The sequence below is a fragment of the Camelus dromedarius genome, chromosome 10 (assembly GCF_036321535.1).
Source record: "Camelus dromedarius isolate mCamDro1 chromosome 10, mCamDro1.pat, whole genome shotgun sequence".
Classification (NCBI taxonomy): domain Eukaryota; kingdom Metazoa; phylum Chordata; class Mammalia; order Artiodactyla; family Camelidae; genus Camelus; species Camelus dromedarius.
Genome location: NC_087445.1, coordinates 8,681,202 through 9,257,917, shown reverse-complemented (window position 1 = coordinate 9,257,917; position 576,716 = coordinate 8,681,202). Strand labels below are relative to the sequence as shown.

Genomic DNA, 576,716 nt, shown 5'->3' with positions numbered 1-576,716 from the left:
TCTTCAGGAGCAAGAACATGAGATTTTACAATATGCTTTATCTTCTTTTGAATAGAATTCTCAATTATAGTATGTCATTGTATTGATTCATTTTTGAACCTGTTTTTAATAACCCACTGCAGATGACATTATGGCCCATCATAGCCACCAGCTCTGTAGGCACTGTGAGCCTAGAAACTGGAAGGTAACTGCCTAACTCCTCATAATAAGAGAATCATTTTAAACAGTGAATTGGGTTTTATGACAAAAGAGAATTTTCAGCTTAAAGTCTCTTATATGAAATCTTCTGTTAATTAAATTTCTTAATGTAACTCTCTGCTCAAGAGTGATGGCTAGATAAGATATTCATGAAAAATAATCTATACCCTTGAGTAAAGTAATATGTTCAACTCAAAAATGATTAGAGAAAATTATTCACAACTATTACAAGATTAAAAATTTTCACATTTCATTTTAAATATATTTGTATATATTACATATACATGTATAGTTACATACATTCTATATATGTACATGCACACATATACATATGTACAATCTAAATCTGTCTCTGTATATGTAGTCATTTTTTTTTTACTATTATTTGATTAAAAAATTGAAAGGATCAATTATAAGCTGTTCCTATGTGTTGTTTGCAGATTTATACTACTACCTATTTTAAAGGTTAAATATGAATCCTCTCAAAAAAATCCATTGAATCCTTTAAATCCCTGGAATATTTTCAATGACCTTTTTTGAAGAGCTGTTTAAGATACTTCTACCAGAATTAAACATGAATTATAAGAAACAAAACCATCAGGTCAAAACTAAGTAAGACACTTCAACTACTGCTGGAGGTCTTCAATTCCCAAGCCAAAAAATATCCTGAATTTTCACATTTCAGATGTATCTACAGTTTTTTTTTAAATGTCAGTGGGCTTATTTGAGATTCTCGTTAAAATTAAAATAATGGCCACCAGCTACAGTGGAACAGTAAATGCTACAGTAAATTCAACAGCAGAATGAATGTGCTTGTTGCTGAACGATGTATTTCAATGGATAAGTAAAAATAAAAGTCAGCCTAATGCTGAAGGCTAACACTTCAAGAGCACTGACTTCCCGAGCTCACAGTTACTTGTCATGTTTATTTAGAGATGAATAAATATACCAACACATACTCAATATTGTTAACACTTGACTGACATACTTGTATTTTATTGAAATGGGAAAACAGGATCATAATCAATAATGCTAACAGCTATCTTTGTACTGGGAGACAAAGGAGCCAAATAGAAATTTCTTACCTTTCATAAACATGCAGTTTACTGAGTAAAAGGGGAAAAAACATTACACAGTGGATAATTACAAAATGTATTTGGAGAAGGAAGGTTTCTAAAAAAGGACACTAAGTTAATGAGATGATATCCCTTAATCTTTAAACTCATCATGGGAAGGAATTTTGAGTCTCTCCCACAGAAAATCCTTTCATATTATGGTCAAAATACATAAAATTGTACTGGATAATTTTATAAATTATCTAGAAAGTACCGAAGGTCAAAATGCATAAAATTGTTTTAACTTTGCTTAGTATAATGGAGACTTGGTTCCTTTGGATATAAACATAAGGAATCACATTATGAGCTCTGGTCAAGTTAATATAATAAAATCAAATAATAAACAATGTTCATAAGGTAAAAAGTTTATGAAAATCACCATATCAAAAATTTCACTCCAGGAACATGCACACAGACAGACACAACCCCACCTTGCATGGCTAGGGGTTCATAGTTTCCATAATCTATGAGTGAGGTCACTGTGGTTTAAGAGAAGCAAAAGGAAGATAAGAAGCAATCCCATCATTTCCAGTGATCTTTTGGACAAAGTCAAAGCTGACTGACTGAACTTTTGTCTTTTTCAATCTGTGCTGCTCTGCAGGGTCAGGACTTTATACATCTTGAGACAAATATTTCTCTTTGTCATCCTGTCATCTTGGTTTGTTTGGTTTTGCTGAAGTGAGGCAAAGACTCCTTTTATCATGAAGGTCTGTTTGATCTGAGGGGAGTGCACTTAGCAGGAGGTTAATTCTTCAGAGAGGACTTCCTTCTCGTCAAGCAACGAAAATGTAAGCTTCAGAAATCCTCTGTAACCCTTTCAACTCTATGTTTTGCTGTGTTTCCTGATAAAGAATACCATAAATTCAATTAACTAATCATTCCTCAGTTCTCTCTTATTTGTTACTGAATTTTTACTGATATAATGACTTTGATGAGTCTTAATACCCTAGGGTATAAAATATATACTAGACTTATTTTGTCCAGCCACTATCTCCAACTGTGTTCTGACAAACCTCCTTTCCCATCTCTTAACAACAGCTTGAGTAGGTCTTGTAACTGGTTGGTCAAGTCTAATGATTAAAATTTAGCCAACTTTTAACCATCAACCTCAAGACAAATTCAAATGTATCTTTCCCCTCAGTGCAGGCTTAATGTATGAGCTGAGGATTTGGTAGTAGGTGCTGGGGTATGTCCTTATCTTTACATACATTCCCTAACATCTTCTAGGCTCTAGAGTGATTCCACTACTGAGCGGAGAGGAAGAGGAGGAAAGGGTTAATGTCTCTCAACAAACTGAGTGAAGAAGTAATACATTTGTTTCCTGTTTGTTTTGTGTTTTGGTCAGTATTTCTCCAACACACTGTTCCTCGCCATGGGGGCCACAGTCAGGGAAGACATAGTGCAGGTGTTCAAGTACTGTCTTTGGTGATATATATATATAATTATATGTATATATATGGCTTCTTCAGGGTGCCATGAAAGACCTTTTCATTGCACAATTCTCTGCTATGAGAAGGATGTCTTAAAATCAACCTCTTACACCTCCCTTCATCAGTCATGATGGACAGTCCATTGTGCCACATTTACGGTTGAAATCCTCTACAAAGTGACTACAGCCTAGTTAATTTTCATGGTGATCACTCAAGCTACAGGAATTTCACAAATTCTTGACAAGGCAAATCATGAAACTTCAGGCTGTTGCTCCTTCTCTCAGCCCACTTCTTTCCAATTTGCCTGTACTTGTTCAGGTAACAAACAAAAACTATAAGTGTTATATATTGTCTTATTTGATGCTCGATCCAGTTAAGAAATGCCAACACTCTCCTTTTCCAGACACTCCATCCAGCTTTGTGAGTACTCCTCCTCCCTTGGCTTGCAGGATAGGAAACCATCCTTTGTTTCCCTAGAGAACACTCCACTACAAAGATGATCACTTAATTATCTCTCAATCCACCTTTGTCTGCAATGAACACAGAAAGGAGATTTGCAGGGTAGTTCAGTTGAAGCAGACATGGCATAGCAAATGTCACTTGTGAAATCCTGGGAGCTGATTGTTTTTTTGTTTTTTAACTATGGGGATCATTTCCCCTCTTTGGGGCTTAGCCACAATTCCAGGACATTAGGAAAAAAATTCACTCAACCTATAATGCAATGATCTTTATTTTTCAAATCCTCTTCAAATAATCATTGAATTTCATATGGATAGATATTCCTCAAGCATATTATTCCTCAAAACCATTGATTTAAAATGTATTTCTACCACTGATATTAGAATCCCCATCTAGTAGATTCCCCAACAGTCACAATGACTAGACTGCTTCTTGGCGTATGAGTTTAAGTTGAATCATTGTCAGCGTAAGGGTCAATATTCAACCTAAAATAATATTTTCCTCCTCATAAAAAACCATTTGATATGATTCAAACTATTACTTAGGAGAAATAAAAGGGCCCAAATAAGGACAAACAGAAAAGTGATAAAGTAGGTGAACTATATGAGCAGGTGAAATTATGTGTGGCTGCCGTACAGTGCCTTTTATTTTTCGTATGAAGCCCTTTGCTTACTTTTTCCCTGATTTTAAGAAAAATACTCTTTATTTCTATTACAAGCAAAACCACAAACAAAGCCACACTTGACTACTGTGTCAATGCCTTTGGTACATGAAGAGGAGAATGTGAAAATATTAAGAAGGAATATCAGAGAGGCAGTAAATGAAGGGCTCAAGATGTGGGAGGGAAATCTGTTATTTCCTTTTGCTTTCATGGGGCTCACCTCTTGTCCATATGTATGTCCCATCTATGCTCCTACAATCTTTTCTTACATCCCTACCCAGCTAAGCAGATGCCTACAGCCAGATATGCAGAACCGTCATTCCCACAATACCTTTGACTACCCAAGAATTTTGAACGCTTCTATTTTTACATCTCAGAACATGTAAGACCTATTTTATCTGACCCAGAATAACTCTGACCTTTGGATTAACTCTAAATTAAATCTTAACTGTTCTCAGATTTATGCTTTTATTAGATTATCTCTTTTGTTTTTCTCAAAACCCCTTCTATTTCTAATAAAGGGAGCTTTCATTTCCAAATTCCTTTTTGAAGACGTGAAAGATGTCTTTTCCCAAGAGTTATCTGTGTCCCAGCAGAGCACTGCCAAATGCTTTCAGGTGGCATACAGGTGGATAAATAATGAATTTATTCACTGTCTTTATCTTTGCTACTTAGTACTGCCTACGTATCATTCAAGGCTCTTAGGTGGATGTGAAAAAAAAATGTACTGTGGTTGATTGATGTAAGAAAATATTTTACCAAAAATAACTGGGAAAATTAATGGATTATTAGAATTTTGGGGAAAACACATGAGAAAAAAAAAAAAAAAGAAGTATGAGGCATACAGGTAAGCGAGCCAGCCAGAATCACCAACAGAGCCACATCAGAGAACAAGTACCACGAGGATTCTGTTTCAGCTGCTGTAGCTGTTGAACCAGCTCCCCCAGAGGACACCACTGCCACCTGGACTCAAACCCCAGCTCCTCATGTGTGCGGCCTCCCATGCTGCTCCTAGAGACCGGCGGCCGCTCTCGCCACTGCCTCGCACACGGTGAGGTCTCCTGGAGGGAATCAGCGCCAGATTAGAAGCCCAGTTCCGGTGCTTCAACCAGCAAGACGCTTGAGGGCTGGGAAAGCGCTTCCGATTCCTGTGGCACAAGGTGTATCCTGTCTACCACCAAGACCCACAGTGAGAGGAAATCCCTCAAAACAAGAAGGGGTTATACATGGCAGACAGACAAAAGCTATAAAATGCAAAAAAAAAAAAAAAAAGACTTATTTTTCACTAGGGCATCAAGATAAACTGTCCTTTATCGATCAGTTTATTTAGATTAAAATGACTTAATTTACAAAATATAAATAACAATTATGCTGGCACACCCGTGTGGCAGTATTTGTGAGGTGGTACTGAAATGCTTGGATCTTGAGTGAAAATGATGGATTACTCTGGCACCCCATGCTTTCAAGTCTACCGCTTGGTTTATCAGGAGCACAGGGGTTTCGGTCCTGTGCTTGTAGCGACTGCATCCTGGTTAACTCTCTTTTTTCCCCTCTGTAGGTTTATCTAACCTGGGTTAAGATGCTAATTTGAAGAATTCTGAGTTCTACATCCTTAAACCTCAAAGCATCACACGGACAGTATAATGATGATTTTAAAAGCCAGGTAGGTCCTTGCAGAAACATATGAAAGTAATGACTGAGATAAAAGGTATGCCGTGACTTTAAAATATACGTAATGTTGAACATTCAAACTGCTGTACTACACTCAGTTCTAGTTCATAAATACTCGGTGAGTCAAAGTGATCTTAGGCGTGTCAAACACATAACAACTGAACAGAAAAGCTACGCAGTCTGCCTTATGTTTCATTGAGGAATGTGGGAGACCATTCGTATCGAGGGTGACTTAAGAATAGTGGATAGTAAAAATAGAAGTATACATGTATCTATAACCACAAATAGCGTTTTTTCACGTTTCCAGTTACAGAGGATTTGGGAAACACACAAAAGAATCAAACAGATGGAGGCTGATTATCAGCTTTCTTCCTGAAAATGTGTTTGACTGCGTGACCACAGCTAGATTTCAGTTTATTATATCCTGCCTCCTCACATCCCAGGTGCCAGTTGGGGCTAGAGTCTTCCAGCTGACCCTAACCCAGTCAGTGGCCAGAATCGCTCCATTACCCTGTACTTTCCCTAGTAGTGAATCAGCTATAGTTTGGTACCTTAAGCTGCGTATGGAAACCCATCCCACGCGAACTGTGTGTATTGTGGAAGCCCGAGGAAGACGGAGGAGAGTGTCTGTATCCTGCAGGTAGCCTATCCTACAAACAGAAGTAAAGAATTTCTATTTTATATTCATAGGCCTTGTTGCCAATATTATTGATCAGATCAGTGTGAATGCATCTAATGATGTGAGATAAAGAAAAGGATCGGAAATATAACTCTAATATTTTCCCTACAAAGCAGATAACTCTTCCCAGAATTAGGAAGACAAGAGAACGGCATTCTTAACACTGCTCAGCTTTGGTCTTCTCAACCCATCAGGCTTAGCAGTTCAGGCTGCTGTGGACCTTGAAGTTACTCCCTTGGAAGAAGAGAGCAGAAATATTTAATGCAAGTGTGCTCTCGTTTTCATGAGACTACTCCCAAAGCCAACCACAGTTCCTTCACGCATCTTCCAGAAACCACTGTTGAGCAGGACAGTTCTTGCCCTAGAAAGGTCTGATCTATTGTATCAATTAAATAAACTTTAAGGCCAAGCTTCCCTGTGGCCTGGAGCTTCAATTCCTCTTCTATTACTCATTTCAGATGATGTCCAGCCAAATTGTCCAATACAGCTCCCCAGCCATTACATAATGGCAAAAATCAGCGATGTAAGCCTGATAGAATGTAGTCAATAGAATCCCCCTTTTTAAAATCAAATATCTAGGGAGACACTGAAGTCCAATAATAATTAGCCTTTTCTTGTAAAATAAAACTACAACAAATAAATGTGTTTCGTTTCAACCCATTTTCCTAATTCTAATCAATCTTGGCCATTAGCTCTCAGTCAGATACTTGAATGGAATCAAGGTTAATCACCAGCTTTGTTGATCATTTTTGGTTTGAGATTTTGAGAGTTAACTCAGAATCTTTAACATGTTCATAGTTTCAAGAGGCCAAAAAGGTGATCATGCATATAGGATTATTAGAGCTCACAAAATTATAAGTTTGCAAGAAAACCCCCAGGACCTACATACAACACTTACCCTAGGAAAAAGCAGTGCTTCCATTTCATAGTACATAGTGTAATCCAGAATCACATTGCTTACTCTTGTTGAAAAATGAAAGAAAAAGTAAGAGGGTCAGAAGTTTCTAAGGGATAAAGAGAAGCAAAGAAACCTTGGGAGAGAAAAAAAATATTTCCTTGCAATTAGCCTCACCAGGATTTTAGTCTAGTGCATTCATCAAAATCCAATGAACCTAACACAATTGTGAGATGTCCTCCCCTGTCAAGTGGTTGGTTATGGTGCCAAGATTAACATATCTGAGAGAAAATCTGTCTGTGCTTTCTGCCTTCTTTCATAGAAAGTAACATCCAACACATTTCTCTCTTCTCAGAAAATTCTAGAAAATTGCAATTTCAACTGCTTATAGGTAGAATCTTCCTCATGCCACCTATTTAAAATCTCTTCCTTCATCTTCCTCGTTTGAACCCTTTTGTGGACATTCCAATTCTGCATGAAAAGAGGGCTTTCCCTGACGCCGTCTCCTCTCTCTAATGAGCAGAATATGGGGAGGTGTGCTTTTGACTTTGAGTTTTGCTATCATCTGCCACTTGTCTTGAAATATTTTAAAACTCAGAAAGGCTTTGGTGTGGTTTTCTTATTGTGCTGGCATTTCCTTCTGGTAGAGAATTACCCATCATAGAATCCTCAACTGAAGCTTCTTTATTAAACATTTTGAAGATGGCTTCCCTGGGGTTCCAGTGAGGACAGACACCTCTGCTATGTGCCTCACCCCCCCACTCCAGAAAAAAGCAAGTTTCCTTAAAATCTTCAGTTATTCCAGAATTGGGTACTCTGGCTAACTTCAATGACAGCAGAAACATTTTTACTGCCCAAAATGCACTGTCCCCCCATTTTCCATTTTTCTACTGTTTTACCCACACCTCTGTCTAGAAAACTCAGTTGTGTTTCTAAATTTTATAAACTCCTTAATTCAGTCTCTTTTCTTTTCTACTAAGTGTAGGGCTGCTTCTGTTGACTGGAGCTAAGTACTCATTTGTTTCCCCTTTCCTTGTCCTTTTATTCATCATCCAGATATTTTTTCCCTAGCATACTTTTCTAGAAGTCAGAGGATGTAGAGTTTACCATTATCCATTTTTCAAATGCACTCAACTCCCCTGATTTGTGTAGCTCCACCGAGGAAACACAGCAGACCCGAGGTCACACACAGGCCTGGACTTAATGTGTCAGTAGCGTCTCTGGGGCTCCTGCAGTGCACCTCACTTTGGCAGTGACTCCTCCCCTCAGTGCTCCAGCTCCTTTCTGCTCCTGGCCATGGTCTCTCTGTGCCAGCATCACCTCCAGTAGTAACTGTGTTACCTGGAAACTCAGACAATAACCCTCTCATACACTCCCTCAGTTCTCTCTAAATTTTGTCTCTGCACTTCACATAGCTTTCAAAACTTTAGCGAGAGCACTTCCCAACTGCTCATGGTAGTGATTCCCTATCTGTAGCTTAAAAAAAAAAAAAATTGGCCATTATGTTGTTTCTCTTTCTGAGTTTTCTGTGGATCCTTTCAATTCAAAACCATGCTCAGAACTTCTGTATGAAAAACCCATCAAATGCTAGCTGGATATGAGTGGATGATCAATGATTTTAAGACAAACAACTTTCTCCCTTTCTCCCTTAAAATAAGATATCCATATTCTCTTGATCTCAGATAGAGTTTGAAATAATATAAGAGGAAGAAAATTAGAAGCTGTTAGCCTAATACCATCCGCAAATGCTACCACTAGAAATTTACAGCTATATTATCACACACTGTTCATCTGTATCTCACATACAAGTTGCTGGCCTACATTCCAAGAGGAAAAGCACAACTCAGCACAAAAATTAGGGATTAACAGACAGCTTTTGTAGACTGTTTAACCCTGTGCTACTTGTAGGTAGGCGAATGCCAACAACCAAGGCGGCTGTTAGGTACCAAGGCCCCGGAATATCGTACCAACCAAATAAATAACCACATGATGATGGGGAACAGCCACAGACAAAGTGGTTTTATCTTGTCAAGTAAAAGCTTGAGCTCACAGATGTTTCCTTCATTAATGGCTACATTTTGATCTATATACATATCACTCCATTTGCTCTGCTTGCTAAATATACGTCCCACTCAATTTCTCATCGCTTTCCAGACAAAGCATCATTTGTGGTGAATAACTGATCTTGTTTTCAACCACTGATAGGGCTTGTGCTAATGGAGGAACATGCACACATGTATCGACACAGAATCGTAAAAGATCAATAAACATATTAGCTTTAGTATTTTACAAACTGAATTAAAAAAATTAAATCTATGATTACAGTTGCATTTCTTAATATTGCCTCCATTCTTCATGGCAGAGTGTTTCAATACATCACCTGAAAGAGGTAATTACCCAGCCATCTAAAGTGCTGAGCGCTTAACGGAAAAGGCTTATGGTTTATGCCAGCCATGCTCCAGTAATCAAGAACACAGACCTCAGTCCCAACGAGAAGTAGCATGGAGACTCAGGGGAGGGGAGGACGATGTCTTCCCTCTTGTGTGTGTTCAGCCTGCACGGATGGAAAATGGAGCTTAGGGCAGGAAGACAGAAACCATTTGTACCATCGCCATAGACAAAGCTTTTCTTTGGAAAAAAGAAAGAGGAATGGGTGAGGGTGTGGGTCAGAAGTGTTCATTCATGGACGACGTGGGAACAGCTGTGTGTTTGTATGTTTATTTTCTCCTAGGACAAGACAGGAAACACAGCCCTTCAACCCCCTCTGCTACTCTGTGTTGGCTGCTTAAAAGAAAACTCAGGAGTGTGGCATCACCAAAAATGGTGCAGTATGGCACCCCAAGGCCAGTCCCTCTGTGAAAGGAACTGGTGGCAAAAACCAAGAGTTAGCTTTTACTCTGCAATTGGCCAAAAACGGAAGCTCACCAGGGAAAGACTAGGTGAAAACAGAAGCTGCTGCTTTGTGACGCTGCCGTCCCCAGCCCTCCTCTTGGCCACAGCCACCAGCATGGCAGCCCACACTACTCCTGGTGCCTCTGGTGCCCGTGGCTGGTGCCGCAGCTAGCAACCCAGACTCTACTCCCAAGGACATGTGCTTGTTCATGTTGACCTGTCTAGTGGCCACGCAAGGGACAGGAGCCAGGGCTGGCCTCTGTTCAGCCCATCTCACAGTGTTCTCAGAGCTGTGTGGCTTTCTGGAGGTTATTTCCCAAAATCACTGGAGGTGCAAGAACTGGCCACAGCAGACAAGGACAAAAGCAAGATGAGCGTTAGACAGAATATAAAGAGAATTCTGAAGCAAGTTCAGTAAAGGGATAAAACTGGGCAAAAAAAGAGCCTTAGTGGACGTACTTTGTGATCAGAATCTATAGATTAGTGTACCCTACTTAGTTGTAATTTCAAATGGGACAGCCGCCCAGTAAGGCATTATCTGAATGACTAATGCACGGTTCCATGCTAGGCTGGCTGGGTAGATGGGTGGAATAAAAATGGTCAATATTCATTATTGCTTATAATTAGATTTTTATTTATCTTTTGTCCATATTTCTGTTTTTAATACATAGCTCCATAACAGAACCATAAGACCGTCTTCTACTACCTTTAGGATAGCCAAGCAGTCAATATGTTGTGTTTTATACATATCACTATGTAATACTTGTATAGAGATAGAAAACTTATTTAAATTATGATTTTGTACTGGTTTTTCTTTTTCTAAGTAATAGTTTTAAGTCATGAAAATATACAGTGGAATACTTACCATTATAAGATATGGGCTAGTAATCATAAATATGTCTTTATCAAATCTTCACAATGATCTATGATGTATGTATTCCTGGCTACAGATGAGGAAGCTAAAGTTCAGAACGTACAAGAAGAAATCAAAAACAAAACAACCAGGATCATAAAGTAACTCTACCTCAATTTAAAAGTAGCTTTATCAGAATTTAAAACCAGGTCTTTCTTTTTTTTTTTTTTTTCGGTCAGGATATTTTTATACACTATCTCCATACAGAAAATAATAATTAAAAGCTGATGAGCAAATATAGTACCAGCATTAATTGGCTTTGCTTGAAGTTTATATCAAATGCTTTTTTTATTGTATTATGTTTTCATGCCAGTTTCACTCATGTCCACAATTCATAAATTAAATAAAATTAGAGAAACACTTGGGACAAAAATACTACTACATCTAGGAAGTTTAAATCTCTCTGTAACAAAGTAAAATGCTTGAAAGTGAAAAATAAAGATGAAACTCAATGCTATAGATATCAAACGCATAAAAGATAAATGATCAAAGTCCAGAAAATATAAACTGAGAGGCCAAGATGACACTCAAATTCAGAACCAACACTTCCAAGCCAGAGTTTTGTCTTTTAATGATAGATCCTAAGTCTGCTCCAAGTGCCAAGTAAGGTGATTTTTTTTTTACCATGTATTAATGGCAATAATTTAAAGTGAATTCAGTGTTGCTCTTAAATATAAAGAAAAATTAACCAAAAGAGGAAGAGTGTTAAAAGATGATGTCCTATAATTTATAATAGAGTAAATTATATTTTCCAGTGGAAAGCAGGGCATTTCTTTTCACTTGGATTGTATCACTATCTGCTTGAGAGTGCAGATTTGGTTTTGCAAGTACGCCAGCTTATTTCACATGTCATTGTTTACTCCCAAACAGCGAGCATGTGCTTGCACCCGAAGTATGGGATACAACCAAGGGGGGAAGGGCAGGCTAATGACATCCACCATGAACGAGTTGGGTCCTACGCATGTTGTCTGATTTTATCCTCATTCTAACACTATGAGGTAGATATTTTAAATTATATTTAACTGAGAAATATTTATAACTGAGAAATAGAGAAGTTATATATCTGGTGGTTTACATCATATTTTTAGTAGATGATGCACTACACACACACACACACACACACACACACACACACACACACACACACACACACATGAAATGTACTGTAAAGCATCACAAGTTCTCTTTCCATCACCAGTCTCTGCCTAACCTATAGTCCCTAACGCCGTCAGGGCCAGAAGGATTTGGGGGCTATGTTGCCTGATGGAGCTGTTGACATTGCATGTCAAGAGTTAGCAAGATGAAGGTAAGAATGTGAATTACACCGATCCCCATGCCCTGGGAAGAAACCATAGTAAACACTTCCACTGGTTTCTGTATTCATTTTGACAAGCAATCTTTGCAATAACAAAAACAAAATGACCATAACTCAATTAAAAAATGTTCAAAAATAAACAATTTTAATAAATAATATTTGTTAAAAATAACCATTTCAAAATAATCTGTACGATAATATTGCAAAATACATGTTGTCAGGGGCTCATCTGTAAAATTTTTGTGAATGATTTTAAGGAAAGTTTGAAGGCATCCTTATCTCTGTCCCTGAATAATTTCACGAGGAAGATAAAATCTCTCAAGTCGCTGCTACCTGGATTACTACTTGTCCTCATTATGTTACTCCAAGGCTCTACAGAGATTTGAGCAGAAAAATCTATTATATGGTAAAATGTTTTATCTTATGAATCATAAATCATCACATTGAACTCAATCTGCATGTTTCCATGTCTGACACTGACACCACTTTCTAGATTTTATGTTCCTTATAAGCAGGAGACCTTTCTTTTTCTTTGTTTCACAGCGTGTAACCCCATTCTTGTTACGCAGAACTTACTCAAGTAAGAGTTTATTGACCTAAACTACACAGAGCTCCTTAGCGAGAAAATAACTTTGTCATAGAAATAATGAACCAATTTTCTTTTAAACCACTTTGGTGCTTTAATATTCCCTCAGGAGGCTGATTTACAGATGAGGAATAATTCTGAATACACAGAGGACTAACACTGACACACACCCTGTGATGGAGGTCAACCCATTGACTTTCCCCAAATAGAACTCAATTTCTTTCTTGCCAAGGGGAGCTAGTCCACTTATCATTAGAACCATGGGAAATCCAGGAGGTGGTAATAATTTTACAAATTGGCAAGTTTAAATTTAAGCATACATGGAAAGTAGAAGGGTCTTACTTGAGATGCTTATTTTGAATCACTAAGACAATTTTACTGTGACCAGTAGATTCAGAGACACAAACAGAGCCTCTGCTTTCAGAGATTAGAAGTATTTTCTTTCAGCAAGGGCATTACCACATAGACATGTTGCCTTGTTAGAATGAATGTATTAGTATTTTAAAATAAGTTAATCAAATTAGGCAAGTAGGTAAGGTTTAGCAAGTTAATAAATGATTTATTAGATATAAGTATCCACAGCCAATCTAAATTCTAACATATTTTAAAAGGTGAATGATTTAAGTAGTATCACAAATTATAATTGATAGTTTCCTATAAAGTAGGAAAAGAATGTCCATTTTGATGGAGAAAGGCATTCTGGGAAAGACCAACTCTATACTCAAATACTGTAATTCCATACTTGAAGAAATAATTATTAGAGACTGATGTTTATCAGTAATGCTTCTTTGCATTTGGTGACTTGCTGTAGATTTTTAAAAAATGTGTACCTGGTTTCGAGAATGAAAAGAATTAATAAACTCTGCTCTACATACAGAAACATAGAAAACCAAGAAAAGTTGGGAGTTTTCACTTGCTGTTTTCAAAGGCTTCCTTCTCAACACTTACTCAACTCACCTTGGATCAGATAATTGGGTGAATTTTGGATAAGGATTTATTTAGGCATCAAATGTTTATCAAGCACTTTTTATGTATGTAGCTCTGTCCCAGAATCTGGGAAAAGAGACGTGAAAAAAATCAGGACCTACTATTATGGAATTTAAACTGCAAGTGGTGGGAGGAGGAAAGATAATTTAGAAATTAGATCAATGAATTGTTAATATAATTTCCTCTGGTGATACATTCTATGAGAAAATGAAGGCTAGTGGGACAGCGCAGAGTAACAAGTTTACACAAGGTGACTAGGAAACACCTATGTATGGAGGTGACATTTGAGGACACCAATGGCTACAGACCTGTGGGAACACTTGTGACAACAGAACCCACAACAGCAAAGACATTAAGACAAGAACTAGCTGGCAGGCTTCAGAATAGCAAGAAGGCCAATGTGGCTACAGCAGAATGAGCACAAAGGACGAGATTAGGGCATGACATCCGCACATAGCTAGGCATGGCTGTTCCCCCAGGTTGTGGTAAGGGTCTTCCAGCTTCAGCAAGGAAACAGGATCATCAGACTCACTTTGACATTCTCTGTCTAGATGGATGGGGGTAAAAGGCAGAATGAAGGTAGAAGTGGAGGCTGGGAAATCAACCAGGAAGACATTGCAGTATTACAGGAAACTGATGATGATGATGACGTGAAGTAGGCTTATAGCCACTGTCTTTGAGAAATTTCCTGTAGGTAATGAAAGCATGACCTACTGATGAGGTAGATGTGAGTTGGGGAAAAAAGAAAAAGACCAAGGATGATTCTATGAGATGTACAAGTACAGGCGCTTAAAAGGCACTCACATGGATTTGGAGCTCATTTGAGAAGAAAGCACCCCAGGTCTAAATTTTGCGATTTTTCAAAATCCCATCCTTGATGAAATCATCTAATGAATGATGTAGATAGAGAAGAGGGCAGAGGAATGTTCCCACCAATATCCCAAATGTTTTGGAGAAGAAAGTCCAGAAAAAGAGATTAAGAAGGAGTGGCCTTGAGGTAAGATAAAAATATAAAGAGTGTGGGAACCCGAAATCCAAAGGAAAAGAGTTAAGAGGGAGATTCTGCTAAAAAAAAAAATAAGATTTAAAAAAAAAATGAGATTGACTTTTGAAGTTGTCAAGTGGGAGGTTTTTGATAACTTTGGTCATATTAGTTTCAGTGACAAAAATGATAGCTTATTAGATTGAGCCAGAGAGACTGAAATGTGGGAAGCAGACACATTTAGTGTAGACACTATTTGGGGGGAACTGTCATGTGAAGTTGGCAGAGAATTAAGCAGTAGCTAGAGGAGAACATGAAGGCAAGACAATCCTTAGCTTTATTGTGGGAGACAATGCATTTTTATTGTGATGGTAATTAACCACGAGAGAGTAAATATTTCTGATACAGGTCAAAAAGAAGGTAATTGCAGAGGCAAAGTACATATAGTAAAAAGAGAGAGGCTCTGCACAGATGGGAGACTTGGGCTGGGAACTGTTACTTCACTGGAGAAAGATTTTCTACATCTGTTTACAACACCCTGAAGGAGGAGATAATGGTCAGGAAGTGAGATGTTTAAAAATCAAGGCTTCATATGTGGAATTGGTGTTTGTGAGAAGTGGTTTAAAGCTATAAAAGCAGCGGATTAAATGGGAGGGAGGGTTCTTGGCTGTGAGGTGGTCAAGGTCAATATACGAGGCATGCATAGTATATGGTGTTATGAGAGCCACCAGCAGGGGTATCAGGAAGAGGAAGAGAGTACTTAAAGAGTTAAAGTATTCAAACGAGAGGGCATGTAACTGTGAGGTCAGTAACTATTGCAACAAAGATGGGCAGCAAATACAGAAATCTAATGTATCCATTAAAAATAGGGTTTCTGAAAGAGAAACCATGAACTACGACTTAGAAGCCAACACAAGGAGCAAAGCAGACATCTTCAAGCTCCATTGCATGAAGGCCATGAGGGCAGAAACTCACACGCTTTGAGAAGACTGCAAGGAAATTCTCATTGGGAAAAAAAACTTTTCAAATTCTGTTTTCTGAAAAAGAAAAAGCTAAATAAATTTCATATAAGAATGACTTCATCTTGAACTCTTATATTCACAAGTGTCATAATGATATGCATGTAAAAACGTTTGCTAAATGAATGAGTCAATTTCCTGGCCCTCAGCCATGTGACAATGGCTGATCTGCTTCTTTTGAGCATATTTGAAAGATGATGAATGGGTGACACCAATCTACAAAACGCTGCAAGCTTTATTTCTCATTTTCGTAAGGTTTCCTTCTAGCCCCTCATCAGTAGTATATGTAGGAAATACACTAGCTATGCTATTAATATCATGTTGACTTGTTGGAAGAATGGAAAGGCATTCTAAATTTCTAAGCAGAGATGAATGTTTCAATATAATGAATGTGGAACTCAAGATGACAAACTTGATCTGCTCTCTGAAAATGCAAAAGCTGATAAGAAAAGGAAAATCCATATAAGTTAAATCAATAACCAGTCTCAAATCTGTGGGCCTTAAGACAACTATAAATGCAGCCCCCAAAGGCCCTGATCTAACCATAAATCAAAAACAAGAAATATATATACATAATATATATTATTATATTATATATATGTATTGTGTGTGTGTTTCTTTTAGTCTCTCCACCAATCTTTTGATTTTGGTCAAGCATCCTGGCTGCCACTCCTTAGACTGAGAGTAAGGCTTGATCTTCTGAAGTATTAGATGTGTAGCTCAAGAAAAAATATGAATTACACCCTGGAGCTTGAAGATCAGCTTATATACAGCCAAGGAAGTTGAAAGAATTCAACATTAGTTCTAATTAGGCCCCCACAGGCTGTTGAATTCTGATTTCTGAACAACACCCAAAAAATTGTTGAGTATGTTCTAGCTCCTAGAATTAAGATAAAATAAAAAATGGCAATATGAGACTTATTTTACTCAAAATTCTCTCTGCTGAGTAGGGAATACAATAAATAGATAAATACAAATGGGTTTCAGGGAGTAAATTCTGCTTGACTCACTATTTCACTTTCTATTTTCTGTACAAAGTATTGATAAAAAGAACTACTAAATGGTTCACGATTCTGTTATTTTTCTTACGTTAAAATTTTAACATTAGATTGCAAATGAAGCAATGGGGAAAGGAGAGCTCCAAGTACCGGGGGTCAAGTTGGTCCCTCCAGAGCTGTTTAATTTCATATGAGGAGATACATGACTTCGCAACTGGGTTTCCTATTAAATATTTGACTTTATTCAGAGTAATACAATGCAAGGAGGTTTGTTCCATGAATGTCAATGTTCAGCTGGAATCTATGGTGTTTTACAAACCCATGTAATATAAAAAACTGAAGTAATCTGAATTGAAGTCAAAGAACATGTGATGACTCAAAACATGAAAGAAAAGTTACGTCAGTCCACTATTAGAGTTCAGATTTGGCCAGATTCATCACAAGAGAGTTGAATACTTTTTCAGCCTAAAATATGTCAAAGGAAGCACTCCAGTAGGCAACATTTTCAACAACAAAGGAATTACTTTAATTTTGATTACCGTAATTTCTTTATCTGATATTTGAAGAACTTACAAAATGCTTTCCTCTCCCAAACCTAAAATAATATTCTCCTTAGACAAAATATTTAGAATTTGGTAGGTCTTATCTAATGTACGTATTCATGCTTCTTATGGGAATTAGTGTTTGCTTCCAAAGTCTTAGTTTCTAGTGGTCTTGAATATTATAAACTGCTGCTTTTTATTGACATGGTTAACAAAAATTTAAAAAAAACACAGGCCAAGGTGTAAAGTCAAATAACTCACTCCCACCTCTAGCCCCATCTAACCTATTCCCATCTCCTGTCCATGGGGAACTATTGTACGCATTTTGGAAGATTCCACAATTTATATATGCAAACACATATAGAAACAAATATAATTTCCATGGTACAAACCCTCCCCCCATGGCTCAGATCAAGCTACCAGCCTAGCATCATAAATGGAATTGAGAAGAGACAAGCAGTTGTAGACCATAATACAGAGTATTTCCAATTCACAGAAACAAGAGAATCAACATAAATAATTTAAGAGCATAGATTATAGTAAGATGTAGGGGAGGTATTGGGAAATTGTGAATTTTGACTGCTTGCTTTTGTTTTAAATATAATTTAAGTCTAAGATTATGTTATTTATTTTTTTAAAAATGAGTTGGTTTATCAGCTGCCTCACAAAATTCCTGCAAATGCAAGACTTTGGCTTTTGTGAGCTGGTATTCCTGACTCCACTGGTCATAGCCTTACTCCTTAGGGTGAGGTAAAGAGGTTATTGTCATAACCTACGACCATTTCAGTTTGATAGATATTGACAAACTGTCTCAAAAAGTTTATTCAGGTAAAATTTCCCTCAGTGGAATCTGTTTATCACTGCCATCTATAAATTTAATAAACGGTAAGTACTCAAATTTCTTGGTCTTACATGAATGATAACTCATTGTTGTAATTTTCTGTTGTGTTATTAATTGATACTAATTGTGAATGTTCGTTAGTCATTGAAGCTTCTTTGAGATATCAGGTTAGAATCTTTTAAATGTTTTTCTTAGGAACTGCTTTATTTTTACATGAAATGCATAAGTCATAAATATGTTCTGTTTTTTTAATTAATCTGTGGTGAAGCATTTGGTAATATGATAAAGTTAACATTTATCTTTAAGGCTTCTTGGTTTCATGCCAAGTAGAGAGATAGCCTTACCTGTCCACTAGATTCTAGTCATTCTCTGTTGTATAATTTCATATTATCTTATTTTCAGTAATCTACCATATTGACATCAATATGTGTATACTATGAAAATGGATATAATTTTATTTCCTTCTAAAGTGATTGTTTTAGTATTTTTGTTCTTATTTTCTACTTCTTGACTATAACTCAATATTACTTTCTGTTAAGAAAGTGGGTACTTTCTAGAGTAATTTTGAACGTATTTATTTTGACCACAGTTAATGGTGTTCATCTCATACTGTAGAAAACACTAGATTATTCAATACATTGTGTTAAGGCTTTGACAGTTTACCCTAGAAAGTACAAAAAATGTAGGGATATTTACACTGACTTTTTTTTCTGAGGGTGAGGAAATTAGTGATGAATAAAAGCTAAGACTTGCTTGGTCACGACAAGGGACAATTAAATACTAGAATCACCCACCAGGTGTTTGTGCATTTCATGGGGGTAACTAGGGGGGGTGCCTGATACACAGGTAAGTGGGTAAATATAACAAAAGATAGTTTAAACAAACGTGATTGTGGAAACTTTCACCCAATTCAAACTGATAATACAAAACTTATTTTGCACTGAAGGGTTTATTGTACTGATCATAATATTTTGATTTTCTAATGAAACATCTTCTTGATGATAAGATGATGAAAAGTTCTTCTAGAGAACTGAGGTACCCCTACTGTGGACAGAGGGTTTGAGATGACCCCACTCACATGCACAGGTCTGGATGGTGGCTGTTAGCTAGTGTCTCTCTCTGCAGGTAGTGTCTCCCTTTTGCAGTCACACCACGGGTCTTTACACGGTTACAGGAACAGTTCAGGTGGAGAAATCCCAAAGCTCAGGAGCTTATTAAATTTTTCTTGTGTCATCTTTTCTGATGGCTCATTGGCCAAAGCAAAGATGCAGAGCGAAGAGCAGAGCTGTGTAATGGGAACCTCCCTAGGAGCCTGGATACTGGATCCTGTGAGTCACTGGGGCCATTAAAGGAACCATCGACGGCACTGGTCTTCATAGGTCATGTCATGACAACAGTGAATACAGAGGAAGTAAAAATGATTTAGCTATTCTTCTGAGTGATTTTTTTTTCCATTTTTGAAACTAATTTCATTACTAGTTATTAGTAAATGTTGTCGATTCATTGTATAAACACAGTCTTTTATGGAAGAGATAGTTTAAGTGTATCTTTTGCCTGATTTGAGGTAACTTCTGTTATCTAAGGCTATAAGGAAGGCTGGGACTAAGCTCAAATATTTTACACCAAGTGGGTTTCCATGGATATTTATTACATTACCCATTTGAAGATCTCAGTGGTTATTAAGGCTCAAACCATTCTAACAGCATACAGTAGGTCAAAAAATCATTACCTGCAAAATTAATTCAAGTCTTTCAATCTAAAAGTGAATAGGTAACAAATTTCACAGATTTTGTGATTTAAAAAAAATAGCTCAAATACTTCTGCAGTGTTGCAGAGATACTGCTAGGAATAATTGATAAAGACAAAAAGAACTAAAACAAGCATGCAGTTTTTCATCTGTGCAGCCACATTTGGAATCATGAGAATGAACCTCACCCCTGCTGACTATGTAGTTAAGACACCCGCTCTACTACTCAACAGAAGTTAATGATATGTGATGTGTAATGGTCCAGAGAGAGTCACAGGGCTAAGATCAAGGTGGGCAGAACTGGTGCCTTCTGGAGGTTCCAGGGTAAAAACTGTTTCTTTCTTCTTCCAGCTTCTAGTGACTGCCAGCTTCCTTTGGCTTGATCCACATCACTCCTGTCTCTGGTCCACACCGTCTTCTCTTCTAAAATCCAATCTTCCTCTGCCTCCCTCTTATGAGGACACTTGTGATTACAATCAGGAGCCACCCAGAGAGCCAGTATAATCCCCCTGCCTCAAGATGAACTTCATTACATTTGACAAGTTTCTTTTGTCACATGCACAGGGTGTGGACATTAGAATCTGGAGATATTTGGGAACCTTATTTAGACTACTGTCACTCCAGAGTCATATCAAAACACAGTCAAAATAATACAAACACTGTCCAGATCACAGATCCAACCAAACATCCCCCTAAGCTGAGTAATATGACTGCTGCTTCTCACCAATGGTATCTTTAGCCTCACTCATATTTTTCTACCCTCCTTCTAGATAAGGTTTATGGAGTTACCCAGTCACAGAGTTAACTGTACTTCCCAACCAAATCCATCCAAAGAAACACTCACTTCCTTAAACTCTCTCCAAATCACCTAACAAAAGCCCAAATCCTGGAGTAAAACTTTTCTATCACTCTCCTTCCAACATATCCCTGGTTCCTATGCTAGGGACTGTCCTTCACTTCAGCGAGCAATGATTATAAGCAAATGTTATTTAACTATTGTTGTCTTCCTGGTGGTCCCTCGCTGCAGGGTTTTGACAAATCAAAAGCCACAACATATCAGAATATATTTGAAATCATATAATTGGAAAATAGTAGAATTAGAATACTGGATATATTTTTTTTAGTGCTACAATAGTAAGAAAATGAAAAACAACCTAATATCAACATTGACAAAGAACCTACACTTCCCACAAGAAAAAAAAAAAAGCTGTAATGGTGAAAATAATATAAAGAGATATTTGACTTCATTAGCAACTAAGAAAATATAAATTAAGACCATCAAAACAAGTTGTAGATTACCCCCCACTAGACTAGTGAAATTAATGAAATATGACAGCATCAAAATTTGAAATTTATATAAATTAAAAGAAACTCATATATTGTTAGGGGGAATGTAAATTGGTTAATCATATCACATCACAATAGAAACAGATGAAAATTATCTTGTAAAACTGAACAGCAATGTTCATGATAAAATGTTTTAAAAAGAATAAAACCTTGAATGCCTTTAGAGTAGAAAAAATTGTTTTTTTAATTTTCAGTCTTTCCATCTCATGCCATACTACTGTAGTGAAAATGAATTTACAATAGCCAAAATGTGGATGAGTATGAATAAAGGAAATGCAATGATCAGAAAACTAGGTCGAATAATCCCGTTTTTATAAAGCTCAAAGCAGCATAATTAACAATACAGTGTTTTGAATGCCTAATAAGTGGGTTAAATATAGACAAAAGGTTTGGAAAACTACAGAGTATATGATTACTTTTTTCTAAACTCCCAACAGCAAAATTGGCATGTGTTATTTTAAATTATTCTTACATGTGATAAAGTACACATACAAAAAAAAGAAAAAAAGGAAATGATAAGAAAAAGAAAGGAAATGATAAATAAAATTCACAGTGAGGAGGAACACATGAATATTTTCAGTGGGTTTCATTATATTCTGTTCTACAGTGGGAGTGGGGTTTGCTTACCTAATTATGTTTCACTGTATACATACACATATATATGTACGTATATGCATATATGACAAATGCTCAATCGTATGGGTTATTATACAATCTTAAAAAATTACTCTAATTTGGAGCCAGACTCCTCCTTGGCTAATATTCTCAGTCATGTCAGTGTTGAGAAGCCTTTCTGTAACTCCCAATTCTATCCTCTTCAAAATTTCAAACCACTGACATCAGTTCAGTAATGCATTGTCCTGATCCTGGCGTTTCTACTGGCAGACGTCTCCCCGAATTTCCCCTTCAGGCTGATTCCCTGGTGCGAGTGCCACATCATTTGTCTAGCTGCTCTTATATTTGCTTTAAACCTCCTCTCCTCCTTGACCTACTTGACTGAGGAATTATGACCTCAAACACAAGCGATGTGATTAAGATAATTTGCCAGATATTCTAACCCACGGGCTTGTGAATTATTTTACTCTCATGGGAGCTGTCCTAGTTCCTGGCTCACATTTTCCTTTAGATTTTCTTTCTGTTCTTTCTTTCCCACATTACCAAGGGTCTGTGTTTTAGAATGAGTACTTTGACACTTAAAAAAAAAAAGCCTCCTGGCCTTACATAGTTTAATTTTGATGCTCTCATTCTGAATTACAGTCTTTTGTACTGACTGGTATCTTCTACTTGGACACCATCTCTTTGCTAACACGTGTACCCTTAAGGCATGGCCCTTGGGTTATCAATAAACAATTAACGTTGACGCATCTTATCAGCATGGAATAACAATACGGTTTATTCAGCCAAAATCATTTTAGTTTTGACATTAACATCTGTCTAAGTTAAGAAAATGACTGACCTGATTTTAAAGCTACTAAGATTTAAATGAAGTCACTATATAAGACCAGGATAATTCTGAACATAAATGAAGATGTTAAATATTTCTGAAATATATTGAATTCTGAAATATATTTCCACACAAGTTCTATTAGGCAGTTAGATAAGTGGGGACACCAGGTGGGCAGGTGGAGGAGAGGGAGGGTGTTCGGGAAGGTGGTGTTATGCCCACCTCCAGCATAAAGGGGCTTTGCTTCTTCTAAATGAGTGCCAGAAAAAAAGAAAAAAGAAAAAAAAAAACCTGGTTAAAACCTGACATCCACGACTGCATGGTAGCAGAAGGGACTTAACCAGACTTGGCCACTGCTCACTGTATTATAATTAACATTGCGGTTTAGCTCCCTGCCTCCCCATGGGTTTTTCTGTGGACGCCAAGGGTAAGGACATGCGCAGAAGGGGCCAAATACGACTAAGCGTTCCAGGGACAAGAGTTGTGAATCAATCAAAACACCACCTTTAAGCGATCAGCCCACCTCCCATTCCTGGCGGTGTACTTTTCCTTTCCTTTTGAGCAAATCTTTTTAAATCTTTCATTACACAACACCGTCTCCTGACTGCAAACTTGTCTTTTGGGTATGATAAGAACTGGGGTCTTTACCTTTTGGAGGAACACCTTTATTTGAAAATATGAAACATACATTGTCCAAGGGTAAGAGTAAATAAAAAAAAAAAACCCAAATAGCAGACTTCATTTACATTACCCTTCCAGCTCATAACAGCTGATGTATGTGTATTAGAATAATGACTTTCAAACTTTCATAATAAAAAGACCTAGTAACAATATCGTTATTTGTTTGACAATTGAATCATTTTAGTGAGAAGAAAATGAACAGACTTAATAAGTTTAATGGGATGCTATATTAATCCTCAGTAATTATAACACCCAATTCAGAAGCTTCAGTTTCCAAAGGTCTAGGTAGACGCACAAAGGGAAAAATGAGCATAGAAAAACCTAAGAGCAAAGAAACTGAGGAGGAAATGGCCAAAAATACACACATAATTCAATTTTTGCAGTTTTACCTTTCCCCAAACTGCTTTAGAGATGACCGTATTTTGTTCTGACACGGCGCTATTTCAAAATGAAGAGATAAGCAAAAAAAAAAAAAAAAAAAAAAAGATAAAAATGCACCAAGTGTTTAAAAAAAATTTATACAGAAAACTCACCTACGATTCTAGGAATTTTCAGTTTAAGCAACAGAAATCAGGACCCCAAACACAGGAATCCAGTCAGAAAACAAGAAGCCGTGTGCCCCGATGTTCCTTCAGCGCCCACCAAAACCACCCTATGTCATCAGCCGCAGGTGCTCTCCCTTCCGGACGACTTGAGCTGTTTCATGGTTCTACTTTGTATTTTAATTTATCGACTATCTATTCTTTCTTAGATAATTAAATGATATTTCTGAGAAATGGTATTCCCTTTTTCTCCTATAATTGGTTATGAATAAAACATGTGACTGAAATAAGGACAAAACTTGAAATAACTCTGCAATTTAAAAGTAAATAACACCAAATGAAATTGTGCTCAGTTGGCATTTTGGGACACCCTTCTTCCCTCTGAACATTCTCCCTGGGTAGTTTTATTCATTCCACGTGGGCAATTATATCTGCATATGGATGAACCTCAAATCTTTATCATCTCTCTCAGACCCATGTATGAGTGGCTACTTGAATTTTTCACGTGGGCTCCTAATGAGGATCATACTTTCAAATCTGTCCAAAATCAAGTTAGTCATTTTTCTCCACATACCTGATAATTTTTGATGATGCTCTCGGCGTTCGGAAAGGCCAGTCAGTATGGTGCTGAATCCGTTAACCAGGGCACAACTCTAACACCTCCCTGTCCGCACCTCCCAGCCTTTGCAGGAGACTCTTCCATTCTGGATATTGAAACGCACCGTCCAGTTTACTCTCTAGGACTGAAGGATATAGCATCTAATAGAGCAGCCAGCTGACAGTCACTGGCTGGCAATGCTGTTCAGGGATCGCTCCAGGCTGAAGCGCTCTCCAAAACTCACCCCTTCCCGGAGCAGCCGGCGTCCAGCGGCTACTCCACGCAGAGATACAAAGTCCAGGCTCTCTCACTCCAGCTCAGGACAACTTTGAATGCCCAAATCGGTTACAGCTAAATCATTTCTTGATGCTGCCCTGCAGTCTAACTTCACCCTGTGCTCAATCTGGAGTCTTTCTCTTACCCCACAGGTGTTGTTTATTCTCAGAGCACTCCCTAATCACGTTCCTGAATGTTCCTTGCCATCTCCGAGTCAGCCTCCCGAAAGAGCCAATCCGCAACACCTTCCAATTCAAGGTCTCAACCAAGTTTCAGGTGTGAGCAAGTAACTCCAAAACCGCCTTCATCACCCAAGTACATCGCAGTCATCTCTCAACTTGGTCTCTTCCTTGCCATCACATCCCACCTGCCTCCAATCAGTGCTCCTTTCTTCAGACAAAAAAGACCTTCAAAATGCTGGCTCTATTAAATATGCTTTTAGCTTCTCATTGCATTTTTTTATTCTTGCACATTTTATTTATTTGATTTTTTAAATTGAAGTATAGTTGGTTTACAATGTGTTAATTTCAGCATAAAGATTGAGTTTTATATATATATATATATATATATATATATTCCTTTTCATATTCTTTTTCATTATAGGCTATTACAAGGTATTGAATATAGTTCCCTGTGCTATACAGTGGAAATTTGCTATTTATCTGTTTTTTATATAATAGTATGTATTTGGAAATCCCAAACTCCCAATTTATCCCACCACACCCACCTTTCTCCACTGGTAACCACAAGTTTGTTTTCTATGTCTACAAGTCTGTTTCTGTTTTGTAAATAAGTTCATTTGCCTCATTATTTTATATTCCACATATAAGTAATATCATATGGTATTTTTCTTTCTCTTTCTGGCTTACTTCACTAAAAATGATTTTCTCCTGGTCCACCCATATTGCTGAAAATGACATTATTTTACTCTTTTTTTATGGCTGAGTAAATTCCTATTGTGTGGGATAAATTCTTTATCCAACCATCTGTCAATAGACATTTAGGTTGTTTCCATGTCCTGGCTATTGTAAATAGTGCTGCTATGAACATTGGGGTGCAGGTGTCTTTTCAAGTTAGAATCTTCTCTGGATATACGCCCAGGAGTGGAATTGCTGGATCTATCGCAGATAACATAAATACTACATATAGAAAAGCCTAAAGACTCGACTCCACACAAAAACTACTACAGCTGATCAACGAATTGCCATCATTAAAAAGTTACAAAGAATAAATGCTAGAGAGGGTGTGGAGAAAAGGGAGCTCTCCTGCACTGCTGGTGGGAGTGCAGTTTGGTGCAGCCACTGTGGAAAACAGTATGGAGATTCCACTGCATTGAACATAATGTCCAGTCTCTCTCAGGTGGCTTTTCATGATCTAGTCCCCATTACCTTTCAAGGCTATTCTGAGTCTTCTCCTTGTCCCATACACCCTCATCCCCTCCTTGCATCTCCTTCTTTGTTACAGACATTATAAACATTTTTTTTCTCTTTTACAAAGCAATATAAGATAGAAACATAATACACTGTAGTGCAATGTTTAAGAACCTTGACTCACGAGGCTGTCAGATCTGGGGTTCACACCTAACTTAAGCTGCGTGACTTCCAGCAAGTTATTGACCTCCCTATATTGCACTATCTGCATTTCTAAAATGACTGAATGATAAAAATTACTTCAAAGAATTGTTGATGATTAGATCTAACTAGAAAGATTAATCAGAAAGCACAAAGATTAGACCCAATGCCTTTTAAGTGCTCGGCAAATGGCTCTGTATAAATTCCATAAAAATCTGTGTCGCCATCTCCCGACAGTGACTTGCCAACTCAGAGAGACTCACACCCTTTGAGTGCTCAGGCCCATGTGCTGATCTCTCAGAACACTTTCATGGCCCACTTAGGTTAATTGTAGGTAATAAGTCATCACATTTCACATTATTGTTTCCTTATGTTAATACTTAAAGTTGCTCATTAAATAATCTCAATTAGATAATAATCCATGTTTGTTTTTGCTTTGTATGTAAGGTCTAGCATAATACCAGCTAGATAGTTGACACTGGACAAATATTTCTTTTAGTGACTCCCTGAGACAATGTGTTATTCCAGACACATTTTCTTTTCAAAGGCCTTTCTGAATTAGATTCCAATAACATCTTGAATATTTTGCAATGAATATCATCTAATGATGTAATTCCCTAGCACAAAATAATAGAAAAACAATAATATTCAAAATACATAACAAATGGCATTTGTTATAAAATCACAAGGCTAATTTTTAAACTGAAAATAAAATGCAGATTAAAGAATCACAGGAACAAAGAACACCTATCTATTGCACAAGATAAGCAGATAAGTGCTTGTAATCCAGACCACTAAGAGAGTGGTTCTCAGCTCAGGGGAGTGGGGGTTGCCCAGCCAGTGGACACTTACAAAGTCCGGAGGCAACTTTGATTGTCATAACTTGGGGGAGGGGGAAGGTGCTAATGGCATCTAGAGAGTAGAGACCAGGACAGCCCCTTATCTGGCCCAAAACACCAGTAGCACAAAGGCTGAGTAATTGCACTGGGGTAGAGACAACAGCATTCTAAGACAGGGTAAAAATTCAGAATGCCCAGAGTATGTTGTAAAGGGACAGAGCTTTTAATGAGATTTTTTAAGAACAGAGATAGTGACTCTCCTTCAGAGTGGCTGAAGTAAAGACCTTGTACCTTGATTAAGGACATCGCTCATTGACATTGGAAAAGGCCTCCCGACATCAAATTTTAAAATTAAATGTGAAAGTTAATGTGTTTGCATATATTTCAAAGAAAAAAAAAAGAAAGAGATTGAATAAAATGTTTAAGTTATAATAGCTAATAAGGCAAACGAGTAAATGTGGTCATATTACATAGTAACACATTACTGCTTTCACAAGATGCCCCCCTATGAACCATGAATTATCCAGGCTTATACTTGAAGATTAAATCTAATTGTTGCCCCCCTCCATTTCAGAGAAGGTCCTGCAAAGTGATACAATTGCAGGACACTTTTCCAAGTGGAGTGATTACAAAGGAAATTTTAAAATGTAAAGAGGTGAGCTAGTTTTAGCTTTTAGAAAGCTCGTTAATAAAAATGGCTGTAGCCAGACTGAACAAATGCCTGTGGAGGTGGCCAGCTGACATGAAGTCCTGTCTGAGGTAGCAGAAGCCCTGTTTCTGGGGTGAACACTTCCCCACTCATCCCAATGAATAATTCACACAGAGCTCTGTTCTGATCCTCGACAGCTAACATGGCTTACCGACGTCCAAGTGCAATGCAGAGTTAATGAAAAGACTGAGACATGTACAAACTGAGCTAAGCCAGACTTTCACTATTGAAGCTAAATAGTGAAGCTTCACTATTGAAGGAAATCTGAGGCAATTATGAGAAATATTTATATATAGATATACTATATATATATATTCATATATACTGTTTTTTGGTACCAAATTATTACATACATTATTTTCAGTTTCACATTACCTAAGGTCTTTGAATAATTTGTTCTCTCAAGTATGAAATATGGATATTAATATGTTTTATGACCACTGGTATTTTTTTCTTTTAACATGTGCAAAAACTCAGTGCTTCCTAATGCTGTAAATGTCCAATCAAAGTTGAAACTTAGTTATAGGACCTAGTGGAACATTCTCAAACGCATAAAATTAAAGGTTGGCACTTAAGTTAGCCTGTTTTATGTAACCAGGATGCTTTTATGAATTATAAACAATTCTCCCCAGTCAATCAGGAAAAAAATCTAAGTACTTAGTTTAGAGAACAGGAAATGGATCATTTTAAGTGAGACACATGGAGGATTGTTGCCACATCCTTTAGCAGAACTATCCTATCTTGTGCACTTTTTTTTTTACACTCCTGAAACATCTGAGGGCTTTTGTATGTTGTCTCAGTCCATGTGAGATGCTAAAACAACATATAACAGGTGGGGTGGTTTATAAACAAGCAGAAATTTATTTCTCATAGTTCTGGATTCGGGAAGTCCAAGATCAGGGTACCAGCAGGCTCCATATCTGATGAGGTCTAGCTTTCTGGTTCACAGATGGTGTCTTCTCACTGTGGCCTTACAGGAGGAGATGGGGCCAGAGATCTCTTGGGATCTTCTTTTTAAGGGCACTGATCCCATGACTGACGACCCCACCCTCACGGATCACGACAGTTCCACCTCCTTACACCGTCATCTTTGCCGTCAGGATTTCAGCACATGATTTTGGGGGCAGGGGACACAAGCATTCACACCATAGCACATGTGCATAATCTAAATAGAATCCATAATACAAGAATAACAATAACAGGGTCATTGTATTCATTGTACTTTAGAGAGATTTGCCTGAGAAAGGGAACTGACTGTGAGAAAGCAGTCAGAATCAATATATTGCAGAAATGACAACCCAGGAAATTTCGATAGTCTGATGACGCCTAGTCAAGGAGACCAGAGACTCTTCAGTGTGGCTGTTGTACGTTCTCCTCACCCTAATTTCCTGCTTCAGTTGACCTCTGCTTTTCAGGTTGTCACACAGCCCTGCACTCCCTAGGGACCACCACCACTGCTGCTGGAAACCTCTGTGCCTCTCCCTGGATCTGGCAGCCCTTGGAGGATTGCCTGAACTGAGGAGACACAGTAATGTACTTAGCAAACGTATTTGCATCCTTCAAGAACTGCCAGACTCAGTGAAAGACACGGTACTTTTACTGTGTCTGCTCAGTTCAGCTCATCCGTTTGTCTTGCTGTTTATTCTCAGTAATGTCACTTCCTCAAGCAACACCATCCCCCCCAGTTCCCTCCACCAAACATCTTTTCTGCTGCCCTGCTGCTTGTCCTTGGCCTCTGTCTATGACCTCCTGCCAACCCTGCTCTCCTGTGGCTCTTCTGTGTGCGACAGAGAGGTGTTTGAATAGCTTTGTCTCCCCATCCCACTGTTGTAAGTTTGTTTTACTCCCCATGAGGGAGTAACATAACAGAACTTCCCTGTAACCAACATTAGTGAGACTATATTTCCTCAATTAACAAAGAAATCCTTCTAAACCTTGAGTTGCTTCTCAAGGCATAGAGATGGGTTCATTGGAAGGTAAGCAAGAGGCAGATCAGTGTTGGATGTTCAGAAGTGACCCAGTTCACGTAGTAACACGCAGCAGGCATTGGAAGGCAAAGCGTGGCTCTGTTGCCTGCCCATCGGGGACTGTTGGTCAGGCAGGGCCTTTCACTGAATTGTTCTTCCCTATGTCTTCAGAAATGAAATCTATGAACCTTCTCATTTTAGGAAAATACCCCACTTGTCTTTTCAAACTTCGCAGAAGCTGGTACAAGACAGATAATAGAATGTTACCTTGAGTCTGAAATTTTCAACCTTCAAATCCCCAAACCACACTAAACTTACCTTCTGGGCTGGATCATGTGATTGAGTCCTGTTTTCCTATCAGCTCCCAGAAAAAGGAGGAACCATAAAAAAATCCTGCCTAGGTATTTTAATATTCATAATTCTGTCTCTCTACTAATATATTGACAGAGGGAGGAATGAAACAGACATCTAGGCTTTGGAGATTTCACAGCTCACCTTTTAGGGTTCCCAGGAATTAGGCAGGTTCCCAAAGTTAGATATGCTTTATATTTTCAATTGCCCGAGTAAAAGTTCTTAGTTCTCTTTTAGAAGCACAGTTTAATTATTGGATCAGACTTATCAATTAACTCTTCCTTTGGGAAGCATTTTCTGCCAGTTTTCTCAGGGCATTTTTATTTCCAAGTTCGGTGTCAATCTCTGAGATCTACTGAAGCTGGAATCTTTTTTGACATTATGCCCATTAGACTAAAGATGACTCTTTGCTCTAGTTCTGTTTTTGCTTCCCTACCTATATGATAGAAAAGAAATAAAAATGAAAGCCATGAGTGAATTTGATTCAGAGCTTTTCAAATTGACTAGAAGATGGAATTCATAAGGGCGGCTTACCTCCTTAGCAAACCAACTTAGATCACAGAAGACCTGAAATGTCATTTCAACTGGGATATGTGACAGAGAACTATAATTGTGGGGAGATTAGCTATATCTTCAGATAGAAGAACTAAGCTGCAAGATATTATATTACTGTTCTTATTTAAAATTGATAGCAACCTAGGGAAACTTATGCATTTTTAAACTGATCTTAATTGGGTTATTTCAACCCAGGAAGTCAATGTTTGTTAAACTATTTTAAAAAAAGACATCATATAATAATACAGGTCAAGTTCCTTCATAAAATGTCTTTACAATGAAAAGTTCACTGCAATGTGTATAATTTGAAATGAATGAACTATGATGCTTTGTGGTCTTGAAATAATAAAATCAAGAAACTGGTAATTGAGTATAACAAATACTCTTCTTTTTAACAGACTGCTGAAAAATCTCATCATATCTCATTTTCATCCTCTCGGTTATTAACCTTTGTTCAAATGTTAAAGCATGGTGTGGGAAACAGACCTTAAGTGGAACACCCTAACCTTTCTGAAAAATTACACTAATCACATTTTCTTATTGTTCAAGTAAGTAAATCATCTTTTCTGACAGCAGTATAATGACATTATCACCTCTTTAATATCACAGAAACAAATCCCACCACTGAAACACGTCCTTCAAACAAAAGAATATGAGTCTGATCCCCAATATGTCTATTCCAGTGCCTCTCTAATACTCTATAAACACGCTTTCAAAAGATTAAATAGGAATTTGAGATATTAAGTATACTAAAAGTTAAGTCACTTTAAATCAAACTAAGAATTTTTATTTGAAGTCTGTGTGTAACTTTGAAATGGCATATATTTTATGTGCTTGCGTGCATTTGAAATTTTTGATGGAGAGAATTCTTAGCTTTAATCAAATTATCAAAGCAGTCTAGTAACACGAAATGCTTAAGAATAATTTTCTCAGTCATTTCAGGATCGAGGCATGGCAATGCTCACTTTGATCAAACATCAGCCGCGGTGTTGAAACTTATAATAAAAATCATGACGTAAGACGATTCAAGGAGCATCAGGTTTGCTCAACTCAGCATTGATGATACCTGCACAGTGATGATCAGGACTCCTGTGTGCAGTTTCTGGCATCCCAGCCCCTCCGCACTCAGGACAATGGTCATGGGAGATGAGACTGAGTGAGCAAGGACCGCCTCAGCTCAGAAGAGCCCGGAGCTCAGGGGTTCGCAGGAAGACATGACTAGCACCCATTCTCTGCTGCTATGTCACAACCATCCTGGCTACTCTACACTGGATAAATGATCCCCACAATGAGGCAAGGCTGCCTGGCTCAGTACATGGTCCTCAGCCAGATTCTCATTTATCTTGAAGTCCATGTACTGCCGTAAACTTTGTGAGATATAACTGCGAGGAGAATTCACCTAATTACTGACCCACTGGTCAGGAGAGGAGATGGAAACAGATTTTGAAAGGTTTATTTATGTTGCAAAGCCAATATGATATTGCCTAAGAGAGATACTACAGAAAAAAGATATCAGAGAGAATTCAAATAGATACTTGTTTTGAATTTCTTGCCATTCCTTTTAAACAATTAAATTTTATTTTCTACAACAATTTTAGGTTAATAGGAAGATGGTGAAAGTAGTGAAGGGAGCTCCTATATACCCAACATTCAGTTTCCCCCATTATTATCACTTTCTATTACTAGCCTAGCTTTGTTAGAGTAAACCAGCTGATATTGAGACATCATTATACTATTCTTCATATTGTCTTAGTTTTTGCCTGATGTCTTTTTTATCTTCCAGGATTCCAAGTTCCGCATTCTATCTAGTTGTCATGTCTCTTTTAGGCTCCTCCTTACTATTTGTTCCTCTTGCTCTCCTTGTTTTTGATGACCTGGACGGTTTTGAGGAGTACTTGTGGGATATTTTGAAGAATGTCTTCCTTTTGGGATTTTTTCCAGTGTTTTTCCTCACTATTAGAAGAGGATTCTAGGATTTGGGAAGGAAGACCACAGAGGAAAATTACCATTCTCATCACATCATATCAAGATAAATAAAAATATGACTTATCACTGTTGATATTAACCTTGACCACCTGACTGGGGCAGAGTCTGTCAGAGTTCGTCATTGTAAAGTAACGATACCCCCATCCCCTTTTCTACACTGCATTCTTTGGAAGTCACTAGGTACAATCCACACTTAAGGATTGGTGAGGGGGGCGATACTCCACCTCATCACGGGCGGAGTGTCTCCATAAATCATTTAAAGTTTTTCTGCATGGAAATTTTGCCTCTCCTCAGCATTTGCTTATTTATTCATTCATATATTTATATCAGTACAGACTCACTGATATTCATCTTATACTTTTGACTACAGTCTGGCACCGCTTTATTTTGTGGTTCTTGTTGCTCGAATTGTTGCTTCTCAGCCGTTGGGCACGCTTTCAGTTGGCTCCTGGGCCCACTGGTACATCCTCGCCGCTGCGTCTTCGCCTTGTTCTGAGAGCATTCTTGCATCCTAGGCTGTACAGTCATACACACTCACTTGTATATGTCCTGTCTCAGTCTTAGAATCAGCCATTTACCCAAGGAAACCCAATCTGTGTCACTGGAAAATGATATCAGAAACCAAGATCCGGGTGCTAATCTGCTCATAGCGACTGGGGTGTCCTTGTTAGGTCTTTCCAGCTGACGGGACAAAGAAATAGACACATGTGTTCTAACCTGTGTACATCTATAAATATAACCATCAGTATTATCTTAATCTAAACTTGAGTTTATATAAAAAAACCAAAAAGACAGCCTATGGAATAGGAAAACTGGAGAGCTGAGTGTAAATCAATGAAGTTAGAACACTTCCTCATATCATACACAAAAATAAACTCAATATGGTAAAGACATTAAACATAAGAGAAGACATTATAAACCTCTAGAAGAAAACAGAGGCAAAATATTTTCTGACGTAAACCTGTAATATTCTCCTAGGGCAGTCTACGCAGACAATAAAAATAAAAGCAAAAATAAATAAATGGGGCCTAATTAAACTTACAAGTAATCATGAGCAAAACAAAATACAACCTACGGAATGGAAGAAAATACTTGCAAATAATGTGACTGACAAGGGCTTAATTTCCAAGAATACATAAACAGCTCATACAACTTAACAACAACAGCAAAACAACAATCCAATCCAAACATGGGCAGAAGACCTAAACAAGCAACTCTCCAGTGAAGACATACAAATAGCCAATAGGCACATGACAAGATACTCAGTACCGCTAATTATCAGAGAAATGCAAGTCAAAACTACAGTGAGGTATCACCTCACACCAGTTAGAAAGTCCATCATTTGAAAGTCCACAAACAATAAATCCTGGAGAGGATGTGGAGAAAAGGGAACCCTCCTACACTGCTGGTGGGAATGTAGTTTGGTATAGCCATTAACGGAAAACAGTATGGATATTACTTAAAAGAATAAAAATAGACTTACCATATGATCCAGCAATCCCACTCCTGGGCATATATCCAGAGGGAACTTTAATTCAAAAAGATACATGTACCTCAGTATTAATAGCAGCATTATTTATAATATCCAAGACATAGAAACCACCTAAACGCCCATCAACAGACAACTGGATAAAGAAGTTGTGGTATATTTACACAATGGAATACTACTCTGCCTTAAAAAGTAATTAAAATAATGCCATTTGTAGCAACATGGATGGACCTGGAGATTATAATACTGAGTGAAGTAAGCCAGAAGGAAAAAGAAAAATACCATATGATATCACTTATATGTGGAATCTAAAAACATGAGACAAATGAACTTATTTACAAAACAAACAGACTCACAGACACAGAAAACAGAATTCTGGTTAGCAGTCGGGAAAAGGGATATGGAGGGATAAATTGAGAGTTTGTGATTTGCAAATATTAATTTTCACTTCCAAAATTTTAAGGTCAACACCTTTCCCTCCAGTCTGTTTCATATACTTGTAATACTGTTAGATTGTTTTGCCATGGCACGTGCTAAATTCTGTAGTTCCCACGAGCTTTTAAATTATTTTATAAATTTTGCATACGATAAGATTTACTCCTTGTGATGTAAAGTTCAATAGGTTCGAACAAATGACTAGTGCCTTGTACCTAAAATTATGCTATCATACAGAATAGTTTCATCACCCTAAAAATTTCCCATTGGTTTGCCTAGTCAACCCTTGATTTGCCCACCTGAACCCTTGGCAACCACTGATACTTTTACTGCCTCCCTAATATTATCTTTCCAGAATGTCATACATTGGTAAAATGCACTCTTCAGACTGCCCTGTTTCACTTAGCATTATGCATTTATGATTCATCTATGCATTTTCATCATTCAATAACTATTTTATTTTTGACTGATGTTCAATTTTATTGACGTACCAAAATTTGTTTATTCCTTCACCTATTGAAACTTATTTGGTTGCTTCTTGTTTTTGAGTGATTATGAATAAAGCTATTAAAAACATTCATGGGTTTATTTTTGTGTAAATATAGTTTGCAAATGAATTGCACATATATTCAGAAACACGGTTGTCTTATTGTACTGAAAGACCACACTTAACTTTATAAGAAACTGCCATACCGCCTTCCAAAGTGGCTGTACCACTGTGCATTCCCACCAGCTTTGAATGAGAGTTCCTGTTGTTCCACATTCTCACAAAAAAATTTTACATTGTTACACTTTTTAAAATTTTAGCCAATCTAACATTTATAGTGGTATCTCTTTGTTTTAATTTTCTAATCTCTAATGAACAAAAATGCTTAATATATTTTCATACACTTATTTGTCATCTATGCATCTTCTTTGGTGACATGCCTGTTCAGATATTTTGCTATTTTTCTGATAGGGTTGCTTGTTTTCTTAATGCTTAGATTTTAAGATGTCTTTGAATATTTTGGATTTTGCCAAACTTTTTGTACAATCTTAACTCTGAATCCTATGGGAAGCATTTTCTTACAAATTTTAATTTCCAGCAAAGTTAAGTTACTGAGAATTCCATTACACAGAAAGACTCTATGTAGTGTTTTCTCTTACCAGAAATGTCACAAGAAGAAAAATTAATAAACTTCTGAAACAGAATGATTTTAACTTAAAAGCATGTTATATGCACTACAGAAGCTGGTGAAACAAAGGAGCACCTTAATGTAATGACCCACATAGTTCCCACCAAGTGAATGGAAATGTAACTGATATTAGTGAAATTCAGTTCACATCATCTCTTCTTCTCCCTATATTTCCCCCTCAAAATCCCCTTCTCTTTCCACAGAATTAAGAAAAATTTCTGATAACTGCAATTGCAATATTTTAAAAACTCTCCCATATTCCCTCTTGTTGTGTTTTATGCCTGATTTCCTACTGTCTGTTTCATTATTGCAGATTTTTCCACATACATATCAGTGGAAATAACAGAGTCTTAAATTCCAAACAGCTCTTCTGATTACCATAAATCCTCAGAAGCTTCCTTGGTTTGATTTTATCATTAAGTATTCAAGTCAGAAGTACCAATAAAAATCAACTGCTGCTTGGAATAGAGGTCAAGCAAGCAAGACACTGAAAAATGTAAAATATTTGTAATGGGTTTAAATATTATTTTTTGAGACATGTAAAAGGAACTGCATTTATTATATGATTGGATTTCAAAACTAGTAGTTATTTCTACAAAATAGTTTGAACTATCAAAGACCTTTGTGATGGACGTAGAAATGATTGAAAATGTATACTTGGATCTAAGCCCAAATGAAAATAAAATCCACCAGTTATTATGCAAAGTTTTGCTTAGTAAGTTAAAGATCCACATACCAAAAAACTAAGAGTATTAGCTTATTAAGAGGCATTGTATATAGTCCACAAATGTGTCAGTTTATTATCAAGTTAGAAATAAACATAATATTAAATAAGTAGATTTATGATGATACTGAAATAAATCATAATTTAATACTTGTGTTGAGGCTTATGTACAAAGTGAACTATGACTTTAAAAATAAATTTCAAAAATTGCTATAATGCTAAAAATTCAAAAATTGCTAAAACTGACATCACTGAATCAGTAAGTAGTTGCATAAAGCTTATTATTCTCACAATGACAACCAAAGAACAAGTAAACATGTTTTACAAAAACATTTCATTGACTCAGAGATTTACACAGCATTAAAAATTCCTGCCATTGAGTATTGATTTAACTATGTTAAAAATAGAAAGTACTACTTTTAAGGAAGGTAAAATGATTGAATATCTTTTGTTATATTAGGAGTTGAAAATTAATTAAGAATACTTCTAATAGCACGATACTACTGAGTCCTTTTAAAATGTAAAGTAGACTTCTGCTTCTAAGAACACAGAGTAGATACACTTTTTCCTATTTCTCCTAATAAATACAACTAAAAACCCTAGATAGTAAAAAGAAGACATTCATATGTAGACTCAAGCTTGGAGAGAAAAAGGCAGACAGGCTAGGGACCTTGGAACCCAAGAAACAACCCAGCACTGAGTTTTCTAGGTGTTCTTTTTTGCCTCACATATCTCAGACATGGTGCAGAAAAACAGTAACCTGGAAACAACAAATGGCACAGTCAAAAGAACCTTAACAATTTTTTCTCCTTCTAGCAAAAGGACTAGGAAAAAGACTGTGTAGTTTTAGGAGAGAAAAGTTTTAGACAATAACTGCTTGATTCTCACCAAGCTAAAGAAAAAACTGTGGTTCCAACCCACCGTGGTCAGCAAAGACTTAGTGAGACTTCCATGATTGGCAGGTTGTCTCTGGACATCGCAACCTTAACCTTCTCTACCAAGATGGTCAGAGAAGGCCAAGGAGGGAGTCAGACCTGAGGGTTGATCAGTTAGTAACAAGTCCTGTTCCATCTGTGGTGTCAATGGAGACAGCATGGGGAACCCGAACTTCCAGCCCCAGCTGGCAGTAAGGAGGCCACAGATTATGCATATTGATGTAAAATATAAAATGATAAAAATTTTACAAAAAGGGCCATCAGAGAAATTCATTGGGACCTCAGAGTAGGCAAAGGTTTTCTAGACTTGACACCAAAAGCATGATCGATAAAATAAGGAAGTATAAACTGTATTTCATGAAAATTAAAAACTTCTGCTCTGAGAGGTGCTCTGTTGAGGAGAAAAGACAAGCTAAACACTGGGAGAAAAATATTTGTAAACTACATGTCTGAACAAAACTAACAAAAAACAATCCAATTAGAAAAATGGCAAAAGATATTTCACAGAAGTCAGCCAGGTGTCAAATATCCAATAGAGGACATGTCAAAAAGTATTTGTTGTTAAGTATATGTGAATTAAAATTAAAATAAAATATCAGTACACATCTACCAGAATGTCTAAAATTACAAAAACAGGGACAAAACTAAATGCTGGCAATGATACGGAGAAACTAGATCACTCATGCCTTCTGGGTGGAAATGTTAAATGGTGCAGTCACTCTGAATAAGAGCACAGAACCAAGGAAGTGAAAGACTTATATGTGGAGAACTACAAAACACTGACTAAGGAAATTAAAGATGATTTAAAGAAATGGAAAGATATCCCATGCTCTTGGATTAGAAGAATTAATATTATTAAAATAGCCATACTACCCAAAGCAATCTACAGGTTTAATGCAATCCCTATCAAATTATCCAGGACATTTTTCACAGAACTAGAACCAATAATCCTAAGATTTATATGGAATCACAAAAGACCAAGAATTGCCAAAGCAAAAACTGAGAAGAAAGAATGAAGCTGGAGGATTAACCCTCCCAGGCTTCAGACAATACAATAGGGCTACAGTAATGAAAACAGCATTGTATTGGTACAAAAACAGACTTATGGACCAATGGAACAGAAGAGAGAGTCCAGAAATAAACCCACAAACTTTTGGCCAATTAATCTTTGACAAAGGAGGCAAGAACTTATGATGGAATAAAGACAGTCTCCTCAGCAAATGGTGTTGGGAAAACTGGACAGCTGCATGTAAATAAATGAAGTTAGAATACTCCCTCACACTATACACAAAAATAAACTCAAAATGGCTTAAAGACTTAAACATAAAACAAGACACTATAAGCCTCTTAGAAGAAAACATAGGAAAAACATTATCCAACATAAATCTCAGCAATGTTCTCTTAGGGCAATCTACACAAGCAATAAAAATAAAAGCAAAAATAAACAAATGGGACCTAATTAAACTTATAATCTTTTGCACAGCAAAGAAAACCATAAGCAAAACAAAAAGACAACCTACAGAATGGAAAAAAATATTTGCAAAAGATGAGACTGACAAGGGCTTAATTTCCAGAATATATAAACAGCTCATACAACTTAACAACAACAACAGCAAAAAAACCAAACAACCCAATCCAAACATGGGCAGAAGAAATAAACAAGCAATTCTCCAATGAAGACATACAAATGGCCAATAGGTACATGAAAAAATGCTTAATATCACTAATTATCAGGGAAATGTAAATCAAAACTGTAACAAGGTATCACCTCACACCAGTCAGAATGGCCATCATTAAAAAGTCCAGAAACAATAAATTTTGGAGAGGATGTGGAGAAAAGGAAACCCTCCTACACTGTTGATGGGAATGTAGTTTGTTATAGCCGTTACAGAAAACAGTATGGATAGTCCTCAAAAGACTAAAAGTAGAAACTTACCAAATGATCCAGCAATCCCGCTCCTGGGCATATATCCAGAGGTAACTCTAATTTAAAAAGGCACATGCACCCAATGTTCATAGTAGCACAATTTACAATAGCCAAGACATGGAAACAACCTAAATATCCACTGACAGATGATTGGATAAAGAAGTTGTGGTATATATACACGATGGAATACTATTCAGCCATGAAAATAATAAAATAATGCCAATGACCACTGTAGATCCCCAGGGAATAATGATTAATGGAAAAAGTGAATCTCAAAAGAATACATACAGTAGGATTCAATTTAAATAGCTATTTTGAGAAGATAAAATTACAGAGTGAAGAATAAATTGGTGATTGACAGGGTTTAAGAATTTAGAAGGGGAGTTCCAGTTCCAGATAGCAACCTAGGAGGATCCCAAACTCACCTCCTCCTGCAGTCACACTGAATCTGCAGCTACATATGGAACACCTTCCTCTGAAAACCTGACTGAGTGCCTCCAATGTATCAGGTGAAGGAGAGAAGCCCACATCAAAGCAGGTAGGAGAGCTGGGACACAATCTGGTCATTAACTGCACTCCTTGTGTAGAGCCCCACAATCGGGAGGAAACTCAAAACCCAGAGGTCTCCCCCAAGAGTGAAGGGTTTGATTCCCACATTGGGCACCCCAACTTTTAAGATCTGAATCATGAGCCCTGGAGATGGACCCTGAAAACATTTAGGTTTGAAAACCAACATGGCTGACACCCATGAGACCCATAAGATTATATGCAACTAAGAAACAGCTCTTAAAGGGCTCAAGCAGGGACTCGCCATCCCAGGGCTCAGCACAGAGGCAGCAGATAGAGAGGTGACCATTCTTTATTTGAAGGGAGTTCATTTGCTGGTCTCAAAGTTTTGGACCCAGGGGCAGGCATCAGGTTTGGCTTGCATTTAGAAGCCACTGTCTCCATGCTTTCCCTCTGCCTTGTTCCAGCCTGTGGGTACCATCTTTAAATTTTTTTTTAACTCTAGGCATTTGGGGTTTTGTTTTGTTTTTCTCTTTCTTCTGGTAGGCACCATCTCTGTATCTTCCCTCTGGCTCACTCACAAGAGAACCAGCATCCTTGGAGGGGCGCTGTTACACACACCTGTTGCCCCTGTTTTTTATGTCTGATGCCCTGTGTTTGAGGTTGCCGTCCAGAAGTCACTCCTTGACTACCTGGCTCTGGAGGCTTGAATGTTGTCCTGTAATTTTTAACTATTTAGCAATAGGTTAAATTAATTAAACTTGATTGTGTAGCTGGGAACAGATTATGCAGAGTTATTTACTTTTAAGCATCTATTTCTATGAATAGCATTTCTCAACTATAAAATGCTAGGCAGACATGAACACATGGTTTTAATTCCATTTTCATCCTTTAATCAGCTGATGAAAAGCCTTCATGTGGAACAGAAAAGAAATAGACATGACACAAAAGTTAATTTCAAAAATGGTTGCATTTTTATTATACCTATGGCTTCATTTAGAAATATGGAACTCACACATGAGACTTTATGAATACATTATCGACTTAATTTCTTAATTTTTTTCTTTTAATAAACACAGAGCTGTTCATGAAAAGAAAATACATTCATTATTTTATAGAAGCCAGAAAGAAGTGACTATTACAAAGGAGTAGAGAAAGCTATCTTTCATCAGCCCCATAAAAGAGGGGCCCTTCATCTTCATCTCTTGTGATAGGTTTCCCAGAATGATGAATCAATAGGAAAGTGTTCATTATTCTCCCAATTCATTTGAACCCAGCCTGTGAGTTGACTATGAAGTCAAGAAACAATTGAGTGAAATCAAATGGTCCTGTGAGCAGTAGATTCCAGTACTATTCAAAGCAGAACCTGTGGACCTATCGATCCTAAATTGAACAAACAAAAACAAGCCCCATGATAATCTCAGAAATGCACATATTAAAATTATGGTCCTTTTTAATTGTGATGTAAAATATCACAGATGGAATGGATTCAAAATTCTAATGGAGAGCCCATGTAAATACATCAAAAATTAATCTGTTAATTCTTTTGCCTATTATAAATTTCACGGGAATTTATAAAACTTGGAAGAGTGACAATGAGGAGCGGAATTTAAAAACATCATTTGTAAGCATGTTGATAGATTGAAACATCATTTAAAGTGAGGAATTATATTTTTTTCTAAAAAAAATTTTACATCTGTGTATAATTTTTCTACTGTAGAAAAAATATCCTTCAAACAGGATGTTCTTTATTCTCTCCTTCACCTCCAATTGGCCTATTAATTACAACAGTCTACACTTTTGTATTTGGTTTCCCTAGAAATCCATGTATGAAGTCAATAGTTTCTAAGTCTGTCTGCCCATCAGTGTCCCAAACACCCAACTGTAATTTCTGAGTCAAAATCATAGAAATGGAACTTGGAAATCTGAATTCAAAATATATATATTATATATATATATATATGTATCCATCCATCCCCAGGTTACAAAGCAAATGTGGAACTACAGAGCAAAGAGTAAATTTTCAAAAGGAGGCATTTCTGTTCATTGCTAGCCTCCCTGTGGAAAGAAGAAATGGGAGGGGAAGATGAGTATCACCAGGGCTCAACTTCCCAGTCTCCATGGAAACTCATTTTTATATCCCTTTATGTGGATTTATTAAGTGTGTGGTAATGGAGGTTTTCTTTTTCCTGAGAACTACTCTCTTTCACTGTCTTTTCCTCAAGAATTTCTTATAGGAAATAAAAAAGGATCATAGAAAAAAAGAGCCTGCGTACATGCCGTGAGAGCTCTGGGCACTTTGAGATGGGAGCGCTCATGAACATTCAATCCCAGCATATGGATTAGAATTTGCTAAATAGTGAATTTGTTTATTTTCCCTTACTTAAGTTGGCTGGGTATTTAGTCCTAACTGTCACTTAGTTTCATGTCCACTCCAAAGGCACCAGTACATATTAACAAGTTTTTATAGACATGCATACAGCTCTCCTTCTCTAAGGACCTGTCTCCTCCTGGGCACAGAGTTTGAGCAGTTTCAGATATTAACCATCAGTAGAAATGTCAGCTTTTGGTCTACCTTGTGTATCTCCAAAGAACCCATCCAATACCCACTTACCTCCTGACAGAGAGGCACTCGTGCACACCTCTGTAATCCTCAAACACAGAAAATCCATGCTCTCCTGCATGTCAGGCAACCTAGTCCACTCCATTTGATGGACCTCAAACCTAAAATGTCCAAATATTTTCTCAGGCTGGTGTCCTTTGCCAACCTCTCCCACCCCCAACTCAGAAAATTCTCCTCAATCTTTTTGAAACCCACGTTCACACACCCAGACACACAGTACTTATTATATCTTGTGAGGCTGATGAGTGTGGAGAATAAAAACAATTAGGTGGAAAAGGATATGTGCTCAGTTTTCCCTTGTAAATCCACAGCAGAGGGATCACACGTAGACATGGATATGTGTACAGAGCAATAGTTTCTCAATAGCGTATTCCTGTATTCCATTAAACAAATACATGCTAGTTGAATATCTTGGTACCGATCAAGGACAAGAAACCTAAGACCTAATTATCATAACCCACAGAAATGAGAGGATAACATGACAGAGCTGTAGCAAGCTATGAACCGGGCGGTTTACTGTTCTGTCAGCATCAACTCCTACCCTCACGCTCTCTCAAAGACAAGTGGCACGTTTGTGTCCCCTCCCCCCTCCACCTTGGTGCCCGTTTCTGCTGCTTCTCTGTCGGCTATTAGCTTACTTCCTGCTGGGAGGAGAGGGACCACCGTTACTGTTGCAGAACACACACGTTTTGAATGGCCACACTTGAAGAACGTGTGCAGTATGGAAGGAAAACAAACCAGACAACTTTTTAGGCAATGCACTCGCCCCAGCCTCTCCTTACAGCAGTTTCCTCTTTGAGTGTGAGTGTGCTGTCCTGTGTATCTGCTCCATAACTAGCTTCATATCCCAACACAACATGTCCACCTTTCTTGCGCTCATGAAATTGTAGACACCCATCAAACTTTGCCATGATGTGGTACGCGCACAGGCCACTGTTAAAGCAACAGCTATCAGGTGTCCAATGAGCACAAATACTGGTACTGACATTGATGGTGATCGAACAGATGAGACATGTCAGTTACATCAAGATTTACAAGTGATGGAAGACTCAACCCAAAATGACCTACATCAAATTGAACTTATTTATTCAAATGACTGAGATTTATTTGGGTATCTACCTTCAAGTTTAGTTTATTCCAATTTATGTAGTTAGGAATTAGTTTTGCTCCATTTTTCACTCCTCAACACTGGCTTTATTCGAGGATTCAGTGGATCATTTTCTACAATGATAGGCATTGACCTTGGCCAAAAAGACAAGAAGCCTCTCTTTTAAAAGACCCAGCCAAGTGAGTCAGACAGAGAAAGACAAATATCACATGATATCACTTATATGTGGAATCTAAAGAAAAGTGATAAAAATTCTACTTACAAACCAAAAACAGACTCATGGGCATAGAAAACAAACTATGGTTACAAAGGGGAAAGGCAGGGAGAATGGGGATTAATATAAGCACACTACTGCATATAAAGTAGATAAACAAGAACCTACTGTATAGCACAGGGAACTCAATCCAATTTTTTATAATAACATACCATGGAAAAGAATCTGAAAAGAAAATATAATATGTATGTATATGTACAACTGAATAACTTTGCTGTATGCCTGAAACTAACATTATTAATCAACTATACTTCAATAAAAAATAAAAATAAAAATAAAAGACCTAGCCAAAATCTAAGTAGGTCTTACTGGCATCAGGTAAGGTCAAATGTTCATTCCTGAATCCAATTTTAAGGCCAGAGGAAATCACTTTTTGTTTGTCTTATCAACTCCATGATCCTTGTCTATTTCTGGAGTTTGGAAGTAGAGTCAGCTCTACTTAAAACTCAAGAATTAAATTTGAAGGATGAATTGGTAGCCACAAAATAATCTGCATACTGTTTACCAGGGCAAGAGTGTTTGAGTGTTGAACAGCCATGTGAAGAGATCTATTACATCTGCAGTGGCAAAAACTGGCATCCAGGCTACTACTAGCCCACATCCATCCATGGCAGACATTTTTATTAATCTTGGACCCATCTCCTGCACTCACAATCTATTTCAACTTACTCTCCAGGAAATAGCTTGCAGTTCATCAGAGAAAATTTATATTATACCCTTTGTTATGCCATACATGATAATATTCTTAATGACTGTGGATAAAGCCTGGAGGATGTGTTGATAACTCATTTTTAATCTTTCACCTTCAAATGTACCTAAAACCTTCTTGAGTCTACTTATATTTTTGACTTTTCCACCTCTCAGGATAATTAATTATCTTCATACCTCTATTTCTAGAGGCATAGCAAGCAGTCTGGTCTACTCTCTATTACACCTGCCTTAACATCTTCAATTTAAGATTGAATTTTCAGTTAAAGAATAGAAGCATTCAGATGTTAAAGACCCAAGTGTCAGAAAGACTCAGGCAAAAATTGGAAACAATTTTTTATCTCCAATGATATGTGACTAAACAAAGAAACAGAGCTGCACATATAAAGGAAGAAAAAATTATCTCATGTGATAGAAAATTATTTATGGATAATATTTGAATTGCTGCACAACTTGTAAAACTGCATAAAGACTTGTATTACCATGCACATCCATACAGTTTAACTTTCTGATTTTAACATGTTAAAATGTCATTCACTGCTAGTGAATGTAACGAAAAAGAAGCAGACTCAAGGAAAGACAGAGCAAACTAGTGGTTACCAGAGGGCAGGTGGAAAAGCAATGTAGGAGTGGAGGAGTAGGAGGCGAAACTCCTGTGTGTGAGATAAGCTACAAGGATGTATTGTACAATCTGGGGAATACAGCCCATACCTTGTAATACCTGTACATGGAAAATAACCCTTAAAAATTGCATGAAAATAAAAGTATTTAGAATTTTTCAAAAGTTCACTAAAGACATTTTTAATAAGAAAGAATTAGACTTAGAAGAATATATTTGAAAATTGAAATGCTTCAGCTTCATTGCAACTTCAACACCTAAGAAGATAACAATGAAGAAGGAATGACGTTTCTCTCCTACCATTTAAAGTATCATTATTTCACTAAACATATTTGCCCTAAATCAACAAAACTTGAGTTGTTAGAATACATTCCAAATAAAATGCAAATCAAAGAAATTCTGATATGAATAACAAAAAAAAAATCATAGAATGACTCCCTTTACAAACTTCAGATTTTTTTTTCAAATACAGACACACAGATATAAGAAATCCAGGTATTAAGATTCTCTCTTGGGTGCTCTGTGTGTGTGTATTTATATACACCCTCTGCATATATATGCACACATAAGATAGATAGATAGATTGATCGATCGATCAATAGATAGATGCACTGGATATACACACATACAGAGCATGCAAGAGAGAAACCTAAGAGTTGGATTTTTTATTTCGTTCTGTAAACGACACATGAAGATGGTAACAGTGTTGTAAAGGTGACAAGAATTGTCTCATGGCAACGTTTGGCATTACAGTGCTACTAGGAACAGCTATAAATATAGTGTGAATCTCTAATAAAATGTTATGACAGTTAGTTTCTTTTCCATGTATCCTTAAACAGAAGCTTGTTAATATTATCTAATTAGTTGACTATGCTTAAGTACTTATAGGATCACGTACCTCCATAATATCACTTGTTTTTTAAAAGTACATCATTTCCAAGGTCATGACCCACTGCTATGACAGTTAGAATAGCTCGACATTCTGTGTTAGTAAATAAAGAAGACACTATTCTATTTCCGTGAGGCAACTGGCAATTATTCTTTTTAATCAATTTGGCAAAAGTGGTAAATATCCAAATGACTAATATATGAAGGATCTGAATTCTATGTACAGAGGCCAGTTCTTTTCTGATGCCCTCAGACAGAATCAATAACTCTAACATCTGCATTCCTTTAACAGTTTATACAGGGATTAAATATGACACTAACTAGGTTGTTTAGCAAATATACACATTAGCATATGTTTTCACCCAATATTGGGAGTATTTTAGGGTTTAGAGACACTTTTTTCCTTTTCTGTATTCTCAGCACATTCAGCACATACTTGGTGTTCAGATGACATTTTTTAGATTTAATATGAAACAAAAAAGAAGGGTAGGTGTTTTGCATACATTTGATAATAAATAGGGTGATAAAAAATATTGCAAATTAAACTGACCATTTAAAGGCAGAGTTTATCCTCTAAAGTCTAAATTTTAGTACATGACATCATGATGTTAGTTCTCCAGGCACAAAATCTTAGCGTTAGTTTTCCTATGTCATCCTCTTCATCCATTCCCAACATGTCACTAAATTCCTTTGTACTTTGTTTTATGATATTTGTCCAATTTGGCTTTTCCAAGCTCCTGATTTTAGTTTTAGGCTCCCTGATTAAATATCAATGCTACCACATTAGCCAGGCTTCACCTAAATGTCACGTACAAATTTATGAACCCACAGCACTATTACTAAATGCTTAATTGATCAACCATTTTGTATACATATATTTATTTATAAAATACAAGTGTGTGCTAATTAAGTAATAGTTAACACATTCCAAATAAAGGTAATTACTAACAGTACGAGAATAAAATGTAGATAAAGTAAATTCTGAACCTAATGAATTGAAATATGCACCTGTGGGAATGTAATGTAGTGTAAAAGACAACAGATCTAAATGATTGATTTCTTATTTTTAACTTCCCCTGGTCTCCTACACATCCAGCACTAGGTACCTTCTGAAAATACTACTTCCTGCAGGCTAGTGTCCTGAACAGAAATCTACAATGTTTAAGCTTAGAGTCCTCAAGTGGCCATTTAAGTATTTCTACACGGAGGTCCTTTTTTGCTAATCCAAGCTTATTCCTTGCTCCATACTCCTCAGCAACACACACACGTGAACACCAATTCTTCTGTGTTATTCAAATAATGCCTGTTTTTGCTATTATATTTCTCGTGTAGTGTGCTCATTCTCTTCTCTCTCCTGTCACCTGCACCACTCCTCTTGCCTGCATCTTGATGCTCACAGCAGCCCTACCCCGAGCCTGCACCACGTACCCTTCTGATCCAATGTACCCATGCCCAAAGCCTAGTTTTAGAAGACCTGCTCAGTGAAGTTCGCCTCAAGTATGATGACACAATTCAATCATGCCTTTAAAACAACGGTAGCTTAGGGATCTATTTCATCACAGAGAGATTCTTTTTTTTAATTTTTTACTTAAGTATAGTTGATTTACAATGTTGTGTTAGTTTCAGCTGTACAGCAAAATGATTCAGTTATACAGACACACAAACACACACACACACACACATATATATTCCTTTTCAGATTATTTTCCATTATAGGTTATTAAAATATATTGAATATAGTTCCTCATGCCATACAGTAGGTCCTTATTGTTTACTTTATATATAGTAGTTTGTACCTGCAAATCCCAAACTCCTAATTAATCCCTCTCCTCCACCCTTTCCCCCTTCAATAACCACAATTTGTTTTCTATGTTTGTGCATCTATTTCTGGTTTTTAAATAAGTTTATTGTATCTTTTTTTGAGATTCCACATATAAATATCATATAATTGTCTTTCTCTGACAGAGCGATATAATCTTGATTCTTTTTCATGAATATATCTACCAGAGTCAAACACCTTTCTAGTATTACACACACACACACACACACACACACACACAATTATCTTATAAGCATCAGAGAGTAGTGGTGTCAGAGCAGGTGTATATTTGTTATAATTAGATCCTAAACCAATAAAACTACACACAGTGGATTTTCCATAAATGCTATTATTACTGATAATAATTAACTTCATTATAACTCTAGTAGGATCTTAAACAAGCACTCACAAACTAATATAGGTATTCTCAGTAATATTTAAGGCCAGTGAAATTTCCCACTGTAGAACAAAGAAAAATAAACTGTGTATATGACCATTTGTATGCAGCCAAACTTTGGGAACATTTCAGTGCTTTATAGGGACCCCAGCCTTTCTGAAATACTCCTCAATACATTTTTATCTGAAGGAATCCCACTATTTATTTTTGTGGTGTTTTGTGGACACATAGACTTAACCAGAATCATCTTCTGAATACCAGTGACAATTATCAAAGGCCAAATCTCTCTGGTATTAAAACACAGTAATCCTATTCTGGAATTGAATGAATAATTTTATATCAAGTTGGAACAGATGGGTAAAAACAGCAAACAGATGCCTCTGGCTAACAAGTACATGTAAAAAGGTAAACTTTTCTCCATTTCTTCGATTTTTCTTTTTACTGAGACAATCATGCCCTTTGGCATGACATAATGGATTTTATTTTTAATAGGAGAGTTGTTGACAAATGTAATTATTAGGATGTCTGTTTTCAAAGATGTAAGAAGAAATAACTCTTTAGAAATTCCTAAAACATTTTTAAATAATTCTTTTGGAAAATCTCACCAATCTACCCAATTATGTGCCAACACATGAGAGCTTTTTCCTCCATTTGGCACTTTTGGAAGATTTTCCAGAATCATTGCCTCTTATCAATGCTCCTGCGCACACCTGGTCAAAATCGACATCATTCTGCTCGCTGCTATGACGTCCGACACCTTGAGTCACACCCCGATTTGGCCTCTTTGACTGAAACGAGCACTGGCTTCCAGCTGGAATCACAGATTTGGCCTTGTCACTGGATGTGTCATTTCTGGATTTCTTGTGTAAATCAAGCTGCTTGCAAAGAAGATGCATGAGTCCTGGAGGATGAAGGGGACTATTATTTATTTAAAATTATGGGGGAAAAAAAACCCTGTCATTTTGTGTATATTGATTCTTATGTGAATAATGCACTAAACATTCTGTGAAAATTTGCCTGGGTCATTTATTTTTCAAAAAAAAATTCAGCAAGTAAGAATAGACAATATTACTGTAAATTTTTTAAGTAAAAATGCATATATATACGACATTGCTACCATTAAATATGATTAATGTGGAAGGGAAAATGAAAGCAGTCACGGGAGTTGTGTAGAAAAACCAAGTAGATTCTGAAGCCTTGGCTAACATTGAACTTGGAACTATTTTAAAAGAAAGGCAATTCTGGAAGGATTTTCATCAAACCTAGAACTTAATGCTTTGGACTGAATATATACTTTGGAATTAGATGGTTTGAGGTGAAACTCTCAGCTCAGTTATGTTTAAAGATGGACAAAAAATCCATTACTTACTAGGGTTTTTTTTCTTCTTTCCTTCCTTACTTCTTTTTTTCAACCCTCCTCTCTCTTTTATGCTACCCTGAGGTTGCAGCATTGAACTAATCATAATCTTTTCTGCATCAAATACGTGGCTCATGCAAAGACCTGTTTTCTTTTTCTTCTTGCCTGCCTACCTTCCTTCCTTCTTCCCTCCCCCTGTATTTCCTCTAATTATGTAATGTTACACTCCTTAACCCTTCTTACCTTCATCTTCTTGATTGGTTAAAATCAAAATACTAGCATCTGCCTTACTGAACTGCTATGAACAGGGCACTGGCTGAGTGAAAGTTTGCCCCCTGCCTTGTTGTGAGCTGGCTGGTGTGACAGGAACAAGGGTCAGAGCTGGGGGGTTGGGTGCTGTGAAAGAGACCCCCATCCCCCTCAGCCAGCTTTGCTGTGGGTCACTGGGCACTCACCGAGCAAGCCTTAATAGCCTATTTAATTCTTGCCAACTCAGTTGCAAAACACTTACTTTGAAAAAGAGGAGACCTAAACAAAATCTGGACAAGGAATTTGTATTTTTTTGGCCAGCTAGACATCTGTTTCCTGTTAGGCAGTGACATCCATGATATAAAGCAGTTCCTTGATACAATTCTCTACACTATTATGAAATTCAACCTATCATGGCATGTGTTCCTCTTATTACAACTGTATACACTATCTATGTGTATAAAGGGGAAATCATCATAAAGCTACAAAGAATATTGCACACTTTGCAATGGGGATTTATCATAGACAGAAGAACCTTTTGATTACTTCTTTGTTCTTGAAAAATAACTAAATACAGATTTTCTTCAGCTTATTTAATGTTTTGAGAAGACAAATATATTAACCTCAGTGTTTATGAGCGTGTAGGTCACAATTGAATGTGACTAGTCATTTCCATCCCATGCCCTGGCCGCGGCTCTGCCTGCTGGTGTATGAGCATCATTACCAGGCTCTCAGAGTGCCAACAGTATGTCTCTTTCCTACTCACTGTGCCAGCAGCCGGATATGCAATCAGTGGAGCTGAGAACACAGACCCTCACCCTTAAACCCCATGGAGATCTGCACAGGATAGGATACCCTTGCTGAGCAGAGATGCCTTTATGCCTCCTCCTATTTAACTGGTTATTTTTCACTTACTTGTATATGATTAACAATGAAATTGGAAATGTAAAACACATAGACAAGGTTTACTTGTTTATATATTCATTTAGTAATTCTTTATCAACATCTATTAATTAAGAGCTCATTTAAAAGACTTCTTGTTTAAATCTATTTGGAGTTAAATGACAAAGTGATGATACCACCTATTGCAATTTTATTTCTTTTTTGCCACCATCCTTAAAGTATCCCTTGTGTTTTCCTAATTTAATTTTAAAAATGGACTCTAAGTCTGTCTGAACAACTTTTGTCAGGAATTAATTCTGTCACTCCTTTTCTAAGCATAAACCTTACTTTCTGTACTTTTGAAAAAAAATCCCAGACAGTAGATATGATATAAATGCCCTGTATTTCCTTATTGCTATTCATTTATATTTTGAATTCCCATTTCTAATTTCTAAAAAAGACCATGTGTTTTGGAGTGTCTGTCTATTCAGCATTGTAAATGAAAGTTCTATCCAGTAAAGAAATAAATGAACAAATAAAAAACTAAATGAGAAATTACAGGCATACCATTTGCAAAGGAAGATATAAGTCTATCTTTAAACACTTAAGACATGATCCTGTATTTAGAAAATCTGAAGAAGTTCACACACGTGAACACAGATGCACATGCACACACACGACTGCTAGAACAAACAAGTGAGAGTCTCAAGGTTGCAGGAAGAAATTCATGTACAAAAAATAAACTTTCATCCTAAATACAAGGAGCGAACATTTGAAAATTCAAAATCACATTTAAAATAATCAATCACTTAAGAATAAATTTAACAAAAGGAGTACAAGCCTTCTATATTGAAAACTACAAAATATGCTGAGAGAAACTGAAGATGATTTAGTTCATAGAAGCACTATATACAATAGCCAAGACATGGAAACAACCTAAATGTCCATTGACAGATGACTGGATAAAGAAGCTGTGATATATGTACACTATGGAATACTACTCAGCCATAAAAAGTGATAAAATAATGTCATCTGCAGCAACATGGATGGACCTGGAGATCATCATTCTAAGTGAAGTAAGCCAGAAAGAGAAAGAAAAATATCATATGATATCACTTATACATGGAATATGAGACTGGACAAAACAGAAACAGACTCAGACATAGTGAACAAATCTATAGTTACCGGGGGTAAAGGGGGTGGGAAGGGATAAATCAGGAGTTCGAGAATTGATAATATTAACTACTATACATAAAATAGATTAAAAAATTTTTTTTCTGTATAGCACAGAGAACTATACTCAATATCTTGTAGTAACCTATAATGAAAAAGAATATGAAAACAAATGTATGTATATATATGTATGACTAAAACATGCTGTACACCAGAAATTGACTCATTATAACTGACTATACTTCAATTAAAAATAAAAAGAAATTGAATTTAAATTAATGGAGGGATTTCTTTTTTCATGCTCTCAGACTTTATTAGCTGGAGTTTTGGCAAAAGAGAAAACCCCTGAAACAGTCACCCACCAGGTTCAGGATGACCAGAATAGAGGAGCCTTTGCTTGGAGATGTGCTCTCCTTGAGATGAAAGCATATCTGTGATTTTTGAAAAGGGGGAGCTGACTGGCTGAATATCTCTGAGCACAAATTCAGAGTATTTTAAAAATTGTCTGCCAGAAGAAAGGGTGGAAGACTCAGTGTTATTATGTCAACAACTCTCCTCCGTTGGTCACTACGTTCAGCACAGTGTATCTCAAAACCACAGCAGGGCTTTTGTTGTCGTTGCTGTTACTGAGGTTGACAAGCTGGACCAAAGTTTACATGGTTTAAAACACCAACGTGATATTACTACTCGGCAGCTAATAATGACCAACATCTACAACATTAACAGTATCAAGTGCCGGTGAGGACACGGAGCAACAGGAACTCTCATTCATCGCTGGCGGAAATGCAAAATGATGACAGCTACTTTGGTAGGCAGTTTGGTGACTTCTTGCAAGACAAACCATACCCTCACCATACACTGGCACAGTCATGCTTCTTGGTGTTTACTCAAAGGAGTTGAAAATGTATGTCTACACAAATCCCTGTACACAGATGATTATAGTAGCTTTATTAATTACTGCCAAAATTTGGAAGCAACCAAGACGTTCTTTAGTTAGTTAATGCATAAACTGTGAGTACATCCAGACAACAGAACATTATTCAGCACTAAAAAGAAATGAGCTATCAGACCATGAAAAGACATGGTGGAACCTTAAACGTATATTACCAAGTGGAAGAAGCTAGTCTGAAAAGACTACATAGCACATGATTCCAAATTGATGAGATTCTGGGAAAGGCAAAACTATGAAGACGATAAAAAGGTCAGAGGTTGCCAGGGGTTAACAGCACAGGGAGAGGTGAGTAGGCAGAGCACACAGGATTTCCATGGCAAGGAAACTACTCTGTATGATACAGTAACACAGATACATGTCATTATCCATTTTTCCAACCCCCCAGGATACATAACACCAAAAGTGAACCTCACTGTATACTCTGGACTCCAGGTCAGAATGATGTGTCAGTGTAAGTTCATCAGTTATAACATATGTTCCTCTCTGGCGGGGGACATTGATAATGGACAGGACTATAAATGTATTGGGGCAGGACTTACATGGGAAACCTCTGTACTTTCTGGTCAGATTTATTGTGAACCTAAAACTGCTCTTAAAAAAAATCTAATAAAAACTTATATGGGAAGGCAAAGGACCTGGAATAACCAAAATACTTTTGGACCAAACAAACAAATACCACATGATTTCCAACTTACTGGCATAAAAATAATCATATAAATCAATGGAACAAAATTGAGAGTTCAGAAATAAGTCTTTATATTTAAAGTCAGCTGATTTTTAACAAAGGTGGCAATGCAAATCAGTGAGAAAGGAAGGTCTTTTCAATAAATGGAACTGGGACAATTAAACATCTATATACAAAAAATGAACTCAGAGCATACGCAAAATATTAACTCATACTGGATCACACCACTTAATTGTAAGGGCTAAAACTATGATTTTTTAAGAAGAAAACATAAGAGGAAATCTTTTGATGCTGGATAAGGCAGAGTCTTTAGCATGATTCAAAAACATAAACCAAAAAGAAAAATAAATGACAGATCCATAAAAATTTGGACCTCGTTTTGAAAACACTTTAAATTCCCTTCAAAAGAAACACTGATAAAAATGAAAAGATAAATCAAATACCAGCAGAATATTCTCAACGAACATATTGGATAAAGTACTATATATAGATTATATAAAGAACAGTTATTACTCAATAATAAACTGACAATTCAATATAAAATAGGCAAGTACATGAAAAGATATTTCATTGATATATTAATTGACAATAAAAACATGGACATATTCCCAACATCACTAATCATTAGAAAAAATAATAATTAAGCAACAATGAGATAACATGCCAAACCGAGTAGAATGGCTATAATCAAATGACAGGTGACACCAAGGGTCTACAAAAATGTGGTGAAACAGCAATCCTCTCACACTGCTTGGTAATGTAAATAGTACTTTCATTTGGGAAATAACTTGGGCAGTTTCTTTAAAAGCTAAACAGAAACTTACCCTAGGACATAGCAATTCCACTTAAGGAATCTACCTAAGAAAAACAGAAACCTATGTCCACACAAAGAAATTTTCATAGCAGCATTTTTTCAGTATAACTACAAGCTGAAAACAATCGAGTTGTTACTGGAGATGGGGGAAAATGTTTGTATACGTAAAATGAAATGCTATTCAGTGCTATAAATGAATGAAATATTGTTACATGCTACTGAATGGGTATAAGTGAAGGATTCTACATCCAATGTACATGAAATGTCCAGTAATGGCAAATCTGTGAGAGAGATCAGATCTGTAATTGCCTGTGACTGGGGGTGGAGAAAGAAACTGTCTGTAAATGGGTACAAGGGAACTTTGGGGGGCAAAGGAAGTGTTCTAAAACTTGCTGTGGTGATGACTGCATAGCTCAGTACATTTACTAAAAATAACTAAATCATGCACTTCCAATGGGTGAATTTAGAGGCTTATAAATTATATCTCAAAAAATTGGCTAAAAATGACTGAAGGACTCAAACAAAAACAAATACAAATGAATAAAACAAATGGTGCCATAAACATGAATTTTAAAAAATAGCATCATAGGAAAATATTTAAAACATGTGAGAAAACAATGGTATCCCTAAAATGTAAAGTCAACAAAACTTGTGATAGCCAAAATATAAATCATGTGCAGAGGTAATAGCAAAACAGGGTCATCCTTGAACTCCAAGGGGGTAGCAACCTTTCACACTGTTTTCTGCTTTCACCTTCCCCACCTCTCCGTTTCTCTGCCAGGAAACCCAATGGGACCTGAAGTTACCCAGCTACGTTTGTGAAATTCTCTTATGCATCAGACCTCATTCTAGATACTTAAGAGCAGAATATAAAGAGGCCATACCCTGAAATGTTTATATTCATGTTTCATTTATTGTGAACAGAGACAATAAATAGATGAATAAAGAAAACAATGTGAAGCATTAACTAATGCTGTGGACATGAAGTAGAACGATATTATGCAGAATCACTGGATGGGCGGTCATGAGAGACCTCGGTGGGGGTGCTGTTAGAAGTGAGGGACGGCTTTAAAAGAGGAGGGACAAGACTTCCAAACACAAGAAAAGTGAATGCACAGTTCCTTCAGAAAGGGCCGAGTTTGGTGTGTATCAAGTGTCTCAGGTTAGCGAGTAGGGGAGAGAATGAAAGGGAATGATTAGGGGCTGGCAAATCAAGGGCAGCACGTGCTTTGTAGATAATGAGACCGTGAAACAGCTTTTATTCTGTTCTCTCTTAGGAAGCTAAAGAAAATTATCAAAACATTGATGGACTTTTTCACTCCATAATTGCTTTCTTCCTTTCTTTATTAATGGAGATGCCATTATTTAAAGTAATATCAGGAAAAAATTTTTAAAGTTCTGTCTAGCTCCTTGTCATCAGTAAGTATTGAGTGGGAGAAATTTAGGGTTTTGGATGTTGGTTTTGTTGTGCAAGATATATAAATATAAATAAAATATAAATATGTAGGAAAATATATATTATATATGTATTTAATATATATATTCATGATTTATATGCAAGATTAATACACACATGCACAAGATAGATAGATAACCTCACACATACAGAGGGTAGTCCTTTCTATAGAAGGAAATACAGCTTCTGGATCAGATCATATAAGACCCTTGACAAACCAATCTTCATTTACTTTTTAGCTCACAGTTCCCCTATCTGCTCCTGGCACTTCATATGAAAGTAATAATGGATTTAAATTGATTTCTATTATGCACACACTCCTCTATTAGGGACCTGTGTGGGCCTTTATCTTCCTATTCTGTGCTAAGCAGACTGGACCTCCCACCTCTGCTGCTCCCAGCACACTTAGCCATCCTCTACAATTCAACTCAGACATTGCCTCCTACAAGGTGCTTCCCTCCACATCCTCACCAAGGCGAACACTCCTCTTGGAGCTCCTGAGATGCCGTGCAGAGTTCTCCATCACTATACTTTCCACATCAAACGCTTCTGGTTATCATTGGTTATCATTCCGTCTTAAAAAGGGCAACTGGCTTGCATTTCCAGTCCCAGCCCTGATTCCTGGCACAAAGGAGCTGCCTCCTTAACGTTCGAAAGAAGAGCAAGTGAATGAATGAGAAAGTGAATAAATGATTCCAGAGTATGGTTAGATCAACAGGCAGTGAGAAATCACATTTCTGTAGGGTGGGAGGAAAGTGATTTGCAGTCTCAAGTAGAAACCAGAATGTATACTCTTAGTTGAGCTCAGTTCCCAAGACAGACATTTACATTTCCTGCTGTGAAGGTAAGAAATTTAGCAAACGGACCCTGATGGAGAATTTTGTGCTGTGACAATGCACCCTAACTTATTTACAGTTTTTTTTTCTTTCTCACATATTTGCTAGATTTATTTCCTATGAGTGTACCGACAATAAACACAAATATCTTTGGAGACTCAAGCATTTGCAGGTTTTTTCTCTCCTGTTAAGTCCAGCAAAACTAAATAATTCAAGTATCAGTCAAGAGGAAAAATGTATCTGTGATTACCAACTATTTTATTTAATATAGCCTCTTATACCCAAGACCACTAACACTCAATGATTAAGAGAAAAAAGAAACAAAATGAAATAATAAAAGAAAAAACAAACCCTGATATAATATTTCCTAATTGGAATCTCAAGCTATTAAATCAGATTTTCTGGGAATTCTTCAATAATACAATTAAAAATATCAGTAAAATTGTAAATAATAGAAAGAATAGTAATATAATGATCTACTTACTTTATTGTACAACTATTATAATTTTCACCTCAGCTATAGGGAAATCATTATTATACTGTTTTCTGAGGGGTATAAAGGCAACACCCCCTTTTTATTTAATCAATAAATGTTTCCATTATGTTTAATATTTGAAGCAGTTATTTATAGACTATTAACCATGGAATGCAATCATTAAACATGTTTCTTAAAACTGAACATTTTCATCTTTTAGGCTTAATGCTGCATTCTGCATTAAATGCTAAAATTACAATCCCACTATTACTTAAAAAATAGATTATAAGTTTATGCATACATGTAACTACATTATTTTTATACAGTTTGTGATTTTTCTCTTTATCTCATCAAGCCCTTCAATTTTTTTTCCATACTCAAGACTTAATATGCCACGTCAAATTCTTAATACGTTAAATGGAAATTAAAATGTTAATGGAAACTAAATGAATTTAGAGAACCTGCACTTCTCACACAAAGCATCTATTTCAAAACTCTTTTCTGGTTATGGGCTAAGTCCTTTTCTTAGCCTGCAATGCCAGACAAAAACAGTCCTGAAATATTTGAGATTCAAAACAGATCAAAACCAATTTTTTTGTATTCGGAACTAGTTACATTTCCTATTTTGATAAGACTTATGGCTTCTTATTTTTTGAATGTAAAAGGCTGAAAGAAATGTGATTTAAGTAAGAAATAGAAACATATCTGTTTCATATCCCTAAAATCCACATTATTCTTAAATCAATGTCATTGATTAAATAATCAATATTGGTGGTTTTAGAGGGACATATTGCAAAACTCCAGAAAAAAATATGACTTGATAAAAGAAAGCAACTATTTGAACAGATCTTTGGGATTCAGTCTTGACTAATTTATTATTTTTTTCCCTCCACCTACCAGAAACACAAGGAGATTTTTCTGTAATATTCACTGTGAGAACTAAGTCCAGCTCTTAGAGGTAAAAACTCACAAAAATGAGAAGAACCACCCCCAAGACTAGGTTCCCTGGGGTTTTTAACTCTCAGAGACATCCATCATGAACCTCTGGCAATTTCTCAGTTACAGTCCAGACTTCCTCATCCCGGCACTGTTTCCCGCAGAGGGTTCTCCACATAGGTCACCACCCCTGGAAGTTGGGGTGCTAAGTAGTTATTTGCCTGTAGTTCTCCCAAAGTTAGAGGCAGCCATTAGCCCTGTGACCTCACTTCTCTTATGAATCTAAGAAGATGTCGATTGTTCAGTTCAGTTTGTCCCACTTTCTACTTTAATTAGGACAGTGGAACTTCCAAGGTTCTTTCAGGCCACACCAGAAAATGGAATTCCCTTTGTCCAGCTCTAAGTTTTAAAAATTTAATAAAAATGTTTCAGCCGGTTGCCCATTGTCACCTGTTTGCAAGAGTTTCTTCTGAGATGTTTTCATTCTGCTCTTTTGTGTATTTAACATTCTCCTATTGCCCTGTTTTATTTCTCTCTCTTTGTTTCTCTCTCTAAATATCTGAGAAAACTATGTATGTATTGCATAACTTTCAGTCAAGTAGTCAAGTGGAATGAAGATATGTTCCATTATGTTCGCAAAGAAGGGACTTAGCACGTAACTTGTTTGAGATGCTATTGGAGATCATGGGCCATCAAAACGACAAAGTAAATCAGTAAAGAAGAGAAAGATTCCAGAAACAATAACACAACACATAATCCAGTCTGATTAAATGGCCATATCACCAAATGTCCAGCAACTATAGAGAGTCTGCAGTGCCAGGTGTAGCAGAAGGAAGCAGAAAACAAGGAATCAGCAGATTATCTAAGATATGTCTCCATGTGGAAAATTACACAGAGAAACATTTAACGAAGCTGTTAGAGAGTAGAAAACTGTAGGACTGAAAAAAAAAATTATGGAGAAAAATGGGAACTAATGGCATCCATAAAAATGATCATCAAAACCAAGCATACTCGAAACATTTTTCTTTCAGTAGTGATAAAAATTTGTCAAATTATTATATCTACTTCCTCAATAGGCACAATATCACATCGGGAGGATAAAGGCAGAAAGAGAGAAGGGGGAAGCAATGTAAGAAAAATAGGTTTAAGGGATTTAAAATTCTTAACAATTATAAATTAAAAATATAACGTCTAAAACTGACACCAAAAATTTCAGTGTATGCACATTAAACTATGGAGAAAACTATGAAAAATAATAGTTATCATTGTTACGAGGGTTGCCTCTGGGGAGCAGGGTGGAGCTGGCTGCTAGGAGCTTGCTGATCTCATTGAGCCTTGCAGCAGTAGTGGCATATAATTTTTTTTTAGGTATATAAGTATACACTGATTAAAGTCATCATTAAGAATACCTCACAGATAGCCAGGTGAGGAATCTCACTGTAGCCTAAGTAAAACTTCGTCCTAGCAGAGACACTGGCATACTCTCCTGCCAATTCTTGAGCCTCATAACTTCTCCATTCCATCACCACTTTTCCCATTAACTAGATTTTTTTTCTATTTTTAGAACATTTCTATTTTTTTATTTGTCTTTTTTATTGAGTTACAGTCATTTTACAATGTTGTGTCAATTTCTGGTATACAGGACAATTTTTCAGTCATACATCAATATACATATAATCATTTTCACATTTTTTCACCGTAAGCTACTACAAGATCTTGAATATATTTCCCTGTGCTATACAGTATAAACTTGTTTATGTATTCTATATATATACACCTGTCAGTATCTACCATCTCAAACTCCCAGTCTGCCCCTTCCACCCCTCTCCCCCTGGCAACCCCAAGTTTGTATTCTATGTCTGTGAGTCTGTTTGTTTTATATTTAAGTTAATTTGGCTTTTTTCTTTTTAAACTAGATTTCTGAAACTAGATTTGCCTTAGACTTTTACATCTGCTTCCTTGATTCTGGACTCTGTGTGTGTGTGTGTGTGTGTGCGTGCACACGCATGCAAATAAAAAGGAAACATATTTTTATGTATTTTGCCAAGTGATTTCATTCACATAATTGAACAGTGTGTAGATCGCTACAAATAAGTACAGATTCAATCTTTTTCTTTATAAAGACTAACTAACATTGGATTGTCAATCTATCCTAATTCACTGTATATTGTTTCACCAAAAGATGTTTTTTCCCCATAAAACCTTGTTAGAGAGCTGAAGTTAACAACTTCATTCACCTTTTTTGGTATGTATCACAAATACACATAAATATTAAAATTTCTAGAAGTGAAATTCTTGGTCAAAGGACATAGGAATTTTAAAATCAGAAATATGTTTTATAAATGCCTTTTATAAATAATGGTAAAAATCCATTCCCAATCAACAGTATAATAACATTACCTACCTATTTCTTCATACCCTCACTATTACTACAAAACACGCCTATATGAGAGTTGGAAATATCTTCTGATTTATTCTGTATTTACTTAGTGGTGAGTGAAGTTGAGATCCTTTTCATATGTTGATCGGCTATTTTTATTCCTATGAACTACTGACTCACTTCATTCACTAGGTTGTATGAGTTCCATTGATTTCAATGCCAGCCTCACTAGATATCAAAGTATCTTGTGTAATGTGGTTTCTTTCTTGGAGTTCTGTATGATTCTTTTTTGTCCATTTGATCTCTATGCTTCTTTTTGCTCCACTTCCACACAGATTTAATCTGCCTTTTTTATTATATCCTAACGTCAAGGGGGGCAAATTTCCTTTCATTTTTCTTCTTTGCTGTCATTGCATGGAAGTCTTTCAGGAAATCATTAATATTGTGATTAACCTTATTATTTAAACTCAAGTTATATGGCATCTTTGTATAAACAGTGGTTTTCCTCTATACATTTTTCACTCATCCACATTAGTCCCATTGTTATCTGGCTGTCTCAGGAAGAGCAAAAAGAAGCTGGGGAAAATCTAACAGTATCTGAATAACTGAACAAATAGAAATATCTCATTATCAGTCAGCAAACTAGCAGTTAGCACCCTGTTGTCTCATTTGAAGGAGACAAACCTGGGTTTGAATTCCAGTTGTACCATTCAGTAACTTAGCAACAAAGGGGAACTGATACCATTTCTTAGGATTCAAGTTTCCTTACTTGTAAAGGCTTTGGAGATAAAATATTTTGCTTGAAAAACAGGATATGTGTTTAATGACAATGTCAAAAACAGATTAAGAGCTGGAATCTTGGAGACAGATATCTTTTGGTCAAATTCTGGTTCCAGCTCTTATTACTCTGAGCTTGTACAAGTCACTAGATGAACATCTTGTCTCTGATGACTTCTAACTCTGTGATCACCATACAGATATGTTCTCTAGTACCTAATTTCCTCATTTGTCAATTGGGGATAATAGTCACTGAATGAGTTAATAACTAAAAAGTACTTAAAGCAGGGCATGACACTAAGTACTCGAATAAATGTTAATTCTCTTCTTGCTTGGCACTTTTCCAACATTTATGTGTGTTATTCTTTTTTTCTTTGTGTGTGTAATGAGTAAGAAAGGGGGAGAGAGAGAAAGAAAGAAAGAAAAAGAAAGAAAGAAAGAGGAAGAAAGAAAGAAAGAAAGGAAGGAAGAAAGAAAGAAAGGAAGAAATGAAGGAAGGAAGAAAGAAAGAAGAAAGAAAGAAAGAAAGAAAGAAAGAAAGAAAGAAAGAAAGAAAGAAAGAAAGAAAGAAAGAAAGAAAGAAAGAAAGAAAGAAAAACAAAAGAGAAGAAAGAAAGAAAAACAAAAGAGAAGAAAGAAAAGAAAGAAAGAAAATATCAATCACTGACATCTGGCCAGATCTTCAGAGTTGGTATGCATAAACGGATAGAAAACAGTGAAAATTTGGATTTGTTTCAAATTTGTTTTCATGCTGGCTTACTCGGGAAGGTGAATAATAAGAAGGGCAGTTACAAATAGCATGTAGGTAGCTGGGCCTGCCTACTGTTTCCTCCCTCATGTCTCATCAGGTTGTGTAAACGTGGTGCTGTCCACAGCTCAGCTGTAGCAGTCTCAGTCCATGAAGTCAGAAAATCTGTGGACCCACACCAGCTGATAGAAATTACTTACACAATAATTGGAAATAAAGCTTTTACCAGGTCATGGACACCAGACTTAATATTAGGGTTATAGGCCCTGAGTTTCTTGCCTTGCCTGCACAGGGTCACTCCTCAACTACATTCAGGCCGCAGTGACTACAAGTTTCTCTTTTAAGTCTGCCTGTCAGTTTTCTGTGGCCTGGCCTGACCACAGCTCACCACAGCCTCACGCTCAACTTTTCTACCCCGGTACACAGGGAGTCAGTGCGCTGCTTCACGGCAAGGATCCAGAGCAAATAATGAACAAAGCCTGTTCTGTAGGAGACTCCCATCCCTGCTTCTGGACATTAACAGAACAAAGAGAAAAACATGGCTAAATGTGCCTCCTATGGTTTTTGATGGTACCGACCTCCAAATCTGACCCATCAGAAACAAAACATCAGCTCCCTTTGGTCTGAATGTTTCAGGACGCTCTGTGACAGGACAGGAGCTTGGTGGGCATTGATTCTGCCACAGGGCACACACCTGGCCACGGCCTGCTTGTTCTGAACTCACTTGAAGCTTGAATCATTCAGGAAATGGTTAACAGTCAGGGTAACTGAATAGTTGAGCCAAGAACACGGTTAAGGCAAAACTATTCTTTTCTTACATTTGCTAATGATCTCTCTGTCAACAAAATTTTCACATTAAATCTGATAGTCATTTTATTTGAGATTTCAGAAGTTTCAAGGTTGAAAATCTGTTACACAGGAATATTACCGACAGTATCATACCAAAGTCCAAAAGAGAAACTCTCATCAGATGGACCCACCCTGAGTTTGGAAGAAATGACCCTAAGTGTCATTACTTGATTAGCTTCTGATCAGCTGAGTAGATGTACAGGACAACATTAAGGGCTATTTAAAAAGTAACAACCTATTATTTGAAGGAAAGCATTCCATAACGTGAATACAAAGTTTGAAATCTTAGCAAAGACAGTCTAAAAGTAGAATAGGAAAAATCAGAAATTTTTATAAGGGTATCCAAATGTCTTGCGGAAATCAAGGGCAAGGATGCAGACAGGTGGGCATGCAAACTGACTCCAAGTTGAGTCAGAACTTGCTTTCTATCACCTGCCTCCTTCCCTCTCTCTGTGTCAAATTATATTCTTCTCGCCTTCTTTATTTTTCGAGACCACATGTCAAGAGAGATGGTCACTGACCATTTTAAATTACAAAAACAGAAACCAAAAGAAAAAAAAATAATTGGTTAAATTTGAATCAGGAATATGCCCCCTACAAATTCGATCAACTGTGTAAATGGACTGGAGAGTGTGGTGTACCATTAAAAAAAAAGATAAAGAAGAGAAGTCAGGACAGGTGATGATTCCTGAGACAGAAAAAAACAGATACACCTCATTTTATTCTTATTGATTTCCTGGTAGTCATGACCTCTTCCCTGACTTGTCTTCATTCCAGCTATCCCGCAGGCTATCCATGGCCCCCAACCCAGAACTGACTTGCGTATTTTAAAAAAAAAAAATTACGACTGATTCTGTTCAATTTGTTTCTTCTTCAGAAGTACCCCTTTATCCAGGCAGAGTCCTGGAAGATATTATTAAAACATCAACATGGTTTTTTAAACAAATCATGGCAGACACTCTCTAGAATTCATGGCTTGAGTCCACACTTACCATGATCATCATTCAAACATACTGGAAAGGGAGTCAAAACAGAGGTTTCGCCCTGTGCAAAGCCTTACGTACAGTCGCACAGTGACTTCTGGTGGCTATGAACACTGCTGTAAATAATTTTCATCATTGAAGATCCAGAATTGTCCTTTCTTTGGCAAAACCCTCTCACATATGTATGTATTTTCAAAACAGCAAGGTGATTGCTTTCCCGGTTTGCAAACCTAAGTTATTCAGTATGACTGGGTTGTAAAAGCAACGTTTAAGTGGAGGAACCAGAGAGGCATCAGGAGAGTTGGAAGGGAGTCTCTAAAGGACTGACGGATGGAGAATCAGAAGGCAATGCAATTGGATATGTTGGTGTTTAGCAAGACCATATCTATGCTCCATTAATCATGTTTACACAAGTAAAAGTATGTATCTGAGAGCTCCCATTAAGAATCCATGAAGAATTAATAGAATGCCCCACCCCTAAACATTTCAGGGCTATTAAATCAGATACACATGCCAAAAAGCCTCTTTGAAGTGATCCATGCTTTCCATCTCTGTGAATTCAGTAAGACTACTTATCAGGTTTGTGCTGGCCCATCACGTCCCCAGTACTTAGCCTGTACTCAGGGGAACAGGAGATATCTAATAAAATCTGTTGAATAAATAAATAAGCAAACAGAAGAAATGAGAGAGATGGTTAAAATAAATGTGGTGAGGGAAAGCAGTGACTTTGAAGAATCCACTCATTCTCTCTGGAGCTTTATTTATAATTATGGCTCCTGGACCAAGCCTGTTGACAGGAAGCTTCCTGAGTGTGAAAGCAGAAGCAAGTATGATTTATTTGACAAAGCAAACGTATTTTTTTCTGTGAATTTCTGAGACACACAGGAATAACACACAGAACATTCTGGACTGGGATCTCAGCATCTATCTTACTGCTCCCCCTAGGGTATGAGCTGGAGATGTAAAACTGACAGCGGTTTTGAGTTCTGGAAAAAAAAAAAAGTATGCTGATGTGCAAAATCAAAGGTATGAATGTAATAGCATAGTTGAGTCATACATGGGTTATTAATAAAAGCCGGGGCCGCTATGATGATCAACGGTATACAGGGATCTTCTAAAGGCAATACCACATATAATAGCCTGAAATTCTCCACAAAGGAAGAGTTTTAAATGTGACTCAGCTGGGAATATTACTTGCTGTCTTCTGACACCACAGTCGTGGATGAGGGTGTAGATTCAGAGACAATAGAAGCGGCTTTGTAAGAATCATAAAAAACAAAGGTGCGGTAAGAGAGGTAGCGAATCAATTAAATGCCACTCATTCTTTTTATTTCTAACAAAAATTAGTATTTAACAAAAGTAAGTAACTGAGTTACTTCTAGTTTTTGAGGACCTACTTATGTGTTAGGTTGTTTGCTAAGTTAATTCATTTATGTTTTATCGGTTGATCTTCACAACAATTCTTCCGGCCAACTACTGATACTATGGCAGCGTAATACAATGCTGTAACCCACCTATGTCTTTGCATTATCAAATAATGGTTGAGGGTTTTGAACCCAGATTTCTTATCTCAGAGCCAGGGCTTTCTTACAAATGTGCTGTTGGGATCTATAATTGTAGCCCTGACAGCTCAGTGACCTCTGTAAGGAGAACCATCTTTTCACAACGAGCTCCCTAATGGGTCTTTGGGCACGTTCTAAGCTCATTTAGTCAAAGATTTTGTATTTTGCCTTGTTTATGTTACAAATGCACTTAATTTACAGTTCAAAGATCTTATACACAAGGAGACAAGGAAAGTAAACTAATTGCCAATTTAATTTGCATGGCCTCTAGGTAATCTGGCTGTTTTTATTTTTTTAATTTAGATATGGTAGCCATGTAATATTTACAAATTGTTCTTATTAGGGTTACTTATTGTCACTTTAGCTTCCAGAGGGAGTTCATTTTAATTATAACTGATATGAAATACCATCTGGACTCTAAGGCAGAGAGTTTAATACAATATACAAACCCCAAAATAAGATTCAGAATGATTTACAGAGATAGTATACATCTGCTGGTTGAATTCTAAGCTGCCAAGTCCCCTCCTTTCTTGTCAAACTGTAGCTAACTGTCTTTGGGACTTCTTTTGAAAACTGACTCTATTCAATCTCCAAATTCTAGCCCATGGGAATTGGTTAAATTTGTTAGCAAAATTCATTAAATTTGTTAGCAAATTCCTGGCCAAAGTGATTTCTTTTGGGCTGTTAATGTGACTTCCACCAGGGCAGTAAGAGTGAACTTGAGGGCTTTGTGTAGGAGTTAGAAAATCTACCTGAGCCATGAGTTATGTGAGCCATCCGTTGCTTGTGATCAAAAGCATCTGAACTGATTTTGAATTTGGTACAGGGAAATAAGGGCTGATAGGAACAAATACTGAGAGTTGAACTAACTGAACTAACGAAACAGGGCAAAGGATGGTAAGGATTCCTCCTCTCCTCCCTCAACAATGGAAGTTGGTGATCGTTGTGAGTAAAAGCACTGTAAGTCTGTGATCACTGCCCACTGGGACTCAGAGTTTGTGTCTACTGACCCTGCAAAATTAAGAACTGAGGCAGGAAAACACTGTCATGTCTGAGTGTACTGGCTAATTCTGCAGCTTTAACTAAGGTCCCAAAAGATATAAAGCCTTTTCTGAAGTCAGTTCATCTGAAAGCAGAGTTAAAAAAAAATAATAATAGAGCTTTGCTAAAAGTAGCTCCTTTTGCCTGTGGGCTGAAATAAAAAAATGACCGAAATTCTGAACATCTGCAGCTTCGCTGAGCTGGAAAAGGCAAATCCTACACATCAAGCAAAAGTTAGGGCAAAGTGGTGTTAGGAAGCATTTGTTAGGTTGAAGATTTGGCAGACAAGTAAGATGAGAGCCTAGGGGAACCTAAGGAAAGCCTGACGCTACATCCTACCTACAAACCCACAGCCTTATGTAGAAGCTTTGACCTGATTATAAACAAAAAAAAAAAAAAAAAGAGAGAGAGAGAGGAAAAGGAAGTAAGGAAGGAAGAAATAAGAAAAGAAAGGGAATTGTTTGAGGGGTGCGTATAGAAGTTGGGGACAATCTCAGCCGTGTCTCCTCACCTTAGCAGTGACACTGAGGGAAGAGAGACTGCAAGTGGCAGGGCCCCCATGCAGGCATGAGCAGGGCTTGGAGACTAAGGCAGCTCTTTTGCTTAACAAACTTCACAGGCCTGAATCTAGGCTCCAGTGTTCCAGCTGAATGACCTCTTTCTGGCCCTGGCTTCTAGCACATCTGATTGTCTCAGGTCAAATAGCTGTGAAGCTTGTTCAGGTTTTAAGGGACTAATTTGGAAAAGGGGACTCCAACTCTGGCCAGTAAGTACCTGAGATTATTCACCTCTCTGAAGGATGCTCACACTAGCATTCGCACTGGGAGGGTGAGAGTGGTCGGGGTGGGCTAGTCCCTGGAAGGTGTGTTCTCTATTCAGTGCACCTCCCAGATACAATCAGGGGGGTTGCTGTACATGGAGCCTTGCCTAGAACAAACTGAACCTGTGCAGCCAGGGAACTCCCTCCACCACAGGCGAGAGAGATTCTGTTATTCCCAGTCAACAAGACTCGAGGGGGTTCAAGGATGAGAAACTGTAGTGTCATTTCCATTCCCCCTTTCACATGGCAGTTTTCATCACTGTTACCATTTTGCTGTCATTGGCTACCAAATGTGACCTAACTGTTCTATAAATGTACCTAAATATAGAGTTCTAAAGGCTACATAACTTAAAATCAGTTTTCTGTTCTTACATCATGGCATCTTTTATTCTCTCTGTGTGAAAGCCATTATCAAAGTAATATATAAGATTTTCTTTATCTGTGCTTTATAAAATGTAAAAAGGTGAAAATCTACACTTCTTTATTTGTCATATATTTCTTCAGGGAAGTATTACCCAAGGTATATTCTGAGGAACACTAGATATATAATCCATTACTTAAAGATGGGAGTCCCTTCAAAGAAATTTGAGTAATTTTGCATAACTTCATTTTTTTTATGGAGGAACACCATACTAAATAACTTACAGAACATTATTAGAAGTCTGAATTTTTTCAAAAATGTCACATTTCAAGAAGCTATAAAATCTTTACATTTTTATAATTTCTTCTTTGACCTTTGAATTAGTTAGAAATATATATTTTTAAATTTCCAGATTATGGACTATAGTTTCAGAGGTGTAGATGTAGCTATGAGGTGAAAACAGACATCATAATTCCATGAACTCATGAAAGACTATCATTCTTAAAAAAATATAGGCATTATAAGAATACATATATAATGTGCAGTGTCTAATTCAAAATAAAAGGTAATAATAAAACATTTTAAAAATTACAGTATTTCACAAAGCAGAATTATGGAAACTGTAAATTAAATATATAAACCAATGTTATTTAATATAAATTCATCAGTTACAACTAATTGCTAATGTCAAGCAATGTGAGTTTCACTTAGACTTCTGAAATATACTTACATAAAATACTTTCTTTAGAGTAAAAGACTTCTTTTATCTCCAAATGTAAATACTGAGACATTTTTCACTGCTTAATATTTTATAGTAACTTATACATAAAAAGAAAGTTAATATATAAAATAATTAGGATCTTGGGGGAAGGCCCCTAGACAATGCTTGGCAATAAACTTATTCCTTTTCAATCTAAGCTACTGCAGCACAAAGAAAGGCATTTTCATATAAGAATGTTGTAGCAGGTGTTTACTTTTGGAAAGTCTTACCTTTTATAATCCACAAATTCATGTGTTGGCATTAGTAAGTAGTAACAGAAAGATCTTTAACCATAGGAACCTAGATGGTTATCACTATAAATTCTGATCTGTAAACATACTTGGCTTCAATATCTGAGAGTGACCTTTTTAGAAACTCACATTTTGTTTGGCAAAATGATAAATGAACAAATTGATTATTGATTAATATAGAACCACAGTGGCCATGGGGGAAAATCTTCCATATCATGAACTTAAATGAGGTTTCAGTGCTAACCCAAGGCTCTCGTAATTTATACCTGACTTTATATAAATATCAATCGATCAATATATATGTATAATATATAAAATGAGCATGAGCTAAGATCTTCTTACAAATTGTCATCTGAGCACCTCTCATTGCTTTTCTATTTATATCTAATATTTGTATATGAGATTAAACAGTATTAAGATAAAATGTGAGCATAAATTATGTAACTTAGATTTAGCATATATAACACTAAATGAGCATACAGACAGCTAGAAAAATAACAATGAATGTTCTGTACTGAAGAAATAAGAGATTTGTGGGTCTATGTGAACTAAATGTGTATTATGTAGACAGAGATCCAATGCAAAGAATATGAAACTTGTCAGACACACATGGAGACAAACAGGAAAATTCCAAGCTAGACAATCTCAGGATATATGTGAGAAAACTACTGACTCACTGATGAGTGCGAGAAGCAGCGCCAGCTTTGCACACGCCCAGGGGCTGATGGAATTCTGATTTGGAGAAACCAACTACAGTAGACATAACATTCTCCTCTGAAGCCAGCTTGCTGAGACCAATGTGGTTGACCCTATGTGCTCTCATGAGTGCTGTGAATCAATCGGATTCAGACCTGCTTCCATATTTCCATTCCTTCCCCTTGTAAAACCTTACTGCCTCAGAATTATTTTTTAAGTGCTAAGATTAATTTAAGAGATGCTCATTTTATTCCATTGGCTGTTCCTGGATCAAATGTTCCCCAATCCTAATAGTTCCTGGCAGTTAGAAGGGTCTTGCCTCTCTCTGTAAGGATGAGAAATACGGAAAGTGAAATGGAAGAGTCATGATCTCTCTTTGTCACGATTTCACTCCAACTAATCGACCTTTGCATTAGTTGTCCAGACTATTCCTCATCTTAACTTACTTGTATTAAATTCTCAAACATCACCGAACCAAAATGTCAGCACAAGAGTTAAGATTTGTCACTCAGAACAAGCCCTGAGCCATTGACACAAATGCTTGTTATATTGTAAAACATTTCTTATTACTTTAAATAAACAAGGCACATATATTGTGTGTTAGTCACTGCCAGTTAATCATAATACAGCCTTGGGTTAAAATAATACCTTCCAGTTTTACTGAGAAGAGGAGTCTAATTGAGCCCACCTCACAGACAATTTGAGTTAGAACACTGCACACCTCCTGTGCCCTACCTCTCATTTCTCACAGCCCAAGTTCGACTGTGGCCGTCCCTGCAGCAACCAACTTCGTACAGCTGTAACACACCTGCGATTGTTTCAGCTGCTCCGTGTAGCCCTGGCTTTCTGCTTCTGTGTTTTTTCTGATCCAGCACAGAAGCAGAAAGCCAGGGGCTTTTTGGGGGGGGTGTTTGGGGAGTTTTTTGTATTTTTTTAATTCCTTAGGGGATTTATTGATTTTCACACTTGGTTATGCTGAACTGCTCCAATCTCACAAACTCATCAAAAAGAGCATTCAGTGTATTAAAATGTCCACAACTCCCAGGTGAAAATGGGAGTGCACCCTGAACTCGCTCAGGCACAATGGAGTGTTACAAAGGAGAGGGCATCTCCTTGCATCAGCAATGGGAGGCAGGAGTTGCTGATGCGATGCTCCCCATTCCAGTCCTCACACAGATCACTGGAAGCAGCCTCTCTGGAGGTCCTTAGAAGATCCAGGCCAGAAGGGGTACAGTTGCCCACAAAGGCAACCTTTGAAAATTCATTCTTCTACTGGCTTTTCCTCTTTTCTTTTTAATGATTCCCAGTCCTTCTCTTTCATTCCTTGAGATAACTTTCCAAAATAAGCTTACTTGCCTGTAAGTTTGTCTCATCCTCAACTTTCAAATGAGAAGCTGAGCTAAGACAGATAATATCCTGAGAGACGGGGTGGGGAAAATGGGTCAGCAGCTCCACCTACAAAGTGTTGGCTGGACAGGCTTCTTTTACTCTGAGCGTCCACCTGTTTCATACATAATGCAGGACGCTCCCACCAACGTGCCAGAATTAAAAAGTCCAGTTGTTGCTTCTGGCTTTTAGTCACCCTAAACCCCCTGCTTAAGGGAAATGGGGGTGGGGGATGGGAGAGGTGGCTGCTCAGATAACTTACTGAGTCTTTGGATTCCTCACAGTCTTGTTAATGTATCCTTGATAGGACTTTGACTTGCTCTTTGTATAACATTTTATGGAAAGACAAAAATAAAAGCACAAACAGTTATAAAGACATCTGTGGGGAGAGGGTGCTCCGTCTGTTCTGACTGAAAAAAAAAAATCAACAGACGTGTTGCTTCATAACTTCTTGCCTGAGGAAAACCATGTTTGCAGGAAAACAAGCCCATTTGTGTTCCCACTGACCTAAAATTTCATGTGAAAAATATTTGCTAGACAGAACATTTGACTGCAAGATATGGACATCAACCTGCTCTCCAGCTTGAAGATCAGAAATGGATATATACTAGCTTCACAATGAACAGTAATCATCTGGTGGTAATTCTGTATTGTTCATTGGTGCAGCTAGACTTCTGTAGCTGCTCCCACTGGAGGGTAACTCATGGTCTAGAAATAACTTACCTAGTCAAGAATTAGAAACCCAAAAAGGTTCATCAAAAATAAAACACGAGACTTACAGAAGTTGTCTATGATATGACAAGACTTATGGCCCTCACGGTACCATGACATCACCGGCCTCCTCTGGGACAAGGTTTCTTGGTCTTGGCCTCTGAGTGCTGCTGGGTCCCGCCATCCACTGCAGTGTCACTCACCCTTCTGGTCTTTGGGCATGACGCCCTGACTCCCACTGTCCATTGCTCTCTGTTCTAAACGTTCCAAACACTCAACCCTACCACAGACTTCATATGGTTTGTTGGGACGGGGTGAGAATCTGAATTTCCACAACATTTGGCTATTTTTCCCACAGCACTCTGAGTGTGTCATTTCTCCACCCACATTAACACCACACCTTTCTGTTAATAATCTACCTCCTATTTGCCCCCCTTTTTGAGGGAACACCAGCAAATTTCTAATATTCTGTCCAGGAAAATACACACAAGCATCCTTCATTTTGCATTCAAAGCATCCTTGTTTTTATCAGTAAAAAAAATTGTCTTGGCTTTCAAAAAACTGCTTCTACTATGCACTAAAAGTCATAACCAATTTTTCCTCTAGACCAAGACAAACTTTCCTGTGAGGCAATACCAGTCACAGCAAAGGTCTAATGTTGGCTATTTTTAGGGGAAAACAATGACAAAGTACAACCAATCCTGTAGACTCTTCTGATACAAGCACTAGGAATTATATTCCTTATGGGAACATGGCAGTCCGCAAGACAAGCACATCTTCTCAAAGATCCGTATTCTCAGAGGGAAGGAAGCCCCTTGCGTTGTACGTGGAAAATTCACAGACGCCACCCATGTTGTCTAAGTGGTGAGATACTGACCATAAGACATATGAAGGAAGGTGAATTTGTGCTTAAGAGGAGAATACCATTAAAGGTATATTTTGTTTCCATACATTTTTATACTTGACAGAAAAGCACTTGATTTCAAAATATGTTCAAGCATGTATTTATGTATATACATATGTATTCCATAATTATATAGTAGTAGAAAGAATCAATGTGTTTGTTTTTTGACCCTGGTACCTGCCCTGTTGATGTCTAGAGACCATTTATTTCAAAGACAATAGGATAATGAGTGATATAAAAAGCCATGACCTCAAATAGTGGGGTTTTTTTCCCCTAAAAATATCAGCCAGTAGTGATGACCCTTATTTGGTGATGTGATTCCAAGAAGTATGTTCAATTTTCTTTCTACTGTTACTAAAAGCCTGGGCCACTTTCAGTGTTGAGAGATTGATCTCAATAAGTGTGTAGTCCCCAAATTCTCAGTGCATTATTACATAATCAAAGAAAATTGGACAGGTCATAAATTGGGCACATAAGTTATAGTACAATAGTCAATGGGATATTATGCAGCTGTTATAAGAATAAATCTGAATTATACCTTTAAGTCATTCAGGGCAAGATATTCAACAGCAAATGAAGAGAGAATTAGTAAGGTGACAGGTGACATGTGACATACTGTAAATCTGATCGCTACAAATCCGCACGAAAAGTCTCATAAATCTAAACCCTTTTTTGAAATGTGAAAAATGCCAAAATATCAATAGAACACAGAAGCTGGTATCTTTAAGTTGTCCCCTTTTAGACCACGGTCTACAGCCTTAGGTGTATAAATTATCATAATAACTATTATTTTTCTTACATTCAATTCTTCCCTTTGTTGCCTTCTTGAAAGACCCTGGAATAACATACACCACCATTTTGTTTTGCTTATCAATTTTTAAAATGAATTTGTGGAAAAATAAAAATCACTTCCAGAAGCAGGGTTCTTGGGAGCACTCAGCTCAAGCCACAGTCCCAACTGTCCAGGGTAATTTCCCATGTGACCCCCTGAGCGTCCTTATCTAAGGACAACTGTGGCCAACACAGCCCACTTGCTGTTTTATTGAAACTTATCTGTTGCAAAGCCACTTTTTTTTTTTTCTGATGAACAAAGTCTATCTAATTCTGGTCCTTTTGATTCGGGTAACTTAAAAACTGAGTACGATGTGATATAGAGAAAAACACTGCTGTAAGAAGGAAGTTGAGGTCTATGACCAAAAACCATTAAATTAAAGCCCCCCCCAGGCTCACTGAGGATAAAGGCTACTTGGATGAAGAACTTATATGGCTACAGAGTCACTTACAGCAAAATGACGCTACTGGTTTTTCTCAAGGGACTGAGCGAGGAAAGCGAACATCAATGTGCACACACATACAATTGTATTTCTTTTTTCCCTGGTAAACCATGAGTTATACCCTTCTTGGGGCTTTTCTCAAGGGTATGAGTGATAACTGCACAGAGAGAACTCTTCTCTGACAATAACTATTCAAGAAGTACCTATAGGAAGGGCGTTATGGAAGTGGTACATGATTTCATTACTGTAAGAGACATCTCCTCTCCTTTTGGGATATGGGCATCCACGGGGGATCAAGTGAAATATTTTTAAAAATGTTTTCTTTAACATTTATATCTGTAAAGATAGATTTTTAAAACATTGTTTAACGGTGACTTTCTTATAAAAAGAGAGTCAAGTAAATATTGCTGGAAACAGGAGGCCTTGAGCTAGATTACCTAAGGTCAAGCTTTTTGAATTTCTTAGTTTGACTGAAAGTCTAAATCAAAAGCATCAGTCTCTTGGTGTGCCTGTGTCACACAATCAGATGTTACTGTTTTTACAAATGGACCTAAACGAACTGTGAGGCTGGTTATCGCATGAGCTCTCTCATCCACACAGGCCTTCAGCAAATCTCAGCAGGTCCCACCGCTTTCTAGCTTGGGCCAGATGCCCTGCAGATTCGTTGGTAAACTACAAGAAATCTATCTTGTGTCCCCAGTAACACTGATAATGAATGAACTCTCTACCAAAATAGCTCCTTTCTTACTTCAGTTTCAGCAAAGGACATGCAGGGTATAGAGTGATAGTCAAAAGTAATATATCCACATATAGAAAATTCTTATGGATCATCTACTGAAGTAAGTTTTAGTTTAAGTGTAAAAAGTTCAAGAGCTGAATGCAAAAACAATCAAAACAATCGCACTTAAAATAATGCTTACCGTGAATTAATATGTTACCATCAACAGGATGTCCTAGATGTGTGTACGCCTGCAGGCTGGTGTTGTCTTTCCTTAGAAGAGTTACACTCAGTCAAATTCCTCATTCTTTTGTTTTCTTTGCAATCTTCTGATATTAAAATTATCTCTTTTTGCAATTACATTTGCAAATCATCTTTAGTTCCTGGAAATGTAATAAAAATACGTAGTAATTTTAGACCTAGGAATAATAAGAAGTAGTTCAGATTAAAGAACTCACAATCAGATATTGCACTGTTTCTTGTTTCTCTCCATTCAGCTTATTCAAATGATTCGCAAACTGATTTCACAGTACCTCGATAAAATGTTACAGCTGTTAATAGAGAATTTAAGTACCTGCAAAATTATTCATTTTCATACAAGAGACTGATATGAGTGCATTTTTGCAAAGTATATGATGAAAATTATCCCATCTTTAACTTGTTGTATTAATCATTAAATAGTGGAATATAGCTTTGTTTTAGGTTTTTATTATTGTGGATTTCACAAACAAAATTAAAAGGGCATATTCTTTTTTATTTACTTTTTTTTAACATTTTTACTGAAGTATAGTCAGTTTACAATGTTGTGTTAATTCCTGGTATTCAGCATAGTGATTCAGGTATATATATATATATATATATATATATATATATATTCCACTTCAGATCCTTTTTCACTATAGGCTATTACAAGGTAATGAATCTAGTTCCCTGTGCTATACAGTAGGACCTTGATGTTCATCTATTTTCTGCATAGCAGTTAGTATCTGGAAAAAGACAAATTCCTGAAGTAAGTAGTAAGTAGCTAGAGCTTTCTAAGCACTGATTTGTGTTAAATGGCCAATTTTAATATGAAGAATGTTTAGGACATAGTATTATTTCCTAAAAGTAAAATAAAACCTGGTAAGAATTCTCAATAAACAACATCAAAATTCAGTTATCATTACTCGAATGTTTTTCACTTGTTGTTCATTTGCGTGTTTTTGCACTTTTACCCCATATTGAATATTATAATAGTTATCTTTATTTTATCTACTGTAATATCATAATGCTGAAATGGTAAATTAGTAAGATTAGTATCTCAGTTAATCAAATAACTTTCCTAATTCACAGGTCATGATCTTAAATCCATCATTTCATAATTACAGCCCATTATTATTTGGCTTTTGTGTTTTTGTCTTCACTGTAACTAAAATCAATAAATTCTAGATGGATGAAAGAATAAACCTGTCTTTGATTTAAAAAATTAAAGAATCTGAGGATAAATAAAATCCATCTGTACTAGTAGTTTGAGACTATGCTCAAATGTATCATTTTGGATTGCTGAAGGACAGGCAAATTTCAATTTTCTTATTTTTATGTATACCACTTTAGGATTAAGTAATTTATCTTGGTTTCTAAAAAGCAAAGCTAATGAATAAAAATTGTCTTGATTGATTGATTGATAGTCTTTAAAGTATTTAAGATTTGGCAATGGTTTGATTGATTGATTGATAGTCTTTTAAGTATTTAAGATTTGGCAATGGTTTTGTCATCAAAAACTAGTACAACCAAACATGGTCTACTTAATCTACATAAGAGGAACTTGCTAAAAATGTTAACTTGGGTTCAGTTACATTAAATATCTTTCCGTTATGTTAATTACCATGAGAGCTTCCCTAATTGGGATTATTATAAACTTGTGGAAGTATTAGATTGTAAATGCAAATAATACATACTGGAGTGAACTGTGTATGAGTTCTTGAAATGTCATAATGAGGTTAAGGATATAAATCCATCAAAAATAGATAATATACTATTTAAATAAACAGTGGTTCTGGCATTAATCTTAAACCTCTTCTCACAAGGAAGATTTCAAAAGTAATGACTAGGAGAAATTTTTTTGTTCTGATGAAATTTTTTTCTTCATCTCATTTACCATTACCTGTTGGCATGAGTCTGATGCATCTGCTGGTCTGTCCTGATGTGATCACTTTTTTGATATACTGGTTGCAAGTCTATGAAAATTGGCCAAATCCCAAATGTCATGTTTTTTCTTTCTTTATCAACTCTACTTTTTCTCATTGTTGTTACTGTTCTTTTTTTTCTATCAAAGTTCACCTAAGTACTGTAGCCTCAAACAGCAGTTTTTCACACACAATCAAGGAATTTATGTTCTTTTAAAACATTAAACATTGCATTTATTTTGATACTTCTCTAAGGAACTATCTTATAAAATTCCTATGCTTCATAGCATGATCTTTAGGTGATGTGCAGTTTAGAAAAATTGTCTTCCAGCCTCCATTTAAATATAAACTATGTGTAAGCAGCTGTATTTGTTAGCTTCTTTGGTTTTCTGGTGTACATAAGGACATCAAAGTGTGACGGGCATGTATGTAGTGGGCACAGAATAAATATTTTTGAATAAATGAATTTAGACTTTATTCTATGTCTGTAAACTGAGTTTTTCTGCCCCACTGCCTAATAATAATAATATAATAATAATAATGTTTTGGCTTATTTACTCAACCATTTGGATGTTAAAGTCCACCATCCTCACAACGTCTGGGTTGCTCACGCTATATAATGTGGATGATCTCTTTCTCAGTCCTTCACACTTGCTGTCTGTTCTTTAAATCATCAAAACTGTACATAATTTTGTAAAGTATATATATATACTCTACTTATATATATATAAGTAGAGCTATCATCTCTAAATTGAGTTTTAACCCAATTGGTTAAGTAAAACTTCAAATGAAGTAATTAAGATCGATGTTTTTGTGAATGAGATGCAGTAGTATTTGACTAAAGAGACAGACCAGTGGCGTGGTATGAATGCGAACATCTTCAGATGTGGAGGAGATGATGGAAAAGAATGATTACTGACAGGGTGGCTGCACACAGGGCCCCAGTAATGCCATCTATGACTTAGTCCTTACACATCTGGTCTCAAATATTAGTAATTGTATGTTGTTCCTATTTGAAAAGATTTTAAACACCAATTATGAAATATATTCTAACTCCGTTCTCTAATCCATTCCTCAGTAATATGACAAATGTGAAAGAACATTTTAGCATGGTTATTTTATTAACACATCCCTTCAAAAAAGAGTGAGATGGATCCCCAGCTTAGTCTGATAAATTAACTTTTCCTTAGTGAATATTGTCATATTAAATGTAACATATTATTAGTCTACATTATGTATCATAGATGTGTTAAAAAATGAAAACTGTATATTAATAAGAGTATTATGACAATCATTACTTAAGTAATGTATGTTTCACTATTTGAAAATGGCATATCTGACTTGGTCATAAGGATGGAGAAATTTCATTTATTTGTGGGGCAACAAAGAAGAAATGCAATAAAATGACAACCTAGACAGAACTGACCAGATGCTGAAAGCAGATGGAAAACTTAGAGTCAAGTATTAAAAGAGCAGGTTTATAATGCTGCAGCTGGGGATTCAAATATCTCAGTACCTAATCAGGCAACAACATCTGGCCTACTGCTATTCAGAGGTTTTCCAACAGTAGGAACCACAATACAATTTAATAATCAAAACTGAATTTATAAAGCTAGCCAGAATGAGCAGAAACTCAGAAGACCTTCCCACAGTATCTCTCAACTTTTCAAAACAAGGACAACAAAATGGTATAACTTGCCTTTTGATAATTAAACTCCACATACTGCAAAATGAAGTTGGATAAAAGTTTAATCAAACTCAGTGAGTGCCATTAAAAAGGCAATAAACAAATGATTGCATAAATAACAACAAACTTCCGCATTCCCTTCAGTTGTTGAAGGACAAAATAAACAAAGTGGCACTTGAGTAACTGGCAAAATACACAGCAGTAAAAAAATTCATATTTAATTGTAAAATGTTATGGGGGCCTCAGTTTCTCCTAACTCCATTTTCATTTGTTATCTCTCTTTTTTTTTTATTAATTTGAGTAAGAAATACAAAGAAATAGGGAGTCATTGACTCAGTAATGTATAACATGAGAGAGATCAACATGCAAAAGCATTTTCATTCTGGATCACAATTAATTATTTTATTTAGTAGTGTTTTATCCTTAATTAAGAGGAAATAATATCCTATAAATTATACTACATCTCTCCATAAATCTTGCTATAGTTCTCAGTGGATTCAAAGCTTAAATGTAAGAATTAAGCATTATGTCAAACCTCTTTCTCTGTCTGGTTCCAGCTTAATTTCTCTGTCTTCATCCAGCTTAATCTAAACTCATCAACCAACAGGTCCTCCCATGAATGGTAAATGTGGTGTGCATTAAATTAGTCATGATTGTACAAGAAAAACATCATCTTCCACTTCTTCATACTACTCATAATGCCTAAGCCTTGTGTTTGTGTGTATTTATATACACACACACAAAAGATACATTACTACATCTGAGATACCCATTATCCGATCACATAAAAAATTAACTTCTAAAAAAATAATAGTAGTGAAAATTTGCAGTCATCTTACTTTTCAAAGTATCTTTCAAAATGTAACACTAAACGCTCAGTTTTTCAGAAAGATTTTTTAGAAGGGTGGTGGGGCTGAATTTCTTGCATACAGTTGAATGAAATGTAGCCAAGAATATGGTAAATTGCTCACTTTGAAAAAGTGATAATCATCACCTTTCCTCCATCAAAAACTCTCCTCTCTGATTTAGTGATTGACTCATTTGATAGTCAGCTCTCTATCCCTATCAGATGAAGAAAAAGAAACACATCACTGACTTCCAAACATGACACTGGGATAAAAGTTCTTGCAATGTCTCTGACACTAGCAGTGATTTTCAAGTTTGTTTTTTTGTTTTTTCCCACAAATCTTTAGTCCCTAGGTCTACATTAATCTAAGTAATGTTGGAGTATTCCAGAGTACTGCTAGAGAGTTGTCACTTTGTCACAATCCAAGTATGTGTTATTTGGACTTCTGTGTCTTAGAAAATAACAAAAGAAAAATAAGGTTTACAGGTATGGATGGTGGAAATTAAAAGTGACAATGCCAAGTTGTAAGGTGTACAAAGAAAAACTATAAAGAAAAAACATCAGAAAGACTGTAATATTGATGGTAAACTTCTCTGAGTGTTGAAATGGTTTGGGTCCAAGAGACTTTAAACTGGAGTCCCTAAGACATTATTGTACTTCAGAGAGATGTCTGCTTTATAAAAGTCATGCTTAATTTTGACCAAATGATACAAAATTGAATAATCAACACATGATCCATTAGATATCTTATTTTCCTGGAAAACTGGAAAAATTAAAATTTCACCATATACCAATGGGAATAATATTGCCGTATTCTTCCTAAATGACTACTGGTGTGACACTATTAAGATTTTCGTAGCAGCTATAGGACTGTTTGAACAGCAACCTTTTTTCCTAATGGCGATCTCTCTACCTATCCACCCCTACTTCCCCAGACAGTGATGCCCCACAAGGTCTTCCCAGCTACAGTTAAAGAAGTTCAGTGTGGAAAAGTAAATCAGGAGGGGCCAAATGTGTCTCCACAGAATGCATCAAAACATTTCCTTATTACATATAACAGATATAGAGATAAATTACAGGGTTCTCTGTGGCCAAATTGTCCACAGTGAGAAGACAACATGGCCCCCAATGAGAGAGAATGAGAAGCAGAAATTGGAAAAAGCGGAGATAACTGTTTACAGCTGAAGGGTTCCTGATGTCCAGGAGAACGTATGTCCTGACCTGAAGCTGTGTTCAATTCCTTTTTGGATTTCACGAACCAATTCAATCTCCTCATAAGCTAAACGTGTTAGAGTGAAATTTCACAAGCAAGGTAATTGATTCCTATTACTGATACCTGTTCTCTGCCAAGAAGGAGAAATAGAAAACAGATTCACTTTCCCATTTGGAATGCCTAGGAAAAGAAAAAAAAAGTATCAAATAAAAATGACAAGACATCGGATATCAGTTTAATCCCAAAGATACAGAGCAAAAATGAGCTTGTAACTATGAACTGTCTAGAGAGAGTTTCCAGGTCAACATAAAAGGAAAGGGAATCAAAGCGAAGCCATGCAGACCCGGTGAAGCGAAGACACAGATCAGAGGCTGAGAACCTCAGGCACTTAGAGTTTACAGGGCAGAATTCTGGAGAAAACTCTGGAAACCTACAGAAGTTTCTCCTTGTTTATTCAGCTGAGTACTGACCGATACATGAATAGTATAAGGAAGCCATAAGAAGCCTGGGAAATGACCCCTGAAAGGGATTAACAAAATCATCAGAGTTCACAGAGGAAAGATGTTAGTGCTTGGTCCCACAATCCAGGAAGGAAAACCTCATCTGTAAGGGTAGTCAGCAGTGGGGAAAAATAACGTCTAGTCTAAACACAATGATAATCCCACATAACAACAGTTTAAAAGTCAACACCCCAAAGAGCAAACTGTTTTCAAGTAACTTAACCTCATCACAGAATAAACCTCAAGCACATTAAACACGATATGGAAACATCCAGCACTTATTAAGGAAATTTACAGAATGGCCGGTATTTGAAACAAATAAAATATGACATAAATGGCAACTCAAAGAAGCACGAAAAGACAAATCAACTGAAAAGGATACAAAAGGGAAAAGAGAGAAGGCACAAATTACAAGTAACAAAAATAAAAGAGGAGCCATCACTCCTGATCCTGTGAACGCGGAAAGGATAATAAAGGAATATGATGAACTCCGTGCCCACAGGTTTAATAGCACAGATGAAATGGACCAATTTCTTTAAAGACACAGCTACCAAAACTTACACAGGCAGAATAAACTGCAGAGGCTCATGCTGACTAAATAAGTGGAATTAATACTAAATATGCTTTTAAAATAGCAAAGTATCAGGCGCAGATGTGCTCACTGGTGAATTCTAGCAAACATTTAAAGAAGAAATTGTTCTAATTCGGTACAATCTCTTCTAGAACACAGAGGCAGAGGGAATACTTCCTAACTCACTTCAGGAGCCAGTATTACCCTAATACCAAAACTGGACAGAGATATCACAAAAAAGGAAAAGTGCAGATGAGTATCATTCATCAAAATAGATGTAAAAATCCTTAACAAATTAAGAGCAAATAGAATCCAATGATGTATAATCAGTATAAATCACAAGCAGGTGGGATTTATTCTAGGTGTGCAAGATTGGTCTAACATTCAGAAATTACTCTCCCTTATCCATCATCAACAGCCCAAAGAAGAAAAATCACATGACCATATCCATAAATGCAAAAAATAGCACTTGAGAAAGCCCAACACCAAACATAATAAAAACTCTTAGCAAATCGGGAATAGAGGAAAGTCCCTCAGCTTCAGAAAGGACAGCTATAAAACACATGACAGCTGGCAGTTGCATTTAATATGAGAAACTAGATGGTTCCCCTATAAGATCAGGAAAAAGGCAAGGATACGTGCTTTCACACATAATGTTTGACATTGTACTAAACGTTTTAGATAATGCATCAGACATTAAAATAAAATAACAGACAGACTGGGAAAGAAGAAATAAAATGGCCTTTGTTCACAGATGACAATACTGTCTATGTAGAAAATTTTAAAGATTCACCACCAACAAAAAACATTCCTGGGAACTAATAAGCAATTAGAACAAGGTTGCAGGATATGAGTTTAATACACAAAAGTTAATTGCTTTTTTATATACCAGCAATAAAAAATCATCATTTAAAGTTAAAGGCAAAATATCGTTTACATTAGTACCAAAATATGAAATACTTTGGCATAAAACTAACAAAATATGTATGAGATCAATATGAGGAAAATCATAAAACTCTGATGTAAGAAATCAAAGAAGGTCTAAACGAAAGGAGAGATGCTCTAAGTTCTATGCACAGAAAGACACATTATTGCCAAGATTTCAGTTTTCCCCAACCTGATACATAGATGTAACACAAAGCAATCAAAACCCCAAGGAAGTCACCTTGTGGATGTCAATAAACTGAATCTGAAGTTTATAAAATACAACGGATCCCACGCAGCCAACACTAGAGCGAAGGAGGAAAACAGTCAGAGGACTGACTCTGACTTTAAGACTTATGATAAAGCTGTAGGAATCAAGGCAGCATGGTATTGGCGAGAAGGTAGATAATACAGATCAGTGGGACAGAACACAGAATACAGGAATGGATCCAGAGATGGGTATTTTCTGCTGATTAGCCACAAATGTGTAAAGGCAATTCAGGGGAGAAAGTAGAGAACGGCTTGTCAACAAACGGTTCTGGAAGAATTGGACATCTATGCGACCTCACAATATATGGGGGAAAAAACTAAAAATGACATTTAGCATTATAAGCTAAATGTAAAACTTAAATCATAAAGTTTCTATAAGAAAACATAGAATGAAATATTTACGATCTTGAATTAAGCAAATATTCCTTAGGTAAGGCACCAGAACAATATTAATGGTATTTAATTAATATTAAAAAAAAGTATATTGGACTTCTCAAAATTAGGAATCTGTGCTCTTTGTAAAGACACTCATAGAAAAGTAAAAAGACAAACCTCAGAGTGGCCGAATATTTGCAAATTATGTAACTGATAACACACTAGTATCCAGAATAAAAACTCTCAAAACTCAATTAAAAGAGAATATGAAAATAAATATATGTATGTACATGCATGACTGGGACATTGCTGTACACATTTGACATATTATAATTGATGGTACTTCAATTAAAAAAAAAACCCTCAATTAAAAGAAAGCCAACAGCTCAGTAGTAGTGGTCAAACTATCTAAACAGATACTGCACCAAAGAAGATATGCAAATGTTAAAGAAGCTCATAAAATTATGCCCAAAACAATTAGTCACAGAGAAATACAATGATTTCATTTATGCATTCATCAAATACATGCAATGGCTCACCTATTATGCTCCAGGAATTACATGACATACAGAGGACCAGATGTGAGAGAGGTTAAGGTGATGCCCTCAGGTCTACAGTGCAGTGGGAGCACTGACGCAAATCCAGAGTGTGATGAGTGGTAGAAAAGCAATGTGCAAAAAGCTCATAGTGATGCACGTAGACAAATGAACCGATAAACAAAAAATATTCACGGAGGTCCTAATTTAATCTTGGAGGGTGGGGAAGACATTTCAAGGAAGTGTGTTCGTGCTAAGAACTGAAAGATAGTAAAGCAGGTGAGTCGTGTGATGTGGGATGGATGGGTCTAACATTATGGCAGTCACTTCTCAGAAGGAAGTGCAAGATGTTCAAGCAGCCTCCATTGTTTTCTTTGTGTTTTCTCACTCTATTATTTTTAAAGGCTGTCTGTATAAAGGCTTTTTGATTTGGGAAGATCATAGCATGCAATATATTATTTTGAATAAGCTAAGCAGAAAATCTTTGCTGGACTTTTAACAGTGAATTTTACTTTATTCAAATACTAAAAATAGCTAAAAAGTCTCGATATTTCTTATTCCTTTGCTACCTGGAATTAATTATTGGTACTTACCATCTAAAAATCTTAAAATCTATTCCCTCACATCTAACTGTTTATGTATCTATTCTTATTTTAAAAAATCCTGATTTCTTAATTGATTTAAATTTATATATCTTCTTTAGTCTTTTATAATATGATGTTTATGCTAATTTCCACAAATGACAATGCACTCAGTTTAAAGCACATGCAGGTAATTCCAGGCCAGTCTGAGAATTATCTCAAAGATTATTCCTAGATCTTTCCTCCACACTTCCATTTCCTTTTGTTTCTCATTCATTTGCTAGGTTTTTCTTCAGATTATAGTGTGTTTAAGTAAAATAAATACATTTCAACTTTAACAATGCCACGTTACTCGTTAGAGGAAGTTTGAACAATGTAGACAAGTTTGTAGAAAGTTAATCATATTTATCTACATTTAATGAAAAACGCTGTTGTATTTTAGTGTTTTCCATGCAATATTCAAATGTGAGTTTTATTAGTTTTGGAATTTACTCTGCCCTGTTTTAATCATTTTCTATTTTATGTTTTATCATTCATTTTTTTAAAATTAAATTGAAATAATGTAATAGAGGAGACAAATCTGACTCTATGTTGGATCTGTTCCTTTAGTTTTAACCACTGCGCCCTGTTTTCTAGGCTTAGTCTTGCCAGCTCTGCACCTTTTGTAAAACAATGTCGCCTTGAGCCTGAAACATACAGGAGAGCCTGTCCTCGGGGCTCTGACCTTTAAGGATGCTAGCACTTCTGCACTTATGTAGAGATGGCAAGTTGCAAAATAGAGAACAACCTTTGTTTTGTTGGAAGCTTATAGGGACACCATGACCTGGCCCACCAGGAGGGCTGCAAGAACAAAGAATGCCTGCAGCAAGGAGTTTGCAACAACCAACCAGACCCCCTCCCTTGTTTTCTGTATTCTGACTAGAGCAGGATGATTCTCTAAGACATTGGTCTACCATCCTCCTGGTCGGCGGCTTTCTGAATAAAGTCACTATTCCTTGTCCCAACACCTTGTCTCCCTGTTTACTGGCCTGTCGTGTGGCTCGGAAACAGTAAAATCTAAAAGAACTAATATTTTTGATCACTTAATATGATCCTTATAAATAGCCAAAATGTATGTTTAATTTTTGAATAACTATGAAATAGGTATTATTGGCTTCATATTAGAAAAGATGAAACAGAACATAGTATATTTTGTTGCAGTTTGGAAACCATGATTGTGATCCTAACAACTCTAAATTACAATTCTACATTCTACATTTTTTATATTATTTTATAATTTTAGTGTTTTAAAATTTTTTTGAATGTGAATATTTAAAAACTGTAAATGTAAATAATATAAACAATATAAATATGTTTGAGGATAAAACTAGTAGTTCTGACTCATGCAATGGAATCTGAGAATGAAAACTATAAACAAACTGGTAAAATCTCATCTATTCTTACACATTTTTTCATATATAGCAAGTCATAATTTATAAGTGTATATATACATATATATGTTGGCAGCCAAATAATACTTTGTAAATAAATATGCACTGAATAAAGTAAATAAATTTCAAGTTTAAAACAAAATAGCACTACAAAATAGGCTTACACATACAAAATAAATATCCCTTTGACCAAAATTTTCCACATGTTTTTTTTGGTCATTATCTCATAAGCAAATCATGTGTTTGACAATTTTCATTATTTGAGTCTCCATATTGAATTGGTTAATTCTGCCAAGAATTGTTGCCATTTGTCATTCTTTAGTTTTTCAGTTAAATTTGGATAAATGATGGAGAGTATAAAAATAATTTAATAAAGAACACAACATGCACTCACATTTTGATATTATATTGAATTCTGCTATGGTATATGCTACTTTAAATATTGTATCACCATTTTAAATTTTTCAACAGTGATTTTTCACTTATTTTAATATTTTAAAAGGAGTGATTACAATTTTATATATTAGAATATAACAATATTTTATATATTCTGTGAAGTTTATATATTTTCATAAATTCTAAATAATTGAGTTAGACTTAAAAATGCAAATAATGTCAACAAAAATGGTTGGTCCTTCCAAACTTTTGTTTGTATTAAAATAGCTAGTAACTGATGGCAAATAATAAACTGTGATCTCATTGGTAGAAAATTTATTAAAGTTTTGAGAACAGTTATCTCTTAGCCATAAATAAGTCTAATTAGAGTATGTATATTTTAATTGAATCTTGATGAGATTTTAGACAAGGGTGTCTTGTTTTGCATTGTTCTCGGTGCTTGAAATATAATTTTCAATCAGTTTTAGCCTACCTTTAAAAATAATAGGATAGTCCTTATACTATATACTACAGTTTATATATGGATCTGTGTGTGTATATATGTGTACGTATATACATTTACACATATATTAAAGTTTTATTGTAGTTTAAAATTGCATATATAATTCTTGCAATGTTTACTCCATAATTTGGCTAAAATTTGCTTCTTAATGTTGTTGTGATAGAGTCATGCCTTAACTCTATCAATAAATTTTTTTTAAAATCAAAGTATAGTCAGTTTACAATGTTGTGTCAATTTCTGGTGTACAGCATAATAGTTCAGTCACACATATACATACACATATTTGTTTTCCTATTCTTTTTCATTATAGGTTACTACAAGGTATTGAATACATTTCCCTGTGCTATATAGTATAAACTTGTTGTTTACCTATTTTATATATAGTAGTTAGTATCTGCAAATCTCATACTCCCAGTTTACCCCTTCCAAACTCCTTCCCCTCACCCCCCACCAGTAATTGTAAGTTTAGAAAAAAGCTCGATACGTTCATATCAGATGGACTCCAATACATTGTATAGGATTTACCAACTTAGTTCTGCAACAGAAAGAAAAATATATAAATAGTGGAAGGTAGGACAGGGAAATTCCTCTAATATGAATCTTAGAATAGTCACATATCAATGTTAACATAGTTCATATTTTTTAAATGATTCCTGTTCGAGGTCTTACATTTTAGAAAAGTGATTTAACTGAAGAAAGACACCAGAGGAATTTTGTTTTACTACATACTTTTTTTGGAGCTAAGTGGCAACGGGTGAATGACGGTACATCTTCTAGCGTCATTTCAGTTTTGCTTATTGCATGCTATTTTCAAACGGTTCCCTAGTCAGGGAATACTTCTGGAGTCACTGCTTATTTGAGATCATTAGAAAAGATTTATTGATTTTCATTTCTACACCAACCATGTAGATGTAAGCTAGTCTGCATGTAAAATAATTCATCCCTGTTGAAGTTAAGCCCAGGAGGTGAATGTACTACAGTAGCTATAAAATACATCATTAGATCTTTCATTTATACTTGTATATAATTATGTCAAATGTCTTATTACTGGCTAATGGCTTTCTCTTTTCCCTAAAGTGGCTTATGTTATAGCTTTCATGAGAATGTGTATACCGTGTGTCATAAATTCTGATTTATAATAAAGTTCTAAATCTTTCTAATCAGAAATACATGGTAATAAATAAAAGGACATTCAAATGACTTCAACATTATTTCCTGTGTTTCTATTCTTCTAAATCTGTTGTTACTTCTCAACACTCCTGGCTGGGTGTCTATTTCAAACTCTACCACGTGGACATAGATGGACATCCCTTTCAAATTAAAGTTCTGGAACATCAAGTTGGGGGTATTTTGTAGGTACCATGGACAAAGCTGACCATTGTCGAATTTTCCATGATAGTTAATTCTAACAACTTTCACATACGGTGTGAAAATTAATGTTACAATTATTGCCTTCTTATGTAACTTTTAGAATAATATTTAATAATTTATAAAAATATTGTGGGTTTATGAATCCAATTTTGTCAAAATCTTTTCATGACTTTCAGGTAAATTGACATTTTTCCTATATTATGTCTTTAATACATGAATGTTATATCTCTCCTTTTGTTTCAATCTTCCTTGATTTCTTTTTTTATGATTTGACATCATAATATGTAATGTTTCAGGTAACAGTATTTATTACTACTGCTGTTAGGTAAGTAAGAGTCTTAGTGTGAACCGGATGCTTTAGGAGGGTTCTGTGGCTTTTGAAATGCTCATGTAACATAATGGAATGGGATTCAGAAGAAAATGCAAACACTATCTCGGTCTTTGTAACATTGAGAATGGACCCAGAGACGGCAATTCATTCAACTGGTCTCCAGATTTACTAAGATGAGTTCTAGAATCCCAGCATCCTAACTCCCATGGGATTTTCTTCCTACTGGGTCACCAAAGGGACCAACCAAGCAGAGAGTTGCTCTGCCATCTCGTGGCTGTCAGTGCCTCCACTCTGCCTGTCAGGGTGCAGCGTGAAATATACTGATACACAGCAGCCCACTGCTACCCCCTGACAGTGTTGAGTAGTAGACTATAAAACTTAGTCAACAATTCCATCTGGAGGAACATCTAAACTATTACATGTGCAAGTCTTCACTTTGTGATTTTATCTAACATATGCAGTGAGTTAAAAAAAATCAGACAGCAAATAAACTCCATCCCTTCATGTACATGTACATGTACTAGAGGTTATAGCAGTGATATTTTGGCTTTGGGCCACATGTTCATTCCTTGAATTCTTTGATCTGTGTTTTGTAGTTTTCAGCATTCAAGATTTGCACATTCTTTGTTAGATTTATACCTAGTAATTTCATTTTTTGAGTGACTGTAAATGGTAATATATTTTAGAATTCAGTGTCCATGTGTCCCTCATTATTATATAAAAATAAAATGATTTTACATGTTAACCTTGTACCCTAAAAACTTTGTCAACTCATTACTTTTAAGAATATTTAAAAAATATTTTGATTTCTTGAGATTTTGTATACACATATTTATATCATCTGCAAATAGTGACAATTTTATTATTTTAAATTTGTATGCCATTTATTTCCTTTTCTTGAGTTTTTGCACTGGCTAGAACTCCCAGCAGGTTGGTGAGTAAGAGAACAGTCATCCTTGGCCTGTTCCCAGTTACAGGAGGCAACATTCAGTCTTTCCCTGTTAAGTATAACACTAGCTGGAGGCCTTTTCTTTATTTTTCTTGGGAACTGCACTGACTAGAATTTCCAGTACAATGTTAAATAGAAAAGGTGAGAACTGACATTCTTGCCCTGTTCCTGATCTTAGGGGGAAAGTATCCAGTATTTTATCATCAAGTATAATGTTAGCTCTGGGTTATTCATAGGTTCTCTCTATTAAATTGAGGAATTTTCCATCTAGTTTTTGAAAGCTTTTATCATGAATGAGTGCTGGATTTTGTCAAATGCTCTTTCTGCATCTACTGTACGATCATGTAATTTTTGTTTATTCTATTGACATGACACAGTACATTAATTGATTTCTGGATATTCAACCAACCTCCCATCTTTGGAATAAATTTTACTTGTATCTAATTTTTTTAGCATGCTGCTGGATTTAGTTTTTAAATATTTTGTTGAGGATATTTGAACCATATTCATAAAATATATTTGTCTGTAGTTTTTCATTCCCCCTCTTGGGATGTCTTTAATAGTTTTGGTATCAGAGTAAAATTCACTTTATACAACAATTTGGAAAACATTCTCTCATGTTTTGAAAAAGTTTGTGAAATTGGTATTCATGTTTATTTATAAGTTTGATAGAATTTAGCAAGTCTGGGCCTAGGCTTTGCTTTGTGGGTAATATTTAAATTTTTGTTTTACTATTACTAATAGTAAATAAATATATGAATAAATACAATTTTATTACTATTTTAATCTCTTCACATGTTACAGATCCATTCCCTTTGTCTATTTCTTTAAGTGTTTTTGGTAGTTTGTATCTTTCAAGGAATAGGTCCATTTTACCTGAGAAATTTACTGGCATACAATTTTTCATATATTCTTGTATAATCCTTGTTATTTCTGTAAGGACCATAATAATGTTTCCTCTTTTATGTCTGACCTAGTTTTAGACACTTCTTTCATTTTTCTTGGGAAATCTACATAAAATTGTATCAAGCTTACTGATTTTTTTCAAAGAAACAATTTTCAGTTTCACTTATTTTTTATATTGTTGTTATTTTTTTTAAATTTTTATTATTTAGTACTGATGTATACTATTTCATTTCACCTTCTTGCTTTAGGTTGAGTTTGCTTTTCATTTTTCCAGTCTCTTAAGGTGGAAGGTTAAGCTTTTATTAGAAATCTATTTTCCTTTTTAATATAGGCATTCACAGCATAAATTTTACTCTGTGTGCTGCATTAGCTTTACCTCATATGCTTTATGTTGTGCTTTGATTTTCAAAGTTTCAAAATTTATTTCAAATTATTTTATGATTTCCCCCTTTATATCATCTTTGATTCATTTGTTAATTAGGAGCATATTCAATTTCCACATATTTGTCAGTTCCCACTTTTTCCCTTGTTATTGCTTTCCAACTTCACACCGCTGCGGTCAGAGAATATACTGCATATTATTTCCATCATTTAAATTTTCTTGAAGTTTGTTTTGTGGCTTCTTATGTCCTCTGGAGAATGTTCTAGGCTCACTTTAGTAGACTATATATACCCTGTCATTACTGGATGGTATGTGCTATAAATGTCTGCTGGTTATAGCTGGTTTATAGTATTGTGCAAGTCTCCTATCTCCATGTTGAATCCTCTGTTTAGCATATATACATTGTTGAATGTGGGTTATTAACATCTCATATAATTATTGTTGAATTTTGTATTTCTCCATTCATTTCTTTCATGTATGTTGGTATTATTGTTAGGAGCATATATGTATATAATTGTTATAGCTTTCTAATGGTTTACCATTTTATCTTTATAAAATAAGTCTCTTTATCTTTTTTTTGTCTTAAAGCTTTTTGTCTGATATCAGTAGAGCCACTCCAGCTTTATTGTGATTGCTGCTTGCATAAAAAAAGTTTTCACCCTATTAATTTTAAACTATTTGTATCTTTGAATATAAAGCATGACTCCTCTAGACAGTATATTCTTGGATCTTGTTTTCCTCCATTTTAAACATTTCAGCCTTTTGTTGGACTGTTTAATCCATTCACATATAATGATACAATTAACATAGTTGAATTTATATATGCCATTTAAAATTTTGTTTTTTATGTGTCTAGCATATTTTTTACCCTCTACTCTCTCCAGCTCTCTTCAGTAAACTAACCAACTTAACAATGTAACATGTATTTAACGTGTACAGTTTAGCAGTTCACTGAACCTACAAATGTCCCAATTGCTATCCATTACCACAGTCTTCACTGTTTTTGAGAGCACCCTCAGACATTAGTTTCTTCATGCTCTTTTGTTAATGAACTCAATTCCTTTGCAAAGAGATTAGGAGCTACATAGTATTTTATTGCTTGCTTCTCTCAGTGCAAATTTGCAGGCCAAGGTTCTGGGGGTGGGCACAATGGGATGCTTCTCTTGGAGTAACACCCTTGATCTAGGAACTGAACACTTGATGGAGAGAAGCAGAAGCCATAATTCTTGCTGGACAGATTGCTTTGCTTAGTGTAGGAACACTAGTTTACAAGTCAGAGCAAAAGTGGAGTCTCAGTGATTTCATGTCAAAGACAGAGCCTCTGTTCAACAAAGGGTCCTACATAGAAGTAGCCCCTGACTCTCAATTTTACTCACTCAGTATAGAGCCTAGGCAGCAGGTAGCTGGGTTGAGGATGATAAATTCTGAACCAGAAGTTTCTTTCTGGGAAGATAACCCTCTGACAGGGAGCTAGGGAGAGAGGGAGAGACCTGTGTTCTTAGCTATCCCAGTCTGGAGTGGAATTTCTGCTTTGCGAAGCTTAGTACAAACACTATAGTCTCTTGCTTTTCTTACTGAATTTTTTTACATATTTTCTTGAGTAAATATTCATTCACTTGATGTAAGCTATTTGGAGCATTTTCAGAGGTTATAAATAGTTGTTATGTATATACATATAACATTTACATATTTATATATATAAACTTGTTATTTATATAATTGTTACATATAATTTGTATATGTAAATATAAATTCTATAAATATAAACATTGTTATTTATATTTATCTACTACATATTATATAAGCAATTAAAATACTATTATATATAAATACATATTATCATATATAAAGCTATAAATATATAAAGTATACATTTTGTATATGTACACATTTTTATATTGATTGAATATTTATTTTTCTTACATAATTATTTATACATATAAAATATTTATATGTAAGTAATTTTCACCAGTCACATTAGGGCGTGGTCTGGAGAGCCCTTCATGCTCTCATGCTGGGAGCGAATCTCTGTCCACGTTTTTGTGCATTTTGCTTTGTTTTTAACTTAGTGGGAGGAATAGGGGAAAGTATATCTATTTCCCAGAATCAAAGTTCTCAGATTTGTTTTTATATTTATGGAGTCAAACATACCAATCTGTCTGTTTAGAGCTTCTGGTGTTCTTAGAAACTGCTTAGTCATCTCAATATTAATAAGTATTTATTCCAATTTAATTTATGTACTTCAGTACTTTAATACAAATAATTGATTTTTTTGAAAATATTTTTATATCAGTATTGATCCAACCTAGTTGGTTTTCTTCTGAATTTCTCTCAAGAAAATTTATTATATAATCCATATTTCCTTCTCTAAATTGAAATGCTAGATCAATTACGTGTTAAAATTCAGTATGTTTGTCCAACTAGGCATTCTATTCTCTTTCATTAACTGTCCTCTTTCACCATGCGTGTATACCAATATATATTTTTTCTTAATTATATTATACATATAACAGGCTGCTCTCCTCTCTCATCTATGATTATTTTTCTCTAATTAGTCCTCTTTTTTCAGAACCATTCTGGACTTTATAATTAGGTTATCCACCAAATGGAACCACAATAAGTGTAAATTTACTTCTTAGGGTAGTGAAATATTTTAATACTGAATCTGCCCACATAAAATTTAGGTATGACAGTCCATATTTCCATGATTCACAAGTAGGAGAATTGAAAGATTTCATAGTATGGATATTTAACAAATTTCTACTGTAAATACAACCTTTCTATTTTTATATAAGAAATTTAACAAATTTACAATTATACTGACAATTTTTCACATCACTTCTCATAATGTTTTGATAGTTCACATGACTGCTATAATCATTCTATCACTGACAAATATTGATTTATTTTTATTAATTTCAAATTTTGTATCATTCATTTCCCTGATATAACTGTGTTGGTTACAGCACCCAGACCAACTTTACACAATATCAGTGATAATTGTTTTGACTGCTGCTCAAGGGAAGTGCGAGACATTGGCATGTGTATCAAGCACCATTAGTTTCAAGTAATCAAATGATAAGCATATAAGATGTAGCAGCAAGATAAATATTGCATAAATCACCACATATATTTTTATTTAAATAACATTTTTATCGAAAGAAATATTTAATTGTATTAAATCTATGTTTGGCATCTGTTGAAATGATTTTTTTTAATTTAACTTTTGACCAAATAATAAACTGAAAAATAGATACAGATTCTAAACACTTAACAATTATTGAATCACAGGTGTAAATTCTACTTGGCCATGGTATACTATTATTTTCATGCTGCTACAATGCTTTTGCTAATATTTCCTATGGGAAACATATTTGATAAACAAAAATAACCAACCAAAAAAATAGACATTATCTCCGGATTTATGAACGAAAAATATTTTGTTTATAATATTGTCTAACATGTGTTGAAAGCTCTGTGTCAAGATGTAAGTACACAAGTTAATAAGTTTTTATCTTACAATTACTTGTTTAAGATATTATATCATCATTTTTGTTAATTTAAATAACACCTGGTAGTAAACGTGACATTTTCATTAAAGTTTTCTGGCCAGTGACAATGGCATTCACAGTTGCCATGTATCCAATATATCATACCAGGCCCTTTTCTAAGCAGTTTTTGTGTTTTTTATCATTTAATCCTTACAACAAATCTGCAAGGGAAGCATTTTACAAGTAGTTTATTAAAAATCAGTTTGATTCAGTTTATAAAATTTCAAAATTATAAGGCTATGGTACTGAGATTTTATCCTGTGTCCATGTGACTCTAACATTCATGTTTTAAACCATTAATCTCACTGCTCTTTGTTCCCTTTTTATAAAAAATAAAATATTTTTCTCTATTTAGTATAAATGAAATACGGTCCTTAGTGATGAATAATATATTGTTAATTTTGTGCTTTCCTCCGCATTGATGATATGAAAATTTTGCTATTAACCATGCTGTTGTTGTTGTTGTTGTTGTTGTTGTTGTTGTTGTTATTATTATTATTATTATTATTATTATTATTATTATAACATTCAATAGATTATGGAAAGCCTAATGAAGATTAATAAGTAGAACTAATTTGTTACTGATGCACCATTATCCCAACTGTCAAGGCTGCAAGTTTGACTTCTCTTGCAAAAGCAAATGCTTTCAGAATATGGAATGATAAGTATCAAAAGATTATTGTCACTATTCAAAGCTTAAACTGCAGCCCGTAAAGTATTACCTGGGTTTTTATGATCGCTCCTTTGTTATCCTTCCTGTCTTCTTCATAGCCTTTCATTAGATCAGCACCAGAGGTGATCCACACGATTAAAATCTATGACACTTCATTTTCATAATAGAGACTCATTTCAATTCTTCAACCAAAAGACTTGGAATGAAAAGAAAAAAATCTCAATAAAAAGCCTGTCATCAAAGAAGAATGCTTTACACATCTGAGCTGACAGTCAAACCACAAACAAAAAATTTCTAAGAGGCTCATATTCTGACCACAGATTTATATGTTTTGAAATTCAATTATCTATTATGTAGAAATACTGTTTTCAGCTTTCTTCATGTCCTGAAGACATTGGCTTCTACACTCTTTCATTTACAAATGAGATGAAATTATCTCTCATTGCCTCTTAAACGACTGGGACAAACATGAGAATGATTAATAATTTGTGCAAATCGGTTTTACTCAGCTACAGATCCTAAAGTCTTGAAGCCAGACTCAGATTCAGGTCTGCCTCTTTGCTGGCCGATGAAAACCAAGTTTCTGTGAGTATTATAAAGAGCATCCTCCTTAATTAAATTATGGACGATCTTGAACTGTCTAGATTTTATAACCAGTGCACAGAGTCATCCTTTGTGACTGCAAGCAAGGGAGAGATAGCCTGGCTCTCTCTGACCTCTCACATCCCACCGTCTGCAGCAATCCATGTACACAGACAGGCTTAACAGTTTTCTTGCCTGAGAAGGCAAACTTGGTGATGTTACCTTTGAGATGCTGAATAGTATCATGGTTACTCATCAGTTCACGTGCCAGATTGCCTGGGGTAACAATGTTGATGTTACTGTGTGACTTTGGAAATTAATGTATATTCTCAAAGGATTAGTTCCCCACTGGAAAAATTAAAGTAGTTTTAACATCTAGTTATAGGATTTTTTCTGCAGAGTAAATAAGTTACTATAAAGTGCCTAGAAATATGCCTGGCTCATAGTAGGTGCATAATACAGGAGTGGTGGTTTAAAAATATGTACTCAAATTATTTGATAATCCCATGACCATTGGGTGGAACCTAATTCCTCAACCCTTGAGTGTGGCCAGACTCAGTGACCAGCTTCTAGTGAGTAAGGCTGTAGGAATAACAATTTCTATTTTCTTAGGCTAGGTCATGAGGCACTATAATTTTCATCTCATTCTTTTTTGGGTCACTTGCTATGGGAGAAGCCAGCTGCTGTGTTAAGAGGACAATCAGGCAACCCTGTAGCAGGACCAAATGGCTATGATGTAAAGCCTCCTGTCAGCATTCAATAAGGAACTGAAGCATCCTCCGAATATTCTGATTGGAGAAAGCCATGCATACTCCCAGCTAACATGTTTTTTAATACCTGCTTGATAGAAAATGTGAGACAATGAAAGTTTATTGTTTTAAGGAACTAAGTTTAGGGCATAATAGGTTATGTAGCAATAGAGAATTATAATCAATGTCTCAGATATTGTTGGTATTATTTTCCTGCTAACATTTCTCAACTAGGCGCAGAGAACTATTTTTCAGCACGTGGTTCATGCTGATCTACACAAAGAAAACCCAGATGGTTTAATTGGTGAATTCTATCAAATTTTAAAATAATTTAAAAATTCTTCACGAACTATTCAAAAAAAGAAAAAAAGTGGAAATACTTCCTAACTCTGTGTGAGGCCATTATTACTCTGATACCAATACAAGATATCACAAGAGTAAAACAAAACAAAACAAAACTGCATACCAATATTCCTTATGAAAAGGCTAGAAATTAACAAACAAAAAGAAACTAGAAAACTAAACCCAGTAAAATATAAAAAGGATTATACAACCTTACCAAGTAGGATTTATCTCAGGTATAAAAGATTGGTTTAACATTTCAAAATCATCAATGTAACATAACAAATTATATTAGAATTATAATAGAATATTCTGTTATAATCACATAAAGCACATAAAAACACATGATTGTCTCAAGGGATGAAAGAGAACTCTAGAGTAAAGTAACATATTTTCAAGATAAACATGCTGAAAAAATTAGGAACTTCCTCAAACTGATCATGAGCACCTACAAAAGCAAACAAACAAAACAGCCCACAGCTAATATGATGCTTAATGGTGAAATGCTTTTCCCATAAGACCAGGGAGACTAGGATGAAGGTTTTTTTGCCATCTCTATTCAATATTGTATTTTTGAGATGTGTCAGATAATGTTTTGCCTAAATTTTCTTCTAGGAGGTTTACTGTATCTTGTCTTATGTTTAAGTTTTTTACATCTTAAAAATATCCTCCTAGAAGAGTCTACTCAAGCAACAGAAATAAAAGCAAGAATAAACAAATGGGACCTAATGAAACTTACAAGCTTCTGCACAGCAAAGGAAACCAGAAGTAAAACAAGAAGACAACCTACGGAATGGGAAAAAATTTTTGCAGATGAAACCGACAAAGGCTTGATCTCAAGAATATATAAGCAGCTCATACGACTTAATAAACAACCAAACAACCCAATTCAAAAATGGGCAAAAGACCTAAAGAAGCAATTCTCCAAGAAGACATACAAATGATCAATAAGCACATGAAAAAAATGCTCCATATCACTAATTATCAGAGTAATGCAAATCAAAACTACAATGAGGTATCACCTCACACCAGTCAGAATGGCCATCATTCAAAAGTCCACAAATGACAAATCCTGGAGAGGCTGTGGAGAAAAGGGGACCCTCCTACACTGCTGGTGGGAATGCAGTTTGGTGCAGCCACTGTGGAAAACAGTATGGAGATTCCTCAAAAGACTAGGAATAGACTTACCCTTTGACCCAGGAATCCCGCTCCTGGGCATATATCCAGAAGGAACCCTACTTCAGGATGACACCTGCACCCCAGTGTTCATAGCAGCACTATTTACAATAGCCAAGACATGGAAACAGCCTAAATGTCCATCAACAGATGACTGGGATAAATAAGAAGTGGTATATTTATACAATGGAATACTACTCAGCCATAAAAACCGACAACATAACGCCATTTGCAGCAACATGGATGCACCTGGAGAATGTCATTCTAAATGAAGTAAGCCAGAAAGAGAAAGAAAGATACCATATGAGATCACTCATATGTGGAATCTAAAGAAAAACAAAAAACAAAAACAACAACAACAACAAAAATAAATACAAAAGAGAAATAGACTCATAGACATAGACTACAAACTTGTGGTTACCAAGGGGGTGGAGGGTGGGAAGGGTTAGACGGGATTTCAAAATTGTAGAGTAGATAAACAAGATTATACTGTATAGCACAGGGAAATATACACAAGATCTAATGGTAGCTCACAGAGAAAAAAATGTCTCAATGAATATATATATATTCATGCATGACTGAAAAATTATGCCCTACACTGGAATTTGACACAACATTGTAAAATGATTATAAATCAATAAAAAATTTTAAAAAATATTGTATTGAAGGTTGTAAGGAAGGAATTAGACAAAAACAATAAATAAAAAGCATCCAGATAAGATTATAACTATCTCTTTCCATTAAGGATATCATCATGTATAGAGGTGACAAAAATAAAGGGGTCCACTAAAAACAAAGCCTACTAACTCTAATAAACACGTTCTACAAGGCTACAACATACAAGATCATTATTCAGAAATCAACGGTATTTATAATGGTATTTATAAACATTACATGTTTATAACATGAAAATCAAGGTAGAACAATGCAATTTAAAACAGCATCTAAAATAAAATAATCATAAATAAATTTAACAAAATGGTCAAAGTTTTTACTCTGAAAGCCACAGGACACTGTAGTAAAATATCAATGGACACTCAAATGAATTGTGAAACTTTCCACATTTATGGATGAGAGGATTTCATTTGTTAAGGTGGCGATCCTCTCAAAATTGATCTACAGAACCCATGTGATCTTGATCAAAAACCCAATTCATTTTGCAGTAACTGACAAGCTGATCCTGAAACTGATCTAGAAATGTAGGTGAGCCAGAATAGCCAATAAATAAAAAGTAAATAAATAAGAAAAAATTTGGATGACTCACATATTACTATTTCAAAATTTACTTAGATATAAAACTTAGTTACAATTTATAGTGATCAAGACCATGGGAACTCAGCAGAGAGACAGACATGTACAATTTAGAGTCCTAGCTGAACCACCATATGTTTAACAACTTATTTTCCATAAAGAGGGCAAGACAATTCCATGATGGAATGAATAGTCTTTTCAAAAACAGTACTTGAGGGGAATGGAAAAATGTGGTCAAATGGTACAAACTTTCAGTTATAAAGTAAGTACTAGAGATGTAATGTACAATGTGATTAATGTAATTAACACTGTTGTCTGTTATATATGAAAACTGTTCAGAGGGTACATCCTAAGCATTCTCATCCCAGGGAATTTTTTTTCTTTCATTTTGCAACTATATGAAATAATGGATGTTCACTAAACTTACTGTGGTCATCACTGCATGATTTACGTAAGCCAAACCATTATGCTGTATACCTTAAACTTGTACAGTGCTGTATGTCAATTACATCTCAATAAAACTCAGAAAAAATGGTGTTTGATAACTGGATATATGCATGAACAAGAATCAATTGGTCCCTGACCTCATAGCATACACAAAATTAAAATTACTCACTAATATGTATTAAAGGCCTTAACGTAAGTGTTAAAACTGTAAAACTCTTAGAGGAAAACATGAGTTAATATTTGTGATCTTTCAGTGGGAAATGTCTTAGATAGGACACCAAAAGCGCAAATGATAAAAGAAAATAAATAGATAAAATTTTACTTCATAAACATTGAGAACTTTTACACCTGAAAAGATATTATTAAGAAAGTGCAAATTCAACACAGGAGTAAGGTAAAATATTTACAAATATAATATCTGGGAAGAAATCTGTGTCTAGGATTTTAAAGAATATTTAGAACTCAACAGTACAAAAAATAACCTAATTTTTTAACTCTCAGACATAGTTCTTAAGACTGTAAAATGGTATAACCACTTTGGAAAATAGTTTGGCACTTCCTCTAAATGTTAAATGTAGAGTTTCTATATAACTCAGCAATAACACTCCTGGGTATCTACCCAAGAGAAATGAAAGAAAAAACACCTACACAAAACTTGTACACAAATGTTCATAGAATGCTATTCATACAGATAAAACTGGAAACAACAGAAATGCCCACCAACTGATGGATGTATAAACAAAATGTGCATGTTCCTATAAAGAAATATTATTTGGCAACAAAAAGGAATGACATACTGATACAAACCACAGCATGGCTAAACCTTGAAGACTTAATGCCACATGAAAGTCGGTCACAAATGGCTACATATTATATAATTTGATTTGCATTAAATATCCAGAATGGGTAAATACATAGAAACAGAAAGTAGGTGAGTCATTATCTGGGGCTGGAGGAAAGGACAATTCGGGGTGACTGCTCATGGGCATGAGGTTTCTTTTTGGAGTGATGATGTGGTTCTGTAATTAAATAGCAGTGATAATTTTATAAATTTGTAAATATACTAAAAACTACTGAAAATGTTCCAATTTTATGGTAAGTGAATTACATCTTAATAAAGCTGTTACTTTAAGAAAAAAATGAAGGAACCCATTGTGTTATGCCCTCAAAGCTGTATACATGTATATATATATGTCTCACAGTTCCTGTGCTAAAATTGCCACTTAATTGTCTAATTGAAAGACAAACAGGTTGTATAAGTATTCATTCAGTTGCACAGTGTGGATAAGGTGCATAGGGCACAACCAATGCCAGAGTGGGAGAGAGGCTGAAGAGGTGGTTTGTGGACTGGGTATTGAAGGATGGCTTGTCACTAGCAAAATGGCAAAAGGGAACAGTGATAACATGCAGCATAGAATGGGAGAGAGAAATGAACCAACTGGGAGAGAGGTAGAGAAAATTATAAAGGACACAGAATTTCATCTTGAGAATAAGAAAATGCAATGAAGAATTCGCATGGGACAGGGTAACCCAAACAGATGTTCATTAAGAAAAAAATCGCTTGAAATATGGTAACTGGTAAAAACAAAAGCAAAAAAGCAAACACCAACATAACTATAAGAACTAACATTAGGGATAGAAGAAGAGCTAAAACTGAGACCTACTGCTTTGAAATTCTGCCTTTACATGAATGCCTTCTTCCAAAGACTTATAGTTAGTGTTGACTTTTCTTAATGATGCTTTGTTGATTCTTCTCCTGCTTCCCTCAACTCCAAACAAAAATGCAGAATGAGTAATTCAAATGAAAGACATAAAATATATTTAGAAAATAATATTACTATCTAGTGCCTACTGAAAATATCTGAGAAAACCCTGGTTGTACACTTTACATTATGCCCCCTTTTTGGGCAAAAGATTTCTGTGTAAGTGAGTGTAACAATTCAACTCCATTAAACAATAATTGCTTCTCCGATTAAAATGACATTTTGTTAAACCTCCCTTTCTTTACCATAAATTTCTGTAGCACTATCTGATATCATTTCCACAGTTACAGAGGAAAGTTTAACCAGAGAATATAAATACAGTCAGTAGAGATGAAAATAAAGCATTACAACATCTGAATACGTCTGAAAGGATATTTATGTCTGCTCCTTAATAGTTACTTACTTCAAATTTTGTTCACTCATAATTTTCAGATAATGTGTTTCAGTTATTTTTATGGTGACATGTTATAATTTACAAGATTATTAAATTATATATTTAGAGAGGAAATGAATGAGGCTCTTTCAAGTTTCTTTAGGCTAATTGTAGAGTGTATTTCCTAAATGATTGCAATTGCCTGTTTATTCTACCGCTTGCTTATGATACCATCCTAATTGCCCCAAAGGGAATTCTTTTCGACAAAGATTGCTAACAAATATTTTTACAAATTTATTTTAAGAAATGTTTCATTACTTTAATGTATGTTTTATGTATTGAGCAAGCAAGCCTTTCCCTTGGTCTTTCAGTTTTATCTCTCTTCAGATTACTGCCAATGCAATTTTAATTAAATTTAGAAGTTAAACTACATATATAAAAGTAAATGTATTTAAAATATACAGGAATAAAATTTTCAAAAAGCAAATAATTTCTTAAGTACTATATATACACCAATATAACACATTTAAAATACTAAAATTCAGGGAATTCCAAATTGGGAATTTGAAATTTGCACCTCTTGGGGAGTGATGGAAATGTTAGCTATCTTGACAGTGGTGTCAGTTTCACTGGTGTATACACCTATCAAAATTCATCAGATTGTATGTCTGAAATACGTGTAGTTTACTGTATAGGAATCACACCTTAATAAAGGTGTTAAAAAAAATTAAGGAAAATAACTTGGCATCCAGTGAAAATAGTTTCATCAAACATGAAGCTGAACAAAGGTCTTCTCAAGAAAACAAAGCTAAGAGAACTTGTGAGCAAATTAAACTACAAGAAATACTGAAATTCATTAGGTTGCGGAAAATTAATTCTGGGTTGGAGTCTAGAGTGCAAGAAGAAAGGAACACCTCAAGAAAGGGCAACGAAGTGAATAAATATAAAAGACGATTGAATGCATGAAGCAATCATCACAGTAATATCTGAGACTTTTCTACCACATTCAGAAATAAAATACATAACAAGAGTTGGGAGAAAAGAACTAAATGTAAATGGATTTAAATTGTTGCACGTTTCTTGTATTATTTGGGATGAGATAAAAGTAGCAGTTTGAGATAAGTCAACAATAATTTAACAAATCTTGAAATAATGAGAGAAACTATTAAAGAGTAATAGAAAAATATGTTACCAAAAGGGTAAGAGAGATAACTCAAATAGAAACCAAAAACTACTTGACTAGTACAAAAGACCACAGGATGGAATCAAGGAATGAAGAGCAGATGTGACAAATAGAAAACAAATAGCAAGATGGTAGTCTTAAACCCAACAACATCAATAATAACATTAAATATGAATGGATTAAATGTTCCAATTAAAAGACAAACATAGGACATGGAGAAAGGGAGAGAGAAAAAATCTAATAATACCCTTTTTGTAAGAAACAACTTCAAAAAGATGGGTTGAAAGTAAAATAAGGTGAAAAAAAAAATACCGTGCAAAAACTAACCCAAGGGAAGGTGGTGTGATAATGTTAACAGTGAATTAAGGAAATTTTAAGACAGGGCAAAAATATGACCAGGCCTTCAAAACACATTTTAAATTCAAATCCAAAAATGACAAAGGAAAGTACAATAATGATAAAATATAAACCAAAAAGGAAGTAGAGTGTCTCAAAGTCAGGTAAGGTAAGACAAGATGTGTTATGAATGATAAAGTGGAATATTTTACAATAATAAAATAGTCAATAGACTAATGTGACGATCCTAAATTTGGGAGCACATAACATATAACTTTAAATTACATAAAGTAAAATTAACTAAAATAAAGAGAGAAAGACACAAAATAAAAATCATCATTAGAGATTTTCAATATGCTTCTTTTGATAGTAAAAAAAGTAAGAAAATAAAAGGTTTTAACAACATTGTTAAGCAAATTGTCTTATTTGATACATGCCACACACATAACTGTAAAATATACATTCTTTTCAAAAGGTCACATCACATTTAACAAAATAAAGTATATTCTGGGCCATAAAACAAATTTAAATAAATTTTTGTTAGGAAAAATAAAGTATATATTCTCTAACCATTACAGAAATAAATTAACACTCAATAATGATTTATTAACAAATGATAAGTATTTGTTAATAAAATAACAAACTACTAAATAATCTATAGGACAAAGTAAAGTTACAATGAATATTAGAAAACATGTTAAGATGAAAATAATGAAATTATGGTGTAACAAAATTTGTGGGATATAGATAAAGTAATTCTGGGGGATAAATTTAATACTTTAAAATGCACATATCAGACAAAAAGAGTTTAAATACCATGACTCAAGCTCCCAACACAAGAACCAAGAAAAATTGTTCATATGACCTACAATGGCAAGGTAACTACAACCACCACAGGAGTGATGCTACCCATCCATGATGTAGGTCAATGGAACAGATTTTAAAGTCTGGAGTAGCTCCATGTGTTTATAGACACTTGATTTATGATAAAGTTGCCACCAAAATTTATTATGAAAAAGTTTTCATCTTTTTCTATGAATCATGTTGGAGCAATTAGATATCCATATGGGAAAAAGAATGAACCCTAATCCTACTTTATACCATACAGGTAAGTTAACTTGAGGTTGATTATAGATTTTATCAGGTTAACCAGATTCATATTAAAACAAAATCAACATTCTAGGGTTAAAAAATAAAACTTTGAGGGGAAAGTCTTCATGACCTTGGAGTAGCAATTTTTAAAATATTAATAATCATGAATACTAATCATAAAGGAATGTAATTCATATAGCAACTTTATTAACATAAAGAACTTCTGCTCACCAAAAGAAATTAAAATAAGTGATTTGCAGAAAGGTAGAAGATATTCTGTGTACATGCATCTGAAAATGATTTGTATCCAGAATATATGAAGGATGATGTGAATCAATAAAAAAAGCCAAAGAATAAAAATTTTTAAATGGGGCACAGTTTTATAGAAGCATTTTACTAATGAGTTTACTAATAAGTGTATTTAAATGATCGATAAGCATATGAAAAATATTCAACTTCAATAATCATCAGGGAAGGGAAGATTAAAACTACAATGAGATTACAGAACACACCCATCAGAAAGGCGAAGATTCAGAAAAGACTGACAATATGACGTACTGATCAGAAAGTAGTACTAGATCCCTCATACACTGTTGAAGAGATTATTAATTAGACCAATTTTGAAAAAAATGCTTAGCAATATCTAGTAAAACTAAATGTACATATTTCCTAAGCCCATACCACTCCCATGAACAATTCATTCAAATTCCAACAAAAGATATTTGCACAAATATTTATAGCAAATATAGTCATATAGGAAAAAAAAAACCTAGAAAGAACACAGATGTACCAAGAAAAGGACAGACAATTTATAATATTATTTATAATGACATTCTACTATAAAACCAAAAAATAAAAGGTCAGTCTCTCAATACATGTTATACTATAGATGAATTCACAACGTATCATGTTGCACAAGAGGAAAACAGAAAAGATTACATAGACTATTCACAATTTTATTTGAATTTCAACTACAGCAAAACCAATATATGATGATAAAAGGTTGGTAATTATAGTCGTTACTTCTGCAGTTTACTGATAGTATAAAGGAAACTCCTGGGGTGGTAAAATTATCATATTTTATTTTTAATCAAAAATAAAAAATAATGTATAACAAAACATATTACTTAAGTATGGATCAACACTGAAAATTCTATTAACATTAAAATATAAAAGCGATCAAACATACAATTTTATAAATTAGTGGAAACATTTTCTTATACTAGGAAAAATAAAGGACATGTTTCCAATGTCAACAATAACTCTAAGTTAACTGGAAAATTTTTTTTAATACATCTATAGATTTTCTGGGAAAAAAGGATAAAACATTATTAAAAAACAAAACAAAATATAAAGAATGCTAATAAATAAGTAAATGTTACATATCTGTTGGTGGTCAATACAACTTCAGTTCAAATCTAGGCAGGGTTTTCTGTGAAACCTAAAAGGGATGGGGGGATTCTTAACCAGATATCAAGATTTATAATAAAATTTTAGAAATGAACACTGTGCAATATTTTACTTAGACTAATAGACAAATGAGCTCAAAAGAAACACACATAGATGCTATATTATGTAATAATTTGATATACGATAAAATCTGTGTCAGTAAACAGGTAGTAAATGATCCACTATTAAATACCAAAATGGGAAAAGCAAACATTACATTTGAGACATTACAAGGAAATAATCTAACGATGTTAAATTTATTAACTTCTTAAAAGATAATAGAGACACAAATATAAACAAAAAATAATGCCACAATGCAAATGAATAAGAAGGATTGAGTATCCAAAACATACACTGAGCAATCAGCCCAAAACATGAATACTTATTACAAAAAAGAAAGCCAAGTAGTCAATAAATATAAGAAAATCTTCTCTTTTTTCATAGTCCTATGTGGGAACAACTTGAAAGAACAGTGAAATAATATTCCACACATAAGATCAACAAATGATACGCTTGGAATATACAATGTTGATAAAGATGTGAAAAAAAAGAAATGTTTTATTCACTTAGATAATGATTTTGATAATTAGTAAAGTTGGAAATGATCTGTTTCAAGTAGAAGAAACCCTGGGAACTTAACCCTTGGAAGTGCCATTTGTGTTGGTCCTGGATATTAGACATTGAAGAGTCAGGGGAATAACAGGAGAGAGTTTTACAAAGAGATTTAAAAAAAAAAAAAAAGCCACAGAAACACTGTAGGAATGATTGCTCCTCTACCAGATATGCTGAGCATTGACCTCATCTACTATGTGGAACCTTTCAAGTGGACACAAGAATATATATCAAAATTATTTTTATAGCCCTGGTTATATGACTTCCACTCAATACAAAACAGAGGTACAACAGTGGTATCTAAGGTCACTTCTAGCGACAGCAGGTGGTATCCAAATCTCATGACCATCCAATACTGCTTTGAATAGAGATGTCTGGCTTTTATTTCTTAATATATTAGATTCCAACAAGCTATTTTATTTTAATATAGGACTATAATGCAAACAAACAACTTTGATAACCACCTATTCATATTTATATAATGCCAAAAAGAAGACACTAGGCTCAAGGTCTCCAAGTCAGGTAACTGAATGGCTGGAATTAGAGATATGATCTCCAGATTTTCAGCCCTGTGTTCACTACAGAAAAAGATCCACAGAAAAATCAGTGAGCACTACTGAGTGAAATGAGCCAATGCATCCTATTTTGTGCATCTCTGTGCTGTATATATTTGATCAGAAATTGTAGGTATAGGTAGAAGGTGTTGCAGAAAAAGCATCATGGGCACACAGACCTGGTAAAGGCTTGCAGACTGATCCTGTCTATTAGGTGGGACTAACAATTTCAGTTAATATAGAAAGTTTGCAAAACATTAAGCTGAAATGAAGCTGAACAAAATATTTTCTAGTATTTTTACTTCATAGATTTCAACTTGCAACTTTCACACTGCTACCGGGTTACAGCGAATTTTCTCTCCTCATTCTCCCCACCATACTCTGGCCAGAGTGCTGTACTGTAGTTTTCAAACATGTCCTTCTGTTTGAGGCTTCCTTTCTTCCACAAGCTATATGCTGCCTGTGATTTTTTCATTCGTTTGACTTCCCTATAAAGCTACCTCCTATCCATTCTTCAAGATAAAACTTAAGTCACTTATTCAACATAGTTTGCATGTCCTAATCAGAGGCATTACGTGAGAAAAACAAACAAAAAGTCATCCAAATTGTAAAGGAAGAAATAAAACTGTCACTATCTATGGACGACTTGATTTTATATAGAAGAAATTCAAAAGACTGCACAAAAACTGTTAGTATCAATAAATAAATTCAGTAAAGTTGCAGGGTACAAAATCAATATACAAAATATACTGCATTTTTATACACTAACAACAAACTATCAAAAAATAAATTAAGAAAAAATTCCATTTAAAAATGCATCAAAAATAATAAAATACTTAGGGATTAATTTAACTGAAAAGAATGAAAACTCTAAGACAGTGATGAAAAAATTGAAGACACAAATAAATGTAAAGATATCCCATGCTCATGGAGTGAAAGAATTAGTATTGTTAAAAGTTATTTTACCCAAACCAATATACAGATTCAGGTCAATCACTATCAAAATTCCAACGATATTTTTCACAGAAACCGAACAAACGATCCTAAAATTTTTATGGGATCACAAAGGACCCCCAATAGCCAAAGCAATTTTGAGACAGAAGAACAATGCTGGAGGCATCGTGTTCCTTGATTTCAAACTGTATTACCAAGCTATAGTAATCAAAATAGTATGATATTTGTGTAAAAACAGATGCATGAAACAATGAAACAGAATAGAGAGCCCTAAAATAAACCCACTCATATATGACCAATTGAATCACAACAAGGAGGCAAGAATATACAATGAGGAAAATACAGAGTCTCCAATATATTTTGTTGAGAAACCTGGACAGCTACATGCAAAGACAATGAAATTAGACTACTACCTTACACGATGCACAAAAATTAACTCAAAATGGATTAAATGTTTGAATGTAAGACCTGAAACCATAAAACTCCTAGAAGAACATATACACAGTAAGATCCTGGATAAAGGTCTTTGTGATTTTTTGGATCTGACGCCAAAGGCAAGGGCAACAAAGGAGAAAACAAAAAAGTAGGACATCAAACTGAAAAGCTTCTGCACAGGGAAGAAAAGCATCAACAAAATGAAAAGGCTACCTACAGGATGGATAAGATATTTGCAAATCATGTATCCATTAGGAGATTAACATCCAAATATATGAAGAACTTATACAACATAATAATTTTTTTTTATTTTAAAAATGGGCAGAAGATTGAATAGACATTTTTCCAAAGAAGATGTATAGATGGCCAAGCGGCACATAAAAAATGACCCACGTCACTCATGATCAGAAAAATGCAAATCAAACCACCATGAGATACAATCTGACATCTGCTAGAAAGGCTATTATCAAAACAAAATTAAATAACAGGTGTTGACAAGGATATGGAGAAAAATAAACACTTGTGCATTGTTTGTCAGTACGTAAATTGTTGCAGCCACTACGGAAAGCAGTGTGGAGGTTCCTCAAAAAATTAAAAAGAGAACTACCATTTGACCAAGCATTTTCACTTTTGGATATTCAACCCAAAATACTAAAACACTAACCCCAAAAGATACATGTACCCCATGTTCATTGCAGCATTACTTACAGTAGCCAAGATATGAAAATAATCTAAGTGCCCACTGACAGATGAATGGATAAAGAGGATTTGATACACACACAGACACACAGAAATACTATTCAGCCATATATAAGAATGAAATCTTGCCATTTGCAATAATATGGATGGATTCTGAGGGTATTATATGCTAAATGAAATAAACCAGACAGAAAATACAAATAATGTAAGACCTCAGTTATACATGGAATCTAAGAAAACAAAACAAATGAACAAGCAAAACAAACAAATAAAACAACTAATGGATGCAGAAAACAAGTGGGTGGTTGACAGAAGAGAGTGGGCTGAGGAGGGGGTGAAGTGATGAAGGCGGTCAAGAGATACAAACTTCCATTTATAAAATAAGTAAGGATGTAATGGAAAAAAGAAAAAAAAAAAAGAAATGAAAGATACAGCTAACGTTTTCTTCCTAGAAAAGTTCACCTTATCTTAGTTAGACATTCAACTATTTTGCTAACACTATGTGTGTTACCTTTTCATGATATTTCATGTCACCCAGGATGTACCACATCAGACTATTAATATCACACAAGTAAATTATATACATATATATTTGAAATTAATATATGTGAGTTATATCTATAAATTGAGTGTGTGTGTGTGTGTGTGTATATATACATATAATGAAGACATAGTAAATCAAAATACAGGGAGATGAGCCCGGAAATTCATCTCCCCCAGCTCAAATCAATCACTGACCACATTGTACTTATCTCTGGACGATATATGATTAACAACAGAATATTCAGTACAGATTAAGAAAAGAATTACAGATGTTTTTATTATAAAAATGCTAAGACGTGGTGGGGTCTATAATAGTGTCATGGACACTCTCTACCTTTAGTGTTTCTTCACTCCAGACCCTTGGTGACGTTAACTACTGGATTAAACACATTTGGCAGAGAGCAGTCATAGAACCACTTCAACCCAAAAAGGTAACTTTTCTTCTTTCCCTTGGAATCAGCGTATTTCTCTTTGACCATCATTTCCAAAGATGACTTACTTAAAAACATTACAGTCTAAACACATCTTGTCTTGAGCCTTTCTGTAGGCTGGGTAAATTCAATTCTCTTCCTAAATTCAATTATTCATATTTCTCTCCCAAACACTTTGAGAAAAGACCTCGTGTGTATTTTTATTCATCTTTCTAAACTCCACTGTAGTTAAGGTTGGCTCTTAAGCTATGTTTGATAGGACGGTCAGGTCACCGCATATTCAGGTATATATAATTATCTTTTATGGGTGACTGGTCACAAATTCAATAAAATTTAAATGAGTGCTTTGCTTAGTTCCCCACAGAGAATGATCACTCCCTACCAGTTGAACAGAAGAAGTACATCCAGCTGGTCATGCACTGCTGCACAGACTCTTTTTTTTTTCATGGAAATCAATAATTCACTCTGTGGGACCTTGAATTTGAGTTTGCATTTATTTTGACAATAATTGTTTGGGTAGTAGAATTATGCAAAGAGGTAAATAGTTTGATTCAATCAACACCTAGATTGCAGGTCTCGTTGTTTATGGATTTTCAAGTCCTTTTTTCCACTTGTCAAAAGAAAAATATAAAAAGATGATAATTATTGTGATCATGCTCCCAGGACAGATTCACTCTAGTGTCAATGATTTACAAAAATCAAATACATTTGAGAAATGTAACTGCCTTTTCCTCCTTTTATAATTTTTCATGTTTCATATGTGGCAACCTAAGTGGATTATAACATTTCAAAATGACACGCAATTTGATACCCTTTTATAAAACACACATGATTAAGACAGTATCTTCTAAAAGATAAATAAAAATCATTATGCCTTGCATTCTTGGAGCATCAGATAACTGGGAAAGTGACTTGGAAACCATATGTGACATCTAAAAGTACAGATTTAACTGGGTGTATAGGATTTGAGTGCAGAGAAATGTGAGGAATGTTAAATGTTTAATTTCTCAAGGTTACATAGGAACTTTCTGTAAGTCATAGTCTCCTCTAACCCACGTAACAAAGTTAGCTTGGTCAACCCTGAGCATATTTCAAGGGAATTCCAGGAAGGAGAGCAGAGATCGAAGTCTAGGAAACATTTTTTTTTCCCCAAAATGAACATTTTTCTAATGGTCAAAGATTTCTTTTTTTAAGATGGGTAAAGTATTCATTGTTTTGCTGCACGATGTCTAAGACAATTTCATGTGCTAATGTGTATTGGAAGTAATCTAATATGAAGAAAGGTATAAAACGGCAGAATTTTCTCAACTTATTTGACTTTGGCATCCCATTTTCAAGAAACACTTCATTTGACCAGCGTTCTATGAAACACATTTTGGGGTAAATGTATTTAATGGCATTCGTAGATCTATGACCAAGCATACCTAAAGATGTGCAAGGAGTTAAAGCAGCAATTTCATAATCTACAATGAAAAGCACACCCAGTGCCATAGTGGGCATGGTTAGAAAGTCAAAAACAAGACTGGATAGGATAGCGAGAAAAGGCAAAAGAGTTAAAGACGCAAGCTTGATGAAAAATAAAGTGGAACAAAAGAATGATGTAATCCAAAACCTACATTAAAGGCAGGATGAACAGCGCCATGAAAGCAGACAGACTTAGATTCAAATCTAGACTATAAATAGTTTACCTTGACAAGTAAAATAAACTCTGACGTCTATTTTCTTGTTGCTCAATGAGACTACTATGTCACAGAGATTTTAAAAAGGAGCATCTAAGCCACAGTTTAGGACGTGGCCATTGGCCAATAGAAAGCTGTTGGAAGTATTGTTTAATGTGCAAGAGTAAGAGGCAATGATCGTAAAATGATTATAAATCAATAAAAAATGTTAAAAAAATAAAATAAAAACAAAAAAGAGGCAACAATCGTTTTCTGACTTCTTAAGAACATGCATTCTCAAAATTGTAACTGCATACCCAGCATTGTTTCATACTTTTGCAAGCATGTGTTCATAACAGAAAGAGTACTGTTGGAGAAACCGCGAGTGGTCTGTAGAATCCACCCCTATCACTGGCAAGGAGTCTGGCAGTGGAGCAGAACATCACGAGAAGAGGAGATTGAGAGCAAACGGTGGAAGACAGGTGAGAAACTCACCAAGTTCTGTGTGAACACGGCATTCCTTTCTAGCCATTCACATCGGTATCTATGTAACAGGAGGGGAAGACGGCGGCAAGGCACAGGGAGAGTTAAATGTGAGAGGTTTGTTAAAGCTAAGAGATTTCAATTTTGTCTGCTATCACAACTGCCCCTAATAACAAAATTGTCACTTCGTTAGCGATGGTCTTAAAGTAGAACTGGATAAACAAACTTTCTATGATTGCAATATATGGCATGGAAACTTCAAAGAAAGAAAATAATCTAAGTGATGGTATCATTTGAACACAAATTAAAACTCTCAAGAATGTTAATTTTATCTGGGTGATTAATGTCTCAGGACAGTCACTCCTGTAGATCTGCTATGTCCTCTCAACGGCTGTAAGGTTGTTTCCTGAGATGATTTGCCATCTTTAACTCTACCTTTCTTTTACTGTTCCTTATAGAGGTTTGAATTTAATAGGCAGAGTTGGGCATATGCAGAAGTCAAAACTCTTTTTTAATTAGAGGTAATTAACATACATCCAAGAGATTATTCATTTTGCTTAAAGCTTCATTTTCCTTTGTGAAGTTCCTGAGCTTCAAGGGAGACTGTTATCCCATTAGTCTCCATTCTTTAAATGCATAAAGATGTCACTAAAACATGGTCAAAAGTCAATGCACTGCTTAAAACCCTTCATGACCTCCTATAAGATAAAAGGTAAAATCCTCCTCATGGTCGACAAGTGTGTGCCAAGCCAGCCCCCAACACATTTTCTTCCCCTCTTCCCTTCTTGATGGCACTGAAGCGACACTACCCTTTTTTGTTGAGGTCCATTTTCTTAAAACTAATTTCCCTGAAGCCTGTAACACAACAGCTCCCACTAAATTATTCTTAATACCCTGTATTTAGCTTTCATAACATGTATCAAAGGGCATAATTGTTGTTGAGATTCTTAGAATGCTTGCTGCATATTGATAAAATCTAAGCCTGATCATGGTCGACAGTAACACGAATTAGTCAATAACATAGTTTAAAATGAATAAATATGCCCTAATAAAGTTATATTACCTGTCAAACCTATTATGCCTTTAAAAACTATAGAAATTTTGCATTGAAAATAGGTAATAAAAATAAAGACAAAGATATTTAACTTGTCATTTTACATAAACCGTTATTTGAGCCTAACTCTTCAGTTTCATATTTCTTGGTCTTTTTGCCTCCTTCTGCTTGAGGTTCTGATTCCATTAAAACTGAGAGAAAATTCAAGACTTATCCAATTTCATTTTGACATCAAGAAATGAAAAGAGAACATCACAGAGGGCTTCTTAAAAGTACCAAGGACCTGACCTTTGTGTTATAAACAAGCATTTCACTTTCATCTCAAGGTCTCCCAGGCTTGGCAGAAATTTTCTCTACCTGTCACTTATCTTTCTCTCTCCTAAATAAATTAAGTTATTGACATGACTGCTGAGGACTGCCATCCTCTTCTTTATAAGCATATATCAGATCAAGGTTTTTAAAAACTTGTTCAGTTTGACCTTCCAGGCAGATGACACATCTGAAGTTTTCCTTATGGAGAGGGGCACAGGGCTTTCCTCACTCATGGGTTCATACTAAATACTGACACTGGTTCTCTTGCTCTATGTAAAAGTGTATTTCATTCATCAAATTTTCAATTTTATGAAATATTTTAAAGAGTGTGAAGATAGGTAAACTTACATATTATCATATCAAAATATTATTACTGTCTGTTATTTGATCATTTATAATGAATTTTGAAGCTTTCATTCAACACCATAGAAATATTTCTGAACATCAAACAAGCTCGTAGGAAAGTGAAATCTAAGAAAATCTTTTTGCATTTATGTCTTTCTTCAACTGCACGCACACATGAACACACATGCAAACACACGAACCAAGTGAGTTGTACAGATACACATAATCTCATATATATTCTACGTTAATGTGTATGTAAGAAATAACAAAATATGTAATGCATATATAACTATACATACTTCTCAGTAATCGAATTCATATGTATATATGTACCTATGTTCAATATATAGTCATATATATGCACACTATCAACTTTCTGTCCAAGGTATTCAGTAGTATACCAAAGAAATAATGTCAATTGCTTGTCTGAGAGTAGATATGATGGAAATATTAGGAAAAAGGAGGGTGGGAGGTCAGCACACATCTGAGAAGCAAAGGGATCACCGGTGACAGAGAAGGTAATTAAAAGCATACTCTGGAACACAAAAGATGTGTTTCCTGCCTTCATAATTCTGCTTCAGGCTATGTGATTCTGTAGATGCCATGAGGACCTGCTAACTACATCAAAATGAATCCACTGATCTCCAAATTTGGGTCTAAACATTAGAAGCTCCAATGCATTTTCAACTGGTGATTTTATTATTTTATTTATCACTGATTCATCTTTTTTGTTCCTTTCCTATTGCTAAACTATCTCTAAAGCATAAGATGGCCCCCTCTTTGTGATTAATAAAAAAAGGGAAAAAAATCACAAGGAATCCAAGAGTTGAAGGAGACAATATCCTTTCAACATAACCACTCATCTAGAGTTTCTAGCTCAACATTTTATCTGCAGAGTCTGACCTTCATCCTTCAGGGATGAAATCTTCAAAGAAGAAACTGTTCAGGGTTTCACAAAACTGTCTTTACACTATTGGTCACCAAGAAATCCCCTAATTGCTAAAGCAACCTTTTCTCTGGATGATTCAGTCACTCAGTCAATGAACATCTGCTTAACAGTGTGCAAAACATTACTGTAGACAGTCTTGGGAATAAAAAGGTGAATGAGCTTCAAGCCCTTTCCTTATGCATCAAAACAGAATTTTTGTTGCAAAGCGTGTTAATGTTATTTCCAGTCCCCAAATACTTAGGTACGTGACTTAACATTTCTTGATTTGTCAAGAGGTATCAAATACCTTAAAAATATGTACTTTTTAAAACTATAGTCTTACCTCTATGAATTTTTCTTGAGGGAAAAAATCAGGAGGACTATGTGCAGATTTAACTATAAAAATATTCATGGAAGCATCATAAACATCCCAGCTGACCAGCAATATATAATTGGTTAATAACCTCTAACACTTTTTTCCCTTTGCCAGAAAATGCACATTGTTTTAGTCTGTGTAATAATGCTTATCATTCCCTCTTCAGAGGTACATAACATTCTAGGGACCTTTCCCAGGATCACATAGCTGACAGATACAAGGGAAGGATTATGCCCCAGAATCTGTGGTTAGTCAGTAAGCTATCAGTCTGGTTCCACATAAGGCTTTCCTTCTGAACCAGAGCTCAGCCTCAGCTTAAAGGCCACCTCCGCAGTAAGGGAGCCTTTCCTGAGAGCTGTGTCTGACTCTCCTCTTGACCTTTGCCCTTGTTCTTTATCACAATAATTAACTTATTTCTTTCATTGCATTTACCTGAGTATTTTTTCTTTCTTAAATGAGTTTCAACAGCTTTATTGACATATACCAGAAACTTCACCCATTGTAAGGGTACAATTCAGTGTTTTTTTAAGTCAAGTTGTAGAGTTGGACAGCCATAACCATCAATTAATTTGAAAACATGTTATTAACCCCATAAATTTCCATTGAGCCCATTTGCAAGCAATCCCAGCTCACATCCCCGGCCCCAGGAAAGCAACTTTCTACTTCTGTAACTTTTTTTTTCCTGAAGAGTTTATGTAAACGTCTCAGTTTTTCTTTTTGGTTTGGTTTTGGGTTTTTCTGTTTTGTTTTGTTTTGCTTTGTTTTTGTTTGTTTTTTCTTGCATTTAGCTTCTAAACATGTTATAGCTTCTAGCAGTGGTCTGTTTCTTTTTATTGCTGAATAGTCTTTCAAAATATGGCTACACCACATTGTATCTATTCAGTATTTGGGGGCTGTAATGAATAATATTATGAACACTGGCATACAAGTCTTTGTATAGATATGTTTTTTCAGTTCTCCTGTGCAGCTTTCTAGGAGTGGGATGGTTAGTTTGTATGATAAGCTTATGTTCGACTAAGAAAATGCCAAGATGTTTTGCAAAGTGTCTGGGCCATTTTAAAGTTGCACCAGCATGGAGGTTTCCTTTTCTCTACAGTTTTGCCCACTCTTGGTAGTTCAGATTATAGCCACTTGATTGGGTATGCACCGCTATCTCATTTTGGTTTTATTTTCATTAATTTGATAGCAAATAAATAATATTTTAAATTTATTGTACAGTCAGTCTTCCACAATAGAATATAAGCTTTTTTGAAAGCAGGGTCCATGCCTGTGTTATTCTACAGGGTGGTTGTAAGAGAAGGAACTAAATAGTCATTAAGGGATGAAATGCATCCATATAATATGAAGGAATTAAAATGATTCACATAATGTTAATTTCCCTTAATACTGTCCCTTACACTCAGTGAATTAGAAGTAGATCATAAAAATATGCACAGGCTGATTATATAATTTGCAAAATATATGTCTAAATTAAAATGTTAATGATCTCTGGATGGTGTACCTAGTTGTCAGTGTGTCCTGACATTACATTTGTTATATGTCATCTATAAAGTAAAAGGCTTAGAAATCAATTTCTAACACTTACTCAGTTCAGGGATATCCATGAACCTCTATTGACAGGGATTTCATCATCTAATACTTACCCACATCACAAATTCCTCACAGGGTACTAAAGTTTGACTCCTTGCCAATTCTTCTGTCTCTATCTACCCTCCAGAAATACAGGATTCTGTGTTTACACAAAGAGGCTTTCTGACTTTAGTGTCCATTTTCCAAGTCCATCATTACCAGATTCTTCAGTTAGGTTTCACCTGACACAACTCCCAGAGAGCTCACCATCCCCTTTTGCTACTCAAATTTCATATTATAAAAGAAAACTGTGACATATAATCACCATTTTCAGAAAACAATTCTCAGAAAAGTGCATTAGGGTTGATAATAAAGCAGTAACTCCCATTTTGGAAATGCACTATATGCAGTTCATGGCACCACGGGTTTCAGGTACATATGGATACATTTTGTAACAGTTGCTTGTATCTATCATCATTCCCAAGTTACAAATGAAAACACTGAGGTTGGGAGAAGCAAGACAATCACACAAGATCTAATAATTAGTAAACAAAAACATTTGAATTTGAATTCTTATTTAAGTGTGTTTGATTCCAAAGCTTTTGTTTCCTCTTGACCTGGATGCTGGGCCATGGCTCTGCCCTTCTGAACCTTTATGATTTCAAGATAGACCTCAGTTGGGCTGAGGTAAGAGAGCAGCTTATAGGTTAGATATTTTGTTGGATGATAAGATTCCCATTCTCATCCCTGTCTCCAAAATCTGCAAAGATAAAACATGTTACTAAGAAAACACATTTTAGAGGAAGTTGGTTAACTCTAACAAAATTGGCATAACTCTAACAAATTTTATCCTTTCTCAATCTATAACTGGTTACTCTGGCATCACTAACATTTAAAATAATTGGGTCACAGCAATCCTACTCCTGGGCATATATCAGGAGGAAACTCTAATTTGAAAAGACACATGCATCCCAATGTTCATAGAAGCACTGTTTACAATAGCCAAGATATGGAGACAATCTCAATGTCCATCAACAGATGACTGGATATAGAAAGTGTGGTATATTTATACACTGGAATACTACTTAGCCATCAAAAAGAATAAAATAATGCCATTTATAGCAACATGGAAGGACCTAGACATTACCATACTAAGTGAAGTAAGAAAGAGAAAGAAAAATACCATATATCATTTATACGTGGAATTTTAAAAAAATGACACAAATGAATTTATTTACAAAACAGAAACAGACCCACAGAAAGAAAACAAATTTATTATTACCAGAGGGGAAAGAGGGGCAGTGTGCAGAGACAAACTGGGAGTTGAGTATTTGCAGATACCAACTACTATATATAAAATAAATAACAGGGTCCTACTATATAGCACAGGGAACTATAGTCACTATCTTGTAATGGACTGTAATGAAAAAGAATATAAAAAGGAATATATATGTATAGCTGAATCACTACACTGTACACCAGAAATTAACACAATGTAAACTGACTGTACTTCAATAAAAAAAATAAAAAATAGAACAAAATAATTGGTTCCTGCAGAAGCCAATAACAGAAAATTTTTGTTGTTAGAGTTGGATGAGTTTTCCCTTATTCCAACTGCACATTTGCTTATCTCAGAGATGTCCTGTTCACAAGCTCCAATTCTGGACCTCACCAGGCTCAGGGATACCCTGTGGCCTCCTGACCCTGAGAGAGCTTGGCCTCACTCCTCCCATTTGGAGAGATTATGGCTTCCTTCTCAAGGAAGGCAATATGTCTTTCTTCCTGGTTCCAGGCAACCATAGACACAGCTTGGAAATATCAAATCCAAGCCCTGTCTGCTTCTTGTTCTGCCAAGGGCTTTCTCCTGAGGACTACTGCAGTGGGGCTCCACGACTCAGGATCCTTCAAGCCCTTGCAAGCCTGAGGGCTCAGGCATCTGTGACTCAAGGCTGCCTTTCCCACCCTTTTGGGTTCCAGCTACATTCTGGTCTCTAGACCTCCATCACTCTGAGGATCTAGATATGGACACAGGGCAAAAAGTGGCAAACCTCCAAGTGATCAATCTCCAGGAATCCTCAAAGACTCCCTGCAACTGGCCAAAGATAAGTGAGAGGGGTTTTTTGGTTTTTGTTTTGTTTTGTTTTGTTTTGTTTTGTTTTGTTTTGTTTTGTTTCCTTTCAAGAGGGTTTCAAGATTGCCTGGGATGGCCATTCTCATTAGCGGCAGGAGCTGTGGTCTGGGCTGAAATCACATTTCTAGGGGGCTTAGATTTCCCACTTAGGACTCACAAATTGTCCGGCAAATATGGACATCTCCTCCGCTGCTGGCTTAGCTCTCAGCTTCTCTCAGCTTGTCTACAACTTTCTCTTCCAGGCTTAGTGTTCATTCACTACCATTTAATTTCCTGTGCATGTATCATCTGAAGACAGAGAGAGAACACGTCTTTTACTTTCATTTTCTCATTCCCAGGAATGTCACTGGACAGAAGTAGTCTTTCTTTTCTTCCACCAACATCTGCTCAGAGGGCAGTCCCCCAGGTCCGTTCTGCACACTAGACCCAGTACTTCCATCAGGAGGTTGTGACCCTTTGCCCTCTACCCCCGTCTGTGTTATGGCTCTGCTCCGCCCTGAGACAAAAGCCTGTTTCTCCTCCAGAGGTGTCTGTGCCCCTTCTCTCTCCTAGAACTGCCGCCTCCCATCCTTTCCCTTCCCTCAGCTTGGTCCTCTCAATGGTCTTTCTGCTCTGATCACGAGCCATCTTAGTGGCCTCTAGTATTCCCACCGCTCCTTTAGAAAGACAGTGATTCTTGGGCATTTGCATATAAACATCACTATTTTAGTTCCCTGTTAAACTGATGCCTCTTCCCTTATTATTTCTTTATGCACCTGGTGCTCCTGGAGTAATGAGGGTAGGAACCACTATCTCAAGCCAGGACCCAGAGAACAAATGGGGGAAAACCTCAGCTGACACACACCTAAAAGAAGTGCTTTGGTTCAGTTTCAGAGGAATGATCCTCAGCTCCGAGTACTGTGACTGCAAAAGCGGGTAAGAGCACGGATCACACCCCTTAAGTAGAAGTTTTCCTGTTTCACTTTACCTTTTAAGTTTGACGTTCTGCTACCTGCTCTTTCTTGGGAAAAAAAATTATTCAGCATTTAACCTAACCAGCAACTCGAGTGACTTGCCCCAAACCTCATAGCCATTCTATGGATCAGGAGTGGTTCTGCAGAAAAACTGTTTTGATGGCAAGGTGATGGGGGCGTGGAAAAGCTGACTTAACTCCTGAGTGACATTTTCACCCTGTGTTTCTCCCAGCATCTCTTATGACACCAGATTTCTCTGAAGAATTTACCTACCCAATGTCTCACTTGTAAATCACAGCCACACCACCCGGCCATCATATAAGCCATGGATTTCTTTATTCCCTTTGTCCAATATTCCAGAGTCCTCCTCTCCATAGCTCATTTTTAAAATATATTCTGCTTATTGGCACCTTTATACATATGGGACTCATGCCTAAAAAAGGAAGTAATAGAATTCAGCTTCAAGAAGACCGTGGTAAGTTTTGGAAATGTTTCTTGTATAAGTAAGACAATATTAACCTTAGTAATTCACACAAAAACTCCAATATCCCTGGAAACCAGAGAAAAGCAAGCTGAGACCTTTACTTGGCCCCTCAAGCCGTGGTAGCGTCCTTGTTGGAGTTTTCAAGTTGGCCGAGCCCAGTTCAAAATTATCCCGTTAAACCTCAAGTCCTTACCTTGTTTCAGAAAGGGAGTCATGCTTTTCCCCTTCTGTACTCTCTTCTGTGCATCTGAGGCAGGGCTAGGGAAAGCAGTGCCAGCCATCTGAAGCAAGTCTTCCTGCTCTCAAACTTGGGAGCCAAGAGCAGCCGGCGATGTGCTGTAGTGCTGTAGAGAGAGGGACTTCCCACACCTATGCTCTTTGCTCGATGTCATCCTTTTCCACACGGGTCTCCCTCGGAGGGCTGAAGGTGTGCAGGCACATGGAAGGCAGGGGGCTGGGCACTGCCCCTCAGGACACCGGGATCTCTCTTCTTGTGTATTAGATCCCACCCCTAATTCCTCTATGCACTCTTCACCATTTGGACCTGCATATAATACATCTGGAGGCAGTCACTCCCTTTAATGGTCGGGCAGGGGAAAGGCATAGGTGTCACAGAAGATAAAAAGAAGAATCATTTCTGCAATTACAGTGTTTTTGACCAGGCTACCTCCAGCAGAGGACAGCATGGGAGTCCTGTAGTCAGGTTAGGTGAGAAGGAAAAAATGGGGGACAAATTAAAGTTTACATTTACTTACACACACACACAAACACACACACACACACACACACACAGATAGTGAATATTTACAAACTATTAGACACCACGCTAAAGACTCCCACATGCAGACTCCAGCTTTGTTGCAAGCCTGCTATTGGCAGGGAAGAAAAATGTTTCCTTGTTTTGTTCTAACCTTCTTTACTCCCAGACATCACTGCTAGGACACTCACCAGAAGCACAGAGCCTTGCTGGCCAGACACTGCTTCAGACTAATTTGGAAATAGCAGGGTTCCCTCATAAGAGCAGCCATTGCCCCTGGAACTCTTATTCGGGCTCCATTCTACCCCCTCCCAACACTTTCAACTCCCACCTGGCAGTTATTTTTGCCTCTTGACAGTTAACCTCTCAGTCTTTCCTGCTTCCAGCAAGCACCCCTGGCTCCTACAGCTTCACTCACTCCTCAGGCCACTGTCTGTCTTCTCCTGTTCTTCTTACTCTAGTACAACCCATACCCCAGTAGAGTGACCCCCTCACTCAAGACATATTTTTCCCTTTGAAAAAAACAGCCTCACAATCTTGATATGATCTAAAAGCAGAAAAAAATCAAATATACCTACCTACTTATCTATAATTTATTTCCCATGATGCATAATTTTGGCTTTCATCCTAACAGCTCCCACTAAGGAGAATTTCTATTGGTACATGTGTTTGCGTCAGTCCAGTCTTTTATAAGTTGAAGGGAAATTCGAGTCTCACTTCAGGTAGTAGCTTGCTGGGCTGCATTTCCCCCTTCCTAAGCATTAGATGACATCTCATTCTATCCTCCACTTTACAGATCATCCCTGGTGAGAAAGGAACTAACATAAAAGGCAGTAGCCATCGCTCAGGTAGACGGCCAATGCATGGCACAGCTACTGCATGAAAATTGTGGTGGACTTGAGGCTCTGACAGAGCAGCCATTTGATTATTTGTGGGTTCTGTTTCCTTAGGCATAGTCGATCCCCCCGGAAGGAAAATGATAACCTCAGCCTTTCTCCAATAAGTGACTTGGGTCTTCTGTACACTCTTCCTTCTCATAGAAAGCTTGTCTCATTCAGCCTAATCTCTGTCCAAGAGACGATATGCAAAAGCTCACCTCCACACCAGCAGGCAGCTTCTCTAATAACCTCAGCTTGCAGATGCTTCTCCTTTCAAACGTGTTTCACTGAAGCTGGCTTTTGAAGGCAGGGATCCTCTAGATTATTTGTTCATGGTGCTCAAGCATTTGGCCAAACACAGTCCTCTTGTAAATCTCTAAGACACCATGGATGTACAACCTCTAATAATTCTTTACTCTGGATGACTGTTGGTGTTGGAAGATTGCCCAGGGTTCTGGAGCTTTCTTTACCTCATCAGTTACTCCTTAGGATTCTGCAATCCCAGGTTAAGTTTACATAAACCAACTGCCACTCAGCAATAATTTAGTTTTCTCAAAGGAAACGCTCTCACTCACCTACTTTATACCACATGCTTAACTCCATCTCTATTCAGACACGCATGAATATTTGACTAACGGAAAAAATTATCCTCCTCAGAAACACCCTACACCATTGTGTCCTCCTGATGGGCCCTTCAGGGAACACCTTTTCAATCACTAAGACAGCTTCCTCAGTTACCAGATTTAGATGAGTGGTGTAATTTTCACATGTAACTACAGTAATGTAAGAACTTCTTTTAAATTATGCAAATATTATACAGAAAAATTAAAAGACTGTCATCTTCACAATTCTATTATGTATATATTTCTTCCTGTCTTTATCTTTAAAAGGAGATATTTATGCAGTTTTTAAGTAGCATATGTGAAATTTTTAAGCCTTCATTTCTTTATTGTTATGTTTTCATGTATCATAATGTTCTAAATTTCAACTAATTTGAATAAAAATATTTTCATATGAAAAACATAACATTCATGTTACATGCTTTTTTCTCTCTCACTATATTCTTTAGCTCAATTCTTAGAAGTTGGATCATGCAATGAGAGTTTGAACATTTTACTAACCCTTAAAGATACATTATTTTTTTTCTACAACCAGAATATAGGTACGACAATGTCCTTTGTGTAGTACAGTGAAGAGAAAAGTTAATGAGGATCCCAAAGCAAGACTGATAAAAATTATTCCTTATATTCCCAGTCTAAGGTTCAAAAACCCTCTGAAGCATGGCAGGTGGCTATTTAACCAAATTCTTCCTTGAACTGTCTTCAGGCCAATTCCCTTTCTTCCTTTATTTTCCAAAGTCAACATTTCTCAGACTTGCATCTAAATGATGGCTTAGAAATAAATCATTTTCTCTCCTCTTTTCCTACCTTTGATCTAAAGAAGAAAGCAAAACTTGAAAAAAATTTTACAAAAATAAAGCTACCTTGTCTTATGGAAACCACTGGGCAACTTTACAACTTTGTTGTATAAAATACTTGAAAATAATCAAACATACTTTTAAAGTAAGTATATAGTATTTTTCAGTATATACATATACATATATATGTATACTCATATATAGATTTATTGTTTACCACGTATGAACATTCAGACATAAGTAGGCAGCGTCTGACGTGATGTCACAGCAAGCCAACTTTCTTGATATTTTAGAATGAGGGACTCTGATCTCCAGAGGGAATTAGTCAAATCAAGCTCCGCTCAATAGCAAAGTCTCTGCCACAAGATAAAGTTAATTTTAATAAAGCCATCTTTCTCACATTTATCTCTTCCTCCAACTTCTCCTCAACCTCTTAGCCTCCTAAACCTATCAGACAATCCCGTTTGCATTTTAGGAACGACAGTCTTCAAGAAAACCCTGAACAAAGCTTTCACAAGGGCTGTTTCACTTAAGCTTTATGAGTCACAAGTACATCGGAAGCAATACTTTGGTTTCTTAGAAACTAACAAACTGAAGATTTAGAAGGAGAAATAGGAAAAAAGATAGAGAAGGAGAAAAATAGACTTTCTTGTTTCCCAAGTAAAAACTGAGCGATGTAAAATAGTGGCACAGGGAGGGGGGAAGGTTTTGGATGGGGTTCGGCATTTTGAACTTGTCACTGATGCCACGGGAGGGAACACTCCAGGAACTGGGAGAGGTGGGCCTTGAAAGCTGTCTGGAGTCACACATCCAAACTGGAATCAGACTCTTTATTACAAGTAATAAGAAAAACACGAAGGAGAATTCTGGAACGGAATAAACTACAGGAACTTCTGAACAAAGAAAATACATTAGCTTTGAGTTCAACAGTTACATATGATTGATTACACTTTGCCTCTTTAAAATGCTTCTTAATTGTCTTTTTTTTATATATTTAAGATATGGATGTAAAGGCAATTAAATGGCTCTGAAGTCTCTATTAACTGTCAGGGATCATGAACTCATCTGGCTGGTGGGATACTCATCCTTTCACTATCACTGTATGATCACTGAGGATATAGTATGCAGAGGAAAGGAGTTTGGCTGAAATAAAATGAAAATGAATATATATATGTATGGTGTCCAGCACAAGATCCCAGATAGAGATACATTGTCATCGACTGAAATTCAAGTAAAAAAAAAAAAAAAAAAGAAAGTATGATAATGTAGATAAAAATACACTTATGACAATATGAGAGAATCTGTGATCCTGCTATACAACAGGAATGTTTTTCAAATTTTTAAAAGAATTTTTATTGAAAGAAAGTTGATTTGTAATATTATAAAATTTCGGTGTACAGCACAGTGATATGCAATTTCTAAAGGTTATATTCCATTTATAGTTGTTATAAAATATTGGCTATATTCCCTGTGTTGTACAATATAAACTTGTATCTTTTTTTTAATTGAAATATAGCTGATTTACAGTGTTGTGTTAGTTTTTGGTGTACAGCATACTGATTCAGTTATACATACATTATATATATATTCCTTTTCATATTCTTTTTCATTAGAGGTTATTACAAGGTATTGGATATAGTTCCCTGTGCTAAGAGTAGGGCCTTGTTTATCTATTTTGTATACAGTAGTTTATGTCTCCTAATCCCAAACTCCTAATTTACCTACATCCCCCTTTCCCTGTTGGTAACCATAAGCTTCTTTTCTATGTCTGTGAGTCTATCTCTGTTTTGTAAGTTCATTTGTATTATTTTTTTAGATTCCACATATAAGTGATATCATATGATATTTGTCTTCCTATGTCTGATTTACTTCACTTGGTATGATAATCTCTAGGTCCATCCATGTTGGTACAAATGACATTACTGAATTCTTTTTTTATGGCTGAGTAATATTCCACTGTATATGTACAGTAGGGAATTTTGATTATACTATTCCAATAATCCCAACTGCATACAACTATGAATACCATCTCTACAAGTAAGAAAGGGCTATTTTAAAAAGTCTCTTATAAGGGGAAGGGATGAAATATTCAGCTTGTAGCTGGATAAAGAACAGAAAGACTAGCTATCAGGCCTCATTAGTGAGAGGACATAATCAATTTTCCTTAAGCAGGCCTTCCTGCATGCCGGGGCTTAGATTATATGCAAAGATACATATCAGGCTTTCTTTTTTAATGCTTGGACTAGATAGGCTTCTAACTTTTCAGAAGTGCTGACATAGATTTGAATTGTCTCTAACTCTAAATGGTAAGAGTTCAAACTTCTAAGAGTGAACTATCTGGAAGTCCAGGATTTTTAAGGGTATTCTGAACTGTTATCAGAGAGGATAAATTTCCTTTCTGAATGCTCAAGAAGGGACTGTATAAATTTGTAGTGGAAATACATAAGGAATTCATGTATGAAAGATGTGGTTACATGTAGATCAATCAGTGACTCTGTGAGTATTAGTGGCAATTCATGTCCTATTTGGCTTTCTTTAGTTTGAATTCAAACTATCAAACTGAACATTTTTAAAGAGTATCTCAGCTTTAGCACTAAAATATCAGGTGCAACTTAGATCTGAAGAGAATGATACATATATGCCACATTATGAAAAATATATATGTGTTTATGTATGTGTGCATATATACATAGTAGAACAGAGGGGAAATACTATTGGTCATTTTAATTAAAGCTCATTTTATTTTAGATGGCTTTAAGTGTTGAAATCAAAAATCCCTGTTACTACACTATCTGATCCTTTGGCGTACATAATTATTCTTTTTGTCTGATTCCATAATACTTAGCAAAGTGCCAGATAGATAACTAGATATACTATATATAATATATATAAAATCTCTAAATAGACTAATAAATAAAACATACTACCATACGTATTGAAAATTTATCTGCTTAATTTCATATGTTAAGTTATCTTTAGTTATGCATGATTTCTTACTGTTGAAGAATAATTTAAAAACTTTTCCCTGCTTTTGGATAGCTCCACTGTCTTGGTTTTCTCTCAAAAAAAATTGAGAATTAATTGTGTCAATACTTATTAAATAGCCATAATTAGTAATTGATACAGATTATTCTTTTGCTCAATATTATTCAATACTATTTCATTTAACAAGCTGTAAAGTGAGGCTCAGAAAATCCAAGACTAAGACAGAATCCTCTTTTTCCCTTTTCAGAATATTAAAATTAATATGTATGTTAACAATTATACTGAAAACAGCAATGCATGGTATTATTTAACACAGATATGATATAAAAAGTGTTATATGCCTTGAAACAGAAGAGAAATATTTCTTCTTCTTGGAGAACGGACAGTATGTGACTATATACTAGAAAATGAAGAGATTCTTGAAAAGATACTTAAAGAATATGGAATTTACTTGCTAAGTGATGAGCAGGCTATGAAAATTTTAGAAGAGGGTGGGAAGGGATAAACTGGGAGTTCAAGATTTACAAGTATTAACTACTACATGTAAAACAGATAAACAACAAGTTTCTTCTGTATAGCACAGGGAACTACATTCAATATCTTGTAGTAACCTATAATGAAAAATATGAAAATGAATATATGTATGTATATGTATGACTGAAGCATTATGCTGTACACTGAAAATTGATGCATTATAAACTGGCTATACTTCAATAAAAAATAATAATAATAATAATAAAGGACAATTTTAGAGCACAAGAGAAATGTGGAACCTAAAACAGGTTGATGTAAAGGTACTTGACGATTGAGGTAAAAATAAAAAAGCTTGGTGGAAAGGGATCAGATGAAAATCCTCTGCAGCAATAATTCCTGTACAAGTTGATTAGTGCCTGAACTCGGATCATGAGTTAGGGTAGTGAAAGAAAGTGGCATGATGAAGAAATCAGTAAGACTTGGGAGCTATTTGATTTCTTAAGAAAGGAGTGAATATACCATTTGGTCTTAGAGGCAGAAATTTCATTTTAGACCTATTAATTTTCAACCAGATGGAAGTTCTTTTCAGAATTAGGAACTGTATCAGTTCCCTATTGCTGTGTAACAAATTACCACAGACTTATTGTTTTAAAATACCACATTTATTACCTTGTATTTCTGAAAGTGGGAAATCCAAAATCATCCTCACTGAGCGAAGTCAAGGTCTTGGCAATGCTTGGGTCCTTTGGGAGACTCTGAGAAGAGAATCTGTTTCTGTAACTTTTTCAGCTTCTAGAAGTCATCATGAGCATCCCTTGGCTCATGGTCCCTGCTTTGTGTCACTCTACCTATTGCTTCTGTTCCATCTACTACTCCCACTCACTCTGATCCTTCTGCGTCCCTCTTACTAAGAACCCTTGTGATGACAATGGGCCCAACTGAATAACCCAGGATACTCTCCTCATCTCAAGATCCTTAACTTAACCACACCTGCAAAGCCCCTTATGCCCTAACAGTTAACATATCTTAAGGTTCTGATTAGAACATGGACATCCCTGAGGTCGTCCTATCATAGCTCATGAGTGTGGTATTTGGGAGAGGGGGAGGGTTTGAGACAAAGATTCAATAGTCATTAACTTGGTCTGAGAGTTGATACTCTACATGCAAATAAAATCTCTAGAATAAAAGGCTAAAGAAAAAAGAACGGGGGAAAGGGGCTTTGGAATGTTGACATAGTAGGAAGTAAGAAACCACAGGCTGGCCACCCAGTGAACTGGAAAACCGCATCTGAAAGCTTAGAACCATGTCGAAGACTACTTCAAATGGAGAGCAGTACAGTGAGTACCGAGCTAAGAGAGGATGTGTCTCAGTTTCTGCGAGTTATCAAAAACGTTGTCCAGTTAGCTGGTCTCCTGATGGGCTGTGAGGTAGTCAAGGAGTATCGTCTTCCTTAATCTTTGCATATTCTTTCAGCAAAACACCAGTCATGATTTCATGCCAAAACCAATTTTAAAGTCTTATTTATTATTTCTTTCTTTACTTATCAACATGGCAATTCATCAGCAAATGTGTAAATCTGCTCCGATAGTGCTATGAGCCATGAGGGTTATTAGCTTGGGGAAACCAGATGGAGGAAAGCATTTCTCTCCCAGAGCTGCAGGGAACGCTGGAATCAAGAAACCATGTAGGCAGGAGCCAAAATGAAACTAGGTCCATGCTGGAGGAGATCTAAGAAAGGCCATCAATACCAATGAAACACCCCCAAGGAGAGAGAAAGAATTGGATTTGGAAAAGGTGGTCAGAGAGCACAGGAAGTAAGTAGGGAGCACCAAGTCTAGAGCAACGTCTCTTAAACCTGGTCTCACATTAGAATAACCTGGAGAGCTTTCAGAAGCAACAAATGCTTAGGCTCCACCCAGAAATAATTAAATTAGAATATCTGCAGGTGAGGCACAGAGGGCACATTTTAAAAACCTCCCCAGGTGATTTTAAGTTGCAGCTAGGGTGGTGAATCACTGAGCTAGAACAAGCACAGAATTTTCACCGGCAATTATCTGGAAAAGGGGGGGGGCACCATTTTGTGCCTGATGACTTCTTGGCTGATGTGCCAGCAGTAAAAATCTGAGACCACTGGACACGTTTCAAAGTATCAGGCAAGGTGCTAGCTTCAACTTTAATGTTCATGTTAACAAAGCTACAGATATTTTTTGCTCTCAAAGTTAATCAACCTTTATTATTTATGAGAAGAAAATTGCTCTACTTAATGAATCAAAAAGAACATAATTTTACATATAACCCTGAATATAATTGATCCTAATTCTTACCATTAAGTCTTCTGTCCTCTTATATCACTATTTTTCAATTATAAAATATCTAATATAAGAGCCATAAAAGAAATGCAATGAAATCCTCTATAGCCACAATAATTTTAAGAATTAAAAACATTTCTAACACAGGTGAAGATTCCTGTGTACCATGCCTCAATCTCTTTCTTGAAATACTAAAATTGTATTCACTAGCCTGTATTTAGTGTTTATCACTCCCATATGTTTTATTTTTTTTTACCCACTCAACATGTTTATTTTAAAATCCATTGCTTTTAGTATACACAACTCAAGCTTATTCACTGTTTAAACAGTCCACTGTGTAGTTATATCATGATCATTATTAATTCTCCCACTGATGTGTTTAGGTTGTTTCCAGTTGTATTTTTTTAAAACAGGCTTAATAAAATATAATACACATATTATAACATCTATCTTTCAAAAGTTTACAACTCAGAGCTTTTTAGTTTATTCATAGAGTTACAAAAACCACACAACTATATAATTTTAGAGCATTTCATCACCCAAACCACATTCACTACAAGTCACTTCAGTTGCTTTCACGCCTAGCTGCCCGGCAACCACTAATCTAGATCCTGTTTCTTTGAACTTGCCCGTTCTGGACATTTCATATAAATGAAACCCTACAAATGTGGTCTTTATTGACCGGCTTCTTTCAATTAGCATAATGTTTTCAAGATTCACCCATGTTTTAGCATGTGCCAGGAAATTTATTCTTTTTATTGCCAAATAATATTCCACTGTGCAGCTTTGCCACATTCAGTTTATAGACATTTGACTTGTTTCCACCTTTTGACCATTATGAATAATGTTGCTATGAACATTCATGAATTTTTGTTGGGCATATGCTTTCAGTTCTCTTAGGTTTATACCTAGAAGTGGAACTGCTGAATCATTTGGTAGCTCTATGCTTAATATTGTGAGGAGCAGTAAAATTGTTTTCCAGAGGATTTCACTTATAAACATCACCAGCAATATATGTGTGGTTACTCAATTTTCTCAGCATCCTCAACATTGGTCAAGATCTTTTTCTTAGCCGTCCAAGAGGGTTTAAAGTGGTACCTCATGTTTGCTTTGATGTCCATTTCCCTAATGATTACTGATCTTGAGTAATCTTTCATGTGCCGAGTGGCCATTTGTGAGCCATCTTTAGAGAGATGTCTATTCAAATATTGTGCCTACTTTTTAATGGCTTATTTGTCATTTTATATAAAAGAAGCCACACAGTGGAACCACAATATACAAGTAACCCTTCAATAACATGAGTGTGAACTGTATAAGTCCGCTTATACACAGATTTTTTTCAGTCAAAATACTACTACAGTACTACACGATCAGCTGTTGGTTGAGTCTGTGGATGCAGAAACCCAGATTCAGGGAGCTGAATATGAAGTCATACTCAGATTTCATTGTTCAAGGGTCAACTGTATACCTGCAAAGGACTCATATTCATAATGTGTAAAAACTTCTTCCCAACCAATAAAAATGCAAATGCTTCAATAGAGAAATAGAGCTAACTAGAGCTATGTAGCTGATAGCTGAATAGAGAAAAAAATGCCAACTACTACGACAGATACTTCATAAATGTGAAAATCCAAATGGTTAATGAAGCTAAGAAAAAATAATCAAAGGGAAATAAAAATTAATTCACAAAGAGATACCAAAACACGGTGAGCTATCAATTCATATCCACCAGGGTGGCTAACACAAAAAGGTACAAAATACCACCTGTTTTTGATAATGAAATTTGAACTTTCATGTGCTGCTGAAAATTGTCAGACATATTTTCAAAATTGAAAAGTGCCTTTTGATCTAAGCATTCCACTCCAAGTAAATATATGCCCAATAGAAATGAGTGTATATATTTTCTAAGAAAGGATTCATAGACTATTACTGTTACCAAGTCCAAACTTGTTCTGCTTGCCACATGACAGGCCAATAAACCAGGAGATGATGTGTTGGAGCAAGGAATAATGACCTTATTCAGAAAGCTGGCAGACTGAGAAGATGGCAGACTAATGTCCCAGAGAAACATCTTCCCCAAGTCAGAATTCAGGCTCCTTTTATACGAAAAAGGGGAGAGGGTGTGGTTGGTTGTTGCAAACCTCTTGAAGTCAGAATCCTTCGTTCTTACAGCTGTCCACGTGGGTCAGGTCGGGATGTTTCTGTAAACCTCCAACAAGACAAATGTTATTCTCTATTTTGCAACTTTTCATCTTTATATGAGTGGGAAAGTGTTATACCCTTAAAGGTCAGCGCCTTGAGAACAGGCTACCCTGTACTTCAGGCTAGAGGCAACATTGCTTTACAAAAGGCACAGAACCACCGTGACTAAGCACGGGAACCAGCACAGCGTTAGAGCTAAAGGAACAGATCTAATATGGAATCAGATGTGTTCTTCCCTATTACATTACTAATATCTAAAAACTGCAGATAATCCAAAAATGCCCATCACCAATAGAATAGATAAATAAAATGTGGTGTATCTGTCCAGTGAAATACTACTCAGAAACTTTAAAAAATGAACTATAACTTCATCCAGTAATATTAATAAATCTCACTAAGGTTCAGAAGAGCCAGACACAAAACAATACATTCTTCATAAACATATATAGTTTAACACAGTTTCAAAAGTCACACCAGTAATTATCTCAAGATCCAGGTGTTGGAGATGTGGCTGTGTTTATAAAACTCCATTGAGCTTGACTTTTATGATTTGTGTACTGTATGTGTGTGTGCATATGCTCATTACATACACATTTATTTTCCTCTGCAAAATATTTGCCCCTCTCTCTTATTTTTTTTAATCTTCCCTCTTCAAACACCTTCTTCTATCCTATTTTAAAATGTAAATTTTCTAAAGATATGATCCTTTCCATTCTGCTTTTCAGTATTAAAACTGGAGTAACAAATGCCTACTAGGAAATTAATTTGGTAGGGAAGGCATGACCAGATGTGGTCCTAAACAAAGGGCGGTAGCAGGGGATTTTTAAAAGAAAACGATCCTGAGAGAGGAGAAAATCCACTAAAACATGATGAAATCAGTAAGAGATAAAGGAGAAAACTGGATCAAAACAAAGTGTCTTCATTCCAAGATCCCTAATGGGCTCACACAAATTGCACTGAACAAACAATAAATCCGTGCATGGGTGGGTGCCCGTAACTATCCACATTATTCAGCAGTTCTGTCTAGATGGTCAGCATGGAAGGACTTCTCATCATGAGTTCACTCAAGATTCCTGTGCCTGTTTCATAAAATGCACCTGCTGTTAAATGATTACCGACTGGAAAGAATCCTAATGGAGTCGGGGACAGAAAAATCAGCGACCATCAGAAAGTTTCTTTGAGAATATATGTGACTGACTCCAAGCACCAAAATAACATCTGTGTCTGGTAAAGCTCAGTATGCTATATATAAAGCTCTCGCTAAGTAGATGTGATCACAGAGATTATATATTTAGATACCGGCTATCACAAAACAAGGAGAATGCGCCACTCAGGTGGCTCTCAACAATGGTCTGCATTTTGTCATGCACTTATATATCCATTCTAAAGGACAGGAGGGTAGAATTAAGGCTAACAGATAGTGGAAGACTGCACTGGGGACACATCCCAATCATCTTTTATTGCTAAGCTCTGCTCTGTCTCTGATTTGATTTTCAGGAAAGCCTGCTGGGTAGTCTCAGCGATGCACTTACACGTTTGAAGCAGATGACATTAGTCACACTGCTTAAACCCGCGACGGAAGCTCAGAACAGTATTATTTCAAGAGACAACTTCCTTCATATACAAACACAGGCGGGTTCACTGGATGACTTCACCTATCTCCTCATTTTGCTTTCGTTTTGTTAAAGAAGCCATCATCACCAGAATGGCCATGGACGTTTCACATCCTGCAGAGAATGAAGCAATTATGAAATTCATTTAGGGCTTCTGAAAAGAGTAAACAACAATATATTTACAACACACCAGATGGCAAATGGATATCGTGTTTATTTTATATTTTCATGCTTATACCTATGTAATGTGCATTCCGCTCATCGAGGTGGTTTTAGGAAAAAAAAGGATGTGCTGTTTTCAAAGGTTCCTCTGCAATTTCTGAAAAAGTAAGCAGTCCTATTGTTAAGAGTCAGATATATTGAAACAAATGTATGTAAGTTGCCTTATTTGGCAGTAATATACTCAGTAGATATTTTAGCAAAGGCTTCTTTCCTATGCACTTACTGTCCCTTTTAATCTCCGGCTGTGGGTACTGTTTTTTAATAAAAAGGATCGAGAATAAATATGCTTGTAAGGTCATTCTGTGCTCACTCTGTAAAGGGCTCAGTTCGGATCCACTAGAGACATTTTGATATGTCTCTTAGGCTGTCTTCTTAGGCTAAGTGAGCTTTTTAAAAACTGTTAAAGAACAGTCTTTCTGGGATAACAGAAAAGCCACATGCAAGAGAATGAAGTTGGACCGCAGCTTCACCCAATGCAAGAAAATTAACTCCAAGTGGATAACAGAGATAAATATACTAGCTAAAGCTATAAAACTATCAAGAAACTAAAAAGGTAACTCATAGAATGAAAGAAAGAATTTTCAAATAAACTGTCTAACAAGGGAATTGTATGCAGAATATATAATCTTACAATCCAATAATAAGAAGACAAATAACTCACTTTAAAAATGATCAACAGATCTGAATAAACATTTCTCCAAAGAATAAATGCCAATGGCCAACAGGCACATGAACTGATGTTCAGCATCATTAAATGTTAGCTGAATTTAAGTTAAAACCACACTGAGGAACCTCTCCACACTCACTAGGATGGTTATAATCAAAAAGGTAAACGAGTGTTAGTGAGGAGGAAGAAAAACTGAAACCGTATGGCCTGTAAAAGGGTACAGCCACTTTAGAAAAAGTTTAGCAGTTTCTCAAAATGTTAAACATAGAGATACAATATGATCCAGCAATTCTACCCCTAGGTATATACTCAAAACATTGAAAATACACATCACACATAGATGGGCACATCAACGTCACAGCAGCATTGTTCAGAATAACTGAAAACTGAAGACACCATAAATACCCAGCAAGTGATGGATCGATAAAATATGGTACAGGCATCAAATAAAATATTACTTGGAAGTTAAAAGAAGAAGGTACTGATCTGTACTACAATATAGATGAACCTCAAAAATAGTGCGCTGAATTAGAGAAGCCAGTCACAACAGAACATCATTCAATTTCTGTTACATGCTCAAATCCAGCAAATTCAGAGAGACATGAAGTGACTTAGTGGTTGCCAGGGGCTGGAGCAATGGGGCAATAGGGGGAGACTGCTCATGGATATGGGGTTGCTTTTTGGGGGTGATGAAAATATTCTGAGATTAGACAGTGGTGTGGTAATGGTGGCACAACTATGTTAATATACTAAAGGCCACCAAAGTGTACATTATAAAAGAATTTTGTGTAATGTGAAATATATCTCAGTAAGGCTATTATTTTTAAAAAAGCAAGTAATCTCTCTGTATAAATAACATGCAGCTGTCAATCTAAAAGAGATAAAAAGAAATGAATATGTATTTGCTTATTCTTAGTGTAGGAATAAACCAAAATTTTAATTTAAAAATAATGGCGACCTAAAGCAGAGAAAACCAGGCTTAGGAGGGTATAGATAGAAACCGACACTCTCTAAATATACTTTGTTTGGTAGACTTAATTTCAGAATTTTGTAAATGTTTTACACAGTTATACAACAAAATTGAATTTAAAAGATCAGTCCCTAAATATAGAAAGTAAAATTAAACAAATGAACCTGTGCATTAAATTAGTGGCATAAACACATAGAGAGAGACCATTTCACATCAGCTTAAGAGTTTAAGATACAATAACTTGACAATGCCTCCCTAATGGGGGTATGCTCTAAAGATAAAAAATAATTTAAAGAAAAATCTTCAACACTTTTCAGCAGTTTTTTGTTGGTTGTAGTGTTGGTATTTTTATACTGACGCTGCTATGTGTACTGTCGGGTAAAGTAAACGATTAATTATACTGGGATCACTGAGAACTAGAATTTTTTTTTGGTGTGGGAAAAAAAAAAGCCAGATATAAAATTATTGAGATGAAATAAAATCTCTGTAATCCTGAGTGGAAGTACCAATGTGAATAACTCATGGTCTATTTTATCATAAAATAAAATTCTATCACTATTCACCGATTAGGAAATTGTCAAACTTCCGTTGTCAAACTATTTTGAGTCAGTCTCAAACTGTCTGAATTATCTGGGTGAGGAAATAGTTGCCTCGAAACCACATGAGAATTGACACAAACAAAAGGTGATTCATGGTGGCTGCTTCCCCTCTGCAGGTGTCTTCAATTTGAAACATCTTTGAGAATTTTGAGTCCTTAGAATCTACCAGAGAGCTTCTTACTAAGAAATAAGAATGCTTATTCCTATTCACACAGGTTCATAGCCACATGAAACAGATGCACACTATGAGTTTGATATATTTCAATATCATCGGGGAAAAGAGTTTTGAAGGAAACAATACTGAGGCAGCAGAAGAAATGAGCTCTAACTAGAATCTGGATTTTCTAGACATTTGACTCTGGCAAGTCCTATCATCTCGCTGGACTTTCATTTCACCATTAATAAAATGTAAAATCTGAAATAATAGTACCCAAAACATTCTTTGTCTCTGAACTCCATGGTTTTACATAGTTATCCTGATATGTAAAAAGATATCAGCTACTCCTCACCAGAAATCCCTTCTTAACAATGTATAGCAGTGTCAAGTCAATGAGAATGAAATAAAGTTTCACAAATAATGACTAATACATCATCAACATTCCTAATGCGTGGTAGGTCCCATGATAGTGGTGATAATCAAAACATTGGCTGATATTTCTGCACTTAAGAAAAAATAATAAATGCATCTGTAACTGCAGTTTCTTGTCTATCATATTTATTGGTGAAGCAATTTGTTACATGCAAGAGATATACAGGGCTTTCTCTCGTTGCTAGATTTATAAGATTGTTCACACTTGATAAATTGCTTGTTAAATGGTGCTTACAATTTCCCCGAGAGGACAATAAAAATATATTCAGGTTTATTGGTCAATCATCGGCTTCTCTGACTTATCAGTAGAATGTAATGAAATCTTATGTTCTATCTTACTTTTTGTTCTTGGAAATATTTAATGAGATTTGATCCGTAAATAATCAATTCATAATTATTCACAAATCAGCTTGAATTTGCTACTCTTTCATAAAGCAACAAAATTTATAGTTTGCATAAAAATGTTCTTAAAGTGAGTAGACCTTCGGAAGGCTCTCTGTAAGAGATGACATTTCTATAAGAAATGTCAAAGAATTCTACTCTATTGTTATGTTTAGTTTGACCTAGAATGTATTTGTTTTAAATTTAGAGATAATGTAAACTTTGATTTTTAAATAGAACAATCCTAAGGAAGAAAATACTATATAGCTAGCAACATTATGGCAAAAATGGAACTTGACAATGTATATAAAATTATTCTTTATGCAGAAAAAATAAGCATTCAAAAATTGATCAAGGATATAGCTTATTTACTGAAGACTCCTCTTAAAATTAGCAGAATTTATTCATATGCAAGTGTTAACTTAGATTCAGTATTTTTTAAGGCTCGAAGTCTGGTTAATTTCTAGAATATGGTATAAATCATTTTATAGTTACTTAATTAAATTTAAGTATAAAAAATCACATGTAAGTGACAGAAATAGGTTCCTTAACTATAAAACAGTGGGAAATTATGAAAAATCTGTACAGAGTTTCATTAATATTTACTTTATTGGGAAGTAATTAGTTTGAAAATATGTACCTTTTAAATATTAGTAAAGAAAGTACACTAGTGATTTAGTTTAGCACAAGGTTTGAAGAAATTAAATTACTTTGTGTTCCAGTCTCTAAAACGGAGGCTATGAAAATTTCTTGCTTTATTATTATAAAAATGGTTATACTTTTAATATCTAAAGTGTAAGTTTACAGAAAATGAGCCATAATCACTATTTCAGTTTAATCCTATGTAAAGGGGGCCTGGCTTCATGGTATCATACATTGTATCTTATTGTAGATAAAGTAATTATTTGCAATTCTCTATTTTGTCGATGTAATTCCTATCTCTTATAGTTTAATACCATTTAATAAAAATGCTAAATTTTACTTACATTAACATCAAATGTGCTAGCATTTTTTTTTTTCAAGACAGACACACCTTGTCTTGTGATGGGGTGGGGAGTGAAATTTTTCTGGCAATAACATCTCTTTTTCCCTCTGTATCCTTGTATATTCTCAGCCAAAATTATTTTTTATAAGAAGAAAAGAAGCCAAGGAAGGGGAAGGAGAATAAATAAAAAAGCAGCAGAGATGGAAGAGGAGAAAAGACAACTCTAATCTAATTATTAATGGCAAGAGCAGCCTGCTGTTTACATGTGAAAAACTACCTGTGATAAAGATTATGTGTGTTGCCTCCAATTCAAGATGTAATGTCACTTAATCTTAATGGCAATCCTGTAATATGGGTGTTGATATCTCCATTTTATAGAGAGAAAGATACAGATGAGAGGGTTTTAAATATTTCCCTGCGTTGAAGGAGACATTCATCCATTTTCACAGTATTTTATAAATATTTTGAGGCATCCTATTCCACTGTCACCTTCTACTAGACTGATTATCTGGGGTGGGTATGGGAGGGTATTTAGATTCAAAAATTAGTATGTATAAAAATTACACACACCAAAAAGGACAGCAATAATTTAAGAACCTAACACTTTAAATCAGATCATCTTGACAGATACAACCCTTTCTGTCAGATCAACAGCATTCAAATAGGGACGTTGCCTTTTATGACATGTGCTACTTACTATAAAGATGTGATGCTGACAAAAAACTGGTGTGCCAGCTCATTCTAACATGTTTTCATGACTACAACAAACTAAAAGAAATTTGAGAATTTACTTAAATAATCTGAATAAAGTAGGATCACATTTTATTGATGATTAATATGGTGGCCGTTATGTCATGTTGGATTTCCTTACTCTTCATTTGAAAAAGGAAGGTTCAGAATGCAAACCTCTTGGGAATTTAGTGTCCATCAATACACCAAATGATGTATTTGAACGATGAATTTATCGTTAAAGCTGTGTGTGTAATCTTTGGATGCCTCCCATAAATATATAGCATAAATATGTTAGAGCAGGCAGACGGCGAGATATGAGGTGAGAAACTGGGGCACAGGCCAAATGGCAGGAAACCATACATCATGTGAACAATGGGGGTCCTTGAGCAGACAGAGAAAAGCAGAAACCTTGGGACTGATAAGAGATCCCTCATTTTGAGGGTGACAAGTATCCTGGTGGCAGGCAAAGAAAAGTGGGAAAAGGCAGGAATCTCCAGTATCCAAATGTAACCTTTGGCTCATTATGCCCTCATTTCAACAAAATAGCCTTGCAGATTAGAAGTACCCATCATGGGCCAACACCATGACACTTCAGATCCAGACTAAATAAGGACAAAAATCCCTTCTCCCCTCAGGAAGGTGGAGCTGGGATGGAAATCAGAGAATACAACTCCAAACCCCTCCCTCCCCAGTGAACATTCTGCCCATTCATTTTTACACCCTATGGAACCGGCCTGCCAAAGAAACTCAGCCCAACCATTGACCTGAGTCTGCCCTCTCTTCCCTTGAGAGCATCCAATCACTTAATAAATCCTCACTTTCTTTCTTGACCTCCATGTCTCATCTCTGAATTCTTTCTGCAACAAGACCAGAACCTAATCACCGTCAACAATTATTTGCTAAAAATATATAGTTTTGGCTCTTCCGCTAAGGAATTTAGGGTGCTAATCTAATATATACTCTTCCCCAATTAAAATAAATTTATAGGCACTGTCAGGAAATCACCATTTCCCACATTATTTATCTTTAAGCAATACTGCGTATGAATGTTTTAACAAACAGACCTGTGACTCCTTCTATTTTTCCAGCTAAAGCAGGAAACCAGGTCATCAGGGATTTGACAATTAAATAAGCAAATTCACCCTGTGCGCTGTTTCCTTTCTGGAGAGGAATGTTTTCCCCCGACGTTTAAAAAGTGTGAGGGTGACATTTTGTAGCCAATGAATCACAGGTGACGATTTGCCCAAGTTCCCCCACAGGCTGTAGCCTGGGTTCTGTTCACCTATGAACAGCCTTAGTCTAAACCCACAGAAGTGACCAGCAGCGGGGCCCGACGCTGTCAGGGGTCTCCAGGGAGGCTTCTGCTTTACAACTTAAACTCCTTGGCATTCAAGTAGCAGTAACATCCCCGACACCGCACCCTTGATTAAAAAAATATATATATATTCCCTGGGGCTCACGGTCAAGATTTTAGATCCTCCTCCAACTTGCCCTCAGGCTTTGCGATCAACTTGAGAGAACAGTTCCTCTTTTCCGGTGATTTCAAAGAAATCAGGCCAGAGGTGCTGTTTAAAGGAAAACAGTGAAGAAGCATTTCGACACATTCCTATCAGGTCTTTCCGCGTTTCACCAGGTAGAGGTTTTCCTCCAGGTTTCTCTTCCCAGAGTCTTCCCCCCACTTCAGCGCACCCCGTCCCTCAGCACTGTCCTCACCAGTGTCCACATGATTGTAGGAGTGCACTGTAGGTGGCTTCATGCTCCTTCCACAGGATTTATTTTATATTATCCATGTTGGATTTGGGGTTTGATCTCATAGAATGTTATAATCAAGAGAAATATTTTAGAGCTTTAAGGAAAGATACCCATTTTCAGATGAAAAACTGAGGCTAAAGAAAGTTGGGTTTTATCTGCAAGACTCACAGAAAACCTGTCAGCTCCTTCTTCCCAACGAGGCCACAGAGGTCAAAGACTCCACTTCTGCTGCATTTCCTAATTTTGGCAGATGAACTAAGTCTGCTCGGGTCCTCACAATCAGGCTGCAAAGTGTATTTTCTTCTGTGTAAAGTTTCCACGAGCCCGATTTCCCCACCAACCATGAATTGAGAAGCCTAGTCTTAACGTCTCTTAGACCATAGACAGAAAGGTTCTGGAATTTCTTTGAATCTATGAAGGGTGGAAATGGAGCTCATCCAGGCTACCTAGGGCCTGTGCTCCTTAACTCTGGATATGCTCAGGGAATTCAGACAAAGCAGACATCACAGCCATGCTCCGAAGCCAAAGCAGTTTTGGTTCAATGCCAGTTCTGTGCCGGCTCATGGGCTGTGATCTGAGAGGTTCCTCAAGGTCTTGCCTTTCTCACCAACCCTACATCTGTCAAATCATTGGCTTCATAAATGGTTTAGAAGTTGGGACAAAAAAAGGTGCCTAAGGGCTGGTTTGACTATACAGAGGGGGTGGATGGAACCACTATCAATAATAAATATTTAGATATGCTACAATGTGCCACTCACTGTTCCCTATGCTTCTCACATACTATTTACTTTAATAATGAAGATACCTGTGTATTTTGTCCATTATCTTTTCTATTTATCAAGACAACTCAATGAATTTTGCCCATTTTAAGAAGAGAGAAGTTAAATTTTAAGAGCACACAGCAAATATGTAACAAGCTGATTTTCAACCCCTGGTCTATCTGACCCCAGGCCCTTTACTGTCATCATTTGCCTTCATTCATAAAATTCATCGAACATGTGTTTGTCAAGCAGCTGTTCTGCTAGTGAGGGAATGAGGTATCTGGGGCAAGGACTGCAGGCGTTTCTTGATATGCGCAAATTATTCTTCTGAGGGCCCATGGGTTGAGTCAAATATTTCAGTTACCCTGATAAACTCAGGAGAGATCAGCAGGTACTGGGCATGAGGCAAATTGTGGTTCCCCAGAGACATGGCAACCACACAGTGAAATGACTCAGTTACACTGAGAGACACACATACTTAAATATATGTGGAATATTGCAATTTAACTTATTGTATCACAAAATTTAGAGTCAAAAATATTTTATCAATGTATTTTGCTGGACTTTTACTCTGAAGTAGGTTAAAATGAATAGCAAAATCTTAGCATCTAATAAAGAAATGGTGACTTTTCCTGGAAGGAAAAGGGAATTTGCACAAAGTAAAGTGAATTTCCTATGACTAAAAATAATTTAACATAGAAGGAACCATTAGAACACTTCATGGCCTTGGAATGATATGTAATTGTAAAATACAATTGTGTATCAAATATTTAGCATGATTTTCACCCATCAATGCACATGTAGTATTATATTTTCATGCTCAGAATATCAAATGCACTCTCTTCATTGTGATTTTTAATCACCTGTTTGACAAGATAAAATAAAAGCTTTAAGACTGATACAAATAACAAGTGTACTGACTTTAGCATTTTATGTATTTTTAATGTTTACAGTTTGCCCCTGAGAAATGTGTATAAAATCAACTTGACTGAGAAGAGGAAAATTCATATTAAGGTGGGTGTTTCAGCACACAGTCAGGATTCTGGTAACATAATCTAAGTTAAAACCAGAATTATATACTGAGCAAGAATTTTGGGCATTAAATTTATATATTCAGTGATTTAACAAATTTTTACCGAGGACCTTCTGTGATCAGGCATTTTACTAAGGTGAGCAAATAAAGACAGGTCCCTATCCACACAGCATCCAGCCTATACAAATATAAAGTGTTTGCCTACTTTTAAAAATAATATATATGTTTGTCTGTGTGTGTATGTAGGTACTGGTGCATTTAGTTTGCATTCGGTTTATAATGGATATTCCAGCTGAGTCTAAACTGCAGCTTATCTGGTTGAATAGAGAACTATTCTCTCTAAGCCCCCACTGCAGTGTCTGTTTGCATGACTTAATGTGTAGAGGGGTTTTAGTTTTCTAACTAAAGCAGATAGAAGGGCAGTTCCAGATGCCCTGAGCTACAGTGTGAGATATAAGATGAGCATGGACAGACAGAATTGGGGAATATATTTAATAACCATATAATAACAAGTAAACCATGGTGAGGAGTTGGGACTTGATCTGGGAGCAGTAGGGAACCTTCCTGAATTTCTCCATCAGATTTTATTTTTTAGAAAGGCTATATGCAGATTAAGCATATAGTAGGAATAAACAGTCATTGAGACCTGGAAAGATGGGTTTAGAAAATACTTTTGAAGCAATGTGGTAATTGAATAAGCCCCAATACTTATAAAACTGACTAACAGATGTTTTTAGATGCATAATCTGATAGTTATAAAATACTAACTTAATACATAACTACTTTTTAATGGTTTATATCAACATAGTTAATGCATTTATTTTTGTAATTAATAGAAAAAAGATGTATGTTTATATATACACATTATATTTCCATGGTTCTGTAGGTTCTATAATGGCTGGATTCCTTTTACAGTTAGATAGAGGCATTGATTTAGAGAGCTGCATATTTACCATACCATCATTGAGTGGGTACTTTCAAATGATTATTTCAAACTATGATTTTCTTTTGCTTAACTGCAACTTCTTAGGGTAGATTCATATTTGAGGCATTCCTGATTACCACTCAAGTAGGAGTGATACTGAAATCACCTTTTGCAACCAGAGACAGGAAAAAATAGTTCCATTTGGGGATAGTGCTTTCAGAACCTGATACGAAAGCAAAAAGTTAATAATAATAACAGTATCAAATTATAGCAAACTTGTGCTTTAGATTACAGTTCAGACAAAGACATCAAACTATCTAAAGAATCTGCTTCCACCATGGTCCAGGAACTCTCTCACTATTTTGGGTAACCTCTACAGAACTGTTAAAATTAGTTTTAGGAAAATAATGTCTATAGCCTTTCATGATATTCATTATTAGGGCTACCAATAGCTAACATTTATTTGAGTTTCTGCATCTTGTCCACAATTGCCTGCTGCAAACTATCCATCAGCCCCAAGAAGCTATGAAAGTGCCTAGAAAACCCTGCTGTCACCTGCATTTCTCCAGAAGGCAGGATGCCAACATAAAGAACTTCTCTGGCATTTCACCTGCAATAATACATACTTGCTTTCTCTTTCTTAGATCCAATTACCTCCTAGTTGGCAGATAATGAGTGGAAAATTCATTTAAGCTATTGTGATAATGGGGACAGCAGGGAAGCCTTTATTATACCAAGGCCTGGAAAATAGGGTCAAATTATTTTCTTCCTTGTATGTTATATCAGTTACAGCATATAGCTGTATGTACCCACTGAACTCCATAAATAACTTCTAGTTGAGAAAGTTTAGCCTGAAAAAATGTGTTTCAATGTCTCTTTTTCACACCACATTTTATCCCTTGTTCTCACTCCTGCTTGTAGAACTGTCTAAAATACACACAAATACCCAGGTATGTCTGCCAGGTTAGTGGAATCTTTGAGCTTTCTAGTTAGGAGCCTATTCAGATTTTTCTCTCACTTTTCTCTTCTTCCCTTATCTACTCTTTTCTCTCTCTTTCTATTTCTCCATCCAGATAGTTGACATAATCAAAGTGCCAGTATTCTTCCAGTTCCTAAGGTTTTCCTATTTTTTTGCATTTTTTTAAAGCCATAATTGACTTTCATCATTTTAGCAAAGCATCAGGAGACAGTATTATAGGAAGTGCAGTTGGCATTGATACAACCACATTTCTGGATGAAAGAAACAGTGTTTTTAAGGATATATGGCTTACAGCTGGTACACAGAAAAAGACTACAGATACTGACAGAGAAAAATAAACAGCAATAAAAAATAGATACATTAAAACCCAAATACCGCTTTTTATGTTATCCTTGGATTATTTTAATGGGGTATACAATGCACACTAAGTATATATTACACACACACACACACACACACACAGAGTATAAATCTTGCCATGAACAGAACATGGTTATGACAATAGAAACACAGATCATAGATTGAAGATGCTATCCAGAGTTTTTCATTTAAAGAGTACATAAAACTAAGCATACATTAAGGGAAAATTATACCTAAAACAACTTTACACTTAAATAGTTAAAGGTTTTAATTAAAACTTATAGAAATACAGTTTTTAAAATCAAGCAAGAAAAGGTTATTATTCATATTTTACCCCTTAAATGATTTGTTAAACATATTGACTCTGAATCTTTAATGAAGGAATTCTCTTATAACTTTCTAGAGCCATTATTGCCATTACTTCCTTTTCTCCCATATCCAATCAATGATCAATCCCTGAAACTCACTCTTCAAGCTTTAGCCAACCAGCTCCTCCACGGCCAGCCCATAATCCAAATCGCTGGGACCGCTTACCTGTACCACCACGCTGGGCTTCTAAGTGGGCTCCCTTGCCTACCGTCTTCACAGCAGCCAGAGGAATCTGCAAAAACATAAATCTGGTCATCTGCTCCAAAGTGTAACACTTCCCAGTAACTTCTCATTATACCTGAGGTAATAGCCCAATAGTTTAATCCCGTCTATGCAAGTGAACCTGTTCATTTTCTCTGACATCATCTTCTCACATCTGTCTTATGTTGACTTCTCCTTCCCCCCACCACCGTGCTTCAGTTGAATATTCTCAACAGATCTGTCTTCCAGGCAACCCATCTTATTTTCTCATGGGTCTAATATTTGATTTGAGATACTACATGTCATTCAAAAAGTCTTACATACTTTAATAAACTTAATTCACTGGTGAAATTACCTGTCTGTTCATCTCTGCCATTTATTTACTCTATTTTCTTGAATACATTAATAATAATGCCTTTCAAGTCCTGGTTTGGTATTTCAGTATCTAGATTTCTTAATGGTCCATTCCTCTTTACCTTCTTTTTCTCCTGTTTTTAGCAATATATTTCTGTTTTTTGACATGTCTAGAAATTATTTTAATGAATGTTACATCCTATTTTCATTTTTTAAGAATCTGGGTTATGTTACTTTTCTTGAAGAAAGTTTTGCCCTTTTCCCTGCTAGAGAATGACTACTTTACTTCCATCATGTCTGCACTAAACCAGACTCAGGTTAAGTTTTTGTTAAGGCTTCACTGTGCCTCTCTCTCACCTTTGTTCCTAGAGTGTAGCTAACCACATTCCTCTTTCTGTCATTAAACTATTATTTTATTTGCACTGCTTCATTTTCTTTATTAAATAAGTAAGTCACACACATAAAGAAGGGATGTTGGCATGTCCAGTGCACACTATTGGAATCTGTTTTAAAGAGACCTGCCTTCCTGTGTTCTTTTTATTTCCAGATTTACTGAGATACAATTGACATATAAGACTGGTATATTTTTTATAAGTTTAAGGTATACAAAATGATGATTTGATTCACAAAAATACTGTGAAATGATGACCCCGATGAACTTAGTTAACACATCACCTCACATAATTACATTTGTCTGCATGTGGGATGAGAACGTTTAAGATCTACTGTCTTAGCAAATTTCAAGAATGTAATATGGTGTAGGTCACACTGAATAGTAGGTCTTCAGAACTTATTCATTTTATAACTGGAATTTTTTACCCTTTGACCAACATCTACTCATTTCCCCCACCTGCCAGGACCTGTCAACCACCATTTTTCTCTCTGTTTCTTTAGACAAGGAAACAACATAAGTGTCTATCAATGGATGAGTGGATAAAGAAAATTGTACATACACGCATATATGTATGGAATATTATTCAGCCATGAGAAAGTCAGAAATCCTGCCATTTGTGACAACATGGGTGAAATTGAGGGCATTATAATGCTAAGTGAATTAAATCAGAAAAAGACAACTACTGTATGATCTCAATTATATATGGAATTGAAAAGCAAAAACAAAAACAAAAAAAAAGCACATTCTTTAAAAGGGAAGCTTGATATGTTTAACGGGAATTCTTCCTCTTCCTCCAGTGGGTCCTGAACTACAATCTCAGGGTTCTTGGCAGTGCAAGCATGTTAAAAAAAAAAAAATGCTGTTCTTCTTTCCATATATTCTGCTTCCACTTCTTAGTTGCCTTCTGATACAAGTTCATACTTAAACAAATAACTTATAAGAAAATTATCAGCGCATTAGCAGCCCTGCAAATCTTTAGTATATTTACTTTGGTCTGTCTGACCTTTGGGAATCTCCATCCTGCAACCATGACTTCTGCCCAGACAAAGCTGACAACTCCTGATCACTTGCCAGTATTGAGAGGATTGGTAACTTCCTTTAGAAAGAGAAGTTGCCGGTCACCAAAAATCTCTATGTGCTTCTGTTCTCTCCAGAATCTTACCCTACCCTTCATAGGTACATTTAAGGCCAACATTAAATGTTTTTAATCCATACACGTGAAATGCACAATAAATGTGGGCTTTTCTTTTTACTACTACTACTGTTACTACAATACTATCAACATCATTATTACCCTGCTTGTTCAAACCACACTACTTTCTGGAACAGATAAAATAGAACTCCAAGTACTATTGTGAGTAGCTCACTTTTTCATATCAAATATATTATTATAAACAACTGAATCCCCAGACTTTGGAAGGTTCACTCTTTATTAACTGAAATTAAGATAATCGGGTCGCTTACGCTGTAAGTATCATGAGTTATATCTTACAATGAATTAATAATAAGGTTTTCACTTTCCTTGTCTGAGCATCCTAAGAGCTCTCTGGATACTTCTATCTGACTATACAGAAGAACACAATGACCTACATTTAAAGAACTTCCTCTGTTCTAAGGATTGTGGCCTTCAATGATACAATTCAGCAAGTTCTACACGATGTTTTGTGAGACCTGTCACAGCCAATATATCACAGTGCAGATTTTTCATGGTTATTATTGAATCCCCTAAAACCATTGACTTATGCTGTCCTTGATGTAATAAACTTGTTCCTTAAAAATTCGCTACACATGTGCAGTAAACCAGAATTATGCTTGCGACTGACATTTCAATCTTTAACATGGAAAAAAACTTTCCCTTCAAGTTCAGCAAATCTATTATTCAACTCCCTTTTTCGAGAGCTCAAAAAATACGAGTTGGTAGAAACATAATATTTGTCCTCTTCTGTTGCTTTTCTTCACAAATTTTTAGCCATAGTATAAAATGTGTATCATTTTCACAGGAAATAAACTGGAAGGAAATAAACCTTTGGATAACTGAACAAACCTCAGGGTAACTCAATACCTCCAGAACTAAAAATCCTACCTGTCCTAAATATTTAATTACCACCCATGAGAAATACTAATGATTTTTTTTTATGGAGATAGCATGAGATAAAGGTATTTGTTTTGCTACTGGCATTGAAAATATACTGCCCCTACAGATTTTACTAACAGGAAAGAGAGAGCTTATTTTTCAAGTGGTAGCAGTCACATGACCTCAACCTCTGAATTACATTTGAGCACAGATGTTTTATGTTCTTCCATACGTAAAATATTGACCATCTATCAGTTTGTCCAAATGCGTTGTTTTCTCCTTAGTGCTTCTCCGTGCAACCCAGACTTTTAAATACTCCTTTCCATGGATCCTGGCACATATAGAAATGACATAACTATAACCTAGGCTCCAGGTCTACCTCCAAATTCTGGCTCTGACATTATGTAGTCTAGACCTACTTGATCTCTGTGCCTTAGATTTCCCAGATACGTGGGTTTTACTGAATAATATCAGACAGCATCAGGGAAAGAGTGTATCAGGATAATCAATATGGATATAATATAATTACACTACCAACAATTCACCTTCCCATGGATTTCCACCACATTACAATATACAAAATGAATCACTGCTTAATTTTACAACTCTGGAGCACCACTGATTCTTCTCAATGACTTTTTGAAGATATTTAACAAGTTGATCAATGGTATGAATGGATATTACAAGGGAGTGATTTTATGCACTTAAAAATAAAAAGGTTTCAGCCATTGCAAATGCAGACCAATGAAAAATGGAAATAAACCATTCCTGCAATTGTGATCTACCCATGTAAAATTATTATCTGATTTACAAAATAGCTTGACTCATCACAATACAAAGATACCATCAGCACCACCTTTGCCAGCCAATCTATCAGGCATTTTCACAGGCATTACCTCATTTAATCTTAAGAATCATCTGAACTACCAATTATTACTTCTACTTGTAAAATGACACAGAAGCTTAGGAAGTTTCCATAATTTGAAGAACATACAAATTCATGTAATTAACATAAATTGAACTTTGACCACAGTATCTGAAAGCCCATATACTCTCACAGTAAAACTTCACGCTCCTATTCATTAAAAAATAACAGCTAAATCTGAAAACATACACTGTAACAAATTATAAATTACACTAGATTAGAGATATAAACATTTTTGAGTTTATTTGAGGAATGTCAAATAAATATCAGTGTCATCACTATAGCCCAAAACATAGTAGTCTTAAAAAATTAATAGGACATATTCATCTCACATCCTCTTTTGTTTCATGATCCAGATATCAATGTTGTTAGTTTTTAACACTGTTGTGAAATCTTGGTATGCTCCTTGTTTGAAAAAAACAGAGATATATGCATATATGTATGTGCGTATGCATGTGTGTATATATCTGTAAAAATGTGCGTGTGTAGAGGTTTAAAAATCTTAGTTCTGTGTTAAGTTTTAATGACTTTGAACATAAATGCTATTACCTTAACAGAGTGTCACTGGGGTATTTTATTATGTCAATTGATTTTAAACTTATTTAGTTTTGTGAATATTGTACAGTCAATAGTCATTTTATTGTTTTACTCAAAAATTTCCATTTTCAATTAGAAACTATGTGAAATCTTCACCTCTAAAATTTTCACATGAGATAGTTTATTTCTAGCATAACTGGTTCCAAACTAACCCTCCAATGACAAAGTAAGGAAGGCATCCTTGGGTTTTCAGTTATTATTCAAAAGGCTGCTTAAGACAATGAGTCATGGAGAAGGGTAACACACTAGGTGAGTTTCATGTTCATTCTGGCTTCCTGCATGGAGCTATGTTTCGGATCACAGATGAGGACCATAAAGCACCAGCAGGACACAGTGGATGCACCGAGTTGAGGTGGTAGAGGATGGAGTTATATATTGCTGCTGAAGCAACTAACATGTGCAATGCAGGCCATGAGACATAAGGAAAATGGCCCCGCACCAGAAGTCTGTGTGGAGTCACCAATCGGTATTTGACAGAGAGCTTCTCATTCATAAGAAGAGTCTTTACTTATGAGACTGGTGGCCCTCAGAAGCTGTGAAGTAAATGAAGGTGGATACTGCTAAAGGCTGGGAGCACTGATTCTCATCTATCTAGAGAGTAAACATCTTTGTGAACTAATTACTTGTGAATTAAATGTAGATTCCAGAATAGTCTTACCTCATGAGTAAAGACCATAAACTAGAATAATGATTAAGTTTCAGGACTAAGAATAAAATTAGACTAGCCCTAATAAGAAATAAGACCAAGCATAACAAATCCAAAGGATATTGCCAGTAATTGAAAGTAATTAAATGACTGCTGATGACAAAACTCAACGCCTTTTAAAGGAAGACAACATAATTCAGACTCAATCATTAAAAAAGTCTAGGATGCAACTAAAAATCCCCAGTGTATTTCCCAAGTTGGGAAATATCAAAAGAAAAATCAGTCAATGAAAACAGACATCATGATGAAACAGAGAGTAGGATTAGCACACAAGAACCTGTTTTACAGATACTAGAAATCTATTTAAAAACCTAAAGGAAAACATTGACAAAAGGAACAAACAGATGAGAAGTAGCAGAGAAATGGTAACTGTAACAAAGTATGAAAGAGAAATTCTATAACTTAAAATTACAAAATCAGAAATGAAAAATTCACTGAACGAGCTTATAGAAGTTTGGAAGCTACAGAAGTAAGTGAATGTGAAATTTAAGAGATATCAATAAATAGATTCTTTGCAAAAGAGAGAAAGAAAAGGTGAGAACAAGTGAAATAATTACTTACCATCTTGTAGGGCAATATCAAGTGGTCAAAGAGGGACAATATCAGGTGAGCATAGAAAGAAAAAGATTAAAAAGGACAGGAAAAAATTGAGGACGTAACTGCCAAATGTTTATTAATTTAGAACTACAGAAGCTCAGTGAATAGTAAGCAAGATTGATACACAGATATCTATACTCTGTAAAACTTCAAAAAGTAAAAAAGTAATAGAGAGAGACAGGAAGGAAGGAATGAAGGAAATGAAGGAATGAAGGGAAGGGAAGGGAAGGGAGGGAAGGAAAGGAAATAAAATGAAGAAAGAATCCAGAGGAAAAGGCTAACTGCACATAGAGGGACAATGATAGAACTAATTCATGGACTCGTGGACAAGAAAAGATAAAGGCCTGATGACAACAGTGCATCTTTAAAGTACTGAATGAAGAAGAGTTCATTCTAAAGAAGTTTCTGGTTGTGGCTTTTGCCTAAAGGATTGTATTAGGACTGAATAATATAAACCCACGAAGTTTTTAATCAAGTTATATCAGCCTGTACTAAAAGGACAAGGACATTAAAAATAAAGGCAGTAACAGCAAACAGAGGCAGTTCTCAACTAACATAGGCAGGAAATAGGCTGAAACACTACTTAGTTGCAAACATAAATACTTTTTCACGGGAAAGGGAGGTGAAAACAAAAGCTTATAGTGCAAAGACCCACGGAGTGTCCGAGCTGTGATCAGGGAAGCAAGGGACTCGCAACCAGTGCTCAGTTGGATTTCAGAATTGCTAGGACCAGTGATTACCAAGTGCCTCACTTTCCTCCTTTTTTGAAAGAATGGCTATCACAGTTACGTCATGCCTGTCTCTCTACTATAAGTTCACTACAGGGACATATCACTTGCCTTTTTAGTTCACAGATTTTCAGACAGAGAAAGAGTCAACAGCGCTGCAACAGATGTACCACACCCAACAAAGTTCATCCACAGCTGGTCCAGATTTAGATCATATGATGCCGAACCTCTGCCTGAGCATGATAACCTGATGGGATGAGGTTTTGGGGTGCGGGGTCAGGACACAAGGTGATTGTATTGAGCATGTGGGATGGATAAAAAGATATTTAGATGAGAAGGCAGACTGCCTCAGATTATCTTTTTTATCATGTCTACAGTAACATTTCAATCCAGTCTTCTCTTCCAGAACCTTGGTACTCTCTATCTAGGGTGAACAGCTCTGGAGACTCAAATTAATAAAAAGAATACAGCAGGAGTGATGTTGAGTGAAGTCTTAGAACAAGTTAGAAAGACAATTCAGCTTCCACTTGGCTTTCTCTCTTTGGAGATGCATGGTTTTTTGTTTTATGGGGATTTTGGGGGTTTTTTGAGGAGGAGATAATTAAGTTTATGTATTTATGTATTTATTTATTTATAATGGAGGTAGTGGGGATTGAACCCAGGACCTTTGTTCATGCTAAGCAAATGCTCTATCACTGAGCTCTATCCTCCCCAATTGGGGATGTACATCTTTTGGAACCCAGACTTTATGTTCTGAGGAAGCAGAGGCCACATGGAGAGGTCACGTTGAGGACCCCTACTAAGGTCCCACTGACAAACAGCAGCAATTACTATACACGTTAGTAAGAAAACCTGGGGGTGATTTAAACTCTGGCCTTTGTGTACACTAGGTAAGGCCGACTAAAGCAAGAACAAGCTGTTCCTGCTAAGCCCTGCTCAAATAGCAAATTGATGAGGACAAAATTATTATTGTTTTAAATGACTAATTGTACTTTATTTTACTAATAGCATATTTTGTACTAACATTCACTTTACTAATTTACATAATTTACTAATTTACATATTTTACAATTACTAGTACTAATTTACATAATTTCCTCAAATATGATATGAAATAGAAGTAACCTATATTTGGGGAAATTAAGAATACAATTTATGCAAAATATAAAATAGAATGTTATATATTAAAATATGTTTACCCATGTGGATAGGCTTTCAACAGATAATCCTAAATAAAAATGTTAATCTGCTGGAAAAATATACAAAATATACCTATATATTTTTATAAAATTAATAGGTAATATAATGAATTAATTATGAAAAATCAAATTAGTAAAATAAATAAATTCTAACTGGAAGAATTTTTATCAAATTAGATGAAAAATTGCCTTTAAGGAAACTGAGGGAAATGAAATAGGAACTTTAAATTTATTAATATGCTATTTAACTTATATAGAAATTATGAGAAGAAAAATAAAGATATATGATTGGGAGTTATGTTTTCAAGATAGTTTCTGGTTTTTTACAGATAAATATTCATGAAAAAAATTTCAAAACCCGGAAAAGAATGGAACTCACATGGCCAATCAGCTGTGGGACCGCCTCAGACAGCACAGCAAAGACACAAGAAGATAGAGAACTAGGCGTTCCAAAAGGTGACAATAGAGGGGTGACAATGAAGAAATAAAGACATAATATCACAAAATCTTCTGAAGCTAAAGCATCCTAAGGTACAAGCCAATGAAATTTGAGGACTTCAAACAGGAAAGAAATTCAATAAAATTACAGGAATATAAGAACAAAACAACAAGATTTACCTACAAACACATGGAATCAGATTTCCGTCAGCTTCTCATCAATAAGCGAATGCTAGACCACTGGGAAGTCAAATCATAAAAACTTTTGCAAACAAGTGACGTTCTCTGTCCAGACAGTATGTTAACCAAGTCCAAGGGAGCAAAACATTGTCATTTATTTTCAGGCCAGACTCAACAATGGTATTACCCAATAACCATTTCTGAAATAATTTCTTGAAAATATAATAAATAGGCAAGTAGACAGATTTGTGATTCAAAAGGGTGGTAAACAAAAGTAAATGAATAAAACTTGAAGCCTAAATAATGACTGATTAAAACGTTTTAAAAAATCAATCTGTTATGAAAACCCCCCAAAAAAATAGAATCAGTTTTTTTGTTTTTTTTTTTATCAACTGGTTTGGGATAGTAGGAGAGTTTAAAGCAGAAACCAATCTCAGATAAAATGATTCTATTCTTTATTGGCAAATGCACTTATTAATTACTATTAATTATTTGTCAAAAGCATGTATAAATGTAGGTTAAATACTTAAGATTGTTAAAGATAGATATAGGATGTTTAATAAGACACCCTTAAAGATAGGGTATTGAAGGAAACACAGAATAAATAAAATGGGTCAATGTACTCAAATTCAGAAAACACAAATCAGTCAGCAAATAATTACAAAAAGAATGAATAATGATTTAAAAATGAGATTACTCATATACATGCATAAGTATATTACACATATAGCAAACACATAAAGGTTGTGAAGTTAAACACAATTTTGAAAACAAAGACTCACAATTTGGGTTAACATTTTTTTTTAGCTTAGTTATACATGTTAAAAAAACAACCCTCAAAAAAAAAAAAAAAAAAAAGGACGTAAGCACAGCAATAGAAGTAGATCCATCAAGCGTTTACTAAGAAAACAAGAGAAAAATTGTGGCAATAAATATAAAAAAGAATTAAGTATAAAAGGAGTACAATGGGAGACAAGGAGACGGAAAATTAATTCAAGGATAAATATTAGCTTCTGTGCACCTGTGATATGTTTGAGATTTATAAGCAAATGCTGTTATAACTATGAAAATAAATGATGTAAATATATATACTGGGCCATGTAGTTCAAAAAGTAATTTTTCTGGAGTATGTACTATAGTAAATCAGATTGAGATATCTTGAGTTACTTTTCACTCAGAAAGTTATTCTCTGTGTGTATTTCTGGTCACCTCTTCTCTGCTAATACCATTTTCACAACTGAACCATTAGATTCCAAATTCTCCACTCATACTGTCAGAATAGTTTTGATGATGAATTACTGAATTTATAAACGTTTGTTTCACAGTCGTGGACTACTGGTCTTCAATATAGAAAGACGAGACATCAATTATAAATGAAATTATGCAAATATAAATAAATGTTAATTTTAAATATAATATTTATAATCAACATGGTATAAACTACCTGAATGTATTAGAACACACATGTGAAAAATATGAAAATGAATAGAGGGTGACATTAAATAGATTTAGATGTTCCCAAATTTATTGACTGAAATCTGGTAAGAACAGACAGTCAATTTAGATAATCTTCCCTATGTGTATTTAATCCCTTTGTTTTGTTTTTTGGTTTTTTGGTTTTTGGGTTTTTTTTTTTACTTTCTTTGTAAAGATAGTGAGACATTTCTGAACTCCAGGAAGACAAGCGGATAAAGTGAATTAATATGCGTGACGATTTACTATATTTAACTTCAAAAAATAAACATTTCTCAGATGAAATTGATTTTAGTTACATCCTTAGAGTATCATTTCCAACTGCAGCCCTCTTCAATCCTATTTGGAAAAGGAAATCCATTAGAGAAAGCAGGAATTTTATACAGAACAGAAATTACAGAATCCGTTAAACTGTACATAGCCGCATAAACTCAATACTCTTCTGTATAATGCCACAAAAAAAAAGATAATTTGATGATAAAATTTAAATTGAAAAAAAATAAAGACAAAGTCTGCGTTCTACCTGCGGAATTCTGCTGCGTTACATGCACACTGGGTAACGTCTAAGAAGAGTTCTAAGGGGGCGTCATTACACACGCACACCAGCGTTGCTAAAATCGCTTCAGCACCGCTCCTGGTGGCAATCTGGCTGCAACATCAGGTAGTTTATCTTTAATTGCATTCGGTGTCCCAAATTCTCTCAGTGACACAGAATCTGGTGTGAAAACCACCGTAGGCAGAAACTACGCAATGAGAATATTTAAAACCTTCAACTCCTTTTGGCAGTCACTGGATCTTATACATAAAATCATTGCTTTGTTAAGGTGAGTGCAGATGTTTGTAAACTCCTATGTTAAATAAATGACTCTCTTTCTATGTTTTCAATTTAACATTTACTGAGCACAGCTGGTATAAAGATGAAAACAGTGAAAATCAAGGGAAAATTGAACATAAGGATTAGCACAGCAAAGTTCTAAACTCATAGTCCAGTAAAGATAGAAGCTAGATAGTTTTAACTTCATACTAACACAATTATCAAAAAAATACATAATGAAAAGAATCACAAGAAACTTTCTTCTGGCTCCATCCACATCTTATCTGCCTTTAGGCATAAGCAATTTTTACCAAATGATGATTTCCAATGACCGTAGCATTCACTGGAAAATTGCACTTAAATTATCCTAAAATGATTTTGTGGATTTCTTTCGATATAAAAATTGAAAGTGATGGACTTAGGAAAACTCTGGGTTGGAACTACCTTTTAGTATTATTACAAGTCTTAATTTCTCATTGCTGAAAAAGTCTAAACTTTTTTGAGGTTGATAAATTACTTAGCAGCCTCAAGAGAGAGACATTTTATGAGTTGTAATAATAAATCATTAAGTTGTTCTGTCTCTGAAGCCATTTTAAAGGAATGTATACATGTAGTTAGGACAGGTCCTGGATATATATAGCAAAAAATATGGACATATACATAAATAAATTTCTCTTACATAAACCTTCATTTGACTCTCCTTCTTTCTATTATTTTCACCTAATCATTAAAAAAAAAAATTAAATAGACCTCTCTCAGAACTTGCATTTTTTAGAACCTCTATGTGCCTCTTCTTTGAGGTCATCTAAGATACTGAAGTAGAACTCACTTCAGAAAACTTACATCACTTATCATGACAGTATCTCATGCCCCAGACTCTTTTATCTTTCCTCTAAATTGTTTGAAATCTGTCTGCCCTACTTTGGGGCTATATTTTTTATAATAACCACCTTTCACCTGTGTAATTATCTCCAACTACTAAATCTCCAGGTCAAGTACTTCCCTACAAAAATGATCACCTTACATTGATCTTCCTAGCGTTAATGGAGTTTGAATTAACCTCACATCATCCCTTTTGTCAGAATGATTTCTATGAGTTTAAATTTATCCCTTTGTCAAATAACCTTATTTACCTCATTTTATATAATACATACCTATTGTAGAAAATGTAGGAACTCCACAAAAGTTGAATGGATTAAGTAAATTATGCATTGCCTGACTATCCTGAACTATCTCTTGCACAGTTCAGTGTATATAATACCCGTTTTTGCATGTGTGTATGCATGTGTTTAATTTTCTGCTTTGTTGTGTTTTAAGTGACTTCTACATAATACCCAAGATAACAGTTTCGATTTAAACATAGATTTGGTTGTAGTAGTTAAGATACAGTCATTGTAGAAGATGTGAAAAAGATACAAATGTATAAAATTTTTAGTAATCTCCTATTCAGAGTAAAGTACTCTTACACTTTATAATTAGAATTGCATAAAAGGGTGTGATAAATATTCTAATTGTTAAACAGCATGGATGTAAGTTACATACACATATGCATCATACACATACAATATGATATACGTATATATTATATACATACATATACAATTTGATATAGAGAGTGTCATATTGCATCATCTAAGTCACTTTTTGTTTTATTTCCTTTTGCTCTCTTTTACTATTTTTAAAAGACATTAATAAATTACATGTCAGCCATCACTATTGGTCATTAAATCATTCTTTATATATTTTTCCAATTATTACTTATCAAAGTTCCTTTCTGAAATATATTTAAAAAACAGTATGTGTATAGTAAGACCTTAAGTAATGAAATATGAATGAAAGTACATGGAACACCTTAAAATCTGTTATAAAATCAATTGGTTTTCTTTTCAGTTCTCCCTCAAACTTTCTCCCCCTACAAATGCAGGTAGGAACTCAAGCTGGGTTCTTATTTGTAATGGTAAGTGTCATTCTGGTGGCCATGTGGCTACACAGCATGAGGCTACACAGCATGAGGCAGCAATGATGAACCATGACAAAAAAAAAAGACAGTTGCAAAATGAGAAGAGTTCACACAAAACCCCCAGTTTTATGAAGGCTTCAGGTTTACCCATCATCACAGAACCTTGATCTGCTGTGGCTCAAAACAAGGAAGGGAGTCCACATGTTTTGCCTGAAGCAATAATTAAGATCAAACAAAACATGCTTGGCAACCGTAAGACATGACAAGTCATAGAGGAAAAGGCTTTTTCAGCAATGGCACTAGAAGTCATTTTCTCCAAAAAAGAGTCCAGGTTATTATCAAGCAAAGCACAGTGGTTATAACCCAGTGGCAAAACAGATCCAAGGAAAGCAGATATAAGCAGGTGGTAGAACAATATTTGCATTTCCACAGAATAAAAAAATTTACACCTTCAGTTAAAATGAAGGGACAGAGAACCAGCAGGAGGGTTTTGAGAAATGTACTGCAGCCATCTCCTCTTCTCAGTTTCTGTGGTGCTCCCTAAGCTTAAGGAGAAGCATCTTTGCTTAAATCATAGCTGTCAACTGCTGATGAGTTAGCTAGTTTTAATGAGTTGATACTGTTTCAAACATGGTAGATAAATACAGTTGTACAATACCTATAATCACGCTGTGTGATTTGGATGAGACAGTTGCTCATGTACAGGGGGCTTTAGCTGCATCCTTTCGACATGAGATTAGAAAGCTACACAGTGACTGGCATGCACAGTGAATGACTCCCCTCCATCCCTCCCACTGAGTGAAAAATGTGTTTATGATGATCATTCTGTATCTTCTCCTTAACAAATCTTGGGCAGTGGTGGCCAGAGAAGCATGGGTGGCAGTATTTTGTGGCTGTGAGACATAGCAAACTTCCACATAAAAGCATCAATCTCAAAATCCTATGCTTTTCCAGATGCTAAACAACTATGACAATTGGACCTAAGACAGAAGAGGTGCCTGTGCATACAGATAAAAACCATGACAAATAACATCATCATCTGCCCAAGTCTAAGCAGAACCTCAAATGTGATGGCTTCAAACATCAGCAAAGTAAATCTCCAGTACAAAGCAATCATCACACTACTCTTCTTCCCTGGAAAACAGAAATCATAAACTGTCCGCACAAACCAGAGATGCCTATTGTCTACTCCCATTAAGCATAATGGTAAACTGATGCTTCCTAAAGTGTTCATTTGAATTTTAATAATTAATGAAATTTGATAGAATTTGAAAGTATATAAATAAAACATAATATGCCCATCACCCAATACATGCAAGATGACATTCTGAGAACTTGAAGGATGTTTCTTTCCAGGATTTTTATATGAACGTGAGTTACAAAGTGTAAGGTGACTGTTAGAGTTCCCAGCGTATCATGAGGGCTCGGTAAGAATTTAAGTCAAAATGCTAATGAAAATGAAATTTCCTATATTTATCACTACAAGGTACACATTATGTTGTGGTATGGACTTTTTTAATAAGGTATCTCGTTAGGATCATTTCTGTGAAAAAAAATAAAAGGATTACGTATAATGTACATATACAAAAGGGTATAGAATAAAAATTAGCTCCACTCTAAGACTTTCTAACCCATTTGGGAGACATAAACACCGACATACTTTCTTGTACATCCTTCCACGCACATCTCTTAAATACCTTACATATATATTCATATGTATGTATATGTATATATGTACATGAATGTATCATTTAGACAGCAATTTTAATAAAACCTCTGTATTTTATAACCATTGTATTTTTACAAACCATTGTGTCTTGGAGATAAATCATATATACATATATGGAAGCATAAGGCTAAGTAGCAACAAAAACACAAAATTCTTACTCTGAGCAAAGTATCTTTAAAAAAAAAAAACCCTCTAACTTCATACCTATAGGCCAAATACTACATTATCTTTCCCTGAACATCCACTAACACTATTTCTATTCAACTAGAGAAAACACATAGTACAACATAAAAAATTATTAAAATTACAAAGATTGGAACCCAAAGAGTACAGCTGTCATTATTAAAAGATGACATAATTGCAGATGTAGAAAATATGAAATACTCTAAAGAAAAATCACGAGCATTAAAATAATTAGCAAAATTCTGGATGCAAGGTCAATTATGTATAAAAACGAATTGAACCTTCGTGGTTGGCAAACTTCCTTCTAAGGATAAGACAGTGACCATTTGAGCCTTTGTAGGCAACATGGTCTGAAACAAGTACCCAGATCCATCGCTGGAGCATCCCTTTTGTTTGTGTTCCCAAGACTGCTCCACACTGTAAGCCTGCTGTCAGCCTCTCCTGCTTCCCATGTGTGGTACCACTGTGGTACTGTGTTCCAGCCACATGTTCCTCACCAGTCTCCTGTCTCCACCTATTTTTATTATCAGTCAGTTTTGTTTTTTTTCACAGTATAATTCACTCTGCAACATATTCTTAGACCTCCATTAATATTTCTAGCCAATCAACAGTAATATTACCCAACTGCTGGGTAAAAATTTAGTGGGGTTTTTTTCCCTTGGTTTCATATACATTTATTTCAATAGTCACCAGGGATTCTAAGCAGGGGACTGAATTATTTTGAAACCATTAGTCTGGCCCATAAATTACTCATCAAGAAAACACAGTTATGTTTATTTTCTGTACAGAGAAATATGGTAAGATAGCCTCATCTTCAGAGGCTGAAACAGCAAAGAACAAGTCCACTCAGCACCCAAGCTTCTACCTGATTTTAAAAGCATGTTTTTAGAATTTGATCTAATGATCCCAAGAGTGAACAGGAATATCAACCCAGGTTTAAATACTACCTTCTGCTTGTTCTCAATATGTCTAAACACTTGTAGGGAAGTGGTTGCAGGAGGAACAATCAGCTGAGACTTCGTTTGCAATAGTCCATGATTTGGAGACACTAACTCTGTCCCATGTGTGTATCTCAGTGCCACAGTCACCTCAGGGAAGAGACTACATCACACAGAGCAGGTTCTGCCTAATTTCTATCTTTATGTGCTGTTTGGCTTAGTCAGAAAATATCAGCAAAAACTCTACCAAGCACACTAATAAACTCAAAGTCCCATCTTACTTAAAGAATGACATTGAAATAGTAAAAGAAATCTATTCTGTTAGAAGGAAACACGGACAATTCTGGTTACCAGCAAAGGCATGTAAGACATGATCCAATAAACCACTGATACCTGCATTAGCAGTGACAACTCTATCTAGCATCTTGAACACAGAATTTTCTTTTTATCATTTTCTACATCAAACGCAAGGCCACATGCTTACATTTCCAGTCATAGCTAAACTAGGAGGCATTGACCGGGCTTTGCCTGACCCTGCGATAACCCCAGCAGTCTTTTCCACACAGCTGAATCCACTTGGTCTCAAATGTAGAGTCAATGTCTCTAAATTCCAAGGTTAATCTTCACTTGAGACAGAAAGAATGAAAAGGGCTGTGACCTATTATCCTGCAACTTTTCTTTCCCATCCTTTAAAAACTCTTCAGAAAGAATATGTATGCCTAGTTCTTAGGATGTAGTATCTATTAGGTTCTTCCTTCTGGTGAATAATTATTGTTCCTAGCATTAAGGTCCATATTCTAACCACTTTCATGGTCCTCAATCAGCCTGTATCTAGGACCTGGTCTTCCTCTTGACAATCTGATCTCCAAAGAACCCTACTGGGGAACTGAAGTTAGATTTCTCTGAGGCCTTTGCTATATTCTGTATTAGGTCTTCTAGGCTTTGAAATCTGTCCTCTCTTTCCTAATAAAAAAAAATCTAATTTCAGTCCCAGACTTCAAAGTGGGCATTATATAATGGTGTCTTCGCTTACAATAATACATATCTTGGTCTAGTTAAGTAGGTTACATCTTGGAAACATCTTTATGATGATAGTATAAAACATACCATATAAATAATGTGAATAAGATCATTTTTAAAAACAAGCTCTAACTATGCACACTCTAATTATACAACCCCAAAATCACACTCTTTTATATTTACCCAAAGGAGTGGATACCTCCACACAGATGTTTATATAGTAGCTTTATTCATAACTGCCCAAACTTGGAAGCAACCTAGATGTCCTTCAGTAGGTAAATGGATGCATTAATGTGGTAAGTCCATATAATGAAACATTAGCGTTAGAAAGAAAGGAAATATCAAACCATGAAAAGACATGGAGGAAACTTAAATGCATATTACTAAGTGAAAAAAGCCAACCTGAAAAGGCTACCTGCTATATGATTCCAACTATATGACACTCTAGAAAAGGCAAAGCTATGGAGACAGGAAAAATATCAGTATTTGCCAAGGGTTGGTGTTGGGTTGAGGGTGAGGGGGGGTTATGAATAGGCAGCACAGAGAGGATTTTTACAAAGAATGAAAATATTCCAAACAGTGGAGATGTGTCATCATACATTTGTTTAAACCCACAGAATGCACAACACCAACAGTGAACCCTAATGTAAGCTGTGCACTTTGGATGATAATGATGTGTCAATGCAGATTCACCACCTGGAACACAAGTACCACTGTGGTGGAAGATGTTGATAATGGGGGATACTATGAATATGTGGGGGCAGAGTATGGGGGAAATCTCTGTATATTCTGCTCAATTTTGCTGTGATCCTACAACTGCTCTAAAAAATTGTGTGTTAAAAAACTGACTCTCAATATATCATAATCCACCCATTCTCGATATAAGAAACACACATCCTTCACACATTCTTTTTTTCCCCTCCCACCAGAATGTAGTATTACTTACTATGCTAAATATAATCACTTTCATTAATAACTATCAATTGGGAGAAAGCTATTTCATAGGATCAGAAACTGAACTGTTGAATGATAGAAATTTAATTTCAATATTTCAAGGTATGTCTACTAACTCAAATAACAATAACATTACATTTCTAACTGCATATACTGCAAGGAATATATTTTATTGAATGAAAGAGATATTTTCCTTTTTCTTCTATCAGACATTTGAATGTCTAACGATGATCCCAAGATGCTTTAAAGTGTTTATAAAGTAATCATGCCTCTCTTTCAGTCTTGTTCATATTACTAATTAATTCACCTTACATCCTTTTGAACAGATGACAATAAAATTGTTATTTCTTATTTGAAAAATAAAGAATTCTTAAATTTCTAGGCTGTGGGAAAATAAGATTGCTTTGAGTTACCACCTTCCCAGCATAATGGAGTTTTCTAAGTCTGGCACAATGTAATGATTTCACTTTAGAGCAACAGATTTAAAAGTAATTTTAAAAATAAGAGATACAGTAATAATGAAGATTGTCATTGTAATAGTTTAAGTATTGATTTAATTAAGCATAATAATTTATCAACTTAATTACATTGTTTTATTTAATTATATAGTACTTATTTAGCAATGTTAATCATATTATATAATTATGTGATTAATTTAATCAGTATATAATTATCATGATCATCACTGAGCATCAGCAGAAATGGCCACAGATAAACACATTGTTCCAAGAGTAATAGGTCAAAAGTAACTAAATACAACAGACTATGTTTAGAAGAGGATTGAAGCTCTGGAAAGAGCTATCTTGTATTAGGATTAGCCTGTATTTATCCCAAAGTCTCCATAAACTGGATGCCCCAATGACAGTTCAGACTTAACATTACCCACCGAGACTATGGCTGGAAACTGTCAATGTTAAATGATGTTCATACTAAACATCTATCCTTTGAACTAGGAGGATCACCCAATATTCCTGTCTACCTTGATTAGAAAAAATCTGCAACACCTTGCACTTTGAGTTAGGTTATTCATCTTTACAATAGAGCTCCAGATTTTATTTTACAATTGCAATTATCTTCAGCTTTTTAATCCACTGATTCCTGCTTTTATATATTGTAATAATCGTGCTTTTAGGTTATGCCTTTGCTGCTTTGGGGTGCTTGATTAAATGATTTTTAATTCATTTTCAACTGCTCTTTATAACAATCAAAAGAGTTATAGCCATGGGGATTTATCCAAGTAAAGACTTGCTCACATTTCATATATTTTTTTCACTTTTCCTACACTCATTCTAATAGTATTTTTTATTCCATTTATGACCCCAAAATTATTGAGGAAGAAACATTTAAAATAAAGCTTAAAGTGTTTGGGTTATTCTGTTTCTTGGTTTCTCTATGCCTTATTCAATCAAATTTTAGCTGTGTTATGTTCAGAGAATGCATAGAATGCATTTTACCTTTCAGAATAAATTAAAGTTTTATTTATAATGGAAGATATCCATTTTCTAGGTCTTCTGGGTACATTTGAAAATAAGAATTTTGTAGTTGGTTGATTGCATAGGTCACCAGGAGAATATACTGTGATAGTAAATAATTTGTGCCAATCATTCCCCACCCATTTTATGAATCAATCACTGATTCAATGATAGGCTTGTATAAAAGCATATAGTATATATATGTTGGTTTTGGTGTATGAAAAAAAAAAAGGAGAACCACTCTCTTCTATCATAATTTACCAATATACAGTATGCTGACAAGACCATGGCATTCTACCTCAAGGTGAATGTGACAGATAAAATGTAACAGATGTCTTTACACCATGATTAGACCACAATCAGGTTAGGTTCCTTCTTAGATGACTGTTGTCTACAAAGAGAAAGTTAAAGTGGGATTTCATTCTCTAAACAAGCAAGGAGTCACAGCAAAGTGGTAGACCCATGCCAAATTTGCATCTTCTAATCTCAGTCTATCTGCCAGCAATCAACATGAGAAGTCTGCTCTCTGTTCATCCACGGATGAGCAGCTCCAAGCCTCCTTCCAAGGCTGTACATCAAAGCAGGCTTTCAACTCCAACCAGCATACATATTAGTAGGTAACAGAGGCTAACTATTATTAGTTCAAGTAATCTTATCTTCCACTGGAGCATAACATGACAGTGACCTGTTAGTGGTAAGGCTACCAAGGAAGAACAGAATATGAATTCTCAGTTATCATTGTAAGACAGTTCTTAAGGCATCACACAGCATTTAACATTTGTATGGGGTTTTTGTTGTAGGAAACAAACCCTGTCAGCTCACTTGGCAATGATGCTGAAGAATTAAGTACCCTCGAATAATTTTTATGACTTCGAGGCCCAGCTCAAGGAAAAATCCCAGTTATTTAATACTCACATTTCTTACCAATATGCACACTGTGTACTCTTCAATGGATGCATTTTTACCATATATTCTATTATGAGATTGAGAAGAAATCAAAATAATTTGGTTGATAGTAGCTAACCTGCCACATCTCTTCCCTAAGGAGTTTGTTTATAAAGTTCTCACTTCAGTACTTCAAAACTTGTACTGCTCTGTAACTCTGAGAGTTTTATTTCAACTGAGACACACAATTCAAAACCGTAGACCCAGGGCTCAGTTCTTTAATGTGTTATTGTTATGCTCCATTTGCATCTTTTCCTCCATAAATTTCCCACTGAAAAAAATAACAACAAACTCATGAAAAGCTCATAACATGCATGGCTTTTCCATTCATTAACCCCTCTAACTGAATATAAATGACTGTACCTAAGGCATACAGAAGTTGAGCATCGGAAAAAATTACACCAACGCACGAACAGAAAGCGGTGAGAATGTGTTTATCTCCAACGAAATGAAAAACATCATGCCAGTGATAATACAGGTAAAAATAACCATGATCTATCACTATTGTTAAAGTAAGTAAAGCTGCTTCTTTCATTGGTCACTTATCGGAAAGTGAATGGTTTACAAAATTTAGAAATAAGATGATCAAGTAGGAACACCTATGAGTAGAGGATAGAAAGCCGCTATTTCTTCATTCTTTCTTTCCTTTCCTCCTTCCTTGTTTTCTCTCTTCTATCCTTCCTTCACTTAATTATTTTTAATCAGTAAGGCATTCAAAACTAATGAGCTGCAACCTGTAAGGAAGTTTAAAATAGATTTATCATTCTATGCCAGAAATAAAGCAGTAACAGAGATAAGCTCTATACTTCAATCTTTTGTGACCCACTAAGGAGAAAGATAAATAAGTTAAAATTACATTCTAGTGGATAAACATGGTAAAAACCCTTCACGCTCAAGTGTTGTTATAGAGAAAAAATAAATTAATGGAGAGGTGTAAGGGGGTTTTCAAAGAAGGTACTATTTCATGCCTTGGAGGGGAAAGTGTGAGTTTTTCAGGTTGATAGGCAGAGCAAACTGTATTCAGGCAGAGAAAACAGAGGTAAGATGCTAAGAAAGAGCCAATGTCTTCCAGAGAAGTCTATGTTAGTGCATCCAAAACCTCTCTCCCAGCCATTCTGAGATGGAGTATGATTTTCCCTTGACATGTGAAAAATTAGTAGTTTAGTGTCACTAAATAACTTTCTTTCTGAGGTCAGCCATGAAGGACACTGGGTATGATGCAAGTTGGGTTTAGAGGTTGATAGTGTTGGTTTAAGCACGGTAAGTTTGAGGCATCAATGGTATATGCAGGCAGAAATGTTAAATAAGTCTGTCAGCACGGATGCTGGGGCTCAAGAAACTGCTCTGGGTGGCACTAGGAAGGTTTGATTCCTTTCAGCTTTACCTTTGAAATATATCTGGCAACTTTGTCACCACCTATGTTGCTGTCATCTTATTCCCAGCACCATTATCCTTTGTTTTGACTATTGTTATAACTTTGTATTTAGTCACCTGCTTTGACACTTGCCAACCTATACTCTGAACTCCAAAGAGCCATCGGGGAATCCCTTCATTGCAAAATCAGATCATGGCACTCCTTTGTCCAAAACTCATCACATATTCCCCATATCACACTGAATAAAATCCAGAGTTTTAACAGAGCTGAACAGCTCCTAAATGGTATCTCCCTCATCTCTTACTATTCCTCCAACACTGACCTCACCACGACCACATTGTCCTGTCTGAGGTTCCTGCAGACCCGGTGCAGCTCCCACATCAGGGAACTTACATATAGTCTTCTGCTTGTTTACAGTTCTCCCTCAAATATCACCCAGGTCATCCCTTCACCTCTCTCAGGCCACCATGGACATGTTGCTTTAGCATACAATCCTCTCTGACTCTTTTGTAAAAAGACAACATGTTCCTTGCCAGTTTCCATCATCTGAACCTGCTTTTTCTCTTTACAACTCTTTCTTCACCTGATTTTTTTTTATTAGACATCCTCCCTGCTTAAATTTAACTTCTATATATTGGCAGGGGATTCTGCTGCCCTTGTACACTGCTGTGTCTTGAGCATTGAGAACAGCACATAATAGGTATTGGTATATAAAGTAAACAAGTTAAATTGTTGCAGAAAAATGTGTTACAGCTCAGTGTTACATCTCTGTTATGACAGCAACCTGGATCTGAGCGAGCGACCAAGGAACATTCGGAGAGTTGGAGAACTCAGATTTATTACACCAGCAGGCCTAGAGAAGTTAACACTTCAAGCTCTGGACCCCATCTGTATGTTTACACAGGCCTTTTATAGGCTGCCAGTTTTACACTTTGCAACATCATATGCAAAGTACAACAGAAGTTGACCAACCAGGAACAAGCTTGGTAGAAATAGACCAATCAGGAGTGAGCTCCGTGCAAATGAAGTACTACAAATGTACCAATCAGAAGTTAGGGAAGTGGACCAATCAGAAGTGAGAGTAATAACTAATCAGAAGTGAGAGTAATAACCAATCAGAAGTGAGAGTAATAACCAATCAGGAGTGAGAGTAATAACCAATCAGAAGTGAGCTCAGGGAACCAATGGAATTCTAGGTATAAGTTAGCCACTTTAGAGGCAAAAAGTGAGATAAAGCCTCTGGACCAGGGAACCACACGGTGCTGGGAGGAGAGCAGCAGCCCTGCCTAAGGGTCCTGCCAGTGTTCTTATGGGGCTTCCTGCCTCAAAATAAAAAATAAAATACCAAGACCTTACAAATGACAGTGGAATCCATAGACGAAAACAGTCAGAGAGTTGGATGAGTGAGTAGAAAATAGATGCTTTGAATAGAATTGTGAAGTTGGCTGACGAGAGATGTTCATAGCGAAGGTTGATACAGGACAGCCACAGATGCCAGAGGAAAGCCAGGAGGAAACTGGGTCAGAGAAAGCAAAGGAGAGAGAGTATTTGATGGAAGGGAGGATCAGCAGCGTCCAATTCCATGGAGACTTTAGGAGATTTCCTATGGCGTAGTGACAGGCATTAGTACACACAGGGCACTTTATTTAAGAGGAAAGAGCCCTGCTAGCTCATTTGGCCGTAGTGCTGAAAGCTTTAGCCAACAGTTCCCAGTATATGGCTCTATAACCCACATCCAGGAACAACCTATCTAAAGACGTATCTGCAGACAATGACATGAAGGAGACACATAAACCAGAGAGAGGAGAGAAGCGGAGGGAAAGGGAGAAGAATAAAAGAAAAGAGAGAGATAACACAATGATAAGACACCAGGCCAGTGAAAAGGAGACGCACTTGAGTTACAAACTACACAAAAATTCTTGTTTTACCAGAAAGAGAAAGAAAAATATCATATGATATCACTCATATGTGGAATCTCAAAAAAAGGACCCTATGACCTCATCTACAAAACAGAAACAGACTCGCAGACATAGTAAACAATCTTGTGGTTACCAGGGAAAGATGGTGGGGAGGGATAAATTAGGCAGTTCGAGATTTGCAAATGTTAGCCACTATATATTAAAATAGATTTAAAAAAAGCCAAGTTTCATATTTACAGTACAGGGAACTCTATTCAATATCTTGTACTAACCTTTAATGAAAGAGTATGAAAATGAATATATGTATGTATATGCATGACTGGGACATTGTACACCAGAAATTGACACATTGTAACTGATGGTACTTCAATAAAATTTTTTAACTCTTATTTTATTACTAGCAATGGGATTGTTTCTCTAGGCTGTCACTTCCTAAACCGCACTTTTACTGGCTTATTTATTTAAATAAAATGTAGATAATATCCTTCTCTCAGGGCTGCTTTGAGAATAAGATAAAGGAGTAATTTATCTTAAGTACCCAGAACTGGGCAATAACTAAAGAACAAAAGATTAATGTTTAAAGAGAAAATAGAGAAAGAATAGTTTCTACATAAGAACACAAAAGCAGTGGTCTCAGAGGCAGTTAGGTGGAAAGCCAGAAAAGTGTTGTGACGTTGGAACCCGCAGAGCATGATTCCAAAGAACAGAAAATTGTCAATGGCGGTCTTAGGATTTTCTCATCTGAGCTAAGAGGGCTTTTACCGTCAGCCCTAGGACCTCCTTGTCACTTGTCTTAGTTGGCATCTCTTTTCCTTTCTCTTCCAATTATTTCCCTATGAATTCACTCATCCAATCAATATATTTATTGAGCACCTACTATGTGCTCTCATCTCTGCCTGAATTGCTGAAGACAGGAGGAGTGAACAAGAGATGCATAGCCCCGCCTTTCTCAAAGCATCACTTCTGGCCTAGGCATACAGAATCCCCACCTGCATCAAACTTACCACCTGCCAGAAGCCACACAGAACATTTAGGGGAACAAGAGATTAACCTCTATTTTCTTCAAGCCATTATATATCATGGGGCGATTTGTAAAATCAGGTTACACTATAGAAGCTGATGCAATACACAATTTTAAAAAGTGAAATAAAAATGCCTATCAAACAATTAGGCCATTTGAACACTTTCCTCTATCATAAGAATGCATTTCAAGAGATAAGAAAAATGCACAGTTATTCATTGTTTTACCATTTATAAAGATGAAAAATGAAAATAACCTAAATAAACAGTAACAGGAGACTAACAATAAATTAAGGAAAAACTGTTAAGTGTAACAGGTTGCAGTGATAAATAAGCACCCTTAACAACACTGGAAAATTCAAGCCAATAGGAGCGAATGGTATTGTGAAGCAAACTGTTTAACCAAAAGCAAATGAAACAAGTGTAGCTATGTCCCAAATTTGTAGTGTCATCATGAAGCAGAGGGAGAAGGTATTTTCTATACTGTCTTGTAGAATAAATCCTGAAAATGTGGGCAGGATTGCAAGCAAGTATCAAATGGAGTAAAAGAGAAAGAATTTTCTTTCAAACAATGAGACTGGAAATGCTTTATCCAAAGCTAACTAACCAACCTCAAGGGCATCACAGAGATCTTCTTCTGTTGGTCTGAATATTCTTCCTAAGATTCTAAAATCTTATGGATGAACAACAGTTGAGAAACTGAGAATTTGAAAACAGAGATTTGTTTGCTATGAGGCATAAATCATATACGATCCTAAACTGTTATCACTTAATTAAAAAAGGAGGTAGTATTACAACCTCCTACTCCCTCTTAGGTGAACTACAGGAGCACCACGGAGCATCGTATTTGAGAAGTTCATTTTTCAGGGATACGCTTTCCCAGAGGAGAAGGGAAGTAGCAGTGGATGCTAATGGGGTGTAAGACTTGGAGCATCTCTCAACATTTTTAGTGAAAGGAAATATAAAATGTGCTGAATCCTCTCTTATATTCTTGTATTTCCTTCCTTTCTCTCTGCCTTCCTCTGTTTCTTTTTCTCCTTACCTCCCCCTTTTCCTTCTTTCTTTCTTAGCAAGATTCTTTAGACACTAAATATTAGCCTTGAGAGATACCCACGTGGAATATACATACAGTTCCAAATTCTTGCCTGAGAAACAGATGAGACAACACTTTCTGGATAATGGAGATCTCAAATTTACAAATGTAATCTGAGCACCCCACGTTGTTTGCTGTTCAATTATACATGTGGTCTCACACTTCTTGAGACACATAAATCAGAAAAATAGTAAAGAAAACTTCAGAAACCTCTTAGTACCTCAGTCTGTCATAGGATGTATCTTTTATTGTCATATTATCAGTTGCATTTATAATGCTTAGTGAGGCTTTTAAGATTTTGTCACTGCCTTAGCCATAAAAACAAGGGCAGTCACTCCTCGATCACTGGCTAGCATTCATTTCCCCTGTGACATTTCTCCGTTAAAACAGTTCACTATCCATAAAATCTGATGATTTGCCCTTTTGAGATGTTTAATTGGTACTCAAAGAACTTTAAAAATTTAAGTGAAAAACTCATTTCCAGGGCAATCCACATAATTAATCATTTTTTATGCTACTCAATCAACAGTTATTTACTGACAATTTAAGCCTTGAATCATATGAGTGAGAAAATATAACTTAGGTAACATTTTCCCAACTAGGATATGGGTTCCAGCAAGAAGCTAATCCATTTTCACTTTGACTAATCAGAGGTCCACCAAGATTTGTGAAGATGATTCTCTTTAACAAGTATTTTGTCAAAAACAGTGGAACAGAAAGCAAGAAACATATGTCTAACTGGCTTTATCAGTAGACTCAATCCTGAGACATGTTTTGGTTATATTAGATAATATAATTAGATAATTAAATGATTAGATAACTAGGTAAGATTCTCATTAGGGATCAAGACAGAGAACTTGAGCTTAAAAGAAGAGCTTTGTGAGTAAATCGTTGCCTTTCCGTTTCACAGCACTGAACAACACAGACAGGAAATGTGTATATGTCTTTTAGTGAAAGAAATAAAAATCACTCTGAATAATGCAGATAAGAATAGTTTCTTCCACAGGTTTCTCAGTCTAACCTGTTTAAGACCCTTGATACTCCTTATGGTTTTCATCTCTGTGGTCTCTTTGTATGGGACATACATTCATATGCCACTTCTCTCCTCAGTCCACACATGATGAAAATAACTAAATCATATTCTATTAATAGTGTTTTCCAGTGGACTATTAAATATATATATACATGTTATTTTATATATAAACTTTTAACAGGATACAACTGAACACAATATCAAAATTACTTATATAACATAAATATAAATGATCTACAATCGTGGCTCTATTTTACACTTTTCCCCACTTCTCTATATGCTATCATTACCATGCCCTCTTGACAACCACCTCTCTCTTTCTCACACACACACACACACACCCCTCTTTGCTTTGCTGTTATTTTCTCCAGAGCAGTAGTGCTATCTATCTGGAGATATGGGTCAGAGAGGAGAAGACTACAGGTAATTAAAAACCTTATGTTGTTCAGGAAGCACATTTGCTCCATATGATGACTCACGTATAATTACAGATAATGGCTATTTCCAGTATAAAACGTTTCCTCCTGACACTCCTTGAGGTCATGGGATTTTGTTATCTGCTGTCACAGAAATTTCCAAGTTCTCTTTATTGACACCAATACAGATGAGGTTTCAAAGAATGGCTTTCAAATAGAACTTATATCAGGCTAAAGGACCATATTTCTCAGTATTTAAAGATGCCTAAAAAACCTCGTAAATAATAAATAGGACTGTGATTTTTTAAAATGAGATTTTGTGTACATACACACACACAAAATTGAAAAGTTCCTAGTCTAATTTTTCTTTGTGGGAACTCGAGTCAGTAATTCACTGTGAAATTGCTAAGATTGCTACTTTTGATCAATGTCTATTAAGGCAATGTAGTTATACATTAGAACATGAATATCTCCCTCAATTTCAGTGAAGAATAAGAAAAGAAACCTTAAAAAAAGAAAAGAAAAAATAAAAGATATTGAATATAAATATTATTTGATGTTGAAATAACTACTGTGTTCTACAATGCATGTTCATTGGCTAATACAGTAGTGGATTGTATTAAGTAAACTTGAAAACACACTATTAAAAAGTTCAGTAAAACAATTAAGGAAGACAAGCTAATATATTCTGAGGAAGTAGACAATACATTTGCTTGGATTCATGTTTTGAATTGTAATGGTAAACAATTACTCTCACTATGTCTTTTCATCCATTTTACTCTCCTTCAGTTTGTTTCCTGTTTCTTCTTGCCTTCCTTCCTTCTTTACATTCCTTGTAAAGTCCAAGAGGATAAAAATTAAATATTCATATCAAGTATTAAAGGCTCAATTTTCTATACTAAAGCAAGTGTTTCTTAAAAGTGAGTTGAGAACTGGAACACTAGATAGCCTTCTCAATTCTACCTACCCAAGTGGGTTATGAAGCCGGCCCATGTTCAAAAGTTGGAAAAATAGAGCCTGCCTCTTAACGGGAGGAAATGCAGAACAATAAATGGATGCAGAGCTGGATCAAAAATTGTGACCTTTTTAAAATCAATATACCACAATAGAGTTTGTGCTTATTTATATTTGGAAAGTTTTACACATCTGAAAAATACATGTAGTTCTGAAGATATTAATTTGGTTTCCACCATCTAGTGTTTTTCTAAGGCAAAAGTATTGACCTTTGTTATCAGGGTGATGACATTCAGGCTCTTAAATTCCACTATGCATTCTAGCCTTTCCCTATACAGGAAAAGCAAATTGCGTTACAGCAGACACTTGACATTTTCTAGGAGGCAAATGAGCACTGTGCTAGTCTCTAAATTAGTAAGCAGAGTAGCACATAAAAAACTCCTAAAATGGCTTCAGTACCATAACATGTCATTTCTGATGTGTACAGTTCATAGGAAAAAGAGATTATTATTCCCCACCTAAATTTATCAAAAATGTACATGTAACATTAAGATAAAATGAGTTATAAGGGCTGGCAACATTATATTGTCATCAGATAACCCCCACATCTTGAAGTAAGTTTCAAGGCCACTTGAGATTTGCTAAAAGATTAAGGATTTCTCCCAGCCTTAGTGATCACCTTTGGGCCAAGCTAGCAAATGGAATACCAAAAGGAAGGAAATTAAACAGAATATATCTTTACATACATTTGAATATATTTTTATATAACTTTGACCAAGATGATGATGATGATGAGTGGTGGGTGGAGAGGTGTTGAGACAACTGAGAGGAGTTTCAAGGAATCTTACTGAAAATACCTATTTCCTGGAGTTGTGCAAATCGAGATAGTCTAGATGGAGAAAGATAGAGGCGAGGGAGCCAAATACCCCATTGTGTGTTTCTAAACCTAAAATAAAGCTGAACCAGGAAAGGGGAGAAGTTTTAACTTAAAAGAAATCCAGAATTTTGATCCTTTAACTGGGTTAGAAGCCTTACTTTCTTAAATGTGTCTGTTCTTTTGACTAAAATAACATATGACTCAGAAAATCATTGAATGTGTCTCTGTCTTATGCAGGTGGATAATAATTTAACATCAGAGAGGATTTGAACAAACTATGGGAGGAAAGAACCCCCCCACCCCGTCTCTCTCTCCCTCCATGAATTCCCACCTCTCTCTTCCTCTTTTTATCTCCCCCATCTCTTCTCTCTCCCTTTCCCTCCTTCTTGCTATTCTGCCCTTGTGCTAACAGGGAGAAAAGCCCAGGTGAGAACACAAAGAGAAGGTACCACCCACATGGAAACCATAAACCAAACCTACTTTGCACCTTGATCTTGGACTTCTAGCCTCTAGAACTGTTAAAAAAAAAAAAAGTAAATTTCTGTTGTTTAAGGCACCCTGTCTGTGGCATTTAGTTGTGCCAGACCCAGCAGAGTCATATAGCTTCCTTTGGGGGGGTTCTAATCCACAAAGATTATACTATTAGGATAACTGCAAGTGCAATACTGACTTGATTAAGCAGATACTGTATGTCAGCTAAGTCTCCTCTAATTCAATCACTTCTCCAGCAGAGTCTAATCATGCAAATAATTTAATACTGTAGGTGAAAATGAGACAGAGAGAGATGGGGAGAAGGCAAGAGGGAGGGAGAAAAGACTGAAGGAGAGGAGAGGAATGAAGAGAGACAGTAAGAGCACTGTGTGTCAAGTTGCTGGGTAGTTCCACGGACATGTGCAAACTGTACATGAATGTTAAATATGAAATTACAGATGATAAGCTATACTGATGTACTGACGTATATTTAGCCAATTAATTGAAGTCCTGTTCCTTTGTATTGTCCATAGTTACAAATGATTTAATGTCTGAATTTTCTAAAGACTGTTCCTAAAGTACATGGCTTAAAACATATCTCAGTATTTTACATGAGACAGTGTGCAGTGAGAAAACCAATTAAAATTGTTGACACTCTGTCTGGCTGCATATGCTACCTGCCAGATGTTTACACAGCTGAAATTACCCAGAGTACTATAATATAGTCTAGAATACCCAAAGGATTACTGAAAGAACTTGAAATTTCATTGTCAACTATGATGAATAAAATTAATAAGTAACAGTAGTTCAACTTATTCTTTCCATCTTTATGTATGTCACAAACTTTTACCAGCTACAGAAATCACCTGGTCAAACTCGACTTAACTTATATTACATTTTACTATTATTTCCCAATAACTAAAAATCATTTGAATATTTGTTAGATGTAGATTAGCGTGAGTGAGAGAAGGCTGTGTGAAATATTTCTAACAATTCGTAATCCCTCTGTGTCAAGTATAACGTCTACATATGTCCTCTGGGTATTTACAATTCATATTCTGTGTATCATAACCACCTTCAATTTGGATAAATTTACAATAACTTATTATTTTAAAGATATGACAAATCCTTTAATATATTTGAATGTTATGCTATTCTTGTGGATTGATGAGACAGATGGCATCATTTGTCACACTCTCTTAACAGTAACTATTCAACTTATCACCAGTCTAGAGTACTGAGGAATCATATATCATTGCAATAGTATACGATGCCCCAGGCTCATGGTTTGGATAAAATACATGTAGCTTTACTCCTTCTCTATTTTATTGTTTACTCCCTTGTCTAAATGCATTCCTCAATCACCTCCACCTCCTCTAGAAGCCCAAAGGGCTCTCTCTTGAATCATCCACCTCACCTACCCCTAAACCTACTATTACACATCATGGTAAAAGCTAAGGCAGGTATTCCACTGGCTCAACTGACAAAAAAAGGATTTGATTTTATTGGAAATAGAAGGAACTGAGATAAACACATTTTTTTTTTATTATGTGAGGATGCAAGACCACACACTTACAGCCTCTACTGAGTTAGGTAGTTGACAAAACATGAGCAGCACCAGACACTCTTGGAATTGAGTAGTATTACTCCTGTTTTATTCACTTCCCAAAGTAATAAAATTAGGGCTATTACACTGTAAAATATTTAATTTAGGATGATATAAAACATTATTATGTCACTGATTTGAATGTTTTTAAATTCTAGAATGATTAATTTTATATTTTAAAATATTTTTTAATCCCCAGGATAAGAATATACATATATAAAGAATTATGACATTGAAAATACTAATCTAATGCTATTACTTTCCCATTCTAAAGATAATAAAACTGAACCTCAGAGAATGTGTCATTTTCTTTTTTCTGCAGGATAGAACAGCAAGACTAAGTCTGGAAGAGTGAGGGTCACTGTAAAGGAGGTTAATCTATAATTAAGCTATTACAGAGATTGTGCCTACTGTAATCTCACTATAGCCATCCTGTTCCACGGCACCATTGTTTCTTGCTTTAATTATTGCAAAGCTTCCTGCTTGTACTTCTTTCTCCTCTTGCCCTCAGTGGCCATTCTATTGCCCTATTTGTCCTTTTGAAACAGAATGCTAATCATAGAATTCAACTTCTCAAAATATTCCAAAGAACAGACTATTAGTCATGACAGTTTGGGTAATTTTAGCTGCTTCCCTTGCTGAGAGTCAGAAGTAAAGCCAGACAAAACAGTTTTACTAAAAAAAAGTTTAAACAATCAGAGCAAATCAAGGATATTAAGAATTCTAGAAACAAGATTTGAGAGAAGAAAGAAACTCTAAAGGGTGATATGTGAAGTCACTCTGAAGTCATGTCTAGATTCCAAAGTGACTGATGAGATACTAAAAAACTGATGGAAGCTTTTGGAAGATACATGGACCCACAGAGATAAAATTTAAATTTCAAAGCTCACTAAGAATTATAGTCCACGGGAAAATCCCAGGTATTATGTTGGAAATTGGACACAGAAACCACAGGAGCAAGAGTGAACTGGAAAATTCAAATGGCCCAAAGAAACCCTTTAATAACATTAAAGTGACATGGAAATATTAATGTCCCTAGCATATTTTCTAACCAATAGGGAAAAAATAAAAAACTCTGAACAGAGATTGTCTCATTCAGATTTTTATAATATTTTCTAAAAATTTTAATATACAATGTCTGCCACTCATACAAAAATAGTCATAAAAGAGAAAGAAGACAACAATATGAAAAAAAATCCAACAAAAACTGAAGATACTAGAAACAGATCTGTAGGAGATCCAGATAATAGAGTTATAAAACATACACAAAACCAAACCAAATCAAATCAAAAGCCTCTTATATTTAATATTTTTCAAGGACTAAAAGACAAGATAAAAGAATTTCAGCAAATTGGAATCTTTAATAAGCAGTCTGTAAGTTACATAAGTAAAACTATAATAACTGAAAATAAGAATTGTATTGATGGTTTCAGCAGTATATTTTACACATCTTGAAGTGAGAAGTGGAGTGTAGATTACAAAACAAACATGCATAGACACATGCATACACAGAGAAACATGAAAAACACCAAAGGATGAACAAGTTAAAATGTGTAAAAAGTTATAGCTGGTGATATGAAGTCACAGCAGGTGCGTACCTGGAATCTAAGAAAAACAGAAAAAAATAAAATGGTCAGAAGCAATATCCGAAATAATAATGATGAGAAGTCCATAAAGAACAACACAGACACATAGATACGCACCATTGCCAAGCAAGCAAACACCACATTTGTAGAACATTTGTAAAGAAATAAATTTTTAGAAGACAATAAAAATTAAATTTTGCCACATGTCATAAACAATGTAAGTCTTTAGGGAATGAAATAATACCTTGAAAGTTATAACCTAGATTTCTATACCCAGCAAATATACTCCCTCAAATAAAAAGTGAGATAAAGACATTATCAGAAAAAACAAAACAAAACAAAACAAAAAATCCCCAAAAACATGTCCTTTGGGAAAAAGGAAAAGAGTTTATGGAGCTTCAGGAAGAAATAAAGAGCAAGAGAGGAGAAACAGGTGAAGAAATCTAGATTATTCTCATGATTACTCTGCAATTTCTTGACCTGAGCAACTTCCTGGTGGCATTTATATCTTTAAAAGCCCAGAAAACCACCTCAGGTGGTGCCCAGATTATTAGCTCCTTCACCAAGAACTGTATTTTGAATATAGACCTTTTAAGGAATTAAATCAATCTCTCTGATGTCTTCTAGTGAAAATCATAAAAAAAAGATAAAATAAAAAAAGATCAACTCATAGTTGCCACCCACTTCTCATGAAGTTAGATATTCAAAGAACTTATTGCTGTATGTTTCCAGGCATATTCAGGTACAAAGAAAATTTTTGAGCAATGCCTATAAATGACTTATCTCCTAAGTCCCAGGTTGCCATGTGGTGTAAAAGTACATCTATTTCCACGTCTCTAAAGCCATAGACTAGGATGATTCCTTGTGTATCAGCTTCCCTGGATTCCTGTGATAGAATATCACAGTGACATTTTTCTTTAGCTTCATGTAAATCCTACTCTCCTCATGACATAAAATCCTAAGATGGTAAAAGTCTTTGTTTCTTTCAAAAACCATTGTTTGACTTTTGAGGATAATTTCTCCAGAGCAGTCTTTTCGAGTGATACGACAATAGGAAGCAAGACTAAATGCCCTATGAGGACAGTACAGCTTAACACACATTTCCTTTTTGGCCACAGATTCTAATTTCATTTCATTGCCTACAGCTACCTTCCTCAGTTTTTGCCATTTACTTTTTTAAACTTGCAGAGAATTGTGATTGAAACAGTCTCTGCTGATTTGCAGGGAATTCTATTCCTGTGGCTCCAATCATCACAAAGCATTATGCTTTGGAAGGAAAGTGCACATTATATTTACTTGGCAATAGAATCTCCCAGAATTTACAGTCTGTGTGACTTAATGGGAAGGGAACCTGCACAACAACACACATCCCTGAATTTACATCCCACAGGGACCACATGTTAACTCTGTGCCTTGAACAAATTAATTTCCTCATGTGGATATGCCTGACTCATCAGGAAATGTAAAATGTTCAACAGCAGCAGTTATCATTAGATTGGTTAAGGCTGTCTTTCTGGTTCAACCTCTTATTTTATATCCTCAGATCCAGGCCACTCAGCCTCTCAGAGGCTCAGTTTCTTAACCATTGAGGAGTAACCCACTCAGTTGATGACAAAGTCAAATGATATACAAGTCCATGAGATCAAGTTGTAAGTTGAAGAACTACCATATTAACTGATAAGCAGCATCATGTGTTATGTTGAGTTGATAATGATGACAATGAAACAGTATACCCAGGAAAATTGCTGACAGCTGATTCTCTGCTGTATTTGAAAGCAATGTTATTGCAGACATAGTTCCCATATTATAATTAGTAGGGTGATCAGCTGCAAATTACTGCAATTAGTATTCACTTTCATATTATTGATTAAGGCCAAAATAATTGTAATTAAGAGTTTATTTAATCAGACAAAGGGAAAAATACTTGGAGGCAAATAGCTCCCTGGTCAATTGGCTATTTTAAAATAAATTACAACATCATCAGGACACTACATAAAGAATGTGATCAAACTAATCATAACAATTAGGCTCAAAGTGCATTAGAAAAATTTCATATTTTTCAGAATAACATGGATAATGTCATATCATTAAATGTCTTTACTTCAATGTTAAAGACCCAGAATAAAATGATTCATATAATTTCTTCACATGCCTCAAGTTTGGTATCTGTCCAAGAAGCCATCGAATATGTTGGATCAGAAAATGATAAATCCTGTGTTTCTTAATTGAGAATTTGTTATAAATAAGAATGAAACGAGAGGTACAAGCTCATTTTAGCAATTGTCAATGATAATATTTGGAAAGAATAGAAAGCAAATGGCCCAGGTTCTTCAGGAAGACACGTCTTGAGCTCAATTTTCAGTGTGTGAGGCAGTAAAGAAAATGTTAGTTAAGGTATTGGTACAAAAACAGACATATAGACCAATGGATAGAATAGAGAGCCCAGAAATGAACCCACAAACTTTTGGTCAACTGATCTTCAACAAAGGAGGCAAGAATATACAATGGAATAAAGACAGTCTCTTCAGCAAATGGTGTTGGGAAAACTGACAGCAGCATGTAAAACAATGAAGCTAGAACACTCCCTTACACCATACACAAAAATAACTCAAATTGGATCAAAGACTTAAACATAAGACAAGATACAATAAACCTCCTAGAAGAAAATATTGGCAAAACATTATCTGACATACACCTCAAAATTTTTCCCCTAGAAGAAATAAAAGCAAGAATAAACAAATGGGACCTACTGATACTTACAAGCTTCTGCACAGTAAAGGAAACCAGAAGTAAAACAAAAAGACAACCTACAGAATGGGAAAAAATTTTTGCAAATGAAACTGACAAAGGCTTGATCTCCAGAATATATAAGCAGCTCATATGACTTAATAAGAAACAACCAAACAACCCAATACAATAATGGGCAAAAGACCTACACAAGCAATTCTCCAAGGAAGGCATACAAATGATCAATAGGTACATGAAAAAGTGCTCAATATCACTAATTATCAGAGAAATGCAAATCAAAACTACAATGAGATATCACCTCACACCAGTCAGAATGGCCATCATTCAAAAATCCATAAATGACAAATGCTGGAGAGGCTGTGAAGAAAGGGAACCCTCCTACACTGCTGGTAGGAATGCAGTTTGGTGCAGCCACTATGGAAAACAGTGTGGAGATTCCTCAAAAGACTAGGAATAGACTTACCCTATGACCGCGGAATCCTGCTCCTGGGCTTATATCCAGAAGGAACCCTACTTCAGGATGACACCTGCACCCCAATGTTCATAGCAGCACTATTTACAATAGCCAAGACATGGAAACAGCCTAAATGTCCATCAACAGATGACTGGATAAAGAAGAAGTGGTATATTTATACAGTGGAATACTACTCAGCCATAAAAACCAACAACATAACGTCATTTGCAGCAACATGGATGCTCCTGGAGAATGTCATTCTAAGCGAAGTAAGCCAGAAAGAGAAAGAAAAATACCATATGAGATCGCTCATATGTGGAATCTAAAAAACAAAAACAAAAACAAAAACAAAAAATTAAACATAAATACAAAACAGAAATAGACTCATAGACATAGAATACAAACTTATGATTGCCAAGGGGTTAGGAGGGTGGAAAGGGATAGATGGGATTTCAAAATTATAGAATAGATAAACAAGATTATACTCTATAGCACAGGGAAATATACACAAGATCTTATGGTAGCTCACGGAGAAAAAATGTGACAATGAATATATGTATGTTCATGTATAACTGAAAAATTGTGCTCTACACTGGAATTTGACACATTATAAAATGATTATAAGTCAATAAAAAATGTTAAAAAATAAAAAATAAAAAAAAGATTTATACCTTAATTCTGTGTCTTGACAACATAAATTTCAATTCCTGTTTCAAGTGCTTTGATGAAAAGGACTGAGCTTTCTCAGAAAACTGAAAATTTTGTATTGGGTAAAAATTTGAGAATACACTGAATTTATTAGAGGAATGTACAGTGCTTAGAATTTTTTTAAAAAGCATGTAGACCTGGGGTGTAAACTGTAACAGCCATTAGAGCATCATTTTAGCCAACAGCCCTAATGATAATCAACACATTAAATAATCACTGACAGGGCTCTAAGTAACCAAGCTCTTACAAAATGACTATGCAGATGCCCTGAAAACTAAGAAAAGCATGCAAATTTCTCTTTCTTGTGAATGAGTTTTTAAAGTAAAAATAGTGTATTAAGAAATTAATTTTAATAAGGATGTAGAGTTACAACTTGTTTCAACAAAGCTAGGTTACCTTTTTTCCCAGAAAAACCATTATAATTGGTTTAAAAAAAAAATCCGCTTTCACACTGAAGAAAAGACAGTTCTCTCCAGCTCATCTTAAGCTTTTGTGGGAGTGCTGTATATTCTCATTTTTTTCTGTTTTGTTTTATTTTTTTCTACATTGATAAAATACAACAAAGTTGGTTGAACTCTTCCTGTGAAATTAGAGCTAATCTAAAAGTTTCAAAACAAAAATATTTAAAATCAGTACACAGAAAATCAAAGTCAGAGGACTAAAATCTGATGGGAAGTGCAGAATACCACAACATAGATAATGACATGAAACCAGCTGCCTATTTCAGGCAGTTCCTGGCAGAAATTAAACATTTGCATCACTATTCCACAGTAGCCACAAAGATACATGATCCATAAAACTGGTCCAGGCTGACTGAAGCACATTCACATTAAGTGTGGAAACAGGTACATCCATATATATATTACCTGAATATGCATATGCACTTCATTTGTTTTCATAATGTTCCCTTTCTTCTAAAGGCCGTATTTATCATTTTTTGAAACAAAAAGTAGACCAAAAAAATCAACCCCAATACACTGTAAATAGGATACTGTGTGACTATGAAGAATATTAGAAGGTTATTTTTCACCTAAGGCTCATAAAAATGATTCAAAAAATATCCTGAATAATGATAGAAAGCAAGGAATTGAGTCATAGTTACTTTTGTTGACTCACAGGAAGAAAAAAAGCTTTTAGAAGGCAGTATATCCTATGCTCCATTAAAAACACAAACTATGAAATTAGGTACAGCCTCCTTTAAACCACAGATTCACTACTTGTTGTAGGACCTCAGGCAAATTAACAATGTATTTTGACCTTCAGTTTCTTGTCTAATATATGAGGACAGAAATACCTTAATGCATGTGAAAATCATTGAAAACCGCCTGTAATACAGTAAATAATAATTGATGTTATTATTACCAGCAGCATTATCATAATAATTACTATTATAATTTTAATAGTTTGACAGAATTTAGGCTTTTCTTTCAAAGCACTATGAAAAGCATAACCAAAATGTAAATCAAATATTCTGTGAGTCTCCTTGTTAAGATAAATACATGAGAAGATCAATTCATACAGAAAACCATTACAAATCAATATATTAAAAATTACTCTTACTCATTAGACAATGGATGCACCAAAATGAATGTGCTTATCTTTTCCCCTAGGTGTTAATGTTCCATGAGATGCCTGCTGTGAATTTTAAAACAACAACAAAAATTCTGTAGTCTAAATATAAATATATAAATAGTTTCTTCAACAAGCAATAGGTTTCGTGTCAAAGAAAAAAAAATGTAACCTGGATTATCAAGTACCCGAGTTCATGTCAAGGAGGTCATAAGACTAGGAAATGTTGAAAATTATGAACATCATTATAACTTATCACTTGTAGACCACTTTTCATGCACCGATAGCAACCAGATGATCACACAAGAATGCAGTTTAGTATCAAGGGACATAATTGCATATTAAGCAAAGTGAAAAATAAAAGAGCAATACCTTCTTTATTTGGAATGCACCCAGGAAACATCTAAAATTGATTTTTAGCAGTGAAATTATAAATTACTAAGTCTTTACACTAAAACTTATGTAATTTAATTATATGCACATTCATTGGCCTTACTTCAGAGACTAATTATTCTTAACACAAACAAAATTTTATTTGGTTAGAGTATTACAACTATTAAGTGAATTGTCATAATGTACTCCAATATTGTCTGCTGCAATTAAAACGACTTCATCAGCCATAAAAAATGGTAAAATAATGTCATTTGCAGCAACATGGATGGCCCTGGAGAATGTCATTCTAAGCGAAGCAAGCCAGAAAGAGAAAGAAAAATATTATATGGTATCACTTATATATGGAACCTAAAAAAAAAAAAAAGACAAATGAACATATATATAAAACAGAAACAGACTCACAGACATAGAATCCAGACTTGTGGTTGCCAGTGGGGAGTGGGGTGGAAAAGGATAAACTAGGAGTTGGAGATTTACAGATACTAACATGTATATATATAAAATAGATAAACAAGTTTATACTGTACAGCACAGGGAAATATATCCAATATCTTGTAGTAGCTTACAGTGAAAAAGAATATGAAAATGAATATATGTATGTTCATGTATGACTGAAGCACTGTGCTGTACACCAGAAATTGATACAACACTGTAAATTGTCTATACCTCAACAACAACAACAACGACAAGACTTCAAATGGCTAAATATCTGCAAATAAAAGCAATTCAACTTAAGATACACAGACTTAGTTATGAAAAAGATATTACAGTACATAAGAGGAATTGATATTTATAATAATGATTTTAACTTATTTAAAAGGTTGTCACATTCAGTATGCTAGGTTGAAAAAGGCCAAGAAATATTTAGTACATTAGTAAAAAACTTCCATCCAAAATAGTCAAAACCCTGAAGGTTGTTACTTAAAAGATACTGCACACTCCATGATTTGGAAATGCTTTGAGGACTAGCAGACACAAACTACTATATACAAACAGCATGGTCCTACTGTATGGCACAGGGAACTATATTCAACAACTTATAATAACCTATAATGAAAAAGAATATATATAAATGTGTATAACTGAGTCATTATGCTGTACACCAGACACTAACAAAACATTGTAAATAAACTATACTTCAATTTTAAAAAAGAATGATTTGTTAACTAATAATTTTGAAAGACTAAAGTGTAGACCTATCCGAATAAAGAATACAGTACTTAAATACTATGTACAGTAATAAATAATCTAAAGACAAGATGAAAGAGAGGCTAAATATGTTTGGTAGATGGAATTATTTATATCAACATTGCTCCCCTTTAGTTACATAATATATTCATAATCTCACCATAGACTTACATGGGATAGACTGTTCTTTCCCATCCACGGTTTGACTTTGGTGTTGCCCATGTGTCTTGCTTTGGTCAATGGGATATTGGCAAATGTGAGGCAAACAGAGACAAAGTATATTGCCCAGTTGGGCTTCTCAGCTTTTGCCTTTGCTACTGGTAGAAGAACAAGCTGTGTGAAATGTCTGCTCCATCAGCCTGGGTATTAGAATTTTAACATCTAGGAAAGTTGCTGCCAACCCACAGCTCTGGAGCCTAAAGCAGAGCTGTTTCCACTGACCCACAGACAAGCAACATTAAGCAAAGCCCTCTCAGCTGACTTACAGACCAATGAGTCTAAGAATAAATGTGTGACGCAAAATACCTTGGTATTGCCATGCAAAAGGTAACAGAAAAGAATGGCAAAAAAAAATCAATGTTTCATCTTAAATGAATCATTTTCCTTTCTCGTGAGAGTTTTCCTGCTTTTTAGGAGTTGGGAAAGGAGACAGTAGTTCACATCTTCTTGCCTCTCTGTTTGCTAGTTGACTACCATGGATTCTTTCAATACCAATAAAAGGAGGAAGTCGTGGCTGGGGCGAACTAGTATGCAAAACTATTAAGACTGTTGGCTTATCTTCAAGGAGTCCAGTAATCTCTAGCAAATGAACTTATTGTTTTCATGACCTCAGTGGAAACTACCCCAAAAAATGGTGATTTTTTTTTGAGTAAGACACATTTATATATTTGACTGCCTCTAGCTAGAGATGATAGCCAGTTAGTCCAGTCAAGCTTTTAAATGAAATAAGACAAGAGGGTACTTATAATAGTAGGAACTCATTAGAATTCAGAGCCTTTTGTGCTGTAATTTTAAACAACTTTTCTTCCTAGATCAGTGTGGAAAGGAGTAGACTTAATAAAAAGAAGTGTCAGAGAGAAGGGTAATGAGGTAACTTGTTTTAGGCCACAGGAAGCATACAGTTTTAGCGAGTTTTTGAGATATATTAAGTCATCCTAGTAAGTGCAGTACACTAAACATTTGGTCTTTGAATTTCAACTTTGTGCAGTGACATGAAAATTGTGAATATCCTTGAATTCCTAATACACTAGGAGTGATACAAATGCTGAGAGAAACAGTATACATACGATCATTTTACAAATGAAAAAGCTTACAGAAGTTAAAAACTTAGATCTGGTGATGAGCCCAGAATTCCAGGTCAGATCATCTGATTCTAACAACTAAACTCTTAACCAAAACATCCAACAGTAGCCCTGCATATTTTCTATTTTCTTCTCCAGTGAGATACTGTTGAATAGGGAACAAAAACCAAAAAAAAAAAAAAAAAAAAAAAGAACACACAACAGGTTACCAAGTACTCTGATTCAGTCTCAAGGATACTAGATAGGATTAATGAGGAAAACCGTGTTATTTTGTAAATAAAGTACCTAAAGTAGAAAGAAGTTAAGGAACGTGAGTAGAACTACACATCTTTGAAATAGCGTAGTTTTCAAAAACAGAGTCATCCACTTTCCAGTACTGGGTTCAGTCATTGGATTACACTTACCCTAGAAATTTACAACAGAGATGGATTTAGAGACAGTTGGAGAAAAAGAAATGAACTGTGAAATGTACCTGAGGCACAACAACCTACCACCAGAACAGGAGACATGGTGAACCTCCACCTCCAGATTAAATGCCAGTCCTCCCTGGCAAGGAAAAGGTAAATAGCGAAGCAACTGGTGTGTCTCTAGAACTACCTCGCTGTCCAGTCCTCTTTTCTCCAGTTGTCTTTTGTGTGGTAGTGTCATGAGTAAGACTGATTTTGATAAAATCTTTCCTCTGCTTAAAAAAAAGAACTGGGCTTTCATAACCAATTTACACCCTTTAATATTATAATTGATGAGATAAAATGAACATGTGTTCTTTCCAAGATTCATGGTCTAGCAAAAGTTACATGGGTCCTTATAACTAATTTGGACCTTTTTTTTAACAAAATCCCTATTAAGGTCACTTCATCAGTTCACCTGTATATAAATTCAACTGTGATTATAATTATGTTGTACACAGTTTAAGTTATTCATTCTCAGAAAAATACAGAGATCCCTTGTCAGCGTTAGGATATATGTTTTCTTTTTCTTTTGAATTTCTTTGGAGGTACTGGGGATTGAACCTAGGACCTTATGCATGTACTCTACCATGGAGCTATATTCCCCAGCAAGGATGTTTGTTTTTGAAGAATAATAATAATATATATACTGGGATATCCCTGCTTAATTCTAATTTTTTCTGCTAAGAGGATACACAGATGTGACACTAACCTAAATGTTTCTCCAGTGAATACCATATTCTGAAACAAACAGAAGTGTTAACTGATATTACAAATAAACCTTTAAGAGCAAAAAAAAAAAGGGAAGCAAATGACCAAAATATCAGATTTTAAAAAATGATTTTTCTTCTCCATCTACCTCATACACTTCCATCCCCCTTCCCTACTTCTGTCCATCAATACAGCACTAACAGTCTATCAATATAAACTTTGATTCTGTCATGCTGTTAATATTATATTTACTAAGATATTGCCAAATGCCAGGAAATTGCTTAAAGTGCTCTAGGATTTTAAAAAGAAAAAAATCTTAAGATATTTCTCTGTCTTCAAGATGCATGCAAAAAGCCGTTAGCTGCTAGAAGTCATAAATACTGAGATACGTATCATTATAAAATATTCAAACACATGGAAGAAGATTTTACCCAGGGCCTCCAAAATATTTTTGTGTTAAACAGCTCTTCCATAATGATCACAAAGAAACAATGTAAACTATGCATATTTTAAGTCAGTTGATAAATCCAAATTAATTTCAAAGATTTCAATGAAGAAATGACATCAACAATGGAATGTTTCAGATGAACTAATAGTGAGAGAAACTGCATTGTAACTGTTTCAAGAACTTGGTGTGATGAATAAAGATGGAGCCCTCTGGGATAAATTTTGTAGTCTGATGCATAACTTTGAATAAAACATTTCCAAGTGCTGTCAGAGGCCACCTGTAGCTTCAAAAAGGAATTATCACCTTTGCCCGTAATATATCTACACACAACAATAAAGTGCGAAAAGAAGTCAGATAACCTAGTGTAGTATTTTAAATTTCAAGTAACTCTTTACCTGGAATCATTTCTCTGGAGGAAAATGAGATGATTATATGAAAGCACATTAGTATTGCCCATTTTCACAAAGCATCTTCTACTCACATAGCCAAAGGTGTGAAATCTAATCAGAATGTTGGCTATTTTTTAGGCATGTTGTTTTTTCAGAGAGTGAGGTGTTAGTGATTTTCTTATTCAAGAGAAATATTCAAAGTCTTAAGGTCACCTTCACACATGTATTTTAAGTGATATTTGAGATTTGTATTTTAAGTGATACTTGAGATATGTATTTTAAGTAGAAAAAGGACTCAAACATACAGAATAGGTGCTAATTGGGGAAATCTGGATTTTTACTCTGGATCTTGTAACTAGTTGTGCATGTTTATGTAAACTATCTTATCTTAACTATCCTTAAGATACCTCTTTGATCATATTTTTAAAATGCTTTCATGGGCAGAGTACTGCCTACGGTGAAGTTTTACACTGAGATCCTTTTGTTCTTTGTCTCTGTGCAAATTGCCTTCTCTGGTTATCACCGGGAATGTCAGCTTTACTGTAAGACAATCATGTTTACTGTAAGACAATCATGTTTACTGTAACAGACACACAGAAGTGCGGCGTGGATCTAACGTAGCCACAAAACATTAAAATCAAGAAGCCAGTTTCCAGAGAACTGAGCACCCTATAGGGAAAGATGCCAAAGAGGCAAATTGCACATTTTTATTATGAGCCAGAATGTGAATAAACATTTCATTATACCTTAGCTGCTTCATTTACTCCACAATAGTTTAATAGATCCTACTGAGAAAAAAACAGTGCTTGAGTAAGCATGACATTTTCTGTCCCAGAATATATAGCTGGACAATCTGGAAGACATAGGAATAAAATTAATATCTGCCATAAATCAAATATGTCTTTTATAACTGTTAGAGAAAAAAGCCCAGGAAAAAAGCTATTATTCACCCATTCCTAGATTAAACAAGATTCCAAACTAATATTTTAACTTTGAAAACACAGTATTTAAGGCAATTAAGTTGGAAGTTTTTATTCTAAATTGTATACAAAGGAAGAAATAGAAATGATAGTATCTTTAGATTTAAAATAGTATTAAGCATATAAATAGAGCAAGCAGAGACATAGCTAGAAATTGCTACAAGTTGCTACGTACTTTTCTTATACTGTATCATTTAATCACTACAGGAATCAAACAAGATTATACTGTATAGCACAGAGAAATAAATACAAGATCTCATGGTAGCTCACAGAGAAAACAAATGTGACCATGAATATATGTATACTCATGTATAACTGAAAAATTGTGCTCTACACTGGAATTTGACACAACATTGTAAAATGATTATAAATCAATAAACAATGTTAAAAAAAGAAGAGCACACACACAAAATAAAGTACTGAAAAAGCAATTAATACATATGTATACATACATCATATACATACACATGTGTATATGCATACATATATATGGTATATAGCTATGATATATATATACACTTCTGTTTAAAATATAATGAAAAAGATGCACATCACACCTTTAGCAGTTGTATCAGGGAGGTAATATTTTTGGAACTAGAGGAAACTACTTATTTTTCTTTATCTACCATTTTTTTTGTGTGTGGGAAGAGGTAATTAGGTCTATTTATTTATGTATTTTTAGAGGAGGTATCAGGGACTGAACCCAGGAACCTCATGCATGCTAAGCGTGTGCTCTACCACTTGAGCTATACCCTCCCCCTTTCTTTAGAAATTCTCAAACTATAATAGAACTTGCATGCTTATTGGGTAAATAAGCCTTATCTTTTAATACAATTAAGTATCAATACCATTTTGTTAGTACCTGCTATTTAGAAAGTATTATTCTAATTTCTTTACGAATTAGATATTTTAAACAAAAAGAAATGAAAACACAGCTACTTTTAGTCAGATTCTGGGGGAAAAAAATAACAATATTCTCTTTAAAACTTACACAAATTCTTTAAAAGTCCAGGACATCCACAGATGCTAACAATGAAAAATGAGATGCATTTGAAGTGGTATGAAAATCCAGGGCTGTGTCTTCCCTGGAGACACCTTCAATATGAATGACCTTCTCAGGGGTGTTTGGAAGGTAGATGCTGCCTCAGGAAATATTTTCTGTGGTGTCCTTCTGTGTATGAATTATTTCATTAAAAAATACTACAAAATTTATAGACTCATGTGAGGCACAGTGAGATATGAATGAAGACTTAGGAAAGTATGTAGGAAAGGGGTAATTATGCATTTGTTTTATTTTCCAGTCAGTACACATGAAGCTTCTTTGTCCTGTGCTCAAATGAAAGTTCACTTAAAATCAGCATGTCAGCACTGGTCTGGAGAGCCAGCCTTGTGTGCAATATGGCACAATCTTGCAAAAGAAGTACAACTCTGGCCAAGAAGCCATCCATTTACCACGCTGCAATCCTAAATCCAGGGCCTGGCCATTAAAATACAAAGAGAAAGAAATATAAATGATCGAGAGAGAAGGAGCATGGAGAATAAATTGTGAAGCTGTCCTGTGGCTGCAGATGGAGAGGACAGAACAAGCGGGAGAGAATGTTCAAAAATAAATGCCTGAGTGTACGATGGAAATGACTGAAAACATGAAACCTCCAATCCAGAAGAAACAATCCCCAAAGAGAATAAATTAGAAAAGAGAAAATATCAATAAAGATATATCACAGGGAAATTGTTTTTAAAAAAAGGGAAGCTGTTACATGTAGTCAGATAGATGAGAAAAACAAAAACAGAAAAAAAAACTATTACAGAAGAAAGTGAGAAACTAGTGGCCAAAATCTAAACTGATTAAACAATATTTAATATGGATTTTAGATACTGTCATCAATAAGAATGGGTCATTTGGGTGGTAAGGAAAAAGACAGAACTGGAATATCAGGAAAATACTATAAAACAATACGGAGGCAGACTAAAATTCAAATATCCTCAGTTCTAAGAACTTTTGAATAAATTACCAATTTTGAAACTTCTTAAACTAGTAAAAGAAACCAATAAAAAAGTTAACACACACCAAATAACTGTCAACGCCATAGAGGAAGAAAACAATAAGATGTTTTTTTTTTTTAATTCCAAAGAACTAGAAGAGGGAGAAAAAAGAACTTTTCTGGTGGAAATAAGCTATTTAAAATGTTTTAAGGTGTCTCTCTAATATAAAAAAATAATTTTATCATAAGACAGGTATTCAAAGTGAAGCATCTCTCCTTAAGTCACCGTTCCTTACTAATGTTACTAGATCTGAGAAAAAGATTGTAAAACAAGTTGACATTTGTCTAAGATCCAGCCTCCTTTCCTCACATTGTGCCACGCTAAAAGCCTCTAATTTTCTAGCACATTTTATTATAAAAACAGGTGGCTAAAGGAAAAAAGCCACTGAGTGGTGGGTCTTCCACAAAAGCTTTATCCAGCATGTTTACTGAGATGGTAAGTCTGTACATTTGGGCTTTATGAAATACTCTCTTTCCCTCTTTGGAAACTAGATATCATGGCAGCTAAGCCATCTTGTGGGCGGGATCCCCACGCTCAGGATGACAGCAGTGAAGTATGGGAGGAGTCAGTCTCAGTGGCGTTTCCACGGAGTCTCATACCAACCAGCTTTAGACTCTATATTTTGCGAAAGGAAAACAAATCTCTACCTTGTTTAAGGCACTTTCACGTTGTGCCCCATTAATATTAGGAAATGCAGTCTGAACAGATACACACATATGCTAGATTTCTTTTATTTTCAAGTTTTTATAAACGTTTACATTTAAGTTTTTATTGTTTGAAATCACATAATTCTGTGCATCAGATGGATTTTAATAATATATTCTGTAATTATTCCAGTGCATTATAATATCAACTTTTACTATATCAACCAAATATCAACATTTAATTTAAAGAAATAATAAGGTAAGGTTCCAGCAGAGAACTTGTAACACTATATACATGGGCTCATTTGTGACATCTAGTAATTATGTTTGTTAAATCCATAGTCACTGATATGTGTTTTTCTGAGTATGTTTTTATTTCATTTTCACTCAGTGCCATATTTTACATATTTACCTGAACAGTTAGTTTCCTATATTGTGAAGTGAGTAACGATTATCAAGATCTGAATTACCACAATAAGCGTGCTTGTTTGCTATAAGTTAATGCTCACAAATCTTAGGCATACCAATGCATTGTTTGAAGCGATTTCTCCTATCTTCCTGTTTTTTCTTTACTTGCTTCTGTTTTAATGATGTCAAATATGGTTGTTTACTGATACGTGTAAGGGACTTACAACCTTACTTCTCATACTGAACTAGTAAAGGTGTGTATAGAAATGATGCATTTTAGACTATCTTTTTGTGCAATATAGCCCTGTTTGTGTGTGTACCAGCCAGTTTTTGTGTAATATACCAAGGCAGGATTTTCCTTTGAAACTTTTTAAATGACACATATTAAAGCCAGCACTACTAGCCTGAAAAAGAAATGCGTACTTCCAGTTTAAACTGAACCAGAATGTCAACCACTCATAAACATTCTGTCAGGATACGACCACAGAAACCTAAAGAGACAGAGAAAAAAAGTACCCTGAAACAGTCACATAACTAAAAATCATGCACATCCTGACAGTGTACTAAAATAACTTCCATTCACCATAAATTTGATGAGAAAAATAATCCTTGTTCCTAGCTATGCTGATCCTCATGAAACAGCCCAATATTCCAAGCAACATCCCCCAGGAATGTGCCTTTAAATGACTCCTTCCCATTCTTCCTATACTATCCACCACCCACTATCAATTGTACAATCCACCACCCACTATCAATTGGTCCCTTCTTCCTTTGGAAAAAATAATCAATAATACATAATGCACTTGAGTTTATAAAAACATATCATCATCTTTAATGACCAGGGCCCCAACCATTGTCTTGGCTGGCCTCTGTGTTCTGTAGCTTCCATTGCTTCTGCCTACTCTACTTCCTTCTTATTTCTTTGCCCTCATTATTTTGGGGGGAAGAGGCATCTTCCTAGGGCTTTTCTTAGCAGATAACCTGTCATATGGTCATTCTTAAGTCATAGAATATACTGTAAATCCATAAATTTTAGGGTTTGTTTGGAAATTTAATAAATGTACACACACACAAAAAGCATATAACAGGTGGTTACTAGGTGTTCAGTTTTCTTGGTGGCTGACACCAAAACCAAATAAGAGTTTTCTTCTCATTTCAAAAACAGTAAACAAACTAGTGGTTACCAGTGAGGAGAGGAAAGGGGGAAGGGGCAATATAGGGGTAGAGGATTAACAAGTACAAACTATTAGGTATAAAATAAGCTACAAGGATATGTTGCACAACATGGGAAATACAGCCAATATTTTACAATAACTATAAATGGAGTATAATCTTTAAAAATTGTGAATCACACCCACAAGTTCATATAATATTGTACAATAATTGTATTTCAACAAAAACAACTTTTTAACAATAAATTTATTTAAAATTTAAGGAGGCATTTTCTCTCAGGGGTGTCAGTGTAGCATGTGGAATTGCACAAACTTGAAAGTAAGTGCTTCCTTAAATTTTGCACCCTGCGTCCTGGTCCTGTCTTTTTTTAATCAACCCTTATCTGTTGTTATTATTTTCCTCATTATTTTGTGTGGTTTAAAAATAAGCATTCCCTTAGCCTATCTTTCTCACCTACATAATACAGACGTATAGATCAGGACTAACACTGGACTTCAGAACACTGTTGTCTGGGTTCAAAGTTTCACTGTACTACTGAGCTGCAGTTCTAACATGGGAAGATTACTTACAATAATTATGCCTTGGGTTCCTCATTTGGATAAATTTTGTACTCAACACAGAGATGGTTTTTCCCACAGCCCAGCTCTTCAATTTCACTTACCATCAAATCTCCACTTGATAACAACACTTTCTCAAGGGTGTGTGAATAATGTTTCTCTCTCACTCAGTCTTCTTTTTAGCTCAAGTGATTCACTTCATAAGAAGTAGTGGGGAAAAAATTAAATCCCCTTTCAGACACACAAAAATAACAATATATATAAGTGAAATAAATGGAGGGAACCCTGGATTTACATAGGTCAACTTCTAATTCTATGATTGATATCTGCATTTTTCCAATCAGTATGAAGCACCCTAAAACAAAAAATATGTCCCTCAATCTCAAGTAATAGGTAAATTATTGTTTCCTTAAATTTTAAGTATATTTTGAAGGACTGAGATATTTTTTGCTGGTTTCTTTAACAATGATTCAAATCAGTAACTGAGGGATGTTTTTATCTGGTACAATTGTTGTATAGGAAAAAAATAGCTGCATCTTTTTCTATGTAATATCACATTTATGAAAAACTCCAAGTATATAACTAATTAAATATTTGATTATTCCATAATATTCTAAGTAAGTCTTTAACCAAGAAAAATAAAGTAAAATTTCAAGAAAAATTTAACCAGGATAGTCATATTCTGGTATTAAAAATAATTTCCTTATGATTCAATACAAAAATTATGATTTCTGTATCAGTCTCTTCCAGAATTATTTGTCATTCTTTTAGTCTCCAACTTCTAGTCCAGTTGGCTAGGACTTCTAGTCTTCAAGAACAAAAATCATTTCTCATGTCTATAGTCTTACAAAGCTAAAAACAAAATAATCAAAGATAAGATTAGGAGTTTGGGACTAACAGATACACTTTACTGTATACAAGACAGAAAACAAGAATCTACTGTAGAGCACAGGGAACTATACTCAATTTCTTGAATAACATATGATGGAAAATAATCTGAAATATATACATATGTACATATATGTATAACTGAATTGATTTGCTGTACACCTGAAACTAACATTGTAAATCAACTGCACTTCAGTAAAAAATAAAATTTAAAAAAATACAAGTATAAATGTGGATTGTACACCAAAGTACAGAAATCCTGTCAGACTTCGGTCTATGTAGCCAGAAATCCATTATTTACTTCTGTACATATTGTCTACTTACAAATTCGTGCATATAATTTTTAAGTTTCCCCATTACTTTTACAAAACAAAATTGCACATATAATAAAATCATGCTTTACTGAAAAATGTGTATACTCTGTTACAGTGGTTTACACATAGCAGATGTTAAAGAAACATTAAATATGAAAAATTATTTGGGCAGAAAGCCAGTCTGATCTAATAAATAATTAAATTCTGACAAATTCAGGTTTGTTTGTTTTTTTTTCAGTTTCAGTTAATGTTTATCAGACATAATATAAACAAATTTGTGCTTGGTAGCTGTCCATAGGGTGATGCTATAATTACTAGATGAGAAAAATTTCAATTTAACACATCAATTATTAGCAAATAAATTGGGTTTCTTTTAATTTTATTTGGTTGTTTGAAAACAGTTTATCCTCTGAATAAGTTTTAAATAATCTCTTTATAATCCTGTTTGCATTACTAATTTCCAGAACTAAATCTTAAATAAACATCAATTTGCCCATATTCCAATTAAAGGATGTTTAATCAATTGCACCATTTTCCTTTCGCCAACCAGGAAGCCGGGAATATGCCTTTGTCGTTTGTGTAACAGCCCGCAATACCCCAAGGTCTTGTCACCGGTAAGAGGAACAGGCAGCTGCTGTTTTGTGGCTAGTTTGCATAGGATGTACTTATTGCTTGAGAAACTACTTATGAAGTACTGAGTTGCCTTATAAGTCTCCCCAGTTTTAAGAGGTTATTGACTTAACAGAAGGGGGTCCGGTGTGCAAAGCATGCCAGTCCATCTAAGAAAGGCAATGCGCCGAGAGAAGTGTAACACACACACTCTAGAAGTACCTGAAAGACTAAAAAGTCAAGACTTCAGTTATTAAGTTTCTAAATCAGGAAGCGTTTTTTGTTTTTTTTTTAACAGCGGAGCAATAACTTATCACATTCAAGGTGCTCAAATCATTTCTCCCACAGATACAAGTAGGGAAGCCAAGGTGACTCATTTAGAAAGCTAACAGAAGATCTTTACACACATTCTATGAAAAAGGTAGTGGCCAATCCTGAACTTCTGAATGAGAATGAAAAGAGCCTGTGAGTGACTGATTCAAGTATCATTCCTCTCATTTTTCAAAATGCACTGAAATAAACAACAAAGCCTCAAATCTGAATTTAAGATTTCCAAGAAATCAGCTATGCTTCTTGTTTCCTGACTTCCTGAATATGCTTTCCTTGCTTTTTCCACAAGTAATTAAAAAAAAAAAAGATGCAGTCTACAAAGTTCAGAAGAGAGTAATTGTGACTCAAAAAGAATATACTCAACTGAGAAGTGGTTAAACTTTTAAAGGCAGTACAGAAATTCCCAAATAGGAAATAACATCTCTGAGTCCTTCTTCAAATACAAATGAGACAGAGAGACAGAGAGAGAAACCCTTTAGAGCAAAACCCAATCTATTGATCAACTAGAATACATAAATTTACGTAAATAGAGAAGCTATAACTATGTGATATGTAAGTCCACATCTAGAGTTAATATTAACAACTCAGAGGAAAAGTGTTTTAACAATCTATACCAGGAAAATATGTAAATTTTATTAAAATAAAAAAAAAGTTATGTAGATAAACAAGTTTATTCTAGTACAGGAAACTATATTCAATATCTTGCAGGAACCAATCATGAAAAAGAATATGAAAACAGATATATTTCTGCATATGTATGACTGAAACATTATGCTGTACACCAGAAATTGACACATTGTAAACCGACGACACTTCAATTAAAAAAAGAGTTATCAACATTCAGTCATGAGAGGATAGATGGGAATCAATGTGAGAGGATTCGTTGTTTATCATTCACAACAGGGGATAAAATAGAACTTTCTAAATTTGAAACTTAGTGTTTAAAAATGACTGCAACACATAAATGTGTTCTATGATCTTTTCAATTTGCCTTGAAGGAATATTCAAGTAAATAATATCTATTAAGATGAATAAATACTTATTCGAAACTTAGCAATTAATTTGGCTTCAATTGGGCTGCTTTTTCTTATAAATTTAAGCAAAACTAAATTTGATGGTTTTGTATTAAACATGGTTTTTATAGTATAAAATTTTCATTTGAATGTCTGCCTATCGGTTTAGTTCTTTCAGTGTGTTTCATTTGTGTAGATGTGAAGTGTCTGAAAGTATATTCACCTGAGTTAATAATGGTTACTTCTCAATGGAGGAATTTCAAGTAATAGTTTACTATTACTTTACATGTTCTGCATTGTTTGAATTCCTGAAATTAAACATATATAATATTTAGAGAACCATGGAATCATTATTCTTCAAATAAAATGTATACTCTGATAGCAGATCTACGTATAAGAAAGTCTGAGAATATTTTTTACTGAATCTTTGAAATACACCTAAGTCTGAGATATTCCACTTTTCTTATTTTTTTTTTAATGTGCTTTTGGGAAGATTTTCACACCTTCACAAACATGAGCTGTTTCAATCAGTGAGGAACAAACAGCTTACACTGAAAGATATATGATTGCACATAAATTACTTACTTTTTGCTTATCAACTAATCCTTTAAAATGAACATTGATAGATTTTTTCCCTCTCTTTCTTTTTCTTTACCACAAAAAAGAGGGAGACAGGAGGAAGGAAAAGAAATTAAGAGAGTAAAAAAGAAAGAAAGAATGGGGGAGGAAAGGAAAGAAAAGTAGGAGGGCTGAGAAGAAAGGGGAAAAAAGAGGACCCTCATTAGTACCCAAACCAGCCTGATAGTAATTGTAAATTGTAACTCATTTTTCGGTATCTTATTTAATATTTCATTAAAGATTTTCCACTGAATGAGCTTTCATGCCTCCTAACACACACATACACACTGAATGCAATAAGATGAATTAACTCATAATTATATGTGAATTTCTTTGTAACTGACTTTATTTAACTTAAGCAGAATAATATGCATCAAATTAAAATTATAGTACCTTGACCTGAACTTCTAATACTTCTGAGAAATTTCTGAACATACTTCATCAGCTGTGACATAAGCATATTCTGCCATTCTGTTTCCTAAGACACTGCATTTTTTTTACCCACTTTCCTTTTATTTTTAAAATATCATTTTTCTTAATAATCTATTGAAGACAATCTAAGAAACATAAAAACAGTTTAGCCAGTAATGTTTTATGTTATATTGATCTATTCCATCCATTTTTCTCATGTGTTACAGTCTCTGCATTTGAGATGCAGTTTATAGTCAATGGATTCACAGCATTTTGCCATAACATTGTATGAGTGGTAATTTATTTTCTTTAGTGTTTCCAGAACAGAACATAATGGTACATGGTAGAAATAATGGCCTCCTTGTTTTGATAAAATACATTATTTGAATAGTTCAAATATATATTGCTTTTTAATTGGCAATCGGTTGTTGGGGATGTTTGTAATACACATTTTGGCTTTAGGGTTAGTTTCTTTGCTCGGTTTTTGAAACTGGAATTGCCATTTTGTTACTAATTTGCACATTGCCTCTGTATAATAAAGGAAAATCCATTATGCTGCAGGCTTTTTCAGTTTTTTTTCCACATGCCTTTTGAATGGTTGTCATGTTTTGACATAAAGTACGTGTTCCTCCATTGTTTGGTGGCATGCTCCAACTCTACACGACGGAATGTACATTCTGTTTGTTTGGTGTCTTTTTCCTTCAGATTTCTGGTCTCTTTTAAATGTGTTTTTATTTATCTTGGTCTGTGAGTGAGGACTCAGCTCTAGTGTACAGATCAAAGCATTTCCTCTCACTTTGATCTCTTGTTGAGGAAGCAGGCATGTCACATGTCCTAAAGTGAGGGGCTAGACAAAGCCTCGCTCTTCCTTCATCCTTTCTGTGGTTTGGGGTCTCAGGGGTAATACATGTTGATTCCCTAACTCAATCATTCAGCCGTTTCATGGCTACAGAGAACAGAGACACCTCTAAGGGAATGCTGTTATCCACCCTTCATAGAGGTCACACAGACCTGGGATCAAGCACTTCCTTGAAACCTACACTTAATCTTAATTTTGAACATGTCAGTGTTGATTTCCAGATGCTAGCCCAGCCCACAGGATGAAGATTTCCACACCCCGCTAGAACTTTAGTGGCACCTAACAGTTTACCTTGATTCCACTCCTTCAGTTCAGCAACTATTTACCCTGGAGAAACAGATAATCCAGAGCTGACACTGCAACAGGTAAGAGTCAAATCTGTCACATTTTTTCCTGAGAATTTTCTGCATCCAGTGTGTCTGCAATTATTTTTAATGATTCATTTATCATTACACAAGAGAGCACACTGACCTCAATAAACGTTTACCTGATATTCATGTGAATTTCTTCCAATTTTTGAATGGTTCAGTCCACCTGCTATTTATTTTTTAAAGATGTTGGAAGTAGAACTTTTTCATATAAATATATTTTATGATTTTCTTGTTTTCCCAAACATTTTCTTAATTATCCAGTACTGTATTTTAAAAACAGTCATTAACCTCACTGAGTTATAATTGCATAATGTGTTAAATTGCTTTTGGGAAACTTTATGATATCTGCAGTGAAACTTCTCCTTCATTTTATTTTCTGTATGTTCTTAACTGCCTTTATTCCATTTCTTTTGTGACTATCTGTGAAATTACTTTTTAAAACAAAAAATTTCTCAGAGTAACATTTTATACTAAGCACATGAAAGAAAATAATTAGGGAGAAATTTTAAATTTTTCATTTTCTATCCAGATAGGTTGTGTGTTTTCTTTCAATGCACTTTCATGATTTACTTTATTAAGCTATTACTAATATTTATTTTTCATTTTATTTCTAAAGACTATGACTAAATTGTGAATATATAGATATAAACATATATAAAATAAAAAATATATATATAAATCTTAGCACAACTTGGCTAACAGAATGCCTCTCATCTCCCTGAAAAAAACTCTCCTTATACATTTAATGAAGGGAATACACAGAAAGACTAATGAAATGCTCATTTTTATTTTTTAAATTATGTTTATAGAATAATTTACTAATTCAAATCATTTAAGGATGGTTTTGTCTCAGAGGATAAAACATATTCTTACATGGAAATAAATTCAATTTGATTCATCCTTTCTTAAAGTCATATATAACTTTTATAGCTTTACTGCAGTTCAGAAAAATGAAGACAATGAAGAAAAAAGTGTTGATTTATAGGAGGTATCATTATGCATTGAATGCACATGTTTAAATTACACTGTGTCGCTTGTAATATGCATATACATTCTATATTCATAGGTAATCATAAATCATGAGATGGCCATAATATGGGCATTCCATAAGGAAATACATATAGACCTCTAATATCATTTTAATAATGTTTATGAATAAAATTCATATTAAATATAAAGTTAATAAAAATTTAATATCACTTTAATGTGTCACATAAGTGCATGATAATTCCTTTAACCAAGTCTAGGTTGCTTCAATCACTTTACAAGGAAAGAACTTTGAGTGAAACAAAATTTTCTATTATGGCAAAAAGTAAAATTGAATAAAATTTCCACAGTGTCTATACCTAAAGCAATACTAGTCTAAATGAAATGTAGCTGATCATTTCCACAGTACCCAGAAAACTGTATGAAGAACATGCTGTGCTGAGACCAGGCTGGGTCCTCTCTCTCACACATTATCTATCTCCTCTCCTGATTATTTGAGTTCTTTGCGTACCTCATGCTGCTTTTGACTTATCTTCCAACGCAGATTGGATTAACCATTTGTTTGTGTTCATTCACTGACCTCAACCTCATCTCCTATTTTTTTTTCCTTTTTTGCTTTGAGTTACAGTACATCTGTGAGTTTACAGGAAAGTTTTCTTTTTATCCTGAAAGGGTAGAGCTATATGTTTTGTCTAAGTGTCTGTGTAATTTGGATATTTATAGAACAAGAAAGATGCACAATAAAAATGAGAGAAGAACAAAAAGAACCTTTTAAACATTTACCTTAAAAGCAGCAGCATCTTTCTGTCAAGCAATTGCTATCCTGGACCTTCCATCTACAATGTAACTTATTCTCAGAATATTATTTCTTGGGTACAGAGTCCAAGATGGTGGCTTAGGAAGTATCTGAACTCACTTCCTCTCATGGTCACACCAGATACAAAGCTACATATGGATCATTCCCCTCTGAAAAAGATCTAAAAACTAGATGAACTGCTCTCCACAACAAAGAATAAAAGGACCACATCAAGATGGGAAGGAGAGGCAGAGACCCACCTTTGGTGCAGTGACACACACATTAGGGAGGGATCTCACCAAAAAGGTGCTTCCCTGGAGGAGTGAGAGGTTGGTGCCTCACTTCAGGCACCCCAACCCCTGGGACCTGCACCAAAGAGAAGAGTCCTCAAAACATCTGGCTTAGAAAACCAGTGGGGCTGCTATTCCAGGGTCCACAAGTGCAATAGGAAACAGAGATCCCCCTCTTAAAGGTCGCATGTAGTCTCAGTCATCCTGAGATTCAGGAAAAAAATAAAAAGCAGTTTGAAAAGTGCCTAATCTATGTGTGAAGGTGATTCATTTACTCATCTAAAGGCCTCAACAGGATGGGCAGGGGACAGTTGAAATGACCCCTGGGGACAGAGGCACTATATTCTCCAATTAGCTTGTTACCACGAGTGGGCAAATTCTGAGGCTTCACCTTCCTGTCACCTAGCCAGGACAGGTGTGGGTGAGCAGTTGTAGCACAATCCTGCTGTCTAGCCAAAGCTCGACAGCTTGGGTGGCTACAACACTCTGCTGCCTCCTGGCTGGGTCTGGAGGGTGTGAGCGGTGGAGGCATTCTCCGCTCCCAGCCTGAATCTGGTGCACACGCATAGACAAGGCGCTGTCCTGCTGAAGTGCTGAAACCAGAGTGTGCCCACTCCCCGAACTCTCCAGCTGCCTTGCTAAAGCCACTGGGCATGCACAATTCACACAGGGAGAATCCTCAATTATCTGGCCCTGTTGGCCAGGGAGGAGCTGGCATTCCTGACTTCAGGGAACTCTAACAATCAGAAAGACAGCTCTTTCCAGGCCACAATCTGAGCATCATCATTGCACAGACAGCTGACTGAAACACAGCACCAGTCTTCTTTGAAAAAGAACTATGTACTTAGCCTACAGCTTCAACCTGAGAGGCTGGTTTCAAGTTTCCCACACATCTAAAGGCCAAGGAGGAACTCCCAGGGAACATAAGAAGGGAGACACCATCCTTATGTACTCCAATGGCCTCTCTACAGCTCGATGAGACTTCTAGAAAAGGAGCTTATACACTCATCTGGAGCACCAAAATTCACACAACCGTCACCCAGGCAAAGCTTCAGATCTCATGACTCAAGGCCAGCAGGGATTACAATCATAGGCCCACAGTACCCTATATGTCCGTATACTTCAAAAGCTGCAGCCTGAGGGTTTGGCAGCCAATCAGCCTGAAACTAGGTGCTAAATGAAATCTCCCCCCTAGGAACACTGACAGGTCTGGCACACCCTCAACAGTGGGGGCAGATCAAGAAGAAATCAGGCAGTTAAGACAATCACAAAGGTTTGAGAGGCCACCAAGAGTTGCAGCAAGTTTGAACAAGAAGGATCCTCATCTCTACAAGTCCACTGTTTCGAGACAAAGGAGGTGGCTTCTTTGCCTGACACACAGAAACAAACGCAGAGAGCCAAGCAAAATGAAGAAAAAGAAATGTGTTTCAAACAAAAGAGCAAGGCAAAACCTAAAAAAGGATCTTAGTGATAAGAAGATAAGTGATCTCCCTAATAAAGATTCAATGCAATGGTAATAAAGTTGCTCATTAAACTCAGGAGAAGAATGGACAAACACAGTGAGAACTTCAACAAAGAGACAGAAAACCTAAGAAAGTACCAAACAAAAGTCACAGAGCTGAATAATACAATAAATGAAAATTACACTGAAGAGTTTTAACAGAAGACTGGATGAAGTAGAATGTATCAGTGAGCTGGAAAAATAAGGCGATGAAACTCATCTAGACAGAGCAGCAAAAAGAAAAAAAAATATTTTTTTTAATGAAGATAATTTAAGGAAACTCTGGGACCATATCAAGTGGAATAACATTCACATTATAGGGGTCACAGAAGAAGAAGAGATAGAAAAAGTGGCAGGAACCTTATTTGAAGAAATAATGGCAGAAAACTTCCCTAACCTAGAGAAGGAAATAGACATCCAGGTCCTGGAAGCCCATGGTTCCAAACAAGATAAACCCAAAGAGATCCACACCAACACACATTATAATTAAAATGTCAAAAGTTAAAGAATCTTAAAAGCAGCCAGAGAACAATGAATTGTTACATACAAGGGAGCCCCATAAGGCTCTCAGCCGAAATTTTGCAGGTCAGAAAGGAATGGCATGACATGTTTAAGTTTCTGAAAGTGAAAAGTCTTCCAATCAAAAACACTGTACTCAGCAAGGTTATCATTCAGAGTTAAAGGAAAGATAAAGAGTTTTCCAGACAAGTAAAAGCTAAGGAGTTCATCACAACTAAACTGGCCTTATAAGAAATATTAAAGGGACTTCTTTAAGTAGAAAAGAAATGGCACTAATTAATAAGAAAACACTGGAGAGCAAAAATCTCACTGGAAAAGGTAAATACATAGTAAATGTAGTCATAAAGCTACTAAGAAGGTTAAAAATAAAATAGTAAAGTTTACTGAAAATATAATTAGTTAAGGTTTACATAAAATCAAAAAGATGTAAAAAGTAGCACCAAAAAATAAACTGTAGAGGCAGAAGTAAAATGTAAAATTTTGAAATGTGTTCAAATTTAAGTTGTAATCAACTTAAAATAGATCATTACATAGAAAGGAACCACATAGGTTCACATGTGTGAACCACACAATAACCAGAAAACAAAAACTCATAGTGAATACAGAAAATAAAATGAAAAAGTACCTAAACATAATGCTAGATAAAGTCATCAAACCACAAGGAAAGAGATAGGAGGGAAAGGAGAGGAACTACAAAAACAGCGAGAAAACAATTAGCAAAACAGCAATAAACACACAGCTATCAATAACTACCTTAAGTGTGAATGGATTGCATTCAATCAAAAGATACAGAACAGCTGAATGTATTAAAAAAACAAGACACATCTATACACTGCCTACAAGATAGTCACTTCAGAAGTAAAGACAAACACAGACTGAAAGTAAAGGGGTTAATTTAGCAAAAAAATATGTAACATTTATCAACATACATGCACCCAACATAGCAGCATCAAAATCTATGAAGCAAATATTAACAAATCTACAGAGAGAAACCGACAACATTACAATACTAATAAGGAACTAGCACCTCACTTGTATCAATAGATAAACCATCCAGACATAAAACAAACACCAGCACTAGACAACACAGGGGCTAGGAGGGTCAACGTGCTTGCATAGTCTAAAATCTACATATAACTTTACAGTCAGCCCTCCATATCGGCAGTTCTGCATCCATGGATTCAACCACTGCAGATCAGGTAGTACTGTATTTGTATTTATCGGAAAAAAAATCCTTGTGTAAGTTGACCCACACAGTTTAAACTTGTGTTATTCAATGAAAAACTTTGTACAGAACATTCAACCCAAAAGCAGCAGAATATACATCCTTCTTAAGTAAACATGGAACATTTTCCAGGATAGATCATGCTAGGCCAGAAAATAAGTCTCAATAAATTCAAGAAGACTGAAATAAAATCAAGCATCTTTTCTGAACACAATGGTATGAAACCAGAAATCAATTATGAGAAGAAAACTGGAAAAGCTACCAACACACAGAGATTAAACAACATGTTATTGACAAGGACTGGGTCACAGAAGAAAGCAAAGAAGAAATCAAAACATATCTACTGACAAATCAAAGCAGAAATACGCCAAAAATCTATGCTATACAGCAAAAAGAGTTCTAAGAGAAAAGGTTCTTAGCAGTACACGTCTACCTTAAAAAATTCGAGAAATTTCAAATGAACAATCTAACTTCACACCTAAAGGAACTAGAAAAAAAAAAAAGAATTGAAGTCCAAAGTTATTAGAAGGAAGGAAATAATAAAGATGTGACAAAATAAATGGAGACTAAAAATGCAATAGAAAAGGTCAATAAAACTAAAGGTCGGTTCTTTAAAAAGATCAACAAGATTGACAAGCCTTTAGCTAGACTCACCAAGAAAAAAGAGAAAACTCAAATATTTTCAGAAATGGAAGAGAAGCTACAACTGATACCATAGAAATACAAAGGATCATAAGAGATTACCATGAACAACAATATGGCAACAAATAGAATAACCTGGAGGAAATGAATAAATTCCTCAAAATCCATAATCTTCCAAGACTGAATCATGAAGAAATAGGAAATCTGAATAGGTAAATTAGTAATAAGGAGATCAAATCAGTAATCAGAAAACTTCCAACAAACAAAAATCCAAGAACAGACACCTTCACTGGTGAATTCTACCCAACTGTCAGAGAAGATTCAATACCTGTCTTCTCAAACTTAAAAACAAAAACAGAAACAAAAAAAAGCTGAAGTGAGAGAGCTTTCAAATCCATTTTATGAGACCAACAATACCCCGATACCAAAACCAGGCAAGGACACCACACACACGCGGACACCACACACACGCACACACACACACACACACACATTATAGACTGATATCCCTGATGAACATAGATGTAAAAATTCTCAACAAAATATTAGCAAACCAAATTCAATGATACATTGAAAGGATCATGCTCCATGATCAAGTGGAATGTGTTCCAGGGATGCAAAAATGGGTCAATATTCACAAATCAATCAATGTCAATAAAATGCAAGATAAAAATCTAACTATCATTTCGATAGATGCAGATAAAGTTTTGACAAAATTATCACCCATCTATGATAAAAATTCTCAACAAAATGGGTATGGAGGGGGTGTACCTCAACACAATAAAGGCATATATATATAGTGAATTCACAGCTAACAAGTATCATACTGAACACTGAAAGGCTGAAAACTTTTATCCTAAGATCAGGAACAAGACAAAGATGCACACTCTCCCCACTTTTACTCAACATAGTATTGGAAATCCTAGCCACAGCAAACAACAGTAAAAAGAAAAAAAGTCATATAAATTGGAAAGAAGTGAAACTGTTACTATTTGCAGATGACATGAAACTATAAATACAAAATCCTAAAGAATCCCCCCCAAAACTGTTGGAACTAATAAATAGTTTCAGTAAAGTCACAGGATACAAAATTAATATACAAAAAGTCTGTTGCATTTCTATACACTAATAATGAGCTATCAGAAAGACAAACGAGAAAACAATTCCATTTTCAATCACACCAAAAGAATAAAATACCTAGGAATAAATTTAACCAAGGAGGTGAAGGACCTGCACACTGAAATCTATAAAGCACTGATACAAGAAATTGAAGAAGACACAAAGAAATGGGTTCCAACTTCATGCTCATAGACTGGAAGAATTAATATTGTTAAAATGTTCATATCTCCCAGAATAATCTACAGATTCAATGCGATCTCTATCAAAATACCAATGGCATTTTTCATAGAACCAGAACAAGTAACTCTAAAATTTGTATGGAACCACATAAACACACAAAGGATTGCCAAAACAACTTGAGAAAGAAGAACAAAGCTGAAGGTATCACAGTCCTGATTTTAAACTGTACTATGAAGCAATAATAATGAAAACAGTATGGTATTGGTATAAAAATACATACAGACACATAAATCAATGGAACAGAATAAACAGCCCAGAAATTAACCCACATATCTATGGAAAATTAATTTATGACAAAGGAGGTATGAATAGACAATGGAAAAAGGACAGTTTATTTAACAAATGGTGTTGGAAAAACTGAACAGCAACATCCAAATGAATGAAACTGCACCACAATCTTAAACTATACACAATAATTAATTCAAAATGGGTTAAAGACTTGAATGTAAGACCTGAAACACAGGCAGTAAACTCTGTCTCATCAGGCTTACTGATTTTTTTTGGGGGGGGGGGTCTAACCCCAAAGGCAAAAGAAATAAAAGCAAAAATAAACAAACAGGACCATGTCAAACTAAACAGCTTCTGCACAGTGGAGTAAACAATCAACAAAATGAAAAGGCAACCTACGGAATGGGAGAAGATATTCGCAAATCATATATCTGCGATAGGAGGGTAATTCAAAGTATATAAAGAACTCATACGGCTCAAAAACAAAACAAAACTAATCCTGTTGAAAAATAGGCAGAGCATCTGAACAGACATTTTTCAAAGAAGACATACAGATGGCCAACAGGCACATGAAAAAATGCTCAGTTTCACTAACATCACTAATCATCCAGGAAATGCAGATCAGAACAACAATTAGTTATCATCTCAAACTTGTCAGAATGGCTACTATTAAAAAGACAAGAAATAACCAGTTTTGGAAAGATGTGGAGAAAAGGGAACCTTTGTGCCCAGCTGGTAGTTATTTACATTGACTTGGCCTCTATGGCTAACAGTATGGAGGTTTCTCAAAAAATTAAAAATAGAGGACCATATGATTCAGCAATTCTACTACTGGGTACAAAGCCAAAGAAAATGAAAACAGCAGTTTGAAAAGATAAAGGCATTACATTCATTGCAGCATTACTTACAATAGCCGAGATATGGAAGTAACCCAGGTGACCATCAACAATAGGTAAATGAATTAATAAGATGTGAAATACACATACGCATGTGCACACACACACACAAGGGAATATTACTCAGCCATAATGAAAGAAATGACATCTTGCCACAAGGAACAATATGGATGGATCTTGAGGGTATTGTACTGAATGAATTAAGTCAGACAAGAAAGACAAATACTACATGTCACTTATACATGGAATCCAAAAAAAAACAAATGAACAAACAAAACAAAGCAAAACCAGACTCCTAGATACAGAGAGTAGACTGGTGGTTGCAAGAGGAGAGGGGGATTGGTGGGGCTGGGGGGTGTGGGGAGGGTGTTGCAACATGGGTTAAGGCAATTAAGAAGTACAAACTTCCAGTTATAAAATAAATCAGTCATGGGGATGCAATACACAGCATGGGGAACATAGTCAGTAATATTGTAATTAACACTGGAAGGTAACAGACGGTACCTAGACATTGTGGTAACCATTTTGTGATGTATACAATGGTGAATCACTATGCTGTGCACCTATAACACTAATGTAACTAAGTGTATGTCAGTTATAATTCAGTTAAAAAGAAAAAAGAATATTTCCTCCTCTCCTAACTCTCCCAACTTTCCTTGTCTGTAAACCCTTCAAATACCCTATCTGAAACTAATCTAAATCAAAGCAGCTTCTCCTTCACCACATCTGCACATCTAGACTCTAAAAAGGAATGCCCAACTGCTTGATCTGTTGGGAAGGCGGCCATACACATTTTGTCCTCATCACAAAGCCCTCCCTGAACAAAAAGCTCAGGCAGACAACAGTGTGGGAAGTGCTAGAAATCCCACAGGACATTTTAGATTCAAGACGTCCTCAAAATGCCCTAAGCCAGTGTTCATGCACCTGCTCATGCCACTGCAAAGACAAGGCCAAGAAATCTTCGGTGCCACTCACCAGTCTGATTTTTTCTTTCATGCATCACTTGGCTTTTATGTCACTGCAATGTTGGCCATGTGTTCCCTCTTACCATTTGTCTGTTTCTCTTCTCCATGACACTGATCTCCCAGCCCTCTCTCTTTTATGTACTTCTTTTCCATAAGCCTGCTTTCCCTTTGCTAGTAGAGAATATTTTCTTTCATCTAGGAAAGTGCTGCCCTTAGTCAGTACCACAGCTCCTTTCCTGGCAGGGCTTGTACTCCTCAGGAGAGCAGAGTGGTTAAGAGCACACAGTGCAGGGAGCCAGGTATTCTGGGATAAATAGTCCAGCCTGCCACTAAATGTAGGTGTTTTTTTTTTTATTGACATATAGTCAGTTTATAATGTTGTGTCAGTTTTTGGTGTACAGCATAATGTTCCAGTCATACATATATATATATACACATATACATTTTCATACTTATTTTCATTATAGGTTACTCTAAGATATTAAATATAGTTCCCTGTGCTATACAGTAGAAACAACTTATTTATCTTATATATAGTAGTTAGTATCTGTAATTCTCAAACTCTGAATTTATCCCTTCCCACCCCTTCTTATGTGGCAAATTACTTAAACTTTATGTGTCTCAAATTCATATTTAAAAAGGAGGTGATGACAGTATCTACTTCACATTATTGTGACCATTAAATAAATTATTTATGTGAATATTTGGAACAGTCCCTGGGATATGACAATGTCAACTGTTCAGGTCACCTGCCTTTTTTTTTTTTTGAACGGTCACACTGGGGATTGAACCCAGGACCTCATGCATGCTAAGCATGCCCTCTACCACTGAGCTATACACAACCCCAGTGCCAAATGTTATCATTACGGCCACTAAGAAGGAACGCACACCTGGAAACAAACCACCTCTTTCTAGGATCCCCTGTGTCTATGAAACAAAACAAACACACAAACAAACAACAGAGAAATACTCAGTTTTACAACACCCCTGCACATAGCCCAATGTCAGGAACTGAATAGGAAAAAGCAAAGTGGTCACAAATTAAAAGCACCTGTTGAAGGCTGCCATAGGAAGCAAATGAAAGTTCTAAATTCCCAGATATGCCATCAATTACATGAGTAAGTGCCTTCAAACACTAATTCTGCTACTTGTCCAGGTACTTGATGCATAGTTTTTGAGTTGTGATATAATTTGTACTGTCCCCAAATCATCTCTGCAAATTTATTGTCCTTCTTCTTTAGTGAAAGAAAACCTTTGAAAGCTATGTGTGTCACCTATGGTGGAATGAGAGCTCTTCCATACACAAATATGTTCCTTTTATTTGTCTTGTTAGCAGTCATTTTTTTTATTCTCACAAGTCAAGATTCTATCATGCTAATGTGTCATGGGCAAATAAAAAAATGAATGTTTCTTGCAGCCTAAAACAGAAAAATAACACTTTTTTTTTCCTGAATCTGGCTGTTTATTGGCAGAGGAGAATTACAACAAAACACTTTGGCAAAATTTTATCAATCCGTGTTGCTAGGGTATGTCACGCTGGAGAACAGCAGCATGCAGGGAAAAAAACCCATGAATTAAATACTTTCTTTTTTTTTCTCTTGCTAGGCTTCAGTGGAAGACATTTTGCCAAATCCTTTAACTGTGCCCTGAAATTAACACACCAATCCAAACTCCAGTTCCCGCAAGTAACTTCTCCACGTTGGTATGAACTGTGCTACACTGCCCTTGACCTTTCTTATTATTGGAGGCATTTAAGCTCACATCCTTTGTGTGACTGGGCAGCTGCGTCTGAAGCAGAGCAGCAGCAGACTGATGACATTTTGCAACATAGTAATTGTTTTTAAATTTTAATTAGGAAGAGCTACAGCGATGGGGCAGATGCTGAGAACCTTTTGCTCTACAGACATATTTTCATAGCTACGTGTTGCTAGTCAAGCACGCGCGTTTGGATATTCACCCGGGACACACGGGCACCATCAGTGCACCTGCATCCTCCAGTCTGTCCCGCGTGTGCTCATCGACTGGTTCAGTGAAAAAACTGTCCCCAGACTTGAGGTTAATGAAGGAAGCGAAAAGACTGACATTCATCTGATTAAAGCAAATATTCCAAAAAAAAAAAAGGTTGTTTTATATGTATACATACATAGTTATAGATTTCATATGTGAAATCAAGTATACAGATACACAGGAAGACGTATATGTGTATGCAGACAGGTAGGTCTGAAATACTGGATAAAAATCACAGTATTGTTTGATGTTACACTCACCAGTGAATATGTTGCAATAGAGATGATACATTATCTAGTTGGTTTGTAAATGAATAATAGTTTTAGAAAACTAAGATGACTTAAGAACCAGCTGGGCCCACATAACTATCTCTGTTAAACAATTTGATGTATTCTATTTGGAGACATTTTTGTGAATAAAAAGTTCATTTATAAAATTTCTTTAAGTGAATAATTGGGATTAGTTGGAAATCATTTCCATGAATTCTCCTATTAAATATGAAGCGATCATTTCACCAGCCCAGAGCTCCCAGTTAATTCTGAATAAGTAGAAAAACATGTATTTATGACTGAAAAAAGTATCATCAAGTTTTGCTTAGTACAGTTAGGAAATGTATTTAATAACAGTGAGGATTAAAAATGGTAACATTTTAGTGCTTAGTAACTGTCAATCACTACTCTTAGTGCTTTAAATGTATTAACACTTGTAATTCTCCCAACAATCCTGTAAAATAATTACACCTCCCATTTTACAGTTGAAGAAACTAAGGCACACAGAGAGCTTAAGTAATTTGGCCAAGACTCAACAGCTAGTAATCAGTAGAATGGAGTTTGGACCCAGTCTGGCTCCCAGCTCTCCATCACTTTGCCTTGCTGCTCCTTGTGTGGTACAAGAAAAATCAAGAGTTTTTATCCACTGACTGCTGATTTTCAGCTGAGTCGTGTATTCCAGAAATACTTATATGAATTCTAGTCTCCATAATTTATAAAATGGGTGTGTTATTATTAATATCAGAAGGATAAGACAGAGTTTTAATGCGATGATCTATATGAAAATCTATTTGTAAAACATTTCTTATACTATAATTATTTTTAATACCAAGAAAAAAAGCAAAGGGCATCTCACAGTCTCTTTTAAGAAAGAGCATACACACACTGTTCACAGGAAACTTGCTACTTCAACAGGTTACCTTATTTTCTTACTTGAATTTTTTTTAGCCTTCCCCTATAACACTTAGTATCATTTTTCCAAAAAAAAAACAAAACAAAACAAAACCTGGCCACATAATCTCTGTGTACCTACTATTTATCTGAACATCAGCATTTTGTAGAAAATACAATTTTTTAATTATGTAATTAACAACACTGTAAATAAACCTTAATCCACATTTTTATGGGTTCTTCAAAATGCATTTTGAGATGAACAATTACTACAGCAAATGACACAAAATTGTGACTCTTTATATGTATCACAAAACTGCCTCCAAAAAAAGAATTCTTAAATTTTTAACAGGTTATGAACGTTCTTATCACCATAAGGATGTATTTCAAAGATTTTTTTTTTTACTAATTTTGAAGACAAAAAAATATTCCATCAGTGTTTTAATTCACATTTCCTTCATTCCTACTGAGTGTGTACATGTTTTCCTGTGTTCTTAGCCATTTACATTTTATTTTCTGTGAAAGTCTATTTGTATCCTTTTATTTGTAATGCCAAACAGATTTGAAAGTATTTTTTATGCTAAAGATAACAACCATTTGTTTAATGTGTTAAATTGTTTCTCTGTGGCTTGTCTTTTCATTGTGTTTATGATTTAAAATACTCACATTTTATCATAAAAGTAATACATCTAACTTGTACAGTTGTCAAACATCATTAGATCATTCAGAGGTAAAAATGAAATTACTTCCTATTCAAATCCACTGATATCATTTCAGTCCATCCATATACAGATTCTCTCTTTGCTCATTTCTCTATTCCTTCCCACTGCCCTCCACCTCACCTGACTCCAGGCACCCTCTGTCCTCCTCACCTCTCTCCTCCCCTCTCTTCCCCTTCTGAATCTCTCTCCTTCTTCCCTCTGCCACCCTTCCCTGACTGCCTTCCCTCCAGCCCTCTCGCCCTCTCTCCTTCCTCCTCTGAAAACATCTACATGTTTATGAGACACTTTTATAACAAATGGGACCCCTGAGGATCACATTTGTTAACTCTTCCACAATTTACCCCACCACCAACACCCTTCTTAGTCATGGGCACTGTTTTGCGTCAAGACATATGGTTCACCTCATTAATTCTAGAAGTTGAGTAGTATATCACTGAATAGATGTATCATACATTTTTTACCCAGTCTCGCTATTATGGACATTTGAATTATTTCTAATTTTTAAGCTTTTACAATCAGTGCTAGTAATGAAAATTACCAAACATATGTCTTTGAGTGTTTCTCTTATTATTTAGTTATGGTTCTTACATATAGAAAATTAAAGCTTTGTGTCACACAGACTGATTTCACAAATCTTCCTATCAACCAACAATACTTAATGGAAATCCTTATATATATACAATTTTTGCACCTTTGTCAAACAAAACATTTTTACAAATTTTGAGGTGCAAAAGTCTTAAAATTTATATAAACAAATTCACTTTTTCTTTTTTGTAAAAACAAAATGTGGTTTACTCTATAGTTTGGTTTTAAAACAATAAAAATGGAACAATAAAACTTAGAGGAAAGTAAGCCTTGAACAAGAAGAAAAGGTCAATGCCTATTTTCCTGAGTGATATTTTGGGAAAAGATAAAATTGATCCAAAATCCCAATTCAAATGCAGCATTTAAAATAGATAAAGCTACCCATGTGTTTTGATTATTTTATTTTTAAAAGCTGATGACTTTTAATCCTTTTTTCCCCCATATGCAAGTACTATATGTTCATTTTTGGAAATTTAGAAAAAATACCAAAACATGTAAAGAATAAATTCATCCATAATCATGACACTTACAGGTCATTCAGATGGCATGTGAGTATCTCCTTCCAGGTGTTGTCTTTATACACATATGTATGCAAGCTACTCACACACACTACACACACACACACACACACAAACATTACACCACACAACTGACCCTCAAACAACGTGGGGGTTAGGAGTGCCAACCTCATTGCTGTTGAAAATCTGCACTGGCCCTCTCTGTACCCTGGTTCCTCCCCATCCTTGATTCTGTATCCATGGATTCAATCAACCGTGGATTATGTAGCACTTACAGTATTTACTATTAAAAAAAATTCTTGTATAAGTGGATCTGTGCAGTTCAAACCTGCATTGTGCAAGGTCAGTTGCACTATGCTTATTGTATTGCATCTTGAGGGTTTTATTCTTACTAATGTCTGATTTTGTCCTTTAAAAGATAATTATAGGCTATTAAAATATTTGAGGGAAAAGTCATAATTTTGTTTGGGGTCACTGACTGAAAAAAAATTGTCTAATTAATTAATCCATACAAAGCATATCTGAGACATCCCTGTTGTGATGTGTGTGTTCATTAACTGCATCCAAATTCTTGAAAATGAGTATGCTCACTTAAGTTCTCAAGGCTAAGTGTCAGGACTATGGCAGTGACAGAACATAAGCTAACTGAAGGCTTCAGGATATTGATAACGGAGCTAAGATTTACTAGACAATTTTTATTGTTACATTGTCAAATACTATTAAAAAAAATTAAATCTGAATGAGAAAATATTGTAAAGCAGTGAAGAAATGTGTTTAGGACAAATGAAAAGAACCAACAGTACCGATCAGTGGTTCACTGTGATACATTTATTTATACAAGCAAAGAAATACTTGTGAGTCTATGTGTATAATCTTTTCTGTTTTTTTCAAAGGCTACAGCTAGCAAAGGTGTGAAAAGCATTCCTATGATTCTTGTTTCATAATTTAAAATTCTATATGATTCTGAAAAATAGAAAACCGAAAAGCCGCATGCCAAAGTAATATTGGCCATTGGAGTTAGGATCACAGGGGATGGGAAAACTGGAGGAGAACCTAGAACAGCTGAAGCAGCAAGAATGTCAGTATTAATAAAGGATGAATGAGATTCAGGAAAGCCACAAGAATCACGCTGTAGCTGAAGAACTGTAAGAGGCAAATATCAGATTAAATCTATTAACTATGCATTCTCCAGAAAAGCAGTATTTCCTAACTTTCAAATAAAGAGGTTGGCAGTTACCTATTCAGGAAAACAACCATATAATTGTTTCTAGATTGTTTAATTTAGGCTAATAGTTTAGGGAATGTATCTTTCAACCCTGAGTGATATACTGTAGTGTCTTATAGAGTTGAAATTAATCATATGCTAAATATTTATCTTTTATAGTCTTAGAAGCAGGATCCAAAGTATCTAGGAAAACTTGGGGCTAGCAATTAATGGAAAAGATGAACACGCAAGGAAAAAGAGGACTGAAGTAAACATTAGAGCATCAGTAGTTACCGAATAATGAAGCTAATTCAATTTTCACCTATGAGCCCCAGGGAATTTCAATTACAAGTCTTCAGTATGAAACCTATGGTGAAGGTCAAAAACAGCAACTAAGGAGGGTTAACAGACAAACAATTCTGTATTTTGAACTCTGGATCGGAATGGGACCTTGGGACCTTTCAGCTATGCTTACTTTAGTCACATAATGTTTAAGGAAGAAGAGACAAGTTCATGGGGATTCTACACAGGGAGCTGCATCAAATCTTTCTACTCTCATCTATTTCTGCTCTCTGTTTGTTCCAGAAAAAGGACAGAAATAATTGTACCTTTAACTGAAAAAATCCTAAAGCCTTACAAACAACATAAAATGTGGCAACACAACACCAAGGAGGGCAATAATGTGAAGCGCCTACTCACAAATTAACTGAGCCACAATAAATCATGATACCTATTCTAGAATCAAGCATTCCACCATGATAATTTATTTAGTTTTGTTTATTTTAAAGTAGAGTATTTTTGAGGGTGGTTTTCTTTGATTTCAACTCTATAAATCACATGATTTACAAAAATTAATATTTAAATTGAATGAAAATTTCAGTAAATCTTAGTTTATGATTCCATTTATTTAATGTTCCATTTTATATATTTTCAGAAAACAGAGTGAATAGTCAAGAAAAAAAAACAAGGAATCACTCTAGAATTTGTTTCTTTTTGAATGTTGGAAATATAACAGGGAAACCTCCTATATAAAAAAGGACAATATATGAATATTCTAAGCCATTACTGAGATGGCTTTTGGAAACCATGGCTGATGGAACATTTCATTCTAGATGTATGGGTACCGGAGGCAATTCCTTCTTTCTGGATTATTTTCATTTCCCTTTACTTGAGTATTCACAGCATGTCACTATCCCTTCTCCCTGTGAAATAAACTAAGGTTGCTGTGAGTACTGGTCCTGATTCAGAATCTTTTTCATCTTAATCATCAAGTTTTGCTTACAACTATCTTCTGAATTTGGGTTCATGGCTCTCCCAATATGGCTTTCCCTTCTCTTGGGTTAATGAACTATTTAATTGATTAATAAGTTCCAAGAACTGCTGAACTACAGACTGATTCTATGTCCCCCACCCTTTATTAAACAGTAGAAGGACACCATGGTCATAGGGTTTTTCTTTTTAAAATTCCCATCATGTGAAAGTAAATCCTATGGAAATGAAATGGGAACATGTGTGTGTGTGTAAAGTCACAAATCTTAATAAATAAACTTTGATCCAGTGATCATAATTCTTGGAACTAATGCTTAAAAAGCTTTCAAAATATATGTATTAAAAATAATTACAGCATTATTTCTAATAGTGGAAATGGAAAGTAACTCACATTATAATATAAATATGTCAGAAGCTTAACAAAATAGTTTGTGGTTATTTACTTAAAAGAATGTTATGATGCTTCCTGTTTCTGTCAAGATGGTGAATTGACAAGGACACCTGAGCCCCTACCTCAGTTAGACATGGAGAAATCACAGAGGCAAACATAGGATAATAGAGGTAGTAACAGGAGTAAGCTCATTCTAATGCATCACGTCAGCTTGAGTGGCTTGTTCATCATTCCACTGGTTTCTGCTTATCCCAGCAGGGTCTTTTTTATGTTTGGCTTGACCCTCTACCCACCCAGGTCCCAAGATTCAGCATATTCCCAAAACAATTGGGAAGCCACTGCCCTCTGCTTCCCTGGAAAATTCAGGTACCTCTGTGGAATTTCATCTATAGTTTTTTTTTAATCCCCAGGTTTTTATTGGCTTTAAAAAAAATATATGACTTTTAATTCCTCCTGTGGTTTCCTAATTTTTACAAGGGAAGCAGTTCTATATTGGGAATTTAATATTGTAACTAGAAGCAAAATATCTGGAGACTGTGGGGGAGCCAAACTTGACTCCCTAAAATGTCTCCCGGCATGCAAATTCTTTTAGCTGAAATGAAAACAACAAAAACCCAAAAGACTTAGGAAGAAAATTTGACCTTACTGCTAACTGCCTTTAAAAAAAAAAAAGGACTGTTCCCAGAATAGAGCTATCATCAAATACATCTGCAAAGAATATGGGCTACATTGGTGGGGGAACTCTAGGCAGGGGCTAGAGAGAGGACTTCCTTCTGTTTTCCATTGTCTCCACAGAATCCAGCAAACATTTACGAAACATTTATTTACCAAACATTTGCTTTTCTATCTCCATGTAAGTTGCCTTCCTTCTCTTTGAAGTATCAAACCACCACTTGCAGTATCTTCTTTAGTCTTTAGCTGAAGGTGGTATTAAAGATGAGTGTTTATGTCATTTTGGCAAGTTTCTCAGTTTTCCTGGGTCTCTCCCATGTACACATGTTATTAACTTTTGTTTGATTTTTCTCCTGTGAATAGGTTTCATCTCAGTTTAATACTTAGACCATCCAGAAGAACCTAGAATGGTAGAGGAAAATTTCTTCCTCCCTGACAAGGAGCCTGAATTCATCATAATAGTGATAACTACTAGCAATTTTTTGACAACCACTGTGTGTCAGTTTCTGCCCTCATCACTTTATACACAATACCTCAGTTAATGCTTTAAACTAGGTAATTATCCCATTCTAAGTCAAGAAAAAAGAGAATAATAGATGACAACTCTATAAATATCATGTATCTAGAAAGGTATGCTACAACCTGAACTTTGAACCCAGATAGAATTGGCTCCAAATATCAAAAAGACATTGGCTTTCCTTTATATAGACAACATGTAATAGTGTTATCAGCCTGAAACCTATCAAGAAATTTTATATATAGAATCAACGGGGGCCTGAAGAGATACAGCTGATGCTTGGTGTTTCTGTAGATACCCACGGACTGCCTCCCGGCACAGCTGAGATGGAGGGAAAAAAGAGCAGGCTCCAGCAGGTGGTGACTAGGAGAAGGGGGCCACGGCCCCACTGTCTGAGGCATATTCCTGAGTCGTTTTACAGGTAGTTACTGTCACTACCACCAGAGCAGAGGACGCTAACTGCATGATGACCAGATCCCTGAATAGAAAGCAATTACTCCTATCTAAGTTTCTGGAGGAAGCTGCAAATTCAAAAAAAAAAAAAAAAAAAACCATGAACTAGTTAGAACCAACTAGCCTCAAGATGGCAGAGGATTTGACTTCCAGTAGACCTTAAGCCTCATTATACAATCATCGTAATGCATTAGCATGCTAAATGACACATCCACCAGTGCCATGACAGTTGACAATTCTCATGACAACAGTTGAAAAGGCCATAACAGGACTGAAAAAAAGGCAATTGTCTCCAGCCCACTTGGAAAGAGGACATGATGGCAGAAGCCTCCAAAAAAAGTCCACATGGCTGGACCCAGAGCTAGAGCTGTCTCCACTGGTCATCCTGGCTGATGGCTCCCTGCTTGAGTGCTTTCTTTTCTTTTCATCTTTTGAGCAATAAAGCAGACTGCCTTTCACTTTGTCCCTCTGCCTCTGCTGAAAATTCTGTCTCAACTGGAGGGCAAGGACCCATACCTTTGGTGGGCTTTCCAATGTGTGGATGTCTCTATCCACTAACAAAAGTATCCTCAGTTTGCTGACCAATGTTACAGTCACTGAATCAGAAAATGGGAGGAATCAACCTTATGTGTTATATGCTTTTATGTCATGTAGCAATACAGGACAGGGATAGGCAATGATGGACAAAAGCTGCTGAAGATTAACAGCTGATTCTAGTATTCTATAGATGATTGTTAATTTGGGAGCATTAGTGAAGTATACGTTTTAGAGATAGGTATCAGAAGAGTAGAAAAATATTCCATTGGACCTGAAGAGCACTGCAGCAATTAAGGAACAGATTCTGGTTTGATAAAATTGCAAGAGACATAAGCACCTCTTTGGGTAAAATGGATCCAATCCAAACAACTCTGCTTTTAGTACTCTCATGAAACAGTGTAATAATCTGAATGAGAGGGCTCTGTTTTACACACACAAAAAAAGCATCCCAAGAGGGAAAAAAAAAAACCCCTAAGAAGGAAAACAGAAACTGAAATACTTTTCCTCTGAATCAATATTTTACAGTGGGGGAATGATACTTCTCCAAAATGACATTCAGATTTTCCAATGAAAATGTAGATCTTTATCTTTCTGGCATTCATCTTTTTTCTTCTCTGAGCCAAAACTCATAAAGATAAATGCAGCATATGTTGGAGATGGAAATGATGATTTTGGCAATGTCTACAATATCCTGAAGCTCTGGCAAAATTTTATCGGTTTTAGTTGTTTTTCTCACATTGGTGCAAATTCTCCCGGGGGTGGGAGGGAGACTATTCTTTCAAAAATTGAAGAAGTTTGCTTTTAATCTAAGAAAATTTCCACATCCGTGGCTTTATATCTTCTTGATTCAAATGCCATTATATTTTAAACATTATCATTTTTTGTTAGAAGTCAACTCCAAATAAGTCTTCCTGAATTTTCTGTTAATATTTGATTAGTTGTTGTAACAGACCAATAAATATAAACATGATACACTAAAAATTATACAAGATGACTTGACCACTATGTTATTAAATTCTCCTCTGTCTAGCCTTCTACTCCACTATCTCTGGTTCAGAAATCCCGAGATGCCTCCAGATGTGTTCCCTCATTCCTGCCGGCACAAATCAGTCACGTGTATCTAACCAATTCTTTTGGTGAGTGAACTATTTCTTAAAACACCAAGGAATGTATGACTCCCCACTTTCAAAATATGCTGTAAAGTGATCTGAGTTATCAGTCAGCAGGCAAAGGTGAGGGACCATATCTCATGGAAAACAAGCATCCTTTGGGAGCTAGTATCTCAGTGAGATCCATGTAGTCTCTAAGCCAAACATCTCATTTAAACAGAGGAGGTAACTGCACCTTCTGGCTGCAAAGTGCAGGAGAAGGTGGGCTTTAAAGATTTACAGACTTTTCTGCCAAGATATCTACATTCCAAGTCACAAAGTCATATTCTTTCTCTATCCAGGGCACTAAATTTGGCCCAGAAGACTGAGAGAGACCATGTCTTCGGTCTCTTCTGTATGCAGTACCTGTATACTATGCTCATGGCTACAAACCAGATTTTTATCAAAGACTTTTCTGCAGTTGCAGAAATAAGATGTTCTTTCTACACTGCTTTTGAGGTTTTCTTATTTTCACAAGGTGCCTCAAGCTAATAATTGACTAGTATGATCTGCTGGTCATTTTTTTTCAAGGCTTCTAAGGTTACTGAGAAAAGCTAGCCAAACCCAGTCCTGAAAAATACCATTGTACAATAATGTTTAGGTTGCCACCACCATTCCAGTAGCCAGAGTTTCAAACTCCACCTTTTAATTGACCACAAACGATTCTTAGTAATACGTTTTACAACTCTGTTGAGACTTTTGACACTGCCACGAGTCAGTGACTGTCCCCTTGCCACTTTTCAGCCACAGAGCCCTTATCACTAACATGGAAAGATCCAGGTCCAGATCCCATTCTTGAGAAGCTGCTTCCTGTGGCCATTCTCCTGATCTTCTTAGGCTGCACTCTCCCCAAAAGTTAAGACTTTGACAAATGCTTGCATGAAGGTTGTTTTCTTTTGTGGACTGATTCCCATGAACAAGAATCACTGGGAACTAAAATTGCAAACTAAATGAAGGAAAGCAAAATCCAAGTGCATTATACAGTGAGATATCATTGTGGGGAAATGGGACATGATTCCTCTGAGTGTAACAGGGGAGAACAAATCTGAGTGCATATTAGATCTGTTCCTTTAGCTCTAACCCTGTGCTCTGTTTCCTGTGCTTAGTCATGCTGGTTCTGCGCCTTCTATAAAAGGATGTTACCTATAGCCTGAAATATACAGGACAGCCCCTTCTCTCTTAAGGACTCTGATCTTTAAGATTGTAACACTTTTCATTCATATAGAGATAGAAAGTTGCAGAACAGAGAATAACATTTGTCTTGCTGGAGGTTTACAGGAACATGATGACCTGACGTACATGGATAGAGGTGAGAACAAAGGATTCCAACACCAAGAAGTTTGCAATAACCAACCACACCCCCACCCCCTCTTTTTTTAGTATAAAAGGAGCCTGAGTTCTGACTTGAGTAAGATGGTTCTCCAGGACATTAGTCCATCTTTTTAGTCTGCTGGCTTTCCAAGTAAAGCCATTATTCCTTGCTCCAAAACCTTGTCTCCCAGTTTACTGGCCTGTCATGCAGCGAGCAGAGTGAGTTTGGGCTTGGTAACATCAGTACACTCTTAAGAGCATGGAGAGTATCCCCCAGGGAATTTTAATCCTGAGACAAGGATTTTTAGTAAGATATTTTATTCACTAGCTTTCATATCTCACTAGTCAAGTCTTACCCTTGAAAACTCCAAGTTTGTGAATATGTCAAAATATTTAGTGAATTTCCAACAATAGTTATCATAGCAGCAAAACCCAGAAACTCTCCAGGGTGGAAGAAAGATGAAGTCCTGCAGAAATGAGATGCTGTCAGGTCACACCTGCATAAAGCTGGTTTGCTGCATCAACGTTTGAAGCAGAAACAAACAAAAAAATGGCCTAAGAAGACTCAAGGCAGTGTACAAGAGGTATATATTTTCTATTCCATAAGCCCATGAACAGATTCAGGGCCTAAATTACAATGAGCTCACCTGCTTGGTCACCTATAACCTTAGCACCTTGTAATTTTCAATCACCTGTTATGAAAGATGGTCTTTCCCTCTCTGGGTCAGTAACCAGATTCCTCAAATTTGTGCACATCAGGAAATTGTCCTACCAAGAAAACTGCAACTTCTTTAGAAGATCCAGAGTCTATGTAGGAAGAGAGCACCATTGCTTCCAAATGTCAGTGCTGTAGAGCTCTGTTGAAACAACTTCTGCACTCATCAGTTTCAACACTGAATGTAGCCTTGTAATTCAGCTTTTGTCCTTTTAGAATATGACTGTCATCCTGTCTGGGATTACCTCATCTACTCATAGACCATGGCCCACAGGGGACCTTCTCCAGACTTCAGCTATACAGGAGATAACCAAGACATCATCCTGCTTCCAGGACACATCATTAATTGCTCTCAAAAGCAAAGGCATTACTACTTCATTTCAAATTTTCATGAAACTGTAACACTTTCCTCATTGACAGTATTTCCTATGTTTTTTAACTTTCCGTTAGTTATTCCCCAGGAGTTTAGACTTTGTATCATTTCCTAGGAATTCACATTCATGACTGTGTCTGCTTTAAATTACTAGCTTTAAGCTGCACTGAATCTCCACTTTTCTATTAATAGTAAGTTAGCCTATTAGTCTTGCTTTTTAAGCTCAACTGAAAAAATAACCACCTTCTGTTAAGTGCTAGGAGTGAATATACCACACCTAGCTTCTTCCTTGGAGGATATTACCATTGAATTGGGAGAAAAACATGTACTTGGAAATAAAACCATCACGTGAAAAAAGGTACAGGGTATGATGTCATTATACTTAAAAATGCCAAATTCTACATTTAGATTGGCACACTGATATAAAAATCTGTATGAGCATTTTTTGCATGAATACTTTTTCACAAAAATAAAATCATTTATACTATATTTGAAGGAAATAAATGGAAGGAAAGCTATTTTCTGGTACCAAGTGTCCAGTATTGCTTTAGATACTTGTCAGCCACTGTAATATTTCATTCTTACATGAGAATACCAAACTGTCAAGTATAATATTATGCATCTTATTTTACAGATAAGGAAACAGAGGCCAATATCAGATAGATTACTCAAGACCACACACCTATTATGTGACATCAGATTATTACTATTTCTTTTACAGTACCACATTTCCAACTAAACAATCAGGAAGCAATCTACTAACTTTCTGGTTTTGACTTCCTACTGTCAACTACTGGAAAACTTAATTATATTTATATTTTGCCATGACTCTTATTTTTGCTACTCCTACAAGCACTTCTAGGTTAGCTCCTATTGTTCCTCTACCACTGCCACTGATTCTATTATTACTAGTGTTACTACCATTATGAACACCACTACTGTCACAGAACAGACAGTCACAAGTATTTCTTGAGCACTAGATGAACTTCAGGCAGATGGGAAGTGTTTACACTCATCTCCTACTATCCATATGATACTGCTGTGCAAAGTACTCATTAATAAACATGATTCAGACAGATCTAGGTTTGAATCCCAGTTGTTCTGGGTTTTTGGCTCTGTAAGTTATAACTTGAAAATGATTTATAAATTTATATAAGAAAATCTGCTTATAAAAAATGTATACAATTTCATCATTCAGAAATATTAATGTTAACATTCTCACATATTTATTCATTTTTTCCTAGTGAGTGTTTAAAAACAGGATCATGCTGTAAATATGTAAAGAAAATTCTTATATTTATAGATATTTCAGATTGTTTTCTCAAGATAAATTCCTAGAAGTGTAAATATTGGATCAATGGCTATAGAATTCTAAGAGAATCCTTCATATATTGCTTTTAAGATTGCCTTTAAGATTTTACCTAAATGCATTTCTCAGTAATGCTTTCCCCTTATATGTTTGCCTACATGATCATTTGTTTCTTATGTTAATATGTTAATTAATAGGATTATCTTTTGTGTTTGTTTTATTTAGCATTTCTTCAAGTATGAGGGAGTCTGAATATATTATAGGAATTGGTAGCTTGAATTTTTTGGAAAAATGTGTTTTCATATTTTTTTCACTGTTATTGGTGTATTATTTTTTAATTTTCAAATTTTATTCTTGATTTGTAAAATTATTAGTACTCTAATGACATTAACCCTTATACTTCTAATACCTTGAAGATATTTATCTTAATTTGTCATTTGATGGTTCACTATTTTCTTTGTTAGGAAATTGTTTTTCATTTCAGTGTTTTATAATTGTTTTCTTTTATGATTTCTTATGTAATTGTTATAAATTTATAATCTCTTTCCTTTTATTGTAAATTTATGTTTATTTATATGTTCTTCTAGTTCTTACCAGATTTTATTATCTAAAAAACAACTCTTAGAGTCCTGGAGTTTAATTTTAACTTGGTACATGTGGTGAGAATGGGATACAACACTATTTTTATTTTTAATTATTCCAAAATCACAACAGCTCTTATGAGGATACTCCTCCTTTCCTATATGAAAAAGGTCATCTTTACATATAGTAAATACTTGTATATAGATCTGTACTACTTCCAAGATCTCTATTACTCTGTCTACTTTTGCAAGACAGCTGATGTATAAAATTATTTATTAGACTTTAATTTGTTTAAACATATGATTATTATCGTGGGGTCTGGCAGGCCAATGTGTGGGCAGTAAAAGAATTTGCCAGAGACAAAGGAGGAAGAGAGTAACAGAGTTTATCAAATATGCTGCTACAGGCAACAATGGGCCACTACAAGAGGTGTCTACGTACAGAGAGTTGGTTGCAGAGGTCTTTTACAAGTGAGGGTAAACTTTAACTCCTTGTGCTTCTATGATATCAGGCACAAAGTGGGTTGTAGGGTGCATGATCAGCTCATGCACAGTTCTCTGACTGGTGGAGGTGACAGCAAAGGGAGACGGTGGTGAAAGGGTAGGGCTGGGGATTCTGGTAAGGGGTTGTGATTTGTGGTAGGGGTTTGTGACTGGTCCAGGTGGCCAGGTTTCCGGGCATTGCACAGATGATCATTCTCTCAGCTCAGGCAGGTATGTATTAGGAAATGAATGTTCTTTGTTATCTCCAAAGGGCAGCAGACAGGCACCTGAGCACCTTGGAGCAGCAATATGCCAGATGTCTGTGCACCTCACAATTATGTTATCCCTGCTCATTGCTCTTTTTTTTCCAAATGTTCCTAGATATCAATATTTAAAACTACATGAAAAGCATGACCATCACCAATTTACTAGTCTTCCTCCTTCAATTTAGTGAGATCTGATTTCCTATGAGGACAGACCACTAATTAATTCTGTAACCATACCTGGGTGATTTACAAAGCCATTCTGACTCCTTTTCAACTGCAAAAGGAAGTAAAGCTTAGTATTTTTTTCATGGAGTTGATGAGAACACTAAATGAGATAAAACATGGAAGTACTTCGGTCAGGGCTTGGGAGAACATAGAGCTCAGTGAACTATCATCCCTTTTCTAGCGATGACAAGGCATCTCCAGTTTTCACATGCTAGAAAAGCCTGTTTCCTTTAATGCAACTTTGTTTTTCATCTCCTTTGCCAACAAACATGAAGTAACTGTTTCAAGGTTTCTGGTCTCTCGAAGTCTCAAAACTGGCACCACCCAATACATTAAAAGCAAACTTATTCATTACTTTCTTCTTGCTAATCAGAATTTCTGTCCATTTGCCAGGACTGTATCCACTTGTTTCCCTTTCTAGTGGAAAAGACTGGAGTCTTTTCTTCAGCATTCTTGAAACCCTACCCAGATTCTAACTAACTCCCACAACCACAACTCCCACACATACATTAGCCTTTCGTTCTGATTTTCTGCACTTATTTTTTATAGTTTTCCCAGACAGTTTAATTCTTGTGCATATATTATTTCCTATTAGTCACTGAATTATGTCCCTTATTTCTATAAACTCATTAATCCTTGAGAGAAATTAGGACAAAATTACTATTTTCTCATGATTGCCTATCATGGAATACACACATTACTCAATACATACTAATAAGTTGACAGAAACAAATTGCAATCCATGAAATATGGAGGGACTCTGCTAGCTCTGAAAGATGACTGGTGCAAAATTAAGATGAGATAACTTTTGCTTTTTTATCATGCTTCCTCACTATGTCATAATTTCCAAAGACTGTTATAGGCCATTAAATGTTTAATTCAGAAAATTAATATTAATTCATAGATTGCAGTTTCCATGATGACACAAAGATACAGGAGCAAATTGTAAAAGTACAGGATTTAATTATAGCTGACTTATTTAAATGTTAATAACAGCTCTCAAAACTGATCTGTATTGGATATCCCACAGTCTAGTGATGTAACTAAACATTATCTGTTATTTAAAAAAGGCTCCTGGCTTATAAAGGTAGCCCACTGAGGTGCTGAAGAATCTAACAAAATAATTCACAGAAAAATCCAAGAGAATGTATGTTTTAGGTTAAAAGGAGTGTCACACTAAACTCTCCTTTTTTCCATTAATAGTTCTGTGCAAGTAATTTAAATAAAAGAAAAGTAACTATTCAACTTAAGGAGAGAACATTTATATTCTTTATTAATGTTCTGCATTAATAGTGCCATGTTGCATCATTACTGCCCTTGACCACAGATGTAAAATTAGATGAATCATACTGTGTTTACAAGTGATAAAGAGAGTTATGTCTGCAAATATTCTTTTATTAGGAAAAGAATAAGGAAAGGAAACAAATGAAGTGTCTTGTGAAGGTCACTATTTACACAAATGTATTCATTTGCAAGAACACACATAACAGATTTGTTCCTTTATGTATTAACAAAGTAATTTCATGGCTGAATACATGTATGTAATTAGCTATCATGTTTCAGCATAATAGTGGCTTTATCCATAGTCGGTGAGTGATAGTTAAACTGGGAGCTGTGAAATGGAGCCTGTGAGTAACACAGCAGCAAGCATTTCTTAATAGCGGTAAAACGTGTGTACAGCACGAGGTGGTTTTATAAGGCCCTTTGACATACATTATCAAATTTAATCTTCAAAATAATCAAAACAGTTTGTTACCTAGGATAGGAGTTTAATTTCTAGTGAACAGGTGTAGCAAATGAAGCACAGGAATACTAAAGACATCTCTTCCCAACGTCACTTATTGTAGAGTTAAAACAAAAACATTGTAATGTTATTTGCAGCAACGTGATGGACTTAGAGATCATCATTCTAAGCGAAGTAAGCCAGAAAGAGAAAGAAAAATATGATATCACTTATATGTGGAATCTAAAAAGGTGATAAAATGAACTTATTTACGAAACAGAAACAGACTCACAGACATAGAAAACAAACATGGTTACTGGGTGGGGAAAAGGGTGGAAAGGGATAATTTGGGGGTTCAGGATTTACAGATACTAACTGCAATATATAAAATAGATGAATAACAAGTTCATACTGTATAGCATATGGAACTACATTCAATATCTTGTAGTAACTTAAGGTGAAAGAGAATATGAAAATGAATATATGTATATTCATGTATGACTGAAGCATTGTGCTGTACATCAGAAACTGACACACTGTAAACTGACTATATTTCAATAAATAAAAAATAAACAAACATACCTCTCCTGGTTCCTAATTGCATGGTATTTCCCTTATAATTACAACCATTATTTTTCCTTTTCATTCGGTGTCTTATCCCTTATTACCTAAAATATATATTTAATCTGGATACAGGGCTCTGACTTATTTTCTGTCTCAGAACTGAAAAGATTATCCCCCCTCAGCTTCTAGATTTTTTTATGGTTTCCTTTGCTGTGCAGAAGCTTGTAAGTTTCATTAGGCCCCATTTGCTTCTTCCTTTTATTTCTATTGCTTGAGTAGACTGTTCTAGGAGAACATTTCTGAGATGTATGTCAGATAACATTTTGCCTATATTTTCTTCTAGGAGGTTTATTGTATCTTGTCTCATGTTTAAGTCTTTGATCCCTTTTGAGTTGATTTTTGTGTATGGTGTAAGGGAGTGTTCTAGCTTCATTACTTCACATGCTGCTGTCCAGTTTTCCCAACACCATTTGCTGAAGAGACTGTCTTTATTCCATTGTACATTCTTGCCTCCTTTGTCAAAGATTAGTTGACCAAAAGTTTGTGGGTTCATTTCTGGGCTCTCTATTCCATTCTATTGGTCCATATGTCTGTTTTTGTACCAATACCATGCTGTCTTGTTTACTGTAGCTCTATCGTATTGTCTGAAGTCTGGGAGAGTTATTCCTCCAGCCTCTTTCTTTTTCTTCAGTAATGCTTTGGCAATTCTAGGTCTTTTGTGGTTCCATATAAATTTTATTATGATTTGTTGTAGTTCTGTGAAGTATGTCCTGGGTCACACTAACTCCATTCAATAACAATTCCTAGTTAAGATAAACCTTGATACCCTTGGGAATTTACAGTATATTGGAATTTAAATCTTACACACTCAATTGTAATTCTCTGCTTTTTCCTTAAATGATTACTTGACTGTGAGGAATATCTCTTTCCATATTTTTGTCAATATATTATGTATTCCTATATATTGTATTTATAAAAACTGTCCCTTATATAGTGACAGGAATGTTCCACAATAAGATTTTTTTCTAGTTATCACATGAACCTGTAGTTAGTTGATAAAATTCTGTCTGAAATTGAAAGTATTAATTCAAGAAGGAGGTATTTTTTTTTTTTAATGGCAAAATCATTGCCATTTTTTGGCATCATCTCATTTCTTGTGAACAGTAGTAATGTTTAGGAATAAAAGTTAAATTTCTTCCATTACTACCATAAATGTATTACAATTCTCATTATGTCAAAAACCTAAGCATGTTTCTGTTATCAAGAAGTAATAAGTAGATAAGACTAATATTTTTCAATGAAATATTAATAAATATAAGTGGCCAAAAACATGACATAAGGCATGTCAAAGAAGAAATTGTTCAAAAGAGAGTGTGTTCAGATGATCTGATTATTTTTGTTGTTTTAATTTTACTTTACCTGGTTATTGATTTTTATGACAAATAATTTGTTTGATTAATTTTAAGCAATTTCACTTTAGGTAATATGTACTAATAGCACTGAATATGAAAAACAATGATTTTCAAAGTTTAAGAATATTACTTATTTATGCATTCACACATTAAGAACATGCCAATAACCTTTTATATGGTGTATGGAATTATGTTATACTTACCCTTTAAAACAAATTAGAGTCCATTCTGTATAGTATCAGACTAGCCTTGAACATATTATGGTCTTGAATGACATTGAGGTATGAATAACTCTTTTGCTATTAAATGTAGTAGATTCACAGTTAGTTGGTGTTTTAATAAATGGTCTTTGAAAAAGTTTCAGATAAGCAAAAATTAGCTTTATTTGCTTTGTTTCCATATACTGTCCTCTAAAACAACCAGTAATGAGTAAAAGGGAATAGGAGCATTTATGTTAAAATACCTCCTCACCAGGCAATAGAAGTAACCAGAAAGTCACACGCAGAAGGAAACTGGACCTCTATCCTACACCATACACAAGAATCATCTCAAAAAGAATTGAAGACTTGAACACAAGGCCTGAAGCCATAAAATTCCTGGAAACAAATATAAGGTGTAGGCTTCTTAACAATGGGCTTGGCAATGATTTTTTTTGATTTGACACCAAAATTAAAAAAAAAGTGGGACTATATCAAACTAAAAATCTTTGGCTCAGCAAAAGAAACAGCCAACAAAATGAAAATGCAACCTATGGAATGGGAGAAACTATTCACAAACCATATATCTGGTTAAGTGGTTAATAACAAAAGTATACATGGAACTCAGACAACTCAATATTAAAAAACAGAAATAAGTCAATTAAAAATCATCAAAGGACCTAAAATGACATTTTGCCAGAGAAAACATTCAAATGACCAACAGGTCCATAAAAAGGTGCTCATCATCACTAATCATCAGGGAAATGCAAATCAAAACCATAATGCAGTATCACCTCACACATGTTAGGATGGCTATTATTCAAAAGACAAGAGATAATAAATGCTGGCAAGGATGTGGCAGAAAGGAAGCTCCTGTACACTGCTGGTGGGAATGTAAAGTGATACATTACTATGGAAAACAGTATGGCGGTTCCTTATGAAATTAAAAATAGAACCACCATATGATCTAGCATTATCATTTCTGGATGTACAGTTGACCCTTGAACATTGTGGAGGTTAGGGGTGGGGACCTCTGTGCAGCTGAAATCTGCATATAATTTTACAGTCAGCTCTCTGTGTCTACAGTTTCCCAACTGACATTCAACCACAGATCATGTAGTATTGTGGTACATATATATTTTTTTAAAAATCAACATATAAGAATACACATAGTTCAAACCTGCATTGTTCAAGGATCCCTGAATATCCAAGGGAAATGAAACCATCCTCCAATGTACACCTGCACTCCCAGGCTCACTGCAGCATTATTCACAGTAACCAAGGGATGGAAACTAGATAAATGTCCATCAGTGAATGAATGGATCAAGAAAATGTGTCATATGTATACAACAGAATATTATCCAACCTTAAAAAAAGAAGGAAATCCTATCATTTGCAGCAATGTGGATGAAACTGGAAGGCTTTATGCTATGTAGAATAAGCTGGTAGAAAAAAAGGCAAATATTGCATGGTATCAGTCACGTGTGGAATCTAAAAGCAAGGGGAAAAGAAGTCAAACTCATGGAAACAGAGAGTAGAAAAGTGGTTGCCAGGGTGGGGGAAACAGAGAGAGGATGGTAAAGGGGTACAAGTCTTCGGTTACGAGATAAAGAAGATCTGAGCATTTAATGTATAACATCGTAACCCCAGTTGATAACAAGGTATTGTGTAATTGAAATTTGCTATGAGACTGGAACTTAACTATTCTTACAAAAAAAAAAAAACAGGAAAACTGTGAGGTGATGGGGTGACAGATTGTTACGTGTTAAAAAAAATTACAAAAAAAAAAAGAGGAAGTTCTTTTAAACCTTGTCTAGTAAACTTCTGATTCTCTTCCTGGAGTGCCTTGGGAGATCAGTGCCTGAACTTGTTCTCTTTGTGTATCTCTGTGAAGTCACAAGTTATCATCTCACACACTATAATTATTATAATCACTGTTGTTAAGAGAAGTACTAATTGTCACAGCCACACTGTTCTTCAATACTTCAATCTTTTTGGTCAGTCCAACTCATGACACAACTGATAATTTGGTGGAGGAATGTACTGTCACTGCATCTGCAAACTACAAAGTTTCTCTTTCTGTCCAACAAGAAAGTCACTCATACACTCCTCAAATAATTAAGTAACCTACTCTGAAGTTCTGCCTCTTGGGCTGGTCCTGACATCAGTGACTGTATCATTTAGGATCTAGCAGAAAACAGGATGCTCAAATGTTTAACTGAGGGGAGTTTGAGGAAGAGATTATTTACAGATATGCTTGTTAAGTATAGGGATGATAAAATGCTCAAGACTAAAAGGAAGAAGTCATTACTAACCTAGTCTGAGAGGGCAAGGGCAAAGGACACTTATCAGAGCATGAAAATACTTTGAAGCCTAGAATAGAAGCCATTTAATAGGCAGTGTAACCACAGAACACTGACAATGCCCACGGGGAAAGCAACTACCCTAGTTTCTTATTCCCCAATCACTTCTAATTTCTACTGAAGTTTTTTATTAGCAAAATCCAACCAGATACTTAAATATAAGACATATAGAATTGCAGTCCATAGAAGTCAAACTCCTAGTAGCCTAGACAGGACAAAAAAAAAAAAAAAAAGTCAGAGAAGGGATTAAATGAGACAACATGAAGAGAGAATACTAGATACCAACCAGAAGGTTGACCAGGAAAGTGTCTACTGGAACCAAGTGCTGGTGAACTTGTGAAGCAATGAGAACTGCTGGTAAGAGAGTAAACTGTTACAGACACTTCAGAAAAGAGTTTTCAATCCTCTATTGTCATTAAAAATAATTATATTCCTTGTAAATTGGTACAGCCACTGTGGAAATCAGTATGGAGTTTCCTTAAAATAACTAAAAATAGAATGGCCATATGATCCATCATTCCCATTCATGGGCATATATCTGGAGAAAACTTTAGTTGAAAAGAGATGTGCACCCCAATGTTCATAGCAGCATTATGTACAATAGCCAAGATGTGGAAGCAACTTAAATGTCCATCAACAGATGAATGGATACAGACACACACACACAATGGAATACTACTCAGCCATAAAAAAGAATGAAATAATGCCATTTGCAGCAACATGGATGGACCTGGAGATCATCATACTAAGTGAAGTAAGATGGAAAAGACAAATATCATATGATATCACTTATATGTGAAATCTAAAAAAAGAATGACACAAATGAACTTATTTACAAAACAGAAATAGACTCACAGACATAGAAAACAAATGACTGGTTATCAAAGGGGAAAACAGGGGGAAGGATAAAATAGGAGTTTGGGATTAACAGATACACAGTATGCTATACAAAATAGATAAACAATAAGGTCCTCATGTATAGCACAGGGAACTATATGCAATATCCTGTAATAAACCATAATGGAAAAGAATATGAAAAATAATATATATATACACCTATGTGTATATATATATATAAACAGAATCATTATACTCTACACAAGAAACCTTCATATTATAAATCAACTATAGTTAAAAAAAAAAACATATTCCATGATGCACTGATCTACTACCTTCCTGGTATATATCAACAGAATCCATTCACAAACTTATCAAAAAACATGCATGGAAATATGTGTTGATTCATAGCAGCATTGGTTTAATAACTAAAAATAGAAACAATTCGTATGTTCCTCAAGAGTAGGATAGATAGTATGCCTCAAAAAAACTAGGAGAATAAAAGAGCAGAATGGATATCTAGAAGTGCAAAGATCAATGAAAACGAAGGAAAAGCCCCTGCATAAACCAGCATGGGCAGATCCTACAAATGTAAAGAGGAGTGAATAAAACATGCACGAAAAAGCACGTGATATCATTATGCAATACAAAATTTTTTAAGAAGACAAAATTGATTTGTAGCGTTTAGGAATTTGTGCCCATGTGATAAATCTTATAATGGAAAACAAGAAAGTCATTGCCCTAACAGTCAAGATAGTGACTGTATCTTGGGGAAGGTGAACATTTATAGCAATCAAGATGTTATATGAAGAATCTTTTGGGGTCTGGCGATGTTACAGTTTTAATTAATTTGGTGGCATTTGAGTGCTTACTATGTGGTAAAAATATTGAACATGGAAAAATAATAAAATAAAATATCTTACAGAACACAATTATACTTGCTTTCTGAAATGGGTTTAGATGCACAGAGGGAAGGAAAAGGAAGATTTTCTCATCCAAGTGACCTACACTCGAGTGACCACTCCAGCTTTCAATGCCCTTAGGACCTTACCCTCCACAGCTAATCAGCCAACAACTCCAATAGCCAATCTTAAAAGTTCTTAGTTTCTGGTGGCAGTGAGAGTTGGGGGAGAGCAGATTTTGGAGCTACAAATCTGGTTTTGGTCACTAGTCTTCATCAGCCAGCATTAGTTGATGGTTAGCAATTTACTTAAAGGTAAGTGGAGCTTTTGCATCTTTGTAAAATGAGTGTAAAGATAACTAACTCCCAGAGAAGCTGTGAGAAATACATCAGACAATTCACTTTATAAAGTAGAAGGTAAAACAGACTGTGAATAGTCCTGGACTCCAAAAAGTCCAAAAGATGAAGACAAAATTTGACAAGATATTCCTTGTGCTAGTCTCTAAATCTGGTGATTCTTCCTCCCTGTCCTTCCATAGTAAGTGAGATCTTGCTCAGAAAGGCCTTACCTGTGAGAATTCTTTCCTAGTCCGCAGAGCCAGCAGCAACAGTTCACCATTCAGTCCTCTCCAAGTGCACGCTTTGGTCCCCAACCACTTCTTTACTGTTGCCTGATTTGACTTTAAGTTTCTCTATTCAGACTGTTAAGGTCAGAGAGCATGTCTCATTTATTTTTACATCTCCTTTAGAGTATTTCTCACTTCAATAACAGGCACCCAAATAGTAAGCCTTCCTTGGAGGAATATTTGAATGATTGCTCCTGAAAAGCTCTCTAGTATTTTAAAGAGGGGAGGGTTGGATAACAACACAGATTTAAAAACAAGCAAACAAAAAATTAACAAAAAAAACCCAATTTGATTAAAACACACATACTGTCCCTGATCAGATCAGAAAGGTGTCATCTTAACATAGATATAATTCTTATCTTCTACCCTGAATATTTACTTAGATTATATTTTATTTTCAGAAGTTCAATCCTCCCAGAATCAAGGAATTTGGAAAACCAAATCAGTGTGGTGTGGGGGGGAACCTAAACAATATAAAAAGAAAGAAACTCTAAAACCTTCTATTAACATAGGTGCATATACTGTACAGCACAGGGAAATATATTCAAGATCTTGTAGTAGCTCACAGTGAAAATGAATAAGAAAATGAATATGTATATATATATTCATGTATGACTGAAAAATTGTGCTGTACACCAGAAACTGACACAACATTGTAAACTGACTATAACTCAATTAAAAAAAAAAAGTTAAGAAGAAAGATAGATGCAATCTTAGATGCAATCTTTTTTTTTTTTTTTTTGAAGGCAAGGAAAAAATTTTAACAGATTCCAAAACGTAGAATTAGAAATATAAAATGCACATTTTTGATGACCTCCACTCTTTTATTTCCAGGTAAAGTTTTGGGAGTGGTAAAGAATTCTCATGGACTTACCAGGCTAAAAATAGTTTTAAATGAGCCTTGGAAGCAGAGTGTTAAGGACAGACTTTGTCATGCAGAAAGAGAGAGATCAGAAGTCATTACATTTGAGTATATATACATTGTGTACATCTAATTTCTCAACAGGCAAAGAAATTTAAATTTATTTCTTGTCTCATCTAGTGCTGGATCTCTTCCACAATGAGCAATTGAAAAAAATAAATAAGTAAATGAGATCTGTCCACATTTACATCTCTGTACATCAAATGTGAATATGTAATTTAATGAAGCCGAAGATGTTCTGGATCTCATCCTAGGTTTTAATTTTATTTAACAACAGTGATTTGTCAGACAGTTAGACTGAACAAATCCATTCAAGAGCTACAGTAATTGAAGCACAGTTTTGAATTAAGCCACATAGATAGGTAAGTAGGTAGACAGGCAGACAGATAATAATTCCTTTTACTGTATTAATGTATGCTTTCCTTGGTGCAAACTGATACACTATTTTTAACCTGTTTGCATAGCTGTTTCTCTTTAAAACGTCTCAGAATATTTTAACTATATCATTTCTCACCAAGTAAAATGATAACTCCAATTGCTGTCGATTTATATAATAAATTCTGTAGAGGAAAAAGAGACAATACATAGTGGGAAGTATTTCTGACACAAGGAGGGGAGCTGGCTGGCCTCAAAGACACTTCATCTTGGAAAGCACGATTACCTTGCTGATCTTGAAACTGTATTTTGTCACAACACCAAGAGATGATGAGACTATCTGCCTAAATTCAACATAATTAAATTAACTCATAGTAATTAATAGTTTTTCATGCATAAGAAAAGCACCATGGGTCTTTTCAGATATGGGAATGTTTACACCTTCATGAAGTTATCTTTTTTCTTGGTTTGGGAAAATGCTCTGGGATGAAGGCATTGCTTGGTGTATTATAATAAGGAGATAGATCATTACTGAGTGATACTTCATTTAAAACACAAAGGAAGTTAACATTGACACCTAGGATTCATTATAAAGAACTTGTCAGTATCATTATTTTCTTTCACCCCTTATAATTTTCTACTCTTGCTAATTATTTTTCAGTTAATTACCACCTATTACAACAGCAAGTTATTCCTAGACAATTAATAATTGCTGATGGGCCTATATTTGATTAGTTTCACTTACGGAAGACAAGCTTTATTCATCTACTTCTAAGTTACCAGGGAATATCTCAATAGTATTTCTAGCCCATGCGTATACTCTAACTGGGTTTGAATGTTGGTCCAACACTAGATGCACTGTCATAGACTTTGTTTTCTCATCATCCCAATGGCTTCAATAGTACATACTGTCATCCTTGTGTTTAAATTAAGTTAAATGAAGCAGCAGATATTAAAATAAACACAATATACTTCAATTTTCTTTCTAATTTTTAATATGCATTTAAAAAAATCTACACAGTAGAAATGATGATTCATGGTTAATATTCTTTAAAGCAAAACCTGAGTCTGAAGTTAGAACCATCACTTTTGTTTATATTACAATTTTTTCCATGCTGATTTTGCTGTTTTCCATAGCAAAAAAAAAAAGGGGGGGGCTTGTTTTTGTACCTGATATATATGCTATTCTTTACTATTTTTGTAGAAATAACAATTTGCATCTTCAGAAAAGCCATAGACTGGCTTCCATCATTCAGTACTGCAGCACAATCTGCTGCATTTGTGGAAGACTGATTAAAAGTCATTCTTATTTTGACAGATGGTTTCCTCTCTACAAAAATTTTAGTTGTGAGATCTTAGTAATTGGTAGAAATCTATAGTATAATTTAGTAACCACAACCTTGGGTAAGTTACTACTATGTTTTTCCATTCCATCTCTGTAGAATAAAATAGTAAAACATTTACAACATTGCCCAGTATATTACAATCATTGTGCCAAATGGAGGCAAGCGAGGCCAATCATCACTGTATGAAATAGATTCTCTTCACACATACACGCACACATATATGTAAGCACTAACACTCAGAAATATCATACCAAGTATTACTCATTGGGATCTTAAAGTAGTGTCTTCATTAAAGGCATGTTATTAATTCACCTATATGTGAATAAGAATAATTATGCTCAGGACTCTAATGCATAATAACTACAAGTTGTTTGCTATTACTGCTACTCATATAGAGCACTCAGCATAGTGCCTGGGGTGTAATGTGTATTCAGTAAAGTGTCAGCAGTTACTGTGATTGCCAGAAATGCCAGGAATCTTAAACATCTTTTTTTTTTATCATCATATGTGTCCATATAAAAACATAGCAGAAGACCAAAATGTCATTATTATGTGAAGAAGCAGAATAAAGCAGTTCTAATTATTTAGTCTTATTTTAGCTGGATGTACTTTTGACCCATCAAATCCACTCCAAGTACTTTTAATAAGGCAAACATTAAAGGCACACAACGATATGTGTACATGATGGTTCACTGCAGTATTGTTTATGACATTAAAAATTAAGAAATAACCAATCCATTCCATAGGAGCTTGTTAAATAAGTTATGGTACATCCATCCATTTAATGGTGCAGTCATTAAGATGCTTGAAAAAAATTAAAGTTATTGATACAAAGTAACCAGATACACAAGCACGTATTTACATGTGATCTCTCCCTCTCTAATTCTGCCTCCCTCTCACCCCTCTTTTCTTCTCCTCTCCTTCATACACACACAAACACATACATGTACACACATATAAAATTTTACGTAAAAATAAGCATGTTTGGAAGAATTTTCAAATAAAGATATAAGCAGTTATCCTTAGAGATACAATTTCAAGTCATTTTCAACCCTTTGTCTGTCCAATGTGAGTATTATTTTCTAAAAGAGCTGACTCCATTTTGATGATCACAGTAATAAGTATAGTTTTGCTTAAAGATAGAGTAGAAAATTCTGCCATTAATGAGCAATTAGATAGTATTTGGCCAGAAAATAAAAAAGAACAAAATGACAGACAAATTAAAGTTGTCTTAAAACACAGAAACTAAACTGAAGGAAACTGTACAGCTCAGAATGAACTACATTTTAAAGTAGAAATGCAAATAGAGATACCCCCAAAATGGAAAAAAATATTAAAAATTAACAATTAAAAAACATATGAGGAGGAGAAGATATAAGCACAATAAACCAGAACGCTATTTCAATTTACACAAAATAAATGAATTAGGGAATAATCACACTACAGAAATGTAATTTATAATGTATACTGTTTAGCTCGGAATTCCAAAAAAGGAAAAAAAAAAAAAGGCAAGGCATACTTGTATGGAACTGAAAGCAAGGAATGTTCTGTGAGAGGGAAATGAGTTATATTTTAATGCAGTATAAAATAGGCAACGCAGATCCTTTCCCGACTTAGATGGAAAGGAAAGTTCAGAGGTGGGATGGAGCATTCCGACATATCAGAGTATTGTCCAAGTCAAATCAGCCTAGATCAACACGGACCTTGGTGACAGGCGGTGACTGTACTTGAGGATACACAGTGGGCAATAGTAGAAATGGGGCTGGAAATTTAGGGTGGTTTAATTTAAAGAGAAACTTGAAAAACATCTATAATGTGTTAGTGCTGACAGTGATTTCAGTGATTCACTCCGATTTTCTTAAATTTTCTGGAATTTCTTACATTTTCTGGAATTTTTAAGGAGAGAACCAGCACTGTAAAGGATTTAAATGGCTTGAGCATAATGATGCTGTGATTATCTAACTCAGTTCCTGTTTCTAAGTACATCAGAAACAGGGACATCCTGTAATGATTATTTTGGGAACAGTCATCTCTAAACTGTAAGGAGGAAATATTGATAGGATTAAATGGAAGAAAAACAAACTAGAAAGATCAAAAGGCACTTCTAAAGGAATATGTAAACATCAAAATTAAATATATTATTTGGAAATGAGGGTGAACTAAGAGTCAAGAATTCTCAAAGGAAGATGAGACAAAATTTAGTGATTGTAAGAACTATACAGTGAGGGAAAAATATCAATGCTAGATTTCTGAGCGAGAAGCCTTTGAAGCAACTAGGCATTATTCAAAGCTAAATTGCCAAAACTGATGACGTGTCTATGAGAAACTCATCTAGAGATAAGGTCTTATGAGAAAGTAATAATGTCAACTTAAATTAACTCTTAAGAGATGTATGTGGAATCATAATAGTTTGAATTTGCACCTCTCTGAAAACAGATTCCTTTAAAAGAGAGTTGATTCTTCAGAAAATTTTAAACCATGCACATACTCAGAAAGAAACTTGGGCTTCAAGGAGTGCATTTCCAAACATTTAGTTGGTCTGTTTCCTGGAATTAGCAATCTTCCTAGGGAAAAGGATTAAATGAAACTGCAATCATCATGTCACTGGGGCTTCATTCAAAAATGGAGACCAAAGACCAAATGGGGATTTTCAGAGATATAAATCTCTCTCTCTCATTTATTCTCTTCCTCCTCTTCCTCCTTTCCCTTCCTTCTTCCCTCCCCTCCTCAGCTTTCCACTCCCTCTTTCCCTTCCTCCCTCTTCCCTCTCTTGTACATACACACTACTGCCAGGAGTTTGGAAGGAAGTTAATACATTACAGTGTAAGTACCATATCGAGTTGACATGCTACAGTTAAGTAATTTAGGAAATATAATGTATCAAATTCAAATTACCAGTATGCCCAAGGTTTCTGCCCTTTATTTTCTTCTTCATCAACTCTCAATTTATCCTTGCTCCTCTAAACACCCAAGACATAAAATTACCTATTTTCTTTTATCTACCATCATTGCTGGGGAAATCAAACTCTCTTATTCTGGCTTCTTGAGGTCTCACCCTTTTGTTCAGGCTAATGTACATGCAAAACAGCCCTTGACAGTGCTTGACGCTGTCTCTTATCAACATTTCTTGTGACAGATCCCTCCTTTCTCTGGCTCTGTTGTATTTTTCATGGTTTATCTTGTAACTTTTATAACTGATCTGCTATTCCTCCTTACTCAGACAAAGATCTTTTTAAGAGCGAATGCAGTGCCTTCTTTGATAGCAGAAAAATGGCACAAGTTTGAGTGTATCAACGGAAGTTACAGGCATTCTAATTATAAAGTATAATTTTAAACTTACACAATAATAATCAGATGGCAAGAAGCAACATGAAGGCAATGAATACCAATGAAATGTACTCAAAGAAACATTCAAATCCTTTAGAAATGTGTGGAGCATGTGAATACATCATTATGACCCAGAACATGTACTCATTTTGTAAAATTTTCCATTTACTTTTTTAAATTCATTTTGAAATACTTTTATTTATATAGATTTTTACTCAGAAAAACCATGAATAGAAAATTATCACACATACTGAAATATAAAATTGAATGTTATAGTGAATTTTATAGGCCCAATAAAAGTGTCTATGTATAAATATATGAATTGCATTATAATAAGTAAACAGAAAGGTTAAAAAATGAAATTAAGATTCACTTCTCTAATTAACAGAAAACTAGAATAAGAAAGTCATGTTTTGACATGCAAAATTGTTCCTTTTTATTTGAGAGGTAAAATATACCTGTGATCAAATATAGCTTGATGCATAAAGTACTAATTTTCCTTCCTGAAGTCACTCAAGTAATATTTATAAATTCTCAATTTTTAGAAAAAATTTTTATCACTAGACAATATACAGCAGTTAATATCTTATCTAAATCATGGATTAAAATTGGAGAGGATGAGTCTAAGGAAAAATTCCTCCTTCCATTTGACAATAATTGATTATTTATCCAATGTTTTTCTAGATAATACAGCTCAAGCAAAACTTTTTAAAATTGTATATATCTATGTCATTGTTTCCAGCCTCTCTCCCAAAGCTAAGAGACATAGAGAGTACTCTGTTAAAATACAGCAATGGATCTTCTTGTATGTTCATCCTGCTGGAAATCACACCACTATGGCATGACTTATACCTTGTGGTTGAAGTAGTACAGATACACTAAGCTTTTTTAATGCTTTGTCTAATTCCAAGGTATGGCTGGTGACTAATTCTGTCAAAAGGGCTGTGGACAGGGTGTCATGGGTCTGTGCTATGTCAAAGCATCGAAGAGTCAGCAGGATGCCTCCAGAGTGTCTTCCCATGATGCAGCAACTAGCAGAGTGCATAACCCAGAGGGAAAAGTTATTAGATGTTGGTGTTTCCATCAGACTGGATCCCTGAGTGACAGTGTGGAGCAAAGAACCCCTGGAAGCCATAAATAAACTCTTACTGTGTGAAGCCACTGAACATTTTGGGATTGTTTGCTATCTCTACATATCCTAGCTAACAAATACGTACTTTAGTATCACTACTTTCTACCTGTCATGTGCCAGATATGTATTCATTCATCTGTGTTAAGATTTGTCTGGAGTTTTGACAATCTCACTTGTAGCCTGTCTTATCTGATGATGTGCCTTTATTTTCTCTTTAATTATTTAAGTTTGCAGAGTCAAAACTGTATTCCTACTTTTACTTCCCTATCCTGCCATAATCTAGAAAATAAATTTTTATCATAAGAACATCTATACCGATAGACTTCTGAATCCAAAATAGACATAAAGTTATAAGAAGGCAGAATTGGGCTTTTGGGGGGTTTTGTTTCTTTGTTTGTTTTTTGCTAAAATTCTTGGGGTTAAACTGGACCAACTTCTAGGTGAGATATTTACAGCACTAGAGAGTAAGACAGATAGCTACATGTGATTTCTTGGAAAGTTTTCTAATGTACAATGATGTAAAGACCATTTATTTTTAGACTGATTGAAGTTTTGTAATTTTGATGTTTTATTTTAAAATATATTTTTAGTTTTAAGAATTTAATAAAATGAACAGATATTCTGGAAAAATGGTCACAGGGACAAAAACATTTGACAGAAGAGATGTGAATAACCTCAAACCTGTGACCAATGTTCAACTCACCAGATACAAAATAAATATAAACTGAAACCACCATGAGATATGTATTTGACTATCTTATGGGCCATCACTGAAAGGAGTTACAGGAAACAGAGTTGGCATGCTGTGAAGAAATTCACTATTTAAAGATAGCTTTCTAGAATGAAGAGTGGTGCAAATTTTCCCTCAGTTTATGTCAAATACAGCAAATACTTTCCAGAAAATTCTAATTATAATGGAAATAAATGGAAGCAGCTATTAAGTCTAGATTAGGAGAGTCAAAAAACTTAAGAGAAATTCATATGGACTACAAGGAAAGCAACTTATAAATGGAGAAGAAATGCATTTAAAAACAAGTAAATTGACTTATTTTAACAAACATTCATTCATCCACTATTATTTATTCCATAATTGTGTCACAGGTTTTCTATTCATCAAGGATGCAGTGATGAACAAACACACCCCTGCTCAAAGGTACAACATCAATTCAAGCAGTGATAAGAGTCATGAGAGTGGAAACTGGAAGACCTGATAAGGAATCATGGGCGAGGGTGGGACAGCAGAGGGGCATTCAGAGGGGCTGGTAAGATGAGACCTGACTAACAAGGTGCCAATTAAGCTCAGATTTAAAAGAAAGAGCCTGACTAGCTGAAGGAAGAGTCATCTAGACAAACCACATGCAGATGCTCCACAATGGAAATCAGCTGGGTGTTCAGAGAACAGAGAGAAAGCAATGGTAGAGCCCAGCGGGTCATGGGAGGAGCTCCGGGGAACAAATGCAGAGTTGGAGGGCCACATCCTTAGGTCCTTGCAGGCCACGGTAAGGAGAATGGACTTCATTTCAGGTGAAGTGATTAAGAGATTTTTTAAGAAGGGAAGTCATCCTGACTTTGTTGACACTTTAGAGGCCACTCTGGAAGCTGTAGAGGGAACTGAAGACAGAAGAGTGCAGCCAGTAAAGTGAATGGTATAGTGCTAAGAAAAGACGTTAAGAGTGCTTTGTGCCAGGGCGGTAGCTGTGAAAACGAGGAAAAGTGAGGTAACTCGGTGTGTCTGTGGTTGCTGCAGCCACAGATCTGGGACTTGATGGAAGGGAGGACTCCGCAGGTTTGGGGTTCAGCTACTAGATGGTTTGTCCCTTGCAAGGGACAGCCTAGGAGGAGAGTACGTTCGGGGTGTTTACAAGGGAGAGCGCCTGAGTTCTGTCTTGGTCCCTCTGCATACAAAATGTGACTGTTAAGAAGGCCACTGCAGGTATACATCTGGGGCTCAGGGGATGCGTCAGAGAGCACATCTGGGGGCCCTTTGCCCAGAACTGGTTCTGTCAGTCAAAATCACAGATGAGAGCACTGAAGGAGACAGTGTGGAGGGAGAAGGCAGAGGAATCTTTTGAAAGCCTCTTAGTCCAGCTCCTGTTTCAAATCTAAACCCCACAATCTTCACCATAAAAAATCAGTCATGTTTTTTCTCTTTTCAGAAAAATATATGCCATTGACACTGTTATTTTATTTAACAGGTTATAGAAAGTCCCTCAGTGTCACATTTCACATGAGGACCACTCACCAATGTTACTGTTTTTCTTCCTTTAATTAGTAATTCCAAAGTGAACGCATACTCTGCTTTCCTTAGGGTAGAAAAAATCTTATAGAATACTTTTCAGGTTTTATTTTTCAAGCACTATGCAGCATAAAGCTGTTTGGTTCCCCTAAGACTAAACTGACTAAACCATGGGTGACTACACTCCTTCTGTGAGCAAAAATTATCTGATTCTTCCTTTAATTTGAAAAATTGGATGGTAGTATTCATTTGGATGCAAATGTCATTTGAATTTTGACTGTCAGAGTAATATGATCAGTGGGCATTCTTCAAAAGTTTCATGATTTCTATTGACTACTTTTTTGCGTGTGCTTTTATTGATTTGTTTATTTTTTATTGAAGTCCAGTCAGTTTACAACGTTGTATCAATTTCTGGTGTACAGCATAATGCTTCAGTCATGTAGGAACATACATATATTTGTTTTCATATTCTTTTTAACCATGTTACTATAACATGTTGAATACAGCTCCCTGTGCTGTACAGTAGAAACTTGTTAATCTATTTTATACATAGTAGTTAGTATCCACAAATTTGACTACTTTCCTTATCAGAAACCAGATTCATTCAGCACTGATGTCTTTTGAGAAAAAATCATCTTGCTTTACTGGGGAATATAAAACCACTATTTAGAAAAGTCTATGAAGAGGTTGTCATGTCTCAGACCTGAACACATTTGTCTCATACTTGTGTCTCCCCTGAAATCACCTCCCAGCTCTGCCTCCCCAGAACACACAGATTTTACTGTTCTATTATGTTCTGGTTGTATCATAAGGTTGTAAGAAAAACCTCTGCAAAAAGAAGAAATCTCTATCATTCAAAAAACATATATAAGTGAGGACATCACCAAGGCAGACTGAATATTAGCTGACACCATAAAGCCAGGTAGAGCCTTGATAATTAATGTGTAGAGTTGGTGTTGCTCTTGCTGTTGTTTTTATTTTTGGTGTTTGATGAAACTTTTTAGACCCATTGTCTTTTATGCCTGAAATGCCTACAGAAGAAAAAACAATAGTTTCATTGTAGGAACTGACCTAGGAGTGAGGGACTTCATCTTTTTCCTTTCCACTACTATATTTAAACATGATTTATTGCTTAATAGAGAGAAAATTCAACTAAATGAGATTATAGAGAAAGGAACAAAAGTGTTGCTTTGAAACTGCACCTTTGATGCAATATGGCCAGAAAACCAAGTCATATTTCTGTATTTTTTTTACTGAGCATATCAACATGGAAATAAGCAAAACTTTATTTTTTAAAAGCCATGATAGCCTTATATGTGGAACCCTAAGAACATCAGCTGCTCATTCTCTTTTCCCTTCTTAATGTTGCAAGGACTTGAACTCCTGTGTTTAATTCTATCAGTGCAGCACATGGAGCTCTAAGCGTGATCAGTTGCCACTGGATCAATCATAACAATAAACAGGCTAGAAATATCACTGATTATCTCATCGAGCCAGTAAATCCTACAACCACTCTCTGTCCTCACACATATTGTATATTTAAATTAATGATCATGTATCTTTCAGAGTGATTTCAAAGTCAGCCAGATCCCTCTAACTCTGGGATATAAATGTAACTTTTTTTTTTTTTACTTTATAATGGACACCAAGATGTTCCCTAAAGCCTAGTCTTTCTACCCTGAGGAACACAGCATTAAACAATGTCTGCCATCCTAACCTCTTTCCAAGTTTACATAAAATAAAAGATGGAGACCCTAAGTAGCCGTGTGCATCTCAGGAGTGCTGCATCTCTGCTGGGAAACCTGCCCTCTGCGGTGTCTGGGTTATGATTTAGTACTTCCCTTCCACTCCACTGCCTGGTCAGACTATTGAGGGCAGTCTGAATTGCTGCCTAAGTGTCACGCTATAAATTCCACCATCAGTGCACTCAGCAGGACAGACACCTGACGTGCAGCAGTGGAACGGAGCAAGAACGATGTTTTAGAGACTGCTCCTTGAAAGACAGTGGTGAATCCAGGCAGTATTGGAAGTATTCCTCTATGACCTCCAGAAGAGAACTGCTTGCTTTTCTGTCTTAGCACGCCTTTCCCACACGATGAGAAAAAGCTGGAGAGTAAGATGTATTCAAACGATCGTGAGATTGTTCAGCAAATTCCAGTTTTACCGATTGCAGTGCCTTCAGGAATCTCCCTAATTAAAAGCAACCAGGTCATCTCCAAAAGACCCCTTAGACAATTTCAATCACTACAACTCATAGCCAGGAAAATGACTCATCACGTTGTCATGTTCCCCACATGGTCTGTCAAAAATCTGAAACTTCAGAAGTTTCCCTTAGAGGATCAACTTGTACCCCCCTCTAAAAATCTATTAGCAAGTCAGAGCGTTGGAGGTGATCATGTTCCACTGTTACAAGTGTGTAAATGTTACCAGTGCAAGGGAACGCTTACTGGTTTATGACAGTGCCTTTTGTGTAAGGCACAGGGCAGATTATAATCTTTCTGGAATCCTCCATCATTACCCGAGTTTTAATAGACCTTCTGCTTATTGATTTCTCTACCTAATTAATCATTCTCGAGTTGATGTCTAATGCTGCTGTGCTAAATAATTGAGAGCATGGAGATTTACAGGGAAAGCCAGATGAGCCAGGGCATGTGGCAGGAAGCAGCTTGGCGGTAGGACCATAAATGTGGTCAGAAGAGGCCGGTGCTGTCAGGATAGGAATATTATATGATTAATTGCTCTATTACTTCTCCACAGTCTGCAGAAAGGCAAGAGGAGATTAAAAGGGGAGTAGGAAAAAAAAGCAGCTTGTTGAATGTGGTTTCCTCTTATTTATTCATTGGAGGGGGCTGAGGGAAAATGTCTTATTTTCGGCTGTATCTTTATTTATCAAAGACAGATGCAAGAACGGATTCTATTGTCATTTTATAGAAAAGCATTGTGGTTCCATAATTATAGATTCATTCTATGAGCATTACAGGCTATTCAGAAAGAATCTCCATTTCGATGACTTGCCATCATTGTAAATGGGTCACTGAGGGGAAGCTGTAATGTCAAAACTGTTGTTACAAGTGTCCAAGAATTGCATCAGAAAACAGTCAGAGCACCAAATAAGATGAGGTTTTGTAGTTAAAATATGTGTTGGTTTTTGTTTTCAATTAATGATAATCTACATTGAAATCTGCCACATGCATGGGGGTGTGATTATAAAGGCTTACTCTCACTTTTTTACACACAAACACACATTTCTTGATGGCTTTAAGCAGAGGGAAAGAGAAAATCAGGTTTACATTATATTAAGGCATGTAATTTCAATATCATCATGAATTTTTCAGACTTAACTTTTATGTAATGATACAATTAATCAAAATCATTTGTTCTGAAAATGCAAACAACGTGATTTATTTATTTTTCCTATTGTAATTTCATTTCTCAGAAAGTCAGCAAATTTTTATCAGTGTTATCCAGCTTCCCAAACTCTTCACCAGAGGGATAGGCCTGGTTTACAGGTGTTAGCAGGGAGATGAGACAGCAGGACACACACTAAAATGATACATAAGTGGGTATATTTTAGACGCCTTCATTGCCAAAATAAGAAATCAGTACCTTAGTCCTGATAGGATAGGCGGGGGGCGGGACAGAGCTTCCTGTGCACCTAACATGGTTACTTTATTTATTTTATTAGTTTTTTGGCTTCCCTTCTAGCCACCATCTTCTAATATGCACAAACTTTATCACCTAAACTAACTCCAATTATGACCTTCTAAGCAGAGCGTATTACAGGAGAAATCAACACAGCCCGTCCGTTTAGCGCAGTGCACGCTGCAACCATGGACAATTCTCTCCCATTCAGCAGAACAGAATACGTTTCTGATGAAATATTAGTTTTTCCGCCCATTTCCTACCAATTCTATGAATTTTTACCTCTATATTTAGGAAAGAAGCCTTGTGCAATTGTTCATGTCTATCCAGAAATTTAAGCAATCACACTGGTTTTGAACATTTTAATATAATAATGCTGATTTTCTTCTTATTTAGCTTTAAAAATATGATGGGGTACCCCAGACACTGTAAACTGGGGTTTGCTAAAAATATATGTGAACGCTGTGTTCTTATTACTACTTGAGCCTGTGAGGTAAAGGCCAAGGATCAGAATGACCTCTACTGAAGGAAGAATGCTTTTGAAAATTAATAATTAATAGTTTACCCAACTTTGCTTATCCATTTTGTATCTCACACTGAATCCTTTCCCAAACTTAATGTGAATGACTGAAAAAGAGCCTTTTGTTAAGTAACCTTGAAACTTTATTAATTCTCTAATTTATGATGTAACAGCCAGGGACCATGGGGGAATAGATGCTGTGGAGAACAGACAACTACATTTTATTACTCACAAAGCAGCCAGATGTAATTTTAAAACATAAATCAAATTATGTCTTTCCTATGCTCAAAGCCCTCTGTTGGCTTTCTTTACAATTGACATGAAATGAGTAAGGCAGACAGTGTAAATCAGGCTCTGTATGAGCTAGTAAATCTGGACCCTGACTCTCCAGCTCATGGGATGGTACTTTCCCCTTAGCTCTCCAGGATCCAGTCCATTTACCATCTTTCTGTTCCCCTACTTTGGGCATTTATATTAGCTTTGCCTTTACCAGACATGGTCTGCCTACAGAACTTCGCAAGATAGTCTCCAGCTGTCAGAAAAGTTTCAATTAAAATGTCACTTCCCTAGTGAGCTCTTCTCTGAAGCTCAAGTTACAAGTAACTGTCTCTTCAGAGACTACAGACTTGTGGTTACCGGGGGGTGGAGGGTGGGAAGGGATAGCCTGGGATTTCAAAATTGTAGAATAGATAAACAAGATTACACTGTATATCACAGGGAAATATACACAAAATGTTATGATAACTCACAGAGAAAAAAATGTGACAATGAGTGTGTATATGTCCATGAATGACTGAAAAGTTGTGCTGAACCCTGGAATTTGACACATTGTAAAATGATTATAAATCAATAAAAAATGTTAAAAAAAAACAAAAAACAAAAAACAAAAAAAACAAAAAATAAAAAAATAAAAATCCTTTGCTTTGATCAAAAAAAAAAAAGTAACTGTCTCTTACATCACCATTTTACTGATTTTTATAGTGTATCAGTATCTGAAAGTATCCATTCTGCTTATTTATCTGTTTTTTTTTTCCCTCCCACCATTTAGCTATAATGGTAGGCAGAATAATGGCCCTCCGAAGATGTGCACATTCTAAACCCTGAAACTGGTGAGTAGGTTACCTAACATGGCAAAAGAAACTTTCCAGATGTGATTAGAGTTAAAGACCTTGCAATGGGGAGAATAGACTGGACTGTCCAGCTAGGCTTGATTTCATTGAATCCTTAAAAATGGAGAAACTTTCCTGGCTACAGTCAGTCCAGGGAGAACCAACTACAGAAGAAGGGCAATAGAAGAATGCGACATCGCTGGCTTTGAAGACAGAAGAAAGGAATCATAAGCCAAGAAGTGGAGTGGGGCCTCTAGAAGATGACAAACGCAAGCAGACAGACTATCCCCTATCGCTGTCAGACATGCATTCCTGCCAACACATAAATTTTAACCCAGGGAAAGTCTACACTGGATGCTTGACCTACAGAATTTAAACATTTTATACATGTGTTATTTAAGTCACCAAAATTATGGTAATCTGTTATAGCAGCAGTGGAAAACTAATACTTAAACTATAAAATCCTTAAGATCAGAAACCTCACCCAACTGTTTTACTCAATGACCAGAGCCTGGAAGTGTGCCTGGTACACAGATGGTGCTCAATAAACAGTTGTTAAATACACAAATGTATATGATGAGATTAACCAGAAATGAACTCATCCTTAGGTGTATGCAAGTGACAAAACATTTGCTCTTTTTTAATACAGGTAATGAATATTTTATTAGGTAATTTCTATTCTCCATTTTCCTCTAGCCATCCAATTTTATATGAAAATAATATAATTACTAAAAGGAGTAAATTTATGCTAAAAGTAGTAGCCCCTTTTAGTAGACTAAAAGGGTAATTAAGGCTCATCTCCACTCCAAACATTTGCAAAAGTAGAGAGAATAATGTAACACTATATGCTCATCATCACAGCCTCAACAATGATCAACTCATGATCAATCTTGCTTCATCTCATTCCCACGATTTCTCTTTTCATATTACTTTGAAGCCACTCTAAAACCTCACGTAATTTCAACTGCAAATATCTCAGTTTGCATCTTGACAAGGCAGTAAAGACTCCAAAAACCTTGATGAACATTTTCCAAAGTTACAAGCTGTTTCTGCACCTCTTGATTGTGAGTTACACCGTCCCTGGGATTTGAATTCATCAATGAGATGTTACTGCGTAGGATGCACAAGCTTTTGTGGGTTTCCTCTCACTTATTCCTTCCCTCCATGAGATGCTGTGAGAACATGCCCAGAGCAGCCCACTAGAGGATGAGAGGCACGGAGAACACAGCCAAGTCACCCTGGCCATCCAAGCCAAAATCATTCTCACTCAGCTCCTAGGCTGCTGACCCTTGTGAGTCCAGCTAGCCAAACGTAGGTGGAAACAATCTCCTAGAGAGTCACGAGCTAACTAAGCACTTGACTTAAATCATGCAGATCTGAGGCTGGGTACCATTATGATGGCAGTAGGTGAGGGATGCAGGACTCTATTTCATAAATCAGTGATGAGTGTAGCAGATACCCCCCAAACTCATTTGCCTGATCAGGGGAGAAGATCGAGGTTTGGAGAGACCAAAATCTTATGAAAGTGGGACAGCTTCATTTAAGACAAAGAATAAAATTACAAATATAAAACGAGGTATGAGAGGGAATATATTTTTACAATGAGAAAGTAATCAACAAAAGCCTTGGAAATATAACTAACTTTCTCCTAAGGGCTGTTTAGACACCCTACTAGACACGGTTGGATAGAAATGTGTCTTAATTGCAATCTGCCTTCCTGTCTCCACCTAGAATATTTTACAAACTGCAGCTCTCACCAAAGCCCATGTGCATCATTTAAAGCTGGAGTTCATTAGTATCACAGTAAATTGCCTCCCTCTTCATTTAATGATACAATTTACCTAAAGAGAAGGCTAAAGAAAGTACGATTAAAATAAGAGAATGTTGTAACAACTGCTTGTCTGAAGATTTCCACGGATGATTTTAGGGTAAGAAGCAAAATTCCTTAGTATATATAGGTTTGTCAGGTTTGGGCAATGGAAGCAAAGTCGTTCATGATTCAGAAGGGTTGCCGAACACCAAGTTAAATGAAAAGAAACCACTTATTGGACCTTAACAGTGTGCAAATTACATATGACATTTATGTAAAAAGGCAGTTGTGCCCACTAAAAATATATATTCCAATGTATTCTTTTTCCTGCCTCCCTAATCTCAATTGAGTCTGTCACTTGAGGTAGGATGAGTATTCAAAATATAGAAAACACTGTCTTCTGAAAATGCCAAAATCATTCATGTGATTTGCATCAGTAAGTGAGTATAAAGCTGAGCTCTTCTTTATTAGATACTAGTGATTTATTTGAAGGCTGATTTTTTTTTTTTAATCTCCACACCTTTTATTTACAGCATCTGAACTTTTTCTTTCAACAATTTGCTGGGCATCAAAATGTGACACATCAAATTTGATTACGTAAAAAGAAACCTGCAACAGTCTTTTTTAGGGTATTCTTTGTTTTAATCTTTATTTTGCCTTGCAAACAGTAAAGCAGCTACTTCATACTAAAACAAATGTATTTCAGAAATATGAAACAAACAATATAAAGGTGCCCAGTATTTCAACTCTCACTCCATTCCATTAACAATTAGAACTGTGCTAAACTTATATCAGTGTGTTGAAAACGACAATGTTCCTTACCATCCCTCTTCTTCCAGCACGTAGGTGTTCAGCAAGATGGGCAAGAAAAGTACTCATTAAAACTCTCTTGCCAGGTTTTCAAAATAGACTAAAACAAATAATCTGATTTATATCTCAGATTTTTTGTGTTTGTTAGAAAGGTTATTTACAAATTTATTATAGCTTCCCTGGTACACAAATTGACAATTACATTCAACATTAATAGATTCATGTAGGGTGTCCTGGTTCTACTTATTTTTTAGGTGTTTACAATTCTGAGCATGTCTTCTCTTACCTTTGAAACTCACTTAACAAATGCAGTTCTCAGTGGATTTAACTAAGGTCAATTTCTCTCTTATAGGTCATATCCAGCATCAGTTTCAGGGGCATTGTTTCTTGTGTTCATCCAGAGACCCAGGCTGATGGCACCTCTACCATTTTATGAGACACCCTATGAGCCTGGCTTCAAGGTCTGCCACAGGCAAAAGGAACACAGTGGGTCTCACAGGGCACACCTAAGAGCGAGTGAGCCCATTCTCTCGTGTGCCGGAAAGGAATGAGGAACCAGCAGAACTGGTGAACACTAATGATTCACCCCAGGATTTTACTCCCAAGTTCATGATTCATTATCTTTCCTCCTATCCCTTCTTGTGAATTAATCCCAGTGAACTATTTGATTTGAATCTCATATATAGGATTATCTCTTCCGTGGAAGAGAAAACCAAATCAGGTAAAATTTAAGGATCTAAAATCATAATCCAGCTAATTATGCTCTTGGCCATATTCCGCCCCCCCACCCCCAGTTTGGAAGGCAGGCTCCTCCTTCATGTCATTGCTCCAACGTAAAGAACTTACTCTACCAAACTACTTTAATTTTTGCTTCTCTGTTCATATAAACCACATAGATAATTGTATTGCTTTATAAAATGTACTTCAAAAATTGCACAATTAGATTACATGGGAAAGTGATCTATTGGTAATAAAAAGGGGGAAGTGGTATCAAGTTGAAGGTTTCATAATTGAACAATATTAATAATCATCCTGTATGTATTTCAATTAGAAATGTCTTGCGTATGGAAGGTAACCACACCTGCTTAGTAATACCGTCTTTCCTAGTGGGGTTTTTATCTAGGCTCCTTCTCATAATGGGGTTACAGCTCATCTGCAGAGTCTTTTAACGTTGATGAAATTCATGTTAGGGTAACTGAATGAAAACAGAAAATTTCTGCCTAAAACCACACAAATTAAATCGATTTTTTTTTAAAGATAATGACAATCAATCCTCTTCTATAATATTCTCGCTGTTGATCTGTTAAGTTCATCGTATTTTGCCAACTATTTTTTTGAGGTCATGGGCTTCAGTGATCTGATCAGCCTGGGTCCAGATAGTATAAAAGTTTTAGGCTCTGCCTATAGGAAAATCGAAGCCAAAACAAAACTGTGGATTCCACGAATAAAGCAAAGGATTTGGTCCCTGGAAAACTTAGTTTAAGTATCATTCATCTGTCTTCCCTTTTGGTAATGTGTGAATCAGCTCATTCTGTGGTATCAAATTAAAACCAAGACCCTGAAAGAGATGAGGTTATTATTAACCCTTGTTCCCCGGCCGATTCCCACTTAGATAATTGTGCTGTGCTGCAGAGCTCAATTCTTCCAGTAATTTCATTTTGAAAAATAAAATGAGACAGCAGATCCTGCCACTCTTTTCCGAGCTGCACTGTAGTTCTATAAGCATACTGTTCAACAGCTGCTATGTTCTACCCCTTAAGTGCTTATGTTCCCAATTTTCCAAAATAATTCATTTTTGTAAAAATAATGCAGCTTATTTATATAGAGCACTCCATTTCATGATGTCAATGTTATTTTCATTCAACCCACATCAATAGTGTCAGTGTGAGGCTGAGCATAATTTCACAGATAACGACACACACGCTGAGAAAAGAGAAAGGGAAGGGCACATGGTGAGTGATGGCTCTGCTTCTTTGAAAAACCATCCCCTGAAGCTTCTCTAGGATGCTTGTATTTGCCCCCAGAGTTTCTGTTTATGAGGTCTCTTTGTAGAATGACAAGGGAGCCATCGATATCCCAGGGCAGATGAACAGAAATACAGGATGCATGAGAAATGAAAACAAATATGTGCAGAGGTCCGAGAACAGTAACCAGTCTTCTAACACGCCTCGTATCCAGGGTTAATTTGGTAATTCTAAAAGATGTAAGTGACATGCTTTTCAACTTAATGATATAAACCCACGTGATGGTGCCAAGGAAACCAGGCAGTTATGCAAGTTGGGCCCAATAATGGGTAGAGGGACGAGGCTGCTCAGCGGTGAAGTATGTGCCTGAAATGGGATATTCTCTTAACCTTTCCCCTTCTGCTCCCTAAAACCACCTTATCCCACTGTGATCAAGACTCATAACCACTTTATCGAAGAGAAAAATGCATACACTAGCCTAAGTTATCTCATTCTCCCTAATTAAGTCCATATGTGTTCTTTCTCCGCAACTTTTATGCATTTAATAGTTTCCCTTTGCCTATTTAACAGGCTCATGCTTCCAACAGCACATTAAATAGTAGCAAAATATAGGTCAGCCTTTTCTTGGAATGTTGGACAAGTATCTAATAATTTCTATACAGTAAGACATGAGCTTCTGAGCTAACATCTGTATTTAATCATGTGAAAATCTACCTGTTCCTATTCTCTTGAGTATTTTAAGGAATGGGTTTTGAATTTTGTCAAGTTCTTTTCCAGCTTCTACTAAGGTAATTCTGTGATTTTTTTTTTCTATCAGATCAATTAACAGAAGATAAATGAATGGATTTACTAAAACTGAAGTACCGTAGCATTTCTGGACTAAACCTCACTCAGCTGTAATGTGTTTTAACTTGAATATGCTCTTGAATCCTTTTGAGTAAATGATAGTTCAGCTTTCTGCTTTGATCTTCATAGAAATTAAGTAACACTTGGATGAAAAAAAAAAAAAACTTTAGTATTTGAGAATCCCCAGGTCAAACAATTTGGGCCTGGGACTTTGTGCAGTAAAGCTCTATGCATGTTTTTCTATTTTTCTAGGAAATGATTTTGTTTGCATACAATTGTATGCAGAAGTGCCCTGTGATCTTTGTAACATCCCCTCTTTTGGTGGTCATTTTTTTCTTTTCACGACTTCCCCGTATATATCTGTTTCTCCCCTTTGGTAAAATTGGTTCATTGCATACTTTATGAATTTTAAAAGTTGTTCAGCTCACCTGGTTGTTCGTTCCAATCTTCTTGGCAATAAGAACATATTAAATTCTGCTTTTGTAATTATTAAGTTTCTTCCATCTACTATTCTGGTTCAGTTTTTTTTTTTAGCTCAGTATCTTGAGCTCTTTGTGTCTGATATGAATTCAGTTATTTTAAAATTCTTTTTGCATAACTATGCCTTTTGATGTTGGTAGTAGCTTATACTTTTACTGTATCATATTCAAAGAATGTTTTTATTGTTTCTGTATTTTGAAATTTATGGATATTTTCTTTACAGCTTAATACCTTACCCGTGTTTGTCAGTGCCCAATGCACTGGCATATTCTTCACTGCTGGGGCCTAGAATTCAACACATATGGCTAACATCTATCTTGCTGATGACTTTGTCACTGCCTCTTTCATTTCTAACATTCGTTTTCTATTGATTTTTTCTTAGACTAAAAGGTCTGTGCTAAATTCTCCTGTAACTGCAGAGATTCATTCTGATTTTCTTTATCTTATCACCTGCATCTTTATGCAATTATTTCTATATTATTGGGTACTTGGATAGTAACCAATTTCCTCATTGTGAATTTTTTCCTTTTGGCATCATTAAGGTCTTCTTTATACCCAACAATACATTTTTGGCTTGATTTATGTCATGTCTGATTAGACTATCACCACTATTTTTTTCTATGCCTTTTCTTTTTAACCTCTCTGAGCCTCTCTTTATATCAGGCACACTCTTTTGTAAGGGGAAATAAAGATTTTTTCAGCTATAAAGTCTTCTTTAATCATTAAAGTCTATTTTTTAATCACTTTCATTTAGGAAAGTTCATATATTATTTTCTAAAATTTATCTCCATACATATTAATTCAAATTTATGTGTGGGGGCTATGCTCAAAAATATAAATACTGAGCTCAATCCATATTAATTGATGTATTATTTTAATAAACTAGAAGAGAAACTCTCCATTTTAGAAAACTTGTTTTTTAAAATAGGATCTAAAATCTGTATTTCTCTGATTCAACACATACCACCATGTCCCTAGGAAAAAGGAGTAGTAATATACTAAAAGCCTGAGGGGCCTGGGCCACATTTTCTATTTTACAAATTAAAATTCCAAGTACACTTGCATTTTAACATTAGTTATTTATAACACATTTGAAAACTACTGCTCTAGAGAATCCTCTAAACACGGTAAAATGTAAACTACATATACAGTTACATATATTATGTATATGTATACTTATATATTTATGAATTTGCATGTTTTGTAAAAGTCAGAAATAAAATAGGAACATGCCATGAGTAGGTAAGTGTGATGTATTATGAACTCACCATGAATAATGGAAAACAGAGCAGCAAAGATATGATTTAGAATATAAGAAAGCCAGAATCTCCCATCATCTGTCATTTGCTCCACATAGCTGATATGACGTGTGTGATGTGCATCCTCAGAAAGTGACAGAAGTCAATTCCATATATAAAGAAGAAATACCAGTGAGTGACCAGGTGTACGTGTGCACTTACATGTTTACATAATTATGTGCTTCACACGCTATTTTTTCCTCTGCCTAAATTCTATAGACTGCTTTAATTAAATCATTTTTAGCCGTATTTTACTGCTTCTGTCCCCTATAACAATAAAAGAAGCAATCAAAAGCTATTTTGAAGTTGCATTCATATAATCATGCTACTGATAGACCCCTCCCCTCCCAGGAACGTAAGATACCGCGTCAGCTAGTCTAGCTCCCCCAACAGGCGAACGATGAAAACTACACTGAACAATTACACGTGTTCTTGCTCTGCAAAGTATAAATGTCGTCTATTGTTTCTATTTTAATCTTCTACTTTTCTAAACTCAAAAAAGAAAAATATCTTTTTGTTCAACCTATTATCTGCAGCAAGGAACCAATTTTAAGTCATAATGTAAAACAGTTATACAGATTATTCCAAATTCACATCATATATTATGTCTAAAATATGAATATAATTTATCTATAAAGAACTTGAATCGTGTGCTTAGGAAAACAAAGTAAGTGAGCAGTACTTTTGTCTCAAAACTTATTCCAGTTCCAATACCTGACTCTCATCTGCCAGCCTTTCCCACCATCTTGATCATCTTTTGTTCTGCACGCCTTTAAATACTATATATTTTTTAATTAATTTTGTTTTAATTTTGGGAGGGGGGAAAATTAGGTTTTTATTTATTTATTTTATTTAACAGAGGCAGCGGGGACTGAACCCAGGACCTCGTGCATGCTAAGCACACATTCTATGACTGAGCTATACCCTACCCACCTAAACACTACTACTTGAAACCAAACTAGGATTTTAAATGCATAGGACAAATATGCTTCACATTGACCGATTTGAACCAGATCAATCTGACGTACTGACTAGGAGGTAAAAGATTCTAAATCTTACTAATCTCTACAGGCCCCAAGTGTCTGCTTGCCATTCCTTTTGTTTTATTATTTCATATGTTAAGTCACGCATCTGACAGGCAGACTCTGAAAAGGTGAGCTTGAATCTGACATCCATTGTCCTCTCTCCTTTCTGGAGAAAAAGCAATTCTTTGCAGAAAGTTTTTTTGTGTTGCATCATGAGTGGAGAAGCTGTTATTTCCTCAAAAGGCAGATGAAATAAGTCCAGATCAAATGAGCTGAACTGAAGTAAAAGTGCAAAGGGATCTCCCCACTTCCATTGTGCTCACCATGTCACTTTGTCACTGGTGTGGGTTCCTTTCTGTTTCAACAAAACAAATCTTTTTGGTGATGGATTGCTCCAATTAGCCAACATACCTGGACAGCTGAGCACTAAACTGTTGGAAAGAGACTTTAATGGGGATATTTTCATTTTAATTACTTTCCCTTTTAAAAAGAGAAGTCTGGACAGAATACCACTTAATTTACCAAATATATTCCACGAATTCATCAGCAACACTGTTTGAGACACTCAGTTTAGAGTGGGGATAAATAATAAATCCTTGCCCTTACTGAACTTACATTCTAGTGGGACAGGACCTAGTATGGGAACTGAGACCTCTCATCAAAGGTCACCTTTCAGAGAAAGCTGATCAACTTACATAAACTAAAATTATCCTCCATCATCTTACCCTCCTTTAATTTTCTTCATGAAAATTATAATTTTCTGACATATATAATATTTCACATGTTTATTTATCCATTCATTTATTTTAAAATTGGATTTCTCAGAAAAGGTACTTATAGACATTGCAGTTATGGTTGCCAGGGGGAGAAGGGGAGGGATGGGTCACCTGGGAATTGGGGATTTGGAGACTGTGAGTTTAGGATCTCAAGATACTATTATATATAAAATAGATAAAGAACAAGGTCCTACTGTATAGCACAGGGAACTATAGTCAATATCTTGTAGTACCATCATGAAAAAGAACATGAAAAAGTACATATATATACGACTGAATCACTGTGCTGCACACCAGAAACTAGCTAATCATTGTAAGTTGACTATACTTCAATTAAAAAAAATTGATACCATCAAAAAAAAAAAAAAAAAAGAAAAGAAGGTGAGAAGATCGTTCACCTGGAGGCTAAATTCCCTGCCTCACACTGACTGTATGACAAGTTAAGGAAACACACACAAATCTGGCCCACCCTCCTTGACTGTACATTGCCCGGAGAGGGAGCTATACAAGACTGTCCCAGCAGGTGCTTTTCCTGCGATAAGAACCCAAAGGCAACTTAGAAAAGGGGCAGGCAGAGCTGCCAGTAGTGAGAGCCCTGGGGCTCTGAGCCAAGGTCACGGCAAACACAGAGCTGAGGACCAGACAGGTCTCCCGAGTTTGATGACTGGTAAATCTTCGGAGTGTTGAGACTTACGACCTTCCACAAAGAATGTAGTAATTTACATTGAAACTCTGGACCACCATACTTGCCACCTGTATACTGATAACAGAAATCCAACTTCCTGTCTTTTTCTATAAAAGGTCCATGGCCTTCTGTCAACAACCAGTGATTCAGCTTTGGCTGCCTGCCGTGTCTTACTCTCAACGCATCCACCCTCCTAGACAATTTTACTTTTGTGTTTCAAAGGCCTTGCTGAGAGCAAAGAGACATGAACTCATCAAGAATCTGGGAAATGCGTGTGAGATATAGTCAAACACACTGACCAAGAGGCAGAAAAGCCAAAGAGGGAAGAGATAAAAATACAGTAACGGTTCTAACAGCAACAAAAGATAGATGGTATCCAGTACACTTGTTTCATTCTCTGTTGGTCCAACCACATTTGCAGCATCTCTGAAATGCAGTATTTGTGATAAAGGAGCAAAGAAACAACAGCTTGGATATTCAGAGGAAATGCAACCACTTCCTGAACTCAATTATGGGCTTTTATGTTCTAGCCACCTCTCCCTGCTTGTGTGGCTCCAGTTCTCATTTATTGCTGAGAATTTAACATTTAATACAAATTAAATATCTCCATTTATTCTTTCCTGCTGTTTTACTGTATACTTATCATTTCATTGCTTAACAATAGAATGTAAAAGCTAAGAATTCAAAATGATGGGTAATTTATGGTTATTAATATAAAATTTGCCATCTTTGCAGGAGCTATTATTATTTTGAAAGGACTGTGAAGTCCAATTTAGCAGCTGTTCATACAAGGCTTAGATAATATACCATCTGTTTAACTTAATCCTTTAATATTAATTTTGCAAACAAAAATGCAAAAACAAAAGCAGCCCCTTTTCTGAAATGGAACTATCAAAACAGAAGTTGTACTGACTGTAGAGATCAAAAATCATGTATACATTATATTTAATCATAGATGTATGTTAGACACATATTGGGTAGGAGAAACACGGCTGTGAACAAAACAAATATGTCTGTATCCATAAGTGTTATCTTCTAGTTGACCTCTCCTCCAAAAAATTCAAGAAATAAGAACAATGTAGAATGTGACAGATACTTGTGAGAAATAAGAAGAAAACTAAAGTAGGGAGAAGAATCTGGAAATTGGGTAGAAAAGTGACTTGAGAAAGGTCTCCGGTAAGGAGGAGACACTCAGGTTCAGACCCGAAGAAACTGGAGAAAATCACCACGCTGGCATTTTGCAAGAAGCGCATCTCAGCAGAGCGATGAGCTGGTGCAAACAGCCAGGAGGCCAGTGAGCAGGGCAGAGTCGGAGGGAGAGGCAGCAGGCGCGGTGCAGAAGAGGGGGCCAGATCGTGCAGATCTTTATAGGTCATTTTAGATATTAGAAGTATTTTGTATTAGAAACATTTTGTCTTAGCAAGGATCATTTTCTGTTTCTAAGATACATGTCCTAATTTCCAGCCTGAAATAGGATATCAGGAAAGGTATTAATACCTCTGTGGATTACAAAAGATTTTTTTTTCCTCATGTCAGCTAGGATTTTCTTTTCCAATAGTTATATTTTTCATATTTCTGGAGACCTCAAATTTTTAGTAACTCTGATTTTATACATGATCAGCTTAATTTATGGTTTCTAAATGGAGTTCTGGATCCTGGTCAAACGGATCCAACAGGACTGTCTGGACAAGGGGGCAAGTATCACATAAAAGCCAACACTGCCTCATTTCCAGAAGGACCAGTTTTCTGCAGAAAACCCACTACTGTGTTCCCACTGCATCACTTTGACTTTATTATTGTGAATGGAAGTCTTGACCTCACTGTGACACTAAGAATACCCTATCAACATCTGAATTGTTTACAAATCATTTTATATCCTCTTGACATGAGAGCAGGCCTGACATACTGCTTCTAAATGGTGGGGTGAGCAAGGGACGACAAGGAGACATCTCTGATCATCTCGTAATATCTTATTTCCTAACACACGGTGTTGTTCTTAATGGGAAGCAAAAAAAGTATGAAAACATGCTTGAGTTAATTATTATTGGTAACTTTATTATTAAAATCATCGTAATTATTATGCTTTACTGTGTTAAGGCAGCCGGTGAATGTGGTAAGTAATGCTCTGGCTGCTGCATTTCACTGTGGCCTGATTATAGGCTTGTGGTCACAGCACTACCAATTAGCCAATTTTTCTCTCTGCAGACTTTTTAAAATGAAAGTGCAAAGTTTTATACTCATCCTATTAAGCTTGATCTAGTTAGACCGGCTCCACTCTTCCCTCCCTGCAAGGCTACTTAGATCCTGAGTATCACAGTCCATGTGGTCTTTTATCAGTCTGGTTTCCTGCCACCTGCTAATTTACTGTGTCATCTAAGACCTCATTCACAATAATGATAAAAATGTTTTAACGCAATGCAACTAGCAATAAAACCCTGCCTTTTAGGTCTAGATTATTGCCCATCCACTGAGGTTGACTACAGTATACCAGGTAAGATTATTTAACCTGTTTAAAATTTTCTAAAAATCATTGCATCAGTCCCCATTTTTATCACTTATGTAAGTGATATAAAAAACATTTCTGTTGAATAGCTTTCCAAAACCCAAATCCTGTATTTTTTATATTATGCCGCAGCAGGACATTAAGTCTGGATGGTGTATGATGTTGCAACAGCCCTAGTCCTTTGTGAACCCGTGCTGTCTGTTGGGGACTGCACTTCCCTCTGCATCCAGTCACAGTCAATAAGCTTTTCCTGATACGTATTGATAACTGACAGATATTTTTAGTTTGTCCTTAATATTACTTACTGATTATGATGGGTACTTCTTGAAATACAGTTTCATTGTTCACAAATGAAAAAATTATCCTTGCTACCTACTCATCTCAGAGGTCTGATAACATTAACTAGGCTCTTGGTGAGGCCTCTGGGAAAAGGGCGTTGTTGTAATGACCTGCTATTATTGTTACAGCCTCTTAATAACTCATTTCCTGGAAGAGTGCTATGATTGGGATGTTCCCCAGCTCCTTAAATACCCATAACAGCTGCATAGCCACATCTAATAAATGCGCTAAGAACTTAAAAGCCATCACATGTTTCAAAATCCTTAATTTACAGCTATTCTGCTGACATAGTACAAAATTTTATCAAGTGGCCAGTTTCAAGGGGTTCCCAGGAGCCTTCTAAGTGGCTTCCTTTAGAAACCCTTGACGTTAGCAAGTACATTAACTTGGACTTTGGTCAGATTTTTACAAAAGCATGGCCCTGTTTCAGTTTCAAAGCACATGTGTCACATTTAGCACCGTGTGAACTCTGCTAATAGATCATGCATTGGTTAAAAATGGTGCTACCTCTCATACAACTTAATAACAAAAAACAAACAACCCAATCCACAATGGGCAGAAGATCTAAAAAAGCAATTCTCCAATGAAGACACACAAATGGCCAATAGGCACATGAAAAAATGCTGAATATCACTAATTATCAGAGAAATGCAAGTCAAAACTACAAGGAGGTATCACCTCATACCAATTAGAATGGCCATCATTCAAAAGTCCATGAAAGATAAATGCTGGAGAGGGTGTGGAGGAAAGGGAACACTCCTATGCTGCTGATGGGGATGTAGTTTGGTGCAGTCATGGAAAACAGTATGGGAAGTCCTTAAAAAACTAAATAGACTTACCATATGATCCAGCAATCCCACTCTTGGGTATATATCCAGAGGGAACTCTAATGAGAAAAGATTCACCCCAATGTTCACACCAGCACTATTTACAATAGCCAAGACATGGAAATAACCTGTCTCAACAGATGACTGGATAAAGAAGTGGTACATTTATACAATGGAATACTACTCAGCCATAAAAAAGAATAAAATAATACCATTTGCAGCAACATAGACGGACCTAGAGATTATCATTCTAAGTGAAGTAAGCCAGAAAGAAAAAAAAATATATCATATGACATCACTCATATGTGAAATCTAAAAAAAAAAAGGACACTATGAACTCATCTACAAAACAGAAACAGACTCACAGACATAGTAAACAACCTTATGGTTACCAGGGAAAGGGGGTGGGGAGGGATAAATTTGGGAGTTTGAGATTTACAAATGTTAGCCACCATATATAAAAATAGATTTTTAAAAAGTTTCTGCTGTATAGCACAGGGAACTATGTTCAATATCTTACAATAACCTTTAATAAAAATCAAAAAAAAAATGGTGCTACCTCATGAATAGCAGAAGACCCTGACAATTAAGACATTATGACAAATATACATATTTAAAGAAAAGTTTGGTTAGAGTCACTTTATGATGACAATATCTATTGGGGTCAATATATATTTTTATATTCATAATTTATTTTTAGATTACAAAACTTGAAAATAATTACCAGTTTTAGCTTTACCTATTTCAGACAGGGATTTAAGAAGAAATAAAAATTCAGTTAGTTTCCTAACACCAAGAGGAAAGCAATTTTCATCAATTATAAATATATTTGAGCCATTAAAATACATTATCTAAAATAGTATCATGATTAATACATAATTTTAGATTGCATCTTTTTACTTAACACTACATGATAATCTCTCAAAGTAGAAAACATTCTACAACAGCGTGACTTTTATGGTTATGTTACATTTTAACCTCTTCCTACCTCAAAAGGAACTCAACGTTGCTAATGATTAAACACTTGAATTGCTGCCCATTTTTCAATACTGTTAACTACATAAATAGGAAAAAAATGTGAATAATAAGACATTTTGTGCATGTCTAATGTTTTGTGTATGTAACTCTACTCTTAAAGGGTGCACACAAAATCTCACATGCTCCAGGACCCAGGGCAGAAGCAGTAATTTGAAAGGAGCCTGGGTAAGACCCATCTGCCAACCTAGGAGAGCCTCTGGAGAGGCAAGAAGCCAGTGGAGCTCATGCTGGGATACAGACACTGGAGGCATTTTTCAGAGCATCTTCTAATGCGAGGATACTGGTGCTGAAGCATCATTTTGGAATCCTTCCTCTAGCTTATAAGCACTGGGACCCAACCCTGCCAACCAGCCCATCCACACCAGTACTGGCGTGCTTAGGTGACACAATTAGCCAGGCAAGGACACAGCCCTAACCACCAGCAGGCCAGCTGCCTGAGGATCTGTGGGCCCACAGCTGCTCCAGGATGCAGCCCTGTCCACCAGCAGGCCCAGGACTGGCCTCACATGCCAATGCACTGGCGCTAGCCCTAGGACCTCCAAAGCCCTTCAGCAAGAGACCACCAGACCCAGATGAGCCAAGCAGCAGGCCAGAAGAAGCCCTGGGACCAGCCTCAATCACCGGAGGACAGACACCAGCCTCCCAAACCCCTGAACCTCAGCCAGACCCCCAGTGGGCTGACACCCGTGGCATATCCAGAGACACCAGGCCCTGCCTCTGCCCTCCGGAGGGCAGACACCAGCCTCAAGGTGAGGGCAGCCCTGCATCCCGCCACGCCTGGACACACTTGCTCCTATTCTTTCCCGTACATTTTCTCCTTAAATTTTGCATGTGTGTATTCACATATTCTCTCACTCTCCCTCTCTCAGTCTCTCACAGACACAGACACACATCACATCACACATTAAATTATCTCAGACTGGTATTTTTTAGCTCATTAGTTTTGTTTTTATGTTTACTACCTTATCTGCAGTTTACACGCTCCTTTCTATCTTAAATTTAGCAATTTAGTTTTTCATCAAAAATCAAGATGCTGTGTATAAAATAAATAAGCTACAAGGATATACTGTACAGCACAGGGAATATTTTATATCTATAAATGGAGCATAACCTTTAAAAATTGTGTATCACTATGCCGTACACCTAAATCTATGTAACACTTAAAAATTTTTTTAGTTGAAGTACAGTCAGTTTATAATATTGTGTCAATTTCTGGTGCACACCATAATGTTTCAGCCAGACATATACATACATATATTCCTTTTCATATTCTTTTTCATTATAGGCTACAAGATATTGAGTATAGTTCCCTGTGCTAGACAGAAAAAGCTTGTTGTTCATCACATTTTATATATAGTAGCTAGTATCTACAAATCTTGAACTCCTAATTTATCCCTTCCCACCCACTTCCCCCCTGGTAACTGGAAGTTTGTTTTCTATGTCTGTGAGTTGGTTTGTGTTTTCTAAGTTTATTTGTATCATTTTTTTATATTCCACATAAAATGATATCATACGGTATTTTTCTTTCTCTTTCTGACTTTACTTAGAATGACTATCTTCAAGTCCATCCATGTTGCTGCAAATGGTATTATTTTATTCTTTTTCATGGTTGAACAGTATTCTATTATAAATATACCACAGCTTCTTTACCCAGTCATCTGTTGATGGACATTCAGGTGGTTTCCATGTCTTGGCTATTGTAAATTGTGCTGCTGTGAACACTGGGGTGCATGTATCTTTTTGAAATAGAGTGACCTCTGGATATATGCCCAGGAGTGGGATTGCTGGATAATATGGTAAGTCTGTTTTTAGTTTTTTGAGGAGTCTCCAAACTGTTTTCCATAACGACTGCACCAAACTACAATCCCACCAACAGGGCAGGACGGTTCCCTTTCCTCCACACCCTCTCCAGCATTTATCATTTGTGGACATTATTTAACGATGGCCCCTCTGACTGGTGTGAGGTGATACCTCATTGCAGTTGTCATTTACATTTCTCTGATAATTAGCGATATTGTGTAACTACATAACATTGTAAATCAACTATATCTCAATAAAAAATAAAATAAGCCAAACTTCTGTCAAGTCTATTTTCCCAAATGCAGCCCACCTTCTCACTCCTTACCGCCTTACTCTGTTTTAATCTACTATGTAGCACTTAAGGCCACTCACATAATATAAATTTATGTGTCTACTGTCTACGGACTCTCTTCAGAGTAAGAACTCTGTTCACTGCTACATCCTCAGTGTCTAGAATGGTTTCTGGTGTATTTCCAGAATCTGACCACGTATCACCACCTCTACTGTTACTACTCTGGTCAGACTCAAATCATTTCTTCCCTGGATTATAGCAATGGATCATCTTGCTTCCACTTTTTTTCTTTACATTTTATTCAACACAGAATCTAGAGTGACTTCATAAAACCCAAAACAGCGTTACTTCTCTGCTGCATATCTTCTGTAGGCCACCTATTTCACTTAGAGTCCAAGGTGAAGCTCTTAGAGATGCCAGCAAACTTCTCCCATTATCTCCCTCCCACTCCCCATGACCCCTCTGACATCCCTTGGGCCCTCAGATTCTTCTGCTTCGGTCACAACTGCTGTTTCTCCAACACCTGGGATGCTTCTCCCTCGGAGCACTTGCACGTAGTGTTTCCTTTACCAGGGGTGTTTTTTTCTTCCAGAAACCCACACACCTTTCCTCATCTATTTCAACTCTTTGCTTACATTTCACTGTCTCAGGAGATTCATTTATTGTATTTCCAACCACTAAAAATGCAATTTCTATAAGAACACCAATTTTATCCATTCTTTTTTTCTGTCCTAATGGAACACCTAGTGAGCACCTAGTGGGTTCTCAATAAATATTCATTGAATAAATGACTGCATGAATTCAATTTTTCTCTGCCTCTTAGCAGAATCTGAGTGCTTCATGCATTTATAATATAGAACAGAAGTTGATCTCGATGGTAGCTGATGACAAACTTGAAGCTTAAGCCCAATGATTTGGAACAAACATATGGTTCAAGGTAGAGGGAAAAAAAATCTAGAGGTTGAAACACCAGGGTCTCTGTTAGAGTTTAGGCTTTTTCACATCGCTCTTTCTTGGTCTTTCCTACTTTCAGACAGATTAAGCCATCAAGAACAAAATTCTAAATACAAGGCAATGCAAATGGGATCTTGGACGGTGTTTATCCTATTTTAAGCTGTTAACCAAAACTTACTGAGACAAACATTTACTTGTATTTCACAAATGCCTGATCCAGTAACCACAATGACACAGAAGCCCTTTGCTGCTTATTCAAAATGCAGATTCTTTCAACCCATCCCTAGAGATATTACTGCTAACTGTGGGTGACGTTCAGAGATCTGCATTTCTAACAAGCTACCAACACATGCCTCTGATGTCAATCAAACAGTACAACACAGTGAGAAAGACTGACACAGGCTTTGAAACTAAAGCCATTACTAATAAATAGTGGATTTTTAGACAGCATGCTTTTTACGTTCCTGAAGAACCTACAGTTAAGGCAGCCAGATATTTACAGATGCAGAAATTCCTATCTTGGCCTTACATTTTCCAACTGAGACGTGTCTAACAACAACACAATATGTACTTACTAGGAAAAATGTTAATTATCTACATTATCACCCATTTTTTCAGAATTTGTCATAAATTTAAAATGAAAATCAACCCACCTTTTCAAAGTTGGTATTTATAAATACCAAAAGAAATGGCTTACTTTAAAGCATTACAAACCATCTCATATGCAAAGATCCCTAGGATTAACTGCGCTCAGACAGAAAGTAGGATATTATTGAGCATCAAAGAGGTAGTTTTGGGATAAGTACAGGTCAAACAATTGGAAATCAACATGGAATATCAAAAAGGATAAGAAATTCCATTAATAGTGTTCACTCAGCCACTGGCCAGCTTTCATTACTTTCTCTGTAAAATCAATGAGCTTGAATAAATATTTGCTAAAGTTTCCTCCTCACTCAAAATTCTATCTTCCATATGTGTACAAAACAAGAAAATAAAGTTATGAAATCTTTTAATCAAAATGTTAAACACTGGCATTCAGAGGAAAGAGTTTTAGTGATCTGGAGAATTCATTCCTCAGGAAGTAATTCCTCACTTAGTTCCTTATAATGATGAATACAGGACATCCCACTATCCATTTATGCCCACTAACTGATAGTACATGTTCAAAATCTTCATAATTCTGAACATCTATCAGAGGAATAAAATGTGTTAGAGAACGCATCAATGAGCTCTTTGATTCTGTCAGCAAACCTGGCATTGATTCTCAGAGACCACAAACACTTCCAACTTAAATGTGTAAACATTTTTACTTCAAAACCAAACCCATCTCTGTTTATTTCAGAAGGTCTAACTTTGTGTACTTGGCCTTAAGTCAAGAAGCTGTAAAAATCTGTTCAAATGGATGCTTAAAAAGGAGGGGAAAAAAAACCTTTGAGAAAAATCACGAATCCTTACTAAACCAAACTTAGCTCGTGGTGGCAGTTTATGCTAAAATGAGTCCTATGTATTTACTGAAATTTTCACTTAAGAAAAAGAAATCTGTTCAAATATCTTTGAAATCACATCACATCTTTATTGTTTATGCATAAATTCTAGGCACCATATTACATCATTAATAATGGTGATTATGAATAGTGCCCAATAACTAGCTAGGGCCATTATTTTAATGAGACATAGGACTTTGTGTGGAATTGTCAGACTTTGCACATGCATTGAACTTTTCCTTCTCTCAGAAAGCTCTGGCATGCCAGGTGAGAGAGTCGTCTGGAAATATTAGAATTTGGTATCTAAGGGAACTGTAAGGCATGACACAGACACTAATTGTCCCCGAAGTACACTGTAGCAATTTGTAAAAGCAGTACTTCATCGTCCATGACGTCTCATGATTTTTGGCGCAAAGAGATAACCATTGAATAAATAAATAGAAAGTCACTGTGTTGTAATTGAGATGCCAATTTTAAGATATATTAGGAATAATTTGTTCTGATATTTACAATCAAGGAAGAGGTGATTAGACCTTATAAATCAAGTGATACGGTATTAAGGGTCAAAAAATTGCTCCAGATAAATTTATTGTTAGTTCAGAGACAACAATCATGACTTCTATGAAGATATTAGCCTAAAGGGCAGCATGAATATGATGAGGCCTTGAAGGAAGTGTAGAGCTGGGACATATCAGAATTGGGGGGAACATATGCCAGAAAGATAAGGGGGAACAGAGCACAAGGATAATGTTATATTATTCTTCTCTATGTAGAAGAATAGCAAAATAGATAGATAAGGAAATAAAAGGGAAAAGAAAAGGAAAGGAAGGGAGTGAAAATGCAGTATAAGTTAATAATCTGAAAAAGATAAAATGTCCTATTAGGGCAACATCACAGACATTCTTTGAATGACAGACTAAGAAGAAACTAAAGAGTTGTGCAATTTAGGACCTGATATTTAACAATCTGTGGCTCACTTCCAGTGGCCTGTTCATTCAACGTGTTCTTGCCATTTGTTTCTTGTCAGGATGAAGAATCAAACCAAGATACATCCGTTTGTCCTGATTATCACTGCGGCAGCAATGTGGCCTATATTCCTTGACCCTTGTGTCAAAACTTAAGAAACGAATTTGCTTTCTAAATGTATACTGAGAAATGGAAGAAGTGAAATATACAACATTTATAGTTTTCACTTGCTCATACTTCTTGTAGGTCAACAGCAGCTTGTTTTTGAAACATTGGCATCATGCTGTGAACTGCCAGCCAGTCTTCACAGGGAAATTCTTCCTAAATAAGGATAGTTCATCATCTTTCTCTTTTTGGCATGGAATCAATAGTGCATTAAATTCTAGAATGTGCATCCTGCTAGGAAAACACTGTGTTTTCATTTATTAATTTGTTTTTATGATAATACCTGAAATCTCGTAGGATGGGGAGATGGCTTCTGTCTTGAATTAGTCAGAGCTAGGAGATCTCATCTAGCTTTAGAGATATGTGGTCCTCTTCCGAGTTTTCCCTATTCCTTCAAAGTCTAGAAAACCCAGAGGTAGTCAAGATCCCATGTCAGAACTTGTGTGTCTCTTAATCTAGGAAGAAAAAGTTTGCTAAAACAATTAATAAGCCAGAAAAAAATGAGATATTGATTTGTGTTCTGTTTTTGCTGAATTTAGGCATTACAGAAAAAAGACAACAGTCAGGCTTCTGCTATCTCATCTCCTGTTATAGATAACAGAGAGAGGGGCTTTTGTTAACAGACTGTGTTTTAGGAGCTGTCTCGAAGGAAAACCCCACTCAGGTCATCATCAGGTAAGAGAAGTCATTGAGAAAGAAGGACCCAGGGCATGGATCTTTGAGGTCAAGGCTAAGGTAGATCAAAACTGGGTGAAAATGGCATCCCAGGAGGGGTATGGACCCTTAGAGAACTGGGCACAGGGAAAAACGGGAGAATAATCACGTTTAGTTTACTCTAGAAGTGGAAAGAGAACGTGGGAAGTTTTTCTGCCATATCCATCTCAGATACTCGTGAGATGGTGTGGATCGTACTTTACAGAGCAGTTATGGTCCAGTGTCACACTGATGAGCTTATTAAGTCATCAGGGATGTCACACTTACCACACTGCTCTCACTCTCCCTTCTGTGAGCATGAAAAGGAGAGGATGGTATGATCTACACACAGATCATTACAGTACGATAATAAAGCCCAAAGAAATTAATCAGAGTTCTTTGAAACTAACAATTTACTAAAGCTCTATATTGACCATATACCATGTCACATATCATAAGACCCTCATTTTTTTTTCACTCCTTTTCAGTTTTCCTATTAGCTAAGAAACTCCCCTCTAAAATTTTATTTTATGGATTGTAATTCTTTTGCTTTCTCTGGTGAAAAGGTGCACATATGAGTCAATCATTTGTTAGTTTCTGGGCAATGCACTGATCCTTCTGTTTGATCTTTCTGTTGTCCTTGTCTTCCAATATACTCTCATCTCCTTGAGTTAGATTTTTCTGGTGCAAACTAACATGCTCTAATAAGGAGCTTAATTTTGTTCTGAGCTGAATAATAGTTTGGGCAGTTTATCTGCTTGAACTCAAAGTGAATTTGAACCTTTAAAGTGGTTGCAAAACTCAGACTGCTGATGGAATCGAAAATACGCAGTTTTGGTTACTCATCAAAAGCAAAAGCAAAGATTGTTTAAGACCTAACTAGGCATTCCTAATAATAAAGCTCATGAAAATTCCTATATACACAGTGAAAATGACTATTAACAGTGTGACCTCCTAAAGATTCTACTTTAACACTATGAAAGTGGCCAGAGTGCTTCAGAGATTGAGTAAAACAATTTTTAATCATAAATTGGAAATTAATTACAAAAAATTTTTAACAGAAATAATCCCATGTTTCTGAATTTTTTAAGTAACATCAATTTAAATACAAAGAGAAAAAAATAAGAAGCTTTAGTTTTGGTAATGAAAGTGTGTCTTTTATCAGAGAAATTGTCCTTTATTTACAATTAAATACCTGGAGGGGGAGATTCTGAAATCCCTGGAGAGCAAACAAAAAAATCAGACAAAAAGTAGAGGGTTTCCCAACTTAGGAAGAAAGAGACCACACTCAAAATAGACAAATTTATATGGACTTTCCACTGAGGGAACCACTGAGTCAATGAGTGGCTCTACCCTACAGTTCAAGTCAGGATTGCAGTTTGATTGGCCTCTCAAATCAAGGGGACGGGGATTCCTTAAGTGGTTGGAAACTGGGGCTGAATATGTCAGGAAAAGGATAAAATCATATGGGGGTGGGGGTGAGGAACACCACCAAATTATGTGGAAAAACTTCCACTAAATACTTAACCTCTCAACTGTTCATAGAAAAGCAAGAGTCTAAGGAATTCAAGGAAAAAAATATATGGAAAAGTAAAAGAGCTGAACAGAGATTTCAACTGCAGCCCACTCCAGGGAAGGCAGAATTTGGTATTTGATTCCATTCAAGTAAACATAGTTTAGACAGTACTTCCTGTCTTCTGTTGAAACTTCCAAGAACACTGTCTTTGGAGCAAAAAAAAAATCCCTGGACTACAGGCTTCACTTTAGGATTATAGACAAATTGAAACAGAACCACCCAATAAAACAAAACAAAATACAAGCCTACAGGGGTCCAAGGTGACCCACTGTAAGGTCACTGCCAAAGATTAAAATGGAAGCAGAGTTTCTAGGTTGTAACAGATAAAATATCCAGTATATAATATAACATTAATACTTATTAAGAGAAATAGGGAAATATGAACCATGGACAAGGAAAATAACATTCAATACAGAAAAAATTAAAATCCATAAACTACAAAGTTAAAATTAACACAGAAGGCCTGAAAGTGATTATGATAAATATAAGAGTTTATTAAAAAATCTCTGACAAAATGGGTGAGTAAATAGGTATTTAAGAGGAGATTTGGAATCTGTAAAAAAGAATAAAATGGAAACTCTAGCACTGAATACTGAACTAGTAGATTTAAAAAAAATCACTGGATTGTCAAAGGGGACACAATAGAAGAAAGAAGATCAACACAGAATATACAACAAAAAGCTAATAAATATGTAGTTAGATGAAAGATGGTAAACAGAAGAAAAGAAAGTAAAAAGATGGAAAAAAGGCATACCATACAAAAGTAATGATAAAGAAATTTGGTGATTGTATAAATTAAAAATAGAACTTGAGGAATATTACAACTAAATAAAATTATTCCAAAATATTAGAGTCAATTAATTAGTTAAGATTCCATAAACTAAATGCGTGTTATAAAGAATAAATACAATTCTAAAAATAGAAAAATAGATTTTCTCTGGTGAAAGAAGGGAAGAGATGTCCCTTCTCATTTTCATTTCTTAGGACATTTATTTTAGAAAACTTGTAATTGTGATTTTTTTTCTCTCTGCCCTTTCAAGACATATGTAAAACTTTTCAAAAGTTAAGTAAGGCTCTTCCCAGTTTTACAATCCAGGTATCTTCTCCTCAAGGACCTGGAGACCTTCTGAAAAAATAATGACCAAGAAAGACAGTGCCCTCTCCATCCCATTCTCCTTGGGATGATAGGAACCTTACTTCAGCTGGCTCCAAGTTAGAAACCTATGGCCTGTCGTAAAGATGGGAGAAATGAATTCTCCTTCAGGTAAAGGCAATTAGCAAACACACGTGGCTATCCAATTACCAGGTGAATAGGATGAACTGTGTGTGACAAATGGTGCCAATGGTGCAATCAAGTCCTCTTCCTTGAGTTATCATTTATCTTGCAAATATGTTTGAAATGAGCTATGTCTGCTTGCTTATATCAAAGAATTAGATTTCTCTCTGTCTCAGCAATCCCGTTGTGGACTGCCTGTGATGCACACTGCACTCTAGACTAAAGCTTATTTAGTAATGTTACTGTTTTCTCTTTCCTCTACTTCTTGGAGAGGTTTGCTAGCTTGTCAAGAGATTTTGATTCAAATTATGTTTCCTCAACTGAATGCACCTAATACATGAAGGTATTCAAAATACATGAAGCCAAACTGGTAGAACTAAACGGGAGTAAGAGAAATCCAGACTCATATTTTGTTATGTTTAACTTCCCTCTCTCCCTTCAGAGACTGATAGATACAAATTCTCAACAAATGTTATACATGACATGAAAAACACTATGAGACAAACATAAATATCAAATACATATAAATAAAACATAAATTGATATCTATAAAACATTACATCAGGTATTTGCCAAGTACACATTCCTTTCAAGAGCAACTAGAATATAAGATGCCTTATAAAATACTCTTAGTAAATTATTTCACACACCGAAATACAAAGTATTCTGTCTAACTAAAAAGTAATGAAACTTAAAACAAATAAAATTTCCAAGAAAGCCCAACATTTGGAAATTAAGTAACATACATCTAAATGAATCAAGGGTCAAAGAGAAATCATATAATCTGTGGTTCTAAGAGGGAAAGACATAGTTTCACATGCTCATATTAGGAAAAAAATTAAATCCATTATCTACATATCAACTTTAAGAAACAGAAAGAACAAATTAAAAGCAAATCAATTTTTTACAAAGGAAATAACAATGAATACAGAAATTAATGAATTAAGAAATAGAGAAACAATAGAGAAAATGAACACAGCCAAGATTTCATAATCTGAAAGGTTTCATTTATAAACATCTAGATAGAATAATCATGAAAAAGAGGAATAGAAATATTATGATATAAAGAATGAGAGAAAGGATATCATTACAGACCGTACAGATATTTAAAGGGCTAATAGAAGAACCATTCTGAAAAACATACAATAGGTAATTTTATAATTAAGTGAAATAAATCTCTTAATATAATGATTTAGCAAAATTAATATAAAGTTTAGGAAGATTGATCCTTTTCAGGTCTGTTTGAACATAAAATCCATGATTTTTGTCATTTAACCATCTTTGATGCTATGAGTCCTGAAATATTCATACATCATCCTATCATCATAGAGATTATTTATACACTTAAAATATTTTGTTTTATACAGTGTACACCTTAATGACTGTAGTCTGTTTATATATATTTCTTCCCAATTTATTTACTGCTTTATCTAAAGCTTCTAGTTTGTTTTCCACCTCTTTCTCTTAGAATCTGATTTTAGAATCTCTATTTCTTTAAAGCTGACTGCTTAAGACACCTAAATGACATTTCAAAGCACAGACATTCTACTCAGTCACTTGATTTCAAAGGGAATAAAAGACATATATTTTTGCACAAGTGTGTGTATGTATGCATTTTATACATATTAAATATTATAACATGTAGATGTGGGTTAGTACAATTGGGTTCCATATCACCTAGATAAAACAATTATCATATCACTGTAGTAATTAACACTTGAAATTGTGATACTTAATATTAAGCTACTTTAACATTAAAATACTAAATTGTAATACTAAATATTAATATTACCATCACACAGATAATTCGTTGCAGTTTTCATTATAAATTGAACTACCAAAATTAAGAGCAGAGGGAGACACATGATAGTCTGTGGACAAAGCTACTGATGCAGCCAAAACAAACAAAAGCCACATTACCATGACATTCTGAGTCAATATCCTCTCTTGACATAAAGTCATGTGAGAAATGCAACACCTCTTAATTTGCTGAGCAGTTTCTACAGTCATTAAATTGCACTGCCTCATCATGAGGAAAAGACAGCTTATTTATATATTTGTCCACTTAGAAATTTCAGAAGTGGCAAAAAGTATTACCTGTAAGTGTTATGTTACTTTGTAAGAGATACTGACTTCTAAACTCCTTTGAACAAGTCTGATTAGGGTGTACTCTTTCACATCGTATTTCTCTAACACATGGTAAGAGGAAACAAAACTTGCAAACTCCTCAGTGAGTAAAATCTTTAGTATATTAACTACAGTCTTCTTAGCTGGCTAACAATGACTTAAAAAACTTAGAATTACTTATTTAATAAAGAAAACAAATTTAAACATAAATAGTAGGGAAAAATTTACACTATGAAGCAAAGATGTGATTCCCATTCCATTCATTAATTCAACAGCCCAGTGACTCCATCTTAGATAACTGGCTACGCAGGAAGTTCCACCATTTAACTGTTTGGTCCCAAATTACAAATGATTTCTCATTTACTCTCTACAGAAACACAAGTGAATCATTACAGGTCTTCAAATCTCTTTAATAAACTGATTATTTTCTAACACCGCACATAAAGCAATAGGAAGTTTCATAGCTCAAAGTTACATTTTCTTACACACAGTTGTTGAAATGCAATTTCAGTTTGGGTTAAATCATGGGGAAAAATTGTGCACAGGTTAGGTCAGCTTTTGATGGAATGAAGGAACCTTCAATAACCTTCATATGTAAATATTTATGGCACATCTACTCTCAAAAACAAGTGATGATGAGAAAACAACATATTTAGTAAACCAACATGGTATTTCCAGGTTGTTTGATAGATATGTTTAATAGTTTGTTGGTGAAGGTGTGGAAAAAAGGTGATCCTCATATATTGTTGGTGGGGATATAAACTGGTGGAGCCACAGTGGAAAACATTACAGAGGTTTCTCAAAAAACTACAAATAGAACTACTATATAGCCCAGCAATTTCACTCGGGTATGTATCTGAAAAAAACAAAAACACTAATTCAAAAAGATATATGTATCTCAGTGTTCATAGCAGCATTACTAACAATAGCCAAGATATGGAAACAACCTAAGTGTCCATCAACAGATAACTGGATAAAGAAGTGGTATATTTACACACAGTGGAATATTACTCAGCCATAAAAATGAAATTTTGCCATTTGCAGCAACATGGATGGACTTGGAGGTTATTAGGTTAAGTGAAATAAGTCAGAGGAAGACAAATACTGTATGATCTCTCTCATATGTGGAATCTAAAAATACAACCAACTAGTGAATATAACAAAAAAGAAAAAGACTTAGATATAGAGAACAAACTAGCAGATACCAGGGAAGAGAGAGCAGGGGGAAGGTAGGGGAGGAAAGTAAGAGGGACAAACTATTATATATAAAATAAGCTACAAGGAGATACTGTTTAACACAGGGAACATAGCCAATATTTTATAATAACTATAAATGGAGCATAATCTTTAAAAATTGTGAATCACTATGTTGTACACTTGTAACATATAATATTGTGCATCAACTATCCTTCAATTAAAAAAAAAAAACTCAACCATGAGAAACCAAACAGCTTTGATTAAAAATATGGGTCTTGATGCCTCATCAGAAAAAATACACAGATGAAAAATAGGCATATGAAAAGATGCTCCATATCATGTCATCAGAGAAATGCAATTAAAGCTTTAATGAAATACCTCTACACACCCCTCGGAATGGCCAAAAGCCAGAACACTGACAACACCAATACAGATAAGGATGTAGGGTAATGAAATCAAATTGGTAGAGTCTTTGGAAAACAGTTTGCTGGTTTCTTACAGAACTATACATACTCTTACCATAAGATCCAACAATCACACTCCTTGGCATTTACCCAAAGTAGCTGAAAACATGTTCACACAAAAACCTGCACATGGATGTTTACTGCAGCTTTCCTCGTAACTACCAAAAGTGGAAGCAGCTGAGATGTACTTCACAATTTATTGTGGCACATCCAGAGGAATATTTGTTAGTATTAAGAAAAAATGAGCTATCAAACCATGAAGAGACATGTAGAAACCTTAAATGCATATTACCAACTGAAAAAAGCCAATTTGAAAGGCTACACGCTGTATGATTCCAACTATAAGACATTCTGGAAAAAGCAAAACTCTGAAGGCAGTGAAAAGATCAGCGGCTGCCAGGCGTGGCTGGGGGAGGTATGACTCAGCGGCGCACAGAGGACACTTAGGGCAGAGAAAACTCACTTTATGGTACTATAGTGACGGATGTGCGTCATTATACATTCGCCCAAGCCCACAGAATGCACGATACCAGGCGGGAACCATATTGTGAACTACAGACTTTGAATGATTATGACGTGTCAGCCCAGATTCGTCCTCAGTAAAGCGTGTACCATTTCAGTGAGTGATGTGGATAACATGGGAGGCTGTGCATATGTGGGAGCCAGAGGCATATGGCAATCTCTGTACCTGCCTTTCAATTTTGTTTGAAACCTAAAACTGTTCCCTTCTTTAAAATATTGCACTGGAAATAATCCAAACTATCACTAGGTATTTTTTTAATTGAAGCATGTTTTTATAGAGTTACAAAGGATGTTATGGATTTTACTTTGACTAGAAAACATTCATTTTAAAGAAATAGCTTTACAATCCTACACTTTCAAAAACTTTCACTTATGAAACTATTTCTGAAATTCTGCTTAGGACCCCTGGTTTGTTCCACACCCAATTTTCATTGACTCAAAACCCACTTTTGCTTCTAAAAACCCACATTCAGCCTTGTCATGTGCAATCTTGCATCAATAGGTCTAGTTAAGATAGAATTATTTATTTATATGGGTGGCATGTGCCCATTAACTTTAAAAAGCCTCCTCTCCTGCGTGTGGTTTCCAACAGCTCTATTCAGTCATGTGAAAAGTATTGATACTGGTAATTACTGCTTAACTGTTGTATGATTGCTGGCACAGATTAACCAGGACACCTGTTTTCACATGATTTTCTGTTTACTGCAAACTAAGATAAAGACAAGAAAAGAGACCACTGAACAATCTCCTTGCTAAAATGTTATTTTCATACATTAATAACAAATGTTGTAATATCCTGGAGCTCCTAATCTGTCTTTCATCAATGAAAGTCAAGTCATTTTTTCTAACCACTCAACATATTGAATTAGTAAAGTTTATGGTATCAACAAAGACAGTCAACTTAATGCTCATGGAAACCACTGTAAAGATTAATAATATATTCTTTATTTCCAAAGAATCGGTGACAGATAAGTGGTTTCAGCATACAGATATATCTATAAATGCATATTCCAATCATGAACAGCCGGGAGAGACTTTAAAAAAAAAAAAAAAAGCTTCACCATGTTTTCTAAACCTCATTTCAAACAAAATGAATTGAAAGTGACCTGACAGAGTCAGAAGACAGTGGCATAATTTTTAAAGTGCTTTTATTTCATAAAAAGATGAATCTGTTTTATTTAGTGTAATGAATGCCTCTTCAATGTTTTTTTGAAAACTCAATTTGCCATCAGTATTGATCCCATTTACTGGCTGCCCCTAAAATCACAGAAATAAATGCCAGAGAATGCGGAACTGAATTGCATCATTTTGCAAAGTGCACATAGTTCAAAGCAACTTTTTTTTCAAAGCCTTCACTGCCTCCTTGAAGTCCTTTCCAAGTTTGATACTTCAGAGTGTCAACACTTTCTGATGGGTGACCCCTCTTACATCAATTTTATATCACAAAAAATTATATATTACCTCACATCAGTCACAAATCTTCTACACACTGTTCCTATTTGTATCACTGTTATGTCCCATACTCCACAATAATACTTCACTCTCACCCTCACAAATCAAATTCAACCCTTTATAAGTCAGCTTGCCCTTTCTTTCATCTTTCAATTCTGCTCTCTCTCCTACAGCAAGTTAGGTGCCTGCACACATGAAGTTCCCACCAATTTTCCCCCTCCACACTTTTCTTTACCAGAAATTTGCAATAAAAAGAAAAAAAATTTCCAAATCAAAAAATATCTATAACATATATATAACTATATCAAAGAATCCTACAAATGTAAAGCAAAGAAATCACATTGGCATGTAAATGAGTTAAAATATTCAAAATGAGTTTATAGCATATGACCAAGAATTTGGTCTCTTTGATATTACTTGTCAGTAGCAAGCACCAGTATTTTGCCTGACCATCTCTCTAGTTATTTGGGTCACAAGAAAATTGGGTGAATATGAAGTATTTAAGTAAATTTCAAATAAATTCAAGTAAAATTAAAGTGAATATAAAGTATTCAAGTAAAATTCATGACCATCATCAGTAAAAAATCAATGTATACATTTATGGACACAGAGCAGGAAGAGACCTTGGAACACAAATACTCTCATTCTCATCCTTTATTCCAGTGTCCTCTACAACCACCCCCATCACCTGGAAGACACACACATGCTTGAACTCCTCCACGAAAAGTGTAACTCAGTACCTCCTTAAACAGTCCATTTTAGAAAGCTCAAATCTGTCCAAAAAATCTCTGATTATCCAGAGCCCTAGGAAAACTAAATTTGGAAAAGTCCCTCTCTTTTGTTTTTTGTTTTTTTGGTTTTTGTTTTCATTAACCAGCCTCTGTATTCAGGAAAATGAAAATAAACAACAAAATTCCCAAATAGTCTTTAACTATTTTAATGTGCAAAGTCTGTAGGTTCACAATATATTAAAATTTTTTGAAAGTATATTTCTATGAAGGGCTCGGGGTATATTTGAAGAAGGGGCACTTGATCTCAGATAAAAAGGACAGAGATATGAAAAAATGCTGAAAGAATTGCCACCCACTGTCAGAGTAGAAGAGGGAGTTCAGGCTCGGTTGCAAGTGTGCTGGGATGAGGAAACTGGGATGAGCAGACACACAAATCACCATGCTTTTTAATCTGCCTGTTCCCATGTGAAAACACGTCCAGAATGAAGTCCGTAAAAATTAACTAAGGTGTTTCTGGGTGGCAAGTTAGGAGATTTGGAAATCACCATTCCATCCTAACAACAAGTAAAAATCTGAACAGATGCAAATATCAGCAACTTTTCTTGGATCCATAAGAGAGAGGATTCAGGGAAAATCACTGCCTCCGAGGTAGGCAAGATGGACAGGAGGCTACAAGGAGTGATAGCTTACCAGAGCAGAGGCTGGTGCATGGGAATGACACAGGAGCCGGTGCCAGGCAGAAAAACTCCAACTGCAAACCACAGACTGCTGGAGGCTAAGGGTGGACGGCTCCGGGAGGGGAACAGGCCAGGGGAGCCCAGTTATTGAGGGGCCCTGCAATTTTCTGGGCGTTACCACCAGGAGCTCAACCCACTCCTGGCAGTGGGTACCAGAGGAACATCCCCTAATGCATCTGGCGGGGAGGAGGGGAAATGTAACAACATGGAAATTCACCCCAGCACTCTGTTCTTAACAAGAACGCCTTCAGGAGAATCTAATTCAGGATATTCTAACCTTCTGGGATATTATCAGAACCTCAATGACCTGGGGGGAGGGAAATAGACAACTTCAGTCACCTGAGCCTCCCAATTAGGAGAAGGTGTTAGGTAGTTTAGATAGAAATGAGCACTGGGCTGGGGGAAAGGAAGGGGAAAGAACAATCCAGCACACAAGGCACCTGAGCTGTCAATCAGTCAATCAATCGATCAATCATGAATCCAGGATATAAAAACGAAAAACAAAGGAACGGCGCCATTTTTCTCTCTTGGAATGGCCCGCTCTGAGTTCTCGGGGGTGCACTATCCTTCACTAGTTTTTTTTATTTCACTAATAAAAATCTTGCTGATGTCACGCTTTTTGTCTCTCGTCAAAAATCTTTTTTTGGGTGACTGAGAACCTGGGTAATTCTTACTTTCCTTTTCCCGGTAACAAAGGGAAACACCTGACTCCAGCCCACACTCGCCATCCCTTCTTAACTAAAGAAGGAGAAGTTAAAAACGAGAAACACTTGGGAAGCTCACCTTCCAGGGGCTCGGGCTGCCTGAGAGAGCAGGACCAGACCACGGCCTGTGCCCCTCAGCCCAACCTCAACGCCACGCTACTATGCGCCGAGGGGCAGCGGCTCCCTCTGCCCACAGACCATATCTGGCTACCAACGAGGAATTACACTGCACAATAAAAGGCAGAAAACACAGTTTGAAGACAGAGATCAAGCACCACCAACAGCGATGTTGGAATTATCAGACCGGAATTTAAAACAACTGTGATTAATATGCTACGCGCTCTAGTGGATAATGTAGATACAGCATTCAAAAACAAATGAACAATGTACGCAGAGAGAGGGAAATTCTTAAAAAAAAAAAACAAAAGGAAGGAAGGAAGAAAGAAAGAAAGAGAGAAAGAAGGAAGGAAAGAAAAAGAAATGCCAGTGATCAGAGGCATTGTTACAGAAATGAGGAATTTGGAAGAAACAATTTGATAGGCTTTTTAGTAGACTGAACACAGCTGAGAAAAGAATCTATGCATTTAAGAATAGAGCAACAGATACCTCCAAAATGAGAAGCAAAAAGAATAGACTGGAAAAAAAAAAGAAAAGAAAGACTAGCCAAAGTCTGTGGGAAAACTAGGAAAGGTTTTATAACTTATGTATAAGGGGAGTGCCAGAAAGAGAAGAATAAGAGAAAGGAATAGAAGAAATATTTTGAAAAATAATGACCCATAATTTCCTCAGATTAATGTCAGACACCAAACCACAGAGGCAGGAAGCTCAGAGAACGCCAAACAGGGTAATGCCAAAAAACAATCAACAACAAAGAAAACCTCTACCAAGGTGCACCGTTTTCTAACTACAGAAATTGACAATAAAGAAAAAAAATCCTGAAAGAAGACAGAGGAACAAAACACTTTCTCATAATGGAATGAAGAATTGCATCTAACTTCTCTGAAGTAATTCAGGAAAGAAGAGATTGCAGTGAAGTATTTAAACTGTTAAGAGGAAAAATACATCAACCTAGAATTTTATACAATGAAAAATTATCCTTCAAAAGGGAAGGAGAAATAAAAAGGCCTTCTTAGAAAAATAAAAATGGAAGAATTTCATTGTTACTAATGTGCCTTGCAAGAACTGTTAAAAGACAATCTTTTAACAAAAAAAAAAAATCTTTTATTTTCTTATTCATAATTGGTCACCCAGATAATAGTTTGTTCAAAATAATGTCAACAGTGTATTTAATTGTGTATTCTTCACATATATCATACCACTGTCTTGATTACGTAGCTTGAGAGTAAATTTTGAAGTTGGCTAGTTTCAGTCCTCAGACTCCATTCTGTTCCTTCAATAGCATGTTGGCTGTTCTGGACCTTTTGTTTCTCTATGTAAACTTTAGAATTAGATCATCAAGCGTGAACCTTAATGTAAACTATGGACTCTGGGTGATTATAGTGTGTCTTTCCAGGTTCATCAGTTGTAACAAATGTACCACCTGAGCGAGGGATGTTGGTAATGACAGTGGCTGTGTGTGTGTGGTGGTTGGAGGGATATGGGAAATCTCTGTATTTTAATAACTTAAAAAAATATAAAGTCTTTGAAAAAGAGTGACTTTGGTTAAAATGAGGCTGGTAGGATGGGCCCTAATTCAATCTGACTAATCCCCTTATAAAAAGAAGAAGTTTGGTCACACATGATACACCAAGGATGAACACACAAAGAGGAAAGATGATGTGGTGGTGGTTTCATTGGTGTCTACATTTATCAAAATATATCAAATTATACGTCTGAAATATTTGTAGTTTACAGTATAGCAATCATACTGTAATAAAGATGTTACATTTTTTAATTAAAAAAATAAAATAAGAAAGGAAAGAAAGGAAAGGAAGGAAGGAAGGAAGAAATGAAGGAAGAAAGGAAGGAAGGAAGGAAGGAAGGAAGGAAGGAAGGAAGGAAGGAAGAAAGAAAGGAAGAAAGAAAAAAGAAAGAAAGAAAGAAAGAAAGAAAGAAAGAAAGAAAGAAAGAAAGAAAGAAAGAAAGAAAGAAAGAAAGAAGTGAAGGCAAAAGAAGACAACCTTCTGCAAACCATCTGCCGGCCCCCTGATCTTACACTCCCAGCCCCCAGAATTGTGAGACAATAAATCTCAGCCAGGCTGTGGTATTTCATTACGGCAGCCATGGCAAATCAATACTAAACTCAAGACTTATGGCATAATGGAAATGGCACTTTACTTTTGTGATCTCCTTCCAAAAACTGATAACCACAGTACAATTATGAGAAAAACATCAGATAATGCCCAATCAAGGGAAATTTTATCAAATATCTGACCAGTAACCCTAAAAATGATTAAGGTCATCAAAGAAAAGGAAAGCCTGTGAAACTTTCACAGCCAAGATAAGCCTAAAGAAACATAACTAAATTTCTCCTGCATGGGATTCTGGACCACAAAATGGACCTCAGATTAAAAAAAAATTTTGCTTAGATATTATGGCTATCTGAATTAACATGTGCTTCAGTTAATAATAATGTATCAGTATTAGTTCACCATCTGGAACAAATGAAACAAAATGTAACATTTGTAGCAAAAACTTGTATAGACGTCTATAATAGGGAAAATGGGGTGCAGAGTCCATGGTCTTTGCAATTTTTTTTGGTAAACCTAAAACTGTTTTAAAATAAAATTTTTATTTAAAAAGAAGCCATAGGGACTGGTCTAAAGAGTCTGAACAGATGAAGCTTCCACATCCAATGAATGAAAAATGACTCTATCACGGATTGAAAAGAAGGCTCTAAGACACAGTTTTTCATTTAAAAAGGTGAAATTTAAATAGGCTTTGTGTAGCAAATGATATTTTTAAAAGTATCATTATTTTCCCTAAGGTGGGACTGGTGGCTGTGTGGACGTTCTACAGTTCATGTGATTATGAAGAGGACTGTCCCCAGTGGGAGATACAATTGCAGTCTTCAGGGCAAAAGTAACATAGTGCCCCCAGCTTACCTTCAAATGGTTTGAAAACATATTGTAGAATATATACTGAATTACACATGCATGATAAAATGTAAACAACTGCCAAATCTGGGTGAAGGATATATGGGTCTTCACTGTACTATTCTTGCAGCTTTACTATGGATTATAAACTTTGGAAACTTTTTTTAAAAAAATCAAACAGGCTGGCTATGAAAAATTTAGGATCCTTCAGCATTTTCTTTACCTAAATGATATGATGTGTTAACATCTAAATAAAGGTTAAGACTCCATAGTTACATTCTTTAAATAACATGGTTACATTGTTATACCTCCAGTTCAGTTGTCATGCCTCCCGTCTCTGAGTCAGACCAGGTGTCTGTAGTCCTGAGTGTCCTCAGAAACGGTGTGACATTGAATGATTTAATTTGATGTCCCGTGTAGATTTGAAAGATCGCTCTGAAAAAGGCATTACAAAACTGGGACCTACACTGGGAACCTGGGGAGTGGGAATTTGGTGAGTTACCTGGTCACTCTGGGCCATGGGCTGGAAGAAGATGGTGTCACCTTCCCTGCCCTCTTTGCGTGTGGTAAAAACAGTTTGCAAAAAACAAGTTCTAAATAAGCATATTTATCATTTTTGGAAGAGCCACCTCCCACTGCCCATTGACTTTATTTCTTTTATAAGCCCCTTCCTATACACTATTTTCATTCTCCAAAAATATGTTAATTTTACAAACATTAAAATATCCAGAGAGGCAATATGAAATGGAAACTGAAAATATTTTAAAATTTATTGCTCTGTAGAGGTTGTTTCTAGTCCTTTTAGAAACCTCCATAAGAAACTACAAAGCTATTTTTTAAAAGCACAAAAGAAGATTCTGTTTTGTTTACCCAGGACCCCTTACTCAGTATTTATAATAAATACTAAGCTGTTTTGTAAACTTCACTTTACTTAATAATGTATTGTTAACATCTTTCCAGGTCAGAAAATACATATTTAAAAAATCATTTTAATGGTTTCATTGCATAGAAATGCCTTTTGAACCTTTCTATTATTTCCTTAGTCTAAATTATCATGATTCTTAGCTATTTAAAATCTACCCAAGAATATCCCAAGTATGATTTGCTCAGAATATGACTTACACTGATTCCTCAAAGTTAAATCTCCCTATAGAAATCTCACTGAAGATAAATCCTATTTACTATAAACATTTGTACCACACTGCCTAACTCCTGAGAGACCTCCAAAACGTTAAAGCTAAAGCTAACGTTTTCCTATACATACCATTCTCCCCATTCCCCACCAGAAAGTTATTTTGCCCCCGCTCCCCCACCAAGTCTTAACTAAGTGGCTGATTTGCTGCTCAGTGTTTTCCCTTTCAGTTTCCTTATTTCAGACACACTTCAGGATGTCTCAGCGTCTCATGAAGTATGACACCCTTCTAAGTGTTTTCAAGTTTCTGAATAACAACATTCTAGGTGACTGCACATGCGGGGGAGCCTTCAGTCTTTGTTCTAGACACTATGTTCCTTGGAAAGTTTCCCACGTGGACATATTCTGGGGTGGCATACTCCGTTGTTTTTAAAGACTTTTGTGGCGTTTTCTTAATTTTTGCATTAATAATGTAACTCTAGTGCTCTTTCAAACAACTGAAGTCACTCAGGATTTCTTGACATGAGTCCTGTTTTTATTTTTGAACTCATCTGACAGCTTGCTGTCTGGCTCGGTGATATATTTAGACATTTCTCAACATATTTGTATGTATTTTCATAATTTCCTTTTTATACCCTCCTGTCCCAGAACTACCTTTTTTCTCATACGAATGTAAATGGACTGTCTCTCTCTGTGGCAGACTGCTGAGGTGCTCACAACTCCATTTGCTTTCCCTGGTCCCACTTGAACACTGTATTTCCCAGCTTCAAACACAGTAGGTCTGGGGCATGAGTCAAGTGTTTCCTTTTTGTGTCACCAAGGAAAAGTGAAAGGAATACATGATGTCAAGAGAGGAAGATCTGAGTGGGAGTGCAATCCTGCCACTTGTGAATTTGATTGACTGTTCACTCTTTTTCTTTTTTTGATATATCTTGTATTATTTGACCTAGAGATGGGACAGATTATCTTCTCATCCCTCGTTCCTACTACTAGAACCTTTGCCTTTTTCCTCCCTGAAATTTTTGAGCTTTGATTTGTATTTCATCAGATTATATGAGATGCTCCTTCTCTCTGCTCTGGCCTTCTCTGCCCCCCAAAAGCTCGCCATGTTATTCCTTGAAGATTTTAGCACCTGGGTCACTGTCAGCCTCTCCAGCACTGCTGTTATCTTCACCCTTGGTAATTTCAATATCCATTTTGTTGTGCTTCCACACCACTAAAATCTAATTTTTTGAACTCTTTTCCTCCAATGCCTTCATCTTCCCCCCTTTCTTTACTAGCCACCCTGATTGTGGTCACAGCCCACCTTCTCATCACTAGTCAAACCAATCATGGGTCAATATGTCACTCATGCATCATATTCTTTTAATAACGCCTCCTGTCTCCTAGCTTACTTCCTCTAGCATTTTTGCAGAAATCATTTATCTACAACATTTAGACTTGCGGTCTATTCACTACATCATCTGCTTTCATTCTTTGCCTTTATTTCCATCCTCAAACTGTTTAGTATCCAGTGTCCAAAACCATGACTCTCCACATGTATGCTCAACCGTCGTGCCTTAGGATTCCCTTCTCACATTCAACCCTGCTAAGAACAGTTCCTCAGTCTTCTGCATATACCTTAAACAGCTGAAAATAAGTAGAAATAAGAAAAAAAATCATGTTGATTGGCGCTATTTTCAACTGATCACAAAAACCCCCAAGTGGGCCTTAATTCTGCAAGGCACTCCTAATGCATGTCCCACTGGTGGGAAGATATGATAATCTCAGTCATGGATGGCTGTTTAATAGTATCTCACAGAAGCACAGTGTTTCCTAGGGGCTGTGTAATGTAGTTGCTAATATCCCAGATGCCTATTTGACATCTTCAGGTGAAGCTCTAATATTCAGTTTGAATTTAACATCTATGAAAATGAACTCACTCTCTTTCCTCCAAATTGGTCCCTTTTTTCAAATCTCATTGCAGGTCCACACGGTCTGCCCACCCTGCTGATATTAAGCACATTTCCTCCACATGCTTACTCTCCTCCAGCCACACTAGGCTCCATGCTTTCCACAAATACCTTACTGATTTCCTGCCTGCTTAATTAACTGTCAGTTTATCAAAAAGGCATGTTAAAGCCTCCAACTATAAAAGTGGAACTATTTATTTATTTCTGTTCTATCAGATTTTACCTGAACATCACCATCAGTCAAGCTGACCCAATTAACACCTACAGACTACTTCATCTAACAGTAAAATACACACTGCTTTCAGATCACAAAGAACATTCACCAGTATAGACCATGTTCTGGGCCTTAAGTACACCTTAACAAAATTAAAAGCAAAGAAATCATGCCAAGTTTATTTTAAGATCACAATGGATTTAAATTAGAAATAAGCAACAGAAATGTGGCTAGAGAATATCTTAAATATTTTCAAGATTAAACAAAGTACTTCTAAATAACTTCTAAATAAATATGGGTTGATAAATAAATTTCAAGATAAATTTACATTATTTTAAAACTATATTTAAAATTATTTAAAAACTATATTTAAAACTATATTTAATTCTTTTAAAAATTAAAATGGAGGGAGGATATAGCTCAACTGGTAGAGCACATGCTTAGCATGCATAAGGTCCTGGGTTCAATCCCCAGCACCTCCTCTAAAATTAAATACATAAATAAAATAAAACAAATTAAAATAAAAATACAACTTTTTAAAATTTGTGAGATGCAGCAGGAGCAGTGCATAGATAGAAATTTTCAGCACTTAATGAATACAGTAGAAAAAAAGGGTACTCTAAAAGCAATAATCTACAATTCCACCTTATGAAACTAGAAAAAGAAGAGTGATGTAAGTCTAAAGGAAGCAGAAGAAAGGAAATAAAAATTTAGAAGAAAGCAATGACACTGAAAACAGGAAACAAATGTAGAAAGTCTGGTTTTTGAACACTTATTAACATCGACCACCCTCTAGACCACCCTCAGGTTAACCAAGAATGAAAAAAAGAGACACAGAGAAGGCACAAATTGCTAACCTCGGAAATAGGAGTTATCACTACTCAACTAGTGGATTTTAATGGATAAAAAAGGGATATTAGTCATCAAGACAGTGTGTTATCAGTGAAGGAACAGATAACTAGATCAATGGAATAGAACAGAGAGCCAGAAGTACACTCACATAAATATTGTCAGCTGATCTTGGACAAGAAAGCAAAGGCAATACAATAGAGCAAAGACAGTCTTTTCAACAAATGGGCCAGAACAACTGGACATTCATACACAAAAAATAAATCTAGATACAGACTTTATACCCTTCACAAAACTGTAAAACTACCAAAGATAAGACAGGAGAAAACCGAGATGACCTTTGGTGTGGTGATGACTATTTAAATACAACAAATAAAGGTACAATCCATGAAAGAAAGGATGGATAAGCTGAACTCCATTAAAATAAAACTTTAAAAAACCTTTTGCTCTATACAAGACAATGTCAAGAGATTGAGAAAAACAAGACTGAGAAAAAAAATTTGCAAAGACATATCTGATAAAGGACTGTTATCCAAAATGTACAAAGAATTTTAAATTCAACAATAAGATACAATAAGACAATGGTGTTGGCTGTGCTTATAAGGGGACAGGAAGTATGGTAAATCTCTATACTTTATTCTCAAATTTGCTTTGAATCTAAAACTGCTCTTAAAAAAAGCCTTTATAAGGGAAAAAATGAGTACTTAGAATACTATATGGCTGCAAATTTTATAATTTGATTAAATAGACCAAAACCCTGACACAAACTACCAAAACTCACACAAGGTGAAATAGATAATCTAAATAAACCCGTATCTGCCTAAAAACTTGAATAAATAATTAGTAACATTCCAAAAAGTTACCATGCTAGGTTGGTGTCAGTGGTGAAGTATATCATGCTTTTAAGGACAGAATGACACCAATTATCTATAATCTCATCCAGATCATAGCGGAGGGGATATTTTGTAAATCATTCTATAAGGCCAGCATCACTTAATACCAAAAGCAGATGAACTCATTTGAAGAAAAAAGAATCTGCAGACCAGTATCTCTTATTAACATTGAAAATTCCTCAAAATATATTAGGAATTGTATTCAACAATATATTAACAATACTATAGGCACATTCAGAGGAGACCTAGTCCAAGTATGTACTGCTGGGGTAACATTCAAAAATCAATAAATGTAATCCACTATATCAACAGGCTAAAAAAGAAAAATAACATGATTATAGCAACTGTCGCTGAAAAGCACTTGACAAAATTCAACATGTATTAATGATAAAATCTCTCACGGATGAGCAATAGACAGAAACTCAATTGGATAAGGAGCACCTAAAAACTTATAGCTAACATTATCCTTGGGTTAGTACACATACATGTATTTCTCAGCTCTGTCAGCATAAAGGGTCTAAAAGAAAAGTTACCCAGCAGCAAGGAGCACACCTCGTACCACATCTTGTTTCTTAATACCATCCTCTAATGAGAGGAATCAGGGCTTCACAGAGAAATGGCCGATTCTAGGAGTCAGGCAGTACATATACAAAATGGCCCTGGCACTTCTTGTAGTCCCAGAAAGTAATAAATGTTTATATACATATATAGTGTTAATACCTCTATATATAGGTAGGTAGGTAGGTAGGGATATGTCAAAGGGGCAGAAGATCCAATGGAAGGAACTCTAATAGCCAAACTGGAACAATTAAGCAACAAATTGAATAACTCTGAGTATAAAGGAAGTATCAATGAGTCCATATTAATATAAATGGGGCTGAAGAGAAAAGTCTCTTATGCAGAAGAATTCCAAATAACTTATAGGCACTCTGTGCTGCACATAGTGACTTCCTTCCAAAGAGTCCAGCCTGGAAAGAGAGGTGGGGTACCTTTCCAGTAGAGAGGCCTGGCAAACACCACCTTAGCCAGATGACCAAGGTGGACAGTTATAAGTCATGTTAATAGTATGAGAATTGCTATTAGGTAGTGAAAATGACACTTTACTTCTGTGAACTTACCCAAAACCCATCAACCGCATCTAATAAAATAATAAAAACATAATAAAACATAATACATAATAAAAACATCAGAAAATTATCAATAGAGGGGCATCCTATAATAAAATACATTTGGAGAGAGAAGATGGCAGAGTAGAAGGACGCTCGCAGCTCACCCTCTCCCACAAATGCACCAAGCCCACATCCACAGACCCACTCAGCCAACCAGAGCACCTGCAGAACTCCGACAGAACATTGCCCTCTTCAAAAGATAAAGACACCAAAATTCTGATAGGAGAAAAGGAAAAAAGAAATAACAAAAGGCAAAGCAGAGCAGGACGGGGCCCGCAGGGAGGGAGCAGCAAAGGAGGACTGGCGCTCTCTCGCTGGGTCTTACCTCTCCAACTGAGGCCAGCGGGACAGAGGGGGAGCCTCCGTGGCTCGCATCTGTACGGAGCAGCCCGTGACTGACAGAACTAAGTTAAAGGGGAACAGAGTGTCCCCCGACACCCAGCCTGAGACGAGGGCCGGCAGCGGCGGTCAGGGCCAGGCTGCCCGAGCCGGGCGGAGGACGGGGGAGGCTGCACTGAGGCAGCCCCAGGGGACTGCGGCGGGCTGCGCGCCATGGCTGTGGGTGCACAGAGCAGAACAACCTGGTCCCTCCATAAAACAACATGGTTGATGTGCCCTGGGGGGAAGGGTGCATACCCCAATCTCTGAAAACCTGTGGAAAGTTTTCGGGGGAAGAGATGCGAGGCTCAGGCGCAGCCACCATATCCTCCGGTGCTGAGCATCCAGGCCGGGGCTGGGGCAAAAATTGAATCCGCACCGAAGGGATTAGCAGCCTCAAAGGCCAGACAGAGACTTGCCTACAGACCAGAGCAGATAGGATCCTTCCATACTGGTCCCTCAGAGAACTTGCTCCGCCAAGACAAACAAGGAACTGAGATTTGGCCCAGAGCAGGGACAAGGCTGTCCCTCAGTCTTCCCCGAGCCCACCTGCCGAGCGCCCACCCGAGGCGGAGCGCGCAGCCGCACAGAGCAGCGGAGCTACCGGCGGCGCATGTAGAGGGAGGGCGGCCCCCCGCCTTTCCGGCAGGAACACAGCCCCTGACCGCGGTGCTGGGAGGGGGCGCGACCCGCCCTCCTATCCGGCCAGTCTGCAACATCTGACTGCGGCATCAGGAGGGGCACTGACCCGCCCACCCACAGCAAAGGAGAGCTGAACCTGACCCAGTGTTGGGAGGGGGCGCGATCTGCTTGCGGACAGGTACTGGGAGCAGCACAGAAGTGGGCGCCAATGGACTGCCTCTGGAAACAGCAAGCTGAGCTTCCAAAACAGGACGAAGACAGACTTCACATTAAAAGCACACAGACTCCAGGAGAACACCGACACCCCCCACCTTTTTTTTTTAATCTGTTTTTACCTGTTTTATTTTCTATTACACATTTAATTTTTACTTCTTAATTCATTTCTATTTCTCTTGGGTTTTGATGTCCTGTTATTAATTAGACAGGTTTCAAATACATTTTTTCATCTTTTCCCCCTTTTTTTAAAGGTTTTAAAAGGACATCTCAACCCGATTGATACTGTTTCAACTCACTCTTCTATTATTCATTATACACTGTTTTCAAACCTTCTTTCTCCCTTCTTTTAAAATTCTTTCTCTCTCTCATTTTTTCTTTTTTTCCTAAGTCTTATTCCTAAATAGGCATTAGCTAGATAAACTCCTTAAGGACCAAACAGATAACTGATACTCCATAAACCACAGTGCCAGAGAGGTATGAGCAAGATGAAGAAGCAGAGAAACCTTTCCCAATTAAAAGAACAAGAGAAATCCCCTGAAAGAAAGATCAATGAAATAGATATCAATAGCCTAGTAGATCAAGATTTCAAAAAAAGAGTGATCAAAGTGCTGAAGGAATTAGAAGAGATAGTGTTTAGAGATATAAAATATGTCAAAAATGAAATTGAAGCTATAAAGAAGAGCCAAGTAGAATGGGTAAACTCACTGACAGAGATGAGGAATGATCTAATAGCTGTGCAAAGCCGACTAGATAATGCAGATGAACGAATTAGTGACCTAGAAGACAGGACAATAGAAAGCACCCATTCAGAAGAGCTACAAGATAAGCAAATAAAAAATAATGAAAATAGCATAAGGGACCTATGAGATAATTTAAAGCGTCCCAATCTTCACATAATAGGGGTCCCAGAAGGGGAAGAAAGATCAAAGGGGACTGAAGAGGTTTTTGAAGAAATCATGACTGAAAACTTCCCAAACTTAAAGAAGGAATCAGATATCCAAGTACAGGAAACACAGAGGGTCCCAAACATGAAGAACCCAAATAGACCCACACCAAGACATATCATTATCAAAATGGCCAGATTCAAGGATAAAGAAATGATTCTAAAGGCAGCAAGAGAAACTCTTTAGTGAGTTACAAGGGAACCCCCATAAGGCTCTCAGCTGATTTCTCTACACAAACACTACAGGCCAGAAGGGAGTGGCAAGACATATTCATAGTCCTGAATGAAAAAAAGATGCAGCCTAAGATACTTTATCCAGCAAGGCTATCCTTTAGGATAGAAGGAGAAATAAAGAATTTCATAGACAAGAAAAAGCTGCAGGAGTTTAGCAACACTAAACCCATACTAAAAGAAATATTGAAAGGGCTATTCTAAATAGAAAAGCAGCAGGATGCTACAGAAATGAGAAACTCACAACTGGAAAGGTGATAACTCATGAATTACAAATAGAATAAAAACAAAATTATAAAAGAAGACATACAAATCACTGAGACTGGGAGAGGGAGGCAGGGGAATATACAATTTTTTTCTTTCTTTTTAAAAATTTTTTTAAAGGTAGGATGGGTTTGAGATCATGTAACTATCAGTTTAATAAAAACAGTTATAGTAATGGGTAATAGATTTACAAAAAAGGGTAACCACTAGCCAAAAACTTACAAGGGAGTCACAAAAATTAAATAAAATCCATGATAATACAAAGGAAAATTACCAAACCACAAAAAGAAGAAAGGAACAAAGAGGATATACCAATTCAACTGCAAAGATAAGTTCAAAATGGCAATAAACACACATCTATCATTAGTTACTGTAAATGTTAATGGACTAAATGCTCCAGTCAAAAGACATAGAGTGGCAGACTGGATAATAAAGCAAGAACCTTCAATATGCTGCATACAAGAGACCCACTTTAGGGAGAGGGACACATATAGATTGAGAGTGAAAGGATGGAAAAGGATATTCCATGCAAATGGAAAAGCCAAAAATGCAGGCATTGCAGTACTGATTTCAGACAAAATACACTTTAAAACAAAGGCCATAAAGAACGATAAAGAAGGACATTTTATAATGGTTAAAGGAGTGATACCAGATGAGGATATTACACTCATTAATATATATGCACCCAATATAGGAGCACCTAAGTACATAGAACAATTACTAACAGAGATAAAGGGGTATATTGATGGGAATACAATCATAGTTGGAGATTTTAACACTGCATTAACATCACTAGACAAATCTTCCAGACAGAAAATAAACAAGGCAACAGAGAAATTAAATACTACAACAGAAAAACTAGATTTGGTAGATATTTTCAGAGCATTACACCCCAAAAAAATAGGATATACTTTCTTTTCAAGTGCACATGGGACATTTTCCAGGATCATTCATGTACCTGGGCACAAAAGGAAACTCAAAAATTTTAAGAAGATAGAAATTATCTCAAGCAACTTTACTGACCACAATGCCATGAAACTGGGAATCAAGAACAGAGAAACAAAGGAGAAAAAAAGGAAAGCATGGAGATTAAACAATATGTTATTGAAAAAACAATGGGTCAATGAGGAAATCAAAGCTGAAATTAATAAATACCTTGAGACAAATAACAATGAAAGCAAAACTACTCAAAATCTATGGGACACAGCAAAGGCAGTGCTAAGAGGGAAGATTACAGTGATACAGGCCTTCCTCAAAAAAGAAGAACAATCTCAAATAAACAACTTAACCCACCACCTGAATGAATTAGAAAAAGAAGAACAAAATGCCCCAAAAAGCAGCAGAAGGAAGGAAATAATAAAGATCAGAGAGGAACAAAATACAATAGAAATTAAGAAGACCATTGAAAAAATCAACCAAACCAAAAGCTGGTTTTTTGAAAAAGCAAATAAAATCGACAAACCTCTGGCCAAACTCACAAAGAAGAAAAAAGAAAGAGCACAAGTTAGCAAAATAAGAAAGGAAAATGGAGAAATTACAACAAATAAAATAGAAATACAGAATATCATACGAGAATATTATGAAAAACTATATGGAACCAAACTGGATAACCTAGAGGAGATGGACAAGTTTCTGGAAACATACTGTCCACCAAGACTGAATCAAGAAGAAACTGACCACCTAAACAATCCAATCACTAGAAAGGAAATAGAAATAGCAATTAAAAACCTCCCTACAAATAAAAGTCCAGGACTGGACGGCTTCACCGGGGAATTCTACCAAACATACAAAGAACTCATACCTGTCCTTCTCAAACTCTTCCAGACGATTGAAAAGTAAGGAATACTCCCAAACTCATTCCATGAAGCCACCATCACCCTGATACCAAAACCAGGTAAAGACACTACAAAAAAAGAGAATTAAGGCCAATATCACTGATGAACATAGATGCCAAAATCCTCAACAAAATTTTAGCAAATAGAATCCAACTGCACATAAAAAAGATTATACATCATGACCAAGTGGGATTCATCCCAGTGACACAAGGGTGGTTCAACATACGCAAATCTATCAAAGTAATACATCATATCAACAAGAGAAAGGACAAAAACCACATGATCATCTCAATCAATGCAGAAAAAGCATTTGATAAAATTCAACACCCATTTATGATAAAAACTCTCACCAAAGTGGGTATAGAGGGAACAAATCTCAAAATAATAAAAGCTATATATGACAAACCTACAGCCAGCATAGTACTCAACAGTGAAAAACTCAAAAGCTCCCACTAAAATCTGGGACAAGACAAGGATGCCCACTATCACCACTCCTATTCAACATAGTCCTGGAAGGCCTAGCCACAGCAGTCAGGAAAGAGAGAGAAATAAAAGGGATCCAAATTGGAAAAGAAGAGGTGAAAGTGTCACTATATGCCGACGACATGTTACTATATATAGAAAATCCTAAAAGGTCCACACAAAAACTACTAGAGCTGATTGAAGAATTCAGCAAGGTAGCAGATTACAAAATTAATGTTCAAAAATCAGTTGCATTTCTTTACACTAATGATGAATCAACAGAAAAAGAAAGTAAAGAAATAATCCCCTTTAAAATAGCACCCAAAGTAATAAAATATCTGGGAATAAATCTAACGAAGGAGGTGAAAGAATTATACAAAGAAAACTATAAACCATTGATGAAGGAAATTAAAGAAGACTTTAAAAAATGGAAAGATATCCCATGCTCTTGGATTGGAAGAATCAATATTGGTAAAATGGTCACACTGCGCAAGGCAATCTACAGATATAATGCAATCCCTATCCAATTACCCAGGACATATTTCACAGAACTAGAACAAATCATAATAAAATTTATATGGAACCATCAAAGACCTAGAATTGCCAAAGCATTAATGAAGAGAAAGAAAGAGGCTGGAGGAATAAATCTCCCAGACTTCAGACAACACTATAGAGCTGCAGTCATCAAGACAGCATGATATTGGTACCAAAACAGACATATAGACCAATGGAACAGAATAGAGAGCCCAGAAATGAACCCACAAACTTTTGGTCAACTCATCTTCGACAAAGGAGGCAAGAATATACAATGGAATAAAGACAGTTTTCAGCAAATGGTGTTGGGAAAACTGGACAGCAGCATGTAAAGTAATGAAGCTACAACATTCCGTTACACCATACACAAAAATCAACTCAAAATGAATCAAAGACTTAAACATAAGACAAGATACAATAAACCTCCTTGAGGAAAACATAGGCGAAACATTATCTGACATACATTTCAAAAATTTTCTCCTAGAAGAAATAAAAGCAAGAATAAACAAATGGGACCTAATGAAACTTACAAGCTTCTGCACAGCAAAGGAAACCAGAAGTAAAACAAGAAGACAACCTACGGAATGGGAGAAAATTTTTGCAAATGAAACTGACAAAGGCTTGATCTCCAGAATATATAAGCAGCTCATATGACTCAATAAGAAAAAAATAAACAATCCAATCCAAAAAAGGGCAGAAGACCTAAACAAGCAGTTCTCCAAGGAAGACATACAAATGATCAAAAGGCACATGAAAAAATGCTCAATATCACTAATTACCAGAGAAATGCAAATCAAAACTACAATGAGGTATCACCTCATACCAGTCAGAATGGCCGTCATTCAAAAATCCACAAATGACAAATGCTGGAGAGGCTGTGGAGAAAGGGGAACCCTCCTACACTGCTGGTGGGAATACAGTTTGGTGCAGCCACTATGGAAAACAGTTTGGAGATTCCTCAAAAGACTAGGAATACACTTACCATATGACCCAGGAATCGCACTCCTGGGCTTGTATCCAGAAGGAACCCTACTTCAGGATGACACCTGCATCCCAATATTCATAATAGCACTATTTACAATAGCCATGACATGGAAACAGCCTAAATGTCCATCGACAGGTGACTGGATAAAGAAGAAGTGGTATATTTATACAATGGAATACTACTCATCCATAAAAACTGAGAACATAACGCCATTTGCAGCAACATGGATGCTCCTGGAGAATGTCATTCTAAGCGAAGTAAGCCAGAAAGAGAAAGGAAAATACCATATGAGATCGCTCATATGTGTAACCTAAAAAAAAAACAAACAAACAAACAAACAAAAACAAAACATAAATACAGGACAGAAATAGACTCATAGACAGAGAATACAGACTTGTGGTTACCAGGGGGGCGGAAGTTGGGAAGGGATAGACTGGGATTTCAAAAGTGTAGAATAGATAAACAAGATTATACTGTATAGCACAGGGAAAGTTACACAAAACATTATGGAAACTAACAGAGAAAAAATTTGACAATGAATGTGTATATGTCCATGTATGACTGAAAAATTGTGCTGAACAGTGGAATTTGACACAACATTGTAAAATGATTATAAATCAATAAAAAATTTTAAAAAATACATCTGATCAGAATTCCTCAAAATTGTCAAGGTTATCAAAGAGGAGCTTAAGGGGACATACAACTAAATGTAATTAAATACTGTAGATGGGATCCTAGAACAGAAAAAAAATAAGGAAAAAACTAAGAAAGTACAAATTAACTGTATTTAATCAAAAATACTTCAGCGTGGGTTAATTAATTGTTAACAATGCACCCTACTAATGTAAGATGCTAATAATAGAAGATACTGACGGTGGAGTATACGGGAATTCTCTATACCATCTTCACAATGTTTTGTAAATCTAAAACTGTGAAAAAAGCACAATTTTTAAATTTGCACACGGGCAGCATCCAAGAAATGATGCCTGTCACCAGACTTGTAACTGTTCACAGACAACATTCACAACCGATAGTTTCTCTATCTTCTTAATAGATTTGTGACAGTGAATATAAGCTTAGGAGCCACCTCCAAACTTAAAACAGTAGAGACCAGGAGTGAAATCTAAACAGTCCTAGCCAATACTGAATTAGTTTAAATTAGAACAAATCACTCTGATATTATAACCTTGAGAATCTGTAGAACATTTCCATCAATACAGACATAACTTAATTTTCAAATCCCAAGTCACATTTTCCCTGTGTATACAATACAGGGCTTCTGAGTGATTTCTGAGGGAAGAGTTCCCAGCACTACATCTCATCCTGGGGGATGTTCCCGTGAGAACGGGTTAGGGAAACCTAACCGAAAATTGGAGTCGAGAAGCCACGCAGGGAGGGCTCTGCGGCATGTGCCCCTCTGTGCCCCTCTGGGCAGCTTGCACAGTCCTGCCGGAAGAAGGGAGGTTCCCTCTCTCAGCTGGCAAAGGCACGCTGCCCTCGTCGGCAGCCAAGGAGAAACCACAGCTACTTCTAACTCTCACTTTTCTCCAATGAACTTTTGTTCAAAACAAGCCCTCCCCACTTCCTCCTTTCTCTAAAAAAAAGAAAAAGCTCTCCTCCTTTATTCTCCAGACTTGCCTATGGTTTGCCATAGGTCACTTGTACCAAATTGCAATTCTTCTGCAAAAATGCATTTGTGCTTAAACAAAATTACTCTTAGGTCTAACGTTGTCATTATCAATACATTTGCTACATGCCAGTGCTCCTACTACCGGTAGTAAGTGTGTGACAGGCAAGATGTGTGTCGGAAAATATCCTGTAAGCAAGAAGTGTGCAAACCATTGTCAAGAGAGGATTCAAAGCCAGAGGCATAAAAACCAAAAAAGAATTTATGAACATGGATCAGCCTAGGACAAGACAGACAACAAAGGAGGTGGAGAGAACTTACATACAAGATTATCAAGTGGTTGAGATTAGATTATTCGATATAGGATTTAAATTCAGAAAAAGATGGCATCCCATGGGTGTTCCTTTTGTGTAAGACTGGGAGTGCCTGATCATCATTGACACAGAATGTAAAGAAGCAAACTAGACTACTTGTATTATATAGAAATAAAACCAAGGAAGTTTTCAGGGCTTGACGTACAAATCATAAAATAGGAATGTCCATTTATTTAGGATAAATTTAGGCATCGTTATTTTTATAGTTTCAAAAAAAAAAAAAAAAGAAAAGTTGCTGAAAAGTAACACTCTGACAAGAATAATCATATATGGAGCTAGGAAAGTGCCTATAAATTTAGATATTTAGAAAAATAGTCTTTTTGAAGTTCTCAAATTCTGGATTTCTGTATAGAATCACAGAAAGAAAGGAATGAGTCAATGATCAAAACCACATATGGCAGCCACGCCATCAACTTTGGCACTGAAATTAATGAAAGAATGTTCATAAAGTTTGAAAGAATATTTGCAACAATTTGAATGAGGCCAACAATAATATCATTGTCATAATTTCTTATTAAATTCCAGGAAAAAATCCAACATAAATGGTTTGCTGAGCCAATGTATTTACTGAAGGCTTCCTTTTGTGCACTTCACTCATATTTAATCAGTGTTCTAAGAATATTACTTCAGTGTGATGTGTAGAGAAGTAGCTGTAAATACAGACATAAAGTAATATGCAGTGAAATTTTAGACTTCATGTAAAGTTTATAACTTTGTAGTGCAGAGACTTGAATTACGACTGCTCATGTTCAGAGGCAGAGGTGAAAACATACAAATGTAGCTCTAATTTGATCATTTTTCACACACCTCTTTCCTTTGATTCTTTTTTTTTTTTTTTTTTTGCACTGTATCCTGCACCATTTCCTTTCTTTACACCCCAGCATCTACTGTGGCGGTTCAGGTCCTTATCTTATAAATCAGTGGATGAAAAATCCTCTTAACGTGACTTCCCTTGTCTAGCCCAGTATTTTGTAATGATTTTCTATCTCTGACACATTTCTGAGTGTGATGAAACTAACACACCTACAGCATTTACTCTGAATACGGTACCTTCTCTCCCTGCTGTTTAAACATCCAGTATCCTCAATTTGTGGGGAAAATGAAAGTCCATTTCTTCTAACCAACTTTTCCAAAGTAATATCTGATTTTCCTTCCAGAAATGTATTATCTGTGAGCATTAACCTTCTACATATCATTGAGCAAATTATGTATCATCTCTGTACATTAGACTTAGACTCACTCACAATAACAAAACCTGCCTCACAGGGTGGTTAGCAAATAAACACAACACAGGTGAAGCACTTTAAAACAGTGTTTTGGCTCATATATATCTCAATAATTATTAGCTACTATTGTCATTTTTATTCATCTATTAACATAAACTGGTCTTTGAATGTTTTAGTCTTCACTTCTCGGTCGATATACAAAAGGAAACACTGTCACCATTCCTTTCCTCTAATTCAGATTTTACATCGCCTTTAAAAACCGGTTTAATCCCCATCAGCACTCCTGCCAATAGTTCTCCAACTCACATTCATTAACCCTTGGACAATTTTTATGTCAGTCCTGTATCTTCTTATTGCATTCCTGTCACTACTGCCTTTGTTCAAGACTGTAACTTTTAATAGACGGACTCTGTATTATGTCTCTTCTTGGACTTTAAGCTTACTAATTTTAGTCCCATCTCATTTTTATTGTCTCTATTCTTAGTTTTCCCAAAGATGAACTAATTTCTCTCTTCATCCAAGGCTTCACTGCCAGTAATGGGTCCAAAATGACAGTAAAAAAAAAAAAATCAGGCAATATTAAATAACACCTCCTGCCCATCATGCTCGTATATATGCATATAATTATACACACACATACTGTGTGTATTTGTGGGTGAGGTGTCTTGGTTTGGGTTCCTCAGAAGGGTCCATGTGCCAAGGACTGATTAAAAGTGCTCATAGGAAACACGCTGTGTAAACATCAAGCAAGGATAGGATTTCAGCAAGTCTCGTCATCACACAAGCCTGAGCTCGAAGGGGAGCTCTGGAATGCTCGTCGTGCGTCAGTGTTTCCCCAGCTGGACATAAAGGACCCGGGCTGCACCAATCATGGGAAAGCCGCACAGCAAGCTCACAAGCATGTTCTAAAGGGGGCAAGTGGCTTCAGCAGATGGAGGGCAGTTCTCCCATTTGCAGGTGAACACTATTGGACCTAAACACAGTCAAAGGGCATCTTTCAAAAAAATGAAAAGACAACATGCAGTCTGAGAGAAGACGTTTGCAAATCCTACATTTAATAAAGGACCTGTATCTGAAGTTTATAAAGCAAACTTATAACTGAATAACTGGAAGACAAATGACCCACTTTAAAAACGAACAGAAGTTTTGAAGAGACATTTTAGCAAAGAAGCAGGAAATCAGCCGACCGACACGGGAGAAGACGTTCAGCATCACATTAAGAAGAAAGCAGTTATTTGAACCCTAACGGCGTGCCACTTTACACCCCCGGCCTGGCTCCAGTTAGAGAGACCGAGGTTAGGATCTGTGAGTGGGGGTGCAGAAGAACTGACATCCCCATACATTGCAGGGGAGAAAGCAAAGTGGGGGAGTCCCTTTGTAAAACAGTTTGGCCCTTTCTTTAAAACACTAATGTAAATTTACCACACGATCGAGCAATATCACTCCCGGGAATGTAACCAGAATAAATGAAAACACATGCCCACACAGAGACTTACATGTGATGTTTATAGCTACCCAATCCAAAATACCCCAAGACTAAAAACATCAACCAGTGAGAGAACAGCATGATGTGATATGTGCTTACAGTGGAATACTATTCAGCAAAGAAAAGGGGGAAGTACTGATACTTGCCATATGGATGACTCTCAACAACACTGTATTATGATACATAGTCTGGCCACAACAACAACAACAACAACAACAAAAACACCTCCCACATATTTTATGAATCAATTTATATGAATTGTCCACAATAAGGACAGAAAGTAGGTTAGTGATTGCCTGGGACTAGGTTTGGGAATGTGGGGTGACTGGGAAAAATACAAAGGATCTTTCTGAAGTGTTGAAAATATTTCCAAACTGGATTGTTGTGATGCTTGTATAACCCTGTAAATTTACTAAAAATTAAACTGTGCACTGAAAGTAGGTAAATTATTATGGATATAAATTATATTCTCATGAAGCTGTTTAAAAAATCCTGAAGTTTATGAAGATCTCTCCCTATTCACTGGTTATTATTAGAGGTACTTACTGATAAGGGGTCCTCTCAACGTGCAGGTGAATAGCCATGTGCAACTTTGTGTTCCTGTGCTCTTTGTGGAAGCTTCTCTTTTCCTTCACTTCACCTCCACACTGCTAGTAAACTTGGGTTGTGTTCCTTTGCAGGGTCTATGTTCTACATGGTTTTACCTCATCCATTCATTGTGTGGTTCATGGAGATTCCTTATCATATAGTTTAATGATGTTATCCATGTGATATTTATTTATGTTACTCTCCCTGCTTGCTTCTCCTAATCAATTTGGAAGGTAGAGTATTATATAACTGCATTACTCTCATTATCCTTCTCTGTAAGGAAATCTGAATTATTTTTTAAGTCATAAAGAAAAAAAAAGTGTCAAAAACAAGAGACAATAGACACCATAATGCTAGCCAAGCATGTAGCAGAAAGATAAAAAGGCACAACATTGTTACAAATATAAAATGAAGGGATAGAAATGTTACACAAATATTTAGGACACAGCCCCACATTATCTTTATAGATAAATTGATACAATTGCCTTGAAGCATAATATTCACAGCCTTCACTTCAGTTGGATAATTCCTACTTATTTTCACAGCCTAATACAGAATCTGCTTTATTTTCCAGAAAACCTGCCCTGATTCACAATGTCTGCGTTAGCTGTACCTGTATTTATGGTTTTCCTTTTTAAATTTATCAGCTGTGATATAAGTAGTTGTTTACTTATTTTCTTCTTCAAGTGTGAGTGATTAGAAGCTGGTGGCTGTGCTAATCTTACTTATCTTAAACCCAGCAGCTCCACATATGTTTAGTGAATTAATTAGCCATCTCATCATTCCTTCTTTTGAGTTTCAATATATATAAAACTTCCTATTTCTTCATTTTAGCTATATTTTCTGCAGTTATTTTGACCCAACATTTTTGTAGCCCACATTTGCCTTCTACTTTTGTTTAAATTTATGGCTTTTATTTGCCAACTTATTAATTTCTGTATTTCTTCTTTCTTTGCATGTCCATGGCACAGTGTCTATATCCATCTTGTGATTTTTTTTTCATTCCAACTTGCATAATACTTTTCTTCTCTTATTCTGGCTTCTAAAATTTAAACCATCTGTAGAAACAATTGGACTTTCTCACTTTTGTTCCCTTACTAGGTTTTGCATAGAATAAGTGTATAGTATACAATGGATTTAGAATAATGTAGCTTTATTGAGGATATAACGTATGCTAAGCATGTGTTAAACTTGGAGGCATAATCTAGGTATCCCATCAATTGTTTGATCTGGTTGGCAGGATAGGAGAAAGTCACTAGACAACAGATTACTGCCTGTTTTCCTCTAATTATATTAATCAGAAAATATTATGAAATAAACCTAGGTAACAACTACTGATTTCTTATGTCTGTTTATTTTTAATGCATGGATTTCCTTATCTATGTTCTATGTCTTGGGAAAACAGAGCATGATTGGTAAGTAGCAAAAGTGAAGCTTTTATTAGGATAAAAAATAAAATTCACTTTTTTTCTCTTTTGTGGATAAACTCCCTTCAGGGTATTCTTTACACTCCCTAAGAAACACCCCAAGGAGATGCATCAATACAGCAACTATTCCTCAACACTTAGTCAAAAATGGCATAATTAATGTCATAATACAAAATATATAACACAAAAATTACATACTATATAATTCATTAAATACCTTTATATTTCTTATTATAGAGCCTCAACATGGATTTGTTATACTGGTCAGTTTTTTTCAAGTAAGCAAATACACATCACACTGAACTTTTTTGTAGTACTTAATGTGAAGTAAGACTATTCTGTTGCTTGTTTTAGCCTAATTGAGCATTAAATCTTCCTTAGATGAACAGTAAGATGCTCTATCTTGCACACTTGAAAATTACTGGCAATTAATATCATGTGTGTTTCAATTATTTCCTACCATAACAAAACAAGAAAAGCTCCCCAATCTAGTTCACACACTGCTATATACCTCATTTCAATGATTCAAGAGTGAGAGGGAAAAACTAAGTAAAACTAAAGTAAAATTAACTAAAACTAAAGTAAAACTAAAACTAGAGTAAAACTAAGTTCCGTCTTACTCATAACATAGATGCAACAATCCTAAACTGAAGGCAACGAATACAACCCAGCAATGTAGTAATTAAATATTAAGTCAAAATACAAAAGAGGAACTCATTCCAGGAAAATAAAGATGGCTAAAAATTAAGAAAAAATTACATATATGATATATAGGTATGATGCATATTCGTACACACGTGATGCATTGCTTATTAGTTCTTATATACTGCTTACTTCAAGCTGAAGGGAAGAACACTTCACCGTAAGTCAGAAGAATTAAGATAAATACTGGCTAATAAGATATATCCTTCAAAATAATCATAAAATAAAAGCGAATAACTGATTAAAAAAAATACTTACTCCATAAATTGAACAGATAGGAATTTATACAGAGAATTTTTATAAATTATTATGAAAACCAGTAACAGTCAGGTATAGAAATCAGCAATGGCAGTGAACTGAACACTTACAAAAGCATAAAAATAAAAAATAAAATAGACACACTAAAATATTCACTACATAGGAAAATAAACATTCTAAAATAATGTTGCAATTCTTCAGGCAGCCTGGGAAAGGGAGGACCCCAGTGAGCTGAATCTTTTAAGCAGACTCAATTTGAATCATTGCCTTAGAGAGTGTTCATTCACGCTGCAAATGAAATGTCCACTGAAGTCTCCCCTGAACCAAAGAAAATGGTTGAGCCAATAAAATGCAAGTTCTGGCTTTTATTTAAGATGGGCTTTTAATAAAAGAAAATAAATCAATTAGAAATTTTCACACCCTTGTAAATTGAAAATGAGGGAAATGGAAAACATGTAGTAAGCCTTTGATTTCTAGAGCAACACCAAAAGGAGACTGTATGAAGGCTGAGCCCTCACCAAACTCTGGTCTCATTCCTCCTCCTGGGAAAAAAGATGATCAAATGGGCCAGGCAGTCAGTGCTTCATGAGCCAAGAGCAGCATTTGCCATGAACTGAATGACTGCCCACCCCAAAATCTGTACGATGTGATGATGTAAGGAAGTGAGGCCTCTGGGAGGTTATTAGGCCACAAAGGTGGAGCCCTCATGAATGAGATCAGTGCCCTCATACAAGAGACCCCAGAGAGCTCCCCTGCCCTTTCCACCATATGAGGACACACCAAGAAGCAGACTTTATGAATAAGGGGGCCGGTCCTCACCACACACCGAATCTGCTGACATCTTGATTTTGGATTTCCTAGCCTCACAAACTGTGAGAAATAAATCTCTACTGATACAAAGCCACCAGTCTACAGCATTCTGTGATAGCAACCTGAATGGACCAAGATAGCATTCATCTTCTCTACTGTCGGCCGCATCTATCTGATAGGGGGCACCAGACATAACTGTCAGCTGACCTGTGAACCAAGATTTTGAAATGAGTGACTTGCACTGATTTCTTTTTTATCTGCTGTTGTTCAAAGAAGAGTCTGAGTCTCAGTTGTACTTAAAATAATGTGGTTTGTGTCCCGTAACTGAACTGCAAAATGGGAGCAAATATACTGTTTCTAAGCTGAAACAAATGTGGAACTCTATTCCATACCTTGTAATAACCTTTAATGAAAAAGAACATGAAAATTAATATATGGATGTATCTCTATGCCTGGGAAAATATGCTGTACACCAGAGATTGACACATTGCAACTAACTATACTTCAATTAAAAAAAAATGAAAAAAAAAATGTGTTCTCAGGAGTTTATTACCAAGTCTGAAACTTCGGGATTTGGGAAGGCCAAGGTCATGCTCTTTGTCCAGCTCTAAGCCAAGGGACTTCAAGAGGACCCTGCGACAGGAACTGCTGCTGTGGGTCTCCAAGACAAACTGAGCTAATAATGGATGTTGGAAAGTTTACAAAACTTCTCCTCTCTTTCTGTCTCAGAGTGACCAGTGAAGAAGGAAGAAAATGAGAGTCAGGAGAGAGCCAAACATTATTCTTTGAAAGCTTGTCTCTGAAAACATGCTCATCTAGCAAAAGGGAGAATATTTGAAATGAAACCGGGTACCGGGTTTGGATTTTGCTTTTTCACCTGGGCATTCTATTTACAGAACTGACATTGTTTGTGACTTTAAAGTGATGACGAGGATGCCAGTTATCCTAAAGCAAGCAGACATCACAGTGACCCGGACCACAGAGCCAAGGAAGTGGGAAGACTTCCTCTACTCTGTAAAATTCTGTGAGAGGAGGGGAAGCTACAGTATATTTTATGTTTTGAGCTCAATAAAGACTGAAACTTGTTAAAATACCAATTGCTTTTTACTGGTATGGGGAAGGAGACCGTAGGGAAGGGTGCTAATTCTCCAGCATTCTCTCTACTTGAATGGACTAACTCTACCCTAGGGTCTAGTTGAAAACAACTTGATATTTCAGAGCCATGCCCTGCAACCTCATTTAGAAGAGACAGAGCTGACATTTTTTTTTCATTCTGCTTACCTTTTGTCTTAAACAGAAATTAAAAAAAGTTATTCTTTTATTCTCCTTCAATTGTAACAAATATTCATCCTTTTAATCATTTAGTCTGGTATCTAGATTACACCTGCTCAGCCTCAGGTGGAATTTGGTTCCTTGAGAAGATTCTCAACAAGAGGAATTTGTCTTACCAACTACCCTGATTGAATGATGACCACCATATAAAATAATGACCATCCTATGTCTTGATAATCTCAACAAAAATTATATCCCTTTTTTTCTAGTTCTTTTCTGCACAGCATTCATCAATACTTTCTGATATGCATACAGACATACCTATGTGTGTATGTGTATTACATATGTTTATTTGACTATTGCCTACTTCTTCCAGAGATGAAGCTTCAGGAAAGCAGTAACTGTCTAGTTTTTTCAGCATGATAAGATACGGTGCTAAATCATGGTGAGACTCATGGTGGAAATTCTGTACATATATAAGTAGGGAATATGCAAAATGTATGTATTCAAATCAGTAACAGTCATCAAAAATAAAATGAATGATGTATTTAACCCACGAGAAACAAAGATTTCAATCTTAGCTGTTGGAATCTTACCCATTCCTATATATTGTGAATCTCTTATTTCTTTAATAAATAATTCAAATGTATCCATCGTCTAAGTTTTTATATGGCAAAGTGGCAGAAAAAAGTCTTGTTCTCTTTATATAGTTTCATAGAAAATACTGTTAACAAATTATCACTTGTTCTAATTCCAGTTATTGATCTACTGCTGTAAAATTTTAGAGAATGAAAAAGACAGAAGTGTGAATTATTGCTAAGGCCTTCGAGCTAAAAACAGCTACTGAAATTTGAAGTTCAAAAAGCCATAAAAAGTTTATTCTAGTTACTGATTGTTATCACTTTTAGGGTGAAAATACTTTATTACACCTAATTTTAAGGGTGAAATTGCAATTTTCAACACAATTCTACTACAGTCACTTCTATTAGGGTAATCTCCTAAGTCACTAATGTCAAATTTAGCCAGAAAGCAGGCAAAAAGCAGTTCTCTTTACAGTAAAATTTCACTTCCATATATGCTACAGGTAATAAATTTAATCAGCACTTCTAATTTAAATAAATTTGCTCTGACAAAAGTTTGACATTAGCCATTTCACAAATATTTAACCAGTTCTCAAACAAATCTAAAAAGAAATGTGTTGACATATAGCTCTTTCTTGTCACATCTACTTGTTTTCCTTTAACTGGCTTCAGTCTCTGAATCGATATGAGATGAATCCAGCTTTTAAATAACTTTCTGCATTGCTTTTGTCCTACCTACTTCCATATTGCATTCCACTTACATTCCATTTGCAATATTTAGCTGCCACCCTCAGACAAAGATAGCCTTAAAATTAATTATAAAGTTGAATTTGCTGAATCCTCTAAAAGTGATGGGTGACTGTAACACAAAGAAACGATAACATTATAATGGATAGTGGGGCAACGTCCTAATATAAATGTTCTGGTTGCTACACAAATATACTTGATGGCTGTCTCTCTTAAGGAATCACAAAGCAGTGATGTCTTGCTCAGTTTGACCATGATAAATGATGCCACATGCAAGAAGAATTTAACTTTGAATATAGTCTTTCCTTGGATTATATCAACACACTTAAAAGAAGACATTAGTAAAATCCCACTCTTCTAAGAAGCTTCAAGTAAATGAAGCTTATTTCCAGGGTATTTTTCCAAATAACCATAGAACTATAGAAATATTATTTTCCAAATAATAACACCTATTGGTAAGAAAATTATAACTTCCAGATTGAATTTAGAAATGAATCTAAATAAGTACTTTCAAAGACTCTTAATTCTTTCGTGATGATATTATCACCGTCAGAACAGCAGGACGTACATATACAAGGATGAAGTGTATTCATACGAGTTTTGTTGAAATATACAAAAAGAGTGAAGAATGTGTATGACTTTACTCTATAAGAAAACAAACAAAACAAAATAAACCAAACAAAGGGTATTCTATTATTTTGATCTGTTGATCATTGTCCTTATATTCTTAAACTATTTTAATTCATTCTTTAGAGATCAGAAGATGATGTGGGGTCAAATATACCCATCAGAATATCACTTAAAGCCCTTTAAAAATGATTTATGATGTTTAACAGGTGAAAATCCATGTAATTACAGAAAAATCATTTTAAAAAACCATTACTAGAGCACATGTCCAATATTCAGAGTAGAAACAACCTATGGAGAATTTTGACAAAGCTTCTAGGGAAATCTAAAAGGTATTTTGAGAATATAGCTAACCTGGCAGTACCAGGCAGAAGGCAAGGAAGTCGCTCTTGTGATGAGCATTTAGTCTTAAGATTTGATAGAGAGCTTCTGGTCGTGCATAAAGACCACTGAAGTCAGGGGGTTCTTCCATCTTTACTCTGGCCTTTGTATTAACAAATCAGCAAAGCAATTTTTTGCTCTTCAGTTTCCTAATTTCTAAAATAAGATATTCATATTATCTTCTGTATTGAGATTGTGGTAAAACTAGGAAACTAAATAAATATTTTACTCAAAAACCTACCCTTATCGAAAATGTGTGGTGTTTAACAGACAATGGGACCCGCCTTTTCACTAGAATCTATATTAAAGATGTGCGGATTTCTACAAATTCCCATGAATCCTCTTGGTGGGAGAAGTTTATTTTGTCCTAATTTATTATTTCTCCTGTGAACAAGTCAACAATTTCATAATAAGATTTCATTCTATTTTCTCTTTCAAATTTCACTGAACAAAGGAAGCTAAAGGAAAACTTGCTGTGGAGATGATTGGACTTTCAAAAGAATTTTTCTTTGTCCTACTTTTGAATATGTGTCTCTTCGGTTTGTCTTTCTACCACTCTATCAGCTCTTCCCTTTTATTCAATCACTTACCACGTTCAGGGACAGTTACAACTGAAGAAATCAATGCTATCCATTCCCTTTCATCAGTATCTTTTGGTTGTTACTCTGTATGATCAGATATCAAACTGCTCTACTGAGGGAAAGCGCATCATCACATCAGGGACTTGACGCTCTAGCCACGCCCCACGTGTCTGTGCTCGCGCGCGGTATGAGCTGCGCCTCCGGAAGATTTCTATACTTACCCCTTTGTTCAGTTGTATTTCCGGGACACTTGCACATAAAGTGATGCTTGTTACTGTTACTGGCCTTGGGGTTATACATAATGAAGTGATCCCGAGTATAAAAGAAGAAACAAAATGCAACTTTTGCAAAAAAAATTAACATGTTTATCAAAAGTCTGTTTACATAGTTGAATTCCATCAATTTCAGACAATTTTATATTAGACAGTATAATCAATTTCCCAAGACTTATTAAAGGTAACTTCCTCCTAAGAGCGTGTGGTCTTGTGCCATGAAGTTATTAGGAAAATACAGTAAAATATGTGCTCTAGGAAATCACATAAGCAACCTTCACATTTATTTGTCAGGAGGCAGCAGGTTCAGAATTATGGGAAGAGTTAACACAATCAATTAAGTAGTAGAATATACTTTTAAACCAAGAAAAAGTTTTAGTTCCCAAAATGGCTTAATTTGTTAACTAAAGGTAACCTAACAAACAATTTCAGGTAAAATTCCTCTAATTTGTCATCATTTTGTGTGTGTCTCTACATGTGTTTTCTTGTTGTTGTTCACTTTCTTTTTAGATAGATGCAAATTTCATTTGTGTTTTCTCCCCCTTCCCAACCCTGTATTGATTGATTGATTGATCTCTGCTTGTTTGTTTGTTGAATTTTGGGGGCTATTTTGTCTTTTTTTCATTTTTCCCCCAAGAGAGATTTTGCCAAACGGCTGTGCTTCTTATGCATATAAAGTTTGATAACAGGCTGAGATCATTCTGGCACCAAGACCTCTGATTATCCCCGTTACTGGATAAAACTGCAGGGGTTAGTGTGCTGAGCTCTGCTATCCTGAGGGAGACTTCAGAAGGAATCAGCTACTATGTGGTTCAATTCACCTTTTTACCCGACACCCAAATCATATGACCAGTTTGCACAGCAGAACCACTAAGACCTCCACCTCTTTCCTCTGGCTTTCCACTGCTTAGACACAGTTCTCAACAAGAAAGTCAAGAATATACAGCGGGAAAAGGACAGCCTCTTAAACAATTAGCTTTGGGAAACTGGTTATCCACATGCAAAAGAATAAAACTGGATCCCAATCTCATATCATACACAAAAATCAAGTCAAAATGTATTAAGGACTTAAATGTAAGACAGGAAAAAATAACACTCATAGAAACTCATCAGGAGAAAACTTCTTGCTGTTGCTTTTGGCAATTTCTTGGATATGACACCAAAGCACTGGCAACAAAGACAAAGATAGACAAGTGGGAATATATCAAACTAAAAAAACTTTTGCATAACAAAGGAAACAAGCAAGAGTAAAAAGACAACCTATACAGAGGGAGGAAATGCATGCCAACCACTTATCTCATAAGAGGTTAGTATCCAAAATATATAAGAAGCTGTTACACCTCAATGGCAATAATAAAATAATAATAACAACAACATGACTGAAAACTGGGCAAAAGACTTGAATAGACATGCCTCCCAAAGAATAACCACCAGGCATATGAAAGGTGCTCAGCATCACTAGTCATCAGGAAACTGCAAATCAAAGCCACCAAAATGAGATATCACCTCACACCCACAGGATTGCTATTACAAAAGAAAAGTATTAGCAAGGATGTGCAGCAACCAGAAACCTTGGCACACCACTGGTGGAACTACAGTACAGTGCGCTTGCTATATGGATGGTCCTCAAAATAGTAAAAAAAATTATCATATGATTTAACAATTCCACTCCTGGGCATATATCCAAAGGAATCAAAATCAGGATCTTGAAGAGATAGCTGCACCCCCATGTTCACTGCAGCATTATTGACAATAGTCAGGAGATAGAAACAACCCAAATGGCCATTGAACGACGAACGGATAAAGAACATTTGGTATATAAATACAATGGAGTATCATTCAGTCTCAAGAAGGAAATACTACCATTTACAAAAACGTGGGTGAAACTGAAGGATATTATGTTAAATGAAGCAAGCCAGTTGCAGAAGGACAAATACTGTATGATTCCACTTGTATGAGGTTATCTAAAGCAGTCAAAATCTTAGAAGTAGAAAGTGGATGACAGTGGCTGCTGGGGGTAAGGAAGAGGGGGAAACGGGGAGATGCTCACTCTCCCCACCAGGGCTGGTGAGAGCAGTCTAGTTGCAGAGAAGATGGACTATGGAATCAGACTGCCAGATGCCATGCCTAATATCATCAAAAGCAAAACCCTTAGCAAAGTGTCCTGAGCCTCCCTTAAGGATTGATCATGTTTGGTCTGAGAGATGAAACCGATAGCATCCTCACCCGGAGGTCATTCTGCCTCCTCTGCTAGATGATCATGTTTGGCATCCGTGAGGCAAGTGAGATTTACTTTTTTTTCTTAAGTCACCCTATATGAAGGCAGAGAGGCACTTTAAAAACATAACAATTTAGTCTGTCGATAAAGACTTTAAAATTCTAAAGACTACTGCAAATCAAAACTGGAAAAAATTACAGTGATTAAAAAAAGTATCATTCTGTGTTTAGCTTATAAGTTTTTAAACTAATTGGTAGATATTTGAGCCTTTTAAATCTAAATTGACAAATGGTATTCAAAAAATACAATAATATTTTGAGTTTTTAATTATTTTAATACTGTTCAACAAGCTGTTTAAGTACTTCAGTTTCTACACTTTGCACAGAAAAGCAAGTTTCAAATATGCTTCTCTAAAGGCAAACACCTTTTTATTAAAGATCAATTTAAATTCCATACATGTAGCTGATTTCTCTGAAACATTAGCAGACACTTCGGTCAAGGTAGTTTGGGTTTGTGTAGTGAAAAGTGCCTATAGACACAGAAAAATAAAAATGTATGATATGTGGTTTTTAGAGCCAGTTATCTTGCCTCATGAGATGCACAGGAAGCATCTTGAAAGTCTGCAATAGATTTTCCTTTCACCTGCTCTAGCTGGTCAATATCAGGATGCTCACTGTTACATTTCATTCATCAAGGCACAATTCATTAAACTCCATATTTTTACCTAACCCTCCTATATTTGAATAAATTATTTCTATAATGGTCCTAAGAAAACAAACCCAAAACATACTTCAGAATCTGTTTTTCTACATAAAGTCTTTTACAATGCATTTCTCCTTTTTTATTTTATTTATAATCTCACGGAAATTTGTGTTTAATAAGAAATGAGGGAGGTAAAACCCCAGCCACCATTTATAACATTACATGGTAGGGATGAAGTAAAACTCCCTTGTTAAAAAAGGATTTTTATAGTTTGCATTTTTGATGATAACCATAAATTTCCAGATAGACATATTTAATGACAAATGCATATAAGATAACTTAATATATGTTGATCTTAATTTAATAGTAAAATATCCTGTAAAATGTGTTTTGTTTTTAAAACCTCATAAAACAACTCATTTTTTAGCCTTCTTGTTGGGCTACACAGCTTGTTATTCATTTGAAATTGGGATGGGTCACATTTTTAAAGAGACATTACTAGTCTCAACTTTCAACAGCTGCAGAAGACCATAAAATACGTCAGGCACTGGAGAAATTTTTCACAGAGAGTACTGCACAATTTGTAACATAGTAGCAAAATCACCAGAATGTATATTTTCCCCATTCAAAATAGTATCTTGAGGCATATTCACCTTGCCTATCTCTTCACCAATCAAAAAGAAGCAAAAGACAAACTGTGAATGATGAAGGAGACATTTATGAAGTCTGGTTTTCCTCAATTAATATTTTTGGTTTGTGAGTTGGGGAAAATAAAAACTGAGATAGTGTTTTTACAAAATACTGTCATTACTCCAGAACTTTGGATAATGCTTTTAAATGTGTTATATATGATTTGTCCACTGATGCCATTTCCCCTCAGCATACAGTTGTCATCCCAGTGCAACCAGCTCCTGTTTTTTCATACTATCAAAGAATAGCTTTTACATGAACCTATATAAAGTTTGACCAGAGCCACCAGGGTGAATGGTTCTTAATGAGCCATCTAACATACTATATCTGACATCCTCAGATCTTGAAATTCTTTCTTAATTACCAAAACTTCATTTAGTTGGATAACCCAGGACATATGTAGAATTATTGAGTATCCCTGATATTTAGCAACACATTGTGAAATTGATGCATCTTAAGCTACAACTCACTGCTTTCCAAGTTTGCTTGAATGTGCCCAAGACTTTTCCTGTAATCCTGGAATTTTGTACTGTAGTGAATGAACCAGGAATTTTCATATACTGAATAAAGAAACAAAGTGACAGAACAAAATCTCTCCTCTATAATATTTAAATGAGTATAAAATGGCAAACTTCGATGGGGTTAATTGTACCATGGGAATAAGTTAAACACCTTTGAACAGAAATTGAAGAACAGAAACCGGAACTGGAAAAAAATTACAAGAAAAAATTCAGTTCTGACTTGTTGTCAAAAAATATTTGGTCATTTTCAACGAAGCCAATCTTTCAGTTTTAGGTCTTGCCATCACTTTTCCAGATGCTTCTGAAACACTTTGAATTCTTTTGGTCAAGTAACAAATAAGGAAGGAAAGAATGAAAGAGAACTACTATGTGATCTTTTCAGTGGAAGAGGAAATAGTTTAGAATCTTGGTCTCAAAAGGACAAACATTTATAGGCAACTTGATCCCCATCTGTGAAATACGCAGTCCAATAGAAGCAAAACAATCATTATTCTTAGTCTCAAATAGTATATTACCCAATCTAGACAACATTCTCAGTCAAAAAACACACATTTCAAATGATTGAAATAATAAAAATTAAGATTTCAGATCAGTAGTAAGCAATATAAGAAAGGAATCTGGGAAACCTCAAAATATTTGGAAATTAAACACACCCTTTTACTGAAAATAATAAACAATGTTTGGTGTCAATTCTGACACATAAAGAGCTTAAAAGTCATCACTCCCACCTTTACAGTAAGAAAAAGTTGGGCAAAATGAAAATCAATGAGCTTTCTTGTACTTATCAGAAAAATTGCATGTGTAGGACAAATTATCATCTGAAAATTTGGTGAGAGAGGTGAATTCAAAGTTTCCCAGCCAAGCTCTGACTTGGAGTAGTAGCCACTGGAACCACAAACTGGTAAGGATGGCTGAAGAGTGAGAAACTCCTGGCGACCCACCACCAGGGATGGGGTCGGGGGTTGGCACACTTTCATGGGTTTTATATCCAGGAAATCCACTAGGTCCTCAAAACATTGATCCAAAAATACCATTCCACGTGGTCTGGCAGAGGAAGGAAAGAGTAATCCTTTGTTCCGAATGGTCTCCTCTGCAGGAGGAGAGATGTGATTAGCACCTAATCCCAGAGCCATGGGAGAGGCATTCTACTCATTCCAGTGCCTTGGAACCATCGTTTTTCACCTGAAGTGTGGAGACAAAAAAATAACCTTTCATGAAAGTCATATGTCAGAAATACAGACCCAATAAAATATGGAGATTTAATTGAGAGACTACATAGCATGCACTCTCCCTCAGATATTACAGGACAACCATCAGGACCTAGTATAAGAATAGTGGACACTAGCATAAGAATAGTGGATGCTAGCTGAAAATGCTACAAGACACAGGCTCTCTCTGAGGAGCACATGGGGAAGCCCAGGGTCAAGAGGGGAGAAAAAAAGGACATTAGAAGATTCTGTCTCTGAAATTTACCACTACAGCAAACATTAAACAAAACACAATCCTAGCCAGATTAGCACAAATCTTCACATGAGAGCCCCATTAACCTCACTGTGTATAATGCAAAATAATATGTATGGCTTTTCAAAAGAAAAAAATTAGGCACACAAAAAGTCAAGAAAAATCATAGTCACACCTAACTGAGATATGACACAGATGTGGGAAGTTAACAGAGAAAATTTTAAATAACTATGATTAATACATGAGGGATCCTAGTAAAAAAAAAAAAAGACAACAGGTAAGAACAGATGAGCAGTGAGTGTAAGGAAAGAGAAATTCTAAGAAAGGATAAGAATATAAATGCCAGAAATCCAAAACACTATAGCAAAAATAAAGAATGCCGTTATGGGCTTATCAGTGGATTCACTACAGCTGAAGAAATAATCAATGAGCTTGAAGATCTGTTAATAAAAACATCCCAAATTGAAACGCAAAGAGAAAAAGAATGAAAAAAGATCTAAGATCCAGGAACTAAAGCAATTTTCAAAAATATAATATCCGCATTATTGGAACAAAAGAAAAAGAACATTTATATATATATAATATATGATATTTAAATAATTATTTTAAAAAATCCAAACTTAATGACAGGTACCAGATCCAAAAAACTATATCTGGTCATATCATCCAGCAATTAACCAACAGAAAACTGGAGATAAAGAAAAATGTTGAAAGGAGCCAAGGAAAAAAGTTGCCTATAGAGGAATAAGGACAACAATTATAGTGGACTTCTCATCAGACACTGTGTCACACTCTGCAAAGCTCGTCAGAGGTACTCCTGGGAATGCACACTTCCCGGCAGCCACCGCTGTTACGGGGAAACGTAAAATACCACTGGGCATTCTTAGTGTGAAGCAACAGCCTGTTTCTTCAATAAGCTTCCTCTGGTCATTGCAAATGTCTGATTAGATTCCAGAGCTCTGCAAAAGTTGATTTGGACAATCTTGCCAGCTCGTTGACAGCTTACAAGGAGAAGCAGAGCTCTGGAACTCCCTACTCCTCCATTCTGGTTGACATCCTTAAGAAAAGCTGCCTATGCTTGAATGTCTTTGCAGAACGCCTGAATCAATGAATAATTTCTCCAGATGCAAGTGTTAAGCGAACTGCTCAGTTACCAAGGGTTACACAAAGTGTACAGGGAATAATAAACACCTCAAAACATGAAATTAAAAAGCCCCAGAGGCAAAAGTAATTCATTTTTCATTTCAATCAATCTTAGGGGAAAAAAAGGTCCTGGTTCAGTTCCGCACTAACAAAACTGCTCTATCTTCCATAATACACTCATAAGAAAACAAAACTCAGAAAATAAAATTCCAACCTCCAATAGGGGAGAAGACTGCCAGCAGAAACCTAACTTTGTTTCACAGTCCGTTAAGCACGCTCCCCAAGATTGTCTCTTCAATTGGATCGTTATCATTCATGGTCAGTCCTCATTGTCTTCAGATTCCATATTTGTGAAGTCCCCTAATAGCTAAAATGTATTAGTAACCCCAAAATCGATACCTGCAGAGCCATCATGGTCACTCGTGGATCTATGAAGAGTGGCAAAAAACGTGTTGCCCTACATAAATGTTTCCAGCCAAGGTTTGACAAGGTGACACTCTCTGCCTTCTTGCTTCGGTTCTTCTGCTGTAAACAAATGTCCTTTGCAGAGGGGCTCTTTTTAATGCCACGTTGTTTTGCATTTTTGCACTTTTGATTGGTGATTGTGCTCTTTGCAATGGACTCCAAGCATCGCGCTAAAGGCCTGTCTAGTGTTCCTAAGTGCAACCAGGCTGTGAGGTGCCTGACGGAGACACTGTGTTCAGGCATGAGTTGTAATGCGGTGAGTTCAAGGCTAATGAATCAACAGTAATGTACATCCAGAAAATGGAGAAGGAAACTCACCAATCTGTATGTGAAGCTGTCCCCCAAAAGTGGTAAAGTAACATCTACAGTGCATGATACAGGTACAGAGAATAGGGGAAAGCAGCTAAATTTGTAGATACATGAGACAATAACTGAATTTTTTTTTAAAGTATATTTGGATAGCACTGTAGAGGCTGAAAGTCAAAGGAACTCAAGGTCACATCACTGAGGCTCAGGAAAATGTTAAACCCTTCCCTAGGAGGGCTGACTGGCTCTCGTGTTTCAAAAGGTAGTAAGGTGTGAAAGATGTTAAACTTGCAGCTAAGGCAGGTTCTGCAGATAAAGAGGCTACAATTTTTTTTTAAATAATACATGCTAAGTGTTATACAGGAGAGTTACGTGGAAGAGGAGATCAACTTTGTTTCACAAGGATGTTGGCAACCAAATGTGTATATATCAGTGGTGCTTCAATTGAAAAACTTCGTGACCACAGGTTTGCACGAATTTGTAACCTTGTATTTCCCCTTGGAGCAATAGCTCAGTTTTCATATATTCAGTGTTCATGGTGACTTTATAGAACATAATTCCTGCAAATAATGAGAATCAACTGTATATATTTTAGCTGTGATTAAACCTTTGCAATACTCATAATAAAATGACCTCTGTCCTTTAACTAGAAGCTTGGCTTTTTTTTTATGATTAAATCTATTGGAGTATCCTAATTGAAGCATGTTTCACACTTAAAGGATCATATTTACCACTGTATTCTCTCTTGTCAAATAAAAATGTCCATGTGATTTTTCAGGGCTAAACTCCCAACCGTATCAAGAGGTTTCCAGTAACAGAGCATTTTTCTGACTTTACATGGGATGGAATCTCACCGATATTTACTACTACTTCAATGATTTCGATTCGATTGGGGTAGCACTGTCATGAGGTCTGCTAATAAAATTGGGAACAAACCAAAGATGATGCAAGGCTTTGTTGTTATGAACAGAAAGGCAAACTCCGCCATTGCTCAGCTATCCTAAAAGCTGACACTTCAGATTTTTCAGATTCCTACAGAAATGGATGATCAACCATGATTTTTACATGCATGTTTTGCTTATTCTGATTTTTTAAAAATAAATGAATAGTTTTGTGTCTTCCAACACAAGATTGTTACTGACTCCCTTCCCTGACCATTCATCTTGCATTATGTATTCAAGACTTTCTAGTTCTTAACCACTTACAGATCTGTGTCTAAATCAAAGCTACTTATCCAAAGTACATTGTCTGCCAGCAAAATTAATCACATATCCAGAAAGACATATTATGTGTCCAGAAATCTCCTTCTCTTCTTCCTGCCACCTCCAGAGAGTCAAAGAATTTTCCCAGCAGAGAGAAGAATGAAGAAAAATGTGTAGATAGAAAAACAGCTTTCAACTTTTGCCCTCCTGCAATTCAGATTTTTCAGGAAACTCCTGAACATCAGAAGGAAACAGATGCATTTGGTTGTAATTCCCTCCAGGACAGTGTCTGCCCAAATAAAATCCAAGTCATGAGAGCAGAGGCTTCCAACTCCTCAGGAAGTGGTATCAAGTTAGCAGTGAAGATGAATGTATCTAGGTCAGTCTTCAAACAGAACATCAGTGGGTCCCAGGAATAGTTTCCCCAGCCAAAGGGGGGAAAGTAACAGAACTGACATCACAAACCACTTTTTCAGCCTGCTGTGGATAAGTGTTCCTAACCCTTAGAGTATGTCAGAAGAGACAGGAAATGTTCCCTAAGGTCATAGATGTTTATGGGCAGATAAAAGACTGGTAGGGAGGAAGCAATGGTAGAAGTTACTTTTTATCATTTCAGTATTACTTTTCAGTAAGGTTTTTTATACTCTTTACATAACAGTGGGTTTTCTACACCAAGTCCTCTACAGGGATGTAATACAACAGGGTGGTTGTAATTTACTTTTGCTAAGTGAACACATGTACATTATGCCATTCAGAATAATGGACCAGCATAGTCAACGTGATAAGTATTCATACTGATACATGGAAGGATTGAGCATGGCTAAATGGCTTTAGCTGTATTCGCTGGGGTTCACACAGAGACGCAGAACTACTAAGTGTGATCCAGTAGATCATAGGAGTGGGTGAGACCTTTCACTGTCGTGGGAGCTCATTAAGTATTTGGTGGCAGTCTGTTGCATCTGAGTCTGGTGCAAGGTCAGAGGTCAGCAGGGATGGCAGTCGGGAAGGAAAGATGGCCATGGGGTGAGAGACATCAAGGGCAAAATAGAACCCATGAGGACGAGGGAACCCATGAGAATGAACTTAATCCTGCATCTGTGTTTTTCTGGAACACACACTGGTCTCTAGTTGCCTCCAGATCTTCAATCTGGATGATACAAGTGACCGGCAGAAAAGCTGGTGCACTCCATCATGCAATTGTATGGCAACCAGGCTCAGGGTTTCACAGAACTGAAGGAAGAGACTCTCAGGTGATGCAGCAGGTGTGGGTCCAGCCGCTGCCCCTTGCCAGCAGTGTGGCCAGCACATCAGCACAACGTATGTGAGCTACAGCATCTTCTAACGCTACACTGACCAGTGTGAGACCACATGATCTCTGCATCACTTCCATATTGTAGGTCTTGGGCAAATTTCCCAACTTTCACCCAGATTCAGGTTATGGAAGGGAAGTCTGGTAAATGCATTTGCAATTGACCTAAACTGACAGCTAAAAAGCCACCACGATAGCTGTTAGTCCCACATTTTATAATTGGCCGTGTTTAGCTTAATTTTCCTTATCTACATTCAATATTCTCAAGATACTATTCAATAGACTTTGAGTTTGTGTATTTCTGACTCAGTAAAATGTTTGAAGCTATTAATTATATAAAAAGGTCCCTGCTTACACTTGCTCAGCCACACAGAGGTAAATCTCTTCTAGATATGAAAGTTACTGTCAAATACCACACACGTATCTACATTTGCAAAATCAGAAGTATTTGAATACATGGTTTAGGGATCTCTTTTTTCATTTTAACATTATGTTATAGCAAATATTTCCCCACAAAAATAAAATTATTTGAAAACACAGTTTAATACTCCCAATATTATTTCATAATTATGCAGCATCATTTTCTTTACTAATTCTGGAAATTTGGCATATCTCCAAAGTTTAAATTATAATCAGAAATGTCATGAAAATGTTTGTGCACAAACTTTCATAAGGATTTTTTATTATTTCCTTAAACTATATTTCTAACTGTTGAATTACTGGATTATGCAGTCTTGAAAATATTGCTTTTGCCACACTTCTTAAGTGTTTAAGATGGTTTTATGTATTTCTCTTAATATTACCATCTTGTCAAATGTCAATCAACTTTGAAGGATTTTAACTCACATAAATTAATATCATGTTTTTCAAAAATTAGATTAAGCATTTTTAGATTTCTCCCAAATATCACCCATGTATCTTCCTTTTAAAGGGGTTTAAACCACAAAACTGCTATTTATTATCATCTTCTATTCCTAAGAGAAAGGATAGATTAACACTGCAAAATGCAGGAAGTACATAATCACAGAATGATGAACAATCTTTACCTGTGCAGACTTTTTGATGCCAGGCTACATGGAATGCTGAAGTTTTAGAACATAGAAATCTTTGGCTCCCCACTTGACTTGAAAATCTTGATAGAAAGAAGCTAATTTCTTTTGTTTTCTGTCTTTTTAATTTTTTTAATTAAAAAAGGGTTATATCTCTTTTAATCTGAATTTGTTGTATGATATTTCAAATTTGTCTGTTCCCTGGGTCTTTATACTATTTACAGGGGTCCTATTATTTTTGCATTAGTTCATTTCTTCTTTCAATTTTATTGAGTATGTCAGAGTTTTCTAAGTTCTCCATCTAAGATTAGTTTTCAGTAGCTTGACCTTTCTCTTGAAGAATTCTGCATGATGTTCCCATTCATTTGTTCTGCAAGCTTCTGTCATACATGTATGGCTGCACACACACATATATAAACATGACGTCATGAAGGATTTTTGGCATGAAGATAATGTTTTGTTTGGTTTACTTGAATTGAGCTTATTTAATTTTCCTGGGCTGGTTCTTTATTTCATTTTCATCCATACTTAGAAAAACCTTGTCCAATGCAGAAATGACATAGAAAAAAGAAAAAAAAAAGAAAGAAGGAAAAAAGAAAAGGGGGAAAGTCCATATTTTTGGTAATTGTGTGTTCTTTTTTTTTAATTCAGTTCTCTGGAGGCTGTGAATTCTACTGTGATGCAGATGAAGGAAACCGGCTGTCTGATTCAAGGGCTGAAGTGGGGAAGCATCAACTTCCTTACCTTCATTATTTAAGTCCTCACGTGTTCACCTGCATCAATGAGGTTAAACTTGGGCAGAGCAGCAGCTATTTGACTTAGACCAAAAGCATAAGGATAGAGTCAGTGAAAATTACTCTCCAATTCTGAAAATATTTTAAAACGTATCTCTTCCCCAACCTTCCCTATATTTTACAGATTTTTTAGGTGAGAGACTCTCAATCAGGAACCACTAATCAAATGTCATGTAACTGCTGTTAGCCTCTTCCATTATGAGACCTCATAAATCTGTCCACAATTTTCTTACACTGAAAAGCCACAGGAAACCTCTAAACAATGGTTTCACAAACCACACAAGGCAAAGGAAAGGAATGAAGTGGTAAAACATGAATTTAGAAGCTACAATTCCTTCACTTAAAAGTAATGTACTTTTTTAGTATAAAAGTAGTATACATTTATTATTTAAAAAAACCTCTAAAAAGATAAAATTTAAAAAAAGAAAAACCTACACTTCCACTTCCCAACTGAACTGTATTTGACATTTTTTCAACTGTTTTTATTTATAAATTTTATGTAGTTAGGCTCCACATACACACACAAATACTTATATGTTATATATTGGATTATAAAAGCAGGAATGCACACAGTAAAAAAAAAACTGGAAATATCAGTAAAAACAGGTACTAATTTAATATATTTGTTCATATATATACACATATATCAGCATATATTTTATATTGCTCACTCAAACCTTTCATCTCTGTTTAATTATATTATACCCACCTAATTGAATTTTTTACCAGGACCAGAGTGAGGAGTGCAGCTGTGAAATGCGCAGAGTTTTCTGATATCCTGTTCCCAGGTAAACAAAATACTCCACACATTCTTGATTCTTTGGTTTTCAGTCACCTTTCTGTCTTCTGGAGAATATGTCTTTAAGTTTTTTGGGTTTGGTTCTTTTTTTTTCTCACCAGAAGAATATAAACCTAGCATTCTTCTAAGCACTTACAAATACGAGCATGCATATTTATTTCACTGGCCTTCAAAAAGAAAGACAATTTTAATCAGCTTTTTTTCTGAGATGCTCAAATAAGTTTTCTTAATCTTATAATTCAGTATTCTTTGAAGCATTTGTGCTAAAGGCACTACAAAGAACAAATGATGGAAAGGAATTCATTGAGTTAACTCATCACTTTTGCCCAGTGGTAGCAGTACGATGTTGCTGAAAAAAATTAAAGTAAATGGCACCATGAGAGTCCCAGTAAAACTTGCCTCTCCCTGCATACACCTTTTACCTAACACATACACCTGTGAGTACTGGGAAGGTCACAGAAAACATCACTGATGGGCAACTTCACATGATACGCAAGTGCAGGCCTCTTTACACCCATTTAGAAGTCTTCCTCTGTGGGACACAGAGCATTCATAGGACAAGATGTTCTCTAATATCGAATTGTTGTTTAAATGATTTACTACTCATAAATGCTAGAAGAGACTTCAGCTACAAAGAAGCAGAGTTTCTAAGGTTAAAACCCCACAAAATCCTGATATTTAAAATTGGTCTTTGGAAGAGGGATTATCAACAAGTGAAAAGAATAGAAATGAAGAGACAATTAGCCCTTGAACTTGGCCTTAGCTTCCTTCCTCTCACCTACCTATGAAACAGTAACTAAACTCATGTAAAATTTCATCACCCACCTCCGCAGATTAAGATCTTAGAGGAAGACTCAAATAGTATCCTGGTTAGAGCAAATTCTCCTAAGAAAATCTTACAAAATATTTTGGAGGATACACCAGAAAAAGATCAACTTTTCTTCTCAAACAAGAATGTGTTCATAGAAAACCTCAATATAAGAATATGTGGAAAGGATTCACATATAGAATTAAACTATAAAAGTAATAAATTAAGCTCAGGCAAGAGGAAAAGTATGAATATACTATTGAAAACTATTTATTGCAACAAAGAAATATCAGTCTCTTTGTTTGCTTTTCTATAATCAGAAATTTTAAAAAAATACTTAACTCCAGATGAGGGAGAGGGATGGACCTAGATTATCCCCATTTCCTTCTATTCCTAAACCTGTATCTATTCCTGCCTGTCCCTTTCTCTTTATGTACTGAAGGATTGAGGAAAGAATGTGAAAAACAAACAAACAAAACTTAAAGTAGCTAATGTCAAAAACAGAGAAAGAATACTACAGAAAACATATAAAATCATAATGAAGTAAATCTTGAGAAATTTTAAACAAAGAACAAAGATGTAAATTCATTTAAAATTGAGTAGTTATAAATTTTCAACACTGCACATTCCATAGTTGGATCAAAAAGTGTGGAAGAAGAGAATAAATAGGAAACAGATTGGAAATTGTAGCAATAAAACTCTTCAGTTGAAGAAAGGCTTCTTTATGAAATCTAGATAGTACAGAGACTTGCTATTTTTACAGAAGATAAACTGACAAGTGGAATAACTTTTTTTTTCTTTCTCCTTCTGGTTTGTGTTTGTCTTCTTGAATTTTGTTTGTTTTCTTGGCATTTTGAAAATAAGGAATCCTATAAACACTAGAGCAAAAAAATTAATAAGATTTAATTTTATCTACTAATAGAAATGTGATTATAATAATTACAGAATTATTCTCTGTAATATTTATTCTTGGCAGATAAATGAACAATAATTATAAAGTTTTATGGTAAACTAAATGAATGAACCTGCTATTTCTTTCATTATCCAATTAGTCTCTAACTTATCAAGACAACTGAAAGCCATTTTCAGCCACCCAAGGCTCAAAGGAATGTCAGCTGTAACTCTTTCCTGAAACCCTTAATCAAAATATGGTCTAGACAATAAACTGAGTTTCATAGAGACAGTGTGAGGAAAATGGAAGTTGGGCAGCCATTGGACAAAAAATAGATTGATAAATGATAGACAGATAGATGGATACAGGGGTAGATAGGTAGGTAGATAGATAGATAGACAGACAGACAGACAGATAGATAAAAGTGGCCAAGAGATACTAAGTAACCAAGAGGCAAATGTTAGAATATGCATTTGTGAAAACCAATTCTGCTAAAAAAAAAAAAAAAGTAAACCGAATACATACAAGCAGCTAAGGGCTGTCACAAAAAGAGAAGAGAAAATCTACATTCCTCCAAAAAAAAAAAACAGGAAACAAAAGGGAATTACAAGGACACCAGTGCACCTGGTAAGCATTCTCCAACCAGCTTCTTGTTTTGTACTTAGCATCATATCCAAGTCAAAGGAAAGCAGCTGAGCCTAGCCAATGGCTGTGCTTCAAAGAAACTAGGAAACTTGAAAGCACTGCTGTAGACAACATGGAGACTTATTGCAGAAAGAGACTAGAAAAACAAAGGGAAAATAAGAAAAAGAGTTTATTGCATATCAGACTAGAGGAAAATCTGGTGTGGAAGTTAAAGAAAACGCCAAGGCTGAAAAATAGAAGGAAAAAAAAAATAGGGAGAAGATGTGACAGGTGAGGAAATAGGAGGAAGAAGATGACCTTTATGACACAAACTCAGCTGGTTCCAGTTTATTTTTCTTCCCTATCTATAAAGAATTTAACATTCTCCTCCTAAAGTAAAATGAAACATGGAAATGCAAGGCTGTCTAACATATATACACTTAACATGTTACTGAATACATCTTGAAATAGCTCTGGCCTGGTGGTTATTACATACCCCCTCGCTTTGCTGCGTAGAGTACGGGGGTGTGAAACTGTGTGGACATCTGACACATTTCCTGCTGATGCACAGTGAACAACACAAATGAATTACATGTGGAGATTACTTTTTTTTTCATTTTTAGTTGCATTTGAAGTGATTTATACAATTATTGCTGTTCTGTTACCTGAATATCATTCTGTGATTGTAGCGGAGCTTTTCTGTTGATATTCTGAATTATTTAAGTACAATTTAATATAAAAGAACACAGTCCAGCTAAGAACGTCACCACAATAAAGATGTTAGGAATGAAAATGATAGGAGGAAGCATGAAGTCTATGAAGGGTCTAACTCAAATTCTCTTGCTCTTTGGCTTTGGGTAATTACTTTAACTCTCTAAGTCACTTATAAAACAGACCTAATAACATTAACATCCAAAAAATGCTTAAATGAGATAATATATAGAAAGGTTTTGAACAGAGCAAATGACAAGCAATCAATAAATATTCTTCTAATTATTATTACATTGCAGTTAATTGTCTCTAAGTGTATGTATACGATAGGCTTATTTAAAAAGTTAAATATTATCATTAAACATTAGAAGAAATAGAGTAGAACAAGTGTATGTTTTAGGTTTTAGTTCAGAGATGCCTTCCAAAGCATAAATGTGAAAGAGAAATAATAATGAAAATAATTTTAAAATATTAGCATTATCATCATTAACAATATAAATAACATACTGAGCATTGTATCTCAGAAATGTCTTAACCAAGAATGGTTACAAAATGTAATTAAGGAGATCAGCAACACACACGCACACACAAAAATTCAAATGTTCTGCTACCCACTACAACAGATATCTCTAGTGAATGTGTCAGAGCAGCATCAGAAATACTAATGCATAAAACAGAAGTTCATCCAATATCCTGGAGGAAAATGAGTTACTTCTCTCCAAATGCAGTATCAGGGCACATCATCAATTCTGGAAACCACACTATTTGCCTTAAAGATCTAAGGAATTTGTATTTTTTGAAAGACTTACAGTGCTATTTACTTAAAGTATTCATTTACATTCTAGCCCCTGTAGAATCTGTGACATTTGGATGGTGAAATAAAAATAAATATTGGGTGTTTTTCCTTCTGAAAGACTAAATATGCTTCTTCATTAGATTAATTCTTCCAAAATTCATGCAAATTGAAATGTGGAAAAGGTGTCAAACGATAATATAAAAATACACAGCTTGCATAGCTAGGAATTATTCAGCCTCCCACTGATTTCTCACCAGGCTGCCCAGTCAACCTTATTTCCACTCCATCTCGGCTTTTGCTCACCCTCCACAACTTCCATTTTAATTGTCTCAGGAGGCAGCCTTGGTTTAGTAGGAAAAAAAACAGGTAACATGAAATCATGTAGATGTTATTGTTATTAGCATTTCCCTCTCCTAAACGTTCTGTGCTCCTGAGAATGTCACTACCTCCCGGCTTGAGTTCCGTCACTATTTTTCTCACGCCCAGCTCACAGACGGCAAGGTGTGGTTGTTAAGGGCACAGCCTCTGGGATTGGTCTGCCACTAACAAACATGTAAATTTAAAGAGGGAGTTAAACTCTCTGAGGCTCAGGGCAAACATCTAGGAAAGGAGGTTAAGGATAGTCTTTATTGCATGTGATTTTCTATGGATTAAATAAAATTAGTCCATCTAATGCTCTTACCTGAGCTCCTGCCCCCCCCCGAATAATCTATAAACATTAGTTAGTATTACTGCAAGGATTTTATACTCAATAAATGAAATATTAATTCCTTTCTCCACTTTTCTCTCCTTTGTCCCAGAATATGTGGGAGAGCTACTCCCACTACAGGTTCCGGTGTAACCATTCCATTGCCTTCCACTCGCTCCAGAGCCTGGAATCCTGTGCTTCTCACTCACCTTTATACCCCCTGCCTCACACACAGAGGCCAGTAAACACCTGCTAATTGTCACTCTTCCATTATCTTATCTCGCACTTTTGAGTCGCTCTGCTTACATACATCAGTTGTTATTATTCTCATATTTCTGTTTGTAACTTTGTGAGAGTTATCATATCTTCAAAGTATGTTCATTCTCTATCATCTTTAAAGAACTCTAACCAAAATGATGGTTAAATAAATTTTGATGACTAACTGGTTAGCAAATGAATTTTATTTTTTTAATGATTCCTAGGAGTACTTGAAAGAAACCCTATTTGCTTTTTTAAATATTTTATAATTATACTTATCGAATGATTAAATTAATTTCATGGGAGCCACTTCGCATCAAAACGCTGAAAGAATTCAATTGTTCATCTCAGATAAAAAGAAAATGATTTATGTTAATAAATTATGTGAGATGTAAATTTTTAAGTAATAAGGTAATTATTTAAAGAAAAGTAGAAGCATTAGAAATTCTATTTAGGAGCTAGTTTGGCAATTTAATCTATATTTCACCTTTTGCCTTTAACACAGATGATGGCTAAGAAGTCAGGAAACTTGTTATCTGGTGGGATGCACTGATGCTCATTGACAGCCTTTTTCTCTCATTATTCCTCATGTAAAGGCTTTTCTTTTCCATTCTGCCTTCTTATTCCCTTATATTTTCCAACTTCCCCACCCGTGCTCATGTGCACTTCTTTCCTCACGCTGAGTCAGATGTGAAGTACCAACAATTTTGCTGTCCCGAAAAGACCTCTAGAGAAAAGGGATTAACATGAAACAACATAATAATTTGCCTTTAATTCTTAAAGTAAAATTTATTTATTGTCTCATTATAGCACGGCCCACCCCTGGGATATCTGGATCCAGACACGTTGAGCAGGGCAGGACAAAGCCGGCAGGACAACTTGCATGCACACAACTTTTCCTTAAAAGGAGGCATCTTAGGAAAATGTTTCCATGTTCTGCAAATTTTACTAGGCTTCCTTGGATTTTGATTAAGAAATGTTGACATCTATACTCTAACTTTAAAAGTTACTATTTTCTGCAGTAGCTGGATGGAGCTAGTTATCATAGCAATGATAATTTAGAAATACACTATTTGAATCAAATACATTCTTAAAAATGTAAACATATTTTCTGAAAGCTGACATACTTTTGAAAGCTGGTGGTAGGGACACTATCCACAGTGTCCTTCCAATCCATAATTACTTTCCTTTAAAACTCAGTGAATTATTATTCCCATAAAGAGAATCTGGCATATGACATACACTGCTGCAAAACAAAGGTATCTGAAAACACTCTGAGAGAGACGGACAGCCACAGGCCTAGCTGGGAGCAAGCAAGCCTGACCCTGGAGCTTGGGAAGAAGAAAGAGAACTGGCCAGAGACCAGCGAGACCACCCCAGAATCCAGGGGAAGAATGACTAGATCATAATATAATTCAGTACAAATAGGAAGGAAATGTTGATAGTTACAAAACGGAGATGTTTAAAAGTAAAGCCTGTAATACTGAGTCACTCTCTGTATCTGATGGGGTAGAAGACGAGGCTCAGCTCCACCAAGTCCCCCACCAGATGCACTGTGATGATGCCAGTCCGAGGCAGAAACTGCCATCAACGTGATCTGCCCAAGACACCAGGGGCAGGGGCCAACAGGGGACAACTAGGCAGAATTGGGGACCTCAAGGTCAGGGGAGCAGATAGCTGAGAACCTGTTAGAGAAGGCAGAGAGGTGGCAGGAGATAGCCCCTTGAAGCTCATGCTCCAAGCCCCAGGCACAGAGTCTACTGTCTAACTGGACTTCACTTATGATACAAGTACAAAGAGGAAATTATTCAAAGTTACATTCAGGAATTACATTTCCAGATGGCAACTGCAGAGTCTTAAACCCCAAGCATGGGGGCCCCTCCAAGTTTGGGTCCCTGTGCAACTACACTAGGCAAGTCAACATGAACCCTTGGTGTTGAGCCGTGTTCCAGGCGTATAGTATTGATTATGAATATATATATATATATATATATATATAGTAGGGCATATAGTATTGTTTTTCTTAAAAAAGATCAAAAACCCACCAACACAAAGTTCATATTCCAGTCATGGAGTAAACCTTAAACAAAATCAATACATTTCATAATACATTGGAAGACGGAAAGTTCCACGAAGAAAAATAAAACAAGGAAGGAAGGATACGGAATGATGGGGGTAGCAACTTTAAACAAGATGATAAAGAAGTTCTCTGTGAGCCATGGACAATTGTGCAAAATTTAAAGGCTGTGAGGGAGGTGAGAATTTGGGCATCTTGAAGAAGAATGTCACAGGTAGAGGGAAGAATAAGTCCATGGCTGGAGCACATATGAACTGTTTGAACAAAGAAAGAGGCTCATGTATTGGAGGAGAATAAATATGGCGAAAGGCAAGAGGACAGTAATTGAAGACGAGATCGGAATTTGAAGGGAGTCCAAACTGTGGTGACTTGTAGACCATTGAAAGGACTTCAGCTTTTACTCCTGAAAGAGTAAGGGGGTTTCTGGAGAGTTTTTCAAAGAAGGAAATGATTTCTCTACCTTTCCAAGGGTTCTGTCTGGCTGCCTTAATGAGGGCAGAGTGTAACAGTACAAGAGTGGAAGCAGAAAGCCAGCAGGGCATTACAGCAGTGACACAAGCAGGAAGGTGACCGCCGGTGGTCCAGCCACTGCACACACATCCCAGGCAGCAGTAATTAAGAAATGGGAGGTGGTCCTGCCTCTTTAATTTTTGAGTGAATTTTATCACAAGACAGCAGCACAAGAAGAGGCAGAGTAGTAAATCATGATGAAGTGATTAGAAGTAATGAAAACTTACCCCCAAGCTTACAAGAATGGGCTGCTTAGCTACGACAACCAGTGGGATAGGGGATCATGCCATTTTAACTGACTCTCATGAAGTGTGGTGACCAGTCAGGGCACAGACTTGGAAGAGATCCAGGCAACGGACATCAGTCCATACTTCTGTGTCCCTCAGGAAGGGCTTTCTAGTTTCTTTTCTCAGAGCAAGAAGGGACATAAAATTTCACAGCATAAATTGAAAACTTTGTATTTAGCCAAATGTGAGTGATTCAGATGGGGAATTAAAGAGAGCTAGCCTTCTTAATGAAATACAGTTCTCAGGACACAGCCTGCAAACTGACTCTATAAACAAATGTCCTTTTCTATAGTGACAGCTGCCAAGTTGTCAAAAGCAGAAAGCCACTCATCAGAATTGCTGTCGACAAATGTGAGTCAGTATCTGATAATTCTGTCCCCTTATAAAACAATGTTTCCTTGCCCACCTCCTTTAGACTTCATAGCGGCACCAACATTGTAATAAGGATTAACAAAGCTGACTCCATATTAGATCTGTTCCTTTAGCTCTAACTCTGCCATTTCCTGAGCTTAGTCATGCTGGCTCTGCACCTTTTCTAAAAGAGTGCTATCTATAGCCTGAAATATATAAGAAAGCCCATTCTCAAGGCTCTGACCTTTAAGGGTATAACACTTTTCTGTTCATATAGAGATCAAAATTGCAGAACAGAGAATAGCATTTGTCTTGTGAGAGGTTTATAGGAACATCATGACCTGACCCACATGGACAGCTGCAAAAACAAAAGATTTCAGAAACAAGAAATCTGCAACAATCAACCACACCACCCCCATCTTCAGTATAAAAGGAGCCTGAAGTAAGATGGTTCTCCAGGACATCAGTCTGCCACCTTCTCGGTCTGCTGGCTTTCTGAATGAAGTCATCATTCCTTGCCCCAACACCTCATCGGCCAGTTTACTGGCCTGTTGTGCAGCAAGCAGAGTGAGTTTGGACTCAGTAACAGTATCTAAAAAGCAGACTGCCATATGGGACTGCCAAGCTCACATCTATATCTACCTAGGTCTAGAGATAGAGTATGTGTTGAACGTCACTAAAATCCTCTGGTCTTTCTGGGAACATCACAGAAGAGAGGAGAGGAAGAGCTAATTTTACTTGGCTCTCTTCCCTATTATTGTCATTAACAGCCTCATTGATAGAGTCCTATTATCTCTTAGAGTAATGCTGTAGGTAAGTTTAATTAAACATATTCTCCCATATTGTAGCTACTTTCCAGGCTGCCCTTTACTTCCAGAGACACAACAAAACTGAAAACCCCAAAGCCCCAAATTAACATGGGGGACTTCCTAATGTATAGGAGGAATTTTTACAACTTTTACTGCCCCTTCACTTTCCAACTGTTTGACCTGAAGAAAAAACTTAATTGTTTTGTCATTAAAAACAGTGTGTAAAATTATGTTTTGGTTTTCTTCCTGAATTTAATGGTAATGGATGACCTTTATTGAAACAATTAAATAATGCTATAAAGAAGAAAAACTTTTAATTGTCCCTTCAACTCATAGATAACTATTATTAACATCTGGGGTCTTTCCCATCTTTTAAAAAAAAAAAACCTATCCTTGTTGATAGAATTTTTTTTCTGGATTTCTCTGGCAAATACATTCAGGCTTCTGTGTCTGAAGTTTCACTGGGTACCTCATGACACATGACTTAATGTCTTGCTTAAGAAAAAGCTTTGAACTCTGTGTTCCCTCAGACATTCATTTGTGATTCTGAAAGTGAATTGTAGTTTGAAAAAAATAACCCAGAAAGCCTGAAGGATGAATCCCTATTTCTCCAAAAGAGGCAAGAGCTCAAAGCTCCGTGGCAAATCAAAGCAATGATTTTTTCCTGTGGTTTCTGTGGTTCCTTGTACTTTAAATTTGTACCTCTAGGGAAGATCTGCCTTCAGCCATTAAGGCTGTGGCTTATGTAGTAACTTTAAAACTGTGACAGAAACTAATTAGCCCCAATTGTTATTCACTGTTTAATTTCCTGTTGATCAAGTGTAAACAGAGGGTGTGTTAAAGACAAAAGTAATCTCAGTCTATGCAGGTAGTTTGAAACATCTCAACTGTTACCTGCTGGCTACCAGAACACACTCGAAAAAGTTGTGGTCTTACAGTTTGGGGAAAAGTTCTAAATCTAGTTTTAAAAAAAAACCCTCAGGAGATTGTGATACAGCTCGGACACAGAATCGCTCTGGGGAGACACAGGTTTCATCTAATTAGATTAGCTTTATAGTTCTATGTTCTCATGTTCTTTCTAAGTGCAGTGAATTTTTGAACCCAGTTTTTGATGCTCAGATATCTAAACTTGTTAACATGTTTCACATAACAGGCAATAGGATCTTTTTTTCAGAATGATAAATGTATAGCAAATGTCAGGGAAGACCTAGGACTCGGGCAGTAAAAATTTTTCATTGAGCAGGCATTTTAAAAGTGCATGTTCTGGCTCTTTCTCTTCCAGTCCCAGGCGATTCGGGATCTCCTGGCTCCAGTACAGGCATGGCCAAGTCAAAGAACCACACCACACACAACCAGTCCCAAAAATGGCACAGAAATGGCATCAAAAAGCCTGAATCACAATGATATGAATCTCTTAAGGGGGTGGACCCCAAGTTCCTGAGGAACACGTGCTTTGCCAAGAAGCACGAGAAGAAGGGCCTGAAGAAGATGCAGGCCAACAACATCAACACCATGAATGCACTTGCTGAGGCTAACAAGGCTCTCGTAAAGCCCAAGGAGGCCAAGCCCAAGATTCCAAAGGGCAGCAGCCGAAAGCTCAGTCCACTTGCCTACATTGCTTACCCCAAGCTCGGGAAATGTGCTCGTACCCACATTGCCAAGGGTCTCAGGCTCTGTTGGCCAAAGGCCAAGGACAAGGCTCAGACCAAGGCCACAGCTTCAGCTCTGGCTCCAGCTCCAGCTCCGGCTCAGTCTCCCAAAGGCACCCAGGCCCCCACAAGTCTCCAGAGTAGAGGCTTTCATCTATTGATGTGAGGATGTAAGGACTAGTGTAACCCCTGGGCTGTTGTCTGCATGGGGCTCATGTCTACCTGTGCTGTTTGTACAAATAAACCTGAGGCAGGAAAAAAAAAAAGTGCATGTTCTGGGCTCTATTTCCAGAGATGCTAATTCTGTAGACATTGACTTGGTAATTTGCAATTTTAATAAATATCCAGGGGATCCTTATGTAATATTTCTTTGGGAAACACTCAATTAGAGAATACTCTTCACTTTGGGGGATTAATCTAAGATGATTAGGAAGCATGCTCTATTTATTGTTAATATTTAGTTAAAAGTTATGTGAAAAAAAGTCAAGTAATAACACCACTCTGGTTTTTACAATATCTATTGTCATGTCAATTCAGTTCTTTTCACATGTAATTATACATAGATAGGGGGATGAGAGAGAGGCATTTACTTACATTGACATGTGTACACATATGTACGTGGGGAAAAAGGGAAAATGACTGTATTAACTAAAGATTTGGGTTTTCTCTGTTTTATAAAATTAGACTATAGCAGAGTTTTTTCTTAAAAGATTTCTGCAGGTACATTTGACTTCATTAAACTCTCCACTCATTCACATCAGATAGGAGAGTCTATGAGAACAATTTTAACTTTGTAGACAAGTCTTGGAGGCAATCCTGGGGAAAAATAACTCTTGGATTGATTTTCCTATCATGCTTTGAAATAGTATTAATATTGTCTGTCAAAGGAAGGTGGCACAAAAATGATGACATAAGAACAGGCATGATTTTTAAACAAAAGCCCTGATGATAGTAAGTAAATTATTCTGCCATAGCATAGAATAATTTGAAGTAGTGGGAAAAGCCAGAGTCCTACTTTGGGTCACTTTATATAGTGTGCAATGGTCAAATAAAAGAAAAGCATCTTACCTCATATGATAATTCTTATATATATTTATGTTTTTAGAGAGATTCAGTGTTTTCTGGCATTGTGCAATCTTTCTTAATTTAACAATGGCTTGTTATTTTTAATTTAGTGGATTATGTTTGGTGTCTCACCACTAAGTAATAAGTAAGTAAGTGTCCTAAGCAGGACCAAGGTAAACTAGAAAGTATGAAACCTTTATTGGTGTGTCCTTATCTCCTACTCTCCTCTGGAGACAGTGTTCCCTGCCTCCTTGCCCTAACTTCTCTGACCAAAGTGATGTTAGGAAGTAGCTGATAAGATGGAACACTCCAAACAGTGAAGCCATGACAGCCTTAACAGGTCATCACATAAGGACTGTTTATGTCTTTTAATTTAACATTTGTATTTATATTTACAATTATAAATGAAAATATTACAGCTTGAGATGTTAAGTAAAACTACAAGACATTTTTTAATGAAAAGCTGCCAGGTAAACCAGATGTGAAAAGGGATCAGGTAACTAACAGCATCCTATACAAATCTTTAAAGAATCCTCTTTACCTGGACCTCCACTTGCAAAGATCCCAGTTGCCTCCTATATCTGAGCCTTTCCATGGTTAGGGATCTGAATCTCCTCTCTTCTGCACTTTCCTGACCACTTGTTCAGATTTCATTTAAATCACCGGACACTCATCTGTTTCCCCACTTCTGCAAATACGCTGTAGTCACTCCCTGTCTCACTCTGTTAGTCTCGGTGCATATATTTGCTTAATTCAGTCATTTTAGTAAGGGTCGGGAGAAAGTAAAGTAAAAGCAGGATTCAATCCCTTGTGCTTAGTGGAATGCTCCAGTATTTAAGTCTCCCCATTTTTGGATTTCAGACATAATTTAGCGAATAAAGGAACTATTTTATATTACTTTAAATCACAGGAAACATATTGATGATTGTTTTTTCTTGTGTTAATTGTGAATAAGACCACTCTACACATTTGATTTCCATCTGGATGATACTCACATTTCTAATGTGGCTCTTTTATGAGCTTATATGAGTTTTGTACTCGGCTATCTCTTGTCATTTTAATCTGTTTCCTAATTTGTTGAAAATGTATTTCCAATTATATTGTCTAGTAAATGTGTTTAGTACTAGGGCTACAGTGCCAAAATATTTGTCAATCACTGTCTTTAATTACATCTGGTAATCCTATTAGCTGACTTGCGGAAATTAGTAGATACACCAGAAGCAATATAACATTTCATAACTATGAAATATTTAAGTTTAAGTCTACATTGAAGCATAAAAAACAAAACAAATATTGCAATTACACAAAGAATGAACAGCTCGTGCTGGAGCCTTTCCCTTTACTCTGGGGGAAATCTAACACTCTGACTGTAAGTCATTTCCTCATATGCCAAATATGGGCACCTCTATCGTCTCTATCAATAAAAAGTTCACGCAGCTCATTCACAAGTGTACATATTAGCATAGCTATTAGGGCTGAGGGCCTTGATGCATTACTTTGGGGTCTGCCCTCATTGCGTTTTTCTGAAACAGCACTTTCAGAATGTGAGAGATAATGCTCAGACTCACAGGGGGAAACTATAAAGCAGTTGCTTGAAAACTGTAATGAAGAGAAGCCAGATCCATAACCAATGGGGCTTCTTCTGGGGTCCTCGGGCAACTGGGTACTGGGTGGGAGTCAGCAGTGGTCTGTTGGGGGAATTAAAGTTATTGACCAAGAATGCTGTTAATGATATTAAATAGAAGGACTAAATTAGACATCAGAAACTCTAGTGTGCCACCCTTCTTCAGGTCTTTTCACAGACTCTTCAAAGTCAAATAGCTCTCTCTGGATATGAGTCTGTATGATGTCTTCCCTTCTATGGCTAAAATTGCCAAACAACTGATCTCAAATCCAAAGTCAGTGCTTGGAGTTTGGTTGTAATAAGGTCAGTGGCGATATCCTTATAAAACCTTGGGAAAAAATAAGTGAAATTTGTGCATTTATTCTCTTTGGTGTCTACCTTTTGTTCAGCTCAGATTGTTTCAGCTTCAAATAGCTAACACACCACAAAAGCAACAGAAGCCAAATGAAGACAGAATTTCCCACATAATAATCCCTGATGTGGGCAGTACAGGGTTGACGTGAGCACCAACAACAAAGAGGTGGAGTTCTTATGTAATTCTGCTGCCACACCCTTGCTTTGGTGTCTGTGCTCAAGTACAGGTCATGGTATGAGAGACCTTCTGGAGATCTGTTCACCACATCCAATCTCAGGCATCAAGATAGAGGAAGACCGGAAGAATAAAGGGTGCATCTCCCAACTAGGGAAACTCCACCAGCCACCTCGTGTGGTTTCCTTATGCTATATTGGCTCAAATGTTGCCTCAACTTTGCATCTAAATTCAAGGGAGATTGGGAAGAAACGCTGTCATTTAGCTGAGAATATTGAGTATTCAAGTAACACCCAGGATCTGCTACAAAGAAGGGCACAAACACTGTGCAGCAATGATCAGCATCAGAAAACGCTTGCCTTCACCTCCTTGCCAACACACAACCCTCCCTACCTCTGCCCTCTTATTTTCTGCCTCTGTGGCTGCCCCTTCCTGCTTGTTACCTCCATGTCTTTTTCATTTCCTTATCTAACCATAATATGAAACCAATATATTTTTCATATTCAATTTACTCACTATAAGTAATTTTATGTTTACAACAATTTTGAAAATGGCAAGACTATTTGTTTTTATCTAAGGAAACTGATAAACCAATTGGGATGCCTTTGGTTTATATAACTGTATTATCTTCCCCTGCCCCTTGCCCCACCACCTTTCATAAGATTAAAAAAAAAAAAAAACTCTTTTTCTGATGATATGGTAAGAAATACCTGATATCATCTCCTTCATCCTCTCAGTCTAAAACCTCTCCCCTGCGTCCATGGCTATGAGTCTTCTTTGTTCATTAAAAGTGTTAGTTCATGTTCATGAATCTAACACTGAATCATACGTAACATAAAATGCATCTTTTCACACTTGAGTTTTATATATATGATTTTACTAATGAACTAATTATGTGCTACCAAAAATAACTTGTAATAACTGTAAGGAGTGTGAAGTGACAATGTATTATTTTCAATTTGAGGGAAAACAAAAATGCATTTTGTGTTATTTTCATCATACAGTTAAAGATTAACAGCTGGGTAAAACATGTAGAAAATTATGTGCAATCATTTCTCCCTAGAGCTGTGGTCGTCAAGCTGTAATGTACATAACACTTACTTAGAATCCTGATAAAATTCCAGATTCACTGGATTCATCCCTAAAGACTGATTCAGTAGATGGAATGTGGAGTCCAGGAAACTGAGTTTTAAATCAAGGTTTACAGACAAGATGCTGAATGAGACTTAAGGAGAAGCAGGGTGTGAGGCTATAGATGAAGGAGGACTTTCCTCATGCTGTAGGGTTTAAAACCAAATCAACAGTAGAAAATGAAAAGGTTAATACAACCATGTCAAAGCTTTCTGTTGTTCAAGAAAATATAGCCGAAAGGGAGAATGATTATAATACATAATAAAAGGACTTCCCAATTTTAAGATGCAAAAAAAGGGAGAAGATGATTATAATATTGCATTCAAAGAAAAAATGAAAACATAACACTATGTAAAATATCAAATATTAACTGTATTTTGAAACCAATCAAAACTGATAAGCAAGTTTTAATAAATATTCTATCAAATAAGAACAATAGAATAAGGTTGGTGACATTTTTTCCTTATCAGAAGACTATGCACTAGTTTTTGTACCATGTAAATGAAGTTGCGCCAGTTCCAATACCTACTAATCTATATTACAATGAACAATTTCTCTAAGTCTCAGTTGTGCCAACCCTAAAATCAGGATGAAATTGTGAACCAATTCATGAAACTGTGATGACAATTAAATATGGCAACGCATGTGAAGCATGTAGTACAGAGCCTACTGCATCTATGTCCAATACTGTTATACCTACAACACACTCTCTTATATCGTCCAAACCTGTGACTGAAAAATGAGTCAAACAATAAACGCTCATGGTTTACAGCCACTGGGGACAAAAACACAAAGCAACAACAACAACGCCCAGTGATAGAAAAGCTTTGTCTAATCGTGGACTAAGAATGTTTCATTCTGGAAGAATCCATGTGCACTTCAAGATATCAGCTATCTTGAAACAATTCTTTGGAGTGGAATAAATATGGGAATGAATAATTACTAAATATCCTCTGACTGTGGATTACCCACATTCTCTTCCCTACAGCTACACCTTGGGAATTCTCAGCTATCACTCATTCATGTACGTTGTCTCTCCTGGAAAAGGAAGAAGGATTAAACTCCTTCCATAGAGAAATCCTCCACTTAAGCATCTATTCATCTGATCTTCACCATTGCCACGGGCTTAGTTGGACCTGAGGAATTAGCTGAGCTGAGCAATTCTATCCCTAAGGTCATTCCTGCCTGACAACGTGGATTCATGAACAGGAGGGAATATCTATTATCTTACCTCACAGCTGAGCTCTATTTATAAATTGCCTGAGCCTAGTTTATTTGCCTTCTTAAGGCAGGTACAAATCATCCTATTCAATTTCACTTCACATTTTGTAATGGAATGCATCAATTAGCCAGTTGCTAGGAGGAGACAGTGAAAACTAGAATAGCAGAGCCTTCTGGGCTCAGTGTAGGATAGAAGTGTCACATAAAAAGGAAATGGCTGCAATTGTCTCTTTGCTGGTAGCAGCCAAATCTGTTTTCCAACCCAAATAATTCCCTTGAGTTTCAAATCAATAGGCTGAGTTGCTTCCTGGACTGTCAAACTCTAGTTTTGCAAGCAACTATTAACTCAGTTATTCATCCAACTCTTCCCAAAGCTGTTCCTTCCACATTGCTCTTAAGGGAATGGCATCACTAGAATCAGTCACTGAGCCCTGTGCTTTTCCTCTCTACTTTTTTATACTTACACTGGCATCTTTAACTGTGGCCCTCATCACCTCTTGTCCAGATGGCTAAAACTATCTCTCAAATTATTTACTTTCAATCTTGCCCTTACACCAATTTACCTTCCAAACTATGACCAAAATGATGGTTTAAATAATTCTATATTGTTCCTTTCTGTGTGTTAACATCTTCCAAAGATCATCCGTAGCAGAAAAGGTAAAGGGCCATTTCCTTGGCATTATATATGCTGGCATGTCTTTATGATCTTATTCTAGCCTAACTAGCCTAACAGGACCATCTCCTGCCACTACTGTCAGCTCAGAGCCTGCCAACAAACAACCACCGCGCACCGGCAATCAAGCAAATTTAGGTTCATTTGGCTTCCTGCAGCAAGGGAGAATGCACATCAGAGGAGCCCTGAACTGTCTCTGTAAAAGAGAGTTAGGAATGGCTTACAACAGTGGGGCTCACGCTGAGTGATTCTAAGCGGGATTTAGAGACCTGTGGATAATTCAGGATGGGGTGCTGTCAGACAGCAGAGACAAGTCACGGGGTGTCTTTGTATTTTTCATCTAGGAAGCAAGGAGTCCGAAGGGGAACAGGGAAGGAACTAGTAGTCACTCTTGCTTTCCTGGGGAAGGGGATGTTTAGTTGCTTTTGTGGCTGCAAAGTGTCTTTTTCTCTCTTATTCTATTGTGGTCACAGAGTGGCCTTGTCTGAGGATCGACTGTACTCTGAGAAAGCTGTTTATGTTTAGTTGGGAACACTAAGGCCAAGTGTCAGCTTCCAGCAGTGAACTGCTAGTGACATTTTTCACTTTCTCACTCCCCATGTCAAGTTCTACATCCTGGTTTACCAAATACGCAGCCCCTTGAAAGACAAGTGCTCTTCCTAATTTGCACGTCTTTACAAAAGTGGTTCTTAGAGCTTGAAAAACCTCAGCTGCACTTTTCCCATGACTTCCTCCTACTCATTCTTTAAAGTTCTTTCTCTCCCCTTACAGGCATGCACGCATGTGTTAAAATACAGATGAAATACATGAATTTTGTAAAAAGAAAAGAAACTATATAAAAAGTAGTAGAATAAAGTGTCCTTTCACTAATCCATGCACAAGTCATCTTACTCTTCCTAGTTTCAAAGTGAGAATAAGATTGTTCTATTTAAGGCTAATACCTTGAAAAAAAATTATAATACACCAACAGCATAGAGATTTTCTCATTTTACTAGGAATAGATATTCAACCAATGGGTCTAAAAGTTATTTATCTGGATTTCAGAGACTTTTACCATCTTTTAAACAATATTAAGTTCATCCTTTTGTCATTTCTGGAGACATATTTTAAATGAAAATGATTCCCCTGATTCAACTATCTTACAGATAAGAATTTCAAGGAACTAATCTTGACTTTGAAATCAAATTGATTTTGTTTTTGAAAAGATAAACAAAACTGATAAACCTTTAGCCAGATTCATCAAAGAGAGAAATCAATAAAATCAGAAATAAACAAGAAGTTACAGCCAACACCACAGATATACAAAAGGGCATAAGACGATTATGAACAACTATGTGCCAATAAAATGGACAGCCTAGGAGAAACTGACAAATTCTTAGAAAGGCACAGTCCCTCAAGACTGAACCAGGAAGAAACAGAAAATATGATCCTATCGATTACCTGGAATGAAACTGAAGCTGTAATTTAAACACTCCCAACAGCAACAAAAACTCCAGAAATGGATGACTTCATGGTTGAATTCCACCAAGCATTCAGAGGAGATAACACCTATCCTTCTCAAACTGTTCCAGAAATCTTCACAAGCAGGAACACTTCCAAACATCATTCTATATGGTCAAACTCACTCTGATACCAAAACCAGACAAAGATATCAGAACAAAGAAGGAGGAGGAGGAAGAAAGGAAACTAACAGGCCAATATCACTGACGGGCAAATATGCAAAAATCCTCAACCACATATTAGCAAATGGAATCCAACAACACAAAGAATTATACACCATTATCAAGTGGGATTTATCCCAAGGATGCAAGGATTTTTCAATATCTGCCAATCAATCAATATGACACACATTACCAAACTGAAGAATAAAATCATATGATAATCTTAATAGATGCAGAAAAAGCTTTTGACAAAATTCAACATCTATTTATGATAAAAATCATCCAGAAAGTGAGCAAAGAGGGAACATATCTTAACATGATAAAGGTCATATATGAAAAACTCACAGCTCTCATCACTGTTAAGACTGTTTTCCAAGTACATGTGTTTTACATTCTTAGGTAACTTTATTCCTAGGTATTTTATTCTTTTTGATGCAATGGTAAATGGTATTGCTTTTTAAATTTCCCTTTCTGAAGGTTCATTATTAGTATACAGAAATGCAAAAGATTTCTATGTGTTAATTATGTACCCTGCAACTGCCCTGAATTCATTAGTGAGCTCTTGTAGTTTTCTGGTGGTAACTTTAGAATTTTCTATGTATAATATCATGTCATCTGCAAACAGTGACAGTTTTACTTTTTCCTTCACAGTTTGGATTCCTCTTCTTTCTTTATATTGTCTGATCGCCGTGGCTAGGACTTAAAATACTATGTTTGAATAAAAGTGGCGAGAGTGGGGAGAGTGGGCATCCTTGTGTTGTTCCTGGTCTTAGAGGAAGTGCTTTTAGCGTTTCACCATGGAGTATGATTTTAACTGTGGGTTTTTCCACCAAAAAATTAGGTCACATTGAATTTCAAAAAGAACCAAATATTGTAGGTTCATATGGATTTCAACCAACTGCTGATGGCATAAAATGATACAGCAAAGAACAACTCGGACCTCTAACTTTATCAGTACTAATTAGATTATTAACCTGTTACCATCCTGACCTTGCATAAACAATCTGAATGCCCACATCAAGACCATGTCCACTAACAGAATTAAACCTCAGTCTACCTTTTGTCCCTACCAAGCTTAGCGATGTAATCAATTACGTTCACAGAGCGCTCTAATCGGAGACCTATGTGTGTAACACAATCTCCACGTGAGGTCGCACTGGCAATTATCCTGTGAGTTGTAATAGTAATTACAAATGTATGCATATGTGCCATTTGCACATATGACCACACTCCTTAAATGCTGGCTGCGGTCCGTTCCGAGCTTTTGTTGAAAGAGCCCGGAGAAGCACAGATAAGGTTTCATTTAACCGCATCTCAGAATCTGTAGTTCGGTGTATCGGGCTAAACCTCCCAGCTTGGTAAAATGAAGAATTATCCTCTGGCCTTATGTTTGATACACAAAGTTTATTCTTAGCCATTTTACACAGATTTATCTACCCTTATCTATTCTTAACAAATCACAAAACAGTCATATTACTCTACAGTGACTACTTTGTTTTTAAAATAAAATTGAACCATAGAGACAACTGATAGCAGATACAGCTAATTCAGGCTGATTTTAATCAATGAGGGTTTTATCAGCAGACACTTACATTTATAATTGAGTGCTACTGCCCACATCTTAGTAAAACTCTTTATGGTAATGCCATCACGATTGGAGGATTTTGAAACTCATTAGCACCATTAATGAGAGATACATCAGACAGAGCTTTCTAAAAAATAAAAAAATAAAAAACCTCTAATTATCACTCCCATGATTCCTTTTACTACTTGCGTCATCAACATTAGGAGTCAAGATAAGAATAGAGTGAACATTCTGCCCCTTTATTTGATGACACCCTAGTCCCTGCAGACACAACAGATTTAACCGTCTTAGCCCCTCATCTAGTGGGGGAGGGGGACCTTATCAATTTTAGGTGCCATTCATTTATTACTGCGACTAATTAATGCCACTTTTACATCACAATACCAGACACTGCTTCTTTGATTTGTGCTCATCACTGCACCTTTATTAGCAGTTACTCTTTTTATAATTGCAGCAGAGATAATAATCACAAAAATCTTTTGACCCAGCAGGAGGTAGCCACCTGAGTTTAATGTCAACATTTATTCTGATTGATTGCATATCCTGAAATACAGATGCTTTGGAATGGTTCCACATATTGTACCATATTATTCAGGAAAAAAATACTTGAGTTGCATAAAAATAGTCTGAGTGGCACTATCAATTGGAATTTTAGGGTTTATTAGAAACCACATTATAATTATGCCCTACGTTTTGAAGTAAATATTTAAGCATATCTCATCTGCTACTGTAATTATTACCATAATTATTATTACCCTAACAGAGGTAAAAGCCTTTGACTAGCGATGTTATAAGAATGAAGTAATAAATGATCATCAGGTGTCCCATGAGCCGTACGCTTTATTCTCCTACTTATTGTGAACAGATTAACAAGAATTAACTAATTCATTATTACATATTGTTCTACAAAATACATACTATGTTGTTGCTCATTTCTATCACATCTATCTAGAAGCTTTGAAAGATCACTAGCACTGGTGTCCCAGGAAGGGAGGCATTTAATCTTTATTTTTAACTGGGACATTCTCCACTTCTGGTTAATTCAGTCTTTTCCATCATGATTAAAGTAGTCGTACAATGTATGTTTGATAGGCCACAAACAGGCTGTGATAGTTAACATTAAATTTAAGTTAAATCATGTATAAGCCACAATGAGTTCCCCATACCTCAAAATTTCTTCCATTACAGCTGTTGCCAGCTTCAGGGCAACTAAGCCTTCTTCCCTTTGGTTATCTTTGACAGCGGCTCTGGATCTTGGGAATATAGACTTTTGCACCTCTTTGGGGACACCTCTTGTATTCATAGGTTGTTCAGTACTGTCAGGAGTATGTACTGTTTTTTCCTGTTGAAACCTAACAAGGTATTTAAGAAGATTTTTTCAAGTAGTTCTGTGGTCAGAAGCTGGGCAAATTGGAAGCTGATATTCAGAGTCCTACAGGAAGGTTTTTGCTTGTTGGTTTCCAGGTGGGTCTTCTTCCCTAAGCTAAATGAAACATTTTACTCAGAGGGAAAGAGAAACACTGCAACACCACTGTAGGAGGGATTTACTAAAACATTCCAAAGAAACACAGCTCTAAACCTAGCATATAGGAATCTTTTGTTTTCCATCCTGGGTGAAGCTCGCCTTGACACAAAGAAACACATTGAGGATAAGGTAGTTGGATGGCTGAGTCGGTGCTGCAATCCAGTTCTCTGAGAAATTAAAAACAACTGTTTATTGTTTTACATGCTGCTGTCCAGTTTTCCCAACACTATTTGCTGAAGAGACTGTCTTTATTCCAATGTATATTCTTGCCTCCTTTGTCAAAGATGAGTTGACCAAAAGTTTGTGGGTTCATTTCTGAGCTCTCTATTCTGTTCCATTGGTCTATATGTCTGTTTTGGTACCAATACCATGCTGTCTTGATGACTGTAGCTCTATAGTATTGTCTGAAGTCTGGGAGAGTTATTCCTGCAGCCTCTTTCTTTCTCTTCAGTAATGCTTTGGCAATTCTAGGTCTTTGATGGTTCCATATAAATTTTATTATGATTTGTTCTAGTTCTGTGAAATATGTCCTGGGTAATTGGATAGGGATTGCATTAAATCTGTAGATTGCCTTGGGCAGTGTGACCATTTTAACAATATTGATTCTTCCAATCCAAGAGCATGGAATATCTTTCCATGTTTTAAAGTCTTCTTTAATTTCCTTCATCAATGGTTTATAGTTTTCTGTGTATAATTCTTTCACCTCCTTGGTTAGATTTATTCCCAGGTATTTTATTACTTTGGGTGCTATTTTAAACGGGATTGTTTCTTTACTTTCTTCTTCTGTTGATTTATCGTTAGTGTAAAGAAATGCAACTGATTTTTGAACGTTAATTTTGTAACCTGCTACCTTGCTGAATTCTTCAATCAGCTCTAGTAGCTTTTGTGTGGACCTTTTAGGGTTTTCTATATATAGTAACATGTCCCTTACACCATATACAAAAATCAACTCAAAATGGATTAAAGACTTAAACCTAAGACAAAGTACAATGAACCTCCTAGAGGAAAACATAGGCAAAACATTATCTGACATACATTTCAAAAATTTTCTCCTAGAAGAAATAAAAGAAAGAATAAACAAATGGGACCTAATGAAACTTACAAACATCTGCACAGCAAAGGAAACCAGAAATAAAACAAGAAGAAAACCTACGGAATGGGAGAAAATTTTTGCAAGTGAAACCAACAAAGGCTTGATCTCCAGAATATATAAGCAGTTCATATGACTCAATAAGAAAAAAATAAACAACCCAATCCAAAAATGGGCAGAAGACCTAAACAAGCAATTCTCCAAGGAAGACATACAAATGATCAAAAGGCACATGAAAAAATGTTCAATATCACTAATTATCAGAGAAATGCAAATCAAAACTACAATGAGGTATCACCTCACACCAGTCAGAATGGCCGTCATTCAAAAATCCACAAATGACAAATGCTGGAGAGGCTGTGGAGAAAGGGGAACCCTCCTACACTGCTGGTGGGAATGCAGTTTGGTGCTGCCACTATGGAAAACAGTGTGGAGATTCCTCAAAAGACTAGGAATAGACTTACCATATGACCCAGGAATCCCACTCCTGGGCTTGTATCCAGAAGGAACCCTACTTCAGGATGACACCTGCACCCCAATGTTCATAGCAGCACTATTTGCAATAGCCAAAATATGGAAACAGCCTAAATGTCCATCAACAGGTGACTGGATAAAGAAGAAGTGGTATATTTATACAATGGAATACTACTCAGCCATAAAAACTGACAACATAATGCCATTTGCAGCAACATGGATGCTCCTGGAGAATGTCATTCTAAGTGAAGTAAGCCAGAAAGAGAAAGAAAAATACCATATGAGATTGCTCATATGTGGAATCTAAAAAACAAAAACAAAAACAAACAAACAAACAAAAACAAAGTGTAAATAAAGGACAGAAATAGACTCACAGACAGAGAATACAGACTTATGGTTACCAGGGGGGTGGAGCGTGGGAAGGGATAGACTGGGATTTCAAAATTGTAGAATAGACTACAGTGTATAGCACAGGGAAATATACACAAAATGTTATGATAACTCACAGAGAAAAAAATGTGACAATGAGTGTGTATATGTCCATGTATGACTGAAAAATTGTGCTGAACACTGGAATTTGACACAACATTGTAAAATGATTATAAATCAATAAAAAATGTTAAAAAAAACACAACTGTTTAATTGTCTTACAAATTAAGCATTTATAAGAATACAACTTTGGTTCCTCAAACAATTTAAAGTCCACCTATCTTTTTACTAATCCCTAATACTCCCCTGTTTATCACAAAAGACTTGTAGGTATTGTAAAATTCTGGATTTCACATTCTGATTACAATTACTACCTATATACAGAAAAGTCAAATCCATATGAATTGTATTTGAAAATCCAGAATTGTCCCACTTACAATTAACAAATTATAATTTACAAAATCCTTTCTAGTATCAATGACATTGGACCCCATATTTTATTCTTACTGGCACTTTCTTGGACTTTTAGGATATCAATCTATACATGAAGTAAATAAATAAATAGAGTAAAATTAGGTAGTTGAACAACAAGACAAATAATTTTGACACCTTAGATTATGGGTTATAACAACTGCCTGATAACCCTATCAATATAAACTTCTCACTATCACTTATAATTATCCTTCTAAGTCTTTTATCCCATATAGTAAATTCAATATGACACTTAGTAGGCATAGTATCATGTTTATTTATTACAATGCTTCACAATACGTAAAAGTTAATGTAACATCAAGCATCAATATTTGCACCCAGAAAGCTGGTATAGGCTTAACACTTCTTGTAAAAGTAGTTGGTATATATAGTTTTTTACATCAAAATTCTCAATCCATTCCACTTTAAAAATTACGTTCCTACCTCAAAGATCATGCTTCAAAACAGAAGTAATCTGAATTAGTTATCTCCTAAAGCCTCATTATTTAATATTTATTGCATAAATAAATAAGCTTAAGATCTTTATTGAACTACTTTTCAACTCACTATCCACACCCTCACCAGTAGGTATAAGTTGATTATCACTAATATTAGTTGTGAGCCAATTTCACCTGTCAAAAGTACAGGGAATCCCAAAATAATGCTATATTTCAATATTTACTTTAGTTCAAATAATTTTACTCAGACATTCCCTAACACAAATCTTATCCTGTTCTATATTTTTTTGAGGCAATACTAATTTCAATACTTATTATTGTTATTTGATAGAGAAATAGGACCAAAAAAAAAAAAAAAACAAATGAACACAGAATTCTACTTTTTATTCTCTATATTAATAGGACCCTTTCCACTTTTAGTAGCACTGATTTATATTCAACATCATAGACTCACTAAATTTACTTGTAATACAATGCAATACTCCCAACTAATCCCCAACAGGTGATCTAATAAATTACTATGACTAGCATGATAATGACAATTATATTAAAAAATACCCCTATAGAGATTATATTTTTGATTACCAGAAATGCACATCAAACATAAATTACAACAATTACAGAACAAGATTAGAGAGACAGGGCGCAAATCATTTTGTTTCATAACACTGTGCCTTACTATGCCTTCCACTAACAAAGACCCAATATGCTATCTATATGCTGATTAATTACATTAAAATGTGCTAATTAGCTTATTTTATCCAATTGCTTTTGGAAAACATTTCCTTTGAATTCCTATCTTTCTAGGCTTTAATTAATCACCAAAATTAGTAGCTGTACATGCTAGCCACCTCTCTCAACAGTCTTCCAGCTGACTATGCTCCCTGTACCTACTTTATGAAGAAAATTCTCAATCATATTAGTATAAAAAGATTAAATTTCCCATACCATTCTTCCTTCTGTGGATAAGAAAATCTGAACAGGCAGTTGTCACTAAAATCAACAATGTGAATCATTGAATAAAACTATTATCTTATTGTTTTAGCCCCAACTTCTGCCCAGTTTAAATGCAGTAGGGCTCTGGCCTCTGCTGTGGAAATGCAAGTGTCAATGAGGGTCATGCAGTTATGTTTTAAATAAATAGCTTGTTTTCCATAGCCTGAGGGTCCCTAATATCCTGTCTATGCCTACACATGTCTGAAGAGCAAAAAGGAAAAGAATTATCTCTTGTTCGGGCTCTTTCCAGGTGTACATAATCAAGCAATCATCATGCAGGCAAAAATCTCTAGTGAATTCATCGGCTCTAAATAGGAAAGAACGTTTTCCTAATAATAATGATCCTAATCCTATTCTAAGCTAAATGATCGTAATTATGAATTAGGGATAAAAGTAGAGAACAAGAGTACATTATAATGCAAATACTTAACGTGAATGTCAGAGAGGATTTGCATCGCTAAAGAAAATGGACATTCTAGATGCAAAATGTTAAGGTGTTTTTCATAAGAACTGTTTTTAATACTTTCTCATCTAATAATATAATGCTGGTACTTATTCATCTTTGAAATAACAGTGACACCTAACCGAAAGCTGTAAAGTAAATAACGAGCTGACAGTCACTTATCATTCTCTAAGGCAGGTCTTTATCAGTCTGTCGACTATAAAATTCTTATATTTTTATTTGATCAAGTGTTTTAATTTTATACTCACATTCTTTACAAAGAAAAATTATAGAATATTCTTATCTTTCCCAATTCTTTACTACTGGCATTGTCTAACTTATATTAAAAGAGTTAACATTAGTAAGTAAATATATTCTAAACATTAAAGTATACATACTATTTATCGACAATCAGAATTTCTGGGAAACCTCAAGGATAAATTTCCACACATCTTAACTACAATCAAAACCACTGGTTTGCAAAACTTTGGTAGTGAGTCTGTTTTTCTGTTCCAACCCACAGATGTCCAGTAAATCCACCTAAAATGCTAGCTCTCACTTAATTTCTGTCTCCACTGGTTTTACACACCCATAGCCCATACCCAGCGTTGGAGACAGATGGGAAAATCTTTACAGACAAGTGGCTGTTGAAGTGACTGCTCTTCTTAGAGCTAATGGAATCCTTCCTGTTTTCTCCTGCTATTTTCTTCTATCAGAGGAAAACAAACAGTAAAAAGAAAATAATGTAAACGAATCAACACACCTGAGTCGATGCATAGGACTGTGTGTAAGCTATGTGAACGATCACACCCACGTTAGAGAGCCGGTGGCCATGGAGCGTGGGCACAGCAACTCGCTCAGTTCTACCTCCCAGTGTGGGAGTCGGGAGCTCCTCCTGAGTACCCATCAGCCAGGGCTTGTTTTCAGCACATCTGTATTATCTGAGCATTGTCTCTGTGTTATCCACTATATTTTGTATTTTTTTCTTTGAGTGTCATGACATGTTAAATTTTCCAATTAAAATGATTCCAATTTTCAAGATTTTTTTTCCCATACTGACTTCAATTCTATAAACTCTTGTGATTGTAATTGTTTCTGTTATATGTTGTTGTAAAGAGATCAGACAGTTTGAGCAAGGAGGAACAACAGGAACTGAAGATGAGCAGTCACCCTGACAGGTACAGAAGGGAGAGCAGACTGTGTGCCTGCAAGTCAAATGGAGAAAGTATTTTAAGGAGGAGGATGTGACTGGTTGTGTCAAATGTTACTAATGAGTCATGTAAGAAGAGGACTTGGAATTGACCTTTAGATATAACAATATGATGGTTATCACTGGCTTTTAACAAGAGATGTTTCAGGGGAACCAGGAGAATAATAAGCTCAAGTAAAGTGGGTTCAAGACAGAATGGGAAGGGGGGAATTGGAGATTGTAAATCAACATAACTCTTGAAGGAGTTTTCTTAAAAGGGAAAAGACAGTTTGGTGCAGCCATTATGGAAAACAGTATAGAAAGTCCTCTAAAAAGTAAAAATAGACTTACCATATGATCCAGCAATCCCACTCCTGGGCATATATCTGGAGAGAACTCTAATTCGAAAAGATACATGCACCACAATATTCATAGCAGTACTATCTACAATAGCTAAGACACGGAAACAACCTAAATGTCCATCAATAGATGACTGGATAAAGAAGCTGTGGTATACTTGTACAATGGACTACTACTCAGCCATAAAAATAATAGAATAATGCCATTTGCAGCAACATGATGGACCTAGAGATTGTCATTCTAAGTGAAGTAAGCCAGAAGGAGAAAGAAGAATAACATATGATATCACTCATATGTGGAATCTAAAAAAAGAAAAAAAGAGGACACTAACGAGCTTATCTATAAGTAGAAACAGACTCAAAGAGATAGTAAACAATCTTATGGTTACCAGGAGAAAGGGGGTGGGAAGGGGTAAATTTGGGAGTTTGAGATTTGCAAATGTTAGCTGCTATATATAAAAGTACATAGAAAAGAACAAATTTCTTCTGTGTAGCAGAGGGAACTATATTCAGTATCTCATAATAACCTTTAATAAAAAAATATGAAAATGAATATATGTATGTATATGCATGACTGGGACATTGTGCCGTACACCAGAAATTGACACACTGTGACTGTACTTCAATTAAAAAAAAAGGGAAAAAGAAAAATGAGCAATATTTGGAGATGAATATAAGGTAAAGTAAAAAATAATAAAATGGGAATATTAATGGCATGCTCTTAAGTTGATGGAAATGACCCCAAAAAAGAAAAATTTGAAAATGGAGGAAAGAAAGACCTCAGTTGCTGCAGAAGTTTCATGAGTAAGAGATGATACATTCTAGAACAGGAGGGGAAGCATTGACAGTAGCTGAGGGCACACTTTTTTCCTAATGACTGAAGTGAGTGAGAGTATGTAGCACAGATGTAGGAAAGTTAACGTACTGTTACAGAAGCATGTCTAATTGCTAAGAAACTAAGAGGCAAGGTCATCATCTGACAGCAAGAGTAGAGGAGATGGCTCTCTACTGAGGAGGAGAGGGGAGGGAAGAGGTGAGGGGAGGCAAGACAGGCAATGATAGTTTGAGAGAGAAGAGAAAATGGACTAGGAACATGGTACGATTACAGTTCTGTCATTGTGTTGGTTTTGTTTTCCCTCCTAATATTAAATAAGAACGGGCCAATTTTACTGAACTTGATACCTAATAAAGAAAAAAATTTTAAGGGAAGAAGAAGAGAAAAAAGTACTTTCAGTGTGTTTTATTTAGGTCTCCTCTATGTCTATTTGAATATCATTTGGATTCTCCCTAAAGAACACCAGGGCTGGACATTGGAGATACTGATTATCAGTTCAGACAGCAGAAAAATACCATTGAAGGAGCTTAACAATGTGGGTGTTCACAACTGGGGAAATATGTTTCTGCTTTCTCTGTCTCTAATTCTGATTAGAGATAGTTTTAAGTATGAAAGTTGTAGAAGTCAGCCCATAAAATGGACTCCAATAATTATTGTCTTCATATTTTTATTGTTTCTTTCCACGTTGAATCAGGATTGGTCTGTATGACCAAAAAGACAGCGTAGAAGCATGATTTCCATGGATCGATCATAAAGGGTATTACAACTTCTGCTTAGGTTTCTTGGATCACTCTCTACAGGAAAAACCCATCATGATGTGAGGACATTCAATCAGCCCCATGGAGAGGCCCGTGTGAAAAGAGTCCTCTTTTGCAGGACTCAGCCTCACCGTGCCAGCGTGGTAACAGAATCACCTAAAAGCGATCCTCCAGTTCTAATGAACCTTTCAGGTGGTTGCAGCAACCTCAGGAGGGGCCCCGAGCAACAAGTTCCCAGCCGAGTCAGTGTCAAATTCCTGACCCAGAGAAACTGTGACAAATATCAAATTATTATAGTTGGATTAAGACTTTCATAAAGGGAAGATTTATTACTAAACACTACGTGACTAATAAAGAAGAATTTATCCCACTGGAGAGATATGTAATCTGGTGAGATTTCACAGTAAAGAAAAATCCTGATTTTCTCTTTTCATCAGAATGTATGCAGTGCTGATTAAAGTCTGCTGGAATTTGGCTCCAGACAGGTTGGAATCTCCTACTCTTAGATTCTCACAATATTTTCCCCCTGCCTTAAATTTACTTTTTGACTTACTCTAGATAAACAGAGAGAGTTGTCTTAATCCCTTTAGCACAAATTCAACATTTCAAAATACATTAAAAATGCCTCGCTGATAGCAATGTAAACATACCATGTAGACTATAGATGTAAACAATATTAAATATCTACCATATGAAAGTGATCTATTATTACTTTGGAAAATCAGAAATAGAAGGAATACAAAACACACTATTTAGATATATGTTTAAAATAGCAAGGTATATTAGCAATATTCAAAGAGAGACATAAATAAGGTCACTTCAGGCTGCCTAGAAGTCTAAGATTGTCAAAGAAATAGAGTGAGCTCATAAAATCATACTCTTCCCCAACTGCTGGCCAGCGGCATCATCTTCTGAACAAAGATAAGTCATACAAGAAAAGCAAAGGTATCTAATAAATTGAACAGAATATTAAAGCAAAACACAGAATGATGATATACTGTTATTTTAAAGAATCCAGGAAATATTATTTTATTTCTTAGAGAGATTCATCTTGCCAATATTTTAAGATTAAATATTTTGACATCATCAATGTCTCCTATTTTTTTTACAAGGAGAGTTTCTGAGTACTATACACCAGGGCACTGTTTTAAAAGTATGGGGTACAGAGCAGTGAATAAGAAAGGCACAGCTTCATCCTTGATGGGGCTTAAAACTAGTAGAGGAAAAGCTATAAACAAACATACTATTATATCAGAGTGTCAAGTGCCTTGAAGAAAAATATAAAAGATACAGTGATACAAATTCTAGACGGATGGCCTATTTATGAGAGTTATGTTCAAAATCTAACACAGTACTGTTAAATGTAAAACAAGTATAAATTTGAGTCTCAACACTTGAGTGCATGGACTCTCCCTCCCATGTTCCAAAGGAGTTCAAATTGGCTTTGGACTTCCTTATCTCTGCCACCCCCACCCCCCAGCCTTGAAGGTTTAATGGGAAATGCAGTCAGTCATTTTGTAGGATACGTTTTCCCTTCCTTAGTGTCACGCAGGGTTCCGTACTTAATAACCACAGATCTGTATGTCATGGTCCCCACAAAATTGTGCGCTGTCTGAGGCTGCGTGGACCATTCAAAGGCTAACGGTGCTGATGCTCTGGACCAACTCCCAGCTCTCTCATCGTTGTGACTCCCAAGTTCTACCATTTATATTCCAGTCTCCAGGGATCCAAATGCTCCCTTAAATGATCCTCCCACCTCTGGGGCAGCGTGGAGGAGGGGAGCTCAGGTTTACTTCAAACCTCAAGGCACCCAATGTACAAGATTTAGGGAATCCATATTTCCTCAGAGTCATTTCTTTTTTCAAAACCTGGACTCCAGCCAGTCTCAGACTGTCCAGCATTTATTTCTCTAAGCCTCTTATCTATTCAATGAGAATAAGGGAAGAAGAGTCTGTGGGGGAAAAGACGCAAAGAATACTCGTCATTCTTCCTTGACAAGCCCATCAGGAGGGACCACAGCAAATTTCTCACCCAGGTCACCTGCCACAGATAAGCTCAAGAGGGATTAAATCAGCTTCTTCCACTTTGTGTAGAATTACACTTGTCAGAATTGAGGAACTGACTACTAGATACTGCAATGTATTTGCAGAAGACAGAGTAGGAGGGAGGAAGACTGGGACATGGCACGAGACCTACACATTTGATGTCAAGGAGAGTCAGTTTGTGTCGGCACGGCTTGTTGTGTAAGAGGCATAGAAATCTCTGTTCATTCTTAAGGTAAACATTTGAAAATGGGGAATGACATGAGTATCAAAGAATCTCAATATTCTGAGCCAGTGGAGCAAAGCAGGTGAAGCTTGGATGACCAGACAGCAAAATAGAAGGTCTCTTTAGGGATGCTTAAAAAGAGTCATGACCAGAAGCACTGGACTTGAGATCAGGGGGCAGATTACTGGGCTTAGGGAAAGAATTGATAAGAACAAGACTGGATTTTTCAAGAATAAGACTGGATTTCTCAGCAGATTCTTGGCCAAGATTTTTAAAAACTCAAACAAGAAAATTAATATGGATTGTTTTTCATGGAACACAAATAGAATATAGTAAGGACTTAGACCTTCTGACAAGGTGAATAGAGGCAAATAACACTATGTCTCATGGCATGGGTTCAGAATACTCTTCAGAAGCAAAACCATGAACCCCAGCTTGTCAAATAGAGACACATACTGCACTGAAGATCTCTCATCATGACGCAGAGAAACAGACCAGGCTGGGGGGGAGATCATGTAATGGTGCTCCAGGGAAGGTCCCTGTCTTCTCTGAGACCCTTTCTTACAGCACAAGTTTGTAAGATAGAATTTTGTGAGCTATAGAAAGAAAGGACGTAGGCACTAGAGAGTCTAAATATAAACACCAACATACGGAGCCATGTTAGAAATCATATTTAAGCTACTACATCAGTGTTCCTAAGCCATTTTTTCAAGATTGCCCCCCACAAGGAGACTCTCATTGACGTACAGCAACACCACAGATACATCACGGCTCCGCTGTGCTCTGGACGTGTACCTGTGCTTTACACTTAGAAAGCGTCAGTTCTTTTCTTAGCCCCCTCTCCTCTCAAGACCCCGTTTTCACCCCCTCAGGGCTGGTTATCACCACAACTGAGAATGCACATGCTAGAGAAAGAAAGAGAGGTGCACCCAAGCATCGGAAAGTAAGCTTGGGTGCAACTCCTCTCATTAAGAAAAGCATCCTTGCTCATGGTCCACCTGTAATGAGGCAGCCTGAGTTTCTAGGGTCACGCATATGACAATCCTCGTTTTCTGTCTCTGTTAAATGTTTATCAAAAATAAATGAATAAAACACACTATCTTAAAAATTCAGAAATAACAGCCAACTTGTTGATTCCATGGTATTACAGGGGTTTGAACTCTTGCTGCCTGTCCGGAGTGGACATAAAATATTTTAACAATTGCCCTTAACGTACTGAAGTTGCAATTGCTAATTAAGTTAAACAAACACCTACTCTGTAACACAGCAGTTCCATTTTTAGGTATATTCCCAAGAGGACTGTGTCCTGTAAATTGGGTTTTCAAACCAATTTTGTTCATAATGGCCCCAAACTGAAAACAGCCCAAATATCCATCAATGGCAGAACTGATGGATGATACACTGTAGTATATTCATGGACTGGAAGACCATTTATCTATTTACAAAAAAATCAAGTATCGATGAGTGTAAACAAATGAATAAATGTCAGAAACACCATGTTGAGCAAAATAAGCCAGAGCCAGGCACGAAAGATCCATCATGCATGCATGAGGTATTTGTAACCTATGATGTATGATTCCATTGATATGAAGTTCAAACTCAGGCAATACTAATCAATGTAATAGAATCTGAATAGTGATTGCCTGGGAAAGGGGGTGGGGTTGATAGAAAAGGGGGGGAGGGACCTATAGTAGGGGATGAAAGTGATCTGTATCTTGATGTCAACATTTGTCAAACTGTGAACTTAAGATTTGTGCATTTTACTGTCTATAAGTTAAACCTCATACATAAAAAGATATTGCCATCCAAGCGGTGCTGTCAGCAAGTGTCATGGCAGTTTTCATGGTAGGATACATTTTTAGTTAAAAAATGACTTTTCCTGCCAAGAGAAAAATACTCTATAAATTTTCATTGCCACGGCATAGCAGAGGACGCTGATGGAGCCAGCCAGGGTGCTCCAGATACACAGAAAACTGCCAAGCCAAGCAGACTGACCACAGACACTCCTGACTGAACCAGCAGAGAAGGCACCTGCTTTGTGGCCAGAAGGAGAGCGGCCAAACCACTCCAAAGGCTCTACACAAAGTGAAGTTTGAACATTTAGAGAATCTACATAAAAAGAATCAGGGAAATCACAATTCAGGTCATGAGATGAGGAAACAGTATCCCAACAGAAAATGGCAACTGATCAGATTTCACAGGACTCAGAAAAGGAAGGTCCATTCAGCGGATGCAGCACAAGACAAGTGGAAGTCCAGCCTCATCCAGAGCAAGGATGATGATGTAACTTGGCAGGTGATGGAGAATCACTGTGTCCTTAATAACAATGAGCCGTGAATTCATGAATAAATTTGTGTTCAGGTGAATAAAACCATGCAAAACAGACATTTTACATAATAAAACAATCATTTTCTTTATGCCCTTTTGAATGGGTTCGTTCTATTTAATATTTTGGACATTTTGGATAATGTCTACCATGAGAGAACCTCTCTAGTCCTTGCTGCAGTTACCTGTACTGACTGCATCCTACACTGACAGCACCTATCTGATGGTGCTAAAGATTATCCTTTAGATCATGAAACCTAGTACTTCCTCCCTGAGATCCACTCTGGCCTGAGAATAAGAACAAGGTAGAGAAGGAGACCAGAGAGCATGGAGAGGGTAGTTTTAGGACTGATTCATAAGTTGCTGCAACCTTGGTCACTTCTACACCTAATCTGGTAAGATGTTAACAAAATCAGGTTCAGGCTAGAATGTGTTTATTAGCATGTTACAAGTGGAATAAAAGAATGATGAACGGGGAACAGTCTATTTTTTCTGTTCCTTCACATTAACACAGGAAACCATCTGAGTCATAAATGTATACATGTAATCATTTTTTAATGAATACATTTAAAGTGTGCCCTGGCTTAACACTTTCAACCTGATTTTATTCTCTTGGGGGGGGATCAAATGAAAATCTATCATTTTCTTGGGTAACAGGCTTCCTCAGACTCAGTCTTCTGAGCAAAGCTAAGATGTTCATGAAGAGAAACTCCAGCTGTTAAGACTTTAGGGCTCACAACAAATTTGAAAGTCTATCTAACAGGCTGCTCCATCTTAAGCTAGCCAGTTTCTGTGAAAATAACTATAATAGTGGAAAAGAGCAGAAAAATACTAGAGATGTTTCGTGACTATTCTCTCCATGGCAAGTAGTGATGAAAACTTCATCTAAGACAATGGTCATCTCCTCTTTCCATTACTACCTAAAGATCAGCAATAAATCCTTTAAAAGAGAGGCCACCAGTGTTGGGGTGGGATTTAAAGGAATAATATATTAGTGAGCAAACATGAGTAGGAAAATGCACCATAAATTTTACGGCCGCTTGAACTCTTGTATCTTGACACTGCTGCTCTGCAGTGCAGGACTGTGGGCAAGTTCCCTCTTTTTTCTCCTCTGTACAATTAATATGAATATAATCTTCTTCAAACTAGACATAATCCTGAGGAGCAAGTAGGATAATGTAACAAAAACACCTTGCACGTATTGAGGCCCTGAACAAAGTAGGTTGCTGCATCCATTTCCCATACTTTCCTGTGCCTTAATATTTTACTGCAAACTTGGTGGCTTGAAACAACAGACATTTTTCTTCTCACGTTTCTGGAGGCCAAAAGTTCAATAACATTTTCAGTGGGCCAAAATCAAGGAGAATACATTCCTTGCCTCTTCCAGCTTCTGTTGGTACCCAGCATTCTTCTGCTGGCATCCACATCACTCCCATCCCTGCCTTTATCTCCACAAAGCCTTCTCTTTTGTGTGTGTCTTTCTCTTTCTCTCACTTCTCAGGATGCTTGTTGACAGCATTTAGGGCTGACCCAGAGAATCCCAGATAAACTCATCTCAAGATTCTTAATCATACCTGGAAAGACTCTTTTTCCAAATACAGTCTCCAGGTATGAGGACATGCACATATATTTGGTGACCTGGGGGCATTTTTCAGCCTACTCCTGTGTTTAATAAATTTTAGGAAGCTTTCTTTGTCACGTGTATGACCCATTTAACATGGATTATTCCATTCATGTCCACCATGTGGACATGGGAACTAGAATTTTATCCTCTTCACTGCCTGAAGCCATAGCTGTGGGACTGGTCTACCAGCAATGGGTGCAGAAAACATATATTTTTGGTGGGGAGTAATTAGGTTTATTTATTTATTTTATTGGAGGTACTGGGGATTGAACCCAGGACCTCGTGCATGCTAGGCATGCACTCTGTCACTGAGCTATACCCTCACTCCCAAAAAATATTTTTTCCCTAAGTCTGAGAATAACCAGAAGTCAAGGAACATCTTAAAGATGTTCTTTTCCAGCCATCAGAAGTATTCTTTTAAACAAAAGAGAAGTATTCAGATGACTTTATCAAGAAGTAAGCACTCAACTAAATATGGCTTAATGAACAATATTTCTCAAGTAATAATAGTATGTATATTTTCTGTGATGCTTATATTTGTATAAAAATGTGGAACGTTCACACATTCCATTATGTGAGTTTGGTGTCTGTTGAAAACAAAGCCAGAAAAATGTTGAAATTTTCAAACTAGGCCACATATGTAAAACAAAATGTGGTAAAATTACCTAGCTTGGCAGATGGCTGAGAATAAAAATTAGAACGTGATGTGGTGAGACATTTGATTAAAAAAAAGCAGTGATAAGTTGTCAGCTAATGCATAATTAATTGCTCTAAATCTACTTCTTACCAAAATACACTAAAAGGCAAAATCTTCTGCTAACAAATCTGTGATCAAGTGCTTTCCTTGTCAGACCAAAAGAGGATGATTGTTTTCAAAGCAACAGATTAGAAATCCTAACTATTAGACTTTCATAGCCCATCTACATGACAATTTGTAAAATTTACACACAATTCTTCCTAAGGTATCTGAAGTAATGCTTTCATAATTAAAATGAAAAATAGAGTAGTAAGAATTCTCAACCTAAACTGTCCTTTACCCGAATGCAGAATGTTGCTGATGGTAAAGTGCAATGGGAATGTGCTTCCATTTTTCCATGTGCGCTTGTTTTCAATCAACTAATTAACATCCTAATGATATGCTATCAGCTCTGCTCACAGATAATCCCTAATCTGAACAGCTCATTTACTGTCCAAATCTTCAACTATATAAAAGTAGCCCATGCTCAGTGTATTAGACACGTTCCTCTCAAAAACACTGTGGAAGTCCATGGAAGGCAAGGGCAGACGTCCCTTCCTGACAGCTCCTAGAGCTCCTGGTCCCAGACACACTGCAGATTCACACACCCCTCATTTGAGATCCCAAGTGTTGACAGCTTTTAGCCCCAGTTTCCAATATGCTTTCAAACCCTGACTTCCCACCTCAGAAGAGCTGCCTACATTTGTAGATTTGAAAAATTACTCTCATACCTTGATCTATTTAGGCAAAATGAATTCATGCTTGCCTTGAAAAAGTTGATTTAGAAGACTGCTGAGGGATTGTTACCCCTGCTGACACCACATGTAATGTACCTCCTGGTTTCACCCCTTCCTCTGTATTTGAAGTTGCTGCATCAGGCTGGGCCTTTGTGATGTCATCTTGTCATCCCCCTCAGCATCTCTGCCCGGCTTTTTGTGTTTTGTTTTGCTTTTTTTTAGCCTAATTAATCCTTGAGAGTAGAGAGCAAGATCTAGACGGCCTTGATGGTTCACTCTGTTCTCTATTTTGGCAGCCTAGGGAGAAATTAACCCAGCAGGTCTGAAAGAGCGTCATTGCCTTAGGAAAGATAAGGGATGTGAGTTTTGCAATTACTAAGCCCTTAGGTAGGCTTGCTGGATAGAATACAAAATACCCAGTTAAATTCTTATTTCATGCAAACAATGAATGCTCTTTAAGTATACCCCCAAATATTACCAGGTGCATAGTTAAGAGTAAAGAATTATGTCCATTGTTTACCTGAAATTCACATGTAACTGCATGTTCTCTTATTTTCTCCCTAAATCTGACAAACTTACCCTGATCACTCACTCCTTCCCCTATTTTGGTAGCTTAGATACAAGCCCAGCAGGAATATAAAGATGGTTCCTTGGAAGTATCCACTGGAAAAAAAGGTACTGTGAAAGAAAAATACCGCAAACATATCAGTAAACAAAGAATGCTGAAGCCATCAAATCATCAGCCCCTGCTGCCACCCCCGAGTGAAGACAAGCCTGCAGCCCAGCCTTTGCAGCCACTCACAATGGTGCACCCTGAGGGGACTCAGAATAAGAAAGGACCGGATACTGGCCCTAGATAGTTAGGTGCTTGTCAAAGGAATGAATTCAATGAGCCCAAATGTTTGCTCCCTCCATACACAGAAAAGCACTAAATTCTTTAACTTGAGATGCCTGGTTTTCTTTAGATAACAAGTGATCTTTTATTGTTCCAACTACCTGGCCTTTGTTGTAAAACTCCTATAATCCTAGCTCCTCTCCTCCCTCTTTGGAGCAGTCCCTCAGAGCGATCTGAGAGGCTGTTATCCTGGCTCAAGACCTCCTCCCACCAAATAAAATGTAACTCTCAACTGCTAGACTGCACATTTATTTCAGTCGACAGTACGCATAAGAAAACACTCCACTCTACTCCACTTGACATAACCCAGAGAAAATTTGATTGCTTTTGTCTCTGAAACATGCCTGCTTTCTTACATATAATCACAAGTTTTCCTAATATTGGAATGTTTTTTAATAGTTAAGTTTATATTTTTCTGCTGTAAATGGAATTCATGCTCATTACAGAAAAACCAAAATTTGGAAATGGATGAAGTCAGTCAACTCTAGTGTCCCTGCTCAAGGATGATAATAATACTATTCATAGTTTACAGTTATTTATTTCATGATTGCATTTAATTCTCACAGTAAAAGTGTTAAGATGGGGTCTATTACATAATCCACTTCAACTGAGGAAAAAGGAAGTCAGAGAATAATTTATTAAAGAACAAGAAGTTGATACACAGCAGACAGAGGGTTTAAACCAAGAACCCTGTAATCTGCAAGTCCACTCAGTGAGCTCCCTCTATGCTAGTCACATGTTGGTATATTTCATCTCAGGCTTCTTTTCAAGGGCTAATTTGCATATTATTAGTCACAGTGAATATACATTTTCCCAAAACGAAGGACTTTCTAAAAACATCCTTTAAGGAGGTATAACTTGTTAATTATACAGTAAAATGCCCCCAGACTCTGCCATGAAGCTTTATTTTCTTGGCCCCCCAACTTCTCCTACTCAGTATGGTTATTGGGCACATTTTATTTCCCACAAATAAACTCTATCTCCCAGAAGACATCCTATAATACATATAATTTCTCATACATACACAGAGCTGAGCACAGAGCCACGGTCCTATTATTCTAACAGCCTCTAACTGAGTGCCTGTATTGTGGGAGGTTCTTCCCACCTTATCTCCATAAATGTCACAGCAACCCCACAAGCTAGATATTATGATGTACACATTTAAGATGAAGAAACTGAGTCTCAGAGATTTAACTAGTACCCTCAAGGTACAAAACTCCTTCCTGGGGTTGAGAAAAAGTCTTCCTTACTTCCAGGTAGAAGCAACTCTGTGCATCTCCTTGCAAGTAGATCATTGGCTGAATCTTGCTGGCTGAGAGAACTTGGGCAGTGTACAACCTGCACAACCATATACAGCTGCTTTGCCCAATATGACACAGCTAGTAACTAACAAATGAGTTTTAAAGTCAAGATGTATGACACCAAAACACATATGCATGGACTATGCTATGCAATCTCTGGTTCCTCCCATTTCAGTCTGAAACCTGATATATAAGTTTTTTTAAAATATCTTTGAAGCTACTACTTATCAACTTTCCTCCTGCAAATCTCCCGCAGGTCCCTAGCACCTGTTGCAGACTTAATGACAACACTTAAGGCCACTTCTGTCCCTGAATTACATTGTGTTCAATGTTTCATGGATAAAAACATTTTACTATCAGAAGTCTTCGCATCAAATGCTAATCAAACCCATCAGTCCCTGATTGAAGGTGTGGGGCTAACTCGTTTCACATGTTTAGGAATCCCCCAAAAGCTGAGTAGTTTTCATTGTTGGCATATATCTTGATATTTTAATTGTTCTCAGGTTTTTGTTTTCTGGGTTTTTTTTTTTTTGTATTTACGGGGCACTTATATTGGACACATAAGCACATGAAAGGGACCTGTGTAGTGGAAGAGTCATTATCTACAGGGTAGGCTATGGCCAGACCTACCTGAGGAACTATCCAGTGTGTTGAATTGTGCACCAATAAATCGATTAGCTATCTGTGCGGCCAAGGTTGCACTAATGAGTAAAGCCTTTCAGCAAAGACATTTGTCCTTCCCCAGACCCCAGATTAAAGTGTATATAAATGGGGGTGGGGGCTATAGCTCAGTGGTAGAGTGCATGCTTTGCATGCATGAGGTCCTGGGTTCAATCCCCAGTGCCTCTGTTAAGGAGAAAAAAACATTAAAGTGTATAAAAATAAGCTCTCCCAGGGTCGTGAGGTCCCCTAACATGGCCAATAGATTCTCTGTTCTTAGTGAATTCTCTGACTTAACCATGGGGAACTAATCAAAACCTTAGAAGTCCCACTCACCGGTGCATCACTTAACTGTGATCTTGAACTTATACAAAAATTCTTTGTATAACTTGTTTGTTAGTGAATCATAAAATTAATTAATAGACTCAGCAAAGATCCAGCTATTATTCCCACAAGTACTCAAATCTGATCTAGTTTTTCTCACAATATCACAGAATATTTTACCTCATTTGAACATCAAGTTTAGTCTACTTAAGCTTGCTTATTCTTACTGTTGGCTAAAATGATGCACAAATATATTTATGGAACAGATAATAAAAGGGTCATGTAAAATCATAGCCTTTTAGAGTCAGAAGAAATGTTTTACAGAATACAGTCCAATTTTTAAAACAGATGAGCAGTGCCATCTCTAGTGCATGTGGGGCCCCAAGCAAATAGCTCGCAGGGTACCCATCTATATAAACAATTTGATTAAACATGTATGAGAAGATTCCAGGAACCCCAAGAGTAATAATTTATTGGTGAAAATATAGAACAATGAGTGGAGAAGAGTTTCTTATGTATTACTGTCCAGTCAGTGGACGTGAAGATTATACCTAGTGCCCAAGCACCACCTGTTTCTCTTTAAGTCAATAAATTCTCTTGAATGTTCTATATTGTGACATATGCTGTTCCTGGCTAATTTCACATCTCCCAAACTTGAGGAAAGTGTAGCAACAGTCATTATTCACAAAGCCATGGCTTTACAGAACCAGTTTGTATTAAAATAACACAGTATTTTTTGTCCCTGAAGTCCTCTAATACCATGTATTTAATGCTAATTACCTCATTTCTCATAATTCTGTTATCCATTATGCTACCCATGAATACTGACTTCCATTGACCCATTGACTGTCTCAAAGGTTATTACTCTGCATTATTGACAATGACCACGAATGCAAGTGTTTTCCGGATTAAGCAGAAAAATCTAAACCATAATTCATTTTATGGTCATGTTCAATTTACCATTCAGAATTTTATATGGTGTAAACATTAAAAAAAAAAAAACACATTTCCCAATAATGCATTCTCTTGACCCCTTTAAGTCTTGACCACTTCTTTCTTAGAAGGTAATTTATTTCAATATTGACCATACTTCTGCTTTCCACACAAAACCAGTCATGAAAGGACAGACAAAGAGCCCATGGGCAGAGTAACAGGTGGTTCCATTCATACAAGGAATGCCTGTTCTTTACCCAGCGTGGCTTATGATTGACCTGGGAAAGCACAGTGTCACTCCATTGACTGGATGCAAAGAAGACATCAAATGAAAGGTCTCAGTTTCTTTTAGGAGCAAAAGTCATGCAAGTCCTTGGAAGAACTAGTTTCTGCCACCATCAGAGAATGCATCACAGAGAATGCATGGGGGGCTGGGTGGCCACCATGAGTGCCAGTGTTAGGGCACACACAGAGTAAAGGCTGCCTGTGGCTAGTCCTGGTGCTCTCAGTTACTGCACACTGGAAGCTTCATGAAGGTTGGCACACAGATGAATGAGAACTTACACATGAAACTACACACAGGGCTTCTATCCAGCATTTAACAGTGGAGAACTGGTAGTCCTGAACTCATCCTATGTCTAACATGAGTGAAGATTACTCAGGATCAGCATGTTAGCACCATTCAGAAAGCCCAGTCTCATGCACTCTGTGGAAAGAAATGCCATGCCGGTCAGCGGGAACAATCGACTTGCAAAACCTGGACTCAAAGATGGGACCCTTAGACACTGTATGTGTGCCAAGTGTGGAGCTTACTGGGGCATCTCATCAACCTCCTGCATGGAGCTAGCATTCAGAGAGCATCCTGAATTGGACTGGAAGGTGGGGCTTACATAGGTCTTGGCAATGGTTTGGGGAAACATGCCAGACACTGTCACAGCCTTGGCTGGTCCCAGGTAATCGAGGAAGACTTAAAATTTTCAAGAAAGAGTGCTCAAAAGTACAACCCCATCTGAGGGCTTAGCTGAACGTAAAGGTTGGACATTACTGAACATAATAAAATTGTGCTTAAGTGATATGGCAAATGACCCTCAGAGGTCCATGAGAATTAGTTCTACATCTCAGGTCTTCTGACATCTAGGGCTCAGATCCTATTTATTCCTCAAACACATGGAACTTGAAAAAATTCTAAAGTGTGTTTTGGCAATCTGAAAAATCAGTTCTTACCTACGACATCTTCCGTAAGCAGTCTTCTACCTCACATTTTACTGTTTCTACTCATGGAAAACTTACCCACTAACACAACACTTGCTCACCAAAGAGTGGTTCAGAGAAGGTGCTGTTAGCATTTCATGTGCCTATGAGTCTTCAATATATGTCTCTTCCAGTATTTGAGAGCAATAAATAGTCTTTTGTAAGCTCCTTTCCTAGGTTAAGTGTCTTGTTTCCTTAATGCTGTAAGATGTTCTCTTGACATTCTGCTTTTTCTACTTCATCCACACCCCTCTTAAAATGTGAGCAAGGCTAGTACAGGATTTTCTTACTGTGCAGTTCTTACCATTTCATTAGTTACCCTATTTGACAAAAGGTAAACCTTTGAAATTTTAGTGGTTAACTAAATTATTTTTCCAGATAGAATATCAGTAATTTAGAGCTATACCTCTCTGGCAAACTTTATAAAGCAACTGATGAAGAAACCAAAATATGTTTCCTCCAGGTCTAAAAGAAATACCTATCCAACACTCCAGAAGAATGGTGTAAACAACTGAATGACATAAAATGATATTGACAGGAGAAAAGGAAAAAATCATAGTCAATGCCCTGCTTATATCATGAAAAAGGCTCTGGCACTGGGACCCATATAAGCCAGTTATATAAAAAATATTTTAAGGTTAGAAAAACCTGAATTTTTTCAAGCAGTGCCTGAAACAATTATAAAATAAGCACATATGGCTTCTCTTAAGTCTTTTTCTTTCTAACAGCTGTGAATTAAATCCCAAGAGAATTCACTCCAGGCAAATATGTTTTAATACTGAAATCCGACTCAGTACAGCCACATTTCTCTCTCAGGTCATGAAAAAGTGAGTTGAAAGTTGTAGGCTTCATGCAGCTAGCTCCCTTCTGCTCTCTTCACCAATGAGCCCTTCCTTGAATATCCTCAGTCATGGCAAATGAAGGTAAAGAGTGACGAATTACTCACTGTGATGATCCCAACCAGTCTTTGGCAATCCAAAGACAACAAGAAGTCAAATGTTCTAAACCAAGTTCTTAAAATAAGTTACAGAGTTTCCCAGCTCATGTTGGACTACACTGAAAGTTGTGATAAGCTGACATCTCTCTGAGCTAATGATGAAAGAGTTATTGTCTTTGAGGTAGTTGGCCACACTATCTTGCCCAGCTTCTGTAGTTGCACATGAACGGTAGCAAATGACTGCAATTACAGGTCTTTGACTCAGACTGTCTGCGTTCAGATTCTAGTTTTCCATAATCCCTCTTATAACATTGGGCAAGTCACATGAAAGTGTTAAGACCTACCTACTAATACAAATTCATCATGTACTTTACAGTTCAGGAGATGCATTCACATTTGCTATCTTCTTTCTCCTCATAGTAACTGTCTCAGCATGATTGGATAGCTATTTTTTCTTCCATTCAACCTATATTTATTGAGAATCTACTTTGTCTTAGGATATAATGCATTAAAAAAGGCAGACGAGATCTGTGCTTTCATAGAGACATCATTCTATCAGGGATAAACAGGCAACAGCATGTAAACAAAGCGATTAATATGATAATTTCAGATAATAATTGTTAAGAAGCCAATAAGGTTGGAGGCTGAGTCAGGTTTACATAGGGTAGCCAGCGAGCTCTTCCCATGAAAAGGTGTTATTTAAGATGGGAATTTGGATGGAGAGAGGAAGTCAAACAGAATATCTGAGTAGGTGGGTTAAGGGGATTTTCCCAGGTAAATGCCCTAAAGAGTACATTATTTAGTAGGTTTCAGAACAGACCAAAATCACCCAAGTAAATACGTGTAGTTTTTCTTATATTAATTATAATTTAATAAAGCTTTTTTTTTTAAGTCAGCTGAAGGGTAGTGAAGACAGGGTGAGGAGGGGGGGTGCCAGTAGATTTGCCAGGTCCAGACTCCTTCCACAGTGTGCAGGTTCATAACCTGTTAAGAGACCTTTCCAAGGTCATCTGAAAGCGAAGACGGGAGACTAGGTTTTCTCACTCCACATGGATTGGTTTTTCCTTTATGAGATGTCTTGCTTGATAAACCACACTGCTAGATAGAACCCAGCACAAATACCTTGCTCATTTTAGAATATCTTTCTTGAAAAACATTTATATCTTCTCATAAAGTACTAATCTTATTATCATTAATACTGAGACTTCTACTGTATCACCTTGTTGGGTAAACATTATATACTTAAACTTTTCTTGTTCTACCAATGACACTGCAAAGATGATAATCATGTTATTTTTTAAATGATGAACTTCAGATATAAACTATCTAGGTATAAGCTAAATAACACATTTAATAAATGGGGAGATTAATAGAGGAAAGCAGTTTCTGTAATGAGCATTTTGATGTAAGCTATGTTAAGTGGGAGGATGGGAGAATATAAATACACATTCATCCTTAGACATCACCCAAGCTTCTCATTCAAATGCCCCACTTAAGGGTTTAAGAGCTTCTAGGAGTAGAATTTTATGATTTTTACAAAATGTGTCTTAGAAAAGGTCAAAGTGCAGCCAGTGCATGATTAACACAAAGGTAAATAGTCTGACTCCAGTAACTCCAAATTCTAGTTCTTCCACGTAAGAGCAGAATAACTTCGGGCCAATTACCAAACCCCTACGTGCTTCAGTTTCCTCATTTTCAATTGAAAATAATACATGTTCTTTATTGCAGTATTCATAAATAATACTATACATGTAAACGTACTGAACAGCACCTGATACACAACCATGGATTAAGTCCAGAAATACCAGTATTATACTAATTATCATTATGATATGTATTTGACCAACATTATATTGTACTTTCTAGTATCCATGATGCCCGCTCAAATAATTGCCCATCCCTGTAGTGAATATTATGGGAAGTATGTCAACTTTCAGATGAGTCCTGTGCTTTTTTTTGTTTTGTTTTGTTTCATTTAAACATTATTTCTCTGAATACTGGTTTCCTTCCTGTGCAATTTAAAAGTAGCAGAACAAATACAAGTTATTTAGAGCAGTTGGGTATTTGATAATCAACAGTAATTCCTCAAGTTTTTCCACCGTCTACAAAATAATGCATTTTTAAACCACTCTAGCTATTAAAGTAAAGGCATCATGAATTTTGGTCTGTTTTCAGTTTAACAAAATTTTACTACAAACTATGAGCCAGATACTGTTTTGGCTTTGAATCACAGAAATAAATTATATAGTGTCCCTGTGCTCCAAAAAACTCCAAAGTTCCCCTCCTTTCCTCATAATTTCATTTTACTGTTGCTCTCTTTTAGTCTATCTGAAAATTAACAAAAAGTTAAAAAAAAAAGAAATTCATACATCAACCTTGTCAGGAGTTAGTTCAGCCGCCACTAGAACAATAGAAAAGGAGGTAAAAATAGCTTAAAAGTTGCCTCGACTGAGGGGCAAGATCTTGGATTTTTTGTTTTTTAGAATCAAGTTCTTGGTTTCTCTTCTCTTTAGAAGTATGTGGCAATGATGGTATGCAATTACGATTTCCACTAATTTTATTAAAGGCAAGGTATGTGCCAAATGTTCTTTTGACTCTCTATTATCACTTTAAATCATTCCGAAAATTAAATAAGCTCTTCTCATTGTGCAAATTGCAGACATCATAATCTAGAGATTCTAGTGACTCACCTAAACTCTTTGGTTATAGGGGCAAAGCCAGTCAGAAATCCTGTCTTTCTTTCCTTTTTTGTTTTTACTTGAAGTATGGTTGATTTACAATGTTGTGTTAGTTTCTGGTATACAGCAAAGTGATTCAAATACATATGTGTACACATATATATTCTTATATTCAAATATATATTCTTATATTCTTTTCCATATTTTTTCCATTATGTTTTATTACAAGTTATTGAATATTGTTCCCTGTGCTATACAGTACGACTTTGTTGTTTATCTATTTTATATACAGTAGTTTGTATCTGTTAATTCCAAACTCCTGATTTATCCCTCCCCCACCCCCTTTCCCCTTTGGTAGCCATAAGTTTGTTTTCTATGTCTGTGAATCTGTTTCTGTTTTGCAAGTAAGAGCATTTGTATCATATTTTAGATTCCATGTATCATTGATATCACATATTTGTCGTTCTCTGTCAGACTTACTTCACTTAGTATCATAAACTCTAGGTCCACCCATGTTGCTACAAATGGCATTATTTCATTCTTTCTTGTGGCTGCGTAGTATTCCATTGTATATATGTATGTATGTATGTATGTATGTATGTATGTATGTATGTATGTGTATATATATACCACAGCTCCTTTATCCAGTCATCTGTTGATGGACATTTAGGTTGCTTCCATGTCTTGGCTATTGTAAATAGTGCTGCTATGAATACTGGGGTGTATGTATCTTTTCAAATTAGAGTCTTCGTCTTTTCTGGATACATGTCCAGGAGTGGGATTGCTGGATCATATGGTAACTCCATGTTTAGTTTTTAAGGAACCTCCATAGTGTTCTCTATAATGGCTGCACCGATTCACATTCCCACCAGCAGTGTGGGAAGATTCCCTCTTCTCCACAACCCCTTCAGTGTTTATTATTTGTAGGCTTTTTGAACCTATCACTTTACAATATTTTAAAGGACCTTACTGAATATTTTATAAGGTCTAAAGAACATACAACCTTTGTTCAATGTACTTGTGGAAATTTTATAGGAGAAAACTTCTGTCAAAAAACTGACTTTTGATATCATAACATAGAGAAAACAAAGTAGAATTGTGTGATTCTCTCAAATACATATGATAACTTGAACTTGGATTCAACTTTCCCATGGCTGATCAGCAGAATTTGTAACAAAAAGCAAAGCAGAATTCATCAGCAAAACAAGCAAACATGGATTGAATCTCAGCATTATGAAATAACCCCTCTTTAACCCATAAAGAAGTAAGTGCTGAATTTGCCCAAGACAAATAAATGCATAGAGATTAAATGTGAAAATATAGTGACAAGCATCTTCACATGAAAATTCATCTAACAATGACAAATAAATATCTTTTTTTTTCTTTTTATATTCCCCGGGTTTTCAGCTAGTAATAAATCACAACCTGAGACCCTTACAAAAGGGATGAGCTGCTCTGCGATGCTTGGGTTCTAGGCTGGGCCAGCGCCGGTTCTGAGCTGTTTGGATTCAGCAGGCAAGAGGTGCAGAGGGCTGACAGCTCTCCATGGCCTTCCCAGTACCGCAGGGACCTCGTAATGTATAAAGCAGCCCCTGATAAATATAAATACAGCTTTCTCTGAGAACACTGACAAATGTAATCTCTCATTTAATGAAAAGCTGCCAAGTGAGATGGTATTTCTAGGAAGGGTGCAAATGATCCACTGTGGGGATGGAAAAAACAAAGGTCCAAGACAGACATTTTCCATATAAAAATGGAAAGCTTCACATTTGTAGGAGCTGTTGGACTGGTGAACTTCTCTCAGGTATATAAGCACCCTGTTTTTAGCCAGGCACAAAAAGGATCAATTCAGGAACATCAATCAAGTACACTGCTTAAAAATCAGGTGCTTAAAGAACACACAGTTCTCCCTCTGATCAAGTGGGAGAAGCTCTATTCATCTCAAACTATTGTGGTGATCACATAGGTGTAACATGGTACTACTGTTTTTCATTTCAATCCTTTGTGAATGTGGCTGGGGAAAAGAAATACACCTGCTCATAATCACAGGAGAGGATGGCAAGGAACTGTGAGAGCTGAATTTAAATGCACCCCCTTCTTGCTACAAACAATAAATGAAGGCCCAAGAGTCTGGATGCAATGGTCCATGTCTTAAGCAAATATGACACCAGTGTTGTCTCCACTCAAACTGGTTAAAATATTGATTTTGTTTGTTTTTTATACTTCAATAAACTATTTTGTGATGTTGATCATTGAACAGAGGTTGAAACCTAGTCATGGGCTTAGTCCCCAGCTGGGTCACGGACTTGCCTTTGTGCTGATGGATCCCCGTGAGCAGGCTAAGCTAGAAAGGGCAACAGCTGCCTTCTGGTGTCCCGCACTATCACCAGGCAGCTGACCGCAGCCTGAGGCCCCAGGTATTTTGTACATAGGCGTGGTTCGTAACAAGGACAGTGGCCCAGGGATATCATATGGCTCTTCCCAACTGCTTCACTGTTAGAAAAACACTGTGAAATGATTCTATATGAAGAATAGAGTATTTTTATTTACCCAATGTGACGCTCTTTGAAGTAAAAGCCTCCAAGGAGCTTATTTAAAACCATTATGAGTTTCATAGACTGATTGAAGAACATGTTTTCCAGAGAATAAGCACCATACGAACGAATGCAGAACAAAAATCACAACTCTATCCCAAATCAAACAAATACATCATTCCAGTTCTCTGACCCACTAAAGACAAGAGGACCTCGCAGGATCCTGGGATTAGAAAGATTTCCTCGGTAGTCTGACAAGAAGTGCTTTCCTACTGATGGCCAGGTTGAAGGGAAGAGTGCTGCTGGGTTGCTGAACTCCAGATTAGATGGATCAGGATCAGATACAAATTTCAAAATGATTTCTCTCTGTTCCATTTGATCTTTTCTCTGAAAATACCTGACTTATGAACAAGAATATTGAAAAGGTTCTATTTTCAAGGAACAGATAGACAAGTGATGATCACAGGGTTGGTAACATCTATTTACTTCCAAACACACACAGACACACACACACACACACACACACACCCCAGAATGAAACAATGTTCTCACTCTGATTTTTACTATTTTTTTCTTCCTCAAATAACACCTGAAAAGGTAATGATCCTTTTCAAGCTTAGAGTTAAAAAAAAAAAACAACAGATTAAATCAATAAACAAAAATGATTTTAAACAATCTTGGAGGAAACATGAGACACCAGAACATTTATGAAGGTAGCTGATTCTACTTTTCTGCACAACATACCAGCATTTCAGAAGAGATGCGTTTCTCAATTTAATGAAAAACAACACAATAACCTGTGACGTGGACTCCAGGCACAAAAGAAAATTGGCAAGCTTCCCCAGTGAGTGTGCTGATGAGAGTAAGGCTCTAGTTCACATGTCAACTTAAGGCTTATGGGGTCATATAAAATCAGTCAAAAGATAAAGCATAGCAGGCCAAAGAACTTTATGAAACTTTAAAAAAAATTCCTTGAAACTGGGTGGAAGATATTTTAAAACTCATTTGACAGACTTACTCTATTTCATAGCTCTTGAAGATATATTTAAAATGAAAAGAGGTTTTTTGTTTGTTTGTTGAGCTTCCCCTGTGTAAAACCGGATTTGTGTTATACAAACATTGGTGTCCTATTGGGCGTTGTAGGATCACACAGTGCCCACTGCATCATCTGTCCTGATGAGTGATATTGGTAAAGGTGGCCATGCATAATTAGAGGTGGGGAATCAAATAAAAAATCAAAGTAGTGCTCTTTCTTTTTTTTTTAGGCTGCTAGAACAATAACCAGTCTAAGGCCAGCACTCATTTATGGAGGGAGCCAGGCCCGCTTTCCTGGAACCTCTTAGCTCTAGGCTCACAGTGCAAACCACAATATGGAGGGACCATGATGCTTGCATAGTTAATAAAGATGGAACAGAAATTCTATATGTTGACATATTCTAGTTCAGAAGAAATCTCTGCTTTGGTATTTGAGGAAACAGACAGACAAACATCCGTATCTATAGCTACATATGCTGTTTTAATCTGTTACTTCATTTTACAGGGGGAAGCTTGAGCCCTCCCTCAACCCCCACAAAAAATGGAAGGTATTTTGTTTAAGATCACACATCTTGGTCAGGAATCCTGATTCCAGTAACAATGACCCATCGACCACATTTTATTTTCAAACCATTGGCATTTCACTTATTTACTGTGCTACATTTAATTGTTTGTGATTTGAAGTATATATTTGTATTTATCTTATTTTAAATATCAGATTGAACTGAACAAAATGGTGAGTTGTAGACACACTTAAATGCTCTACATATGTTAAAACAACCGAACAAGCACTTGAACCAACTGCAAAATAAAGAGTCTAGTAGGAATTATATGAATTTCTCTTGCTTTCAGGGCTATAGTTTCATTTACAATTAGAAATACATTGAATCCAGTGGTATTACTTATGAAAATCTTAGGATATCATTTTACATGAAAATTTTTTAATTTTTCTTAAATTTTTTTGTAGTTGGCAACATGTCTTTATTGAAATATCTGACAAATAACTGTAAATTTAATATGTTCCCTGTGTTGATTCAATGCATTTATATATTGTAATGTCATTGCCATTGTGGCAATAATCAGCACCTCTATCACGTCATGTAATTATCATTTCTTTGCTGTGGTGGAAATAATTAAGATCTAGTCTCTTGACAAGTTTGATGATTATAGCACAATTTCATTGCCTATGTTCACTACACTGTGCGTTAGATCTCCAGGACTTACTTGTCTACTAGTTGTAAGTCACATGAAAGTAAAAAATTATCCAATTCATTTATAGTTCTTAGATGTGAACAAGCTAACTAATGGCATGTGCGTTGGTCAAACCTGCGATGAGATGCAAGATACCTGGCTGGTTATTTCACGAGATCCTAAATAACAGAAGTCCATCAACAATCTTCATGTGTCAGAATTGCTGCCTTCTTTTTTGTGTGTCTTTGAAAATACATCCCAGCAACCACCATTTCATTAGTCTTTTTCTTGTAAGGATTAAAGTAATGATACGATAAGTTTAGGTGCTGGGATTTTCATAATTTCACAAGCTACTTGACCTTCTGAGGTTGCCTCATAGTAACCCAATACACAAAATACACCCATCATTTAAATACAGGATTTGAAACATTGTATTGAGTAGGAATATAGCACCATAAATTCTGCTTAGATATATTCTCACCCCATGAGTACGAACAACTTCTTAGAAAGAACTTGGTAAAACTTCACATAAAACCCCATCATGCTTTCACCACAGAGAAGTTACTTACCCATACAGGATGTGTGTTACAAAACTCTCAAGCTTTATCTTTGCACAGAAATGGGTGTGGAAATCTAAATGCATGTTACCATCATTCAGTTTCCATATTTCAAACTCTAAATGGGCAATTATAATTTTGATCAAGTGATTAAATTTCAGCTCAGTTTCTCTTTAATGGAACTTCTATTAGCTGTCATCATAGACTCTGCATCCGATTCCATAAAATAACCCACTATCTTTGCTCAACTACTTTTTTAAATTTCCAGCTACTTAGAAATGCATTAGGATACAATTGAATACTGGAAAATCAATACTTTTATTCCAGTTGTTTTGACCTAAAATCAGAAGTTTGAACCAAATGATTAATATTTAAAGTGCAAGAAGAACTAAGGCTTTGGAGTTAAGCTATACTTTAGGTATGTAATTTGCATAATGTGCTTTGCCTAACTCATCATGAATCATTTTTTTAATATATTTGGAAATGGGCTGAGTGAGTAGCACAATTACGAGCAACTAAAACTGTCTCATTGCAAGAAAAAAATACATTTTTAATACTTCACTTACACACTAAACCCTATCCCCAAAGAGCTACGGAAATTCTTAAGAAGCTTTAATTTGCAACAGGGCAGGATGCTTTGGCAGGAGAACTTTGATATACCACCCAAACCTAACTCTCAGGCCCGAGATGCATAATTTTTCACTCATTTAACAATTATTATGATCACCACTTCCTTCTATGTGCCCTGCATTGTGTTAGGCACTGGAATGGAGGTGTGATCACAACTTGTACCAAGGTTGGTAAGGGAGAATACAAGGACATGAACATAAGGAATACAGAGCACAGCCATGCTAGAAAATTAAATAAGGGAGTGGGTCAGTAGGAAAGAGGGAAAATCTCTGGCTTTCTACTCCCTCTTCACTTCACTCCCAGTGAAAACAGCATCAAAAGTTATCAAAAACCTTAACAGACACAGTACGCAGTATATTATTTTTTATATAAGAAGGGTGTACTTAAGAATATATAGATATAATTGTTTGCATTTGCCTAAAAGAACTGGAAGCATAATAAAATTCCTAGAACTATAAAAAAAAATAGTTATCTCTACTGGTAACTGGGGACAGGACAGGAACTGGGCTTCTCTGTGTAAGGGTTATTTTATATGATTTTGACCCTTAGCAGTTTTGTAAGGACACATTTATAAAGGAAGCATGTTGGGCTTTTGATGAAATGATAAATGTGCTAGGAGTTATTTAGGAATAAAATCTATTATTAATATTATAATATGCTTTAAGATATACCCCAGCTATTCAGCCTCTGTGTGATGGTGTCTGGGATGCAATAGCTACCATTACATTCAGGGCGATTTCTATGCCAAGCCACACAATGTTTTACATAAGACATTCAGCAAGTTTAAGATGTGGGTTTTATTAACTCATTTTTTTCAAGTGAGGAAACCAAGTGGAAGAGAATGTGTAAGTCCCCAAAAGCTTATTCTGGGTTGCTGGAAACTTGGGCTGCCATTCTCCAAATAGAATGAACTGATCCAAGAAAAATACTCCAACAGAAATAGTGACTTTCTCCCAGGCATGTGCACCCCTCAGGACCCCGAGTGCTTTTCTTAGACAACACCTGTAATCAGCTGGCTCCTGATTCCTGACTTCTGGGAGTCAAAGTCATCTGAATATCCCCCCATGGACAAAGTTGATTTTTTTATAATCTAATTCCTTCCCCACCTCTCAAGAAAGAAAGGAAAGAAAATGAAACTCATAGGGATAAAAAATTCTTCTTCGGGAACATAGATCCAATTTGGGGATCAAGCAAAATGCCCTAGTCCCCATCACACCTATATGTCAGATAATAGGAGATGGGGAACCCATGCCTTCATTTGTTTTCTTAGTGATTCCAGCTTAAAACACTTTTTTCCCTTCTGCCTAACTCTCCCTCAATCCATGCCATGTGATGTTGTGGACTTTGATTCTAATCTGGAAGTACAGCAGGTTGGGAACTAGATGGGACCTGCCTCACATGACAATCACAGCTAGGATTTTATGAAACTCGTTCGATACCCAGTCTGAGCACCAGTCTCTGCCAGATTTACCATCACTGTCAGGAGTGGGGCCACAACCAAAGACTCTGCACCTAAATCAGCCAGGAAGTGTTGAATGGGTTCTGCAGACTAGATGCTTACAGTGAATGTGCCCTTTGAGATCAGTCTACCTTCCAAAACAGCACAATATAAATTCTTACCTTACTGAAACTTCAGCTATCAGCACAAACCTGTTGTAGTATACTATGTTGGATATTGAGGTAGAGGAGGTGTGGCCACTTTAAATCGGTGTATGTTATAAGGATGTACACAGTTTAACTGACACTTTCTAAATGCCAGATTTTGTGCTAAACCCTTTACAATGGTATTCATCATTTTCACTATCCCTGCCAGATAATGCTATAACATTGACCCCTTTTACAGAAAAGGAATGCAAATCTCTCCCAGCTAACACTGCTCTTCCTAAATGGCCAACTGATACAACCAGAAATCAATCCACAGTGTTTCAGATTTGAAAGCTTATGTTTTCATTTTTCAATAATCTCAGGCTCTTATTAATTTAGGAGAGGAAAAAATTGTTTTTAAGTTTATTAAACTGTAATAGGGAATCAGTCACAAGTTAGAGCAGCCAATGGCAATTACTCTGAGTATCACTTGCAAATAAACTAACCAAAAGTCGATTCTCTAAAAACAAAGCTTTTATCTCATAAATTCTGCATCTCAGTTGAGCAGCTAATAATCTCCAAAAGGCTCCCAGAAGCCACATGCTGAGAAGGCAGCATTTAATGAAGGTTCTGATCAGTGAATATGAGCCCCAGAGGAAGTCAAACTGCATGGTGCAGGTTCTAGAGAAACAATCATATTAATTTGAGTTATAAATACAACATTTCCTTTGGGAAAGAGACAAGGAGGCATGACAAACGTCTCCCGGGGAGTGGAAAGAGGACCGTCTATGTTATTCCAGAGCAGCCTCAGGACTATGGTCATCTGAGGAGCTCTCCAAAAAACCCTCATCCCTGGGCCCAGTCCTAGAGAGATGGATTAAATGGTTTGGGGGAGGGTTTGGTCTTTTGAAAGGGATTCTAACTTGAAGTCAGGGTGACTGCCAAGGCAGTAGAAAGAAAAGAGAGGACCAACAGGTAAGAGTAATACTAAGTGATCATATTTCACTGATCCCAAGACTGACATCAAATTAATCAGTGATTCTGAGTATCTGTGGAAAGCACAAGGATAATCACCTGGAGGGTACAGTCTGTAGCCCTTACCCACAAAGACATTACATATTAGGAAGAAAATGTCTTTACATGGAACTGTAATACACTGCCTACTACAGTGAGGGCTGTGCTAATATGTCCAACGGACATCATAAAATCTAACAAACAAAAAAGAAACCCTAAATATATTTAAATAAATTTTAAAGATCACAGGAGAGTGAATTAATGATTTTAGTATAAAGATTTACTATAAAGCTTAAAATACAGAATACTGAAATAATTCAATCAACACTAGGCAAAAAGCTACCTCAGGAAGAAATGTGTTTCCATAAGTGAAAAAGTAAATGGAGGATCTCTGTCAGAAATGTAAAATAAATTTCTGCACTGGATGAGAAACCAGACTAGACAGGAGTATTAGTCAGCGTTCTCCACAGGAAATCAAGCCAGTAAGAGAAGAATCTAGTGATAGGTGGTAGATAGCCAGGCAGATGGACAGACAGACATTAGATAACAGGCAAGTAGATAGACAGACACAGACAGGTAGATCCATAGGTAGAGTATCTAGACAGATGGATGGATGGACAGACAAAAAGAGATTTATTTTAAGCAATTGGCTTAAGTGCTTGTGGGGTCTAGTAAGTCTGGGATCTGGAGGACAGGCCAGCAGGCTGGAGTCTCAGGCCAAGGCAGAAGCTGACATTGCAATCTTGAGACAGAATGTCTTCTTCTTCATGGAAACTCCAGGTTTGCTTTTAAGGTCTTTCAACTGAGTGCATGAGCTCCACCCTCATTATCAAGGGTAACGTCCTATACTTGAAGTTGATTGAATGTAGATGTTAATTAAATTGACAGCTACCTTTACAGCAACACCTAGATTCGTGTCTGATTGTACACTGAGCATTACAGCCACACAAGCTGACACCTAAAGCTAACCATCCTAGCAACCTGTAAACCTGTAACTGCTCTTCCAGCTCTAGGATCTGATGACTCCAACTAGGAAAACAAACAAAACAAAACAAGACAAAAAATAACCTCTTCTTCTCACTTGTTTGGCATCTGTCCAGCGGTAGCATATGCAGCCACCAGGCCCACCACCCACCACGATGATCTAAATGACCATCTTCCTTCCCCATTATTGCCACGTACCTCATTGAGGCAGTCACATTAGACTGAGATAGAAAATCAGCAAGAGAGGTCCAGGGCCGTCCAAATACTGTCCCCACCAGTGTTGACAGTGTTGATATATGCAAGGAACAATAGTCAGTCTTGAAAATACAATGGCACGTTATTTTCAAAATCAAATTATCTCATTATTGCAAGATCTAGCTCTGGCAAAAGTGAGTTTTAAAGATTTTCATGATAAACCTAAGCAGAGCTTCCTACCTCTTCCTAAACCCCACATGCCAAACTGAATCTTGGATTCTTAGGACCTTCTGTTTGTCTGTGTGGGATAAGAACTTGAAGCCCAGACCCACAGCTGAGACCTGAGGGCAGGGTAATAACCAGCAGAGTCCCCAGCAGGCACGGGGGAGGGTAAGAGAGAGCCAGGTACGAGTTCATGACCTTTTTTTCTCAAGCAGATGCAACCTGAGAGTCCAGCCCAGGAAGGTACTGGACTCCTTCTCATTCTGATTAGTACTATCTCCGTCATCACACAGAAGACAGACTGAAAAAGAAGTGAGAAAAAGGCTACTCTGGCAAACAGGAAATTTAATTAAAAAAAAAAATTAGGAGCCGGGATGTCCTCACCTCTGACTGCAATAGCAAAAAAGAAAAATCTACTACAAATGTTCTGAATAACAAAAAAACCCTGTTACCCTAATGCAGAGGTAACATCACTTACACCCATTTTCTATTGGCCGAAGGTCAGTTCTACAGCCCCACCTAACATGGAGGGGCTGAGGAAACAAGAGTTATGAGCACAGGAAGAACAAGATACACACGTCTGTCACCACAAAGCAGAGGTTACACAGTCAAGAAGTTATAACAAATTTAGAGAATAGACACCATCACACAACATTATTATTCACCAAGAGCATCACTCTACTATGAAAAATCCATTTCATGCTTGTCTACTTTGTTAAATTGCAAAATTGAGTTTAAAATTGGTTAAAAATGAGAGTGATCACAAGAAAACTAAAAGGCATTTGATGCTGATAATCGGAGGATGGCATTTGCCCAGATGTTAACATAATCTAATTCTGGTTCATGATGGTATCTGCGCTATATCTCTTCTTGCCTGCTGCCCTTATCCTGACAAATGCTGATTTTTTTCCCCAATACAGGAAAAGTTCCACCATAAATACTACTATAAACCATATCCTTTAATATTTAGTGTGAATTACGCAGCATTTACAATATATGTCATAAAACACCAAAGCAAAACAAAAACAAACACAAAAAAACCCAGGCTTCTCACACTTGCAATAACTACTGAATCCAAAGAATTAAGTAATGATTCGACAACTGAAAGATTTACCCGGGTAGTTGTTTTTATACCCATCACAGAGCAAATCAAATGATTTGAAAAGGGAGATAAATGCAAAGTTTTCTGAGTTTCATAATTGCTATCTTGTAATAATTTTCTCATTCATAAGAATATATATTCATATTCAACAATCTAAGAAAATATCTTGCTGTTGATGATTGCTGCATTAAAATAAATGAACCATCAACCATTTTATTTTTCAGAAAAGTCCGTATTCATATTTAGTGTCATAACTTAAAGATCACTGCAACATCCTAATGGTAAACAACATTTTAAATTTAACGTGATTCTGTAAAATTGTCAGTATAGAGGCAAAAAGCCTCAAAAAGGAGAGTGGATTAAGACACAAATACAAATCCTGGAAAAAGGAACAGATATTGGGAACAACAGGTGAAACTGTTGCTATTTATTTTCCTTCTGAGAATCAGGGTCCCAAGACTCTGAAAGCTGTACCAGTCCAACGACAGAAGCCACTGCTTCTTTTTATTGTTTATTTTTCCCTCGGTGGGGGGGATTGGGGTTGGGTAGTGTTTCTGAATTCTGGGTTTTTTTAATTTTTCACAAACACACAATAACCACAAACAGTTCCACACAAGCATACAGCATGCTGGTTAAAAGCTAGGTTCTCTGATTCCCCACTTACTGGCTGTGCAACCTTTCAGAAGTTACTGAATCTTTCAGAAGTTCTATTTACCTGTCTGCAAAAATGGGAATAAGCAGAGTCACTAACTAATGGAAGTACTATGAACCTTAACTGAACTAATACATATAAAGCACTCAGTACAGCAGAGCAGCTGTTATGACCTCAATGCAGGTATGCTATTAATATCATCATTATTAGCCCCTGTTATCACCCCAAAACATTAACCAAATTTATTTTCCCAACTACCTCTTTGTGTTCAATATTTGTTCACGTAGCATTAAAGCAGAAACTTGTTTTATCAGAAACACTTAAGAAAAACAAAAGGTGCTAGCAAGTAAAAGGTAATGATACATCCAGGAGATGTATACATCTGGATACAGCCAACAGGTGTCGGTCCCTTTGATCTTAAGTCATAGTGCTAACATGCTTTATAGGAGGGAGTATGTGGTGTGCACGTGGGGGGTTCAACAATATTAAGTCTGGAGCTGTTGAAAAATCTCTAATTGAGAGAAATACAATTGAAGGAGATGCAAAAGCCTCAGAACTCTGAGTCCAAAATAACAAAATGTATTTCTGTCGGGAAGGATGCAAACTAGTATCTCCAGGGATGCATACACAGTAATAGATATTCAATGAGCAGAGAAGCTAGAAAGCATTATTACTGAATGATTCCTGGGAGTGTTAATGGGAAAGAAATTAAATGTAAATTTATATTAAAACACAAGAGCTACATAGAAGACAGTGCAACGCTGATGGCTTCATAGCACTGAAGTACTTATTTCGGTTCAAACAGCTGATGGGATCCAGGATTATGTGACTATGTATGGGGAGCACTGATTTCTGAGAGGAACAGCCACCTAGAAAGAAATCTCATAAGCAGGATTGTTTTTCATGAAGAATTGGCAAAAGGCACTACTGGCCAGAAAATTCACTGGGAGAATGGCAGGAATCACTCTGGCTGGCAGGTGAGACCATTGTGGAGAAGAGAACAGTTTGATTAGGGGAAAGTAAATTTAGGATGAGTTATTAAAAAGAAGCCTTCTTAACAAGACCCGCTGTATCTAGTTTCCCAAGGAAGGAAGTGTAAATGAATCCACTGATCTTGTTTGTAATTTGGGTGAAGTATGACCTGGGAAATGTGATGTATGGGAAAAATTTATTTTACTAGGGAAATAAAGAGTCTCTTTTTTCCTGATGGTGAAACCTGTTATAGAATATACAAGTGACCAAAATAAGAAGAAAGTCCTATGTATCATTACAATCTGCTTCACAGTGACAGTTTTGATCGTCACGAAGGTGGCAACATCGAAGCTTTGGGTGAAGATGGTGGTGAGTGAGAAGCACGGACTTTGCCGTCCCCCAAAGTCTCAATAAAGTACTTCGATTTCATGACTTCATGCCTTGTTTCCAACCATCTCTGTCATCATCATGGCCACCACCTAACCCAAGCAGCTTCCACTGTGTCTGCTCTATTCTGGGTCTGCTTTAATGTCTTGACTCCACAGCAGGGTATAAATCACAGCTTGACTTTTTGACTTTAATTACTTCTTTGCCACTAATTTGCCCACATCTGTTAATGGCTTTAGTTTACAAAGGTCATAGACTTCACAGTGGCAAAAAAAAAAGCTATTCCATCTCAGAGCATTCTGGTTTTAAAATCCAGATTCCTGTCACTACCACACATTGATACTTGCATTTATTTATTATCTTTATAACTCTGGAACAATCAGTGTCTTTTCAATAATAAGAAGCCACACTTTCAGAGCTCTTAGAACTTAATTTGGAGTGTTTTGCATACATTTCCCCTCCATCCTTTTCAGTCAAATCTTTATCTTAAGATCCAGTTCAAATCCCAGGCTATACTTAGTACATACGAAAGTAATTAGAAAACTAGATTTTTCTATTAATATAATATCATAAAATATCACATAACAACATAATGTAGTCTGTTTTGTATCTTCTCTGGATTAAGGCAGGAAGTAACATCATGGCTTCCATGAGTCTTACATTACTTGGCTAGTTCATAACACAGAATGGACTTCAGTTAATTACTTAACTACAATCAGCAGGAGGATACGTGGAGCAAAGTTGGGCTTTCAGACAAGATTCTCATTAAACTTTCCATGCTTTATTAATTTTACTTGAACTTTCCACTTAAATATTCCTTAAAAAATAAGGGATTGAAAATTTCATCAGTGTGGAAATATCTTTAAGATCTCTGGAGTCTTTTCTGCTAACTGAAGTATCAACGGTTCACTTCAGAATAGCATGGCCAGAACGGCAGGAGGTGGGAGACATTCACGTACTGGCTCACCTCAATACCTCAAAACCAGGGACCTCATCACTACAAGACAGAGGGAAATTATATTCCTACGTAACAGAAACAGCAGACTATTTGGGCTGCCTTAACCACTGGTGGAGTTGCCCTTTCTGATTCTATTTATTTATCCATCTGAGGGATTATAATTTACAGTAAGAAAGTACAGGAAGACACAAAAGTAAACAGCTAGTAGCAAACCACACTATTGGATTGAAGGATTTTGTATGAAGAGAAACACGGTATGGTGTATTTAATTTAAAATGGGGAGGTGTACTTGAAAAGCCATGTTTTGGTTTTGCTTATTTGTTTGTTTTCCCCAAGTATTATTTCTTTCAAAGAAAGAGCTCCAGACTTCTTACAATCATGGTGGCATAAATCCCTCTCTACCTCACCAGATTATCCAGAGGGAAGCTGCTAACAAAACTTCTTTGTCATAAAGAATCACAGTGGAAAAATAAAAGTATTTAGTGAGCATTTATACACACATACAGATTTTCTGAGTGTTGATCTGAGAGAAGAATGAAGAATTCTTACCAAAAATGCATAGAACGTAAGAGAGATCAAAGGTTACAAATTCACCCTACTTATTAGAACTGGGGCAGGAGGTGAAGAATATATGGCACCTAGGTGGAGAGAGTTTGAGAGATAGGTCATGGTTTCCTAAAAAAATAAAAATATATACATTTAGGGTTGAGTTGCATTTTTTTGAATTATTCATCTTGAGCATATCTACAGCTTTGTGACTTTATTTCATCAAAGGTAAATGATCCAACACTGGCCTCATGTTACTGTCTCTTTAAAAAGCATAGGAGAATTAAAAAAAATTAAAAAGCATAAGGGAATGGCCTGGGTATTGCAAAAAATATTAATAAAGAGCAATCTCAGTTGAATGGAGTCAGGAGACCAGCTGGGAACTGCCAACCACCATAGCAGATCCCAGCAGGATGAAGAAAGACTTCTCTTCCTTCCTGGCAAAGGCTGAGCTGGTAAATAACCATGGACTTTGTTTTAGCCCTCCCCACATCCTCTTACCCTTTAGAAAAGCATTCTCCTTCCCTTGCTGTGTGGGGGACCTGCACATAGCTTGACATGGCTGCAGACCCCAAATTGCAATTCCCTGCTGATCTCAAAAAAGCCCACCTTTGCTGGAGAATTAGCTGACAGTCTATTCAGGTCAGCAGTATCCAATGAGGTTTCTGTTTCTACCTTTTCTAAATTTCCACAGGTGGTCTCCTTGATCTCATGTTCCAAAGTCCCTATGCCTCATTCCACATAAAGGCACCATCCAGTTTCTTGTCACTGAAAGATCATGATTCAGTGCAAAATGTATTCAGCCCTCTTCCCTTTCCTCTCCCTAATAGCCAAGACTCAGAAACAAACTAAGCTCCCACCAACAGAGGAATGGATAAAGAAGATGTGGTATATAAACAGAATATTATCTCACCATGAGAAAGAAGGATGTCCTGCCATTTGCAACAACATGCAAGGACCTTGAGCTCATTATGTCAAGTGAAATAAGCCAGACAAAGACAAGTACTGTGCAATAGCACCTGTATGTGGAACCTCAAAGAGCTGTATTTGTAAAACAGTGAAATGGAGGTTACCAGGGGATGGGGTTTGGGGGAACAGGACAGATGTTATTTAAGGGCACAAACTTTCAACAAGTAGTAAATGAGCCCCAGAGACCCACTGCACAGTATACTGAATACAGACAACAACACTGCATTACAATCATCAAACTCCCAAAGAAACTAGAATTTCATTATTAAAACCACTAAAAAGAAAGGTTAATTATGCTAACGCAATAGAAATGCTAATTATGGCTACAAAGGCAATCACATTACTATATATATGTATCAAATTAACAGTTCATACAACTTAAATTTACAGTGTTATATGTCAAATATCTTTCAACTAAAAATAAAAGGATTCCAGCATCATCTGTATACACATCCAGTTCACTGGCTTTTTAGAATTCTTGTCGATTGAAAGTTCAGTAGCTGACCAAAGTGGGCCTCCAAGCTCTCACTCTCTGCCCACTTACAGGGAACATAATGGCCTAATATCACCAACAAAAACTACCTTCTTCTGCTAGGAAATCCGGTCCCCGTTGAGGAAGTGCCAAACACTGACTTGCTATTGCCTGATTTCCTGAGTCTGTGAATTTGTGCTCGATGACTTTAATTGGGATTGTGCTAGATCTCTGTTCCTGTCTTGCTCTTCTAGTCAGATGTCTGAAGACTCAAGCCCTCAATTAATACGTGCAATCTGTCTTACTCTTGCCAGTCTCCCTCCTTGACCTCTGTCTCCAAAGCCTCTTTGGCATCTTCCATCTAATGCTGTGAGCAGCACACACAGACCCTGACAGCCTCTTATTAAAATTTTAGTGCATGGATCATTTTTCTTAAACAGGATTAAAAAGCTGTATAAACAAATGCAACATATTAATAGTACAATCGATTAAGTGTCATAAGCTGAGTATTAAATGAGTAGCCTCTATTGACCTTTAGGGGAAAAAGCAGGAGAACGCAGTTTTCCATGTAACATTGTCTCTTTTGACATTTATTCATTAATATTTTTTTAACTGAAGTACAGTCAGTTTCTGGTGTACAGCATAATGTCCCAGTTTTTTTGACACTTACTTACATCACTAAGGGAAGACACTTTCATGTTTCTTCTCATTATTAGGAAATTTCTACTCTCCACAGAAGTCAGCTCTGGAAAGCCTTGACCAGTATTTAAATAGCTATATATATGAAAGTAGTTAGACATGATTTAAAGTCCTGCCTTTCCAGGTACCCCACTACCCATAATATTAATCCAAAAAAAATCTCCATTGTTCTTTTTCATTGATAGTTTTTGTCAATAGCATATCAGAAGGTCTTTTGGGTTGGTTTGTTTTTGCTTTTCATTTATTTTTTCTAAATTGGCATTAACATATACCTCCCAAAGCTCAAACCTACCAAAAATATCTGCAATACCAAAGAAAGAACCCAGGGAATGAACTCAGAGGAGGAATGATGTGCCTTTGATAATTTCCATGGAATTCTGATCTTGGCTGTCATGTCATATTTTCTTTTTCTAGCTTTATCCCTTTGGTGAGGAGGAACAACTCTTTCCAACCATCCTGATTTAGCAAGTTCAGGCTTTGATTTAATAACCAACAGATTTCTCATTATTTCTGGGAGAGAAAAAGAAGTCCCTACATCTCTGATGTCTCATCGCAAATAGCTAGAAGAGATAGAGTCACAAGGGATCATGAAACTTTGTGAACTCATCGGACTGCTGAAGTATAATGAACTGGGCTCAAACGATTGAGGTAATAATATGGAAAGACAGAATGGAGGTTAGATTATATTTGGTCTTAAATAGTTAGCTAAATGAGCATTTATTGAATACATCTTCTACATGCTAGACATTTAAGTATATGTGCACACATAGTTCCTAGATGCATATGTTGCTTTTCAATGAAAAACACATTTGTTTCAATCCCTAAATGACATAAGACATAGGTAAAGAGGATATTATCTACATTTTAGTGATGCTTCAGTAGTACAAGATCACCTGATGCCAAGTTCATTATTCATCCTTCATTGTTATCAAGCAATCTGAAATAAGTGACATCCTCATCATCAACAGACCATTTGAACAGATTCAAAATTAATGCTTTAAGAGTAATAAATTCTCAGAGGGAAATGTATTGATTTTCACATTTTGGGAATGACCCCATCTCGCACCCTCCCCCAAAATTTAATGTTAGTATATGGTTTTAAAATCTTGGGTTATTTTCCTCAATTGTTTCTTATGTTTTTTCTTGACTTCACACTATTTCTGAGAGATTTTATCTTTATTGCAGTATTAGAGCACCACGTGCATACATCACAACAGTCATAGCCTGTCGTTCATGAGCATGGAATACAAAATAAGGTCTTGTGTGGGGTGAATTAACTAGACAGTGGTCCCAGAGAGCAAGAATGAGGGATTTAGGGAATGTAAGGAAGCAAGAATGTCAATACAAAAAGTATCATCTGGTTGGGCATGGCTGTGAGCAACTGGACTGTTCAATCCACTCAGAACTGTTAAAAAGGTCCAAAATGGAGTCACTCGTCCTAAAAGCAAGACTGAGTACCTAACCTAACTGCAGTTGCAACCTTCCCCAGGAGTGAAATCCCAACCAGCCAGTGTGGAATTCTCTGGTTAGCACCAAGGAGGTAATCTGTCACACAGACCCTCTCCATCCCCCAGAGGAAGATGAGGTAACCCACCTCAGAAGACCTTTTTGTCCTCAAAGGGACCTAATCTTAAATAACTTTGCTGGTGGTTATGACTTCCTTGTTGTGCCTTTGAAAACTTCTCCCATTCTTTAGCCATTGGGCACTCTCTTCTGCTTGCCAGATGGGATGCTGTCTGATCGATGAATCATTCAATAAAGCCAATGAGATCTTTAACATTTACTTGGTTAAACTTTTGCTATTTAATGGGACCTGTCAAGAGCCTATAGCATGTGTTACAGATTCACAGATCACTTCTCATGCCCCATTGCTTAAGAGCTGCTTCATGAGACAGCAGTTTCCTGAATGTTGGAGTTGCACATATGTGAGGACATCAGCTCACAGACATAGAAACTTCTAGAAGGGAAACATGAGCCTCTACATATCTGAGGCAAGGTTTGTAGGGTAAAGAGTTGGAACCCACAGTGAATATCATAGCTGTGACTGGGCTCAGCAGTCAGACCAAGAGAGTAAGTTGTGTCTAAGAAGGATCCAGTGCAAAAACAGAGCCATGGGCATGAGATAAACGCTTGATGTTGACGCCACTGCGGACCAAAGGTTACTGCCACTTATATTACAAAATGGAGGAAGACAATGTGCAGGTCCCCTGTTCCTCCCTCCTTTCCCATGTTTGCTTCTATATCATTGTTGCATTGACACAGAACAGCAATAGAAGACAAAAATGTTGCTGCATCTCTCTTAACTTTCCCCCAGAAATATGTCTTCCTGTTGTCTGAATTAGTCCCTGATGAACACACTTCCTAAATACACAGCCAGCATGGAGAAAGAGATGATAGAATTTGATAAAGTCAGACAAACCAAACTAAACATCAGTGTGATGTCAGGATTAACCAAATCATTCCTAACCCTCTGCTTCCCCCTGCATTTTGTGAACTTGGCTAGCAATTACCCTGGGGATTTATGCACATGGATGCCAAGCACTGAAAGACGTTTCAAGATAAACTGTATATAAAACACATGTAAATTAATTCTGTTGAATTGCATTTAATTCAAAACATTCACAGTGTACATGTAAGAGGCATAGTGATATTTTGTATGTTACTAAATGTCCAAGAAATTCCTGGCCCACCCAAGCAGTTGCTGCATTCTGTGCCTAACACTGGCAAAGATTCCGATTCACCCAGGGAACATTTACATGCAGACTATAACAAGCAAGCAAAGCTTTGTCACTCCTCTGATTAAAGGAATCGATTTGACTTTAGGAAGAGTGACTTTAATTAGCTGTGCAAATGCCATTAATTCCAATTAATCTTCTCACACTGTCAAGACAAAAATCCTGGGAGAAGATAAATCACAGCAAATCAATATAGCCCTTGTTTTTACCATTAACAGTTGCTCGAGGAAAGAGGAATGACATTAATAAGTGTCTATATCAAGGAGTATTTAAACAAGACAGTAACTCAATGTGAAAAGCTTCTAGATGATTTCTTATATCCTATCTATATATCCCTTAGTTGCTTTCAATTGGATAGGAAGTATTTACCATAGAGCTTTTGAGAATTATTATTCTAATCCTATGGAAAACTACACTAAAAATTCAAAACCATCTTTGCTACTTTAGAAAATACAAAGATTAACACATATGTCCAAATGCATCATACTCTCCATATGTTTTATTTAAATACAAATCCAACTGGTTAATAGGATGGCAGTGATTAACAGTTACTATATCAAATCAAAGCATCATATTAAAATATAAATAAGGATAAAGACAAAGTTAAAGTAAAAATTTTCCATATGCCAAAGTCAGGGAGGTTATCCATGTCAACACAGAACACTGAGGGAAAATACATGTGTTTTAGACTATATATTGTATTCTCCAAGCTCTGATTTCAATTCTCACCGGTATTCCTCTAATTCATTTATTCTCCAGTCAATCTGTTTTTTCTTTATTCAAAAAAAATATGCTAAACTCATTTCCACCATCAAGGCCTGTATACACTTTTCTTCTTTCTGGATCCTTTCATGACCCTTCTAGAAAGGATCTCTCCCTATGGAGACCACACCACCTAAAGCGTTCGCTCACCCCGCTACCCCAGCCAGCCTGTCTCTGGTGAATTTGTTCATATTTACCACTTAGCACTTCCCATGCCTGAGACTGTTAGCTTGCTGCATAATTCTTCCGAGCTCCATGAGGCTTCCCTGTAGACACAGGCCCATCACTGTAAGTTCTGTACCTGGTACAGTGCCGGGACCACAGTGGGCAATCCATGCATAAATAAATAGTGAAAAAAGCAAATAACTAAACCATAGGGGAGACACTTTCCAAAAAGCAGTAAATAACATTGACCTGTGGGCCAGGATCCCTGAAACCACCTTAGGTTCAATGATTTGCTAAAAGAACTCACAGGACTCAGGACAGCTATTGTACTCATGGTCACATTTTACCACCATGAAAAGACACAGATTAAAGTCAGCAAAGCAAAAAGGTGCACGGGGTGAAGTCCAGGAGGAGCCAGGAGCAGAACTCCAGGTGGCCTCTCCCAATGGAATCGTATATTAATGGGTTTAATTTTTCTGGAAGGGATGTGTGACAACGTGGTCAAAGTGGTCCCAAGGAGGGAAAGCTCACCCAAGCTTCCGTGTCTGAGATTTTTACTGGGGTGCAGGCAGCACCCACAACGGATCTCAGACACGCTTCAGTGCGTGAGAGCAAAAACAGGTGCTCACCATAAATCACATCGTTAAGATAAAGTCATCTATGTACAAACATGTACAAAACACCCTTCTCGGGGAGCAGATCCCAAGAGCTCAGAGCTTATCTCGCAGGAGACAGTGGGGGCCAGTCCCAAAGACAGACCTTTCTTTGGAGGGCAGGTTTTCAGCAACCCAGCCTGACTGGTTAACCCTCTCCTGCCCAAATTGCTAGCCACGTGGGCACCTAACTGGCTGGGAATTTTCCTTGATGATCAGAACCATCCTGTAACAGACCCCCTCACATCCTCATTCGCTGAAGTTTAGCACAAGATCTGATCACAGTCGTCAGACTCTAAGGCTGAGGGAAATGGGGTCCCAGGGAAGTGAGCCTTCTGTTTTGTCTCTGAGAGGTGAACTTTTCAATTTACCCCCAACTTACTTTTTAAGCATTTGTCTCCATCTGCCCCTGACAGTCTATCCTTTGCTGGTGACTCCCGACTGAAGCTGAGCCCTGCACCTGGGCTTCGGTGCCTTCTCTCCACCTTGGCACCCTTCTCCATCATCACACGTGCATACTGGGTCTTCAGTTCTCCCCCTCTCCTGGTTCCTGCTCGTAATCATCTCACAAGTTTCCTAGCCATTAGCACTTTTAAAACTAACCCCCAAAAGCAAAGTAACAATGATAACCACAACAAAAACCTCCCTGAGACGTGCCTTCCTTAAGCAATTATTCTGTCTCATGTCTTCCCTTTGCATCAAGTTTCCCCCAATGATGTGCATTTGCTGGACAGCTCCTCCCCTCCCCCCTCCCCCTCCAGCTGCCTGGCCCCCTTCTCCTTTGCACTCAAGTGGGTTTTACCACTTCCACCAGAACTGTAATTACCACTTCCATATCTCAACTTACATAATTTCTCTCTGAGATTTGACTTCACAGACCACCTCTTCTTTCAGGAAGCTCCTCAACCCTCCAAATGCCCTGAAACCGCTTTATTCTGGTTCCCCCCTCTTTCCCCACTAGCGTCACTACCTGCACACCCTCCCTCCCTCTATCCATCCTCAGACTCTTGTGCAGTTTCCTCATTTACAAAACAGGGATAATAATACCTATTTCATGGGCTCACTGTCAGTAATTTGTAGGGGAAAGAAACTGAGAAATCATCCAGCATATCATTGTCACCAGAGCAATGTAATTATTACCAGAATCCCATGAGTTCATAATTAACTAGCGCCAAACCATCTTAAATCACATAACTGATTTAATTATCAATACAATTTCTCTTTTCCCTAGAAAGTTGTATCTTAGATAATCTTTGTAGTATCAGTTCAGGCCTTAGCTTAAAATTAGCAAGAACAAAGCACAACAAACATGAGATCACTTCCAGGCTCACAGATCAGTCATGAAAAGAGAGAAAGTTGGGGAATGTTGAGTTTCCTGGGGGCCCTTTCGACTCAATGGCAGTAACTGAGCTTGTGAGGGATTGACTGAGTTTAGTTCTTCCAGGAAAAGTTCTTTCAGGAAAAGTAATTTACATAAAGCACAGAACAGCTGGATAATGAATTGCAGTTCTGAGAACTTCGGAACACGTGGCGTGTTCTTCAGGGGCATGCAGAACTCCCTTGCTGTGTTTTATAAACAACGAGGAGAGTTTTTCAATTTATGAGGAGATGTTTTTCCTTAAAATTTTTACTTATCATTAATATATTTATACTTACAGGCAAACAGAGCAGTTGCTTTTTCATTTTATAAGAATTTAGGACATAAAATTTATTTAATACGTATCGAGTACCTTCTAAATCCTTAACATTAGAAGTGTGGAGTACATATCACACTGGGAAAGACACGAAGACTGATCAGAAGTAATTATTTCTTTGGTTAACTTTTAAGGACTTCTCGACATATGTAAAGCTCAACTTGCATTTCCTGGAGAAACTCACATTGGTCTCTGTTCCATCAGAGAAATTGAGAAGGAAGACATCTATTTTGAAGTGATCAGTGTATAAATGGTATTTTAATTAGGGGAGGTGGATGAAGACACTGAAGATAGTATGGTAAGTGAATGGATAATAAAAATGAGAGTGAACAGAGTACTTTGTTAGGCAGATGAGAATGAAACTGCAAATAAGGTAAAATGGGCAGCCAGAGAACTTGACCAATGAGAACGGCCAGCTGTGCTTAACATCATCAAAAGCACAAGGAAATAAGGATAGAGGTAGCTCATTGTTTAGCTGCGGGATGGTGATCCCTTCATTACCACCGACATCAGTCACTCAGAAGATCAGTCGGTGCAGTTTCAATGTTAATGCTCTCAGAGTGGTTTGTTTTGTTTCATGTTTTAATGAAAGAGAGCCTTGAAGAGAGGAGTCAACTTGCTGGGTGCTGGGGGGAGGAGGGCAGCAGCAAACAAGCAATGAAGAATGAGCGCAGAGGCTTGTATGGGAGGAAAGGAAAGTCTGCAGGGATTCACGACTGGATGTGTGTTTCTATGATTACCTCTATTATTGAATTATACATGAAAATTAAGATTCCACCTGCATTTCCCTGGAAATGTCCTCAGTTGTTTTAATCCATGCCTCAAAGAGACAGCCAAGAAACAGGGAGAGACATCATAACAGCCCTGAGTGTTCCACTGGTTGCCTCGTGGGAGAACCACGTTGCAGTCACTCCCAAGTACTATTTCTGTTTGCTGGACGTTACTTTAACTTGGGGTGGCTGAAAAACTCTGTTTTGTGCATACTTGTGTCACACTCAACCCTACTACTTGTTGGCTTTAAAAAAGATCATGAATCAGTATCTTGCAATAACCTATAAAGAATCTGTATATACACATGCGTAACTGAATCACTACACTGTGTACCAGAAACTAACACAACCTAGTAACTCAACTGTCCCTCATTTAAAAATAAATAAATGAGTAGAATAGCTACTGGGAAAAAAAAGACCATGAAGAAGAGATTTCTGGGAAGCCTGGACAGCCGTTTTACAAGCATGGTTCTGGTGGACCGACTGGAGAGTCCAGACAAGCATCACCCCCTGGGTGACCTGTGTCTGAACACGTGCTATTGAATTACAGTGGTCCCCAGCTGAGATAATTAAGCCAGCATGGATAATAATAGTATTAAACAAAATATAATTAAATAATATTAAACAAGCAGAGAACACCTCCTGCAGGACAGGCTCTTGTCCCTGGCACTCTGTGATTTATTTAATTATCACAACAGCTCTGTGAAGTGGGTGCTGTTATAATACTCCATTTCACAGAGCAGGAAACTAAAATGAAGTCATTCGTGTATGGTCATATCAACAATAATGGCAGAGCTGAGAACTGAACCTGGAGTCTAGATCTCACACCATATTGTCTCTAAATAGGCTGTCATGTGGCGGTGTTTTAGTTCTGCCTCAGCAGTATGATTTTCCCTGTGTAAATCAGACAATAAGGAAGACGACAAAAATCAGAATTCCAGTGGAATCCCATCCCAGGGTCAAGGTTGCTGATGTAATATGAGACGTTGGAGAGAAAACTGAAATTCCTTTTCATGCCTTGAATTGGTATCAACAAGGTTTGTTGTAATATAATTCTCAAAAATTAAAAGCCATCAGACTGTCTGAAGCTGAAAGTACCAGGTGTGAACTCACTGAGCCTGGAACCAAGCTCTGTGGTCTCAGACAAACAATCCAATTTCTATGAGCTTGAACTTTCTCATCTGCAAAATGGGAGCAATCCCTGTCTACTAGCCCCCTAGAGGTGGGGCTTACTGCCAGATCATATTTGTCCATTATCTTAAGGATGATGCTTCAGGAACATTAAGTAGTAAATTGTTTTAAAATAAATATTGTGATTTTTTTGAGTGAATTCATAAATTATTTTGTGAATTCCTTTAAAATATATTTATAAAAAAGTAAACCTATAAAGGTAGGCAATATGCATATAGTACGACCTGGCAAAGTCACACTTGCTATGGGAAACCTTCGCTCAGGTGCACAACAGGCATAAAATGCAAATGGCACTGTTTTGATTACTGCTGATGATCACTGCTTTGATCCAGTAAGATATGAACGCAACATAACTGTGTACCTAACTCAGTAAATGTCATGAAATACTCAGCACACTTGATACTGCCCAAATGAATAAATTACATCTCAAAGTATCAAGAGAATAAACGTAAAAAAAAAAGTTCAGTGAAACAAGTCAGCAGCAGATGGATATAGGCAGTGATAATATTCATATGTGTGGATGTTTACATACAAAAGGAGCAAGATTACACACACAAAAAGCTAAGGAATAATACAAGCTTTCTTCAGAGACTGATTCCTTCTGGAGGGCAATTACCGGAAGGAGTGGTGAAAATGGAGTCTGACCCTTGAGGTGACCTTATCACACTTTCTTTTTTGATACAGAAAACATAGCCTCACCGATTTGAATCAAATGCTAATGTCTATTTAAACTCATAAAGAGAACACGGGCATCTGTTTTATTATTTCCTGTTCTTTCCAATCTGTTTGAAATATTTTGCAAGTTAAATAACTATTACAAAAACAATTTAAAAGATACTAACAAAGACAGCTGCTATGACTATCCTAGTGGTGACATATTTAACATCTGGAAGGTGACACTTGTCTAGATATTTGCAGGAGGGAAAATCTCAAGCCAGTGGGAGGTTGGCCACAGTCACTAAGGTGTCTTCAGCTTCAAAAATGGGTGACTTTACAAAATAAATCTTAGGAAATCCTCTGATTCAAGTTTAGTTTGGAAACAAAGAAACAAAACCAAATATCTCCTTCAAACTCTAATGTATGTGAAATTTTAAAGCTTTGGGTCTTTTTGGGTTCTGTTAGTTCCAGGATGGTTTTGTTTTCATACTAGGAAACTGAGAGAGTCACCTGTGAACGGATGAGCACCGTGGAACAGTAAGTATTCCCCCATGATGCCCTGGCGTTTTCTTCTTCTAATGACCAGCATCTATGACTGCCCTCAAATGACCACCCTGACCTGCACACACCACTTTGCCTGCTCAGGCAGCTAAACATACCCGTCCTGGGGCAGCCTCAGCCAATGACTGACGGAAAGTAGGAAAGCCCAGCTCCTCTTAGAAGAAATACTGATCATGCCTAACTTGCAGGGCAGACTTACCCAAGAACCAGACTAGAGCTGGGACTTCACCTAAATCGCACCTTGGTTTGACCTCTCCCCCATCCAGGTTCTGCTTTCTGTGCTCCCTACTGGTTTCTCCCAGACACACTTGACACAAAGGAAGCATAAATGAGTTTACTCGTTCTTTCTCTATTACAATTCTTACATCAAATCATTGTTGTCATTTTTGTCATTCAAATCCAAGCATCTCCAAACTCCCAAGGACTCACCTCTAGGTGTTAGGCAAAAACAGGGCTTTGAGTAAGAAACGAACAAATTTCAGTAATCTCACCAAGAAACAAGAGGGCCTTTAAGACCCCTCTGTCGGAGTATGATGTGAAGGGATGAAGTGGGGCTCATCGTCCCCCAGATTATCACTGACCATGTTATAGGTTTAAATTTTGAGCATTCTTTCCCTTCAGCTGTTGGAAAGAGATGGCAGAAGTCACAGGGCCAGGCGGTCCGCTGCTGCGCCTGGCAGGTGATGTCAGCAAGGCTTGGCAGACATGGCGGTGTTGAATGAAAGCAGCAGAAGTGCCCAGTGATCATGCTGACACATTGCCAGAGCAATAGCCCACCAGTGGCTGTGGTCCTGGTGCCCAGGAGAGGCAGAGATGCCTGGTGGGCAGACGTTTCACAGCATCGGTAACAAAAGCGATGTCTGACGGACGCCATATGTTACCTGGCTGGGCTGGTGGGAGAGCACATGGGAGCAGCCCCTTGGTTGAGGATTTTGCACAAGGCCTCAGGATGGCCTGGTGAGTGGCAGACAGGGGCCGGTGAAGCGGGATACTGGTACTCAAGCCCACTTACATCCTCAGCACAGAGAAACAGCCTTCGCTTAGAAGGCTTGCCGCAGGAAAGGAGAGAAAAACAGGGTTTGGAGCCCATAGAAGCATTTATTTTAAGCCAGGACAAGAGAGGACATTGCTTTTGAGAAGCATTTACATTTCCGAGAATGAATGATGGGGGTGTGACTTGTACTTAATCATCAAAGCATGGAATATCTACTGTGGGAAAAGAGAAGAGGGGTAATTAAGGATAGACGCAGAGATTGCCACACATCAAAGGCCAGGTTGTGATCGAAAGTCATAATTGTGAGCATAATAATATGGTTTTCTCCATTAATGTTAAACTTGAAATGTAATGTAAAAGCCACGTTTGAATTTCTTGAAATTTAGGAATGAGTAGACAGGTGAATCATAAGGATGCTGGACCACACCAAGCTTCCTTTGGACCAAAGAACACACAGCTTAACTCTACACACGCTCAACTTCCTCTTCTTCTTGCATAAAGCGTATGTTTGAATCATGTCAAATGACAGAGCAAAGTGGATTAGCCAGCAGCTGAGCAGATGAACATGACTTTCTATTGCCCTAATGTAAGGTTACCCCACTGTTTTGAATGAATGGTTATATAAATAAAAAGTCATGCTACTGAAAAATAGTAGTTGTTGCTTTTTAAAGAATCAGATTTCATTCTACTTGCTGATACTTCTGTACAGAAAATAAATATAATTCACAAAAGCACCCATTACTTTCAATATTTATCTTATTAATGGCATAAAAATAGAAAGATTCATGCCTGGCCAAATTTCCATCCTATCAATAGCTATTAAATATGCTCTGTGCTCTGTTTGAAAATATAACTCCCTGACTTTGGTTTTGGAATAGTTTCTGTGACATACAGCAATTTCAGAAGTTGCACATGGCCTTATGCAAAACGGTTTAAAATACAGCGCTTCCTTATGGTCTCTCTTAACAAGGAACTTTTGATATCCAATTGGAATATGCCTTCTGGAGATGTGTTCTGTTTAGAAATTATGAAAATAGAAATGGTTCAGTTATCAGCTAAAATTCTTACACCTAGGTACCAAGTGTCCATACATTCTGAGAAACCATTCACTAGATTATCAATAGTGCCTGACAGTAAAACTTTTATAATATTGTTTCACACTGGATATTAAATACTGTCCCTTCAGACATAACAACAGAGTGAAAATTCCATTACAGAATATGTATTGTGGCATAACGGTGATGAGATCTTCACAATGACAAACAGAATAAACATCTTTCAGAATTCTGTCAGATATCTGTCCTGCTAATATCAGTACATTAAGCACAGACTTGTGCTTTGTAAGTTTTGGGCTTTTTTTAAAAAAAAGAGTGAATATGTTGACGATAAAACATGAGCCCATAAAAATAGTATGTTAAAATGCATATAAAACTATGTATTTTTTTGTGTACCTGAAACAGTAATGTAAGAAATCAACAGAATCAGTGAAAACACCACAACCCATCATCATTTCGAACGATGAAGTGATGGCAACTTTTCCTTTCTTGTGTCAGCTTCCTCTCACCTAACACTTTCCATGATTCTAGATGTCTTAAAAATTATCCATCTTTTCCACTTGCCATGAGCAGAAGGGTTCCTTCCCAGTCATTGTTTTGAGAAATTTTGCACATTTCCTTAGCAGCCAGTTTAGATTCTGGCTCTCAGGATCCCCCATCCAAAAGCACAATCTTTTTTAGTAGGAAAGGAGGGGGAGGAATGCTAAAACAACTGAAATTATTAGATGCCTGTGCCATTTGGGAGAGAGAATTGTGTGATATTTTTATACAGCATTTCCCGCATCATGGGCACCAGCTGAATCCAGATCTGGGCTTGAGCAGAGAGGCCTCACCGAGACTTGTGAGTTCTCTAGTACCTCTGAGTCCCTCTCCCCATGTCCTCAGACTTCTGCCTCACTGACACCGAAGGATCAGAAGAGATACTCTGCAGTTTGTGAAGCCTGTGTCTTCCTTTGATATTTACAAAGATGGGCAAGTTTCACTTTATTAAGTGCAGTAGCAAATTGCCTGAAGTAATGTGAGAGACAGCACATCCTGTGGTTAGAGAATGAGCTTGGCTGTCAGACAGATGAGGTGTGAATCCTAACTCTTCCACTTGGTAACCCCTGAACTTGAGAATTGCACAAATCAATGACTCCTTCAACAGCTACATCAACCTACAGCAACCATTTCATTCTGCATTTCCTCATGTCACCACTGACCACAGTCCATAATCATACATGACCTGAAGAGTCTGTGTGGTGTGATGGAAGCAGACATATGGTGACAGCTAATGTGATATGTCAGCAAACCGGGGCCCCAGTGCCCAGATATGTGTTCACACATCATTCTGGATGTTTCAGTCCACTGCAGAAGTATAAAGTAAACTTGTGTTGAATTATATTCAAGGAGTGATATTGCAATCATTTATTAACTTTAAAAAACAATTCTATGATTTCAAGTGACTATGTCACACTACAAAACACCAGGACTGGCCAATCTACTGTGTTGATTTGTTTGTCATTTTTAAAGTACTTATACTTACAGAAGTATTTGTTACACAAGATCCTATTTGAGAGTAGCAATAAAGTGCAGAAATAATTAGAGTAGCATTAAGATACTATAGCGTGAAAAATTGTAAATAAATATTTACACTTTCAAATAAAAATTTTCATTTGGGAGTATTAACATTAAGTTAATTTTGGGGGGAGGGTATATCTTAAGTGGTAGAGTTCATGCTTAGTATGCACAAGGTCCCAGGTTCAAACCCCAGTACCTCTTCTAAATATAAAGAAATAAATAAACCTAATTACCTCCCTCTTCCCCCCAAAAAAACTAAATAAATAAAGCACTCTTCAAAAATATATTGATGAATACAGTAAGTTAATTTCAGAGTTTCTACCATACAATAAATGTTTTTACTTAGTGTATATACTTGGAATAATCAAAAGATTTTTATAATATAAAAATCATTTCTTTAATATAAAAATAAGATTTGGAAGAAAAAATTTAACTGGTTAAAAGGATCATAATAAATGTGACTTCTGAGAAAATGAATGCAAACTAGATAAAACAATCAAAAGTATTTCACTGTCATAAATATTGACTTCTAAGACTTTGAATTACTATAGATTAATTAATCCAAAAAGTATTTAATAGGAATATTTATACATCTCATTTTTAATTATTAATGAGATAATTTTAATGTATTTATGCATTGCAATGCTTTTTTAAAAACTAGAGTCTGAATACTATGTAAAGCTACTTAACATGTTACGGTACTGGGCACTGGAGAGTCTGCTTGGACTGTCATAACAAATTAGCATTGACTGAGTGGCTTACACAATGGAAATTTATTTTTTCACAGCTCTGGGACTGGAAGTCTGAGGTCAGTCTGGCAGCATGCTTGGGGTCTAGTGATGGTTCGCTACCCGGCTTAGAGGTGCCCCTCTCTCACCATGTTCACATAACCTTTCCTCAGCACATGCATGTGGAGAGTCAGGGAGCAAGCTCTCTGGTGTCTCTTCTTAGAAGGACACTAATCTCATCATGAAGGCCCCACCCTCATGACCTCAGCTAAGCCTAATTATCTACCAAGGGCCCATCTCCCCAAAGACTGTAACATCAGGTGTTAAGGCTTTAACATACACAGTTCAGTCCAGAGCATGTGTTTTCTCTTAATCATGGTCAGGATAAAAGGAATTCAGGCACAGGCCCCATGAAGAGAGGGGATATTGGGCCAGGCTTTTTGTAATGACTCTGTAAGGACAGAGATTTTTCCTAAAAACTATGAAATTCCAGACTAGTAAGAAATATAAAGTTTCTATCCATACCAAGGAAAGATACTGACAAAAATGAGAGGATTAACCACAAGAGAAGTTCTAGAAAACAAACTCAGGAACTCGGAAGGGCGATTGATGTGGGACTAGAGAAGCAGGGTTTGGGGCACTTCAGAGACAGCTGCCTAAAAAGGCAAGTCTCCAGTTCTTTTTTTTTTTTTTTTTTTCAAAATGGGAACTTGAGAAGAGAATACCGCAGTATTCCAGTGAGAAACGGAAGAAGTCCTACAAAACAAGCGGTTATTTCTGCAGTGCAGGGCAGAGCACGGATGTATCCATCTCTTCAGGGCACCTTTTACAGAGGAAATATGTGGAAATGCATTGATGAAATTTTATTTTTTCCCTTTTGCATGCTCAGCATGCTTCTAGCAAACAGATTTGCTTGGGCGTGGTGTCATGGTCGGGGTTGGAGAATGGATGGTGGGTGAAGGATTAGCATAGAATGTATGCAAAAAGAAAAAAATACTATAAAGTTTTTAACATTCATGATTTTGCAACAGGCCTATAGACTTGAACCTTTATGCTGAATATTATCATGTATGAATCTAAGGCTAATTCTAATATGAGAGCATATAATTACAACTAGCAACCTGATGATCCTCAGTGATGCTGTATATTTCTTTCTGGCAAAACCCATCACAACTGCTAACCATACGGTTACAAAAGAGATATCCAGAGATGTGTGCAGGACAAATGACCAGCCCTATCAGCCTGGCAAAGCACATCCACCAGATCTGAACAACGGAGATTAATGAGCATCATTTTCTTTTGCACATCTTAATCTCTGTTGGAATTCTGATGTCAGTCTCTGTTTCATTTAGTCATTGTCACCCACCACTAAATTAAAAAGCTATCTTATCCACGGTAAGAATTTCTTCTTGGTAGAATTCTGAATTTGAAGTAGCCCTCTGGGACTGAACCTGAATGATTAAAAAATGAGGCTACAGAAAGACTTCATTTTATTCCCAGAAATACTTCCCTCCAAACCCAGAGGCATGTGTGCCTGACATGCTCCTCTTTCAACCCCCAGGGTCTCCACAGCAGATAAAGGATAAAAAGGGAAAGGTTCATATCATCATGATTATTCTTGACCCTTGGTATCTAGTAAAGAGTTCTTCCCAGTCACAAAGATACTGTAATATTTGTCAGTCTAGTATCCACTGAATCTTGATTATAACTTAAAAAATTGGGTGTTTAGGTATAAATACCACAGGATAGATATGCCTAGAAAGTCCAGCCCTTTTCACCGATCCATATAGAATTATTCAAAATCTGAAATTTGTTTCAACTATTTGTCATTAAATAATAATTGTTTAAATCTCTGTAGAATTTAGTATTTTTAAAACATCAAATTTATAGCAGTCATTATTTGATATTTTCAAATCATCATTTAAAAAAGGAGGCAAGGCAATATTCCTCTCAAATAGGTACACACACTGAGTTTCAGAATGATCAAACCACTTTCCCAAGACCAGGCAGTTAGGAATTGATGTGCCAAGTTCTCAAATATAATCCAGTTTTTTTAAAATCCCACACTGACTCTAGGAGGCATTACCAAAAATCCAATGAACAGAACCATCTCAGGGAACAGAGCACTGGGATGAGGCTTGGGTGAACCAAGAGTCTGTGTCCAGAATCCATACATTATTTCTTTAACACACATTCCCTGAGTACTTAACGATTCAAGAGGCAGATGACAGCTGTCTGAGAAACAGCAAGATGAAAAGAGAGATGAGTTCTGTCCTCACTAAACTTATCATCTAGTGAAGCATGGTAGACATGCGAGCATTTAATGATGTAGGACAGATACTGGTGATTTTCCATAGAGTAAGCATGCATTGTAAGGAAAAGCACAGGGTGAATGATCCCATCTTTGGCGAACTGGAGTGACTTTTATAAAGAAGATGTCTTGGAGCTAGGCTGTTTAAAATTGTCGGAGTTTTGACTGGTAGAAAAAAATCAGAATATTTTAGCTAAAATTTTCCATCTGGAAAATGTAGATAGCAGTATTAGTGTTGCTCTCCAAACGTGAACAAGCCAGTGGCCCACAGGATTACTCAGGGTCTTCTAATTAAGTTATTAAGCCAGTTTGGTAATTGAAAGGAACAAAAGGAACCCAGTAATGAGAAGTGAGATAGAAGCATTATTCTGCTATATATTCCACAAGAATATTCCAATAATGATCTTATGTCAACCCACCAACTCAAACACTGTGTTTGTTGTGCTAAAAATTACTGGTAGGTAAAAATAAGATTTAAAAGGGCAAAATAGGTAATGCATCATTTTAAAGTATAAGAAATATAGGGAATTATTTAACAATTTTTAAATGTAGAAAATATATAGAAAATTGTTTGCTAATTAAATAGATCAAATTCAGAAAAGGAAAAATTAAAATTAATTGAAATTAATGACATAGTAAAAATATATATACAGAGATAGCAGTGAAAAGCTAAACATTAAGTGATGGATTTTTTTTTTTCTATCTTGAAGAAAAAGAACACATAGGAATGATGAAATCTTGCAAAAGACATAAAAAGCAAAGCTAAAGCTCATCATGGTACTTATTTTCACAGATAAGGTTTAATATTTTTAAACAATCAGTAAACATCAAAGCTAGCATGTACAAATATATGATTTCTTAGCAAGGATCTCTGAATTGAAGATCTCAAAGAAAGGAGGGGACAGTTAAAACAAAACAAAATCTTCTTTTAAAAAATGTTGGGGCATATTTTTCTCTAATTTTGACCTCGCTGATTTCCAAAGTAGATCAGAGAAACAAAAAGACTAATAATGCTTGCAAATATTTCTTATGGAAAAAAATAGGTAAAATAACCAAATAACTTTCATTGATTTAATATCTTTAGCATTAAATATGCATTCATTTTTGCTTTTTCTTTTTTTTAAACCACTGCTTTTTAACTCTGTACAGATGAGTGCAGTGAAAGATGACTGGTGAAATCTTTCTTTTCTGACATTCTGTTTTTACCTTTGTTTTGAAATAAACCTGAAGATCCAATTATTCTTTCAATGTTTTGTCCTGTAATGTTGCTATCTAATCATTATTTGTCTTAATTCTTTGTTAATTTATTTCTTAAAAAAAAAGTGAAAATGCCTCCTGGACCTCTTCCCTTGCCACACCCCATTCTCCATCAGATCCAGAAAGAACTTTATTTGCAATAATATTTTCCCAATATTAGACAAAACATTACCACAGATGTTTTACTTCTGTTTCAGCAGGGACTCAGAACCCATTCTCAGTGTTCTTCCTTGTGACATCATCAAATTGAGCAATTCTTTTATCATAAGAACCTCACTAATTTTTAAATAAGATCATTGGATCAATAAGCACGTGATTTAAGAGAGTCAAATAGAAACACTTGTTTTTCGTATGTAAACTCCATAAACAGAAATGCCTTTTCCATCATTTAAAAGATATAGTACAGTTCACTTTAACATTCCCTTCCCACCAGGTTTCCTTTTCTCATTGAATTCACTGTTGTCCATTTAATGTCTCTTCAAATTCTGACCTCCATGTGTTTATAGTCAATATTTAACATCACAATCTCATTTATTCTTTCATTTATTCACCCTCTCCTCTCCTCTCTACACACACACACACACACACACACACACACACACACACACACACACACTTATTTCACACTAAATTTTGACAACCACCCTCCAACTTTTGGAACATAAGTTCTAATGACTTTATAACAATATTCTTCTACTTACCTGGCTTTTCACTACTGCTTACTTAAATCTAAAGCCGTACTGTCAATCTATAGGAGAACACTGCCCCTCCTTTTTTAAATCTGTTTTTACCTGTTCTATTTTCTATTACCCTTTTCATTTTTACTTCTTAAACAATTATATATACCCCCAGTTTTAATCCCTTTCAAATCTTTAAAAAATATTTTAATATTGTTATTTTTAAAAATCCACATCACTTCATTTTTATTTCTCTTGGTTTTGATGTCCTATTATTGATTATACACAGGTTTCAAATACATTTTGTTTCCTCTTTTCTCCTTTCTTAAAGGTTTTTAAAGGACGTGTCAACCCAATTGCTATTCTACTTCAACTTGCTCTTCTATTATTCGATATACAATGTTTTCAAACCTATTTTTATCCCTTTTTAAAAAATTCTTTCTCTCTCTTTTTTTTTAAGTTTTATACCTACACAGGCATTAGATAGATAAACTCCTTAGGGACCACAATAGATAACTGATACTCCATAAACCACAGAGCCAGAGAGGTATGAGCAAGATGAAGAAGCAGAGAAACCATTCCCAATTAAAAGAACAAGAGAAGCCCCCTGAAAGAATGATCAATGAAATAGACATCGATAGCCTACTAGATCAAGATTTCAAAAAAGGAGTGATCAAAGTGCTGGAGGAATTAAAAGAGACAGTGTTTAGAGATATAAAATATGTCAAAAATGCAATTGAAGCTATCAAGAAGAGCCAAGTAGAACCGGTAAACTCATTGGCTGAGATGACAAATGATCTAACGGCTGTACAAAGCAGACTAGATAATGTAGAGGAACGAATATGTGACCTAGAAGACAGGATGATAGAAAGCACCCAATCAGAACAGCTACAAGGTAAACAAATAAAAACAAATGAAAATAGCATAAAGGACTTATGGGATGATATAAAGCCTGCCAATCTTTGCATAATAGGGATCCCAGAAGGGGAAGAAAGATCAAAGGGGATTGAAAAGGTATTCGAAGAAATCATGACTGAAAACTTCCCAAACATAAAGAAGGAATCAGATATCCAAGTACAGGAAGCTCAGAGGGTCCCAAACAGGAAGAACCCAAATAGACCCACACCAAGACATATCATAATCAAGATGGCCAGAGTCAAGGATAAAGAAATGATCCTAAAGGCAGCAAGAGAAAAGCAAAGAGTGAGTTACAAGGGAACCCCCATAAGGCTCTCAGCTGATTTCTCTACACAAACACTACAGGCCAGAAGGGAGTGGCAAGATATATTCAAAGTCCTGAATGAAACAAAGATGCAGCCTAGGATACTTTATCCAGCAAGGTTATCCTTTAGGATAGAAGGAGACATAAAGATTTTCACAAACAAGAAACAACTACAAGAGTTTAGCAACACTAAACCCATGCTAAAAGAACTATTGAAAGGTCTACTCTAAATAGAAAAGCAGCAGGATGCTACAGAAATGAGAAACTCACAACTCAAAAGGTGATAACTCATAAATTACAAATAAAATAAACACAAAATTGTAAAAGAAAACATCTAAATCATTGAGCGTCAGAGGGGGAGGCAGGAAAATATAGAATATTTTCTTTCTTTTTTAAATTTTTTGGACTCACTAGGATGGATTTGAGATCATGTTACTATCAATTCAATAAAAATAGTTATAGTAATGGGCTAATAGAGTTACAAAAAAGGCTAACCACAAGCCAAAAACTTACAAGGGAGTCACAAAAACTAAATAAAATCCATGATAATACAAAGGAAAATAATAAAACCACAAAAGGAAGAAGAAAGGAACAAAGAGGAAATACCAAATCAACTGCAAAGAGAAGTTCAGAATGGCAATAAACACACATCTATCATTAATTACTGTAAATGTTAATGGACTAAATGCTCCAGTCAAATGACATAGAGTGGCAGACTGGATAAGAAAGCAAGAACTTTCCATATGCTGCGTACAAGAGACCCACTTTAGGGAGAAGGACACATGTAGATTGAGAGTGAAAGGATGGAAAAGGATATTCCATGCAAATGGACAAGCCAAAAAAGCACATTTTACAGTACTGATTTCAGACAAAATAGACTTTAAAACAAAAGTCATAAAGAAAGATAAAGAAGGACAATTTATAATGATTAAAGCAGTGATACAAGATGAGGATATTATACTCATTAATATATATGCATCCAATATAGGAGCACCTAAGTACATAAAACAATTACTAACAGAGATAAAGGGGGATATTGATGGGAATACAATCATATTTGGAGATTTTAACACTGCATTAACATCACTAGACAGATCTTTCAGACAGAAAATAAATATGGCAACAGAGAAATTAAATAATACAATAGAAAAATTAGATATGGTGGATATTTTCAGAGCATTATCCCCCCAAAAATAGGATGTACTTTCTTTTCAAGTGCACATGGAACATTTTCCAGGATTGATTATGTACCTGGGGACAAAAGAAACCTCAGCAATTTTAAGAAGATAGAAATTATCTCAAGCATTTTAACTGAACACAATGCCATGAAACTAGAAATCAACAATAGAGAAACAAAGGAGAAAAAAGGAAAGCATGGAGATAAAACAATATGTTATTAAAAAAAAACAATGGGTAAATGAGGAATTCAAAGCTGAAATTAAAAAATACCTTGAGACAAATGACAATGAAATCACAGCCACACAAAGCTTATGGGATGCAGCAAAGGCAGGGCTAAGAGGGAAGTTTATAGCGATACAGGCCTTCCTCAAAAAAGAAGAACAATCTCAAATAAACAATTTAACCCACCACCTGAAAGAAGTAGAAAAAGAAGAACAAAAAACCCCAAAAAGCACCAGAAGGAAGGAAATCTTAAAGATTAGGGAAGAAATAAATAAAATAGAGGTTAAAAAGACCATAGAAAAAAGTCAATCAAACCAAAAGCTGATTTTTTGAAAAAGGAAATGAAATCAAGAAAACTCTGGCCAAACTTACAAAGAAGAAAAAAGACCACAAATTAGCAAAATAAGAAAGGAAAATGGAGAAATTACAACAAATAAAATAGAAATACAGAATATAATACAAGAATATTATGAAAAAGTATATGGAATCAAACTGGATAACCTAGAGGAGATGGACAAGTTTCTGGAATCATACTGTCCACCAAGACTGAATCAAGAAGAAACTGACCACTTGAACAATCCAATCACTAGAAATGAAATTAAAATAGCAATAAAAAACCTATCTACAAATAAAAGTCCAGGACTGGACGGCTTCACCAGGAAATTCTACCAAACATACAAAGAAGAATTCATACCAGTCCTTCTCAAACTCTTCCAGAAGATTGAAAAGGAGGGAATACTCCCAAACTCATTCTATGAAGCCACCATCACCCTGATACCAAAACCAGGCAAAGACACTACCAAAAAAGAGAATTATAGGCCAATATCACTGATGAACATAGATGCCAAAATCCTCACCAAAATTTTAGCAAATAGAATCCAACAACACATAAAAAAGATTATACATCATGACCAAGTGGGGTTCATTCCAGGGACACAAGAGTGGTTCAACATAGGCAAATCAATCAAAGTAATACATCATATCAACAAGAGAAAGGACAAAAACCACATGATCATCTCAATCGATGCAGAAAATGCATTTGATAAAATTCAACACCCATTTATGATAAAAATTCTCACCAAAGTGAGTATAAAGGGGACATATCTCAACATAATAAAAGCTATATATGACAAACCTACAGCCAGCATAGTACTCAACGGTGAAAAAGTCAAAAGCTTCTCACTAAAATCTGGGACAAGACAAGGATGCCCACTATCACCACTCCTATTCGACATAGCATCAGAAGTCCTAGACACAGCAATCAGGCAAGACAGAGAAATAAAAGGGATCCAAATTGGAAAAGAAGAGGTTAAAGTGTCACTATATGCCGACAACATGTTACTTTATATAGAAAACCCTAAAAAGTCCACACAAAAACTACTAGAGCTGATTGAAGAATTCAGGAAGGTAGCAGGTTACAAGATTAACATTCAAAAATCAGTGGCATTTATTTACACTAATGATGAATCAACAGAAAAACAAAGTAAAGAACAATCTCCTTTAAAATAGCACCCAAAGTAATAAAATAACTAGGACTAAATCTAACCAAGGAGGTGAAAGAATTATACACAGTAAACTATAAACCGTTGATGAGGGAAATTAAAGCAGACTTTAAAAAATGGAAAGATATCCCATGCTCTTGGATTGGAAGAATCAATATTGTTAAAATGGACACACTGCCCAAGGGAATCTACAGATTTAATGCAATCCCTATCAAATCACCCAGGACATATTTAACAGAACTAGAACAAATCATAATAAAATTTATATGGAACCATCAAAGACCTAGAATTGCCAAAGCATTACTGAAGACAAAGAAAGAAGCTGGAGGAATAAGTTTCTCAGACTTCAGAGAATACTATAGAGTTACAGTCATCAAGACAGCATGATATTGGTACAAAAACCAGCTATATAGACCAATGGAACAGAATAGAGAGCCCAGAAATGAACCCACAAACTTGTGGTCAACTCATCCTCGACAAAGGAGGCAAGAATATACAATGGAATAAAGACAGTCTCTTCAGCAAATGGTGTTGGGAAAACTGGACAGCAGCATATAAAGCAATGAAGCTACAACATTACCTTACACCATACACAAAAATCAATTCAAAATGGATCGAAGACTTAAACATAAGACAAGATGCAATAAACCTCCTAGAGGAAAATATAGGCAAAACATTATCTGAGATACATCTCAAAAATGTTCTCCTAAAACAGTCTACTCAAGCAATACAAAGAAAAGCAAGAGTAAACAAGTGGGACCTAATGAAACTTACAAGCTTCTGTACAGCAAAGGAAACCATAAGTAAAACAGAAAGACAACCTACGGAATGGGAGAAAATTTTTGCAAATAAAAGCAACAAAGGCTTGATCTCCAGAATATATAAGCAACTCATATGACTTAATAAGAAAAAAACAAACAACCCAATCCAAAAATGGGCAGACCTAAACAAGCAACTGTCCAAGGAAAACATACAAGTTATCAATATGCACATGAAAAAATGCTCAATATCACTAATTATCAGAGAAATGCAAATCAAAACTACAATGAGGTATCACCTCACACCAGTCAGAATGGCCGTCATTCAAAAATCCACAAATGACAAATGCTGGAGAGGCTGTGGAGAAAAGGGAGCCCTCCTTCACTGCTGGTGGGAATGCAGTTTGGTGCAGCCACTGAGGAAAACAGTATGGAGATTCCTCAAAAGACTAGGAATAGACTTACCATTTGGCCCAGGAATCCTGCTCCTGGACATATATCCAGAAGGAACCCTACTTCAGTATGACACCTGCACCCTAATATTCATAGCAGCACTATTTACAATAGCCAAGACATGGAAAAAGCCTACATGTCCATCAACAGATGACTGAATAAAGAAGAGGTGGTATATTTATACAATGGAACACTACTCAGCCATAAAAACTTACAACATAATGCCATCTGCAGCAACATGGATGCTCCTGGAGAATGTCATTGTAAGTGAAGTAAGCCAGAAAGAGAAAGAAAAAATACCATATGAGATCGCTCATATGTGGAATCTTAAAAACAAAAACAAAAACAAAAAAGCAAAGCATAAATGCAAAACAGAAATAGACTCATAGACATAGAATACAAACTTGTAGTTGCCAAGGGGTTGGGGAATGGGAAGTGATAGACTGGGATTTCAAAATTGTAGAATAGATAAACAAGATTATACTGTATAGCACAGGGAAATATACATGAGATCTTATAGTAGCTCACAGAGAAAAAAAATGTGACAATGAATATATTATATGTTCATGTACAACTGAAAAATTGTGCTCTACACTGGAATTTGACAGAACATTGAAAAATGATTATAAATCAATAAAAATGTTAAAAAAAAAAGAAAGCTGTGCAAAGAAAATTGGATGGATATGTTTTTTTACAATAAATTTCATTGTTGGGAGGAAATATTCGAATTCATTATCGTTTTTTAGAGATATTTTCAAGCAGGTACATCAATATACTTTCATAAGTATTGTGTTGTTCCCCCCACTGAAAAGCATTTTTTTCCCAATAAAAATAGTTCAAAAAAAAAAAAAAAGCCATAGTGTCACTTTTATGGGTTAGTAAATTAGTAACCACAACAGTGAGGCGAGGAAATATGTGCCATTTAATGTAGTTAGAATTAATTTTGATTTGCATATTCAAATTCCATAGGATTAGTACTAGGAGGATTTCATAGCATGATTATTTATTATAATAAATTAAAAAGACACCTATAAAATACTGATCACAATCGATGGGACATATTAAGCTCTTAACAGTGATTTCTGCTACTGTTACTATTGATACTGTTGTCGCTACTACTATGTTTTACAACACCAAGGGATAGCCATCATTGAAAACGGAATTATCAAACACACAAAATTGCTAGGAATATGAAAATGATGGCTAATTACACTGTTCTCTCTTCTAAGTTCCAAACTCTAAAAATAAGAACAGAAAGTTTGAGACAGAAAAAAAAAAGCTTAATCATTGGTAAATCAGAACCTTCTGGTCCAGTTGCATCAATTATCTTTTTACTCAGCTGTCTTATGCAGTAGTCCCTGGTCACCCACGGGGCAATGGCAGAAGCAGAGGTGGCCTGACTCATCTCCTCATGCCATAGAAGTGACAGGAGCAGAGAAAAAAATTACAGAGGAACTGTGGCTGGCAGTGCATATGAAGGAATGAAGGGAGGCCGGGAGGGTGGGTGGACACTCTGACATCTCCCCATTTTATATTGTTTCTTCCTTTCTTTTCCAGTCATTTATCATTGAGCACATCACTGATTATCAGAGAAATGCAAATCAAAACTACAGTGAGGTATCACCTCACACCAGTCAGAATGGCCATCATTCAAAAGTCCACAAATGACAAATGCTGGAGAGGGTATAGAGAAAAGGGAACCCTCCTACACTGCTGGTGAGAATGCAGTTTGGTGCAGTCACTTTGGAAAATAGTATGGAGATTCCTCAAAAATCTAAAAATATTATGGTAGCTCACAGAGAAAACAATGTGACAATGTATATATATAAGTTCATGTATAACTGAAAAATTGTGCTCTACAATGGAATTTGACACAACATTTTAAAATGATTATAAATCAATAAAAAATGTTAAAAAAAACAAACTAAAAATAAACTCACCATATGATCCAGTAATCTCACTCCTGAGAATATATCCAGAGGGAACTTAATTTGAAAAGCTGCATGCACCCCAATGTTCATAATACACTATTTACAAAGCAAGACATGGAAACAACTTAAATGTCCATCGACAGACAACTGGTTAAAGAAACTGTGGTATATTTATACAATGAAATAGTACTCAGCTGTAAAATGAATAAAATAATGTGATTTGCAGCAACATGGACAGAAATGGAGATTGTTATTCTAAGTGAAGTAAACCAGAAAGAGAAAGAAAAATATCATATGATATCACATATATGTGGAATCTAAAAAAAAAAAAGACAAATGAACTTATTTACAAAACAGAAACAGACTCACAGACATAGAAAACAAACTTTTGATTACCAGTGGGGTAGGGGGTGGGAAAGGATAAATTGGGAGTTTGAGATTTGCAGATACCAACTACTGTATATAAAATAGATAAACAACAAGTTTATACCGTATAGCACAGGGAACTGTCATGGAGTAACCTATAATGAAAAAGAATATGAAAACAAATATATGTATGTACATGTATGACTGAACTATTATGCTGTACACCAGAAATTGACACAACATTGTAAACTGACTATACGACAGAAAAAAAAAAAGAGCACCGGTTAAAAAAAAAAAATCAGTTCTCTCCCTCTCATTTCTTAGAGGCCTGAAGTTCCTATTCTATGGTCAGAGTAAGGAAAATAGAGGAAAGAATGTCTCCTCTACAAAGCACTTTATTTACAAATATAATAGCAAAAAAAGGTCTTTTAATCACTTGTCCAGCTTACTCATTCTGAGCCAAACTTTGAAAATGGTTTGAGGTCAGAGCTACAGGGAATCTCTTGGAAGCTCCTCTCCTTATTCACAGAGGTGAGATCTATGGGATGGATTGGCTCTATCTCCATCACTGGCTGATCTAATTCATGAATGAGAGAAGAGATACAGGGAGGAATAGAAGGTCTGTCGGGTAAAATGTACACTAGGAAAGTCCTCTAGACTCTGAAGCATGTACCATATATACCATATAGTGGTAGAGAATTATTACAGGAAATCCCCACTCTGCCTCTGTAAGGAACCAAGTGCTTATGTGATGTTTATGGTCAATTGGTCCCACATCAATCTTGAATACAAATTTTGTGGAACAGCTCATTTATAGCAGCAGATCCCCATTTTGCTGCCCTGATTTACGGTCTGGTTGAGTTTGCCACTTAGTAAGCATATGCTAAGCAGGATCTAAAAAACCTATGTTTACACCAACAAGTTTCTTTTTATGTGAAACATATTTTAGAAAACTGTTTCTACCTAAAAGTTATGCCATACCTCATATTTTCTTCCGTGTTCCCATATTTTGAGGAAAAATAGAAATTCTAAAGGGAGTTTTAGTGAACAATGGTTTTGGCTTCCTAGAATCTGTTACCTATTTGGGGGAACTCTACCCTGATTTCCCACAGGGGAGACCACATGCTCTCTTACTTTCAGTTCCTGCACTTCACTGAGTCCCCTCCACCCATGTCTTAATGGATGGAGCATGCGATCTAGTCTGGGCATCACATTCTCCAGGCCAAGTTGACAAGTTCATGGATACTCATGTCCCTGAACCTCTGTAGTCATCCTGCCACCAAAAGGAGCCTGAGAAGAGTTTCACGAAAGAAGAGTCAAGACAGATGAGACACCTTGTAGATAAGAGGAAGAATGAGAAACAAATGCAGGGAATGTATATGTCTTACCTAATAGCTAAAGACCTCAGGGCCTTTCCACATGCTGTTCCCTCCACCTGGAAGGTCCCCAGAGAACCATATCGCACCTCACTTCCTTCATGAACTTCTGCAAATGTATCTTCTCTAACCAGCTCACCCAGATTTCTCTTTCAAAACTTTGTAAGGAATTGCTATATGGTATATTGATTTGTTTCATGTTTATTTTCCTGCTCTAAGGAGGAGATTTTGCTTGCTTTGATCACAGCTGTATATCTGGTACCTGGCACAGATCCTGAAATACAGTAAGAGTTTAATAACCATTTATTGAATGAAAAGAAAAAAGCAATTGATTTGAAAAAGGAACAAATCAGTGTCTTTTTAATTAATTTTAAATTAATTTTGTGGATTTAACATAAATCCAAAGAAAAGTTGCAAAAATATACTAAGATTTTAAGCATATCGTTTACTTAGATTCACAAGCTGCTCACCCCCACGTCTCTATACTCATCTGGTTCCCTCTTCCCAGACCATCCAAGAGTATACATTTTCTTCTCCGAACACTTACATAGGTGAGCTAATCAGTAATTTCATATTAAAGAGAAAGCAAAAAAAAAAAAAAAATGACTGGGACATTATGCTGTATACCAGAAACTGACACATTGTAACTGATTATACTTCAACAAAAAAAAAAAAAAGAAAGAAAAATAAAAAAATAACAACAAAAATATTCCTACAATATATCAGGATCACATTGAGTGATCTCAAAATTTAGAACAAAAGAGAACATTAGAGTGAAGCATTTTCCTTCTGTCTCTGTATGGATTTTATAACAAGCTCTAACAGTGCATCTCAATGAATACTAGGCTTTATATTTTCTAGGTAATTAAGCTGGACGATGAAAGAATGATTTCACACATATTGCTGGGTTTTTAATGTTCATCCTCATTAATTTTATTGTCCATGTGCAAACAAGATGTTTTTGGTCAGAGGAAAATTTCTTATTAAATCCCTCATAGTAAGTGATGAGCAGCCAGCCCCGCCCTGCCTGGTCCTAACCCTTAAGGTCATGTGATAAGCACCAGGGCCAGCATCCCACTCAAGTAGCTGAACCACAAGTGAGTCAGTAGGAAACATTCTCTTTCTTCTTTCTCTGCTTATAAAGCTAAATGAGGTAGTCGTTGGTGCCCACCTCCTGAAAGAGTCTTTTCCTTACTCCAGTCTGTCAGTGTGTAGATAAAATCCCAGTGGGATTCAGACAGCCTTACGCATCTCCAGCTTTCATGACCCAGAGATGTTTCCAGATTCTAGGCTACATCCCTTTGGACGTGCAAATACCTGGAAAGACAGCCACCCCAGTTTTCCTGGCATCTGGGATGTAATATTGTGTTTTAAAATAAGACATATATGTTTGGCGATCTCCTTTTCTGGCACGGAGCTCCTAAAGCATTGGAATTTTCTAAGTAGTGAGAGCTACAAGGGAGAGTCCGGTGGTGGTAATGAGATGAGTCTGGGAAAGCACCCAGGTAGCCTAAGGAGGGGGGCTGGAGGCTGGGGAGGCAACCACGAGGTTAGAGAGTTGGAACTTTCAGTCCCACCTCCAGCCTACCTCCTGGGAGAGAAGTAGGGCTAATGTTGAATCAGCTGCCAATGGCCAGTGAGTTAATCACATGTGCCTATGCCATGAAGCCTCCATCAACACCCAAAAGAACAGGTTCAGAGGGCTTCCAGGCTGGTGGACCAGAATGCCTCCACATGTCACCATCCCAGGCTCCAAACTCCAGGATGACAGAAACTCCTTTGTTCAGCACTTTGCCCAATGCATTTCTTCATCTGGCTGTTGACTTATATCCTTGAATATCCTCTGTTACAAACTGGTAATCTAGTGAGTAAACTGGTTTCCTGAGTTCTGAGAGCCACTCCAGCAAATTAATTGAATCCAAGGAGGGAGTCATGGGATCCTCTGATTTATAGCCATTTGGTCATAAGCATAGGTGACAACCTGAAATTGTGACTGGCATCTGAATTAGATGGCAGTGTTGGAGAATCAGGTGGTCTCTGGGTAAATACTGTCATAATTTATTTGAATTGTAAACACCCATCTAGTATCAGAGAACTGCTTGGTAGTGGGGGGGAATCCAACTCCTACACACACACACACACACACACACACACACACACACACACACACACACACTAGAACTGGATGCAAAATCCTTTACTGGGGTTTTACCTAGGGATCTTTCCTTGGCTGTAACCATCTGGTCCTTTTCTAGTAGATAAGAAAGGTTTATCCCTTCAGATCAGAGCAGCTCACAAAGGCTCCCAATCTCATCTTCACGGCTGTGTGAAGAGTCTCTTGAGGCAACGGTCGACCATGAGCACTGAGAAATCCAAGGATGTTTCATTTCCCCACACATGTTTAAATAAAGGACTTTTGCTTTAAAAGAATGAATATTTATACACATGATTGTTTGAGTGTACTTTTATAATTAGCACACTATGGAAGCTTATAAATAAAAGATTTGACCTATATAAAACAGATTCATAAAAGTAAAGTTTTAAACCTATTCATGGACAATACTGGATTATTAACTCTACAAATAAACACTATAAAAAGCCTAAGGGATAACAGAATTATATCATTTTAGTAGGTTAATTGAGTGCTGGTAATGTCACTGTTACAGAAAAATGGTTGGTATCATCAAAACAATCATCTTTCAATTCCAAACTATCATTTAGCATTCTACCTTGTGGCACTGGGACTCTGAAAATCACTCTCCTCCTTTGCTGGCTGGTCTCCTGTTGAGCTCTGCCAACAGAGGGCGCTAGGAGACCTTAAGGCTAGAGGGGGAAGAATGACCTTGTGCCTGTTTGCCCACGGTTACTGTCAGCATCCCAGCAGTGGTCTCTGCCCCCAGCAGCTGTAGTTAGCTCCTATATTGGCAAATAGCTCCAATGTACAGTATTTATTTTTAGACTCCCCCAAAGAACCTCATCACGCCTTTTCAGATATATGCATACTAGCCAGACAGCATCCAGCTGAGAGGTCTGAGAGCAAGGTCCTGAGCTTCTGAGGCAAGGTTCAGGCTCCCTCCTCAGAGTCTAGACCCTAACTTCATTCCCTTAGCCAATAGGGTGGCTGATCTTTCCTGCACACAAACACATACATGCTCAAACATACACACACACATGCGCATATACACACAGGAACTCAGATTTTACAAGATTAAACAGCACCCAGTAGTTAAAAGATCTGGAATCACTAGAGTTAACCACTCATTTTTCCCTCATTATAAGACAAATTAAAGCTCTTTTCTCATCACAATTGGAATTTCAACTGAAAAAAGAAAACACATCCTAAGTATTTCACACATATGTGGAGCAGTTGTAACAAAATCTTCGTTACTTGAAATTTTCACTTATTATAAAAGACTTTTCTCATACATTTTCTTTAAAATGTATTAAGATAAAAGAAGTTCCTTGCCAGACTTATTTAATCTGTTTGGGGTTTATGTTTTACATGGTACAGTGTGTCAGTTTGGTGAATTTTCTTGCTGAATTATTGCATTCCCTAAATGCTGACTCAGGTCAATTCTGTCTTTTATAAGAGGTGACAGCAGGTAAAATAAAATACACAGCAGGGCCAAAGCCACCTTCAACTAAAAGCTATGCACAGTGTTATGTGCTGAATTCTGACAGCGGTTTGTTTTTCTTTCCTTCCTTTCCACATCCTTTATTTCCAAGTGGTCTCTTTTTAATGAACATTTCCAGAATAGCACATTGCCTGATAATTTAAAGTAAACAACTGCTTAGGGCTTTCATTCTGGCCACATCTCAACAGTCCCTGTCTCAGTTTTCTAGAAAAACTGAAGAATCTAAATCATGTTCAAATCTTGTCAAATATAGAAAGAGTCTCTTCATTCTCCTTAAAGTTTCTAACCTTCACCTTTCCATCAGCGAATAGCTTAGATTGTCTTTAAAGAACCATCTGTATACTTCCCTGGTTTTTTCAATCTCTCATCATTTTTTGTTGAAAAGTGGGCACTTAAAATGACGTGGCTACCCTATAAGTCACACCCTCCCATCGTCAGTTTTTTGTGTTGTTGTTACTTGTGTAATTGATGCTGCTGTTTGCTTGTTTAGTGATTTTCCTGGGCTAATTCTGTTAAGTCTGTATTCTTGGTGATGTGTGGCCAGTGAAACCCCTGCTTGGTTAGCTCAGTAGTCAGCTAGTGATGAGACAGAGATTTCATGACATGCCTCGGACCTGCTGGTCTTCCAGCCCTTGCGAAGTGCATGTGTGTGCATCCGGGGACACACCTTTAAAGCTCTGGTAGGTAGTTCGTTCCTCTGCCTTAGCTTTCATTTCCATTTCTGTAAATGGAGGGTCTGTGTATGCTTTCCAGAATCTTCTCTAATAATTGCTTTTAATCTCCTCTGTCCTCATTTAACTTAAAATACTCACACCAGTGAGATTCTTTGTTTTAGCAGCCTCCTTGTTACTATAAATAAACGTGTGCTCACTTTGGAGAGTTATTAAGTGAAGTTGATCTTTGGGGAAAAAAATGAGTAATTGTCTAGGGAAAAATCCATGTTACAGAGGTGTGTGTTTTTTAGAAATTTTTTCTGATGCCTCTCATAGGATTGAGTAGATGACATTACTGATCTTTTCTGTACCTTACATTTGTAAGAGAACTTGGGGAACTCAATACACAGACACTGACCGATGACTTCAAAGTTCTTACTCTATCTGAGGGGTGCCAATTGGTGCACATCATCTCTATTCATAGAACTACATACAGTGTATTTTCTTTGCATTCTGTGTACAAATTGATTTTGAAGGCAAATATATTAGCACATACACACGTTTAGCTATCATTTCCTACATTTATAAGGATGCAGATTAACTGTAGTGTGTGCATATTTGTGTGTATGTAATGTTTGGGCATGAAATGAAAAAGAAAGCGAATGTCATGATTTGTCCTTCATGATGTCATATGTGAATCTGCTTTTGAAAAACAACTCTACCTGTATGGTACTTATCAGGATTGAGCATCTGAGGAAGTAGGGTTCTCATTTCCATGCTGTACAATTTTTTCATTCATTCTGGATGATTAGTTCCTCTACCAGAAAATTGTTTTTAGGAAAAAAATGGGGTAAACTGCCTACAGATAATTTGTGTATCTCAACATAACTTTTACTAATGACAAAACCGAGACATAAATACTGCTACTGCTCAGTTAAATTTAAACCTGTAACCACACCTACAAATCCTCTGTTAGATATCTTTGCATTATCTGTCCAGTGTTGTATTAGCATGCCCACATACACCATATATATGTATATGCAATTTCATATGTGTATATGAAAATTTACTTCAAATCAGTTTATCAGAAAGATAAAAAACATTGCCTCCAAATTTTGAGACATTTCTCTGCATCTCAACTCAAATTTTCCTTCCTTCTGGAATGACAATTACCAAAAACTAAAAAGCCATTTCAAAATTCAGGCTTACAAATTCTTCTCTTTTAGATCTTCTGGGAAGAAATGTTTCTTTTGTCATTACTTTTGAAAGCTCTCTATTCCACTTCTCATTTTTTTAACTTCATTTTATTTTTAAATATATTTTTACTGAAGTGTAGTCAGTTTACAATGTTGTGTCAATTTCTGGTGTACAGAACAATACTTCAGCCATATAGGAACATACATAATTCATTTTCATATTCTTTTAAGCCATAAATTACTACAAGATACTGAATGTAGTTCCCTGTGCTATATAGTGTGAATTTGTTGTTTATCTATTTTATATATAGTAGCTAATATTTTCCAGAAACTTTTGCTGGAAGAATGTGAAAGTTCTTAGGCATTTTCCCTTTCTTTAAGGTTTTGTTTTATTCCCTCTTTAATTTCTTCTAGCTATGTGACTTAGCCAAGTTATTTAATCATCATAAGCGTCAGTGTCTCTTCTGAAAATGGAAAGATAAGAGATCCCTCAAATTATTGTGGAAAAATGTAAAAGGTCCTGTTTTAACTGTGTTTAGCACCTATTAACAATGCAGTAAATAGCTCTCATCAGTGTTATCATCACCAAATGTATTTCATTAATTGATCTAAGTTTTCTGCTACAATTAGATGCCAGTTCCCCAGCTTTATTGAGGTATGATTGATAAAAACTGTAAATACCTAGGTTTTACAATATGACATTTTTTAAGCTGTACAATATGATTTAGTACAGATACACTGTAAAATGATTACCACAATAAGTTAATTAATACGTCCATTGCCTCACATAGTTATCTTTTTATGTCTGGTGAGAACACTTAGGATCTATTCTCTTAGCAAATTAAATATATATAGTACAGTATTAGTAATGACTGTCACTGTTACATGCACTAGATTTTCAGAACTTATTTACCTTTTAAGTGAAAGTTTGTATCCTTTGACCAATATCAACCCATTCCCCTCACCCCTAGCTCTTGGCTACCACAGAGTGTTTGTTGAAGGAGAAAGTTTCTTTAGATTTACCTTGGTTTAAAATTAATAGTGATTTTTTTTTAAGTCCCAAACTTTCTAAACTTCATTTTTCTTAAGATTTCAATCTACAAGTTTTGCCTAATTTTTAAATTTATCTATTTCTGTACCAAAAAAAAAAAGTTTATTACCCTTTACACAATGTTAAATTGTCTCAAGTTAGAATGACTAAATTTCCATAAATGTTTAACTCCCTTCATAACATTGGGCAAATTTCCTTAAACATTTTAAACTTCAATTATAGAATTAAAATATTTGATTTTCTCTTGGAATGCCTAACAACATATAACCCAAAGAAGCAAAACATTTGTGACCCCTTAATAAAAATTTTATAAATCTAATAAATTAAACATACAGTAAATCCATTTATTTTAAACATTCAAATAATCTGTATATTTAATCAGTCTTTCTTTATCTTTTCTAACTTAACATCACAAATTGAATATCAATGATGTATTTCAAACTGAAATTCCAAGGTTAAAATGCTAAATTGTCTAAACAGCAGAAAAATAAAGACGTAGATTATCCTGAATTTATATACAATTAGTATTTACTTTATCGGGCCTACCAGCCTTACTCTCAAATCTTTGCCTCTTACACATTTAGGAAAGCAGAATTACTCTCTCAGATGGTCTAAGATTATTTTAGCCTTAAAGCAACTGTTTTCAGTCCCTACCCAGTCCTCAGGCAGATACACTGAGCCCTTTTATATTTACTACAACTACAGGAAATCCCAAGTAGCCAACTCCCCACAGTCCAAGTTTAGACCCACGATTTTATTGGACTTTATTCTGTAACTCCATCCACATTGAGTTCGACTAATTCTTTTACTGGTAGATTCAATTGTGTGTTCCTTCTACACTCCTCTTGGCTACACAGCCACAAACTGTGACCTTTTAATGCCTTTCTTTAAATCAAGTATTTGCCCATACCCCTGCTCTCACTTTAACACTCTACACTCATTATAGTGGCTTTAGATATTTAGATAATATTTCTCATTTTTCATCACCATGGAAACGCTTTTGTATCTATATGTTGCCTTGTCTTTTACCATTTCTTTTGGTTGGATGCTTAATAATATTTAAGCATTCATAAAGTCTTGCTTTACATAAATATATATTACAGCAAATTCTGTTACAGAAACACTTTCCTACCATCAGCGAAGAAAATTCTGTGAAGTTAACACTTAAGAGTAGGCCTGATTTACCCCTGAAGAATTGTGGAGTTTTGCAAATTTCACATAACCCATAATTGCACCCAGTATTATTTATGAACTGAATACATAATGTTTCCTAGATAATGTTCTGCCTTTTTAGTGCATTTAAATATTGCAACTAATAAAATAAAGTTTGTTTTAAACATCTCTAAATTCAAAGCTTTTTGTTATTATGTACTCTTCAATGGATACCAAAATGTAATTGCATGCATCTAGTGATTCTACAGAATATTTTGACATTAAAATATGGTGTTTATATTTCAAAATTTTGAAATATGTAAATAATACAGAATCTTTTATTTCAAGTTGTTTACATTTTAGTGAAGAAAAAATACATGGATGAAGTGGATACCAATAAAAAAACATACTATGGAATAAGTTTCATGATAAGATTGGGAGAATGAGAGGAGATTAATTCAACCTGGAAAATCTTAAGAAGTCTTAGTAAGAACTGATATAAATGTAACATATAATGACTTAAATTGAAATATGGTCTCCTCTAACTTAAACTTAGCATGTATCAACACATTTAAATCTATTATTTCACACAGAACTGCTAAAATATTATAAATGTTCATTTATACTATATTAACCGGGGGGGGGATGGCAAAATGTAGACCAAGGGCCAGATCTGGCCACCTCATTGTTCATTTATCATCAGTGGCTATTTTGCAATTGTGACATATTTGAATAATGTGACTGAAAGCATATGACCAGGAAATCTGAAAATATTTACACTCTGGTCCTTTCCAGCAACATTTGCTGACTCCTGTTCCATTTACATTACTATTAGGTATTCCTGGAAAGTTCACCCCAAACTTCTAGTTGTCCTAACATCTCAGTGCTTCTGGTTAATTCTCACAGCAGCTGGCTGTGGAAATGGTCTCATTCTCAGGGAACTTATTCCCCTGAAACATCTAAACAGGAAAGGGTAATTGCCTATATATATATATATTTTTTTTTTAATGGTAGGAGAGCTCCCTTTTCCATCTCAGACTTTAGCTTTCTGAACTAATCTACATCCAAAGGTTAATTAGTGCCCTAAGTGGCTCCCCTATACATTGTCTTTGCAATACTTGGAACATGGCCAAATTTTAATGCCTTTGAAAAGCCTTGTACAGAAAGGAATAAAACATTTCTTGAATGAAGCCAAAATAGTCATGACCTCGGGGGACTTACCATCTGAATATACTGAAGAGTTTGGATATAAACTACTATTTTCTAACAAACCACAGAGCCTTCATCACAAAGAAATAATACCTACAAATACAGATCAAAGAGGAATTTTTATACTCACCAAGTCTATTCATAGAATAGTAAACATGAGCTTGATTCAAGCTTTGTGTCTTTGTTTAAGTAAAAAGTTCAGTTTACGAGCACTCATTAAAGGCTTACTCTTTACCCTGCATTAAGAACAATAAATCAAAATGAGCAAGACACTGTCCCTAGCTCTAAGATGTGTATATCTTTATAGAGAAGATGCATATTCATCAAGGTAAGTGTGACAGAACAGGATACCCTAAGTTCTGCAAGAGACGTTTGCACGATGGGAACACAAGAGACTCACTCAGACTGGAAGATCAGAGAGGCTTCACTGAGAAAGTAACATTAAACTGGACCTTGGAATATGGGCAGACACCTTTTGAAGTCGAAGTGAAAAAGACTTTTCCAGATCCAGGGAATAAGTAAATCAATATGCAGGCTAGAGATGAATGTTTCTGGTGTTACTAACTTCTGAATATAATATGGTTGCAAATGTTATTAACATCTTGGTCAGCAGTGAAATTATTTGGTCTGTCTTCTATTCAAACTTTGGTACCACATTCAAAGCCTAGTTATTAGTTAGCAAGATAAAATTCTGATCTGAAGTTATAAAAAAGAGAGAAATGGAAAATTGGTCTTTCCATGGTGTTGTTTCAGAGAAAGGTTAACCTGCTTCGGCAGCATTTAAACATAACATCAACAGGTGGCACAATTCTCTTCTCCTTTGCCCTATTAAGCCAATTCTTTCTTACAGTCTCAATAGGATTTTATTGACAAGATACAAAACATAGTATTTGAGGATACATATACTGTGAGCATCATAAGCACAAACTCCTTTGTTTAAAACTAGAAAAGACGCTGGTCCTATATTTTCTTAAACCATATTTTATAAATGAAGAGCTATTTTTTTCCTAGGAGGTACCGATCTCACTTTAAATACATGTGCAGCACCCCAATTACACAAAGACAGAAAGTGCCTCTCACTCAGGAAGCGGCTGAACTGAAGGAGCCACAATACCATCTAGTGTCAGTTACGTACGGTCTCCACGAACACGGAGAAGAATCTAGACTAAATGAAAATGGAGAAAACAATGGAAAATAAAACGGGGTGCCTTTATTTGAAAATAATCTGAGAAATAAACGTGTTGTCTGGCATGAGTCCTCTTGGCCCCTCCCCCATCTTACTAGTTTTTAAACCAAACCTGTCCAAAGGCATGCACCAGTCTCCTCTGTGCATACAGTCTGCCATTTTGCTGTTAAGACCGAAACCACAGATAATAATCCAGCAGGTGACTAAAGCAGTATTTCTTAACAGTTGGATCTGTTAGACTGAGACCACACTGGCCTGTAGTAACATCACTCCCAAAAGTATCTATGGGATAAATATAGATTTAAGAAAAGTCTCTTCTGTATAGCACAGGGAACTATGTTCAGTATCTTACAGTAAACTTTAATGAAAAGAAAAATATGAAAACAAATATATGTATGTATAAGCATGACTGGGACACTGTGCTGCACACTGGTTACTGACACATTGTAACTGACTGTACTTCAATAAAAAATTAATAAACTAATTTTTTAAAAAGTACTTATGGGATAATTCAGCAGATATTCAATCCTGTTTGTATCATCTATGCTGAGGCTACTTTCTCTGATTCTTGCTTTCTGTCCTTCACTATGGTCTAAAAGTTGACATATCTCCCAGTTGGGCTGAGCTGCTTTAGGAAGCCACATGTCTCTGGAAGTATATAATCTAAACTGAAATGAGGTCTTCCATATGGAATCTGTAAAAGGTCATGTTCTTACACCCTAGGCTCCCCAAACACCAGAGCCCTGTCTTATTAATTTCTCTCTCCCAAAACTTGAAAGCTCTAGTAATTGCTGCCAATGATTGGGCACCCAATAAATATTTTGAACTGATTTATGATAAAACTGCTCATTTCATTTTTTTTTATACATCACGCAATGTCTTCACAATCAGACTGTGAGATCTGTGATTTTAGAAGGGGATTTGTTTATCTTCAACTAACAGAGGTCTGCCCACAAATGTCACTCAAAATACAGGAGCTATCAGGCATCTGGCTTGGAGTATACCCTGCTATATTAAAATCACATTGATATGATCTATTCTTGGCTGTAGCACATTTTACAGAGCTTAATCCACATCTCTTCCAACATATTTTCACAGCTTCATTGAGATATAATTGATACATAATAAGTTGTATTTGTTTAAAATGCATAATTTAATTATTTTTAACATGTATACTACCATGAATGCATCATCACAACCAAGACAATGTGACCCCCCAAAATGTCCTCCTGTCTCTGTGTAACCCCTCTCTCTACCCTTCATCCCCACATGTTATGGGCTGAACTGTGGTCCCCTCCCTCAAATTCACATGTTGAAGCCTTAACCCATAGCACCACACAATGCAACTGTATTGGGAGATAAGGACTCCAAGGAGGTGATTAAGTCACAATGAGGCCATTAAGGTGGCCTTAACCCAACCTGACTGATGGCCTTGTAACAAGAGGAAACCTGGATACACAAAGAGACAGCAAGGCCATCTGCACCCAGAGGAACGACCACGTGAGGACACCAGGAGAAGGCAGCCTCTGTAAGCCACGGAGAGCAGCCTCAGAATGAAGTGAACCCTGCAGACAACTTGAACTTGGACTTAAAGCCTCCAGAAAATAAACTTATAATGTTTAAACCACCAACTCTGTGGTATTTTGTTAGGGCAGCTCTAGTAAACTAATGTACCAGGTAACAACTAACTGCATCTCTGTCACTGTAGATTAGGTTGAATTTCCTTGAATCCTATATAAGTGTACTCTTTTTGGTCTGGCTTTTTTCACTCAATATTATTTCTTTGAGGTCTATCCAAGTTGTTGCTGGATCAGTCCATTCCTTTTCATTCCTAAGCAATATTCCATTAAGTGGAGGGACCAGTCTACTCATCCATTCGCCTATTGCTGGACATTTGTGTTGTTTTCTGGTTGGGACTATTACAAACAAAGCTTCTATGACATTGATTTACAAGTGTTTTCATGGAATGTTTTTTTTTTTTTAAATCTGGTGTAAATATCTAGGACTAGAATGGTTGGGTTATATGGTACGTGTATGCTTAGCTTTTTAAGAAACTCCTAAACTCTTTCCCAAAGTTGCTGCACCATGTCACATTTCCACCAGCAGTCTGAGAGTTCCAGCCGCTCCATATTCTTGCCAAAAACTGATACGGCCAATCTTTTAAAATTTAGACTTCCTAATAGATCTAGAGCAGCCTGCCACTGTGTTTTTTAATCTGCATTATATTAAGACAGTGGCATTGAGCATCTTTCCATGTATGTATTTGCTAAGAGTGTATCTTCTTGGGTGAAGTGTCAACTCAAATTTTTTGTATTTTCTATTGGGTTGTTTGTTTTCTTTTTACTGAGTTTTGAGAGCTCTTTATATATTCTGGATACAAGCTTTTTAATCAAATAGGTGATTTGCAAATGTATTCTCCTGGTCTGTGGCTTATCTTTTCAATTCTCTTCTTAGTGTCTTTCATACAGCAGAAAATTGTCATTTCAGTTAAGTTAATTTATGTTTATTCTTTTATGGATTGTGCTTTTGGTGTTGCATCTGAGAAATCTTTGTCTAACCTCGGGTCAAAAAGATTTTCTCTCATGCTCTTCCAGAAATTTTATAATTGTAGGATTTAAATTTAGATCTGTAATTCATTTTGAGTTACTATTAGTCTATGAGGTTTTTTGCTGTTATATGTAGAATCACTGAAAATCATAATGCTATCTGTCTTAAATGTTCTTTGAGACATGTTCAACCACACTGATTTTTTTCATATGCATTCACCTCTGTCCTCTGTTTTCACAAGCTTTTGTCCAAGTTGTAGATCCCACCCCATTCTAAGTCACTCTGTTTCTTGATATGCCAACAATACCTACATGGTTCACTTTCTCTCCTGGTTGGTTTCCTTCACATACATACAAGTTTAAGTCCCTTCTATTAAAAATAAAAAGTGAAATAACACTTTGTTGAACCTACAGTAGCTTTCTAATGACTTAACGTTAACTTGCCTAAATTCTTTCCCAACCTGGATAACCTTCTCAGTCTTCTGTATCACCTCCCCTCTTTCTGTTACTTGAAACATGTTTTCCCCATATTTTCTCTTCTCGTTGTACTGGTGACCATGCCCGAAATCAGGGGTTCTACTCTCACCTTTAAAACAATGTATCTCCTATGTACCATCCATACTATTATAATGAAACTTATGTAATCAACTTCCTGCTGTATATTTCCAGTAGGAATGTCAATTGCAATATGTCAAATTTAACTCATTCTTCTTTTACCCAAACGTATGACTCATTCTGTATTTCCTGTGCTGGTAGATGGCTTAGCACTCACCCTCTCACTTAAATCAGAAATCTGTGATTCATTCTTAACCTCTCCTCCATTCCCCATGAAAACTAAAAAAGATCTTTCAGTCATATCTATTATTTATATTTCTAATTCATACTTCTTCCCTAGATTCTCTGTTTCTACCCTCATATTTCACCTGATGTTTTGTAGCAGACTTCAAAAGGTCCCACAGACTCTGGTTCTCTCTACAAATCTAACTTTCCTACTGATACTCAAGGAAGCTTTCTGAAAGACAAGTATGTTCCTGCAAACAATGTATAAAAGCATGAGTCCCCATTACCTGTAGGTAAAAATGCACCCATTCTCATTCAACAAAATATGTCTTCCATGATCTGAGTGCCCTCTATTTGCCAGTCTTTCTCTTAAGTCTTTTCACTTACAATAATTCCTCTACATGAATTCTAAGATCCATCTGTAATTAACTTCTTAGAGTCTCCTAAACATGGCATTTTAAATATACCACCAGACCTTAACCCATGATATGGGCATCTTCCCTAGATGCCCTTCCCTTTCCTGCCCATTGGTGATCAACACACATCCTGAAAAAGGTAGCTCATTCTTCTGCATAGAGCTCCCACGACCAAGTAAAGCCTGTTTTCCCCAAGCAGTTACTTCTATAATAGCCCTTCACACTTTGTACGGTAAATATTTTTTGATGTATTTTTCCCCACTGCTACCCTTGAGGCCATAAGCCGGTTCATTTTTTTTTTTTTTTTTGTTTACATGCCTAGTACTGCCAGGATAGCCTTCCTCACAAAGAAGGCTCTCAACATGTTTGTTAAATGAATGATCAGTTTCCCTCTTTTCCTGGAGATTTTTGTTCAAGTAGAGATCATTTGCAATCAAAGGTACAAAAACTTCCCTTTTTCTTTAAGGAAATGGGCACTGGGTATGTTCTAAAGACTTTGATTGAAACTAGAAAAAACCTCCTCAGTCAGGGATGACAAAAGTTGGTTTGATTGAGAATACAGTAAACGCTCACCTCCGTAAGGCTAGGGGTACACTCATAAACTCAATAGGCAGACATGGTATTCAACACCAGAGATGCTCCTACTCATCTGATAAGGTAAAATATATTCTGTCTGCATGGAAAATAAAAGCAGCTTTTGCTTTTTGATTCCTGTTCTTTATGATTATTGAAGAAAATCATGATGATTTAAGATGCAATTTTTTTAGTTCTAATAATTTTTTTAACTTGGTGGTTAATGTTTGGACATAAAAATTAGAATAATATTGTAAACTTAAGAAAATATTTTATAGGACATAAATCATTAATATGATATTCTCACAGTATTCTGTGAAAAGCATACTAAACCCCCTAATTTTTAGGTAATAAAATATAGAGAAAGGTTAAAGAAAATAAAAATGATCATAAATCCTAAGCTGCCTTACTTCCCATTATTTTTATCTTACTTCTCAATATTAAAGGTCCTTGCCATCATAAAACTGTCAGTGACAAATGAAACATTGAGTCCATGACTGACAAAAGTCTTGATAAAAGGATACAAAGTGAGAATTCATATTCTGAAGCCATCTCTTCCATTTCAATTACCGTTCTGAAGCCAGCCAGCAGAACTCACTAGAAGGACCCATGAAAACATAAAGACCACGTTGCAAATCTGGATTCCACGGCCTGCAAGGGGTGTAATTCTAGGCAGATCATTACCTCTGACTCTCTATAAACTCACTTGTAAAGACAAAAATAGCAGTGTCTATTTAGCCAAAGAATTTAACGAAATATGTGTCAATCAGGACAGGCTGGGTTATGCTATGGCCAATTTACAACTCCAAAATCTGAGCGACTTGAAGCCACAAACTCCATTGCCTGCTCATGCTTCAGGTATGTCACGGTGAGGGAGCTGACCATTCCACTCCACATCACCAGGACCCAGGGTCACATTTCCACCTGGCACGCTGCCAGCATGCCAAGGAAGGAAACGGAAGCCAGTCTGACAAGTTACATATTGACTTTGAAAGCTTTGGCCCAGAAGTAACACAAGTCCCTTCTGCTCACATTTCAGTGATGCTATTTGAAGAGGACATGTGCTACAGGGGATGTTCAAAAACAAGTATTTTATATCAATTTTATATTTAGTATTAAAACAGATTATAGCATTTTGATAAGTTCAATGGTCCTGGATAGATAATGGTAGTAATAGTTCACTGTACTGAGGGCTTACTCTGTTCGGGGCATGCTGGTAAGGGCTTTGCTCCTGTCATCTCAGTGAATCTCATCATGGCCTAGAGGGCAAGTACCTTGCTCTATCAGACACTGCTACTTGCCTTTCCAATATCTGTTCCCCCAATTGATGACTCACAGAGCTGAGATTTTATTTGGGGTAACAGTGTATAAATCTTACATTATCCTTATAACTACTTGAAGCCAAATGAAAAACTTCAGGCCAAACTATGGTACGTGGGGTTCCCTGAACATAGCATCCCTTAGGGCAAAGCCATTCACTCTCCCCTCATCTTCCTATGGAAGGCAGAAACAATGTCTCAATAGATACAGTGAGGTGAACAGCATGGGGGTGGGAAGACAATCGTGGGACTATCAGCCATGCCATCACTGCTGGTGATGCTGATCTGATGCCATCAGCTGCTAACCTCCGGCCTCCCTGCTGTGAGTGCTAAATAAGCCTTGTCTTCTTTGAGCCAATTTCTAGACTTTGCTTATTTTCATCTGAATCATTCCTAAAGGATGCAATTTACATCCCCATGGATTATTAACCAAACAAATCTAGTCAGAGAGAAGTTGCATATAGTGGCCAAAAAACACGACCAATTAGTGCCAGAACTCATCTACAACCGCTTGGCTCTAAAAGTGGGTGATTAACCAGGGGCTATCCAATTGATCCTAAGAACTGTGAATCAAACCCTACATCCTTGACCTTTCTAAACAGAAGGTATAATCAAGTTACTAAGCAGAGTTCACAGAAAACACACACTTCAGTTAAGTGAATGCAAATTTTCTTATTGATGGAATTTGGATGGTGTGATTTCATTGTTTAAATACATTTTTCAATGAACGATGAACAACGTAAGTGAACACAGGGTGACCGATACTTTTGCTAGGCCTCAGTTCCTTCACATGTGAATTGTAGCAGTCAGGTAGATAATATTTATTACTTCCTAGTCTGTATAATCTATGATTTTATTGCAGTGATGAAAGCAGATAAGTTTTAGAAACCTAACCATCTGTTGTATACTAGTCCTCTAGAACAAATAGTACTTACTTGTTTTAATAGATTCTCTAGGGCTGCAAACCTCATGAAACCATGTCACTCTGTACTTCTAGCATTTAACAGAGGATCTGCTCAAAATATATTAATTGATTGGTATCATGTTAAATATTATTCTTCCTGAAAACAGGGACAGATAAGAAAAAAAAAACACTTTGAATTAATCACAGCAATTTGTATTGATTATTTCATATGGAACCTGTGTGAATGTTACAAATAGGCAAATCTAGCCTTAACTAAATAAAAATTTCCTCACCACTTAGAGATGTTTTTGGATTACTGAGTTTGTGATCCTGTGAGTTCTCAGTCCCAGAAAATATTAAAAATCATAGGAAATAGTAATCTTTAAAAAAAGATTTTTCTGGATGGAGTGAGGGTAGTCTATTGGGTAATTTTCCATTGATAACAGATTCTAAAATTTGAGTGGCTTAACAAAATTAAAATTATTATTTGCTCATGTGACAATCATGTGTGTGTTCTCATCAGTGAGGTGGTCTTCCTCCCTGAAATAATTTGGGAATCCAGCTTCCTTCCATCTCTGGCTGTACCATATCCTTGGCTTCATCTCTAACTGTATCCAGTTGGCAAAGGAGAAAACTTATGAGGAAGAGTCCATCAAAAGTGTATGGTCCAAGCAGGAAAGAGACTGATATCAATAGCACTCAAACTGAGTGATGAGAACTTGGGCACATGGCCACATCTGACAGTAAAGGAGACTGGGAAATATGGACCATCTCTTCAAATTAGGGAACAAAGGATTTCAGTAGAAAATCAGCCCTTGCTAATCCTGCATTACAATTCTGTAATCTGCGATTCTACACAGAGTCAACAGAAAGGTATGTATTTACTCGGCTCTTTCAAAGGCCCCCAGCCCATCTCTAAGCATGAGCAACTTTCTCTTCTTGACATTTAGGTTTGAGAAAATAAACAACCCTACCCACAGGATTTCAGTGTGGGAACTGTCAACGATACTCTGAAAGCTGCTTGTGTCACAGATACGTTTTTTCCTTGGAAAGCTCATCAGTGGAAGATTCTGTGATGTTAAGTCAATCTCAGGCTCTGAACCACATTATTTTCATTAGAAGCTCTATCCATCATACAGACTAGATAAGCACAAAAGACATGGAATTGGAAAGAGATTTAAAATGACCATAATGAGCCAGCAGCTTCTTTAGTCTCATAACTGTCTTCAAATTTCAAATGAAAGTTTTGGTAATGGGCACTGGCTACTGTTGGGTTTCACGATCATTTCACATGTGTTCAAAAGTCAGTTGAAATAATTGCTTTTGTTAAAATAATTGAAGGTGATGTGTAAACTGATATATTGTGTGTGTGTGTGTGTGTGCATCTGCTCTATAAACAAGAACCTGCAAAGAATTTCAGAATCTTTTCTTATATTTAAGGGAAAATAAAAAACAAAGAAATAATAAAAATGAAGGGGGAAAATATTGTGAAATTAAGTTACATTATTTTAATTTGCCCCAAAAATTTTGACTGTTAAGCTCTGATGCTCATGTTATAAAACTTTTCACATACAAGTCCTTACCCAGGCTTTTCGACTTTAAAACTATTTTAATGCAAACTTTAATTCTCACAAGACAGGGATTATGTTTCTCTGTTTCAAAATTACTTGCCCTATACCTATTCACTGAGCCCAGTTTAGATACTCAATAACTTATTTTAAATGCTGACTATGTATGAAATGATTACAAATACGAGGCTCACACACACACACACACACACACCACTCCTATTTCTCACAGGTTATTTTCTTTTTATTTAATTAAGAAAAACAATAGCCCCCATTTCAATTCATTATGCTATTTCTGCAAACTGGTATTTCTGAAGGGTTCCTTTGCAATATCGATGTTATTATTGGAAATCTTAAGTAACAAGTTTTGTGGACACACAAGAACTATTTTTATCATAGACTATTATTAATAAGTTTTAAAGGGGAGTTGAATAGCCACAGAGCTAAGAATATACTTTAAAGGAAAGTACATTTAGCAACCCTATGTCTTCCTTGACACAAGAGCCAGTATTACTTTATAACACACAAAGTACATAAGATTATTTTATGTGGAAACTAACTTATAAAAATATTTTAAAAACTCAACCACTAATTCATTTGAACTGCTATAAATAATTATACAACTCCCATGAATAACTTTTGCGTTCTAGTTATGTGGTTTATCTACAATGTTTTCTACTTTCCACTTCTAATATTTGAACATCCTTTCACCCACATACTCTGACACCCCCACACACTAACTTTTCCCTCTAATGGCCCTAGTAATCACCATCACCCCTGCCACCACCTCTACCTACCCTCAAAACTAAATGTACAGAAAAGATAAATCAGAATGTGACTACCCCCACAAAAAAAGAATATGACTGATCAAGGCTATAATCTTGACCACTCATATGACAAGACATACTGTATTTTGAACAGTATGAGATCATTTTCAGCAGGAGCAGGACCATGACCCTTCTAACTTCCATCTCCCTGAGGAAGGTGGCACATGAAAATATTTAAGATCAGGAATATCTGTGAGATTGTGCCAAGTAACTTCTCTGTTGATTCAGAGTACATTCCTTTTCTTCTCCAAATAATTCTCCAGCCCAATAAAAAAAAAAAAAATCCTCTTGGAAACCCTTTGGAACAATAAGACCCAGTCTGAGTCAGACATCACTTTACAGCAAATTGTATCCCCATTACTCACGCATTATCTTTTAATTTTTTGAAAGCTGATTCACTGTTATTCACTGCCCACTATTTTTATTGGGAACTAGATCAAACAAAAGATGAGTTTACTTTGACAATTCCATGATTGGTGTACTTGTCATAAGGAAACATAAGTGTGTCTCTAAGATACTTGCTGAAGGTTGAAAAATGCACTAAAAAAAATAATGCAGGTCATTTCTCATTGTTACATGCACTTGAGTAGGTGATGGGTCAAACTACTATCTCAAAACAAAACTTCAAGAATGTCATAGAGAACAGAGGCAGTGTGGTAGCAAGATGTCTGGTGCCTTCCCCAGATTTTGACCCCCTGGTTATTCAGTCAAATGTTAACCTAGGTACTGCTGTGAAGGGACTTTGCAGAGGACATGAAACAGACTAAGCAATTAACTTTTAAATAAGATTATCCTGGATTTCCTGGCATGTTGATGCAATCACATGGGCCCTCAAAAATAGAAGAGGAAGGCTAAAGAGACAGTGGAGGAACAAGATAAAAGGGAAAGTTAGAGAGACTGGATTCCCTGCCTTTGTTGGCTTTAAGGAGGGCCCTGAGCCAGGGAATGCCAGCAATCCCCAGAAGCTGAGCTCAGCAAGGAAACTGAGGCTTCAGTCCTATAACCACATGGAACCAAACTGTCATAACCTGAGGGGGCTGGGAAAGAACCTTCTCCCACAGACCCTCCAGGTTGGAATGTCCTCTTGCTGGTATCTTGATTTTGACTTTGAAGAACTTTAAGAAAAGACCAACTGAGTCACTCTGTGTTCTGGACCAAAGGATCTGTGAGACAATGCATTTAGTTTAAAGTCACTAAATTTGTGGTAATTTGTTAGTGCAGCAATAAAAACCTAATACAGACAGCTTCTCAATAGTGAGAGAGAGAGAGAGTGTGTGTGCATGTGCTGTTTATATAGTATCCCTAAAGCTTAGGGCAGAGACTGACACAGATTGCAATGCATAAATATTTGACAAATGAAGCTTGTTAACTGCAGCAATTAAATGCGAGCCTAAAAGTTAGGCAGTTTTTCTAAGGACAGATTGTTAACATACACTTTTTTGTGTGTAATCAAAACATCTTTATGACATTTCTAAGTGAAGATATTGCTACTTTTATGTTAGAACCAAGTAATACATAGCCCAGGAGAAGACAAAAGTTAGTAAGATCATATCAGGAATGGATATTTCCAAGTAATCCAACCTCTTATTCTTCAAGTCTTTGAAGGACTAGGTAACATTATTTAGGCACGATGATAAAAGAGTTTTTAAGAGGCATTCAATATTCCCCTGAAAAAAAGGCAAATGCATTAATAGAGCAAGTTCTTTGAAAAAAATTAATATAGTCATTCACAAAATTAGAAATGCTATGAAAGAACTCAATATTTGTTTTCATAATTAATGTGAACTTAAGAGAGTCATAATCATTATTCTCCAATTAAACATTTCAAGTGTAATGGAATCTGCTAAGCTGCCAAGAACCTAGATACTCAGCACAAAGTGAGGTGTGTTAGGTAAGGAATGAATGAGACACACACACGTATACAGTTCACCCTTGAACGACACTGGTTTGAAATGGATGGGTCCACTTATATGTGTGTGTTTTTCCTCCAGTAGTAAATAATCCAGTACTACAATATCTCCAGTTGGTTGAATCCACAGATGTAGGACTGGGGATACAGAGGAACTGCAGACATAGAGGACCAAATATGAAGCTGCATGTGGATTTTCAAATGTGTGGAGGGTCCATTCCTCTAACCACCTGTGTTGTTCAAGGATCAATTGTACACTTAAGTTCATGCATTCCCTGCCTTCAGAGCCAACTTATTTCATCAAACTCCTACAGAAAGAACTAAAAGTAAGTTCTAACAGGGGCTAGGAGCTAACCCTCTCAGGGCTAGTACCTACCTATGTATCTCTCTGGGTCAGGCTCAACCTGTATACATATTCAAGGCTACCTAGTGCCCAAATAATCTTTGGAAAGAAAATATTAGTTTGAAGAAGAACAATACCCTCCTCTCCTAACATTTCTGAGGTCTACAGTGTGACCTGCTCCATTCAGCCTATGAACATTCACGCTACGAACTCAGTGTCCTCGGAAAAGGTCACAACTGAGAAGAGCAAGCTGAGCTGGCTCCAGCCACACCAGGGTGAGGAGATGCTGAACGTGGGTGGTGGCTCTGAGGTGCACCAGGGACACCTCTCGGGGGAGCTCGGAGACGGGGCTCTGTCTCAGCCCATCTCTGTTAGCTGTCTGCCTAGGACACTCACAGCCGTGTAAGGCCAACCAGAGCACAAAGAGGAAGGAGAAAGCATACGAAAGAGTTCACAGGTGCTGAAAATATTGAGAGGAAAGCAAAATAATTTTACCCTGCCAGATCACACTTTGCTGCTGCTGACATTTTACCGATTCATCTCCATGAACATTCTAGACTTATAGGGCAAGTGACTGCGCTGATATAAAATGAGAGGTTGAGAACTTTTGCATCTTTGTGGTACTACTCCCCAACCAAAGTTAGCTGTTACCTGACTTACTTTTTCTTTCTTCTTCCATCCCACCATTAGACTGAAAAATGAACTCTTAAAACTCAATGATCATACTTCATCTTATTTCTCACTGCAGCTCAGTCAATGGTTGAAAAATAAAAGAAGCTGAAATGCTGAATTGCATTCTAAATACATACTCATGGAATTAGAAAACCTGATAATAAAAGAAGGGCACATTTGTCCCTTATCTCTCAGATTCTGGTATGCACTAGCCCAGATAGCCAATATGCGGCACCATGATGACTCAAGCCAACTCAGTATCCACTGACGGCTTCACTAATGTATCACAATGTTTCCCACTGAAATGGCAGCAGAACCCATCTCAATACAGAGATCCAGACAGCCGCTCCTAATTTATCGCATATGTCATGTGACATAAACACACTATCCTCATCACAGAATGTTTCATTTCCTCTCTGAGAGATAAGGAAACTTAAGGTACAAAGAATAAATACTTTAGACACAGACATAAAACTAGTAAGTGATGGAAATGGAATTTGAATCCAGCTCTGTGTAGGTCTTTAGCCTTTACTCCATCTACCCTACCACATTGTTTCTAGGCAAAAAAAAAAAAATTAAACCTGTTAGAACATTTTGTTAAAAATTTTTTAAACCTGTCAGAGTATGTCATAGAATAATCTCTGATTTCATAAATAATTGATTCATCCATTATCTTTGCAACCTATTATTTCTGGGAGCTGGACATGGTTAGTTAGGCTCTCTGTGTTCAATTTCCTCATATGCAAAACAGGACAATCACAACACCTATTTAACTGTGCTTTTATTAGCAGTAAATAAGATAATATATGCAAAGTGCTTAGTTCAGTGTCTGACATCTAGGAAATGCCCTTAGAAGTTGGCATATACCATTAATGTCACCTGCTATGCTCGGTACAAAAACCAGGAATAGAATGCAATGCTAAGATGGAAATTACAGTTGGACACCAGGATAAGCAAACACCATCACCTCAAAGGATAGAGTCAGCTGAGTATCAGCAATATTTTTCTCTGTGTTGGTTCCAAACGTAACCTCCTATCACAGACCAGTGCTCAGGGTGCACTGAAATAGTACACAAAGGCTCTCTGCTGCTAAAAGAACTTGCTGAAATGCACAGCCAGAGAATGTAATATATAATGGATGATGGACACTTCATTTGTTTGAAAAGCTGTAGAAGTTTGTTTTTGTTGTTGTTGTTGTTTTTAATGGAGAATGACTACAAGCTGATAAAGAATGAAGATGGAAGTGAATTCCTTCTTCTTTTGCTCTGGGCAGTCAGGATGACTGGCAGTGCCGTGTAAATTCAAGAAAGGCTGTTGATGTTGCATTGGTGAGCACCTCAGCGGGGTGGCAGCTCTGAAGAGAGAAGCAGAGGTGGGACTGAGAAATTAGAATGGGAAAACAAGCACCACAAACCCCCCGGAGTTAGGTGGCAATCATCCAATGTGAGAGCAAGAGATTAGACATTCACTGCGCCACCATGCTGGGTTCTGCTCCTTTGAAGGAGCCTATAAAAATGACAAGGCAGCACTGAAAAAAATACTAAAATCTCACCAAATGCCTGTCATCCAGTTTTGAAATATAGCTCCATGGACATGAGGTACTACCATCAAAAGAAGCAACAGGGGCAGATTACAAGTCGTGAGGCTTATCTAAAGTGCCCTGGGAATTCTCTCCATCTTGAGGCTTTGTAGGAGGAGAGAATTAAGCTATAATGTTTTTTCACCTTTGTGGCATCATTCTTTCTGAAATTTTGAGGAAAACACCACAGCTGTCAGGGCAGAGCAATGCTGACAGGTATGGACACAGTGCAAAAAAAGGAAAACTGGTAAGCAGCACAAAACAGTCATTCTTGCTTCCTAAAAAGGAACCTATCAGGTCAGAAAGTCAAAACAACAGTGGTCATTAGTCTCACTTTCCAGGCAAGAAAACTCAAGTCCAGAGAAATAACATGACTCACCCTGTCAGGAACAGGGCTGACTTTGCCCACTCTCCCCACCGGTTTTAAAACATCACACCCATGCCACGTGATGATGGGCATCAAGTTCTCTGACTGCAGTGGGGTTGGCCAACTCTAAGATGGACCCCAAGATTTGCACCCCCTATGAAACACACCTTCGCCATTCATTCTATGAACTTCCACTCAGTTTAAAACAAGTCTAGGTGCTTCTCTGAGGGGGTTTTCTGGATGAAATTAAGGTTTGAAATCAGAGAGGTGTTTATCTCCGTGGGTCTTACCTCATCACATGGGCCCTTAAAAGACACTAGACTGTCCCTGGTGAGAGGGGTTCGAAGCATGAGAGGAACTTGCTATGAGGAAGTATTGCAGACTGAACTGGCTGCCCCCAAACCCATATGTTGAGACCCTAACCTGCACTGTGACTGTTTTGGGGGGACCAGGCCTATAAGAAGGTAATAAAGGTTAAGTGAGGTCGCAAGTGTGGGATGTCCATGTGATCCAACCAGTGTCTCTATAAAAGGAAGAGGCACCAAAGACAACGCTCCTCGCTGCACGTGCAGTGGCCACAGCAAGAAGGCGAGTCTCTACAAGTCAGGAAAAGAGGCTCTCACTGGGAACCAACCCAGGAAACACCTTGATCACGGACTTGCAGCCTCCAGAAGTGTGAGAAAATAATTTTCTGTTGTTTAAGCCACCCCATCTGTGGTGTTTCATTGTGGCAGCCCCAGCAGACTAACTAGGACAGACCAATTCTCCATCACATGTTTTGAAGACGGAGAGGGTCAGGTGACTTCCAGCGGCCAGCCGTCAAGGAAATAGGACCCTCAGCTGTACAGCGGCAAGGAACTGAATTCTGACTCCATCTCGTGAGCTCAGGAGAGACCCTCAGCGTCCAGATAAGGGCACCCAGATTTCGCCTGATCAACACTGGAGCAGCACCCCAGCCACGCCGTGTCCAGATGTCTGCCCCACAGAACTGTCTGTTAACAAAGGAGCTGTAGGTTGCTAAGTTTTTTGTAATGTTTTCAAAGTGACAGAAAATGAATACCCACATCAAGACTAATTCTGTTTTTTAAACAGCTTTATCAAGGCATGATTGATATACCAAAACCCGCACATATTTAATGTATACAGTTTGGTAATTTTGAACATATGCATACATCTGCAAAACCATCACAATGATCAATGTAATAGACATTTTTGTGTGTGTGTGTGTGTCTACAACCCTTCAGAAGGGAGATTCAGAGATATTGTTAGTGAGCTGCCCAGAATTTTTTTGGAGATAAGATACTTTTTGGATTTCTTAAAGTCGTATAACTTGATGTGAGATGGAAGATGCGAGTTGCAGGCACAGTTGCTACCTAGAGTATAAAATGGATGCCGACAGACTCAGGACCTTCTCCTCACCAGGGCCTGAGTTTCAGGGCCATGGGTTATTTACCTCACAGGGATTAGATCAACATTGACAGGTATTTTTTACAGCTCCTAGAGTATTCTTAAATACACTTCTGACAGTTCATAAGCTTGAGAAATTAACTCAGATGGGACATTCTGATTGTGATAATAAATTAGACATATAACTGCAAGGAGTGATAAGATGGGGGGAGGGGTGTGAGCAGGAGAGCACTGGGATCCCTAATGTATTCAATGCCCTCAGCACCTGAGGACCAGCTGATAGATAACACAGAAAAAGTTCAATGATGATTTAATTTAAAAGTTCCCTGTGCTTTATCATTCATGTTTAATTATAGTTAGACCATTAATTACCTTCTTGAGAAGTGAGACTGGAAAAAAAAATTAAACGGTACTTTCAAAAGCTAATTTTGCAAACAATTAAAGGAAGCCAAATATAATTGATAATTGCTGGAACAACTGGCCCGGAGGCATTCCTCTTTTGAAAAATTGTTGTTTAGACTTTGATAATATGAGAGAATAGAAACTCTCTTCATAAGCATAAGTAAGCATGAAAAAGTCAAAATAAAGGCAAGCTTTTCATAAAATTGGAGTCAAGTTACAGGTGGCAATTTTAGCAACACAAATTTTAACATTATTTCTGGAAAAAAATACAGTTGATGATGACCAGGTGTAAAAGTTGGGGAAAATATATTTCAATCATCACAAAAATAGGGATTTGAAAAAGGCAATGAATCTTGTGCTCCTCATGTGTCTTTCTGAGGGAAGCTAACTCTCTTGACCCTTTTTTTCCTAATGCTTATATGTATCTTTTAGAGTTTTCAAACAGGAACCACACAGCAAATTGAGTATATCATTTTTTTAAAAAAAATTTATTGCAGTGTAGTTGATTTACAAGGTTACTTCCAGGTGTATGGCAAAGTGATTCAGTTATATATATATATATTTTTTTGTATTTTTAAATATAATATATATTTTATAAATATATAAATAATATATATTTAAATATATATATATTTTATATTCTTTTCCATTATATGTTATTAGAAAAAATTGAATATAGTTCCCTATGCTATACAGTAGGTCCTTGTTGTTTATCTTCTTTATATAGAGTAACATGTGTCTGTTAATCCCCAACCCCTAATTTATCCCTCCCCACCCTTTCCCCTTTGGTAACTATAGTTTGTTTACTATGTCCATGAGTCTGTTTTTGGTTTGTAAGTAGAAATTGTTATCATTTTTTTTTAGATTCCACATATAAGTGATATCATATGATATTTGTTTTTCTCTGTCTGACTTACTTCACTTTATATGATATTCTCAAGGTCCATCCATGTTGCTGCAAATGGCATTATTTCACTCTTTTTTATGGATGAGTAGTATTCCACTTTATATATATACAGTGTAGGAGAGTTGACATATTTCCAAAGAAGAGATACAGATGACCAACAGACACATGAAGATATGGTCAATAGCATTAATCATCAGGGAAATGAAAATCTAAACCACAGTGAAATGTCATCTCACACATGTCAGAATGGCTATCACCAAAAAAATAAAAAATCATAACTGTTTGCAAAAATGTGGAGAAAACGGAAACCTAGTACACTGTTGGTGGGAGTGTAAATTGGTACAGCCACTATGGAAAACAGTATGGTGGGTCCTTAAAAATTAAAAATAGGACTACCATATGATCTAGCAATTCCACTCCTGAGTATATATCTGAAGAAACAAACAAAACAGTAATTCAAAAAGATACATGTTCTCTAATGTTCATAGCAGCACTACCTACAATAGCCAAGATATGGAAACTACCTAAGTGCCCATTAGCAGACAAATGGATAAAGAAAATCTGATATATGTGTCTTTGTGTGTGTGTATGTGTATACATATATGTGTGTATGTGTACACATACACACACACACACACAAAAACACACATATATACACACACACAGTAGAATATTACTTAGCCCATAAAAAAATGGATATTTGCCATTTGCAACAACATGGATAAACTTAGAGGGTATTATGCTTAGTGAATTAAATCAGACAGAGAAAGACAAATACTGTATGTTTTCATTAATATGTGGGATCTGAAAAATTTAAACAGATCAATGAATATAACACAATAGAAACAGGCTCACAGAGACAGAGAACAAACTATAGTGATTACGGGGGAAAACAATGTGAGGAGGGGCAAGATAGGGGAAGGAGATTAAGGGGTACACACTGCTAGGTATAAAATAAGTGAGATATGAGGATGTAATGTACAGCACAGGAAATATAGCCAATATTTTATGATAATTTTAGATGGAGTATAATCTACAAAAATATTGAACCACTATGTTGTACACCTGAAATTAATATTGCAAATCAAGTACACTTCAATACAAATTCAATAAATAAAATTAAAACTAAATTTCAATATTCAACACAGACTTTGTGACAGGCACTACACTTTATGTTAGTGATACATCTAAGCTTTCACTCAGACAGCAGAAGATAAACATGCTGACACAGCAAAGCACAGGAAGGGCAAGGAACAGAGCAACCCAGAAAGAAAGAGCATGTATTCTGTCTGGGTCAGCCAGAGCAGGCTCCAAAAAGAGGTGGCACGGAAGGTGTAAATCATACCTTACTGACGAGATTGGGTGGTACTGAGGTCCTGATAAGGAAAAGAATTCCAGGCAGAGGGAACGGAATGGGGAAAGACTGACAGCTGGGTGTAGAGCATGTGGGCAAGCTTTCTGGTCAGGGAGCTTGCAAACTTTTCCTCGAGGTGATTCACAGGTTTTGAAAAGGATCCTGACATCAATATACATTCTCATCAATTTAGTAATTTCATTTAGCAATCAATTACAGGCATACCTCGGTGCTGCTGTGGGTTCAGTTACAGACTACTGCAATAAAGAAAATACTGCAGTAAAGTGAGTCATATGAATTTTTTGGTTTCCTGGGGCAAATAAAAATTTTACTGTAGCTGATTAAGTGTGCAATAGCATTATGTCTAAAAAAAGTACATACCTTAATTAAAAAATACTTTGTTGCTAAAAATTGCTAACCATCATCTAAGCCTTCAGCAAGTCATCATCTTTTTGCAATACTAACATCACAGATCACCGTAAGAAACATAATAATGAAAAAGTTTGAAAAATTGTGAGAATTACTAAAACGTGACACAGAAACATGAAGGAACCAAATGCTACTAGAAAAATGGCACCGATAGACTTGCTCGATCCAGGGTTGCCTCAAATCTTCAGTTTGTAAGAAGTGCAATGACTTCAAAGCACAATAAAGTGAAGTGCAGTCAAATGAGTTATGCCTGTATTTTTAGCTACCTATGTGCTTGACATTGGGCTCAGGTGACCAAAATTCTACCAAAACTATGTCCTCCCCTTGGGGATATTAGAAGGCATCAGGAGGCAAGAAATCAGCAAAAACAATGTGGGGCAGCACGAACTGCTGGCAACCCCCAGCTGTTGCCTCCTTCCTGCATCTCAGAACACAGTGTCTTTTTAAAGCAGCAAAATGCCAATCTTGGTGGATGAACTGTGATTGGTCTAATCAGGGCAATCCTAGTTCTCTGCACCCAGATCTCTTTTTCCAGCCTCCCCTGCAGCTGGGATTAACCAGAGAGTAAGGTAATATTAAATTGTAAAGATGGGTCCTAGATGGGTTTTGGTATTAATTTCAATTTATTATGTGTTGTATTATGCACAGTACACACACACACATACTCACAGCTCTGTGTTATATATGACTCTACTTATATGCCTGTATAATACATATTCAGATGTTCTCTCTTCTACGTAACAGCTCTTCAGTATAACTATCAAACCAGTATCTGTGAAGATACCAAAGGTACTGGAGCCTAAACTTCCCCAGTCCATAACCAGATGCCACATGATGATAAATCTTTAGCCCCCCTTTCTCTCTGCTGGCCCCTCAAGGGACCTACTGCTAGGTCAGGAGCTGTAAGAAATGTCTTTCTCAGATCAGGGTCTGTCTTTGGTGTGACCCAGTAGGGCTGCTAGGTTCCTTGGTAACATGTCCTTACTTTTAACTGAAATAAACTCTATCACTGAGATAGGCTGAAAAATAGTCAGTGATTTTCAATGACACCAAGTTTGAAAGCAAACATCACGATAATAACGAATAAAGTTTTTATATTTGATACAACTCAGGCATTGTCAAAGTTACACCTGCCCCGCTACCAGTCAGATCCATTTCTAATCACAAGACGAGTGCCTGAAACACAGTCAGAGGAAAGCACTATTTGCTTCTGCCATCACTGACTTCCCCTGTGTTCACAGAATCCTGCGTATGGTCTCCGATCACAATGCAGTCTCACCCAATGGTGCTCTGGGGCCTCCCTCAGTCACTGTGCTGGATTTGATTCTTCCTCTTTAACTTGGGTTATTTCTAGTCCTCAGGACTCGCTAAGATTCTCTTTCCCTAAAGTATTGAATTTCTTTCTTTCTGCAGCTGGTCACAAACACAAAAGCATTCTGACAAACAGAACAGCAAAGACTTAGAGCAGACTAGCCACTCTAACCCCTCAGTGTCCCATTCTCTGTAAGGACTTCCTATCAGGGAGGGGGTCCAGGTACCAGTGGCAGAGGGACCACGCTACATGGCAAATAACTTCAGCCTAAACCTGGGACTGCGTATGGATAGGTAAAGCCCTTTCATCTTTGAAGCACTGAAATGATCTGGGGCTAAGACTCTCCCCCTGCAATCTGATCTAACCATCGTACAGAGCAGCAGAAACGCAGGCATCACACACACAGGAAACGGAATCCAACAGTAAGAGACACTCTGGAAATGCCCCCAGTGACTCAGAACCCAGGATATCCCACTGTGAGGAAAGCAACTTCCAGAGCAAAAGGAATCAGTATACTCTGTCCATAGTGGTAAGTGAAGAATTTGCCAACACTTTGGCTCCCAAAAGAAGCGAGTAGGGCAGAACAGCAATGATAAAAGGGACCAGAGAAGAGAGCACGAGGAAAACAAAGTCTATTATGGTAGGTACTCTGGTGGGGGGGTGGGTAGAAGTCCCACCTTAACAAGAGAGCCACTGTGAAACTGCTCCATAAAAAAAACTTGTATCAATCAGCAAAACCACTAACAGTAGATGAGAGCTAACCATTCTCCTACCTTCAGCTGCATTGGATATAACAATCTTTTAAAGGTTCACCAAGATGATAATCATCTCATTTTGCTTAATTTTAGATTAAAGAGCTAGAGAAACTTATCATACATTTATTGGTAATGGATATTCATTCACCTGTAAATTGGTAAAAGAATTGACAATAAACGTTGCAACAATAATAACAGATTAAGAGGTTCCATTCCGCTCCCTTGACACAGGCCTCAGATGGGTGTGCTGCTCAGTAAGCCTCCCACGGGGCCCACTCCTCTAACATTTGTAACTGAGGTGATGGACGTTCCGATAATTGGATGCGTTAAGTGGGAATTACCTGCCTCCTGTACCAGCCACCAAATTAAGTTTAACTTGCTCATTGTTTTGTGTCAACAAACCTGTGGGTGTCAAGACACCGGATTATCCCCAAGGAGAAAGAACAGGGCCTGATGCAGGATGCGAGGATATTTACACTGCTTTCCATCTAATTGTTTCCTGCTAACAAAGGCAGGCACAGGCATTATAATTGTCTTGTGTTTTCTCTGTAATTGCTTCAAATCGTTTTCGGATGTGGGTGCAGTAAGGTCTCCTTGACTGTGAGTTTCTCTAGAGCCAATTAAATTTGTATTCCCAAGGTTCCGCCCAGAGCCTCGCACAAGAAAGCTATTAGTAAGTACTATGAAATGGTCTCTGATTATGTGAATGGGCTTAAAATTGATATAATAAAATAATAACAATATATAATTGACATACAAGACTATAAATTCTTAATAATGTCACATACAAAAATATACACTGACACCTCTTTTTAATGAAGTTAAAATTCTAAAAATGTCATTTTATTGATCATGCTTCCCTTTTCTCATTCTTCAGGACAGCCCACTCTCCTTGCTCATTTTATGGGGAGAAGCTATTGGCATTTGTCTATAGAAGCATTTGCAGGGATTATACATTCTCACAGTTTGGCACATTCTTTGATAGAAAAATGTGCTGCATTGACCTGATAGTTGTAAAATACTTGAGATTTACTGTCTTTCTCTTTTGTGGATGGTAAGGAATAGCTCTTCTTTGCTAAATAGTCAAGAAAAATATTTTTCTTCATAAATATTATGAGTCATAACATTTATCTTCTTGATAAATATGGAAAATGTTATTTATTGTTAAGAACTGCATAAAAAAAGAAAATCAAGGCCAATAAACAACTTAAAAGCTCATTAATTTGTATGAATCAAAAATAAATCCTATAGGAAATAGAATTTTCCCTTTTAAAATGTCTTCTTTTCTGATTTTATTTTTGATGAAAAAGGAAACACAATCTCATTTTCTCCAATTAGAGAGTATAGATTCATTTTCAAAAGAAATCAAAAACCATATATACCTCATCAACACCCAGGGCTAAAAGCAAGTAACAATTTATTCTATGTTCTTCCCACATTTTCCTACATATGGGTATATATTTATAAAAAAGATAACATTTTGTGAATTCCATTTTGCAAGTCTGTTGAAAATAAACCTGCTACATCATGACCACAGTCCCATGTTGATAAATACTGGTTTAAAAAGACATTGTGAAGACTTAACTACAATTTATTTAACCATATGCCTACTGCTGGAAATTTACATTGTTTATAGCTTTCAGTTATAATAAATAATACTGCAGTGAATATTTATGATTCTGAATCTGGTTCGCTCTGAATTTGAATCCTAGAATTCCTACCAACTACTTACATGCTTTGGGGTGCTGTCTATGTATTCTCCTCAAAAGGAGGTAGAATCATTATAAAAATTTTAAGGGCTTAACACCTGATGACAAACTGTTTTCCCAGAGGCCTACACATGCTTACAGTGCTGTCTACGGTACATGAGTGTTCCTGTAAGACTGAATATTTCATGTTGATAATGATGTTTCTCCCTGGAAACTGAGCTACTGACTACATTTTCAAGTAACCATGTAAGACACCTTGGGATAATGCCTTAAGTAAATGTCTTCCTCCCCAATGACAAATAAGTGGCACTTTTTAAAGATAAACTAAAACTATACAATTATACATAAAATAAATCATGAAATCATCTCTTATGCCCCCAGTAGTACTGTCTTACTTCCCAGATGAAATACATTTATGTCAGTTTTGTGTATGGATACATACATATGTGTGTGTATCCACATATATACTGTCATTACACATACACATACACAAACACACACAGACATACAGACACACACATCAGATGAGTCTGTAGAAGTAGTCTTTCCTTTTCTCTATTGGGATCACACCCAATACACCATTCTGTGCCTTTTGCTACTTAACATCAAACACTATAATACTTTCCTTTTGTTCTTTATAGCTCCCATTTAAAAATGTTTTTTAGTTATAAGTTTTTTAGTGGAGGTGCTGGGGATTGAACCCAGGACCTCAAATGTGTGAAGCATGCCCTCTACCACTGAGCTATCCCCTCCCCTCTAGAGCTTCCTTTTGAATATGAAGACATTCTCACCTATCCCAATGTGCCCCGCACACATCTCCCAACTCAGCGATCTCAGCTCACCAGAAAATATGTATTTGGAATTTGCTATAGACTTTTTCTATTTCTATTCTTGTTCAGCATCATTGGAGAAGGCCAAGAATTGATTATAAGGCAAAATTTTTTTTTTCTTATGAAGCTACCTCTACGTTGAATTTTTTAAAATAGTTATGCATCATCAACAAAATTACTGTAAAAGTAATTTCTTATATGACTTTAAAATGAAGAGAATGAATTTTGCCCTTTGGTTGTTAATGGTCTTTGGATGGTGATTTGGAACAATGTGAAGAGGTGAGCTTCTTGAGTTAGTCCCACCGACTAAGCTGAGGGCCAGTGTCCCCAGACCAGATTATGAGTTGTTGTTTTAATCAAAGAGGACATGGCGAGGAGGAAGGAATGAAGGGTGCATGCTCACTACTTGGGGCTAAGCCTTGAAATCATCATGCAGCACGGAAGCAGCCAGACACAAAAGCACACCGGCTGGCCTCTCACTCTTCTGGTTTTGATGTCACCTTCCCATATCCCTTTTAATGTACTGCAGGCTAATCATGAGGACTTCAGAACTGAAACACGTAACTGAACATTCTCCAGATGTGAGGAATTCTCCACAAACTGCAACCACTACCCATTCATGCCCAAAACAGTCCCACTGTGATTTAATTCCTCTAAACTACCTTCCATCTGCCCTTGTTGTTCTAACCCCATTTCTGCTGTCCCTCACCCACCCATGTGCTCAGCTTGCCAGGACAGTGTGCATTGCACCTGCACCCTCTTGCCCACAGGGTTTTGCAGGACGCTCCCTCTGTTAGAGCAGGCAGGTAGCTAGATATGAGCAAAGAAAGCAGAAGGTAGGCCAAATGACAGGAATTAGGCAAAAAGGAGGGGCAGAGGCCAAATGCAGAAAACCTACATCATGAAAACAACAGGGGTCCCAGGGCAGAGAAGCAAAAGCAGGAACCTCTGGGCTGATAACTGGTCACATGTTTGGTGTGACAAGTGGCCTGAAGGCTGACAAAGAAAGCTAGGAATCTCCAGTGTCCAAATGTAATATTTGCTCATTATGCCTCATTTCAATAAAATTAGCCTTGCAGATCAGACGTACCCATCATGCACCAACGCCATGACACTTCTGATCCAGGCTAAATAAGGACAAAAATCCCTTCTCCCTTCGAGAAGGTGGGGTTGGGATGAAAATCATGGAATATGACCCTAAGCCCTTCCCCCTCTAATGAATATTCTGCCCATTCATTTTTACTCTCTATGTAACCAACTTGCCAAAGAAACTCAGCTTAGCCGCTCACCTGAGCCTGCCCACGCTCCCCTCGAGAGTGTTCTATTCAGCCCTTAATAAATCCCCACTTTACTTTCTTAACCTCCACATCCCATCTCTGAATTCTTTCTGAGAGGAGAAAAGAACCTAGTCATCACGAGCAACACCTCCAGCTGTGAACACCTTTTCCTCCCTGCTCTTCTTGTGATTTAGATGTTGGCCAGATCCACGTGACCAGTATTCCTACTGAAGTAAGCTGGCCCCCAGAACACCGAGTCCTGTGACGTCTCATCAGCCAGGCCTGTCCCCCATGCGGGTCAGCACCTGGGAAACAGAAACATGGCCACTGTCTTCTTTCTTCTGAATATTTCCTCCCCACTTTTCACCCATGTCTGTCCTGGGATCTGCTGCAGGGTCAGCCAAACCATCAAGTTCTTGATCGAGAGCCAGGAAATATTCTCTTTACTTTTAACATATTCATCCATTGAGTAAGTCTGCCTGACTGAAATAGGAAATGAAGAACGTGAGGCCCCACAAAGTATTCACAGATGAGCACATTCCCTGAGGAATCACACAGAAAGATAAGATAGAAGAATTTTTCCAAGCAGATTTCTTATTTATAAATTATTAAAAGGAGAAAAGAGCAAATAGACTAAAAAATGTAGAGGGTGACAGGACATCAGTTTTAAAATACATTTTATCACAAAATAATGCAAACGACTTGCTAAAAATACAAAAGTGTAGGAAGTAAAAGTCAAATATTTCTAAGTATCTCTTTGCATAATTATTCTTAAGAATCATCTTGTCTGTATCTTTCCAGTTTTTCTTTTACAAATCACATCTGTTATTTATACAGACATTATTAGCCTATGTCAAATGTCTTGCAAATACGTTTTTCTCTGTTCCTTTATTTATTGTGTGTATGTGTGTGTTGTGAAGTGTATTTGGTTTTTTTCCTTTTATGATTCATAAGCTTTGTGTTATGCTTTTGTTGTTGGTGAGAAGGTTCTTGTCTCATTGCAGAAAGAATTAAGAAACGAGACATGGAGGTCAAGAAAGCAAAGGGATAAAGAGTACGTTCTCAAGGAAACAGCAGGCAGACCGAGGTGGGTAGCTGCCCTGAGTTTCCTGGTTATATGGGTGTAAAAATGAAAGGGAGGAATATTCATTGGCAGGGAGGGGTCTGGGGTCATCTTTCCTGATTGTCATCCCAGCTCTACCTTCCAGGGAGGGGGGTGGATAGAGAAGGAATTTTTTGTCCTTATTTAGTGTTGATCAGGAAATTGGATGAGTTCATAATGAGTGAAAGTTTACATTCAGATGGTGGGGATTCCTGTCTTGTCCTGCCTTTCTTTGCTTCCAGGACACCTGTCAACCCAGAATGTATGGTTTCTTATAGGTCTGGAAGTTCCTGTTTTTCTTGCTCTGTCCAAGGACGCTTGTTGTTCACAAGACATATCATTTTCTGCCATTTGGCCCATGTCCCACTTTCTCTGCTTGTATCTAGCTACCTGCCTGCTCTAACATTTGAAAGGCATTCCCTATCTGAAAGATTACATGATTTTTTGGTTTGTAATTTGTATATGGTAGTAGAGCAAAGGGTTATAGAAAACCTTTCTTTCTTATGTAACAGGCTTTACAGACCCTGAAATCAACTGGCCCTTGGGAAACGAATGACATTACATTAAATGGAGCTGAACATGTTTGGAATCATCAAGTACAAGATCAATTAACCAGAAAATTGATGGCCCCATAAATTTATACAGCCTCTCAATGAACCCACATACAATTTATAAGCTCTTGGCAAGAAGGACACTTGTGGAAATAATCCACACATTTTACCATTAAGTCACATTGAGATTCAGAAATGTACACACACACACACACACACACACACACAAGGCCTGTAGACTTAAAGTTGGTTCTTAACTGTTCTCAGAAAAACTCATACTCAAGACATCTCAGGCTTTATACATTTTATTTCCACTTGTATCTACAATTTGTTCACCTTATCCATTAGAAATCAAGCTTTTTGATGTCACCTCCCCAATGTCTTTATAATCAACTAGCAACCCTAGACCTAAAGTCCTTTTCTTGGCTAACAACTCTTAACAGCCATTTCTACAAGTTCAGAGAAATACAGTCACTTTTCAGCTTCTTGCTCTAGCTAAACACCACATAACACCTCTTCTAATGATGCCTCTTCCTGAACAAGCTGCTTTGGTCTGACGTCAGCTAGGTTGGATACATTATTACACATGTCATCTGTTTTCACTAATGAAACTGTTAAATAAAATACAGTCAGATTCAGTACTCTGCAACAGAACCTCCCACAGGTTGGCATCAAGCATTAATCCGCCTACTTTCTGAGGGTCCCTTAAACACTATGACTCCTTCTAATCACATTGAAAGGCTGCCAACACTTCCCAGTCAAGTCTTTAGGGACGCTGTCAGAGACAGCCTGCTGAAATGGACACTGTATGCGCTGCATTGCATATTCCGAACAACTCTGTCAATTTAAATGGGTGAAATTAACCTTGGAACTGTCCTTTTGTCTCTACTCAAAGTTATGGAATGTTACTGTATCAAGAGAATTTTCTACGAGTGGGATTAAGCCTTCCAGTTAATCTGATTTTTCTTAGTGACTATGTAAATGCCTCATTAATATAAATAATTTTTCATACTCTATGTGTTTACACAAATCGTACACGCTGACTATAGAAATTAGAATGACATAGAAAAGCATAGAGGAATTAATTAACTCATAATTCATAACTTCAATGTCTGGAGATAACCTGCATTAACACTTCATTGAATACCCCTCTAAAGGCATAACTATGTTTATAGCTATATACATATATATATACACACACATACATATGTATATAAATAAATGTATATATATATCTCTTCCTTTATTTCAAATATGGTCCTACCTCCACCAATTGACATGGAAACTAAACAAATGTACCCAAAAAAGGCAAAAGTAAAACCAAAAGATAATGATTTAAAAGAACCCTAGATCTAAATACAGAGATCTTAAAGAATATACACTTACTGGAGATTTGACCATAGTAAGTAAAGGGGGACCAGGAAATCCAGGTGTCCCTTATTGGTTGATATGAATACCAAAGCCAGAGTGAGATTTATTCTGGTAAGTTCAGAACAGTTGTTACTGAAGGGTAGAGAAGAATGAGTTTCTGCAACTTTCTCTTCAACCCAGAAAATGGAGTTAAGAAATTTAATAGATTACACTTTAAAGACTTTCCTGTAAGAGAAAAATTGCTCTGAAATTCATATTGTGTAATTTTTTTCTTGCATTTATTTTCTCCTCCATACCAAACTGTATCACCAGGTTTTGTTGTTTTTTTTTTTTTTTGACACTTTTGTATTTATTGTTCTGCTTCTGTGAGAAAAATTTTATGAAATATTTATTCTTTCACTATAAAAATTTCTATCCAATCCACTTAAAATTGTGCATGGAAGATTATAGATAAATATTAAGTTCCAAAATATTTAATATAGATTAAAACCAAAAAAGACAGTCCAGGAGATGAATAGGCAAAGGAAATCTATGCAGAATCAAACCCAAATATTCAACGAACTTATGAAGACTCTGAATTTCAATAAACTCAGTAAGACTTTGAATCCCTCAGATTTAAACAAAAAGAAAATGCTTGCCTCAAAAATTTTAATAAAACGTGAATTTTTAAGCCATGGTAGAAAGCAAGCTGTAATAATTAATGTAACTAAATATATTTACATCCCCAACCCAACAATCCTGCTTTTAGAATTCTAACCCATAGAAATAAAAGCAATAGTCCATAAAAACATGCATACACTGAGGCACCTCTCAGATGTAAAGATGTACAAAATTCTTTTCATCTATAAAAGTAAGGAGAAAACTGGCAAAAAGATCAAAATCAATTTTTAAAAAATTCTATCAATTAACCAAAGACTTGCAACAATCCAAGGAGTAACTTGTTGACCCTCTTTATATTCTAACACCCACAGCCTCCCACTGAACAGATCCAAAAAATGGCTGAGTTTGGTAAGAAAATAGAGCTTCATAGAATTTTCACCTATACTGTTCTCATCCTTGCTTCTCAGCTCCACAGAAGCCTTGAAAACTAACCTCACAACCATAACAGTTATATACTAGCTACCCAAGAGCCACGAGAGGGGACAGCACAGCTTCCCCAAAAGCCCCACCCTCCAGATATTAGTTACTATGTATTTTTAATTGAGGTAACACTGGTTTATAACATTACATAAGCTTCATGTGTATAACCTTATATGTCTACTTCTGTATACACAACAGAGCACACTCCACCAAAGTTTAATTTCCATCCATCACCATACAAGTTGACACTCTTCACCCACATCATCTTTGTCCTACCCCTTCCCCTCTAGTAACCACTGCTTTGTTCCCTGTATCTACGTGTTTGTTTTTTTTGGCTTGTTCATTTATTTGGAGTTTCAGTTTTTTTGTTTTTAATATTCTACACACGAGTGAAGTCATATGGTATTTGTCTTTCTCCATCTGACTTATTTCACTTCATCTGCATAACCCTTTCTAAGCTTTATCCATGTTGTTGCTAATGGCAAGGTTTTATCTTTTTTAAGGCTGAGTAGCATTCCATTGCATCTATGCACACTACATTTTCTTTACACATTCATCCACTGATGAATACTCAGGTTGTTTCTGTATCTTGGCTACTGTGAACAATGCTGCTATGGATATAGGGGTGCTTATATCTCTTTGAATTAGTGTTTTCACATTCTTTGGATAAATACCCAGAAGTGGAATTGCTGGATCATATGGTAGTTCTATTCTAAATTTTTTGAGGCCCCTCCATACTGTTCTCCACAGTGGCTGTCCCAATTTATATTCCCACCAATAGTGCATGAGGGTTCCCTTTTCTCCACATACTCACCAACACTTATTATTTCTTGCCTTTTTGATAGCAGCCATTCTAACCAGCATGAAGTGGTATTTCACTGTGATTTTGATTTGCATTTTGGTGATGATTAATGAAGTGGAACATCTTTTCATGTATCTGTTGTTCATCTGTATATCTCCTTTGGAAAAATGTCTATTCAGCTCCTTTGCCCATTTTTTAAGCACATTGTTTGTAATTGTCATCAAAACCCCAGCTGGCTCTTTTTCAGACATTGACAAGCTGATCCTAAAATTCATAAGGGATTCAGAAGAATCACAACAATCTTGCAAAAAAGAAAAAAGAACAAAGGAGGAGGACTTAAATATTTCCCTATTTCAAAACTTAAAACAAACCTTCAGAAATCAAGACAGTGCAGCACTGACAGGAAGGAAGACAAGTTAATGGAATGTAACTGAAAATCCAGAAATAAACCCTTATATTTATGGTCAGTTTATTTTAGACATGGGTGACAAAACAAGTCAATACGGAAAGCGCAGTTCTTTCAACAAGTGGTGCTGGGACAACTGGATATCCACCTGCAAAAAAATTAATTTGGAGTCCTAGATCACACGGTATACAAAATTAATTGAGGAGGGCAGAGGTGGAGGGATAGGAATAGGAAAGAAACATCAAGAAGGCTACACAGAGGAAGCAATGTTTTGGCCAAGTTTGAAAGTCTCAGTGCAGCGAGGGAGAAGGGCAGATAGAATGGTGTGTAAAGACCGACATGTAAGGTCTAAAAACAACAGAATCTTCCCCCAAAGATAGACATACATATTTGTGATGTTGGATGAGGCAACTGTTTCTTAGATGTAACGCCAAAAGCCCAAGTGACAAAGAAAACACAGGTATGTTAGGATTCATGAAAAAAAAAAAGTTTATGTATTTAAAGGACATCATGAAAAAAGTGAAAAGACAATCCATGGGAGGGAAAAAAATATTTACAAGTCACGTATCTTTTAAGGCATTATATCTGGAATATACAAAGAACACATCACTCAACAATAAAAAGACAACTCAATTTTTAAAAGAACAAAATATTTGAATAGGCAATTAGTTAAAATATATATAAATGACCAATAAACACATTAAAGATGTTCAACACCATTAGTAAGAAAGGAAGAGCCAATCAAAACCGTGGTAAGACGTCATTTCACACCCATTCAAAATGGTTAAAATTAAAAAGGAAATAAAAATTGAAGGTGAGCATGTGGAGAAATCACTCTTACACACTGGTGAGACTTTAAGAGTGTAGTCACTTTGGAAAACAGTTTGGCAAATCCTTCAAAATTTAAACATAGGGATTTTATATGACCCAGCAATTCCACTCCAAGGTATATACCCAAGAGTACTGAAAGCACATTTTCACACAAATGTTGTACAGAGTTCATAGTAGTGTCACATACTATAGCCAAAAGCAACGACACAAATGTCCATCAACTGATGAATGGATAAAAAAATATGGTGTATTCTTACAATGGAATCATATTCATCAATAAAAAAGAATGAAGGGAAGGGTATAGCTCAAGTGGTAGAGCACGTTTAGAACGCGTGAGGTCCTGGGTTCAATCCCCAGTATCTCCTCTAAAAATGAAGAAATAAACTTAATTACCTCCCCCCAAAACAACAACAAACAAAAAAATTTTTTTAAAGAATTAAATATCTACACATGCTACAACATGGATGAGCTTGAAAAAAAAATGTCAAGTGAACGAACCTAATCACAATGTGATTGCATTTATATGAAATTGCAGAATACACAAATTCATAGAGAAAAAAAGGTGAATGGGGGGAAAGGGAAGTGGGAGGGACTGCTATCGGATGACAGCATTCCATTCTGGGATGATGACAAGGTCCTGCATTTAGATAGTGGTGATGTCGGCATGTATCCACAAATATACTAAAAACCATTGAACTGTACACACATAAATGTGTGAATTTTATGATAAATGAATTATATCCTAATAAAACTGATACAAAGAAGTGTGCAAATGCCCACACACAGTCCACAAGGATACATACTCATTCACTGCAGGTCATAATAATGCACACACACATGAACACCAGGATGCTTATTATAATACACTTTGTTCTAATGAAAAAACAAAACCCTAAAAATCTAGGAAAAAGGGGGCCATTTCAGGGACAGGAAGATTGTGAAATAAATTGTGGCACATCCATTCCATGAGAATTAAGCACCTCATGAAACAACAATGTGTTAAAAGACCACTTGGGTGTCTGTCATCAGGGTAAAGTGGATAAAGCTAGACATAGAGAAATAAATGCAGTAAAACCCCATTGTTATAAATGAATGAGGACAATTAACAAACATGCATATACGTACAGGTACTGGTGTATGACTGCATGGCATTAAAAGAAGCTTGTGAAATGACAGTTGCTTGGGAAATTGTATGAGACACAGATAAGATAGGTCAAGAAAAAAGAGGCCTAAAATCTCAAATATGGTTCTGTGCATATATGTAACAATATATGTATAAATATTCACAAAGATATATATTAGAGGACCACCAGAAAATTATCAATGCACTGTGTTTCAAGATAGCATGATTTCAAGATATTTTGATTTTTGTGTTGTCTGATTCATTTTTATGACCCTGATTTATTACATACAGTCAGAATTAAAAGGGATTCAACTCTTTTTCTCAATGAAATTAAACAAAAACTCTCCATTTGGATATATCTACAATGCATCAATTTGTGTAGGATTAGACTATTTTTGCTTTGCTTTTCTCTATGGATAAAACTTTAACAGGAGTGGTAAGAACAGAAAAACTGGAGTATTTTTAAGATTCAGTGCTACACAGGCCACAGTGTCCATCCCTCATCTTCTCACACTGGGCATATAATTTAAGCTGTTACAGTGTGTTTCCTCATTGATAACTGAATGTAATTATAAGATGGGTCAGATGCCATGACACAGAATTTTCCAAGTGCGCATTATTAGGCCAAGATGCTTTGCAAAACATACATTGAAATGAGTTCCTTTCCTATGAGTAACTTCATGTTAAAAGTCAAAACCTCTGGCACATTTAGTGTTTTCTTTGACTTTTGAATCCAATTAGTGAGAATCCTGACTTCAGGTTCTTTTATGGTGAAGTTACTCTGTTGACATATAAACCAATGAGCCATATCAAAATGTTTGTCTCATTAAGGGAAAAAATAATACTGTATTTTTTCTAAAATAATTTATTACAAGAATAGGTGTATCTCCAGTTTGTTTCAGTGGTGTCCAACAGAACACTCCTTTAACCCTGGAGTCAAAAGCACCACACTGGACACAATGCCTGTATTTGTTCTTTACAGGGTGGGTTAGGTTTCTGGAGAATCAGTTTGATTTTATGATGTTTCTAAGGAAATCAATGATTTGTAGATTGGATTAGAGAAAAATAGAGGTCAACACAGGCTCAAGCAATCAATATATGGTATCCATTCTTTAAGGACCTAGAGGTTGTACATGTGCAGAAACGGGATCCCGAAAGAGAGGATTTCTTATCCTAAATGTGTGTTAAAATTCTTTCCTATTTAAAGCTGTGACTATGAGTTTTAAAAATCAATCTTAACTTTTAATCAAGTCTGTGACAGTCAGCCTGATGATGCATTTTTAAAGGACCCAGAGTTTTTCCCTGGGTCTTTAAGATTGAGCTGAACAATACCTCCCCCTTCCCCTCTGGACACCCAGTCCGTGTTCCTTTACACTCTGCATAGTCCTCTGTAACCACGCTTGGTCTTTTTATATTGCAAATGTTTACAAAATAGGGCCAATCTGCACTACATCTCACTGGAAGAGCTCCACAGGCAACAACTTACTTTTCTTTTTAAGATCCATTTACATATTATAGTGCCTGCATCATATATTTTTTAAAGCAATACATATTAGCCAAGTTTATGAATTCCCAAATTACATACATATAAATGAATGAATTTATATACAAAATAAAGAATGAGGGGATGAACAAATTAATATGCACTTCAACTATAATGAGGACACAATTTCAAATGCATCATATGAGAAAGAGAGAAGAATGGCCAGAGTGAACAACAGCACAAAATCACCATCTCTGTGCTCACTACTAAGGAGACTTTGCTAACAGAGGTAGGACACGTGGTGAGCTAGGCATGGCACTCTAACAGAGTACTTGAACACTTAACTAATACTTTATCAGTAAGCTATCATTGCCTGAATACAAACATCCCTCCCCACAAAACACACACACACACACACACATACACACACACACATACACACACACAGAGTTATTGTCTTCACTTTCACCCAAGGTGGAGCAGGGTAGAAAAGCAGACATTCTATCTTCAACGGTGGGGTCACAGGGCTGACAGGGAGAAAGGGGACATCTACTAGATATAAAAATGTAAATCTCTGTATTTTCATATCTTTGAATAAAATAAGAAGCACATACAGCCATTCTTATACAACACTGCTTAGACAGCCACCTGTTTGGAGACCATTTATTACTTGTGTTTAACATAATGGAAACTATATGGACAACATCAATTCATGCAGAGAAAATGGGAAAAAATGAATAGGAGATGTGAAAATGTGTTGCGTGTACCGTGAAGACTTTCATATTATGGTAACACTTTGGGTGGCTTTTTTTTTTTTTTTGCACTTTAATTACAGTCCTCAGGTCTTCAATGTTCAAGGTAGAGAAAGCAAAAGGAGGTATTTTCTGACAGTGCAGGCTGTAATTAAGAAGATAATAATGCTATGGTGATAGGCAAAGTCATCCTTGCTGCGTAAAATCTATGGATGCTCATTTGTTTGTTTTGACGTCGTTGGGATCAAGTCCATTTGGCAGATGCAGAGGACTGAAATATCAAGTCTCTGGCACATGTGTGACTGTCAGGACTGCCACTGGGAGTCAGTCTACCCTGTATTACACAGCAAATCTTGCTTTTCATTCTGCTCCTGTGAGTTAATAACTTGGGTTTAGACTTAGGCTATTTGATGTAGGAAATGAGAATGTTCAGCATTAACAATCTTTTTCAAGAGCAGCAAATGCACGGTGAAGGTCCAAGGGTGTAACTGTCAAGTTCAGAAGGAAAGAAAAGTGTATTCAATGGAGAGAGTACCTGGGACCTGCTCTCCCTTCTGCACTCAGACTGAGGTCCTGAGGACCAGGAATATGAGGCCACGGGGTCAGCCATGCAGCCCCCCAGCACCAAGTCACTGTGACGGCAGTGGAAACATGACCCCTCCAGCATGGCAGGCCTGGGCTCTCTGTTACTCCGGCAGCGCCCACCATGTCTCCCTGGTACTGGGGGGTCATGTGTCCCCTGATCACGCGTATCAGGGAAATCATGGTACAGACCGGGACTGGGCTGGACTCACTGAGGAAGCCTCTGACTGCCTCGTGGACAGCCCTTCTCTCCCTCATCCAGGAACAAGTAGAACGCATCCATATTTCTCGTTACTGGTTTGTAGTTAGAATCCTAAGGTCTTCTCCTCAGGGAAACACAAGGACATCCTATCACCTAACCTTACCAAGTGGACATCTTCATGGATTCAACTGTGGTGGAAGCTCTTCCCAGTGGTTTTGATATTCACCATAACCCTGAATCATCTTTATTATTTTTTCTGCAAAAAGCTCTATTTCCATTTGGTCCACAGCTCAGGAAAGGGCCCCAGGGTGGGTAAAAAACTGCCTAGTGGCATCAGGCAGAGGCTCAGGCAGAAGCCATGACCCCAGGAGGAGGCAGAGGAGCTCCTCAGGGATGCTGGGCTCTGGAGGCTCCTAGTTGTGCCTGAGGGTGAGCTGGTCAGGGAGATACTTGCCCAGCCCACCACGGGGCCAGCCACCTGCAGAGGTTTCTAAAGAGTTCTCCCATCTTCTTTTCTAAAATTTTTGTTTAAATTTTTAAAATTGAAGTAGAGTTGACATATGTTACAGCTGTACAATAGCATGATTCACAATATTTAAAGGTTATGCTCCCTTTATATTTACTGTAAAATATTGATTGTATCCCCTGAATTGTACCATCTACCCTTGTAGCTTATTTCACACCTAACAATTTGTACCTCTTAAACCTCTACTCCTATATTGACCCTCCCCCTTTCCTCTTTCCACTGATAATCACTAGTTTGTTCTCTACATCAGTGAGTCTGCTTTTTCTTATATTCACTAGTTTGTTGATTCCACAGATAAGTGATATCGTACAGTATTTGTCTTTCTCTGTTTGGTTGAATTCACTTAGTAAAATACCCTCCACGTCCATCCATGTTGTTGCACATGGCAAAATTTCATTCTCTTTTTATGGCTGAGGAGTATTCCATTGTATATATGTACCACGCCTTCTTTATCCATTCTTCTGTTGATGGACACTTCAGTTACTTTCATATCCAGGCAACTGTAAAGAATGCTGCTATGAACATTAGGGTGCATGAATCTTTTCAAATTGTTTTTGTTTTTTTCAGGTATTTGCCCAGTAGAAATGCTGGGTCATAAGATAGTTGGCCATCAGCATGTCCTTTCTGGAAAAAAATGTCTGTTCAAGTCTTCCATCTATTAATTGGATTGTCTGGAGGGTTTTTGATGTTGACCTGTATGAGCTGTTTGTATGCTTTGGATATTAACCTCTTAACAGGCATATAATTTGCAAATATTTCCTCCCATTCAATAGGTGGTCTTTCTGTTGTGTGGATGGTGTCTTCTGCTGTGCAAAAGCTTTTAAGTTTAACTAGGTCCCACTTATTTATTTTTACTTTTTGTTTCCTTTGCTTTAGAGACAGATCCAAAAAATATTGCTACAATTCATGTCAAAGAGTGTTCTGCCTATGTTTTCCTCTAGTTTTATGTTTCTGGTCTTACATTTGGGGCTTTAATCCATTTTGACTTTATTTTTGTATATGGTGTTAGAGAACGTTCTAATCTCATTCTACATGTAGCTGTCCCGTTTCCCTAGCATGACTTATTGAAAGGACTGTCCCACCTTCTTGATTAGTTTTACCTCATCTAGGAATTGGTTCTCCAGGAAGTCCCAGAGCCCTGAATCCTTATCTTGATCATGTTTTATAAGCAATATAAGAGGAGGGAAAATGTACTACAGCTCCATCAAACTGAGAAAGTTCTGCTGGGTATGTATCATGTCAGTTTTCTTGAATAACAATATGTGCCTTAAAAAGCGATACCCAGCAGTTCCAAGCATGGGTTCTAGAATCATACAGAAAGCTGGCTCTGCTACTTTCCAGCACATGGATTCAGGTAGCTTAGGCTTCCTAAGCCTCTCAGCCATCATCCGCATAACGGTGCTGTTAGGATCTGTATCAGACACTTCTTAGACCCACTGCCAGTCTTCTCAGCCCTGCTACCAATCCTGACCAGCGCTGCAGTCACAAGTTCTGTACTGACTGTCCAGTTTCATGCAAGAGCAACTCAACAGCACCTTGACTCCTGTTAACCGGTGTGTTTCCTGGTTCCTGCCCTGGGGCTTCACTAGGGGGCAGCTTGGGGCAATCAGAACAACCATCTGGGCACCCAACTCGTATATGAGGGGAATTAAGGCCCCATGGAGCCACCTTGGGCCAATGATGGATGTGATTCAATTAACAAATTGTTCCTCCTTCTTTCCTCAGGCAGAAAGTTGTGAAATGTTTCATAATCTCTTCTAAATGACATGGTGGGATCACACAACTTCGGAGTAGCCAGCTGAGTAACTCACCTTTATATCAGCTCTCCAAGCTAAGAAAATCATTTTTTCCCATTGAGGTAAATGTGACCTCTTACACGATCAAAGACTTCTCTCAATGTTTAAATGTCAGATTAAGCAATGAGTACAGAAGTCATTAGATAATGTCATGGGAAAAAACCACTAAACAGATTTATCAGGACTACATCTCAATTCTAATTGAGGAAAAATATATTTATTTCCTATTTGAAAAATAAGATGGATAGAATAAGTTATTTCAGTTGTCTGTTCCAATGCTTCCTCACTATGGATTCCGTCCCCAGATTGTCACCCTTCTCCTTTTTTACATTGCTTTCTTATAAATCAGTTACAAAACATCACAAATAAGAAATATTATTTATAAAATTGCCATCATTAAAAGTATACACATATATTTATGTAATAGAAATGACTAGAAATATATTTTAGAATTAGAGTATAATTAGATTATTCAACTTAAACTAACATGTTTATCTTGTATCTGATTGGGAATAAAAGGGAAATTCGTGTCATAAGTATTTGGAGGAGCATCTGTTTCATAATTAGCTATCTGGAGTTCACCCTCTTGAGAGTGAGTGAGCTTAGATCTTGTTCAGAGACATGGTGTGGACCTGTCTTCTTTTATTTACTTACAACCTTGGTATTTAGTCTCAAGATCTTTCACAGTGAGGGAGACAAGTGAAGTATTCATGTGACACAGAGCAAGCATTGCTCGGTTCTCTTAGGAGCCAATGACCCCATATCCAGACTCCAGTGACCATCTTTCCCAAATGCTCTGGCTATCTGATCAAGTGTATTATTTCTCACGTACCCTTGAGCATGTTTGAATGAATTTAAAAATGTAATCTTCTCCTGTCATAAACATAAGCAGGGACAATGGTGTGTTTGTGATTATCAATGTCAGTTAAAAGTTAAAGAATTTTACAATGATGAAAGTTTATTTTAGTAAGTCTTTTGCCTTTGCAAAGTCATATATCATTTGTGTGTTTTGCTGTGATATCTTTTAGATCTCTGAGATGCCAATCAAATTACTAAAAATACATTCCTCTACTATGCTCTTTTTCAGTGATTCTAAGTTTTCCCTCATGATAAAGTATTTAAAACTACCATTTGCCTTATAATTAATATCCAAATACTTCCAGCTGTCTTTCAACCTTCACTGTTTAGGTTAAAGGAAGAACACTAATTTAAAAAGTAGGAAAAGATGAAATATCTATTCCATGTAATGAGAGAGTGGTTGCCAAATGCCTAGCTCCCTGTAATTCTTTCTGATAATGTAAAATATTAACTTGTAAAATAGTTTCCCTGTAGCAAAAAATGTATCCTATTTACTAAAAATACTTCTTTACTTGCAAATAATATACATATACTTACATGTATCTGTCTACCTACTGATTCTACTGTAGGTAACTACGTCTTTTGTGGTATACTATTTTTGCAAAAGCTATTTTGACATAACCCAAACTGTAAAGAATTGACCTTACTTTGAACTGACTACTTTGACTCTGGTTGAAGGGTTAAAAAAAATGTAAAATGTTGGTTCATTTCTTTTATTTAGCTGCCTTTTAAAGGAGCTATTGAACTCTGTTCAAAATCTAATTAACCTTGACTCTTAGCTACATTTGTCAAAAGGAGTGTTTGGAGTTTTCCTTGCCTTAATACAAGTAGCTCACACATTTTTTATAAACTATAGATCTGGAAAACATTGTATATAATGGAAAATATTGATTTCGGCAATCTCAAATTTGATTATTTACTGAAAGACAAAGCCTGTGTGTATTAGTGTGTGTGTGTATGATTTTTTCTAAAATACAATACTGTGATCTGGCAAACTGGGCATCTACTTGAATTTAATGTTTCTTTATTGACATAGGATGCTGTTGTCACTGCGAGACACATTTTGTCATGTTTTTGTTTGAAGCTTTATATTTTTCTCTGGTGTAAATTCTATTTATTGCTACGGTGTAAGAAGCATGGACATGAAACTTTGTCAAAACCTCCTCAACTTGTCCAAAAAGTGAAATTACTAAGGCTGTATTTTCCCCAGAAGTCAGTCACTTTTTAAAAAAATTGATCCTCTCATTTCAGACAACAAAATTCCAATTCCTTTCTGAGAATGAACAAGCATAATTGTAACATGTGCTGATTTCTATTCACGTGTAATCAAGAGTGTGTTAGAAAATGCGTTCAAAATAAATGTATAGAAGTTCAAATATTTTGTGTTACTCAAAAAAACCCTGTTTAAAATATTAGAAAAAACACAAAAATCATTTGGATTATGTTCTGGATTTTAATTAATTCTACTCCATTAAAAACTTAAGACTAGGGCATGGGTACAGAAGGAATAAAAATGAGACATTTTCACTCAGCTCCCCTGTCTGCCAGCTGCATCCTCATACACGTGCTTCAGAAGAGCATCTAAGAACAGGACCAGATGCACAGGCGGTGGCGGCAGCACCGCAAGCAGCTAGGAAGACAGGAGCTTAGAGAGATTTACTTCTTAGTCCTGTTAATTACCAGCTGTATGTTTTCAGGAAATATGTCATGGAGCAGGACCCTGCGGGGCCTTCCCGGGACAGACCCTTTCCCCACATCCTCTGCTGTAGTGCCTCTCTGAAGCACCCAGATAATACTGTCTCATGTCTATTTCCTAAGTTTTTCAGGTATGAGAAACCACCACCAAGTGGAAGAAATTGACTACTTGATTATTGTGAGCACATGGTCCCTAAACCTTCTGGCACCTACGGGTTGACAGTGCTGAGCGGCCTGTTACACCAACATCAACCAATTGTGCAAGAACTCATCATGTACCCTGTGACCCACCTCCCTCACCTGGCCTTAAATATGCTTTGCTGAAACCCTTCAGGGAGTTCAGGGTTTTCTTGGGCAGGAGCCACCTCATCCTCTTTGCTTGGCCTTGCAATAAACCAAACTCCAACATTTCGGTTTCTTTGGCCTCACAGTGCATCAGTCACATGAACTTGCATTCAGCAACAAACACATAGTTTAGGAAACATGCTACTTAATCTGAGCTCCAGTTCAGTCATCTGTAAAATGCAGACAGTAAAAACCCTTTGTAGAGTCTGAGGATTAAATTAAAGTGTTTAAAGTGCTCTGCATAGTATTTGAAATTAAGTGAGTCATCAATACGTATTAGTCTCACAATTAACATTATCAGCACTACTATGTGTAGAGCAGTAATTAAGATTTAGGCCTAAATATCCAGAGAGAACTCAAATTTGAAAACATACATGCACCCCAATGTTCACAGCAGAACTATTTACAATAGCCAAGACATGGAAACAACCTAATGTCCATCAATAGATGACCAGATAAAGCTGTGGTGTATTTATACAATGGAATACTACTCAGCCATAAAGAAGAACAAAATAATGCCATTTGCAGCAACATGGATGGAACTGGAAATCATTATTCTCAGTGTAGTAAGCCAGAAAGAGAAAGAAAAATGCCGTATGATATCACTCATATGTGGAATCTAAAAAGAAGAAGAAGAGAACACTAATGAACTCACTCATCCACAAAATAGAAATAGACTTGCAGACATAGTTACCAGGGGAAAGGGAGTGGGAAGGGATACATTTGGGAGATTGAGATTTGCAAATGTTAGCCACTATATATAAAAACAGATTTAAAAAATATCTTCTGTATAACACAGGGAACTATATTGAGTATCTTTTAATAACCTTTAATGAAAAAGACTATGGTAACAAATATATGTATATATACATGCATGACTGGATCATTGTGCTGTACACCAGAAATTACACACTGTAACTGACTATACTTTGAATAAAAAAAATTTAAAATAAAGAAGACCTAAATACAAAAAAAAAAAAAAAAGTATTTATGCCCAGAGTTTCTGTTTAGACCTGGAGGATACTACCACTGCTGCCTCCTGATGGCTGATTTTATCCACTCAGCCACCTCTCCATGTTACAGTCAGCATCTGCAGCTTAACTGCAGCCCACCTGGAAGCCTTGGGACCTAACAGCAACAATCCTCTCTGATGTGAGGATGCCTTGCTTCTGGGTTTCCTGTTACTGGGCTCCCCCTAGCCATGGATACTCCATTGTTGGACCTCCCTGCCAGCTGGTGAGTGCTCACAGAGCTGTCACACATACCTATCTGCTGGACTGGGTCTTCTTCAAGTTCTTGGAGACTGGTCTGCCTCCCACCTCCCAGCTACTCCAACTGCCTACCCTAGAACCCTTTCTGAATCAGCCCCACCTAGTTGGAAGCAACATGTGAGTGCTATTTGTATTCAGGGAAGGAAATATTTCACATTCATTGTCACTCTTGTAGCCAAGGGTCAGGGCTAATCAGAAAATCCAAAATGAAGTTTTCACTGCCTTCAAAACCAGCCCATCCTTGATTTTTAATTTCATCATTGCAAAAATCTATGGAAGATAAATAGTAACTGTTTCCAGTATATAAAGAAATACAATATTTTCTAAAGATTTTTGAGCTATGTTTACAAGCGATGTTGGCTGGGTATTTTATTAGCTTCAACAAGCTTTGTAATTACCATTTTGCATGCCTCAAAAATATTTTGGGAAGTGTTTCTTCCTGCTCTGTTTTCTGAAAACCTTTTATAAAAGATTGTTATTATGTCTTCCTTAAACATCTGAGAGAATTCATCAATGAAATGGCACAGAGTTCTCATTGTGGGATATGTTGATAAAGAATTAAATTTCTTTAATAGCACAGAGCTACTCAGATTTTCTATTTTATTTTGTGTCATTTAGGTAAATTTTATCTTGTAAAGAATTTGTTTATTTCATCTAACATAAATTTATTATCATATTCCCTATCATTCTTAGATTTGTAATTTTTTTTAATTTTCTATAACAGTCTTGCTACATTTTAAATTTTTTTAAATTGTGGTAAAACACACATAATATAAAAAAAAATCTTAAACCATTTTTAAGTATACAGATCAGCAGCAAGTGCATTCACATGTGCAACCAGGCCCCAGAGCTCTTCCCAGCTAGCAAAACTAAAACTCTGTCCCTATTAAACAACTCATTCTGTCCTCCCCACCCACACTCCCAATCCTGGCTACCACATTCTAATTTCTATTTCTATAAATCTGCCTACTCATATACGTAGAATCATACAGTATCTGTCCTCTTGTGACTGGCTGATTTTATTTAACAAATTCCTCAAGGTTCATCCATGTTGCAGCATGTGTCAGAATGCCCTTCCCTTTTAAGGCTCTGGGACAGTCCACTGTAAATACACCACCTTTCATTTAACCTCTCATCCGTGATGGGCATCTATGTCCCTACCACGTTTTGCTTACTGTAAATAATGTCTCAGTGAACATGGATGTACAAGTATCTCTGAAATCCTGCTTCCAGTCCGTCTGGGTATATACCTAGCAGTGGAATGGCTGGATCGGATGGTAATCCTGTTTTTGATTTTTTGAGGAACTGTCGTGTGTTTTTCATAGAAGCAGCACCACTTCACATTTCCCCAACGGATGCAAAGGTTCCAATTTCTCCACGTCTTCACCAACATTTATTTTCTGTGTGTTTTTTTTTATAGTAGCCATCTTAGTGGATGTGAAGTGGTCTACATTTTATTTTTTATTTTTCCTTCCAGTACCAGGCACTATTGTGAGTGCTTTACAAATACTCTTTAGTTCATTTCATAGTCACAGCCACACTATGAGTTGAGTATCATTACTAGACTTTGTGACAGAACATTTGTGGGTCCAGTTAAGACACTGGGCAATGGTTTTATCTTTCAAGATAGGAATTTGTGCTTCATTAAGCATAAGAGAACACCTTTTAATCAAGGTCTGATGGCCCCCCTTCTAAGGTAGCACCCTTCTGAGCATTCTTGCAGATGTCTTACTGATTAAGACGTTTCTCCCTCTGGTTATTGGTTAAGTGATCTATTTCCAGCCTGTGCAAGCTCCAGGAATTGCTCTGCTCTTTTACGGTTGTTATGTCTCAAGTCTCACGTGCTAATACTCAGCTGAGGACATGAGGGGACCCCCTGCACATCTCTGGAGCTCTGACTCAGTGGCGCCTTCCTCTCTGATGCTCCGTTTTGCATGTGCCAACTGGGTCTCCCTAAATTGCAGAGCTACCTCTTCAACTTACAAGACCACTGGCCTCCCTCCCTCCAGGGCACTCATTGCTTTCCTCTCTCAGAGATCACAGCCCGTATGTTCAGTAGCTGAAAATTGTTTCATATCTTTTCCTCTGTTTTTTTTTTTTTAACAGTTAAAAGAGAAAAAAGGTATATACTGTTCTTCTTATTCTACCATGGACAGAAGCAGAAATGTCTAGTCTTCCTAGGATTTTGATCAGTTTTCTAAGTCAGGTGTGTCAATTTTCAAAGACACTTGGTTTTTAGCACTTTACCTAAGATATGTCAAGATTCAACTATTAATTGTTAAAAGACAAATAAAACCACAGATTTTTTGGTGAATTTCATATCTAATACTGGGGGATCTAGATTGGTGCAGTGAGAAAGTTACTGAAAATCTCTAATTTTTATCTGTAAAATAATGGGAAATCTGTTAAATGAAGAAAATCAGTTTCTACCATATGGCTTCCCGTAAAGATGACATGGAATAATGCCTGTGATGGGCTGGGTATATTTTCTAACACAGCAGTTCTCAAAGTGCGGTCCTCAGAGCTCTGTGGGTCCCCAAGGCACTTTCATTGAGTCCATGATGGCAAGACTATTTTCATAATAATAATAAGATATTATTGACTATGTTGACATTTGCACTGATGGTGCACAACTCATGATGTGACAAAATGAGAAATACACATAAAGTAAGAACTTTTTCTTTGTGAAATATGATGGTTGCCTTGAGGAAAAGTATTTGTGCAGCAGTTTGAGTTGAAAAGTAAACTAACTCCTTATTTGTGGAACACTAGTTTTACTTAAAAGAATGACAACAGACAAATGTTATGAAAACTCAAGTATTTGACATTTTCCTGAAAATGAACAAAAGGAGCTTATTTCAAGAAAAACAACTGACAAGTATTTGTTACCAAAAACATAACTCAAGAATTCACACACAAGTTAGAATCTTGGAAAACTTCTACCTGGCACAATGAACTCAACATTCATAGGATTTTCAGAAGAGCTCACTGGTGATATTAACAAGTGTAATGTTTTGATACTGCAAAATGAAATGTGTCAACATTTGGATGGACTGTATAATTCAGTAAACCAATAATTTCCAAATGGCGAAAGTCACACATAGGTAAAAGATTTATTAGAAGGGCAAAGGAGATCAAGGATTTTTGTGTAACACAGTATGAAAAGTCCATTGATATGGTTTCTGATTCCACATTGTGACTAATCTTTAGCGAACCACCACTTGCCAAGTTTTGGTGTACTATCAAAGAATAGTCTCAATTACATGACTGATTTTTTTAATATTCCTGTCTTTTTTCCTGTCTTTCACTCATATCTGAGGCTGCATTTTCTTCATATACTTAAATAACATGTTGCAGCATATTTAATATAGAAAAGGTGACATATCAAGTATTCAGCTGTCTTTTATCAAGACAGACATTGAAGATATTTGCAATACATAACTTCAAACTAAACTTTTTCTTTTTGAAAGATAAAATGTTTCATGAAATTTTCTATGAAGGGAAACTTTTAATTTCATTATTATTTCTTTTTCCTTTTTCAGTGTTATTAGGTAGAACTTACAGTTCAACTGCACATACACATTCCATTGCATGTAAATACATATATACAGTATATTCCACATTTTTTTAGTTCTCATATATGTATGAGTTATTGTTTCTAAGAACAGACTAGAGCTTTTTTTTTTATAGTTATCAAAGGAATAAAGCCAACTTTAAAATAAGAATCAACAGAATGTGGTAATCCAGTCATAAAGGACAGTCGAATGTGCTTACACATATTCAAGGATTCAATCATCTTAGTTATAAATAATACGTAGTTCAATTTTGTCCTTTATTGTTATTATTATTATTTAGATTCCTAATATGAATGATGTCATATGGCATTTTTCTTTCTCTTTCTGGCCCCCTTCACTTAGAGTGACAATCTTCAGGTCCATCCATATTGCTGCAAATGGCATTATTTTATTCTTTTTCATGACTGAGTAGTGTTCCATTGTATATATGTACCACATCTTCTATTATCCAGTCATCTTTTGATGGACATTTGGGTTGTTTCCATGTCTCGGCTATTGTAAATAGTGCTGATATGAACTTTGGGGTGCATGTGTTACTTTGAATTTCATTTTTCTCTGGATATAGGCCCAGGAGTGGGACTGCTGGATCACATGGTGTAAGTCTATTTTCAGTTTTTTAAGGAACCTCCATACTGTCCTCCACAGTGGCTGCACCAATCTACATTCCCACCAACAGTGTAGGAGGGTTCCCTTTTCTCCACACCCTCTTCAGTATTTATCATTTGTAGAATTTTCAGTGATGGCCATTCTGGCTGGTGTGAGGTGATATCCCATTGCAGCTTTGATCTGCGTTTCTCTGACAATTAGTGATGCTGAGCATTTTTTCATGTGCCTATTGGCCATTTGTACGTCTTCATTGGAGAATTGCTTGTTTAAGTCTTCTGCCCATTTTTGCCTGTTTCTTTGGTATTAAAGTGTATGAGTTGTTTGTGTATTTTGGAAATTAGTCCCTTGTCAGTCACATCATTTGCAAGTATTTTCTCCCATTCTGTAGGTTGTCTTTTCATTCTGTTGATGGTATCCTTAGCTGTGCAAAAGCTTGTAAGTTTAATTAGATCCCATTTGTTAATTTTTGCTTTTATTTCCATTACTCCAGGAGCTGGTTCAAAAATTATATTGCTATAATGTATGTCCTTGAGTGTTCTGCCTATGTTTTCCTCTAGGAGTTTTATAGTCTCTGGTCTTATATTTAGGTCTTTAATCCATTTTGAGTTTATTTTTGTACATGGTGCTAGAGAATGTTATAATTTCAGTCTTTTACAGGTAGCTCTCCAGTTTTTTCAGCACCACTTATTAAAAGACGGTCTTTTCTCCATTGTATATTCTTGCCTCCTTTGTCACAGATTAATTGACCATACCTGAATGGGTTTATTTCTGGACTTTCTATCCTGTTCCATCAATCTATGTGTCTATTCTTGTGCCATTACCATACTGTTTTGATTACTGTAGCTCTGTAGTATAGTCTGAAGACAGGGAGCATGATTCCCCTGGCTCCATTCTTCTTTTTCAAGATTGTTTTGGCTATTTGGGGTCTTTTGTGTTTCCATACAAATTTTAACATTTTTTTGTTCCAGCTCTGTGAAGAATGTTGTTGGTAAGTTGATAGGGATTGCACTGAACCTGTAAATTCCCTTGGGCAGTACAGCCATTTTAACAGTATTGATTATTCCAATACAAGAACACAGTATATCTTCCCATTTGTTTATGTAGTCTTCAATAGCCTTCATCACTGTCTTAGAGTTTTCAGCATATAGGTCTTTTGCCTCCTGGGGTAGGTTTATTCCTTGGTATTTTATTCTTTTTGGCACAATGGTAAATGGTATCATTTCTTTAATTTCCCTTTCCGCTATTTCATTGTCAGTGTATAGAAATGCAACTGACTTTTGTATATTTATTTTGTATCCTGCAACTTTACAATATTCATTGATGAGTTCCAGTAGTTTTCTGGTCACTTCTTTAGGGTTTCCTATGTATAGCATCATGTCACCTGCCAACAGTGACAGTGTTACTTCTTCATTTACAATTTGGATTACTTTTATTTCTTTTTCTTCTCGGATTGCTATGACTAAGACTTCCAAAACTATGTTGAATAAAAATGCTGAGAGTGGGTATCCTTGTTCCTGACCTTAGAGGGAATGCTTTCAGCTTTTCCCTGTTAAGTATGATGTTAGCTGTGGGTCTGTCATATACAGCCTTTATCATGTTGAGGTATAGTCCATCTATGCCCACTTTCTCGAAAGCTTTAATCATAAATGGATTTTGAATTTTATCAAAAGCTTTTTCCTGCATCTAATGAGAGTATCATATGTTTTTTAGTCTTCAATTTGTTAATGTAGTGCATCACGTTGATTTGTATATATTGAAAATCCCTGCACCCCTGGGATAAGTCCCACTTGATCATGGTGTATGATCCTTTTAATGCACTGCTGGAGTCGAGTTGCTAGTATTTTGTTCAGGATTTTCAAGAATATAACAGCAAAGAAAAGAAAATTAAAGGCCAATATCATTTATGAAAATAGACGCAAAAGTCCTCAACAAAATATTTTTTTTTATTATTTATATTGAGGTATAGTCAGTTTACAATGTTGTGTCAATTTCTGGTGTACAGCATAATGCTTCAGTCATACATGAATATAAATATATTCATTTTCATTTTATTTTTCACCATGAGCTACTACAAAATATTGAATATATTTCCCTGTGCTGTACAGTATAAATTTGTTTATCTCTTTTATATATATAAAAGTCAATATCTGCAAATCTTGAACTCCCAGTTTATCCTTTCCCATCCCCCACCCCCAGGCGACCAAAAGTTTGTATAGTCTATGTCTGTGAGTCCATTTTGTTTTATACAAAAGTATATACAAAAGATATATATATATGTATATATATGTATGTATGTGTGTATATGTGTGTGTGTGTATATATATATATATATATACACCACAACTTCTTTATCCAGTCATACAGAAGACATTTTTTAAATCTATTTTTACAGATAATGGCTAACATTTGCAAATCTCAATCTCCCAAATGTAACTCTTTCCACCCCCTTTTCCCCTGGTAACCATAAGACTATTTACTATGTCTGTGAGTCTGTTTCTATTTTGTAGATGAGCCCATTAGTGTTCTCTCTTTTTCTTTTTTAGATTCCACATATGAGTAATATCATATAATAGTTTTCTTTCTGTTTCTGGCTTACTTCTCTTAGAATGATGATCTCCAGTTCCATCCATGTTGCTGCAAATGGCATTATTTTGTTCTTTGTAATGGATGAATAGTATTCCATGGTATAAATATACTACAGTTGCTTTATCCTGTCATCTGTTGATGGACATTTAGGCTGTTTCCATGTCTTGGCTATTGTAAACATTGCTGCTATGAACATTGGGGTTCAGGTGTCTTTTTGAATTAAGGTTCCCTCTGGATATATGCCCAGGAGTGGGATTGCTGGTTCATATGGTAAGTCTATTTTTAGTCTTTTGAGGAATCTCCATACTGTTTTCCATAATGGCTGCATCAAACTGCATTCCCACCAACAGTGTAGGAGGGTTCCCTTTTCTCCAATATTTATCATTTGTGGACATTTTAATGATGGCCATTCTGACCGGTGTGAGTTGATACCTCACTGCAGTTTTTGTTTGCATTTCTCTGACAATTAGTGACATTGAGTGATTTTTTTCATGTGCCTATTGGCCATTTATATGTCTTCACTGGAGAATTCCTTGTTTAGGTTTTCTGCCATTTTTGGATTGGGTTGTTTGTTTTTTTCTTAAGTCATATGAGCTGTGTTTGTATTCTGGAAATAAAGCCCTTGTCAGTTTCATCTTTTGCAAATATTTTCTCCCACTCTGTAGGTTGTTGTTTTGTTTTGCTTATTGTTTCCTTTGCTTTGCAAAAGCTTGTAAGTTTAATTAGGTCCCATTTGTTTATTTTTGCTTTTTTTTCTATTGCTTGGGTAGACCACTCTAGGAGAACATTACTCAGATGTATGTGAGATAATATTTTGCCTATGATTTCTTCTAGGAGATTTATTGTGTCTTGTCTTATGTTTAAGTCTTTAAGACATTTTGAGTTTATTTTTGTATATGGCGTAAGGGAGTATTCTAACTTCACTGATTCACATGCTGCTGTCCAGTTTTCCCAATACCATTTGCTGAAGAGATTGTCTCTATTCCATTGTATGTTCTTGCCTCCTTTGTCAAAGTTTAATTGACCAAAAGTTTGTGGGTTCATTTCTGGGCTCTCTATTCTGTTCCATTGATCCATATGTCTGTTTTTGTACCAATACCTCGCTGTTTTGATTATTCTAGCTCTGTAGTATTGCCTGAAGCCTGGGAGGGTTATTCCTCCAGCCTCATTCTTTTTCTTCAATAACACTATGGAAATTCTGGGTCTTTTATGATTCCATTTAAATTTTAAGATTATTTGTTCTAGTTCTGTGAAAAATGTCATAGATAACTTGATAGGGATCGCATTAAATCTGTAGATTGCCTTGGGTACTATGGCCATCTTAACAATATTGATTCTTCCAATCCAGGAGCATGGAATATCTTTCTATTTCTTTAGGTCATCTTTAATTTCTTCAATCTATGTTTTATAGTTCTCTGTATATAAGTCATTCACCTCCTTGTTAAGTAGTAAAGTCTTTAGAACACACTGTTAAGTTCTTCTTTCTCATCTCACAATAGACTCCTGACACTTATTTCTTGATCACGATTAAGCTCTCTGACTTGAGAGATTCAGATATAATAGCTAAATTGTTGCAAAATCCTAACTGTGACACCACCAGTATTGCTCTTTCCATTTTGTATTTCAGAAATATTTTTAAGCAAGATAATACATAATAAAAATGTTCAAAAAAGAAAAACCAGGAAAGTGATCTTCAAGTATCTTCTTAAATAAATTAATTGACTGCTGAGAAGAAAAAAAACTTCAGCAAAGCAACTGCCAGAAAATTAGCCTAAAACTGAAATGAAAACAATCATAGGCTACCACTTTATTTTGCCATATGTTACGTAGGCTTTTAAAATCTTGCAATTTCTAAAATAAGCCACTGAAAGTCTTAAATAGTGCTCAGAGTGAGAAATGAGGAATTTTGTGGTGTTATATATTTTTGTTGCTGTTGTTAAGTGTGGTGCTGAAAATGAATATTCTCAACCACTGAACTGATAGCATTTTATTTGCAACCTACTATGTTTATCCTAGTGGGCTCCAGCCATCATCTTTTGCTATTGACACCTAGGAAAAAAAAATTTTTTTCAGTTCCAAGAAGAAATAGTGATGGAAGAATTCATGTGGTTGTGTTTTTCCAGTTTGTGCAAGTATTTCTCTAACAAAAATTCAAAGGCAAATCTCTAGAAATCTAAAACAGAAAAATGTAATGAAAATCCATTTTGGGAAAGCTAAATTATGTTTTCAACCTAATGCCTGCAATATTTTATCTTTTAACCTTAAGAAAATTTTACTAATCCTTTGGTGCCTTAAATTCTGCCTGGTCAAATAAGTTTTTAATCCCCCTTTTCCCTTTAAGACTATAGATTTTTTTTTATTTTTAGTTTTTTTGTGAAGATGCAACATAGTTAAAAACTATTAGTTGAGTGTCATCTTTATGTTTGTGAACAGCTTCTAATAAGAAGAAATAAGACCAGGGTAATGAAAGGAAGGAGGTACTTTGAACTTTGATTTTCCCTTCTTTTTTTTTTTTTTTTTTCCTTTGGTTTTTAAGTTCCATCTATAAGACAGATTTTTATTATGCAATTTTACCACATAGTAAGCACATTTATAAACATGTATAGTATTGTTGGGGGTATTATTTCATTTTTAAATAGATTGAACAACCCTTTTGCTTACCAATGCATGATGCAAAGTGCTTCATTTTTGAACTATTGATGATTCCCTTAAACAAGTGTGTATTTTTGACAGATGTTTAGCATTGATCAACTTCAGATTTATATTGCCACCAGAGAGATGCAGAACATCTGGCACTTTGGAAAATGATCCTTTCTTGATTTATTTAAGTATAATAAATGTATTTACATGACTGTGATTCTGAATGTTGTACTAATAGACTCAGACTAATGAATCTGAGAGTAACTTAAATATCCATTCATTCTCCTGCTTCACTGGAATGATTCTCTAATCTTTGTTTTTCCCTTTTAGCTAATTCTTCTAATTCATTACCTAATTGCCTAAGATATAAAGAGGCATTTTGCCTAAATGAAGCAGCATCAGTAAAACGAATGAGGCTAGACTTTGACTATGATATCCATTCCAGGACTTAATCACTTATCCACAGAAGATTATCTCTGAAAGGCCCTACTCCCTCTTCTGTTTCTCTCCAACAACACTCCCTTACATAATCTAATGGCACTTTATTTGATTTGCATTTTAATGAAAGTAAGCTTATGCATGGGAAAGTCTGTAAAGTTTAAAGTCACATGGCAGTCAGCTTTATTTTTAGCATTACAATGTTACCTGAGCATCCTACCCTAGGTTTCTCTTTCAACAATACTTGGAAAAGAGTTTTGCTTGACTATATGAAATTAACTCCCAACTGCTTTTCTATAAAACAGGAAAAAATATACCCACAAGCTTCCAGGAGGATAATCAGAAACTACTGCCAGATTTTGTTGGAGATTCTGTAGCAAAGGGCATCACATAGTGAAGATAAAATAAGCAAGTGTAGCTACACTTTCCCCTGATCACTTCCCTATTGGCTATTACTCATTAGCTACTAGAGTCCCAATAGAAAATGCAAGGTAACTAAGGTGGGGTTTTAAAGATAATTTAATCAGGAGACTAGTTACAAAGATGGGGAAAGGAACCAATAAAGAATACTGAAGCATGCTGGGAAAGCACAAGCAAAAGATATTGAATGGAGATGTGAGGATAAAATTCCAGCCCCAGAATCTCTGATCAGGCTGAGCCTGTGAAAGCAGCAAATGCCACTCAGTCTCACCATGGTACTTTGGGGGCCCACTGGATATGCAATATATATCATGTGCAACTTGCTGGCTATGCTAGAGAAAATATGGAGATCTTAACATACCCATCCAGTTAGAAGAAGAGATGTTATCTTCTGGCCACATACCGATAATCCTCATGTTAGAAGTCACAAGTAGTGGTAGGTCATGCAGGGGACACCAGTCCAAAACACTGACAGTCCCATATTTGCAGTGAAGACCCCCTCCATCAAGCTTTCTTCCTTCCTACCACAAATTTCACAAGATTTCCTCATCAGCTCTGCAGAGGTACCCTCCAACTATGCCAGGGACCTAGACAATTCTTTGTTCACAATTTTGTTGCCATTAGAGCAAAATGTAAGTTGCTTTTAAAATCTTAACCTTACATACTGTGCTTCTAATCAATCTCTCTCTCTCTCCCTTTGCAAAAAAACATAAGTTCTTGTATGAAAAATATGAAACAAACAAAGAAACAAAAAGATCTGAGTGTAAAAGAGTAGAGAAGCAATCAGCAAGAGCCTGACAAAAGTTGAAGATTTTTTAAGTTCCTGGAACAAGCTATAATTTTAGAGGGAGAACAGGACCAAAACCATGGAGCCAAAGGTTGGAGCGGGGCAGAAGAAAGAATCCATCCTGTCTCCTCCTCACTCTAATCTCCCATTGGCCAAACTCAACCGGAAGCGGAAGTTCAAAGAAGAGGCAAAGAAGCAGGGCAGAATTTATTGGGGGATAAGCAGCAGTCAGAGAAAACTCAATTATGTTATTAAAACTGTGGTCATTTTGTAAATCAAATCACATTATAAAATCAAAAGGGTGATTGTCAACTTTAAAAAAGAGATGTGAATTCTCATTTTAGGCAAATTTTCAATCATTTTATTTTAAAAATATTTTAAATCAATATAAAAATCTCTGAAATTATAAACATCATATAAAGTAAGACTAATTTTTCTGAGTAAAAGATTTCTATTTTTCCTTTTAGAAAAAGACTGTGAAAAACAATAGCTTCAATTTCTTCAGCTAAAAATTACTTAATGTTATAACAGACCTCTATCTGCTACTATAGAGCTACGGTTCTAATTTCATACAATTGAATGGTCCTTCCGTTAGCAAATCTCCTGATTCAGGGTGGAGCACATTTTCTTAAGTTCTATGTAATATATATAATGCCATATATAATTGCTACATAACAGAGTATCTAATTTAGAGGTTTGTTTCTTTCACCCTTTTTTCACCCTTTTGCTCTTCTCAATTACTGAGTATAATTGGCTTTAGGAAAAGATAAAAATTAAGCACTATAAAATTATAGATATACACCCATACATTATATCTATATCTATAAATACATCATATAACCACCACCAGATAAAGGGAGAGAAAATTAGAATTTCACTTGGGATTGGTCAGCCTAGTTTATAAGAGAATTCTGACAATGAATTGCTCATTTTTCAGCTCAGGAAAGTGTCCCTTGGGCTTCCTTATCCTTATTTCTGCCTGCTGTACACAGTCAACCTACAACGTCCTGCTGAGACACAGCATCCAGTGTTCAGCTCACAGCCCACAGAATGTGGCACAGGTAGAGTGAAAAACAAAGAGGAATCCCCATTTGGCAACTCTCACAATAGAAGAGATTCTAGCAAAAAACACCCACAGATGTCCAGAAGTGAAAATGCAATGAGGAATAAGATATTTACCTGGTCTCAAAGTATTTATTAATTATACAATATACATACACATTACAAAAGAAAAAGTAACTTTAAAATGCAGAAACTTGACAGAAAAACCCAACTGATGAGAGCTAACATTATCATTATTTGTCCCTGATATGATGAACTGAGAACACGCATGTAGTATTCTTGTCAAAACTGAGTACGTGAATTCCATCAGGATGAAACACCAGACAAACCTAACTTGACAGTCAGTCCACAAAATATCAGGCCAGCGCTCTTTAAATACACCAATGCCACTGAAGACAGGAAAATGGGGAACTGTTCCAGAATAAAGGACATTAAAGACACTGGATTCCTGAATGCAAGGCATGGTTTGGAATTTCCTTTCACTGTAAAGGATAATAGTGGGACAAAGGAAAAGCTCTGAATATGTATCAATGTTAATTCCCCGATTTGATTATTACGTGGTTATGCAAGGGAACGTTCTTGTGTTTGGAAATACACAGTGAACTTTACCACATAAGAAGACATGAACTGCTCCACATAAAATGACATGAATTGGACAACACAGATGACATGGAAAAAGAGCGACAGAGAGAGAGACCATGAATCTTAACGCTTAGAGAATCTTGATGAAGTAGTATAGAAGTACCTTGTACTGTTCTTGAAAAGGTTCTGAAATCATGTCAAAATTAAAAGTAAAACAAAGGGGAAGAAAGATGGGAAGACTATGACAGGCAAAGGAGAACGATGGCAAAACAACCAAAAGACCTAGTCCTTCATCTAAAGCAAACCAAGGAATATGGGATGAAGTTCTCTGGTCAAGAGCGAGCGATGCCCATCCCTTCTCTCACTAAGCAGAGGTTATACTCCCTACTGTAGCAAAACCAAGGAATGGAAAAGACCTCAGGGTAGAGTGACTAGGGGAGGCTACAAGGAGAGCAAGATCCAGGAATGAGCATTTGCATTCACATTAGTCCATCAGCTGCATCTCCCCACCCCCTCCCCTTCTGCCCCTCCTCCAGCCCAAGGCACACAGGCTGTGAAACACAGCCTGTCCTGAAGGGACTGGGCTTGTTGCCACAATGGGTGCTCTGGGTCAACCGTGAGGACAGTTGACGCTGATCAGAAACACCCTCCTTGCCTCACCCCTACACCAAACCCTGCTGCTGAGCGCCCCAAGCATGGCTGACATTAACGCTTCCAGCAGCCTGGCAGAACGGGGGCTCTGAGTCAGGCTAAGAATTTTTTAAGTAAATAGAGACTTCCAATTTTTCCACATCCTTGACAACACTTGTCTTACGTGTTTTTGATGACAGCCATCCTAGCATGTACGAAGTGATGTCCAATTGTGGTTTAGATTTGCATTTCCCTGATGGTTAGTGATGCTGAGCATCTTTTCATGTACCTGTTGGCTGTTTGTATGTCTTCTTTGGAGAAAAGTCTATTCAAGTAACTGGACTATGGTTTAACTGGGTTATTAATTTCATTGTTTTGCTATTGACTTGTAGGAGTTCCTTATGTATTTTGGTTATTAACCGCCTATCAGATATACGGTTAGCAAATATTTTCTCCCATTCTGGAGCATGCCTTTTCACTCTTGTTTTCTTTTCCAAGTGTTGGGAGGACGGCAAGAAATTGGAATCCTCTGACGCTGTTGGTGGTATGCAAAATGGTGCAGCCACTGTGGAAAACACTGTGAGGTCTCTTCAAAAAACTAAAAATGGAACTACGAAATGATCCAGCAACCCCCCTTGTAGGGGTTTATCCAGGAAATGCAATCAAGATCTCAAGGAGATATCTTAATCTCCATGTTCACTGCACCATTGTTTACAATAGCCAAGATAGGCAAACAATCTAAATGTCCATCAGTGAATGAATGGATAAAGAAAGTGTGGTGCATACATACAGTGAAATATTATCCCACCTTAAAAAAGAAGGAAACACTGTCATATGTGATAACACGGATGAACCCTGAGGATATTATGGTAAGTGAAATAAGCCAGTTTCAGAAGGACCAGTACTACATGATTTCACTTATATGAAGTATCAAAAAAAAAAAGAGTCAAACTCATAGAAACAGGTTGTACAATGGTGGTTTCCAGGGACTGGATGGGGGGAGTGTGAGGCTGTTAATGGGTATTAATTTTTAGCTATACAAGTTGAATAAGTTACCTATAATCACAACATTGTGCCTATAGTTAACAATACTGTGCTGCTAAGAGGGTAGATGTTAAGTATTCTTACCACAATAAAATGACAACTGAAATAAAAAGGTCCCTTGAGCTGCATCACACACCCCACTAAAGAAAAGAAAAAGGGTTACATTTTTGGTTAAGTTTCTGTGATGGATTAAGGATGGTCTCAAATTCCTTATGACTCTGTCATGAAGGGAGGTCTGCTTTTTGTTTTCATGTTTTTCTCAGTGATTCTGCAATGGACCTGTGACTTTGTTGACTAATAAAATATGGCAGAAGTGGCACCTGACCAGCTTTCCAGGTGGCCTTTGAGAAACCTGGCAGCTTCTGCTTCCTCTCTTGGAATACTTATTCTCAAAGCCCTGAGCAACTAAGAAATCTGACTGCCTGCCGGACAGAACAAGTGCAGAAGCCTTGCAGAAAGGGGGAATACTCAGACTACACAGCAAAGAGGCCCTGCATCTCTATCATCCCAACTGAAACCAGCCCTCCATTCCTACCCTCCCAGGACACCAGACCCGTAAGGGAGTCATTGTGAATATCCCTACCAGCCTGAGCCCCCAGATGGCTCCCACCCTCGCTGATAGCATGTGGAACAGAAGGTGCACCCGGGTGAGCCCTTCAGCCTCAGAGTCACAAGAGGTCAGTAAATGGATACGGTTTTAAGCAACTGAGTCTTAGGGTAGTTTTCCATGCAGCAAAAAAAAAAAAAAAAACATGGTAGCCTTATATACCCTCAAATTTATAATTATTCCATTCATTCAACAAGTATTTTACTAGACATTTATTAAGGAGCCAAGTGTGGGCTCCTGGCTGCTATTTCTGTCCAGCTGGAAAAGAAACATCAAACAGATAAGAACCTATCAATTCATATACGATATAATGCAACTAGAATGAGGTGTGTGGTATGATGAGAAGGGATGGGTCCACGCGTGACAGCCAAGGCAGTGAGGATTAAACTGAGCTCAAAAGAGGTGGTGGGAGGTAACTCAGCATGGAAGCAGCAAGCACCTGTGGGAAATCACTGTAGAAAGACAGAGCACGGCACACCGAGGACTAAGAGAAGGTCACTGTAGCGGAGACTCAAAACACTGGGGGATACGTGGTCAGCTGAGGCCAGAGTCAAAGACAGAGGCCAGAACTAATGTAATAAACAAGCAAACAGGCACTGTCTTGTTGGCCTTGCCGTCTTGCTACCTAGAACATTTTACTTCTTACTACCCAGCAGAGCTGATATTCAATAAATGCTAAATGCTCCCAGAAAAGAAGGAAAAGATAAAGGGAAGGACACAGTGAGTTGTTCTTCCCTCCTGCACACCCTGCTTACACAGGAGTATGCTCTCATTCAGTGGTTCTCAAAATCGGCTGCTTCTTAAAATAATCTGGGATTTAAAAAAAAAAATATCCTCATCCCCAAGCTGGAGCCCATACCCAAATTGGACCACACACGTAATGAATTAGAATCTCCTGGTTGGGACCAGACATCCCAGGTACTCCAATGTGCAGCCAAGTTTGCACCAAGGAGTGGTGTTTCCATCAGTCCATGGTTCTGTGTGGTCAGGTGGGGAAAGTTGGTGCCCTGACTAATTATCTACACAGACCTTGCAGTTTTAAGGGTCGGGAAATTAATCTAGGTCCTAATGCAACCCGACATTGGTAAGAAATGGGGAATAACAGACCAGCACTAAGTATCACTAGTTATTACTGAGAACCTGACATCTAATTTAAAAAGTATGTCCCCATGCCTCCGTATAAATGAATTATGTAAGCAGCCTACATAGGGGCTATTTACTGAAACATTCACATAGTGGAATATATTGAATAAATATGCCAGATAATAATGAGCAAATCTAGTTAAATGATTAATATATCATGGACTGTTTGATGAAAAAATATTTTTGATCACAGATCTCAGCACCAGCCCAGCACAAAAATGTAATTTGTGTTCCAACTGATGGCTGCAGATAAATTATAAATTAGTAATGCTGGTTCAATAACTCAGTAACAATTGTGGAAAATACCCATACACGGACATACTATTTTCAATAGTTTATGAAAGATAGTTTTGATGCATAGGCCAAGCAATCTTCATTTTTCTCACTCCTTACTGTTGCCTACTCTGAGGTGTCCTATGAAAAGCCATTCTGTCTAATTTCACTAACATCATGAGGGTCGTTTTCATGGAAGTTCTGAAATCTGAGAATTTCTCAGCATTTGCCTATGTAGAAATGGATGCTCTGAAGACATGAAAGTGTCTGTCATTTAAAAATAAAATATTACATCTTTTTATAGATAATATACCTGTAATATTAGCTTTCTCTTCTATTTTGAGGCCCTGTATTCTAACAAAGAGACCTTTTCATAGAAGGAATGTGGCTGCTTCTTAGAGCTCCAGCACCCCTGGCAAGACAGACCCTCGACCTTGGCTCATAGACTACACCTTCATGTTTCCTTAATACCAGGAAGCCATGTTTCCTGCATGGTGCCTCATATAGAACCATTTGTCTTCAAATCTGTGTACATTTAACCTTGAAGTTGTGTTCAATTTCTTGCTACTGACTAGATGCATGTCTATATTACTCCTCTCTGTGTGTCATGAGCTGAAAAGCAGGCACTCCCACCACGTGGCCTGCAGTACCAGCACCTTCCCTGTTTACTGGACTCTCCCCAGTATCTTGGTGATGCCCCCTCTCCACATGATCATCACCGTGACCTCCGAGCAGGGGCTATTCCTGCGCCACGGCGCTGGCTAGGTGCTGACCTGCATTGTTAATAACTCTTATGACACATCTGTGAGACAGGCACTATTATTCTGATTCTAAAAGTGAGGAGATGGACACACAAGGATTCTCAGTGACTTGACCAATTCCCTGAGCCAGAAAAGAGCACAAATACGATGAACCAGAACTCCTAACCGTAAGCCCAGGGTTGTTTAACTGCATTCCAACTGGAGGGGATCTGATTTTACTCAGTTAAGAAGACACTGTCTCTAACATTCATTCTAATGGGGTAAATATTTGGTTCTGAAAGCCCCCACCACTTGGAACGATGTCATAAATCCCATTCTCATTTCTAGGTATTTACTGTCTTTATCTTAAAAAGAAGTGTGAAACTTCAATCCAAAAATGGACTGCTATTTTCCCCTGCTATTGCATTGCTGCTTTATGACAATATTTTTTCTGTAAATTTTCTGAATTGGCTTTTTGTTGGACATTACTAAATCCCTAAAATTATGGACTCAGAAGTCAGGCAGACCAAATTCAAGTTTTGCTATATCCTGCCTGAGTGACCTCAGTCAAGCTCATTCACCTCTTGGTGTCTCAATTTTCTCATTTGTAAAACAGTGTTTAAAATAAAGCCCAGAGGCCAGTTTACTGCATGGTAAAGAGAACTAGATAAGATCATGCATATAAAGAACTTAGCACAGTGCTCCAAAAATATTCATGATGATGACAGTGACAGTAATACTTAGAGGGACTGATCTTTCATTGGATGGGCTTTGTTTGGGTCAATCTGTTGTCCGTTAATTGACCTAACACTTTATCTGACTAATTGTAACCCAAAGAGTGTCACACTACAAATACAGTTTCAATCTCTCTCTCTCCTTCCCTACCTCTCCCTCCTTCCCCCCTCTCAGGAACTAAGCCGTGTTATTACCCAGCAGTACAAAGGTCAGCCGACTCTGAAATGAATAAGCCAAAGTGGCATTTTCTTTGTCAACTTCCACTTTGGTAGATGAATCTCAGAAGAGGATACTTTACAGCCCCTAACAGTTGATCAGGGGCTAGAGCAAAGTGAAAACACAGGGCCCTGTGCTCAAAAAACAGGGAAAAAGTAATGCTAAAGATACTACATTATAAAATGTTTTCCTCTCTTCTGCAGTCAGTCCCCCTCTCCCTCCTGCTTTCCCTAGAGCAAGAACCACGCCCTTCCCCTCTTTAGATCTGCCACAGCCAGGACGGTGCGTAAAAGCAGCTGATTAAATGAGGCATGATGGATGAATAACGACATCCCTGAATCTGCGATCTCTCCATTTCCGGGCCCCACCTTCAGCCGACAGCATCCTTCCCTCTCACGTCATTAGTAGTTCCCAAGCCGGCTGCCCTTTCTTCTAACTTCTTCTCACCTCAGTCCATACCGCCCCACTGCCTAAAAGAACTTTCTGAAACGTATGTTCTGTTTGTATTAACACTATTAAAAACTCTTTGTGGCTTGCCATCAGTTCCCCTAAAAATTACACCCTTCTTATAAAAGCTGTTACTACACTGCTTTTGCAGCAATAAGATGCATTTGGTTTGTCTGCTTCTTTGTGTTTATTTACTTATAGATTTGAACTTGTCACTCTTTTTGGAACATTATCTGGGTGCCAACTCCTCCCCTGTTTGATTCCGCTTTCCCAACTGATACAATTATTTTATTTTACAATATAGTTTTCACTAACTTTTCTTCCTCTCATTTCAGTTGCGATGTCCCCTCCCGTGTGTACCTGGGACCACTGCTTGTGCTTTCATCTTACGCATCATGTAAGCACACAAGGTGAAGGTCTGTCTCCTCCACCAGCCTTGTAAGCTTCACAGGGGCAAAGCCGAACCTAGTCCCGTTCATCGCCATCTCCCCAAAGTCCAGCAACATGCCCAGCACTTAACAGAAGCCCCATATATGAGTTTATAAATGAATAAATGAACAAACAGATGATTAAATGCCACTAAGGATGTTAAAGACAATTTGTGTTTCACATTCTTAACAGGCCTCTCAGAAAAATTCTAATCCTGCCCAAAGAGTCACTTCCTAGAAGAGATTCAGGAAAAGAAGGAGGGAGGGGAGTTGGAACCACAGGCTTTCAATACAGTCAAAAACCTCCCTCGCATACAACTCTTTGGGTCACTCAGCTGTGGGTTAGCTGCTGGCAATGCCCACCCCAGTACGTGGCAGGGCTGGAGACATCTAAGGCCAATGCAATTCATGGGGAAGCAGTCTTCTTGGCTGAACAACTTATAATGTACAGTGTATAACTGTCTTGATATATACTTTTGACACAGATTTGATTAGTGTTTCTTTTGCCCTTGTGATAAGTAAATTTGTATCAGATGTAAAGCTGCCTGATTTCTTCTTGTTATAGGTAAGTATGTCCTTGGGGATTTCACATCTCAGGTTGTGGCTCAACACCACAAACAGAAGAAAAATGAGAGGAAAAATGGGAGGCAACCAAATTCTTCCCAACGATAGTAACAATAATGGTAGGAGAGGCATCAGGGGTATTCAGAGGGGCAACTTGCATTTTTTAAGTATATACTATGTGCTATTCCCTCTGTGAAATGCTTTATGTAAATTATCTTGTTTAGTTTTCAAACATCCTTACAAAAGGTGTTCTATTGTTTTCCCCACTTTGTAGGTAAGTAAAGAGCTTAGCGAGATTAAGACACCACCAGCTAAGCAGATGACTCCATATGGCTAATAGAGACACAAACTGAGATCTCTCTGCTGGGACATAAGGCCAACAGCTTATGTCAACGTTGATGGAGAGCAATGGCTCTCGATTTGGACCTATTTTTATCTAGGACATGTAGTTCCATTTTTAGCAAAGAATCACCTCATTTGCTTCATCTTCTTTGGAAGCCTGCAGACAAGGTAAGGGAATACCACTTCCTACTGAATTTCTTTTCAAAAGTTGGCTCCAACAGGCTCTGTTCTTGGCACTCCAAATTGGAGAGAAAACCGTACCATTTTACACAAGCAGAACACTCAGTGTGTTTACAAATAACTGTCTAATATCAACCAAGAAAACCGCATCTTGTCTCCGCAAAACCCACAGAGAACAGTTATATCCATCTAGGTGTAAATGTTTATGTTAACACAATGGCAATTGTTCTTTAAAAGTATCCCTAAATACATTGTATTTTAAATGACTGTCAACATTCCTAGTATCTTATAGCTTTAATGTTGCACTTAGGTCCTAACACATTGAATAAAACTAGAGCTCAAATCATTGTAATTAGATTTTTCTATTTTCTTTCAACAAAAATGAAACCAAAAAACTAACAGAAGAACCAAAACACTATCTTAGCTACAAAAGGTGCCTGGTATTTTTAAGAACAAAGCACTTACTTTTGGTTAATAGTGATTTCTGACACCTTGAATGCTGATGCATTTTCCCAAGATTTTAAATAAATGCCTCAGTGACTTCTATCGGTGCATCTCAAGGCGAGGAAGAATGATTCCCAGTGTTTCCAAAGAGAAGGCACTCACCTTCACGCTACACTGTGAGGATGGGCTGTTCTCGCTCTCATTTTCTTTGAAGGACGTGAGGACCAGAGATGGGTCTGAACCAGGATCCTCCCCAGGGCAAAAGGTTGACTGAGTATTTCCATTTCAGTACTCACATGGAGGGTTTCAGGAAGCCAGACTGTTTTCAGAGTTTCTCAGAAAGCACTGTCTTCATGTCAAAGGTTGCACTAAGGTGACATTTGTGCTATTTGCCAGTTTTCTTTCTTTCACATTTAAAAAAAAATATTTAACACATACCAGGAAAGTGGTAACTGCTTTAAATAGCTTATTTAATTGTAACTGTTTCACAAGCACTACATGAGATGAAATAACTTGCTAAGAGAGAGTGGTGGGTCAAGGATTTAAACTCTACTCCTATGACCACAGGTCCCCTGGTCTTGGTGGCTACGCTCTTGTGTCCCAGATGAAGATGCATGAGGTTCAAGAAGCAAGCATTACAATCTTAAGGACCATAAGTCCATATTATAAAGCAACCATCGTAAGGGAACAAGTGACTTAAGATTGACCTGAAACCAGACTGTTCCCGAATGTTCATTCATTTGTTACAATAATAAACATCTGTTACCAGGCACCCAGTGACCATGATTCCCTTGGGAAATGGGGCCTTCTTGTCATGAAACACTCCATGTTTCCAAACAGAGCTAGGTGGAGCACCCAGCACAATGCAAGGAACTTCCTTTGGCTACAAAGGTGTGTCTGATGGAAGCAAAGCCAGATCCAAACTAGGTAGGTCCAAGTCACAGAAGCAGATACCTTGCCCTACTTTCAGAATAATGATAGCCTCAGTGTGGTTCAGATATTTAAGAAAGAGTGGTAAGAAAGGAGGTGGGACGCTGAACCAAATGTGCAACAATGACAAGGACAAAGCAAAGATACACTGGAGACAAGCATGTTCCAAAGAAACTTACCTCTAGAGAAGTGAATGCTGAAAACCGTGCAGGATGTTTAGTGGAGAAAGAGCCAGGTGGACCTCAGGTACAAAGTGACCAAGCAGATGGTAGGTTCTCAGTGAATCTATGAACTTGACTCCTGGTGGACTCAGCGCTACTGGCTCAAGCCACAGAGCCAAGCACGGCGCTCCCGCTAAGAAGTAAAAATCTGTGAAAGAGTAAAACCACAAGTTCAGTACAAAAGATCTCACTAGGGCTCCTAATCAGGAAATATTACGTTCCCAAACAGAAAAAATAAATGTGTACCCAGATAAATGAAAAAAAACTGCATGTATATATGCATATATATACATATATATTGCATACACACACATGTATATTGAATAGAACAAAACTAAATCCAAGTTTATATTTAAATCAGCCCTTTTAAATGGTCTGAAAAAGAAACCTGCATCTTCAGGAGGGAATGAGAGAAAGGCTGTTTGACCACACGGCGTGTTCAATTCTGTCCTGCTTTCTAGAAACATTTACAGCAGAAGGAAGGTTGATAAGCTCCCCTGGTGGTAGTCAGGGCACACACACTAGAGAGGCAGAAGAATGAATTCTTCTTATTTCCATCCAATCTGTTTTTCTTTTCACTCTAATACAACATGCCAAGCGCTCCTATTATGGTAATTCACTGTAATATGTATGAAGAGATGACCCTGACACCAGGCAAAGCAAAGAATGTGTCTTTTTCTCAGATAATTGAAAAACAGACACCATCATTTTCTTTAGAAATGAACCATTAGATTGTCTACACAGCACAGTGACTAGTGGAATCCTTAAGGAACAATGCCACCTGTATTTATATATTTCTGGACAGGTACAGCTGATGGTATAAACTCATTTTATGGGATTGCCAGAACAGCTGCAGGAAAGAGATAAAGACATTTTATCATTTTAATTTGCTATCACCTAAACATAACGGCAGCGTAACAAAATTGCCTGGGATTGTTGCAAATAATCTGTCATCAGAATTGATGGTGTTCACCAAAGTAGTTTCATTAGCAAACTTCAGTCTGTTCTTGGGCTTGAAAATAAAAATCTACTTTACGCCATATGAAAATGCCCTTGGTTCTTCCTGTACTGATAAATAACAATAGCATTAACTGCAGCAAAACTGATTTGGGATAAAGAATGTTATTCAGCTGAAAATCTAATAATTATCCTGGAAAGGTGTATCAAAAGAAAGTCCATCCAGATTGCCTGACTTAATAGAATTACTACTTAAAGCCACATTTATATCTAGGTTTTAAAAGCATCTTAATTCTTATTCACTGAAACAAAACTGTTTATGTGATTCTTAGCATTTGTTAAAAGCCAACAACCTTGATAAACTCAATAAAGAAAGACATGTATTCCCAGAACCTTGTGATCAGTTTGAAGCCAGATCATTTTTTGTGTTGAATTTCATAATAAACAAATACCTTAAGTGGTCAGAGACAGAGTTATCAGTCATTATGGCAACATAAAAATTGGGATAACTCCATCAGGGGCTTACACTGGGTCCAGGGATTGGGGGGAGATTATTGGTTTGTGTTTCTCATTAAGGGGAGAAGAATTGTTGCTGACATAGATCTAAGGACCTAAGACATACACGGCCTCTTTTGTACCCACTGGAGAAGCTGTAGCTCTCCTATGAGAGTATTTCCCTGCTCGTCCACAGATGGGTTATTGCTTCTTCCTTGAAATGCCAATGGCCCTTACTATTTGTACAACTCAGTTAAACATAGGTCATCTGTTTTCATAGTCACAGAGCTGAGAAAGATTTTTGGGAGAAGGGCAACTGGAAATAACATCATTGGGGATTAAGTGCCAGACATTGCTCAGAGAGCTAACGTTGGGGGAAAGCTGGGAACTGAGAACATTTTCCTTTGACCCCAAAACCTCTCCATAATATTGTTGTTTTCATCAAACACCCAGATAGGTGTGTAAGTAATCTGAAATCAGTGATGAGGTTTTACCTATTTCTGTGCACCCAGCACTATCTGCTCAGCCATGCTTATATAAAACCATTCAGTAGAGATTTGTAAACCACAGTTTACAACTAAAAGAAATGTTGCTAAAAAGCTGTATTTGGGGAATTTGACTTCGCAGCATTTTAGACTTCAAGGGACATTCAAACTCATCCCATTCAATTCCTTTATTTTACTTTTAGTTAGTATTTATTATATAAAAGTAACATAAGCACATAGTTTTAAAAGTCAAGTTATAAAAATTTATAGCAAAATATGAAATATGCCCTTCATTCCAAACCAGTGGTTCTCAACCAGTGATAATTCTGCCACCCAGGAGGCATTAGGCCATGTCAAGAAACATTTTTGATTGTCACTATTTGGGGAGAGGGGTTGCTGTTAGCATCTGGGGCGGAGAGGCGGGGATACTGCTAAGTGTACTAAAATACACAGGACACATGCCCACAACCCATTTCAAAGAACACCAAGACTTGATCAGACAAAGGGAGAAACTGAATAAAGGATCCAGCCTAAACTTCCAGGAGCTCTGCAGCTGCCCCACCTTTAAAAACACACTTATGACTCATTAGTTGCAAATTATCTGCTGCGATCAACTTTTAGATAATTTTCATATAGGGTGTAAGGTATGGATCAAATTTTATTTTATTTTTTTGTCAATGGGATTTCAATTGTTCCTGCAGGATTTGATAAGAATACTATCTCCACTGAATTGCCTATGCATACTCTGTGAAAATCTATTTCAAGTATAAGTGGGGGTCTATTTTGGGCCTCTCTATTCTGTTGCAGATCCATTGATGTATTAGTCCATTTTTACAATGATACCATATTGCCTTGACGATTGTAGGTTTACACGAAGTCTTGACATCAAGGAGCATTTAGTTCCCGAACTTTGCTCCTTTTCAAAGCTATTTTGGCGACTCAGTTGTTTAGATTTTCTTAGAAATTTCCTATACATTTTAGAATAAGCTAAATATCTACTAGAATTATGACTAGAATTTTATTACACCTATATATCAATCTGGAAAAGATTGATATCTTCATAATTTTGGGTCATTACACTCATGAACACAGTGCATCTTTATTTAGAGCTGCTTAATTTCTCTCCGTACCCTTTTGTAATTTTCAGTGTACAAGTTTCTGATATCTTTTTGCAGACTTACTCCTATGTATTTTATACATTGTCTCTACTTGTTTGTAGCTAGTGTAGAAATGAAACTGATTTTGCATACTAATCACCAGCCTGAAGCATTGTTAAATATACTTACTAGCCTTTTTTTTTTTTTAACCTGTGAAATTTCCTATGTAGGTCATCATGTCTTCTGTGAATAAGACTATTTTACTTCTTCCTTTGCAATCTGGATGCTTTTTATTTTTTTTTTCCTTGCCGTATTTCACTGGCTAGAACATCTAATCCAATGTGGACTGGAATTAGCAAAAGTAGACATCCTTTATTTGCTTCTGATCTTAAGATGAAACCATTCAGACTTTCACCGTTAAATATGTTAGTTGCAGGGTTTGTTTTGAAGATGTTCTTTATCAGTTTAAAGATGATCTTTTTGATGTCCAATTTTCTGAGTGGCTAATTCAAAAACAAATCTTGGATTTTGTCAAACGTTTTTTCTGAATTTAGTGTGATAGTTGTATGGTTTTTCTTTTTCAGTTGTTCTTATGATATTGGATCAGATTAATTTTGCGATATGAAAACAACTTTGTATTTCTGTGATAAATTTCACTTGGCCATGATGTATTATCCTTTGTATATGTTATAGTTATTACTACATTTGATTTATTAAAATATTTTTTGAGTTTTTTGTATATACACTTATGAGAGTTACTAGTCTATAGATTTCTTGTCATCTCTTCCGCTTGTTTTGATACCTGGGTAATGCTGGTTTCATTGAGTAATTTGGGAAGTGTTCTCTCTTCTTCAGTTTTGCGTAAGAGTTTGCATATAATTGGTATTTCTTCCTTAAATGTTTGGTAAAATTCACTAGTGGAGATATTGAGTCTGGAACTTCCTTTCTGTGGAAATATTTACCTAAAAATTCAATTTATTTATAGATAAAGGCCTATTAGTTTATCTATTTCTTCTTGGATGAGCTTTGGCCATTGCTGTCTTTCAAAGAATTTCACCTGGGTTAATTCCACAGAATTTCATTTCTATCTCCCCTGGGTTCTCTCTCCTTGAACCATTGCCTAGAACCTTCTCAAGGCAGTAAACTTGGGGAACTGTAAGACCATGTTCACTGCCTTTCATTATCTGACCTCAATGTCATGAAAGCTGTTATTTTATATATTTTGTCTGCTTTTCTTTTTGTGGTTTTGTTTCAGGTAGGTAGGTAAATCCAACCCTTGTTTCTCCATTTTGCCTAGAATGGGAAAGTCACAATTAACTCTGAAATACATCAAAACTTAGAAGACTGATGGATTTATGGGTATGTGATTAATCAAGTTAATAACAGAATACAGATGGTAGGTATTTGACTATTCACTTAAAATTATTTTAGTTTTTCTTTATGTTTGCTAACTTTCATAATAAAATATTAAAGTTACCAAGTCAATATTATAAGAATTACATTAATCATACAAATCAAATTGATACGAATTAGTATTTATTCTTTCAACTAAGGTATACAGTATTTAGCCTAATCTTAATAAAGTCTGTTATTTAAGTTTCATAAAACTTATGTTAGCAAAACTTTTTTCTTCTATTTGTCTTCATTTTATTTTGATCTTTGGAATGTTTTGTGACAGTACCCATTTGTCTACCTTTCATACTTCCAATGAGTTTCACTAGAGTTCCAATGAACTGTATTGAATCTCACGTACAAAATGTAATTTAAAAGATGGCACTAAATATAACATTGTATGGAAGTTGGTTATCAAGCTGAGTCAAGTTAAAGTTTAGAAGGTTTAAATTAATGGAACCAACATTTGACCGATACTCCAAACTAGGAAATTAGAGTCATCCTTGCTTCTATCATTTAGTCACCAAATTCTGTAGGCTGCAATTCCCAAATAACACTAAAATCTGTCATTTCACATCTATGTCCATTAGAGATATCTTGACTTGGACCTTTATTGCTTCTCAACTGAGTGATTTCAATAGGATCTGATATGTGATGCGTCCTCTTCCAAATAAAATTCAAGGCTTTTCATGGCTTCAGGATTTTCATCTTGACTTGCTTTGATCAGTGCCTCAAACATCATCAATTCAATGTCACAGTACGGCAGTCTCCGACCTGCCCCCAAGCCCGGGAAGAGTCGGCTATTCTGTCACCTGCATTTCCATACCACTGAATATTCCTTTCTTATAGCCCTTGCATTACTGTATTATGCACATTGTTCCTGTCTCTTCTGAAGAGCAACCATGAGGTTTATCACTTCTCTCAATTCAGAGGATTTGGTAAATGCCTGGCGCATAGCAGATAGTCAGTGTTTGATAAACTGAATTGAGTTCCAGACTGTTGGCAGTATCTTAAATATCTCAGTTCACTCCACCCAACAGGAGTGGAGCACGTGACTGGAAATGACATGCTGGGCCCCTGTCACTCACTTCCACTTCCATCCCCAGCCAGGAGACGCAAGTGCAAAGCTGTGTGAAATTTAAAAAAATCATAGTCCAGAGACTTTAGGTGTATGAGCCATTTCATTATTTTTATCCCAACAACCTTATCAACATGATTTTAACAAGGAAATGATTCAGTCAAATTAAAAAGAACGGGGAGGAAAAAAGTTGTTAGTGAATTATTCCAGGAGTAGAAACTGGAAGATATGCTTTGTGGGTTTTCTTGGAAGATATTCTTCAAACTCTCATTGACTGAAAATATTAAAATTTTGATTATTCTGCCAAAATGTTTGCCATGGTTGCACATCTACTTAAGTTATTTTGTTTACAAACATCTCTGATGCTACAAGACCTCATCCAATATATAATGTACAGATTTTCTTTAGAAAAATTGCTTTTTTAAACCAACACTACACCCCAGTTGTTATGAATTTCTTGAAAACATCACAATATCATTAATATTATAAAACCTGAAAAGTTATTTTTAAAGACAGTCTTAAAAATTCCCTTTTGCATTGCTCAAGTAGTTCATTCACATGTTAAATCCAACTTTGAAGCAGTTTTTTCACATAATACTATTTCATATGGATTTTAATTTTTCCCTAGTTTTCTTAATAATCCCGTGAATGAGTGAACACCATTTGAGTTAACATCTTTTGCTTTTAACATAAATTATTTGATTATGTAATGAAACTATTTCATTCAAATAACAAAACTCCACTTATTTCTTTCTTTTAAAAATATTTAGGTTTTTTCCTTAAGACATATTCTTACAAATTATTATATTGAAGGACATGATCATTTACATGGCTTCATGTATTTTTCCAAGTCTGTTGAAATGACTGACACCAAATTATTCTGACTCTAAAGAACTTGGAAAGATCATACACTCTGGTCACCTCTCCTAACACTCCACAAAAGGGCAGAGCCTTTGACATATTCAAGGAAAAAAAGAGCCTGAGAGGGACTCCACGCCCACCATCTCTTTCCCCAGTTCTGATGCTCACACAACCACTTTTGCTGCAACAGGTTTGCAGTTCCATTACTGAAGTTGTCCAAGGGTGCAGGCAAGCAAAATCTTAAGAGTTCTGTCCTACAGTGTATCCCCTTCCTGGTGCTCTAAGGACCCTTTTCTGTTTGTAACTGTTCACAACTCCAGGAGATACAGGTGTCCCAGCAAAGAGGTATGGAAGACAAAACAAGTAAGTGAATAAAATTTAAAATAGGTCTTCAAAATGTGGTTATTCTTCAACTTTGATATCTCTACTCAGTCCAGCTTCTCTTATTTTTAGATGTATCTCCAATAATTGCTTTAGGAACTGTGACTAAGGTTTTAGCTGTTGTCAATGGGAGAGAGAGAATGGAGTGTACTTATTCCTTTGCAATTAAAAACTTACTGATAGGGCACCAGTGAGTAGGGCTTGACTCTCCTCGTCCCCCCCTCCCCACCTCTCCCTTTCCTTTGTCTCTCATCGACAGGACTCTGGGGTAGCAACAGAGTTAAAATCCAACTGGCAAGTGGAAAGACTTCTCTGTAGGAAACATGTGTGTGAATTTCAGTTGGGTGCTTTTCTCCCCTGAGTTTCCTTCAAATATACCAATTCCCTTGCTCTTCTCACCTTCTGACAGTAAAGGGACTTGCCATCAGCAATCATCTGCTTTTTCTTTTAACTGAAGCATAGTTGGTTTACAACGTTGTGTTAGTCTCTGGTGCACAGCATAGTGATTTAGTTATATATTCACACAAACATATTCATTTTCAGATTCTCTTTCATTACAGGTTATTACAAGACACTGAATATAGTTCCCTGTGCTGTACAACAGGACCTTGTTGTTTATCTACTTTATGTGTACTGGTTAGTATCTGCAAATCCTAAACTCCCAATTTATCCCTCCACCCCACCTCTGGTAACTGTAAATTTGTTTTCTATGTCTGTGGGTCTGTTTCTGTTTTGAAAATAAGTTCATTTGTTTCATTTTTTAAGATTCCACATGTTAAGTGATGTCATATGGTATCTGTCTCTTTCTGGTTTCCTTCCTTTAGAATGACAATCTCCAGGTCCATCCATGTTGCTGCAATGGCATTATTTTATTCTTTTTATGGCTAGGTAGTATTCCATTGTATAAATATACCACAACTTCTTTACCCAGTCATCTGCTGATGGACATTTAGGTTGCTTTTATGTCTTGGCTATTGTAAATTAGCACTACTATGAACACTGGGGTGCATGTATCTTGTTGAATTAGAGTTTTCTCTGGATATATGCCCAGGAGTGGGGTTGCTGGATCATATGCAGTCTATTTTTAGTTTTTTGGCAGTTTTCTGATTTACATTTAACCCACCACTCTTATTTCTTTTCTCTAATCACATTTCAGATAGCAGGTGACTTTCTGTTTAATGGACACCTCATGTACATCTAATTCAGAAAGATCATAATATTATGAAAGAGTTCTATGTCAGAGCTCCGGGGAAAAAGAAGCACTTGGCATGGGTCCTGATGTTCCCACTAATTCTGTGATGTCCTCAGGCTAGTTACCTGACCTATCTGGGCCTCAGTAACTTCATTTGTCAAACTTAGTGAATGGACACTGATTTTCCAGGCATTATGTTGGAGGAGAGAAGAACACCAGCTTTGGTGCCAGGAAGGCTGAGAAACTGTCTCTGCTCTGGACTAGGTAAATAAACTGAGATAAATGTACACTGAAACTCCAGGTCACCTTTAAAGAGGTGACATAGATCTCTGTGCCTTAAATGGAAAGAACTTCAAGATGTTAAGTAACAAGGAGTAGAGCAATATGAATGACATTTTACTTATTAGATACACATTATCAATAAAAATATATATTATCCATGTGTGGCTACTGTATATAGTGCTGCTAAGGAAGCAACCTAAGTGTCCATCAGTAGATGACTGGATAAAGAAGCTGTGGTATATTTATACAATGGAATAGTACTCAGCCATAAAAAGGAATAAAATAATGTCATTTGCAGCAGTACGGATGCTACATTCTAAGTGAAGTAATCCAGAAAGAGAATATCGTATGATATCACTCACATGTGGAAACAAAAAAAAAAAAAAAAAAAGGAGACTATGAACTCATCTACAAAATAGAAATAGACTCACATAATAAACAGTCTTATGGTTACCGGGGCAAGGGGGTGTGAAGGGATAATTTTGGGAGTTTGAGATTTATAAATGTTAGCCACTATATATAAAAAAGATTTTTAAAAATTTCTTCTGTATAAAACAGGGAACTATGTTCAATATCTCATAATAACCTTTAATGAAAAAGAATATCAAAACAAATATATGTATATATATGCACTAAGACATTGTGCTGTACACCAGAAATTGACACAGTGTAACAGACTGTATTTAAATTTAAAAAAAAGGTTGACATTGACCATATTAAACTAAGGAAGTAGATTTAAAAATTACAAGAAAGCAGGCAAATGTAAAGCATAAATTTGGAAAACATTTTGCCCAATGTATGGCACATAAATTACAAAAAAAAAAAACAACCTCTTACCAAATTAATCAGAAAAAAATGGAAATAACTAGTGAAAATACTGTAAAAATCTGGTAGTGGGGAAAGTGTTTCGGTAACCAAACTAGGTAGGGACCATAAGGAATTTATAAATTTGACCATGTAAGATACATTTTTAAATTTGATGGGGCAAATTCAAGCGCAAAACAAATGAATAAACAAAAATTCTGCCATTAACAATGTCATAAGATCATTTGCAATTAATTTCAGGTACACACATTCAACAAAATTTTCAACCCAGTAGAAAATCATATAAAAATATAAAGGTAACATACAAGAATAAATGTAAATGCTTAATAAGACAATAAATATTGTCAACCTTGTTAATCATTAATGAATAAATTAGTTATTTTTTTCAACTTTTAAGTCTGGCAAAGATTTAAATAATAAAAATCAGCATTAGAGGGAGTGCAAATTGGTATATTTTTTGGACAGCAAATTTTTAATAGCTGCAAAAATTTGTGCTTGTCTTTCAGCCACCAGTTCCAATTCAAGGAATTCTAAAATAAATATGCTTGTGTTTGCAGATATGTGTTTAAAAATATTTACTGCAGAATTTTTACAGTTCTGCTCCTAAGAACAACTTATAATTCAAAATCTAAAATTATTTTCTGATTTTAAAAAGTTTATATTGTACATATATCATGCAGAACCATCGCAAGCATTTGATGAGCATTTGGGGACCAAATAACACGAATGTTTCTGCAGCAGAGCCTGTGCATATTCACACTAGGTAGAGTAAATACAGACCATAAATAATGCCAAGTTCTGGTCATGTTTTGACATCGAACGCATTCAGTTAAGCTTAGATATGATTTTCAAATTAGTGGGGAGACATTTTCAATTTCAAGTGATTTTGGGGGTTTTAGAGTTACAAATAAGGTATCATGGACCTGTATTAGAAAAAAAATCTGAAAACTAAAATATGTTCATCAAATTATTATCTTCAATTATGGCTCTTTTTAACATGCATACTAAGCAAGATTTTTTTAAAGTGATAGAATCAACCTTTAAAATATAAATGCCAAGATATACGATAAAATGAAATAAACAGGTTTCAGAGTACTAGCGTTATCCATTTCTTCTGTAAAGCAAGATTTCTGGTGACATTTCCTCTTCTTTTAAACAGATAATTGGAATGTAAGACTTAAAGTCAACTGAGAGGACACATAGATTCTATAGTTTTCCAGCACATTTTTTTTTTTGAGTCTCAATTCCTCTTAATGACTATCATCTATTCTTCCTAGAGGTAACAAAATGTATTAGAATGGATCAAGATGAACCTGAATGCCCAATGCTGGGTGACAGTGGGGACAAGGAGGGCTCAGGCTATCATCCCCATGAACGCAGAATGAGTCAGATGTCAAGGATAAAGGTAAACTTAGCCACATCTGAAAATGCCACCTGCGCACAGGGCTACTGTCTGAACGATTCTAGAGATCATCTGTGATTTGAAAAGCACAGGGCATTGCAACTCACATCAACAGTACACGTACAAATTCCCTGAGACATAAAGAACCCTGCAAATCAAGAAAACACTAAACACTCTTCAGAAACAAGTCAAAAAACATGAAAATTCATGTACAAAAGATGTGAGAAATTCTTAAACATTTTTCAATTGTCTTTTTTCTCCATGTTTCATTCTAAATGGTTTCTATGGCTACGTCTTGAAGTTCACATCAGAGCTCTAACCTCATTCATGATAAAGCACATGCCACTTAAAACTACAGAACTCTCACTTCCAACCAGGATGCAGTAACTAGAAGCAGATTTACCCTCCCACCTGAAACAACCAAAAAAGACAAAGCATAGTGTGAAACAACAAGACTCTGGACATCACACAACAAAGGACAGTGGCCAGTGATGAAGGTGCAGCTTTTGGTAGCCCCATCTTACTGCTTTGGGAGAGCTTCTAAGCTGCTATGCTGGGAGGAGGAACCAGGCTGGAACCCAGCAGACAATGCAGAGAAGAGATGAACTATGTAACCAGAGGCCCAGGTGGCTAGAACTTTCAGGAGAGTCTGAGAGAGAAGGGAGCTGCAGGGAGCTGCACAAGGAGAGAACAGAAAACTGCGGAGACCCCCACCCTGGTAGTTATTTCCTCGCATGCGCTTTAAAATATCTTCATTCCTCTGTGAGTCAGACAGCACTTTTACTCTGGCTGTTTCTGAGATTTATCTTCTCTTTATCACTGGTTTTGAATAATTTGATTTTGATTTAACATGGTGTAGGGTTTTTTTTTTTTAATGTTTCTTATGCTTGAGCTTCATTGATTTTATTTTTTTTTGGCTCTGTTGGTTTATATTATTTCATCAAATTTTGAAAAATTTTGACTATGATTTCTCCAAATATTTGTTTCGTCTCTCTGTCATTCCACTTTTAGGGCTTCTATTACTCATATTTTCAACTGCTTGAAGTCGTCCCGCAGCTAACTGACGCTGTTTTTTTGTTTATATTTTGGTGGATTTTCTTTCTTTCTCTGAGTTCCATTTTAAAGGGTTTCTACTTCCAGTCTTTAATTACTCTTTTTCTTTTCTGATCAATGTCTTACCTCCCATTAATCACATCTGGTGAAATTTTCCTATCACACACTGTATTTTTCATCTCTAGAATTCCCATTTAGTTATTTTATAAATCTCCTAAGCCTCTTAAATTCCAAACATATGAAAGTGTTAATAACTGTTTATTGTCCTTGTCTGTTAACTGCAACATCTGTGTCAGTTCTGAGTCAGTTTTAATTGATTGATTTTTCTTATCATATGTGTTATATTTTCTTGCTTATTTGTATTGCTGGTAATTTTGGATTGGATGCCTGATACAGTAAATTTTACTTTGTTGGGTGCTAGATATTTTTGCATTCTCATAAATATTCTTGAGCTTTGTTCTGAAATGTGGTTTGATCCTTTTGGGTCTTGCTTTTAAGATTCATTCGATGGGACCAGAGCAGTGCTCAGATGGGCTAATTATTTCCCATTGTAGCTCCTTCTGTGTTCTTTATCAAATGTGACTATAAGATTTTTATGACTGATGGAAACAGACAGTATTCCTGGTGCTCAGTGAGTACAGGAAATTGTTTCCCCTAATCCTTTGGAAAGTTTTAATTTCCCCCCTGGCCCTGGGTATTTCTCAAATATACTTAAATGTTCTGAAAGGAAAGTAAGAATTGATAATCTAGAATTCTATAATAAGCAAAAATCTCTCTCAAAAACAAAGGTGAAATCCTTTTCCCAAAATGCAGAAGCTGAAAGAATTCAGCAGCAGCAGACTCTCATAATAGAAATGTTAAAAGAAGTACTACAGGCAGGAGGAGAGGGATTATTGACACAAATACAGATCCACACAAAGAAATGATGAGCATAAGGGCAAACACACGTATAAATATATAAAAATGTCCTCATTTAAAAAGTCTAATTAAAATATAATTGACTGTTTCAAACAAAAACCATGACAATGTAGTGTGATATTTGTAGCCTATGTAAAAGCAAAATGAATCAACAATGGCAAAAAGATTGGGAGGAGATATGTGAAAGCTCATTATTAAAAGGTTCTTTTCCTGTATGCAAAGTGACATAATACCATATGAAAGTAGACAGATACGTACAGTTTACATAACTGTAAATGGAAAAGCAGCCACATAGAAAATAAAGAGGTACGGCTATTGAGCCCATCAAGGAGATCAAATCATAAAAACATCTGATTAATCCTAAAGAAGGCATAAAATATAAAAGATGAAAATAAGAAGAATTGGGGAAAGTAAAAATTGCCTATAGGACAGATTTATAGCAAATCATACTAAAAATCACATTAAATCTAAGTGGCCTAAATACCACAATTAAAAAGCAGAGGTTGTCAGATTAATTACAAAGTAAGGTGCACATATATGCTGTCTACATTAAAAGAATTTTAAATATAAAGTACAAGCATGTTAAAAAGTTAAAGAATGAAAAAAAATATATATATATACATACTATACTCACATTAATCCAAATAAATCTGGAATGGACATATTAATATCAGAAAAATTATTTCAAAGCAATAAATACTATCAAGAAAATTTTTAAAGGTAATTTTATAATGTAAATCAATTATTTTTTCAAGAGGACATAGTAATACTATTTAGGCATCCAATAACAGACCTTTAAAGTACAGGATAGAATTCCAAGGGCAAATTCACAATACTAATTGGAGACTTCAATACTCCCGCTACTGATAATCAACCAAAAAACAGATACAAGATCAGTAAAAGGTAGAAATTTAAATTATACAATTAGCCAACTTGATTCACTTAGTTTTTATACAACATTCCTCCCAAGAGCAGAACACATATTAATCTTAAATACACAAGAAACATGTAACAAGACAGACTATATTTTGGACCATAAAACAAGTCTCAACAGGTGTTCAAAGGATGCAAGCCATGCATAATATGTGTTCTAGCTACAAAAGGAAATTAGAAGTGAAAATAAAAATATTTCAGGAAAACTCAGTATTTTGAAACTAACTAACACAGTTATTAATAAATCATATATCAAGAATAAGTCAAAAGACTGGATAAAGATGTGGTATATTTATACAATGGAATACTACTCAGCCATAAAACCCGACAAAATAACACCATTTGCCGCAACAAGGATGCTCCTGGAGAATGTCATTCTAAATGAAGTAAGCCAGAAAGAGATAGAAAAATACCATATGAGATAGCTCATATGTGGAATCTAAAAAACAAAAACAAAAACAAAAAAACAAAGCATAAATACAAAACAGAAACAGACTCATAGACATAGAATTGCAAACTTGTGGTTGCCAAGGGGGTGGAGGGTGTGAAGGGATAGACAGGATTTCAAAATTGTAGAATAGATAAGCAAGATTATACTGTATAGCACCGGGAAATATACACAAGATCTTATGGTAGCTCACAGAGAAAAAAATGTGACAATGAATATATATATGTTCATGTATAACTGAAAAATTGTTTTCTAGACTGGAATTTGACACAACATTGTAAAACAATTATAAATCAATAAAAAATGTTATAAAAAGAATAAGTCAAAAGACATTTTAAAAATAATTTTCAATTAAAATAAAATTTTAAGATATCAAGTTTTACAGGATGCTTCAAAGCAGTACTCAAAAGGAAATTTACAGCACTGAACCCCCTTAATTAAAAAAGAAAAAAGTTCTCAAGTTCATGGTCTAAGCTTCTACATTAAGAAACTAGGAAAACAGGAGGTGCCAAGATGGCAGAGAGACTCACAGCTTGCTCTCTCCCATAAATACATCAAGAATTACATATACAAACCCGCTGAATTGCACACAACACCTACTGAACTCTGGCAGAGTATCTCTCACTTTGAAATACAAGCAGATTCTCACAAAATCAATAAACAATAAGATTATACTGTATAGCACAGGGAACTACATTCAATATCTTGTAGTAACTTACAGTGAAAAATAATATGAAAATATGAAAATGAATATATGTATGTATATGCATGACTGGGACATTGTGCTGTACACCAGAAATTGACACATTGTAATTGACTATACTTCAATAAAAAATAATTAAAAAATATGAAAACAAATATATCTATGTTCATATATGAATGAAGCATTATACTGTACATCAGAAACTGACAATACATTGTAAGTTGACTCTACTTTAATAAATATATATATAAAAAGAAACTAGGAAAACATGAGAATATTAAAACCAAAGTAATCAGAAGAAAAGAAATATGATCAAGACTGAACTAAATGAAAGAGAAAATAGAAAACAATTTTAAAAAGCACTGAAATGAATAAAGCAATGAACTTTCATTAATAAATGCAGAAACATAAATGAATCTCAAAATAATAATGCTGAGTAAAAGAAGCTGGGCCAAAAAAAGAAGACAAACTTCATGAGTCCATTTATATAGAACGGAATGTGAGCAAGTATATACAGTGACAGACAACAGATCAGTGGCTGCCTGGGTGTGGGGGAAGGGAGAGAAAAAAGGATTATTAAGAGGCATGAGTAAACTTTTGTGGGTGTGGTATGTTCATTACTTTGATCATGGTGGTGGTTTCATGGTCACATACATATGTCACAGCTATCCAAGTGTACACTTTAAATATGTGCACTTTATTATACGTCAGTTCTCAATAAAGCTGTTATCAGAAGCCAAAACTACACTGAAGATCATGTGACAGATGGCATGCGTAGAAGTTTATTCTGCACAAGGTATAAAAACAACCTAAATGTCTAGACAAAGGGACTTGTTAAATTATGCTCCTCTAACTCTGTAAACCGAAAACAAAAAATCTTTACACATGACTATAAAACAAGCTCCATGATGTATTATTAAAAACACACAAACACAGGCACATATACACACACCTCAAAAACATGAAAGATAGAAACGCAAAGCAGTATATTTTATGTTTCTATTTTTGGTGCTGAAAAAAAGGATAGACAGAGCATTTACCATCTCTGGAAAGTATACATGAGAAACTAAAAGTATTAGCTACCATCAGCAAGATGACATTGGTGTCTGGAAGACGGGAATGAGAGCAGATTTTTTTTTTTTTAACACAGTCGATCCTTGAACAATGCAGGTTTTGGGTTTTTTCAGTAATAAATACTACATTATTACACAATCAGAGGCTAGTTGAATTGGCAGATAAGGAACCATGAATATAGAGAAACTGCATATACACAGGGCCCTTTAAATTATATAGGATATTCAACTGCCCTGGGGGCGAGAGTCCTTAATCCACCCATTGTTCAGGGTCCTTCAATCTTTGATCATCTTGATCCTTCAATCTTTGCAACAAGAAATCTCTTACCTATTTAAATGCATTTTTAAAGATCCCTGGCAATAATGTATCATACTAATTAAAAATTAGTCAAGCTGTGGAATCAGACAGCTTGTACTATGTGATTTTGAGCAATGTAAACTCTTAATTTTCTTAAAAATGTATCACAGATAATGACAGTGTCTTCTTCTAGGACCTTTATGAATAATAAATGAACTTACAACAGTACCTGCCACTATAGCAAACACGCAATTTTTTTTAATTGAAATACAGTTGATGTACAACATTATCTTAGTTTCAGGTGTATTACACGATGACTTGATATTTGCATATATTGTGAAATGATCACCAGGATAGTGTAGTAATCATCTGTCACCATACAAGTCACTAAAATATTATTGCTTATATTCCTTATGCTGCAAATTATATCCCCGTGACTTACTGAATATATAACTGGAGATCTGTACCTCTTAATCCCCTTCACCTATTTTGTCCACTCTCCCACCCGCCCTTCTTCTGGCAACCACCCATTGGTTCTCTGTATCTATGAGTATGTTTTCATTTTGTTTTGCTTGTTTCATTTTTCAAATGGCACATATAAATGAGATTATGCAGACTTTGCCCTTCTCTGTCAGACTTACTTCATTAAGCATAATACCCTCAAGATCCATCCATTTTATCTCAAATGGCAAGATTTTATTTTTGTTTTTTATGTCTGAATAATACTCCATTGTATATGTATATTTCATCTTCTTTATCTGTTTATCTATCAATGGACACAGGTTAATTCCATGTTAGCTATTATGAATGATGCAGCAGTAAATATAGGGATGTACATATCTTTTTAAATTAATGTTTTATTTTCTTCAGGTAAATACTCGGAAGTAGAATTGCTGGATTACATAGTAATTCTATTTTTAATTTTTTTGTGGAACCTCCATACTGTCCTTTCATATGGCTGTACCGATTAACAATCACACCAGCAATACAGTGAGGTCTCTCTTTTCTCCACATCCTCACCAATGCTTGTTATTTTTTGTTGTTTTGATGATAGCCATTCTGACAGGTGTGAGGTAGTATCTCAATGTATCTTTTTTTAATGAGAAAACATGTTTAATTGTGTAATAGAAGTCAGAGAAAAGAAACATTACAAACACTTGCTTTATAGTCACAATTTGTTAAAAATACATCTGCTTTAGAAAGGGAGGAAATCTCATCAGACTTTTTTTTTTTTTTTTTTACTATTTAACACCACTAATTTTTTAAATTGCTAATTTTATTTTATTTTATTAAAGTATAATTGACTTAAAATATTATATTAACTTCAGGTATACAACAGAGTGATTCAATGTTTTTATACATTACAAATGGATCACCATGTTAAGTCTAGCTATCATCTGTCACCATACAAAATTATTACAATATTAGTGACTACAGTCATGCTGCACATTACATCCCTGTGACTTACTTATTCTATAACTGGAAGCTTGTTCTCTCCCTCATTCTTTCATTTTCATGTTTGTACTTTCACTCATCCCTGCACACCCTTCCCCTCTGGCAACCATCAGCTTGTACTCTGTGTCTGTGAGTCAGTTTTTGTTTTGTTATGCTTCTTCATTTGCTTTTTAGATTCCACATATAAGTGAAATTGTATGGTATTTGTCTTGCTCTGACTTATCTCACTTAGCATAACACCATCTAGGTTCATCCATGTGATCTCAAATGGCAAGATTTTATTCTTTTTTATGGCTGAGTAATATTCCATTGTGTGTGTTTCACATCTTCTTTATTGACTGACATTTAGATTGTTTCTATACATTGGCTATTGCAAATGTTTTTGCAGTGAACATTTGGGTGCATGTATCTTTTTTATTAGTGAAAGTTTTTTGTTATATTCAGAAAAATACCCAGAAGTGGAATTACTGGATCTTAAGATAGTTCCATTTTTAATTTCTTGAGGTACCTCCATACTGTTTTCCATAGTGGCTGCACCAATTTACACTCCCACCAACAGTACACAAGGGTTCCCTTTCTCTACATCCTCACCAAAACTTACTATTTGTTGTCTTTTTGATGAGAGCCATTTGACAAGTGTGAGGTATTATCTCACTGTGATTTTGATTTGCATTTCCCTGGAGGTTAGTAATGTTGAGCATATGTCTGTTAGTCATCTTTTTATTTTCTTTGAAAAAAAATGTTTATTCAGGTCCTCTGCCCATTTTTTAATTAGGTTTTTGGTTTTTAACGTAGAGTTGTGTGAATTCTTTGTACATTTTGGATGCTAACCCCTTGTCAGTTATATCATTTGCACTACTTTCTCCCATTCAGTAGGCAGACTTTTCATTTTACTGACAGTTCCCTTCACTGGGCAAAAAGCTTGTTAGTTTGATGTATCCCCATTTGCTTATTTTTGCTTTTGTTTCCCTTGCCTGAGGAGATAGAGTCAAAAAAAATTATCGCTAAGACTGATGTCAAAGTACGTACTGTACTGCCTATATTTCCTTCTAAGTCCCATGGTTTAAGGTCTTATACTTAAGTCTTCAATCCATTTTGAGTTTATTTGTGGAAATGATATGAATTTGATTATTGGTATGCTCCTGACTTTGCACAATGTTTTTAAAGTAGGGATTCTTGGATCAATTTATACCTTCTCTAAAAAAAAAAAAAAAGAAAAGAAAATAACTAAACTTTACCTGTATTGAGTCCTTTAAGTCTCAACATTTGCATGCACTGCTTCATTTAATACTCAAAACAATGCTCTGAGTTAGATATTATTTTCATCCCCATTTGGTGGATGAAGCTGTTCAGCACAGAGCAGTCAATTAACTTTCCCAAGGTCACAGAGCTAATATGTGGGGAAATTTATGACTTAAAACAAAGTATTCTGATTTTTCCAGTGCTCTGCTCTCTTTGTCTAAGAATCAGAAATTAGTATGCTTTTCCTGGACAGTTATTTCTATCTGATAGACACTAGGTTCTGTGAGATTTACCAGGATCTCATTTTCATCTATGGTTATGACGAAGCATCTTGCCTACAGCTTTAGTTTTAGATCTCTGTGCTACTTAGTTATTTATTTGCCTCACTTCCTAGGTTTCCCTTTTCTTCTTTATCATCCACCTCTCATTGGTGTTACCTTGCTACATTTTATGCATTCCCTTCTAGCTGCCCAATACCCCTTCTGTAATAAATAAAAACATATATAAATTTACACCAAAGCAGTCATCTCAGAAAGAAGATGATGGGTAGGGACATGACTCATAAAACTGCAATTAACAAGTAATTACTTCATTATGTTTTCATCATTCCCTCTGATTAAAAATTCATTACCTATAAAGATATCTGCAAAATTATCACCAATTTAACCACAAATGAAGGATTTAAATCCCTAAATTTTGAGTAAAGGCTTTAAATCAATATAAATAAATAAATCTGCCACTTAGCAAAGCCAATGAGGCAGCCAGAATCAACCTTGAAAAAGCAATTATCTCCAGAAAAATCCTTGACCAATCATCATGTGCGCTACACCTTAAAGGTAAAAGTAAAGAAATGGCTTAGCAAGACCATCTAATGAATGGAATTGTTAATTTGGCCCTCAGGTGGTAGATTCAAATAGCCTTCCACATCACATTTCCTGCCTCATAACAATCTCCAGCTCACACGCAAGTCCTACAGAATTTCCTTTCCCTTCTCTTTTAAAAAGTAAGTTAACCATGGATCTGGAATTTAGGTTTTAGAAGAGCTTTGTAAATAATGTAGTGTTATTGCTGTATTTTACTTAAAAGGAAACTGAGTCACAGGGTCGTTAAACAATTGTCTAAGATCACATTGTTAGTTAGACTCAGTATTGAGACTATAATTCAGGCACCTGAACTTTAAGTCTTTGATATTTCTAGTAAAACCATGCTGTATATTTCCCTGAAAAAGGGTTTTGATTCTTATGGCTACGTGATATTTTAGCAAGTATGAATTAACTCTACAGAGTTTAGCAAGCTTGTTGACTTAAATCAATTAACAGTTCTACATTTTCAAAACTGTATTTTCTAAAAGAGAAAGAACAGGAATTTTCTAGAAGATCCCTTCTCCACGTTTGAAATTCCATCTAACATGAAAAGACTGAGGATCAAACTGCACTACACAAAGTCACAAAAGTCCTCAGCCCCTCAGCAGTTTGAATTGCTGGTCACATAATGACCATTCCTGTTCTTCAGAGGTTTTCAGCTCAGTGAAAAAAGTCCACTGGGACAGGTGTTTTCTCCAAATGAAAATGACTGTCTTATGCTATGGAATGAATGTTCCTGCCCAACTCCTCTGCAATGCAATACGTACGTTGAAGCCTTCACCCTCACTGTGGTGGTACATGGAGGTGGGGCCTCTGGGTGTTAATTAGGTGATAAGGGTGGAGCCCTCATGAAGGGTATTAGTGTCCTTATAAGAAAAGACATGAGCAGGATGATCTTTCTCTCTGCCATGTGAGGACACAGCCAGGAGGGGGCCATCTGCAAACAAAAAGACACTGAGTGTGCTGGTACCTTGACCTTGGACTTCCCAGCCTCCAGGACTGTGAGATATAAATGCGAACTCTTTAAACCACCCTGTCTTCTATAGCATTCTGATATAGCAGCCTGAACTAAGATATCTTTAAAATTCATTTGTTTACAAGAGGAAATGGGGTTATTTAGGGAGGCCCTATTTGACTAGCATATCAAATTAATAATAATGTCTTTAGAAGACTTTCAGAAGGAAATATAGAAAGGTTTATTTTTTTCCCCTTATGAATGAACAAGACTAACAAACTGGGATGAGGGTCAAAGGTAGAAAAGATAGAAGTATTTACACTGGTGGAAGTTTGGTTGGTTGGCTGTTTTAATGAAAACTAATCATTTTCAGATACATTTTCTTAATCAACATACGGGATTTTGTTTTCACAAACATTACCTTTTTTTTAAAGACCAAGAGAACATTTTTAAAATTACAATTCGATGGGGAGAAAAATAGCAAGTTATAACAAGAAGGATTTGCTATCAGAAGTAGCTGACTGGCTACTGAGCTTGAGCAAAAATACAACACAGGCACTCAATACAACATAATGCTGTTGCCTTTACTTGATTTCCAGTATGTCCACGGTGATTAAAAAAAAAATTCCTGCAAAATTCCTTTGGGATTAAACAGTTGATTTTCTGGCCCAGAGAGAACAGATGGTCTTATTAGTCACAATTAAAAATTTTTTAATCTCAGAAAACAATAAGCATGCGATGAGGATTTCTGAATAGAAGGTCAGCTGTATGTAGGGCTTAACGAGAGAAAGCACATTCAAGGAAATGCAGCTGCTACTACTACTTCAGTGCAACCTGTTGTCCATGCTTTACATGAGTAAACAGACATCTTGAGCTTACTGAGGGGTGACAAAGTGGATAGAGAGAAAATGCAGCTGTCAGAGTCACCTAAGATTTGTGTCTCTCAAATCTAAGTGCACAGAGAGTCCTCTGTGTTTAAGTGTGACAGTGAGACACTTGCTTTGACTTATTTTGCCCTGACTTACCCACAGTGAACATGGAAGTTATGTTTGGTGTTTTACTTATAAATAATCTTATTTTATAAAATACATTTCCTTAAATAAAATGCCATTTCCCTGTGAAAAATAATTCCAGCTTATCCAACTGTTCATACGTCATGTTGCTGTAAGTCTACAACATTAAAACACTACAAGGCATAATTCCACTTGGAACTAAGGAGAATAACAGGGATTGGAGTTACCCTATGACAGAAAAATTCTTAATAAAGTGGACAAAATACATGCAACAATTACTGCAGATATTGGCCATGAGATAGCAGAGGACAGTGGTACTTGGAAAAGATAAAACAAAATGAGTCCTATGGCACCATAGCTTACTGAACGGAGAGAGTTTCCTAGCCACAGTGCAGGAGGAGGCTCCCCAGGAGAGGTGAGAAGTTTTGGTGAGGGGAGGAAATGGAGTGGGGAGTTCAGAGAGGCCAAGACTGCTGGAGTGCACAGTGCAGAGAACTAGAAAAGTGTATGCTACACAGCGAGGGGCTGGGTGTATGCATGTGTGTATTTATACACACACACATAAAACATGAAGAGTTAAATTTGTCATGTTTTTCTTCAAATCAAAAATTAGTAAGCTTGCAAAGAAGCAGGAAAAGACAACCAACAAGGGGGGAGAGAAATTGACAGAGACAGTTCCAAAAATGACACAGATGAGAGAAGTAGACAAGAATATTTTTTAAATTGTGATAAATATATTGTAAATAATAACAAAATGAAAAGGCAATCTGCAGAATGGGAGAAAATATTTACAAACCATAAATCTGATAAGGGGTTAATTTCTGAAATATACTCCTGCAACTCAATAGCCAAACACCAACAATAACAACAAAAAACAGAATTTATCCAAAGAAGACACACAAATGGCCAACAGCAGAAGATGATGAACATCACTAATCATCAGGGAAACCAAAACCATGATGAGATACTACCTCGTCCAAGTTAAGATGGCTATTATCAAAAACCAAGTGATAACAAGGTTTAAAAGCAATGTGGAAAAACTAGAACCCTTGTCCAATGCTGGTGGGAATGTAAACTGGTACAGGTGCTATGGGAAACACTGTGGCAGTTCCATAAAAAATATTAAAAATGGAACATATGATCCAGTAATTCCACTTCTGGGTATAGATCCCAAACAACTGAAGTTAGGATCTTGTTGGCAGATGTGCTTATAGTCACATGCTCAGCGCAAAATTATTCACAATAGACAGTGTATGGAAACAAACTAGATGTCTGCTGATAGATGAATAAATAATGAAAATTTGATGCATGCATATAATGGAATATTCAGTCTTTAAAAAGGAAACATTGCCCTCTTTAACACGGATGGAACAATTAGGATTAACCTTGATGACACTATACTAAGTGAAATGAGCCAGTCACAAAAGGACAAATGCTGTATTATGTAAATGGTTACTTAAGGTATCATGTAAATGGTTATGACTTATGGAAAACAGTCAGACTCACGGAGAGTAGCATGGTGGCTGCTAGGGGCTGGAGGCAGAAGGAAATGGGGATTGCTGATCAGCAGCTGTAAAGCTTCAGTTATACAAAATGAGTAAGTTCTGGACATTGATGTATAACTTGTGCCTACAGTTAACAGTACTGTATTAAGCACTTGAAACTCTAAGAGGGTAGATCTCATGTTAAGTGTTCTTACCACAGTAAAAAGTGACTTTCTCAGACACGTGGGAGCCGTATGAATTATGAACAGCAGACCTACACCAAAAGGTAAGAGCAGGAATTAATGAAATAAATAGAAACACAACGGGAAAAAAAAAATCAATGAAACTAATGCTGATAATTTTAAGAGGATCAATAAAATTGCAAAAGTCAAACAAACCAAAAAACAAAACTCTAGCCAGACTGATCAGGAATAAAAAGAGAAAAGATACAGATTATCAATATCAACTATGGGAGAGTGACATTTTGGCAATATTTACACATATTAAAAGATTAATATATCAAACTAATGAATAAAACATGTCAATAAACTCTACATAAATTGTGGATAAAAGATAGCAAGAGTTAATGAGAAGGTGGAAAAATTCTAGACGAGAAAATAGAAAAACTTCTCAAAGGAAACAAACTAAGTTTGGTCTTTGTTATAAAGAAATAGTCTGAATACTCCTGTATTTTAAAGAAATACAATTTGTAATTAAAAATTCTTCCTACAAGGGAAACCTCAGGCTCAGATGGCTTCATTGGTGAATTCTAAGTAGCACTGAAGGGAGAAATATTACCAATTCTACACAAAATCTTCCAGAAAACTGAAGAGAGTGGAGTACTTTCCAAGTCATTGTATGAGGCTGGAATTTCCCTGATACCAAAACCAGACAAAGACATAGCAAGATCACAGAGGTAAAGACAACGTTCCTAGATGCAAACGTAAATCCCCAACAAGCTCTTAGCAGTTTTAATACAACAGCTTATACAAAGGATAACACATCTTGCCCTAGTGGGATTTATCCAATCTATGCAAGGCTGGTTTGTCACTCAAAAACAATACATTTTAATCAACATTTTAACAGAGTAAAAAAATAAGGTATTTGATTATCTCAGTAGATGTAGAAAAAAATTTGAGAAAAATCTAACATCTAATCCAAGCACAAACTCTCAACAAATTTGGAATAGAAATAAGTTTTTCTCAGACTAATGAAAGACACTTATGAAAACCACAATTAATACTAATTTAGTGGCAAAAAAAAAAAAAAAAAAACAACTAAACGTTCTTATCCCAAGATCAAGAGATGAACTTTTTAATGGGGGAAAATGTGAAAAAACTTAGGACAGGTTCACAAATCTTCAGTCTAGCCTCTAACAGACTGCAGGGGAACAATCCTAGTGACTTCCATGTCCCAGGCAGTTACACGGCTCTGTAGAGGGTGCTTGGTTGTGAGAGCCTTTGAGTTGGGTCATAGTTTTTTAAGCCTAAACTTAACTATTTTTGTAATAAAATGTGCAGTACAGTTTAACATTTTCTTTAAGAAATCCAGCCTTCCCCAGGGAAAATAATAGTGTAACAGCTTAAGACTGGTAGTAAAGGGGAAAAGGGTTCTTCCAACTTTCTTGAACATAGAACACCCACATTGGAAGAATCCTTGACTTTAAAATTAGTCCTAATTTGAGAAAACCACCACATAAAGAGATATTCCTCCTGAGTCTTTTGAGAACTATTTGTATACACCAGCTGCCTTAATCAGGCAGGGGACAGAGTGGTTATTGGGAGCCCCAGAGAGACTGGAGCTGCACTCTTCTGTCCAGGAGTGATATGGAGCTGGGGACAACCCAATGAGGAGGAAACTGGGGTAACATTATCAGAGTCTCACTTTTCTCTCTTCCTCCAGTTGCCAGCTGATGACTCTCCTTGGGGAAACCTAACTAGGAAACGAGATGAGAAGATGCAGGTCACAGAAATCACCATCTCCACTTTGCTGAGAAGGGAAGAGAAGGCTGGAAAGTGGATCTGAAGGATCAAACAGAAGCTAACCAGTATCATCTATGCTTTTTGTTCTATTAGCATCCTTTCTAGTCTTTTGCTCAGGTAAAATATGTAACTGGACAGAGTCCCAAGAACTGTAATATCAATACAGTCATGCTTCCACTTCAAATCCCAAATGTGAGCCACCACCAGTGCTCTTTAAATAAGGTGGGGTAGGGGCAATGATGAAAAACAAACAACATGAAATACAACTGTTCCTGTCTCTTCTTCTACATCTTGTTTCAAGGTGCAAATGGATAATCAGAGCGAACTTCCCCATCATACTTTCCACATTTCCCTTAGCCTCTGCCATACCCTTAGTTGAACAGGCTCCTATATTTGGTAATGTGATCCAGAATTGTATTCCTCTAGTATCTTGAGTCCATCAGCCAAGATAGTTTCATAAGAAAGCACTAAGACATTGTCCTCCTTACCCCTGAAATTTAGTTAACAACCCACTGTCCCCTAGTGATCAGGTTCAATCATTCCAGCCAATAGCATCAGCCCCCTTTCTGCCTATTGACCAGAAGAGATTAAAATGGTCAGGAGTCAGTGTTAGCTTCCAATTTAGTAGAACCAGGATGGTATTTCCAACATACCTTGATGGACACATTCTACTGTTGTGCACTAGGACCTTTGAACTCAGTGAGAGCAAGAGAATGAAAATATTAGTAAAATAAAAGTTGAGGCCACTCTAATCTACACTTCTTAGTTCCAGAACACCTGCACACTCTGGCTGTGAGAAAATGGTAGCACACATCCATTAGTTTAAAATATATATGAATTTCTGTAAAACTTAGTCTTAAACCAGACATTTCAAGAACATTAAGCAAGCGGCATATACGTAATGAAGCATGTTAGAAAATTAGTGATTTTTATAGCTGTGAACCATTGTCATATTTCCCTTTGTTGTAAAATGGGGCCCTTGAAAGCAATGCTGTCTGGGAGAGATGGCAATAAATAAGTTATTCTGGTTATAGGAAAACCCTCATGAAGCCAAATTTGAAGCCAGAGATATATGAGCAGCTACTGTGGGAATCTGAACCATGTGTTCTTTGATTTGCTTATATTTTCTGGACCACTAAAACCCAATTTCATTTCTGCTGCTGACATTTTAAATTTCAGTGCTACTGTGTATGTCCAATGTGATGGCTCATTTGATCAAATAATACCCAGGTTTGATGGGGATTCGGGGTCACACAGTCACTTGGTGCCTTACAGTCAAGGATTCAGTCTCCGTTGAGGCTTAATAGCTAAGTCAAGAGCCACCTTGCAAATGGAAGGCAGTTGTTGCAAAATAAATCACATCCTTACTCTGAACTCTGGGGAGATCTGAGACTTGCCAAAGGCTCTAAACAGCATGACTGTCTAAGTAAGACACTTCCACTAACAAAGGGCCCACCGAGTCACGAAACCCAAGTGGGAGAAACAATTGCGCCCCACCCGCACCTGCTGCAAAAGCTCTTTCTTGGCCCAGGCCCCCCTCCAAACTGCAAATGACTAACGCGCCCACTCACACTGTGCATATGCCCTCAAAAATTCACAGGAGCTCACCGAGGATTATTCCCCTTCCTTTGTACTATTCAGTTCCGGGTGTAAAAACTTGTTCCTCCCTTTAGCAAGGATGCCCTGACACAGCAGTAGACTCTAGAAAGTTCAAGATTAAGTATCTTGTCTTTCTTGTCAGTTTGTCTCCCAGCCTCTGGCAAGAGCGTGTCTTAAGAAGAAATCTAGAATGCTTGCCTCCCCAGGTCCCCTCAGCACAATGTCTTTAATGTAACAGATGAACTGGATGTCCTGTCCTGTGGGATACCAAGATGCTAAAGAAACTGCTTTAATGTGTTTTAACTATTTTAACAGGGGAGGTGACCTATTCCAAAGTTAAGCCAGTAAAGATATACTCCTATCCCTGAAGAATGTCCTTTTCCTAGTAGACTGAACAACACTAAAAAAAAAAAAAATCTAATTTACAACTGGAGCTGTATCAGGATGCTCTGATAAACATATCACACCTGTAACTGTCCGATTATACCTGAGAAAAGGGATCATTCTTCCTAACTCCTCAGGCTTCTGCACTGGCCAAACAGCTGAGTTAACGGAGATGTGGTAGGAATCACCATCCTTGCATCTTTCCAGACTGCAGAGTAGTCTGCAGTTCCTCCAAGGGTGCATCATTGGTTGGTGGAAGTTCTGGATGGAGGTGGTTCCAGAGGCCTCCTCTTGGCCTTGTCTACATCTTTGCCCCTTCATTAGTCAGGACCATTCGAACAAAGAAATGCTTGTTACTATACTTGCCACTTTACATCATGGGAGTGGAGAAATCACCAAAGGATATGCCTGAAATTCCAGTGGCCACTTCCCTTTCATCACAGAGAATCACCCTCACAGTGGGATGCAGTTGCCTCAGAGGAAGTCTTCAGGAAACCTTCACAGAATATAACAGTGATAGTATTTCAGTGTTCTTTTTCAAAATGACCCAGGTTAAGGGATTCCAGCTCTGTATACCAACTTATGTCTGGAAACTAGGCTACTTAGGTTTTTCCCTTGTAGTTGTCAAGCACAGTATGCTACAAGCTGCCCCCTCCTTTCCCCTTCAAGAATCCAGGATGAAGTAACCAAGTTCACGTGCTCCTGAGAGTCAAGTCCTCTGCCCTCATGATGAATTGAACACATCATATCACTGACAGTTAAGTGCTGACACTGGCCTCTTCCACCCTGGGATCCATTATGCCCATAAGATAAAAAAACTCATTTCTATTCCAGCATCACCTTGAGCCTGCAGACCACAGGCCACTGGAGAGATTTTCAAGGACATGGATGCACCCTTACCAACACTTATCCCTATGCTGGGTGAAGGGAGTTTCCTTTGGGCTCTTCTAGGTTGGGACATAATTCAGGAATGATTGAGCCAAGTAGATGGCAGATTCAATGGTCCCACTTCCAAGAACGTTCAGATTCCTTCCTCTGTGGTCCACCAGGGAGGCTGCAGCATTTCAACCACAATGACTATAGGCTACTTCTAAGCCCAGGCTTCCGTGTTTGGGCAGTCAACATTTGTGGCTTCTCCTCTTTGTCTAAACAAAAAATACTAAATCTTCTAGTTTTGCTGTGTGAAGCAATCAGTTATGTACAATTTTCACTGGTCTGTTCACTAAATCTAGACTTTGGAATAAAATCCATGCTTTTCTGCTTTGTGACAATTTGCGTGGCAGCATCTGCACAACTCATGCTAAGGACTTTCACACATTCACTTCTCTCTGACTTTCTTTGTGTTACACTTTTCACTTCTATTATGTGGGTTGAGGGATTATGCCTTTAAAAGTGCCATTTTCTCCTCGGTTGACTTTCATAGAAGACATTTTCACTTAATAAAGAAGGGGAAAGGAAGGCAAGGATGCAAATATGTTTAAACAAGGTGTGGTTGTATTGGAAAAGGAGCCAAGGTGAAGGTGATGTGCTCTGCCATCTCTTATCAGGATTGAAACATGATTCAAACGCTTTGGCTAGCTTGTAGATTTGCTAGAGTAGATTTTTCTTTCAGATAGTGAAAAAACTGTACGTCCTCATACTGAAGATCCAAAGACTAAAAGACACTTGCAACTAGGAGGCTCTGGGACAGAAATCACTGAAATCTACCACTAGCATTATGACATAACTATTTACGGTCCTGTTTGATATACCAGGCTCGTTAATGTGGGATCTGACTCCTGTTTACTTCCTCTCCCCCTCCCTTCCCCACCCCATAATTAAGAAAAACTATTGTAGACATGTGCCAGAATATTAAATCAATTCAATCTTATCTGAAATATGAAAGTAAGTTTAACTCTGAAGAATGAGAATAGTAAAAGTAATTTAAAGTGGCATATTTTTCCATATATATATATTTAACTTCTTGAGTGCGTATGAATGGAAGGCTGAGAAAATTTGGGAATTCCCATATCCAATCAAAGTCAACAAAGTTTTTGAGCAGAAGCAGGTCTTAAATATAATTCCAGCCAAGAAAGCAAAATCTAATTCATTGTATTAAAAACTGTGTTAATATAGACGGTTAACAAAGGGAAGGCAATGTGTGAAGCTTAGAGCTAAGTGAACTAAGTAGGGAAAGCCAGAAGAAGAACTTACCCATATTTATTCAGCACTACTTAAGTAAGAGTGGAATTGGAAACAAGAATATTCTGATCCTTAAACATCTGAGGTCTGCTCTGAGACGGAAAAAAGTCCCTCAAGTGTCGTTACGAGCCAGAGAAAGATCCCCTTGAAAACTGCGCTGGTTTTTCATTCACTAAGCCATCTTCTGATCACTGAGCACTTACTCCAGGAATCACCTGCAAATCTCCCAGACAACTGCCACCTCATTGGCTTCTTGTTAGGAGATATTACAGAAAATACCCTTTTCATAGCCCCTGGCACTCATGCTATAATTAGGAACACCATAATCCAGAGTTTGTTGGTTTACCTGGCGGCAAGACAACTGAATTCTATCCCAAATACTGTAAGAAAAAGGCACACTGGGCTTTTAAGTGGATTTGCAATTCTGTCCTATGAAGCTGAAATTCAAAACGTTGGAAGATCTTTACTCCTTTTTGTCTAAAATTAGGTCTGCAGGTGGAAGCTCCAGAAAAAGCTGATACAATAGAACAATCTCTGTCTGTAATCCCTAGCCTTGAGAGAGCTATGCCACTTTGGGAATCAAGATTACATGAACCCCCAAAGGTGCCCATTTTTCAGAGCCTGTGCAACAGTCAACATCCCCCCTACCCCCACTTTCTCCTTGATGAAGGAAATCTGATTCACCCTGGTAAGCAGGTGCAGATCCTTCAGACTCAGGGAAATTATGTCCCTTTGCTGGTCTAGTAAATAAACCAAGATGAGTCAAAGCTGACCATGACAACAGTTGTCCCCTTTTCCACGTATTTTCCCAACCTGTCTTGATAGTATGCTTAACCATGGAACTTAGGTTCCAGGTAAAATGACACAAAAGGGAATTCTACCAGGGAAATTTGGGGAGAGATTCTCTCTGCAGATAAACAGCCATAAACTTCAGAAAGAAAAGGGCATTTTTCCTAGATCTTTCTTTTTAGCTTAAGATGTTGCAATGGAGAAGTGATGCCTGAAGCTGTGACAACTATCTTGCAAGATATCTTGCAACTATTTTGAACTATCTTCCTTTATTATTTTTGCTTTAGGTTTTATTTATGCATGCTTTCCATAGCATGCATATATTTATGTATAATATAATGACAACATTATACAGATACTTGAAGCCTAATGCATTATGTCCTTGCTGAAATAGAGTAGACAAATATTTTACAGATGTAATACATGTCATATATATTCAATGTAATGTGTTATATTAGACACACAGTGGTATTTCTGGGATTATTGTGACATATTTGGCAAATAAATCCAATTAGAGTCATACCTCTCACCACATATAAAAAATAAATTTCAGGTAGATTTAAAACCTGGAGGTAGTATATACAATGGTAGAAGGAGAATGCAGCTGTATACACGGGAATCACCCATATGCAGCCAGCACAGTGTTGATCTGGCTCAGATTTAGAGCAGTACCTCACCTGAAATTCTAGGAAATCCACACTGGGACTTCTAACCCAATCACATGCAGCTCTGATTATGTCCAAATCTCATCAACACAATATATGGATACTTGAGGCCTGATCTATCATGCCCTTGCTGGAAAAATCACAATCACTAGCACCATATTTTATGCCCATATTTTTGTGGACATAAGCTAGCTTTCACATAGCAGAGGTCACATATTCCACTTAGAAACATAAATTTTGTAATAAAATCATTTCATTAAATTTCTAGAGTTAAAAAATAATATAGTAATTGAAAAAGTCTAATAAAAGGAAATAGTTGGCTTCATGTCATATGACTAAGTTTTGTACAATGCAATGTATTTCATTATTGGTACCAGCTTCCCAGAATATGGTCAGCAGAGAGTGGATGTGGTGCTGGAGCATGGAAGCCAGAATAAGTTAAAATGTTGTGACAGGTTTTTCTAATGACTTTATATCATGTAAAAGGCATTAATTTTCAAGAGAGTGATTATGGTTTGCCTTTTGATGTACCATTATGTCTAATTTGTTTTATGCTCCAGCAGTGAAAATTATTTTCCTCCTTCCAATTTAGGTGGCAAACACAAATGAATATTCAAGTAAAAAAAAAAAACAAAACTCATTGGTTTAATTTGACCATTCTCTGCTTCACCATAGAAGTACATACTTTATTTTGAACTAAGTGGGTAGAAATAATAACAGGTTTTGAAAGCACTATAATTCATTCAGCTTCAAAAAAAAAAATGACTCTTGGAAAAAAGTTACCCTTCTCATTCCAGAAAGACTAGGGTCAACGTACCTAGGAGAAGTCACAGCGATTGTAGTACTTAAAAACTATTGGCTTGATATGACCATGAACCTAATTAATTATTTCTCATGAGGAAGAGGCAGGAAGCTTGGATTGCTAAGAAAACTCAACCAATTACGTCTAATAAAATTAGGTCTGAAAAATCCTCATTCAGCTGGGTGTGTATGTACACATTTTTGTGAATAATCAAGTTCAGACTCATTATTGTCAGAGAGCTGAAGGAATCTGTGGAGTCAAAGATCTGAAGAATTTTTATTTATGCTGTAAGTCTCCTTTCATATCTAATGAGTGGGTAAAACTTTGGTAAAACATAAGATTAAAATCCTCATTATCAATATCAATCATACATTTTCAGAGGCCAGTTTTCAAATCTTCACCAGTCTGGGGAACTTAGTCTTTTCTTTTGGGAATGAAACAAAAAGCCCTCAGTTCGATAAGAGTGCTCACACCCTGAAAATCAGGAGCAGTGACACTTCACTCTAACACGGTGCCAGGATTCATTCAGGAGGCATGAGATGTAACATGATGGAAGGTGATTGACTCAACATGGTGAGATCTACTTTAATAAGTGGAAGTTTCTGGGAGAGAGATGATAGGCCTGTGGATGAAAAATACAAAATCTGAAACTGAACCCATCTCTGGGCTGCAGGGGAGAACTGATGCCTTATGGGCAAGATACCTAGTTCTGCCACTGACATTATTTTGTTTCTCAAATAATCCAGTTCATTATCCTTGACTAAGATCCTTTTGTGCGTACTCTGCGTTGGTGACTTTCAAATGTGATTCCCAGATAAGTGATGGACGGAGGTAAAACTTCCACCATTTCTTGGGAAGTAAGGAGAAGAAAAAATATGAATTTTCAAAAAGTTACACTTACTTTGGTTATACAACTCCTTTTAGTCTGAGATAATATTTTTCAGTTATAAAATGTGATGATATAAATAATGGTAGTATGTAAGGCCCCAGTAAACATCTGGGAAATACTAGTCTAAGTGAAGATTAGATCAGTAATTTTGGGAAGCTGAAGTAGGATTGATAGACGTTGCTGCAAAAAAAAAAAAAAAAAAAAAAAACAGCGTTGCTATTTTTTGCTTCTTATGGTCGAGAAACAGTATTTTTGTCTGTTTTATCAATTCAGGTGAGAAAAGTCTTTAAGGTAGAAAGAAAATGATAAATAAAATTCTAAATCTACACAAAAGAATTAAAAGCACTAGAAGTGTTCATTACATGGGAGAATATAAATGATTTGCGTGTCTGGGCAATAAAACAGATCTCAATAAATTCAAATTAAAAGATACTCTCAACAGAATGAATAGACAACAACTAGGATAGAATATTAGCACATTTCATATATCAGAAAGGACTTGTCTGCAGAATATACAAAGAATTCTCAAAACTCTGAAACAAGAAAACCACCAATAAAAAAAAATGGGCACACATTTTGACTGGACACTTCACTAAAAAATAAACATGGAAAGCAAATAAGCACACGAAACGATGTTCAGCATCGTTAGTCATCAGGGAAATGCAAATATAAATTAAAAGAACAGCAACATGTCAGTACACATCTATTAGAATCCATAAGTTTAAAAGTCTGACCACGTTAAGCGTTAGCAATGAGTGGGAAAGCTGGAGGTCTCACACCCTGCTTCTGGGATTGTGCATCCCCTTTGGAACATAGTTTGGCAATTTCTTAAAATATTACACAGACACCAGTCATAGGACCCAGATTCTAGTCCTAGTTATCTGCCCAAGAGACATGAAAGCATATGGCTGTACAAGACTTGTACATGAATGTTCATGGCAGCCGTGTCTGTAGTAACAGCCAAAACCTGGAAGCAACCCAAATGTGCACAGGCAGATAAAATACACAAACAAGTGTATAATTGCTCTTTTCAATTTCTAGAGGCCCCTCCACTCCTCAGCTCAGGCCCCTGTGTCACATCCCTCTGACCGGTGCTTCTATTACCACGTCTCCTTTAACTCTGACTATTCTGTCTTCTTTTACAGAACCTCGTGTCCATCCATATGATCCAGAATAAGCCTCCCATCAAACATCCTTCACTTAATGACATCTGAAGAGCCCCTCTGGACACGTAAGACCGTATGTTCACAGGTGTTGGGGATTAGGACGGGAACACCTGCGGGGCCCATCATTCTGTCTACAGTAGGCTCCAGCTAAACCAGCTCCCTCACTTCTCAGGTGAAAAAAGAAAGGACAGAGAGACTTTGTGACTCATAAGGGTCACCAGAGCAGTTTAATGGCAGAGCCTAGGATGCAGACAGCTTGTACAGCTATCAGGGAAATTATCTTTCCATGACCAAGACTAATTCTAGAAAAATATAAGTCTTCTAATGTTTTCCCAGTACATTAGAGCTACCGTCTATGGAAGGTAATACTTAGTCAACAGTAACATCTGTGTTAAGAGTTTTCCCTTAACTGAGTTTTACATATTTCTAAATAAATTCACGTTTGCCCTACCAAAATATAACAGGATACAACCCAGCAATTTTGTACTCTGTACTAGGTTTTGCACCATTTAGATAGTATTTTTAAATAGAAATACTTAGGTTCAATGCACAATATTCCATTATAATAACTAACTATTCTTTTCTTCTTTGGTTTCCATGAGCAAGTCCATTATGTGGACCATCTATTATATGAGGCACTGAGTTAGACGTTCATACAGGTCAACTTACTTGCTCCTGATCTAATTCTAACTTCAGTCCTATGATGTTCATTCACCAACAAGGAAACTGAGTCTCAGACATGTTAAGAAACCTGACATTGGTCCCTCAACTAGTATGTGACCTAGGTGTTTAAACTCAGGATTTCTGATGAAGATAACATCTATTAGCGGGTGAGGCAAACTCAGTGAGGCAGTGAATATTAGATCATTTCCTTTCTTCCTCCCCCTGTTCTATAAAATCACCTCAATTTAAGGAAATAATTTAAATCACCTCATATGATATCACTTATATGTGGAATCTAAAATATCATGAATGAACTTATTTTTGAAACAGACTCACAGACATAGAAAACAAAGTTAAAGTTACCGAAGGGGGTGGGGAGGGATAAACTCGGAGTTTGGGATTAACAAATATATACTACTATATATAAAATAAACAACAAGGTCCTACTGTAGAGCATAGGGAACTATACTCAATATCCTGTAATAACCTACAATGGAAAACAATATGAAAAATATATATATATAAAATTATATAATATATATAATTATATAATATATATAAAATATATATAAAATTGAATCACTTTGCTGGACACCAGAAACTAACACAAGATTGTAAATCAACTATACTACAATAATAAATAAACAAGGAAATATGTTAAAAACAACACGTGTAATACCTCATGATTCCTAAAGCATCGTTACATATTAGATCCATGAGATGACGTACACAGAAACGCAGCTGGAAGCAGACAAGCACAAATGAGTATAAATAAATAGTGGGAATAAAAAGCTGAGAGGTAGATAGCACATCTGTTTGCATCCACACAACTGCTCACAGCCTTGTGTTTAGTACACGTCCATCCTGGAAAACCCAGAGGAGAGGTGCTCAGGAGCTGGTGAACTCTTTATCCTGAACCCCTGCGGCATCTGAGCACCCCCACTTGCCAAAGAAGACGACAAATGAGAAGCCGAGATTTCCTGCCACAGGACTGCAGCAACCCCATGAAAGTTCTGTCACAAAATACTCAGCAGGATGACAAAGCTAAAGCTACTCCCTCCCAGTCCTGGGGGAGCACAGGACGAACGTTTGCTCACCCGTGGGACCCGTCCGCGCCCTCTGGTCTCGCTACCTCGGGGGGAGCTCAGGGTCTGCTCCGCCTCCCACTGCTCCCCGCTCCCGGGGTGCTGCAGGCCGGGGCTGCTGTCCTGCCACCGCCTGCCCCTCCTCCCAGGTCCTCCCTCCTCCCTCGTCAGATCACAGGGCCTGCTTCACTCTAAGGAGAACAGTCCAGAAACACGTTCTCCACGCCGCACAGGAGAGCACCTAGTTTTCCTCTCCGTTAAATCCTCCCGAGGAGGTGGTCCTCTCTGCATTTCAGTCACTATCATTCCCACAGGTGGGCCTGGGTTTTTTTTCCCCCTGTATGAAACTGTAAACTTTCACTGTCACCCATGTCTTGGCCCGGGATCGCCTGCTGGTGAAACGACTTGTTCTCCAGCGCAGGAACTGTTTGGCAAGGATGGGAGAGAAGTCCACGAAACCACTTCCTCTCGCCCGGCATCTTCTAATGCAGCTCTAAGAAATCGCACTTTTTATGAACTAAGCCTCTCCTTTCAAATGAGAGATCCAGCGAGAAAGTCAGCCTAAGTGAATGCTTCATGTATGTGAAAAACAGAAACGCCAGCGCAGACCCGCGGTGCACTGCAATGAACCCAGTGAAGCCGGAGGGAGGGTTGTCTGACTTTGGAACTAACGGGGTGTTGTTCAACCAACGAAAAGAATGACTTACATGCTGCCTCTGGGGGCCTGGCATGAGAAACAGGTCAAGGATTCCAGACTGTATGGTAAGGTCTAACATGTCATGCCCCGCCTTGATCTCTTCGAGCCGCACGGGGCTCCGAAGCCGAACCGCGCGCTGCCCGGCCGCGGACGGGGACGCCGCCCACCCCGCGGGGGAGGCTCCCGCCGGCTAGCTCCCGCGTCCGCTGGACAGCTGCTCTCCACCGGTCACCAGCCTCACGGCTTTAGCTCCCCCGACAGCCCGCAGAATTATTCAGACAAGGCAGTCACACCCTCCCGTATAAAGCAGGGAGCGCCTCTCCTCGTTGCTACGAAGCCTGCCTCCTACAGCCTGAGGGGGTCGCTCCGCTCTGGAGCGCAGCCGGGCGTGTCCCCGCGCAGCACGCAGTGTCCTCCACCCCTGGAATGTGAGTCTACTTGACACAGCACCTGCTGGGAATCTCAGCTGCCCAGTGTTAGTGCCATGTGTCTGGCCACCTCATACTACCCGGGGCAGGGATCCCGTCCTCATCCATGGGTGAAGAGGAGGCGATCGGAACACAAGCCCGTATCTGTAGGAAATCCACATTTTTAAGAGCAAATCTTTGTAAAGATAACTTTTTAATTGAAAAATTAATCCCTTGCTGTCATTAGGAGAGTGTCTAGGTAAAATGTATACATGAACATCCAGGAGTAACACACCAGCATTCGTGTAACCACAGCGCTCTGCAAGAACACATCAAGCAGATGTGTTTATTAGGTGTTAGGGAATGACAGGGGGTACAGAGATAAAAAGGAATAAACAAATAACTAACCAAAAAGAGACAGGGGCCTTGCACAGACCATATGCAATAATGTGCCATGAAGTGAGGACAAACTCTCCCTATTTCAGAATCCCTTGCCCCCAGAAAAGCAGTCATTCATGCATACAATGTGTGTGCACGTTTAAAATTGTTGTTTGTGTTCTATTTGGGGAACCTATTTATTTTTGTACACTAGTCTTGTGATCATTAACTCCATTGACCCATCTTATGTTTTCTAACAGTGCTCAGTGTCATTTGCTAGACTAAGGATTTCTAGGAATGCATCTGATCATTTGTAAACAATGCTAATCATCTTGTTGTTTCCTTTCTCATATGTGTGTGTATTCCTCATATTTCTTTCTCTTCTCTAATTGAAATGGCTGGTACATCTGGAGCAATGTCAAACAATCAACGATCATGCCTCCCTTTTTACCTGAATTTCATGAGATTGCTTCTAGTGTTTACTGATTAAGAAGGATATTGAATGTTGTTTTATAAATATTCAGTATTATATTTAATCATGAAGCAGTAGAAAAATTCCTACAGTCATGTCAAAGGAGTGTTTTATAAGATATGCTTTCTTTTTTGTAAACTAGGAATGGAGCTGTATTTTATCATATGTCATTTTTACATCTCCAGAATTAATTGTGTGGCTTTTCTGCTCTGACCTCTTCTTAAAAGTGACAGATTCTTTCATTTATACTATTGTTCAGATGTGCAGCATATTTTATAACAGGAAACGCAAGCGATCTAATTCCGCAGCTGTTCTCAGATTAACCTGCTGTGAGCTATTAGCACGTGGACGTGCAACTTCAGTTAGAGAGAGATGGCCAATGGACGTCCATGTCCTTCAGTGTGTGCTAGTCTCAGTTCTTTCATTTTTGCCTCACAAGGAGTGATCCCTTTGGGAAACCTGGCTCAGGTCTCGGTCACATCTCACTTTGATGACACATTTGTTTAAGGCACAGTTTTATTTCTCTGCAATCAGCAGCAAGCATTTCTATTCCCTCAAGAGATGCTGTTTTGATGTCTATATTTTGTCCTGACTATGAACTGCATGATCTATTCATCTGTGTTTATCTTATAAACTTTCTGCAATGCCTCCATGATTTATTTAGAAGCTGATGTTTTAGAGCAATTACTCTGATAGAAAACCTGTAAACTCTGTGCAGGCAGAGATGGCATTTTCTGCATCTCCAGGGCCTTCCTAGCATAATAGTGCTTGCTACACAGAAGAGGGTCAATCAATATTTGATTTTTCTTGTTTGAATTTGTTTCAAAACACGGATTTTCATTAGAGGTTATATGGTTATGTCGTCAGTAAACACTCATTTTATAGGAAACTCTGTCCCCTAAATGATATAAGGAATACTGTAAGAATAATGCTGCCCTCCATTTATTTTTCCCAGCTTTACAGAGATGTAACTGACATCCAAGATTGTGTACATTTAAGATGTCCAACATGTTGACTTGATACACATACATATCGTGCAAAGACTACCACCCTACCATTGGCTAAACCCCCTATCATCTCACATAATAAATGTTCTCCCCACAAAAAAGACATTTTTGAACATCCAATCTTTTAGCCATATTCAAGTATGTAGTACAGAGCCATTAAATACAAGCACCATGCTGTACATCGGGTTTGCCCAGACTTACTCATTTTCTAACTGAAAGTTTGTAAGGGCTTTACAAGTGCTTCCATGGCTTAATCAAGATTTTATTACCCTTTAAAGTAAACAAAGAATTTTCATACTTTACTTCCACTGATTTTCACTCAGACCCTTAGAGGTGAGTACCCTTAGCACCCAATTTTAAACATGAAACAAATGGACATCACAGAGATCAGGTGATTTACACCAAAGCACTGACTCTCTAATCCCTTCAAAAATGCAGTTTTAAGTCTCAAATCTCTGAAACTTTCACTAAAGGCTGATTTTTACAAAATACCCCTTTTATATCCATCTCTAAACATCATATTTATAAGCAAATAACATTTAAAATAAATTCTAAAGTCAATCAGAAAGCCAAGAGGATGGATAAGATCACAAAACAACAGCGTTTGGCCTGAGGGCAACCACATGGAGGAGAGGAAGTGTGTTGTTGGTAGAAAAAAAGGGTCTTTTTAGATGCTTTCATATTAAAAAAAAGTATTGAACAATTTCAGTGAAGAAAATCATCAGAAAAAATTAGATAATAGATTTATAAGAAGGGTAGAGAATACATTTTCATGTTAGTTTTCCTTATACGTAGAGTAATTAGTATTTGGCATTTACAACATGTTCAAAAATGCTCTATTAATGAAAGAATAAATAATCATAATAATTTACTTCCAGGTTTATATAAAACACTTTGAAAGGCAAAGTAATTTTTCACAATGTTTGTGTTAAGTTCAGGTATTTTTTATATTAAAAAAAAATCATTGCTCACTTAGTTGTAGTTAAATGTTGTTCCTACAATACATCACTTAAAAGTCAACTTTGACTTGCTTATTTTTGTTTTGAGGAAGGATAAATGCACAATACTTGCCAAGGAGACTTTGAATTTTAACTCCTGAGTCTCTGTGACTTCCTTCTGGACTCCCAGCTCCTGGGGGTTATCTGAGGAATTAGATCATCTCCCTATGTCTGTATCTCTTGATGTGACCTTTCTCTGACACCATATACATCTCAGAAAGTAAGATGTCAGTGGAAACCTAGAATCTGGAGCCCAACAAACCTCACTCCAGGTGTGGAAATTAAATACAGGTTGGGCACAACAAATAAAAGAGAGATTAGTGTCATTCTCTTTAGAATGCTATGATCCCAGAGTTGGAAGGAAGTGTACACTCAGTCTATTCACAGAATGAATAAAGGTACACTGTAACATCCCACTGCGTCATCTGGCTTGTAATGATTTTTATTTATTTATTCATTTTGCTTCATTTGATATTTTAAATTGCAGAAGTAATTCTTGCTTATTTTGGCAAGTCAAATAATTCAAAGTTAATAATCTGCATTAAGTCCACACCTTCTTGCAACATCAGTCCCTTGGAGTTATGTCCCATTTCACATCCCTTTTTATGCTTGTACAAACCTCTACAGGCATACTCAGAATTATTCTCAAGGATAAATCATTCTGATGTTGAATGATTCTGACTTTCAGAAACTTCCTAAAAATTCTGATACTTTAGAAACAGATCTATTTAATTAATGCAATAATTATTTTTAATAAGCTTCCTTTTTAAAGAATTGTGCCCTTTGACTTTATGCATAATCATGCTCAATATAAAAGAAATGTAATTTAATTTATACAAAACACTAATTAACACAACTTTTTAAGGCAGAGTTTTTAAGATATATTAAGTAAAAGATATAACGCAAGTATTTTCCTTAGAACTGTATAGTTTCATACTACTATACAATTAAATTTAGGATCAAGACAAAGATGTCCCTCTCACTGCTCCAATTCAAGATTTTTTATATCAAGACAAGAGATATAAAACAAGACTGCAATGGGGAAAAAATTGGCAACTTTATTTGCTAAGTTATGATTATATAAAAGTCCAATTGAGTCTACACCTACATATTTAGAATCAATAAAAGTTCAGCAATGTTATTATGAAAGAAAAAGATTCAAAAATCATTTTTCTGCACACCAGCAAGAATTGATTAGAACTTGAAATTAAAACAGATTGAAGTAAATAGTATTGTTAAGAGCAAAAAAGGTATGAGATAACATTAAACCAAATGTGTGCAAAACCTACATGGAAAAAACTTTACTAAAAAATTAAGTAATTCCTGAACAAATGAAAACTTTCTATATTCTTGAGTAGAAAATAATAAAATCTTATAAATGTTAATTATCTAGTAATTAATTTATAAAAATCAAAATCCAAACATTTTAAAAGCAAAAATAAACAAATGGGACCTAATCAAACTTACAAGCTTTTGCACAGCAAAGGAAACCATAAGCAAAACAGAAAGACAATCTATAGAATGGGAGAAAATATTTGCAAACTATGAGACTGACAAGGGCTCAATTTCCAGAATATATAAACAGCTCATACAGCTCAATAACAAACAAAAAAACAAACAAACAAACAATCCAAACATGGGCAGAAGGCCTAAACAAGTGATTCTCCAATGAAGACATACAAATGGCCATTAGGCACATGAAAAAATGCTCAGTATCATTAATTATCAGAGAAATGCAAATCAAAACCACAATGAGTTATCACCTCACACCAGTCAGATTGGCCATCATTAAAAAGTCCACAAATGATAAATGTTGTAGAGGGTGTGGAGAAAAGGGAACCCCTCCAACACTGCTGGTAGGAATGTAGTCTGGTGCAGCCATTATGGAAAACAGTATGGAGATTCCTCAAAAAAACTAAAATAGACCTACCACATGATCTAGCAATTCTACTCCTGAGGGACTGGAGCATTATCCAGAAGGAACTCTAATTCAAAAAGATATATGCACCCCACTGTTCATAGCAGGACTATTTCAATAGCCAGGAAATGGAAGCAACCTGAATGTCCATTGACAGATGGCTGGATAAAGAAGTTGTGGTGTATCTATACAATGGACTACTACTCTGCCATAAAAAAGAATAAATTAATGCCATTTGTAGCAACATGGATGGACCTGGAGAATGTCATTCTAAATGAAGCCAGAAAGAGAAAGAAAAATACCATATGATATCACTCATATGTGGAATCTAAAAAAAAAAAAGGACACAAATGAACTTATTTACAAAACAGAAACACAGATGTAGCAGACAAACTCTTCTGGTTACCAGGCAGAAAGGGGGTGGGAAGGTATAAACTGATAGTTTAAGATTAGCAGACACTAACTACTATGTATAAAATAGATAAACAACAAGCTTCTACTGCATAGCACAGGGAATTATATTCAATATCATCTAGTAGCCTATAATGAAAAAAAAATGTGTTTATTCCAGCAGAAATTTCTTAAATGGGCCAACCACAAAAGAAACTGTTGATAAATTTGAGTATAACAATAACTTCCCTGAATCAAAAGTTTATCTAGAGACACACAGAAGATTGTTAACCTAGACCTAGGAAACATACTCACCTGAACAAAAATACCTGTATAAGACTGTGCATCGTAGCATTGCTTGCAATGCTGATAGACTGAAAATAAAAACTCGGTGTCCATATATATAAATTGCAGTGTATTTATATAATGTGATACTCAAAGCAAATAAATAAATTTTAGCTAAATGTTCAATTCAGTAAGTATCAAAAATACTGGATGAAAAATCAAATTGTAGAAGGGTATGTGCAGCATGGTACCATTTACATACAGTAATATCACGGAAAACAAAGACAATCATGTTTCTTCACAGACAACTTAACAAATAACTTCACATGGTAACTTAAAAGTGTTAAAATATTCTTGGGCACAATAAACACTAAATTTAAGACAGAGATTTCTTTGGAGGTACGAAAAAGTGGGATGAGGAAATGTTAACGTCGAAAAGAGCCATAGCTGTTAAATGGTTCATCTGTGTGTTTGAAGATTTTCCTTAAGAAATCCAATACAGCAAAATTTTCCTCCATCCTTAAAGAGCTAATACCTATTGCCTAAACTGCACAGCAAATATTCAGCTTGTATTTAAGGGTCCTACTGTGCAATATCACTAAATACTTAAAACTAAAATCACATTCAGCATATTTACATTCCCAGAATATGAGAGAAACTAAAATCAAGACTCCTCTATGAGGTTGGTGGATTTAGGTCTCTTACCATAAACTCAGCCCAGGGTATCTCTCCCACTCTCCTCCCACACAGAGTTGGCAAATACCTTGAATTACAAACCCTGGACTCATGTCTGTGGGCTTCAACTTACTCACCATACCCCCAAATCTAATCCTTCACGTATTCAGGCTTAGATACCCAAGCAAAGGGTATTTGAATGCCTCCTGCCATAATTTCCTTCCTCTCCTAATTATATACCTTGGACACATTGTGAAAACCCCAGTATTGTGTGGTGGTTCTCAACCATCTGTGTTTCTGACATTAATGAATACTGGGACTTTGGGTGGCAAAGGCAATGGAATTAAACACAGTTCACATTTAATATATTTTTCACTTGATGGCCCTTTACCACTGTTCAAATAGGCTTCTTGAGAGCCCCACCTGCACTAGCGTACACTCTCCAAAGCCCTCAGATGTTTTCATCAAACCTACAGTTTCCCTGAACTGCTGGCCTGACATGGCATCATTCCATTTGTCCATTCTGCTTTTCAGGTTTCATCATGTGTGTGTGCGTACATGTGTGTATGTATGTGTATATGTATACATCTATGTACATGGCATATGCAGAGGGGTATGTGTGTTATACTGAAGAAAAAATAAAATGATTAGAATATAAGGTGCCTGTTATAACAGCATGTGACAGGAGAGATAAAAATTATAAGAAACATTTATCTAACCCAAAGATATCTATCTAGCCAGACAGATAGCCACAAATCTACATCAAAATCTAGTTTAATTCAGCACTCAGCAAATAATTATTAATTTATAGGGGCTTTAATTCATACTGTTTTGCACAAGACACATCCTTCTTTATCAGGTCTTTAAATATTTTAAGACATTTCTTCACGCTAAACCTAGTCCAATGCTGTTTCCACTTCCACCAAAACAAAATGAAATGTCGAAGACACTTTTGAATTTTCTATCCTTTCTGTTCCAAGAGTTTCTGTTTATCCAACTCCAACCAGAGTCTTTCCCTTCTAAGCTATTTTTTAGTTTCTACATTAATTTCCTAATATTATATTTGCTTCTAATTGTGAAGATTTTGTATTTTGGAGTCAGAATACCTGGATTTGAGTGGAGTTTCTGCAAATTCCTGTCTATGAAGCCAAATCTCATTAAATCTCAATTTCCTCAACTATAATATGGTGATAAAATGATACCTATTTCGGTGAATTGCCATGTGAGTAAAGTAATACCCTTAAATTTTTAGACCATGTTTACCATTTAGTCAATACTCAATAAAAATTAGGTACTATTGTTAGCACGGGCAAAGTGTCCCCAACTATCACTGGAAAAAGCAGGTTACTCTTATAATCTGCAAGCAGAGCTATATTCCTTGTCCAGTCACTATGGTTGTCAACATAAAAACACAGTTCATGCATCCATTATCTAGCAAAATCTTCTCCCTCTACGTTTAACAGTACTCAACTTCTGTCCATATGCCCAGATCACGTATTAGCTTTCCATTGCGGTCAAGTTCTCAGAATATTTTCTTTCTATTGAAGTCTACAAAAGTAGACTTTGTCCGGTTTTGCTCACCAGAATGTAAAGCCACAGAAGCCAGAACCATGCCTGTTATATTCACCAGAATCTGGAAATTCACCACTATCACAGGTAGGGCTTCGGAGTGTAAATTCAATGAGATTAGGGAGCTTGTATGTATTACTCGCTGCAGAATCTCTAGTATCGAGAACAAATCTGAATTTGAATACATAGAATTTGGAAACTGTGAAACAATATGGTTAAGAGAGTCAGCCTATCTGGTTCTAATAGGCTTGGTTGTCTTATATGCAAAGTAGAAATTATAATGCTGCCTGTCTCGCAGGGCACTGTAGTAAATGAGATTAACACACAGATAGCGCTTTGAACTAGCCTTGACACGAGTGCTCAGTAAAGACCACCATCACCACTGTGACTTTATTATGAAATACTGAAGGAGCATTTTTCTCTATAAATGGAATGCCTTCAAAAATAGGACTAGAAAAATCCAAGTTTTATCTCTAAGAAACTATGGAGCTCAAGTTTTTGAAGTAGGGAGAAAAAATACAAAGGGTCCATTAAAATATAAGATTTGTTAAATCTTCAAAAGACATTTCAAGACTTCAGCTTGCTGCCATGATGTAGCAACAGGTACTGGATTTACCTCCCACCTTAAACAACGAAAGGACTGGAAAAATATATAAAGTTATGCTTTTCAGACATTGGACATCAAGACAGTAATTCTTGAAAGAAATTGAAAAAGAAAAAGAAAAATTGTCCTAACTTACTCATGTCCCCAGCCTTCAATGCAGGAAGAACCACTGGTGGTCCCTTGGGGTCAGAATACAGAATTCAGAGACTAAGGAGGCCCAGGGTTCAAGGATGCATTCACACTTAAATGGTGCAGATATGACCAGAATACTCTATCATTAGCTCCCTAATGTCTAAATGATAAATAATATAGGAATGATAATAGCCAGATATCATGCCTTTGTCTCATTTAAAAATACATATTAGGGGCTTTAACTTTATATAGAATTATACATCTCAGGAGACAAATGAATAAAGCTAACATTTCTTCTGTGTAACACTAAATTTGATTTCTAAACAAGTATATGACTATTGCCGATGCTAACCTACTTTGAAGTGGTTAGAAAAAATAGAAAGTCAGTCTAAATTACAGCAATTCAGCTAATGAATTGCTCTTTGAAATCACTCCTGCCCAGACAGAATCTACAGTTGATTCTAAGTAGTCAAGATCCATTTGTCCTTGAGAAATAACACTCACAGAAGACGGATCATCAACCTAAACATTACTGGTGCCCTCCAAACAGGAGGCTGCATGAAGCAGAAACCATGTGTGAAAGCGTCACCTAATCATGTGTGGAAAGGGAAATATTAGTGGTTACAGGAACAATTTGCTCCAATGCAATGAATTCAAACCTATCTTCGTCTATAGGATAACAATACAATCAAACATTTCCAATACTTGCTAATCCGTACACCAAGAGAAATTAATGATCTTTAATTAAGTTTTTTCACTTTCTACTTGTATGAGTTAATCTTCATTAAACCTGTCTTAAGGGACTATTAGGAATGAACTTACAATCAAGAAGAATTAGAATCCAATAATTTCTCAAGTTCTTTTCCCCATTAAATGCAAAAAGAAACACATTGTTGAAAGTAACTGTATTTTACTTTTTTATAATGTTTTCTCTAGGAAAAGAATGTACATTCATAAAAAGGAAGATTCTTACTTAGTTTACATTATACGGAACAGTGTGTTGTTTTCCCTGGTATAATCCATTTTTTGAAGTTTGCAACTCAACACATTTCTTTGGTTATTTTGGATTCTACGTAGTGCAAGGCCAAACGTGTCCTTCTTTCAACATTTGCAGAAAATCTTATCATGGGCATATTGTATGTGACTATCACCTTCATTTTTATTTTCTACTTATATTCTTTTTATCTCCACTGCCAAGTCTCTCATTATCACTACCATTTTAAATTTTTGATTATCCCTGAAGAATGAAAAATCATTTTTGGAATATAGCTAGTACAACAGAGTGACAGATTGCACTGTTGACCCCAGTTCTTCACACCTTCCTTCATCTACAGCTTTTGCCATGTGACTTGGAGCTCTTCTTCATAACTCTGGGTTCAGCCAAGTGCCTTGATTTGGCCAACTGAGGCAGATATGAAGTGTGCCAGTTCAGACCTAGGCCTTAATAGGTTTTATCCTTTTTGACATGCATTCATGTGCTTTCATCATTGCTATTGGAAGAATATTCCTGGATAATCTGCTGTCCCAAGGTGAACAGGAGACACATACAACAAACTCAAAGAGCTGGAGCATTAAACAGACTTCTCTGGCTATTGTAGGCTGGATTAGCTAACCCAGAGATATGTAAGAGGGCCCAGCTTAGATAGCAGAGACACACCAGCCCCTGTCTAAATAAGACCCCCTTTTATCCCTCATGTAAGTGAACTAACTAGACTGTTGATGTCACTGAGATTTTTTGTGACTGTTACACAGCATTATTGCAGCAATAGCTAACTGGTACACATTGTGTGTGTGTGTGTGTGTGTGTGTTTTCTTCAGCTAGCTTGCTATTTTAAATTCTGTTGCCTGATTGTTACTCATTGCCTAAAATAGGGCTAAAGTATTAATAAACATTAATCCACTAATAAATGGATTTTACTTGTTAAGATGAGAACTTCAATGACCCCAGTTCAAGCCTTAGCTCCAGAATCTATCATCCATATGATGTTGTGAATGATCTTTTATCACTCCATACTTTGTTTTCATCATCTATTGACAGTGGATGTTTGAGCATTTGGCCTCAAGTCCAGCCTCACAATCCTTAATCCAATGACTCTCTTCGGGTACGATCAATTAATGATATCCATCATTACTGAGAGGCTGGAAAAAAGAAGTTAATTATCTGCCAGGTGTTTGCCTTCCCTCCTCTAAATCTATCATGAACCATCACCTATTTACCTACTCATTTTCATGGCAAACAACTCATAACTCCCACACCCCATATTACTTAAATTAAAAGTTTTATAAAGATCAAATATAATATTATGAATAAGCAAGTCAGTAACATTTACAAAAACACCAGATTTAGAACCCTAGTCTCACACTAAGGTCCACAAAGATCATTTCACCTCGTGCTCTTATTTCACACGTGAGAATACTGAATTCAAAATATTAAACAGTAACCCCATGGTGACACATTTATTTAGTAGCAAAACCCAACCTAGGAAGCTCCTTCTTATCAATAGTCCAACACTGTAACCAGGAGGCCTCTCTAAATTTCCTGTGGCCTTTAAGCCATTTCCATGAATTTACTAACTACTGCTTTATGGAGCTTCTGTCTTAATTTATAGCCTTTTTTTCAATAGAGTGATTGTAATAAAAATGAAAGGATTTCCCACATGTGGGAAATAAACTCACAGTTAACCAGTAAACCCACATTTTCTACATTACCGAATATAAAAACCTAAGACTTAAAAAAGTGAAAGTATCTTTCAATGTTTAATTAAAAGTTAAAGTGTCTCCGCATCTTTTTTTTTTCTTGCTTGCTTTAATTAACCAACTCACTAAAGTATATGTAAATCTTACTTCAAATGTAACACTTCATTTGAGTTTCTAGGAAAAAAAGACTATAAGAATTCCATATAAGCTTAAATTTATAATTCTCCCATGAGGGAAAAAAAAGATTCTGATGTGTGTCTTTAAAAGTGTGGAATAGGAGAGCCTTTTAGAATTACTCTAACTCAGAAATCAGTAAAAAGAAAAATTACTTGTTACAGGTTTTGGAATAAAGAGGCACCAAAAAAGATCAGTTAAGAGAGTCACTGTTTACTTCATTCAGTACATGGCTCCTGAATTTGATCTCCTGAGGAATAGGGTTCATGTCTCCACTCGATCTAACGCTGATTTAGTGGGAGAAATAAATTTATTGTTAATGAGATGTGGAGATAACCCCTCCACAGGGGAGGTTAAGCGATGTTACAGCCAACCTGTCAAGAAGCCTCATTGACTTCAAGATACAGAAAGACCATTCAAACATAGAGGATGCTGAATCAGATGTGGTACCGGAGTCAGGGAGGCAATGGTGCGCCAAACAAGGGGTCGAAGCAACACCACAAGTCAGCTCATGCGTGTAAGAAAACTTGTTTTCTGGTATCAGGCTTCCCAAAGTGTTTCAGCTTGCCAGCTAAAGTTTTCTGATTATATTTATGTCAGACTATTGTTTTCCAATTAGTTCTAACAGATTTAGTTTCTCTTCCTGCAAAAATCTGTGCTTGGGCATGAGTGAATGCGTGTGTTCATGCACATGCATATGCAGCACAAATAGGTTCCAATCGTGCACTATCCTCCCTGCTTCTGTAATGTACCATTCCTATGGATTTGACGCTAACTGCACAGAACTGACGCTCAAAAGGTGCATCCTTTTGCGCCATGGCCACCATCTGGAGCTACCATCAAAGCCAGCTAGCCCACGGACTTACTTTTGATAGCCTCGCAAACCAGACTAGAAAGAGAATAGGATCTAGTAAATCGGGGCCAATACTGGAAACGCTGTGCAACTAAAATCCAACAGACCTTTTTAAAGTACCCAGTATTTGCCAAAAGCTTTGTTGGGTATTGGAAACAGGTGAATAAGGCACAACGTCTAAGCTCAAAGAGTTTGCAGGCTAGTGAAGAACTGTCATAGGCTGCCCTGATGGTACGTCAGCAGGGTTGACCTGATATATGAAGAGTGGGAAGCCGTTAAGAGTTAGAAAGGCTCCCGGGGAGAATGAAGCAGGACTTTCATCCTCCCCAGCAGGTACTGACGGTGGTAGGACGACGCGTAGTGGGTATTAAGTGACCATCTACCTCTCACAGCTGGTCCTGTAGAACATTTGAGACTGTTCGGCATGTAATCAACCCACAAATCACACTCATATTTTTCCTGCCTCCTCAGTCATGAAGAGAGCAAATTATCTTTGCTTAACTTGTTCTGAAGATAACCTCTTAAATTGATCTTCTGTGATTATTCTCTTCTTAAATATATTTTAAACCATATTTAAGTTTTTAAATTATAAAATATTGTGTATATGTTATGTAAAGTTTGGACTCTCAAGTATAAAGAAGAAAATTTTAAATGATTCATAATTCTAATAGTCAAAGAAAATCACTATTGATATATCCTTACTTAATTGGTCGTTCATTTATACTTTAACAGACATCACGAAGGGCTTACTACGTGTTCCACGTGCTGGGCTCCTGGAGTCCTGCCTTGCATAAATATACATAAAAATGTGTCTTTCACGAACTGGGATCATGCTGTGCGGTTCTATTAGCTTCTATTTTCACTTATCAATATGTGGTGAGTACTTTAATGTATTGTTAAGCATTCTTGTTACATTCAGGGTCTCGTTTTAGCACTCCCCTTCATGGTGGATTGTCCAGAATCTCATGTCAACTGGGAAGGGCTGTCTCTATGCATCATTTTCAACCTCAAAAATCTACAATGCTCAGAGCTAAAAATACCTTCGTGGAAATGAGGATGAAGCTCCTTGAAAACAAGGATTATGCATCATTTCTTCTTTTGACTCCTACAGTGTACTACACAAAATCATGTAAAAATAGAGAAGTGAAATTCTGATGACTACCAATTTTTCATTTTATCTAATCTTCTACTTTGTAGTACTCATATTATCTTGTATCTACAATGCTTTTTTTTTATCAAAGAAAACACTACTTCAATACACTCTTTAACAATTTATATGTCTAGTTTCCGTCTCCTTTTTGCCTGTCCCAGACAAGACAGCATGCTCCAAATTTCAGCCGGTCTCATTATTTAAAAAGTAAGGCACCCTCTTCTTCTGACACTCACTTCTGTTTAGCTGTCCGCACCATCCAGCCTTTATAGCCTAAACTATAAACTCTATGAGGACAGGGACGAGGGCCATGTAGATTATCACCACATCAACCGTGTCTGGCATACAGCAAGTGTGTAATAATTAGTCGAGAGAGGAAGGAATACATTGTCCAGGAGGAAAGTGAATGTTCTGGACCACAGCAGTAGTAGTAGTTGGGCTAGAAAGATATGCCAGAGGTTTACAAGGTACCTGGATATATGATGACCCTGTCCGCAGGGATCTATCTACGTCAAGACATGCCCCCCCGACCCCCAGTAACCTTCTTCTTCCTCACCTCTGTCTCTAGTCTCCGGTACTCCAGCCAACCACATTTGGAGAACTGGTTCTTTCCCTAAGAGGAGACCTGTGCTTAAGATAATTTTAAAAACCTTTATGGGGTTTCTTTATCTAGATTCCTGACTCTCACAGTAATCTCTCATTCCTGACCTGTTGTGCACTTTGAAGGAAGAGGGGGATATTGACACTGAGTGTCATGGTTCCAAACAGTGGTTTCTGGCTCTGTCCTCATTTTTCATAGCTGGGAGGTCCCCGACTCTGGATTGGTGTCCTACTCAGCTTGGAAAACAGGACTGATGTGAGGGAGAGAGCACGGGCTGCAGAGTCATTAAGCCCCACATGTGAAACTTGACTTTACCATTACTCAACATAAAACACTCGTCTACCAACTTTTCTGACCCTCAAATCAACCTCAAACAGAAGGTGATGGGGATTTGCCATAGGTTGTTGTGAAAATGAAAATAATGTGCATCCGATGTATAGCAGGAAAACAAGAAATATTAATCCACTTTCTATATCACGATGACCATCAATATCTGCTGATTTCCAGGCCTGCCAGACTTGCCCTCTGTTATTATTCAGAGCATTAGTCTTGTCTCGCTCTCGGGGAATCTGTGACTCACTACTGCCCACACTTCCACCTCAACAGTAACTGTGCAGAACTGACTCACTACAGCCACGTGACGTTTCAGAAATTACCTTAAAATGTGAGCAAACCAAACTCAAAAGGCTAAGACATCGGAGAAATCAATCTGGTATATTTTCAGGAGTGATTATTCAGATCTTGTATTTACCTTCAAAATCAAACAAGTCAACAGTTCAAGCATGTGCCAGTTAATGTTGTTTGAGTGTCTTTGCTCTACTTTGTGATGGTCAGAAGACTGTGATTCATGCTGTCATGTCTGAAAAATGAGTTACACTGTCTCTGTCAGTTTTATATTATTGATACATAATATGTTTTACCACCTTAACCACTTGGAAGTGTTAAGTATATTCCAATTGACATTCAGATCAGAGTTATTTATGGTCTCAGAGGGTAACACATGTAACACATTGATTTTGGTTGTCTTTGCAGTTTCTCTAAGAATATGGAAAATATAAAGGGAGTAAATTTGTTTCTAATAACTTTTAATTTGACTTTAAAAAATAATGATGAAAATTAAAAGAAGGCTCCTGGATTTAAATTGTCATTACAATTTGAATTCCTTTAGTAAATAAATCTTTGAATTTGGAAAGTACATAGTTTGAAGGAGGAAATTTAAAAAAAAGAATGACCTCAAATCAAAAGCACAGTTAAAGAACTTTTGAGAGTTTAGCCAAGAAAATCTTTGTGTCTTCTCTAAAATTCTTAAATGTCATTTAAGTGGCTTGTTTAAAATTAACATAAGGATTGGACTTCAAGAACTGAAAAAGCACTTCATCTTTCAATTTTCCAAACTGGTGCACCCTATAGGTGATACAGATAATTAAAGAGTAACCCGTATGTGGATAGTAACACGTGTACATTATTTCTACTCGTACAAAATGGTCGTCACAATCCGAGGGAGAACAGTCCAGTCTACCAGACAACATCTCCACTCAACGAACCTTTCTATGGCTATGTCAAACATTTTCTTGACCTTACTCTTAGTGTCCTTTAGAAATCCTTTCTGAAAAAACAAAACAAAAAACACAAATTTGGGCAGGGAAGAAAATAGCTCAGTGGTAGAGCACATGCTTAGCATGCACGAGGTCCTGGGTTCAACCCCTAGTACCTCCTTTAAATTAAAAATTAAATAATTAAAAAAAAATCCTTTCCAAATCCTCCCTGCCCCCAACATCAGCCCTCCAGGCTCACCCCAGGATGGAGCTAACTGAGAAGGTCTACCCTTAATTATTGGAGAACTTAATTTCATGTTTGTTTTTGTTCGTTTGTTTTCCTCCGATGCTGTCACCATAAAGTCAGTCCAGGTGACAAGGCATAGGTTTGCAATACGCACGATGCACCTTTGGCTGAGCTCTTTCGTCTGACTGTTTTCTCCCACATGTAGACTCAGCTGCCGTCACTCTAGTGGTGAAAATTAGGCAAAAAGCCCATTGTTTTGTTTTCTTTTTGATTTTTGTTTATATTGTTATTTCCTCTCCTAGAGTCTGTCCCTTGTGCATAGTTTCCCAAATTCATTACTTTAACTTACCATCCTAGCTAACTTCACACCTTTTTCTCTTTTTACATAATAGATTCCTCTAATCAGTCTCCCTCAACAGCTCAATCAGGTCTGACAGCTCTACACTTAAGCTTTGCACTCAAATAGTCATTTAAACTTATTCCTCCAACAGCAGTTAATGATTGTAGGTGTTTTCCTAAACTCTGCTAGAATTAGGTATTTGCAAACTTTATAAAGTTTTGACAGTCTGATAAATTTTTAAAAAATAGTATTTCAGTGCTTGAAATAATTTTCTTTTAATTACCAGAAAGGTTCATGTTCTCATATCTTTTTATATATTTTTGGTCATTTTTTTCCTTTTCTCAAAATTATTTTCCATTCTTTGCCCATTTTTCTAATAATTAATTTATATTTCTTTTCCAACTGGTTTTTATAAGCTTGTCACAAATAAATACAGGACATTAGAACTTTGTAATTTTGAGAAAAATAACATATTTGCAAGAAGTTTTGAGTGCTGGTTTTTTTTCCCGGAGTGTAGGATGCCTTTTATAAATGTAAACCAAGTTCCTCATTAAAATTGCTTTTTTTTAATATATCTTTAAATACATTTTGTCCTACCATTTTTATAGTGTTTTCTTTTTAATTTCAAGGACATCAAAAATGTATAATAATTTGTTTTTAATCCCCATAATGTTGTCTCATCTCTGTATCTAATGTCAGCATCTTTATCTTTTCCTGTCTCTGATGAATTCAGTGCAATTTCTCCAACCTCTCTTTTGTTATTAAGCTAGTGTTCAACTGTTTCTATTCTGACCTTTGATTTTTTAAGTTTTTAGTTAGTCCTGAATATACTTTTAGAATCATTGTTTCCTTAGCTCTTCCATTTCATCTTACTCTGTGTGCACACACACAGGTGTGCACACTCTGAAGTTTTCTGTTTTATTTGATTCATGTTCCTATTAACTTTAATCACATAAAGTCAGCCCAGGAGAGTTCCTTTTTATTTGTTTCTTTATTTTGATCTGGTTTAGTTTGAGGGGTGTGTCCAACACCATCCAGAGTTGACCATTCTTTTGTCTTGGCTTGCCTGGTGTCTTTTTAAAATCATATTTTGTTATGGTATGTTCATGTAGTTTTCATGGTTTTTCTGTTGTTTTTCCTTTGCCAGTTTGAATGACAACTTTATCAGCAGTGTACAAAAATCTAGTCTTGAAAGATTAAACATGTCAGTATAATAAGAGAAAAATTTATTGATGTTTATTTTCACTGCCAAAAATAAGATGCCAAAGAAAAGTGTCATTCCTGACTTTAAGATTAAAAACTAATATGCATTTTTAGTTCAAGTTTTAATATGCAGGATCTGTGAAAAAGTCTACTTTTAACCCAGAGAACATTATGGGGAACATTTGTATTAACGTTTCTATTTATAAACGGTGTCGATTCCAGTCTGCAAAACTAAAATTATTCCTGAGGCATACTAGGAGAAAATGGACAACCAGATTTGGTCATAAATCAAGGATTTTTTTTTTCTCACCTTGGTATCATTACCCTAAGCTGCCAGCATCATGTATTTCTCAGTATACACTTCACATTCATGGGCCAGTAGGGGATTAGGAGATGGGGAAAGTGAACTTTAACCAAACTGAGGCTTAGAGAATATTGCTGGTCTCCTTTGCTCTATGAGGCACTGATTTATGGTGCCTCATAGAGCAAAGCAGTAAATATTTTGTCTTTCTGGTTAAGGCGTGTTGTTTATTTTACTGAGCAGTCCTTTTGTTATGATTAGATATTTCAGCAAATTTCAAAACACTTTCAAAATGCTTAACTTTTTTTCACTTCATGTGACTAAGAAGTGGTATATTTGTAAATAACAACAACCGTGTCTGCTATTTTTAATCAATAATCACTAATAGTATTTTGACAGTTTAACCAGCTTGATCTAGCCAGTGCCATACCTGTATCTGAAGCATAACAGTGTACTCATTCACCTGACTGATGGGTAGTCTAATTTTACTGTCATTACTAAAAGGCCTTTACAGTTCTTAGCCTAACTACGATGGTAGGGATTACTGCTATCAAAATTAAAGTCAGTCTCATCTGAAACCTGAGACCTTAAGCAAATGCGGATGTAGCAGAGGTACCCACAGTGGTGCTATGAGAGGATCCTTAGTTGGAACAATTGAACCAGTCACTGTTACCATCACAAGGGACCAAATTTAGTTCTAGGACTAGAGCCAAACCTCTTTCTGGTCTTTTTCTGCTGTCTGACCTCAACTACAGTAACAACACTGTCTTGAAAGGGAATTTAGTCTGAAACTCAACACATCAGATTCTCAATCTAGAAAATGTTCAGAGCAACTTGGGACTAATTTGTTCTAATATGGAGTAGATATTTTTTCCTGTCAAGTGCGTGCGTGCACACACACACACAAACTACAAATGTAATTATGCTGCACACAATTGATCCAAAAATCCCACATATTGTTAAATTTATAATTTTTTTTTTAACACAGCTTAGCTACAAGATCTGTTCTTCATTTTGCCTGTTATTTTTTCTGGATTTGATTATCTTCTTAAGCTTATTTTTTTAATCCTTTGAGTAATTCTTCTCTTTCCATCTAGGTTACTACCTCCTCAAGGATAGATACTGCTGCACATATTTTTTTTTTAATTCAGGTAAAACATGACATAAATTAATCACTTTAAGTGTGCAGGTAAGTGTCATCTGGTACATTCATGGTGCTGTGTCGCCGTCACCTCTGTACTGGGCTGCTATCAGCTCTGGCCAGAAGTCTGACTTTGACTCAAGGGCAATTCCAATGCCAGCTCCAACCTGGGAACCACCACTGCTGACCCATTTCTCAGCCTCTGCCTTGGCTTTAGTCTCAATATGGCAGTGTTCGGGCATGGACTCAGACTCTGCCTCACCCACAGCCTCAGGCTCTGCCCAAGATCCTGTTTTGCTTTTAAATATGGCATCCACCTTGGTCAGTTCTTTTGTCAGATAGATGACCCCACTTTGGGTCTTTCTTTCCTCGGCTGCTGCCTAAATTTCAATGGGAAAGCCTCGGCATCACTTTGGGACACTACCTTTTTGGCAACCATCCTTGTTTCAGCCAATGACTCAGTCTGGCATCAGTCTTCCCGTGCCTCCATCTGACTCACTGCCTGTTTTGCCCTCAGCTGCAGCCACTGAGCTCAGCCTTCCCCTTACTTCAGCCTGTAAAGCAGTGGCATCTATCAGTAGCTGCCCTCAGCCTGCAAGTGGCCCACTGCAATGGATAGTCATCCCACTGACGCCACTCATTCAACATCCAGGGCCAACTGCAAGGACAGAAAGGGCATCTCAGGGTGGGATGAAGGATGAGAGGCAAGGCACTCCATCAGTGGAAGTGGTGATTTTCACTTCAGGTACTCAAACTGGCCACTGCTCTTTGAAAAGCACTGTATCAGGTTAGGTCTCTTTCTTCAATTTTTCCTGCCCAATGTTTGCTGTGTGTGTTTATTCCAGTTTTATCTAAATAGAAGAGCTTCCACAATTACACGTACTTGAAAGGGATGCTTTGTCTCTAGTAACAACTTTTGTCTTAAAGTCTATTTCATTTCATAGTTTGGATGGTCTATATATTCATCTCTTCTTTATTGTGTCTTTGAATATTGCATCTTGTAGACAGCATACAGCTGCATCATTTTTTCAATCCATTCTGCCAATCTCTTTTTCATTGGAGAGTTTAATTCATTTATATTTAGTGCAATTTTGATAAGGCAGGATTTAACTCTGCCATTTTGCTATTTATTTTCTAAATTTCATCTCTTTCTTGCTCCTCAATTTCTCTAATACTGTTATCTTTTACATTCAATGTATATTTTCTGATAGACTATTTTAATCCTCTTGCCTTTTTGGGGTACTATACATACTTGAATTATTTTCTTAGTGGTCACCCTTGTAATTATGGTTAATTTGTAGCAGTTTAGTTCATATTAATACCAACTTAATGTGAATAATGTATAAAATCTTTTCTCCTATAAAGCTCCACCCACCCTCCTTTATGCTGTTCTGGCACAATTTCACATTTATATGTTCTTTGACTACCAACAAAGATATATAATAATTACTTTATGAAGTTGTTTTTTAAATCAGATAGGAACTACAAACAAAAATACCAATATATTGTCTTTTATATATTTTCCTATGTAGTTACATTTACCAGTGCTCTTTATTTTTTCATGTGGGCTTGAGTTACTGTCTAGTGCATTTTCCTGTCAGCCTGAACACTTTCCTTTAGTGTTTCCACAGGGCAGACTGCTAACAGCACTTGTCTCAGTTTTGGTTTTATTTTTATCCTAGGAGTATCTTGATTTCCTCATTTTTAAGGACAGATTTGCTGTGTATCAAACTTTTGCTGAGAGGTTGGTTTGTTTCCCTCAGTTCTGTGAATATGGCATCTCTTTAACTTCTGACCTCCCTATTCCCTGATGAGAAGTCAGCTGTTTATTTATTGAGGATCCCTTATACACAGTGAACTGCTTCTCCCTTGCTGCTTTCAAGACTCTCTGCCTTTGGCTTTCAACAGTTTGATCATGATGGGTCTAGTTACAGAGTTCTGAGTTTATGCTTTTTAGATTTTACTGTATTTCTTGAGTATGTGGATTAAGTATTTTCATCAAATGTGTGAAATGTTCAGCTATTATTTCCTCAGATGTTCTTTTCACCCTCTTCGTTTTCCTCCTTCTGGGACTCCCATTTGGTACATGTTTGTATTCTTCATGGTTTTCCACAGATTTCTGAGTCTGTTCACTTTCCTTCATTGGTTTTCCTTCTGTTCTTCACACTGGACATGCTCAGTTGACTTGTCTTCAAGTTCACTGATTCTTTCTTCCAATAGCCCAAACCAGATGTTTATCTCGTTGGTAGATTTTTCATTTCAGTTTTCATATTTTCAACTGCAGAATTTAAATTTGCGTACTTTTTATACTTTCTGTCACTTTGCTGATTTTCCCTATTTGGTAAGATATTTATTATATTTTTCTTTAGTTCATTAGAAATGGTATTCTTTAACTCTTTAAACAGATTTTAAGTGTTTTCAAGTCCTTGCCTAGTAACACCAACATTTGGGATTTCTTAGGGGCAATTTCTATTGGTTGCCTTTTTTCCTGTGTATGGACCATACCTTCTTGTTTCTTTGTATATCTCATAATTTTTTGAAAACTGTACATTTGAAATAATATAATGTGACACTGAAATCTCCACAGAGTTAACTCAGCAGTCAGATAGTTGGATAGGTTTCTTTAAACACCTGAAGCAAATAAATCTCTTGGTCTTTGCACCCATGCACACGGTGTGTGTTTTTTGGTAAAAACTTTTAACACTCTGTCACACAGTTTACAACTTTGCCTTGCACAGAGCCTCAAGATCAGCTGGAGGTGAAATTTTATAGACCTCTCAAGTCTTTACAGCCCTAGGTCTTCTAGATCCCAAGAATACAATGGAGGTTTTCAAAGTCCTTTGGATATCTCCTTTCAAGATTTTGGTTAATTTACTCTTTTTTTCAAGTGTTATCCATTGTTCTAAACTGAACAAACAATTCTCAAAAAGGAAGACTTTCTATCTGACTTCAAGGGCCACTTCCTCTACATAAAATTTAAAAGAAGAAAAGCCTCTAAACTTAGATCTACTTCCCAAATCAGAGGACCAAAACTAAATTTCAGAAATTCCAGGAAAAACTAGTCATCATCTAGCAGCTGATGAAACTTCCTTATTTTTAAATACCATGTATATTGAGGTTGTTCATATTAAATAATGTGAATTTTATTTCTACCCACACTGTTTATACCCCCACATAAGCATTTATGAACACCTGATAGCAAAAAGGACCTTCACTCAGCTCATTTGACCTCAATAAACACATCTTTATAGACAAGTGGACACACAGGCTTAAGGTTTCACTTTGAAAACCAACCATACTTAACACAGAGTAGCATTTACACTGACAGCAATGACAATTACAGTGACCCCCTTGCAGGATGCCTTTCTGTATCTGTGCTGCCACCAGCCTGATCTGGCTCCCATCATGTCTTACTTGGGCAACTGAAGTAGCCTGTAAACTGATTTCACAGAATCCACTCCTACCATTCTCAGCTCACTTTCTAAAGAATAACCAGGGAAATCCTTTAAAAATACATAACTGATCATTCCACATTTCTTCTTGAAGGTGCTCAGAGGATCCTCATTGCTCTCAAGTATGAAGATCTGGCAAGGACCTGACTCAGTCACCCCAAGCTACTTTACCAGCTTGATTGTATGCCACTCTCATTGCATTTCTAACAGCAAACCTCACACTGATATTTCTGTTCTCCTAACACAAGCTTACTTTTCCCGTCTCAGAACATTTGAACGTGGTCTTTCCTCTGCTTGGAGATGGTTCCCTCTGTGTCCAATTAATTCTAACTCAACCTTCAGAGTTCATCTGAAGTGTCACTTTCTCAAAGAAATCTTCATTTCCTGCCTAATCCAGATCAGAAATTTGTCCTTATTAGCAATACCACAATTGTAAATAATTGATGGCATACTTTGTTGTTAGTATCTGTTTTCCTCCAAAATAATACAAGTTCCTCAGATACTGGGACTCACCTTGGTCATTACTGTGTTCCTACTTCCAGCACAGAGAAGTTATCAGTAACTGAGTGGAATTTATCAATGAAATGAAAGCTGAAGGGTTCACAAAACGTTTTCACATAGCTATTTTATTTAATTATCTATCAAAAACATCCATATGGTAAATAACAATATTCCCATTTGATAAATGAGAAAATTCAATCCTACTATGAAGGTAAAATGTCTTTTTTAGTAAGACGAATAATTCACTCTGCTCAGTTTCTCCCTGACAGTAACATTAAGGAATGTTTTGTGAATAAATATGATTACCTACCACCAAAAGTGTATAACACTTGGATAAACATATATCCCTTAGTAACATGATATAGAATCATCATCATTTTATTGGTCTAGACCTGTCTTAAATTAACTGCATGTTTATTTTAGCTTATATAATTTCTTGGGCCCTAGATTTAGTCCTATTGATTTAAAACAGAACTTCCTTTTACATATCCTAAAACATCATCTTGTTTCATAATTGAAAATAAATGGATTTTCATAATTGAAAATCCCCCTTTTAATTTGCATTATTTCTATCTTCAGTGGAACACCTTCATTAACTTAGTAACATCAAAATTTTCTTTATTATATAATGGAAATTATGTGTCCATAATATAAGTATCAGTATACAGGACAAAGTATTCGAGATAAGAAATCAAGGTGGATTTGTTATGGAACTATGTGTTTGAGTGTGTGAGTTTGTGTGTGTGTACAAATTCAATTTTTTTTCAATCTAAATGTCTTCTGTTAGCACTCACTCTATTTCCTCTTAGTCCCAAGAGAGCTTAAGGCAATTTCTCCTTTGGTACTTTTATTAATATGCCTTAAATAACAGTGTCAGTGTGTTCAATCATGGAACACCTCTTCTAGTTTACTTTAAAAATCTGTAGAATAGGCAAGTATGAAGCTTCAAATACTTACACCCTCAAGAAAGATTTGACATTTAGAATGTATGTCAAGTGTTCTACTGCTGGTTTGACACACATCAATATAGAATTTCTAAACAATTTTAGCCACTAGGCACTAAAAAATTAACCTTTGAATCTATTTTTCATACTCATTGCATGTTTTTCTACTTAAGGGTATAGAGCTTTACATAATATCGAGCATGATATGAATTTTAAAAGCCCAAACCATAGCTTCATTTCAGTACTTTTAACAAAGTCTTTTGTCAATTTTGTTGGTATTTCAGCAAGAAGAGAATAGAGATCAGAATTTAAGTTCTATTTCCACATCATAATTAATGGTTTGAGGCATTTTAGTAATCTTTTTTGTGAGTTAATTTCTACATTAAAAAGAAGTTACTAATTACACAAAGATGTCCAAGAACCCAAATTACAACGATCATCACAGTGTGTGAACCATTTCAAAATTTGAAAACCGAGCACTGAACTCACTGAACTATAAAATGGTATTGATGGGCATAGGTCACTTACATATGATTTTCTTACAAACTAAAGCAAAACTGATTGTGTATCACCCCTACTAAAACTCAGAAACATACAACCCCTCTCTCCTACTATTTCTAGCCCATCTCTTTCCATGTTGCAGCTTTTTCCTTCTTTGACTCACATTTTCTCAATCAAGCCAGTGCTACTCCTTGTGGTAATAAGTCAAGCAATTACTTTAACCAAGATCTGTAACACTACTATAACTCTTCACATAGACAGCATCTGTTATGTCTTTTTAGATAGCTTTCTAAGATTGTCTGTCTCTTCCATTTTGTATTATAATCCCTGAATCAAAGAATTCTTCTATTGTTTTGCCACTCTAAACTAATTGCCTACTTTATGTAATAATGAAAACTTTTCATGCAATTTTATTTAAAATATATGATACAAATAAAAGATACAAACTGCTATGCATAAAATAGATAAGCAACAAGGATTTACTGTATTTCACAGGGAATTATACCCAAAATCTTATAATAACCTACAACAGAATATAATCTGCAAAAATACTGAATCACTATCCTATATACCTAAAACTAACACAATAGTGCAAATCAACTATACATCAATTAACAAAATTTGAGCAGCCTATTTTGAATAGACAAAATAAATCTAAGATTTATATGCAAATGCCCAAATACATAGAATAGTCAAATATACTTTTAAATGAAGAAAAATACTGGAAAGATTTATTATCCAAGGGAAGTGAAGACACATGCCTACAAAATCTTTGTATAGCAATGTACATCCTTTTTCATAATAGCCTAGAAATGAAAATAACACAAATATCCATCAAAGGAGGACTGAATAAAACATATTTCCACACATTCATACAATGAAATACTAATCAGCAATAAAGAATAACTTTTGACTCATCCAGCAATGCAAAGAAATCCCCAAATAATAAAGAAAAGCAGTCACTCAAAAAGAGTTCAAACCATAAGATTCCAATTATATTCAATCATAATATAAGCACACTAATCTATTTTGATAATGTTTGGTAGGGAAGGGAGTATGAAGGGTTGGGATGAATTATAAATTGGAGATATATATACTTGTGGGTATAAAAATTGCCTGTGTCTTGCTTTATGCAATTGTTATAAAGGTTCATACAACTGTCAAAAACTTAAAAACAGTAAGATCTGTGCATTTTCCTAAATAGTGACTTTATTTCAATAAAACAAATTTAAATAATTAAACATATAAAGCATGCAGCATGGGTCTTGGTATACAGTAAAAAAAACAACCAAACAAACAAAAAACCCTTAATCTTTTCTGCTGAATAAGCGGCATATTGCGTAGGACCAGGAGTCAAAGTCTGAACACTGCTGCCCACTGCACCTTTGTATCGGTGTCACCAAGGAAAACACAACACAGTCTAGCACTGGATGGACAATGATTTACTCACATAGAAAAGAGGAAAAGAAACAGCGGCTCCCACAGTGGGCACTGGGTCCCCATAGCCAACTGGCCCCTCCACTGTTGTGGGACCACTGGCCTACACACATCACTTTTATGCCAAAGAACAGGAGACCTGTCTCCTCCCCTCAGGGGACAGATGTGACAGTGGGGTTGGCCAGGTTCCATATGACACACAAGCTTAAACAGAACAAAGCGTACACATCGTGTCTTAAACAGGAGCAAACACCTTCACACGCACTGATAAACCCAGCACAGAGAATTCTTTTAGTAAAGAAGTGTTCCAGGCCCGAGGTTCCTTCTTATTTAGCCCCTTGGGGATCAGAAGACTGAATATGAGACTACCTTTCACCACATTGTCCTTTTCTCTAAAACCCATATGATAGGTTAATACTGTACTTTACCGTAGGCAGATACAGAGTGTGCTCCTTGACCAAATGAAATTCATGAATTGAACTTTGCAAAGATTTTGCTGCTTGATATCGTAATCCAGAAGAACATTCAAAACTGGGGGCACCACAGTTTGTTTTTTTAAGGAACTGACCAGTGTTGAAATGATCAGTTTCCATAACCCCAAGGAATATTCTCACAGGCTAACTCTAATTTTAATGTCCATCAAATGAGCAATTTCTATTTGTGAGCACAAATGCCTTGAATCAGGAATCTGGGTTCTCAGGAGAATCTACAGCCATACCCGGTGAGGGAGGATGGCTATGAAACACCATGACCTGCAGCTGTCACCATCACTGTCTCTCTCTGAAAGGCCTCATACAAATAATAAACTTCATCATGGTAACAGTTTTTCTAAAAAAGTGCTTTATGCAAATAATCAGCAAGTCAATCTTATGGGCCAGCTTCAGTCATTATTATAGTATCTGCACTGAATCTGCACAGAGTTCTCTACATGTAGGCTTACTGCTATTCTAAGCCCCTGGGAAAGTGAATGTGAAAAGTGAAAGATTCAAATACAGGGAACCCTGGGGAATCACCAAGGGGGAAGTCCAACTGAACCGTTAGGAAAGCTGTAGTGAGCAATGGTGGAGCTTGCCCCCAGGTACCCTCAAATTCTTCCTCTCACTTATGTGGACGCTCCAGCCCCTGCCCAGCTGTATGCACCTTCAGAGGCCGGCACCTGAGGCTCTGTAACACGGTCCTCTCCCAGCTCCGCAGGTCAGAATGATTTGAGTACCTCTGTCCCGTGAAGAGAGCTAAGTCTAGCGGCATGCAGCCTAGCTCCCTTGCCTCCACTTCCTCTCTGGGATCAGACTGAAGCTGCCTTCCATAGGATTTACCTGGGAGCTTCCCTCGCTCCCCTGTTTCCATCTCTCCTTTACCAGCTTCCCCCTGAAATCATTTCCTTACTAGCTCGCACAGGAGTCCTCATCCCAGAGTCTGGTCTCGGGAAACTCAAACCAAGATAGGGCCCAAAGGCCCTCTGGACACAGGGATGTGAATGGACTATGGAATGATCAAGATACAACTCCTGCTGTTGGAGAGTTAGACATTTTCCAGCTGACTCTTGCCTCTTAAGGCAAAGAAGCAGAGTTCCACTCCTACACCAACAACTTCAAGAAAATGGCAGCAATTCCTTGAATCCTGAAAAGGTTTTCTCTCCCAACTCCACCCAATGGAGGCAGTTTAGGAAAAACAGTCAATCTAAAAGATCTTGAAAACTTGAATTCATATCTGTGAATTGCTAAAAATACAGACTAAGACAGCAGCTACCATTGGTGTAAGTCAAAATCCCAAGATACAGGAAGGGCTCCTGGGGCTTGTTCTTTGCCAGGGTGCGGGGATGAACTGGAGAGTGAGCCTAGCCCATGGGTACAGACTGGTTCAGCCAAGTAACTCCTAAGGCAAGACATTTAAAGGGACCTCTAAAGGCACATCAGAATCAGGCTGACGAACGAGGGCTGCGTGCAGCCCCAGCGGAGCTATGTCCCTCACAAAACTGATGTCCTAGGCTAGCCAAAACTAAAAAGCAGTCTCTATGACTCAAACTATACATCGGTCCTCTGATAAAGTACAGGGACAGTCAAGGGAAACTGCCCTACAGCCATATCATAGCGGTTAGAAAGTCTGGATATTATATATGAACCCATTGGAAAAGAAATGCCACGGAAACTATGCAAACATACAAGACAGAGGGGAAATGCAATGGACAATAGAAAACAAAGCCTGGAATAAAACAGAACTCAAGTGACTTTTATATCTCTTGCTATTTGCCTGGTACAAACAAGCCCATGAGGCAGGTACCAGTATTACAGATTCAAGGAAGATGCAGGAAGCAACAAGCCCAAGGCCACAAAATAAGTGGAGGATCCGGTGCAAAAACACGCATCAAAAACAGACACAGGTTAATAAAATGGCAGGTGGTGAAAACTGCAAAATAAATAAATAAATAAACACTGAATAATGATGAGAATTATGTTTACAAAACACAGGGCACATTGTCATTTGCCTCAACAAATAAACAAGCAAACAAAAAATGTAACAAACAAAATTCAGGAGAAGGAAAACTTCCAGAGGGCTGAGTTCTCATCCTTGACAGCAGCGAGGGAGTCACACTCTCTAGAACTGAACTGTAGCTGAAATTTCAAAGTCCCAGCTTCTTAAACCAGAATAACTGACATCAAATAGGGTTCTAATATCTTCTACTATGAAAAATACTTGTTGAAAATTAGTGAATTCCTTTAGATTCACCTCATGTTTTTCCTGACATTACATTCAGTTAGAATGACATTTAATCCATTTTCGTGTGAAATTATGTTTGTGTATCATCATAGCTATCTATTTATTGTTTTATGCATCGGGAGATGACTAGAATGATGCTACCAAGTGCTAACATGGTTACTAATTTCCAGTACTGGGAAATTGCATAGTTTGCTGTCATTCTTCTCAATAATTTTTGATATTACTTATACAAAGAATATGAAGTCATTTTCTTTCAACATATACACAATTGTCTTACCTTTTAATTATCAACTGAATTTTCTAATGCTCAATTGAACAGGGTCACCAATAACATCATTTCCTAAAAGGTCCACTTGTGTATACAATTTCACCTCAATTTAAAATCCTTTCATTCAAGTGCCCTGGACTCACTCCATTTTTTCCCCACTGATGTATCAAAAATAGAATTGAACAAATAAATAAAATTCAGACAAAGCAATCAGTGGTGCTAGTGAGGATGTCACTAAATAATTCACCATGAGATACAGACTGACTGAGGAGAGAAGGGCAGTGAAACCAGAAAGAGGATGACTTCCCCCAACATCCTCTATACTGACATTCCTGTATCTTAGCAAAGAGTATGTTAAGTAGGAGTGAAGGGAGCAAGCACATAAGGGAGGCAGGATATGAAATGTGCTCTGAGAATTTTAGACATCACCATTTCTAATTTTTAAATGTAGTTATATGAGTGGACTGCTAAAGGGAAGATGGAAATCACTATATCAGACCGAATCCTAGAGCTGTGTGGCTCTCCTGGGATCATAAACTCATTAACTATGAACTAAACCAGGACCTCAGGTGCCAGAGAACTTGATTTCACGTGGACTAAATTCATGTGCTTAAATGTACAGAGCACTGCAGAATGAAGGTGTACGGTATCAGACTTGCAAGGAACCAGAGAAATGCTGAGTATACATGATACTTCAAAGCAATTAATTAGGAACATGGGATTTGTGTGTGTGTGTGCGTGTGTAAACGAGGGTCTCTAATTAAATGGTTGTTCAGACTAGCATGATCAAAGGAAAGATAATTAAGGTCCAGAAGTAAATCCAAGAGTCAAAGAATAGTTTGAGGGTATAAAAATCCTTTGTTAGCAGTCCACTGGGATTTCCAGAAGGCACTCTGGAAAAAGGCACTCAGCAGGGATTTTCAAGGGAGTGTCACAACAGAAGGGAAGGAAAAAACAGAATGGGGACAAGAATATGGGGTTGTGTGCTGACTGTCCAAGTTGAAACCCATTCGACTGGTAGCTCTGTGATGGAGGACATTAGAAAGGCTGATTCAGGCACAGTGTAGGTACTTAGTAAGCATAATTAAGAGTAAATCAATGAATAAATTAAATATGAGCCTCAGGTTTGCACAGAATTTTGTAGGAAGTTTTAATTGACTTCCCAGTAGCAAGCATGTGGCTGAAAGTGCTGAAAAGCTGCCATCAATTTTACATTTCTTGTGACTGAGGAATGCCAAGAAATTGGAGGTTGTCAAAGAGAAAGATATCCAAAATGCCGACTAAGAGAAAAGTGAACTCACTGTCCGGCTTGCATGAGATGTGTGAGCAAAACCAGGGGTGAGCCAAGAAGACAAAAGAGAAATGGGTTATTTTCACCTTTCTTATTGGGCATGACAGTGTGTAGGAGAGATGCTCATAGGTTGCAAAAGCTTGGTCCTTGCTTATTTGATGACTCCTGGTAGAGGATCAGGTATTAATTTCACATATAAAATTCTAAGCTTAGGAAATCTTGAACATCCAAAGTTCAGGCCATTAAAATGGAAACCAGTAAAGCTATCTTGGAATGAAAACCCAGTCAAGATCCTTTTTGGTTAATTGCCAGATGATGCTGGAGTTCTAGAAGATATTTAAAAATTCTCCTTCATTTTTCATCTCTCATGAGGACACACAATGTAAAAGAAAGTTTACATTATAACATACTTAACTCATCATTTTAACTTATTTTGGATTTAGTTGCATTGGGCATGATCTTTCTTAATTTAAAATGCAATCATTATAAAAAATAATGAAAACAAAGGACGTACCAATGAACTTTCACTACCACCAAATGAAGCAGCTTTATCTCCACGGTTCCCTCATTTCTTCTCTTTCTCATTAAAGTTTCCTGTAGTGCTTTGACATTCTATTGAATATTTATACTATAATTGATTAGAATATTCCCCCTCTAGTATTTCTCCTTTACCCTTTTTATTTAATTCTGTTAAAAATAAATATGGTTATGAATATACCCATTTCCCTCATTTTAAGTAATTTCAAAGATTAGGTTATAACGGCACTATTTAAATCATATAAATGTTTTTCTGACTCTTGAAATCCACTGTCAAATTGTATAAGGAGGATCAAACCGCTGGAAAACAGCCACAGGTGATACTGATGAGTGAATGTCTGGTTCTTTTTGTTTTTGTTTTTTCCAACCTCAGGAACTCTGAGTGTTATGAATAGTGCTCTCATATTTGCCAATTAAGGGTAAAAAAGTTATTTGCATTTCTTTGGTAACCAATAAAATTAAATTCTCTCCCTCTCTCTCCTTCCAAGTATGTATTACTTATATTCTGATATAGAACATAGCATGGCAATGAAATTAATGAGAATATTGATGTCAAAAGACCTGGTCCTGAAATCTATATTGCCTTCTTTCATGACTGGTGCCTAGACTCCTCCACTAAACTGTATGTACATCCAGAGAAAGAAAATTGTCTTACCTGTTTTTGAAATGTATGGCACTTGCTTAGTCTCTGTCACGAGCAGGAGGCCAGTAAATGTTTGTTGACTTGAGCTATATCCTCATGTGATCTGCCTAATCTTTCTGAGGTTCACTTTTCTGTAAAGTGAAGTTAGCAATGGCAGAGTCTACGAGGTAATGTGGGTAGGACCTCAAGCTTCTGTTTATTCCATTTTTTACATGGATTATTTGTTTATAACAGTGAGAGATTTTCCCCATGTTTCTCCTATGGACTACACTCCAGTTCCCTTTGTATGAGATCCTTGTATAAGGTAGCTATCAAAAGTTTTTGTCATTGACAAATAATGCATTTTTATATGTTTGCTCAGTAATATCTCTAGATAACCTTACAAATGCCAACGAAAACATTTGTTTGAATGGTACACCATTCAAACTGTCAATTAACTTGGACAGAATGTCCATTTTCACAACATTTGGTGCAAGTAGAAACTTGATCCATCTCTCCAGTTATCTTAAAAAAAAAAAAAAAACCCTCAGGGACAAGGAGGTGAATCAAACATCCCCCTCCGTTCATGTGTGCCACTGTCACTGTTCCGGTCAAGGCTCCGGTCTTCATTTCTATGCCATTCATAGCATATCTCTCCTCCTCCCTCCTCCATGGACACTTGCTCCAACGTATAAAATACACCCTTGAGCATGTCCCCATTTTGTAGTTTTATTTATATAGCTCACCCAGATTGGTATTGCCTATCCCCCCAATATTTATATTTTGGTTATACTGTGAGTAGTATTCATCAATTATATAATTTTGGTAGGGACTGCTGTGATGCAAGAATCTTTATGCTTAATTATTTCCTATTACCTAGCCCCTTAAGTGAACTTTTTCCTTATGTCTAACATTTCTGAATTATTCATGTATCCAGTGATGGAATCTATGAATAATTACTCTATTTGAAAATGTTTCATTATTTCATCAATAAAAACCTCTACAATCACACAAAAAAAGCGTTTATAATTATATTAGCCATTACTATCTCATTTTCTATTTTTAAAGTATATTGAATATAGTCTATAATAGATTTTGATAATAACAAATAGTTTAGAATAAAAAGCTTTTCCCAGTTTCATCTCTTTTAAAATATGTTTCATAGGGATACGTACTAAATTTTAGCCAAGATCCTTACTGTTTCTTATACAATTATCATTATTTTCATTTGACTAATTATGTATCAATTATAAATCACATTTCACTTTTTTACCTTTATAGTGTTTTCTATTAGGGCAGATGGGCTTATGATACAGTGATTACTGAAGACTGACCTGTATCTGTAACTTCCCTCAGATTTTCAACTGGAACATGAAACAAGAGAAAAATAGCAACTGAGTTTACTTTTCAAAAATATTACCATCCACTGAAGCCACAAAGAAATGATTCCACAGCAGTTTTCTGTCCAGCATGCACTTAAGATGTTAACCAAATCAGGTATGCAATTGTCAGGAAGATGGAAGGAACTTCACTGAGACTGCAAGCATCTTCATTAGCCAGTGACAACTCTAGGAAGCCTGGATGCTGCCGTTCTGCTCTATCAGTAGCAAATGGGCAAGTATGGAGGGGAGGCATAGCTTAGTGTTAGAGCGCATGCTTTGCGTGTAGAGGTCCTAGGTTTAATACCCAGTACCTCCATAAAAAAAAAAATTCTTTTTTAAAGAAAAATACCTGATCACCACCCACCCCCCACAAAAAAAACTGAAACAATAATAGGCAAGTACGTCAGGTGGCGATTGTATCGTCTCTTACATGTTTAAGAACAAATTTTAAAACATTCAGTCTTAGTTCATCACTAACTATAATAAGTCATCAAAAGTGTACTAGAAGTTCTGATAAAGGGGAAAGTTTGATTCTCCATTCCAGGTATTTTAAGGACAAGTCTACGAGATGGGTGCTTACCAGTCAGACATTAAGATACTGGGAAGAAAACTGCTTTTAAACCTTGATGTGTTGCCTGACGCTGTTAGTGAAAGTGGCTAACATCTGTAGTGGGCCTAGCAGCCATCGAATCTTTTCAATCTGTGACATGCGTCCCCTCAAAATGAAACAAGACAGAATCATTACATATCTTACTTAACCTCGCATACCACGAATTTAAAATGAGGTTATTAAAACTGTTAGTATTTTTCTTAGGTAAGTTTTTCCAATTTGGCCTGAGAAGAGTAGTTTTCCTTCCTCTTCACACTCACATATTAAAACGACTGCAAAATGGCACCTATTCTCACAATTGAAGATCTACAAATTAATGAAACTGATTTGCCTTTTAATCTGTTAATAGTCTTTTAATCTGTTTTGACACTAAAAATTTAGTGTCAAACTTCGCACAAAACTGAGTTTGCATAGTTAAACACAATGTTGAGTTGTTTTTTAAATCTCCCATCAGATAATGTGGGCTCCAAATGGTTGCTTCAAAATATGCACATTGAGAATTCAACTAGAATTTTATGACTTACCGGTAAAGCTCTAACGGGAGATGTTCAACTTCAAGAAAAGTGATTATTTTACATTTGGGAGGTGGGCCAGGACTCCAGCATATTCAGCCCTACACTAAGAATTTTTAAGTAAGTTCACTGATGCTACTTGCAGAAAAATTAACTTCTATCATATATGATTGGACAGGTTCCCCCATATGCTAGACTATTCTTTTTCAATATTCCTACATGTGAGAGACACAGGAGTCCAAACTAGGATTTAGGAATTCTTTCTTGCTTTTAATTAATGCTTTTACATTCTCTTCGGAGAAGTGATAGGTTAGTGAGCAACAGGCCTCACCACTACGCACCAGGACAAGGCTGCAGCCATTTTCACCCAGCTGTTTTGGTGGGGACCCCATCCAACCAAACTCTGATCCAAGGGAATCCATTGCCTTCATATCTGCCTATGACCATGATCAGTTTGAACTATTCCTGTCCTGTGAGTGTTCCTTCTTGGGATCTAGTGTTGAGCAGACAGGATATGGGCATTCTACCTCCAACAAACCCCCCCTGAGTAAAGGACTCAGAGGTGCCGTGTGCTGCTTTGACTGCTGCAATGGTCAGGCCTTGTCCTAAGCCTGGTACCTAATCAGGCCAGAATTAGCTGTGTTTAAATGCCCCAGAGGAACCAGTCACTGCTTCTTGCAACCAACAGAAAGCAAGTGACCACTGTGTAACTTTTGCATTAGCGCATACGGCCCTCTGGGTGAAACACACCTGAGGACAGTGACACACAGGAAGACATCAGGACTGTCCCCTGTGGCCGGGGATGAACCTCACAGCAGGTGGCCAGCCTCATCTCCACCTTTAAGTGAACTGTGCATCATTAACCACAGGGTTCTTCTCGCAGCTCTCTTGTTGGAACACTTAGCTTAATACACAGCTCTAGGAGTTTATCCTTAACTGTGTCACTCACCAAATGTCTGATGGAATTAACCTCTTCATCTGTATGGGAGGTTATTTATTTTAATTTCCCCATTATCAGAATCATACTGACCCATGCAATTACTGATGCAGAGATTTCTGTCTCCAATTAATTTACTTTCATGATGATAAAGTAGTATCACCCACATGGATACTATCAGATAATGGAAGGTGCTTCCATACACAATAATCAAAGAGAGAACCCAGAGCCTATTTATTCTCATACATTGAACAGAGCAAGTCAGAGTATCTGTTTCCAAAGGCTGCTATAAATTGCCACAAACTGAGTGGCTTAAAACAATGCAAATTTTTTTATGTTACAATTCTGGAGGTCAGAAGTCTAAAATGGGCCAGCAAGGCTGCATCCTACCTGGCAGCTCTAAAGGAGACCGGCTGCCTTGCCTTTCCCGGCATTCAGAGGCCGCCCCTGTTCTGTGGCTCATGGTCCTTCCTTTACGTGTCAATCTGACCTCTGCCTCCATCATCACATCTCTCTCTCTGACTCTGATCCTCTTGTCTCCCTCCTGCAAAGACCCTTGTGATGACGTCAGGCCCACCTGAACAATCCAGGGTCATCTCCCCGCCCCGAAAGCCTTAACACTATCACAGCTGAAAAGCCGCTTTTGCCACGGAAGGTAATATATTCACAGGGTCCTGGAATCAGGTTGTAGGCATCTTTGGAGGACATCATCCTGCCCATCACAGTAAGCAGTACCAAATCTAGTATTCTTTGTGTGCATCATTAAAAAAACTGTATTAGCACACCTCATTTCACCTGTAGATGTGTCCCTGGACACCTTTACTACCCACAGTGCAGATGATAAAGCAGGAACGTTTTCTATGCAGAATAGTGGGAAGCTCACCAGCGTTGGAGTCAACACTCCTGTTTTCATATCCTGGCTTTTCCACTCAACTGACTGACCACAGACAAGTTATTTAACTTCTCTGATCCTCAGCCCTGTCATCTGTAAGGTAAGGACCATAATGTTTACCTTGAAAATGGCAAATAATTGACCCTATCAATTTTGAAAATTAAATAAATTAGTGTATTTAAAATTCCTGACACTTTGGGGCATGGTCCTCAACACATGGCTGGTGCTTTCAATAAAAGAATGATTGTGATCAAATACAAAGCACCGGCACCCCAGCTTCTCCCCATTGTCTTTATTTCTTCAACTGGGGGTCCCGTCTCTCATCATAGTTCCAGAAATACTGCCAAGAATGCTAGCTTGTTTTTCCCAGGTGAGCAATTTGAAGTTAACCACATCGTACATGTCAGATTGCACATCTGGGTTCTTGCCTCTTATCACAGCACAAAGGCAGATGCTCACTGCCCAGCCAGGCTCCCGTGGCCATCCATTCCCCACTTCACATAAACCTTCCAGCTCCCCAATTGCTAGGTATAGAGAGTACTTTTATTTTTAACTCATAAAAATAATGCTGTAAAGTAACTATGTGGAAATTTCTCTCAGTTAACAATGGGATGTGTTACATACATATATATTTGTTAATGCATTTATTTCCATTAATTCTATAGATGTAGATACACAGTGATGTGTTCAGGACAGAATCTATCTAAATTTCAAACAGAAATTACTTATCCTCCCAAATGATTAGCCCATTGATTTACTGGGAAATCTATTAAAAATCTACCCTAGTTTCTTTCTTCAAAAACTGTGGTCTAAACTATTCTGTGATGAGCAGATGGGATTTAGACAAAAATATTCTATAAATAACCATCATGAAAAGATATGATTTTAGTCAGAAACCAAATGATGAGCAAACCATATTTAAATTGCCATCCTTTAGCTGGTATTCCCACTGAAATCATATCAAAATTTCACTGTAATTATTAAGCCAAAAGAAAAGGTTCTCACGGTATATACTGACATCATTGCATTTGGTTAAAACAGAGACTTCTTTCATTTACCTGTCCCCTTCCTTTCAACTTGTTTCTCACTTTTTAATGAGCTGGCTGTCCTCCACGTGTTAGTTGATGACTCTGTCAAGTCTGTGTTCAACCCAGAAAATTTCAGAACCACACCGGGGACCTCAATTCAGCAAACTAACTAGTCACAGAATTTCCAGGCAAGGTGAAAACATGCGAAGATGAGGGAGCCAGAGATGAATCATCTACATGAATTTGCCATTACCCCTAAAACTAAATGTACAGAGGAAAGAAGAGATGGTCATCAGTGCGGAGCTGAAACCCCAGTGAAAGGGCTTCCCAAGAGACCACCAGATGAGCCCAACAGAAGAGGCCACCAGCTGGAAGCCAGAACACTGGAGGAGGGACCACCAGCGGGGGATGGAACCATGATGTGGGCTTCCAAGTGGGACTGAGACCATAAAGGCAAGAACTCATAGCAGGTCAGGGCTGCCTCAAAAGAACTAGAATCATGGAGCCACAGCCACCGCTGAAGATTCCACCTGAAGCAGAGAGATGGAAAATTGGATTATTGCCTGTCCCCCATGTCAATCTTCAGCTACTTAGGTTGAAAGAATGTAAACTGAAGTTGATGGGCATTGGAACCTGAAAAGTGCAGTTTTCAATGATCACTCTCTACTACAGACAGAACAGGGGAGGGGTGGGAGTGAGGACAGAAAGTACACCCAAAAACAAACAGGCAGAAGCAAAATGAGTAGAACATGATTCAGAGGAGACTAAAGAGGGTAATAATCTTTTTTAAAAATGCCATCCTAAATTTTTGACATTTGCTCTGTTTATTTCCCACTGTCTTGTGGAAACAACTGCTGATATGCTCTTATGTGCATTGGCATCATGATTATTAATTTATCTCAGTGTTGGATATAAATATTTAACTGTTTTGAGAAGCATTTAAGCCTCACTAGTAAAAATTCACTGAGGCCATGTTCACACACAGGAAAGGTGACCGTTCCAGCCTGGCCTATTGGATAAACCTCCTCATTTTGATATGTGGACCTCAACATTATCCTCTTTTCAGTTCTAACTGTCAGAAAATATGCATATGACCACCATCACTAAAATTAATACCTACATTCACACATCTCTGATAGGGCTCCTAACTGTGAGGAATCAGGAGGCTAGTTTTGTGCTTCTTTTCAAGGAAGGAGAAATAAAGATCAGAGGTTTTGACTAACTTCATCCAAGTCAAACAACAAAAAGCAAGTAGCAGGGCTGGAAATAAAATTCAGTACATGTGAAACACTTTGCCCTGTGTGTCTGTATCACTATGTTGGAATATATCATCCACTCAAGTTGTATCCTAGTAACTGCAAGATCTGGAAACAGGTTTACAAAGTCAATTAAAGAAGTAACAGTGAAATAAAAGCAAAAATAAACAAATGGGACCTAATTAAACTGATAAGCTTTTGCACAGCAAAGGAAGCCACAAGCAAAACAAAATGAAAACCTATGGAATGGGAGAAAATATTTGCAAAATACTGACAATGAGGTTGACAAGGGCTTAATTTCCAGAATATATAAACAGCTCATACAACTTAATACCAAAAACAAATAACCCAATCCAAAAATGGGCAAAGATCTAAAAAAGCAATTCTCCAATGAAGACATACAAATGGCCAATAGGCACATGAAAAAAATGCCCAATATCACTAATCATCAGAGACATGCAAATCAAAACTACAATGAGGTATCACCTCATACCAGTCAGAGTGGCCATCACTCAAAAGTCCTCAAATGATAAGTGCTGGAGAGGGTGTGGAGAAAAGGGAACCCTCCTACACTGCTGGTGGGAATGCAGTTTGGTGCAGCCACTGTGGAAAACAGTATGGAGTTCCTGAAAGACTAAAAATAGACTTACCATATGATCCAGCAATCCACTCCTGGGCATATATCCAGAGGGAACCTTAATTCAAAAAGATACATGCACCCCAATGTTCAAAGCAGCCTATTTACAATAGCCAAAACATGGAAACAACCTAAATGTCCATCAACATATGACTGGATAAAGAAGTTGTGGTATATTTATACAATGGAATACTACTCAGCCATAAAAAAGAATAGAATAATGCCACTTGCAGAAACATAGATGGACCTGGAGACTCATTCTAAGTGCAGTAAGCCAGAAAGACAAATACTATATGATATCACTTATATGTGGATACTTAAAAAAAAAAAAGACAGACAAACCTATTTACAAAACAGGTACAGACTCACAGACAGAAAACAAACTTATGGTTACCAAGGAGTTACCAGGGGGAAGAGGGTAGGAAGGGATAAATTGGGAGTTCTAGATTTGCAGATACTAATATACATAAAATAGATAAACAAGAAGTTTCTACTATCCAACACATGGAACTATATCAATATCTTGCAGTAACTTACCATGAAAAAGAACATGAAAAGGAATACACGTGTATGTATTTGTGAATTATTATGCTGTACGCTAGAAATTGACACAACATTGTAAACTGACTATATGCCAATGACATATAGTGTCATTGGTGACAATGGTTGGGGGACTTCAGTGCCTCTATGAAGAGGCATCTACTATCATAAACAATTGTGGCTTAGAGAAAACACTGGATGGTTTCTTTACAGACAGAAGTTAGAAAAACTAATTTTAACAAATACGCTGATGATATACCAATTATGTGACTTCAATCTGAGAAACAACTGACTACTACAGGAAAAAAATAACCTCTTTATAAAAAAAGAAATGTGTTTGCTTTCTATTTAAGCAGTATAAAATAAATGGCATAGCATTTATTAGTCTTTATTAGTTCTTTCTTTCCTTAGATGATCACACCAGTACCTTCAGTTTTGTAAGGCACAGAATTTGCTAAATGCCATTTGTGTTCTTCAGCTATCTTTACTATATTTTTCTAAGTAACCACTGAAGACAGAAAAGTCATATAGCTTTTGCTTCTCCAAAGTTAATTTGAGCTTCTAGTTCATCTTACAGAAGAATACATTCTTTCATTCACGTGATAATTCAGTGTACCCTAGCATACTATGTAATGATTCAAAAAGGCAATATTGTGTTTAAATATAACTATGAGCATTTTCTCTCTTTGGTGTTAGAGTAAGGGTATCATTACTTGAATCGTGGAGCCTCATTTTTGAAGTGTCTAGTAAAACACACATTTTAAGGCAAGATGAGAAAAGACTAAACAGAAGTTTTTCTCTGTCTGTTTGGGCCTCCCCCCTCCCTCTAGGGTGCACTGTGCCTCTGCATTACACATTATTCAGACCTCCTCAACAGCACAAATGCCTGTTCAATCTAAAGATCAATTCTTCTTCTGGAGTCAGCCATGTAACTCTTTAGAAGAGAACATTACCTACTTATAACCTCATTAATGCTACTATTAATATTACTTGTATTCTGCCTATTTTATGATTGCTGTTTCTTGCATTACCACTATTGCTAACAAGGCCAGCTCCAGTAACGGCATGCTAAGTGGACTCTTAAAAGAAATCCTCACCTGACCTGGCAACGAGCATTCCTAGCACCATGGAAAAATCAGTCACAAAGTGCCTCCAAAAGCTTGGTCCAAATTAAGACTGAAAGAGAGGGGATTGTGAGATGAAGAATGTTGCCCACCGTCCAGTTCTACAAGCATCAGGTCCCTCGCCACTGCAGATGCTGAGCTGTGATACACCCTGAAGAGAATTCTGGCCAGGGGTCAGGATAAGGCACCTTGTGCTCTGGGAAAACCGGCAGAACTGACCCTCAGATAGCTAGATATTTTCAGGGGAAAATTTCATAAACCCAGTTTCTTGCATCCTTCCATACTTAGAAAAGTACCAAAATCATAAACTAAGATACCTATTCCTCACAAACAGTAGTAACCTTCTACCAAAATGCAAGCTTGATAGCACATACCCCCTCACCAAAATCACATACCTACTGGCCTCCCCCCTTACCTCTCTGCAACAGTCCTCAGAGCTTTCTGAAAGACTGTCTCCTGGGTTAGATTCCACAAGTGGGCTCAAATAAAATTTCCTATTTCTTTCTTTGATTGACTATAGATTAATTTTTTGTCAAGAGTAGCTATCATAAAGCTAAAATAATTAGATACAGTAAAACATACACACATACTGATATACACATGTTTTGTGTGTGTATATGCATATAAACGCATACATAGTTGAGTGCCTGTGTATTTAGCGGGATGTACACACTTAGGCTCACCACTGCATGTGGAAGAGTGCAAACAGGAGAGACTAGAAATGCTGGGAAAGGAGATACATTATAGCTGCACCAACAGAAATAATGGGAGGACAGAAGGGTATTTATTAGTAAATGTTTATGCGCTCCTGTGTGCATATATACAAACCAGAAGGTCTGTACGCTTTTGACCTGTGATCTCGCAGATTCACCTTTTATTGGCTCTGAGATTGGAGGAGTAGGGTGTGTGTGTGTGTGAGAGAGAGAGAGAGACAGACAGACAGACAGAGAGAACACTTTAGCTCTGTCACAGCAGCAGCTTGAAATTGGGGATTTATTACAGAGAATGAGAAGTTTTTATCTGAGACATTTTGACCCAGAGCATCAGGGGAAAGAAAATATGAAAAAATGCAAGCACAACTGCACTGAGGACAAAATTATCAAAGTTTGGGGCAGAAGTCCAGAGACCTGGCTCACCGGAGCTCTTTAATTGCTCACTCAGACAGACACCACCACGTACCGGCCCAGAAAAAGAGTGACTACATCTTTCGTCTCTTAACCTTTCGGCCCCAATTTCATTCTTCTTCCCTTTGGGTCTCCTTTTGATGAGGGAAGAGCGCTTGTTTGTTTTCAGTGTGGTCTCACAAGAAATGGACGCAGAGAAGCAGCTAGACAGCAAAGCACGAAACCTGAGGGTGAACAGGGCGCCCGCCTCCCCCCGGGGCGGGGGAGGGGCGGGGGAGGGGGAGGAGCTGGGAGCCAGCGCTGCGCTGAAATAGTGCACGGCGTCCGGGGTCCTGACACAGAAGTACAGGCCTTCACGATAAACGTAAGGACCAACAGAAATAACTCCACAATCCTGTGTTCTGAGCTTTTTTTCCCTTCATGTTTCAACGTTTGTTTTAATCTTTTTTCTTACTTACCTTCATTTTTAAATTATTCTACTATTTTAATGTAAACTAAGCCATTTTATTTTCAAGGCAGTTCAGGCAATGGTTACAAATCTGCTAATACGATTTAATACTGTTACTGCCCACAACCCCTACCATACTTGTTTTTGAACCAAAGATCCCTCATAGGTAAATTTTTTTCTACCATTGGTCAACTATGGGTTTTTTTTATTTCCCTTTCTACTTTCATTAATAACTATAGTTAGAAGACTCAAAGTAAGCAGTTATTTCTTCTTCACCAAATGTGGGTCATATATGGGCATTCATACAGAGTTTTCTAAGCCTCATGGCAACTCTGAGAGGCAGTTACTACTTTTGCTTAGTTTTATAACAAAACAATGAGGTTGGGATCTGTAAATAGTACATGTGAGGAAGCTGAGGCTACAGTGAACTCTATAAAGGACACTTTCATCCAAATTCCCTGAAAGAAAGTACAAATCTGACCCAGGAATTCCCCTGCTGGTATAGATGTGGGCAATTTTTCTAAGAAATGTGCAGCCTTGCTTATAGCAGCATCCTTGGTGTTGGAAAAAATCAGGAATCAACTTAAAATATTCATGAACCAATAAATGGTCAAATAAATTACAGTTTACCTATCCATGGACTATTCTGAAGGCTCAAATTAAATAGGTACATTATGAGCGGAGGAGATCAAGAGGGCATTAGAGAAGGATGCAGAGCTCACCTTCCCCATGAACACATCAGAGACCTGCCTAGGTGTAGAGCAGTCCTCACTGAAGATGAAGTGGAGACTGGCAGAAACACTCCTATACAACAAGGCTGTAAAGAAAGATCCACATGGTAGAAGGGAAGGGACATGAAGAGGTCAGGACCCACGCCCCAAGCAAGGGACACAGAAAAGGAGGGGATTGCACCAGCGTGGAGACCCCCCTGGGAAGTGAATGATTCAAACCACATACTGGGCACCCCAGCCCTGGGATCCAACACCACGAAGGCGAGTTCCCTTAGCTGGTTTGAAAACAAGTAGGACTAACAAGAGGGCTACAAGAAACCTCAACTCCATGTGTGAAGACCACATACACGGTTGCTCATGCCCAGGAACAAGGCAGAGATGGAGGACGAAGTTGCCTTGGACTCAAGCCATTTCCCATGACTGCCCCACTGCACAACAACCCCCTACACCAAGTGCCCACGCTAGCCCCTGTGGCTCCAGTGCCATGCCACACTAGGGTAGATGCTACACAGTTGAGAAACATGGGCAGTTGGATGGACAGAGCCAGTTTGGACCCAGCAAGCATTCGAACATGGTGAGGGTGGTCATTACTGGCACTGAGGGAGGTGGCAGATTGAGAACAGTCTGGAGCTCAAACTGGTGTGCAAAGACCATCCCACCATGCACATCAGCCCTCACCAGGTGCTCATTCTGGCCCCTCTAGCTCCAGCTCTGCTTCCCTCTGGGGTGAAGGTACCATTGCTGGGAGAGGGGAGAGTGCACACTTACAGAGATCGGAACCTACTCAGGCCCAGTCCTCAGGGTTTCTGCTCCAGAACATTGGAACCTGAACCCACCCCCAGTAAGCAGTGCTAGCCACTGAGCACAGGCAAAGCCAAGGATCACAGCTGGTGCTGACTCTGGCCCCTCTCTACAGCCCCACCTCCCACCAAGTTGATGGCTGCCAGCACGACCTGGGGGAAGACATGAACCCTGCTCTCATTAGACCCACCTCTCCCACCAACACCACTGGGCACACACAGATGGCACAGGGATGCTCCCACACAGGACAACCCTTCAGGACTGGGATAGGTAACTGTTTCACAGAATTTCATATAGAGAGAGAATGTTAAGCAAAATGAGAAGATAGAGGAATTTGTTCCAAATTAAAGTACAAGAAAAAAAATGAAAGAGAAAAAGAATTTACCAGATAAAGAGTTAAAAGCATTAATAAGAATGCTAACTGAACTAGGGAAAAGAATAGATGAACACAGTGAGAATTTTAACAAGGAACTGGAAAATATATTTTAAGAATGGAACTGAAGAATATAGTAACAGAGATGAAAAAACACACTAGAAGGAATTCACAGCAGATTAGGTGATACAAAAGAACAGGTAAGTGATTTGGAAGATAGAAAAATGAAATCACTCCTTCTGAACAGCAAAAAAAAAAAAAAAAAAAAAGAGAGAGAGAGAACACTTTAAGAGACAACTGAGACGACCACAAGGGTACTGATGTGCCCACTGGAGGAGTCCCAGGAGGAGGAGAGAGAGAGAAAGGAGCGGGAAATGTGTTTGATGAAACCATCCCAAACCGCAAGGAAACCGATATCCAGGTAGAGAAAGCCCAGAGCCCATCAACAGATGGATGGATATAGAAGGTGCAGCAGTGGTTTTGAAGGGAAAGAAGGTTGGAATAGAGGGAAGCTTACAACTTTTGGTGTGATTTCAATTTTTTTTTTCAAATTCATACAGTATTTTTATATTAAGGAAGTTAAGTTTTTCATGGGTGTGGGATTATGAAGTATTATTCAATTAGTGATATTTCTCTGCATCAAATGTGCACAAAATAAATATTGTATTCTGAACTGCCCTTCCTCCACATGACACCTAAATACTGCTTAAAATAGATCTAACATACTTTGAAAAGCATTACAGGGCTCACAAAACAGTAAGGCATGTCCTCCATGAATCTCAACACCAAAAACAAAACAAAACAAAAAACTCACAAAACACAAAGCAGCACAAAAACCCCTGAGCTACATCTGGAATGGAAAATCCACATAGAAACCAGGGCTTCCCTGGAGGTGTGCTCCATCCAGAAACCCTACACCTTCTGGCCGCCAGCCCCTGTGTGGAACAGGATTTGGTTCTGACAAGTCCAAGAGCTGAACTTGAGGGTTCCACAGTAAGACAGGTACCCAGAATAACTATCTTGACTGACAGGGTGCACAGAGAAAAACCTGCGTGCTGGCCAAATGAAACAAAAAGAAAGGCAGGCTGTGCCTGCTGGTGCGGTGGTGTTGGTAGTGGGGGTCGTGTCTCCCCTGCTCATTTGCATCCATAGCCCTTCTCTCACACAGTCCTGGATTTGGATTCCACCACACGCTCATGCTGTGAACTCTACATCCAAGAGACAAAATTTACAAATTTTGTTTCCCAATTAGCAGAGCTCCCTAGTACTGGCAGAAACAAAGGTGAATCATCTCAATGCACACCCTGAGGATTCTCACAATTCAAGTTCCAACAAACCAGCTCACAATTAAATCTAGAAAACAGATGAGGAAACACAGTAATCTTATTAAAAGTCAACAGAAACTACAGACTGCACAATGAGACACACATGGAGTGCCGACGCTGAAAATGTAAGAAGCGATGTACAAGTAAGTACGGTCACAGTGTTTAAAGAAATAACGGAAAACATTGAAAATATTAAAAAGAAATGAGACCATCAAAAGTGATCAGGAATATTTTTAAAGGAATACAAAGTATCATCATGAAAATTTAAAATTCATCTGATGTTTAAATGATAAATCACAGGTGAAGAAAAATCAGCAAACTCTAAAAGCAACATGAAGAGACTGATTATTCATAATACAACTCAGAAATTAAGAAAGTGAAACTATAAAGAGAGGTCAGGTGACACCAATGACCAAAGAGAAGTCCTAACAGGCCTTTAATCAGAAATCTACACAGAATAGAATAGGGGACAGGATCAATATACCAATGCTGCCAATTTTTTAGAATTAATTAAAAAACAGTTTTCAGATATAAGAAGCACAATGAATTTTAAATTGTCTATTTTTTAGTCACAGCATGGTTAACCGCAGAACATGAAAGCAAATGGGAAGACCTTTAACTACCTAGAACTTTTCACCATCAACTATGGAAGTCAGTGACACTGGGTGACTGCCTCTATGGTCTATCTGTTAGGCAGATGAAACCACAGCCCCTACCCAACCCGCTAGTCTATCAGATCCCTCCAACACCCCTCTCCAGTCTCTAAATATCTCCTTCCTTCCCTGTGTCTATTCTCCAACTCCATCCTTTCATCATATCATAGACAGGATGTCGAGTCATCTTCTGTTTATTTCACAGCTTATGCAGATTGCCTCTGGTTGCCCCTCTACCCTTTAGATTTTTGGTTCAGATCCAGTGATTTCCACAGTCTTTGAAAGCCTAAATTCCTTTCAGGAATGTTTCCTAATCCATAAGGATTTATTTACTTTCATAGCTCATCTCTAACTTCTGGTATATTATTTTTATGCCATTTATCACCTTATAGACTGCCTGTCCCCATTCAATTTCCCCCCATATAATCACTTAAAAAAACAACTAATGGGAATTAGCCTTCGTACGGCAATATTTTTTGGAGTAAAAGAATTGGAGAACTGTTCGTTAGTGCCTGGTCAGAAGTCACCTTCTGACAGAAGAAGCCAAGTGGCCTGAATTGTCACTCAATGGTTTGGGGTGAGCCTCTGTAGCAAAGGCTGAAGCAAAAGCAGGGATGTGAATATATTACCTAATAAAACAATGGAAAGCACCATAGTAGCATCAGACCTGGAAACGCTGTCCCCTGGTCCCTGTGCCCTAGCCCTTTCCAGAAAGCAAAGGGAAATAAACACAGAGGAATTACTTGTACATAAATGGCACAAATAAAGGCATTACTAAAGTTCCTAGAGTCCATATTCATTGATCCCAAGTATGAAACTTCCTGCTTCCCACAGGCCAAGTGGTGGAGGAATAATGAATGACAAGTTTAATGTATAAACTCTGTAGGTTACTTGTCATATGAGATCCTCATCATATTCTTCAACTTCTCTGAACTTGGTCTTCTCATCTGTAAAACTGTACGGGGAGATTCTCCTGAAGAGAAATGACTGAAGATATAAAAAAGTATCTGACATGTTCTGTCCCTGGCAAGCTGATTATCAGCCTTCACTCAGTCGCCACTGTTTCTCTGCCATCACTTTGAGTTTGACACACCGATCTGCTACCTCTTCAGTTCCTTCTGCTTAGTTTTATTCCCTGGATCCTGATATTCTTTAGGTATTTGTTCAAGGGTTTTCTTACCTGCATACTCTGAATGCAACTAGTTAATATTTGAAGTGATGGTTTCCCTTACGTGACATCAGACAGCAGATTTTGAAATGATTTGGCTTAGTGAAAATTACATTCAGTGGGCTAAAAATTCTGTTGAAATCAGTAAAAGGTGGAGTCTGTATTGTACAGAACAAAATAGGATGAAAAAATAAATCTGAAAGTTATCTACAACCTTAAAGAGTTAAGAGATGAGGGGGGACACTCACTACATATCTGTATCAAAATGATGTCTCCTTGTGCTTCACCGAGATAACTAAGTGTTATCGGAGGAGAAGACTAACCAGCACAAGACTGATGATCACACATATAGCTGAGGACCTTTCCTCTTGATTAAATAGGGTAATAAATATCCAAGCTAGGACTCACTGGGTTGTATCTACAATTAACAAAGAAGTATGGTCACAAAGGTACAGTTCTTGTCAGCCAGAGAGATCAGTTATGCAGAAGTAACAACTCCCAAATCTGAAATGGGCAACATCCAGTTCTTGCTCATGCTATAAGGGTAGTGAAGACTGTTTGGGTGAGCAGAGGACTCTGCCTTTTTCCTCCCTCAGGGACTCTGGCTGACAAAGCTTCCATCCACAATTAGTTGGGTGGAAACTACAAAGGCGTGTGCAAATGAAAAGATGCTCAGTGCATTCATCCTCACATATTATACACTTGGATATTTGCAAATTTGATGGCTTAAAATAAAACTTAAGTGTTTTTTTAAAGCGACATACAATCTAGAACTTTCACTCACTTTTTGTTGACCAAATCAAATCACATAATCATGCCTCAATTAAAAAGAGGCAGAGAATAACAATGCTGTGTCTAGAAAAAGTAGTGAAACAGGACATTTATGAGAGCCCTCCTGACTGCCAAATAATCTCATAAAATTATAAATATAAAATAAGTAAATGAACAAGCTACTAAGGAAAAAATCATGCTACTTATAAATAAAATAAAGTTACATGAGAAATACTCAGAGAAGGGCATATTTCAAGAATTGCCTGTGTAACCATTGTAATCTTCAAACATGGAAGAAAAAGAACTATCAGATATGTTTTTGGATAGTTATGAAATATGCCCTTTCACCAACATTTTCTTAAGAAAATACCTCCAGGTACTGAATTTTTGATCAGGAATGTTGTTGATGAATTTCAGAAAGAATTTTTGACCAGGGATGCTGTTGATGAAAATAGGTGCTGACAGATTCATTTACTGATGTCAAGAAATGTGAACATGGGGAGCAGTGACTGCGGCTGGTTACAACCATCTCAGTGCTGAGATACACATGCTCCACAAAATACACAAGCTAAAAACTCTCAGCCATGTTTCCAGAGTTCTAACTAGCTGAATAGGATGGTGGAGGAGTGAAAAGATAAAACCATAAAATGCAACACTTCTCTTTCCCATATAGTAAGATCCAGTTATTGTGGGCTATCTGAGTTACACAAAGGATTAATAACAGCGAGAGAAGTTTTAAGATAAGCAATACTATTCACATATGTGTGTGTGTGTGTTTGTGTATACATGCTACAAATTGATTTAATTTTCAAATTTAAAACAACCATGATTAATCCAATAAAAGGTAAAAATGTGAATAAAACCTGGCATCAGTACCTTTTATACAGATAAAAGACAAAGCTACAAAAGTTGAAAGGCGGGCTGTACAATCAAGTGTATGAGTCCCCAAAATAAAATAATATATCTAAGTTTTCCCACATACAAAGACATGCTTTAAGTAAAATTCAAGGGTTAGAATAAAACAGTGTACAAAACTATCTGCTTGAAATTAATATTGCCATCATTCTTTTTCTCATATTTAAGGGGGTAAAATTTATGGGAAATATTTTAAAGTGAAATAAGAAAGTAGACTTAAATAATGATGACAGGCACAGATCTAACTGTACTGAATCGATTTATATCCAAGAAATAGCAAGGCATTTTAACAGATAAAGCAGAAATTCTGCTACAAATACTAGGAGTAGTGAAAAAACACAATTGTAGTGAAGTTTTAATTCACAGTGATACCATATGTCAGTTAAAATAAATAAAAGTAAAGACACAGGAAATCAGTAATATACAAATTACAAGATTTGGTTCAATTTATGTTTTTTCTACTGTTATTATTTTTCTTTGCATCAGCTAATGAGCTTAAGTCAGCAGAGTGTTTTGTGCCAAAGCAGAGCTTTCTCGTGCACAATGACTTACGACTAAGCTAATAATAGCACCAGCAGCTTTTTGTGCATGGTGGAAATCTCTGAAGCCAGAAGTCTTTTAAAAATTATCTCAGAATCTGAAATGTATGTTCTTGGATACGCCCATTGAAATAATTTCAACGTCAACATTGTACGCCTCTCCCTGTTCACGTGTCAATTAACCAAGTGTTTTGTATTCATTTTACTTTCTGGTTTCTACAATTTGTTTACTACATTATTTGTCTATGATCTTGGACAGAACTCATATTTTCTAAAAGCATGAAGGTGTAGCATTCTCTACTGACAAGAAGATTCCAAGTTCATTTTCAGGAAAACGAGAGAACCAAAAGGCATTAATGTACTTGAGGTCCCATTGTCTTAAACAGCATTGTTGTTTGGGGATTAAAAAGTCAAATACTGCATTTGATCTCAGTACATTCGTATCAGTCTAAATATGTTAGATTCAAACTTCTCAAGTGTGAAAAGAGGCACCGAATGTACTGCAAATTAATGAATGTAAACTAAGTTGTTGGAATTCATGATGAGAGATGAAATTAAGGACTGATTCTGCCTCTTAGCAGTGAAATGACTTCTAGTCCATTGGATTATTCTTCAGTAGAAGTTTTACAAAAGTCTAAATTAGAAAACATGAACTAAACCAAATTAGGAATTATGTGCAAAATACAAGTGCAACTTTATTTTGAGAAAGTAAACTAACGTTTGATTGATTGGAATGTGAGCATGAAAGACAATGGTTTTTAATTCCTTAAGTGTCATAGGTTGAATGGTAATACATGTTTTTATTTCAGTGAAAATTTGTTTCTATGATAACTAGAAAACTTTATGACCAACTGCATCTTAGCAATGATAAGATCCAATTCCCCACTTTCCTCGTGGACACTAACAGCCTGGAGAAGTAGCCCCTCCGAGGCCACACAGCCGGCACAGAGGGTGGAACCTGGGCTTTAGTCCCTTCCCTTCCAGAGATCTAAGGATGGCTGTCATCCCTTATTATCTGACTCACCAAACCTATTTGGGGCTTGTAAATTTAAAAACTACCTTAGGAAATACCAGAACTGTATTTTATCAGAAAATACTATGGGACTATTCATAAGGAAATGGAGACAGGGTGTTTGGATTGGAACTTTTTCCAAAGAAAAGGGTGGTCAGGGAGGAGGAGAGATCTGACCTGCAGAAGCAGAAGGTGATTGAGTGATCCCAAGCTGGGAGCTCTCCTGCGAGGAACTAAGGAGGAAGAACCCATGTAATGTCCAGACTGGGACATGACAGGTATCCAAGTCAGGAACTCATGAAGGAGAAGGCAGAGAGGAGCGAGACAGGGCAGGAGGGGTGCTGCCGGCCAAACTGCGAAGTGAGTGCTGCACAGACGTGCTCTGCAGAGGAAGCTGCAGGTGTCCTTGCTCGACAAGGCGTGGCTGTGCTCGATGGCCCCGCCCTGTAAATCTGTGTGAGCACAAGAGCCAATAAGGACTTAGAAGTGACCTATGTGATATTTGCGTGCAAGTAGTAGTATTTTACGATTAGGACCACTGAAATGAGTACCAAGTCTGCCCTCAGTGTTGGGAGTTTTCTGTCTGGTGTTGTGTGAGTTTGAGACAAGGGCTGAACAGGTGTGAATGATGCTGTGAGTTCATCGTCATTCACGCAGACACAGGTTCTCCCAGCGCCCAGTGATCTCACCGCGCTGAAGCGTGGTGAGGTGGGGGCGAGGGGGAGGACTCCTACTGGCTGACCGAGCCTCCTCAAGGAGTATCGGTCACTCAAGTCCTGGGAATTTGGATGTGACTTATATATATATCCACATCCAAATATATGTATTTATATATATATATATATTTTTTTTTTTAATAGGCACAGACTAAGTTTGTGTCTGCTCTCACTTAAGTGGCAGGAAAAAAGATACAAAGGAAAGAGATACCTATAAAGAGAGACTCACACAGAAAGACATGCAAGTAACACAGAGAAAAGTCTACACAGATACACAAGGGGATCCAAAGAGGGAGCACACTGAGATACAAGAGACACAACCATACAAACACACAGATATGCTACACATGCAGAGAGATGGAGAAGAGATACAGCATATGCAGAGGGACAATGAGACAGAAACAGGAAGGTTCAGAGAAGCAGACACACAGGCACGAAGAGCCACGTGCAGAGAGGCAAAAGCATGCCCAGGGGGACATCGTGATGCAGGCAACTCCGAGAGGCACACGTGGAAAGAGACAACAGGGAGAAACAGATGCAGGCAGTCACACTGAGATCCAAACCTGTGTCATCCTGAGAACAGTCCATAAAACTGTGTGTGCCAGGGACTCAGTCACACCTGCCTTATCAGAATTACTGGGTTTGAACCCAGGAATGTGTTGTCTTAAAGACTTGCATGGAAATTTCTGTTACCTATCCTTTGATGAAAATCCTGTATATTAAATCTCCATCACTCCTAAAGTAACGTGCCTATCAGTTGCTCCCTTCAATCTGTAAGAGCTTTCCCATACACTAAAACATTTTTTACGGTTTTTCAATAGTTTGTGAATTCTGCCCAATTTTAGGAATCTTTGCCAAATTTGTAACTTTTAATTATATTCTAGGTAGACTTTTTTATTCTCGTTTATCTTAGCTTTGTAATATTTTCAGTTCTCTGGTTTCACCCTTGCCTACTTTTTTTTCTTTTCTCTTTAAAGATTGTCACATTACATTTATCTTAATTCTTAGGCAAGCTCTTTATTCTCAGCTGTGATTAAATGGACACATTTTTGATAACAAGTGATGGAAAACTCAAGTAAAGCTGGTTTGAACAATTAGACCATTTATAGACTCTCATACCTGGAAATCCGTAAGTCAGGCAGGTTTTCAAATTTAGTTCACTCGACGGCTCTGTCTCCACTGCCCTGTGATTCCTGGAGCAGGAGGAGGGGTGAGGAATGTTTCTGAGTAACCAGCTTCATCTTCAGGCTGGGAATCAGATGTCAGCCGTATTCCTAGGCCAGCAACAGAGAGCCCCCCTAAGGTTTTCCTCTAAGACTAAGGAAAAGTTTCCCAGAATCCCCTTTTCAAAACTGCCCTTACATTTCATTGGCCCAAATATAGTCTTGTGCCCTTTCCTGAACCTATCTCTGCGAACAGAGAACGCCCCACTCTGTTTACTACAGGTTTGTGTTCTTAAGCCAACCACTGGCAGGGGGATGGGAGTTTGTTAACTGACTTAGATTAATTACAGCTCACACCTGAGCTGGGGTCAACCTCCAAAACCACGTGGTTGCTACAGTTCAGAAGAGGCTTAAGCAGCAGAAGGAAAATTAAGGTGCTAGCCAGGAAAGGGGAAGCGGACCCAGCCAGATGCTGGGTCGGTAACCGGTAACATCCATCAACACCACTGTCATCATCATCACCCTTATTTTTCTACAGTTCTGAACAGAAATAAAAATCCCAGGTGTTTCACATTTATTCTGATTTTTTTTTTTTAATTAAAGCGATAGTTCTGATCATCCTCTGTTTGGCTCTGTTTTAACTAGGAAATTGAGCGCTCTGGTCAGCTGTTGCCTCCTCTGTGAAATCTGCCCTGATTCTTAAACCCCAGGCAGAATTAAGGACACTCCTCTCTGTTTTGCCTTTCTGTCAGAGTGTGTATTGATTTACATTACATTTGTAAAGCTTGCTAGATCCTGACTCCATGGGGGTGGGGCAAGGCATTCACTGTTGAAGGCCCAGAGCCCATTAGCATCCTAGAATATCTTAGGGACACAATTAACATTTACTGAGTTGATTTAAATATCAGGCAATTGGATTATTTATAGAGCATATTTACTGACATAAAAGATATTGTAAAGGATGATGCCAGCTCATGATGATTTTGAGGAAAACCCCACAAGGTCCACATCTCTCTGCTTTAAGCTACTTTGGGGAAACTGTCCAGATTTTAACATCTCATAATAATTTCTAAGATTGAGAAATAGCTTTAAGTTATAAGAATGATATGTTGGGGGAGGGAATGTGTTGTTATAGTGTATTACACATCCTTAAGGCAATAAATTATGATTTTGGATAGACACAGATCTCTCAGATACATTTTTTAAAAAAACTTTTCATTAAAACACCTAAGAAAAAATTCAGAATATCAATCGGAAAATGGAAGATGGCTCTGATAATAGATAGGCCTATCAACTTACAAGCAAATGTTAATCAGTCATTTTAAGATACATATAATTTATATTTATAATTACATATTTATATATGCACATATAATATTAAATTCTGTTTCATATATTTGTATAAAATATAAAATGTAATGATTAGAAAGCAATAACTTATGTATAAACAAGCCTGAGAACTTCCACTTACCTCTCGCAACTATAGAATTAGAGTTTAAGACTGATTTCATAAAACAGGAAAATTATAAATAATTTAAATAAGATTCAAATTCAAACAGGACTACAACTAGAACATAGCTACCTTAGAATAGATACTGTGGACTGGCCGGCTTCCCTTCTACCCCACCTTCCCTCTATGGGACCTCCCTACACAGAGCCTAGAGGGCATGTCCAGAATCCTTCACAGGTAAGGTTTGGGGTGAAAAGTAGCTCTCACCAATCAAGTAAGAGCACAGAAACTTTGGAAAGTGGAAGAGAATTAGAAGCTCTCCAGGGCCTCTTTTTCTATGTAAGCTATTGGCAAGCAGTGTTGTGGAGAGCTAAGGTTTTCCTGCATCAGCACACCAGCACCCAGCCTCCAGTTTCCCAGGTGATGTGGAGGTGGTGGCGGTGGCAGTGGGAAGGGCACTGGTAGTTTCCTGAGTCCAGCTTCCTACATGGTGGATATCAGCTCAAGCACCATATTCTCAAACTCAGTGCTTCCAAGATGATTTCAGAGAAGGTAGGTCCTTTGATGGGTCAGTTCACCAGTCATTCTTGGATTCCCAGGCTAGCATTTGCTTCTCTAGAAATTCTAACAATTTTATATCAAAAGCCACTTTATTTTCTACATTTTTTATGAAATGTTGACAGACTATACCTATCAGAAACAAGAAAACTTTCAAGCAAAGAAAATGTGGGAAACATGATAAAACAAGAATGTATAGAATCAAAAAATATTACGTGAAATAACAGAAATAAGATCAAAAATAGCATTGATAGTAATAAATTAAATACTTAAGTTATTCCCTCCTTTAAAAATGAAACGTACTCCTATAATGTGTCAAATTAATTTATAAATGTTGATGATTGTAAGAAAACTACCTCTAGCTGTGGAACAAAAATGTCAAATGATAAGCAAAAATATTCTTGCTAAATTAAAAAAAGATAAAGCTTCTTTGCTGTCATTCATGTAGCAGTGTTAATATCAGAGAAAACAGAATTCAATTTAAAAAGCATTAAATAGAAAAATAATATTATATACTCAATGAAAAGATGAATCATGAACATTTATGTTCCAAATAATATTAATTTTTTTAAAAAATGAAGATTAGTCATGTTTTATGAAAATTCAGTTCCTTAAAACTCAACAGTAATACCATGCCAAATAATTCAAAGTTGTCATAAGATGAAGAGATTCGATACAGACTAAGGATATACAAAGTCAGTCTCCTAACATCCTGCACTGAATACAAGCATCTCTAAATCATTGACTCACTTTTTTAATTCAAAATATTTATATATAATGCAGAATGAAATTCTCAAACCTTGAAAAATGTAGTATTTCATGAAGTGAACAAAAGTAAAGTTGATGGGGGGGAAGAGGGTGGGAAGGGATAGACGGGATTTCAAAATTGTAGAACAGATAAACAAGATTATACTGTGTACCACAGGGAAATATACACAAGATCTCGTGGTAGCTCATGGAGAAAAAAGGTGACAATGCATATATATATATATGTTCATGTATAACTGAAAAATTGTGCTCTACACTGGAATTTGACACAACATTGTAAAATGATTATAAATCAATAAAAAAATCTTTAAAAAAGTAAAGTTGATGATGTTTATTTCAGACTATATTATATTTGGTATAAATGCTCTATGAGGAATTCCGATTGCTTTTATAATCAGCCTACCGTAGTTAAAAAGAAAAATATTAGGAAATAATATAATTTTAACTGCTTATTTCTGAAGTTTAATTATTATTTAAGTCCTTACATTTTTATATCTTTCCAACAGTTTACACAATATTTTCATTACTTTTGTTTAAAGAATTTCTTTTAAAGACCACACAGGTTTACTATCTCACACATTATTGTTATGTGTCATAGAGACCTTAGTTATGATTTCTTTAGCATTCTTTGAATGATTTAAATAACACAGATTGTGCTTTTCTGTTACATTCTTATTTTCTTCACAGCTTAATTTATTCCAACTGATCTCACATGCTTTCAGGACGTCATATCTATGCCTTTATCCTCAGGAAAAGAAGGATGAAGTAGGTCAGTGGTCTTTATAAATATAATTCAAATGATATAATTCTGTTCTTCCACTTTCTCCACCCCTTCAGGTCCCATTCTGCCAGGTGGAAAGATGAAAAAACCACATTTCATAAAATTAAACTCCCCATCGACCATCCAAACAATGCAGACTGAATGTTTAGAATCTATTCCTGTTCTACATTCTAACCAGATGATTTTTCTGTAATGCTGAGTTTATATTCTCTCAGCGAGATCCATGTGGCTTTACCCCAATGTCCTGGGAGTCTTTAAAGCCTCTTGAAAAATTCAAGACTCTCCTTCTGGCATTTTGTAATTATCGTCCACAGACCTTGCCTGCACACAATCCCCCTCTGTCAGAAGCTCCCATTCTAACCCCTCTGCCGGAAACAAACAGCACCAGGTAATAATTATTTAGATTCGAGTTTCTCTCACACTATCCTGGCATTTTAAATTTTTCATTGTCGATGGGAGAAAATGGGCTGTATTTAAGGGTAATTAATATTTATGTGTGGCCTGGGGAGAACAGGAATAGGCGAATCCTTGGAGGACTTTCACAGCAAAGAATCCCGGCTGTCTCAGGGCTGCAAATGCGTTGAGCCAAAAAGTTCCCAGGTGTGTACTTTCCATCTTAAAAGTTTTTTTTTTTAACAATTCACACCTGTGTTAAGATTCCTTATAAATCAAAGCAAGAATTACCAAGTAAAATATTTCAAGAAGTCTCTTTATTTCCTGTTAAAAATTAGGTAGTAAATAGGATTTAACTAATTGCCAAATAAAATACTTGGATGCTATTCAAAGCATAACCAGAATTCACATGGACTTAATCAAATGAGGTAGTGATAGAAGTTATCCTATAGGTGGACACAACCTTCCCCTCAGTTGGGACCTCAGCTACCCGGCTTGAGTTAAAAGAGACAGATACTGTTAAACAGTCCATGCATGATGGGGAGCAGACACTTGGGGAGCAGGACTGAAATCTCAAAGGAGTACGACTATGAAATCTTATCAGTATAACTGATGTTTCACTATCGGTTAACATTTCTCTGGGAATTTGGGACATCGCCTAAAACAAGTTCTCCAAACAACTTTCCACCAGAGTTCCGATAGACGCCTTCAGCCCAGCTAACCCCAGGCACTGCTCTCTTCCACAACCCACGCTGGACACTCTGCAAAATTCAAGCCCCTCTGAATCATTCTCTTTATTCTGCTTGGTACATCATCTTTCTTCATGCTCTGCCCACCTCTGAACCTCCTTGATGTCCCTCACTTTGCCTGTATTCTCCAGAACTACAACTGACCATAAAGTAAACTCCACTCCTGTCACAGATCATCCACTGCTTTCTTCTACTTTCATGGGAATAGTACACTTCCCCACTCCATTGATGTTGGGCTTGGCCACGTGACCTGCCCTGACCAACGGGACCTGTACTGACGGAAGAAGAACATGCCCAGGTTAGCCCAATGGCCCCGGGGGAGGATGATTGCCATACAACATGAAGATGCCCTAGATGAGTTGACCAAACCAGGTCCAGCCTAGGTCAGCGAACCCCATATACCACAGACACATAAGTTAAATAAATGCTTACACACTCTGAGAGTTTGGAGTTCTTTGTTATACAGCAATGGCTAATTCATACACCTTCCCTGAACTCTCTCTTTACCATCTGGCCTTACATGACAGCTGCTTCTCCCCTCAAGGGACTGATCATTTTCCTTTGACTTACGTGCTGCAGGGCAAAAGGGTGCACCTGGAGTTCTTCCTGAAGTCCTGTGCCAATTCTAGATCATTGATTTTTTTTCCATCCTCTTACAAAAGCTCTTCTTCCCTCCATGATGTGTATTATGTGCCTTGCCTTACACACAATTTCCTGCTGCTATTTACAGGGCCAGCTCACTCTCCACTACATATTGCAGCATTTGGCATGTGTTTGTCTTTGTTTCTACCCTAACTCCCTACCATTGTCCTCGCTGGCTCTACCTGAGCAGTGTTGAATCATATAAAAGGATATCAGAGACTTTAGAAATCAATTAAAAAATGCATTATGGTAGAAAAAATAGACAAAATACATTTTGTATATATAAGATACAAATGGCCTCTAAGCATGAAAAAATATCTTCAACAAGCAAAGAAAGGAAAACAGAAACAACACTGATGTGTTTGTCTATTCAACTGGAAAGAATTTAAAATTATAGAATCATTCAGTGCGGGTGACATGGCAGTGCAATGGCCAGCCTCAAACCTTGCTACAAGGGGTGTAAATTGGCAAAATATTTCATCTTCCTCGTGGCTTACATTTCCTCAGTAATTTTGACTCTTCTCTACCTGCTGCTGTAGTTCTAATTCAGACTCAATTCCCCACGAATTGCTGCCATAACCTCTTCTCTTCCCTCCCTCTTTCCAGCTCTCTCTGGAGCACTCTTTCTAAAATCCCAATCTGATCAGTCAGAACCCCTTCAGAAACCCCTCTTCAGAGGTTCCCCACTGTCTCCAAGAAAAATCTCCATTTCTTATGCTGACTTTTTTGATCTGGTCCCTGTCTGACCTTTCCAACCTAATTTCCCACCAGCCTGTCTGGGTTCAAATCTTGGCTCCAGTCCCCACCAGTCATATGCTCTTTGGCAAGATGCTGAGAGTCTCTCTGTACCTCAGTGTCCTCTCCTGTAACACAGCAACCATACTAGTGCCCCCGCCCAGGCTTGTGAAGGCTGCACGTGGTGATGGACCCAAAATGCTCACAGCGATGTCTTGCATATCACCGGCCCTATAGTAATATTTTCCTTATTATTTAATTTCTTATTATCATATTAGTGCTCTTCCAGCAAGGAGCCTGTGACAAAACCACTTGAGATGTCATTTTTCATCCCTGCCTTTGCCCATGCTGTCCTTAACAGGCTCGTCGATGGTACTCATTCTTTATACTTTTTCCTGTAAACATCTGGGAAGGCCCAATTTCATTTTTTTTCCTGCCCCATGGGATTTACATTCAAGTGAGAAAAGCCAAATAAACAAGAAATAAATATATGCCTTATGTCTGGGAGAAGTGCGTGCTATGGAGAAAAAGAAGGACAATCTTAGAAGAATCCAAAACTGTGTTAAGGACTTCTGTGCTCCAATAATTTTTTCCTGTTATTTTTTAACTAGTCTCATTATTAGACTAGGAGTTCCCAAGTTTACTTGCTTCTGTATCCTCAGGGTGTGGCATTTTGCTGAACATACGAAAGGTATGGAAGGACTTAATGAAGACTTGTGAAATGCGTACGTGAATGCATGAATGAAATAAGTATCTCAGTGAACATGTGTAATCTTTATCTCTTTCATTTATATTTTATTTCAGAACACAAAACCTCACAATTATGTTATCATGAGGTTTGTCCTTATCGCACAGACAGTAGAAATTTAACTGCGCCTATCTGACGTATATGTCTCATGCGGAAATGCCTGACTTACAACCATCCTTCACAGAACTGTAACTAAGAACTCAACTGCATGCCAGGGCCAAAAGAACTCCCCTTTCTCCTCACAGCCGGGAGGCCTAGGAGGCTCTGTCACCACCAAGTTGCTCTTGTCTGTTCTCACACATCGTGAACTTTAACAACCGTGTTCCACATGCTACGGCTGCCTCATGAGAATCCACCCAAGTCTGACCTATGCCTGGTGTCCTCAGATGGTGTCCCACATGAGCTTTTTGGAAAAACATGCTATGTCTGTGATCACACTATTGTTTTCATGTCTATTTTGTCCCACTGGATGGGTAGGAAGTGGGCTTCCCCCAGCTCTCCCGGGCACATTGCCACCGTTCACAATGAGGTTTCTGGGGACTAATCTCTTCTAACTGTCAAACAGCCAATTTACAGAAGGGCACTTGGAATTTCACCCATTCACACATTGGGGTTTGTCTTGACTTTGGGGCCAGACCTACTTCAAAGCCTTCCTTCTCCATTCA

The 576,716-nt window shown here is 36.6% G+C and overlaps 2 long non-coding RNA genes, 1 other non-coding gene and 1 pseudogene across 3 annotated transcripts; 2 read left to right on the top strand and 2 right to left on the bottom strand.

Annotated features, from left to right (window-relative positions):
- Positions 1–40,939: 40,939 nt before the first annotated feature.
- On the bottom strand, positions 40,940–44,176 carry LOC135322247 (uncharacterized). Its single transcript, XR_010382598.1, has 2 exons — positions 42,603–44,176; positions 40,940–41,371 (listed from the first exon to the last, which is right to left on the bottom strand). It is a non-coding gene; the product is annotated as an uncharacterized LOC135322247 (long non-coding RNA).
- A 75,956-nt stretch (positions 44,177–120,132) lies between these two features.
- Positions 120,133–570,000, bottom strand: LOC135322246 (uncharacterized). Its single transcript, XR_010382597.1, has 4 exons — positions 569,184–570,000; positions 481,394–481,583; positions 144,009–144,075; positions 120,133–120,443 (listed from the first exon to the last, which is right to left on the bottom strand). It is a non-coding gene; the product is annotated as an uncharacterized LOC135322246 (long non-coding RNA).
- LOC116151490 (large ribosomal subunit protein eL29-like) lies at positions 329,729–330,346 on the top strand (annotated as a pseudogene).
- On the top strand, positions 359,264–359,336 carry TRNAA-UGC (transfer RNA alanine (anticodon UGC)). The gene has a single exon. It is a non-coding gene; the product is annotated as a tRNA-Ala (tRNA).
- Positions 570,001–576,716: the final 6,716 nt, after the last annotated feature.